The 485,228-nt window shown below is 43.4% G+C and overlaps 1 protein-coding gene and 1 long non-coding RNA gene across 12 annotated transcripts; one reads left to right on the forward strand and one right to left on the reverse strand.

The window, feature by feature from the left end:
- Window positions 1–4,468: 4,468 nt before the first annotated feature.
- MYO1B (myosin IB) lies at window positions 4,469–434,224 on the reverse strand. 11 transcript variants are annotated; one of them, XM_030208964.1, is made up of 32 exons: window positions 433,884–434,224; window positions 357,564–357,704; window positions 327,577–327,692; window positions 242,953–243,047; window positions 205,315–205,419; window positions 200,739–200,785; window positions 198,381–198,444; window positions 171,018–171,116; window positions 164,703–164,806; window positions 160,347–160,494; window positions 148,298–148,416; window positions 147,497–147,583; window positions 146,982–147,047; window positions 128,881–128,886; window positions 122,015–122,119; window positions 114,802–114,864; window positions 107,576–107,776; window positions 99,865–100,091; window positions 97,876–98,076; window positions 86,920–87,013; window positions 82,959–83,108; window positions 80,926–80,994; window positions 75,756–75,842; window positions 75,381–75,467; window positions 63,693–63,779; window positions 45,614–45,688; window positions 31,935–32,069; window positions 29,420–29,526; window positions 15,965–16,097; window positions 13,030–13,182; window positions 12,197–12,324; window positions 4,469–5,460 (listed from the first exon to the last, which is right to left on the reverse strand). In XM_030208964.1, exons 2-32 carry the CDS (start codon window positions 357,696–357,698, stop codon window positions 5,337–5,339), a joined length of 3,417 nt encoding a protein of 1,138 aa, XP_030064824.1. In that variant the 5' UTR covers window positions 357,699–357,704; window positions 433,884–434,224; the 3' UTR covers window positions 4,469–5,336. The 11 variants fall into 11 exon arrangements, with proteins under 11 accessions (XP_030064824.1, XP_030064821.1, XP_030064822.1 ...); XM_030208961.1 differs by lacking the exon at window positions 433,884–434,224 and adding an exon at window positions 433,209–433,294; XM_030208962.1 differs by lacking the exon at window positions 433,884–434,224 and adding an exon at window positions 432,602–432,749.
- Window positions 22,622–27,859, forward strand: LOC115473839. The gene is made up of 3 exons (XR_003942763.1): window positions 22,622–22,632; window positions 23,348–23,349; window positions 27,780–27,859. It is a non-coding gene; the product is annotated as an uncharacterized LOC115473839 (long non-coding RNA).
- Window positions 434,225–485,228: the final 51,004 nt, after the last annotated feature.

Below are 485,228 nucleotides of genomic sequence, written 5' to 3' on the forward strand. Positions count from 1 at the left end.
GTACCGCCATCTTGCTCCGCCCCCTGGATGGGGGGGGGGGTCGTGCATTTGCCGTTCCCTTCTTCTTGCCCATAGTACTGGGCAAGAGTACTGGTCACACCAGACACTGGAAGACACAGAGGAGCGGCAGGTATGTGCTACACAATCAAGCGCCATCTAGGATCCACATATAAAAAGAGTTCTAGCTCTAGACTGCTTAGCGAGGAAGGTGTGGTCCAGCTTTGGGGAAGTGAAAGCTGAGGGAAGTATCTCTGAGGGAGAGGAGGCATTGTACAGTTCAGTACCTGTTGTAGATGGGCAAACTGGATAGATCATGTGATCAGGGAGTCCAGAGCAGCAAGAAACAGCCCTTCAGAGTAGGCCTCCATGAGTTATGGAAGTGTGTCACAAATGCAAATAAAAACTTAAAACAGAGCAGAAAACCTTACTACCTCCCACCCACCCCAACATCCACTCACCACAGAATCATTTAACTTCACTGAAATATAAGCTATGCACAAATCAACCATCAAATGGATTTTTCCCTAGAGAACCAGATACCCACAGATTTTCTTGGATTGAGTATCAACCAACATTAATTCAATCAATCCACTATCTTAATGAAGTGCTGATTCAAATTATCAATAGCTGGCCTTTCTTCCTTAAACACATATATTACTAAATGAATGTTATCTATAGAAATGTAAAAAAAACCTAAGGATGAACAGAAGGTTAAGGAGTCACCTTGGTCCTCATTTAAAACAATCACCTTTTTTTGAGGTGAAAAAAACTTTTAAGCAGACTTGATGCAGCCCAGTGAAAGTTGTTCAACAACTTTCTCCTGAAGTTCAGCCATTATTGACACATATTCAGGGGCATTTTCAATATGATGTCTAAGTCTGACTTTGGACGTTTTGCACAAACTTTTTTTTTGCATTTTTAGTAGACTGGTCTCCTAGACGTTCCAAGAGAGGAATGGGACACCTTTTGAGGGCACTTCTGTGTAATTCATAAAAATGCTCCCAGGTATGTATCTCACTTTTGTTCCCTTATCTTGTCCCCTGCGCCTTCCAAACCCCACTGTCCCCCACTACAATAGCACTTATGGGTGAAGGGGGCACCTATATGTTGGTACAGTAGGGTTTTGGTGACTTTGGGTGGGGTCACAATAAGGACCTGAGTCCCCCACTCCATAGTGCACTGCACCGACCACTACACTACTCCAGGGACCTGCTTGCAGCTCTAATAGATCTGGCTATAACATCTGAGGCTGTCATAGAAGCTGGTCATATTTTAATTCACATTTTGGGGGGTGAGAGGGGGTCAGTGACCACTGGTGGGTCACCCCTGATTCTCTTCAGTGGTCATCTGGTCATTTAAGGCACCTTATTCATTCTGAAAACAGGTCTAGACTAAAACGTTGAAGTTTCAACTCTAGACATTTTGGTTTAGTTTTATTACGACTGTAAAATGTCCAAGTGTTAGGCACGCCCTAAACCCACCTTTGAATCACTCCTGACATGCCCCCTTGTGATTTGGACGTACTGCAGATGAATTGAATAGATAAATGTCTGCAAAATATGTTTCAAAACTACCGATTTGGACATTTTGAGAAGAAAAACGCCCAAATGGTGCTTTATGACACTTTTTGGATGTTTTTCTCTTTCGAAAATGAGCCCCATTGTAACACTCTCCAATATGCTCAGTTCAATAGGAAAACTATGTAGTAAAACTCATTTTAAAAGAAAGAGAAGAAGAATGAGTTGGCATCTTATTGACATGTTTCCAAGTCTTTCCAAATGCAATTTGTAAAAGCGGTAACTTGTACAAAACACAACAGTGTGACTGTTGGTAGGTGATAGGAAATTTGACTATGTTGCTCTTATTATGGTTGATCTTCAATGACTTCCATTAGTCAGTAGAATCTTTTAAATTCCTGTGCTTAGTTTATCTGTAGAGGGTTACCAAGATGTCCTGCTAATTTACAAAATGATGAACCATCTAGGTGTTTTCGTTCTTCATACTTGAGGGTACTGGCCTGGGCCCCCTTAGTGATACAAGATAGTCTGTGTTTAGTTATACAAGATCAAGTGTCTGGAACCAGTTGCCAATGGAACTGAGGAAAGAAAACAAATATCTATATGGTTCATATTTTTTATATGACAGATGTTTTTTTATTTGTGATTTTATGGCTTTTGCAAGGTAATCCACTTTGATGCTATTGTGAGAGATGGACTATCAAATCAAATCTGCCCTATCAGTTATGACACTACCTAAGGGCCCTGTTTACTAATGTGCGTTAGTGTTTTTAGTGTGCCTACACTTAGCGCGCTCGCTAACCATGTAGGCACCTATAGAGGGGCATAATCAAACGTCGCCGGCGATCTATTTTGGTGGCAGCGGCGCAACAGCTGGCCAGAACCCTATTTTCAAAAAAGATAGCCGGCCATCTTTTTTTTTCGATAATACGGTTTAGCCCAGCCAAATGCCAGAGTTTGCCGGGTTTGAGATCGCCGGTTTTGTTTTTCAGCGATAATGGAAACAAATGCGGGTCATCTCAAACCCAGCGAAATCCAAGGCATTTGGTCATGGGAGGAGCCAGCATTTGTAGTGCACTGGTCCTCCTGACATGCCAAGACACCAACCAGGCACCCTAGGGGGCACTTCTAAAAATGTTAAAAAATTACACAAAAGCTCCCAGGTGCATAGTTCCCTTACCTTGGGTGCTGAGCCCCCCAAATCCCCCCCAAAACCACTCCCCACACCTCTACACCATTACCATAGCCCTTATGGGTGAAGGGGGGCACCTACATGTGGGTACAGTGGGTTTTTTTTTTTGGGGGGGGGGTTGGAGAGCTCAACACTTAGCACCACAAGTGTAGCAGGTGTGGGGGGGGGGGATGGACCTGGGTCTGCCTGCCTGAAGTCCACTGCACCCATTAAAAACTGCTCCAGGGACTTGCATACTGCTGTCAGGGAGCTGGGTATGACAGTTGAGGCTGGCATAGAGGCTGGCAAAAAAGTGTTTTATTTTTATTTTTTTAGTGTGGGAGGGGGTTGGTGACCACTGGGGGAGTATGGGGAGGTCATTCCCATTCCCTCCGGTAGTCATCTGGTCAGTTGGGGCACCTTTTTGAGACTTGGTCATGAAAATTAAAGGACCAAGTAAACCCGGCAAAATACTGATTAACGCCGCTTTTTTTTCCCATTATCTGCAAAAGCCGGCCATCTGGTAGCCATGCCCATGCCCGCCCATGTCCTGCCTTTGCTTCGCCCCGACGGGAAAGCAGCGATGGTGTCAAAAACACCGCTTTCGATTATATCGATTTTGCCGCTTTTGCGAGATCGCCGGCCATCTCCCGATTTATGTCGGAAGATCACTGGCGATCACTTTCGAAAATAATCCTGATAGGGATATTGTAGGCACATACATGGTTAACGCAAAAAACAGGGCCCTAAGACTGCAAGACAGGAACTGCACATCAGATGACTATCAACCTACAAACTTACAAGCAAAAGAATGCTCAACAACTCAAGGCTTTTCAGGTAATGTTTTAGCTTTATAAAAGAGTATGTGTCATCTACTACATTGACAATTTAATACCGGTAATGAAGTTTTTGATTGTAATGGGTGTTTGTGCACAACTTACATCAGGCACAGAACTAATATAAAACAGATGGAAAACAGTTTAAAATACAAAAATATTGTTATAACAGAGTACCAGAAGTAACAGAAATAGAATAACTTTAACAGTTATCATAATACCAGGGTATTTTTTTAATATATGTACATACACATTACCCCTTTGAATTATAAAGTTATTGCATTGCAATTTTTTCCTTCAAAGATGACAACTGTAGTATAAATTCTAGAAACTGCAAATTAATAAGAAAAATAACTGCAGCCTAAAATACACATCATGTACCAAACATCTCTTCTTCATATGCTAATGTGTCATATAAATAACCTTCTCAAGATGTCTTAAATGTTTTATTGCACATTCTATGGTACATATTAATATCCAGAGAAGCCTGTAACCCTTAATGAGTAATACCTAAGCTGTTAAAACTGTGTCCTGGATTGAGAGTGAAGGAATTTGTTTTTGTCCATAATAGGCAGGTCTACTCTTGCCATATGTGTGATCTAAGATTACTGTAAATTGCACGGAAAAAGTTGCTTAGAAAAAAAAAAGCTCAGTCATCTCCCTAAGAAAATAACTCCATCTCAGCCTGTAGGGAGTAATTAAGGACTGGATCCAACTGGAACCCTACCTTGTTGCACCAGCTTCTTTATTTCAAATAGATCAGATGCATATGCCCTTCTCTTCATGTTTCGAATAACTCATTCTTGCTGTCTCAGTTACTGCTGTTGATCAGATAGCATTAATGGTGATCATATTGCCTTAGGGCTGATGCCTCTTACATATAACGCTGCCCCCCCCCAAAAAAAAAAAAAAAAAATTCATACCCACAAGCAAGAAGAATAAAAGGTACAAATGCTGAAGGCAATAATACCAAAAACACAGAGCAGCATATACTGAGCCAATACCTATATACAGAATCTTTAATCAATTAAATGCAACCTTAGTAAAAGTGGAATAGATTATCCAAAACACTTCATATAATAGTCCATATGCCCAAAATGATTCGGCACCTAGCGTCTGCATCAGGAGTAAGTTTACAAGTGAATACGGACAGAAAATTCATCTAGGCATTGTCTAAAATGCTCAGAAGGTTGTACACATAGGGGTATCCAGCCCCTGAAATAAACTTAAAACAGGTCCCTGGGGATGGGGGAGGTAAATCAGCTATAAATATGGTGGATTATCAGTCTGTATTCACTTGCAAAGTTGCCCCTGAGGTGTTTTGAACTTATTTATTCCACTTTTACTAAGGTTGCTCTTAATTAAAGATTCTATATATAGCTACTAGTTCAGTATATGCTATTTTGTGCTTTTGAAATTCCCTAACCACGCCTAGCTGTACAAAACCATATTTCTACGGCTGAGAAATCCTAATAGATATCTTTCTGGCATCTGCTGGCACTAATGTGCTATCTGTAAGTTCCTGATCGATCGGATAAAGATAAGTTTCTCGGTAAATAGAACCATTCTGTACTGTACTATGACCAAAAAATGAAAATTGTGTATAATATTGCAATTGGACTTTTTTTTTTTTTTTTAATGCTGCCAACATTCCATGGGTTTTCATTTAAGGGTTACAGACTTTCAGTTAAAGGAAAGCTAGATTTAAAAGCTGATTAACCAGTGGCAGCTCACAATCACAATTAAAAACCCTCTAAAATTGCACTGTTACAAAGAAACAAAGTCTATCAAAGGAGGACGGTGATTTTGCAGTTAAGGCACAGCCACTTCTAAGAGACGGTTGTTTTTCCGTTTGCATGTTAGCATGTTGCCGTTCTTCTGGTTGCCCTGTATAAACTTCACACACACTTTGTCCTGTTTGAATTGCACCAGGAACCTAGGAGAAAGAATATGAGACTTCAGATAGGAACACTGCTTATAATAAAGGAGAGTGTAACTGAACTTTTTTTTTTTTTTGGAACAAAAAAATCACATGCATTTCCTATGTTACAGCAGGGCCGGCATTAGCAAAGTGCAGACAGGGAACTCGCACTGGGTCCCCATGCCAGAAGGGGCCCCAAGGCTATCTAAACTGAAGGCAGCACAGTTTGCTGGCAGGCTCTGAGACCCTCTTGCAAATCTGCCCTGGGCCCAACATGTCTAACACCGACCTACATCAAAGTATTCTCTAGTCAATGATAGTACAACCAAATTCTATTTCCCATTTCTTTCACCCTACCACTAAGCACAGTCCAAAATCTGAAGCCATTCCTTTACATAAAGAAGGTTAGAGGTATGGAGGTGATGGGGGCAAAAACAGCATCCAAATTCAAAGTAATCGAGGAGAAGCAGGCGATAATTATTAACAGTGGTGAAAAGAGAAGGGTACAGTCAGAACACAAAAAAGGTCTGTGGGTTAACAGTAGGTTTGATGATTCTTGCACCATTTTTCCACTGCCAAATTTTCTTTGTGTTAACATTATCCAACTCTTCAACATATTATCTCAGTAAATAAATATTTCTACAGAGTATCTAAATCTCTTGAGTACCTAGGAATAAAGCGAATCACCCAGTAACACAGTGATTTCCAAATCTTTTACTATCGTGCAACCCCTAAAATGTTTTTTCATAAACCGAGGGACCTTCAGTTTATGTAAACATATATATGTTCATACAAACAGATTCTATAATCTAATTTCTTGAGGAACCCATGAAGAGAGTTTGAGGAACTCGGTGTGGGAATCACTGCAATAACATTTATTCTATATTGAAATAACTTTCTTATATTGTGAAGCCCCGAATAAGGGCAAAACATTGGTTTTCTGTGCAGATAAAGTTCCTCAGACCCCATTCTCCAGTCCCAAGAGGGACACCGCTCCCCATGATTAATGCCTCCCAGGCCTCTGAGCCTGTCCCTACCCAATATAATACAAAGTAGCACTGGTTATCCTGAGATTGCTCTTTGACCCTCATGACCCACGCTGAATAGGTGTTTAGAGATGTTGGCTGATCGGTTTAATGTGTACATGTAACACTCAGAATGTTGGACTGCCTGTGGGACAGCTGCAAAGGGGGAAATAACTGTGTGAACTACATTTTTTATTGGGGGAGGGGAGGGGTCAAACTGAAGTTGACTCCAGTAGTTGAGTCTGAAGGTTTTTCTAGACTCTGATTTTCACCTGGTTAAGCAAATGTTGAGAACAATAAGGAGCTGATTTGCTGGTTTACCTTTGTTTAATTAGATTCACATTAATTCTGATTATGAATAGATTGGATGACTGCAATTATCTTTATGCCAGTCTTTCAAGGAGGCAGCTCAAGTGGTTGCAATTAGTGCAAAATATAGCTGCAAGGTTTTAACTAGGAAGAAATCATTTGATCACGTCACCCTGATCTTGGCGTCCATCTACTTACTGCCTTGTTAGCACAGAATCAGGTGTAAAATTTGTGTCTGCATTTTTGAGGTGCCCATCTCAAGAAACCTTAGTATCCTACTAATATCTTAGTACCATATACCCCACAGGGATCACTTCACTCTTCTTAGCAGTCACTACTGTGTTTCCCAAATCAGGTATATCTACAACAGAACAAGACAGAGAGCTTCTGCGGTTTTGGGTTCATTGTGGAATGCCCTTCCATTGGCTGTTTGGTTGGAAGACGACTGTAAGAAGTTCTGGAAATTGGTAAAAACTTGGCTTTTTAATTATGGATAAGGAGGTTTTACTGTATAGCTGGAAGTAGAATTTTCAGCAGGGTGATTTTATTTTGGGGGTATAGGATGGATGAATGGGGGTTGGTTGGATTTTATTCTTGTTGCTGTTTTTTTCATTGTAACTCACCTTGAGCATTAAAAAAAAATTGTTAAAGATGAGGCTTTCTTAAGGGGTTGGAAGGCTGGCAGTGATATGCTCTCTTGAGCAGGGACTTTCCTTCCCCATGTTTAAACTTGTACAGTGCTGCGTAACCCTGGCAGCGCTATAGAAATGCTAAGTAGTAGTAGTAATAGTAGTAAATACTGGGGGAATCTGTGGCGGTTCTGATGTGCTAACGAGACTTTCCTTCACTGGGGGTACTTCACACAAGGCTTGATGCCCCTTCAAGATGACGGTACAGGGATGCTTTGGAAATATCACCAAGCATCTTAGCAGGGCCAGTGCAAGGGTACTGGGTGCCCGCGATGGCTCTGCTTGCAGACCCAACTTATTCACTCATAACAGCTTCAGCTGTATTCTGGTTCTCTACAGCTTTCTCCTAAAGGCCGGTGGCATAAGCACATTCAAAACACATGATCGTGGGGCCAGCACTTCCTGGCACTGACTATGCAATGTAAGTTTTGGATGTGTTCACTGTGTCAGCCTTACAAAAGAAGAGGAAAATTATGGTAGAACTGCGGCACAGATTTCCACTGACCTGTCCAGCTGACTCAGTTCTTTGTCTAGCAGGGTTTGGGGATCCCTGCCAGTCATCCTCTCCCACTTGGTTAGCTCTGTTTGCTCTTTTGCTCCACCCCAAATTCTGGTGCCCTAATTTGCTTTGTGGTAAGGTCAGTCCTGCATCTCAGCCCGCTGCTGTAACCATTAGGTTACTCTTCCACTTTCAAGTGAAAGCTCAGTGTGAGGATCCCAGCCTTCATTCTAACTGAACTGGCGGCTTGGAAGAATAGGAAGAAGCTATCAGTTCAGGAAAAAAAAAAGCAATCCCAAAGTGGCTAAAATATATGTGCTGTTCTGCTCTGTCATCTCCCACAATTTGGCACAGCCATTTAGACTATAAAGACCTGCCTGACCTATTCTTGTGTTTCAACTCCCTGAATCTCGGTTACCATGTTTCCCTGCCTGCGCCCCCACCTCCATTCCCACGTTAGCTTAGACAGTTTCAGCACAGCACTCGTGTAAACAAAGCTCAGGATTACAGGAAACACAGGATCAGATTTCCAGAATACATGCTTGGTGAATGTGTGTATACATTTAGCTGTATTAACTGCGCCAGCTGAAATCTGCTGTGAGGACATTTATTTTCTCAGATTGGAGGATAAAAAGATGCCACTTCCTAGAGATCTAAAGTTAGAAGGCACCTTCCTAAAATCCTACATCTGGAATACTTTAAGTCCAGATGTTTAAAAGTGTTAAGAAACTACAATATAGAACTTACCTAGCCCATCGGTTAAATCTGAAACCAAATGATGTTTTAAAATCCATTTTCATTATATATTGGCAGTTATTCCAAAATACTTGTACAGTTACTGGCTGCTGGTAAATGTACAAGCTCCCTGGCAGCCAATTTTAACAGCACTATCCAGCTTATTTTCGAAAGAGAAAAACGCCTATAGTGCGACCTAAATTGGGAGATAGACGTTTGTCTCGCAAAGGCGCCCAAATTGGTATAATCGAAAGCCGATTTTGGGCGTTTCCAACTGCACTCCGTCGCGGAAACGAATAAAGTTGACGGGGGCGTGTCAGAGGCGGAACTGGGGAGTGCTTATCAGCCGAGGAGAGATGGGCGTCTTTAGCTGATAATCGAAAAAAAAAAAAAAAAGGCGTTTTTACCACGATTTTGGGTCACTTTTTTTTTGGACCCTTTTTTTTCACGAACAAGTCCCAAAAAAGTGCTCCAACTGCCCAGATGACCACTGGAGGGAATCGGGGATGACCTCCCTGGACTCCCCCAGTGGTCACTAACCCCCTCCCACCCAAAAAAACCCCACTTTACAAACTTTTTTTCCAGCCTGTATGCCAGCCTCAAATGCCGTACCCACCTCCATGACAACAGAATGTGTTCGATCCTGTCACAGCCTTTCCCTGGGTCAGATGTGGCTCTCGGGTGCAGTACAGGGTCACATCAGCATTGCATTGTGGTGGGTGTAGGGTATTGGGCTCCGTGATTTCATTAGCTTGTGTTACAGTCTCACGATGTTGGTAGTTGGTAGGCTCTTCTCCCATGGTGCTTTTCCCCCTGCCTACTGGGTTTGCCCTGTTGTGTTTCCTGTTGTAGTCCATGCGGTAGTGGCCATTTTTGTAAGCCAGTTTTAGTTCCCTTTCCTGTGTTAGCCACATTAGACAACTTAGTTCTTCCCTTGAATGTGGCTGAAAGAGGGCATTGTAGAGCATTCTGCCAGCTCTGACCTACTGCTCATCTCAGTACCAGGGAGACTCGTTGCCAGTGGGGCACAACCTCTGATCTGCAGTTAACTGTGAGTAAAGGTGGTTATTCCAATAAAGGACGTTTTCGGAGAGATTAGTCTTCAGGTGTCAACTGGTGTGCCAATGTTATATAGCAGCAACCACTGGAGCACTTTTAGTGGGTACTGCAGTGCACTTCAGCCAGGTGGCCCCAGGCCCCCCCCCCCCACCTGTAACACTTGTGCTGGTAAATGGGAGGCCTCCAAAACCCACTGTACCCACATGTAGGTGCCCCCTTCACCCCTAAGAGCTATGGTAGTGTTGTACATTTGTGGGTAGTGGGTTTGGGGGGAGGGGGGTTGGGAGCTCAGCACCTGTGGTGAGGGAGCTATGCATGTGGGAGCTTTTTCTGAAGTCCACCGCACTGACCTAGGGTGCCCAGTTGGTGTCCTGGCATATCAGGGGGGCCAGTGTACTACCAATCCTGGCCCCTCCCACGACCAATTGGCTCAGATTAGGACGTTTTTGAGCTGGGCGTTTTTAGTTTCCATCATCGCTAAAAAAAACAAACGCCCAGCTCAAAAACGTCCATTTTTTCGAAAATTTGGTTCGGCCCGCCCCTTCACGGACCTGTTCTCAGAGATAAACGCCCATGGAGATAGGCGTTTCCGTTTGATTATGCCCCTCCACAGGTCTTATTGTATAAAGGTTATGCTCCTAAATTTACGCTCCTTAAATTTAAGAGCATAATTTATGCTCTAAAATAGATTATGCTCCTAATTTAGGAGTATAAATTATGCTAACTGATATCAGACTGATCTTGCCACCCTCCACTATGGCTAAAGAGGTTAGGGCCCTTCTGCTTGGAAAAGTGACAGCTGAGGGGTGTTATGATTGAGGTCTAGAAAATCTTGAGTGGTGCAGAACGGGTTGAAGTGAATCAATTTTTCACTCTTTCAAAAAGTACAAAGACCAGGGGACACTCAATGAAATTACATGGAAATACTTTTAAAACAAATAAGAGGAATTATTTGTTTTCACTGAAAGAATAGTAAGCTCTGGAACTCTTTGCCGGAGGATGTGATAACAGCAGTTAGAATATCTGGGTTTAAAAAAGGTTTGGACAAGTTCTTGGAGAAAAAGTCCATAGTCTATTATTGAGATGGACATGGGGGAAGCCACTGCTTGTCCTGGGATTGGTAGCATGGAATGTTGCTACTATTTGGGTTTCTGCCATGTACTTGTGACCTGGATTGGGCCACTGTTGGAAACAGGATACTGGGCTAGATGGACCATTGGTCTGGTCCAGTATGGCTATTCTTATGTTCTTAATCACGCGGTCTACAGCCTTCTTTTTTCTTTCACTTGCTTTATGAAATTCTCTCCCTCAGCATCTACATCTTGAGAAGTCAGGATTATGCTCTTTTCAGAGTCTCTTTGAAGACTTACTTTTTTTTCAATTGGCTTTTAATTTTTAATTAACCTCCCTTTTTTGAATCCTGTGGTGGGAGGTTCTTCGGGTGAACAACTGATGGATATAAAGGCTTTGTTCTGTCTTTTGTGCATGTTTCTTGTTTTGAGTATTCTTTATAGGATAGCGCTCCATGATGATTTTTTCCCACACCCAAATCTAAGTGTTATTTACTGAATCTAGGCCTATGTGCACATAGTATACACTCTCTACCCCCTAAGGTACACGTGCAAACTTCATGCACACCCTATCGGGAAAGAGTATGCAGTTTTTAAGAAGAGGGCATACTATTAACAACGGGACAGTTTTACTAAGCGAAGTGACTAGGCATGCCCAACTCGCGCCAAAATGGAGTTACCGCCCAGCTACCGCATGGCTCTTGCGGTAATTTCATTTTAGGTGCGTGTCCAATACGCGCGTCTGAAAAATAAATTTTATTTTTGTCGTGCGCCAAGTGGTATTTGACACGCGTAGGTCATTACTGCCCGGTTACTGCGTGAGTCTTTACCACTAGGTCAATGGCTGGCGGTAAGGTCTCAGACCCAAAATGGACATGCGCCAATTTTGATTTTGCTGCACATCCATTTTTAGCAAAAATTTAAAAGAGGCATTTTTTGCAGGCGCACTGAAAAATGGATATGCGCACGCCTAAAACACGAGCCTACACTACCGCAGGCCATTTTTCAGCGCACCTTAGTAAAAAGACCCCAATATTTGATGGAAATGAAAAAAAATTCCAAACAAAAATGACATGAAAAGTTTCTGCGTGCCCATCCCTACATATAGACCCTACATATCCTTGATACTGAGAAGGTCAGCACATATAATATGCTAACTCCTCCACTGCTGAGCATATTTCCCACGTGCTCTACACAATGCACAAATACTGCTCCTGAGTCCAGGCAGTCCAGATGTTCCTTTAGGTTTGCTAAAATTTAGATCTCTTTAAATTTACAGAATTTTCCCTGTACATCTCATTTTGGATTTCAGGTTCTCTGCCCTATCACTTCCAGCGCACCTTATATACAAAAGGAGGCACTTACTCATCAGCAATCTCAATGAAAATCTTCTGTTTGGTTTGGCTCAGAGCAGTTCGATAAAGCTTGGTGGTCATTTCAATTAGATGATCACTACTGAACAGAAAATCCCCTTTAGCAGCAGCCGCTGAACCCTGCCATAAAGAAGGAGCTGTGGTTAGTTTTAATTCAATAGCTCTCAGAAGACTACAGTCGAGTATCAGATATCTACGTAATTACAGACAGATGCAGAAAATGGCCATCACTGAAAGCACAAGAACATCCATGGGGTGCAACTGCTTTCTCTTTCATTATCTAAATGCTAATTCAAGTGAGCAATGACCCAAAATGATTGTGAAGACTTATCGTCCTGTGCCTAAAGTACCTTAAGGAATAAAGAGAGCCAGCCATTTCCATTAAATATAAAGGAGTAATGGTCTGTTATTAGGAAAGGTAAGTCAAACACAGCGAAGGTGACAACAAAATCAAAGCTACACGATGTTGATAGTGCATAAGATTTTATTAAAACATCCAATGACTCAATAAAATTTATTTTTATTACATTTGTACCCCGGGCTTTCCCACTCATGGCAGGCTCAATGCGGCTTACATGGGGCAATGGAGGGTTAAGTGACTTGCCCAGAGTCACAAAGAGCTGCCTGTGCCTGAAGTGGGAATCGAACTCAGTTCCTCAGGACCAAAGTCCACCACCCTAACCACTAGGCCACAAAATCTTCTGCACTAGTTGAACATTATCTAGCTTCAATTTTGTTGTCGCTTTCACTGTGTTTGAATTATCTGTGTGATTGCGAGGGACCTTGTTCTTCTATTTCCTCTGTTATTAGGAAATCCCAGCTTACCTCCTTGAGGTGCACAGCAAAGAAGTCGTCATTTTGTGAGCTCATGGACACTTTGGTGATATCTCCCAGAGGCACTTCCAGCTTTTTCTGTCCCGACTTTTGGTCGGCAAGGAGGATATTGCTTTTTGTTAACATGAAAATCCTGGGTGCGCCCTTCAATAGGTAAACATATTGGACAAGTAAATACAAGGAGATGACAAAGTAGGACAGTGGCTGTAGTAACAGGACAGAGCATTAACACAAACCAGCAGTGTCTCACATGTTAGAGATTTTAGGATTACATTCCCCCATACCTAATCAATCCAGCCCAATCATTTTACTCATGTTTCTCAGACTTGCAACTTTTGGGAATTCGACTTGGAAATAAATCTACCGGTGTCCTGGCTCAGATTCCTTCAATTTGCAGCCACATCTCTTTTGTGGAATGTATACTTATTAGGGCTGCAAGTTAATTGCAGTTAATGCAGCGCTCAATGCAGCGTCTCTTGTCTCCTCCAAACATCTCTTCTGCTCTCTTCCACTCCTAATTCCTGCACTCGGCGAAATCCGGCATTTTCCCCCCACTCATGATTCACCCCCCCCACACACACACACACACGTCTACATTAAAAGTGGTCTTCTGTTGGTTCCCAGCAGCAGTGATGTACATATGCTGCTTGTGGCCTGGTACAAAGCTTTCCCTCTGACCCATCCTGCCCATGCAGAAACAGGAAGTGATGTCAGAGGAGGCAAGACGGGCCAGAGAGAAAGCTTTGGAGGGAGGGAGATTATCAGTCCTTTAGGGATGGGAAGGGGGATGGGATTTGTTACAATAAAAGTGGTTTATATATTATATACAGGTACTTCTTTTGCACCCGGGGCAATGGAGGGTTAAGTGACTTGTCTAGAATTACAGCTGAAGTGGGAAATAAATAAATAAATAAATAACATTTAATTATACGATTAATCACAATTAAAAATCTTTAATCCTGAATTGCGGCCCTAATACTTATATCACTGTGTAAACAGCAAGGAGGAAAGGAGAGGAGCAGAGATAATGTAAATAGACTGGGAAGTACTGGAGAAAGAAACATTACAGCCCCATATCGAAAAATACAATTCTTAGAAAAGACAACTGCTTAAATTAGTCATGAAAAGGATAGCTTTTTCTTCATGTTTTCTCTCATTTAAATCCATAAAATTTGAAAACTTTGCATTATTCCAGGGCTTTCTGCTAGGGCAAGCTCTTTAACTGGATCTAGCTGACATAGCTGGGATTCTGGATAATTCCCATCAACTGTCTTGTCTATGATATACACACCTACTTTCCTCTTGTGTCTTAGAGTAATATGACAGTTTTATGTTTACTATTTATATCATTTGTAACCTAGGACTCCATGGCCATGTTTTTATGTATATTTTATATTTAATATGGTACACTGCCTAGAGTTTTCTAGAGATAGGCAGTATATCAGATTAAATAAACTGTAAACAACATACATGAACAACTCAGTTACCTCACTGGCCTTGAGAACAGAAGGGACATTTCAGTGAGACTATACTTCAGCACCCCTCTAGGGCCAGCACAGACTGCCCTTGTAGCAGTATCTGTTCTTCCACCCTCCATGGACTTTTGTGTCAGTCACATCATGATTGAGCCCTGACTGTCCTGATGAACAGCAGGCCCAAGCAAAAGCCCATAGCATGCAGGACTGAGGCCTGAGTTACACACAGTCAGTGCATGGGAATATGCTTTATTACATTTCTGGAATATATCTCAGGTACTACTGGCTTTCTAATTTACTTTAGGAAAATGTTGCATAGTCGTCCCTCTGGCTTGATGGTAAAACTTCCATATAAACAATTTAGGCTCTAGTTCTTTATCAACAAGGTTGGGCTTGTCAGAATGGAGATGCATCTAGGATAAGGGGAGGGCAGATGGCCATGTGCATGAGGACTCCTGTATCAAAAGATGCGCTGAAGAATCCAGTTCCAGCTAGCATAGGACCCAGCTCACTCATAAGTCATAGAGAGGGGGCTATAACAATTATTCTTCCCTTTATATTTCTTTACTATTAAAATATCATTTGCAAACAATATTGAAGGTGCTCAAGGCTGGCTCAGTATTTTTGTGGCAGCACAGAACAGCAATGATGAACACCTGTGTTCAATTCCCCAGCCAGGACTGTGATCCTTGGGCTAAGGCTGCTGTAGAGACAGTGTTCAGATTTCAGCCATTACTCTTCAGAAACACCTACTGGCCAATGACCACAGCTTATGAAAGGAGCTGCTATAGTATGAGGCTCCTAGCCAAGAACTAGCACTGCCGTAGCTGGACTAAAGTAAGTGGAAGATGATACTGTAATAGGGTTAAGCCTATTTTGATACTGCCATTGCACCAACCCACACTAACAGCAACGCTAGCAGAGGGCCTCCATGCTCAGTGGGAATGCTGCTCCTGGGTGGCTAAGGACTCATGGCACCATCACTCAACTTACAACCTGGTTTCAATGGAGCAAGATGAGACTGCCAGGCCAAATATAGTTCAAAAATATAAAATAAAAATATAGAGTAAGATAAAAGTTTGGCCTTTTCTACTTACAGGTTAAAGCAAATTTTGTGCAAACAAAGTAAAATTTTGCTAAACCATAGAAAAAGCAATAATTTGTAGTTCTAGTAGATAAGGGGAATATTCTTTGTAAATTTCTAGTTGCAAAGGGTAAAATCCTTCCTATTTTTGAAATATCTAGCGTGCCCCCATAGGGCTTTTGTAGATTAATCACAGCGGTTACACATGTAAGGGTATGTTCGGTGACAAGAAGGTGCATATTTTGACATGACCCGTGTTTATGCATGTTCAGGAGTGGAGCCACAGGAAAAGGTTCAGATTGGCAGCCAGTTGCATGCATTTACTCCTTAAGATTTTGGCCAATGAAAGTCTTTTTTTCCCTTTTACCTTTCCATTGGCTCTGTTGATCTTGTTTACAACATCAGCAATTATAATCTTATCTTCCACAGTGTCGCTGAGCTTCTTGTACTTTGGATTCTTGCTGACTTCCAGATAATCCCCTTGGAATGGCTGACCTACACTGTGAAAGCAAGAGAAAAAGGTTCTAGTTGGCAGTGTATTTACAAATTATTTATATCCCACCATTCACTAGTAGTTCTAGACAATATTCTAACATGGCCACCATTCCTGACTTATCTGAACCTCTGAGGACGAGATTAGAATCAGTAATTGGTAAAAGAAAAAAAAAAGCACTAACCATGTCACATCGGCTTAAAGAATTGTATGGTCTAGTTGCCTCAAAGTATTACTTCATCTACTGATTGCCTCTTGCTTCCTTTGGTTTTATTCTAAGGTTCTCTTCTTTAAATACTTTCCAACCCATGGGATGTTGAAAAGAAATTATACACAGTAGGCTGAAATGACTGAATAGATATGGATGGGCTAGAGTAAATTTTAAGGGGCTTCAACATTAGCTTCAGAACTTTTAGTACAAGAACTGTGCTGGGCAGACATCTACAGTCTATGCCCCGAGATTGAACAAGAACAAATCAAACTCGGGTATATATATATAAAGTATCGCATACCATGTAAAATGAGTTTATCTCGTTGGGCAGACTGACCGGTTAAATGGTACTTAGCCAGCTATCTAAAGATATTCAGCGGGAGATAGCCGGCTGTCTCCCGCTGAATATCACCGGTTAGCGCTTAGCAGATAGCTGGTTATACTGCGCGATATAACTGGCTATCTGCCAATTTTCAGCACTTCGTCGGATAAGTTTGGTGGTCAAATCTGGCTGTGTCAATAGCAGATCTATCTCTGGCTGCCATGAGCTTAGCCAACCAGCACTGAATATTGGCTTGGCCAACTATTTTCTTACTGACGAAAAATAAACTGGATATTTAATGCTGGTCACTGGAAACAGCCCAGCACTGAATATCTGGGCTCAGCGCTGACCACGGGAGGCAGCCGGCTACCTTCCGTGGTCTGAATTTCGGGCCCATTTGGTATCAGCAGAATACAAGAACAGAGTGTAATGTATAGTAATCAAAAAATTTATTGTTAGTCCAATTATAAAAGGCATCATCTTATTTCCTTTTTTGTTGTTTTGTTTTATTTCTGTTCATTACCTTTATTTTAGGTAGCCATGTGACTACTTGGACTCTACTTATTGGTATTTTATTACACAAACATCTCTTCGTCTTTATGCAATCTCTGTTATATCAAGAGAACAGGATCAGTTCTGGTAAACTGGCCTCTCAGACTATAAAATAACTCAACAAGACCTAGGTTCTTATTTTAGAAGCTCTATTCATATTCCAGATATCTGAAAACCAGCATTTACATATCCATATTGGATGGACGGCCAAATACCGATTTTATAAAGCCTGAATATGAACATCTAAAATTGCTGAAGTCCATATGGCAACAGGGTGTGGTCGGGACGTGTTTTTGGTGGAATAGGGAGGGGAATCAAACGATGGACATCTAACTCCGATTGCAGAAGGGGAAGGAATGTCCATGTTCAAAAAGATCGGCATCCTTATTTAGTAGGGTTACCATATGTCTGGTTTTACCCGTGTCCTCTTTGGGACACGGCCAGGCAACTGGGTTTTGCGAGCCTGCCCGTTTGTCTGGATTTGCAAACAAATGGGCAGGCTAGTGGGCGGGCCTAGGGGTGTCCTATCCTCCCCTCCCCTTACTGTTCTGCCCTGGTGGTCTAGTGACCTCTTTGGGGCAGGAAATAGCCCCCTCTTTCCTGCAGACTGTCTCTTGTTGCGTCTGGTCCTGGCGCCAATTCAAAATGGTCAATCTTGGCAGCCATTTTGAATCGGTGCTGGGACCGGAGGCAGCAAGAGACAGTCTGCAGCCGCTCCGGGCAGGAAAGAGGAGGCTCTTTCCTGCCCTGAAGAGGTCACTAGACCACCAGGGCAGTACAGTAAGGTGAGGATAGGACACCCTTAGGGAGTGTGACAGGGGGGCAGGGTGGGGGTGTGAAAGGGGCATGGCGTTATGTGACAGGGGGCAGGGTAGGAGTGTGGTGGGGCGGGGCATGTGTTCTCTTTTGGGGGGGGGAACAAATATGGTAACCCTATTATTTAAACCTGGCACTTGGCATGTCCAGTTTACAGAAAAGTGATGTGATTGAGCAGTTCTCTACTGAATAGAGTCAGTGAAATCACAGTAGGTATTTTCCTGTCCCTGGAGAACTCAGAATTTAAAAATAAACACAATTTTCAAAAAGGTACAGAGACATTTGAACCAGCAACCTGGCTCTCTAGTAAGGCTCATAGCAGGCTACTCTAACCATTAGGCTACTTCCTCATGTGGATGGCTGTGTGACCATTTTATATGGGCATTCCTTTTCTGCCACACAGCAGCCCATGTCCCTTGTTTTACTCCGTTCATACTTTGGACGTTTCAGTTTTTATATGGATGTTATGCAGCGTCCATATCTCGTGTATTTTAGGACAGGCTGTATATCAGCAGATCCTGTTGTAAAATACATGAGACACAGGCGTCCATGTCTGATGTACAGATGAGGAAGAACAGATTCTCAGTTGGACGTCCTTTTTAAAATTCTACTCCACACCTCACAGGTTTCTTCTATACAGACACGATAGCACCTCTTTCTGCATACAAGAAATGAGCCAGCTGGTCCTATGCCTCAACAATCAGGCTTCTGCACTTCTCTGTGTCAGTGTCAACACCAGCATGCTTGGATGACAATGTGAAAATACTAATTCCACCCGTTTTTCCTTTACAGTCACTGAAGCACAGGCCTCATCATTGTGCATCAGTTATGCTATACTGCAAGTACAACATGACAACTACATCATCCATCTGCCGCAGAGCACAGCCTGAGATGTGTAGCTACAATGGGAATATCACACAAGAAATAAATCATGCACAAAAGTGTCTTCTAGTTTCATCTTCAAAGCCACACTGAAAAAGGCAAGGAACAGACAGCTCCTTCAAGCCTCTAATTCTGTTGAAAATTCTATTAAAACAACATAATTTTATCTGAAATGCAATTCAATTAACATAGATTGTTATCTTGTAAGCATATGAAAGCATATATTTTCAGACAAAGAAAAAGTGAAACCAGAACTGAATAAATATATATTTTATTCCCTTTGCTAGAACAAAACTCAAGACTAAGCAACCTGTGAAGTGCTTCATTTGCCACAACCAGAAAAAGAGTGAAGAAAAAGCCAAAATATGTACATGAATTTCATTAGTTAAGAAGGTGACAGATCATGGTAAACTGAGGAAATGATTTGGATCCGCAAGGGTCCAGTGTAGTGTAGAAGGTTTTGCAGAGAAGATTTCTTAATCAATCTTTCACATTTATCCCCTAATTCTATAAAAGTTGCCAAAAATTTCACGTGCAACTTAACTGAATAATGATCTAATTAGCAACAATAATTGGTTCCACCCACTAGCTATCACAAATTCTGATAGCCCAGCTCAACTTCCCACCCTCTCAAGAGGAGGAGGTAAGTGCAGTTGTGCTACTAGTAGTGCGGTAGTGCAACATGCTGTCACTGGAAGTGAGGCGGATGGGCTCCCAAACCCTCCCCTGATCACAGCTCCCACCCCTCCTATACAGCCCCCTATATGATCAATCACAGCTCCCACCCCCATGATACAGCTTCCACCCAATCCTTCCCACATATATTCTAGAGCCCTCTGAAGGCCTCCTTTTGACAGTCTGATGCCCCTATGCACACCAAGCCTTGCCCCCTTCGAGACCCCCCTACCCCCTGAGAGCAAAAGCCTGCAGCCCTCCCCTCCCCTGAACCTTACCTGGGGGTCAGCATTGGTGGAGCAGTTGTCCCTGGTAGCAGCAACCCTCCACTGCCATTCACGTTGATGCCTGAATCCATAGGCGCCCCGTATAAGAGGCTTGTGGAGCCCAATCGTGGACTTCCGACTTCCCTGCTGCCCTCACAAGCGCAGCGCTTTTGGGAGGCAGCTCTGGCTCTCCCTCCTTCCTACCTTGGTTCCCGCTCTGGCTCCCAATCAGCAGCCCCCCCCCCCCCCCCCCCGTGCATTTTAACCTTTACTCTCCGACGTGGCAGCGATGTCAATCAATGAAGAAGAAGGCACAACAGCCAGCTCGCTTCCAGCTTCTCTCTTCACACAGTGTCCCGCCCTCGCGGGAACAGGAAATGCATCATCGCTGACGCTGTAGGCGGGACACTGTGTGAAGAGAGAAGCTGGAAGCGAGCTAGCTGTTGTGCCTTCTTCTTCATTGATTGACGTTGCTGCTACGTTGGAGAGTAAAGGTTAAGATGCGCAGGGGGGGCTGCTGATCGGGGAGCCAGAGCGGGAACCAAGGAAGGAAGGAGGGAGAGCCAGAGCTGCCTTGCAAAAAGCGTTGCAGCCTGCCACAGAGAGTAAAAGGGTTGGGTTGGGGGGGGGGGGGCAAGAAAGGAACAGAGAGGAGGGCTGTTGAGGAGCTGAGGGAGTCAGGGAGAATCGCTGGATGTGGAGAGAAGGCGATGGCAGGGGGAGAGAACAGACTGCTGTAGAGGACAGGAGGGGAGAGGAGAGGAGGGGAGGGCAGGGGAGAGGAGAATTGCTGGTCATGTATGGATGGATGGAGGGCAGGGAGAGAGAAGAAATCGCTGGACAGGAGGGGAGGGCAGAGCAGGGGAGAGGAGAATTGCTGGACATGGATGGAGGGGAGGGCAGGGGAGAGAGGAGAATTGCTGGGCATAGATGGAGGGGGCAGGAAATTTTCTGGAGATGGATGGAGGAGAGGGCAGGGGAGAATGGAAAGATCCTGGACATGGATGGAGGGGAGAGAGGAAATTTGCAGGATATGGGTGGATGGATGGAGGAGAGGGCAGGGGAGAATGGAGAGTTGTTGGACATGGATGGATGGATGGAGGGGAGAAAGGAAATTTGCAGGATATGGGTGGATGGATGGAGGAGAGGGCAGGGCAGAATGGAGAGTTGTTGGACATGGATGGATGAAGGGGAGGGAAGTCAGGAAGGAGATGCACATGGATGGAGGGGAGGGAAGAGAGGAGAAATGCTGGACATGGATGGAGTGGAGGGCAGGGAAGAGGAAAAATGTTGGACAAGGATGGGGGGAAGGAAAGATAAGGAAGGAGATGCACACGGATGGAAGGGAAGGGAGAGAGGAGAAATGCTGGACATGGAGGGGAGGGAAGACAGAGGAAGTAGATGCATATGAATGGAGGGGAGGGGAATGAGGAGAAATGCTGGATATGGATGGAGGTAAAACTGCTGAATTTAAGGGCTGGATTGGAACACTATGAGGGCAGATGTTGAAACTGGAGAAAGGATAGGGTGGTAGACAGGACGCATAAGGACACAGAAAGATGGTGGACATGGTGAGAGAAAAAAATATCAAATGGAAAGAAGACACTGGGACCAAAGCTAATAGAAAAACTAAATGCTCAGACAGCAAAGGTAGAAAACATTTTTTATTCAAAATTTATTAATTGGAATATGTCAGCTTTTGGAAATGTACATCTGTGATATTTTGCATGTAAGTTTCAATGTTTCTAGTATTGCTGCATGCTGAGTCTGACTTCTTGTATTTTGCCTTCATATCTGTTGTGCCATGTGTTTTTCATGTGTGATCAAGATGCAGTATTCTGCTAGCATGTAGTATTTGCAGCCCTTTTTGTTTTGTTTTACTAGGTTGTGTACTGGTGTTTTAGAGTCAGGTGTAATTATAGTGCTGCCTTTCCACGCATAAGGTTGTAGCTCGTCCTGTCCTTGGAATTAGTGCTGTTATGTTTTGGTAAGGCTATGAGTGTGTTTTTGCACAAGTTTGTGTATAGTGTCTTGCAGTGGAGAGATTGTGTGTTGGGCTTATTGAGGTGGCACCAAAACATCAGAAAGGGTGTAGAGCCTAAATCATGACACACTACCTCTTGAAGGATCTACATATGGTCTTTAATAAAAGGAGCTCATTGTGAACACTATCCACCCTAAAAGGGTGTTTTGTGGCTCTACATGAGAATTGTGATGATATGATCCCTTGTTTCATATTGTTGACGGTCTGCATTTTCCGTATGGGTGGTATATTGGTGTATTAGAGTCTGCCTAGTGTAATATTTATGGTACAGTAAGGTTCTGAGTGTGTTTTTGCACAAAGTTGTGCATAGTGTTTTGCAGTTCAGCGATTGTGCTTAGAATATGCTTTGAGCAACCACTTTATTCTTTGTTATATGATACATATCTAATATCTAAATTTAATAAAAGGTACTAATTGTGATTATTTTATTTTTACTTATTTTTTTTCTGTGTGTTGTCAAACAATTATGGATTTAAGCTCCGCCCATGGCCCACCCCTAACCCCGCCCCCTTTAGCCCCCCCAAACAGTTGGGCCACCGACCACCTATGCCTGAATCCAAATTGGCACTGATGACCCTTAGCAGAAGTCTTGCGATGCTACTATTCCTAGGATTGGATAGGGGCCATACTGAGGGGGGGGGGGGGGAGTTGTATTAGGGAGACCAGCTTGGGGGACTACATTAGGGGGTAGGAGCTGTGATCTGGTGGGATAAGATGGGGGGGGGGCTGTATAGGGAGGATGGGCGCAAACCACTTGCGCCACCCCAGCTAGCTGTCCTGGCACTGTGTTACATGCTTGGGCTGATAGCACATAGGACACATGCTATCAGCCCAGGTATTGTTTTGCCCTCTGCATTAACTGCACAGGATTTACACATACTGCTCTGAAATCTTTGCTGTTACTATGCAGTAAATGCCTACTGCAGATTAGTATAAGGGTCCCTTAGTTTGTAAGCCCTTTGGGGACAGGGAAATACCTACTGCACCTCTATGAAACTCGCCTTTAACTACAACTGAAAAAGGTGTGAGGTAAATCCAAAATCTCTTCTCTTTCCATCCATGAGCTGTGCTCCTCAAGCTTTCCTCACTTGTTGATTCCTATGTTTATAATTATTTCTTTCTTTTTTTTTTTTGGGGGGGGGGGGGGGTTGTCACTGGTCTTATCTTTGTGTTTTTATTTTACATTTTTTACTTGAAAAATGTTTTTACATTTTTTAACTTATATACCTAGTGTTGAGATGATTCATTTTACTTTTTTATGACTTTGTGATATGCCACTGTGTGGCAAGATCTAGTAGGTTTTTATTTTTACAAAATTTATAATAAATTACTAAAAGATGTACCACTTGTATAGAAAATGAGATGGCAAACATGAAAAAACATAATATAACGATATCATAAACCAAGCAAGAAACAACCCATCATGTTAATAACCCTCTATAAAACCCCCAATAAATGCATGGGAGAGAATCCAACATAAAACAATTAGGAGTGAGGCTCAATATGGAGGAGTGGCCTAGCGGTTAGAGCACTAGTCTTGACATCCAGAGGTGGCTGATTCAAATCCTACTGCTTCTCCTTGTGATCTTGGGCAAGTCACTTAACCCTCCATTATCTCAGGTATAAACTTAGGGGCCCTGTTTACTGAGGTGCATTAGCATTTTTAGAACACGCTAGGTGCCCACAATATTACACAGCACGCGCTAAAAACGCTAGTGCACCTTAGTAAACATGGCCCAAAGACTGTGAGCCCTCCAGGGACAGGGAAATACCCAGTATACCTGATTTTAACTCACCTTGAGCTACTACTGAAAAGGTGTGAGCAAAATTCCAAATAAATTAAAAAAAAACCCAGAAATAATTAAAATTGAAGCAGACAATGCGCCAAACTCAATCATAAATCATCTCAGTGGTGTACCCTTGGGGTGGGGCGGGCAGTAAGGGAGTGCACCGAGCAGTCAAGGAGCCACAGTCTACTGGAAGCAGCTGTTGGCTCTGCCAGTCCTCTGACGTCAATTTCCTGTTGCAGGACAGGGGACTGGCAGAGCCAACAGCTGCATGCCAGTAGACTGGGGCCCCTTGACTGCTCAATGCACCCCCTTACTGCATGGAACGGGAGAGTGGTGCTCCACCCTGGGTGGCAGTGGCAACCAAGCTAGGTACATCACTGAATCACCTATAAACCCACCCCACTGGGAATCATGTTATCATTATCTAACAATCTCACTGCCGAGAGGAAAGCTTTTTAGCCAGAAAATCTTTCCAGTGTGTAGGTTCACAAAATATATATCTCACATTAGCAATTTTTTCTAAACACTGGTGGGCGTAGATATCAACGTGGGCTACCATTAACCTGTTTTTGCTCAGTGTTCCAAAATTGTTTCAGAAACCAAGGGTGAAAATAAAAATTTGAGCAAAAACAGGTTAAAAAGTGCTATTTAACCATTCACTCATGCAGTGATAGTTAGTTACTAATAACTAACGGGGTCTTTTGCAAAGGCGCACCAGCGTTTTTAATGAGCACTAAAAATTAATGTGCACTAAATGCTGATGTCCATAGGAATATAATGGGCATCTTAGCATTTCATGCACACTAATTTTTAGCATGCACTAAAAAACGCTAGCAATCTTTGTAAAAGGGGCTCTAAAGTTAACAGTGAAATTGCATGTCTCAACAGTAGCCCACTTTTATAACTTCCCCCCTTAACTGGATATTTAAGAAAAAAAATTTCCCTTTCCGTAATGATTTTTTTTATTCTTATTTGATTGGCTGAACAAGAAGGTGTTTTATATCATATCTCAGTGGCAAGCCACTCACCCAAACAGGCATGAATACTTTGGAAATGCTGACAATCTAGAACATGTACCATATCTACCCAAAACAGGAAAGTGACTTATATAAACTGGATTGAATAATAGACTCGGAAGCTGGAGATCTTGGTTCAAACTCTGCTTCTGGAACTCACTGTGCGTTTGGATGATAACGTATCTCTCACTGCCTGAGACTGGAAGCTGTACCGGCATGCAATTTCTTACCCTTCTACAATAACCAGCCGACATTAAAACTGCTCTTATTTTGAGATAAACAAATTTGTGGTCCCTTCACTGCCCACAGGGCCAGCGTTAGGGGGTGGTGGATGCAAACAGGGCAGCTGCTCTGGGCCCCACAGCTCCAGGGGGCCCCATGGTCCAGGCATCTCTTCTCTCCACCACAGTTTGTCTCCCTTCCTAATCGTCTTTAAAAATGTATTTCTCTTGTCAGAGGGGACCCGGCACAGCAGCCATTCTCACAAGCTGCTTGTGGCTGCCCTGAAGCTTTCCCTCTCTGCCACGATCTGTCCTCCTCTGGCGCAATTACCTGTTTCCACCTGGGCAGATCATGGGAGAGAAGGAAAGCTTCGGGACAGCTGGAGGGAGCTTGCGAGGATGGCTGCCGTGCTGGGGCCCCTCTGAGAAGGGAAATAAAAACTTTAAAGAAGACCACAAGGAGAAGGGAAGGAGATGGACTGCGGTGGGGAGAAGGGGAAGAGATGCTTGGACCGTGTAGTAGCAATGCAGGTGGGGAGAGCGGGGGGAGGGAGATCAGGGGCCCCCTCCTTAATTTCTGCCCCACCATGTCTAAAACTGGCTCTGGCTGGCCAAGGCTCACTGCACTAAAAACCTGCATCATTCACCAAACAACAAATTTAACCAAGTAAGAATTTGCCAGATTTTAGTCAAAATAAACAGAAGTGCAGTGTTAACATGACTGAACTGTCCTACATGGTCCTAATTATAAACAAAACAAGAGTTTTTAGTTCTAATTTCAGCAACATGACTGAGGCCTCCTTACTAATGTACGATAAGATTTTGCAGTTCCTGAGACCCAAGATGGCGGCGTGAGTAGAAGCACCCGCGGGAGCTCCTGAACCCTGCTCGAAATTTGCGCAACTGAGCTTCCTCAAACCCGAAATGGGTAAGAGGAAAGGGAAGTCTAGCTTGCCTGTCTCCACGGGCAAGGTCGATCCCCCTCCGCTGCGTCAGATGACGTTACAGGAATCAGGCCTTCGAGTGCTTGGAACTGGAGGCAACACTTTGGGAGGTCCGGGAGATCTTGGAGACCGGAGCGCAGAGGGAATTTCGTTGAGCCCCCCCCAGATAACAGTCCCCCCAAGACCGGGGGTTGAGGCGAAGACGACGAGGGAACGCTTAGCAGAATCCGGAAGTCGGTCCCCTGCAGGCGCGGCTGGAGACCCCGTTGCTTCTTCAACGTCGGTGAGAACAACAGCCCAGACAGGTTTCCTGTCTGAAGGGAAGCCCGGCGAATCCCCGTGGAACCTTGGAGGGTTGACTAAACCACTGACTGTTACACTTGATTTACTATGGGAAGCAATTCAAGGCTTGAATACCAACCTGCAGCAAATTTCAGGTATATTGAGGGGAGAGGTGACTGAACTAAAGCAAGCTCAAATAGTAGTAAAATCTGAAATTGCAGAACAGAAGACCAAAATGAAAACTTTTGATAAAGATTTAGTAGCAGTGAACTCCTCAACTTTAATGTTGATAAAAAATAGCAACTTCCAGCAGCGAAAAATAGAATATCTAGAAAATCAGATAAGAGGCAATAATCTACGATTTCTTAATTTTCCTAAAGCCCCCCTTACTCCGGCCTTAGACATGCTTAAAAAATATTTTTCAGAGGAATTAGGTATTCCCCTTGAGGGACTACCGCCTATTACCAGGACACAATATATCTCCGGAGCTGGTCTGAGTAAGTTGCCTATAAAGCCCCAGTCTGATGTAAATTTGACAGAATTTTTAGAGCAATCTCTGGAGGTAGTGACTGAAAGAACTACACTGCTGGTTACATTTGCTTTACAACTGGATCGGGACAATATATTTAAACTTTATTTCAGACACATGAACTCTCCTTTTCTTGGATCAAAAATACAGATATTTCCAGATTTTTGTAGAGAGACTCAAAGAAGAAAGCAGCTTTTGACGTTAAAAGAGAGGGTTCTCCGAATAGGAGGATCCTTTATAGTAAAGTTTCCTTGCAAGTGTTATATTTCTTTGAATGCTGTTAATTACATTTTTTTTGACCCAGGGAAGTTAATTGAGTTTATATCAACTAAAGAATAACTGCTGTGAATTCCTTGATTGCTAGCGCTTATCCTGGCTGTGACACTGAAGGTTCTATCTACTCTTTATTTTTTTTTCTTTTACCTTCTTTTTAACTTCCTAGATCTTGGGTCAATATTTGTGGACTAAATAAGAGGATGTTTTTGCCTTTTTGAGATATCTAGTTAATACTTTAATGTGTGAAGTGTGTATCTATGTATTATTGCATAAATGTAAATTTAATAACTCATAAATAAAAATTTTTAAAAAAACCAGATTTTGCAGTTCCTGTGCATTAATTGCAAACCCTCTGCATGAACTGCTGGGAGCGTTCCCAACAGTTTCCTATTTAGTTAATGCACAGAAACATTTTTCAATATGTGTTAACTGCATGCTGATAACATGATACAGTTAGCTAAACCTATTCAGGTAGTATTAACTGTGCTGTATTAACAGTTAAGTGTCTCCTTGTTACCTGTAAGGCGCAGTCCCTACCCATTCGTTCCATGCCCCCATCCATGTTAACTGTTAACAGCTAATGCAGGGGTCCTTTTACTATGGTGAAAAATGGCCTGTGCTAGTGTAAGCGCATGTTTTGGACGCGCGCATATCCATTTTTCAGCGAACCTGTAAAAAATGCCTTTTTTAAAATTTTGGCCGAAAATGGATGTGCGGCAAAATGAAAATTGGCGTGCGTCCATTTTGGGTCTCAGACCTTACCGCCACCCATTGACTTAGCAGTAAGATCTCACGCATTAACCGAGCTGTAATGGTCTACGTGCGTAGAATGTCTTTTACCACCTAGTAGCACCACACGCCAGAAAATAAAAATTATTTTCTGGCGCATGTAGTGAACGCGTGTAAAAAATTAAATTACCATCTGGGCTATGCGGTAGCCGGGTTGTAATTCCAAACTGACACGCGTTGGACACGTGTAGGTGCCTATGCGACGTAGTAAATGGGCCCCACAGTTCAGTAAATAGGTCCAAAAGGGAGTTAAAGGCCCCTAGAAAAGTCATTATTTCACTGAAGAAGTCAATCTGCATATTGCTTTCTTTTAGAAAGTCTCATACAAAATACTGTTCAAAAATTCCTTTAAACATAAGAATTTGTAACAGCAATAATCTCTTTTGGACAAGAAATAGATTGGTAATTACTGCTCTGTCCTGACTGAAGGGTAAAGCGGTCAAAGGTTTGATATATTGCCTTTCTGTGTTACAACAAAACAGGTTTACATATATTATATGCCCACTGTACCTAGTGGGATCACAATTTTGTACCTGGGGCAGAGGAGGATTTGACTTCCCCATGGTCACAATGAATGTCTTTGCCTCAGATCTTCAACTCCTCAAAGTGAAATGTTAACTGGCAGTAAATTCTATAATTACTTAAATACAGCCGCCTGAGGCTGGAAAGCACTTAAACTGAAATGTCTGTGAATAGCTTACTCAATTCTTACTATTGTGGGGGTAGTGCAATATACATGGGGCAATTTTATAGCAAAGAAACAGTATGGGCTGTTAATCCTAATCAGGTAAGCTAATACTGCAGAGAACTGAAAAACAGCCAAACACAATCCAAAGGGTTGTGTAGGATAAAGAAATGAAAAGAGTGGGAAATACCCTCAGAAACCAAGGCTCCCGCCGAGGTCTGATCAAGAAGACACCGTTATCTACAAGAGATTTTGTGTCCGTGACCTAATTTCTTTCATGGGGTAAATTTTCCCTCCACTTTTCACTCCCAGCTGCCCATATTTAGAGCATAAATTTTAGGAATAACTGAGTGACAAATTTTCCAAGCTACAGCATGCATAAACTTAGCTTAATAAATGCTGGCTTGACAACCTCACATTTCAACTGCTGATTTTCAACGGGGCCCGATACGTTTCACCCACTACTTGGCTTCATCAAGAACCATTCAGTTGTATCATAGCATCAAGGGTGTCGGTTTCGAGCTAGCTAAACGTCTCTTGGAACCGAAGAAAGTAGTGGATGAAACGTATCGGGCCCCGTTGAAAATCAGCAGTTGAAATGTGGGGTTGTCAAGCCAGCATTTATTAAGCTAAGTTTATGCATGCTATGCTGTAATAGTCTGTGTGTTCATGCCAACAAACATACTTTTTTGCCAAACTTAATTTTTTAAGATGGAGAACAGATAGCAGACTGATAATAGCCATGTTTTGGCCTATGAGCTGCATCAGGGGCAAAAAGACCTATGTGGTACATGTGAAAGGATTCATCACAGAGGTAGAACACTCAATCTCAGAGAAGTGTATGCTGTCTACCTCTGTGATGAATCCTTTCACACACAGCATTGGTCTTTTTGCCCGATGCAGCCTATAGGGCAAAACATGGCATTGAATTTTGCCGCCCCTCTGCCTTGTTGTTTCTCGGTAGCTAATTTTCTTTACAGGCATTAAAACAACTTTAGAAAATTCACCACACAGAGCAGCCTATATTACCTGGTTGGATACAATGCTTTCTTGTCCTTGAACAGTTCACTTGCTTCCAGTTTCTCTTCATAGATCAGCTTCTTTTGGTCTGTGAACTGGTCTCGGTATTTCTTACACTAAAAATACACAGTATTGAAAAAAGTAATAATTCATTAACAGACTGGTGCATAAGATCACTGTATAAGTGACAGACCAACTAATGCGCTTGGTACAAATGCTTGCAAGATTGCATGTCGTGTTTGTTCTTCCATTACCCAGCATTTACCAAATTCACTTCATGCAAGATTCTACTCCATCTGGTCTACTACAGAATCTACACAACTGAAGCAGACATCAACACTGGTGACCAACTAACTGCTCTTTTTACAATTGCTTGCAGAGTCATTACCAATGTCAAGATATCTTTCCACAGCAAGTTACTCCTGCTTATGCTGGTTCCAGTTTCAAAATGTCAGTTGGGATCTCCTGCAGAAGTCTCGTAAGGCTACTGTGGGAAGTCCTGGCAGCCATTTTGGCTGAAGAAACAATGGGGGCAAGAGCAACTGGGTATTGTTCTTGCCTGAAAGACACCACTAGACCACTGAAGTAGGGGAGGGAGAATAACCAGGGCATGCAAAGGTAGGGCCTATGGGTGGATGGGTGGCTGAGTGGGGGGGGGGGGGGGGAGATTGAGTGGGAGGTGAGTCTCAGTTTCAGCTGAAAATGCACAGGCATTTTTGGCAGAAATTCAAACCCGGATTTCAGGCTGGTTTCGGTGCTAAAACCAAAACCAAAATTTGGTCGGCCTCTACTAGGGGAGAGACCTCAGAAAATTTAAAAAAAAAAAAATTAAAAAGAACGAAAGCCAAGAAAAAAGCTGAAGTCAACAAACTCTATAAGTATTTGTTAAATGTGTAAAAGAAAAAAATACAATACTGTCACAGTCATTCACAACAATAAAATTTAAAAGACTTACAGGTATATGAACCTGAAAAGCAAGAAAAAAATACTCTTGTCTGAGAATTACAGGGATTTTTAATTATGGTAATCAGACACATCTTTGGTACCTAAGATGATGGCAAGTATATTATACAATCTCAAAGAACTGGAAAGATTTTTGCGATTTCTTCTGTAACCCTGGTCCCGTCCAGACTCCTGGATGCCAGCTATGCTCTTTGGGTCAGGCACCTGGACCAGGGCGTATAAAAAATAAAGTCTGTGCCAGGCTCAATCCCGGTAGGCTGTGGGGCTACTAGCCATCACCAGGTTCACTTGACACAGTCCCAAAAAAGAATCCACTCTCACTCCAGTAGTTTTTTTTTTCAAGCTCTTGAACTTTTACAATTGAAACTTCAAACAGGAACACTTAACATCCAGGTCAGTTGTAATAATTATCACTCTTCTCTCCCTCGGGGGAATCCCCGGGGCACTAAACAGTTGAACAGTCCCTCATCTCTGGTTCAGTTACTCTTATATCCCCTGTATTTCCTTAATTTCCTACAGCCATCCTACCTGGCAGGACAACCCGGGGTTGTGACTTGCCTGCTCCCTGGGTCAGACAAGTGTCCTGCTGGGATTTTCTCCAGCTGCCAGACTGTGTGCAGGACTGAATCTCCCCGTCTATCCTCTCTCTCTCTCTCAACCATCTCCTGGCTCAAACAGGTCTCTCCCTGTTCCACTCATGGGAGGTTTACTCTCTCTCTCCTCCCCGGAACCCTCCTGATCACAACCTCTGCCCATTATGCCGGGAAGGATACACCCTGAGTCAACGGGTCCTGGTGAGGGTGTAGGCAACCAAAGACCATGTTCTCAGTAAGGCAGATGCTTTTATTTTCTACTACTACTACTACTACTTAACATTTATAGAGCGCTACTAGGGTTACGCAGCGCTGGCCCCCCAATGACATCCCCTGTCAGTCATTACAGTATTATTCTTTCCCACTCACATCAATATACCCAGTTGTCTTATTTAAACCACCATTCCTCCCAGCTGCTGGCTAGCAGCCAGACACACTTAGTAATTTTCTTTCGAGGGGATTGCACCTCCACAGACATTATGCATTCAGAACTTGTACTCAAGAGAGATTGTACATGCTATTAAAATGAGACTTGATCCTGAACTAAAGCATAAAAAACCCTTAAAGGGATACAAATTAAAGTTCCTGCTAATTGAAAGCTGACGGAAAACAGCAGTATACTTTAGATTCATTTTCCAAATACAGATGAGGCTGGTCTGTTCAAGATCTGTTGTACGCCAAAGTGAAAAGACCACAAAAGATAACCTTAAGCAGGGCTTAAAAATCATCCGGAAGAAACAGGACCCTAAGTAAACTAATTCAATGGGAGCATTCAAACTAAGGGGGACATTTACTAAAGTTTAGTGCGCACCAATGCCATTATTGTGCATTATCCATTCTGGGGCCCATTTTATGCAGTGGATCCAGCAGCAGAAAACATGTAATAATGGCATTATTACACTAACCTTTACTAAATGACCTCTGTAAACAATTTTACTTTTCAGAAGAAAAAGATGTGTAAAAGGTACCCTCCACAAATGGAAAATCCTTTTCATTTCTTTATCAGTAGAATCCAAGAAGTGGTAAGGCCTTGCAGGCCAGTTCTGGTCTATTGGTGATAGTGAAGGCATCTTGGTCTTCATGTCCAGAAAGTACTTCTGTATCTAAGTTCAAATGTAAATAGCATTTTGTTAGTCATCTGAACTCATAAACCACCTTGAAAGGCAGTCTGTCATTTGTAGAACTGAAAATATCCAACTCTTCCCAACAATCTTCAGGCCCACTTTTAACAAACTCCTGAATTTCAATTAATAAGCACTGACAACTACTGCCACTTAGAGCTCACTTGAGTAGTGATTTGTTTCCATACAAATACTTAGCCGGTGGTAGGAGGCAGGGCTGGTGGTTGGGAGGTGGGGATAGTGCTGGGCAGACTTATACAGTCTGTGCCAGAGCCGGTGGTGGGAGGCGGGGCTGGTGGTTGGGAGGCGGGGATAGTGCTGGGCAGACTTATATGGTCTGTGCCCTGAAAAAGACAGGTACAAATCAAGGTAAGGTATACACAAAAAATGGCACATGTGAGTTTATCTTGTTGGGCAGACTAGATGGACCATGCAGGTCTTTTTCTGCCGTCATCTACTATGTTACTATGGATATTACCCCAACCTAACATAACACAGCTACCATCAATTTCTCAGAGAACAAAAACAAACAGCAGCGATTATAGTCTAACTCAGTATTTAAAGAGTATTTTGTGTGGATAGCAACATGGTTTTGAATTTTCGTGGTACAACATGCAGGGTCTTTTTTTACTGAGATGCAGTAAGTGCTCAGGCGTCCCTTGGTGGTTTTGGGATTGGCGTGTGCTTTCCACATGCAAAAAAATATATTTTATTTTTTAGTGTTGGAGCCGAAGAATAGGCATTTAGGGGCCCTTTTACAAAGACATGCCAAAAACTCGCCTGGGCAGTTTGGGCACGTGTTTTTGGCACTTGCCAGTCCCTTACTGTACCGTGTTTGGAAAAAAGGGATTATTTTAATGGGCCAGAAAATGGGCGTGAAGCAAAATGAAAACCAGCGCACGTCCATTTTTAACCTAAGATCTTACCGCCACCCATTGACTTAGCAGAAAGGTCTCACATGCTACCCAGGCAGTAAGCATGCAGCGCAAACCAGCTACCAAACACTGTCAGGTAGGTGCCCTGCGGTAGAAAATAGAAAATATTTCTACCACATTTTTGGCTCGTGCTGAATTCAGAATTACCACCTGGGGCACGTGGTAGCTGGGCAGTAATGCTAATTTGAAATGCACTGAACGTGCGTAGGCACTTACGCACCTTTGTAAAAGGGTCCCATACTGTACTAATTGGTTAGTGCAATTACACTGCCGCATACTAACAAATTAGTGCAGGATTAGAACACGAGCCCTTGTTGCCTAGAATATAGTGTTGATAAGTGCTCATGCACTAATGGCCATGCAAAAAGGGGCTGATTTTATATACGGCACTTAAAATTAACACACTCTAGGCAATTACGTCTAAGCGTATTCTAAATACCGCGAGTAAATCTCTTTATATATAAAACAGCGATTAACATTATAAAAGGAACACATTTTGTTTATTAATAATTGGCTACGATGAAGATTCTTTGCTTCTGAATCCTTAACGTCTACATTTGCACATCTGATTGTCTTCCTGGAGAAGGGTCTTCAGTATTGACTGCTATAGTTTGAAGTTATGTTAAGTTCTCTAATCTCTTGGTTTTCAATTTGATATTTCAAGCACAAAAATATGAATACCATATTTGTTTTAGAATGTCAAAAACCACAGATGAAGTTACCGTAGGTCCAATTTAGAACTTGGAACAATATTCTACAGAACGTTCTTCATCTAATTCAGTAAATGAAATAACTGTATCCTATTTATTTATTAGGATTTATTTACCGCCTTTTTGAAGGAATTCGCTCAAGGCAGTGTACAGTAAGAATAAATCAAACATGAGCAACAGACAATTACAGAAGTAAAAATATTCAAATAATACGAAGTATGGCATAGTATACTACTTACAATGTCAACACAATATGTAATAGAACACTTTAATTGACAGTGTAGGGTATAAGCAAAGATGGAACATATAGATAAGTAAGAGAGTAAGAGGAGTTAGAAAATAAGGTGACTAATTTAAAGAAAGGTGCACATGAGGACAGAGACGTAGTTAAATATTATCCCAGCTAGAGTAGGCGTGGACAAACATGTCCTGTTGCAGTATGTGTAGCCCGTGTCACTCCTTGTGTGTGTGAGTGAGACTAACAAGTTAGTTACTTCTTCCATTAAAGGCCTGGTTGAAGAGCCAAGCTTTCACCTGCTTTCTGAAGTAGAGATAGTCTTGTGTTAAGCGGAACCTTTCAAGCAGTGCATGCCAGAATGTAGGAGTTAATCCAGAGAAGGCTGGCTTGTGGGTATCACATCGTGTAATGTCTTTTGGAGAACAGGTAAAAATCAACACATTTTGGAGTCTGTGTATACCTTGCAAACCTAGGGCCTGTGCTAGTAGTTCCCGGTGTGGTAATGCCGACAAAGCCCATTCACTTTGAATGGGCTCCGTCAGAATTGCTGTGTGGGTTGATAAAAGAAGCCCTTAGCTTGGAATCTGATTATACATTTTCGGCTTCACTGCCATATTCATGCTTTATCTCCTTCCTGATATGCAGGTTTCCTGAAGTTGCTAACTGGAACTGGGCAGAGGAAAAAGAGTGAGCAATGCTGCCAACCCAACAGCAACTCTAAGGACATGACACAAAAAAAATCTTCCATCAGCACAGAGGCTCATTTATATTTGGCTAGAACCACTTATGCAGCCCACCTGGAGAATGAGGGATGAGCTGAGAAGCTAGGGTTGGTTTTTTAATGAATCCCTGTAATTGTAAAATTTATTTGATTTCTAGTTGTTTCTTCTGTGTTTGTAATCACCTTGTATGTTTCTACTGAAGCAAAAATACAGAATACAAGTTTTAAAATTAAATTAAGGTACATTTTTATTAAAGTATGATACGCTTTTGTTCTTACCATGTTTTAGGAGCAAAGTTTAACACATAAGTGCAAAGCCTGTGCAGTAACTGTTGGGGACATTCCTAGTATCTGCCTGGCATTTACTGCACAGTGCAAACACCATACCCCTGATTCTATAAAAGTCGCCAAAAATTGTGTGTGCATATTGAGACATGCCCTTGATTTGCGTGTGCAATATAACAGAATGGAAGCAAAAGAGAAGAAAGGGGGATCCACTCCTTCCACAATAACGCAAGCAAAGCAAACAGAGGGTGGAAGAGAACCAAGTCGAAATGACCAGCCCAAACACAGAAGTAAGAGCTCCAAACAAATTTATTGGGACCCTACACGGTCCGTGTTTCGGCGGACAGCTTTCTTCAGGGGTCAATAAATGAGTCCTCTGCTGAATGCCAAAGGAGCTTTGAGTGCTGACAAAGCACAAGTATGAGGGCGCTGAGTCCAAAACCTGTGCTCAAGGACACAGACAAAACCAACAAGTGAAAGAATAACAAGCCAATCAGTGCCAATAATTGGTTTTTTAACAAGCAATTATTGGCACTAATTAGATTTAATAGGATCAATGCTCATAAATTTAGGTGCAGAATCTACACTTAAAATTTATGCGTAGCTTGGAAAGGGGGAGTGGAAATGGGAGGGTCATGGGCATTTCGGTGCAGATCGGGAGCATGGTTTTGAGTTACACGTGTAATTATAGAATATGGGTGCTCCATGCATACATTTAGGCGCGGGCATTTGCACCATGTTTTCACTGGTGCAAATGGCAGCACCTAAATTTACGTGCGACCTCTCCGTTTACACATTATTCTATAAATTGCGTCAAACGTTAGGCATGGCTTATAGAATACCCCTTAAGTGGGGTGTTTTCGGCACAGATAGTTTAAGCGCAATTTATAGAATCTAGTCCCATATGACAAATGCATCGGCAACACAGTAAGTGCATCTATTCTGACGATGCAGTTACTGTACTGTGGCTCCAAGCATTAAAAAAAAAAAAAAGTCTAAATCCCCTGTGATCTGAATCCTGACTCTGTCTCACCCCTGAAGAGTGTCTTGACCCTTCTCTCACTTCCCCCCCCCCCTCCAGTGAGCTTGAAGAGCCTCTTCCAAAACCCTGACACTTACCAGTGGTGTCCTGACGGGTTAGTGGGGGACAGACGCCAACTTCATTCTTGCCTCGTCATCAGGCTGGGTGCAAAACTGCAGCTCCGACCCCTTGTGGTAGTCTCATACTAAAGGTCAAAACCACCATTTTGCACCTGATCTGGCGATGATGGAAGGCAAGAGCATCAAAGTTTTCTTCCTGCCCCCTTCCCCACTAACCCATAAGGAACACCCCTAGTAAGTGCCAGTAGAGGAGCAGGGGATGTGGAGAATGAGAGGGGGATCTAAAAGTTCTTTGGAAGCAGGGAGGAGGTTCTGAAACCTATTTGGGAGGATGGGTAAGGATCAAAGATAGATCTGGAGGAATTAAGGTTAGTTTTTAATGTGTGGGCCCATGGTAATTGTGTATCTATTTATTTATTAGGATTTATCTACTGCCTTTTTGAAGGAATTCACTCAAGGCAGTGTACAGTAACAATAAATCAAACATGAGTAATGAGCAATAGAACCTCAAATATTGTGTTCAATTCTGGTTGCCGCATCTCAAAAAAGATATAGTGGAATTAGAAAAGGTACAGAGAAGGGCGACGAAAATGATAAAGGGGATGGGACGACTTCCCTATGAGGAACGGCTAAAGCGGCTAGGGCTCTTCAGCTTGGAGAAAAGGCGGCTGAGGGGAGATATGATAGAGGTCTATAAAATAATGAGTGGAGCTGAACGGGTAGATGTGAAGCGTCTGTTTACGCTTTCCAAAAATACTAGGACTAGGGGGCGTGCGATGAAGCTACAATGTAGTAAATTTAAAACGAATCAGAGGAAATTTTTCTTCACTCAAGGTGTAATTAAACTCTGGAATTCGTTGCCAGAGAATGTGGTAGGGGCGGTTAACTTAGCAGAGCTTAAAAAAGGTTTGGATGGCTTCCTAAAGGAAAAGTCAATAAGCCATTATTAAATGGACTTGGGGAAAATCCACTATTTCTGGGATAAGCAGTATAAAATGTTTTGTACTTTTTTGGGATCTTGCCAGGTATTTGTGACCTGGATTGGCCACTGTTGGAAACAGGATGCTGAGCTTGATGGACCTTTGGTCTGTCCCAGTATGGCAATACTTATGTACTTATGTATACAATCAGAGCCCATTCTCCATTCATTACCCACCCAGCTCCCACTCCATAACATGACATATATTTAGTGTATGAACTAGAGTGTACTGTCTTGCCTGTTCAGTAAGCTGTTGGATTCATGCACACTTGTGCAGTAACAGCATCTAATGATTCATGTATTTGGAGAGTAATTCTATAACAATGCGCATATTTTTAAACACCAAGAATGTGTTAAATTGACCAGAATACTGGCATATAGGGCTAGATTCAATATATCACACCTAAAAAAAATACACCTAGGTGTAGTATATAAAATACACCTAAATTTAGGCATGCTTTATAGAATATGCCTAAATTTCCACGCGGTTGATAGAATATGCCGAGCACCCGTCCATGCATCTAAATTTAGTCAAGTGCAGTTACACCAAATAAAACTTGGTGTAAATGCTGACACATAACTTGAACACGGACCGGGTGTATTTTATAGCCACGTGCATAGATTTTAAAAATGCCCACAAGCCATCCATTCCATGCCCACAGTCACAACTCCTTTTCAACTATGTGACTTAGAAGCAGTGACCATCAAACGGTTTGGTTTGATATAACAGCTGAAGTGGAGGGCGGCCTCTCTAAACTCAAAGTCCTGGATTTCAAGCATGCTGACTTTAGTAAAATGGAGGAATACCTGAGGAATGAGCTGATGGGCTGGGAGGACATACAAGAAGTGGAAGGACAGTGGTCCAGGCTGAAAGAAGTAATAAATAGGGCTGCAGACCTTTATGTAAGGAGAGTAAATGAAAGCAAGAGAAAAAGGAAACCGATATGGTTCTCCAAGCAAGTGGCTGAGAAAATAAAGGCTAAAGAATTGGCGTTCCTGACATATAGAAAAACTTAAGAAGAGGAACACAGTGAGGAATACTGGATGAAACTGAAAGAAGCCAAGAGAGAGGTACGTCTGGTGAAGGCGCAAGCAGAAGAACAAATGGCTAGAAATGTAAGGAGGGAGCGACAAAAATTTCTTCAGGTATATTAGTGAAAGGAGAATGACTAAAAAGGGAATTGTGAGACTAAAAGATACTGCGAACCGCTATGTAGATAATGATGAAGAAAAAGCCAATTTGCTAAATAGATACTTTTGTTCTGTTTTCACTGAAGAAAATCCTGGAGAAGGACCATGAGGGTCTGGCAAAAGTACATTTGAGAATGGAGTGGATACAGCACCGTTCATAGAAGAGAGTGTGTATGAACAACTTGGAAAGCTAAAGGTGGACAAAGCCATGGGACCGGACGGGATCCACCCCAGAATATTGAGGGAGCTCAGAGAGGTTCTGGCGGGTCCTCTTAAAAATTTGTTTAATAAATTCTTGGAGACGGGAGAGGTTCCGAGGGATTGGAGAACGGTGGATGTGGTCCCTCTTCACAAAAGTGGCGATAGGGAAGAAGCTGGAAACTACAGGCCGGTAAGCCTTACCTCGGTTATTGGGAAAGTAATGGAAGCGATGCTAAAGGAAAGGATAGTGAATTTCCTGGAAACCAATAAGTTGCAAGATCCGAGACAACATGGTTTTACCAGAGGGAAATCGTGCCAAACGAATCTCATTGAATTCTTTGATTGGGTAACTGCAGAATTGAATCATCGACATGCTATAGACGTAATCTACTTAGATTTTAGCAAAGCTTTTGACACGGTTCCCCACAGGAGGCTCTTAAATAAACTTGATGGGCTGAAGATAGGTCCTGAAGTGGTGAACTGGATTAGGAACTGGTTGACGGACAGACGACAGAGGGTTGTGGTAAATGGAGTTCACTCAGAGGAGGGAAAGGTGAGTAGTGGAGTGCCTCAGGGATCGGTGCTGGTGCCGATTCTGTTCAATATATTTGTGAGTGACATTGCCGAAGGGTTAGAAGGTAAAGTTTGCCTATTTGCGGATGATACTAAGATTTGTAACAGAGTGGACACCCGGGAGGGAGTGGAAAACATGAAAAAAGATTTGCGGAAGCTAGAAGAATGGTCTAAGGTTTGGCAATTAAAATTCAATGCGAAGAAATGCAAAGTGATGCACCTAGGGAGTAGAAACCCACGAGAGACGTATGTGTTAGGCGGTGAGAGTCTGATATGTACTGAGGGGGAGAGGGATCTTGGGGTGATAGTATCCGAGGATCTGAAGGCGACGAAACAGTGTGACAAGGCGGTGGTCGTAGCGAGAAGGTTGCTAGGCTGTATAGAGATAGGTGTGACCAGCAGAAGAAAGGAAGTGTTGATGCCCCTGTACAAGTCATTGGTGAGGCCCCACCTGGAGTATTGTGTTCAGTTTTGGAGGCCGTACCTTGCTAAAGATGTAAAAAAAATTGAAGCGGTGCAAAGAAAAGCTACGAGAATGGTATGGTATTTGCGTTCCAAGACGTATGAGGAGAGACTTGCTGACCTGAACATGTATACCCTGGAGGAAAGGAGGAACAGGGGTGATATGATACAGACGTTCAAATATTTGAAAGGTATTAATCCGCAAACAAATCTTTTCCGGAGAGGGGAAGGCGGTAGAACGAGAGGACATGAAATGAGATTGAAGGGGGGCAGACTCAAGAAAAATGTCAGGAAGTATTTTTTTCACAGAGAGAGTGGTGGATGCTTGGAATGCCCTCCCGCGGGAGGTGGTGGAGAAGAAAACTGTAACGGAATTCAAACATGCGTGGGATATACATAAAGGAATCCTGTGCAGAAGGAATGGATCCTCAGAAGCTTAGCCGAAATTGGGTGGTGGAGCCGGTGGGGGGAAGAGGGGTTGGTGGTGGGGAGGCGAAGATAGTGGTGGGCAAACTTATACGGTCTGTGCCAGATCCAGTGGTGGGAGGCGGGACTGGTGGTTGGGAGGCGGGGAATAGTGCTGGGCAGACTTATATGGTCTGTACCAGAGCCGGTGGTGGGAGGCGGGGCTGGTGGTTGGGAGGAGGGGATAGTGCTGGGCAGACTTATACGGTCTATGCCCTGAAAAAGACAGGTACAAATCAAGTTAAGGTATACACATGAGTTTATCTTGTTGGGCAGACTGGATGGACCGTGCGGGTCTTTTTCTGCCGTCATCTACTATGTTACTATGTTTTATGTGCATCACATTACAGAATACGCTTAGACAGTTGTGTAAAGAAATTCTAATTAATGTAAATTAGTGTTAATAATTGCTTGTTATGGCAATTATTGGTGCTGATTGGCTTCTTAACTATGTCGTTATGCCCATATCAGCCCTCTTCTGAAGTCACTTCACTGGCTCCCTATCCATTTCCGTATACAGTTCAAGCTCCTCTTATTAACCTATAAGTGCATTCACTCTGCTGCACCCACTACCTCTCCAACCTCATCTCTCCCTACACTCCTTCCCAGGAACTCCGTTCACTAGGCAAATCTCTCCTAATTGCACCCTTCTCCTCCATCGCTAACTCCAGACTCCGTTCCTTTTATCTCGCCAAACCTTATGTCTGGAATAGACTTCTTGAGCCATTACATCAAGCTCCATCCCTGGCCGCCTTCAAATCTGGGCTAAAGGCCTACCTGTTTGATGCTGCTTTTAATTCATGGCTTGTCACCTGCTCGTATCCTTATCTTGTCTTCCTCTCTTCAATAGTCCCTTTTCCCTATGTGTCCTATTGGCCTGTCCTATCCTTATCCCTTATTTGTCCTGTCTGTCTGTCCTGATTTAGATTGTAAGCTCTTTTGAGCAGGGACTATCTTTTCTTCATGTGAAGCACTGCGTACGACTGGTAGCGCTATAGAAATGATTTGTAGTAGTCAGTGGCGTAGCCAGACTGCCAATTTTGGGTGGGCCTGAACCCAAAGTGGGTGGGCACAAAATTTTCTCTGTACCCCCCCCCCCCCCCCCCCAGCAAAATGTAGTCACACTCAGATACATTTGTCACACAGGGTAAAGTGCTGCTTTTCAGTGCATCCGATTTCAGACAATTTATTTAATAGCCTAATCCTTTTCAGTGAGCTTTCAGAGGCCAAAACCTCCTGCCTCAGGTCAGTATAATGCTGTTACGGTATCCTCTCCTGACCTAAGGAAGGAAGTATTGGTCTCTGAAACTTTATTAACACCATATTACTTTATCCTAAATTAAAAATAAAATTATTTTCTTTACCTTTGTTGTATGGCCATTTACTTTTTCTCATTGTGTTGCTCCCAGTCTCTAGATTCTGCTTTCCTTCGTTTTCGCTTGACTCTTCTGCCAGGGTTTCCTGGCCATTTCTCATTTTTCTCTCCTTTTTCTTTGCTTTCTTCAATATTTTTCTGCCTCTCTCTGTGTCCAGATTTAATTCATTCTTACTATCCATTCTTTAATTTCCTTCATCTACTTATGGCTTTTCATCTTTTTCTCACCCTTGTTCTCCCCATGCCCCTTCCTCTTATTCTCCAATCTTTCACTACTCCCCCTTTCCATGCAGCAGCTCTCCTCTTTCTCTCCCCATCCTTCCAGTGTCTCCCCTCTCTCTCCCCATCCTTCCAGTAGTCTCCCCTCTTTCTTTCTGCATCCTTCCATCCAGTGTCACCTCTTTCTCCCTACCCTTCCATCCAGCGTCTTCCCTCTTTCTCTCCCCATCCTTCCAGCCATCTACCCTCTCTCCTGATCCTTCCATCTAATGTCTCTCTCCCTCCTTCTAACCAGTGTCTATCTCTCTACCCTTTTCTGTTCAGTGTCCCTTCTCTCTCCACATCCTTCCACTCTCCCCTTTTTCTCTGCATCCTTTCATCCATCTCCCCTCTTTCTCTGCCATCCTCCCATCTGTTTTCCCTCTTTCTCTCCACATCCTTCCATTTTCCCTCTTTCTCTGCCATCCTCCCATCTGTTTTCCCTCTTTCTCTCCCCATCCTTCTGTTTTCCCTCTTTCTCCCCATCCTGCCATCTGTTTTCCCTCTTTCTCTCCCCATCCTTCCATTTTCCCTCTTTCTCCCCATCCTGCCATCTGTTTTCCCTCTTTCTCTCCCCATCCTTCCATTTTCCCTCTTTCTCCCCATCCTGCCATCTGTTTTCCCTCTTTCTCTCCCCATCCTTCCATTTTCCCTCTTTCTCTGCCATCCTGCCATCTGTTTTCCCTCTTTCTCTCCCCATCCTTCCATTTTCCCTCTTTCTCCCCATCCTGCCATCTGTTTTCCCTCTTTCTCTGCCATCCTCCCATCTGTTTTCCCTCTTTCTCCCCATCCTGCCATCTGTTTTCCCTCTTTCTCCCCATCCTGCCATCCATTTTCCCTCTCCCATTCAGGCCCACCAGCCCCAGCTCCCATTGCCGGCCACTGCTGCTTTTCCTGATGAGCAGCAGGGCCGGCGCTACAAAAAGAAGCGCTCAGCTGACTGAGCTGAGCGCCAACGCGTCGCTAACCCGACGAAGAAAAAATGGTTAAAAAAAAAAAACGCGGCACTGCACGCAGCCTCGAAGCATTGGCTGCTGGCTCTGCAGGTTCCTTCCGTCTCTTACGTCACTGCCCCTGCTTCGCTACAGGGGCAGTGATGTAAGAGACGGGAGGAGCCTGCACAGAGCCAGCAGCCAATGCTTCGAGGCTGCGTGCAGTGCCGCGTTTTTTTAAAAACATTTTTTCTTGTCCTTAGCGACGCGTTGGCGCTCAGCTCAGTCAGCTGAGCGCTTCTTCTTTTTGTAGCGCCGGGCGCCGGCCCTGCTGCTCATCAGAAAAAGCAGCAGTGGCCGGCAATGGGAGCTGGCGCTGGGCGGGCCTGGGCTGGAATTGGGTGGGCCTGGGCCCACCCAGGCCCACCCGTAGCTACGCCCCTGGTAGTAGTAGTAGTTAACTAATTAAGTTGCATGTGCAAATCCAGAATAGGATCGGATTTGCTCACACAACTGAAGTTGTGTTATATAGAATCTGGGAGAAAAATGCATATGTGCAGATACGCGTGTAAATACTAATATTCTGCTACACACCATTCTATAACCTGGCATCTAAATGCCATGGTGCATAGTTTGAGGTGCCAACTATCCAAAGAGTATTGTTGGTGCTTCACGAATAAACATCTGTTGTTCAATCATTTTTGGTCTGTTGTGGTTTGTGATACCCATTGCCCGTCCCTACTCTTTGAATAGTTGGTTCCTCATTCTGAAGGGATTTTTTTCTGTTCTTTTTTTTTTGTGTGTGCTGCATAGTTTGAGGTGGGCATTACACATGGGTGGTGTCTGGACAAAGCATTTCTTGGCAATCTAGGCGTGAGCATTTGCATCAGCTCTATGGCTGGTGCAAACAGTCACAGTTACTTAAAATATAGACATATATTTTCCCTGCTATGCTAGTATTCGAAACAGAAAGGTAAACACATACTTTTCTTCATAGAATAGGCTCTTATCAGGTGCACTGTTATAGCATTACCCCTTAACTGCTTAACACACTTTAGTAAACGGCCCCTAAATTAGAAGAAAGATAAGAATGCTATTCAGGACTTTGGAAAGGATCATAAATACAGAGATGCCCTTCACTTATTTTATTTAAACCATAAGGTGGAAAAGGATTTGTGTTGTTGAGAGATACCTGTATACTCTGGGACTATTTTGAAGGCCTGTACCTTCAACTTGCACTGATCTTCTACTAAAGTCTTAATGTCATATAGCTCAGTTACATTTAGAGGTAGTTTTCCTGGGTTTCGATTTAAACCATAGCATTATACAAAAATAGGGCAGAACCTCTGACAACCAATCACAAATCTGAGATTCCTCCTATCATGTTATTTTATAGGATCCCCCTTCAAATGGGGTGCTTCTCCCTAGGGGGATGGCCCCTCTTGAATAAAGGAATATGTGGTTGTTATTTCTAAAATAAAGGTAGCTAAATTGGAAGAACAGAATAAGAAATCAGAGAATTTGGGTGCCAGTGTTACCAAATTGGAAGTGCAGGCCGGAACACTACAAGGTACCAATATTGCCAGCATTAAAGACAGTGGGGTGGTAGTGAGCGTTCTTTGGACACCCCAGGCATTATCTTTGGATATTCAATGTCGGGCCATGTCCGAGCACCAGTATTGCATATCTGGTTTTATGCATCTAGTTGTCCCTTCTCTGGTTAAGTGACATATTCAACACTTAACTGAATAAGGGGGTCCTTTTAAGAAGCTGCGGCAAAAGGGGGCTGTGCTGGCATCAGCATGCGTTTTTGATGCGTGCTGAGGCCCCTTTTACCACAGAAGGTGGTGGTGGGTAAGGGCCTCCATGCTAACCCAGTGGTAACCAAGAAAAATATTGTGTATTGGAAATCTTCAGATATCAAACCTGCAAACAAAGGTTCGGCATACCGTACGCATTCTCTTTTATTTTAGACTTATCAATATATCTCAGCGCTTAGTTGTCATTACTCAGACAGGATGCCAGACTTTGATGCAGGCAATCTAGCCACATGGTCCGAGTCGAGTCATTGTAGAAGATAACTAATAATTAAAGTCAGCTGAACACCACTGGGGACTGTGTGGTTCTATTGGTCATTTGTACTGTTTCCTTCTGTGCGCTGTGGAGTTTGATTCTTCCCTGTTCCTATCTTTTAGGTGCATACATACCTGGTATTCCATAAAGGAATGTGGGTGTCTACATTCCTTTATAGAATACTAGTAAAAAAAGGCCCGTTTCTGACACAAATGAAACGGGCGCTAGCAAGGTTTTCCTCTGAGTGTGTATGTTTGAGAGAGTGTATGTGAGAGTGACTGTGTGTGTGAGAGAGAGTGAATGTGCGAGTGTGTGTGAGAGAGAGAGTGAGTCTCGGTGTGAGTGTGTCTGTGAGAGAGAGAGAGTGTGTGTGTGAGAATGAGAGTGTGTGCAAGTGCGTATGTGAGACACAGTGCGAGAGAGAGAGTGTGTGTTTCACACAGATACAGTGTGTGCGAGAGAGTGTGTGTGAGACACAGACTCTCTGTGAGACTGAGTGTATGAGACCAAGAGAGTGTGTGAGTGACCGTGTGACACATAGAGAGTGAATGTGATACAGTGTGAGACATAGAGTGTGTGAGAGTGAGAGTGAGAGAGAGAAAGACATTGACTGTGAGAGAGAGAGAGAGTGTGTGTGACAGAGATACCTCCCCCCCCCCCCCCCCCCACTATGGTGTCAGGCCCCCCTCTCTTCCTCTGGTGTCTGAGCGTTACTGTGCAGGACGCTGAGCTCTGGCTGTGCTTCAAAGAACTGACCAATCCTATTTAATAGAATGCACCTCCAACATTCTGAAGCCGAGAAACCTCGTGTGGTTGGTCACTTCTGCTTGTGACGAACCCAGAAGTACGTGATGTCAATTCAGGAGATGGATACAGAGAGCAGGAATGCCTCAGCCATGCAGTCAGCTTCAGAATGTTGGAGGTGCATTTTATTATATAGGATGGTTGCACTAATTAGGGTCTGATATAGAATTGCCCTCTATTACAGTGTGATAGAAGAAATAGCAACAGTCATATTTATACTTACAATTCTCTGAATTATAAATTCATATATTTTCCTTCCTGCGTTTGCACGGAAGAATTTCCTGTACTCTCTACGGACCTAAAAAATGCAATCAGATAAAGATAGTTAATAATTGTATCTAAAGAACGCATGCTGAAGTTGATTGTACACAATGCTGCAATACTGTGAAACCACTGCACTGTAGCTACATGCTCCTGATCAATGAAGTTGAATTTAAGTACATTTCAGGAAATAAATGGAAGAATGAAATAGGTTAACTGTGGCAAAAATACAAACATTTTTCTAAATATATTTTTCAAAAACGTATGCATCTATTATTATTAAAAGTACTGGTGGAATCACGTAATGAAAAATGTATTATTTTAATGAAACTAACGGCGTGCATAAAGAAAAAAATAGACTAGCGAAAAATAATTTCATAACAGAAAGAATGTCATGAAAACTAGACTAATGATTGTGAACACCATGGGGGTAATTTTATAACATTTTTTAATTTTTTTGGTGTGTAAAGTATGTTTTACACATTGAAACAAGTTTATATGCAGATATGAAAAAAATAGGTGCGCTGCAAGATTGCACCTCCTTTTACATAATCTGCACGTTGGACACAGCTGTGATATATGCGTGTATTTTTTTTTTTTTTAAATGAACGAGTACACAAAAGGAGTAATTTTAGAAAGCATTTTCATACAGGCAGTATGTTTTACTCATGAAAATTGCTCTTATAAAATTGCATGGCCAAATAGGCACCTAGAAGTATGGTATGGTTCTCAACCCAGGCCTCAGAACATACTCAGCCAATCAGATTTCAGAATATCCATAATGAATATACATGTACCTTTTAGTAACCACCATCTGCTTTTCTACTATTTCAATTAGCATTTATCTAAATTTTAACAGTTCACACTTTATATAGTAATCCTCATGTAAACATCATATACTAATTAACCTCACCATTCAATCATATCACTCTTACATACTTTCTAGCTTATACATTCACTTAGACTTCCTTTATGTTTTACATAAAAAATTTCTAGGATAAACAATTTCCAAGCTTGAGGTCTATATAGCTAACATTATTCCACTAACTACTTACTACTTAGGATTCAAAGTCCCGCACAGGTCTTTGGCATCAAAAATGCCTTTTCTCTTCTACAACAAAATGATGACTTTTCTTCAGCCACAACTGGCTACAATATAGATTGTCCCAACCTAACAAAATCCTTTATGCAACCTAAATTGCATCAGATGAGTTGAAGTTTCCCCTCATTTTTGTTAATCCCAATCTTTCAAACGAAAATCTTCGTGCGATCTCTGTGATATCCCAGCTGAGATGAAGTTTGCCCTTGAAAATTGTATGCTTTAAATCTCGACCTGGATATACTTTCCATTAGCTGTCATCCTGAGAAGACCGCTGCCACAGATCTGATATCATATTTCTTGTTTGAATATACATGAGATAAATTTGCCTGCACTACCTCCATTGTATGCAAACCTACCTCATCCACATTCATTGTGAGTATCCAGAAAACATGACTGGCTGGGTGTGACCTGGGTTGAGAACTCCTGACTTATACTCATGCAGTGTGTAGGCATTTCTGGAAATGTAGTTTGAGCAGAACAGGTGTGGAGCTGTGATATACACACATATTTCATAAAATATGTGAATACACACAGACCAGGCGCCTATACTGGCTCATAAAATAGGTGCCTTTTTAGGCATTTCACATAGGCTTCGTTACAAAATGACCCCCATAATGTGAATTTAACTTGGATTTAAATTAATCAAATTCTATGATTCTTGCAGAGACAAGACATTTCAGAATACTAAAGACATTATACTAGAAGTCTTACTCAAGCCTTCTGTGAATGATTTTTGAGTATTAGAAACATCCAGTATGCAAATCTGGCTTTACTCAAATACAATGAAGTAGGAAAATATTAATTAACATTAGGACAAATTGGTTTAAAAGAAGAAACAACATCTGTCTGCTGCCTCATTGAAACTTATATTTTGTCAATCTGATGATATCCTTTACTTGAATTCTTTAATTGATAAAATACAACTTTCAAAACCTCTCAATAGGCAACTAAGAAATAAAGGTCCGAGTGATGCCTTTTCACTGGACTAACTAGAGACATTTATTATTTATCCATACTTACACATCCCTTGCTTTGGTCTGATTAAGAGCTTTCAGGACTTGAAATCTATCTCAGATGTTTCAAAAACCATATTTATTGGCAACAAAAGAACATTGTGAGCAACCAGCATCAGCATCAAACAATATACAGAAACACAATCCCAACCTCACCCACTCAACCCAGCTCACTCCTATTCTAACAAAGATGCTGCTCTTTTATGCATTCAAGATCCAACTACGCACCACAGGCGTCAAAGTGTCCCAAACATGCAACCAAGTTTGGAGAAACCGATCGCCCTTGGATGAATAGAGATCAAGTATCCCTTTGCACTCCAAAGCACTTAGCATTATCATAGCAGATCTCCAGTGGGACAAAATAGGTGCCTCCAACAACAGCCAGAGGCACAAAATACTGAACGTCTCAAAAAAAAAAAAAAAAAGAAAAGCACGCCAATGAAAGACCTCAAACGATGAAAACATCAAATAATTGAGAAGACAAGGGGGACCAAATAGACTTCCAAAACTGACAGGTATTTTGGGTCAGACTGGTCCAACAGGCCTGAATTAGAGGACATGACCAGAACATATGACCAAGATGTGCATCTGTGGCCAAGCATTTAGGGCAGTGGTTGTCTGGTCGCAAAGTTGCTCGATATGTCCTGTGAGGGAAAATGTGCAAACGAATATTGGAATTCCCAGAGCATGGCATTTTCAGTGAGACTGAAGACCTAAGCTAGGCAAGACTTGATCTGCTAGGCCTTCACTCCCAAAGGTAGATCCATAGACCACTTCTGCGCCAGGAGAGCGAAGTCAAGTTCTGGTAGCTTCTCATACAGGTAACCATGATAATACATACAGGGATCGAGAGTTGAGCATCTAAACCAAACACGATATTGAAATGTTCCCACATCTCAGAGGTTAAGAAGGCCACAGGTAAAGTCCGAACATAGTGTTGCAATTATAAGTAGGCAAAGCATTCCTGAAGAGTTGAGGCCCCCAAATATAGTTCCTCAAAAGGCTTGAGATGGCCAGAGCCAGTTTGAACATGGTATAGACACTGTGTACCACCCGCTAACCACCGCCAGAAAGTGGATGATGTACCTCCTGCAGGGAAGGCCACATTTCCGATGAGGGGCAGCAAAGGGGACACCTTCCTGGACAAACCTGAAACTTACAGAGCCACTGCCATGCCTTGTGGAGAGGAAGAAAGAGTGGGGCAAATTATGGTGGTCACACCCTACCCATGGGTGCCTGGAGCCAGTAGCTAAAGTGGTGCAGTCGTAACAAATGTAGTTCTGTGCTGGTGCAGGAGAAAAAAGCGCATCCCCTGATCCATTCCATAAGATGGCGCATATAGCTGGCGATAGAAAATAATTTAACGTTTAAAAGGCCCAGGCCACCATGGGCACGGGTAGCATTAGGCGAGAAGTCGGGCAGGGCGCTTGTTTCCCCTGACAAAGAAAAGAAGCACGATCTTCAACAAAAATTGCTTGTCCTTGTACTGCAAAAATAGTGGCAAAATTTGGAAGATGTAGGTCCATTTGGGTACAAGGATCATTGTAAAGTGCCACCCTGTCCAGTAAGGAAACAGGAAGCACCCTCCAACTCTACATGACCCACTGTGTGGTTATTCTTAAGGGCCCAACATTCAGAGTGTACAGTTGGGATAGGTCAGGGGTAATGTAAATCCTAAAATATTTAAGTTTGTCCGAGGCCCACTGTAGGGGGAAATCACCTGTCCAAGTCTTTCTGATGGAGGATTGTATAGGAAGAACCATAGACTTTTGGAAATTCAAGCAAAACCCCGAGAAAACAACTGAATTAATCATGAACACTCAGGAGATGCAGCAGGGCAACCTGAGGGCGAGTAAGTGTAAGTAAAAGGTTGCCTGCAAAGGCAAGTGCCTTAACAGAAAGGCTGGGCAAAGCAATCCTTGTCACCTCAGGGTCACGGTGAATGGTAAGCAAAAGGGGTTCCAAATAAAACCCCTCAGAGAAAAATTACACTGGCTCCCACTAAAAGACCGAATTACATTCAAAATCTGCACCCTGGTTCATAAACTCATTCATGGAGAGGCCCCGATATATATGTCAGACCTTATAGATCTACCAGCAAGGAACACAAAAAGTTTTTCACGCACTTTCTTAAACCTCCATTACCCCAATTCTAGAGGACTGAAATACAAATCGGTTTATGCATCCAGCTTCTCCTACATCTGCACGCAACAATGGAATGCACTACCGAATACTATAAAAACAACATATGATCTGACAGCCTTCCGGATGCTACTAAAGACTAACCTGTTCAAAGAAACTTACAAAAAGAATCCTTCATAAAAGACTCAACATTAAAATTGTACCAGAACAACCCAACATTGAACTTTTTACTTTGACTACTTTAGCCACATTGTTATTATTGAATGTTATACTTTATCGTTGATATCATATACCTGATATGAATTATTTACTTATTTACTTCTAATTTACTTGATACTTTATGTACCTTAATTGTAATAATACTCTGTACTTCTCATTCCGTTAATGGCGATCGCCATTGCGGCATAATGTAAGCCACATTGAACCTGCAAAGAGATGGGAAAATGTGGGATACAAATGCAGCAAATAAATAAATAAAAATAATAATTTTAAAAAAAGGAGCAGAGAAAGGGGGCACCCCTGGTGTGTACCTCTTTGGACTGCAAAAGATATCGTGCAAGTCCCATTTACCAGCAGGGTAGCCATAGGAGAACGATACAAAGCTCGTGTGGCCCACAAAAATCACCTCTCCCAATCCCACATAACGAAGTTCCTGAAACAGGGAGGGCCAACTAACCTGGTCGAACGCCTTTTCAGCGTCGAGACTGACCATAAATAGAGGCTCTCCAGCAGCCCTGCTCTGCACAATGGAGATCAATACTTTGAGGACATTCAAGACTGAGTGGCAGCCCCATATGAAGCCCACCTGGTATTCACCCCTAAAGTGAGAATATGAGAGGCCAGTCTATCAATTAAGACTCTTTAACAAGGAAATGGGTTGTTAAGACTCTGGCCGGTCAGGTGATTTGCCTGGCTACGGAATTGAAGTGACTAAAGCCTCATTAGAATGAGGTGGGAACTCACCCTCAGCCACCATGGACTCATACAAAACTGTAAGAGGGCACAAATATAAGGGGCAATAGAGAAGCCATCTGGGCCAGGGGCAGTGTTCTGGGTCGAGATTTTTATTACTTTCTGAACCTATAAAGCGCGAAGGGGTGCCTAAGCTGCACCCACATCTCAGGGGGCAGTCAAGGGAGGCCAGAGTCTTCCAGGTAATTGGGCAGAGGGGCCTGGATTATTAGGAGTGGCAAAATACATGTGGGAAAAATAGTCATAAAAGACCCACACAATGGCTTCTGGCTGATGTACTCGAGAGCCACCCTGAGCTAAAATAGTGGGTATAAATTTGTTGGTGGTCCAATCCTTGGTCAAGTGAACTAAAAGTTTACTCACCTTATTCCCAAAATGATGAAATTGGTGTTGTCGGAAATATAAGCACTTTTTAGCCTTCTCATGGATCAGGGAGTTCAAAGCAGCTAAGGATGCCATCATGGCGTCTCTCTTCGCTGTGGAAGGATCTAACCGTATAATCACGCTCCAGTCGGATAATGCCCTGGGCAAGTCTCTTGGATCAGGAACACACAAAAGTAATCAGATTACCCTGGAGGACTGACTTGGAGGCCTTCCAGAATAGAATAGGGGAATCACCATGAGTGGAGTTCAATTCAGAGTAGTGAGCCCATTTCTGCAACAAATAGTTTTGAAATTCCTTGTCCTGCGCCAAGTACTAGGTGGAATGCCAGAAACCTACCAGAGCCCCCCCTCTCTGACCCATCCATGTCCACCCACAATAGTGTGTGGTTGGAGACCTCCATGGTCCTATGTCTATGTTGAGGACCTGAGGAAACAATAAGTGGGAGATCAGGATATAATCAATCCTGGACCAAGAGTGGTGTACCCAAGAATAATGTGTGCAATCCCGTGTGGTCGGATTGAGTGCACAACAAGGGTCTATAAGGTTAAGGGTCTTGCAGAGAGAAGGTAGCCCCCTAGCCCCCCTCAGTGCGAATGGAGTTCCCATGGAGGTTCTGTCCAAAGTGGGGTCAAGAACTTGGTGAAAATCTCCCATCCAAGCCACAATCCTAACTGCTCCAACTGTGCAAAAAATTGTGGTTCATAAGCATTGGGGCCATACACAGCACAGAGTTAAAAAGCCTACTCCGAATAATTAAGGTGGACTACTACATAGTGACCAGCACCATCCCTGGCAACTTGCTTAGATTGACAGGGCAGATGCTTTTTTTAAAATCAAAATCGCTTCACCCTCAAGCTTACCCCCCTGAGGAGGAATAATAACATTCATCCACCTATTGCTGTTTCAGTTTCACATGTTCTACATCAGTAAGTTGTAGAACATGCCAAACTGAAACAGCAATGGGTGGATGAAGGCATGCAATAGACGCCTTATGATGCTTTAGCACCAACAATATTTTAGAGCGTTTGACCAGGAAGACTATCCCAGACACATTCCATGTGATGAGGCAGGGCACAACTCTACTAGCCAGGACCACAGCAGAGGAGACATGAAAAGCTATGCATCCACTCATGCAGGTCCCCTTGAGTGCCCAGCCCCACCCCAGGGACAACCATCTCGACCACCAAACAGCACATATAAACAAACAGCCAGACCCATCATCCCATACAAACATTAGAATAGGAAGCACAAACCAACCCCCCCATACCCCACCCACTCCCAACCCCTAAACCCACCCTCCCTCCTCCAGTTCCCTGTCCTTCCCAGTTGCATCAAGAACGTGCCTTGTCCCCTCAAAGGAAGGGAAGACAGTTAGTCACATACATGCTATTGGGAGCCCCCCTCCCAACATAGGAAAGCCAAGAGATACTTAAACGAACCTCCTCTACTCCATACACACAGCAAACAAACAACAAATACACCTCAATCATATTACAAGATTTATTGGCAGTTAAAACACAGAGCCCAGTAGGTCCAGCAAAGGAAGTCAGAAATGGGCCAGGGACCACGGGTATACCCCACCGTGGAAAAAGAAAGTCACTGCCCCCATGGTGAACCTTGAACGCTGCAGGATATTGCAAAATAAATTTTAGTTTCTTCTTCACCAAGGAGGCACACACAGCCAAAAAAGCATGCTGTTTCGCCGATAGCATATGCGAATAATCTTGAAAAATTCAGATAGGTTTACCTTCAAATGTGATCTCTTCCTTGTGATTTTTGTACATGCGAAGAACATTGGTTTTATGAGCATAACGATGAAACTTAGCAAGAACCACGCAGGGCCTCGCATTGCCAGCACACACTGGCCCCACGCAGTGAACCTGCTCCAAGTGAATAGGCGCCCCATCACAAGTCTGAGGAAAATGTGCTAAGAGCCACATTTCCAGAGTGGATAAAAGAGAGGACTCAGGAAGCAATTCAGGGAACCCCACAAAATGGAGGTTGTCTCTTCAAGTGCGGTTCTCCAAATCGTCAATCTTCAGTTGCTGGGAGTTGACCAGGGCCTCCAGTAGCATCAAATCCACAGTGTGGGCCTGAACTGTGTCCTCCAAGTTGGACACTTGGCATTCCAGCTCTCCAGTGTGGCAAGTCAACTCCGAAGTAAGTTGCTGAATGCCTGCAAGCTAGTCAGATAGTGGGTCCAACACCTTCACCAATGCCTCAGTAAGTTGAGGAACTAAAGAAGCTGATTCTCGAGGTGGTGAGGTGAGAAGCGAGACCGCCATCTTGTCCTCAATCACAGTTCCTTTCCTTATGCAGGAGCCTGGAGGCCATCAGCTGCATGGAGCGGGTAAGATAACCATCCATTTCAATAAGAGTGCAGAATGCTGCCAGAAGAAGCCAAAGTTCTGTGCACAAGGGGACCGATTGAGGGAGGCTCCCGAGCAGCTCACCAACTTTGCGTATGATGCTGCTCACAGCATCACATGATTCCATCTATCTCAGATGTATTGTTGGTCCATTAAATAGGTTTTCACCTATGTTCTCTTAGGCTTCTGTGGTTGGTGTTCTTGCAGCTGTCCAGGTGGTGCCATGTCTGACTTTGCTTGAGCAGCATGAGGGCCATGGGCATGTCACCAAGCAATGCACATATCTTATATAATACTATCAGTTCCATGTGTTGCATGGGGCACTTATGCATGCCAACTTACACCAGCTATTGATCCGTTGTAAGTGGGCGCACCTATATTTCAGTGCGCCAACATGGCTTTCTACTAGTATTCTATATGGCTTATGAAGTTGTTATAGAACTGGCACCCATTGTGGTGCCAACAGCTTAAAAGTATCTGGAATGTGGCTCTTATTTACAACAGGCTCCCTGATTGGCAGAGTCTTTTGTAAATTGCTGAGGGAACTGTGAACATTCCAACATACCGTGTTTCCCCGAAAATAAGACACTGTCTTATATTAATTTTTGCCCCCCAAAATGCGCTAGGTCTTATTTTCAGGGGCTGTCTTATTTTTCGGGGAAACATCGGGGTTGGATCGGGGTTGGCCCGCCCGCCCTCCGTCGCTCCCGGAACTAACCTTAAACGCCTCCTTTCACCTTCGCAGCAAGCAGCAGCAGGGCAGGCCACTCCTTCCTTCCGTGTCCTGCCCTCGCCTGATGTAACATCCGCGAGGGCGGGGCACGGAACGAAAGAGAGGTCTGCCCTGCTGCTGCTTGCTGCGAAGGTGAAAGGAGGCGTTTAAGGTTAGTTCCGGGAGCAACGGTGGGTGGAGGGGGGGACCGGTGACCTCGGGTGGGGGGGGGGGCGGCCCGGGGGCTGCCTTTTCCTGCTCTCTGCGGCCCTGCTTTCAAACAAAAAATTTCCTAGGTCTTACTTTTGGGGGAGGCCTTATATCTACCAATTCAGAAAAACCTCTATTAGGTCTTATTTTCGGGGGATGTCTTACTTTCGGGGAAACAGGGTAGGTGTCCTATGCAACGTCCTATGCAAAATGGGGCTTGAAGTGGAAAATGGAGCTACACTACCTATACCAAGCCAGGGGACAGCAGAGAATTTATAATACTGCTCAGGCTTTGCTGAAAGGTTACTGTTTTTCCTGGTAATCAGCAAACAACCAGCATCTCCAAGAAGATGTCAGCAGAAACTGATTAATAACCCCTGCATGCCACCAAAGACACATACAACCGTAAGACAAAGAAAGGAACTCCTTTGTGGAACAAAATGGCAAATTGTCTGCCCAAGATTTCACTGGTTCTCCTTGTAAACATGACCATGGATTAGAGGTCTATTACATACAGTAAGTGAACAAAGACAATAGCGATTTTAGAGCCACCATTGTTAAAATACAAAGGAATTAGTATACAAGTTCTGTACAAGTTTCCTACTTTAAAACTTGTTATCTTTTATCATCTCTCAGTATTAGGATCAGTATAATGGAAATAAGAAGACAAGCTTCTAGATGCCTCAATATTTTTGTCTGAAAATCAGCAAAGAGCTTATTCTTTGGTTCCAGTGCCAGCATTAAAAAGCAAAGTGAAAGCAGCACAATTAGTTATGGCTCCCTGATATATCTCATGTACTCAAAAATAAAATACATGAAACACATTTGCAAGGTGAATAAAGCCAGGCATCTGACAAACAGTTTTCAGTGGCCAGGTCTAGTCGGGAAGCAAGTTGCATACTGTCTGTCTCTTTAAGGAATTATTACACATACAGATGAGATTGCCATGGAACTGGACAACACTTCTATATCGCAAAGCAAGCACTATACCAGATAACTGGGTGAAGGGAGTAAAGCATAGCTAGAATTCTTTACCACCCTACTTCAGTCACCGTGCCAATGTTATCATTTCACTTTTTCACAAACTCTAAATGTTCACATTCATCATTCGCCTCAAGCTGGACTGATGATAAGAGAACTAATGTGGCCTGAGAACACACCTTTCTCATGTTCAACAGTGCGCACATACACTCTACATGCCATAAAAATGAGACATTTACAGTCCATAGATGAGGCTGCTGTATGACTTCCAGCACATATTTGTCTAGAATATTCCATTAAACTTTAAATTTTGCCCATAGATACTGTTCAATAAAACAGCTTTTAAATCTCAGTTTATATCATCTTTGCTAATGATCTCATGAAGTCATCAGCAAGGCAAACAAAACTTTCAACTGAATAACTTTATGACACCAGGTACAGAGGGTAAACAATATTATTCTTATTATGAAACCTCAGGGATGTGCATTCATTACTGCACATCCAGAAGGTAGTATACTAAACTGATATGCACTATCCTACAAATTAATGTGATTCAATATAATTTAGCATGTGTTAAAAGTTCTCATGTGCATTAAAATGCTATATTAAAACAAATGTGTGATATGAAATGAAAAAAGTCTGAAAATCAAGAAAAAAGCCCCAACAAATTGAAAATGAACTGAACTTTTTTGCCCTGTGCACATCCCGAGAAAACTTAAAAGACAACTAACTACAAATGGCATTGCATAAAAACATAAGAATAGCCATACTGAGTCAGACCAATGGTCCATCTAGCCCAGTATTCTGCTTCCAACAGCTGCCAATCCAGGTCACAAGTACCTGACAGAAATCCAAATAGTAGCAGCATTCCATGCTACCAATCCCAGGGTAAGCAGTGGCTTCCCCCCATGTCTATCTCAATAGCAGACCATGGACTTTTCCTCCAGGAACTTGTACAAGCTTTTTAAAACCCAAACACGCTGTTATTACCATCTCCTCTGGCAACGAGTTCCAGAGCGTAACTATTCTTTGAGTGAAAAACTACTTCCTCCTATTTGTTTTACAAGTATTTCTTTGTTATTTATTTATTTATAGTACATTTCTACCCCACATTTTCCCACACACGCAGGCACAATGTGGCTTACATAGGAGAATTAAAAATGACAATGCAATAAGAGAAAATGGTAAGAGACAAGAATAAGCAAGGAAGGGGAAGGGAGCAGAACAGATGCAGGGGTAAGAAAGTGGGACTATTGATCGGTAAGAGAGTGGGGGGAGTAGACCAGTCCAAATAGGTTCATTGAGTGTCCCATAGTCTTTGTACTTTCTAAGACAGTGAAAAAAATTGATTCACTTTTACGCGTTCCACACCATTCAAGATTTCAATCATGTCCCCTCTCAGCTGTCTCTTTTTCAAGATGAAGAGCCCTAACTTTGCTAGCCTTCGTCATATGAGGAGTTCTATCATTTTGGTCACTCTTCTTGGAACCTTCTCTAATCTATATATATAAAACTCACCCTCAACGTTCTGAAGACAGTGATGTCAGTGAAGCCAAGCCCAGACTTCCCTCAAAAAGGTTCGAAGGTTCATGGTGGTGAAGCCACCAAAATCGCTCCGGGCCCCGCCCTCGAGGGCAGAGCAATGGCAGAACAACGAAGGGGTTGGCAGGGATGCGGGGCTGGGTGGGAAATCGCTACGGGCCCCGCCCTCGAGGGCGGAGCAAGGGCAGAACAACGAAGGGGTTGGCAGGGAGGGAGGGAGGCAGGGGGTGGGAAATCGCTACAGGCCCCGCCCTCACGTCAAACGTCATGACGTTGAGGGCGGAGCAATGCCACAACAACAAAGGGGTTGGCGGGGGGGGGGGGGGGTGTTGCAGACGAAAACCTTGCTAGCGCCCGTTTCATTTGCTCAGAAACGGGCCTCTTTTACTAGTTACTCTATATCTTTTTTGAGATACAGTGACCAGAACTGAACACAATACTCAAGGTGAGGTCACACCATTGAGTGATACAGAGACATTAGCATATTCTTGGTCTTATTTTCCAAGTGAACTAGTATGAAGCAAAACACTAAAGATCTCAGGGTCCCAAAAAGTGTGGCCGAGAGGAGGGAAAACATATTCCACACAGAAACTACTATCAACAGAACACCTCACCTCAAGCACATATACACAGAACATGGATATTACATGGCCTTTAAACACCAATATCTACCAGATGTCAAATCTGAAAAAGTGCCACTTGCTGCTACGACCTGGTAAGGAGTGCAGTTCAGATAAAATTAATGCTACAGAAAGCAAATCTACCTGATGGATTTGGGTCATTCAGGGGCAGGCTGAGCCAGTCCTGGTTTTACCTTCATTGCATGCAGTGGGAGTAAAACCAATCCATTTCAGATTGCCATGATGGACCTGGAGCTGTCTGGTAGCGCATAAGCTTTTCAGAATGAAAGTATAGAAGCAGCTACAGCTGAAAGCAAGCACATTTTCAAGGCTGCAGGGTTGCTTAGTCTAAACACAACTGACCAAACTTTCTAGAGGAACAACTCATGTTTGTGGCCTAGTATGTGTACCTTAAAAAAATTATCTATCTCAAGAAAGATATAGTAGAATTGGAAAAGGTGCAGCGAAGGGCGACTAAAATGATAGCGGGGATGGGACGACTTCCCTATGAAGAAAGACTAAGAAGGCTAGGGCTTTTCAGCTTGGAGAAGAGACGGCTGAGGGGAGACATGAGAGGTATATAAAATAATGAGTGGAGTGGAACAGGTGAATGTGAAGCGTCTGTTCATGCTTTCCAAAAATACTAGGACTAGGGGGCATGCGATGAAACTACAGTGTAGTAAATTTAAAACAAATCGGAGAAAATGTTTCTTCACCCAACGCATAATTAAACTCTGGAATTCGTTGCTGGAGAACGTGGTAAAGGCGGTTAGCTTAGCAGAGTTTAAAAAGGGGTTAGACAGTTTCCTAAAGGACAAGCCCATAAACCACTACTAAATGGACTTGGGAAAAATCCACAATTCCAGGAATAACATGTATAGAATGTTTGTACGTTTGGGAAGCTCGCCAGGTGCCCTTGGCCTGGATTGGCCGCTGTCAAGGACAGGATGCTGGGCTCGATGGACCCTTGGTCTTTTCCCAGTGTGTTATTACTTATGTATTTTGTATAATTATAGTACAGCAAGAGGCCCTCACTGGATGCCCACCGGAAGGGTGGAAGGCCAGATTTTAGGACTCAGGCTGTAAAAATACCAGCTACGTTTAAAAATCTATGACTAGCTGCGCAAGCACGTGCTTTTCCTGCAAGTTAATGTGTGTCCCAGCTTGGGATCCATCCACTGGAATAGTGGTGGGTCAATTTGCATACCTTAAACAGCTTAATCTGCTAAAAGGCACTGACTAGGCCTAAAAATCTGATGATGGCCTTGCTGCTGAGCACCTGCACAAGCAGGGCTGCTTGATAAGCCTTATTAGAATTTAGTGTGACATTCAAAAGCAGTGCAAAAGCCAAGATCAAGGAATTGATGGCTAAAATCCTAAAAAGTTTGGTTCATAAGATGGAGTCTGTCCTTATAGGATGGCACCCAGATTACAAGATGATATGAGACTGATTTGTGCATATTGGGATATCTTCATATGAGGAGTTGTTGACAAAAAAGGAAATTACACAATAATTTGCAATAGCAAAACGGAAAGGAAAGGTGGGCATCTGATCTGCGGTTAAGCAAGATTCCGGTATGAAGCAAGATTAGAAAAAAAATCCCTCTCCATAGACTTGTATGGGGACCAAATTGTATAAAGGAGGGTGCACCAGAGCCCTCGTTGGAACATTTTTCCCCAACGCATCTGAGGGAGCAGGGCTCTGGCCGGTTGAACCCAGAATCTGTCTGCTGAATGTACCTGATTAAAGCCTGATTTGGGTAAGATTAAAAAGACTATTTCTTTAACTAAACTATTTCTGTCTTTGTGTCAATTTATTCTCTATCTTTCACCTGTTTTGCAAACTAACACACACCCCCTCACAAGTAAGATTTCTCACTGAAACAGTTTTATAGACTTTTCATAGATTTTATGTGGGAACACAAATGGCCAAAGGTTCACTTAGATCCAAATAGACAGAAAGCTGTGGTCATGGGAATTAGATTTGAACTGCGCCTTCTGATGCCTCCCCAGCGCCGATACCCATGGGAAGGGGTGTCATTGAAATTCAGGGAGGCGGTCCACAAAATCTTGAAAGAACAAGCCCTCTGTACACCTCCGTGTGGAAGGATCCCACGGGGATCTAGAGAGGGTTAGATTAAAAACAACTTATATAGCATTTTAAGGAAGTGTAGTAAAGTAGACATACAGCCAATGTGAGCCAGAGTAGCTGTATCTGGAAAGTGGCTGGCTTTTAACCTGTAGAGCACCAGTTCAAGCAGTACTTCTCTGTGGTTTTTTTTTCTTTTTCCCTTACCATTGAACTGATTTTTCCTCACCTATGTTTTCCAGAATGTCCCAGAAGACCCCAACAGGCTTATTTTCGAAAGAGAAGAACGCCTACCTTTCGACACAAATCGCAAGATGGGTGTCCTCACAGGGTCTCCCAAATTGGCATAATCGAAAGCCGATTTTGGGCGTCCTCAATTGCGTTCCGTCGCGGGGACGACCAAAGTTCATGGGGGCATGTCGGAGGCATAGCGAAGGCGAGACTGGGACGTGCCTAACACATGGGCATCCTCGACCGATAATGGAAAAAAGAAGGGCATCCCTGACAAACACTTGGACGACTTTACCTGGTCCTTTTTTTCTTACGACCAAGCCACAAAAATGTGCCCTAAATGACCAGATTACCACCGGAGGGAATCGGGGATGACTTCCCCTTACTCCCCCATTGGTCACTAACCCTCTCCCACCCTAAAATAAAAAATAAAAAAAATATTTTTTCCAGCCTATATGCCAGCCTCAAATATCATACCCAGCTCCATCACAGCAGTATGCAGGTCCCTGGAGCAGTTTTAGTGGGTGCAGTGCACTTCAGGCAGGCGGACCCAGGCCCATCCCCCCCTACCTGTTACATTTGTGGTGGTAAATTGGAGCCCTTCAAAACCCACCAGAAACCCACTGTACCCACACGTAGGTGCCCCCTTCACCTCTATGAACTCAGAAGGCGAGGCAGGCCCAACAGGAGAAACTTTCTAGGCCCTCCTAGTTTGGGCCATCGACTGGCATTGGAAGCATCGGTTCCCATGGCTGCTGGAGCTGCACTGGACCCCGGAAGTGCACTGGCACTGAGGAGGACTCCACCTGCCTCGACATCGGGTGCTGGTAGTGGGCCCCTGGACTGGTCTGCATCATACTAAACAGCGAGGACATGTATGGATTCAACATCGTCCTTGTCATCACCAAAGGACTGTGATGTCGATGAAGGTCAAGAAGCATCGGCATCAGTCCTCGCCAAGACATGATGCTGGGAGTTCCATAGCATTGGCATTGCCAGCACCTGAGAAGCGTAAGCACCAGTGGAAGCGCTGCCCCTCTGCGATAGCGGTATCACCATGCTTCGCTCCCTGCACCAGGACCCCGCTTCCAATTCAACACCAGCAGATTTTTAGGCTGCCTCCAAACCAGCACAGTCTCAGCCTTTTCCAATGCCTGCCCTTGAGACGCATTCCAAGACATGATGAAAGAACAGTTGGCATGCCTCCTTGCAGGGTGTGGTGAAGAAGCATTGAGGGCATTTGCGCCAGACATGGAGCTGCTTCAGCTCATCTTGGAGGCTTATGCCCTGCTTGTCAGGCAGTCATCGACGCCAGTGCCTTGCCGGGCGTTGGCCCAAACCAATGCAGTGACCTGCTCTGTATCAGGGGAGGAAGCTGCCCTGCAGTTTCAGGGACAATCTGCACCTTAGGGACCACCATCAATGCCTGGACCTCCTTCCAGTAGACTGAGGCAGGCAGACTATATTAACGAGTCTCATATGGACTGATCCTGGGCTTCTATTGAGGAACCTGAGAACTTCTTGGAGGAGAGGTGTTTAGGCATACTCTTAAATCCCTCCCCTCCACAGGAGAGAAGAAAGTCACCTCCAGAGTAGCTCTCCTGCTTTGGCTTTCTCAGGGAAATGGCAGCTGCAATCCCTCTAACAGAGAAGAATCTGCTGAAACTCAAACAGGTCTGGGGGACCATGATCTTCAGTGCGCCTTACTGGCCAAGACAGATCTGTTTCCTTCTTCTTCTGGACTTTCCCTCTAAAGAACAGAGGAGACTGAACTATTTTCCAACTCTCATCACACAGAAAGAGGGGTCTCTTCTGCATCCCAACTCCAGTCCCTAGCCCTCACAGCTTGGATGTTGAGAGCATAGAATTTGATCCCTACAACTGCCTGAGGGTGTTTCCAAGTTCCTGCTGGTTTCCAAGAAAGATTCCACTATAAGATATTATACTTTCAAATGGAAGAGGTTTGCCATCTGGTGTGAGGGAAAGGCCCTAGACCCTCTTTCTTGCCCTACACAAAACCTGCTTGAATGTCTCCTGCATCTTTCTGAGTCTGGTTTGAAGATCAACTCTATAAGGCTTCAACCGTGGAGAGGGTAAGCCCATTTCTGTACAGACTCTAGTTGTTTACTTCATGAGATGTTTGTTATTGACAAAGCCCCCCATCAAATCTCCTATGCAGTGCCCTAAGTTAAAGAAGCCCAAGGAACTGGGTGGAGTGAATTGTCCTCAGTTCTATGCCTACATTGTGTGACAAGGAATGTACTGGTTGCTCCTGAAATCAATTTATTGCCATCATGGCTGCAGCTGGAGCAGAATTCGGTACATTCCTTGGGTTTACACCATCTTGTTGGTGCTCATTTGTCTGCAACTTTGAGAAGTAACTGTATAATACAATGTACTCTGACATTTTTGCAATGGGTAAATGGCAAGCTCCCCACATCATCTAAATGCTCTCTGTCCTGGCCATTGTGGTGTAACCTCTCCCTGCAGATAGATGGCGTATCTGTACTCTGGGACATATGGACTAGCAGGGAAATTTTCACACTTAGGGATGTTATATGTGCTGGCAAACTTCGAATGTTTCAAGATTTACAAGCAAAATTTGGATTGCCATTTCTCACAATGCTTCAAATGGCTTCAACTGCGCCGTGTGATTAAACAGTGGAATCCACGTCTGGGAGAGTTAACATGATCAACTTAGTTTACCACCATTATATTCCATGATAAGTCAACTCACTGGGCTATGAGACATCTGCATGGTACAAAGTTTTCAAATCCCTGCAAAAAGAAAAACCACTACTGGGTCTGTGTTCAATCTGGGGTAAAGAGGTTCAAGTAGAACTCATGGAATCCTCCTGGTGATACGTTTGGTCAAAGCGCGCCAGATATGTGGCTTCAGCATCTATGAAGCAATTGTTATTCTTTGCCACTCACTGTGTACTATGGATGCCTGTGAAGCTTCACAAGTTGGATGCACAGACTTCAAATAAATGCTGGCACTGTGTGCTGGTGGTTGGCACACTGGATCATCTACTGTTCCATTGTCCGGTAGAATACTCTTTCCGGCAAAGTATATTTTCAGCTGAAAATTCTCCTAAATAATTTAGGAACCTAAATCTTTAGACCCTACATTCACGCCTGCTATTCATTTGCTTAATTTATTTACTAAACTTTATTCCCATTGTGTTTCTGGGAAGAAAATGTTTAGTCAAGAGGGCCAAAAATCATGTGAACAAAGATGCCTAATGCTGAAAGCCAGTGCTAAGTACCTAACCTTTTCTCCCACTCCACCCTGTAGGCCACAGCCACTCATTTTTCAGTCTCCTATATTCAGTCCTAGTCAATTTTCAAAGAAGCTAATTTAGATGCCTTACTCTTAAAGTTAGGAGCCTAAATCCTTTGAAAATTGACCCCTAAAAGCTATAAACGTATAAACTGGAAACAATATAGCAGCACCTTATACAAAATCAAAATGTCTCATTTTAGTAAAGCAATTCTTACATGGATAAAAACACTAATATAGGAAGGGTTTGCTTATAAAAAGTTCCATGACAAAATCATCTGTTTTCTGAAAGGCACAAGGAAGATTTTGAAATCTACACAATCAATAGGTGACTTAATTTTAGTAGACACGCTAGTGATTTTTTACATATAAGAGGGGATAAGAAAGTACCTTCAGTCCAAGCCAGTAAGCCCAAATAACTGCAACTGCATGCTTACGCCTAGCCTCTTCCTTCAAGCGTTTCAATTCCCTTCGAGCCTACAATGTTAGATAGTGAATGAACAGACAGCGCGTTGCAGACAGCACAATGACCAGAAAAAAAGGATTCTCCCAAATAGAACTGCTGCTTTATGAACAAGAATAAAAGGAGGAGGAAAGAACAGTGGAACCCTATGTTTTTGCAACGCTAAGTCATCATAAACATTTCACAGTCCAAGTCCCCAGGCTTCCTCACAAAGAAAGATCAGATCTAGTGAAGCCTGGTAAATGGCCCTTGAGTAATGGGTATGAAACAGTATTGTGTTACCAATGCTAAATCTTTAAAGAACGCTGCTCTGTTTTACAAGTTTGCTTGCTTAATACTCCATGGCAAGAAACACATCTATGACAATCAAGAAATACCAGATCTTGTCCAGGTTCACACTCTGCCAAAAAATCTAGTGTACAACTAGTTTCTGTAATGCTTTAATTTATGGTGATCTTCTATGCACTGCAATATTCATTCTGTATATAAAAGCAAAACAATTAAGCATAAAATGTCAAGAGACAAGGTCTTGTTTACTGGTTTACTAACAATGGGGCCGAAGCAGAAAGCCATGTGGTAGAGCCAGCTCAGTGTGCGGCTTCTGCTGTGAAATTAGCCAGGGAAAAATACTGTGGTTACTGCCACATAATAAATGTGGTAATAATCCAAAGCTCATTGCGAATATGTTCCCTTTTCTTCTCAGTACATAAGCAGTGATTGGCTCACACGCCGATAGGAAGGGGGACATTAAAAAAAAATCAGAGGTCTGCATTGTCTCTGTTTAGTGGCCCCCCCCATCACTGACTTGACCCAACACTCCTACAACTCCTCTTAACAAGTTAGGTGACCCTCTTCCAGCCAAGGTAGTCTACTGGGCCCCAACCCCCCACACCAACCCTGACATTTTTTAGAAAGAGCACCCCTGGTAGTCTAGTGTATGCCTGTTCCTCCCTGAATTCCCCCCCCCCACCCCCACAGACCTACTCCATGCACCTCAGACTGGACAGGCAGGAACAATACCCACTCGCTCCTGTCTCAGGTGTCATGATCCAAAATACCAGTGCCTGATCCCTAGTGATGAGCTGTGATGCACTGCTAGGGGTCAAGTCTACCAAATAAAGCATTGTACAGTATTGATTGCAATGTCTTATTTGGTAGACCCCTACTAAATGCACTGCTAGGGGTCAGGAGCCACCATTTTTGATCATGGCAGTGTTGGAGGCAGAAGCAAGGGGGCATTGCTTCTGCCTGTCCAGTCTTTGAAATATGTGGGGCAGATATGGGATTCAAGGAGGGGAAGGGGAATACTAGACTACAGGGGATTTTTTTTTTTTTTTTGGGGGGGGGGGGGGGGGTCAACTATCTTGTTAGGTTGGGTCATGTGTGGGAAAGGACCATGTAGAAAGGTCCCCTTCTTGTATGTCACTTCTGACCTGGCGGTATTTTTTTGGCATTGTGTTTACACAGTAGACATCATCACACAGATCCAAACTTCTTTACTTCGCTGTGGATTACAAAAAAGCCTCTTTACCAAACATTTTAATATATTGTGCACTGATGTCTACCGAGTGAGTTAACATCAACACTGGAATGTAGACTGCTTGTTAAACGTTACCTTCTGCCCGAGGTAGCTTTCTGCATCGGCCTCAGTGTAAATTATTCTTGGTGTTTGAATAAAGGATTCTACAGTACATGCATATGGTTTCCTATTGTCTTCATAATCCAAAGAGAAACACAAACAGAAAACTCCTTTCAGCAGCTGTTGATAACCCTTCGCAATACCTAACTGTTTACTTTGTGCTTTAACATTATGTTAACAACCTTACAAAAAAGACATTTCTTTTTTCATCAAATTCTTTTATTTACTCTGAATGTCATACTGGTACAGTGTCCTGGTCCTGTAAAATGCTGACCAACAGTGAGAATCCTGAAAGGTAACTTTAAAACCATACAAGAACGTAAGACCTTTGAAGTCAGAATGATTGAATATTTTAACACCCAACAGAAAGGACTTAACAAGGATCTGGGGTTCCTAGCCCATTATAAACCATAAAGCTGAATTTCTCTGTTGATCACCCCACCCCTCACCTATCCACACCCATCCTGTTAGAATATCAATGCATACCTCCTACCCACCCACGCTGTCAGACTGTCATAGTAATGCTTGAATTCTTTCACTTATATTTACTGTCAGCTAGCACATTTGCTTATTTCCGATCTGATGAAGGGCAACCTTCGAAAGCTAATCAAGAAATGTATTAAGTTATGTCCAATAAAAAAGGTATCATCTTATTTTCTTTTCCATGTTTTATTTTGTTTGATTTCTATTGATAACCTTAAGAGTGGACTAACACGGCTACCACACTCCTCTACTTAAGATGGGTTCCTGAGAAATAGATGATATACGGTCAGGAAGGATAACTGCTCATCCCCCTTTTGGGTCCCTCTATGTGGAGTGCCTCAGGCTTCACCTATTTCCCATTTGCTGTAAAATGCTTTTTTGACCTCATTGAGTACAGTTATGCTGGAGCTAGGTGAGTGGATGTTTTCATATGCAGATGTTAATTTTCTGTGGTTCTCTATAAATGAGGACTTTAATTTGTTAATGGGAAAGCTCACATCTGCTATTGATAAAATTAAATGCTGGTTTGAGCAATATAATTTAAAATTCAATGCTGAAAAAAAACTAAGCTACTTTGGTTTGCTGTTAATCAGGGTTCTATACCGGATCATATTATATTGCTGGATGGGTCATGTCTTTCAGTGGATAAGAAGTCCAGGGTCCTGGGGGTGCTTCTAGACTCATCCTTAATGACGGAACCTCAGATTAGTGCTGTAGTTAAAAAAAAATCTGTGTTTAAATCGAAGCAATTATGCTTAATTTGATCTTTATTTTTTCCTTAGCATTTCAGAGTATTGGTTCATGCAGTTATTTTGTCACGGAGTGAAGGAGTGGCCAAGTGGTTAGGGTGGTGGACTTTGGTCCTGGGGAACTCAGGAACTGAGTTCAATTCCCACTTCAGGCACAGGCAGCTCCTTGTGACTCTGGGCAAGTCACTTAACCCTCCACTGCCCATGTAAGCCGCATTGAGCCTGCCATGAGTGGGAAAGCGCGGGTTACAAATGTAACAAAAAATAAAAAATCTCTGCACTACTGCAATTCATTATATCTTGGTATTACTGAAGAACCTAAGATTGACAGAACACAGCTGCTAGGCTGATTCGTAGGAAAAGTAGATTTGATCATGTGATCCCCGTTTTTTGTTGGTCTTCATTGGCTCCCTATAAAATCATGAATTGCTTTTAAACTTTGTTGTTTAGTTTTTAAAACATTTTATGGTGATGCTTTGGAAGATTTTCTTTTATTATTTTCTTTGTCAGGTACATCTTTTAAGGGTCAAAGTGTGGATTGTCTTATTTTGCAGCTACTGTCTTTGAAAGAAGTAAAACATAAATCACTGAATGAGCAATTAAAAAATGATCATTGTTTCAAAAAAACAAAAAACAAAGCAAAACTGAAAACCTATCTTTTTGCAAAGTATGTTCTGTGAATTTAGGAGACTGATTTGTATAGCTACACATGTTATGTTTTTTTCTTTTCGTATTTGTACAATTGTTATATTTGGGTCTTTTTTGTTACCTGCCTTGCATCTTTTCCTAAGGGATTTTGCGGGATACAAGCCTCTAGTATACTACAGTACAGTATAGTATTTATATGCCTTCCTAGCACCTGAAACTAGGTGACTCCTTGTAGGATTACCCATCCCCCCAGATGCCCTGTTTGCAGGATAGTACTTTGGATAAACCCATCATTAAATACTACAAATAACCTGGAATGCTGCAACAATTTCTCTTAAATGAAATGGAACGGAATTTAAGATTTCCTGTAAATCCTTTGATAATGGACTTTATTAAAGACATTCAGATTTACGTCTTCCAATGCCAATTACATAGCTGCATAGGCAGAAAGTCAATCACAGGCCCATAAAGTCCAAATCTCTCAAATTCCCCGAGTGTTCTCTCCAGAGTAACCACAAGGAAGCTGAAAAGCGCACGACAAGTCTGCAGCCAAGTAATCTGTGCAGTCTCTTACACAGCATAAAGTTAAGAGAAACTCTAGAAAGTCATAGGTGTGAGGTAAGTGGCAGCAATGGAAATGCAGCCAGGTTCAAGCAGCTCTTTTTGGTTGTACAGGTCCAGAAAACAGAGTGTGGAACGAATGCTAACTAAATGATATACTCAGTGGTATACCACGGTCTGTGTTGGCGGTGCAGTTTCATAGGGTGCAAATATGGAGAGACATAAACATTGTTCCAAACCCACTGTCTCCTCAAAATCACAGTGGCGAAGTTGGCAGGGTGGGAGGTGCCAGTGGGCAAGTCATGGCACAACTATAGTTTGGTACAGTCTTGGATATACTCCTATAGTATACAGAGATACCAAGGGTGAAACACCGCAAAGGGTGAGATTGAAGGATAAAGAGTAAAATGTTTTATGCAGCGCATCTAGGGTACAAATTTTGAAAGATGTGTTGTATTGCTTTCCAAATGGTCAGACAGCAGCATAAAAAGATATTACCTTTCTTAGATGCTTCTGAAATGATACCAAGTGAGGTAATACGAGACAGTCTTCAAAGGAATTTAGCTAGGTAACTAAGCAGGTACCTAGGTGAACATAACAATTGCCATACTTGGTCTATTCTTATGTTCACCTAGGTACCTGCTTAGTTACCTAGCTAAATTCCTTTGAAGACTGTCTTATATTACCTCACTTTGTATCATTTCAGAAGTACCTAAGAAAGGTAATATCTTTTTATGCTGCTGTCTGTCCATTTGGAAAGCAATACATCTTTCTAGATTTGTACCCTAGATGTGCTGTATAAAACATTTTTTTCTTTATCCTTCAAGCTCACCCTTTACAGTGGTTCACTCTTGGTATCTTTGTATACTATAGGAGTAAATCCATGTACCAAACTATAGTTGTGCCATGACTCACTGATCGGCACTTCCCACCCTGCCAGCTTTGCCACTGTGACTTTGAGGAGACACCGTGTGCTTGGAGCAATGTTTATATCCCTCCATATTTGCACCCTATGAAACTGCACCGCCTACAAAGGCCTTGGAATACCACTGAGTATATCATTTAGTTAGAATGCCCTCCTCACTCTGTTTTCTGCACCTGCACAACCTAAAAGAGCTGCTTGAACCTGGCTGCAGTTCCATATAATGAAAGAAAGGAAATCACTGAAGACCATCTTTTTCGGAAAGGATTCAACATACGTCCCTACATCCTGCAACACAGCAAATTAATGGACCACTTTGGACACGCTTACCCTTCCCTCCTTTTCCCCTGTATACCCTGTTCTTTTGATGCTCCCTGATCACTACACTATATTGTATTAGTTTATTTACCGGATTGGTGATTGCCTCTATGGTTTGAGGTAAGCCACATTGAGCCTGCAAATAGGTGGGAAAATGTGGGGTACAAATGTGATAAATAAATTGCTGCCAGTTACCACACACCTATGACGTTCTAGAGTTACCTGGCTATATTCCTTGAAGACTGTCTCATATTGGGGTTAGGATTAATAGAAACTGGGGCCATTTTACCAACATGCTAAATGTAGCCTCAGCATGAGGGACAGACCTGGACTAGCCACTTTTTAATGCTGCTTAGTAAAAGGGCCCCAAAGACTGTTGCATTGTATTTTTTAACCTAATTTGATAAATGAATGCAAATCCTGAAACATTTTAAAATATTCAAGGAATAGTGACTAAGAATAGCTCCTTCTGTGCTTCTCATATAAAAGAGATGATTGTTCCGAAGTTCAGAAATAGCACAATACAAAGTGCTCTATTTGATGACTGTAAGCAATGTAGTTCTTGGCCTAGATACACTGTTCATTGTCAGAATCTTTGTGGAAATTCATAATTTTAATACAGATGAAACCAAATACAAAAGCCTTCCTCAGGGGTCAAAAAGACATTTGAGAATGGAGCATGTGAACCTCTAGGGAAGAGGTTCAAATGTACTCACGGTGCAATCCCTAGAGGTTCACATGCTCCATTCTCAAATGTCTTTTTTTGACCCCTGAGAAAGGCTCTTTAGCCAAAATACGGACTGTGTAGGGTCCCAATAAACTTTGCTTTCGGTGCTCTTACTACTGTGTTTTTTGGGGGCTGGTCATTTGGAATTGGTTCACTTCCACCCTTGTGTACTTTGCTTTGCTTTTTTGTGGAAGACGTGGAGCCCCCCCCCCCCCCTTTTTGTGCTCAGTGAGCACAAGCAGCCAGCGACTGATACACACTGCTCCTGCCTGCTCCACAGCCTTCCTCTGGTGTGTTCACACCTATGAGAAAACAGGAAATTGTGTCATAGAGAAGGCTGTGTGGCAGGCACAGGCCATTGTGTATCAGTCACTGGCTGCTTGTGCTTACTGCTGGCGCAGAACTGCTGTTTTCAAAGGTACATGGGGAGGCCTCGATTTCTACAAAACAAAAACAAATCGGCCAGCTCTAGCACTGAGCCCTTCTTGGAGGCCAGGCCCAGGGAATAATGCTCCCCTTGGCCCCCCTTTCGGCAGCCCTGGTGATATTCAGTGGCACTAACCAATCAAGTGCTGCTGAATATGATCGGTTAGCCCTGAATAAGCAATTTAACTGGCCAGGAGCCACTTCTGACAGGTTAAATCACTTTGAATATTGACCCCTACATGTTGCACTCCTGGAGATATTTTACAAAATATCAGCATTCAGAGATGCAGTCAATTAGAAAAAGTGAAAAACCTAAAGGTTTCATATAAAGGCAGCTTTGCTACGTCTATATATGAAGACAATTCCCCAAGAGTAGATATTTTAAAATCTGAGCCCCTTGTAGGGCAGGGTAGGAACAGTTTAAAGTTGCTGCCCATGTAAGGCTGAAAATTGAAGACATGATGTGACAATGTCTGAAGAGTGAATATGATAATCTTGATGGGGAAGGGGAGCAAATACGTTTTTGACAAAGGAACCTGTCAATATAAACTGTATTTAGATTTTCAGAAGGCATTTCATAAAGTCCCCCAGGACAGATTATTTAGGAAAGGAAATTAGAAAGTCATGGATTAGGAGGTGATGAGCTACTGTGGACTGATATGTGGTTAAATGATATGAAACAAAGAGGGAACTAGTTGGTTGGTTTCCCTCATGGAGAAAGGTAAATAGTGGGCTGCCTCAGGGATCTCTACTGGGAAGGATGCTTTATAGCATATTTATGAATGAGGACGTTATAATGCCTTTGTATCGTTCCATGGTGCAACCACACCTCGAATATTGTGTTCAATTCTGGTCGCCGCATCTCAAAAAGATATAGTGGAATTAGAAAAGGTGCAGAGAAGGGCGACGAAAATGATACAGCGGATGGGACGACTTCCCTATGAGGAAAGGCTAAAGCAGCTAGTGCTCTTCAGCTTACAGAAAAGGCAGCTGAGGGGAGATATGTTAGAGGTCTGTAAAATAATGAGTGGAGTGAAACGGGTAGACGTGAATCGTTTGTTTACTCTTTCCAAAAATACTAGGACTAGGGGGCATGTGATGAAGCTACAAAGTAGTAAATTTAAAACAAATCAGAGAAAATATTTCTTCACTCAATGTGTAATTCAAATCTGGAATTCGTTGCCAGAAAATGTGGTAAAGGCGGTAAGCTTAGCAGAGTTTTAAAAAGGTTTGGACGACTTCCTAAAGGAAAAGTCCATACACCATTATTAAATTGGACTTGGGGAAAATCCACTATTTCTGGGATGAGCAGCATAAAATGTTTTGTACTTTTTTGGGGATCTTGCCAGGTACTTGTGACCTGAATTGGCCACTGTTGGAAACAGGACGCTGGGCTTGATGGGCCTTTGGTCTGTCCCAGTATGGCAATACTTATGTGCTTATGTAAGTATATGATGCTGGGTTGCATAGGAATTGCCACCCAGGAAAAGGATGTTGGAGTTATTGTGGACAATCCACAACTCAATGTGTGGCTGCAGTTAAATAAACAAAGAAATAAAAATAAAAAGCCAACAAAGAGAATATTCACAATTATTTGGAAAGGAGTGGATGATAAAACAAGGTATCATAACTCTTCCACATAGGTCTATAATGCGACCACACCTTGAGTACTAATGGCAGTTCTGATTGCCTCACCCCAAAAAAGATACAGAAGAGCTTTAAAAAGATACAAAGAGCAACAAAAATGATTTAAAAAAAAGATTGAACTGCTCCCACAGGAAGAAAGATTAAGCAGGAGAAAAGATGACCGAGAAGGGATACGATAGAAGTTTACAAAATCAGGGGTAGGGTAGAAGAGGTAAATAGCAAACAGTTATCTATCCTATCAAATATTACTAGCATGAAACTAACAAGTAGCAAATTTAAAGCAAATTGAAAAAAGTACTTTTCACTCAATGTACAGTCAAGCTGTGGAATTTGTTTCCAGAGGGTATGCTCAAGGCATATGACATAGCTGTTTTAGACATCTAGCACAGTGGTTTGGACAAGTTCCTGGATGGAAAGTTCATAAAAAATTATTAGCCAGATAGAGCTGGGGAAAGTCACCGCATATCCCTAAGGGAGAGCAAAAAGGAATGGATCTTTAGTTTAACTCTGCGAACATGTCTTATACTCTTAGGTTAAATATACAAACACAGGACTAGAAGCTAACAAGAGTTTGGGAAGTTTCCACCAGGAAAATGTTTTATAAAACTTAGCCTCAAAATAAGAGCTCATTCTCTGCCATCTACACACAATTTTATAACACACAATCCCACTAAACATTTGCCCGTAACCAGATGGCCAACCAGCTCCTTCAGAACATGCTACAAGTGCACTCTTAGACATGTCAGTAAGTGGTTTCCAAAAGTTTCCTGGAGGCAGTGCTGTGCTGGGAAATTTTTAACAATGAGCTGGGAGGGCAGGGGTGGACTGGGGGGAAACGCATTCCTCTCTCCCCTCCTCCACCCATGCGGGCATGCTAGGCAAATAAATGGACTGCCGCCGCTCCCCACTGCTTGTTTCTGGGTCTAAGCAGCATGCTATGATTTCTCGTGCATGCATTCGGAAGAAGTCCCAGCGGAGGCGGGACAGACTGAAGACAGGCCCCCTGATTGGCTGAAGCAGCCTGCTCTTGCTGACGGTGCCGGCACTGCTTAAAAAATAATAATTGCGGCAGAAGAGAAAGCGATTGCAGGGGGAGGACAAAGAGGGAGAGAGCAGAGAGGTGCTGGGGGGGGGGGGCGGTGGTGGGAAGAGAAGTTGCTAAGCCACAGGGGAGGAGGATACCAGGAAAGACCCCAATCCCAAATTTTGGGAGCCAGTTGTTAAAGTAGCTACTTTAACAACTGGCTCCTAAAATTCTTAAAACACTAAGAAATGATCTCGCAAGCTGGCTCCAGCACACCACTGCCCAGAAGACTTCCAGACAGTCAGGTTTTCAGAATATCAGTACTTGAGAAACACGATATAGATTTCTATGCATTGTCTCCATTGCATGCAGAGTTATTTCATGTGTATTTACTGCACATATCCTGGGGGCTGAGCCAGTCTAAAAATCAGGCCGTCACCAAGGGCAATGATTCCCAAGTCAGTCCTGGAGTACCCCCTAGCCAGTCAGGTTTTCAGGATATCCACAATGAATATGCATGAGATTGATTTGCATACACTGCCTCTATTGAAGGCAAATCTGTTTCATGCATATTCATTGTGGATATCCCGAAAACCTGACTGGCAAGGGACCAACTTGGGAAGCAATGACCTAGAGTAGCAGCTTCTGGGGAGACAGGGGAGAAACAGTTGCAGTTAAAGTGAATCAATAGGCCCTGACAAGGAACAGAAACTGAGGTCCAGACCAAAGACTGAGAGATCGTGGATAGAGACAAGCTAGGACTGAGAAAAAGAAAATACAGATCTGGGCAAAAGAGAAAGGGAAAAGGAAGAACTGAGAGATTATTTGAGGAGAGAAGTAATAGGGTAGTGACTTTCTCTACCAGCCTAGCTTAGGAAAAGCAACAGACTGAGGAGAGAAAAAAAAGAAGAAGAAAAAAAATGACCTATTGGGGAAGAAGTAGAGAGATTTGGAGACCAACAATATTTTGTCACTAAAATGGTCACCTTAATTCTAAAACAAAGTCTCCAAAATTTGGGCGCTAAGTGTCAATTCTATAACAGCAGTTCCGCACAGAACTGCCACTATAGAATACTAGCATAAGTCCACACTTGCACGCCTAACAAAGGCTGGTGTAAGTGCTTGCCCCTAACCAGTGGAATACCTACCTTAGTTGCCACCTGGGTTGGAGAACTCCCCCCCTCAAAGAAAGCTCTCGGCTCTGCCAGTCCCCTGCCCTCTCTGACATCAACTTCCTGTTCTGGGACAAGCTGACAGCCATGCGCCTGCTCAGTGCTCTCCCTTGCTGCCAGTACCCGGGGTGGAACGCCCCACCAAATTATGCTAGAGCACCTAACTGTAGATAGGTGTGTAACTGCATGTATTCTTTAATGTGTGTGCACAAGTCCTGCATATGCCCATGAACCACCCACGTCCCTTGCGGGTCCACGCCCCCCTTGCAGTTGTGCGCTATGGATTTTCTGTGTGCATTTTATAGAATACTGTAAATTGGGCTAATTAACACAACTTAGTGCCAATGATTGCTGGTTAACATCAGTCATCAACTCATTATTATTTTAAGTTAAGCGCAAAACTGACATAATTCTCTAAATTGTATGTGCACCTTTGTACAGGCGGTTTAGTCACTGTTTCTCATTGATGCAATGTCAGGCTAGTAAAGAGGACATTGAGAGGAAGAAAGTCAAAGAACAGAACCCAGGCTGCCACCAAAGAAAGACCCAGGTGCCTGTTGCAGACTGGGAGTAGACTCTGACTGGGTGGATGCCCAGACAAAAGATAAATTGAAAGCTCTCACTTGGGTGCTTTAAATATCTTTGTAACCCAACACTGGAGCACAGAGTTTAGCATAAAAATGCTTCTGGAACTAAGGAGTGGGTGGAAACAACCCCTCAGCTGCTTACAGAATCTGAAAGGCTGCAAAGGTTTCCATACACACAAAAAACAGGTTGTTCTATAATTATGCTGAGTCATGAAATACCTAATGTGCCACGTAATGGAACACAAAACAGAAAAACAAAATCACAATCACTTTTACTGTTGTTGCTTTGCACACAGCTATGGAATAAATTGTCAGCACTGTTGTACCTGTTGAAAAAAGAGCTGCTATACTTTACCTGTATTACATGGACCATGAGTTTGGATCTCTAATAACACTACTACCACAGCATGCTATCGGTTATGTCGTTGCGTGCAGACTGCATATAGGTCCAGCTACTACTCATTCTCTAACAGGATTTTAATGAACAAAATTAGTGATGTTAGTTCCACTCAATTTGGCATGCATGCATTTGCTGGGATGTAAGACTGTCCTTTTAGGAAGTCTTCAGACACTTGCAAATGGAAGCAGGCAATGTCATGCATCGAACAGCTAAAAATGTTATTGGTGTTAGTGGTTAATCCTCTATTGACTACTCCTCAGGGGAAGGGATCAATGGGTAATGGAGAGTACATGAAACGTGACCGTGAAATACCTTCAATCCAAGCCAGTAAGCCCAAACAACAGCAATAGCCTGTTTATTCCTAGCCTCCTCCTTCAGCCGTCTCAATTCCTTGCGCGCCTGTGGTGCATTCGAAAACGAGGTTAGAGAAAAGTTTAAAGCAGAAAAGGTTACTTCAGGTTCCCAATGCAGAAAGAGAGTGCTAAAGAAAAACTGGTCTCCATCAAAAGTAAACGTGAACCATTGGCAAGGTATTCCAGTCAATGACTGTGAAGCAGTGGAGAGAAATGCGAGTGAAGCAGTTAAAAGTCATTGAAACTGGATTTTTCCCCCTGTTTGTTATATTGAAGATGGCCTCACTTGTACAATCCCCTCTGAATAGCTCAAAGCTTGTTCAAAGGCCTTTACCTGCGTGCCATGCCAATAAGCTGCAATGGTGGTGGCGGCCTCCTTGCGACGTTTCTGGTGCTTCAGCTCTTGAAGAAGTTTTCGTGCCTATGGTATGTTTAACAAATATATAAAAAAAAGAGACAAGTTACTGCAGAGAACTTTATATATCTCTTTCCAGCTATTATTTTATTTTTATTTTTGTTACATTTGTACCCCGCACTTTCCCACTCATGGCAGGCTCAATGCGGCAGGCAATGGAGGGTTAACTGACTTGCCCAGCGTCACAAGGAGCTGCCTGTGCCGGGAATTGAACTCAGTTCCTCAGTTCCCCAGGACCAAAGTCCACCACCCTAACTACTAGGCAAAAGTGCTAAATAAAGTTATCTTGAAGAAAAGGTGTGCAAATAAAACAGCCTGCGGAACTGAAATCAGGGCTCATGTTGGAGAAAGTGGCCAAGGGTTAAGGCAGTTGCCCAGAAGCCACGGATCCAAATTGCACATCTCTCATTCATGATCCTTTGACCTTACTCACATCACATTATCCACTGCCTCAGGTAGGCTAATAAGTAGAGCTGTACTGAATATTTGTATTCGATTTCGCCCAAATAGTACCACGAATACATTACTCATATTTGGCCGAATAGTGATTTAAATTCGAATATGAATAACCTGGGGCTCTACTGTGCTAAATCCTACTGGAATAAACACTTGGAGGGGCATTTTTGATATGACGTCTAAGTCCGACTTTGGACGTTTTGCAAAAAAAAAAAATGTCCAAAATCTGAATAGGAAAGAAGATCATTTTCAAAAAAGAAAAAATGTCTATCTTTTGTTTTCGAAAATACAAGGTTTTGTGATTTGGACGTTTTGTTTTTTTTGCTCCATTTTCAAACAAAAAACGTCTAAGTGCAAAACGCACAAAATCAAGCCATTGGGATGTAGTATGAGCCAGCATTTTTAGTAGGCTGATCCCACTGACATCCCAGAAAAGCAATTTGGCACCCTAGTGTTGCACTGCAGTGGACTTCATAAAATGCACCCAGGTACACATCTCACCATTGCTCTCTTATCTTGTCTGCTGAGCCCCTAAAACCCACCACCCCCAACTGTACACCACTACCATAGCCCTTACGGGTGAAGAGGGCACCTATATGTGGGTACAGTGGGTTTTTGGTGAATTTTGGAGGGCTCAGTTTCCTCCACAAGTGTAACAGGTAGGGAGAGGTATAGGCCTGGGTCCACCTGTCTCCAGTGCACTGCACCCACCACTAGACTATTCCAGGGACTTGCACGCTGCTCTAATGGACCTGAGTATAACATCTGAGGTTGGCATAGAGGCTGGCAAGTAATGCTTTTAATCACATTTTTTGGGGGGTGGGAGGGAGTTAGTGCCCACTGGGGGAGTAAGGGGAAGTCACCCTTGATTCCCTCCAGCGGTCATTTAGGGCACCTTTTTGTGCCTTATTCGTTATAAAAACAGGTCTAGCTCAAAACGTCTTATTGTTAGTCTTAAGATGGTTTTGTTCTGTTCCATTATGGCTGAAAACCATCTAAGTGTTAGGAACGCCCAAATCCCACCCTTGACACGCCCCCTTGTGATTTGAACACATGTCTGACAGACTTCATAGTAAAATGTCTAAGAATTGGTTTTGAAAATACCAAATTGGACATCCAAACGCAGATTTATGTTACTTTTTGATGCTTTTCTCTTTTGAAAATATAAGTACATAAGTAATGCCACACTAGGAAAAGACTAAGGGTCCATCGAGATCAGCATCCTGTCCCCGACAGTGGCCAATCCAGGTCAAGGGCACCTGGCAAGCTTCCCAAACGTACAAACATTCTATACATGTTATTCCTGGAATTGTGGATTTTTCCCAAGTCCATTTAGTAGTGGTTTATGGACTTGTTCTTTAGGAAACTGTCTAACCCCTTTTTAAACTCTGCTAAGCTAACCGCCTTCACCACGTTCTCCGGCAATGAATTCCAGAGTTTAATTATGCGTTGGGTGAAGAAACATTTTCTCCGATTTGTTTTAAATTTACTACACTGTAGTTTCATCACATGCCCCCTAGTCCTAGTATTTTTGGAAAGCGTGAACAAACGCTTCACATCCACCTGTTCCACTCTACTCATTATTTTATATACCTCTATAATGTCTCACCTCAGCCATCTCTTCTCCAAGCTGAAAAGCCCTAGCATCCTTAGTCTTTCTTCATAGGGAAGTCGTCCCATCCCCGCTACCATTTTAGTCGCCCTTCGCTGCACCTTTTCCAATTCTACTATATCTTGCTTGAGATGCGGCGACCAGAATTGAACAGAATACTCAAGGTGCGGTCGCACCATGGAGCGATACAACGGCATTATAACATCCTCACACCTGTTTTCCATACCTTTCCTAATAATACCCAACATTCTATTCGCTTTCCTAGCCGCAGCAGCACATTGAGCAGAAGGTTTCAGTGTATTATTGACGGTGACACCCAGATCCCTTTCGTGGTCCGTAACTCCTAACGTGGAACCTTGCATGACGTAGCTATAATTCGGGTTCTTTTTTCCCACATGCATCACCTTGCACTTGCTCACATTAAACGTCATCTGCCATTTAGCCACCCAGTCTCATAAGGTCCTTCTGTAATTTTTCACAATCCTGTCACGAGTTAACGACTTTGAATAACTTTGTGTCATCAGCAAATTTAATTACCTTGCTAGTTACTCCCATCTCTAAATCATTTATAAAATGAGTCCATTGATCTCTTATTTCACATTGCTTCTTTTATTATTTGTTATGTTAAAGCTCAATGACCGTTATTCGTATTTGGCCGGATAATATTTTTCATTATTCATATTCTACCTTAGAGTAAAATATGCTTTTTGGTACAGCTCTACTTATAAGCTCTTTGGGGCAGGGATTTTTGGTACCTGAATATTTATCACCTTCACACAGTGTTAAGCACATCTGGTGGTACTACATGAACTGCAATTCTATAAAGTTTACCTAAATTTAGGTACCAATTAGAGAATGACACAGGGATAAAGTCTGTCCCTGTCCCCGCCCTGTCCCCATGCAGTCTGTCTCCATCCCAACTCCATCCCCACAGGCCCTGTCTCTGTCCCCGCCCTGTCCCCGCAAGCCCTGTCTCTGTCCCTGCAGGTTTTGTCCCCGTCCTGTCCTCATGGGCTCTGTCCTCATCAGCAGAAGCCTTGAACAATTATGATTTTATATTTAATGTGTAACAAAGAGAGGGAACAAAGTACAAAAAAGGTCAAAACAGAAAAAACAGCACAAAGGGCCTTTAAAAACGAAGGGAACAAAATTCTTTCATTGAAAAAATAACTTTAATAATGAACTTTGATTGAAGAAAGACCCGACACGGGCCGTGTTTCGGTGCTGCCACACCTGCGTCAGGGGTCTACATTAAACAAAGTACAGTAAACAATCAGAAAATCTAATACCCCAAGGAATCTTAATCCACCCTATTAAAATGTCCAGGGGTACAAAATACAACCCGTTCTCTATGCCCTAGAGGGGAGAAATATGCCCTATGTTGTGCTTTTTTAAATCTGTGGATGAATAAGAAGTCCTCAACAATCTCAGGATTCAGTTTAGCTCCTGTCTTTCACAGTCCTTCCTGCAATAGAAGATGTCTTCTTAGAAGATGTGCTGGTAGCAGGATGTACAGGATCCCCCATGCAAATTTTGCTAGTTATGACCAGCATATTTGCTTGTTTTTCCAAAAAAATCAAAATATCATTGTCTGCATCACTCAAACATAAATAACAGTCCAGTTCATTAACAGGCTTCAAAGTAGGAAATGACACGGGTACAAAGTTTGTCCCCATCCCTGTGGGTTCTGTCCCCATTCCTGCCCCGTCCCCATGGGATGTGTCCCCGCCCCATCCCCGCAAGCTCTGTCCCCATCCCCATCTCCGCAGTTACTACGGGTCCCCGTCCCCATGTCATTCTGTAGTACCAATCGCACAAACTAATTTATAGAATAGGCACACATATATAACAAATTGGCACTTATGCGCATATCTGCTAGGCACTATCCTATAACACTGGTGCACTAGTTGTATGGTGTGTAACAGCAAATGGGCAGTACCAGTGGGTGGAGCAAGGGTGTGTCCGGGGCATTTAACCTAGCAATGCGCATAATTTAGAGAATAGTATCAGACGCACGCGTTGCAAAGTGCATTAGTTTATGCCTGCCACTGACCTGGTGCAAGCTGTCACGCCTAAGTTTTGGTGTAGCAAAGCAGCTTTGCGCTATTATTCCACAACAGGTTAGACGCGCCTTAACACTGTTATGGAACTGGCACGAAGCGCGCTTTTTTATTGCACCTATATTTAGGCATCTCTTTATAGAACTGCCCTCTTAATTAGTATCATAAATCAGCATTAAAGATTCTTTCAGCAAATAACTGCTACTACTACTACTAATCATTTTATAGCGCTACTGTAAGCAGCGCTATACACATTATATCCAGGCACTTTCTCTGTCCCTAGCAGGCTCACAATCTAAGTTTTTGTACCTGAGTAGCAGAGGGTTCAGTGACTTGCCCTGACTCACAAGGAGCTGCAGTGGGAATTGAACCCAGTTCTTCAGTATCCCAGCCTGCTGCACTAGCCATTAGGCTACTCCTCTACTACTACCTTACCTGTTGACTTCCTTCATCTGTTAGAGAACGGTCCTGCCAAGACCACAGAGAAACCAGCTTACTGCTTCTTTTTTACTTGACCTGACCATTTCATCCTACCGCCATTTCCAGCTCAATCAAAGCCAGGGTTGGGATCCACTGATGTAAGCCTCTCCACTCATAGGGCTCCCCCCCCCCCCCCCAACCATGTGTTATATCCCCAAGTCTGGATGTTGCAGCAACAGTTGTGGGATGGGGTGGAAGGCTCCTTCCAGGGTCCTAGACCAGCCAGCCTTAAGCAATGACTAATTTCCTACCCCCAAGGACTGTGAACGCAGACTCCACAACATCTCCAGCTCCAGAAAACCTGGGAAGTAGGGGCCCAATTGAGGGTCCTTCTGCATGATAGCAATTGCGCCTAAACCACTGGGCCAACCCTACCAATTCTGATTTATTAAGAATGCAATCTCTGGAAGAAATGTTGCTACAACAGACTCATTTTAAAGCAGGTAAAGAGTAAGAAAGAATACTGATAAGCAAAACTCACCTTCCACCCTCTTATATACGACTGCACTACAATGGCTGAACTCTTTATTTGTTGATATTTCTTTCGTTGCTATATTGGAGAAAACAGAGAATTTAGATGACATAAAATGTTTGAGCAGTGGCAAGTACTGAAAAAAATGCACGCACAAGTGAATTCAATGCCAAGTGGGCTTTAAAGGGAAAATCATTTCCTAGAAACAGTATCAATATCAATATAATTCTTGTACAACACAAAAATCCCCTGTAAGGGTTCAGAGCAGATTACATCACATGGAAATATGCAATAAAAATTACGATGAACTCATTTGTCAGAATACAATATAAAAGATGAAGAACAAATCTTCCATAAAAATAAGTATGTTTAAGTAAACAAAAAAAGTTTTAATGATTTTACAGAAGGACACTGTTCTAATAACAGTGGGAACAGAATTCCAATAAGGAATCAAATTAAGGTGCAGAACGTAGTGTTAACTATTTTAAAGAACTGAACGCCCTTCAAAACCACAGTTGGTAGAATCAAGAGGCTATGCAGCCTCTGTGAAATCTGTTCATAGAGAAGCAGACTAACATAACACAGACAGATTTATTTCCTGTTGTACTGGAAGACAATGTAGTGCTAGCCTATCAGGGGAAATCCTGTCAAAGGCAACATGGTACTCTTCAAGAGGCCCTTCAACAGTTTGTGTTAGCTCAGTTCAGTAACTTCAAATAAAGGCCATCACTCCAGTTACAAAGCAGTAATAGGACTTACATGGGATGATTCCTTCAGGTGCTGACATCACTGGACAAAGCTAGGATCTAGTCTAATGTGGACCCTCTTAATCTGTTTTCACCAGGTTATTGACCCTCACCTTACTCAATAACTGGTGCCCATTTTCATGAAAACTCCTGTGTGCCCACCGATGTTCAGAAGCCTGAAAATCAATAGTTTGAGGTACTCTTGCTTTGCTTTGTTTATGAACCACTGATTAGACACTTTTGTGTATGAATACAAAAGCGATTCCTCAGTGGATAGTCCTACCATAGGCTGCATACACAGCTCTTTCATACTTGGCCCCCTTTCAACCAGTAGTTCCACATAACTTCCAAATATTTTCAACTAAACTTCATATTTAAACAGTCATGAGACGGAAGGGAACAATGCTACCTATTAAAAAGGAAGCCGTCAGCCACATCCAGGTATAAAACCAAACAGATTACAGTGCTAGCTTTGGTAAAATATATATTCAGGGGGACCAATATTCAAAGTGATTTAAGCAGGCAGGAGAGGCTCTTGCCTGCTTAAATCACTCAGGGCCACCCAACTGCCGAAATTCACTGACACTTACCCAGGTAGCAACGCTACACATTGGCTCTGACCAGCTACAAAGGTTGGTGAGGGGAAGTAAAGGGGGAGGAAATGGCACTGTCTTTAAATCCTTATAGAGCTGCAGAACACTTTTCCCACCATAACCACAGTGTAAGCTTCAAGGAAGAACCCAAGCCCCTCAGAGGACAGAGCCTATAAAAAGCTGAGGAAGATTGTTGCTCACCTGCCCAGCCAGAATCTCATCCTCGAGAAGAGCTACAGAGATTAATGACATGAAGCTGAACCCTGTCCCCAGAGCCTGAGACCAGAAACCCCACAGACACAAGGCTTAACCACAGGGCCGGATGTAAGTGGACGCTAAGAGGCAGAATCTGAGAGTGGTGGGGAGGGGAGGTTTCTGCCCCAGAGATCATAGACACAGTCCCAAAGCAAGTAGAACTCGGTTCCTATTTAGCCCAGGTATTTTGTGCCTTCAATATCTGGCACCCTAGGCAGTTGCCTGCATTGCTTGTGCCCAGCTCTGGCCCTGCTAAACCCTTTTCTTGGGCCTGAACCTTCTACTCAGGATAAATGCTGGCTCCTTTGACTGTGTAGTCTGTAAGGTTGAAGTCTATCTGGTATTTGACATGTTGAGTTGTTCTGTATGCATTGCTCATCCAGCTCAGTCTCTTCCACTGCTTTTATCAAATTAACAAAATCTCTCCTTGCTGGGCTTAGTTACTTACTATGTATCTTCTGACCCAAGCAGCAATGACAGTCTGGCTCTTCTTCATCAAAAGGAAGTGCGTACGACACTTCCATCCACGGTAAATCTTCTGAATAAGCGTGGCCAAGTCCTCTAGACGTGCCTTTCTAAGGTCCTCTAATTTGAACAGCTGAAAATAAATATTAGGTGATTAGGAGCCGAAAAGGCTGGGATACAAATTCTTCACTCACTTTTCTAATGGATATGCAGGTATTTATCATTACTTGTAAAAATATAACACCACACATAAAGAAAATTCTATCAGTAGGAGCCCTTTGCTTGTGTATATGCTCAAAAAAGTAGCACTTACGCATGTTAGCTCCCTAACCGCTATTTTATAAGGACACACATAAGTGGTGCAGCATGTAAATGCAAGGGATACATGGGAGGGGCATAGGCGAGTCTCCCAGCTTCATGCATAACTTATAGCAGTGCTGCCCAAACTGCGAGTCAGGACCCCAAAGGGTGTCACAAAGGGCTACATTCTATAAATGGCTTCCAAAAAACCCCACTTAAGTGGTATTCTATAAGCCATGCCTAAAGTTTGGCGTGGTTTATAGAATACCACGTAAGCTCAGAGGTAGTGCATAAGTTTAGATGCCGTCATTTGAACCAACAAAAACGTGGTGCAAATGACCGTGCCTACATTTACGAGTGGAGCAGTCATATTCTACAATGACACGTGTAATGCAAAACCACACCCCCAATCCGCCCTGAAGTGTCTATGACTCTCCCATTTTCCCACCCCCATTTTTGGGCCACGCTTAAATTTTAGGCATGGATACAATGCCTAAATATACTTGCATTAGTCACAATTAAATCTAATTAGTGCCAATAATTGCTTGTTTAAAAAGCTGACACTAATTGGATATTCTATTAAAATGCACGCGCAAATCAGGGCCGCGCCTAAATTTGCACACACAATTTTTGGTGACTTTTATAGAATCATGGCGGAAAAGCCACATTTGAGGTCATGACCTAGTTGGGCTCTCCATAGTTGCATCATTATTCTGTACCTCCAGTGGGGTCACACGGTTTTATTTGGCCATAGTCATGGGGTCACAGGCACAAAAAAACCTGGGAAGCACTGACTTACAGGACACTATAAGTTAGGTGTCCTTGCTGCATTTAGGTGCCCACAGTTATGCCAGGTCTATGGCTACTGTAAAAGCGGGCACCTAAATGTAAGGCACTCCAATAGGGGCACCTAGATGCTTTTATAGATAGGCTCTCATTGTGTGGCATCAGGGTACCTACAATGAAGTACCCACTTATACAACTGCCCCATAGACTGTAATGTGTCTTAGGGCAGTATTTCCCAAGTCCGGTCCTGGAGTACCCCTTGTCAGTCAGGTTTTCAGGATATCCACAATGAATATACATGAAAGAGAATTACATATAATGGAGGCAGTACATGCAAATCAAGTTCATGCATATTCACTGCGAATATCCTGAAAACCTGACTGGCAAGGGGTACTCCAGGACCAGACTTAGGAAACACTGTCTTAGGGTAATATGAGATTTTTATGTTCTCTTACTTTTTACTGTTTTTATCATTTGTAACCTAGGACTCCATCCCCATGTTAAACTGCCTAGAGTTTTCTAGAGACAGACAGTATATCAGATTAAATAAACGGTAAACAACATATAATTGTATAGTTCATGCATAAAATGCTCTTATAAAATTAGGTCATGCTTGAAAGTGCGTGTAGTATAAGCCAGTGCATACCTGTAGGCGTGCTCAAGGGCAGTTTGGGCAGAATCACAATTATGCACATATTTTATAATACACACATGCTCTTGCATACTGTATGCACATTTATTTACATCTGCTCATGAGTAGGTGTAATGCCTGTGCCTTCAATCTAGATGTAATTTCTACAAAATTTGTACTGGTGTTTTATGAAGACACAACAGTGCCTGTGTATCTATATATAGGCTAAACGAGGTGCCTTCCTCCTAATTAACCCAGGCACCCTGTTATAAAATGAACCCCTTAATCTTTTATAGGTCTCTAGAGTATTTTAGATTTCTGCAGTGTCAGCCTTTGGTTGCACAATATCACTCATCCTATTTGTGGTGCAAACAATCTGATTGTAGGTAGGTCTCTCTCAGAAATTGCATAAAAATTCTACAATGTTTTTCTCTGCTTAATAAACATGTAAGTATTTTCAGAGGAACCATTCGGAGTGGTAGTTTAATACTGACAAACCAAACAGTATCAAGTTGAAATATCTTGGTGCAGATGCACAGTAATGTGTGCTGTCAGGAGCTGAAAAGTTTTTACTTCATACCGGCATGTTCATTTACAGCCTCTTTTGAACCCTATCAAGGGCCAGTTCTTAGTAAGCAATTTCCTGATCGAGCCCAGCTGCGTGTGTGAAGGGGAACATAGGGTCCCCTTTTGCAAAGCTGCAGTAAACACAACATGGGCTTACCGGGAAGTAACGCTGGGCTGCAGTTCCCACCCCCAGCGCGCGTCATATCCGGTGCTACAAAAATATTTTTATTTTTGTAGAGCTGATGTGTACCTGGTGGTAATCAGGCAGTGCCATGCGCTGCCCGGTTACCACTGGGTTAGTGCGGGAGCCCTTAGCGCCACCTTAATGGGTGGCGGTAAGTACTCCCCCCCACCCCCCCACCAAATGGCCGTGCAGCAAGTGCTTCACTTGTTACATGGCCATTTCCTGAAAAAAAGACCTGCCTTTTACCAGCTGCAGTAAAAGGGGGCCTTGGCAAGCGTCAAAATCATGCGCCAACGCCAGCGCAGGCCTCCTTTTGCCACAACTTGGTAAAAGGGGACCTCAAAAATAAACTTTAGTTTTTAGTGCGGGGGGGCAGGTCGGGAGTGGAGGGTGGGCGTTTTTTTTTGTGCTAATCAGCGCAGCTATACTACCGCATGCTAACTGATTAGCACAGGGTTAATTATGTGAGCCCTTACTGCCTACAAAATAAATGGAAAATTAAGAAGTGACCAATGAAACAGAAAATAGGATTTTTGGCCATTTTACTACTGTGGTTAAAATGGCCTCAGCGCACAGGTAAGACCTGCGTAAGGGTGTGCTGAGGCCACATTTTACTGCAATTTGGTAAAAGGAACCCTTAATGGTGCTCCAAACTGATTGTAGGTGTTAAGAAGATGTTTTCTTATAGGAACTCAGTTGTGTCTTAATATTTGGTGATTGTTACATTTTTATCACATTTTAATTTATTGTGTCAATTTGATATTGCTAATGTATTTTTAGAATGAAACTATATTAAGGTTACAGATGATTCTGGAATCCACTTTGAACATAACATAAAAGTCTGCAGTAAAATTAAATTTAAATAAAATTTAAAGAAGCTCCTCCCCCCCAGCAGATACGTTTTCTGTGAATAATTTGTTGTGTGCGGCAAATTTACCTGCATCAAAAAAGGCCAGGCTGAAGCGTGTTCTAGTAATGCAATAAAACCTTAAGTGCTCTGTACTGATTTTCAGCACTGGTCAGACAAATTGGCCCACAGGTCTGTAGAAGGCTGTCCTAAAGTTATCCAGCTAAAGTTAAAATACCTGAATAAAGTTAGTCAGATAGGGTTTTGCTCTCTGGCTCACTGAATATCAGACCCATTGGAAGGGGGGTGGGGGTTAAAATAATATTTATGATACTTGGAAACTGTAAATGTACTACAGAAGCAAGACAGGCATTACACCTTCTCTACCTAAAGTGCAGAATTGGCGTATACAACCTTTTCACTAACCTGTGGAAATGCAGCCTACTGATAACAATAGGCCTGTGGTAAATAATGTACAGAGTCACATGAGTCAGTGAATAAGCCCCTGTGACAGTATCCATTTGTTTAAATGTGAACCGCAGTCCATGAGAACATTAAGCAAACGAGCATCACCTATGCACAGTCAGCTTTGTCAGGACAAATAAGAAAGGAAGTGTTTATTCACATACCGTCCTTGGGTTGCGGATGAAGATTTTTGATCTGCCAAAGGAGTATTCTTCCTTTGGGATTTCCAATTCATTGATGAGTACTTCCACACCAACCCTAGAAGAGGAAACACAGAAGGTTAGAGTGACAAGAAAAAACTGCTTAATGTTTCCACCCAAACACATTACAGCACAATCACATTTCATTCTGCCATATACCTCAAATCTAGCTTATTATAATTTATTTACAATTCTTATTACTCAGCAAATTAAACTCCACTGAATTTTATACATGGAGTGGAGGAGTAGCCTAATGGTTACTGCAACAGGCTTTGAGCCTGGCAACCTGGGTTTGATTCCCACTGCAGCTCCTTGTGACCTTGGGCAAGTCACTTAACCCTATATTGACCCAGGTACAAAAACTCAGATTGTGAGCCCTCTGGGGATAGAGAAAGTATATAATATGTGCAGTGCTGTGTATGTCTAATAGCGCTATAGAAATGATTAGCAGTAGTAGTAGTACATGGTGCCCAAATCTGGGCATGCTGCCAAGATGTTCATGCAAATTAATTGGTTAGCAAGCTCTTAACTCTCAATAATTGGGTGCTAACAACTGTTAATTGGCACCCCATTAAAATTTGTACACACATCTGGCTGCGCACTATTCTATAAAGCATGGTGTCTAACTGTAATAGTGCATAACTCAAAAGAGGGCATTTCCAGGGGCTTATAAGTTGTGCACATTAGTTATAGAATACTGCCTCAGCTTGCCTAACTTGGGCACCAGTATTTACACCAGAACTTAGCAGGCGTAAGCCTGGCACCTAAAGTTGGCACTCCTTTTATAGAATAGTAACTAGACCCTTTTTTATTCGGCACCTATTTCTGATTGCCATTTACTGGATCTGGTCCACTGTTCTAGATGAGGTACAAACAAACATATAGAAGCTAAGTAAACACACCCAGCAAGCACAATATATACATTAGGTACAACATCAACCCCCCCCCCCCCCACCCCCCCCCCAAAAAAAAAACAGCCACCGCCAAAGAGCATTACTTAACCAGATCTCTAACGCTGTCACTTTGCAAATGCTAATTAAAACAAGTGAGTCTTATGAAGGCAATGAAAGTCACAAACAGCATGAGTATCCCTCAAAATATCATGAACAGAATTCCATATGATAGGTCCAAAACAAGGCAAAGCCCTCATCCATACAAAATGCACTCATCCTACTGATAAAGATGAAATAATGTACATATTAACAAGAGTAGTGAGCAAAGTGTGAGGGAAACACAGAAAGTGAATATGCAATCTTAAAATGACCATCAAAACCTTACACTGAGGGGGGTCTTTTACTAAAGCTTAGCTCGAATTATCTGCAGCAGGGCCCATGTTATTCCTATGGGTCCTGCTGCAGATAACTCAAGCTAAGCTTTACTAAAAGACCCCACAAATGCAGAAAAAACTTTTAATCAAGATGGGTGCATTTTCAAACCACATCCATATACTTCAAGTCAGGCTTATTACAATACTTCTATTCAAGGTGGGCGCATTTTCAGACCACACACATATGTTTATGTCTATTAAATTTGATATATCGTCTTCGTGAATACCAGCAAAGCAGTTTATCGCAAAAAATATAATCAGGGGAAGAGACAGAAACGTCAGATAACACAATAGGACAAAGAAGGGGGAAGAGAACAAAGGGTAGAAGAATACGAGTTGAATAAAGTCAGCATGCACCATGTCCAAATTACATAGCCAACTAGCTGCACTCCGTCCAATCCCCAAATGCACAAGTGAAGAGCAAAGTTTTGAGTGCAGATTCAAAATTACACAAGGACGACTCTCAGTACAAAGAGAAGAGGGGGAGGACATTCCAAAGTTGAGGATACTACTACTACTACTACTATTTAGCATTTCTATAGCGCTACAAGGCGTACGCAGCGCTGCACAAACATAGAAGAAAGACAGTCCCTGCTCAAAGAGCTTACAATCTAATAGACCAAAAAATAAAATAAAAAATAAAGTAAGCAAATTTATTTACGTCAATTTATATACTGTATCTTATTGCTACTGCAAGACAGAACAGAATCAAATCAATTAATGTGAACGGGAAGGAAGAGAGGAGGGTAGGTGGAGGCGAGTGGTTACAAGTGGTTACGAGTCAAAAGCAATGTTAAAGAGGTGGGCTTTCAGTCTAGATTTAAAAGTGGCCAAGGATGGGGCAAGACGTAGGGGCTCAGGAAGTTTATTCCAGGCGTAGGGTGCAGCGAGACAGAAGGCGCGAAGTCTGGAGTTGGCAGTAGCGGAGAAGGGAACAGATAAGAAGGATTTATCCATGGAGCGGAGTGCACGGGAAGGGGTTTATTACACAACTTCTCTACTCTTCTCTACTCTATTTTCAAGACCACACCCACATAACTCAAGCCTGGTTTATTTCATATGTGTCTTAATGATACCCAAAATCAATAGTAAGAGCTTTACCCAAAACAGCAATTGAATCTAACTGTTTCGGATAATTTTACTTTCTTATGATGTCAGTCTGCCATCGCTTTGATTCACAGATAGCAGGGGGATATTTTGATAATGCTACAGGAAGGGGGCATCAAGAGAACAGCAAATGGTGGGCTTGGATTAAACATACTTTTCCCCCAAAAGAACCACCTGCACAATGTTTAAATATTAAGAGATTACAATTTGTTTACCCCAAACAGCTGTGAATGTCTGGTCAGCATTTCAAGCTGAGGGGATAAATTACAAACTTGCCACAAATGGATAAATCAGGTCCTGACAAGCTTCCCAATTTCCAAGAAACAGGAGCAGCTCTAGGTATTGAGTTCACTCATAAGGCTGGTTCCCTTGGCCTAGTACATAAAGACTCCACCTTACCATTTTTTATCCTGCAGAGCTTTTAGCCTGTTTGACTCCCTCATATATATATATATATATATATACACACACACACACACCCAGTAAATATCAGTGCATAATAGATTCTTTGCATGCTATTCAAGTATCCAGTCTGCCAATTCAGAGCACATATGCATGGCAAATTCTCCATGGGGGGGCACTTGTACCTGGACAAGGCTTGTTAAATAGAACCTTGATTAACAAAACAATCTGGCTCATAGATAGTTTTGACATGGTGCACAAAAGAGCCCCAGAATTCATTCCAGGTGAAGGTCAGCTAATGTTACTTCACAACAAATAGGCTATAATTCACAGAGTAATTGGTTTCATTGCCAATCACCAGTTGCACAACCTTTGCTATGGATACAGGAGGAATTATGCGCAGTCAGAGACCAAAGGTATCAGTGTAAATGTATGAATCACTGAATGGTCTAGTCACACCCTCATCTTCACATTTCCTTTTGAAAGGCAACTGTTTATCAATTATTTGTAAATAAATGTTCTGCATACAGTTGGGCCAATGTTCAGCCAATGGCAGCCAGCAGTTTTTTAAACGTTGACCGTGGCTGGCTAAATTAGTCCCTTGATATTTAGTGCCAGGCCATGTGCAGGCACCAGCATTGAATTTCCAGGGCTTATGCAGGTGCTGGCCAATATTCAGCTGGGCCCGGCAATGGTGAGTATAAGCCAGGACACTCATAACCAAAGCAATTGAGCAGAGGTCCTCTGATTCCCCTCCCCTTCCGGTCCTGATCCCCTTCCCTTCTGACCCCGATCACCCCTCCTTCTAACCACAAGATTACAAACCCCTCCCTCCAACATGCAGGATAAGCCTCCTCTGGACCTAACCACAATCCCTAGTGGTTCAGCGTGGGTGAGGCTGCCTGTAAATGGCTACCATGACCTCTAGCTTTTCAGCTGTCCTAAATTCACCCACTTGCTATGGAGGTGCCAGCACCGAATACTGCCGGCACCTGCATAACTACCAGCACCTCCCCAACACTGCCCCTATACCACCCCTGACATGCCCATTTTTTAATGGCTGATCAGAGTCGATGTTCAGCAGCATTATCGGGTTAAGCAAGCCGGAGCCACTCCTTCCACTTAAATCACTTTGAATATCGAGCGGAGTATTTGTATTGGGTGCACATGGTTAACGTCATTATAAGATAAAGCATCCACTAGAATCTCCTTCCACTACTGTGTTATGGAGACTAAGTGATCCCTGTTGTTCAGGGTATCAATTTGTGAAGTAATCCTAGAATATTTCTATAATGATGGAGTAGCAAAGCAGAAAACTTGTATAGAAACGGAAAATCAAGGCTGTGCAGGAATAACTTGGTGGCTCAGTGACATAACATTTCACTTCATTTCATATTTATAGTTCACCACTTAATTCTTTGAGAATGTATTAGAAAAATCATGCTGAGTCAGATCAGAATCCTATCTCCAACAATGACCAGTCCAGGTTATGAGTACTTGGCAGATCCAAAAAAGCAGATCAGTTTCTCATTTCCAGGGATAAGCAATGGTTTTCTCAAGTCTACCTAGCTAATAATTTCATATGGACTTTTCTTCCAGAAACTTGTCCAACCCTCTTTAAACATCAGTACGTTGATTGCCTTGATCACATCCTCTTGCAATAGATTCCACAGCTTAATTATGAAACAGTAAAGCAAAGAAATGCTGCGTGGGGTCTCTAATTGACAGGATCAACTGTGGTACCACTACTTGCTTGGGTTTCCTAGGTTGCAGGGTGCCAGAGCTGCTATACATATATATATATATATATATATTTTTTTTTTGTTACATTTGTACCCCGCGCTTTCCCACTCATGGCAGGCTCAATGCGGCTTACATGGGGCAATGGAGGGTTAAGTGACTTGCCCAGAGTCACAAGGAGCTGCCTGTGCCTGAAGTGGGAATCAAACTCAGTTCCTCAGTTCTCCAGGACCAAAGTCCACCACTAGGCCACTAGGTAACAAGATGCCAAAGTTGCCATGTTACCCAGTTCCAGGAGAGAGCTTTTGGTAGTTGTAGTTCCTGATTCTATCCACTGAAATCAATGCTGCAGATCCCATAATGCACCACAATGGGGTTGTAAGAAATTCAGGACTAGCCCAAAATCTCCTTCCTGGAACTGGGCAACTTAGTAACTCTGGTAGGGGTTGCAGAGAGAGGACTAGATGTTACAGGGCAGAGAGCAAGAAGAGAAGGGTCGGAGATGTTGCAGGTTGTACAACAAGGGATGGGGGTAAGGGGAGAGGAGAGAGGGAGATGTTGCAGGGCATATATCGGGTAGTGTGTGTGGGGGGGGGGGGGGGGAGGGATTAGGAACAGATCAACCTGCCCTGAAACTCTGGAGCCAGTTGGGAATCCTAGGAGATGTTGTGTGTGGTGGGAGTGGGGGAAAGGTTAAAAGCAAGCAGTGGGAGCTGGGGGTTGGGGGGGAGATGGGGAAAAGTGAAAGCGAGAGTTTCACAGTATGGGCTTGAAGGAATGAGAGAGTGAGAGAGATGTTGCAGGGAAGAAAATGGGTGCCAGTGGGAATGGGTGGGATTATGTTGGCAGCCAATTCTACCACCAATCTGCCTTGCTACTCTCTTGCCTCTCCCTCCTCCTCCTCCCCACTCCCCAAAATATTAAACACTCAAACTATTCCTCTGGTGGAGAACGACTTGCAAGAGTGCAGAGGCTTTGAGATGGTGAGACAACCCCGGGGACAAAGCATTTAGGAACTGATCCTTTCAGAGTCTTATTTTATTAGGCTCCACAAGTTGAGCCCCCTTTCCTATCTCCATACAAACACACAACCTAGCTTCTCTAATCTTCCCCTTAAAGTATTTAAAAGCAGTTTCAGCCCTGTCTGAAATATATTTCCTAGTAGTTGTTGAAGATAGTTGACTTTGTTGTTTTAGATTAATTTAAACTTCATTAATTTAGGAAGGCTGAAACAATAACTATTATAACTTGGTACCTTATTTAATCCCTTGTTACAAAATGCGTATCAAAAAATGGCTGTTTTATTAAATCATTAATTGGCTGAAAAAGGAAGTGAAATCTTCCACAGAACATCTGTTGACCCTTCTTTCAAAGTGCAAACTCTCACAGAAATTACTACTGCGTGTAATAGTTTGTCCAGCTTTCAGCCTCACAATCATTCCTTCCAAAGTAAATAAAGCCATTCTCTTACAAAATATCTTTCATTTAAGTTTCCCTCCAAAAAGATTCACAGAAAGGCACAGAAACATCCATGGGAGTGGCCTAAGAATGGAGGGGAGATGGGGCTGAAATATTAATATGACCAACAAAGAGAGAAATATTGAGATGATTGTGTCTGATTATCTTAATGTACTGAAATAGCGTGACAAGTTGGTGGTCCAAGTAAGAGGGGAGTTAACACACGTTTGAAAAGATATAACCAGCAACAAACAAGCCGTGATAAAGCCACTGGGCCAGTTGCTAGTGACTGAGACCTCCCTTAAAATGTTATGTCTAGTTCTGGAGGCAGTACCTCTAAAAGGATATATACAGATAGGTGTTGGTCCAGAGAAAGGTTATTGAAATGGTGGAGGGTCTGCACCAAAAGCTATATAAAACTAAAGAGCTTAAATTAGTATAACCTAGAAGATAGGAAGAACAGGGAATTGTGAAAGAGGTATTCAGATTCATCAGACAGGCCTTTTCCACAGAACAAGTGGTAACAGCCTGAGGCTCCAAGAATTGGATTCAGAGTATTTCTACAGTGAAAGGGTATTTCTACAGTGTATTTCCCTGTGTATTCCCTTTCACTGTATTTCTACAGTAAAAGGGAAACATTCCGCAGACTGGTACAATCAATGGTACTAAGTCAACTAGTTTACTGCAATGCAATCTATGCCGGATGCAAAGACCAAATCATTAAGAAACTCCAAAATACACAAAACACAGCAGCCAGACTCAAATTTGGAAAAAATAAATATGAAAGCGCCAAACCCCTAAAAGAAAAACTACACTGGCTCCCACTTAAAGAACGAATTATGTTCAAAATCTGCACTCTGGTTCATAAAATCATACACGGTGAAGCTCCGGTATACATGTCAGACCTCATAGACTTACCAACAAGGAATTCTAAAAGATCATCACGTACATTCCTGAATGTCCACTACCCCAGCTGCAAAGAACTAAAATATAAACAAACATATGCATCCAGCTTCTCCTACATAAGCATGCAACTATGGAATGCATTACCAAAAGCAACAAAAATAATACACGACATAATTAAATTCCGAAAATTACTAAAAACCAACCTGTTCAATAAGGCATACCACAATGATCCATCCTAAATACCAGACAATAAAACTCATACCAGAACTGTACAAAATCGAACTCTCTATTCTGGACTGCTTAAGTTAACCTATCACGATTGAACTTTAACGAAATACCTTGTTTATTTCTCATTATGACAATGAATCCTCTTTATTTGATTTGATTGCCTAATCCACTCTGTCACCTGCATTATAATTATGTATTTATCATTCTGGAATTGGCGATCACCATTATGGAACAATGTAAGCCACATTGAGCCTGCAAATAGGTTGGAAAATGTGGGATACAAATGCTACAAATAAGAATAATAATGTGTGGAACAAATTTTCAAGGGAAGTGGTGGAGACAAAAACAGCAAGAATTCAGGAAAGCATGAGTGAGATAAGTGCAGAGGATCCCTACAGCTTTAAGTGGGCAAGAGAGAGAGAAAGAGAGAGACCTAATGGTCTTCAGCTTGGAGAAAAGGCGGCTGAGGGAAGATATGATAGAGGTCTATAAAATAATGAGTGGAGTTGAACGGGTAGATGTGAAGCGTCTGTTTACGCTTGCCAAAAATACTAGGACTAGGGGGCATGCGATGAAGCTACAATGTAGTAAATTTAAAACAAATCGGAGAAACTTTTTCTTCACTCAATGTGTAATCAAACTCTGGAATTCATTGCCAGAGAATGTGGTAAAAGCGGTTAGCTTAGCGGAGTTTAAAAAAGGTTTGGACGGCTTCCTAAAGGAAAAGTCCATAGACCGTTATTAAATGGACTTGGGGAAAATCCACTATTTCTGGGATAAGCAGTGTAAAATGTTTTGTACTTTTTGGGATCTTGCCAGGTATTTGTGACCTGGATTGGCCACTGTTGGAAACAGGATGCTGGGCTTGATGGACCTTTGGTCTTTCCCAGTATGGCAATACTTATGTACTTATGGTTACAGCACCGCACCGGTCTTCACATCTAGAAGTGGCCGATTCAAATCCCACTGCAGCTCCTTGTGATCTTGGGCAAGTCACTTAACCCTCCATTGCCTCAGGTATATACTTAGATTGTGAGCCCAACAGGGAAATTCCCAGTGTACCTAAATGCAAACTCACCTTGAGCTACTACTGAAAAAGATGTGAGCAAAATCCAAATAAAATAAAATATAACTCCAGGATTTTCACTGCAACAATGAACTGTGGTGTAGATCCTCCCAAGGCACCTTTTCTCCTCCCTCACCTCACTCTCCATTCTCCCAATCCTTCCCCTCCACTCCTCCCATTCCCATTATAAGTCACCAATCTACCACATCTCTCAGGCAGTAAGACCACTGCAAACTTTATCAGTTAGCTTTTCAAGAAAAGCTCTCCAGGCCTCCAAGTACCTCTCCACCACTTGACACTTTCTGAACTCCTACAGTTTAAGGAAGTAAGGGAAAAATCCCGATATCAAATTGGATCTATATCATTGCACCAGGAATAAAATTGCGACAAGGTGAAAAAACTAGAATGTAGAATGGAAAAGTTCAAGTATAGTTTATTAATCGAACAACAGAACTGGAGAGATAAACATATGCCCAACTCGGCCAAGTTTCACCCTGTAATAGACTGCCTCAGGGGCTGAAAATACCATTAAAAACAAATGTAGATTGGATTAAATAAGTAAGTAAAGGCACTATTAAAAAGTCTATTCATTATATATAAAAAGATATATAGGACAAAATTCTGTATATGGCACTGAAAAAATGAGTGCCAAGCGCTATTCTATAAATGGCGCTCTGAGAGGATCAGCGCCTAAAAGGATTTACACCAACTGAAACCTGGTGTAAATCCCATCACCTAAATTAGGCGCGGATCAGGTGTATTTTGTAACAGTGCAAACAAATCCTTGGAACATCTATGACCCGTCCATGCCCCTCCTGAGGCCACACACCCTTATCAGATGCATGCATTAGAATTTATGCACACATCTTTATAGAATATGTCTAGCAAGATGTGTGCATAAATTCTAATTGTTGCCAATTAGCACCAATAATTATTAGCACCTAATAATCAGTACTAATTGGTTCATAATTCAATTCAATTGCACACGGAATTTGGACACATGCCCAAATTTCTGCATGCAATTTTAGCACCATATATAGAATCTGGGGAATAGTGTGCATAAACAATAATTTAATTTCTGTCAAAATGTAAAAACCAATTGTGTATATATATATCAGATATAAAACACAGCATACGCTAAGAGCACTCCCATTAACGCCATCTATACAATTAAAAAATCATTCACTATAATTAAAGATAAGATTCAATTAAACAACCATTAAGAACACTAGAACCAATTTTCTAGCCCCTGAGGCAGCGCATTATAGGGCAAAACTTGGTGTATGTTTACCCCTCCAGTTCTGTTTGATTAATAAATTCTACTTGGACTTTTCCGGTCTACATTCCGTTTCTTTCACCTGGTTGTCACTCCAGATTTTGTGGACTTATTGCTTTCTTGTTTCTTGGGACCAGAAATGCAACTAGATAGACTAGATAGGCCTCATAGCTCCTATAACAGTAATTTGATAACCTATCCACAAACAAGGGCTTTTTAGAAAAATTACCCCAGGGATTACGCACGTACGAACTAGGCACGAAGAACGACTGCATCTACTTTTATACGAACTTGAGTGTCAGCTTAGAAACATGACGGCAGATAAAGGCCATATGGCCCATCCTTTCTGCCCATCCTCTGTAACCCCTAACTCTCCCTTTTCTTAAGCGATTCCACATGCTTATCGCAAGCCTTTTTAAATTCTGACACGGTCTTCAACTCCACAGCCTCCACCGGGAGGCCATTCCACGCTTCCACCACCCTTTCTGTGAAATAATACTTTCTTAGATTACTCCTTAACCTATTCCCTCTTAACTTCATCGTATGCTCCCTTATTCCAGATTGCAGGCAGAGTGCAGAGTCTTGAAATATGCATAGATTTTATAAAATACATGCACAAGTTTACACCAACTCCTAAGCTGATGTAAATGTACGTGGGTGCTTTTACCTATAAGTGCTGGTTGCTAGTTTTGTGAAGCTATTTTATAAAGACAAATGGGCCTATGCTGTCTTTACAAAATAACCCCATGATAGGTGCCTATTTGGACTTCTTACCCAGGTGGCCTGTTCTAAAATTTCCCTCTATATGCCATCATCATATTCTCTGTTTGTGCTTCTATCATACAAAAGTAATTGAAACAAATAATCAGCAATTTAACAGTGCCTACATTATATTTGCCACTAACATATCACATCGCATTCATACTGGGAGTAATTTTTAAATAGATCGTCTATTTGTAAAGTATGCAGGCGCCTTTAGTTTCAGTTATTGTTTGTTTTATTATTACATTTTTGATAATGTTCATTTATTCTTTATATAATGTTCCATGATACACTCTTGTTTTATAGGCTTAATATATTTTTACCCTGTTCTAACATGTGTTGGATACAGGGGGTCTTTTACTAAGGCACGCTGGCGTTTTTAACACATGCTAAAAATAGGCGCACGCTAAATGTTAAAGACACCAATGTATCTCTATGGGCGTCTTCAGCACTTAGCGCGTGCCTATTTTTAACGTGCGCTAAAACCGCCAGCGCGCCTAAAAGACCCCCACAGTTTACGATATTAAGGTATGAACTGAACAGAAGCGGAATAAATGGAACAATCCAGAACGTCATATCTATGTTGGAGCAGGGTGTATTTATAGCTAGTGATCTCTATACATACATACACCAACTAATGATTCTTACCTAGCGGGTCCTTTCCAATGAGGCCATGTCTGTTTGCACAGCATCTTATACCGTTCTAGGCAGGGCTCATAGGGTTGCCTGAAAGCATAGCCCGCCCTCCTAACACGGACATTCTCCAGGAGGCCGAGGTATCGGACTTGGTGACGAACTAGTGCATCATTGAAGATATGTGCAGATTTTTTATCATTTGGCTTGATGCACCTGTAATTTGTAGGTTAGGTTTCACGGTTAGCGATATTAGGTACAGTTTATATCAAACAGTAAAGGCCACATTCTATAAATAGCATTGAAAATTCAGCACCAATAAAATTCGGTGCGCAATGCTATTCTATAAAGGGTGCTTCAGGATGAGTACTATATATAGAATAGCGTTGAGCACCAAATTCAGGGGCCCTTTTACTAAGCGGTGGTAAGCTCACTGCAGGCTACCGCAGCAGACTGGCAGTAGTTTCCACCTCCAGCTTGTGCCATTTCCAGCACTACAAAAATACTTTCTATTTTTGTACTGCTGAGTTACTGCAAGAGCCCTTACCACCACCTCAATGGGTGGTGGTAAGAGCTCCCCCCTGAAATGGCTGCGCGGTAAGTGGGTCACTAACTGCACAGCCATTTCCTTTAAAAAAACAAGAGACAGCCTTTTACCCGCTGCAGTAAAAAGGGGCCTCAGCACGTGTCAAAAACATGCGCTGATGCTAGCGCAAGCCCCATTTTACTGCAGCTTAGTAAAAGGACACCCTCAGTGCTCAACTTTGGGTCTGAGGATTTATAGTATGCAAACTGAGCATTGATCCCTGCTATTCTGTGCACAGCTTTTTTGAACACCCCAACCCGCCCATGCCCTTCTCATGGCCACACTCCCTTTTGAGTTGCGCGCGATCCAATTTAGGCATCCATTATTAGAGAATAGTGTATAGCCAGACCAGTGCCCAAATCATAATTAGTGCCAATTAAGTGCTTGTTAGCTGTAATAATTAAACCACTGGTGCCCATTAACTAATTATTTTGGGCACCGATCTGGGATCCGTGCCCATTCTTGGGTACCCAAATTTGGGCGACCTTTATAGAATCCAGTGGACAATGTCCAAACACTAGCAGACAGTGTCATATCTCAGTTTTACATCCAAAATGCTATTATTTTGCCAAAGAAGCTTATCTTAGAAGGTTATCTTTCTTGAATGCATGTAATCTTGAATTAATGCACCATCACATAAAACCACTACAGCCAATATTGAGCGCTATTTAACTGGCCGGGAACAGCCCCTGGCCAGTTAAATAGCACTTAACCAGCTAAGCAGTAATATTCAGTGCGAGACAGCTGATTATTTCCACTGAATATTAGCCCTTAGGGGTCTTTTTACAAAGAAGCGCTAGAGATTTTAGCATGTGCTAAAAATAAGTCAGTGCTAAATGCTATAGATGCCATTATACTCCTATGGGTTTCTCTAGTATTTAGCACATGCTAATCATTAGCGCTTGCCAAAAATACTATTGCGCCTTTGTAAAAGTCCCACTTAGTGTACAGTGCGCAATATAACCAGCTAGCCATGAATATTCAGCGCTTCAAGGGCTAGGTTTAGCAGCCATATTGGACCACCTAAATAGCAGTCCTATTTTTGCCGCTATAAACTTAACTGGCCAACACTGAATATTAACTTTGTCAGTTAAGTTTAAGCCGGCAGGAAAAAAAAATGGATACTCAATGCCGGTCAACAGAAACAGCCCGGCACTGAATATCCAGGTATACAGCCAACTGCAGCATTTAGCTACCCTGCCTACCATGGGATGAATTTCGTCCGTTCTGTCTTTTCACATACAATACATCATTATTTCTTGCGAAGTATAACTCGTTATAACACAGTTTTCCAAAAAGGTTAGTAAGAGAAACATAAATTCAATATTCCGAACTTTGTCAGCTCACTCTACATCACACTCAGGAGTCTAAGGCAAAGATTCATCATATACTTGAACATAAGGAATGATTTTCTCTACCTAATGTAGTTGGGATTCTTTGTCTGAAGGTTTTTCATCAGTGTCGCCACAGAAACCTTGAACTGCGATCCAGCAGTGGGTGGTCTCTTCAAGTTGATTTTAGCTGGGTTTCCCTCTGGGAACATATCTTTGATGAGGGCATGGTTGGCTTTCCACATGGCCTGGGATAAGTCACGGTATAGCAGGTCGTTGTTTTTGTCAACAAAGCCTTCAACCTGATACATCACCTGAGAGATACGCAATAGCATTAATTTGAGGAATAAGAAAAATTGAAGGGCCTGATTTTATACAAGGTATTTTTTTCCAGACGTATAAAATGAGTGAACATCTTTTATAAATCATATCCAAAAACCTTCCTCACTGGCAGTAACAATTTGCTTCTCTAAAACAAAGAAACTTGAATTCTTTCAACCCTCCCTTTTTAAATCACCAAAGCAAATTCCAGTGTTCTTCTTAAAGCGTTCAGAGTAACTGACTGAACATAGACTATGTTCAACAATTTGGTTTGCTTTTTCATTAATTACGTCCTCTGTCTATGAGCTCTGGTAGTGGTACAGATCTTTGAAGAAATATGGAATCTCAGTAGGCTGTGGCATATTAACATGGGTGGTCTTGGAAAGGTATCATCAGCTTTTTCATTTTCAAAGTAGAGCTTTTACTGCACCTTAACTTCCCATGGGAGTGACTAACCTGCAGCATCATAGTATCACAGGTTAGCTACTGCCACAGTATATGAACAACACAGATTGTGATCAACCTCACAACCTCACAAGACACGCTATTTAGAGTGTCCAAGAGCATCAAGCACTAAGCTGCAGCTTGATACTCTTGGGCCGCTTCTTTAAACCACGAGCTTCCCCTGCCCCTTTCCCTCCAATGCCCCCACCCCCACCCCACTTTCCATGCTCCCCTGAGAGGCAAGAGCAGATGCTGGATTGCTGGCTGGAGAGGGCACAGGGAGGATATAAGCTGGACCACTGATCTGGGGGGACAGGGGGAATGCTGGACCACTGATTGGGGGGGAGAAGGGGGAATACTAGAGCACTGTGGGAGAGGGGGAGAGGGGAGGAGAAATTCTGGATTGTTTTGGGGGGGAAACAGAAGAAATGTGGGTATTGGTGGGGGGGGGAGAGAAGAAGGAATGGTTGGCCATTGGGAAAGGAGAAAGGAACAAATGATGGACCATTGGTGTTGGGAGGAGGGAGAAAAGAACAAATGCGGGACTGTTGATGTGCCTTGACAATTTTAGCACCTTGTCAGTGTGCTGTAAGATGAAAAAGGTTGAAAATTGCTGAGCTACAAACTAGTGGCAGGTTCACAAGATTGTCACAAATTTGTTGATGAAGCTGTGCCTACATTGGGCCTGCCACAGCTTTCTACCAGTTTTCAGCAAATGGCAAAAGTAGTAACTAATTTTGCACTTGAATGAGTTATGTGAAAACAAAATAGAGTCCCCATTTTAAGTGTCATGTATTTCAAACCAGTTCCAAGCCATAACAATGAAACAGTTTTTATGGAATCCATGTAAAATTAGCTTCAAATGACTTGCAGGTGCATCCTCAAATAGGCAAAAGATTAACACTGAATTCCTCAAGAATCTGTGGAAGTTTATATATCATTTGGAAACAAAGAATGTAGGAAAAATATATGAAAGCATCACACAAAATAGATTACATGGAGCAGTATTCATAAACAGTATACTTGTTCGGATCCACATGAAAGAAATCATAGTAAAACTGTGCAGAAATAAATGCAACTGTATTTAAGAGCCTGAAGAAATTACATTGATAAAAAAAAAGAAGGAAAAATTAATCTGAAACCTGCAGACCAGCCCTTGCTTAGAACCTTCACAATCTGGCTGTTTTGGACTCTGATGCTGTTTGTTAATCCCTGTGAGGGACTGGATGGTATAGTGAAGAGCACTCCCTCACGGACAGTAGTACAGTTCTCCTTTTTGGTGTTTGTTTAATACATGCATATGCCAGTTCATCACCTCGTAGCCTTTTCAAAAAGGCTGTAGGTGAAAATGAGGGGGGAGGGGGGGAACAAGAAATAAATAACCCTGAATAGTTGCGGGACAGGATTCGGGAAGAACTGCATTAAATTAATAAAAGCATCATTTCCCTTCCTATTTTGGTGGCTCTCTAAACTTTTCTTTCTATTTACATATCAAACACATGAACTTCAATAAAGTAAAAATGCAAAAATGTTACATTAGTCAGAAAAAAAGCCATAACGGAAAAATGAAAACATGAGCCTAATTAATGTGTTATTTTGCAACCCACAAGCAAGCCTTCTCTGGAGTGGCCCCCACACTCTGGAATGCACTCCCTGAAAGACTCTGCTTAACACAAGACTATCTCTACTTCATGAAGCAGGTGAAAGCTTAGCTCTTCAACCAGGCCTTTAATGGAAGACGTAACTAACTTGTTAGTCTCACTCACACACAAGGAGTGACTCGGGCTATACATACTGCAGCAGGACATGTTTACCACTCCTACCCTGGCTGAGATAATATTTACCAAACCAGTGGCTAATTTTATCAGACGATACTTTAAATGGATCCCAATTGGTATAAAGAAACTCTTATCACAGGTATCCAATAGTTTTCCAGGAAATGATTTACAGAAACACCATTAATACTGTTTTTCAACTTATCTTTTTATGTCAAACCCAGGGGTTTTGCTATCCAACATGCATGTTTCGCCCGAAGACGAGCTGTCTCAAGGACACTCCCCTATAAGAGAAAATGTTTTTTTAATTTACCTACTGCCACCGCTTGAGAATTCTATCCTTTACTAATTCCCATGCAGTGACAGATTACAGTTAACTTGTATACAGTTTCCTTACCCCAAGCCTCCATTAGCACCAGCTCTGCTACTACTATTCAGGACCAACTCCCTTGCAAAGATGGCGGCAGCATTCCTTCTACCTGTTTAAATCCCTTAGGCTCCAGATGACGTAATGATCCCTCCCCTTAGCTCCCATTGGACATTCGGTCAAACCCAATTATTAAGCATGCACGGTGTGTAATCCAAGTCTGATTTTGTCAGCTATTTCGGTTAAGTCGTTTCTAAAAGGAATATACAGTGATTAGTGAATAATTTAAAAGATTTAAAAGAATTAATTAGGTGAGCCGATGAAGAGATGGGTGCTGGTTACATTGCTAGGACTATGCATTAGCAATGAGCACCGCTGAAGTCACCAAAATAGTGTGAAGATGAGCCATTAATGAGTATCAGCGATTGTGAGTTTTGGTGTTTCTGTAAATCATTTCCTGGAAAACTATTGGATACCTGTGATAAGAGTTTCTTTCAGATAATATTTAACCATCTCTCTGACCTCATGTGAACCTTTCTTTAAATTAGTCGCCTTACTTTCTCACACCTCATACTCTCTTACCTATCTATATGTTTTATCTTTGCATATACCCTATACTGTCAATTAAAATTTTATATTACATACTAGCCGTTGAACCCGTAAAAACGGGCTAGTATAGGAAGGGGGGGTTTTCAAGCTACCCCTCCACCCGGGCCGGGCCCTTGTTTCGCTATTGAACAGCGCCGGAACGCAGCACACAGTGAGTTCAGCTGAGCTCCCGTCGGCCTTCCTTCTTCTCTGCCTGGGTCCTGCCCTCGTGTGACGTAACGTCGGCGAGGGCGGGACACAGGCAGGGAAGGAAGGCCGACGGGAGCTCTGCTGAGCTATGTGCTGCGTTCCGGTGCTGTTCAATAGCGAAGCAAGGGCCTGGCCCGGGTGGAGGGTGGGTGGCGGCGGTGACTCCGGGTGGGGGGAGCGGTGGCGGCGACCTTGGGGGGGGAGCGGTAGCGACGGCGGTTCCCTCTCTCCCTCCCCCTGCGCAGGTTCCCTCTCTGTGCCGCCCTCGTCATCACGTATTGACGCGAGGGCGGGACAGAGAGGGTCTCTACTGCTCATTTGCGAGTGAGTCGATCACTCGCCATTTATATGTTTGATTGTGTTGGCATTGTAAGTAGTATACTATGCCATACTTTGTATTTTTATTTGAATGTTTTTACTGATGTAATTGTCTATTGCTCATATTTGATTTATTTTTATTATAATAAATAAATAAGTAAATAAATAATTACAAGAGGGAAGAGTCAGAACAAGAAAAAATAGAGATTAGAAAAGAATTTTAAAACTTGTTACCTATCAATTTTTTCTCATGGGACCACAGCTATGAAAAGATCAATATAAGAAAGAAAATAAAGGCCCCTTTTGACTAAGTTGTATTCAAATGTTATTATTACCATATTTCAATGTCCAAATCAATACACAGTATCTGCAAATCCTCTGGATTAAGGGGTCCTTTTATTAAGCTACTGCAACCAGTGGCCTCAGTGCGCTCTTATATCTTTTTTTTTAAGTGCTGAGGCCATTTTTACCACAGCTATTAAATGGCCGATTTTCTATTTTCTGTATTAATGTCCATGAGCTAATATTGCCGTTAGCATGCGGCCATTAAAAAAAATTACTGCATGAGAACTTACCACCACCTATTTCATAGGCTGTAACAGCTCACAAAGTATTCCCGTGCTAACCAGTTACATACCTCCTCCAAAAAAAACCCCATTTTTTTTACTGTGTGGATTAGCGCGCACTAATTGGGAGCCTCCTGTGGTATCCCATTTTAAGCTGCGTTAGGTGTAAGTTTATTAAGTTTTAGGCAATCTGGAAGGGTGCCTTATTCAGTAAACACTGTTTTCATAAGAGAAAGAGGCATCTGGTCCCAGACAGCTGTGATGCTACCTTAAACGCAACCTTTGTTTCCCTATAAACATAATGTCTGAACAAAGAGGTATACCAAACAACTTTTGGATTTAATGACTTGCTTTTCCAAAGCTGAACTGAAGTCAAGCTACAAATGCAGTACAATACAGTAAGTATTGCTCTGCCTTAGAAAGGGGCTACAATCTAGTGACTCATTGAGGGGTCCTTTTACAATGCAGCAAATATCAGTTTTTCCATTTTTTTGAATTAATGACCATGCACTAATGTTGACATTACCAAAAATTAGTGCATGAGCTCTTACTGCCTTATTTTGTAGGCAGTAAGGGCTCACATGCTAAATCCATGCGAATCAGGTAGTGTGCGATAATGCGGCAGCGCTAACTGATTCACTCTTGTCACATCCGCTCTCTGCTCTCAGACACACCCCTCGGAGAAAAATGAAACTTTTTTAACGCATGGTTTCTGTGCACACGTTGGGCTTTTACTGCAGGATGCCTCAGCGCGCCACGCAACATGACCTTAGTAAAATGAGCCCTTTGTAACTTGCATTATTTATTGATTTATTTTCCGCCTTTTTGAAGGAACTCACTCAAGGTGGTGTACAGCAACAATAAGTGTTAATAAGAATAAGAATTAATGCAGTAACACACTTTAATGCCAGCTATCATACTATAATAATGGCAGATAAATACCTCAACAATTCATCCAGTCTGCCCAACTGTCACACTCATTATCAATTCATGATTAAAACAACAATGAACGTGATATAAAACAGTGTTCCCAAGTCCAGTTCTGGGTTACCCATTCCCAGTCAGGTTTTCAGGATATCCACAATGAATGTGCATGAACTTGATTTGCTTACACTGCTTCCATTATATGCAAATCTCTTTCATGCACATTCATTGTGAGTCAGCATTTGTGCACTATTAGAACTGGTTCTTGGAGCATATTTCATTATGGCATATAGACACAGGGGTCCTTTTGCACTCCTCTCGCACAGGTACCTGGTTATAAAATCAGGTCTTGGGAGGATAATTCTACAAGGAGGCACTAACATTTATGCAGGTAAATTTATTTTTATTTTTGTTACATTTGTACCCCACGCTTTCCCACTCATGGCAGGCTCAATGCGGCTTACATGGGGCAATGGATATATATATATATATATGTTTACAATACTAGCAAATATACACTCATGCACATGCCAGTTATTTGCCTGAGTAGTATGCTACTATATAACTATGCGCATCTCCAGGAGTGTATAGTGCTAGTGAACAGAGTCTGGACATAGGATGGGCAAGGCACAAAGCTGCACAAGTACCTTACATGTGTATCTCTGAAACATAGGTGCACACACAGTTAAGCTAGTATTCTATAAAGGAAAGTAGGCACCTTCTCTCCTTTACAGAATATGCACCAATCAGCACCCAGTTATAAAATTACCCCCTAAAAATGCATAACTTGTGCTAACATGTTAACCCAGGTTAGTAAGGTTTTACCAAACTGAATAGAGAATGAAGTGACTTGCCCAAGATGACAAGGGCTGTCAGCAGGAAAGAGACAGGATTCAAATCCTGGCTTCCCTCATTCTCAGTCTGTTGTTGTAACTGCTAGGGTGGCTACTCCTCTAAGAAGGTCCTGTCAGATTTCTAGTAATGTATGAATCTGGCTGTGCATTTCATTTCTGAATGAGACGATGACACAGTACAAGAGAGAGAGAGAGATTGCCTTAAGGAAAATTCATGGAAGGACATGTAATTGCTTAGAACCTATTTCAGCCTCTCTTTGTGTTTCTTTTTATTTCCAGTTTCCCATACTCTTCTTCCTGCCCATTATCCGGGACCTCCACACTAGAGGTTTCTTCCTTTGACCCCTCCACCCCCCCCCCCTCCCACTTACTTTTACATCTACAGTGGCATTTCACCAATCACATTCTTTCCTGCTCCCTCTCCCTTCCTCATCACTTTGCCACTACGCAATGCCCTAATGATCTATAGGGTCCTAAGCCATAACTTTTAGCTTGATCCCTAAGCACATCTGTTGCTCTGATTGTTCTTGATCAGTGACCAGAAGACAGAAAAATCATAGCAGAGGCAGTAGCATTGGAGAGGCTCAGCTACATGTTAGATTTCTGGCTAAAATAAACTCCTGTGGCCTATTCCATACAGGGTACCTTTGCCTTCTGAGGCACTGGGGTACAAAAAAAAAACACATGCTGATAGCTCTGTGTGAAATACCCTTGTACAGTGCAGGGGCGTATCTGCGTGGGGCCTCAGGGGCCTGGGCCCCCGCAGATTTCGCCCTGGACCCCCCTACCGCTGCCAACCCTCCCCCTCCGTTGCTCGCCTACCTTCGCTGGCGGGGGACCCCAACCCCCGCCAGCCGAGGTCCGCGTCCTCCTGCCGCTGCCGGCTGCCTCTGGTGCTTTCATTTGTCCATTGAAGCTGGCGCCGATGAAAGTTTCTTTTGAGTCTGACGTCGCTGCACGTTGTACGTGCAGGACGTCAGACTCAGAAACATTTTGTCTGACGTCCTGCACGTACAACGTGCAGCGACGTCAGAGTCAAAAGAAACTTTAGTTGGCGCCAGCTTCAATGGACAAATGAAAGCACCAAAGGCAGCCGGCAGCGGCAGCGGCAGGAGGACGCGGACCTCGGCTGGCGGGGGTTGGGGTCCCCCGCCAGCGAAGGTAAGCGAGCAACGGAGGGGGAGGGTTGGCAATGGTAGCGGCTGGGGGGAGGGGGATCGGCAATGGCGGCGGCGGCGGCGGCGGCGGCGGCGGCGGCGGGGGGGGGGGGGGGCTATAATGTGCCCCCTCACTCTGGCCCTGGCCCCCCCTACCGCCGCAGTTCAGATACGCCCCTGGTACAGTGATGAAGATATAGATTTTTTTTTTTAAAAGGAAGCGCAGCACTCAGACTCATTACACTGCTAAAAGTGCACACTAGACACTGCATACCTTTCCAGCATAGTGTTGAATTCGGAAGCAGCTGTGAGGCAGGGAGGTGTCATTTAGGAAGCGAGAACACTTGCTCATTCTGCTTTCAAAGTGCTGATGAGTGGCACAGACTTGGTTCAGTTTCTCCAAAAAAGTGTCATCAGTAACTGTGCCCGGCCTCAGGCATTCTTCATCCAGCATAGCCAGGATTCCATTTTGATTCTGCAAACCATCACAATTTTTAAAGTTTTCTTCCCTCTTTATTTAGCACGTTAATCATTTGAATACAATTTTAAATAGGTGGCTGAATTAGAAATCTGTCTGAAAGATCCATGAATGGCCTTGTGGCTAAGGTTTACACCTTGGCGAATGGGTCTTCAGTTCACAAGTTTTAAGCCTCGGTGATTTAATCCAGTAATTTTTCTGACTGTCTTACACAAATAAAATGATTAGGTTACAAGATACAGTAGAACTTAAGTGTTTTCATACCTTTTCTTACTACTACTACTACTTGATCTTATAAACCCTTTTCACACATAAAAAGTTGATTTACACACATAAAGGCCGGGATCTATAAACTGTGCTCACAAACGGATGTCGGAAAAAAATCAGTGCTAAGGGCTAGATTCTATATACGGCGCCTGAAAAATCAGTGCCAAAAAAAAAATACGCCTAGGCGTATTCTACAAAGTACGCCTAAATTTAGAAGCATTTTATAGAATAAGCCTAAATTTCCATGTGAATTATAGAATACACCGACCACCCATCTGTGTGACTATATTTTGTCGCAGGCAGTTACAGCAAGTAAATCCCGATGCCTAAATTAGGCGCAGAGCGGGTATATTCAATAACAGCGTGCATAGATTTGAGAAATGCCCATGACCCACCCAATCCACGCCCATGGCCATGCCCCCTTTTCAACTATGCGACTTAGAATTTACACACATCACGTTGCAGAATACGCTTAGACAGTTGTGCATGTAAATTCTAATTAACGCTAATTTAGTGTCAATAATTTCTTTTCAAGTGGCAATTATCAGCGCTGACTGGCTTGTTAACTAATACAACTGAATTTGCATGCACAACTTAAGTAGCACTATATAGAACCTGGATAAGCGTGATACTATAAAGGGTGCATGCCCTTTCTAGAATCGTGCTTAGGACTGACTGTGCCCAAACCAGACTTACACCTGCTGAAACCTGGTGTAAATGCTGGCACCAAAGTTGGACGCGTTAACCCAGTATTCTATAACTACACGTAAAACTTTTTGGAACACCCAAACCCCTCCCATGGCCATGACACCTTTTAAGATATGCGACATGGGAGTTAGGCGCACTGCCTTATAGAATAGTGTGCAGCCAGATGCATGCGTAAATTTTAATGGGTGCCAATTAAATAACTGGTCATTAGCACCCAATTATTGATAGCTATGAGCTCATTATTCAATTAATTTGCATGCACATTTTGGGAGCATGCTCAGGGGAGGAGTTAGGGAAACGCATAAGCAGAGTTGCAATTCACACATGTATTTTACAAGATATGCGCCTACATTTAAACCTACTCTCGAGAAAGCATAATAGGTTAGATTCTATATAACATGCCTAAAAAATCGGTACTGAAAAAAAATATGCCTAGGCGTATTCTATAAACCGTGACTAAATTTAAGCTTAGTATATAGATTATGCCCAATACCTGTTTTCTGCGACTATATTTAGTCATAGCCATTTACGCCACCTAAATTACACACAGAATGGGTATATACTATTACAGTGAGAGTAAATTCTAGGAACGTCCATGCTCCCTCCCATGGCCATGCCTCTATTCAGATCCACGTCTTAGCATTTATGCGCATCACTTTATAAAATAAACTTAAGGGATTTGTGCACATAAATTCTAATTAATGCCAATTAGTGTCAATAATTGCCTGTTAAGTTCAATTATCGGTGCTGATTGGCTTGTTAAGCTAATTAAGTTGCGAGCGCAAATCCAGGATACGACCGGATTTGCACACACAACTCAAGTCGCACTATATAAAATCCGTTGGCATGTGTGAATCTTCAACCTAGGTGTGGTGACTTCTGCAGGATTTGTAATAATATTTTATAAAGATATATAGATGTCTATTGGGCCCTTTTACTAAGCCACGTAGGCGACTACAAGCTCCCAACATGCGTTAATTTGGAGTTACCATCCAGCTACAGCGTGGCCCATGCGGTAATTTAATTTTTTACACGCGTTCACTACGTGTGCCAAAAAATATATTTTATTTCCTGGCTTGTGGCGAAAATTGGGCGGAAACTCTGATTTAATGCACGTAGGTGATTACCGCACTGTTAATGCGAGAGACCTTACCACTAAGTCAATGGCTGGTGGTAAGGTCTCAGACCAAAAATGGACGAATGTCCATTTTAATTTTGCCACATGTCCATTTTTTGCAAAAATTTTTAAAAACACATTTTTTACAGGCACACTGAAAAATGGATCTGCGCGCGCCCAAAACACGCACCTACACTAGCGCAACCCATTTTTCAGCACACCTTAGTAAAAGGACCCCTATGTGTCTTTATAAAATAAGGAAAAAGTAGGCAGCTTCCTGCCCTGTAAACCTATACGCCCCGGTACAAAATTACCCTGCACATGTTATGGCCAGCACACATCCCCCATATATAGCTAAGAAACATGCAAGAATCTGCCATGAAAGTGGTCCTGGAGCTAGCTACCACTGTTTGCTCCTACTGGTATGAGCCAGGCCTGAATATTATCATGAATAACCCAAATCAACAGTCTGCAACCTACCAAAGGGTTTAATTTGGTCTTTGACCAAATACTTTGTGAGCCAGATCACATGCAAGAATATTAATATCCCCCCCTAAACATACACACAACACACACACACAGATGTTACACATACAGCCCCAGTCCTCTTTCCCTCATGACACCCTCCTCCCCAAATAAGATCTTCAGTTATGCCATCCCTTCCCAAAAAGATGTGCTGTCTCCCTAGCCCCTTCCAGTTAAGAGGCACAGTTCCTCCAATGCCCCCGGTTCTTCCTGCTTTGGTCACTTGTTTTTCCGCAACACAGTAGAAACAGTTTCTTTTCACAGGCAAGCTAATAGCTGCATCACCTGTCACTGCACTCAGTGAAGCATGTGCTGTTGGGTAATTTCATAGGACTTCAAGCTGCAGTGCAGGACTACAAGCAATGTGTATTTTTTAAAAAAAGAAACATCGGAAGAGAAGCAAATGCTAGTTATAGCTAATGGTCTCTTCTGTCAGGTTAGGATGGCAGGGTTAACAAAGAACCACATAAACTGCTCAAACTGCTGCATGGAGCTTGCCAACCCCTGACCTGGCACAAGTCTTTGCCACTTGTAATACCTTTCAGTGGACAATGCAACACTAATCCAATCACACTGATATACCTGAGCTTTATAAACTACATCCTCGGCCGGTTATGGATGCGCTGAGAGCGGTGGCTGCATTTTAGCACTGTTCTGGGGTCCCCGCTCCATTTTCTGCACCACAACGCTACGCTAACCCTCAATTTGGAGTGATTTCACGTATGGTGGTTCCATGAAGGGTGTATGGAACAATATCTGGTCCCAATGCCGTCCGCGCCATCGAAAAGGGGGATTAAATCGGAGAAAGAGAAAGCAACTACAGCCAGCGCGGAGCCTAAGATGACGGAAGGCCTGCTGCGGATGGACTCAGAGAAGCAGCTGGCTCAGATCACGGCGGCTGTGGGAGCAGCGTTTGAACCTAGGTTTGACTTGCTGGCTGAGCAGTTTGGTAAATTGGAATCTCTATTGGCAGAAACCATGAAACGGACAACAGAGGTTGAAAAGAAAGTGTCGGAGATCAAGGACACATGGACACATTGCGATCCTGAAATCGCGCTTCTGAAACGGAAGCTGCAAGATCAGCATGAAAAAACTGAAGATTTAGAAAATAGATCTCGGCAAAGTAACCTGAGAATTGTGGGCTTGCCTGAGAAATTACCAGACAGGAATTTGGGCCCCACTTTGGAACAATGGCTGATGAAAAAATTTGCATTATCTGACAGTAATGGGCCACTCTGCATTGAGAGAGCACACAGAATCGGGAGACTGCAAGAGGGCAAACAACGACCGAGAGTGGTAATCATTAAGGCCCACAACTACATTCATAAATCTGAAATTCTGTTGGGGTATCGATCAAAGAGAGACACGCTGGCATACGAGGGAGCACAGATAAAAAAAAATTTCAAGATTACTCCGCCAGTGCGCAAGAGAAGAGGAGACGGTTTACCCCAGTATGTGCAGCTCTTGTAGAAAAGAAAATCCGCTTCATGCTGTTGTACCCCGCACTTTTGAAGGTGCAGATTGAGGGCAAGTGGAATTCTTTTGATTCAGCGCCTCACTCAAGTTGTTGGGAGCGGCGCTACTGTAACTGCAAGTGCGGATTTCAAGCAAGTGTGACCCTTTCATGGGACTTGAAGTTAGCGGGGACAATTGTTAAATTGTATGGAACTGACATAAGTCAGGTATTGTGGTCGCTGGTGGGGGAACGGGGACCCCAGCATGTTAGTGACCTTCTACATGGCGGTGGTTAGCCCACCGGGTTTAGAGGGCCAGTTTCAGGGTGGGAGTGGGAGCGGGAGGGGGGGTTCGGGGAGGCTTCTGGGGAATGGGGTTGCGAGGGGCGGGGGGTGACTGTGTGTGTTGAGTTGGTCAATGGTGTGGTGGAGAGTGGAGGGAGGGGGGATGTGGGAGAGGGGGTGGTTGGGTTTCAGGTGAGAGGCATGTGACACACTGTATTTTGAGTGGGGAAGGTAAGTGTAGACTCCTTCTACTTGCCAAAGGTATTCGCCTCAAGAAGGTGCTGGGATCTAACGTTGTGAATTGGGATTGCAGACTGCCTAGACATGAAGCTGATAAGGAATCTGGAGGGTGGGTTGGGACCTCCGGATTTGATGAGGTTTTGTATCTTGCGCCAATGTAGAATAATAACATGGAATGTGGATGGGATCACCTCCCCGATAAAGTGGAAGAAGATACTGTCCCACTTAAAACACCTCAAGGTGGATAATGCATGACTGCAAGAGACTCGACTTTCAGACTCTGAACACAGTAAGTTAAAACAGGCCTGGGTGGGCCAGGTTAGCTATGCCTCCTCAGGAGGAAGGAAGGGGGGCGTGGCGATTTTATTCTACACAAATTTAGTCCATACCTCAGAGGTCCTCCTGCAAGACCCACAGGGAAGGTATTTACTGACATGATTATGGCTGCAAGGCCGAGAGCTCGACTTATTATCAGTATACGCCCCCAACCCCTTACGATCCGAAGTACTTCCCGGAGCTGTTGAAAAAACTCATACCTTTTCAGGGCAAGCTGCTAGTAGTTGTGGGAGATATGAATAACTTAATGGATCCTGTGGCGGATTGCACGGGGGTTCGGGGAGGAGGGACTTCGGATAGGGCAGACGGGGGCATGTTACAATCCTTCTCTACCTCCCTTTTGGTTGTAGACGTTTGAAGACTACTGCACCCTGGGGGAAAGGATTTTTCTCATAGATCACGAGCTCATGGGACGTGGGCAAGATTGGACTATATACTAGTATCTACCCCCTATTTCCGTGGGTTACTGAGGCTCAGATGGAACAGGAGGTGATTTCTGATCACGCTCCTGTTTGGTTTGACCTGGAAGCTTCAGCGCATTTCCAATCTGCCCTGGTCTGGAGATTTACGAGCTATTTGGCTAAGGACAGAGACTTTCAAGGCTACTTGCAGTCACGGTGGGAGGATTATCTCTCCCATAATAAACAACACAGAACAAATCCTCAACTATTCTGGTGTGCGGCGAAGGCAGTACTGCGTGGGGATATTATCTCTATTGTAGTAGCGCCACGTAGGAAGGTTGCCACTAGCATTCTTAACCTAGACCAACAGTTGCGAAAGGCTAGGCGTGTGTACCTAAACACCCCATCGCAAATGAATACAGACAACTACGTGTCCCTACAGGTGACCCTCAACTCCTTATTACATGAGCAGACACAATGTCTTACACTATATCATAAATATCGCTTTCCCTGCTCGCATGGGAGGTTAAATCATGGGGGGGGGGGGGGGGAATCGCACTATGTTGGCCTTGAAAGATAAAACGGGTTCAATGGTTAATTGCCCCGACTTAGTAATGCAGCTTTTGTGGGAACACTTTCAACAGCTATATAAAAGAGACGCATCACCAGAGAGGGGCAATGTGAGTGACTTTTTGGCTATGGCAGGGATGCCTAAGTTGACGGTGGAGGTGGTGGAGATGCTGGAGGCCCCCTTACAAGCCAAAGAGCTTCAGTGAGCAATCAAGGGGCATTTCCTGGGCTCAGTCTCTTCTCCCTCCCCCCGCACCCCCTCCCCACGGATCCAGCATCACTCCCTCTTCCCCGTAGTGCTGTAAACTGTGTGAGTTGCCAGCAGCTGCAGCCTGAAAACAGGATACTTTCAGCCAAGCCTTGGATCTTTCCTCTGCTGCTTCCTGCCTCCTCTGATGCCATTTCCTATGGGCGGGATGCAGCAGAAGGAAGACCCAGGGCCTAGCCATAGGAAGCCTTGTTTTCAGACAGCAGCTGTCGGTAATTCGCACAGTTTACAGGACCACGGGGGAGAGGGAGAGAGGGACTGAAGAAATGCTGGGCCTTTGGGGAGAGAGTGCGGGGGGGGGGGGGGGGGGGGAGTCACTGGGCCAAAGGAGGGCCAGATCCATGAGGGGGAGGGGAAGAGGATGCTTGATCATCGGACCAGGTGATGTCAGAGGCTGGGGATTTGGACACCTTTTATTACCCACGTCTTGAGAGAGTACCTCACCTGATCCAGCAGTTATACTGGCCCTGTCCTCAGATGTTCACATCCTCTCTGCATTTCTTTTAGGTTAACATCAAAATGCAGAAACATACAAGGATATATATGAAAGAACATTTTAATTATTTCCACTTTAGTGATTTTAAACTGCTTACTTTTCCAAAAATAACTGGTTACGAACATAAAGAACCCTAAACAGATAAATGAAATGACAATCAGATCGTCTTTCAGTATTAATACATACTAGCAGTTTTAATTCTGCACCATATTTTGAAAGTTTTCCCAGTTCTTTAAGTTATTGGAACACTTCAAAATAATACAATATTTATATGCATTGCACAATAGCAAAAGAAAAATTCAAAGAGCCATTGACGAAGTAGTACGAGCCCTAAAAAGCAGTGAAATCAACTTACATTTTCTATTAAGTCGCAAATGATGGCATTATTGAAATAATCAATATGAGTCCACTCTATACCCTAAAAAACAGAAATAAAAGTTTGTTAACTTCTCCAAGGTGCATTAAGAGAGATTAAAATGTAATTACAGTACATTAACCCCCCTGTTTACTAAGCCGCGCTAATGTTGACACAGCCCATTCAATTTGAATGAGCTGTGTTGGCATTGCTGCGTGGCAGCTGCTAGCGTGGCTCAGTAAACACAGGCTAAGAGAATGAGAAGTGCCCTGATCATGGCTGAATAGATATGGATGGGCTGGAGTGTAAATTTTAAGGGGCTTTGACGTTAGCTTCAGAACGTTTAGTACAGGAACAGTGCTGGGAAGACTTTTACGGTCTGTGCCCTGAGAAAGGCAAGGACTAATCAAACTCTGGTATAAAGTATCACATACCATGTAAAATTAGTTTATCTTGTTGGGCAGACTGGATGGACTGTTCAGGTCTTTATCTGCCATCATTTACTATGTTATGTTACTATCAGGCTTATTTTCAAAAGAGAAGGGCGCCCATCTTTCGAAACAAATCGGGAGATGGGCGTCCTTCTCTCAGAGTCGCCCAAATTGGCATAATTGAAAGCTGATTTTGGCCACCCTCAACTGCTTTCCATCACGGGGATGACCAAAGTCCAAGGGGGCGTGTCGGCAGTGTACCGAAGGCGGAACGGGGGCGTGGTAAAGAGATGGGTGTCCTCGGCCGATAATTGAAAAAAGAAGGGTGTCCCTGACGAGCATTTGGCCGACTTTACTTGGTCCCTTTTTGTTCACGACCAAGCCTCGAAAAGGTACCTGAACTGACCAGATGACCACCGGAGGGAATCGGGGATCACCTCCCCTGACTTCCCCAGTGGTCACAAACCCCCTCCCACCCAAAAAAAACAAATTAAAAAACATTTTTTCTAGCCTCTATGCCAGCCTCAAATGTCATACCCAGCTCCATCACAGCAGTATGCTTGTCCCTGGAGCAGTTTTAGTGGGTGCAGTGCACTTCAGGCAGGCAGACCCAGGCCCCCCCCCACCTGTTTCACTTGTGGTGGTAAATGGGAGCCCTTCAAAACCCACCCGAACCCCACTGTACCCACATCTAGGTGCCCCCTTCACCCCTTAGGGCTATGGTAGTGTTGTACAGTTGTGGGGAGTGGGTTTTGGGGGGACTCAGCACCCAAGGTAAGGGAGCTATGCACCTGGGAGCAATTTCTGAAGTCCACTGCAGTGCCCCCTAGGGTGCCCGGTTGGTGTCCTGGCATGTCAGGGGGACCAGTGCACTAAGAATGCTGGCACCTCCTACGACCAAATGGCTTGGATTTGGTCGTTTCTGAGACGGGCATCCTCGGTTTCCATTATCGCTGAAAACCGGGGACGACCATCTCTAAGGTCGACCTAAATGTTAAGATTTGGGCGTCCCCGACCGTAACGAAACAAAAGGTCTTACGTTCCTGTATTGTTTTAAAGTTCCCTTTTAGTATTCTCACCATAAAATCACTGGTACAGTGTTCTGGTTTTGTAAAGTGCTGTCCACAGAGGTGAAATCCTGGTTGATACTGGCATTTTTCATATGATGTCTATGTAAATTAAATCTCTTTTTGAGCATCTGGCTTGTTTCTCCAATGTAGCACCCCTTGTCACATTTTTTTACACTGAATGATATATACCACATTGCTCATCTTTAAACTGGCTAAAGATATACCAGCTATTTAAGTGGTAACTTGGAATATTCAGTGGGGGATAACTGGCTATCCCACGCTGAATATTGCTGGATAGCCAGTTAACAGCCATTTAACCAGCCAAGTGTCGTTCCTTGCAGGTTAAATAGTTTTGAATATCAATTGGGGGGAGGGGGGAATTCAATGACGGTCACCGGAAACAACCCGGTATTGAATATCCTGCATGACCGCCAACTGGGGGAGTTAGCTGGGGTCCCTACCATGGTCTGAATATCAGCCCCAAAGAAAATAAATACAGGGTATTTTTCATTCCTACATTTATACAATGTAACGCCTTTAAAGGCCCTTTAGTCACATAATTAACCATTGAAACCAGTTAGATGCAAAGAGAAAGTCAGAAGGAAAAGGAAAGAAAACAATAACAGATTGTTGTTCAATTATACATTAGTGTATTCAGTTTTAGATGCACAAAATATCTGGAAAGGTTACAGAAGTATACTTCCAGGCCATTCAATGCATTATAGCCTAAGCGAACTCTGGCAACCAGTTCCCAGAATAATACTGACATTGTTTCAGAACAAAAATCGATCCATTACTGTTAGATTTGTCAAACCCACAAGATTGTTTATTAAAGGTGTCTCACTGGTTAGAGGAAAAGCATTTGTTGTTAAATATTGTAAAAAAAACATTGACTTGCTGGATAACTGGTCATGCTTCTCGGCCTGCATTCATTCCCTCATTTTGGGGCAAGCCAATTCCCACAACTGAGTTTTAAATATTTGAAGGTGATTATTGATTCTCATTTGAATTTTGATGAGCAAATATCTGCAGTTATCCAGAAAGGACTCTACACCCTGAGGCAGTCACGATCTATTAAAAAGTACTTTGATGAAAAAACATTGCAAACCACTTTTCGTCTCCTGGATAGACTACTGTAATATTGTCTATGCAGGATTATCAAAGTGTAATGTCAGGCGATTACAGATTATGTAAAATGTCATCTTGAGGCTGCTAGGTAAAGCAAATTTGATCATATTACCCCTTTGTATTTGAAATTTCATTAGCTGCCTCTATGTTATACATTTAGATTTAAAATACTGGTTTTGGTACGTAGGGCATATTATGAGCATCAGCCTTCCTACCTTCATGATTTAGTGATCTCATATATGCCTACCCATATTTTAAGAGCTTTACAGAATAATAGGTTAGTGCTACCCTGTGGTTCAAGAGCTAATTGGGAATCCACTCGTGCAAAGGCTTTCTTTTGGCTGGTATCATCTATGTGGAATGTCTTGCCTAAAGAGTTACATGCTGAAGCAAATTTTAAGAAATTCAAGATTTTATTGAAAACATTATTATTTTTTTAAACTTGCATTTCATCTTGAGATGGAGGTGGAGCGAAGAATATATCAAGCGCTCTGCAGAACATAATTACAGTTTTTGAAAATGCTACTATGTGTTATTTGTGACAGGGTTAGGTCTTTCCTATTTATATTATGGAGTTCTTTTCTATTATATGGTTTGTTTATTTGTAATGTAAACCGCTGAGTTCTGTCAAAAGCTAAAGCAGTATATTAAGTTTAATAAAACACTTTGATTACTGTAATGTTATTTATGCTGGCTGTAAGGAATCTTCCTTGAAAATACAACAGCCAGATTAGTCTACAAGGCTACGAGATTTGAAAGTGCAGCCCCTTTGCTTATAAAGTTACACTGGCTCCCAATCAAAGCCAGAATAACATTCAAACTATGTACTTTTGTTTTCAAAACTCTATATGGCTTAACCCCTGATTATATGCAACCTTTAACTGATCTCCCCCTTCGCAATGCTTTCCCTGGTTCAAGGGATTGTCTAACCCTCCACTATCCCAGTTGCAAAAATGTGATCTACAAGTCAATCTACATGTCAGGATTCTCTTACCTCTGTACCAAATGGTGGAATTCCTTCCCGCAGTTCATCAGATGGGAACCTAATTATTTGATATTCCAGAAATATCTTAAAGCCTCTCTGTTAAGCAATTTCTCACAGATGATCATAATTAAGTTAAACCTCTAACTGTTAGCTTTTTGTGTCTAACATTTGTTTCCATATAACATATTGAGGGGCATTTTCGATCGGGGATGCCCATCTCTAAGGGCGCCCATCTCCGAGGATGGCGCCACGAAGGGGCGGGCCCGACCGTATTTTCGAAACAAGATGGCCGGCCATCTTTCGTTTCGATAATACGGTTGGGGCCGCCCAAATGTCAGAGATGGCCGGGTTTGAGATGACCGGCCTCAGATTTCACACATAATGGAAACCGAGGCCGGCAATCTCAAACCCGGCCAAATCCAAGGCATTTGGTCGTGGAAGGGGCCAGCAATTGTAGTGCACTGGTCCCCCTCACATGCCAGGACACCAACCGGGCACCCTAGGGGGCACTACAGTGGACTTCGCAAATTGGTCCCAGGTGCATAGCTCTCTCACCTTGGGTGTTGAGCCCCCAAAACCCACTCCCCACAACTATACACCACTACCATAGCCCTAAGGGGTGAAGGGGGGCACCTACATGTGGGTACAGTGGGTTTCAGGTGGGTTTTGAAGGGCTCCCATTTTCCACCACAAGTGTAAAAGGTAGGGGGGGGGATGGGCCTGGGTCCACCTGCCTGAAGTCCACTGCACCCACCAAAACTGCTCCAGGGACCTGTATACTGCTGCGATGGACCTGAGTATGGCATTTGAGGCTGGCAAAAAAAGTTTTTAAAGTTGTTTTTTTGAGGGTGGGAGGGGGTTAGTGACCACTGGGGGAGTCAGGGGAGGTGATCCCCGATTCCCTCCGGTGGTCATCAGGTCAGTTCGGGCACTTTTTTGGGACTTGGAGCTGATAAAAAAGGGACCAAATAAAGTGGACCAAATTCTCGCCAGGGACACCCTTCTTTTTTCCATTATCGGCCAAGGGCGCCCATCTCTTAAGCACGCCCCCGTCCCGCCTTCACTACCCTTCCGACACGCCCCCGGGAACTTTGGCCGGCTCTGCGACGGAAAGCAGTTGGAGCCAGCCAAAATCGGCTTTCCATTATACCGATTTTGCCGGCTTCAGGGCATGGCCGGCCATCTCCCGATTTGTGTCGGAAGATGGCCGGTGATCTCTTTTGAAAATATGCTGGATTGTAATACTCAATCCTCATTTAGGGCCCTGTTTACTAAGCTGCGCTGTAAGTACGGTAGTATTGTTAGAGTGTGCTAATGCTAGACACACCCATGGGTGTTTCTAGCGTTAGCACGTACTAATCTTTAGCATACACTAAAAACACCAGCGCACCTTAGTAAACAGAGCCCTTACTTTGTTACTACTACTTAATATATACTATCCTGCATCACTATTTGTACTGTTAATCACAATAAGTGGTTAGCCACATTGAACCTGATCTATTGGAATAATGTGGGATATAAATTACATAAATAAAATAAAACAAACTGGAAACTCTGATGTGCTGTCTGGAGGCCACGACTTCCTCCTATCAGTAATGAGGGGGAAAAAATGTACCTACCACCAACCTTGACAAAAATCTCAAATTTAAGTTGGTCCCTGGCTCCTCAAATTTACTTCAGTGTGTCCAGCACTGTCGGAAACAGGATGCTGGGCTTGATGGACCTTGGTCTGACTTGACATGGCTTAACTTACAATTTTATGCTATAAGTCTGCCAAACACACAATACACCTTCTATGCCTAAGCTTGAATTTTTTTTATGCTAAAAGGTTTGCTATCCAGGGTTGTAAATGAGCTGATATGCTGCACAAGTGATGAAGAAAGATTAAAACAGATTCAACCCAAAGCAGTCAGGACAAACGGAGGAAATTAATCAAAAGCATATGAACTACTACATAAGTACATATGTACATAAGTAATGCCACACTGGGAAAAGACCAAGGGTCCATCGAGCCCAGCATCCTGTCCACGACAGCGGCCAATCCAGGCCAAAGCCACCTGAAAAGCTTCCCAAGTCCATTTAGTAGTGGTTTATGGACTTGTCCTTTAGGAAACCGTCTAACCCCTTTTTAAACTCTGCTAAGCTAACCGCCTTCACCACGTTCTCCGGCAATGAATTCCAGAGTTTAATTATGCGTTGGGTGAAGAAAACGTTTCTCCGATTTGTTTTAAATTTACGACACTATAGTTTTATCGCATGTCCCCTAGTCCTAGTATTTTTGGAATGCGTGAACAGACGCTTCACATCCACCTGTTCCACTCCACTCATTATTTTATATACCTCTATCATGTCTCCCCTCAGCCGTCTCTTCTCCAAGCTGAAAAGCCCTAGCCTCCTTAGTCTTTCTTCATAGGGAAGTCGTCCCATCCCCGCTATCATTGTTGTCGCCCTTTGCTGCACCTTTTCCAGTTTTACTATATCTTTCTTGAGATGCGGCGACCAGAATTGAACACAATACTCAAGGTGCGGTCGCACCATGGAGCGATACAACGGCATTATAACATCCTGACACCTGTTTTCCATACCTTTCCTAATAATACCCAACATTCTATTCACTTTCTTAGCCACAGCAGCACACTGAGCTGCAAAAGGTCTTTCAAAATTCAGTTGTATGAACAGCCCTTAGATTCCTCTTTATTCTAGCTATTAGTAACTTAGGAGCCCTTTTACTAACACGTACAGGCACCTACGCACGTATAATGCACTTCAAATTAGAACTACGGCTGGCTAACACGTGCCCCAGGTGGTAATTCTAATTTTGACGTGCGTCCAAAACGTGAGGCAGAAAATAAATTCTATTTTCTACCATGTGGCGCTAACTGAGCAGTAATTGCCATTGTAAGCGTGCTGACAATTACCGCCCCGTTAACGCGTGAAACCGTACCGCTTAGTCAATGGGTGGCGGTAAGGTCTCAGGTCCAAAGTGGACACATGCTGATTTTTATTTTGCTGCATGTCAATTTTCGTCAAAAAAAGGCGCGTTGAGAAATGGGCCTGCGCGCATCCAATACACGCGCCTACACCAGCTCAGGCCATTTTTTGGTGCACCTTAGTAAAAGGGCCTCTAAGGGCCTTGGTATGCTCCCAAAATTTACACCCCTAAATTTAGCGTAATTTATGCTCCTAAATGTATGTAGGAACATAGATTACGCTCGTAATTTAGGAGAATAAATTTAGGAGAGTAAATTTATGAGCATAAATTATGCTCATAAATTTAGGAGTGTGAATTATAAAACATAAACTTTGTAGAATAAGACCCTAAAGGGCCATTTTACTACAGCTTAGCGTATGCTAATGGGCATTAGCATATGCTAAATGCCAAGTAGCCTATGGGTATAATGACCATTAGTGCACGTTAAGCTTTAATAAAAGGGCCCCAATGAGGAGGTTATCTCATTTCTAGAGGCATAGCAAATCTTAACCAATGTAAACAATGCAGACTCTCCCTTTACTTTTCTTAAGCATTATAAATTCAAAAAGGAAAACCGAGGAAAGGCAAGAACTGAACAGATACAAGTACAAGGACAAAGAGGAATCACCTCTCGGATGTACTCTTCCTGCTCTTCCTTGAGCGTAAGCTCGATGAAGATCTGCTGTAGCTTTTCATTGCAGTAGTTGATAATGAACTGCTCAAAACTGTTATCCTAGACAACAAAAAAAAAAGAATATTATGTCTGCACAGAAGGAAAGGAACCAATGTCACATAATGCATTCACAGTCACTTCCACCACTTTTGATTGGAACAGTTATAAAATTAAATTTGAGAAGTCTTGATTTGGAGAAATTTTAGACTTCATGAAATAAAAGTAATGTCTCGATATTGGCACTAAAACAATAGCCTGCAAAAGGTCTGATTGACAGCACAGCATACAGAAGCATTGCACTGAATTACGTCTGGTATAATTACATATACATCTCTAAAAACCTCAGCTGGTAAGGTGTGTGGCCATTGTTTTGAACAGCATCATAGAACCATGGAATCATAGGCTTAGAAATCACTCTCTGTTCACATCCACCAAGAGACATTTCTAAACCCTCCTGAGGCGAGGTTACTGTTAAATAAGGCCTCCGCTCCATTTTCTTTTTGAATCTGGGATTTTGTCTTCCGATAAATCAGTATCTTAACATTTATTTTGCAGGATGATTTTTCTTAAATACAAGCTAAAACACGTGCTCTTTTCCCTCTTTGGCTTCACAAGCAAAGCTGTACTACAAAAAAGTTTTAAAAATTTGGCTTGACAGATTTACCACCTCAACGCTTTAAGGGTTTTTGAACATGGAACACAGCCTGTATATACACTGAAATCCTCTCATGCCCTCCCATCTGATAGGCAGTAATGCTACTATTTATGGGACCCTTTAACTAAGCTTCGGTAAAAGGGACCCTGCGTTAGCGGCGGCAGATGTTTTTGCCACACGCAAGGGCCCCTTTTACTGCAAAAGGTAAAAAGGCCAAAAAATGAAATGGTTGTGCAGTAAGTTCACACTTGCCGTGCGGCTATTTTGGAGAGGAGTACTTACTGTCACCCACTAAAGTGGCGTTAAGGGCTCCCATACTAACCCAGCGGGCAGCATGCAACACTGCCTGATTACTGCTAGGTAATCCCTTATGGAAATATTTTTTAAATATTTCCGCTAGTTCTGGAAATGGTGCTCACTGGGGATAGAACTACTGCTGGCACCCATGTTGGGCCGGTGGTAGTTTCGGGTTGCTTCACAGCAAGCCTTTACTAAAAGGGTCCTTATGTGTCCACTATAAGGAATTGTACAAGAATAAGCCCAACTGGTGGGTAGACCTGAGCAATTCACCACAAACCACCTCCATGTTGCAGCTTCATAGGGACAAAAGTCTTGTCTCTCTATTGTGCTTCATGATTATTATTGAGTTCTACACCGCTACTCTGGCAAAGCCATCCAAAGCGGTGTACAACTGATAAAACAATACTAATCAAAATGATAGAAGTAAAAATACAAAAGAAAAAGGATCTAAAATATATCAGAGATCTATATGGCCCTGCTGATGTCACCCCATCAGTGCCAATACAGCCAACTTGTCTTCTAGCATGCCTAGTTAATTCTAGACTGCTCTTGTCTTTCCTCTGAAATATGCTCTGCATTACTTATTTTAATTCATATAGCTGTAGTACAGGGGTTCTCAACCTAGTCTTCAGGACACATCCAGCCAGTCAGAATTTTAGGATACCAACAATGAATATGCATGAGATAGATTTGCATACAATGGAGATAATGAATGCAAATAGATCTCGTGTATATTCATTGTGGATATCTTGAAAACCTGACTGGCTGGCTGTGTCTCAGTGACTGGCCTGTTTTAATAAAATGAGGTAAAATGACACTAAAAAGAGGTGATTTTGAAAAGATTTTTCTGCACCTAGAGAACGTTTTATACGTGAAAACCGGCTCTTTTGAAAGTGGGTAGGGCATACTCACATGTGAAATAAGCACAGTGAGACATATACAGACAGGAGAAATAATCTGGCTGATTAAGTCGGGTTATTTTAGCACAGAGTCTCATTGCATAACCTGACTTAATAGTAGCCCATGATGATAACTTCACCTCCCCTCCCCTAAATCTCTAGCACCGCTCAACTATAAGATATAAACATAGGTTCTAAAAATCAATATAGAAACATTCATTAATATTCTCAATGTGAATTAATAAAAATAAAATTTTGCTTCAAAGGGTTGCAAACTTCTTCCAATGGATATCTGTATTTTCATAAAATCAAAAGTGGGTAGTGTTTATGTGATCAGCACCATTCCCTCGGTCAAATGTTAACTACACATCAACTCTCACAATGTCCTGACATGAATTCATGTTTTGGGGATAGCATCCCAGTTTCAGGAAGTTTCAAAGCAAGGTCCAAACAATGGTGCCTTCTACGAGCACTGAACAAAACTTGTGTCTCTGAAAAAAAACAAGATGGGGACAGTATATAAATCAGAAATAACCAATCAAAACAGGTCAGTTTATTTCTATCAAAGAGAATCATTTAACTCACGGCTGAATCAATAGAGAACAGTGGTGGATTCACAATCTAGGCACTGTAAAATTGCATCATTTAAATCTGGAAGCTGAATGGATCTCTTTGATAAAAACAATGGACCTGATTGGCTATTTTGACTCAGCAACTATTTCTGGTTTATATACTGACCTGGCCCCATCTTGTTTTATTCAGAGACACAAGTTTTGTTCAGTGCTGCTATGCCCAAAAGATTTTATTTATTTATTTATTGCATTTGTATCCCACATTTTCCCACCTCTTTGCAGGCTCAATGTGGCTTACAATGTGTTATTGTTAGTAAATATTAGAATAGGAGATGACTGTTAGTGTTAAATGGAAAGCAGTATCATCGAAGATTAAGCCAATGAGAATAAGTAGAAAACATATTGTTAATGTTACTAGGTCTAGATCGAGATTCAAGCAAGTAGGAATGAGCAGGGGCATTGTTGATGACAGGCAAGGTTGCTTCGTGTTACATTTCTAGTTGTTGATCTTGTTGGTATGCCTTATTGAATAGGTAAGTCTTCAGGGATTTCCGAAAGTTAGCTTGTTCGTAAGTAGCTTTTAAGCTGCGTGATAGTGAGTTCCACAACTGTGTACTCAGGTAGGAGAAATTTGACGCATGCGTTAGTTTGTATTTTAGGCCTTTACAACTGGGGAAGTGCAGATTAAGGAATGTTCGAGATGACCTTTTAGCGTTTCTGGGCGGCAGGTCTACAAGATCTGTCATGTAGGCTGGGGCATTTCCGTGAACGATTTTATGAACTAGAGAGCATATCTTGAACGTGATGCGTTCTTTAAGTGGAAGCCAGTGTAGCTTCTCCCTAAGGGGCTTTGCACTTTCGTATTTTCTTTTTCCGTATATGAGTCTGGCTGCGATATTCTGGGCAGTTTGCAGTTTCTTGATGATTTGCTCTTTACATCCTGCATAGAGTGCATTGCAGTAATCTAAGTGACTAAGCACTAGTGATTGTACCAGGTTGCGAAAAATGGTCCTTGGGAAGAATGGTCTTATCCTTTTTAGTTTCCACATGGAATAGAACACCTTTTTAGTTGTATTTTTCACATGATTATCAAGTGTAAGATGTCGATCGAGGGTCACTCCAAGAATTTTCAGTGTGTCCGATACAGGAAGGGATAGTTTTGGCGTGTTTATGGTGGTGAATTTGTTATTATGTTTTGAGGTGAGTATGAGGCATTGCGTTTTATCTGCATTTAGTTTCAGCTGAATTGCATCCGCCCATGCGTGCATGATATGGAAACCTTGGTTGATGTCGTTTGTAATTTCCAGTAAGTCTTTTTTAAACGGTATGTAGATCGTTACATCATCTGCGTATATGTATGGATTGAGGTTTTGATTGGATAGTAGTTTGGCCAAGGGTGTCATCATTAGGTTGAAGAGAGTCGGCGAGAGGGGGGATCCTTGTGGGACTCCACATTCAGGTGTCCATGTGTCTGATGTGGTAGAGTTGGATATCACTTGGTAAGGAAGCCTTTGAACCACTTGAATTCATATCAGGACATTGTGAGAGTTGAAGAGTGATGTTTAGATAATAATTGGTGGGGTGAATGGTGATGATCACGTGAACACTACCCATGTTTGATTTTTCTGAAAATACAGATATCCACCAGAAGAAGTTTGCAACACTTTGAAGATACATTTTATCTTCATTAGTTCACATTAAAAGTATTAATGAATGATTCTACATTGATGTTTGGGGACCTATGATTATATCTTATGGTTGAGTAATCACAAGAGAATTAATGCCAACCACTTCTCCCATCTGTCTATGAAAGTTCTAATATTTTCACTACGGGGGGAAATTATCAACGTGGGCTTCTGTTAAGGTGGATTATTTTAGCACAAAGACCCTGTGTTAAAATAACCCAACTTGTGGTAAAATAACTCAATTTGAATTAAAATAACCCGACTTAATAGTAGCCCATGTTGATAACTTCCCTCCTTAGTGGTAATATAACACATCTTAACAGTAGACTACATTGATAACTATGTCTGTAAGGGCCTTATTTACTAAGGTGCACTAGCGTTTTTAGCGTTCACTAACCATGTAGATGCCCATAGGAATATTCCCCCAGATTCTATATACCGTGCCTAGAGATCTGCGCCAAAAATCAGCACTGATTCTATAACAATGTGCGCAACTTAATAAGCTTAACAAGCTAATGAAGGCTGATAACAGAACTTAACAAGTAATAAGCACTAATTGGCACTGATTAGAATTTAGGCGCACAACTCACTAAGCATGTTTTGTAACAAAGTGTGCCAAACTTCTAATGCGAGCAGGCAAAGAAGGGACATGTTTATGGGTGGGGAAATGGGAATTTCATAGGTGTTCCAAAATTACTCTGGTAATTATAGAATGTGGCCCAATGTGCATAAAACTACATGCCGGGATTTACACCACATTTTTGTTAGTGTAAATGGATGCACGTAGTTTTAGGCGCTGAAATATCAACTACGCATATTCTCTAATCGGCGCCTAAATCTATGCACTAATTATAGAATACGCTTAGTCGGAACTGATTTCAGTGTCGATTTTTTAGGTGCCATATATAGAATCTTCCCCATTATGGGCAACTACATGGTTAGCGCACGCTGTTTAGCGTGTCCTAAAAAGCTAACGTGTCTCTAGCGTAGCTTAGTAAGCCGGGCCCTAAGTGTGTCTACTATTTAAGCTGCTTCACAGTAATACTGATTGGAATTTCTTATTGCCTTTATAAAAAAGGCATGAAACAGGTACATTTTTGGACTTTTCACATAGGTGTCCTCTTACAAAATTAGCCCACCTATTTTAATGATTGCAATTATAATTGCAATACCATAGCACTACTATTTTGAATGCCACTTTAAAAATAGCCGTGCAAGGAAAGTATTTTGATGCAATTACATCTAAAGTGCCTGACATGCTTGACCTAGAAGTTTTATTTTTTTGTCACAAATGGAAAAAAAATGAATCCTTTGCAAACAGGGACTTAACAAAGTATTGTCCTCTTAATTAACTGGTTGAGCTACTGTCTGAGAGTGAAATTTGAAGGCCGATGCACAGGGGGTTAACTTGGCAGATACACAATGAGGAATTCCTGCATCCATCAAAATTAGCCACACCTTGAGAGCTTCAGCATTTAGAGCTATGTTATTTCAAACAATAACAGAACAAAACACACAGGGCCCGATATTCAGTGCGAGTTAACAGGCCGGGAATGGTCGCCAACCGGTTAACTCGGGTTTCAGCAGATAACTGGTCATTTTCAGTGGCATTTAACAAGTTTTTGCCACTGAAACACCTGGTTAGCTCCAAAAATAAAGCCAGCAATGTTGGGGGTGTTCTGGAAGCAAGAACAGTTAATTCCCAATATTTGGAACTTAACCGGCCAGCCTAGTGGCTAAGGCCATACAAAAAGCAGGTCTATCTTTGCTTCCTAAGCCATGGCCAGTTAAGTCTGAATACCAACTTAACCAGTCATGTGCTAGCCAGTGTTGAAAGACCTGGACAGTCAATGCCAGTTGCAAGAAACAGCCCGGCACTGAATATCTGGGTTGAATGATGGCAGTGGGCAGTCAAAGCGCTGTCTGCTGGCTGCTGAATATCAGAGGGACAGTTGTTATCTGAAGTGATGATCCAGCTAAGTGGTTTTTTTCCTTGCTAAGCTGCTGAAAGTTGCAGCACAGACAGAAGGGCACATTGAAGCAGACACATGGTACGAAACCATAGACATTAATTTCAAGACATAGGGCTCCTTTTACTAAGTTGCGCAAAAATGTTGTCTTAGCATGTCCTTATGCGGGGTCTTTCCCACTCGCAAAGGTGATTTTCCATTTTCTGAATTAATGGCCATGTGTTAATGTTGCCATTTGCATGTGGCCATTAAAAAAAATTAGTGCATGAGCACTTATGGACACATATTTTGTAGTCGGCAAGGGCTCATGCGCTAATCAGTTAGTGCACAGTAATGCAGACTCGCTAACTGATCGGCGCAGAAATGCCCACTCTCTGCTCCCAGACACACCCCTCTCTGCGGAAAAATAAAAATGATTTTTTTTTAGCATGAGGTTTGCGCATGCACATTGCAAAATTACCACGGTATGGTATGCCTCGGAACATCCTTTTCAGCTGTAGTAAGCACACAGCTTAATAAAAGGAGCCCATAGTGACTAGTTTCATTCTTCAAGATTTGACACTGGCATATGCAGATAACCAAGAAGGCACAGCTGAGTTAGGCAGAGCCAAATTACACTTGTAGATCACCACCCCAGGGGCTGCAGTGAAATTCATGAGGTGCACAATCTTGTGCACATGTAGCAATATGATTAAAACAGAACATGCAAAAAATGTTTGCACTACACACATCATACTTACTGACTCCTGTTGCAAAAATAACAAACAAAAGGAAAAAAATATTATAGGAACTGTCAATTGTGGACAATCTGGGTCATTCAGGTTGCTGTCTTATTGCTCTGTATAATAGGTACGATCGTTCTGAAACAGAGAAGCTGTGTTTTTTTGTGGGCAAATCTTTATTCAGCAGGACACTTTCTAAATAACAGTTCTATAATTTTTATTAAGGTTGTTCAGCTAGTAGTTAAAACAAACACAAACAGCAGGATATAATTTTTCAAGAATTCAGAGCTTATTTTTAAAGCAAAATAAATAGCGCTCCTTTCTCTGGCGGCCCTACAGTTTAAGTCAGAATTTGGATGTTGTACAAAGATGCCCAAATTCTGAAGCGGGGAGAAGGTCATTTTCAAAAAAGATTGACATCCATCTTTTGTGTTCGAAAATACCATGGACATCCTTGGATTTGGACGTTTTGCGATTTGGACGTCTTTGATTTTCGTTCATTTTTCGAAAACAAAAACATCCAAGTCTAAAATGTCCAAATTCAAGCCATTTGGATGTGGGAGGAGCCAGCATTTTTAGTAGACTGGTCCCCCTGACATGCCAGGACAGCAATCGGGCACCCTAGGGGGCACTGCAGTGGACTTTATAAAAAGCTCCCAGGTACACATCTGACCATTGCTCCCTTATCTTGTGTGCTGAGCCCCCCAAAACCCATTATCCCCAACTGTACACCACTACCATAGCCCTTACGGGTGAAGGGGGCACCTATATGTGGGTACAATGGGTTTCTGGTGGGTTTTGGAGGGCTCGCTGTTTCCTCCACAAGTGTAACAGGTAGTAGGGGTATGGGTCTGGGTCCACTTGTCTGAAGTGCACTGCACCTACTACTAAACTACTCCAGGGACCTGCATACACTGTAATGGACCTGAGTATGACATCTCAGGCTGGCATGGCTGGCAAGTAATGTTCTTCATCACAATTTTGGGGGTTGGGAGGGGGTTAGTGACCACTGAGGGAGTAAGGGGATGTCATCCCTGATTCCCTCCAGTGGTCATCTGGTCATTTTGGGCACATTTTTGTAGCGGAGTAGCCTAATGGTTAGTGCAGTGGACTTTGATCCTGGGGAACTGAGTTCAATTCCCACTAAAGCTCCTTGTGACTCTGGACAAGTCACTTAACCCTCCATTGCCCCTGGTACAAAATAAATACCTGAATGCTTTGAATGTAGTTGCAAAAACCTCAGAAAGGCAGTACATCAAGTCCCATTTCCCTTTCCCTTATTCGTAATAAAAACACGCCTAGCTGAAAACATCAAAGTTTTAGTCCTGGACGTCTTTGCTTTGTTCAATTATGGCTCAAAGACGTCCAAGTCTTAGGAACTCCCAAATCCCGCCTTAAACACACCTCTGATACGCCCCCTTAAGATTTGGATGTCCTTCCGATGGACTTCTGAGAAAGACGTCTAAAATGCAGTTTCAATTATACCGATTTGGACATCTCTGTGAGATGGACTTCCAAATGCCGATTTACATCACTTTTTGGACATCCATCTCTTTCGAAAATGAGTCCGATAGCCCCCAGCTGCACTGATACCTATCATGACACCATATGTTTGTCACACTGATACACTGACCCCTGGATTCTATATATGGTGCTTAAATTGTATGTGCATAGCCAATTTGCATGCGCAACTTAATTGTTTAACAAGCTAATCAATACCGATAATTGGCTGTTAAGCAATTATTGGCAAAAATTAGAATTTAAGCGTGCAACTGTCTAAGCGTATTCTGTAAAGTGCTGCATGTAAATACTAATGTGTGGACCACAATAGGGGGCATGGCCATGGGCGGGCCTGATATTTATGCGCACTGTTACAGAACATGCCTGATCTGTACCTAAATAAGACATAGGTATTTACACCAGGTTTTAGTTGGCGTAAATGGCTGCGCCTAAATTTTAGTCATGGGGACAGCTGCTACACGTATTCTACAAACCAAGTCTAACTTTAGGCAAGGTTTAAAGAATAGCACTAAGCACGTTTTTTTTGGCGCCATATATCGAATCTGGTCCTGAATGTGTGAATATAAGGAAATAAACTAAGGACTCAGGAAAACAGATTTTTCAAAGCAAACTACAAAACTTTCATTCTAAAAGCCAAATATCGTTCTCCCCCTCCCCGAGACACGCCAACAAAAAAAACAAATCCTAGTAATAATACCACAGTGAATATAGTCTGAGATATGTTGAAAACTGTACTGCTATGTGATTAGCGTACTAATTGTCAAGACATCTTATAACAGGAATCTCTCTCCACTCATTTTTAACTCAGTAGAGAATGATAGGTTCCTTCTCCATTCTGAAAGCATGATTCACTTGGTAGCAGAAGCATAACTAGGTGGGGTGCAAGGGGAGCAGCTGCTCCCCAAATGGATTTTGAATGAAATGGTGCCTATGCAAATTGGGCTTGCAGACTCGCGGTGGCACCTATTTTACAAAAGATCTGTCCCCCAGATGTCAAAACCCGGCTATGTTTCTGCTTGGTAGATTCTTTCCTGAGTGATAAATAACAATTCAGATCACTCAATCATCTGCAGGAAACATTTGCATCTTAAAATCTTTTAGGTTTTGTTAACTGTTCTGCTGTAGCTGTTCTCTTGGAAGCAGTGGCATAGCCATGGTTGGGCCCGGGTGGGCACAGGTCCACCCACTTTGGACTCAGACCCACCTAGCAGCTGCACAGCAGCAATGTGGCTCATGAGGATCCTCAAGCTCCCCAGTTGAAGACTCCTGGCATCTCTGACTCCCACTGTACCTTTAAATCCTTTAGTTCATCGCTGGCAGCAAGCAGCAACATATTCCCCCTGCTCGAGCCGACCCAAGCCTTCCTTCTGACACAACTTCCTGTTTGCAGGACTAGGAAGTTGCATCAGAGAGAACGCTTGGAGCTGGCGTGAGCTAGGGGATTGAGTTGGTGCTCGCTGCTGGCGAAGACCTAAAGTACCTGGTGGGTCGGGAGAGTGGACTTAAGTGACCCCCTCCGATTGCCTGAGGGAGAGATGCCAGGGGGCAGAGTTGTTGTGCCCACCCACTTTGGACTCAGACCCATCCAAAATTAGGTGTCTGGCTATGCCCCTGCCTGGAATAGTTTGATATATAAAATGCTGCAGGCACCTGGTAACTGCAAGACTCTTTCTGAACATCCAGATCCAGCAGTAATAACTGCTTTAAAGCTCAGCTGTCAGAGCTCTTCAGTGGTACATTAAAACATAAGATGTACGCTGATGCTCAGTCTAGTTAAGCTATGCCTGAACCCAACAGACCGTGGGAAAAAATGAGAAAGATGTTAAATATCTGCAGGTTTGCACTTTTCAACCTCGTATATCTATGCTTCTTTCCATGATGTAGCTCTTGTCAGCTAATGACAGAAACAAATGTTTACTCAGAGGATTCTGGCTTCCATGACCATGCTGCAGGCTCTTCTACATCAGTTTAATATTTTAGTCAGGCCTTTAGTTTTTGCTACATTTCTGTCATGCATATGAAATTGATCTCAGAAACTAAATATATCAGGAGGCACACTGAGTGGGGGGTAACTGTTCTGTCCTCTGACAGCCTTGCACTAGTTTATAATGTGATCCTAAAATGTGTTTAAATGCCTTTACTGTTATTTTATATACTATGCTTCCCATATTCTTATGAAATTATAACTGTATATGCCATTCTATCGTGGTGACCCCACGACGGAGCAATGTAAGCCACATTGAGCCTGCAAATGTGTGGGAAAATGTGGGATACAAATGCAATAAATAAATAAATTCTCATTTCTAAGGACCTTCACTGTTGTAGTTTCCTCGGCAAACACATGTGAGCAAGGCATTGTGTGTAATGTAGTTCACAGGCAATGCAACCACACTTGTCTGTCTGAATAAGAACGGTTACCACTGGTTGTGAGGCTGCCCAGGCCTCTTTTCTCTCTCAGCCAAGCCTGGCTCCTGTGTCTACTTGCTATCATTTCCTGTTCAGTCTTACTATTTCTGTCCTGAGAGGTCAGCCAGGTATGACCTTTCCCTCCAATTGAGAACCATCCTCTAGGACCACCCCTTGCTACCCGATGGCAGGCTCTGTCCCCGTTGGTCTCTATCTGATCCTCCCTGAGCCTGTATGAGGCCTCAACACCCCTTTGTCCCTTCAGCCATGAGGCATTTCACCATCTTGCTAGAGACATGGAGCATGCATCATCTTGTTCCAGACAGCTCTGTCCTGCTGAAAGTCCCTGTAACAAACTTGTTTTTTTACCTCGAAAATATCTCCTCCCTAATGAGATATCACACATTCCAGTCACCCAGTTTCGAACCACTTCTACCTGTTCAACTATCTTTCTCCCCTGCAATAAAGCTACCTCTCCTCAGATCTCCACCTCCAACAGCTCTCAGATTACGGAGTCTCTGTGCCCTGGAGCAGCACTTCTGAACATCTGATTGTGAGTAAATTATCTGTGACTTATTCAATAAAAGAGACTTCAGAAAAATAATAGAGACTTCAGGTGTGATTGGTGTGCCAAGGTTATACTCTAAGATATCATGACTTTACAGTAATAAGTCTATGAGAGTCTTAACAGTAACATCTGGTGGGATATTTGAAGAGAGTCAAAATTTGTCAGGGGCAACAAACATGCATGAATTTTACTCACAGTAGATAGCTGAAGTTTAATGTGGAGTACTACTACTAACCATTTCTATAGCTCTACTAGATGTACACATTATATGCAGGTACTTTCTCCGTCTCTAAAGGGCTCACAATCTAGGTGTGAATTGCCAAAGATCACAAGGAGCTGCAGTGGGAATTGAACAAAGGTTGTCAGGAGCAAAGCCCGCTGCACTAACCATCAGGCTACTCCTCCACTCCATTTTCAATCAAAGCAGTTGAAGCAGTGGCGTACTGAGGGCGGGGCGGTGGGGGCGGTCCGCCCCGGATGCATGCTGCAGAAGGGGTGCAGGGAGCAGCCGCACAGCTGTCGGCTCCACCGGTTCCCTGCTCCCTCTGCTGTTACTTCCTGTTCTGGGGCAGAGGGAGCAGGGAACTGGCGGAGTGGATAGCCACGTGGATGCTCCCAGCACCCCAGCAAGCAAGACAAATGAACCCGGGGAGGGGGGCTTGGAGGTGATGCGCTGGGGGGGGTGTTGTGCTGCACCCGGGAGGGACGTACGACGATGAACCTGGGGGGAGTGCGCAGCGGCGATCCGCCCCAGGTGGCAGCCAACCAAGGAATGCCACTGAGTTGGAGTGTGCACTCAAGAACACACATTCAATTTGTTTTGGTGCCTAAAAATTCAGGGGTAGATATTCAGCCATGCTCAGTTTTACTGATTGCTGCGTGCATTATCTCTGGAAATTTAATGCTGAGTCAGATCTAGGCTCCAGCATTGAATTTCCAGATGCAGGGGTGGTGAAAACATAGCAAGTGAAGTGCAATATTCTGCACTTAACCAGCTATGGTGAGCCGAATAAAGATAGGACTGACTTCTATGCGGTTCTGTTTTTAAGTTACCTTGGCCTGTTAAGGGGAAAGGGAATAGGACTGGATATACCACCTTTCTGTGTTTTTTACAACTACATTCAAAGTGGTTTACATATTATATACAGGTACTTATTTGTACCTAGGGCAATGGAATGTTAAGTGACTGGCCCAGAGTCACAATGAGCCACAGTGGGAATCAGACCCAGTTCCCTAGGATCAAAATCTGCTGAACTAACCACTAGGCTACTCCTCCACTGAGGAGCTAAATACCAACACAACCATCTTTTCAAAAAAATTTTCCCAATTAGATCTGGCGGAGGAACGCTGATACACTCCTTCCTGAAATTTCCCATTTTAAACAGTATGGAACCGGGTCTTTCCAATCATTGACAAGGTGGTTCACAAATAGATTGAGTTGGACTATGCTACATTGCTGTTGGGAGATCAAACAAGTTTACTGCTCAGAACCTTTCTCTGCCACACATACATATGTATAAGCCAGTATTCTGGTCATTTATGTGCATTTCTGGAACCTAAAAACAGGGTCACTCTTATAGGATTGCCCTACCAATGTGTGCCTTAAAAATGATTAGGTCGAATGGACACCAAAAAATGCCCAAAAATTGGAAAAACTTGTTGTAAATGATCATCAACCAAGCTTTGTTTTGCCCATGCACACCCACAAAATGCAGGCTTCTCCTGCTAGGTACTGAGACAGATTTCATCTGCTTTCACTTGATGATAAAACAGACAAGAAATTCCCTGACCTAATTACAAAATACATTTAAAATCAATAATCTTCAGCTCTATTCATTAATGTTTTGTTGGATAATTTATTTATTGGGATTTATTAACCGCCTTTATGAAGAGATTCACCCAAGGCAGATATTTGTTGCTAGGTACAAAACACGGTAACTGTTTTAAATTTAGAATGATACCATTGCCTCCCCCCACCCCATCCATCGAAATGTAATGAGAGCTTAAAAGGTGAAAGGGCTGAGACACCTTCATATTATGTGCATAATTCTCATGTAGCCACAGCCTTGAAATCAGACTTGTTTTGACTCTCTATGCTGTTGTTATGGTTCTCATGGATATATCGAAAGCCTGCTTTTATCAGCAAACCATATGCATGGAAATAAGCCCTAAACATGCAGAAATACTCCCAAATAAGAAAAGATGCATCAAACAAATAGCGCTACTTCAACAGATGAATTTGAAAAGTAGCTTAAAACTACATTGAAAATAGTGATGTTTCTATACGATAGTTAACAGCTAGAACACAAGTTATTAAAAAAAATACTTAATACAACAGAATGGGCTTTTTCAAATGACAGCAAAGGAAAAAATAAAAAAAAGTTGAGAAAGCATAGGATAAGCCCACGGGATTTATGGTTGCAATGAAGTGAAGTAATAAGAGAGATCAACCAGGGTCTACAACAGAACACCTGGAAATATAAAAGTAGATTAGAAGATTAATGTACCGACACAGATTAGCAGTTACCTTTCCCAAAATTTATATACAGAATGTAAATAGCGCCCATGTCATTTGCAACCTGCAGACCAAATGAAACGCTTGCACAGTGGCAAATTTGTGTGCCTACCCAAGATGAATATGCAAATTAATTGAGTAATGAGCCCTCAACAACCAATTACTGAAGTTAACTGGCACTCATTAAAATCTGTGCACCTATCTTTTATAAGGCATGGAGCCTAACTCTACCAGAGTCAAAAGGGGATGTGGCCATGGGCACATCAAGCTCTGAAAAACTGCATGCGTAGTTATAGAATACTGCATCAATGCACCTAATTTAGGAGCCCTTTTACTAAGGCATGCCTAAAAGTGGCCTGCGCTGGTGTAGGCACATGTTTTGGACGCACGCAGGTCAATTTTTCAGTGCGCCTGGAAAAAAGGCCCTTTTTTTTGTGGCCGAAAAAGAATGTGTGGCAAAATTAAACCCAGTGCGCGCCCATTTTCAGCCTGAGAACCTTACCACCACCCACTGACTTGGCAGTAAGATCTCACATGCTAACCGGGCTGTAAGCAACCAGCGCGCATAAACTGCTGATTACCACCGGGTAAGTGCCACGTGGCAGAAAATAGAAAATATTTTCTACTGCGTATTTTTGACAAGCGTCAAAAATGTAATTACCACTTGGGGCACGCGGTATCTGGGCGGTAGTTCCAATTTGGCATGTGTTGGACGTGCGTAGGTGTCTATGCGCCTTAGAAAAAGGGCCCCTTAGGCACCAGCATTTACACCAAGTTTCAGCAGGTATAGGTCTGGCACCTAAAGTTAGGCGCTATGTACTATTATATACAGGACGCATGCCCTTTCCAGAATTGGGCTTAGTATCAATTTTTTCCAGCGCCACTTATAGCAGTGGTGTTCCTAGGTCGACTGCCACCCGGGGCGGATCACCGCTGCACCCTCCATGGCATATGACCCCCCCCCCCCCCTCACAACAAATCATGACACCCTGCATCGCTCTTACCTCCTGGGGGTGCAGGGAGCAGTCGCGTGGCTGTCGGCTTTGTTGGTTCCCTGCCGCGGAACAGAAAGCAATGTCAGAGGGACCGCTCCCACTGCCCCACCCTTGGAATACCACTGATTTATAGAATCTCCCCTCCCCCCCCATAGCACTTAGGTGCAACTTAATTGAATAGCACCTAGCACACTTATGTGTGTAACTGACAATTTTGGTGATTCTATCATGTGTAAATGATGCTTAGGTATAGGTGTCAGATTATAGAATTGCACTTCACACACACACGCACACATACTGTGAGGAATATGAGGGTGAGAGGGAGTATGAAGGCACATGGAGGAACGAGGAGGCTCGAGAGGGAGGGAGACTGGGTAGAGAAAGGAAGGAGTCTTTTCCCCTGGGGGATTGGAGAAAAGGAAAAGACTACAATTCCCAGTAGTCCCTGAGTAGGTCCCATGGTAGAAAGAGGGACTTCAATCCCCAACAGCCCCCAGAGGAGGTCAGGAGAAGGGAGTTGGAAAAACCTGTTCCAGAAAGCCAGGATGAGGGAAGGAGTTCTGAACCTGCCCAATCAAGCAAATGGAGAGCAGCTGAGCAATGGGTGTGGGGAGGAACCTATGGACTGGCAAGGGGAAGAAAAGGGGGGAGGAACTAGAGCAAGAGGAGTCGATGGAGATTGCTGCTGTGACTAAACTTGAAGGAAAGGAGGTGAAACAGGAGAGGGCTGCTCGGGAGGGGGGCCTGGTAAAGGGAAAAGGTGGCTATCCAACGAGGGGAGCTGAGAGAACAGGTTTACTACGGAAGTGTCATGTGGGTGGTGGTCAGGGTATAATGCTGGCCTGGTTGGGGAGGGACCCTTGCCACTCTCCCCAGGTTGATTTCTTTTGAAAGGGAGAGAGGAGGAGTGGTGGTTTTGGGCATAACTGCTATACATGAACTGCTGGGAGTTTGAACCCTTTCTGAACTGCTGTGTTTGGGGAATTGTTTTGCCTAACTGCTGACATGAACTGCTGGGGAGGGTTTGAACCCTTTCTGGAGCTACCATGTTTGGAGAATTGCTTTGCATACCTGCTATACATGAACTGCTGGGAGTTTGAGCCCTTTTTGAGCTACTTTGTTTGAAGAATCGCCTTTGAAAACTGCTTTATATGAACTGCTGAGATTTTGGAACCTTTTGAGGGTTTTTTTGTTTGTTTTGAATACTATGCTGTTGAACTGCTATGCTTCTTGAGAAATGCTGTGGTGGGAACTACCTTTGGAGGAGCAGTTGACACAAAGGGATTACAATAAAGTATAATGATCTGACCTTGTGGATTGCCGTATGCTCTTTAGCAGTGGATTACCGCACACAGCTCAGCTAAAGGGCCGAGGGACTCAAGAGTCTCCCGGTGCAGGAGACTTTTCCAAGAGTCTCCCGGTGGTGGAGACCTTACAATATATACACACAAGCGTACATGTATGTACATGCTGTAGCACAACTGATAGAAGGCTGCAAGCAGCGTGACACATCACACCCCTCCTGCAAAAACTACACTGGCTACCAGTACCTTACAGGGCTAAGTTTAAAACTCTGTTTGATTTTCAAGGTCCTCAAACCAAATGGGCCAGAGTACCTTTAGAATAAGTTAGCTCTCCACACAACTTTGAGGTCCTCTGAAGGAGCATCACTATCTGTACCCTCATCAAACAAAATTATACGATGTGATACCCGCCAGTGAGCCTTAACAGGAGTAGCCCCCACGCGCTGGAATTTACTCCCAGAGGTGTTACGTCTAATTCGGGACTACCTCTACTTCAGGAAGCAGGTGAAAGCCTGGCTCTTCTTCCAAGCCTTTAATACATAGGGTGACTGACTATACACTCATTCTGCACCTGGACTAGCTTGTTTACCTGAACAAAGAACTAGCTTTGAGTTTAGCCATCCATCTATTTATCCCAACCTACTCTGTACCACCCATCTTGTCCCTATCTATATATCTGCACTTGGCCCTTTAGCTACATGGTAAGCTGTATTGTAGAAAATCATTAGAATCATATCTATGTTATTTGGTCATTCTAATGTGTGCTTACAATATGTTTCAGAACTGAACGCAATACTCACGGTGTAGACGCACCATGGAGCAATCCAAAGGCATTATAGTATTTTCAGTCTTTCCTAATAATTCCTAGCATCCTGTTTGCTTTTTTGGCTACCACCGCACACTGAGCAGAAAATTTCAGTGTATTATGTACGACACCTAGATCTTTTTCTTGAGTGCTGACCCTCAAAGTGGACCCTAGCATCAAGTAACTATGATTCGGATTATTCTTTCCAATGTGTACTTCCTTGCATTTGTCTACATTAAATTTCATCTGCCATTTGGATGCTCAGTCTTTCAATTTCCTAAGATCTTCCTGCAATATTTCATAATCTGCATGAGTTTTAACAACATTGAATAGTTTGGTATCATATGCAAATTTAATCACCTCACTTGTTCTGATGTCCATATCATTTATGAAATGTTAAATAGCACTGGTCCCAGTACAGATCCCTGCGGCACTCCACTGTTCACCCTCCTCCATTGAGAGAAATGACCATTTAACCCTACCCTCTGTTTTCTGTCCAATAACCAATTCTAATCCACACCAGAACCTTGCCTCCTATCCCATGACTCTTTCATTTTCTCAGGAACCTAAATTTGGCTTCCAGAACCTCCCTCCCACATTTTCCTATGTCATTGGAACCCACATGTAGCAAGACTGCCAGCTCCTTTCCAGCACTATCTAAGATCCTGTCTAGGTGATGCCTGAGGTCCGCCACCTTCGCACTAGGCAGGCAAGTGAGCAGGCAATCCTCACATCCACCAGCCATCTATATGCCTAATGATCGAATAACCAACTAGAAAGCTGTCCTAACCCTTTCCTCCTGGGCAGAAGTTCTCGGAGACATATCCTTGGTGCAAGAGGATAGTGCATCACCTAGTGGGCAGGTCCTGGCTACAGGAGTACTTCCTACTTCACCTTCTAGGAGACCTCCCTCCTCCAAGGCAGCACAGGGACTGCCAGACTGGAGGAGGGACTTCTCTACAATGTCCCTGTAGGTCTCCTCTATGTACCTCTCTGTTTCCCTCAGGTCCATCAAGTCTGCTACTCTAGCCTCAAGAGAACGGACCCATTCTGTGAGAGCTAGGAGCTCTTTGCATCGGGCACACACATATAACCATCCACCTAATGGGAAATTTATTTATTTATTTTGCTGCATTTATATCCCACATTTTCCCACCTATTTGCAGGCTCAATGTGGCTTACAATATAATACAACTACAATCACATTGATGGAATAGAGAATCAGAGTATATATAACAGATAAGGTGCATAGGAATATTATGGCAATCATATTAACGGAGAAGAATTTCAGAATTAATGCTATTAAGGTTCATACGAAAATTATGTTGTTTAAGAAGTGGGCAAGTGGATAACAACATAACATAATGATATCAGGAGAGGGTATGATTATCAGTAATTAGGGTGTAAATAAAATAAGCAAAATAAAAGAGTTCCAATATAAAATTGTCTGACACTCAATGCAAAAACCTGGACAGCACCCCTCTCGCTGCTGGACTGTGTCTCCATTTTTGAGTGTTTCAATAAATTAAAACTTGCTAAGGTATTAAGGATGTTAGTCTAATATAAAAATGTCTTTAGCTTATATGGTATATTGTGTGATTTACTTCTACCCATTCTACAGTCTCTTCCTCCTTTTAGCTTACAATCTATACAAATGGGAATGGGAATACCACCATACTGAAGCTCCACTCTACATTATTATTCACTTAAAAACAAAAGGATGCCTAGTTTTACTGACAATTGCAGGTTCATTGTCCTTAGCATTTTGATTTTTATTAAGAATTCCTTTTCAGACAGTATTTTTAATTTAATATAAGCAAACAAACTCCCTGAAAATTTAAATGTGAAGAGAACCAAAAATATCATACAGAAGGCTTTTCTTTCCAAAAATATTGAGCTACTAATCCGAGACAGAAGAAATGACACTGGATCCTCATGTTCAAATGAACAATACACAGCTATAACATTAACAGCGCTGCTAAATAATTTTTTGTGCTGATATAAGCTCACTGCCTCCACTTCTCCCTACACACATTCATTCAATCAAGTACATACACTCAGCTAGTTTAAACAATACTGCAGCCAAAACAGACTGTCTTTCAAAGTGGAGCATTTCTAAGGAGTGCTGTAAGAAAAGTGCCCTATGCACTCTGAAATTAATGATTTCCATGAACTTGCTTTTCATATTTTCTTTTTCATACCTTACTAACGTCTGCATTCCAACAACATTGCCTTTCGCATCCTCCCAGGGCTGCTCCTGTATCTTTCTTTGACCTCATTGTGCTCTACAACCCCTTTGACGTAAGCTACTAACTCTTTAATGATCCAACTCCCAACCATGCCACTCTTGAAGGAAGAGAATTTTCTTCCTCTGGACTATTTGAACAGGAGTCGCCTTTGAAGGGTGAAGACTATATGCAGAAGCTCACTGCAAAGTCTCATTTGGGACCAGGAGTGATAAAAACAAGTCGTTCACTGGTAGGGCTGGCTCTGAATCTGAAAGAATTTCTCTGCATTTTTTCATGGGACAAACTTGCCCAACATTTTCCTCCCCCAATTTGAACCCCCTTAATCCCTCATGTACAGGCCTGAGTGAAACAAGCACCTCTTTACAATCTGCATGTATCTCTGAGCTAATGCAAACCCAACAGGGATATTTTATAACATAGATATGTACTTATTATGTAAGCTGGGGAATACATATTTAGATTTTTGTCTCACCAAGCCACACCTAAAGCACATTCAAGTCACACCTGCAGGACATCTCTGCATCCCCGCAATTTTCATATGTAAATAGTGAGAGTTTCTGAAATCACTATTTACACGTTTATGTAATCTACACATGCAAATGCCACTATTTATTAATTTAAAAATATTTTAATGAGTTATATAAAGCATAGGTAACAAAATTATAAAAAAAAATTGAAAGGAAGCAAACATATCCCTTCTCCTCCCCTTGAATAGTACATCAGAAAATGATATGTAACTAGTGCAAAAGAACATTGGTCTGGGGTCTTTTACTCTTATGACCCCCAAACCTTCACATCACTAAACCAGAACAATTACACCCCAACCCCCTCCCCACCTGGGGGGAGTACCAACAGAGACATTAGTCACCTCCTGTAGCCAGTTCAAAGCTTGGTTTTGGGCCTTGAGGGATATCAGCAGTAAATATGGATCCCATACTGATAAAAATCTTTTTTGCCTTTTTGGAGAGAATCTGGTCCCATATGACTCCCACAACATTAATGCAATAAATAAATAAATAAACAGGGTCCATATGTTTATGAACTTCTATGAAGAATTGAGATAATAATAATAATAAAGTGAGAGGGAGGGATGGGGTTCGAGTCTGAGTTGGGGGAGGGAGGAAATGTTAAACATTTTTCATGATTCCACCACTATCTCGTTCGCATGCAGAGGGATATGTTAACAATCTTTCTTTTTGTGGTATATTGAACGTGTTGATTGTTTCCACTGATGAATCATCAATAAAAATTGTTGAAACCTAAAAATGTTTTTAAAATTGTGAGATATATACATCTACCATGTAGGCCTCGGCGGTACATCAAGTGTCCATAATAAATAAATAAAAAGGTTCAAGATTTGCAAGCTCTAATGTTTGAGGAAGACTTGGATATTGTTGTCATTAGAGAGCCACGGTTCAATGATTCCCATGAAAGGGATGCGACAATACTGGGCTACAATCTTTTCAGGAAGGATAGGGAGAGCCAAAAGTTAGAGTGGCACTGTATGTGAAAAATATCAGTGCAGCAGAAATGCAGGGAATCTGGGGAAAGGAAGAAGTAATATCCAGTGTACTTGAATGTAACTCACCTTGAGCTACTACTGTAAAGGTGTGAGCAAAATCTAAATAATAATAATATAGATCGTCTTGGAAAGAGAAGATGGAACGTATACTACACGGGTGTTATTTACAGACCTCAAGCACAAATGGAGAAGCTGGACAAGGATCTGATCGAAGATAACCATAAGCTTGGAATTAAAGGGAAGATGCTGATGCTGGGAGATTTCAAATTCCCTGATGTGGATTGGAATGTCCCATCGGTAGAATCAAAAAGAAAAAGCGAGATCGTGGATGCCTATCAAAGTGCTTTGCTCAGACGAATGGTGACGGAACCCATGAGAGAAGGGACGACTGCTCCCAAATGGAGGAAGTGTTTCCAATGTCTGGGTGGGTGCCCACCTAGGTAAGAGATATCCAAAAATTAGAAGAATGGTCAAAGGTCTGGCAGTTAAAATTTAATTTGAAGAAGTGTAGGGTGATGCACTTGAGGTGCAAAAATCCAAAGGAGATGTACGAGATAGGAGAGAGATTGATAAACACAACTCAGGAGAGAGACCTTAGATGATGGTGTCTGAGAATCTCAAGGTGACAAAACAATGCAACAAGGTGGTGGCCACAGCCAGAATAATGCTAGGCTGTAGAGAGACAGATATAACCAGCAGAAGAAAAGAAGTGTTGATGCCCCTGTACAAGTCATTGGTGAGGCCCCACTTGGAGTACTGTGTTCAGTTTTGGAGGCCACATCTTGCTAAGGATGTTAAAAGACTTGAAGCGGTTCAGAGAAAAGTAAGAAAAATGGTATGGGGTTTGCACCACAAGACGTATGAGTTGAGACTTGATGATCTGAAGACGTACACCCTGGAGACAGGGATGATATGATACAGACATTCAAATATTTGAAAAGTAGTAATATACATACAAACCTCTTCCAGAAGAGGGAAGGTGGCAGAATTAGAGGACATGAATTTAGAATGCAGGGGAGCCGACTCAGGAATAATGTCAGGAAGTAGTTTTTCATGGAGAGGATGGTAGATGCCTGGAATGCCCTCCCACAAGAGGTGATGGAGATGAAAACAGCAAAGGAATCCTGTATGGAAGGCATGGAACCAAACAAGCTTAGCGGTGATTAAATGGCAACAATAGCAATTGAGAAGCAAAGTAGGTACTGGGCAGACTTCTACTGTCTGTGCCCTGATCATGGATGGATAGATTCAGCTTCAATAATTGGAGAACAAGGCCAGTGGTGGGTAGACTTCTATGGCCTGTGCCCTAATCGTGGCTGGAGAGGTTTGAATGGGCAGGAGTGGGCACTGACGAAAGCTTAAGTAGTTGGAGAATAAGACTAGTGCCAGGCAGACTTCTACAGTCTGTGCTCTGAAAATGGCAAGGAGAAATCAAGATCAAGTATGCATATGTAGTATCACATCATACCTTACGCTATGAGTTTATCTTGTTGGGCAGACTGGATGGACCGTACAGGACTTTATCTGTTGTCATCTACTATGTTATTATGGGGCTCATTTTCAAAACACTTTGACTTACAAAGTTCCATAGGTTGCTATCAGGCTTATTTTCGAAAGAGAAGGGCGTCCATCTTTCGACACAAATCGGGAGATGGGCATCCTTCTCCCAGGGTCGCCCAAATCGGCATAATCAAAAGCTGATTTTAGGTGTCCTCAACTGCTTTCCATTGCGGGGACGACCAAAGTTCACGGGGGCGTGTCAGATGCATAGTGAAGGCGGGACTGGGGCGTGCTTAACACATGGGCGTCCTCGGCCAATAATGGAAAAAAGAATGGCGTCCCTGATGAGCACTTGGCCAACTTTACTTGGTCCATTTTTTCTTGCGACCAAGCCTCAAAAAGGTGCCCGAAATGACCAGATGACCACCGGAGGGAATCGTGGATGACCTCCCCTTACTCCCCCAGTGGTCACTAACCCCCTTTCACCCTAAAAAAAAAAAAAAAAACAACAACTTTAAACATATTTTTTGCCAGCCTCTATGCCAGCCTCAAATGTCATACCCAGCTCCATGACAGCAGTATGCAGGTCCCTGGAGCAGTTTTAGTGGGTACTGCAGTGCACTTCAGGCAGGAAGACCCAGGCCCATCCCCGCCTACCTGTTACACTTGTGGTGGTAAATGGGAGCCCTTCAAAACCCACCACAAACCCACTGTACCCACATCTAGGTGCCCCCCTTCACCCCTTAGGGCTATGGTAGTGTTGTACAGTTGTGGGGTGTGGGTTTTGGGAGGTTCAGCACACAAGGTAAGGGAGCTATGCACCTAGGAGCAATTTATGAAGTCCACTGCAGTGCCTCCTAGGGTGCCCGGTTGGTGTCCTGGCATCTCAGGGGGACCAGTGCACTACGAATACTGGCTCCTCACATGACCAAATGGCTTGGATTTGGTCTTTTCTGAGATGGGCATCCTCAGTTTCCATTATCGCTGAAAACCGGGGATGACCATCTCTAAGGTCGACCTAAATGTTGAGATTTGGGCGTCCCCGACCGTATTATCAAAACGAAAGATGGACGCCCATCTTGTTTCGATAATACGGGTTTCCCCGCCCCTTCGCCGGGACACCCTGCGAGGATGTCCTCAGCAAAACTTGGGCGCCCTGTTCAATTATGCCCCTGCATGTAACTTTATAAATTGCTTTGAAAATTCAGCTCTATGTTACTGCTGGTTCTGTGTTATTCCCAAATAGTTAATTTCTTGCTTAATGACTAGCTTCACACCCTTCAAGGAATTGACTCTCTATTGCTAGTTTCCATTTTTTGTCTCTCCCTTGGAGATTTTTGATAGCGTTTATTGACTGAATATTGGCAGCCAGCCGGCTCAGTATGTTTTACATGGTTTATGCTACTCCTGCCTGCTTAAACCACATTGAATATCAACTCCATAATGTTTAAAGGGTCCTTTTAGTAAGCCGCATAAGCGCTTACACGCACCCAACGCACATCAATTCTGAGTTACCACCCAGCTACCATGTGGCCCAGGTGGTAATTTCATTGGACGCGCGTCAGAAAATATTTTTATTTTATGGCATGTGGGCGGTAATCGGCATTTGGAAAAGCGTTGACCAATACCGCCCGATTAACACATGAGACCTTACCGCTAAGTCAATGGCTGGCAGTAAGGTCTCAGACCCAAAATAGACGCACACCAATTTTCATTTTGCCACATGTCCATTTTCGGCCTCCCCCCCCCCTAAAAAGGCATTTTTTACAGGTGCGCTGAAAAATGATCCTGCATGCGGACCAAAACACGCGCCTACATTACCACAGGCCATTTTCAGCGCACCTTAGTAAAAGGACCCCCTGAATGTTTTCCACCATCATCTGCTATGTTATGATGTTGCATACTCTTTGTGAGCTCCATGGTAGCATGTCTCATTCTTTTTACCTTCGTCATCACATTGACTGAAAAATTCTGTGGTAAAATGTATCACGTTTCTTTTGTTTGAAAAAATGCTACATAAAATTCTAAGGTATAGCATCTAGTCTTTGAAAGAACACATACATAATTGCTCAAGCTTACTCTTCAGATTAGATAAAGATCACCTTAGAAACATATAAACAACCCAGGCTTTTCTGCTTCGACCCTCATGCATAACCAAACTCCAAACCTCTTCACTCCATTCCAGTTTCTCCTGAGTACATTGTTTAAATTGTTGTGAATATATACACAGTAACAAGCACATACAGATCCGATGATATCAGCATGCGTATGCTATACTTCACCTATGCCAAATTTACCAGAAAGCGAAGTCAGGAATACAAAGGAAAAAAAACATACGACAACAAGTCTGTGGAGCAGCACAAACCATTGTAGGCAGGGCAGTGGAGTTACTGGACCTTCACTTTTTCTTTATTTTAAAGAATCATTTCAATTTCAGCAGCTAGATCCTAACAATATGATTTTTGCAAGTTATTCTATAATCACAGGTTATCCTACAAGGATTATGCTGTAGTGGGCTCCTGAAGCTTCCTGGGGAGCTGATGTTCTAAGGTTCCTTATGTTACTTATCAGCCACCAATGCACACTCTAGTGTACCTTACAACTTAACAAGAAGTCTAGAAAGTAACACCTGATCAGAGCTAACAATCCCACCTTTTTTCCACCTGGTTGGACATATTATAAGATCTGACGGCAATACAGTCTAGTGTAAAAGGTAAGACAAAGATAGGCTTACCTCAAAAATTTCAAAGCCATAGATGTCCAAAACTCCCATGACCTTCTTTCTGACTTTGGTTTGCGCCTTTCAAATTGAAAAACACAGATTAAAGACTGTAGAAGTGAAGAAATTTCAGTGTATCTCTCTGGGGCCTTTGGGAGTTAGAACAATGTATTTGTTGCATATTAAATCAATGTAATGCATGTTAAACAGTTCTAATGCATTCTGATACACATACATTTGTGTGAAAAGAACCAACACCCCAAAAAATCAGGCCTAAAAAGTCAGGTAATGACCTGAAAACTGAGCATTTTTCCCATGCACTGGGGAAGTCATTATTTACATCTCCTAATTTAATTACTGGAGGTTAGCACATCCACAACAAAAATAGATACAAATGCAAAATATTTCTTCTTTACATGATTTATGTCCCAGTAATAAAATGTCTGAACTTCTTTATGATGAAAATACATGATAGCCAAGATTTTAGTTTTTCATTTTCAGATGTCATTAATTATCTGAAAAAACTATACCTTAATGCTCTCATTAATCCTGTTAATAAGCCAGGAAAACAGCCTGCTGTACATATTCTTAGCCAAGGCATCGCGGGCATAATAAGCCTACAGAAAAGAGGGAAAGAATGTGTCATGAGTTCAACAGTGCTGCACTGGAAATTATCTGGTCAATATTCAACGACATTGGACAATGGATATATTTGGGTGACCTTTACAGAATTGATCCCTGTATATCCAGATTTAGCTGTTGAAGAAGAGCCAGTGAGCACAGCCAAACATCAGATGGACCTGGATAACTTTATTCATCTAAGCGGACCACTTAAATAGCAGTCTTAACTCTTATGAGCAACATATCCATTTCTGCTTGGTGCTATGCTATGCTATGTGATTCTTATATTCTGCTAAGTTCAAACAAGATTCTAAGCAGATTACAAACAAGAGTTCTTTCATTCTGGAGAATTACAATAAAAACATCTATAAACTTTAAACTAGAACACAACCCTCATCATCATCACTATAAAACATCTTTCTCATCACCCAAAAATGACTTTAGCACTCTTCAAAAAGAATAATACTGTGGTATTCTCTGAATCTCCAAAGGCAATCTATTCCAAAGCTTCACTCCCTGATACAAAAAGGACAGCTTTAGCATGGATTTCTTTCGAATACCCTTAAAAGATGGATAGCCGAGAAAAAAGATAATGAAAAATGCAAATAATTAATCAAATTGCTTGGGACTGCATATGCAGTCAAAAGGATTGCTACCATACAAAAGGCCTGCAAAGGATTCATGCTTCTGATCATCATTTCCGGGTTTACCTGGGCCACATTCAATGTAGTTGAAACTTTCTCCTGTTTGGCCTCCACTGTTCGGAAGCTGAAAGCCCTTTCCAGGACTGACTGTTCGATTCCAGTCAATTCACAAATTTCTTTTAGTTCTGAAAGAGTGATGAAGGAAAAAAAAGAAACTAGGTGAAATTACTTCCACATTAACCCCCAGATTCTATATAGTGTGCTTAGATTTAGGTGCCAAAATCAGCGTGGATTCTATAACACCGTGTGTAACTTAATTGGCTTAACAAGCTAATAAGTGCTGATAACAGCACTTAACAAGCATTAATGAGCATGAATTGGCACTGACAGAATTTAGGCATTGTTTCATGTGCTCGGAGGCTCTGATCATGGGGCGGTAGTAAACATAGGCGCTAGTATGGCGCTAACAGTCTCTAGCGCCTGCGTTTGCTTCTGATCATCGGCTCTTCAGTACCAGATCTCAGGATTCCCCCTGTGGAAGGCAGCTTCCCACATAGACATGATTAGGTCACTACTCATTTGAGTGGTATACTTGTGGGAATCTGGAAACCACTGAATTATTTTACAAAGGTAGAGGACTAGATTCTATATATCATGCCTATAAAATCGGCACCGAAATGAAATACGACTAAGCGTATTCTATAAAGTACACCTAAATTTCCAAGCAGTTTATTGAAAACGCTGAGTGACTGTCCATGTGACAATTTAGTCGACACCTAAATGACACACAGACCGGGTATATTCTATAACTACGCGCATAGATTTTAGAAACCCCCATGACCTGCCCCATTCCACTCTCATGACTATGCCCCCTTTTCAACTATGCAACTTACAATTTACGTGCATCGCGTTATAGAATACACGTAGACAGTTCTGTGCGTAAATTCTAATTAGTGTCAATAATTGCTTGTTAATTGGCAATTATCAGCACTGATTGGTTTGTTAACTAATTAAGTTGTGTGAACAAATACAGAATATGACTGTATTTGAACATGCAACTTAGGTTGTGCTACATAGAATCCGGGGGAAAGTGTCTCCCCAAATGAAGCAAAGTGCTGATGGCGAGAACAAATAGTTAGCCCACCTCTTTTTTTAGCTCAACATGTGATCTCTACAAAAATAGACTAATCCTAATGGAAAACATACACATTTTATATAACATGACTCAATTATTTGCCTCTCCCACTCTAGTTCTGTCCCTCTATTCTGATGCCCCACAAGTAGTGAATGATCTATTTCCTGATCTTACATAATGGCACTGTAGATGCGAGTAGATAAAAGACCATTTGGATTATTTTTAGTCACCTTTTTACAAACCTGAGCCCAAGTTACATTCAGATAGAGTAGGCACTTCCTCGTCTCACAGGGCTTACAAATCAAGGCCCAATTTACTAACTGTGTCAACATTCATGTGAATTAATGGGATTTAACACATTTTTTCATGAAAGCTTCATTACTGCAAACAGGGTCTATTCATTTGTAACGTCCATTAATCACATTAGTGTTCGTTAAATGAAAATTAATGCAGGTTACTAAATCTAGTCCTTAGTTTGTACCTAATGTAATGGAAGATGAAGTGGCTTTGCCTAAGATTACAATGTGTTTCAGTGGGAGAAGGGGAATTTAAACCTTGGCTTAGAACATAAGAACATAAGAGTAGCCATATTGGGCACACAAATGGTCCATCTAGCCCATTATCCTGTTTTCCAAACAGTGGCCAAGGCAGGTCACAAGCACCTGGCAGAAACCCAATTAGCAGCAACATTCCATGCTACTAATCCCAGGGCAAGCAGTTGCTTCCCCATGTCTGTCTCAATAGCAAACTATGGACTTTTCCTCCAGGAACTAGTCCAAACCTTTTTTAAAACCAAATACGCTAACCGCTGTTATGACAATCTCCAGCAATGAGATCCAGAGCTTAACTATTTGTTGAGTGAAAAAATATTTCCTCCTATTTGTTTTAAAAGTATTTCCATGTAACTTCCTCGAGTAATCCCTAGTCTTTGTACTTTTGGAATAAGTAAAAAATCAATTTACTTCTATTCGTTCTTCACCACTCAGGATTTTGTAGACCTCAATCATATCTCCCCTCATCTGTCTCTTTTCCAAGCAGAAGAGCCCTACCTCTTTAGCCTTTCCTCATACGGGAGAGTTCCATCCCCTTTATCATTTTGGTCGCTCTTCTTTGAATCTTTTCTAATTCCACTATATCTTAATCCAATGCCCTAATCACTAGGCTATGCCTTCATTTTGGCCCTCCTAATCTGCTCAGATCCCCCTGCCTAAACTACTCTAGGTCTGGTTAAAACCCTTGTCTTTCTTTTACCATTGCCTTTATGCAAGAAGTCATGCAGCTGTCAACAATACAAAATTTGACTGAATAAAACATGTCAGTTTATCCTTTTTAAAACAAAACCAGTGAAGAACTAATGTTGCAAGGAGGAAAAAAGATCTCATAAAACTGCAGCAATCAAAAACCAAAAGACACACCCCTCTCTTTTGCGGCTCTTCTGCCTGCAGTGCAACAAGTAATCATTGATGAAAAACCTCCTGAAAAACGTATTAGGAAAAAAAAATTTTTACATTTTTATTTTTTTACAGCACCTTACACGCACTACTCATCACTACCACATTGCTTCAAGTACTAACAATAGCGCACAAAGAATATTAAAGTTAGAAACTTATCTGAGTAGTGCTGTTTGTGTGATCAGTGGTTCCACCCCAGCAGACTGGCTTACTGGGGATTACTAAGTAGTGATAGGCCCTTCCTAGAGTCACTGAGAGGAGGAAAGTTGATTGGTAATAAAAATATGAGAGGCCCAGCTCCATGGGGGAGTGTTTATGGGAAGGTACTGAGGGAAATGTTTCTGGTTGTTGATCAAAACTCAAAACAAAAAAATCCCTTACTTCACTGGTAAAGAAATTCAATAGAACAAGCATTACCGGAAAAATGTACTAAATCTAATAATTTATTTTAATAATACAATGAGAGGAGCGCCCTCAGAGATTTAAACACCCACATGGTAGTCACTCAAGGCCACTAACGGGTGAAACACAGAACTTCATTCATTGGGTCGCTCACTCACTATTGTGATATTTTGTGTGCAATAGTATGCTATTTTGTGCTCCTTAAATACTAATCAAACAAATGCACTGCAATTAACCAACTTAGCCAGCATAAATGACAAATCAAATAAGGCTTGAAAGACTTATCACTTATCTTATCAGCCTTGCATCAGTGAAACCAGATGCTAAGGGCTCCATTGATTAAATCACTCCGTAGTCATGAAGACTGCTCTACCCTGAAATATAACAATGTGCCCAACGCCGCGGGTTTCAGACTAACTTTCTTCAGGGAGTTGGGTTAGGGCTGTATCTTCCTTGAATCTGCCGTCAGCCTCTGGCTGTTGAATGACAGTAGGGGAGGATTTTGCAGTTACTAAAAGTTGTTGTTGGGAACTGTACAAGGTATATGGTTGCTTCTACCCCTACCAGGACCCTTGTAAAGAGGGGAGTGTCCTGGATGGGTTCACGAAACTAAGGCTGACCAAAGAGGTTTCTGCCAGTAAAGTACTAACTGTGAAGTGGAGGAGTGCTCCAGGTGAGAAACAGAGAATCCCAGCCTGGGAGCAGGAACAGGAAAGAAACTGTTCATAGCAAAAGGTGGTAGCCCAGAGAGGTACTCCTTTGGAATCTGTTCTACTGGTTTAAGGAAGGAGCCTGGAAGTACAGGCTAAAGAAAGGGCTGGTCTTGAGGTGGCCTAGCTGATATTAATGAGTTCTTAATTATCTTGAGACCCTCCATGCAGCAGTGGGAATGTCAGAGCCTGAACTTTATTCTAGATGGAGCTGTAGAAATAGCTGAAGCCTTCCATCAAGCCCAGTGGGCAGAGAGCACTCTCTCAAGTGGCGTCACATTTGAATAGTTACAAGCAGAACACCAAGCACTGTTTGTGGACTCCTAATTTGGTGCAAGCCTGAGCACAAAGTGGGTGGGCACGACAACCCCCCACCCCTAACTCAACTTCCTGGTCCCGCAAACAGGAAGTTGCATCAGAGAGAAGAATCAGGCTGGTACAAGCAGGGAGAATATGTTGCTGCTCGCTGCCGGCGAAGACCTAAAGGATTTAAAGATACAGGTGAGGGGAGTCAGGGGAGTGGAGTTAAGTGACTAGCTGATCTCCTGGAGGGAGAGATGCCGGGTGTCTTCAGCTAGCAGGGCTTGGGTATCCTCGCTAGCCATATTGCTGCTCTGCTGCTGCTGGGTGGGCCTGAGTCCAAAGTGGGTGGGTCTGTGCCCACCTGGGCCCACACATGGCTACGCCACTGTGTCCTACATTTCTTCCATTCCCCCTCCTCTGCGGTGAATGACATTTCACGCCTCCTTTCCCACTCCTGATGACCAGCACTTCTTTCCCCATCTGCCCACTTCCCCAATGACACCAATGCTATGTGCATGCTCAAGACATGCTGACCCCTGCTCTATCAGAGACTGTTTTGGCATGCTTTCAAACTCTTTCTCAGTTAATATAATGGTATTTTCATGGGAGCGTTTTATATATTTCTCTCAAACATATTCATCAGGGAAAAAACATGTTCCCCCATCAATAAGTAACTTTTGGAGGCAAGACTTGTCATACATACATGGTAATTGCATTTCATCCCTGGATAGTGCATATGCCTTCCCTCCATGCTGCTCTCTCTTTCTCTACCATAACCCCACCACCACCACCACCACCACCACCAAACAAACACACACACACACACTAAGGTACAATCTTCTATCCTCTCCTCTATTCAAGTGTAGTCCACTCTCCCCTCTCCTCCAGCATATAGTCCTCTCCTCCATTCCATCACACTACTCCTCACTTCAGGTGCAGTCCACACTCTTTTCCCCCACCTCATAATCACATGCAGTCAACTCTGTCCTCCCCATTTCATACATAGGTTCAGTCCACACTCCCCAATTCCTAAACCTGACCTCTCCTCACCAACATTCATGTGCACTCCACTCTTTTTCTCCTCCACCCATACCCCCATCCCATACCCCCCCCCCCTCAAGTGTAGCTCTCTTTCCCCTTTCCAACCATCACTCAGGTACAGTGCTTTCTTTATCCTCTGGTCCCTTCCTCTCATGCATCTCCTCTCCCTCTTCTCTCTCCTCATAGACCATAAGTCACTTCCGCTGGGATGTGCACACAGCAACAGCATTTTGTTCCTGTCCACTAAATCTGGCAATCTGTTTGATTTTCAGATGTTATTTTAGCTCATTTCACACATTTAAAAAATGTTAATGCTTGTTAAAACTTTTTAATGCATACTAATCAACCTAACGTACATTAATTCCTAAATTAACGCAGGCTAAACTGATTTAGTGTACATTCAATTTTTTAAGGCATGCTAATGAACCAAATGCATGTTGATAAATGCACATCCACCTTCCTCTTCTTTAGTAATACAGGAGTTTTGGACCTGACTGACTGCATTCTTCCTACTCTTCTTTAGAAATGAAGAGTGCTTGCTCTTACTTCATTGGGCAGGGGTGTTCCTCACAGCTCCACTCTGCTACTTCCTCTCAGGTACTTGCTCATTCTTCCTGGCAGCAAAAATCAACTTGCCTAAGGCAAGAATATTTTTCAATCCCTGCTTAAGACCTACAAATATATAGAAATATACACTGCTTTTTACTGAACATCTCTTTTTCAAAACCCTACTCTGTGTAATATGTCTTGAAACTCTGGAACACCTAAATGACACCAAGTGAATCCCCTTACAAGGTAAAAAAAAAAGTCTGTAGGAAGTACAAAACACTGCCTTCACTAAAGGACACACCTTTTATGTTGGACATATCAATTAGTGGACAGTGACGGCTCTATAAATGGTTTGTGTAGACTAGAAAATTGTACCTTTTCTTAGCAAAGGCCAAAAATATATGGTTTCAGGGTGGTCTTAATGGAAACGTTTTACTGTGTCCTCTCATTGTTTGCCATGAAAGTCACTGGAAGCAAAATCAGGAAGCCTGCACAAGATACTCTACAGGGGATCCAGAAGACAAGTTCAATACAATTGAGCTCTTCAGTTCCTTCACAAGAAGCTATCCAATCTATGGTTATTATATTTATAGAGTAACAACTTGACTAAGAAAAACCTACCTAACTTTCTACAGGTACACAGCACAAGGTCCATGTATTGTACCCATTTTTCCCACAGACTATTGCTTGAGTTATGATTTTACTACATCCACTAACAGGAATCCTCTGTGCTTGTCCTCTGTAACTTATATCAGAGCACAAATGGATTAAGAGTAGATTAAGGAGAAATTAGGTTTTACCTGGTAAGTTTCTTTCCATTATTCCTTTCCACTATTCTAGAACCATGTGGGATAGTTGTGTCCATTAACCAGCAGGTGGAGATAGAGGACTGAAAACTCAGCTGAGATCTCTCTCTTGGCATCCAGTCCAGCTCCTCAGTATTTATGTAGACAACCAATAAGGAGAAACTCAGAAAAAAACACAACAACCTTAAACAACTTGCTAACACTAACCAGACGAGCAAATGTGTGGATCTCTCTCATTTCTGGATAACCTGTAAAGAACAAGAGATATGCAGGAAGTACCGTGCAAGGTGACAGACGTTATTTGACCCATTACTTCACGCTGACTAAACATTTCAGAAACCTCGGGCACACCTCTGGAATAGCGGGAAGAACTAATAGAAAGAAAATTATCAGGTAAGTCCTAATTTCTCCTTCCATTATGTAGGTTCCCACTATTCCAGATCTTGTGAGATGTTCAAAAGCAATCCCTAAAGGTGGGATCCTGGCGCCACAGTCCTGAGGACCGAAGCCCTAAAACTGGCTTCTGAGCGCACTGTAACATCCATCCTGTAGTGCTTGGCAAAGGTATGCAGAACTGACCACATCACTACCTTGCTAATATCCACCAGAGACAGTAAGGTAGTTTCCATTCAGGATGTCGCTGTACGCCTCATAGAATGAACCCACCAGGCCTGAGGAGCCTGCTTCCCTGCAAGCAAATAAGCTGACACGATACTCTCCTTCAGCCATCTAACAATTGTGGGCTTGAAAGCCATGAGGCCAAATCTTTGTTTATCAAAAAGCACAAATAGTCTGTCCAATCTGCAAAACTAATTTGTGACTTCCAGATATCTAAAGAGGTCTCTACACAAGTCGAGAAACTTCAACGAAGAATACTGAGCTGCTTCGTCTGCAAAAGGACGGAAGCTCCACAAATTGGTTGAGATGAAATGTTGATACCACTTTTGGAAGAAAGAAAGAATCATGTGCAGGGAGACCCCACCTCCAAAAAGTGAAGAAAAGGATCCCGACAAGAGAGAGCCTGAAGATCCGAAACCCTACGTGCCAACACAACAGCCACCAAGAATGCTGTCTTTAGAGTAAGATTTTTCAAGGAGGCCTTCCAGAGTGGCTCAAAAGGAGACTTCTGAAGAGCCTGAAGGACTAAATTAAGGTTCCACTCTGGATATGGCATATGAAAGGGAAGCCACAAGCGGTCCGCTCCTGCAAGAATCAAACGATATCTGGGTGAGTTGCAAGAGTTTTGCTAATGATATATTATTATACATAAAGTAGACACTGAAACATCTGGGCTTAGCCCTTCAGGTGGTCAAAGATTTTGGGCTTATTTCTGGCCTTTCGGTCTGGAGTAGCTTAGTGGTTAGAAAAGCAGGCGAGAACCAAGAAGCTAGGCTTCAAATCCCACCTCTGCTCCTTGTAATCTTGGGCAAGTCACTTAACCCTCCATTGCCTCATGTACAAATGTAGATTATTAAACCTCTTGGAGACAGGAAAATACCTACTGTACCCGAATTTAGCTTGCCTTGAGGTTCTTTCTCTGCCCCTAGGAGCTCACAATCTAAGTTTTCAACCTGGGGCAACAAGAGGGTTAAGTGACTTGTGCAGGATCACAAGGAGACACAGTAGAAATTCAACCCAGTTCCCCAGGTTCTCAGCCCACTGCACTAGCCATTAGACTACTCCTCCACTGAAAAGGTGCAAAACTAAATCGATCCAAATATATGTATATCAACAAAAACAGTAAATGAGAGACCAGTCACTCCCCCTAATCTGAAAGCTTAGTACAGAGAACATATGTACACAAGTTTACAAGGAGGGCACCAAAAACACGCAAAGTGACCAGAATGCACATATATGCGTAAATACCAGTACCAGAGCTGTACGCTACTCTCAAAACAAGTGCCTAGATGTGATTGACTGCAGTTGGAAGGTGGGCATCATCTGGATGAGGCACACAATTGTGCACATAAATTACAAGATATCCTCTACATAGGTGCCCCTATATAGAATTATCCGCTTAGGGAGTAATTTTATGAAGGCATTTTCCCATGTATGTGGCAGTATATACCTCATATAAACTTACTACACACACAGAAGTATATGCGATGGCAAGATTCCATGTACTTGTACGTGTATTTGGTGTAGGCATGTTCTGGGGTAGAATTTGGGAAGAGCACAGGCAGAGTTGCAATTTATAAATATACTTTATAAAATACAGCAGGCCTGATATTCAGCTCGTGAAGGTATGCGGCGTCAAAGCCGCTCACAGCTGTGGGCTGAACTGACCCCGGATATTCAATGCCAGGGCATGTGCATAAGTACATACAGTGGGGGAAATAAGTATTTGATCCCTTGCTGATTTTGTAAGTTTGCCCACTGACAAAGACATGAGCAGCCCATAATTGAAGGGTAGGTTATTGGTAACAGTGAGAGATAGCACATCACAAATTAAATCCGGAAAATCACATTGTGGAAAGTATATGAATTTATTTGCATTCTGCAGAGGGAAATAAGTATTTAATCCCTCTGGCAAACAAGACCTAATACTTGGTGGCAAAACCCTTGTTGGCAAGCACAGCAGTCAGACGTCTTCTGTAGTTGATGATGAGGTTTGCACACATGTCAGGAGGAATTTTGATCCACTCCTCTTTGCAGATCATCTCTAAATCATTAAGAGTTCTGGGCTGTCGCTTGGCAACTCGCAGCTTCAGCTCCCTCCATAAGTTTTCAATGGGATTAAGGTCTGGTGACTGGCTAGGCCACTCCATGACCCTAATGTGCTTCTTCCTGAGCCACTCCTTTGTTGCCTTGGCTGTATGTTTTGGGTCATTGTCGTGCTGGAAGACCCAGCCACGACCCATTTTTAAGGCCCTGGCGGAGGGAAGGAGGTTGTCACTCAGAATTGTACGGTACATGGCCCCATCCATTCTCCCATTGATGCGGTGAAGTAGTCCTGTGCCCTTAGCAGAGAAACACCCCCAAAACATAACATTTCCACCTCCATGCTTGACAGTGGGGACGGTGTTCTTTGGGTCATAGGCAGCATTTCTCTTCCTCCAAACACGGCGAGTTGAGTTCATGCCAAAGAGCTCAATTTTTGTCTCATCTGACCACAGCACCTTCTCCCAATCACTCTCGGCATCATCCAGGTGTTCACTGGCAAACTTCAGACGGGCCGTTACATGTGCCTTCCGGAGCAGGGGGACCTTGCGGGCACTGCAGGATTGCAATCCGTTATGTCGTAATGTGTTACCAATGGTTTTCGTGGTGACAGTGGTCCCAGCTGCCTTGAGATCATTGACAAGTTCCCCCCTTGTAGTTGTAGGCTGATTTCTAACCTTCCTCATGATCAAGGATACCCCACGAGGTGAGATTTTGCGTGGAGCCCCAGATCTTTGTCGATTGACAGTCATTTTGTACTTCTTCCATTTTCTTACTATGGCACCAACAGTTGTCTCCTTCTCGCCCAGCGTCTTACTGATGGTTTTGTAGCCCATTCCAGCCTTGTGCAGGTGTATGATCTTGTCCCTGACATCCTTAGACAGCTCCTTGCTCTTGGCCATTTTGTAGAGGTTAGAGTCTGACTGATTCACTGAGTCTGTGGACAGGTGTCTTTCATACAGGTGACCATTGCCGACAGCTGTCTGTCATGCAGGTAACGAGTTGATTTGGAGCATCTACCTGGTCTGTAGGGGCCAGATCTCTTACTGGTTGGTGGGGGATCAAATACTTATTTCCCTCTGCAGAATGCAAATAAATTCATATACTTTCCACAATGTGATTTTCCGGATTTAATTTGTGATGTGCTATCTCTCACTGTTACCAATAACCTACCCTTCAATTATGGGCTGCTCATGTCTTTGTCAGTGGGCAAACTTACAAAATCAGCAAGGGATCAAATACTTATTTCCCCCACTGTAAGTACATAAGTAGTGCCATACTGGGAAAGACCAAAGGTCCATCTAGCCCAGCATCCTGTCACCGACAGTGGCCAATCCAGGTCAAGGGCACCTGGCACGCTCCCCAAATGTAAAAACATTCCAGACAAGTTATACCTAAAAATGCGGAATTTTTCCAAGTCCATTTAATAGCGGTCTATGGACTTGTCCTTTAGGAATCTATCTAACCCCTTTTTAAACTCCGACAAGCTAACCGCCCGTACCACGTTCTCCGGCAACGAATTCCAGAGTCTAATTACACGTTGGGTGAAGAAAAATTTTCTCCGATTCGTTTTAAATTTACCACACTGTAGCTTCAACTCATGCCCTCTAGTCCTAGTATTTTTGGATAGCGTGAACAGTCGCTTCACATCCACCCGATCCATTCCACTCATTATTTTATACACTTCTATCATATCTCCCCTCAGCCGTCTCTTCTCCAAGCTAAAAAGCCCTAGCCTTCTCAGCCTCTCTTCATAGGAAAGTCGTCCCATCCCCACTATCATTTTCGTCGCCCTTCGCTGTACCTTTTCCAATTCTACTATATCTTTTTTGAGATACGGAGACCAGTACTGAACACAATACTCCGGCATTGACTCTCCAGGTATCAGCGATCACCTGGAAGTTAACTGGGTGCCGACTGATATTCAGACCAGTACCCAGTTAACTTTAGTGCATGCAGGGGGCCTTTTAAGAAGCGGTGATAAGCCCGACACGGGCTTACCGCTTGCTAATCTGGAACTACTGCCGGGCTGGCGTTAGTTCCCACCCCCCAGCGTGCGCTACTTCCAGCACCACAAAAATCTTTTTCATTTTTATAGCACCGGTGTTTACCCAGCAGTAAATCGGGCAGTGCCATGCGCTGCCTGGTTACTGCTGGGTTAGCACGGGATCCCTTACCACCACCTCAATGGTAAGTGTTCCCCCCAGAAATGACCACACAATCTTTTCTTGAAAAAAAAAAAAAGACAGCTTTTTATCCGCTGCAGTAAAAGGGTGCCTCAGTGCGCATCAAACTCCCTTTTACCGCATCTTGGTAAAAGGACCCCAAAGTTAGGAAATCCTGAAAATTGCAACTAACTAGCTAAGCAGGTGCTCCGCCCCCAGCCTCCCCTAACCTAACCAGTTAGGAAATGGCAGTTAGCAACACTATTTACTGGCACTAACCAGTTAAGTGCCTCTGAACATTCACTCAGTGGGGTTTAACCGGGCAGGAGCCTCTCCTGCCTGGTTGAACCCTTTTGAATATCGGGCAGAACAAGTCTAAACTAAACAGATAGTGCCGGCATAGTAATGGCACTATCCAGGTATTCAGTGCCATTGTTTGGAAATATAGCAGTGCTGAATATAAAGGTTAGGTTAGACACCAGTGCTGATGTTTAACTTGAACCAGTCACAGCTCAAAAATCCACCACTAAGATTTAAGGTTAGATGAAGCATTTCTACAAAACTGTGGCCTCCAAAAAAAACCCAAAACATCAGTAGTTAACAAGAGTTATCCAACTGATGGAACTAAATATCAGTGAAGAAATCCAAAAGTAAACATATTTTCACAAATGACAATGATCTAGCATGTTTCCATATGCGGTCATCTTTGTTTCGAAGTGATACTACCACACAGATTAAGTACTTTGAAATAAAGTCATATAAAAAAAGAATGTCAAAACAAAGCTGACGTTACCCCAAGTCATACGCTCCCATAATGTTTTAGAAGAGGGAAACCAGCCCAATACCTTACTGGTCAAGAGAGGTAGCCTTGGCTTCCTGCAGGCCTTCTTACCATTTTTATCTTTGATTTTGCTTTCATCTAAGCCATTCACCCGAGATTCAAGTTTGAATTCAATATTTCCCAACTTCAGGATGGCTGCTACCACTTCCAAGACAGACTGCACTTCATGATCTATGAAACCTACTATCTGCATGGCATTCTGGAAATGGAAGGAGAAGAAACATATTTCAAATTCATGATTAAAAAATGTACTTTCTATTAGAGACGCTCCCACTGATATTTGAAACCATTTAACCGGCCAGGAACAGCTCCTGGCTGCTTAAATGACACTGAACTGGCTATCCCGCAATACTCAGAGGGAGATAGCCGATTATCTCCCGCTGAATATTGACGGTTAGTGCTTAGAGGATAACTGGCTATATCACGCGATATAACCAGCTATCCTCTAATATTCAGTGCATCACCAGCTACGTTTGGTGGCCAAATTAGGCCGCCGAAATAGCAGGAATATCTCTGCCTTGTTTAAATGTAACCAGCCAGCACTGAATATCAGCTTGGCCTTGTTTAAATTGAAACCAGCCAAAAACCAGCTGGCTATTCAATGCTGGTCACCGGAAACAGCTCGGCATTGAATATCTGGGCTGATCGCCAACCATGGGAGTTAGCTGGGCTCCCTCCTGCGGTCTGAATATCAGGCCCACTGTTTCGTCTACTGCTTTGGAACAATGCTGCTCAACCTTGATCCTGGGGTCACACCTAGCCAGTCGGGTTTTCAGTGCTACCAAAATACTTTGTAGCCTGGATTGGCCACTGTTGAAAACAGGATGCTGGGCTTGATGGATCTTTGGTCTGCCCCAGTATGGCAATGCTTATGTTCTTATGAATATGCTGATATACATACATCTGCATATACTGAAGATCAACAGCATGCTGATCTATCTCATGCATATTCATTGGGGTACTCCTGAAAATCTGACTGGTCAGGTGTGATACTAGGAGAAGGCTACGAAGCACTGCTTGACAGCCATAACTGTTAGAGACCAATTTACTGAAGGGAATGAATTTTGCACACACTGTTGTAAGTAGGGCATGCTGTTTGGCTTGCTGGAATTCCAAGCAAATAAACCCTGTAGCAGAGTATCGCACATAGATTTGCTGCAAAAGTTTTGGTAAAATGTTTAACACCTTGATGGTGTGGTTAACATTTGTGCAACATTACATTTGCAAACCATTTGTTGCATACAATGTCATCACTGCTTTGTACTTAATGAGTTTCATTGCACAATTTTGGACCCAGTGACTCATTAACAATTGATTTAAATAAAATTCTGCATGCTTAAAACCACACATGAAAAATAATTACTTGAAAAGTAAATAGGTGCATTTTGTGTGCTCAAATGGCAAATAGTGTGCATTCTCATTTAAGAACATAAGGCATGCCAAATGGGTCGCACCAATGGTCCATCAAGCCCAGCAAACTTATTCAAAAGTGTTCAGTCTGAGTTACTTGGAAGTGCCCGTCAAATCTGAAATAGAAAAACCCATACCATTTCCTCCCAGAAATGAGGGATGGAGACACCTAGAGCTATCCAACTAACTAATGGTTAATGGACCTGTTCTCTGGAAACTTATCCAAAACCTTTTAAAAGTCAGCTAAATGGCTAGCCTTGATCACATTCTCTGGTAGTTGCATTGTTTAATTATGTTAACTGAAAAAACATCTTCTAGAATTCTTCTTAGAGCTGCTTTTCATTAGTGTCCCCAAGAATCTGCTAGTCATAGTACTATAAGAAGAGCAAATAATAATTCCCTACCAATTTGTTCTGTATTTGACATAATTTTATAGACCTCTAACACGATCTCTTTCAGTTGTCTGCTCCCCAAGTTGAAGAGCATTATCTTGGTGAGTCGTTCTTCACAAGGAATTTGTTTCAACCACAACCCTTTTTAGTTGCGTTTCTATGCACCTTTTCTAGTTCTGCTATATCATTTTGGAGATGTGGTGGCAAGAAATTCACACAATACTCCAGGTAGAGTTATATCATGGATTGAGACAGTGGCATTATGATATCCCTGATGTTCTCTGTTGCTTTCCAAATAATTCCTTGTGTTTTATTTACTTGTTTAGTTGCTGCCATGGGGCGTAGCCAGACCTCACGGTGGGAGGGGCCAGAGCCCAAGGTGGGAGGCATATTTTGGTCTGCTGCGCCGCCACCGCCACCTCCGTCACCACCCCTGCTACCTCACCACGCCCCCGCCGCCCTGCCGCAGCAAATACCTTGGCTGGCGGAGGTCCTCAATCCCTGCCAGCTGAAGTGTTGTCCAGCACTGGTCTCCGACGCTGCCACATTGCCTGCCCTGCTCTGTCTTCGCCTCACGTCCTGCAAGCTCCTTTTAGTGAATTGAGTGGTGCTGGAAAATGCTTCAGCTGGTAGGGATTGGGGACCCCTGCCAGCAAAACCGGGGGCCATGGGAAATTTGGGGGGGCCAGGCCCCTGTGGCCCCACGTAGCTACGCCAATGTGCCATACAATCAGTTGAAGATTTCAATGTGTTGTCCACAATCACTCCATGATCCATTTGACGAATGCCAGCTTCTAGTATGGAACCCAGCACTGCGTTGCATTTTTATTCCTGATGTGCATCACTTCCCACTCATCTACATTAAATTTCACTTACCATTTAGATACCCAGTTCTCCAGTCCTACTGTAATTCCTCACTTTAAATAATTCTGCATCATCTGCAGATTTGACCGCCTCGCTCTTTCCTTCCTTTGGCAGTCATTAATTAATATGTTAAACAATATTGGTCCCAGCTGAGAACCTCAGGGCACACTCTTTCCTTTCTCATGCTTGAAAACTGACTGTCGATTTTTCTGTGTACATGGTTAAAAAGAGTATGTTTACTTTTCTTTGTGCTGACTTTGTTGGATTTTCAAAGCTTAAGTACAGGTTTACTTCAAGGAAAATTATGTATCCACATTTTAACCTGCTATTTGAAGCACACATATGGGAAAAATTACACATAGATTCACAAGTTTACGTACAAGTGAAAATCCTTTCCTACAGTAAATAATGTGCATTAATGAGTGTACAGCATGAGCTGTAGTATTGGATATTAAGAAAAAAATCTCTATAGATTCTACTTTCAGGACATTTCTCACTTCAAATATCCCGCAATCAAATGGAGGAAAGCAGAAAAGGAGAGTCCCACTGGTGAAACTCACAAGCCAGATTCAGGACACACACGTACAAGGTTCCCCAGAGAGCCACAATCTGTGGTTGTTAACCAAGGATTCAAATTGCAAGAGCTGGATTAAAGGAAATGCAGCGTAAAAAATGTGTGAAAAGTGCCCAGGCGGCTGTAAACAAGTTTCATGACACAGTAGCTAGGGCATCTTTCAGACCCCTGGGTAAACTTGTGTGGTTGGGCCCCATTTATTGACTTCAAATGCATAGATGCCAGATATATAAAGCTGATAGCACATGCTTTTTAGACATTGCATTGAGACCTTGCATTATGGGTAGGGTCCTCTGAAAAAGAGGACACATGTCACGCACCCCTGCCCCGCCCCACCCATACCACGTCCCTGTCCCGCCCACACCACACCCCTTTCACATCCTCGCTCCACCCTTTCTCGCTCTCACCCCGCCCCGTCACATATTCCCCTCCCCTCCCTCGGGTCACATATTCCCCTCCCCTCCCCTTACTTACTATCTACTGCCCTGGTGATCTAGTGACCTCTTCGGGGCAGGAAAGAGCCGCTTCAACTCTCGGTGGCCATTTTGAATCCCGAGACCGTCACAGCAACAGGATGCAGGGCAAGGCCAGCGCTCCAGGCAGGAAAGAGGGGGCTCTTTCCTGTCCCGAAGAGGTCACTAGACAACCAGGGCAGTAGATAGTAAGTAAGGGAAGGGGAGGGGAGGCTAGGATAGGTCCGCTGCCCGCCCACCCGTTTGTCCAGAAATCCGGCCAAACGGGCGGACTGGAAAAACCAGCCCGGATGCCCAGACATGTCCTCAAAAAGAGGACATGTCCGGGTAAATCCGGACGTATGGTAACCCTAATTATGGGCCCCTTGTAATGCAAGGGTCATGGGACAACTTTTCCTTTTGCACACAAGAAAAACAGCCATAACTGTAGCTCCAGTAGATACTGGCTTGGATTTAGCTTGAAACCAAAAGAAAAAAAAAAAAAGAAGAAGAAGCGGATGTGCTCTAGAGTCATGACTCCCTTCACCAAAGTGAGAAAACATATTTATTCCATATTATCTTCTTCTGAAGTTATGTTCCTTTATTAGTTTACTGTATACATTGCTAGTCTGTTAAACAATATAAAAATGCTTTATTTCCGCTTTCCATGCATCCTATATATAGTCTAATATAAATACCAATGTCTATCTCTTACCCTCACTGTTCGGAAGTTGGCTGCATCATCCACTCCGTTGACTTTGGCAGACTCCAGGCCCAGGTAGTTATATTTGCTGAAATCTCGATCCAGTCTGAGTTTGTCTAAAGAAATGCAGAAAAACTATTTTACTGTAGCAGTCACATTTAGAACATGGTAAACTGGTTTCACCATGAGCAGAAAAAGCTCTGAGACAATTAACAAATGGATATACAAAAGGGGCACTGCTGGTCATTATTCATCTAAACAGCCAAGCTCTTATTTGGATATACAACAGAAACATAGGAAATGACATTGGACAAAGACCATATACCCAATATAGACTGCCCATACATATCAACTACTTAAGCTCTACAATCCCTCGCTCTCTCTTAGGGGCCCTTTTACTAAACGGCGGTAAACCCACTGCAGGTTTACCACATGCCAATCTGGAACTACCACCAGCCCAAAACGGGCTCCGATGGTAGTTCCACCCCCAGAGCATGGCATTTCCAGCACTAGCAGAAATATTCAAAAAATATTTCCGCAGGGGGTTACCCGGCGGTAATCGGGCAACGCCATGCGTTATCCAGTTACTATCGGGTTAGCACGGGAGCCCTTACTGCCACCTCAATGGGTGCAAGTAAGTGCTCCCCCTCAAATGGCCATGTGGTAAGAGCAATCTTACCACATGGCCATGTCTTTATTCAGTCTTTTTATTCGCTGTGGTAAAAAGGGCCTCAGCGCACAGCAAAAAAGGTCCCCGCCGCTAGCACAGGGCCCTTTTTAGTGCAGCTTAGTAAAAGAGCCTCTTAGAGGTCCTCTGTGCTTGTCTCATGATGGTAGGTAAAGACCTGCACGGCCCATCCAAACTGCTGCACCCATCACACTGTGCAGGTTATAGTCATTCATACTTAAACACCAGTTGGCAATTTGCCATCGTGCTAACTACATATAGGCGAAGTCTTGTTAACAGTATTTAAAATGTCTTCCCCTCCCCCTTGAGTTGTAAATTGCTTTATTATCATATAATGTGAGTGAGGGAGCTGTACAATACTGGAGCTGCCGAATCTTCATCTGTCTTTTGCCATTTGCAAGACACAGATCATAGAAGTCTGTCCAACATTGGCTTTATTTCCCAGTACTCTTGCCGAGCACCTACACAGCTATTGTTTCCATCCTCTTTCTATTTAGGCATCTTCTGTGTTTATCCCATACATTTTTGAATTCCATGACCGTTTTTGACTCCACCATTTCTCCTGGAAGTGCATTCTAGGCATCCACTGCCATCTCAGTGATAAATTAATTCCTGATGTTACACCTAAGTCTACTGCCCTGTAACCTCAATTTATGTCCTCTGGTTCTACAGTCCCTATGTCTCTGGAAGAGGTTTATATATATACTAGTAAAAAAAAGCCCGTTTCTCATTGAAATGAAACGGGCACTAGCAAGGTAATGACCTTCTGCCATTAATGTTCTCCCCCCTCCTCTACCCCCTCCCCCCTCGTCTCAGGACCCCCTCCCCCCTGTTGTCGCAGCACCCCCTCCCCCTCTCTCATCTCAGGACCCCCCCTCTATCCGGGCCCCCCCCTCATCCAATGTCCGCACCCCCCCTTCTCCCATTTCCGCCGGCCAGCGCCGCCTTCCCTCTGTCTCTGTGGCCTCCGACAGCAAGGAGGACGTGTGCGGGTGGCCCCAGCCCATCGTACGTGGCAGCTGCTGTTTAAAAAGTTTTACCTGCTGCTCATCCGGCAACACTGAAGTGCAGCAAGTACAGACACCGCTTCTTTCAGCTGTTCCTCTGGTCCCGCCCTCATTTCCTGTTTGCAGAAGGGCGGGACCACAGGAACTGCAGAAACAGAAGCAAAACCAGAGTTCCCTCGAGGGCGGGGCAGTGATCAGGAGTGCAATCACGAACCCTACGAACACTACATGGCTTCACTGCCACGGAGTCAGCTTCAGAACGTTGGAGGTGCGAATTATTATATTAGATTAATACTTTCAAGTACTTGCATGGCTGTCTCCACCACATCCACCAGGAGGTTGTTTTAGCAATCTATCACAATTTCCATAAAGAAATATTTCCTTAGATTACTCCCGATTCTACCTCCTTTCACCTTTATCCTATGTCGCCTAGTTCACAATGATAACTTATAGGACACATCTGATCTATAAATCAAGAAAAAGTATTTTTACCTGAGTAAAACTAGTACGTTTTATCTGGGCATTTATATGAACTTAAGTGAAATCATGGACAGAGACATGTGTGATAAAGTTTTGTTCAATTTCGTTAAATAATATCATAAAAACATAAGATACGCATTGCCATAATGGGACAGGCCAAAGGTCCATCAAGCCCAGTATCCTGTTTCCAACAGTGGCTAATCCAGGTCACAAACACCTGACAAGATGCCAAAAGAGTAAAACAGATTTTATGCTGCTTATCCTAGAAATAAGCAGTGGATTTTCCGAAGTACATCTTAGTAATGGCTTATGGACTTTTTTTCTAGGAAATTATCCAAACCTTTTTCAAACCTTGCTAAGCTAACTGCTTTTACCACATTCTCTGGCAACAAATCCCAGAACTTAATTACACATTAAGTGAAGAAATATTTTTTCCGGTTTGTTTTAAATTTACTATTTAGTAGCTTCATAGCGTGCCCCCTATTCCTAGTATTTTCGGAAAGAATAAACAATCGATTCACGTCTACCCGTTCCACTCCAATCAGTATTTTATAGACCTCTATCATATCTCCTCTCAGCTGTCTCTTCTCCAAGCTGTTTTAGCCGCTTTAGTCTTTCCTCATAGGGAAGTTGTCCTATCCCCTTTATCATTTTCGTCACCCTTCTCTATACCTTTTCTAATTCTGCTATATTTTTGAGATGCAGTGACCAGAATTGCACGCAGTATTTGAGGTGCAGTCGCACCATGGATCAATGCAAAGGCATTATAACACTCTCATTTTTGTTTTCCATTGCTTTCCTACTAATTCCTAACATTCTATTTGCTTTCTTAGTCGCCGTCACACACTGAGCAGAGGATTTCAACATAATATCAATGAGATGACACCTAAATCCTTTTCCTGGGCAGTGACTCCTAATGTGAAACCTTGCATCACGTAGCTATAGTTGGGTTCCTGTTTCCCATATGCACTTTGCACTTGCTCACATTAAAAGTTATTTGCCATTTGGATGCCCAGTCTCGTAAGGTCCTCTTGCAATTTTTCACAAACCTCTTGTGATTTAACAACTTTGAGTCATCAGCAAATTTTTTTTTTGTTACATTTGTACCCCGTGCTTTCCCACTCATGGCAGGCTCAATGCGGCTTACATATTGCATACAGGTGCTTATTTGTACCTGGGGCAATGGAGGGTTAAGTGACTTGCCCAGAGTCACAAGGAGCTGCCTGTGCCTGAAGTGGGAATCAAACTCAGTTCCCCAGGACCAAAGCCCACCACCCTAACCACTAGGCCACTCCTCCAGCCTCACTAATTATTCCCATCTCTAGATCATTTATAAACATTTTAAAAGGCAGTGGTCCCAGCACAGACCCCTGGGGAACCCTACTATCTACCCTTCTCCAAAAACATTACTTGTGCATTATAATGGCTCCACATGTACCTCTTAGCCACCATCATTCCCTGGCTGTTGCATTTCCAGTAGAATCACTACCAAGCTATACCCTGGGCTGCCAGCCAGCAAGGATGAACTATATCAAGACAACACCCCCAAAATGGATTATGAGGCACTGAAGTCAGTTCAGCAGAAAAGCTTAAGAATAGATCTGTAAATAAAGACCTAGAAGGGGGTCACAGCGTTCAAGGTGAAGCTGTTTATTTTCCTCTCTGGCTTATTTAATGTAACATATTATTGCTTAATTAATTGAAAACATTGGCCCTGATATTCAGGTAGGAACTGCTCATACCTGGATAATTCCTGTCCACTGGGGCCAGAACCAGATTTTCAGTGGTGTTATCCTGATAATGTCGCTGAAATTCCTCACTGACCAACCCAGCACTATGGGCCAGATTCTGTATGCGGCGCCTAGAAAAAATTTCCGTCCAAGCATATTCTATAAGCGGCACCTATATTTAGGCACAATAAATAGAATACGCTTAGTCGATATTCTAGTGCCTAAAACTATGTGACTCCATTTACACCAACAAAAATGTGGTGTAAATCCTGGCACGTAGATTTAGGCACAGAGGGCCATATTCTATAACAACGCACGTAAATTTTGGAATGCCCAAGAAATGCCCATTTCCCCACCCATAACCATAATCCTTTTTGCCTGCGCGCATTAAAATTTTAGGCGCAGTGTGTTACAGAATATTCTTAGGGAGTTGTGCTCGTAAGTTCTAAATTTTGCCAAATTAGTGTTCATTATTACTTGTCAAGTGCTGTTAACAATGCTGACTGGCTTGTTAAACCAATTAAGTTACGCGCGTTGTTACAGAATACGCTTTCGGCACTGAATGCTAGGTGTGCTATATAGAATCCGGGAGTATGGGGGCAAACCTTAGGTGCCAAGATGCAGTGCACTAAGCACTAATTCTATAACGTCATCTGGGGACCATTATTTATTTATTTGTTACATTTATATTCCACATTTTCCCCACCTATTTGCAGGCTCAATGTGGCTTACAAAGTACCGTAACGGCGTTTGCCATTTCGGTTGATAACAAATACAAGATTGTGTTGAGGTCAGAAGAGGTAGAAGTGAATCAGGCGTCATGGGGTCGAGGGGAAAGAGGAAAGTAAATTGTCCAGTACGAACATTAATTATGTTGTATTGCTGGGTGTGAGGATTTATGTTGGATCGGTGGGATAAGCTTTTTTGAAAAGGTGGGTTTTTAATGATTTCCTGAAGTTTAGGTGGGCATGTATTGTTTTCACTGCATATGGGAGTCCATTCCATAGTTGTGCGCTTATGTAGGAGAAGCTAGATGCATAAGTTGTTTTGTATTTTAGCCCTTTACAGTTTGGGTAATGTAGGTTTAGGTATGATCGTGCTGCTCCAAGTTTGTTTCTAGTTGGTAGATCTATGAGGTCTCTCATATATCCTGGGACTACGACGTACATGATTTTGTGGACCAACGTGCAGATTTTGAAGATGATCCGTTCTTTGACTGGGAGCCAGTGCAGCTTTTCTCGAAGGGGGTTAGCGCTTTCGAATTGTGTTTTACCATATATCAGTCTAGCTGCTGTGTTTTGGGTGGTCTGGAGTTTTTTTGTGAGTTGTTCTTTACATCCCACATAGATTAAGTTGCAGTAATCTGCATGGTTTAGGACCATTGTATTAGTTTACGAAAGGTATCCCTTGGAAAGAAAGGTTTTATTCGTTTGAGTTTCCACATTGAGTAGAACATTTTCTTTATTAGGGTTTTTACTTGGCTCTCGAGAGTGAGGTTGCAGTCGATTGTGACTCTGAGTATTTTTAGGATGTCTGAAATAAGGAGTGTGTGTCCTGGGGTGTTTATGGTGTTTATATTATAGAATATCATCCTAAGACAGCATTTTCGAACCAACGTTTAGGCAAGACGTCGTATGCCATGTCAATGGCAAGCATAAATGTGCACACATAAATGCATTACTACTACTACTACTACTACTACTACTACATACTTAAGTGCATAACTTACAGTAGTCTAAGTTATGTGCATAAATGTGGTATCCACCCATGTGCATCCCCCTGTGCACACCTCTACATTTATATGCTAAGCAAATTGTATGCTAAAATTCCAGAATACCATTAAGGGGTGAATTCTATATATGGCGCCAAAAAAGGCGCCATTCTATAAGCTGTGCTTAAAGTTAGGCAAGGTTTATAGAATAGTGCTAACGCTTGGGAATCACGCCTAACTTTAGGCGTGGCCATTTGCATCAAATGCCTAAATTTATGTGCATAAATTCCAATTAAATCTAATTAGTGCCAATAAGTGCTTGTTAAAAAGCTAATTATTAGCACCATTAGCTTGTTATTCAGTTAAATTGCACATGCGCAAATTTGGCATGCACCCAAATTTATGTGCTCAATTTTTGGTGACTTTTACAGAATTCGGGGGTTACCACCCAACTAGGTCTTACATTGTAAATGTTAATATTCCATAACTTAAATGCACAACTAGTGCCAAACTTTATGCAACCTGTTATGGAAAGGGGGGGATGTGTCTTTATAAAACAGCACCTATGTAAGGTCCTACTTGCCCTCTTAAACTGCCACTCCAGTTTATAAAATTATTCTTATAAGTCCTGGAATTTGATACTTGAACTCTAAAACAAACTTTGCAGCTTGGAATGAGATGAAGACACCATTCTATAGCCTCTGTACTTACTTAGAAGGTCTTCTGAGGCACCAGACAATAGCTGATAGAAGATATGAAAGTTTCTTTCACCTCTGGGTTGCTTTACGACACGGGATTTCTCCAACAGATCTACAACAGAAAACTATTGTCATTAGTATTTCACCACTCTCTGCAGTTTTCCCATACAGTTACATAGTAACATAGTAGATGATAGCAGAAAAAGACCTGCACGGTCCATCCAGTCTGTCCAACAAGATAAACTCATATGTGCTACTTTTTGTGTATAAAAAGACCAAACAAAAAAGAAGAGCACAAAGGGCCTTTAAAAACAGGAGAGAACACAGTTTTTCCTTTAATGGTGAACTTTGATTGAAGAGAGACCCGACACGGGCCGTGTTTCGGTGCTGCCGCACCTGCGTCAGGGGTAGTGCACTTTATTTGGATTTGTCTGTTTGCGTCGGGACATCTTCTGCCCTCCAAAGGCCAAGCTGCATCTTCTGCCACACCCAGCACAAAAACTGCTGCCTATTCACAAACAGCTCACCATAGCATAACCAACTGCTGATCCGCTTTTCTTTCTTTCTGAGACGCTGCTTCTGTGTTCTCTCCTGTTTTTAAAGGCCCTTTGTGCTCTTCTTTTTTGTTTGGTCTTTTTGTACTTGGTTCCCTCTCTTTGTTACACTACCTTTTGTGTATACCTTACCTTGATTTGTATCTGCCATCTTCAGGGCACAGACCATAGAAGTCTTGCCCAGCACTAGCCCTGCCTCCCAATCTCTGCTAAGCTTCTGAGGATCCATTCCTTCTGAACAGGATTCCTTTAGGTTTATCCCACGCATGTTTGAATTCCGTTACCGTTTTCAGCTCCACCACCTCCCGCGGGAGGGCATTCCAAGTATCTACCACTCTCTCCGTGAAAAAATACTTCCTGACATTTTACTTGAGTCTGCCCCCCTTCAATCTCATTTCATATCCTCTTGTTCTACCGCCTTCCCATCTACAGAAAAGGTTCATTTGCGGATTAATACCTTTCAAATATTTGAATATCTGTATCATATCACCCCTGTTTCCCCTTTCCTCCAGGGTATACATGTTCAGGTCAGCAAGTCTCTTATACGTCTTGTTTGTATTAGAAAGTTGCCTGTTTCTTGACCCTGAAGCTGCCTCTTTCAATCTGTAACATCCTTGCATTTTCTTATTAACTTTGGGCATGATATTCAGCTGGTGGTGATCAGCATTTTGCTGACTGTTGCTGGCATTAAACACAGAAATTTAACACCAGGCCATATCAGGGCAGTGGCATTGAATTTCCGGGTTTCCAGTTAACTGGCCAAGTGCCAACTCCAAGCCCGGAACGACCCCAAATAGCCAGTTTTCAGTTTGCTGCTACCTGGTTATTTTCAGCAGTGCTAACCAGTTAAGAGCCACTGAAAACGAGCTGTTAGCCACAAACAAGTGATTTAACCGGTCAGAAGCCATTTCTGGCCAGTTAAATCACTTTGAATATTCACCTCTTTATATTTAAATTCATGCTTTAAACCAGAGATGGCTACTGTACTACTACCATGCATCCTTGTTTGTGTGTAGTTTTGATAGTGATAGGTTACGAGGACCTCTAGAGCAATGCTTACTAATCTTTTTCTGACCATGACTCCATGATTGCAACCAGATAAAACCGTGTGATCCCACTGATATGCAGAGTAACGATGCATCTAGGGAGAGCCCACCCAGGTTGCGATCCCACATACGGGTTTTGTGACTCCAATTTGGGGTACCAACCTGTAGTTTGGGAAGTTCTGCTCGACAGTTACTGAGAGTCATGCATTTGATATACCTCTGTTCTACAGTATAACCAAAGCAGTTTTACTTCCAGACTGGAGAGGAAGAAGGATCCCTGAGGGGCCCCTGACAGTGGAAAGCTGCAGAAGCTGATCACCAGACAGTTGCCTGTGGGTCGAGACAGTAAAGGGCTAGAAAAGCTTGTCACATGAGCAAGTATAACAAACAGCGCTCAGATTCTCTTGCCGATTCACACCACCTGTGCGGTCTCATCAGCAAACTGGAAGACTGAGCCCATCTGATTTGCAGATCACCAGGAAATGGGGATAATTAGCTTTGTTCTAAAAATAAATGAGTTTGCCTTGAGACAAAAAAGAAGCTGTTTTCTTATGTGGGCTCCAACTTGTGGCGCAAGATTCCTATAGAATTATGTTTTATGAGGAATTATCTAAATTTTCATAATCACTGTAAAGCCTGGGTTTTTTTAAATAGTTTTTAACTTTTGATTCTGATGTTTTTGTTAACAGGCATCTTTGGATTAAATTAGCCCGACTAAGTTAAAGGGGGGGGGCGCTATAACTTGGCTGAGCCCTTCCAGAAAAAGAAGTGCTTCTGAGAATTAGCAATGGAATGTGTGTTGGGGGGGGGGGGGGAGATGAGGACGTTTTAGGTGTGGGTGAAGGTGATTGGATGAAGTAGGAGTAGAGAAGTTTGAGAGGGAAAGGAGCTAAAGGGAGTAGTCAGCTGAAGAGAGGAGAGTCTTGTGAAATTTTCTATTTAAATTACTAAAATTGTCCACCCACCCACCACAGGTTTTGGATGGTTAGAGAGTTTTAGGGTCTTGTATTACTGTAGGTTTTGTCACAGCTTAAGAGTTTGTGATAGAAGTTAGGAGATGTGAGTTGTGATTGTTAGAAATGTAGGTGGTAAGGCATGTGCGATACCGCCATGTTTTAAGTTAAAAGAAAGGGGGTTTGAAAAATAATTGAAATTATTTGCAGTCTTGCATTACCGCAGGCTGTGAAGAGATGAGTTATGAACTGAATGTATGGACTAGTATGACACCGTCTGGTCCTAGTCAGTTATTTATGTTCATTTATTCTTAAAAGTTTTATTTATAATAATAAAGCTGCAGCCAAGATTTGCCACCTAATAGTTGTCAAGTCTGAGTTACTGTGATTCATTTATGCTTTATGTTCTGAATGGGGAAGGTGTGACTGCCTAAGTTATTTGCTGTTATGTTTTTATTTTGCATAGTGTATTGTTTGTCATTGCATTTTCATGTGACTTGCTGTAAGATATCCTGAGCTTGTATGGACCAATGGAAAACAACTTGAAGAAGCAAATATTTACACTGAAGAAATATTCTTTACGAATGATTTTCATCCATGTCTAAAAATCCAGCAAGATAGAGGAGGTTAAAGGTCAAGATTATTGGGTACTTTTGATATAGGAAATGTTCCTGGGTGTCTTTTGCTCTTCTTCCCATTGATGTGGACTTGAAACGTTTTCTTGTATTGTTATATTGAAAAAAATAAATAAAAATCCAGTAAAGTAAAAAGTTGTTTAAACGATTTGTTTAAACGATGTATGTCTTAATTCTTGTTTCTGTTTACATTCTTTTTTGTTTCATTTTTGTTTTTGTCTTCAGTTTGTTAAACTGCTTTGAACCTCTGTCCAGAGGGAGTTAGCGGTATACAAGGAACCTATCACATTACACATCACATCTTGGCATACAGAAAGGCAGCAAGTGCCTTGGAAGGTTTTTACACCTTTGTTTTGAGTCTGCACAGCCTTCCAGGGCTGAAACTTGTTCACTCTTCACTATCTCACAACAGTGACCTGAATTGAACATTTCCTGCATATTGTTTTTGGCTGGAGTGTGAAAAGACTGATCTTGTATGAAATTTATGATCCTCTGTTTGAATTCTGGAAGTAACAAAATCCCTTTGGAGCCATAAGACTGTGGGTAGACACTATGAGATCAGTATCTGCAACCACTAGAACTTGACGCACACACTTCTCTGCTACAGAAATGAACATAGAAGCCCATTTGAGGCCCTTGAGCATGCGAGATGCAGGGCTGCCCTTTTGGGGAGGAGGGCAGGAATCATTCAGGGCCCTGCCCTCCACCCAAGTAGCTCCACTCCTCCAACTGCCATAGAGCCCATAAAAAGGCAACATTTCTGGCATGATACTAGTTCCTAAAACACCAACACACCTCTTGTTGAGAAAGTGGAACAAGCCAGCCTGCCAGAAACCCTTACACAGAACATATAATATTAGCACTATTGGCAGGGGCAGGTGGCACATTATGGACTAACCAATTTATTGAGGAGAGGGAGCAATGTCAGACCTTTGGAGAGGAGGGGTGAGAGAGACCATACTGGCGGTGGGGTGAGAGAAAAAGGGGAGAGACTCTGGACCAAAGGAGGGAGGGAGAAATCAAGACCCTGGGGGGGAGGAGGGCAAAAAGGCTTAATCATTACACCAGGTAAGACAATAGCAGTGATGTCAGAGGCTGAGGATTTTGGTTTCCTTATCACTAGTGCCCAGAGTCAGTGCTCACCTGGTCCAATGGATAACCCGACCCTGCATACGCACACACGCACGCATATATATATATATATATAGAGAGAGAGAGAGAGAGAGAGAGAGAGACCACAAATTAGAAAAGAAATGTATAAACAGAATCTGAGCTAGAAACTCCAAGAAGCCAGACTCTATATAGTACAAATAAAAAAATACCTAAGAGATTCTGCATATTTCTCACAATGTAATCCATAACTGAGTTGTAACAAATCGTATTTCCATCATTTACAATGTATTGTAAGCCACACTGAGCCCGCAAATAGGTGAAAAAATGTGGGATACAAATGCAATAAATAATAATAATAATAATATTTGCATTCCCAAAGCTGACCGTCAAATCACTAAATCAAAAATAACATTTCATACCTTTGTTATTCAAGCATTTTGAACCCTAGCATAACACCCCCCTCTCAGAAGAATGATCGTGGCTCAGCAGCTCCAACATAACACACCCACCCCCTATGCCTCTTCCTCCCCCTGTCCTTGTAGTAAAAACACTTTTAAAAAGCACCTTTGCACAAATATCCTTATGTAGGACTTTGTTGTTAGCATTTAAGGAGATATGGGATACTAACCCTACCCCCCCCCCCCCCCACACACACACACACACACACAAAAAAAAATAAACTAACCTTAAATATGTGAATTCTTTGAATAGCAGAATCCATTTTTATTTTATAGTATCCAGTTAGATATTAGGGTAAAGTGTAAAGGGTCATGGGTTTGATATACTGCCTTTCTGTGGTACAACCAAAGCTGTCTACATTTATTTATTACATGCAAGTACTTTCTCTGTCCTTAGTTAAACTTCTCCATTGCTCTAATGGAATCTTTATAGGCTGTGTGACCTTTTAAGACTCATAAAATCATGTATCACAACCTAGAAAGACTCCAGTTTTCTCCTGGACCAAAATGGCTACCAAAACTGTACACTGCTGATCTAAAGTTAAAGTCACAGTTTACCACATACCCTGTGTGATATATTGTCATAAAATAAGATAATCTTGATGAAATATCAGTAGACCAAGCACATAGTACAATCTATGAACTGAACAATTCATTCTTCAAGTTTCAAGTTTATTCATTCTTGATATACCACACCTCAGGAACCATCTGTGCGGTTTAGAATTCAAATATAAAATATATCAGAATAATTAAAAAAAAGGAACTCCAATATTAAAAGCAAAGAAAAGAATGGACAATACGGTTATCATACTACTGTTCTGTTTACTGCATGTCCCTCAGCCATTTTGGGTAATATAGCAGTTAATTTTCAAAACAAAAAAAAATGTATTCCCCCCCCCCCCCCCCCCCCCCCGATATTCAAAACTATTTAAGCAGCCAAGAACGCCTCCTGGCCAGTTAAATAGCGATTAAGAGCCCTAAGTGCAGATATTCAGTAGGAGATAATCAGTTATCTCCCGCTGAACATCTCAGCGACTTGCCACTAACCCCCCCACTAACCCCCCCCCCCATATTCTATACAGCATGCCTAGAGATCCGTGCCAAAATCCAAGTATATTCTGTAACAGCGTAAGTTGATTGGCTTAACACGTCAATCAGCGTTAATAGCACTTAATTAATAAGCACTAATTGGCAATAATTAAAATTTACGTATGCAACTCCCTAAACATATTATACATTGCACTGCGCCTAAATTCTAATACGTGCAGGCAAAAAGGGATGTGGTTATGGGCGGAAAAATGGGTGTTCTATGGGCTTTGAATGGCCTGTGTCGGTATTATCGCACCAGCAGCCACTAGCGCAGCTTTGTAAAGGGGGGAGGGGAGTAAGAAGTATTGAACAACCATATGGCTACCATTGCCTGGTACTTCTGGTTTATTTATTTATTTGTTACATTTATACCCCGCTCTTTCCCGCTCGGTAGCAGGTTCAGTGCGGCTTACAAAGCACAAGTTACATAGTATCACAGAAAGAACACGGCTTTGTCAAATTAACCTGTAATTTATCAGCGTTTTTCAATAAAATATTTTCAAATCTTTTAATTTCTTTTTATTTTTTTCTCCTAACATTTATATTTTTTCCTCATGTTTTCTTTAAATGTTGTATTTTCATATTTCTCTTTTTATTATTTATTCATTTCCCATTTTTTACATCTCTTCTCCACTCGTTTTCTTTTCTTTTACTCATTCTACTTTCTCAGACTCTCTTCTAGCAGTTTCTGTGGCCTTTCTTCTTTTGTGGATCTCATTTCAAGGTCATATTTCTTTGTCATTTATTTGCTTCTGTTTCTCCTTATCCTGTCTTTCAGTATTTCTTTCTCTTTCATTTTCTTCTCTTTCTCTCACACAGACATCCTCACCTAACTCTGACTCACATATCTCAACCTCCTTCCAATACACATCCTGCCTCTCTCACACACATACATATTGTAAGGAGGATGTAGAGGGAAAGCAGAGAAGAGCTGACAGGGGCAGTAAGCCAAGAAAGGAAGAGCACTCTCTGACGGGAAAAGGGGGTAGGAGACTTGCAAGAAGGGACGAGAACTACAGAACCCAGCAGCACTTGCAAGGGAGGAGGGAACAAGAGAAACAGCAGTACAACTCCCAGCAGGTAGTAAAGTCAGGAGGTGATTGGGAGATGGAGGATAATCAGGTGGAGGAGCAGCACCTGGGAGAGAGGGTGGGGGAAGACTCCATGGAGTGGGAGGAGATTGAATTAGGAGAGAAAAGTGAAAATGTCATGAAGGAGGCTGAGGTGGAGCAAATGGAGTTCTTTTGCTCAGGACAAAGGGAGATGGCAAAGGAAGAGACTGCAGAGGGAAGCCAGAGATGTGGGGCCGCTCAGTGACAATGCCTAGATGCGGTCTGGCTTCATGGAACTGTGGGGATTAATTACCTGAAGGAGGTCAGTCTGATCATTGGTGGGAGGTTGTCAGAGTGTTGGTGTCTGACAAGTGAGGGTGGTGAAAATGCCTCTATCTCCTAGCAAGTAAGAGAAAGGAGAAGAGAAATTGACTGAACCAGAGGTTTATCCCAGTCATTAACTAATTCTAAAACTGAACGGTTATGGATCTTTGAGTGTGGGAGAAGTGAAACAAGGTGCACAGTGACTGGCAGCTGTAATACAGCGGGCAGACTGGTTTTCTCTGATACCGTTGGGGAAATAGTACTGTGAATAATCACTTGTTACAAATAAGCAAAAGCAGTTCTCCTAAGGTGATGGATTAGCCCCAATTGTGTGGGTGAAAAAGGACAGCACGGAGAGATGTCGAGGGGAGAGCGGACAGCACTGAGAGGTGTCGAGACAAGAGCGGACAGCATGAAGAGGTGCCGGCTGACAATATATACCTCATCCCTTCCTCCTGTACCTATACACACCTTTCTTCCCTCTCACACGTCTTACCTGCTCCTCCCTGACCTTTTTCATATTATGTTACATTACATCTCAATTCTTATATTCCGCAACTACCTACTACAGTTCTATACAGATTACACAACACTCCTTCCTTTTTCTCTTTTCTGTTACTCTTCCATATTTTATTTCTCTCTTTTGGCTTTTCCCTCCATAATTTGTCTCTTTCATCTCTTTGTTCCAATATCGCTTCTCCATCTCCCCCTTCTTTTCCTTCTTAAGCCCTTTTTTGCCACTCCTCAAGCTTCCTCAACAATGGCAGTCACTGGGTAGAAAGGAATCTGCAAAAACTGACAGCTTGTGACACTCAGGAAGTGATGACATCAGGGAAAGGATTACCCTGGTGGCTGCCTCAGTATTCCTCATCCAAGGAGAGCTTTGTCTGCCAGCACCCTTTAAAATTTCACAGAAATGCAATGGTCACAAGAATCTGAACTGAGAGCCTGCGGCTCATGTGACCATTGTTCCACAGCTTGAGTGAGTACTATGAGACTGCTGCAGTTCAGCTTGTCCATAAATTGTGTATGAACATGAGAACATAAATATAAGACATACTAGGTCAGACCAAAATATAAGACATACTAGGTCAGACCAGCATACTGTCTGCAATCCAAATCATATGTAGCCAGCAAGATCCCAAGAAGTAAATCCATTCCTTATTGTTCATGCCCAAGCTGGTTATGGACTTTTCCTCTAGGAATCAGTCTAAGGACCAGATTCAGTAAATGGTGTTGACAATTATACACCAGGCAAAATAAGCGCTCAGTGCTATTTTAAAAGGGGGACTCCAGGGTGGGGGATCTCTATAAAATCATGCAGAGGGCAGATCCCTACACCCAGCTTTGGTTGCAAGGACTTATGCCAGGTGAAACCTGATGTAAATCCTGGCGTGCTTCCACTGAATTCTATTTCCAATGACATCAACCAGAGTCTACATATCATGCATTCATGGGCGGATGCATTTCAGTTGAAACTCAATGCAGAAAAAACCCAATGCCTAATACTCACCTCTCAACATAACACAAACAAATTCACCACCATTAACACACCAAAACTGAATCTTCCAATTTCGGACACCCTAAAAATTCTTGGAGTTACCATTGATCGACACCTAACACTTGAGAATCACGCGAAAAACACAACCAAGAAGATGTTCCACTCAATGTGGAAATTAAAAAGAGTAAGACTTTTCTTTCCAAGGACCATCTTCCATAATCTGGTACAATCAATGGTACTCAGCCATCTAGACTATTGCAATGCACTCTATGCTGGCTGCAAACAGCAAATAATCAAGAAACTTCAGACAGCCCAGAACACTGCAGCTAGACTCATATTCGGTAAAGTAAAATATGAGAAAAGCTACACTGGCTCCCACTTAAAGAACGCATCACGTTCAAAATATGTACCCTAGCTCACAAAATCATCCACGGAAATGCCCCAGCCTACATGTCAGACCTGATATACTTACCACCCAGGAACGCTAAAAAATCATCCCGCACATTCCTTAATCTTCACTTCCCTAACTGTAAAGGTCTAAAATACAAACTAACACATGCATCAACCTTTTCCTACTTGAGCACACAATTCTGGAACGTGCTGCCGCGCAACTTAAAAACGATCTATGAATTAACTAACTTCCGCAAACTACTGAAGACCCATCTCTTTGACAAGGCATACCACAAAGATCAACAAATGTGAACTCCTACACATATATCCAGTATTGCCTTATGATATTTGATTGTTATATTACTATCATGCTTTATTATTATCATGTTACCCAAGATCCTTTTGCAATACTAAATGTCTATTTTCTCATATATTTCCGCTATTCATGATGTAATGTAAGCCACATTGAGCCTGCAAAGAGGTGGGAAAATGTGTGATACAAATGCAATAAATAAATAAAACACAGCGCACAACTTTCTGAATGCCCCTAATCCACCCATGCTCCTCCCATAGCTATGCACCCTTTTGAGTTATGCACTATGGGATTTGCATGACCTGTATTATAGAATAGTGTGCAGGAAGTTGCATGCAAATATCTCAAATTGATGCCAATGAACGACAATAATTAATTTTTAGCATTCAATTATTGATTGTTAATATCTTGTAAACCAACTAAGTTGCAAGTGCAACCCAGGATGACACCCAGCCTTTGGCACATAACTTTCAGCAACTGTAGTACAGTGAGCGAGGGCAGCCCTGGAGCCCAGGTAAGACAGACCACACAGCAGTTGAAGGTAAAAAGCAAATAATATTTATTGAAGGTGTAGGGCAAGGGGTCCTGTTCAATTCATAGGAAGGAAGAAGGCAAACTCAAAGCAAAATCCTTGAACATGACAATGTCCTCGGGTGGCCTGTTCTTGCAGGGCCACAGCATACATTCCTTGCACAACAGCACACTCTACTCTCTGGCATGGCTCTCCAGTTACCAGTGTAGTCACTATCAAGTACTCGGGTCAAAATACAAAGTCTGCAAGGTTCTAAGTTGGACTTGGCCTACCTGACCATAGTTGTTGTAGCTTACACAGAGGTGGTAGAGTCGTATGCCATGGGACGTCACTGCTTCCTTCTGGTACTCCTTAACCCAACTCTGGCCCTGCATTTATACTTCCTGGCTCCACCCATCTCATATCACTTCATCTTTGGGCAGGACTATGGGACTTAAGGTGGTTCTGACTCTATGAGGGAGTATTTTTAAAGGAAAGGGGCAGCATCCTATAGACTCCCTCACAGAAACCTTTATAAGAATCCAGGGATAAATTCTCTATAAACCCTGTTATACTAATTGCCTTTATCACATCTTCCAGCAACAAATTCCATAGCTTTCTTGTATTCCGAGTGAAAAAAAATACTTTATACGATTTGTTTAAAATGTGCTACCTATTAATTGCATAGAGTCCACACATATTAGTACTATTTGAAAGCGTAAACAACCATTCCCATTTCACCTCACTCATTATTTCAAAGTCATTCTTTCTCCAAGCTGAAGAGTTTTAATCTGTTTAGTCTTTCATTACAGGAAAGCCAGTTGTATTCCTTGCAGGCTCATTTTCGAAAGAGAAGGATGCCCATCTTTCAACAGAATCGGAAGATGGGCGTCCTTCTCACAGGGTCGCCCAAATCGGTATAATCTAAAGCGGATTTTGTACGTCCCCAACTGCTTTCCATTGCAGGGACAGCCAAAGTTCAAGGGGGCGTATCAGAGGCATAGCGAAGGCGGGACTTGGACATGCCTAACACATGGACGTCCTCGACCCATAATGGAAAAAAAAGGGCGTCCCCGACGAGCATGTGGACGACTTTACCTGGTCCTGTTTTTTTTACAACCAAGGCACAAAAAGGTGCCCGAACTAACCAGATGGCCACCGGAGAGAATTGGGGATGACCTCCCCTTACTCCCCCAGTGGTCACTAACCCCCTCCCACCCTTAAAAAACATCTTTAAAAATATTTTTTGCCAGCCTCAAATGTCATACTCAGGTCCATCACAGCAGTAAGCAGGTCCCTGGAGCTGTTTTAGTGGGTGCAGTGCACTTCAGGCAGGCGGACCCAGGCCCATCCCCCCCCCCCCCCCCCCCACCTATTACACTTGTGGTGGTAAATGGGAGCCCTCCAAAACCCACCACAAACCCACTGTACCCACATCTACAGTAGGTGCCCCCTTCACCCGTAAGGGCTATGGTAGTGGTGTACAGTTGTGGGTAGTGGGTTTGGGGCCGGATTTGGGGGGCTCAGCACACAAGGTAAGGGAGCTATGTTCCTGGGAGCAATTTATGAAGTCCACTACAGTGCCCCCTAGGGTGCCCGGTTGGTGTCCTGGCATCTTAGGGGGACCAGTGCACTACAAATGCTGGCTCCTCCCAAGACCAAAGGGCTTGCATTTGGTCGTTTCTGAGATGGGCGTCCTTGGTTTCCATTATCGCTGAAAATCAGACACAACCAAGTCTAGGGACGACCATCTCTAAGGATGACCTAAATTTCAGGATTTGGGCGTCCCCAACCATATTATCAAATGAAAGATGGACGTCCATCTTGTTTCGATAATACGGGTTTCCCTGCCCCTCTACCGGGATGTTTTGTGAGGACGTCCTCAGCAAAACTTGGGCGTCCCTTTCGATTATGCCCCTCCACATCATTTTGGTCACCCTTCTTTGTACTTTTACTAATTCTGCTCTTTCTGTTTTGAGATTGCACAGTACTCAAGCTGTGGATACCCCACATATTGATGCTCTGTCCCTTTCAGGACCTTTCCAAATGTTCTGTTTGTTTTTTTTAACCACTTCTGCCTATCAAGCTGAGGATTTCAACATATTGTCCACAATGACTCCAAGATCCTTTTCCTGAGTGATGAATCTAACATAACCCAGCAATGTGCACTTACAATTAGGATTATTTCTTCTATCTGTTTCACTTTGCATTTGTATACATTAAATTTTATCTGCTATTTAGACACTCATTTCCCCAGTCTCTCCAAGTCCTCATGCAACTCTTCACATCCCACTTTCCCATATCATTTATAAATATATTAAAAAGCACTGAGCCAAGTACAGATCCCTGGGGTACTCTAGTATTTATCTTTCTCCACCGCAAAAACAGACCATTTAGTCCCACTCTGTTTCCTGTCTTTTAGCTGCAGAAAGAAAAGAAGGGAGACGCGGAGAAGAGACAGGAAGGAAGAGTTCCTAATCCACATCCCCTCCTATTCCAAGACTAATTTCTTTGGGAGTCTCTCATGAGATATGCTGGCAATTTATCCAATACCTTCTGAAAATCCAGTTACAGTACATCTACTGGTTCACCCTTAGCTATGTGTTATTAACTTATTCAAAAATTGGTGCTAAGGCGTTTAGAGGCATATTTTCAAAAGACTTGGATTTACAAAGTTCCATAGGTTACTATGCAATTTTATAAGTCTAAGTGCTTTAAAAATGAGCCCCCATAGTAAGGAAAGTTCCCCTTTGGTAAATCAATTTTTACCCTTCCCCTTTAAGGCATGTCTATTCACATAGACGGTTTTTAGTTTTTCAGAACAGCTTCTACTGTTTTACCTACTATCAACTTCAGTCTCTCTAGTTTGTCATTTCATAGACACCCCTGGAGTCCCTTCTAAAGGCTAGCATTAAATTAGTGATCCTCCAATCCTCAGATACACTAGCTGATTTTAATAATACAGTTTACTAGTAATAGGTCTGAAATTCATTTTAGTTCTTTCAGAACTCCAAGAAGTACACCATCAGGTCCTGGTGATTTGCTACTCTTTGGTTTCTCAGTTTGTTCCATTACATCTTTCAGGTTCACAGTGATGTTCTTCAGTTCCTCTGAGTTCTCACTATCAAAGAGTGTTTCCAGCAACAGTATCTCCCAAACATCATCTTCAACAAAGACCAAAGCAAATAATTAATTTAGGGATCCTTTTACTACCATGGCCTTAACCCTTTCCATATGCAGACGATGTCACAATATACATTCCTTACAAAACCAAACTGACAGAAATTACCAACGAAATCAAGCTCGGCCTGAACATCATGGATTCATGGGCAAATGCATTTCAACTAAAACTCAATAAAGAAAAAACTCATTGTTTCATCCTCTCATCCCAACACAGCGCGGACATCCCCACAAGTATCAACACCCCAGATCACACCCTTCCTATCTCAGACAGCTGATCCTGTTGACCAATTACTTGGTCTTAATTGGTCAACAGGATCAACTTTTGCTCAGGAGATCGTTTTGATCCGAGCACTTTGAGGCTTTCCCCCGGCCCTTGTGTCTTAAATGTTATATTTTGTAATTATATTGTGTGATTGCACATTTTCCTTTTATGATGCAGTGGGAGTTTTAAATGATAGTATACGTTATTGGTTAGCCACTTCCACCACCACCCTTCATTGCATTTAATGAATTGTTAACACAGGAGCATTTCGTGTCTCCTAAATAGGAGGCAGTAAGGGGGAGATTCTATATATGGCACCTAGAAAATCCATAAGGAAATCATTTCACTTAAGTGTATTCTATAAGATGTAGGCACAGTATATAGAATATGCTTAGTTGATACCCCAGCGCCTAAAACTACATGTCTCCATTTATGCCAACGAAAACGTGGTGTAAATAACTGCACATAGATTTTCGTGAACAGGACCATATTCTATAAGTGGTGCCTAGATTTAGGCATGGTATATAGAATATGTTTGGTACATTTGAAATAGGCATATTTTCAAAGCACTTAGCCTTCCAAAGTTCCATAGAAACCTATGGAACTTTGGAAGGCCAAGAGGCATATTTTCAAAGCACTTTGGGAGGCTAAGTTCCATAGGTTTCTATGGAACTTTGCGAGGCTAAGTGCTTTGAAAATAAGCCTCTAAGTGCTTTGAAAATAAGCCCCCAAGTTGGTATTCTACATGCATCCATTTACACCAACGAAAACATGGCATAAATCCCAGTGAATATATTTAAGCACACAGAGCGGTATTCTATAACTATGCGCGTAAATTTCAGAATGCCCATGAAAAGCCCATTTTTCTGCCTATAACCACGCACATTAGAAGTTAGGCGTACTGCACTGCAGAATGCGCTTAGCAAGTTGTGCGCATAAGTATATAAGCACTGCCACACTGGGAAAAGACCAAAGGTCCATCAAGCCCAGCACTCTGTCTCCAACAGCGGCCAATCCAGGCCCCAAGAACCTGGCAAAAACCCAAAATTTAATAACGATCAATGGACTTTTCCTTCAGGAATCTGTCCAGACCCCCTTTAAACTCAGCAAGGCCAGCTGCCGTCACTACCTTCTCCGACAATGAATTCCAGAGTCTAACTACGCGCTGAGTAAAGAAAAACTTTCTCCGATTTGGTTTAAACCTACCACATTCTAATTTCATCTTGTGTCCCCTGGTTCTATTATTGTTAAAAAGCATAAAGAAACGCATCACATCTGTCCGCTCTATCCCACTCATTATTTTGTAGACCTCTATCATATCACCCCTCAGTCGCCTTTTCTCCAGGCTAAAGAGTTCTAGCCTTCTTAACCTCTCCTCATAGGGTAGTTGTTCCATCCCTTTTATCATTTTTGTCGCCCTTCTCTGCACCTTCTCCAATTCCTTTATATCTTTTTTGAGATGAGGCGACCAGAACTGAACACAGTACTTCAGGTGCGGTCGCACCATGGAGTGATATAAATTCTAATTATTGCCAATTAGTGCTCATTATTTCTTGTTAAGACCTGTGCTGATTAGCTTATTAAGCCAATTAAGTTACGCGCGTTGTTACAGAATACGCTTGGATTTCAGCACAGATTTCTAGGCGCGCTATATAGAATCCAGGGGAAAGCATATTCAGTAACACGGTGCACCTAAATTCTAAGTCGCATAGTTGAAAAGGGGCGTGGCCATGGACAGAGAATGGGTGTTTCTAAAATATATGTGTGTTGTTTTAGAATACACCCACTCTGTGCCTAAATTTAGGCATCGGGATTTACATCAAGTAAAACATAGTGAAAATGACCACGACTACATTTGGTCACATGGAGAGGTGCTTGGCTTTATTCTATGTACCACGCAGAAACTTAAACCTATTCTATAAAATTTAGGTGTACTTCACAGAATATGCATTGCATAGGCGTAGTTTTTTTCATGCAGTATTTTCAGGCGCCATATACAGAATCTAGCCCTAAGTGACTTATGTGCACTAGTTACAGAATAGCAGCTAACACTTACATGCATAACTGTCAACAGTGGCACCATAAATATTAGTGTTCTTTAACATTCGTGTGTTATTGGCATGTAAATTTAGGCATCAGCTTATACAATTGATTTTCACATCTTACAAATACAAATAGAAAAAATTCTTATATTCTGCTATAACCATATGCTTTGTGTGGATTACAAAGAACAAGAGGTCTGGACAGTCCCAGAGAATTACAATTCATATTAAAACCTACCAATCAAATTATAAAAATTAACCTAGTAAAAATGTCTTAAACAGAAAAGCTTTCAGAAATTTCCTACATAAGTAATAGTAATCTATTCAAACTTGTGTTGGTAAAGCAATCCAAGTATGTGCTCCTAAAAATGAAAAGTTAGAAGAATCTAGCCTTTTGGAATGAATACTCCTTGGACGTGGCTATTGCAATAACATAAGCACTTTTACTCTACATGTATTAGGAAAATCTATCAAATCCAACATATAAAGTGGTGCATACCCATATAAAATATTAAAGATCTTCACACACAATTTAAACTGAATCTGGGCTTCTATCGGCAATCAATGTAAGTTCACCAGCAGCAGGGTAACCCTCTCCTGTCTATGAGCAGAGAATATCATTCTCGCAGCAATATTCCTGTATCAGCTGTAACTTCTTTAACAAAGATTTTGAACAACCCAAGTAAATTATATTGCAGAAATCCAGCTACCCTAAAATCAAACTTAGAACCACTAACCTAAATGCTGGCAGATCAAATAGCCCTCCGATTCTTCTTAATTTCCTTAGGGCCCTGTTTACTAACATGTGTTACTGTTTTTAGCACACCTACACTTAGCGTGGCGCTAACCATGTAGGCGCCTATAGAGATATTGTAGGCTCGTACATGGTTAACGCTCATTAAAAATGTTAATGTGCCTATAACGCTGCTTAGTAAGCAGGGCCCTTAATATCAAAAAAGATTTTTTTTATCAAGGTATTAACTTGTAAATCTGGGGATAAATTATTTGACAAAGTGAGTCCTAAAATCTTTCTCTTTATACTTCATACTAAGGAAATCACCAGCAGCACCCCTTGACTGGAACGTGGAGATCTCCCTGGTGTATGCACTCTAGTCTGTTTCACAGATACTCTGGATAATTCTCCCAACCAACAGAGAAACTAATGATAGGATAGGACCATAATTGAACACAAGCCTTAAAAAGCAACGAATGTCGAGACCACAGAAGCATGAAGCTGATGTCAGTCTCGAAGCACCCAATACTACTCAGGCTGCAGCACTGAAGTGGAACTGTCTCCCCATACTTATGTTTTGAAAGTCAACATAGAAGTAATGTGCTCTTCATTACAAGCAGCACTCCCATACAGCTGACTCAGATATTGGCTACCCTGATGTGCTGGTTTAAAGAGTAACTTTTATATGTTAATTTTTGTACATTTTGTAGGTCTCTAGTATGTTGATAACTTGAAACACTGCACACCTGCCAATTACCATCCAACTTCCAAGCTGTTCTGGGCTTCTTACCAGATCAGGGTGGAGCTATGGTATGGGTTAGAGTTTTGCATTAAATACCAAATAAGTACATGTCATGAAAGGGGTTACTTCCTCTGTTACTAAAGTTATGCAAGATATGTTCCCTGACTCTGCTGTTTTCCTCCCCTGGAAAAGGACTGTAAGAACGTATAGTACCTAGCCAGCAGGAATGTGCATGCCTTTGAGAAAGCTTAACCTTTCAACCAAGAACAGTTAATTAGGAAATAACCCCAGAAATCTCATGTCAGAATATAACATTCCCATTATTTATCTTATTAGGAAATATTTTTTTTCTAAAATATTTCCCAAAAAGAGACATTCTACCATCAAAGATTTTCCAAGTACAGTATTTGCTGGGATCTGAAGACTTCAGATAAGAAGCTATAAAAATTAGTCTTCAAACAATTAAGCAGAGTCATAAACAGAAAAGGGCAGGTTTCCTACATTGCCTATCTGCATTACCAAACGATAAACACCTGAGGGCCTTAAAAATTTAAGGGGTGTTACCACTGCAACACTTTCTGACTCAGTGGAGGGTGAAAGCGGATTTGGGGAAGGACCTAATGGTTACATAGAAGCTACTATAGAGGGGGAGATATAATGGGAGCATTCATATATTCTATGAAATAGTAGCTCCCGCACCTGCTGGGAAACCTATCTAAGCACATTGGGAAGAATAATCCAATTCATAGTTTTCTGATGCTAGGGTCCAATTTAGGAGTCAGCACTCAAGAAAAAGACCTAGGAGTCATTGTAGACAATACACTGAAATCTTCTGCTCACTGTTACGGCAGCAGCAGCAGCCAAAAAAGAAAACAGGATGCAAGGAATTATTAGGAGAGGGATACAAGCAAGGCCCTGGGAATGGTAGCATGGAATGGTGCTACTAATTGGGTTTCTGTCAGGTACTTGTGACCAGGATTGACCACTGCTGGATGCAGAATACTGGGTTAGATGGACCATTGGTCTGACCCAGCTTAATTATTCTTATGTTGTTATGTTATGTAAGTCAATGAAAACAAATATATGATAGGCTTCGTAAGATATCTATTTGTAGTTCACTAGTGGAAAATGGGTATAAATTGCTCTACCTCTGGTACTATATGCCTGATCAGTGATGAGCATTGCTGGCAGAACTGTCGACTTAAGGGGACATATTTTGTAGGATTGTCCCCAGGTCAAAGGTTACTGGGAGCAAACATGTGTAGAATTAAGCAATATACTTGGAACACTAATTGCGAGTAATATGTTAGTCTGCCTCTTAAACCAGCCAATCCCAGCACTGACAGCTGAGGAGCATTATTTTATATGACTATATGTACAGCAGTGAGACTGGTATTCGCTGTAGCATGGAACCAGGTAAATGTGCCACATCGGAAAGGGATTCATATAAAAATGTGGCACTTATAAAGTATGTCTAAGCTGACAACACTGATGTATAAGACAATGGATAACCAAGAATACTTGGCAACCTTTTATTGATTGGTTTGGGAACAATTCGAGTACCAACTGACTGGGGAGGCTAGCTGATCAGATCTTCAGGGTTGACTTTTCCCCTATGCTGAATGGCAGAATTTTGTCTGGGCAAATTAATACTGGCACAAAAATCGCTCACATAAGTAGAGGTAAAGCTGGTAGCGTTCCTGACGGACTGGATGGCTAAATTAGGTGGACAAGTCAGTCCATGCAAAAGGGTGTCCTATAATTATTAGGATGGAAGTGACCCAGATACATTTGGCAGCAGCTTTATCCAGATAAGTTCTGCTGAATATCCACACAAGGTTACCTGGATGACTTTATTCAACTAACTTTGCCACTCACTGCCTTGTCGAGTGTCCTTTTAATTTCCTGTTACTATTCTATATATTATCCCACATGCTTGAAAAGTAAGGTTCCTCATGGAAAAAAATATGGTTTGAATCTCTTCTATCCTGTTTGCCCAGGTCTCTTGGCCCTATCACACAATTCTTGTGCATAAATGCATAACATTGTTGCATTTTTTTAATGGAGGTGGCAGCTTGCTTTTCTCACCTCCAGATTTCTCTTTTTATAGAAAAATGTACCTGGAGGAGAATATTTTATTTATTTATTACTTTTTGTATTTTTTTTTTTTGGGGGGGGGGGGGGGGGGAGACTAGACAGAATGATGCTAAAAATAAAAGGGTTGATATTCAGTGGAACTTAACTGGTTAGTGTTGCTGAGTATCTGCACTGATGCCTGTGGCACTACCCAATAAGTGCCAGGATGCTCCAGGGGAAGCCAGAAGTCATGCAAACGTGGGCAATATTCATAGTTAACCACATGCAATGCAGTCCTAACTATGACCGGTTAGCTATGTAGATATGACACTGAGGGGTCCTTGTAGTAAAGTGAGCTGAAAAACAGGCTGCGTTAGTGTAGGTGCATGTTTTGGGAGCATGTCGATCTATTTTTCAGTGCACCTGTAAAAAAGGCCTTTTAAAAATTTTTTTCCCGAAAATGGATGTGCGGCAAAATTAAAACTGGCATGCATCCATTTTGGATCTGAGACCTTACCTTCACCCACTGACTTAGCGGTAAGGTCTCACGCGTTAACCGGGTGGTAATTGTCTACATGCGTAGAATGACGATTACCGCCCGATTTCCGCCATGCACTGGAAAATAAAAATTATTTTCTGGCACGCGTAGCAGACGCGCGTACAAAATGGAACTACTGCCTGGGCCTTGCGGTAGCCGGGTGGTAACTCCGAATTGATGCATGTTGGGCACGAGTAGGCCACTGAATATCAGACGAATCCAGACAGCTGCTCAGCACCACAAAAGATGCAGTCATTCAATGTCGGTGCCTGTATAGGACCCACCACTGAATATTGAGGTCTAATTTAGCAGAAAGTGGTCAGCGTTTAAGGAAATGCTCACGGCCAATGACTAATCATCAATCAGAAAGTGTTGTGCTAAGAACCCTATTGAAATGTGGGTTGCCTTTGACAATTTTATTCCATTATCAAGGGTTATCCATAGAAAAAAGAACTGTTGCTTCTTTGAAACAGATTCATCAGCTGATTTGATTCTCCCTTCACTTTTAAAGGACTTTCTGCCTCAATAATTGTATTGGATGCTGGACAATTAATGCTAATTCAAGCCAGGGTACTGTTCCAACCTGCCCCCTTTAAAACAAAATTAAATAGGTCTTGATCCTTCCCTTCCAGGAAAATACCATTCAATACCCAATCTTCCATTTTTGGCAAAACTAATCATTTCCCAACAGCTATTCACTTTTGTAATTGCTACCAACACTTTTCATCCTAGGTAATCAGGATTTAGGGTTGGTCACAGTATAGAGACAGAACTGGTTGCCATGATAAATGAAATATTATGCCAACTAGACTGCAGAACAATTTTACTTAAATGCTGCCTTTGATCTAATTGACCATGCCCTTTATTTAGATCGTCTGGAAGAAACTGTCCTCTCCAATACTGTCCTGCTGTGGCTATCAGTCTTCAGTTGTGTATCCTTTGCCATATGATGGCCCACAGGGGTCAATCCTGGCTCCAATTCATTAATTCTTTGTCACTCCTGTGTCCACTCTAACACAAAGTTTAGAGACGAATGTATGCCTTCATGCAGGCAACTGTATTCACTGGAACAATCAAATTTCAGCATCATTTTGATTCCTGATTAGGGACAATTGCTGATTAGTGTAGGTCACATAAATTGCATTTGAATTCCTCGAAAAGTTAAGCACTCTAGAAATAAGTCCTCACCCTCAAGGCAGCCCTGTATTCTTGGCTCTAGAATTCCAGTAAATAATGTAATCCTTTCCCTTGGGGTTTTTTCATTGATAGTAAACTTTCCTTCACCCCATCTCCCTTCTTGTAAAAAAAAGTCCGTTTTTTCCTTCAGAAGGATTTCATCAGTTAAGCCATTCCTAGACCAAAGAGCCTTGAAAATTCTGATTCACATTTTAATAATTAATCGTTTAAATTACTGCAACTCTTTTGGCTGGAGCTACCTTGACAAATTTAGAACATATTCAAGTACTGCATAACACAGCAGTGAAACGGTTATATAATACAAGATGTACAGATCATGGGGCCCTTTTATTAGCTAACGGCACTGGCTTCTAATTAACAGAATTGAATTCAAAATTCTGACTCTCGCCCATCAAGTTTCTAGATAGGTCTCCCGATTTATCTTGATTCGTATTTGATTCCTTATTGTCCTTACTCGTAAAGTCAATTTTCTTGTTATTTCCCCTGCAGCTAAGCTTAGACTAGAGTCTAATTACAGTTCTCTGCCTTCACTTTCTTATCCCCCACCCCTCTCTGAAACTCATTGCCTTTGGACATTTGTATGGAGTCCCTCATACAAAAAAATCCAAATACCTTGTCAAAACTTGACTTTTCCACCTCCATTTTCCTTCTTTTGCTTTTCAGTACATTAGGCAATTTGATTCCACACCTGTTGTTGCCCATTTGTACTCGACTCTGATTACATTGCTGTGCAAGGTTAGTACTGTTGTTCTGTTCTCTCCCCTTCCCTAAAGCTATTTTCCATTCTTAGACTGTTTCTTGTTTTTGTCTTCTGTTTCTCTGTTTAAGTTCCAGTTTTATTTTTATGGTACTGTAAATCACTATGGAGTCCTTTTACGAAGCACATGCGTGCTCAACGCGCGTCAATTCCAAGTTACTGCCCGGGCAGTAATTTCATTTTTGATGTGCAGCCGGTATGTGCGGTAATCAGCATTTGAATGTGCATTGACCATTACTGCCTGGTTAACGCGTGAGACCTTACCGCTAAGTCAATGGCTGGCGGTAAGGTCTCAGACCCAAAATGAACGCGCGCCAATTTTCATTTCGCTGCACCTCCATTTTCGGCCCCCGCCAAAAATATGATGCGCTGAAAAATGATTCTGCACACAGCAAAAACACGCGCCTACACTACCGCAGGCCATTTTTCAGTGCACCTTAGTAAAAGGACCCCTATGATGGCAAACTCTTGTTCAAATGGAAGTATATCAAATTAGACAGACAGACAGATGCTTGAGTGTGGAAGTCGGTTTTTTTGATTGGTTGTTTTTTGAGATTTTTTTGTTGAGTTTAGCTACAGTTAAGTGTCAAATCAGTCTTCTCAATTAGTCATTTTTGCACCCTAAAAATAGTGGTGAGACATCAATTCCGTACACTGTAACCCTCAACTGGAAAATGTATTGTTCCCCATCTGTCCTGAAAAAGGGTGAAAAAAATCCTTCCTCTATTTCTGTCAGACTAAGCAACTAATGATGTGGGGCACGTTCCTTAAAATATCTGACCTGCTGACATGCACCTAATCTTCACCACCAGAAGTTAATAAATTAAAAGACTGGGAAATGGTGCTGTCAAGATTACATGAAGGATGACTGAATTGTACCAGGTGATCAGGAAAGGCAACCGTCTTATATATTATGAGTGTTTATCTTTCCCCACTTCTAATAAAGAATGCACTACAGGAGCAGTTACTGCCATGAACGGAGACTGGGTTAAACAAGGAAGTCATTACAAGTGTCATACTTAGATCAAAAGCCATAAGGAGAGCACATGAGGGAAATGCAAAACCCAGTCACAAGCAAGCCTTGAAAAGTGATGAATTTTCAACCAGTTCTGTTGTTTTCCTTCTAAGAAATCTCATTTGATCTGAAATTTTGATTCTTAAAACAATAGGGGGCCCTTTCACTACAGTGCAGTAAAAAAATGTGCACGTACAATGCGTTACTTACAAAAATTAACACACAAAGGGAAAGTCACCACAATGTAGGCATCACTATGCCGTGTGCTGAGCTAGGAGCCAGTAGTGTACCAAAGGTGGGGCAGTGGGTGCGGCAATGGGGTGGGTGCATGGAGCAGTCGTGTGGCTGTCAGCTCTATCGGTCCCCTGCCCCCTCTGTTCTGTTCTGAGGTACGGGACTGGCAGAGCGCCTAATTTCTGAGAACACCCCAATCTGTCCACGCTCCTCCCATGGCCACGCCCTCATTGAGTTGCAGACTATGAAATTTTAGGCACACATGTTATAGAATAGGGCAAAGGGTAGATCCATGCTAACTCCTAATTACTACCAATTAAGTACTTATTAATGCCAATAAATTGAAGTCAATAAACATATACTTAAAAATAACCTTGGTGGACTTGGTGGAGGGGAGACAGCCATGGTATTATATTTAAATAGGTTAACAGTAGATATAGGATATAGGATGTCACCGATGACTGATGTTGTGTTTATAGAATAGAGCTTAACGCAATTTACTTTGGCGATGATTTTTTAGGCTCCATTTACAGAATTTGGTCCTTAATGCAGAAATTAGTCCATGTTAACTGGCAAGCCACTGTGTACTAACAGCACATGATACTTCCCTCAGTAACTGCTTTATACACTACAGTAAAAGGACACCTATAAATGTTAACTATTACTACCAAACTGCCTTGTTGCTTTCGTTTTGTGGGCTACCATGGAGTTCCTTCTATTGGAATGTAACTAGGAAGAGATACTGCACACAGCAAAAGGAAGAAACGAAAAGAAATATAACAAAGAAGCTGGAGGTGATCCCTTTATACTCTACAAATGTGTGGCAAAGTTTTGCAAGTCTATGTTGCCTGCCTCCACTGAAGGAAGAGAAAGCAAAAGTTGAGTAGGCCACACTCCATTTTCATGTCTTCCTGATTTCTCTCCCATGGGAAAACACTGGGCCTGCTGTTGCACCTGAGAGAGCCAATTCTGTGTGTACAGAGGAGCAGCCAGGTGGAAGATCTCTATAGGTGAAGATAAGGCAGACAGCATGAAGCAGCAGAGACATGCTGACGCCAAGCAACTAAACAAGCCAGCTTTCCTGCCTTTTTTGAAACATCAGAACAGGGTGAAAACTAAATGAGATCCATTTTAAATTGCAGCACTGCCACAGTAGGTTTCAAATGACGCAACAGGTAAACAAATTCATTTTTAGGTGTGCTCATTGGTTCATCTGTCTGTTCATCTGTATACATCTGAAAGCTGTGGAGATGGGAGGGGGGATATCAGCTGTGGAGAGCTGGGAAACAGCAAGAGGGGAAGAAATGTAAGCAAAAAGGAGGGTGATAGGGAGTAGAAGGAGGGAGGGAAGGAAAGACTGCATGAAGGATGGTGGCAGGAAAGAAACACACACACACATACAGATAAACAGGCAAACTTTCCCCACAGAGATGAAAATACACAGCATACCAGACACACATGCATACCTCACACACAGCATCAATCATTAGTGACATCCTATACCTCCTCCTTCCTCACAGCCACTTACTGTTAACCTATTTAAATATAATGCCATGCCTGTCTCCCCTCCACCAAGTCCACTATACAGACATAGCTGAGTCTGTGAATGACAGAACGGGAAAGCAAGCCATCTTATCACACTGTAAATGGGCACTTCTCAACTTATTAACATTCTTTTCTTTATTTTTATTCAACGGCTGAGGACAGGAGCATTTGAAAGCTCCTCCTTACCTCCAAGTCTCCATGTTGTGCATCTCAAATTGACCAACTGTTGTACTGGTATTTTCTATACCGCTGTTTGCAGTAATTGCAGCATTGGTGGTTTGCAGACTACAGCAGCACACAAAAAAAAGCATTAAGGGCCTTCAAGGTTGGAATAAACTGATCCTTTATTCACTGACCCGACATGGGCTATGTTTCAGCACTGAATGCCTGTGTCAACGGTCAATTAGAGGTATCAGAATGGATATTCAAGATAACCGGGGAAAAAAGGAGGGAGTATCTCAACTTTATCAAGCGTAAACCCAACCTCCTGAACACTAAACAGCAGTGAAAGGAACACCATACATAGTTCATGACAGGAAAGTGACAGGAAGGACACAAGGGCTCAAGGTGGGAAACAATGTTAAGGTGAGAGACTCAGGAGAAGGTGGGGACAAGGTAGGATACAGATGCAGATCCCTTTTAGGTTTAGAGGCCAAACAAACTACTCTATAGGTCTGTCCATGGATAGTGGCCCATCCCATTTTTGATTGAGAATAGTTACATATCAATGCTGCTATACAGTGAACAAATGTGAAATTGCTATTCCATAACATTTGAGGAATTGCATTAATTTATTTGGAATCTGCAATCTAATTGTACCTGTGACGCAGCCTGAGGTCAAAATGTGGCTTTCGTCAGGTTTTTAATGAAGTGACTTGTCCAACTTATGTGGTAACACTAGTGGTTTGTTGCTGACAGTACCTGCATTACCCAGCCTTTGTGTATTTTGACCTTCCTATTACACTGTCTTTGGCTGTCTATAGCAGAAGAGGTAGGGGAACTCATTCCTTTCCTCTCAGACCTCCACTATCTCACCCTCTTACTTTTAAATGCCCTCAACATCTTCATCTTTGCTCCTCCTCCTCCACTTCTAATACTTTTCCTCTCAACCCAGCTCTTCTCCCCCTCCTCTCTTTCTATCTAATCTCACTGACTTCTCTTAACCCTCTTTTCCATTCAGACCAGGCACGTAGCCAGACCTCAGGTTTTTTTTCAGGGGAGGGGACTGAGCCCACCCCATATGCTCTTCACTGCACTATGATCACACATACTGAAGCTGGCGGAGGTCCCCCTCCTCCATCCAAAGTCTAGAGGTTTACAGCGCTTTTCCTGTGCTGTCACACAAGACCCTCACCCATGCACATGCTTGGTTCAGTGGTCACAGCTACAGGGGTAGCAAAGAAGGGTTACTGCTTTTAGAAGTGCTATTCTGACCTTAACAGAAGAGTGTGGCAGTTAAAGCACCTAGCCACATCATAACACCAAGTTTTGCTTTAATCCGCACAGTTAATTGGATGTTAACAAGCAATTATCAGCATTAATTGGTATTATGATACACGCGCATAACTCGCTAAATGTATTCTGTAATGTGGTGCACCTAAATTCTAAGTCGCATAGTTGAAAAGGGGGCATGGCCATGGGTGGGGCATGGGCACTTCTAAAATCTGTGCACGTTGTTATAGAATACCCCCGGTCTGCGCCTAATTTAGGCATCAGAATTTACACCAAGTAAAACATGGCATAAATGCCACGACTACATTTGGTCATGTGGAGAGGCATTCAGGGTTACTTTATATACCGTGCAGAAGTTTAAGACTATTCTATAAAATTAAGGCGTACTTTACAGAATATGCCTAGGTGTATTTTTTTTTCCACGTAGAATTTTCAGGTGCCATATATAGAATCTCGCCCTATATGTTTTCCATGTGACATTTCTATGGACGATATCCTCAGATCAGATACTTTGAGTTCTGTGTTTAGTTTTGGAGGCCGTATCTTGCTAAAGATGTAAAAAGACTGGAAGCAGTGCAAAGAAAAGCTACAAAAATGGTATGGGATTTACGTTGCAAACCGTATGAGAGACTTGCCGACCTGAACATGTATACCTTGGAGGAAAGGAGAACCAGGGGTGACCTGATACAGATGTTCAAATATTTGAAAGGTATTAATCCGCAAACAAACCTTTTCAGGAGACAGGAAGGTGGCAGAACTAGAGGACATGAACTGAGGTTGAAGGGAGGCAGACTCAGGAGTAATGTCAGGCAGTATTTTTTCATGAAAAAGGTGGCAGATACGTGGAATGCCCTCCAGCGGGAGGTGGTGGAGATGAAAACGATAATGGAATTCAAACGTGCTTGGGATAAACACAAAGGAATCCTGTTTAGAAGGAATGGATCTACGGAATCTTAACGGAGAATGGGTGGCGACGCCAGTATTTGGAGAGTAAAGCCGGTGCAGGGCAGACTTCTACAGTCTGTGCCCTGATCGTGACTGAATAGATATGGATGGGCCGGAGTGTAAATTTTAAGGGGCTTCGACGTTAGCTTCAGAACTTTTAGTACAGGAACTGTGCTGGGCAGACTTTTATGGTATACATATAAAGTATTACATATCATGTAAAATAAGTTTATCTTGTTGGGCAGACTGGATGGACTGTTAGGTCTTTATCTGCTGTCATTTACTATGTTACTATACAGAAGGTTTTCCTGGTTCTGAACTCACAGGTTATCCACACCTATCACAGCAAATCTCTTTAACAAATGTTTTGAGGGGCACTTTGGCATGGCACAGAAGACATCCAGGACTGATCTTACACAGAAACCATTTTTACTAAGTGATTTTCTTGTTGTAGGTGTATATAGTGTTTCATTACAGTGTAATACAGCCCCAGGGAAGCACTTCAGTCTAACTATCCTCATGTGGCCCTTTGTCAGAAATACTGCTATGGTTAAGAATTCTTTCAGCTCCGCTATTCTCACTTAACAAATGGAAGACATTTCATTTAATAAGTACTGCTGTCATTACTTGATATGTTTCTAGTTCCACTTTGTTCACTCTTCAGACAGAAAACAACAAATCGTGTTCTTGAAATAGTTCAGAGATATTATACTCACAGTTGCTTATAACACCTCCCAGTGGGTCTCCTTTGAAATCAAATTCGATATCCATGTACTTTCCCTGTCAAAGCAACAGTCTGGGAGTGTTAGAGCTCTGTAGAAATACTGTAACTTTGCCAATTCCTAAAACATAAATTACCCAATAACTTGGAACAGTAAGCCACAGTTAGAACCAGCCCAACTGTATGCCTAGAGCAGAAAGTAATTAACATTATTCTCAACAGACTGGGGAAGACTGATCGATATATAAGCCAGGAGGAGATTGTATGTAGACGTTGGCAAGCTTCAATGTGAGGTACAGTACAATGAAAGTTGGGCTAGACAACAGTACACATATTTTTAAGACTTAGACATTGAAATCTATTCCTGAGCATAAATGGCATTAAAAAAAATCACATAAATACATACAAAAACCCAGCTTCAAAATAGTCTGACTACTTCCAGTGGTAGGAGGAAAGACCTTAGAAGCCTTGCTGTTGGCACAATATTTGCTTATTGCATAGGCTTACTGTTTCTTTCATCAGTCTAAAAACCTCTTAGTTTTTAATTGTGCAAAAATGGTGTTCTACTTTCCTTCACCAGTTGTTTAGAAAAACATACTGAACTACATATTGATCGAGCTGAAGCTCAAAATGAACATAAAGCTCGAACTATCTTAATCCAAGTATTCCAACAGGGCCACCGTTTCACCTGCAGACTTCCTCAGGGGTCAATTTATTTCTAACAGCTAATTTTTTGTGCTGGCATTAGTCTTGCTTCCATTGACAAATTTAGGGGTCCTTTTACTAAGCGGTGGTAAGCACTACCATATAATTTTCACATGCTCAGGCACCCTGCGGTACTTCAGGCATCTGCGCATGCTTCCCCAAAATGTTTGGGGGGGGTGGAGAGTAGGGGTACCCAACTCTGCCACACGCCAACCTATTAGCACAGGGTTAGCTCGTGAGCCCTTTCTGCCTACTACATAGGTGTCGGTAAGGGCTCATGCGCTAATGACCATTAATTGGAAAAATGGAAATGCAGTCATTTTTACAGCTGCACTAAAGGTGGCCTCAGTGTGTGACGGTGCGTACATGGTTAACGTGCGTTAACGCGTCTATAATGTGGCTTAGAAAACAGGGCCCTAAATGTTTTAGTTCATTGACTCTGCTTGTCTGGATTGACAAAGACTCCGGGTGGTTTGTGTGTTGGGTCTGTGAGTGCTTTCTAGGAGCTGTGGGACCACAGGGAGAGTGGCCCCAGTAACCTAAAATTCAACGAGGATAACTTGAGAGTGGGAGACTCGCCCAGAGGCGGTTGTGACCCAGTCGGTGGGAGGAGGGTGCGAGGGTACAGCACATGCCCAGGTGAAGGCCGACCAGAGCTGTGCTGGGGATAGACCCTCTAAGTGGCCGCAGGGCTAGTCCCAGATGAGTGGCTAGGCGTTTCGTGACAGCCCCTTTTAGCAACTTAGTAAAAGGGCCTCTTAGACTGCAAAACACATCTATTGTTGGCGTTCTGAAAATAAATAAATAAAACAAAGTTGGTCAAAATTAAATATTGTTTATATTCCAAAAATTAAAAAATCCAAGGCTTATTATATGCCCCACAAAAATCAAAAGGTGCTCAAATAGTCCCTCAGCATTATATTTAAATTTAAGTACCATTTGACTTCTGTGGAGCATATAATAAGAATGCAGCCAAGTATAAGTGAGTCATAAATTTTTTTTTTTTTTTTTGGAACATAAGCAATAATTAGTTTTGACTTTGATTTATTTTTTTCTGAAAGCCAACAGTAGACGCATTTTGCAGTATAACTCCCCTTCTTTACTAAGCTGCGCAGCAATGCTGACACAGCCCATTCAAAGTGAACAGGGGGGTACATTTCTCAAAGGAAACAGGACCCAAGGCAGCACAAAGAGTTAACCGTTAGAGATAAACTGAACCCTGAGGAAGTCTGCGGGTGAAATAGAGGCCCCATTGGGAGACTAGGATTGGAAGTAGTCAGACTATTTTTAAACTGGGTTTTTGTATGTATTTATATCGTTCATAAGTTCTACCTATGCTTTCTAGTCTCTGTGTTTTTTTTAGCGTGAGGGGGGTAACACATGTTTTAAAAAATCACCACAGTATATACTCCTCTGCATTGCAGATAGCAGTCTAACAGAGATAAAAACAATGCAGAAGGACATACGTTTGTTTTCTTTATCCCTCATATTTTATAGACTATCAAGCACAATGTAGAACAAATTCAAAATGTTTTCTATGCTCCTTCCTGTGAGAACATCTTTACCACCTCTACCACCCCATCTTACACCCTGAAACTGTTTCCTGGGTGAGGCTAAAAAGGCAAGGTATGTATATTCAAATACTTACAAATCTGGATGAATTGTCATTTCTTACTGTTTTGGCATTTCCAAAAGCTGGTTGGAGGAATAAAGGAAAATATATCTGTTAATACACACACACACACCAAAAAAACCCCTACATGAATCCTTAGTTCACCTAACCACAGTTAGCACTCCATTCAAACCTACTGGCCAGCAGCAAAACCTCAAACAGAAAAAAAGGATCTATGACATGCTGAATGGTTTAAATTGGGCTGAAATCTGAGAATTTATTTCCAAAGCAAATGTTAAATAAAGAGGTAATGCTCAGATTCACTAAACCTCTGCAAGAAATAGACCATGCAAACCCTGCTGTGTCAAGGTTCATCACAGGCAGAAATGAAATCTCAACTTCACCAGCTAACAAAGCTTAGGGGCCCTTTTACTAAGCCGCATAGGCACCTATGCGCACCCAACGTGTGCCAAATTGGAGTTACCGCCTGGTTACCACATGGCCCTTGCGGTAAATTCAATTTTGGTGCGCATCCGCTATGTGCTTCTGAAAAATATTTTTTTATTTTCTGCCGCGCATAGACCACAGTTACCACGTGAGACCTTACCACTTGGTCAATGGCTTGCGGTAAGGTCTCAGACCCAAAATGGATGCGCAGCAATTTTCATTTTGCCGCACGTCCATTTTCGGTGCAAAAAAAAGGCATTAGGTGCGCTAAAAAATAATTCTGTGCATACCCAAAACACGCGTCTACACTATCGCAGGCCATTTTTTAGCACACCTTAGTAAAAGGACCCCTTAATAGCTTACAGCCCATAAAAATTATAGTGGATCTTTGTGTGCAAACTGGGATGAAGGGTTCATAAACATAAACCCTCGGATTTTATATAAGGCAAGGCAAGTTGTGCGTGTTAAATTGGGCACGCATCCAATTTGCATACACACATTAATTGACTAACGGACCTATCAGTGATGATAATTAGCCAATAATAGCCAATTATCAGCACCAAATGGCAATAATTGTAATTTACATGCGCCTTTTTTAGGCGTATCCTAAAAAGAGGCATATATAAATCCTAATGTGTATAGCTGAAAAAGGGGTACGGCCATGGGAGGAGTGTGGGCATATCAGGGCATTCCACAATTTTTTTTTAACATTAAGTTTTTATTGAAGGTTTATGAAAAACATTACAAACTGCAAAAGATATACACCAACAATCAAATGGTAAACATGCTAGTATCATCCAATGACAGAAACTTATTCCAGTAAACCCTTCCCAACCCTATCCCCTCTGCTTTGTGCCAATAAATCAGAGCACTCCATGGTTCCTTCAGAGTGCTCAACTCCACCTGGGTGAGACTCCAAAGTGTCTCCCCAGTGCCCCACTAACCATTAGCCTGCCCCTCCCCCCAACCTTCTTAAGTGTCCCTCGGTAACAGATCCAGATGTACCTATTCTTCAGCGGTGGAGTTGTGTTCCACAAATTTATGCACAGGGTTATAGACATCAGGGGAACACTCTTACATTTATGCATGGGTATTTACATTCCAGGATCTATGCGCTATTCTAGAAACCGTGCCTAACTTTAGACGCGGTTTATAGAATATTGCTAAGAACTATTTTTGGACACACCTATTTTTAGGCACCATTTACAGAATCCGGCCCAAAGTGCCTTTCAATTTAAAGAACTGTTAGTTGAAGGAAAAATCAATGAATTTTCTACTGTAAACATTTAATTCATCATACACACCATGATAAAACTACAAAGAATCATACATGAGCAGGACTAAGCAATACACATGTTTTAAAGTCATGTCTATTTTGATTTTCACTGATCTCTTGCCATTAGAAATTCAGTTATTCCAGCTGGATGGACAGCAGGAAAAACAACGTTACCCTTTCTTTGTTCCATGTTAACAAAAGTTGCAACTATCACAATTCTTCCAGTTTTGGGTGTGTGAGAATTCACAGAAACAGAGAATGTGTCAGCAGATAAATCAAGAACTCCCATGCATCTGCTTCGACTAGTAATTACTACTACTACTTATCATTTCTAAAGCACTACTAGACATACGCAGCGCTGTACACTTGAACATGAAGATTAGTACTAGAAATCTAGGGCCAATTATTCTAAAAAGGCTGCATATGTCCCCTATTGGCCATAAAACATAGGTGCCTAAGGGGTAGATATTTAAAGCAATTCAAATGACTAGAAGCCATTTCTGGCTATTTACATCGCTTGTCTGGGGCTAACCGGCATATTCAGTGGCATAAAACCAGACAATGCCGCTGAAAATACCCAATTAGCGCCTAAGCCAAAATCGGCTATTTTGTGGGCATTCCCAGAGTGGAGTCAGCACTTAGGGGCCCTTTTACTAAGCTGCAGTAAAAGGGGGCCATGTTTTTGACATGCACTGAAGCCTCCTTTTACAGCAGCAGGTAAAAGGCCAGGGTTTTTCTTTGAAAAGAAATGGCCATGAGGTAAGTGAACCCACTTAACCACACGGCCATTTCGGTGGGGAGCCCTTACTGCCACCCACTGAAATCGCCCCCATCTTCTCATTAGCCTCCCCCAAGTCCACGGCCAAAGGAATCTCTCTCTCACCCATTCTTCCTTTCAACAGCCCCTCAATCCCCTTGGTGTCAGTAGCAGCCCCCCCCCCCCCCCCCCCCCCCGGTCCTACCTTAGATCCCCTTCTTTTTAATCTTTTCCTGAGCACTTTGGCAACTCTCATCCAAACTTCGAGGATCTCCTTTCATTTCTATGCAGAATTTACTCATTTATCCTACTAACCCTACCTCGCCGTCCATTCAACTTTTACAAGACTGCCTTTCTCTTATCTCAGACTGGCTATATTCTCACAGATTAGTATTAAATAAGGAAAAAGATAGTAGCATGTTGGTTAACGGGTGGTCTTTCTCCCCTTCTGTTCCCCTAATTTTCTTCGGACACACCCTCTCCCCAGTGAAGTCCTTCTGCTATCTTGGCGTCATCTTAGATTCCCAACTTAGTTTATCACAATAGATTTCAGGGTTATGTAAGACAGATTTTTCATACTTTGTCAACTCCATTCAGTCCATAGGTTTTTTTGATCATGACACATTTCACTCTCTGATACTTTCTTTCTTTGTCACTAGGATTGATTACTGTAACATTGCCTATCTCGGCTGCTCCCGCTATTTCACCAGGCATTTGATATGCCCTGAGGTATTAATCGTTTTTCACCTAGTTCCTACAATACTTCTTTCTCTCTTTCTCTTCCTGTACTTTTCCACCCTATCCTTTCTTGGTCTGGCCTTTTACTATATTTTTGCTTGTTCTCCCCCTTCCCTATTCCTGTCTGAACTAATCTCTTTCTTGTGTGAGTGAGTCCCTTCGGGTCTGTTGTAGTTCCTTTCTGTTGTTTTCATGTGGTTTTTAGAAATTGTACACTGCTATGATCTGTGAGTTAGCTAATGGCAGTATAGTAAACTGAAATAAGCTATAAATATAAACTGGTTGTCCGGTGAGGGTGAAGGGGGCAGGAGCAAACCTCCTTGCCTCTGCTCCTTGTGGCAGCTTCCTGAAAATGGCTTCTTCGACCTCCCACAGCAAATTTATGCTGGCGCCAGCAATATTCAGTGTCAGGATCTGTATAGCTAACCTGGCCTACTTAGAACAGCTTCTGAGCTGTCCTAACTTGGCTGGGTTAGCTATGAAGGTTCCAGCACGGAATATTGCCAGCACCAACATAACTGCCAGCTACCCCCACCGCCACCTGTACCGCCACCTGTACCGCCACTGACCTGCCCACTTTCAACATAGACAGCCAGAGATAATATTCAATGGCACTGCCTGGTTTAATGCTGCTGAATATCAGTGGTTGGGCCACTCAAAGCAATTTAAGTAGGCAGAAGCCTTCCAGCCCACTTAAAACACTTTTGAGTATCAGGAGCTATCCACAGGGCAGCTGAAGATTACTAGGGGCACCACCAATTTGATAGCCGGAGCCAGTGAATCCAAATAAGTAAATAAATAAATAAGTGGGGCAGGAGTGGAAAGGGCTCTAGCCCTCTTCCACTAGACACCAGGGGTCTTACTTAGGTAAGTCCCAGGGATCAAGAAGGGTTATGCAGAGGTCTGGAGGGTGTGGGGAGGGGTAGATTTTGGGATGTGGACAAGCTTCCTGTATTTGGATAGTGCTGCTGAAAATCCTTCCAGACTGCTTTGGCACTGTCCACACAGTACCAGGGGACAGCAGACGAGAAGCTCCAAGTTATCCAGAGATATTCAATCCGCTATCCAGATAAATTTAGGGCACCGAAAGGCTGTCCTAAATTTATTCAAATAGTCTCAGTACTGCTTTTATCGGGATAGTGAAGGTGCTCGCTGTTCTATCTGGATAGTCGGCATCCTTCGCAATCCAGAGAGCAGCACTGAATATCCATTTTATCTTTAAATGCCTTGGCCAGCATTAAAAAAAAAATGGATGACTATGGTGATTAACTATTGATCCAAATGTGATTTTCAATTTTAAAATATCGAAGCATTACACAAACAATTAGGGTTACAACTTACTCTTGCACTAATTTTTACCTGTTAAGCAATAAACATTTGAAGCAGACTCTTACCTTCAAGCACAGGATTTGACTGTAAAAGTTGCTCTTTCACTTGATTTACCTCCACTCCTTTCCCACAGACAGCAGCTACATAGGACATAACCAGCTTGCTGGCCTCTGCAAGAGCAAATACATCAAAAAGGTCAGAAAATGCATTTTGAAAATGGTAGCTGCTTAGTCAGGGATGTGCTGCTACATCCACAGTCAGTCAGGATTCCAGAATCTTAACACTGATAGAGCCTATTACACTAAGCTGTGGTAGCATTTTTGCAAGCACTAATGATTAGAACGCACTAAATAGTAGCATTTCACACATGCTAATCATTAGCGCATGCTAAAAATGCTACCGGGGCTTAGTAAAAGACCCCCTCAATGAGCAGAAGACATATTTACATCCACTGACTCTCCAATATATGTGAAAACTTCTCAAACAGATTCACTGTAGATGTCCTGAACACCTTTGGTGGAAGTGGAAAGTTCAAAGTAGGAAAGGACAATGCTCACTTTTCCAGTAGCAAGGAAGACTGAACACCAAACATCAACCTATATTTAGGCATCTAGAGGGAACCTATGTGGTGCCTATTCTACAAAGGAAAGTAGATGTCTACTGTCCTTTACAGAATACTAGCATAACAGGTAAAATATGCGTCTATAATTTAGGCACTTGCGCCAGCCATAGAGCTGGTGTACGTGCTTGTACCTAAATGCTGGAAATACACACATAAGTTTAACCTACAGTATTCTGATGTAACTTCCTGTCAGCAGGACTCAGCAGAGGGAAGGCACTAAGGCCAGCCAGAAACAGTGTGTCTTCACACTGCTCACCCTATTTGGAGACCAGACCTTTGGAAGGGGGAAGAGATGACAGACCAGCGAAGGGGGAGGAAGAGATTCCACATCCAAAGGGGGGGGGGGGGGGGGAATAAGAGATACCACACCCAAGGGGGGAGGGGTGGAAGAGATGCCAAACCCATGAGGGGGGAGGGGAAAGGTAAGAGAGATGCCAGACCTATGGGGGTTGGGAGAGAGTAGTGGGGCAAGAGATACCGAGCTGGGAGGGGACACTAGACCCTGGCAAGAGAACTAGAAAAATAAAAACAGAAAAAAGCAAAGAGGAGACACTGGAACCAAAGCAAATGAAAAAATAAAAAGTTCAGTCAAAAATGTTTTATTCCAAATGTATTAATTGGTATATGTCAGCTTTGGCAAATGTGCATCTCTGATATATTGCATTTCAGTTTCTATTTCTCTAGTACTACTGTCTGACTTCCTGAGGTTTCCAGTACAGTTCTTTTGTCTTCATATCTCTTACTGATGTGTGGTCCCTTGTTTCATATGTATTGAGTGTCGATCTGCCTGTGTTTTGCAGTATCCTGCTGTAATTTCTCTGAGGTATTCTGTTAGCATTTAGTTTCTATGTAGAGATCTATAGCAGTTGGACTTGTTCTGTTTTTTTTTCATCTGGAAGTATATTGGTATTTCAGTGTGCTGTCTTTTTATAGGTAGAGTTATAGATTATTTGAGTCGTGGACACTGGCACTGCTTTATAATGACAGACCTTCTATAAGGGTCTGGAATGTGTTTGGTTTTTGCAGGGTTTGGTTACTGGAACTCTGTTTCTGTTATGTAAAGTGTGTGAAATAAACATTTGGCAGGTTTTTTTTCTTCTGAGACCCTAATGTGGACAGTTGATTGTAGAGGGGCAGGGTGTGAGAAGGGTGCAACAATAAGTGTGGCAAGGGACAGGGTGGGGCATGGGGGTGCAACAACAGAGAAGCAGGGGTGAGTAAGGAGCGGCGCAGGTGTCGGGTTTTTCTTTGTCAAAATGTTGGCAACCCTACAGTACAAGGAACAGTAACTCAAGTGTGCACATCTACTACAGCCTAAGAGCACAGCTTAATTTAATTGCCTTCTATTAAAATGTGTGCACAATTAACTCATGTTACCAGAAAAGCAGCAACTGATGCATTTTATATTCAAGCTATTCAGGAAAAGGAAGACAATGCCAATAAACTGTTTTCAAAGTAGCTCTTCCTCTGTTTTATCATGTGCTACAAGTCAGCTAGCCAAAGGTTTGGTACACATTACGCCATTAGGAGACTAACAAATGTTCTCAGCAACAAGCTTGTGAGCCTGTTCTAACAAATTGCCCATTTCTTGGCCCTGCTGCTTTCCTGTTTTGTCTTCTACATAGCTCTCTCCTTTGTTCAACCTTTCAAGAGCCGTACCAAGTATTGTGTGAGGGGTGCAGCCACACAGGGCACAATGGAAGCGGGGCACTAAAATTGCTCCCCGTCCACTGTCTTCTCTGCTTGGCTGTGGGGCAGTGTGCAGGGCAGGGCACCGGGTGCGTGTCGAATGGAGCATGATTCCAGCTCAGAATAGTCCTGAAATCTTTAACTGCATTTATTATCTCTCTACACATTTTTGAGATAAAAAGGTGTATGTTCTACTATTACATTACCATAGGGATGTGAATTTGTTAAACTGCATTCAGGGGCCCTGATTAATCTGCGTTTAGTGCCAACACGCACTCAATACAGGAAAAATGACCTAACGCAGGATGCACTAACGCATTCTGGACTAGATTCTATATATGGAAAATATACAAAGCAGATCGTTGAGAAACCAAAATGTATTTTATTAGTGTAAACCAATTGAAATATGTATACAATAGCCCGACACAGGCCGTGTTTCGCCCAACTGGGCTGCTTCAGGGGCTACAAAACAAATAATATACAAAATTACATTAAGACTAAAAATATATATAGATAATACATAATATCATAATAATAACATAATAAAAATATTAATTGTGAAAAAAATAATAATAAAATCTCACATTAAAATGTATAACATCAAAATCCCACAGAATTAACAAACAGAAATAAAAATAGGATACATAAATAATCCACAAATTCCATGTGTATTAGTCATAAATTGCTAATATGTTCACAACATGCATATACAAATAAATAGTAAATAAATCATGCATAACAGTCATTCCATCATAATAAAACACTAAAAAGTAGCTTAAAACAAAATAGACATCTATCCTCAATAGTAAACCAAATTAAAACAAGACAATCAAAATTAAAATCAAAAGACACCCACCTACACAATAATCCTTCACTATTGAAGTAGAATGATGATAAAGATGTGAACGACTGTACCAGACTGAAAAAGACAAAAATCAAAAAACTATAACCAGCTATAAAAAAGAAAAATGATAAATATAAAGGCAATTGAAGATAAAAATAAAAATTGAAAAAGAAAAACAAACAAGGAAAAAATTCTCTCTCGAAAAAAACAGCTCATCCGGAGATGCCAAAACCAATAATTATTGACCTATATGAAATTATGTCATATGTAAGTTACAACTTAATGAAAAAGATTTGCAACAAAAAACTGATTACATGTATATGTAACTTACATATGACATAATTTCATATAGGTCAATAATTATTGGTTTTGGCATCTCCGGATGAGCTGTTTTTTTCAAGATAGAATCAAGGTGATCGTCTGTATATGTGTTCATCTTTTCATTTTTTCCTTGTTTCTTTTTCTTTTTCAATTTTTATTTTTATCTTCAATTGCCTTTATATTTATCATTTTTCTTTTTTATAGCTGGTTATAGTTTTTTGATTTTTGTCTTTTTCAGTCTGGTACAGTCGTTCACATCTTTATCATCATTCTACTTCAATAGTGAAGGATTATTGTGTAGGTGGGTGTCTTGATTTTAATTTTGATTTCCTTTCGGTATGTCAATTTTAATATTAAATATTAATTCATAATTCAATTTAAATGTACCATATATTTCATTTTTTATTGAGGATAGATGTCTATTGTTTTGTTTTAAGCTACTTTTTAGTGTTTTATTATGATGAAATGACGGTTATGCATGATTTATTTACTATTTATTTGTATATGCATGTTGTGAACATATTAGCAATTTATGACTAATACACAATGAATTTGTGGATTATTTATTTATCCTATTTTTATTTGTTTGTTAATTCTGTGGGATTTTGATGTTATACATTTTAATGTGAGATTTATTATTATTTTTCCACAATTAGTATTTTTATTATATTATTATGATATTTATTATCTATATATATATTTTTAGTCTTAATGTAATTTTGTATATTATTTGTTTTGTAGCCCCCTGAAGCAGCCCAGTTGGGCGAAACACGGCCTGTGTCGGGCTATTGTATACATATTTCAATTGGTTTACACTAATAAAATACATTTTGGTTTCTCAACGATCTGCTTTGTATATTTTCCATCTTGGAGTTTGCAGATCGTCTGCCCTTGTGCTTTCTTGGACCCTAGATTCTATATATGGCACCAAAAAAACGCTATTCTGTAAACCGCACTTAAAACTAGAGACAGAAGAACGTGCCAAAATTTACTTTTTGCTTTTTCATTTATTAAGGTATTTGATTTACTTTTAGCAGTTCAAACATTTAGACTTTGAAGCGATGCTTATATTATTTTTACTGAACAGTCACCTTACTCTCAATTTAAGAAAAATGTGAAAACCCATCTTTTTTTAAGAGATTTGTTTAGAATTAGTTCGATCTCAGATATTTGGGTTTGTATTATTCTTCCCAAGATATAGCCTTAGAAACAGAGAAACATGACGGCAGATAAAGACCATATGACCCACCCAGTCTGCCCATCCTCTGTAACCCCTAACTCTTCCTTTTCCTAAGCGATCCCACATGCTTATCCCATGCCTTTTTAAATTCTGGAACAGTCCTCGACTGCACAACCTCCACCAGGAGGCCATTCCATGCCTCCACCACCCTTTCTGTGAAACAGTACTTCCTTAGATTACTCCTAAGCCTATTCCCTCTTAACTTTGTCATATGCTCCCTCATTCCAGAACTCTCCTTCAGTTGAAAAAGGCTCTCTTCCTGTACATAAATGCCCATGAGATATTTAAACGTTTCTATCATGTCTCCTCTCTCTCTCCTCTCTTCCAACATATACATGTTGAGGTTCATAAGCCTATCCCTATAATTTTTGCGTTCAAGACCGCTTACTAATTTTGTAGCCGTCCTCTGGACCGACTCCATCCTGTTTCTTTCCCTAGGTGTGGTCTCCAGAACTGTACGCGGTACTCCAAATGGGGCCTAACCAGGGGCGTAGCCAGCCTTCCGTGGGTGAGGGGTCCAGAGCCCGGGGGGAGGGGGCACATTTTAGCCCTCCCCCGGCACCGCCCCCCCCCACAGCCAAAATTGCCGCCCCCCCTCCCACCGCGACCCCGCCGCCGCTGCAGCCTACCTTTACTTTTGCTGGCAGGGGATCCCACTCCCCGCCAGCCGACGTCTTCTTCTTAGTCGCTTCCCGCTCTTCAATTTGTTTACTGACGTCCTGCACGTTGTACGTGCAGGACGTCAGACTCAGAGAACAGAACTGTTCGCTGAGTCTGACGTCCTGCACGTACAATTACGTGCAGGACGTCAGCAAACAAATTGAAGAGCAGGAAGGACTGAGAAGACGTCGGCTGGCGGGGAGTGGGATCCCCCGCCAGCAAAAGTAAAGGTAGGCGGCGGCGGGGGTGGGTTCGCCGGGAGGGGGGTCCTGGGGTGAATCTGCGGGGGCCCCGGCCCCCTCAGGCCCCACGTAGCTACGCCACTGGGCCTAACTAGAGACTTATACAATGGCACTATCACCTCCTTTTTCCTGCTGGTCATGCCTCTCTTTATGCATCCAAGCATCCTTCTGGCTTTGACCGTCACTTTTTCTACCTGTTTGGAAGCTTTAAGGTCATCAGACACAATCACACCCAAGTCCCGCTCTTCCTTCATACACTGGAGCACTTCACCCCCTATACTGTACTGTTCCCTAGAATTCTTGCGACCCAAGTGCATGACCCTGCATTTTTGGGATTAAAACTTAGCTGCCAAATATCGGTCCATTCTTCCAGTTTCGCTAGGTCCTTCCTCATGTCATTCACGCCCTCCAGGGTGTCCACCCTGTTGCAGAGTTTGGTATCATCTGCAAAGAGACAAACCTTACCAGACAGCTCTTCCGCAATATTGATCACAAAGACTTTAAAAAAAGCCAGGCCTAGGACCGATCCCTGCGGTACTCCACTGACGATATCCTTTTCTTCAGAGCAAGCTCCATTTACCACTACCCTCTGTCTCCTTCCATTCAACCAATTTTTAACCCAATCAGTCACTCTAGGTCCCAAACCGAGGGCACTCAATTTATTTATCAGTCGCCTGTGCAGAACCGTGTCAAAGGCTTTGTTGAAATCCAAGTATACCACATCAAGCACCCTCCCACATCCAACTGTTTGGTCACCCAGTCAAAGAAGACAGTCGGTATTCATATCCTTCCTCTCGCCATCATGTCCAGCATTTTTCCTCTCCCCCTCCATACATGTCCAGCATTTCTCCTCTCTCCTCCCCTCCATCCATGTTCATCTCACTTCTCTCTTCCCTCCCCTCCATCCATGTCCAGCATTTCTCCTCTCTCCCCTAAATCCATGTGCATCTCCTCCTCTGTCTTCCCTCCCCTCCATCCATGTCCAGTATTTCTCCTCTCTCCTTCCCCCTCCAACCATGTGCATATCTTTCCTTCCCTCCAACATTTCTCCTCTCTTCCCTGCCCTCCACTCCATCCATGTCCAGCATTTCTCCTCTCTCTCCTCCATCCATGTGTATCTCCTTCCTGTCTTCCCTCCACTCCATTCATGTCCAGCATATCTCCTCCCCTTCCCTCCATTCATCCATGTCCAGAAACTCTGCTCTCTCCCCTGCCCTCTCTTCCCATCCATGTCCAGATTCTCCTCTGCCCTCCAATCTGTGTCCAGCGATTCTCATCTCTCCCCTGCCCTCCATGTCCAGCGATTCTCCTCTGCCCTCCCCTCCCATCTATGTCCAACGATTTCTCCTCTTCTCTCCCCTGCCCTTCCCTTCCATCCATGTCCAGCAATTCTCCTCTCTCCCCTGCCCCCCCATGTCCAGCAATTCTTCACTGCCCTCCCCTCCCTGTCCAGCGATTCTCCTCTGCCCTCCCCTCCATGTCCAGCGATTCTCCTTTGCCCCCTATCCTCCCCTCCATGTCCAGTAACTCGCCCCAGGCCTCCACCAGCCCCCCCTTTTAAGCCCCCGTCGAGTTCCAGCACCCAAGCCCCACCTGCCCGCCCTTAGCTTCCTGAGAGCCCCCCCCCCCCCCGCGACGCGTTTAAATCTTTTATTATTTCTTTTTATGTGAAGTCGCAGCACCGGCATTAGTGAGGACCAGGCTCGCCTCCTCCTGCCTTCCCTTCGTTCCCTCTCAGTGTCCCGCCTTCCTGTGACGTAGTTTCCTGTTTCCGTGAGGGCGGGACACTGAGAGGGAACGAAGGGAAGGCAGGAGGAGGCGAGCCTGGTCCTCTCACTAACGCCAGCGCTGCGACTTCATGTAAAAAAAATAAAAGATTTAAATGCGTCGCGGGGGGGTTGTCAGGAAGCTAAGGGTGGGCAGGTGGGGCTGGGGCGCTGGAACTCGACAGGGGTTTAAAAGGGGTGTTGCGGGTGGCAGGAACGGAAAGCAGGGCTGGGGAGCTAAGGGCGGGTAGGTGAGCATAGGAAAAAAAGTGCCGGTACGCTGTACCGGCACAAAAAAAGCACTGGCACTACTAGATGTACACATTATATGCAGGTACTTTGTACCTAGAGGGCTCACAAGCTATGTTTTTGTACCTGGGGAAATGGAGAGTTAAGTGACTTGCCCAAGGTCACAAGCAGCTACAGTGGGAATCAAACCCAGGTTGCCAGAATTAAAGCCTCCTGCACTAGCCATTAGGCCACTCCTCCATGGCTGTTAAGCAGCTGTAAAAGCTGTCATGGTACTTTTTCCTCATACACGTGTATTCCCTTTGTGAAATGGGGAACACACCTGTAGATTTTAGACCTTTCTAAGTCCTGCCCAAACCTTGCCCCCTTGAAATCTCTACACAGTGTGGATTTCTACAAGTTAACTGCGGTTTTCTGTAATCTGGTTGTACATGGATTATGTGTTATACACATATAGAGGGGCATTTTCAATATGATGTTCAACTCCAATTGTAGATGATTTGCTGAAAACGTCTAAAATTCTCATCCTGAACACAGCAATTTTCAAACTGGAAAAATGTCTATTTTTTGTTTTGAAAATCACTGTTTTCCAGATGTTTTTGTGCTCTTTAGGTACCATTAAAAAAATAGTCCTAGAGAAAAACACACAAAAACAAGCCATAGGCAAGGCTGTGTGGCATCGTTCCTAGTAAACTGGCTATACAGACACCTCAGCAGAGCAGAAGGACAGCCTAGTGGTCAGTGCAGTGGACTTCACATAAAGGAACCCAGATACAAATCCCACCTTGACACCCTTATTTTGTATTGTAAGCCCTCCAGGAACACCTACAAACCTACTGTACCTAACTGTACCACTACAAAAGTCGTCATGTTTGTAGGTGTCTCCTATCTATAGGTACAGTTGGTATTTTGTGGGTTTTGGAAGGATTACAATTTCCACCACAAGTGTACTACTTAAGTGGGATATGGACCTGGGTCCCTTTCTCTACAGTCCACTGTACTGACCACTAGATTATGCCTAGGACCAGCTTGTTGCTCTAACAGGAATGGCTATCATACCTGAAGCTGTCACAGAGCCTGGTATGTACTATCACTGTCACATCTCTGAGGGGTGGGAGGGGGTCAGTGACCACTGGGGGATTAAGGGGGGGTCATGTCTTAATCCTTCCAGTGGTCAGGTAGTCGGTTGGGGCACCTTTTTGTGACTTATTTGTGATTAAAAAGGTCCAGACAAACGCATCCAATTTTTGCCCTAGATGTTTTTATCTTGTTCCATTATCCCTGAAAAATGTCCAAATTCCAGGCCCGCCCAAAACACCCCCCTTGCGATTTAGATAAACTGTGGAGACAACCATCTCAAATCTGAATGTCAAAAATTGCAACTTGGATGTTTTCCCGTCAAAAACGTCCATCTGCCACTTCGTGCTGCTTTTGAGACGTTTTTCTGTTTTGAAAATGAGCGCCACAAATGTCAATATTTCCACATGGAAATCAGGAACAGGACTTCTAAAACAACCCCCTAAGTCTATTAGTGAGGGTTAAAAAGTCCTAATGTTCATTAATAAATGTTTGCTAGCATGAATGCCTAAAACAAACCAACAAAGATAAAAAAATAAGGGAAAAGGACCAACCCAGCTAAAAAAACTGTTTGTCCTATGCACAACCCTACTAGTCATATTCCTGGCAGAAGTCTACAGTCTGCTACTGAGACAGACATGGAGAAGCCACTGTTTGCCGCGGGATTTGTAGCATGGAACGTTGCTACTATTTGGGTATCTACGAAGTACTTGTGACCTGGATTGGCCACTGTTGGAAACAGGATACTGGGCTAGATGGACCATTGGTCTGACCCAGAATGGCTATTCTTATATTCTTATGTTCTAACACCCTCTTTCTAGCTGCTCATGTGTGTCAGTGAATGAGATTTTTCAGACACACTATTCACAGGTATCCTTGTTTTATTATTTTATAATGATGGGAGAGGTAAAGGAGGTGGTGCTTCCAAATGTAAACACCATTTCCTCAGGGATGAAATATAGACCAGATCTAAAAAAAGGAACCAGAATGAATCTGATTGACAACTTAAGTAATCAAAAATACGTTTCTGGTACTGCAAGTTTTAAAACTAGTTTGACACCAATTTTTAACTCCTTGAAGAACAAAGAACATAAGAATAACCATACTGGGCCAGATCAATGGTCCATCTAGCTCAGTATCCTGCTTCCAGAAGTGGCCAATTCAGGTCACAAGTACTTTGCAGAAACCCAATTAGTTTAGTTCAATGTGGACTGTACCCGGTAGTATAGAATTCTTTTGCCTTCTTAGTTATAAATAATACAGACTGTACTGTTTTTTTAATGACTGTAAACCGTCTTGTGATATTTGTTTGGCATATGTTGTGGAAAAACCCCATAGTATAGGTTTGTGTCACTGATGTAACTCATAAGCAAATAATTAAACCCTAAAATATAAAAGCCTGTTATGTGGCTCAAACTGAAGCTGGCACAGCCTAACAATATCTGGAAAAGCTTTCTGACAGGATGTACATGCATATAATTATAAACAGATTAAAATTCAAAGCATCTGGAAGCAATATCAGATCAGAACAATGGTGACCTCGAATCTAGTCCATCAAATCCATTACCCCACTGTAAAATGGCACTAAAACAACTTGAGAAGCAAGGTTCTTCTGAGCTTACTTCTACTAAAGAAGTCATTATTGCTAATTGCATTTACTACTACTACTTCCAGGAGCAGTGAAATTTAGTGCTCTGTAAGAATGCCAAACCTGGGGCACTGAAAATGATTATTTTCCACTCATTCATACAACAGGCACAGCTTCAAAAATACTTTGTATGTGCCTCAAATCCTGCTATAAGCAAGAGGAGAAACCTGAGGAGTGGCAAAACGCTTGGCAGTTAAGGCTTAGCATAAAAGACACTGAGATTCCTGCATTCGGGTTGTGGAAATCTCAGGGAGCAGCAGATGAGTGTGAGAGAGAAACTGAGGCGTACAAACCAGGGGAGAGGTCTAGTACTGATGGTTATTTGATTGACTCAAGGTAGCAAAAGGGTGTGAAAAGGCAGAGGCCAGAACCAGACGCACACCAAGTCCCAATGGGTTTTCTGGATATCCACAATGAATATGCAGGAGATAGATTTGCATACCAAGGAGGAAGTACACGCCAATCTATCCATGCATATTCATGGTGGATATCCTGAAAATCTGATGGGGCTTGGTGTGCCCTGAGGACTAGGTTGAGAAGCCTTTGTCTGCCAGCAAAAGAAGTGATAATGTGATTCTGTGGAGTATACTGTCTTTAGTTCTGGAGGTCATACCTTCAAAAATATAGAGAGGCTAGAATTAGCCTGGAGTAAAACAATCAAAATGGTTGTAAAGCGTATAAATCCCCAGCCTTGACTGACCTCTAGAATCCACTATCTACGTTCCTGTGCCCGATCTGCTGAACGCCTTTGGCTGAAATTCCAACACCGTGCTGACTTAATACATTTCAATTTCTTGCTGACATCCTTCCAGTTTGCTCTTTCACTTGCCAAACAGGAGTACTACATCCACTTGACAAACTCTTTTGGCTCAAACCCTCAACGACTCTTTGCCATACTGAACTCTCTCCTCAAAGTGCCTTCACCTTCAACCCCCTTTCACTTTTTCCCCAGACTCTGGCTGAGTACTTTCATGATAAGATTCATAAGATTAACCTTGAGTTCTCAACCAAGTCACCTCCACCTCTCATTCCTCCATTCAGTCAAACCTCCTTCAACCCCTGCCTCCTTTTCTTCCTTTTCTGAAATTACTGAAGATGAAACTGCACATTTTCTTTCCTCCTCCAAACTAACTACCTGTTCCTCTGATCCTATTCCCACCCATCTACTCAGCATTATCTCTCCTACTGTCATCCCTTCTATCTGTCATATCCTCAATCTTTCACTTTCCACTGCAACTGTTCCTGATGCCTTCAAACATGCTGTAGTTACACCACTCCTCAAATAACCTTCATTGGACCCTATCTGTCCTTCCAATTATCGCCCCATGTCCCTCCTCCCTTTCCTATCCAAGATACTTGAACATGATATTCACTGCCGTTGTCTTGACTTCCTTTCATCTCAAGCTATTCTTGATCCACTTCAATCTGGCTTTCACCCTCCTTATTCAACTGAAACAGCCCTTGCTAAAGTCTCCAATGACCTCTTCCTGGTTAGATCCAAAGATCTCTATTCTATCCTCATCCTTCTCAATTTGTCTGCTGCTTTTGGCACTGTTGATCACCGCCTAGTCCTTGATATGCTGTCCTCACTTGGATTTCAGGGCTCTGTTCTTTCCTGGTTTTCTTCTTATCTCCCCCATCACACTTTTAGTGTATGGTCTGGTGGATCCTCCTCCACTTCTATCCCAATATCAGTTGGTGTACCTCAGGGCTCTGTCTTGGGACCTCTTTTTTCTCCATCTATACTTCTTCTCTTGGTGCTCTGATCTCATCCCATGGTTTTCAGTATCACCTTTATGATGACTCTCAGATCTACCTCTCCAAACCAGAAATTTCAGCTACCTGGATGTCTCACCGCCATATGAAACTAAACATGACCACGACTGAACTTCTTACCTTTTCCCCTAAACCTGCATCTCCCCTCATTCCTGTGGCTGACACTCTCCTCCTCCCTGTCTCATCAGCTTATAACCTTGGGGTCATCTTTGACTCCTCTCTCTCTCTCTCTCTCTGCACATATCCAACAGACTGCTAAAACCTGTCATTTCTTTCTCTATAATATCACCAAAATTCAATTTCCTTTCTGAACACACTACCAAAACCCTTATCCACACTATTATCACCTCTCACTTAGACTACTGCAACTTGCTTCTCAAAGGTCTCCCACTAAGCCATCTCTCTCCCTTCAATCTGTTCAAAATTCTACTGAATGACACTGAATGACATATTATAAAATATAATTATATTTTATTATATATTATATTATATTTATATTATAAAATCACTAGCACAGCTTTGTAAAAGGCCCCGCGTATGCCTTGTAGCGCTATAGAAATGCTAAATAGTAGTAGTAGTAGTAGCCCCTTAGTATTTTAGGAAAACATTAAACTTTTTTATTTGAGTGACCTTTGTAAAAGGGGAAAGGGGAAATGGGACTTGATATACTGCCTTTCTGAGGTTTTTGCAACTACATTCAAAGTGGTTTGCTTATTTTGTACCAGAGGCAATGGAGGGTTAGGTGACTTGCCCAGAGTCACAGGGAGCTGCAGTGGGAATTGAGCTCAGTTCCCCAGGATCAAGGTCCACTGCACTAACCACTAGGCTACTCCTTCACTCCCAGACCCCCAAATAACTCATTGCTGGATTTCTAGTTAACTACACAGATTACTGCTAAATACCCAGTTCAGCTTCCCTCTAAATGTTTGGCTTATGAATTTAAGCCAGCCATTATAGCTTGTCTATATAAAGGCTGAAAAGCTCTTCTTCTACATTTTTATTATATTTTGACAAATGTTGATGGCATGTTGAATGAAAAAGACTCCTCATCTAAGTAAAGTGTTTCCATGGCTCTTTCCAAGTTCTATTAGTTTACAACTTCAAAATCTGTACCTTGGTCCACAAGATTATCTATGGTGAAGCCCCAGGATACATGGTCGACCTGATTGACATTCCAGACAGAAACAGAACTAGAGCATCAAGCACCTACCTAAATCTCCACTACCCGAGCTGCAAAGGTCACAGATACAAATTAACCTATGCATCTAACTTCTCCTACATAAGCACACAATTATGGAATATACTCCCAAAGACTGTGAAATCAATTTACGACCACCTAGACTTCAGGAGATCATTAAAAACCTACCTATTCAGAAAAGCATTCCCCACCAATCTAACCTAGATGCCTCCAATCTGCAACACAACAAACCACAAGCTGTACTGGACACTACATATTACTTCCTATCCTTGATCCCTAGGCACCTGAATATACTAGTTTTACCCGACCCTAACATCAAATTGTATTTGTTTCTATACTGGTCTAGGCGATCACCTTGACCGGTAAGATGTAAGCCACATTGAGCCTGCAAATAGGTGGGAAAATGTGGGATACAAATGCGACAAATAAATAAATAAATATTCCACAAGTGTCACTATGCTCATATTTATTTATTTATTGGGATTTATTAACCGCCTTTATAAAGAGATTCACCCCAAGCAGTGTACAGCAGATACAATCTCTCTATATAAAACGCACCTCCAACATTCTAATGAAGCCTCACTTTCCCAACGTTCTAAAGTGATGCGGCAGAGACCACTTTTTGAACATCAGTGTTTGCGCCGCCCACGCGCTGCTGATTGGCTGTGCCTCAGGTGATGCACACAAAGTACGGTTCCACCTCCCAAACACTCACATGGACTTAGAAACCACCAAGCCTTTGAATGGGACCGGTGCTGCAGAGGAGCAGGAGTGGGACAGCGAAGAAAATGCAGCGGCGTTCAGGAAAAAAAAAAAAAACACACACGAGTCCCGCCCCTTCCTGAGGAGGGGGTAGCTACCAGCACAGGGACCAACCGCGAGGAAAGCGCGGACGAAGAACGCCACTAAACAACCACTACATCACGGACCTTACTCTGCAAGCTGTTCATGCGGTGAGTCTCTAAGCCGGCGTTCAGTGCCTACAACAGAGACTTCCAAACACATGCGCCCTCAGCCCCGCCCCCCCTACAGAACACCACCCACATTCCACACTAAAACCAAACCAACCCCCCCCCAAAAAAAAAAAACCCACCCAAACGGAAACCTCCGGCGCCCAACCCCCCCTAAAAAAAAACGGATCACAGCCCACCTGAGTGCCCAGCTGAAATCAGTGCCTACAAGGAGACCTCCAGACACATGCGCCCTCAGCCCCATCCCCCCCCTACAGAACACCACCCACATTCCACACTCGAAAAAAACCCATATCTACTCCTACTGCCTGCCTGCAATGGATCCCTCTGGTTTCAACAAAAATACAAGTGCCTACAAATACCACATCAGAGTGCCCTGCTGAATTAAGATTACTGTATCACACTCACACGCAGAGAATCACCCCCTACCAGCCACAAAAAAACCCCACATCTAATATGGACAATCAGCATCACTCACTAACACACATACATACAACCAAACTGCCCACCACCCAAAATGCCACACACTGCCATGGACAGACAACATCTTGCTTTCACACTCATACACACACACTCCCTCCCCCAACCCCCTTAATACAAAAACTGAAACAGTAAAAACCTACATCTCTCTCTTACAAACACCCACAGACTCCCATAATCCCCCCCCCCAAAAAAACACAAACACTCATACAGAACAACCCTACCCCACAAACACCCCCCTACAAACACCCCCCCACAAAATGGCACACACACCCACAGACACCCACAACCCCCTCAAAACCACAAACACTCATACAGAACGCTACCCTACCCCACAAACACCCCTCCCCCCAAAAAAAAATAGCATACACACATAGACCCCCACAACCCCCCCCTCAAACCACAAACACTCATACAGACTTTACAACTTAAAAAAAAAAAACTCTTTTCCTTTTTTAAAAAAAATATATCCCTTAATATCAAACAGAAAAAGAAAACAAAAAAAAAAAAAACACATGCTAGCGCCCGTTTCATTTGTTTTGGAAACGGGCCTTTTTTACTAGTTTAACATAAAATTAACAATTTTGTTAACAGCATAACAATAGTAGAATAACCAAGAATAAACATAAATACAATAAATGAGATAAACTTGAAAACAGTACATTGAAACCTAATAAGAAAACTACCATGTAACAGTATCAAAAATATACACATTTAACAGCACTGGAAATCAAATACCAGAGATATAATACAACGTTAGCATTATACTAATGATACACCTAATAAGCATGCATTAGAACATTCAACTAACACAGATATGATGCTAAAGATTTTCTACAATACGGCTTACCATATAGCTGAGGGATCAAGAGCAGACATATGATGGAAACAAGATGCATAGTACAGTCAGTTGGGATAATTTGGTGGTTAGTTAAAATCAAGGCAAGTTCTTTCTATAGTTAAGCAACAGATAAGGAACTGATCTAAGTTACAGTATGTGTAGCAAGCTAGTCCAGATGTAGAATGGGTGTATAGTCAGTAACCCTACATATTAAAGCCTTGGGACAGTAGCCAGGCTTTCACCTGCTCCCTTAAGTATTAGCCCTCTCCTCAAGTCATTTCATTGGCTCCCTATCCATTTCCATATATAGTTCAAACTCCTCTTATTGGCTTCCAAGTGCATTCACTCTGCAGCTCCTCAGTACCTCTCCACTCTTATTTCTCCCTATACTTCTCTCCGAGAACTCCATTCATTAGGTAAATCTCTCTTATCCGAACCCTTCTTCACTGCCAACTCCAGACTCCACTCCTATTATCTTGCTGCATCATATGCATGGAATAGAATTCCCGAGCCAGTACATCAAGTTCTATCTCTGGCCATCTTCAAATCTAGGCTAAAAGCCCACACTTTTGAGGCTGCTTTAAACTACTAACCCCTATTCACTTGTTCAGTACCCAAGTCTGTTTATCATTCCCACCTTAAGTAATTCCCTTACCCATATTTGTCCTATTTGTCTCTTCTGATTAGATTGTAAGCTCTGTTGAGCAGGGACTGCCTCTTACATGTTCGAGTGTATAACTCTGTATACGTCTACTGGCACTATAGAAATGATAAATAGTAGTAGTAGTAAGGATCTATGTATATGTTAGAGGAGAGAGGAGGGAGGAGCATATGACAGAGATACTTAAATATAAAAAGGTATTAATAATGCACAAGATGTAAGCCTTTGAGTATGAAAAGGTGGTTGTAGAACGGGGGTCATTTTTATATTTTTTATACACCATCTACAAGCTCAAAAGCTATTGGAAAGGTGTATATTCACATACAGTAGGTATTTTTCTGTTCCTGGAGGACTCATAATGTGAGTTTCCACATGAGGCAATGGAAAGTTAAGTGGCTTGCCTAAGGACACAAGGAATTGCAGTGGGATTTCAACTGTGTTTCCCTGGTTCTCTGTCTGCTGCTCTAACCATTAGGCTACTCCTCCACTCCACTGATGTGATGCCTCAAGGGTATAGACTTGGAAACAATATCAAGAAATATGTTTTCACACAACAGGTGGTGCATGCATGCAGTGCTCTCACAGACTGGGTGATGGAAGCTAAAATGATAAACTTCAAAGGGTTAAGGGATAAACAAAGACAATCTTTATTTGGTAAAACTAAGTGAAGATAGCGGAAACATGACTTAATGACACACAGGCCAGTAGTCAAGGGGTAAAATGCATGGCCCCTAACAGCCTATGCATCCAAGAACACACTGTGGTAATCTGCATGGAGTGACCACAGATAAAATTCAAATTTCAATGAATAGGAAAGGGCTGGATGTTTTGGCCTTATGGAAGCTTGACCCCCAACGGTAGTACCACAAGACTAGTGATAGGGGTCACAGGCAACATTTTGAACGCAGAACTGACAGGAGCTAGAGAAACTGTCTATCATTCCTGCCTCAGACCTCCTAGACTACTAGGGATAACGAGGTAGGCCTTGAGAGAGGTTACAGACTAGATGGGGAGTGTTTAGTTGGGGGTTCATGATGGGACCAAAGGGGCAGTAGATTGGGGTGAGCATTTGGGATGTGTTTTTGTAGGGTGGGGGTTCTAGGGATTGTGGGTATCTTTGGAGGGGAGGGGATCACTGATCCCCTTTAAGACACGCTTCCCGGGAGCAGTTTGCAAGGCTGATCGCAAGTTGTATTGCTCTTTTACACCGGAGTCACTAGCCTGCGGTACCGAATTACCACAGGATAGCAACTTCCATGGCAAAGTAAGCTATGGTAAAATTTGAGATATTACCATGGCTTAGTAACTTCTCCCCAGTCAAGAAATATATTAGGTTAGTCCTTGGTTTGTGTACATACTGCCAATTAATACGTCAGTTTCTGATGTGTATCTGGTAACATTTGTGTCTGTCTCTGGGAAAAGGTGATAAAGTAGTGGATCTAAAATACTGAGAATGGGTCCATAAGCAGTCTGAAAAAGTTACATATTTTTTTCACATAAAAGGATGGGGTCTGGACTGTTGTGCTATAAATTGTTTGCTCTAACAGAATTCATTAAAACCTCGCTTTTTTCGTTGTTGTTGTTGTTTCTGATGATTATAGTCACCTTTTCCCAGAGATGGTCACATTTCTGCAGTGAGGAAACAAAATGTTGCAACCATTTCATTTTAGCAACACAGAACTCAGGATATTAGCGGCCAGCTTCCAAAAGAAACTTTGAATAACATTTTGAAATACATGGCAAGAGGCATGCCATAAAAACCAACAGTGAAATGCAATGAATTAAATCATTTTTTATGTGGCAAAGAAAGAAAAAAATATCAAGATTTTTGGCTGCTCCCTTTAAACTGGGGCATGGAAAGCTGGACTGAGATTATGAAATCTATGAAATCTTTTCAAACACACCAGTGAATGGTCTTTTAAATAATAACCTTTAGTCACAAAGGGGTCCTTTTACAAAGCTATATCAGCACTAACACGTGTTTATCGCAGGTTTAAAACACGACCAGTGGCACACTCAGGTACACCATGGTAGTTTTGGGATTGGTGTGCGCTACCCACGCGCTTAAAAGTAGTTTGTTTGTTTTTTAGCTCTGGGGGCGGAGAATAGACATGTTCGCCATGTGTCAACTGATTAGTAAGTGGTTAGCGCTGGGGCCCTTACTGCCACCTATTTTGTAGGTGGTAAAGGTGTACACGCTAATGGCCGCAGGCTAATGGGGAAATTAGTGTGCGGCTGTTAATAGGAAAAAATGGAAAATAAGGCCATTTTACCACCACACTAAAAGTGGCCTCAGCACGCAGGAAAGACCCATGGTGGGGATACCGCTGGTCTCTTTTTAGCATGGATTGGTAAACGGGCCCCAAAGAGAGGGTTAGTATTGTCTATGACTCCCTTTTGGATCAGATCACAACAATAACTCATACAGAGGACTTAGGTAGTTAAGGTACGCTCCAGCCATAATGCATGCTATTTGCCACTTAATGCATATTAAATGGTAATTCAGTATAAATAATAGGGACCTCAGCAGTGGAACTTAATGGAACATACTCATACTATCAAAATTTATCAACCAATTCCTTCATTGGTCCCTTAGGCAAATCAATCTCAGTCTTAAGTATAAACTTCTTGTTCATATAAAGTTTTCAAAATGTTAAATCACTTCTCTGAAAGTTGTCGGCATGGGGGAATAATACTCCAACATGAATCATGTTCTGCTCAATGCTTTATCAAGAGTAAAGTGGTGTGGTAGCCGAGTTAGTCCACTTTTAAAGGTAATGAACAGAAATAAATCAAAACATAGAAAAGAAAAGAAAACGATATCTTTATTATTGGACTAACAACACATTTTTGATAAGCTTTCGAAGATAAGCCTTCCGATCTGAAATAGCTGGTCATCTGGCTAGCCATTAAGCGCTAATAACATAGTAACATGACATAGTAGATGACGGCAGAAAAAGACCTGCATGTACATAAGTACATAAGTACATAAGTAGTGCCATACTGGGAAAGACCAAAGGTCCATCTAGCCCAGCATCCTGTCACCGACAGTGGCCAATCCAGGTCAAGGGCACCTGGCACGCTCCCCAAACGTAAAAACATTCCAGACAAGTTATACCTAAAAATGAGGAATTTTTCCAGTCCATTTAATAGCGGTCTATGGACTTGTCCTTTAGGAATCTATCTAACCCCTTTTTAAACTCCGTCAAGCTAACCGCCCGTACCACGTTCTCCGGCAATGAATTCCAGAGTCTAATTACACGTTGGGTGAAGAAAAATTTTCTCCGATTCGTTTTAAATTTACCACACTGTAGCTTCAACTCATGCCCTCTAGTCCTAGTATTTTTGGATAGCGTGAACAGTCGCTTCACATTCACCCGATCCATTCCACTCATTATTTTATACACTTCTATCATATCTCCCCTCAGCCGTCTCTTCTCCAAGCTGAAAAGCCCTAGCCTTCTCAGCCTCTCTTCATAGGAAAGTCGTCCCATCCCCACTATCATTTTCGTCGCCCTTCGCTGTACCTTTTCCAATTCTACTATATCTTTTTTGAGATACGGAGACCAGTACTGAACACAATACTCCAGGTGCGGTCGCACCATGGAGCGATACAACGGCATTATAACATCCGCACACCTGGACTCCATACCCTTCTTAATAACACCCAACATTCTATTCGCTTTCCTAGCCGCAGCAGCACACTGAGCAGAAGGTTTCAGCGTATCATCGACGACGACACCCAGATCCCTTTCTTGATCCGTAACTCCTAACGCGGAACCTTGCAAGACGTAGCTATAATTCGGGTTCCTCTTACCCACATGCATCACTTTGCACTTGTCAACATTGAACTTCATCTGCCACTTGCACGCCCATTCTCCCAGTCTCGCAAGGTCCTCCTGTAATCGTTCACATTCCTCCTGCGACTTGACGACCCTGAATAATTTTGTGTCATCGGCGAATTTAATTACCTCACTAGTTATTCCCATCTCTAGGTCATTTATAAATACATTAAAAAGCAACGGACCCAGCACAGACCCCTGCGGGACCCCACTAACTACCCTCCTCCACTGAGAATACTGGCCACGCAATCCTACTCTCTGCTTCCTATCTTTCAACCAGTTCTTAATCCATAATAATACCCTACCTCCGATTCCATGACTCTGCAATTTCTTCAGGAGTCTTTCGTGCGGCACTTTGTCAAACGCCTTCTGAAAATCCAGATATACAATATCAACCGGCTCCCCATTGTCCACATGTTTGCTTACCCCCTCAAAAAAATGCATTAGATTGGTGAGGCAAGACTTCCCTTCACTAAATCCGTGCTGACTTTGTCTCATCAGTCCATGTTTTTGTATATGCTCTGCAATTTTATTCTTAATAATAGCCTCCACCATCTTGCCCGGCACCGACGTCAGACTCACCGGTCTATAATTTCCCGGATCTCCTCTGGAACCTTTCTTAAAAATCGGAGTAACATTGGCTACCCTCCAGTCTTCCGGTATTACACTCGATTTTAGGGACAGATTGCATATTTCTAACAGTAGCTCCGCAAGTTCATTTTTTAGTTCTATTAATACTCTGGGATGAATACCATCAGGTCCCGGTGATTTACTACTCTTCAGCTTGCTGAACTGACCCATTACATCCTCCAAGGTTACAGAGAATTTGTTTAGTTTCTCCGACTCCCCCGCTTCAAATATTCTTTCCGGCACCGGTGTCCCCCCCAAATCCTCCTCGGTGAAGACCGAAGCAAAGAATTCATTTAATTTCTCCGCTACGGCTTTGTCCTCCTTGATCGCCCCTTTAACACCATTTTCGTCCAGCGGCCCAACCGACTCTTTGGCCGGTTTCCTGCTTTTAATGTATCTAAAAAAGTTTTTACTATGTATTTTTGCTTCCAACGCTAATTTCTTCTCAAAGTCCTTTTTTGCCCTCCTTATCTCCGCTTTGCATTTGGCTTGGCATTCCTTATGATCTATCCTGTTACTTTCAGTTGGTTCTCTTCTCCACTTTCTGAAGGATTGTTTTTTGGCTCTAATGATTTCCTTTATCTTACTGTTTAGCCACGCCGGCTGACGTTTAGTCTTTTTTCCCTTTTTTCTAATACGTGGAATATATTTGTCCTGAACCTCCAGGATGGTGTTTTTAAACAGCATCCACGCCTGATGCAAGTTTTTTACTCTGCGAGCTGCTCCTTTCAGTCTTTTTTTCACCATTTTTCTCATTTTGTCGTAATCACCCTTTCTATAGTTAAACGCTAGCGTACTTGATTTCCTAGTTTCACTTCCTTCAATGCCAATATCAAAACCGATCATATTATGATCACTGTTATCAAGCGGCCCTCGTATCGTTACCCCCTGCACTAGATCATGAGCACCACTAAGGACTAAGTCTAGTATTTTTCCTTCTCTTGTCGGCTCCTGAACTAGCTGTTCCATGAAGCTGTCCTTGATTTCATCAAGAAATCTTATGTCCCTTGCGTGTACAGATGTTACATTACCCCAGTCTATATGCGGGTAATTGAAATCCATCTAGTCTGCCCAAGATAAACTCATATCTTGAATTTGTACCTGTCTTTTTCAGGGCACAGACCGTATAAGTCTGCCCAGCAGTATTTCCCGCCTCCCAACCACCAGTCCCGTCTCCCATCACCGGCTCTGGTACAGACCGTATAAGTCTGCCCTCCCCTATCCTAGCCTCCCAACCACCAACCCCTCTTCCCCCCACCTGCTCCGCCACCCAATTTCAGCTAAGCTTCTGAGGATCCATTCCTGCTGCACAGGATTCCTTTATGCATATCCCACGCATGTTTGAATTCCGTTACCGTTTTCATCTCCACCACCTCCCGCGGGAGGGCATTCCAAGGCAGTTGCTGTTGAAGCTTGGAAGGAGGAGGAAGTGTTGCCAGAGGCTCTGCAGGCTTCCAGGGGGAAGGGAGTGAGGCCTAGCCCCTTCCCCAGAAATGAGGAAGGTCCCTGGGGAGCGGTCCTCAGGCAAGGCCCAGGATATGGGGCCTCCTGGGGCCCAGGACCAGAAGGCCTGGAAGAACGGTTCCCTCTCTGTTAAAGCCACAGAGAGGAGGGAGAGGAGCCCGGTAGACCGGAGAGAACAGCAGCCCGAGGGCGGAAGCCAGTCCGGTACCCCCCTCACTGGCCTACAACATCCAGAAGGTGAGAGGGGGGGAGAGCTGGTGAAGGCCCAAGACGGGAGTTTGCCGGGCAGAGAGAAGGTGGAGGAGATGGATACCTGTCAGGAGAGTCAGCCTGAATCTGAGGAGACAGGCAGTGAGGACAGCGTGTCCTCGGAAGAGGAAGATTTTTGGGAGAGAATCCAGGACCCAGAGGACCCGGCTAGTGGTTTGATTAAAGTGGTTAGGAGAATCAAGGCCGTGGAGAAAGAGGTGGTGGATCTGGGTAAACGTATCAAGATGGCTAAAACCATGATTAAAGTAGCTCCAGCAACACACAAGAACCTATATGAAAAGGAAGAAACACGTCTAAAAAAAATGCTTGGGAAGAAAGAACAGCTGCTTGGGGTTTTAAAAAAAGGCCCTGGGAACCCTTTGCGCGAGATTTATGTGAACAAGGAAAGAATGGCTTCTGGTTCTCTCGCTGGAGGCCAGGGAAGTAAACGATCAGACCCCACAGCAGAATGGAGAGGGAAGAAGACAGAGGGTTCAGTTCCTGGGTCCCTGCATTCTTCAGTGCCAGAACTGACCGGGAGCGGTACACAAGCCACATTAAAGTATATGCAGTACCTGGCAAGCCAGCCCGGTCCTCTTCCAGAGACAGCAGAGCTCAGGGACGTCAGGGCTGGTCTGGATCAGACTTCTCAGACACAGAGACCTGTGGAGGAAAATACAGAAGCGAGAGAGTTTCAGAGACAATCATTCCAGATACTAGACACAGGGTCAGGCGCTACAGGGGAGAGCCTGTTGTCTAATGCAGTTCTGGTTGAGCCGATGCAGAAGAAAGAGGGCGGTGTACCCGGAATGGAGCAGTGGGCTGCAAGCAAGGACAAGCGGTTGCAGCCACAGGTGGTTCTTTTTCCACTGGAGGCATCGGTTTCGGGAGGTCAGCAACCTACAAGCGCAGTGCCATTACTAGCGCAGCAGGTCCGCCCACAAGGATCGAAGGGGCAGGACGTCATACCTGATCGAGAGACGGCTGATTTGCAGTGTGCAGAGGGCAGTTCGCAGCTGCAAGGGACATCACAGACTGCCGGTGGAACATCGGAGGCGAGCCAGAAGGCTGTAGCGCTAAGGGGGACAGAGGCTAATTTTCAGCAAGGAGCGGAGAGACGATACGCGGAGCTTCCGGGTTCGAGGAAGCTCTGCCCACTCACAGCAGATGAGAGGGCAGGTTTGCCCAATCGGGGCGCAGGAGGAGGGAGTTTGCACGGGTTCGACAACGGGACCGGAGCAGAGCCATCAGAGAGAAAGGAGTCAAGGCACCCAGAAGGCTGTGAGAAAGAAGGGGCAGACAGGGAGATTCTTGCAGCGCCAGCCCCGCAGCAAGTAATGGCCGCAAGGACTGCCGGTAATGCGGTACCAGACTTGGTTCAGCCGGAGGGAGGGCAGGCTGAAGGGGGTTTGTTGCGGGATTCTGGGGCTGCTGAAGGTTTGCAGTGGGAAGGTTCTTTTGGTGTAGATTTGCCTGATGCAGGGGACTCAGGTGTCTGGGCAGCAGGGGATGGAGGTATGTCGGTGGGCCAGCATCAGGGAAGAGGGGGTATGGTTCCTGAGGGGCAGGGAGGCCCCAGAGTAAAAGGAAGGGGGGGAGGCAGGGGGGAGGGGCAGCGGGAGGGGGGAGATGACATCATTACGGGTACGGGGGGGCAGGAGGTGGGGGGGAGTAGGGAAGACAGTAAGGCTGAGGGGCAGCAAGGGAGGGGGGCGGAGTTGGAGGGTAGGGCTGGCACCAGCTCAGGGGTAGGGGGGCGATGGGGGCAAGGGTCTGTGTCCTTTGCTGCAGTGGTCCAGGGAGGGGGGAGGAGGGAGGGGGGAGGACTTGCGGGGTATGAAGGGACAGGCAGGGGTTTTGGGGGAAAGGGGGTGGGCAGTTACCAAAAAGACGCAATGTGGTTCAGCTTAAATGGATAGGGGACGGAGCAATGCCGTCCCGGGAAAAGGTCTTGAAACAGGTGATGGGGATGGGGTTCATACCTGAGGACTTTTATGCTTATATACACCCCGTCAACATCCCCGAATATGATGTAAGCTTTATGACCCAGAGGGGGATGGAAATCTTTTGGGAACGGTATGAGGGAGTAAGGGGGAAGGGGGAGTAGCGGGACTTCAGGGTGATTCCGTTCAGCAAGCCGGACCTGGTGCAGGTTACCCTACTTGTGCGGAATGAGTCTATCTCAGGGGCAGATCTGGCTTATTGGCTCCAGCGGTATGCGGAGCTGAAGTCACCACTTACTAAGCTACCGGATCCGAGTAGGGTTTGGGCAGGAGGTTGGGGAGCCCAGGTAAAATTAAAACAGGACGGCTATGTCGTTCAGCACATCCCCTCGGCAGCTTTCATCGGCCGTGACAGGATACTGTGTTTTTACAAAGGACAGCCACGACAGTGCTTTAGGTGTGGTTCATTTCGACATTTTAGCATGTCCTGCCCTGTGGTAAAGTGTGGGAGATGTGGGGACACCCAGCACTCCACGGAGGATTGTACCTCGATTCGGTGCAATCTCTGTGGAGGGCTGGGGCATGCATTCCGGAATTGCCCTCGGGCGTCCCATAATGAGTGGGACATGTGGAGGAAGGGGTATGGCGGGGTGGTAGGGGAAGAGGAGGGGGCAGGGCACGGGGTGCTGGGCAGGGAGGAGCTGGTAGGAGAAGGGGAGGGGAGGCAGGAAGGAGCGTCAGGGGAGGAGCAGGAGGGGGATTGGGTGCGAGTTCCACAGAGGAGGAGGAAGTCTAGAAAGGGGGGGACACGGGCGGTAGGCGGGGAGGTGCCGCAGCAGGGGGCGAGGGGGGGGAATAGATATCAGGTGTTAGGAGAGAAGGATGGGGGGCTGAGGGTGAGGAGGGCGAACAGATGGAGGGGACAAGGGTGGAGTTGATGGAGGAGGGAGCAGAGGCAGGGGGGACAGCAGAAGGCAAAAGGAAATATGAAGAGGTTCAGGTGGGAAGTACAGGGAGTCGGAAGAAGGGAGGGGAGGTTCAGGGCAGTAGGGAAGAGGGAGGGGGGAGAGAGGAGGCAGGGGGAGGGGAGGGTGGAAGGGATGGGAGAGGGAAGGGGAGTAAGAGGAAGGCCGAGGGGGTTGTGCAGGGGGCGTGGGCCCAAGTGTATGAGTGGGGGGACAGAGTGGAATTGGAGGAGGTTTTGGAGGACAGGGAGAACCTAGAGGAGGAGTTAGGGGGTGAGGTTGGGGGAAGGGGGAAAGGGAGGGTGAGGGGTAATGAAGTGGGATTGGATAGCACAAAGAAGAAGAAAGGAAGGAAGGAAGAAAGGGGGAGGGGAGGTACAGGTGGGACTGGTGGGGGGGGAAGGGGATCGGGTGGGGGAGGACGATGGCCGCACGGAAGAGGACCTGTCTCAGGGTGCGAAGGGGGAACATCAGGAGGTTCGGGTACAGAGTATAGGAGGTGTTGAGCAGCTCGGTTACTCTCCATGAGAATGGCGGGACTTGTATTAACATTTGCTACCCTTAATGTGGCCAGTATCTCCTCCCCAAAGGCGCAATGCTTGGCGTATGACAGGTTTGCGCGGGTCCGGGCGGATTGTTTCCTGATACAGGAAACCCGGCTGACGTCTCTGGAAAAGATCAGGCGGGCGAGACGGGCCTGGAGGTGGGGACCCTCGGTGTGGGGGTTGGCGGGGGACAGGTATGGGGGAGTGGGAATTTTATTTAAGACGCACCGGGTGAATATCCAGAGGGTGGTGGAGTTGGGGGTGAGGAGATGTCTAGTGGTAGATGTGATTTGGGAGGGAAGAGCGTTGAGGGTGGTCAACGTGTACGGGCCCCAGAGTAAGAGGGAAAGGGTACTCCTTTTTGGGAAAATTCGGCCCTACCTGTACACCTCACGCCAGGTAGTCTGGGGTGGGGATTTCAACACTATATTGAGGAAAATGGATAGTGGGGGACGGTCAATGCAGGTGAGCTATGATGGGGTGAGACTGGCGAGGATTATGCGGGAGGCGGGGTTGGTTGACGCACATGTGGAGTTTTGTGAGGGGCAGGAGGGGTTCACATTCTTTAGAGGACAGTGCAAGAGCAGAATAGATCGCTTCTTGGTGAGGAAAGGGGTTGGTCTGGGGGGCCCAAAGATTGTGGATGTGGACTTTTCGGACCACCATATGGTTCTCCTTCAGGTGGGGGGAGCGGGAGCACAGAGGCCAGGGAGAGGGTTGTGGAGGCTGAACTTAAAGTGGTTAGGTAACAGGCAGGTGCGGGAGGAATTTCTTGGGTTTTTGGACGACCAGGTTACAGTACAAGGAGCATTTTCATCGATTGGTGGGTGGTGGGACACGGTGAAAAGACGCACACGGGCTTTTTTTTGAGGCAGGCGAGAAGGGAGGGTAGGGAAAGGACGAAGCTGGGTCTGGCGGTGAAACAGAAGAGGGATAGATTAATTTCTCAGGGGGGGGAGTGAGGTGGAAATAAGGGAACTCCAAGAGCTCCTGGAAAAGGTGCAGTACAATCGTTACACCTCATTGGTGTATGAACGAGATTTCGGGAAGATGGTTAGCCCGGATCCCTTCGCCTGTTGTAGGGAGAGGAGGGACCATAGGGTGGTTGAGGGAGTGCGCGACACACGAGGGATCCTTCAGGATTCCAAGGAGGGGATTTTAGGTGTAGTAGGGGATTACTTTGAAGCATTCCTCTCGGCCCAGCAGATAGATAAAGAGCAGATGGAGAGCTATGTGGAAGGGACCCCAGGGATAGGGGATTGGGTACCCCAGCTCCAGGGCCTTTTGCAACCATGGACTGTGCAGGAGGTGGAAGAAGCCATTGAGGCACTCCACAAGAAGACCTCGCCGGGGCCGGACGGGCTGCCAACCGAGTTTTATCAGGCCTTTAAGGCGCAACTGGGGCCGATCTTGTTGAAGGTATGGGAGGCAGCTCGTTCGGAGGGTTCCCTCCCCAGGTCCCTGACAGAAGCAGCTCTGATTTTGTTGAGCAAAGGGAAGGACTCGTCGCTGCTGGCCGATTGGCGGCCGATAGCGCTGCTCAACACCGATCGGAAGATTTTCGCAAGAATGCTTTTTCAAAGGATGAGGCAGGTGTCTGCGGGATTGTTAGCGGCCTCCCAAGCATGCGGGGTTAAGGGCAGAGGGGTCCTGGAAGCAGCAGCATGGGTACGAGAGGGAGTTGAACACAGTAGGGAGGGTGTGAATGGTCGGTTGGTGGTGACACTTGACCAGGATAAAGCATTTGACAGAGTGCAATGGGATGTCCTGTGGAGAATTCTAGAACACTATGGGTTCCCGAAGGGGTGGGTAGAGCAGCTGCAGCTGCTGTATAGGCAGGCTGGGTGTTTCCCCTTGGTAAATGGGTGGAGGGGGAAGGGGTTTACGGTGGGGGCAGGGGTGCGGCAGGGGTGTCCGCTGAGCCCGCTGTTGTATGCATATGCCATCGACCGTTTTATAAGATGGGTGGAGAAGGGAGGGGCGCAGGGACTGCAAGGTGTGGAGGTAGGGGAAGGTAGTCAGCTGAGGGTCGTGGCATATGCAGATGACGTCACAGTGTGGGTGGCGGACCAAAGGGAGGGAGGAAGATTGCAGGAGCTGATCCAGGATTACTCGCAGGTCACAGCATCGAGGGTCAATTTTCAAAAATCGAATAGCCTGTGGGTTGGGGAAGATCAAGGGCACCAATTTGAGTTGGGTGGTCAGTTTCCAGCGCCAGGGGAGCGGCTCAGGGTTCTGGGGATTTATTTTGACCAGGGGGATTATAGGTTATACAACTGGGATAAGTGTCTCCAAGAAGCCAGGGCACGGGTAGACAGATGGAAGGGGTGGAGAATGTCGATGAGGGAGCGGGTCCAGTTGATAAAGGCTCATCTAATTCCCTTGTTTTTATTTGTTAGCTACATCTGCTTGTTGCCGGAAAGCCGCTATACAGCCCTATATAGCGTGTTTTTCCAGTTGCTCTGGGGAAACAGGATGAACCCAGTGAAGCGTAATGTTACATATCTGCCCAGGAAGGAGGGGGGAGTGGGAATGGTAAACCCGGTCCTGTTCTTCAGTGCGCTGTTCCTGCAGTTTAATTTGGGTAGGGCGGTTGGGCAGGAGCCCCCGGGGTGGGCACGGAGTGTTCTGCAATGGTGGAGCAGGTACTGGGACCTATGGCAGCAAGGGGGAAGGGTAGTAGCTCTGCGGAAGGGGGCCCCGGGGAGGGTAGGCTATTGCAAGACCCTGGTGAAGCTGGTGAGGGTGTGGGGGGTGTCAGTGGCAGAGGTGAAAGAAGGACAGCGGGGGGCTTGGATGGAGAGGGTTCGATCACAGATGTTTTCAGCGCCCCTAGCGCTGCGGGATGCGCCAGACCCAGTGTTAAAGCAGGGGTTGCGGTTGATTACATCTGACCGGATCCCTGTGAAATACACAGACATTGCGTGGCTGTCCTTTCACGGTAAACTGTATGTGAGAGCCAACTTGAAAGATCGGAAAGTGCAGGACAGGGGATGTCCAAGGGGGGAATGTGCTGGGGTCGAGGAAACAATGGAGCATTTCCTGCAGAAATGCCCATTTTCGGTCCATGTTTCTGACCGGGTTTCCTCTCTGTTGCAGATCCCCAGTTTCCGTCGGTACACCTATGCGGACTGGGTGTACGGTCCATCTGTAAAAGTAGGGCGCTTGGATCCGGAGACACGCTTTCTGATATCAGTGATACTCCGATACTGCCTCTGGATAGCGCGGTGTGGGGTCTCCCTGCACCAGGATGTCCGGTCGGCGGAAAACGTCAGCTGGGATGTGGTGAGGGCAGTGCAGGAAGCGGCAAAGTGGGAAAGGGTGGAGAAGGGGGTGGAGAAATCCGCAAGGTGGTGGAAGCATGTCAGGTTAAAACCACCATGAGGGGCTTTCAGTTGGCTGTTTGCAGGGGTTTTGGGGACTCTGGAGTATTTGGTAGATAAATTTAATGTATTATCATGTGGGGGGAGGGGGGTTTGTATATAGGTAGGTTGCTTGTGTATAGGTAGGATGTTGACGGGGGATTTGAGGGGAGGGTTGGTTGTTTTTTCATGTGTGTAATTTGTTTTTAGTTTTTTTTCAATAAAAAGAGTTCTCCAAGCATCCACCACCCTCTCCGTGAAAAAATACTTCCTGACATCTTTTTTGAGTCTGCCCCCCCTTCAATCTCATTTCATGTCCTCTCGTTCTACCGCCTTCCCATCTCCGGAAAAGATTTTTTTGCGGATTAATACCTTTCAAGTATTTGAACGTCTGTATCATATCACCCCTGTTCCTCCTTTCCTCCAGGGTATACATGTTCAGGTCAGCAAGTCTTTGGTCATACGTCTTGGAACGCAAATCCCATACCATTCTCGTAGCTTTTCTTTGCACCGCTTCCATTTTTTTAACATCCTTCGCAAGGTACGGCCTCCAAAACTGAACACAATACTCCAGGTGGGGCCTCACCAATGACTTGTACAGGGGCATCAACACTTCCTTTCTTCTGCTGATCACACCTCTCTCTATACAGCCTAGCAACCTTCTCGCTACGGCCACTGTCCTGTCACACTGTTTCGTCGCCTTCAGATCCTCGGATACTATCACCCCAAGATCCCTCTCCCCCTCAGTACATATCAGACTCTCACCGCCTAACACATACGTCTCCCGTGGGTTTCTACTTCCTAAATGCATCACTTTGCATTTCTTCGCATTGAATTTTAATTGCCAAACCTCAGACCATTCTTCTAGCTTCCTCAGATCCCTTTTCATGCTTTCCACTCCCTCCCGGGCGTCCACTCTGTTGCAAATCTTAGTATCATCCGCAAATAGGCAAACTTTACCTTCTAACCCTTCGGCAATGTCACTCACAAATATATTGAACAGAATCGGCCCCTGCACCGATCCCTGAGGCACTCCGCTACTCACCTTTCCCTCCTCCGAGCGAACTCCATTTACCACCACCCTCTGTCCGTCAACCAGTTCCTAATCCAGTTCACCACTTCGGGACCTATCTTCAGCCCATCTAGTTTATTTAAGAGCCTCCTGTGAGGAACCGTGTCAAAAGCTTTGCTAAAATCTAAGTAGATTACGTCTATAGCACGTCGATGATTCAATTCTCCAGTTACCCAATCAAAGAATTCAATGAGATTCGTTTGGCACAATTTCCCTCTGGTAAAACCATATTGTCTCGGATCTTGCAGCTTGTTGGCTTCTAGGAAATTCACTATCCTTTCCTTCAGCATGGCTTCCATTACTTTTCCAATAACCGAAGTGAGGCTTACTGGCCTGTAGTTTCCAGCTTCTTCCCTATCACCACTTTTGTGAAGAGGTACCACCTCCGTCGTTCTCCAGTCCCTCGGAACCTCTCCAGTCTCCAAGGATTTATGAAACAAATATTTAAGAGGACCCGCCAGGACCTCTCTGAGCTCCCTCAATATTCTGGGGTGGATCCCGTCCGGTCCCATGGCTTTGTCCACCTTTAGCTTTCCAAGTTGTTGATACATACTCTCTTCCGTGAACGGTGCTATATCCATTCCATTCTCAGGTGTACTTTTGCCAGTCCCTTGCGGTCCTTCTCCAGGATTTTCTTCAGTGAAAACCGAACAAAAGTAACTATTTAGTAAATTGGCTTTTTTCTTCATCATTATCTACATAGCGGTTCGCTGTATCTTTTAGTCTCACAATTCCCTTTTTAGTCCTTCTTCTTTCACTAATATACCTGAAGAAATTTTTGTCGCCCCTCCTTACATTTCTAGCCATTTGTTCTTCTGCTTGCGCCTTCGCCAGACGTACCTCTCTCTTGGCTTCTTTCAGTTTCATCCGGTATTCCTCCCCGAGTTCCTCTTCTTGAGATTTTCTATATTTCTGGAACGCCAACTATCCAGCTAAGTATCCAGCTAAGTATCATTTAACCAGCCAGGTACTCTCCTGGCTGGTTAAATGGTTTTGAATATTCAGGGGGGGGGGATTATTTGTATTTTGATCCCTCAACACCATACACTTGGTAATCAGATACTGGTCTTAGGACTGGCTTCTTTTATACTAGCTGCTGACATAGTTTTAGTTAGTGACAATTAATTATATATTTAATCACACACAAAGGACAATTCTATAACTACAGGCATGCATTTAGACATGTCTTTCGCAAATAACTGGTGCCTTAATTGGCACTTACATATACAAGTGCAATAGTGCTTTTCTACAAGGTAGTAAGGAGGAGGGGGATAATTGAACGGCGCCGGCGAAACACATGGCCGGCGATGTATTTTGGCGGTGCCGCAAACAGCTGGCCAGACCCGTATTTTCGAAAAAGATGGCCGGCCATCTTTTGTTTCGATAATACGGTTCCGGCCATCCAAATGCCTTGGATTTGGCCGGGGTTTGAGATGGCCGGCTTCGTTTTTTAGCGATAATGGAAAGTTATGTCAGCCATCTCAAACCCCGGCCAAATCCAAGGCATTTGGCCATGGGAGGAGCCAGCATTTTTAGTGCACTGGCCCCCTGACATGGCAGGACACCAACCGGGCTCCCTAGGGGTCACTGCAGCGGACTTCAGAAAAGCTCCCACGTGCATAGCTCCCTTACTTTGGGAGCTGAGCCCCCCAACCCCCCCCCCCCCCAAACCCACTACCCACAAATGTACTGCACCCACTAAAACTGCTCCAGGGACCTGTAAACAGCCTCTAGGACTTATTGCTGCTGTATAACTTTGGCACACCAGTTCACACCTGAAGACTAATCTCTCTGAAAAAGTCCTTTCTTGAAATATGCACGTTTACTCACAGTTAACTGCAGATCAGAGGTTGTGCCCCACTGGCAAAGAGTCCCCTGGTACTAAGATTAGCAGCAGGTCAGAGCTGGCACAATGGTGTACAATGCCCTCTTTCAGCACCATTCAAGGTAATAACTAAGGGCTAGATGCACTAAACCTTAATGACCCTCTAACAACCCTTTAACGAAGGAAATTCCTAACCGTTGCATGCATTAAAGGCCTTTTTCCTACGAAGCAAGCAGCTAACGAAAACGGAATGCAAAGGAGAAACTACCATTGAAATGTGGACAATTCGGAATGCACTAACCATACCAATGATTGCAACGAATCATTTACCGTCAGAAATTTTATATGTGCTCAGACCTGTAGTTAAGGCCTGAGCTATCATCTCCCCGCTGCCCCTGCACCATAAAAATCCAAGCCAGCATGTTTAAAAAGAAAAGTGAGATACAAACACAAACACGTGGCTCTCCGCTTTCCCCTGCATCATTACAAAACAAAACATACTGCTTCTCCTTGCAGCTTAAAAATCCTGTCTCTCCCCTTCTCCCACAGCTTTGAAAATTAACACTCTCTGCTATCCCCTAAAGCCAATTTTCCCAGTACTGTAAACAAGCTGCAAAGAGGTCTTTTGTTACAAAAGGGGATTTACGAGGGTCGTTCTTTTTAGAGATATCTTCAACTGCACTCTTCTGCTAGATCAGACAGCTAAAAGGCTTGCAGGTCAGGATCCCCCCCTTGCACGCCCCAGTCTGACGTAAGCAACCTACGTAGGTTTAATACGTTTGTGGCTGCTCTGCGCATGCTTAAGGAGCAAATTAACGACGGGGATAACGAACGCTTGATACATTGTACTTTTCAATACCGCACCGAACATTTCTGAGCTGTTTTTTTGTGCATTCTTCGTTGTTTCAAATTCGTTAAGCACTTTTACGATTTAGATTTTTTAATGTTTGGTTGATCCATCTAGCCCTAAGTTCTCTAACGTGGGTAACACAGGAAAGGGAACTAAAACTGGCTTACAAAAATGGCCACTACCGCATGGACTACAACAGGAAACAAAACAGGGCACACTCTGACCCAGTAAGCAAGGGGAAAGCACCAGGGGAGTAGAGCCTACCAGCTACCAATACCTACACCCACCACAATGCATTGCTGATGTGACTCTGCAGTGCAAATAACAGAAAGGTGTCACACTCACCCCAGAGCCACATCACAAGCAGGAAAAGGCTGTCGGAGGACAGAACACATTCTGCTGTCATGGAGGTGGGTACGGCATTTGAGGCTGGCATACAGGCTGGAAAAAAAAAGTGTTTAAAGTGGGGGGTTTTTGGTGGGAGGGGGTTAGTGACCACTGGGGGATAATGGGGAGGTCATCTCTGCTTCCTTCCAGTGGTCATGTGGTCAGTTTGGGCACCTTTTTGAGGCTTGGTCGTGAAAATAAAAGGACCAAGTAAACCCGGCGAAATACTGCTTAACGCCGTATTTTTTTCCATTATCGGCGAAAGCCAGCTATCTGGTAGCCACGCCCATACCCACCCATGTCCCGCCTTCGCTTCGCCGCCGACACACCCCTTTGAACTTTCGCCAGCGAGGCGACGGGAAAGCGGCGATGCTGTCAAAAAAAGCAGCTTTCGATTATACCGATTTCGCCGCTTTTCCCAGATCGACGGCCATCTCCCGATTTGTGTTGGGAAATGGCCAGCGATCACTTTCGATTATGAGCTGGTTAGTGCTATAGTAATACACATACATGCAAAGTGATGCATGCAACTTATAGAATACTATCAGTTGTGTGTGTTGAATGGCACACCAACTTATGCCAGCCATTAATCTGTTATAAGTGAGAACACCTAATGTTTGGTACACCAAAGCTACATATATTAGTATTTTATAATGGTTTGGGTGTGCCTAAGTGCTTTAAAATTGACAGTACCCGTGCCCCATTGTGTTGCCTAAAATAGAATTTACCCCATATTGTTTTAAATTTTTAATAAACTTCTTCTGCAACACATTGTTGGGTTTTTTTTGTTTTTACTGTTAACTTTTATTCATCGTTGACATGATGCTTTATGTTATGCTTTTAATTATTCTTACAGGCACTGCTCCCTCTAAGCCGAGTGGGAGTCTTCCACCTACAGTCCTGCCAGTAGAGGGTGCTATTTCATTATCACATTTTCAATATTGAGGGACAGGCAAGCTCAGCAGGACTCCAGGGAATCTGCCTGTCCTTAGAGATTAAAAACACAATATTGAAGCACCCCCCCCCCCCCCCCCACTGACAGAAATGAAGTTGGAGGACTCCCACTCAGCTTAGAGGGAACAGTGCTTGCAAGAGGATTTCTCCTGAAAGAATTTTATTTGATAATCTTTAATCTACATCTGTATGAGAAATCCATACCAAAAAGTCACAGTTATAAATAACAAAAGCTTGCAAGTTATAAAAAGAACATTATATAAAGAAAACACCAAAATATATCAATGTAACTTAGTTAATGGTCCTTTAAGAAAGCAAGAGGCAACCTTGCTTTAATGCTTTGAAAGATAATGAGAGCACATTTTTTCAGAGCAAAGGCAGAGACAACTGTCCTGCCAGTGACTAAACCAAACACTAACTGATAATTACAACACCAGGCAAGTTGCCCAATAAACATCAAGGGACATCAATAATTCGAGGAACTTAGCTTCGAGTATGCTTATCTCAAATGGAAGCACATACATTTCCTTAACTCATCCCATTCTCAACCTCTTTCAGATAAAAGGGTCAAGTCAAGTGCACATAGCAATTTCTAAATATGAACGAACTATCAATTATATAATTTCAAGGGAGTACGTACAATAAAGAGAAAGCAAAGCAGAGTTCAAGGGGATCTTTTCAACATGTAATACAATTTGGCACATCCTTTAAACTAAAGACCCCCATGCAGAAGGATCCTAAGCACACAGACACTTCTGCTACTGTTAATGTTATCCAAAAAGACAATGGAAAGCCAATATGTGGAATCAGATTTTGACAACAGTAAAGACAAGAAGACACTGGCATGCAAACTCCTTTTACAAAAATAAACGCTTCTGGTATTTCCTTGTTTTGAATTTGCTAGCATTATCAAAATAAGGGATCCTTTTACAAAGCTGTGGTAAGCACTAATTACCACTTTCTATTTTTTAGCACTGGGGGCAGAGAGTAGGCATGCACTGTGCTACTCGTTTAGCGCAGCTACACTGCCGCACGCTAAGTGTAAGCCCTTACCGCCTACAAAATAGGTGGTAATAGGGGCTCATGCACTAATGGCCGTGCGCTAATGGCAAAATTAGCGTGTGGCCATTAATTTAAAAAATAAAAACAGCGGCCATTTTACCCATGCAGCAAAAATGGCCTTAGTGCATGGGAATGACCCGCATAAGGACTTGCTCAGGCCACTTTTTAACACATTTTTGTAAAAGAGCCCCTAACAGTATTGTGAGTCCATAGGACACTGCCCCTTTCCCTTAAGAATACTCCCTCACAGAGTCAACCCCACCTTAAGCCACATAGCTCCACCCAAACAAAAAGTGACACGGGAGGGGTGGGGCCAGGACGACAACTGTGAGGAAGTATAAAAGGCTGGGCCAGAGTTGGGTTAGGGAGGCCCAGGGATAGGAGAAGCTTCCCTACAGTGTATGCCTTCACTACTTATGTACAGTTCAGGCAGGCCAAAATTCAGCTCAAATAGTTCTAAGAATCCTGTTCCTGAGGCCTGGCTGGAGCTAGACCAGTGTTTGCGCAACCTTGCAGAGAGACTGTATATACAGTGGGGGAAATAAGTATTTGATCCCTTGCTGATTTTGTAAGTGTGCCCACTGACAAAGACATGAGCAGCCCATAATTGAAGGGTAGGTTATTGGTAACAGTGAGAGATAGCACATCACAAATTAAATCCGGAAAATCACATTGTGGAAAGTATATGAATTTATTTGCATTCTGCAGAGGGAAATAAGTATTTGATCCCCCACCAACCAGTAAGAGATCTGGCCCCTACAGACCAGGTAGATGCTCCAAATCAACTCGTTACCTGCATGACAGACAGCTGTCGGCAATGGTCACCTGTATGAAAGACACCTGTCCACAGACTCAGTGAATCAGTCAGACTCTAACCTCTACAAAATGGCCAAGAGCAAGGAGCTGTCTAAGGTTGTCAGGGACAAGATCATACACCTGCACAAGGCTGGAATGGGCTACAAAACCATCAGTAAGACGCTGGGCGAGAAGGAGACAACTGTTGGTGCCATAGTAAGAAAATGGAAGAAGTACAAAATGACTGTCAATCGACAAAGATCTGGGGCTCCACGCAAAATCTCACCTCGTGGGGTATCCTTGATCATGAGGAAGGTTAGAAATCAGCCTACAACTACAAGGGGGGAACTTGTCAATGATCTCAAGGCAGCTGGGACCACTGTCACCACGAAAACCATTGGTAACACATTACGACATAACGGATTGCAATCCTGCAGTGCCCGCAAGGTCCCCCTGCTCCGGAAGGCACATGTGACGGCCCGTCTGAAGTTTGCCAGTGAACACCTGGATGATGCCGAGAGTGATTGGGAGAAGGTGCTGTGGTCAGATGAGACAAAAATTGAGCTCTTTGGCATGAACTCAACTCGCCGTGTTTGGAGGAAGAGAAATGCTGCCTATGACCCAAAGAACACCGTCCCCACTGTCAAGCATGGAGGTGGAAATGTTATGTTTTGGGGGTGTTTCTCTGCTAAGGGCACAGGACTACTTCACCGCATCAATGGGAGAATGGATGGGGCCATGTACCGTACAATTCTGAGTGACAACCTCCTTCCCTCCGCCAGGGCCTTAAAAATGGGTCGTGGCTGGGTCTTCCAGCACGACAATGACCCAAAACATACAGCCAAGGCAACAAAGGAGTGGCTCAGGAAGAAGCACATTAGGGTCATGGAGTGGCCTAGCCAGTCACCAGACCTTAATCCCATTGAAAACTTATGGAGGGAGCTGAAGCTGCGAGTTGCCAAGCGACAGCCCAGAACTCTTAATGATTTAGAGATGATCTGCAAAGAGGAGTGGACCAAAATTCCTCCTGACATGTGTGCAAACCTCATCATCAACTACAGAAGACGTCTGACCGCTGTGCTTGCCAACAAGGGTTTTGCCACCAAGTACTAGGTCTTGTTTGCCAGAGGGATTAAATACTTATTTCCCTCTGCAGAATGCAAATAAATTCATATACTTTCCACAATGTGATTTTCCGGATTTAATTTGTGATGTGCTATCTCTCACTGTTACCAATAACCTACCCTTCAATTATGGGCTGCTCATGTCTTTGTCAGTGGGCACACTTACAAAATCAGCAAGGGATCAAATACTTATTTCCCCCACTGTACCTGTCAGTCACAGGCTCATGTAAAGACAGCCTCTGAAGTTCAAGGGACTTTTCTGGGCCTGTGAAGTAACAGGCCTCAGTCTTTGTGTTAATAAAGAGTTTTGCTTAACCTTTGTACTATAAGATACAGTAAATTGTGTTACCTGTTTTTCCAGCTCCACTTTCCCCAGTAATTAGAATACACTGGTCTTTATCCTGGTCCCTCAGTGATCTGTATGCCTCATCTGACAAAGCATATCTGCAAAAGCATAAAAAGCTTATAATATACCACAGAATAGAAGTGCAACTGATTTTCAAAGGATAATTTACATTTTAGTTATTTACCCCCCTGTTTACTAAACTGTGCGGCAATGTCTACACAGCCCATTCAAAGTGAATGGCATTAGCATGCAGCGTAGTACCCGGGAGGGGGGGTGTAATTTTTCTACGTTTCTACCTTTGCAATAAATATGAATACTCACTAATATACAGTAGGATAAAGGAAACTGCACTGGTGCATACCTGACACTTTAATTACGTCTACAGTGTAGCAGTGATTCTCAAAAACCATCTAAGCACAAAGATATTCTGGAATGTTATTTAAGCAACACACCTAGCTTTATTGAAGAGCACATACCAGAACGTTTGAGCTCTTCGGATGCTACCAAAGGACTAAGACTCAACGCTGTAAATAATACTTGGCAGGTTCTGGGACCAGGTCTACCTTTACCAACAGTCAGACAACTCCTCGTGAGGCTCCACAGTATAACTTACAGAACGACCCCTTCCCACCCCTGCAAAATGGATATCAGCACTAGGCCAACTTGAAAAAAAGATAACAGGCTGATATTCAAAGAACTTAGGCTCCTAACTTTGAAAAAGTACTTGGGCCGAGTGCTTCAGGGGGTCTTTTACTAAGCCGTGGTAGCGTTTTTAGCTTGCAGTAGAAATCAGCTGGTGGTAAACTCCAAGATGCCTATAGGAATATAATGGGTGTCTTGGCATTTATAGCCAGCTGATTTCTTTTATTTATTTATTTATAATTTCAAAATTTACAATTCAAGCAACAATGCTTGTATAGAAAAGCAGTTTTGAATACAATATTTATTTTACAGGAAATATAATAAAGAAAAATATAGTAAATACAAATTACTAAGATTTCTACCATGAGATAAAAACGCTACCACGGCTTTATAAAAGACCCCCCTAAGTGTTTGCTTTCAGTTTCACAAGGCTCATAAATTTAGGTGCCTAAAAAGGGTGGCAACAGGGGCAGATTTAAGACAGTGGAAAAAAAGGATCTTTGCACTGATATAGGGCTGCATTTTGATTAAAATTTGTAACTATGATTGATCACACGATTAAAGGTATGTAATTCAGGGGTCCTTTTACCAAGCAGTGGTGAAAGGACCCCTGCGGTGATTTTGGCGCACGGGTTTGCCACAGGCCGAAGCCTCCTTTTACCGCCGTTGGTAAAACAGCTTTTTAAAAATAAAATAGAAATGGTGGGGCGGTAAGCTTAACACTTGCTGCATGGGCATTTCTGGGGACAGCCCTTACCCTCTTCTATTTAGGAGGCGGTAAGGGCACCCACACTAACCTGGCGGTAACTGGGCACCATGTGGCACCGCTAGGTAAGTCCCCAGCACTAAAAATCCCAAATTATTTTTTGAAGCCAGAAACGTCATGCGGCAAGAGTCGGCACTACCGCTGGGCTCCCGCGTAACCCAGTGGTAGGCCAAATCACTGCACGTTAATCCCGTGGTAGCCCTACTGCGGCTTGGTAAAAGGGCACCTTATTTATTTATTTTCACACTGCAGCTCCTTGTTGCTTGGGGCTACTACTACTACTACTACTATTTAGCATTTCTGGGCAAGTCACTTAACACTCTTGTTGCCCAGAGTCACAAGGAGCTGCAGTGGGGAAAAAAAAAACCATACCTTTAATTGTGCGATTAATCATGATTACAAATTGTTAACAGTGAAAACTGCTGCACTCGTCACAGGTGAAAGCTGGAATGGCAAAGCAGCCACTATCATCTCCTTCCAAGGAGGAATGAGGTACTGAAATAACAAACTTGAAGGAGCAAGATGAGAGAGAGGAAGAGTCGATGAAGATATGTAAGAAGAAAAACCCCAGTAGATGAGCTCCCATCGGAGAAGGGACAACTTACTAAGGACTTTACACTAAAAGACTCAGAGAGCCCTACCTAAGTCAAAGAGACTTAAAGAACAGCTTCCCTCTTGAGGAGGGGACCAGAAGAGAGTAACGCTGTAAAGAACTTTTGCCAAGGATCTTTACCAAAACAAAGAGAGTCCACAAGGAAACCTACTACAAACTGTAAGTGATTAAAACTATTTTTTCCCTTTACTTCTACCTCTAGGTAGTTGATACTGAGCGCTGTCCCAAGTTTTGCCTGAAGATTCCAAGTAAAAATAAACCCTGTTGGCTGAGCACTAAAATTCTGGCTTGGACTGTCTTACTGAGAGAAAGAGTGCCCAGTGAGTGAATTACTATGCCAATACTCCTTTCAACTCAAACTGGTCACAGCCTTGACCTCTCTACTAACTATTAAACTTACTAAAGTAATCCACTTGAGGGCAAAATAAGGATTACACATACTTTGCAAATTAAATTATGTGAAGTTTTATTTAACTTTCTTAAAATAAAGTCTTTATCCAGCATTATCTGTATGTGCAGTTAATTTATTTGGTCCTTCTGTCTCCTTTCGCCTTTGTAAAATTCTAGCTACTAGAACATCCAGCTTCTCCCCATGGCTCTTCCATACCAATAAAATCAATCTGATCAACACAAGTAGACCTAGGTACTTGAGTGCTTGTGTTTCCACAACATCTAGTACTTGTTATACTTGCTGCTGTCAGGTAGACCTACCTGATAGATAATTCTGTCACTGGCATTTCACTGGATTGCAAACTTCAAAGAACACCATGGGGAAAAATCTATAACTGGGTGCTACAATTTAGGTGCCTAGCCACTGTGAACTAAGTGCTAACTCTTCAATGGAATTTGGGGGCCAATCAGCGTCAACGCACCTACTGTAATATAGGCATGCCCACTTACATCATGAAAATAGTAAATAAAGGGGGGGGGGGTTCTTTATATGGCGCCTAAAAAATCCACGCAGAAAACATTTTCGCCTAAGCATATTGTATAAGTGGCACTTAGATTTAGGTGTGGTATACAGAATTACGTTTAGTTGATAATATCCTACTACCTAAAACTATGTGCATCCATTTAAACCAATGAAAACATGGCGTAAATCCTGGCATGTAGATTTAGGCGCAGAAGGCCATATTCTATAACTATGCCCGTAAAGTTTTGGAATGCCTTTTGGATGCATGTGTTATAAGTTAGGCGAGCTGCGTTACAGAATACGCTTAGCGAGTTGTGCGCTAAATTCTAATTATTGCCAATTAGTGCTCATCATTGCTTGTTAAGTGCTGTTATCAACACTGATTGGCTTGTTAAGCCAATTAAGTTACGTGCATTATGGGATACTCTTGGATTTTGTCGCAGATCTCTAGGCGCGATATATAGAATCTGGGGGGAAACGGGAAGGCCTAAATGAGGCAATTTAGCACAGAGCTTACATAAATGTTGGTCTTGCCCAGGCCCTGCCTATGCTTCTTCCTTGTACATGTCCCCTTACATTTACACACATATAAGTACTAGCATTCTATAAATTACATATATACTTGTCATGTAAATTTAGATACCATGTTATAAAATGGAAGGGGTATATGCATATTAAGAATTGACATAGCCTCTGCACAAATGAATCAATACAGCAAAAAAAGATGCTCAAAGTTCTTTTTATTTTAATCTAAGCCAGCAGCTATGTAATAACTAGCCACACTAGAACATTCCATTTTTTATCTAGAAGATGAAAAATTCCAAGTAGGTGTGAGGTCACAAATGTTTAATGTTAGAAAAATTAAAAACAGCAAGAAGACAGGAAGCCAAGCATGAATTACACCTCAGCAACCTCCTAAAATAAGAATTATACAGACAGGAGTTTTCCGCCTGCCATGCAGCCTTAGCCTACCCAACCTTGAGACCACAAATGGATAGCAAAGACAGCGTGTGGTCATTATAATCTGACTAAACTTCCAATTATATAACTCCACCCTGTTATCCTGCATTTGGCTTCTGAGTCTCTTTAAATTAAACATGTTAACTTAGCTGACCTAAAAGCATGCTACTGTATGCTACGTAAAATGCTTAACCTTAGAGCACTGGTTCCCAACCCAGTCCTCGGGACACACCCAGAGAGTAAGGTCTTTTGGATGCCCACAATGAATATGCATATTTAAATTTATCTCATACAGATTGTGTGTATTCTGAAAACCTGAACAGCTGGGAGTGTTCCGAGGACTGGGTTGAGAACCCCTGCCTTAGAGAGATTTGATTTCATAACTGGTTTGTGAACCATTATGAAACATTTCTTCAGGAAAATGGTTATCTAATCGGAGCACACTAGCTAGATAGCACAGGATCACCCACTCTCTGGCCATAACATGCCCCCTCTACAAATTTTTATAAATAAGCAAGAAACACTTTTTTTCAACTTACTTTTGACCATCTTTCTGGAGTAGTTTGCATCCTGAATTGTTTCTTTCTGTGCCCTCTGGTGTATGACCTCCCTGTTGGGCCCTATATCAAAACGTGTACTTCCCGATACACCTCAGTTGCGTGAGGCTAGGGACTTTAAAGGATAGCTAGGTGCTCCACATGGACAAATATTTAAAACAAAATAAGCTCACACATGTTTTCCCATCCACCAGATGTTCCACACTATTGTGTACTTTGTAAGTAACATTGCCAAGTATGTTTCCTTTAAGTTCAGATCTTGTTTTCTTTAATGACATCATATTTCTGTTTTTGTGTCTCCTTTCCTCTGTTTTTTTTTCTTCCCAGCATTTATCTCCTTGCTGTTTCTGGTGGTGTTCTTCCCCCCCCCCCCCCCCCCCCCCCACCCCACCTTTCCTTTTTCCATCTCCTTTTCTCTTTTTTATACCTTTTAATCTTTTGGGACCCTTGTACTAAAGTGCACTGAAATCTAGGCTTAGGGCTAGATTCTAAATATGGCGCCTGAAAAATCTACGTGGTAAAAAAATACACCTAGGCATATTCTCTAAAGTACACCTAAATTTTATAGAATAGGCTTCAATTTCTGCACTGTATATAGAACATGACCATGTTTTACTTGGTGTAAATCCTGACGCCAATATTAGGCGCACAGCAGGTGTACTGTATAATAATGCACATAGATTTTAGAAATGCCCATTCCATGCCTATAACTATGCCCCCTTTTCATCTGTGCAACTTGGCATTTACGCGCACGTTACAGAATATGCTTAGCAAATTGTGCATGTAAATCGTAATTAATGCCAATTAGTGCTGATAATTGCTTCGAAACATCCAATTGAAAGAGAGATGATTAAGTTATGCGCATTGTTATAGAACACGCTTCAATTTCCACACAGAAATTAAGGAGTGATGTGCAGAATTTGGGGGTTAATGCGTTCTACTCATGGGAATTTCCCACATGCTAAGCCCAGATTTAACACATTACTTCTTGGGACTTTTTTTTTTTAAGTTGTTTAAATCGTGTGTTAATGTTGCATTAGCACACAGGACCACCCAAAAATTAATGCGGGAGCAGTTACCGCCTCCTACTTAGGAGGCACTAAGTGCTCCTGCATTGTCTGCATTATCCGGGTAGAAACATAGAAACATGATGGCAGATAAAGGCCATATGACCTATCCAGTCTGCCCATCCTCTGTAACCCCTAATTCTTCCTGTTCCTAAGCGATCCCACATTCTTATCCCATACCTTTTTAAATTCTGGAACAGTCCTCGACTCCACAACCTCCACCGGGAAGCCATTCCACGCCTCCACCACCCTTTTGTGAAATAATACTTCCTTAGGTTACTCCTAAGCCTATTCCCTCTTAACTTTGTCATATGCCCCCTCATTCCAGAACTCTCCTTCATTTGAAAAAGGCTCTCTTCCTGTACATAAATGTCCTTGAGATATTTAAACGTTTCTATCATGTCTCCTCTCTCCCTCCTCTCTTCCAGCGTATACATGTTGAGGTTCATAAGCCTGTCCCTATAATTTTTGCATTCAAGTCCGCTTACTAATTTCGTAGCCGCCCTCTGGACCAACTCCATCCTGTTTATATCTTTCAATGCACACTAATCGGAACACACTAGCTAGATAGTGCAGGATCACCCACTCTCTGCCCATAACATGCCCCCTCTACAAAAATAATTCTTTAACACATTTTGCAGTAGCCTGTTTTCCTGCGCTAAAACCACACAAAGGGCTCCTTAAACTTTAATTTCATAAATCGATTTGATGCTACTTTTTTTTTTTTAATTTTATTTTTATTTGGAAGGAATGATCCAGAATGCCCAATAGAGAGAGACTGAGCTGAGAAAGTCTGGCTGCGGGTTTCTACATGTTTCTGTTCTATTTGTTAATTTTGCTATATACAAAAATTTTCCTAGTATCTTGCTCTTAAGTTGTGGTCTAAATACTATGGGAAAATTAGGTTCTTACCTTGGTAATTTTCTTTCCTTTAGTCATAGCAAATGAAGCCATTACGTATGGGTTGTGTCCATCAACCAGCAGGGGAAGATAGAGAGCACTCAACTTTTCACAGTGCCTCATGGCCAGCCAGCTCCACTGCCTCTTCAGTATTTGAAGCTTCCAAAGCAGTATGGCAAACCGCAATGGGAATAACATGAACTTTCCTCACAGCGAACGATGGCCCCCTAACAAGGGCATGAACTCAAAAGGAGGGAATGAACACATCCTCCTGGAGGGAATAAACTCGTCCTCCTTATTGTATAACTGGAGGGTATACACGCAACCTCCTGGAGGGAATAAACTCATCCTCCAAAACATAAACTGGAGGGAATGGACTCATCCTCCTATGAACATGAATCCTGAAGACTGTTTTCCAACTTTCTCCCAAGGAAGGAACTTCAGGAAACAAGAACAGAACCTGAAACAGATTCACAGCATACAGCCAATCATACAGGGAGGGCTCATGGCTTCATCTGCTATGACTAAAGGAAAGAAAATTACCAAGGTAAGAACCTAATTTTCCCTTCCTTGTCATTAAGCAGATGAAGCCATTACAGATGGGATGCAACAAAGCAATCCCTATATAGGGTGGGAACAGGTCACACCATACGCTAGCACTTGTGCTCCAAAACGCGCATCCCTCCTAGCAGCCACATCCAGCCTGTAATGTCGGGCAAAAGAGAGCTTAGAAGCCCATGTTGCTGAACTGCATATCTCTTGATGAGAGAGTGCTCCAGTTTCAGCCCAAGAGGAAGAAATCGCTCTGGTAGAATGCGCCTTAAAGGCTACAGGTGGAGACCGGCCGGCAAGCAGATAAGCTGAAAAGATAGTTTCTTTGAGCCAGCGGGCAATAGTGGCTTTAGACGCTGGAGACCCTCTGCGAGGACCTGATAGCAAAACAGATGATCATAGATCCTGAAGGAGATAGTAACTCGCAGATACTGCAGCAGAGTCCTGCGCACATCCAACAGGTGCAACTGCCCAAAAGATTCTGGAAACTCCTCCTTATCAAAGGAGGGCAAGAAAATAGGCTGGTTTAGGTGAAACGCTGAAACCACCTTAGGCATGAAGGAAGGCACGGTCCAAACCGTGACCCCGGACTCTGAGAATTGCAGAAATGGATCTCTACAGGACAGCGCCTGGAGCTCTGACACCCGTCTCACCGAAGTAATGGCCACAAGAAAAACGGCCTTTAGTGTCAAATCTTTCTCCGATGCTCGCCAAAGCGGCTCAAAAGGAGAAGCCTGCAGGGCCTTCAAAACTAGCCCCAGGTTCCAAGCTGGACAGGGTGCTCGCACGGAAGGCCGGAGGCGAAGCACCCCACTAAGAAACCGTGCCACATCTGAATGAGCAGCTAAAGACACGCCTTCAACCTTACCAGGAAGAGAGGCCAATGCTGCCACTTGCACCCGCAGGGAATTATAGGCCAAGCCTATTTGTACACCATCCTGCAAAAAGTCCAGAATCGGCAAAACAGGAGCCCGCATGGGTGTGATCGCTTTGAAGCACACCAAGACTCAAACTGGCGCCAAATCCTGACATAAGCCACGGAAGTGGAACGCTTGCGGGCCTGCAGGAGAGTGAAAATGACTGTGTATGAATAGCCTTTGTCCCTCAATTGCGCCGTCTCAATCGCCATACCATAAGATCAAAGCGGCAGGCATCCTCCATGGCTACCGGGCCCTGTGACAACAGGTTCGGTACCAGAGGTAAAGGAAGGGGAGCCTCCACTAGCATCTGTCAGAGGTCCGCATACCAAGGCCTCCTGGGCCAATCCGGGGCGATGAGGACCACTTCTCCTGGGTGCAGCCGAATCCGCAGGAGCACGCGCCCTATCAAGGGCCACGGAGGGAACACATATAGTAGGCCCAGAGGCCAGGGCTGAGTCAAGGCATCCAACCCAGCCGAGCGAGGATCTCTCTGTCTGCTGAAAAAGCACGGGACTTTGGCATTTGAACTTGTCGCCATAAGATCCATCACGGGCTTGCCCCATTTGGCACATATCTGCAGGAATACTTTGTCTGCTAGTTCCCATTCTGCTGGATCGATCTGATGCCTGCTTAGATAATCGGCTTGCACGTTGCTCTGACCTGCAATGTGAGCTGCCAACAGAAACTGAAGATGCAGCTTGGCCCAGTGGCAAATCTGTTCGGCCTGCGCGGCTAGTGCTCTGCACTGAGTGCCGCCTTGTCGATTTATGTAGGCCACTGCTGTCGTGTTGTCCGACATCACTCTGACAGCCAATCCTTCCAGGGTCACTTGAAAGGCCAGAAGCGCCTGAAACACCGCTTTCAACTCCAGGCGGTGATGGACCACTCCGACTCCTCGGGTGTCCATAGACCCTAGGCATGCTTCCCCTTGCAATGTGTGCCCCAGCCCTTCAGGCTGGCATTTGTCACTACTAGACACCAATCGGGGAGCGCCAGCGGCATTCCTCACCGCAGCATGCTATCTGAGAGCCACCACTCCATGCTGAGTCGGGCCACAGGGAGCCAAGAAAGTCTGCATTGATAATCCTGAGAAACTGGAGACCATCTTTGAAGTAGGGAATACTGTAGAGGTCTCATGTGCGCTCTCGCCCAGGCCACCACTTCCAATGTGGCTGTCATCGATCCCAGCAGCTGGACAATGTCCCAAGCTCGTGGGTGGGGAATCCTCAGGAGCAGACGGACCTGATTCTGAAGCTTGCACCGCCTTAGCTCAGGTAGGTATACATAGCCCGAGTCTGTGTCGAACCTGGCCCCCAAATATTCTAGAGATTGCAAGGGGGTCAGGTGACTTTTGGCCATATTGACGACCCAGCCTAGAGATTGAAGTACTGAGACCACTCTGGCTGTAGCTTGATAGCTCTCTGTTACAGAGTCTGCTCTGATAAGCCAGTTGTCTAGGTACGGGTGAACCCTGATACCTTCTCGCCTGAGCAAAGCAGCTACTACCACCATTACCTTCGAAAAGGTTCGGGGAGCTGTGGCGAGGCCAAAAGGCAAGGCCCGGAACTGGAAATGTTTTCCCAACACCGCAAACCTCAGAAACTTCTGGTGCGGGGGCCAAATTGGTATATGCAAGTAAGCTTCTTTCAGGTCTAGAGACGTGAGAAACTCTCCTGGCTGTACCGCAGCATTGACGGAGCGCAGGGTTTCCATGTGGAAATGCCGCACTCTCAGGGACTTGTTTAATTCTTTTAAATTCAGAATAGGGCGAAAAGACCCTCCTTTTCACGGCACCACAAAGTAGATAGGAGTATCGGCCGTAGCCATGTTCGGCGGGAGGTACCGGGGACACGGCCACTAACTGAATCATACCTTGCAAAGTCTCCTCTACCGCCACTCGTTTGGTGGCAGAACCACATCGGGACTCCACACATCTCTTACTGGGGCGTTGAATTCTATTCTGTAGCCATCTCTGATCAGGTCCAGAACCCACTGATCTGAGGAAATATTGGCCCACTCCTCGGCAAAGAGAGAAAAACGTCCTCCGATGACAGGAAGCGAGGAGGGGGCCGGCGCACCATCATTGAGAGGGTCGCCCCTGAACTCCAGGCCTAGAGCCGGTGGCTGCGGAACGCTTATCCGAGCGAAAGGAGTTCCTCTGCTGAAAAACGGGCACGAGAAGTGAACCCAGCAGAACGCCCCAGGCAGTACCTTCTAGCTTCACGGTCTATAAGAGGAGTGGACCGCCTTGGCCCTTGGAGGAAGGCCTCGGCCTATCTTCGGGCAAGCGCTGGGGTTTAGGATCTCCCAGGCCTTTAACAATTTTTTTTCCAACTCCTCACCAAATAGGAGAAGGCCTTGAAAGGGCAACTTCACCAACCTTTTGCTTAGAGGCCATGTCCGCTGCCCAATGTCGTAGCCAAATAAGACGGCGAGCCGCCACTGCTACTGCCATTTGTTTAACCGAAGCTCTGACAATATCATAAAGGGCATCAGCCAAAAAGGACAAGGCCGACTCCAGCCGCAGAGCCACATCCGAGAAGGGCTCCGCTCCATCTCCGGGCTGTTCCACTGCCTGTTGCAACCACGCCAGGCAGGCTCTAGCAGCATAACAACTGCATGCAGACGCCCGAACAGTAAGACCTGCAATGTCAAAGGGCCGTTTAAGTGCTGCTTCCAGCTTACGGTCTTGTATATCCTTCAGGGCAACTCCTCCTTCCACAGGGAAGGTAGTTCTCTTTGTCACCGCAGTGACTAAGGCATCTACTTTAGGCATTGCAAAGCGAGACAAATGCTCCTCACAAGAGGGTATAATTGCCCCATAGCCCTGGAAACTTTCAAAGGTTCCTCGGGGTCTGCCCACTGAGTGGAAATAAGCTCTTGGATGGAGTCATGCAAAGGAAAGGCTCGAGCAGGCTTTTTGGTACTAGCCGTCCTAGGATTCACAGAGGAGGCCGTGCCACTGTCAGGCTCTTCAATAGAAAGGACCTGTAGGGCATCTGAAATAAGCGCTGGCAGCTCATCACGGTGGAAAATCCTCACCGCGGAGGGATCATCCAGAACCTGTGGTAATTCTGCACCTGACTCTGGCTCCTCAGACCACGAAGGCCTGCCAGAACTCTCTGAATCCTCACAGCCCAACCACTGGGGGGGGGGGGGAGGAGGTGCACCACAATCTGAAGGGGAAGTAGCCCTTCTATGCTTTTCTTTATGCCAATTATCAGGGAAAATAGCCTCAGCGGGCAGTCCCAGGCCAGAATCCACCGGGGGGGGGGGGAGGGGGACAATAGAAGGGGCCTCAGACGAAAGAAGGGAGAGCTCTTTTCAGCATGTATGCTTTATGCGATAATAACACAAAATCAGGGGAGAAAAACTCGCCCTGGGCACCCAGATCCCGTCCGGGGCTAGCCGCTCCCTGAATAGCCTCAATTTGAGGTCTCCCCCCCCCCCCCCCCCCCCGGGCTCAGGGCTCTCCGTCTCTACGGAGGCTGTGCCATGCGGAGAATTCGAAATGGCGACCGCTGCCAGCTCTGAGCGGGAAGAATCATCGCTCGCCATGCTCGGGCCGGCTCTTACACCTGTACAGCATGATTTACAGAGCCCCGCTGCTGTTTTGCGCTTGCCACACCGGGAACAGCGCTTTACATTGCAGCCATCGCTGAAAACGGCGGGAAAATTCAAAATGACGGTTTCGCGCCAAAAACGCCCCGATCGCGGGCCCACCCCGGAGGAGTTAGAAAACACTCTTACCTCACCGGACCGAGTATCACAGCTCCGGTCCCATAGAAGAATCAAAGGAAAACCTCTGTTCCATTTTTTTTTTTTTTTTAACGCTGTGAGGAAAGCAGAGGTAATAAGAACTCCGGAGGCTCAGATGAGTGGGAAAGGCAGGGAAAGGCGAACCAATGTGCCTGCATCCACTGAGTGGGAAAGGACAGGGAAAAGCAAGCTAATATGTCCACATCCACCGGGGCATGGGTAAGGCAGGGAAAGGGCTGACCTATGTGCCTTCAAAGTGAAGCTGCTATAGCCTCTAATACCCCGGCTAACAACTGGCAAGCCAGGAGCCACCCCCAGGGCAGATTTTTGATGGAGCTCGAAGAAGCTGCAGCCACCCTGCTTGGGGAGATAGAGAATGCAGAAGAAGCAGTGGAGATGGCTGGCCATGAGGCACTGTGAAAAGTTGAGTGCTCTTTATCTCCCCCGCTGGTTGATGGACACAACCCATACGTAATGGCTTCATCTGCTTGATGACAAGGAAGCAAAAATTTTATATAAGATTTGTGATATTTTTTCTCAAATATCCTACATTTATTATTAACAGATGAATGTAAAGTTTAAATGTAAATAAAAATAAAATTGATGCTACTTTCTAAGGGGCCCTTTTACTAAGGCACATGGGCGCCTACGCGCGTCTAAATCGCATCAATTTGGAACTACCACCCGCCTACAGCATACCCCAGGCGGTAATTCCATTTTTTATGTGCCACTGGAAATATTTCTTATTTTCTACCGCATGACACTAACCGGGCAGTAATTGGCAGTGCACGCGTGAGACCTTACCGCTAAGTGAATGGGTGGCAGTAAGGTCTCAGGCCCAAAATGGGCACGTGCCAATTTTTATTTAGCTGCACATCCATTTTCGGCCCAAAAAAAACAAAGGGTTTTTTTGCAGGTGCGCTGAAAAATAGACCTGTGCACATCCAATACACACATCAACAGCGCAGGCCATTTTTCGGCGTACCTTAGTAAAAGAACCCCTGAAGGAGGTACAGTAAATCATTGAATTCACTAAATTAAATCATACACATATCTAAAATCTATTTTTAAAACCCCTCAAAGCTAAATATATATGTTTGTGCAAAAAGTTTCATTCACAGAGAACCAATTCAATTGCTCACTGATTTGAAGGACAAGATGCAGCATTGAGAATTCACTACTTTGATGAACATTTTCAAGTATATTTTAAAAAACGCTTCCCATCCTTTCAATTAATGTTTCAGTCCAGCAGCACTCATTGGAAACTGACAGAAGACTGTGATGCCAGTGACTGCAAAAACTCTTATCCCATGGTGATGATTCCCCCAAAACAATCTGTGAAATAAATTCCACCTCGACTTATTAAATATGCATCTGCAATTGGTAGGTCCCGGTTTGACAATTCACACCAGAGACGCTGGTGATCCATAAAGCAAACCATGGGAACAAAACAGAATAATCATCATTCATATCAAATATTGTCATTAGGGATTTTAAAAACATAATTACTGACTTATGAATAGCAATACAGCCCAACAATTATTATCCACTGCCACCTGCTATCTGACCCCATCAGCTCATGAAGTGGATGCTTGTTGCATGTTACAAAAGCCAACGAGCAAAAACAGGAAGAACTGAGCCCATATCACACACCTGATGGCCCTTTGAATAAACCATTTCAACTTTTTCTTCCATGTCTTCCTCCCAAAGGATGTGCAGGACTAAGCAAAGCAATTCTGGAAAGGCCAAGCTTCTATTTTTATTCAAAAATCAAATCTAAAAGATCAAACTATACAGTCAAATCTCTAGGGATGTGTTCAGGTGAAACTTTTGGGCTCATTTTCAATTCATTTGGATTTTTTTTTCCAATATTTGATGTTTTTTTTCAGTTGCCTTAGCATGCTTTAGAACTTTTTAAGGCACGCTAATTCACTTCACACACATTATTTTGTAGGTTATTGAACTTTAAATTGATTTAACACACATTAAGGTGCTTATTTTGGAAGCACTGTTCGGGTTTTAGATGGATGTTTAAATCCTGATTCTAAAAAACTGGGATATGAGCATCCAAAACTGAAGAGTGTCCACCTGGCAAAGTGGCATTTTCTGGGTGTGTTTTGGGAAGGATTAGGGTGGGCCAAAAATACAGACATCTATTCCCCATTCAGAATATGACCAAAAAGATGGATGTCTAGATTTAGACCTGATACCCAGGATGTCTAAGTGTCAGAAAAGTGCTCTGAATTAACAGCGCTCCACTGGAAGGATTAGGGTAATGTTACCACCCCTCTCGGCTGGACTATAGTGATGTGCTCCTAGATACCTGATTGTTGTAGTCGTGGCAAATATCCAGGGAACACACACTCACAGCCGAGGGAGTGGAACAAATAAACTAACCTTGTCCTTTACTCTCAAAGAATAAAGGAGGAAAAGAAGCTAAATTTAGGATTTGTTCCTGAACTGGAAGAACCGCACCTTCAGATTTGCAAATTATCTTTTGCTTTATTGAATACAAATGCAAACAAATTTTCATTCAAATAAACTCAAATTCACAATTAGTGTGTGGCTTAATAGAACTGCAATAACATATTCAACATTCAAATGTAGTTTTACATGTATACCCTTATCTTTTTCAACAAAATCACCTAAAAAGGCAGAAAAGGACCTTTTCAGATAAATATTTAAATTGTCTTTTTATCAAAATCAGATATTTGTTTTAATACTCTTTCCTTGCTATTGATGTCAGAATTTGTGTCTTTATAGGTATTATGGATGTTTGTGCAGGGATCTCACTTGAACCCAGAACACTTAGGCAAGTCAGGAAAACATGGATTTTTTTTTATATTTGATGTTGTTCTGTTCTTTAGTTTTCCCTTAAAATGTTGTAAACCAAAAAGAATGATATGTCCTTCAACACCCTTTGCAAATGTCACTTAGCTGTGGTTGAATTTATTTAGGTGAGGTCTTTCTTGCGTGGGAGCTCAGCTGGAACCCTTCAGAGGATAATTCACTGATCTCTTCTTCCTAAACCTCACTTATAAAGAAAATAATCAGGGAAGCAAAACCTTAAACTCCCTGTACTTGTTCAGGAACTGACTCCACTCTGGTGATAATTAACCAATTCTCAATACTGTGGCCAAGCTCTCTAACTGAAATAAAATAAGTTAAAGTACTCACTTCACAGCCTATTTCTCACTGTTAATTCCCTATTATAAACTGCTGCAGAAGAAGGCTTTTGCACTGCATTCAGGGATCTCACACAGTAACCCATTCCCTATTCAAATAGTATTACAACACTCCATCTCACAGACTTCACATAAAAACATAACATTTCCCTGCACAGCTATCAAATCAATCTGGGGAATACAGCACACTCATACAAAAGCAGTGCTTAATCTGCCACCTGGCCTTGCACTGAACTCGGAGCACTCAGAAACAACACACCTTTCCCACAGACACAGCCTAATAGCTTCTTTCTCCAAATAACAGATTCACCTTCAATTTCCCCTTAATCATCCTTTAAATTCTAGCACATCTTTCTCTGACACCCTTATAGTTTCTCTCACTTAGTATAATTAGTAACAGAAATCACAGTCTCCCACACTCCTGTGTCTCAACTGTTTTTCCCTATTCTAAAAGGAGTAGGCAGCCATGTGTCCACTAAATACTTTAGCATACAGAATCTCATTCCACAAAATTGTAACTCACTTTTTATCTCTTGGAACCCAGTTCTATCTCTGAAATACCCTTCACACTCACCTCAGCTCACTTTCAATATCAAAGTGCCCTTTTTCAATGTCACATTTCACTATAAACTCATAAAATATACTGTTTTCTCTTACATTACACAGACACACACCATACGTTTTTCTTTCTCAGTCCTTCCCTGCTCTCTCTTAGCTCAGCAGTGTCCCTGGCAACTCACCCCCCCTAGAGGACCACCTGACATCACTCAACCAATCAGCTTGTCAGCTAAAGACTGGGTTTTTTTTCGTATCTGTTTGGTTTAGAATCTAGGCTGTCCCTTCCCCCCATAGAAGTAAATGCAAAACTTCCTACACAGAGAATTTCAAAGTCAATTTTAACCTGACTTGTACCCAAAACAGCAAGAAACATTTATAGTACATTCCCCACCTAATCATGGGTTATTCTTGGTAAAATAAAACCATATTTAAGAAACATCTCACACTTTCTTCACCTAACTCTATTAATAATTCCCAAACTAACTTTAAACCTTTTCCAGCCAGCACCATCCACCAAAACCCTGGAACAGCTCCCCTAGAGCCCCAGAAAAAAAAACATTTAATATATGTTACCATAAATTACAGTAAATCACCCTAAAAGTGAAACTGTCAGGGGATACCAGGCTCTGTGATAACTTCAGGAAAAATGGATGTTTATGTTTCTAAAATTGTTTATATAGACATTTATGTTCCTGCAAATGAACATCTATGTTGCCTTTTCATTACATGGATGTTCACACGGTCCCACATAAATGCCCATGTACCCTATTTGTCTCGTTGATATTTTAGACACCTATATTTCTAAAATGGATGTCCATAAAGTATGTATCCAGCACATGAATGTCCATTTCTCCTTGTATTCTTGAACAGGGTCTATGTCAGCAAAACCCTGTTCTAAAATACTAACTGAACCTCACATGTCCTGAATTAACATCTAATATATAATCTGATCGTTCTTTCTAAAATGCCACTCCACATTTTTTAAGGAGCATTAACAAACTGAGGGGCCCTTTTACTAAGCCGCATAGGCGCCTATGCGTGCCCAATGCGCGTCAATTTTGAGTTACCACCCAGCTACCACGTGGCCCTTGCGGTAATTTTATTTTTGACGCACGTCTAATATGTGCACTGGAAAATATTTTTATTTTCTGGCACATGGACGGTAATCAGCATTTTACGCGCGTACACCATTACTGCCCAGTCACTGCGTGAAACCTTACCAATAGGTCAATGGCTAGCAGTAAGGTCTCAGACCCAAAATGGACATGCGGCAATTTTCATTTTGCCGCACGTCCATTTTTGGCAAAAATTTTAAAAGGGCATTTTTACAGGTGCGCTGAAAAATGATTCTGCGCGCACCCAAAACACATGTCTACACTACTGCAGGCCATTTTTCAGTGCACCTTAGTAAAAGGGCCCCTGAGTCCATGCTAATAAATGCATATTTCTGCCAAGCACTAACATATAATGAAACATCATATAAACATCCCTTAATTATAAAGTTATCTAGAATATTATACTGTGGCTTTTAGACCTGATTGAGGCTCAAATCATTGGACTAGCTAACCTGTTGTAAGGTTTTGTTTTGAAGTCACATATTTTGAATCATTTCAGCTGTTTTATTTTTTTAAATTGTGCTTTCAGTGAATACTTTTGATAGCAAGTCAGAAATATACCCACCATAAAGCAAAAGACATGGGGAAAGCTACTGCTTAACCCGGGATTGGTAGCATGGAATATTGCTACTATTTGGGTTTCTGCCAGATACTTGTGACCTGAATTGGCCACTGTTGGAAGCGGGATACTGCTTTCAACAGTGGCCGATGGGCTAGATGGACCATTGGTCTGACCCATTATGGCCATTCTTATGTTCTTATGCATGACATTATGCACCAAACAAATCTGTGATATTACCAGCATCTGCAAAAGATAATTTTGTTTTTTCTGTCACCAATTCTAATGACACAGCTTAACTAGTCTCAGGATTTAACCCGTTTTGGCTCAAATTTATTTTTATCCTAGATTTCTACAACAGTTTTGGAACCGAGCAAAAACAGGTTAACAGTAATCCAAAAAAGATTTGGATAATTTCCTGAAAGAAAAGTTCATAAGCCATTGTTAAGACGGACTGGACTTGGGAAAATCCACTGCTTATTTCTAGGATAAGCAGCATAAAAACTGTTTTACTCTTTTGGGATTTTGCCAGGTACTTGTAATCTGGATTGGCCACTATTGGAAACAGGATACTGAGCTTGATGGATCTTCAATCTGTCCCAGTATGGCAACACTTAGGTTCTTATGTTCTTATAAACAAACAAGCTTGTGCTTCATTGTATCCTGGACTTCTGTAATCCCAGATCACAGTTTGTGGTTCACATGTCACAGAATTCATTTGTTGCTTCCATTTCCTATGCATAAATCAAATTAACCCTTTTCAAATAGGATGTTATGCTTGTGACATCGGTGCCCTATAGAAAAATCCCAGCAAACTTCATTGAGCATGCATGGGTTGTGTTGTTATGTGCGAGCTAAAAGTAAAAATCAAAAACTACCAGCCCATTGTTCTGGCTTCACAATATCTCATTTGCACACACTTACATATACTTATTTGTCTCAGCTCTGTAGGAATTAATAGGGAAAATTCACACAGTCCAACATTTTACAAACCTATTTATTACAATGAAAAAACAAAACAAAACATAAATACCCAAGTAAGCGAAAGAACATAATGAATCCTTGTCCTCCATTCATACAATTTTTATTCTGGGTCCTTCTGTCATAAGGAGGACAGTGGCATTCACAGGACACCAGTCATACACAAACCACTGTGATCTTCAACCCTGCATCAATCAAAGCTAGAAACTGGTTTAGTGCTTAGCCAGCTAAGTTGTATGACACACCTAAGTGGCAAGCCTCTAATGTTCAGTGAAGATAACCAGCTAAGCACTATCTATTTATTTGGATTTAGCTCACCTTTTTCAGTAATATGTCAAGGTGATACTGGGCATTTCTCTGTCACTACTACTACTTAGTGCTTTTTTTGTGCCGGTACAGTGTACCGGCACCTTTTTTTTTTTTTGAGGTCCCACTCCCGTCCATTCCTGCTCTGTTTACATATTGCCGGTCGCGATTCTCCTCTCTCCCCTGCCCTCCCCTCCCCTCCATGCCAGCAATTCTCTCCCCTCCCCTGCCCTCCATGTCCCCTCTCTCCCCTGCCCTCCCCTCTCCGAGTCGCGACGAACGGCCGGCAGTGAAGACGGCGGTACTCACTGAGGCAGGCACGCAGATGCAGGGTGCAAGCAGGTTCATCTCCTCTGATCTCGCGTTGCTTCCCTCTCAGCACGTCCCGCCCCGGAAGCAACACGAGATCAAAGGAGACGAACCTGCTTGCGCCCTGCATCTGCCTATAGTGAAAGCTGTGGCAGTTATGATCCCAAACTATACAGTTGTTGGAAGATGGAGAGTGGGGAAGGAAAAGGAAGAAATAAAAAGAAGTTGATAGGTAAGAAAGAGAGTGGGTATGAGAGAGACTGGAGCTGAGGAGAGAGGTTAATTCAAATTATACTAAAATTATTCAAATAATTAGAACACACTCTTATTCCTACTGATAGTTTTAGAAGTTTATAAATCATGATCACTAGAGATACCCTTAACATAATAACTCCTATATAAACCCAAATTTTATAAATAAATTCACATTCCCCAAAAGATCAGACTGAAAAGTCAAATGATCCATATGTACATGATATCTCTGACTAAAATAAATGTACAATAAAACGGGTGTCAGGATTAATGCTCACATTCCCTCACTCCATAAGAAACTACAGAACACAAAGCAAGTCAATTATAATACCTAGAAACTCATGTGTCCAAACTAAATTACCAGCGTCTGTTCTTGGATCTTTCTCCTACTAATTAGAGAAACTGAATCATTACATATGAAAATTACTCAGGAAGTCGATTTGTGTTGATAGACAGCCAAAATAACACAACCCACACGGCTACATTTTAAAGGAAGGAATTTTCAAGTAACTCAAACAAGGTATTACTTGAAGTCTTTGAAAGTCCTTTACACTGACACGTTACTCCAGGTTTCTAGGTTACTCAATCCCCTTGCCCTAATGTGAGAAGAGTCACTATTAATTGAATATATCCATGTCAGAGAAGTACAGAAGAATGTGTCCAATGCAACCATGAATATTGTGAGGGTTTGTCGTCATTGAAACTTTTCATCAGGATCTCTAAATTTCCCTCTATGAGGTAAGGATAACCTTATTCTCCTTACAAAAATATGCCAACTGGTTAACTATAATCTACCATGATCTGTTAGCTAAATTAAGTTTTCCTAGTTTCTACCAATTTTTATGCTTCTGTGTAGACCCAATAAAAATCATCTTACCATTTTTGGCCTTGTGTATTTCTGAAATATTTGTACTTCAAAGGAAGGAAAACATTTAACAATGGAAAACAGAATATGGCTATTTCAACAGGCTTATACTCGAGTCAGCCATGTGAATTGTATTAATAAATTAAAACAGATCGCCATGTTGGCTGGATTGCATATTAAAACACAGCTCAACAAATCCGAGGCACCAGATCACCATGGCACCTAGAAACTGCACTGTGGCAGCTGAGATTTCATGCCTCCAAAAGATTTTTATTTTTCTAACACTGGCTGCCTTTGCCGTAACAGAAGCCCGCCATTCTTCTGCAGGCCACAGTGATAGCTGGGATTTCATGCCTCCAAAAGATTTTTATTTTTCTAACACTGGCTGCCTTTGCCGTAACAGAAGCCCGCCATTCTTCTGCAGGCCACAGTGATAGCTGATGCCACAAGGCAAACCTGTGAAGCACAGCTACTAGAGGTCTCACTTGCTGATGATAGCACACTTGGGGGAGGGGCGGTTTGGTTTCTGATTTACTAAGTTCTCCTTTGCATAGACAGAGAACAGGAAAACAGCTTTAGTAGATCAGGCCTAATGCGCTATGAATGTCTCTATCCCACCCCAGCCTCCAAATTTCAATGGGGACAATGGAGGGAGGTGGCAGGGCTAGGGTTACAACAGTGCAGTTAGGACATTGCCTGGGTCCCCATGCCACAGGGAGCACCAAGCCTATCGAATGCTAGAGAAGGCACATCTTGCTAGCAGGCCTTAAGCCTCTTTCCCAAATTTCTTCTCTAGGCCCCAGCCTGTCTAATGCCAACCGGGGTGGTGCATGAGGTCTCAACCTCTGGCTCTCAAGATTTTACGATGGCTTTTCATGGCAAAGAAAATTTGTCAAGGCCTGTATTAAGAGCATAGCACACAGTACTGAATAGAAAATTATTGAGCCCTTTTACTAAAGCAAAGAAAACAAAAAGGAGAAACCCCCCACATAAATAGCTTGTCAAAGAACAAACAGAAAGTAGGGGTGGACCCCAGTTCTTTCAAACAAAATAAGGCAGTACTTCCAAAGTTTGAAGAAAAGATTTATTCTATTGGCATCAATCCAATGTGGTGCAGTTCTGTACATTTCATAATCACATTGGATTGCAGTCAACAGAATAAATTTTTTCTTCTAACTCTGGCAGTCCTGCCTTCTTTTGTTGGAAAGACCTGTGGTCCTCCCCCACTTTCTGTTTTTAATTTGCAAGCCCTTTTACTAAAGGGCATTAAGCCCTAACGTGTGGTTAGCATACCCAAAAAAAGCTTACTGCAAGGTTTTGCGGTAATTTCTTTGCGTGAGCTAATTGCATTTTTTTTAAATGTTTTTCTGGAGGGGGGAGTGTCATGAATGGAGAATGGGCATGGAAGTGTTAACCAGCTAGCATCGTCACATTAGCAAATGCTAACTGGTTACCGCTGAGTTAGCATGGGAGCAATTTGCACCTCCTAAATAAGAGATGGTAAGTGCTCCTGCATTAATTTTTTTGCATGTCCAATGTGCTAATGAAAAAAAAAAAACACAGGCCCTGCAAAAAGTAAAAAGCTCTATTTTAGGGATATGCTGCAGCTAGACAAAGGCTTTGCATGTGTTAGGGACCTGTTACTAAGATGCGCTATGTTTGGTTTATTGGCACGGCTAAGTTCCTTTTGATTTGCACACAGACTGTTCTCATTCAACTCAAGAAGTCCAATTAGACATGCAAGTATATCCAAACTGACTACGGAAAAATGTGAGTTCAACTAAATGTTTTCAAAACTCATTTTCTTCCGGCACCTAGATTTGGCCATAAGGATAATGAAATTCTATTTTTGATGTGGTCTAAGTCAACAGCTGTCCTTTATAAAGCCTGCTGTCTAGCTTTGCTTTAGTTTTACAGGGAATCACTGAGATAAAATTAAGTTCACACATCACATGACAGCTTTCTACAAAGTTATTCTTAGGATATACATTTTATAGAGAGAGATTTTTCAAATGTATAAATTGAACTCCCATGCATGGAGTACATACAACTTAAGGTTATTTAAAAAAAAATCAGAAGCAGCTAGCTCTTCTGATATGAAATAATTGCTAGGAAGACTTTCAAAACTGAATTGGGCACCTTACCTTTTCAACACAACACATCCTATCGCAACACTGGAAATCAAAGAACCCACCAACTCGGGTTTAAAAATGTTAGGACCCTGGGGGTCAGCACATATTTTAGAGGCCAGAGTAAACTTTCTTGTTTCTACTCCACACCTTTCTTCCCAGTCTCCTTCCTTTTTCCTCATCATCCTTTCCAGCCTCTTCGCTTCTGTGGCCAGCCTGCAGCAATTGCTGTTCTTCCACCCCAATGGCAGTAACTCTTTCCCGGCCTGAACCAAGTCCTCTCTTACCCGATGATGACAGGTGATAGGAGGTAGACTTGGGAGTAATCTAAGGAAACATTTCTGTACTAAAAAGACAGTGGATGTGGAAAAGTCTCCAAGGAAAATTGGTAAAGATGAAGACAGTACCTGATTTCAATAAAACTAGACTATCAGAATTTTCTATACTGCTATTATTCCAAAAGGATTCAAAGCGGTTTACACTGGGTAAAAAAAACTCCAATAATAAGGAGAAATTAACAATCTAAAAATTACACAGTTAAAAAATGAAACCACAGTAAACCAAAAATATATATAAGATCCAGAAGTCTTGAAAAGAAATCAAAATCATTCCTCAGTTTTTTTACATTTTTCTAAAAGAAAAGTAAGAAGGTACAAGCTTCAAATTCAAAGGCAATTTGTTTCATATTCTGGCACCGACAAAAGGAAAGGAAGCCTCAAAAACAGACTTGAATTGGCTATTTTTTTAAAGAAGAGGTTGGTGTATCTTTCAAAGATTTGTAATCTTTGTTTATAATGAAAATTAATAAAGAAATTAAACATAAAGAAGAGGTGTGGGCACTAGCGCATGTCAGTGGTAAAAAGTGTCCTGTGGTAGTTTGAACGTGTGAAGTTGGCACATGCTGGGCCAATTTTTATCGCAGCTGGGAAAAAGGTCTTTTTGGATTTTTTTTAATGGGGGCAGTAAATGGTTGTGCGCTAAAATTAAATGTAACACACAGCTATTCACTGCCTGAGCCCTTACCACCACCAATTCACTACTCGTGTAGTAATCAGGCAGAGCGCACCAATGTGGTCGTGCTGTCGATTACCACTGGGAACATCCCCCACGGTAGAAAATAGAAAAATATTTTGTACCACTGGAAACAGAGCACAAGAAACTTTGAAACTTCCACAGAGCGCCCATACTACCCCTGCAGTAGTGCCGATTTGGTGTGCACTACCCGCGCATTAACCCTACCGCTACCTAGTAAAAGGACCCCAAAGATAGGACTGTGTTTTTATGTTGGCCCATTTATGCAGCTACTCTGGCCGGTTAAGTACTAAATATCAGCATATCGGCCAACTGCTGACTCGACCTCAGAACGTCCCCAAAATAGATGGTTTTCACACAGGTGCTAACTTTTCAGCAGCATTTACCACTTAAGTACCGCTGGGAATTAGAAGATTGCCCTGAATAAGCGATTTAACCATTCAATGGCCGGTTAAATTGTTTTAAATATCGACCTTTTCCGGAGACGGGAATGTGGTGGGACTAGAGGACACGAATTGAGGTTGAAGGGAGCAGACTCAGGAGTAATGTCAGGAAGTATTTTTTCACAGAAAGGGTAATAGATACGTGGAATGCCCTCCCGTGGGAGGTGGTGGAGATGAAAATGGTAATGGAATTCAAACATACGTGGGATAAACACAAAGGAATCCTCTTTAGAAGGAATGGATCTACGAAATCTTTGTGGAGATTGGGTGGCAACGCCGGTAACTGGGAAGCAAAATCAGTGCTGGGCAGACTTTTAAGGTCTACGTCCTGATGGTAACTGAATAGAAATGGATGGGCTGGAGTGTAAATTTTAAGGGGCTTCGACATCAGCTTCAGAACTTTTAGTACAAGAACAGTGCTGGGCAGACTTCTACGGTCTGTGCCCTGAGAATGGCAAGGACAAATCAAACTCGAGTATACATATAAAGTATCACATACTATGTAAAATGAATTTATCTTATTGGGCAGATTGGATGGACCATTCAGGTCTTTATCTGCCATCATTTACTATATGACCAGTGTGTAACTATAAAAATAAAAACACAATGAAACATCAAGTCAATAACATCAAGAACCACTGCAGAATCCAAGTCCCATCAGAAACATCAAAACAGATCCACTGCTTGTAAGCCAAATTCCTGTGTGAACAACTTAGCCTAAAGGCACCATCTAAAGAACATCAAATCACTCATCACACAAAGCCCAGCTGGTAGAGAATTCCACCACCACCAAAGGGAAGTAAAAGAAAACACATGTGAATGACTGGTAGCCCTTCTAATAACCCTTAGGGATGGCACATCAAGAGTATATTGCTGAGAAAGACATAACGGTCATAAAGCATGATGAACTCATGTTCAAGAACAACATGCTGCTCAACCGTTACATTATTAGTGTATGGCCAGTCATATATTTCCAAAAATAACTTCTAGAAGCCAATGTTTTAAATTTAAGTAAAAATATCTTGCATACAGTATTATACTTGCTGCTAATTTGAATAAAGTAAGATAATTGTAAGGACTATCAACGACAACCTGTTCATCTTTCTGTTGAAAATATTTTCATTTCTAGATCTATGACATATATATATATATATATATATATATATATACACCATGTATTATGAGATATACTACAGATTTTTTTTAAACATCAAGAATTCATAAGTTCATGAGCAAGTACACACATAGAGCAAATATTTCCAGCACTCTGAATGGACCCCACAGGCAGAATGAAGATGGATGAATAAGTCATCAACCAGCTCAGGTTGAATAAACGTTCCTAGCTTAAATCTTTTCACAATTTTCCAAAATTCCTTTGTACAGGCTGGGATCCAGCCCCTTTTTGTAATGTATAACCTGTCTCTTGCATTTTCAGTGTTAAGTCATTTAGGGGGTCTTTTACTAACGCTTAGGTCAAGTTATCTGCAGCAGAGCCCATTTTATTCCTATGGGCCCTGCTGCAGATAACTCAAGCTAAGCTTTAGTAAAAGACCCCCTTAGGATTTTATTTTTAGTGGTTATAGAGTTGCCTGGCTTACTGGACGAAGGGTAGGCAAGCACATTTTTCTTTGCAGCTGTCTTTGTAAGTTGCATAGCTCATGATAGTATGCAAACAACTGTCAGGGGTCAAATAAGTATCGACCTTTCATGCTATACTTACTTCTTGTTCAAGAAAGGGAATAAACAATGAAAATCACAACCAAATCACCACTAGCTCATATTTTAGCAAATCAAGTCACACTGGCACATCATGAGCTTCATGCATAATAAGTCCATCTGTTCAATGTTTCATTAAAACCATGAGATGTCAACAATTTATAAGGAAAACTCCTTTTTAAATGAATTTCGGTATTTTGGTTTCAAAAATTTCGTTATAAAAAAAAATTACTCTGTAAGCCAGCCATATCAGGGTTCTGCTGTAAGAAGTCCCAGACACTCAAGCCTCTTCTGAACAAAGCTGAGAAAGATGTTAACCAGTTCCAAGGTTCATGTTCCTCTTCAGGATGAAATGATTATCATTAAAAAATTTAAAAACAAAACACTTAATATCTTACCAAGATGAGATCCACACAGATCACATGATCAGTTGGTCAAGGATGCTATCAGTTTTTCCTGCACTTTATGTCACGTCTCTTAAGGAAATCATGAGGGAAAATATGTATCAACTATCAAGTGCAATTGAGAGGAATATTCTACATTGGAACATTTTTTGCTCAAGTTATACTCTCCTATACAAGACAGCCTTGTTTTCCTTAAAATATATGTACAGGCCACTTGGGTTCAGCCTTTAAATCATGCTGAAACCTTCAGTGCTCTACCAGAATAGGCAGCAGTTTTGACCTTTCACTAACCCTGCAACTTCCAGAACAGGGGATGTTCCTACTCTCCTGACTGACTGACTGACTGGCAGGGAGAAGACAGCCCATGGAGAGAAAGCTGGGCTAATATAAATACATAGCCCAGGGGGAGGGTCATTGTTTTTGGTTTTGGATCTCCACCTGCCAGAACTCTTATATGCAAGGGGAGGAGGGGCATTGCAAAACCCCTGGCCATTCCCTACACATCTGTGCAAGGGGATTAAGATTGTTTTAACCTCCAAGCTGCAGCACTCTCTTTACCAGTACAGAAGCAGGTCTGTCACTGACCTTTAACTACAAGGAGTGGGAACCAACCTCAGAACCTACAAAGCTACTGGAATGCTTCCAGGGAGCACAGGAACAGGGAATCTGTCTCCCACACTGCCTGCATGAAAATTACAGAGGAGAAGGACTAAAGGTGCTATGAAACCCAGCTGAAGCATTTGAAGATTACCCAAGGTAAAATCTCTTTACACACCAGATATTCCTCTGGGAGAAACTTGCCTTACCTTGTGAACTGTAAATAAAAGAAGAGAATTAGGAAGAAGAGTATAGAAGATAGTAAATGTGATTTTTACAAGTACTGCACCTAGTTGTGACTGATAGAACTGACTCCATGTTGGAATACCCAACTTCAAAGTAAATCTTCCACAAAGTGATACATATCTTACTCTGTGGACTACTTTATTGACTATGAGAAGTGAGCACTGGTTTATATGGATTCTGTACCAGCAGGCCTCCTAAATCTACTAGTACCAACTCTGCCTTCAATCCAGTCCAAGAAAAATATATCTGTATAGCCTGCCTGTGTTCACCTACGCAAACAAGATTTTACAAATGCATTATCAAAATGTTGTAAATACAGATTCCTGAGAACATGTTATTAATCGTACTCCAAAGGATGATCTAGCTGCATTATTTTTGAACCAGGAAAACAGAGTTGAAGAGGAACCCAAAAAACTCTTATTTATTCAAAAATGCTCACATTTTCCCCTCACAAAGATCCAAGGGGAAAAAACAGCACAAGATGAGAGATACAGGAAATAAGTTGGTGATTTTCCTTGCTTGTTTATTTAGTTGGGTTTGATGTACCCCCTTTCAACATAATATCAATGTGGTTTACGACATAATAGCCATATTGGTGTTGCAGGAATTGAGATAGGAATTTGTGATACTTCAGGAGTCAGACAGCACACACCAGTATGAGAGAGTAATCTTCTTTATTTGCCAGCAAACAAAGCAGGACATCAGTTCTAGCTCTCTTCTCTCTCTCTCAGCTCTCTGTGTCTTTCTCTCAGCTCTCTGTCTCTTTGTCTCAGCTCTCTGTGTCTTCTCCTTCTTCTGTCTGTTCCTTCTGTCCTTCTCTTTCTTCTGAGCTCCTTCTGACGTAAACTGCTTCTGCTCCTACTTAAATAGGGTCCTAAGCCCTCCTCCTAGCCTAGCCCCCTTTACTCCCAATTGGTTAAGACATTGATTGGCTACCTTGCCTCAACCAATCAGCTCCATACAAATATCAGTTACATAGGTTCCAGACATCCTAAACTGACCTGTGACCTGGGGCCCCTTACACCAGACAATATGGCACTAGAACTCTTATATTCTCATCATGATTGATTTCTCATATTCCTAGTACTAACTGCTAACTAAACTCTGGCATTCATTAAAGAGGTCAAAGGCCAGTCTTACTTAATAGCATACATATCAGGTTATTACTTTCAGGAGGCCAGTCCTACACTTAGCTATAATTAATCAAGGAGAAGAGAGCTGACTAGCCCTGACCTTTTTCACCTATCAGCTTATACATTGAACCAGCCAGAACTGCAGAATAACTCAAAACACATGTTGGCCCCCCTTCACAGCAGACAAAGAGTAATACAGAATTTAACAGACATCCTACACAGAATTATTAATTTACACAGAATACAACATATTCTAAAGTAAGCATTCTTATAAAACATATTCTACATATCAAAAACTTGTAAATACTAATCTATTGCCTCTCTCTAAATAGTATTTCCTATCTTGTAAACTACAATATGTCATATGTCTGGCTCATTCCTTTATTCATTCATAATAGTTTACAGCTGTGCCAGCTAGCATTGGCAATTCACAAGGGACAGAGTTTCATTTCTCACTGACCTTTCCTAACCTTAGCTCGGCCAAGCTAGACATTGAAATAATATGAACCATCTGGCAGGACTTCACTTTAGTTGCAAGGTAAAAAGTTAGAATAGTATTTGAGCACCTTTAAACAAAATTAACCCTTCATATGATTTCTCAGAATTATTCAATTTCTTTTGCCCGCTGCCTCATTCCCCCCTTTGAGACTAAAATCAGCTTATGCAGAAATAAGTCTCACAACTCTGGAGATTATAGTGATCCTAACTAGGAATAGACTTATGAACCACCATTACCCTACTTGTTAAGGTCCGACGGCATACTGCCGAAGCACATGAGGCCAGGAAACAAAACAACAACCCTGCTAAAACTAAGACTATTAGGGAAATGAACAAGGGACGTATCCAGGAGGTCAATGACCACCACCAGGAGGTAAGGTCTAATCCTCCTCGGTAATCCTCCACATTAAGGCTGGCCAACTGTAGGACTTTATCCATGGCATGCCTAACTACATGCGTCCTATTTATGACAATAGTACAGCACTCTGAAGAATTTAGCACTGTGCAGAGGCCACCCTGAGCTGCAAAGAGATAATCAAGGCCCATACGGTTATACCTAGAAACTATACTTAATTCATTAATTTGATCCTGCAGTGCATTGACTACCACGTTCAGCTCATGAACTAAAACATGGAGTAGGGATTGAAGTCTCCGGGTAGCCATACCTAGTTCAGTAATACCCGCTACCGGGCCTCCAATTGGAATCCAGGCTGTGGCAGAAAGGGCTACAAGTCTCTTTTTAGTCAGAGGATAAGTAGAATTAATATACTGGAGGGCTAATTCAATCGCCTCATCCTCTGTGGCAACGGAGGAAGGTAAGGACAAAGCCTCTCGCTTAGAGCGGTGCGGGGATAGTGGCTTAAGAGGAATAACTTTAGGAAAATAATTCAAGGTTACCAATACACAAAAATCATATGTGGAGGGAAGAATCATGTGGAGGACATTATCACAGAGCCAGTAATGACCAAGGAGAGGGTGAGGAAAGTTCCCAATAAATGTTGGCTCAGGCTGGACAGGGTACTTAGGGTGCCCATAATGCGAGCCCCTATCCCAGGGGGAACGAAGACGAAATGGAGACTTTGCACACCATAGGCGCCAATCCCCAATTGTGACAGGCTGCTCATTTGTTATTAACTCTTCATACCCCGGGGACTTATGAAAGTAGAAAATAAGCTTGGACACTATAGTCTTCTCAGTGGTACGCTTAGGAGCCAGATAATCACCTGGGTCATAATCTACAGGTATGGTAGCAGGGCACATAGGAGTACCTGGAGAAACTACCCACACAGATTCTCCTTTTTCTGGGAGAACATTAGTATAATTACAGGGAATGGGAAGAACAGTTGAGATGCTTCTTGTTAAACAAAACACTCCAGAGGCTGGATAGGGAGACGTAAAAACTGGCCTTAGAGAAGATTCAGAGGGGGAAGTAGCATTATAAAAGGACCACCAAGTATAATCCTGGCTCCAAGGACCTGAACTCGAAAAGTAGGGAGGTATAAGAGCTGGGAGTTGCACAGGGACAGGAACAGCTGGGACATCTGTGGTATAAGGAGAAAATCGGGAACACACAATACAAGGGGAAGTAATCTTTGCCTGGCTAATTAGTTCCTGGACTGAGTGTAACCAAAGGTTGGAGCGAGTTGGGGTATTAGGAACAAGGAGGCAAGGAGTAGAAAACAACAAAAGCATCCAAACTACTAACATTTTCTTTCTTCCTAATCTAAAACAAATACAGCAAACTAATTAAGCAATAATATTTCAACAGTCTGTGCTAATCACAGATTACTCTCATATAGTGTTCTCAGTCTTTGAGTTCTTATACCAGTTGGGATAGACCCTCAACTGACAAGGATCAAGCTTTCAAATTCCAAGAAAGCCAGAATCAGGCAAGAAAGAGTCTCAGTATGAAGCCGAAGTTCAGCCGCTCCTGCAGTATACAGTTGACCCTTCTTTTCAGCTAGTAGATTCTTTGGTTCGGGTCAAGCGCAACTTCAATGGCTCCGCTGGATCACTTTCTGCTCTCCACTGTCTAGGCTCCGTCTGATCCGTGCTGGGCTCAGTCTGGTCAGCAGACTTAATTCGAGACCAATGGACCCATGGAGTAATCCCTGCGACCTTCACAGCTGCAGGGGTAGAAAGCAAAACAGTAAAAGGTCCTTTCCATCGGGGCCCCAAAGGCTGGAGCCTCCAGTCTTTCACCCAAACTCTATCCCCTGGCAGGAAGGAATGTACCTGAGCCTGGAAGGGGACAGGGTTTATTTCTCTCACATAAGACTGAAGCTCAGAAATTATCTTTCCCAAGAGGGCTACCTGCTCCTGCACCTGGGTAGACCCTAAAATCCCTATGTCTCCCTTAATTCCCTGTAAAATGGCTGGGGGCTTCCCATACACAATTTCAAAGGGAGAGAGGGCTGTTCCTTTAGTTGGGGTGCATCGGAGGCGAAAGAGGGCTAGTGGCAATGCCTGTGGCCATTTCAATTGGGTTTCCTGACAAATCTTTGCTAGGCTATTTTTCAAGGTTCTGTTTGCTCGCTCAACCTGCCCTGAACTCTGGGGACGATAGGCACAATGCAATTTCCAGGTAATGCGCAATGCGCGGGACAGGGCCTGAAGTGTGGCTTCAACAAAGGCGGGACCATTATCTGAACCTATGGCAAGGGGCAGTCCATACCTGGGGATGACATCCCTAAGGAGAGCTCGAGCTACTTCTGTGGCTTTCTCAGTGACTGTAGGATATGCTTCCACCCACCCAGAAAAGGTACAAACCATAACTAAGAGGTATCGGAACCTACCACTCCTGGGCATTTCTGTGAAGTCTATAACTAGGGACTCAAAGGGTGTTAGTCCTCTAGACTGAACTCCTGGTGGAATACGGGGTCCCTGACGGGCATTATTCTGGGCACAGAGAGTACATCGGGCAGAGGCAGTGGCAACCAGACTATCCAATCCTTCCAGCACCACTACTCGATTGAGTAGGCGGGCTAGTGCTGTTTTCCCTAAGTGTGATAGGTCATGAGCTTGAGACACTACAGGCCAAGCTAGGTGGCGTGGCACCAGAACTCTGGTATCAGGGAGATGTAACCAGCCATCAGGTCTCCTTACTGCACCTTCTTCTTGAGCCCATTTCTCTTCCATTTGGGTATACATAGGCGTCCATTCTTGCAGTCGGATTTGGAACAGGGGAGTCACAGTACTTGCTGGGGGTCCTCGAGCAGCTTCCTTGGCCACCCGATCAGCATGGCGGTTCCCTCGGGCCACTGGAGTATCTATTCTTTGGTGTCCCCTACAGTGAATGACAGCTACCTTCTTAGGGGCCCACACAGCCTCTAGCAGCTGAAGTATTTCGGGTCCATACTTAACAGGTTGGCCTGCAGCATTTATGAGTCCCTTTTCCTTATACAAAGCTCCATGAGCATGTAGGGTTGTGAAGGCATACTTGGAATCAGTATAAATGTTGGTTACCAGTCCTGCTGCTAGCTCCAGAGCTCGTATGAGGGCCACAAGTTCTGCTTTCTGGGCTGAAGTTCCTTGGGGCAGGGCTCTTGCTTCTATCACCTTGTCCTCTGTCACCACAGCATAGCCTGCCAATCGCTTGGAGTTCTCCACATAACTGCTTCCATCTGTGAAATAAATTACATCTGGGTCCCTCCATGGAACATCTTTAAGATCTGGTCGACTGGAGTACACTTCATCCATGGTTTGGATACAGTCATGATCCGGTGGTCCCTCAGATGCTGGCAAAAGAGTGGCGGGATTGAATGTAGCCACTGTTTCCAGGTGTATCCGTGGATTCTCACACAAACTGGCTTGGTACTTAACCATGCGGTTATTTGTAAACCAGTGGTTGCCCTTATACTCCATGAGGGTGAGAACTGCGTGGGGGACTTTAACAACCAGTTCTTGCCCCAAGGTCAACTTATCAGCTTCCTGGACCAGTAAGGCTGTTGCTGCAATGGCCCTCATGCAGGCTGGCCATCCTTTAGCCACTCCATCCAGCTGTTTAGACAGGTATGCAACAGGCCTCTGCCAGGATCCCATCATCTGGGTCAGCACACCCAGAGCAACCCCCTGTCGCTCATGGACATACAGTGAGAAAGGTTTCTCCACATCAGGAAGGCCTAACGCAGGGGCTTGGAGTAGGGCTTTCTTTATGGCAATGAAGGATTGTTGAGCAGTAGGTCCCCATTCAAATGGTTCCTTTTCACCCCCCTTTGTGGCTTGGTATAGGGGTTTCGCCATCAATGCAAAATTTGGAATCCAAATTCTGCAGAATCCAGCTGCTCCCAGGAATTCCCTAACTTCTCTTCTGGACTTGGGTTGGGGAATTGCAGCTACCGCTTGCTTCCTACTAGCATCCAGTCTCCGACTTCCCTGGGAAATGCAAAAGCCCAGATACTTCACTTCTGACTGACAGAGTTGGGCCTTTGAGCGTGAGACCTTATAGCCTGCATCCAAGAGTAGCTCCAGCAATTCTCTGGTAGCCTCAAAACACTCTTCCTGAGTCACTGCTGCAATCAGGAGGTCATCTACATACTGGAGTAAAACTCGCCTGGAAGGCTCAGATTTAAAAGTCTTAAGGTCTTGTCCTAGGGCAGTCCCAAAAATAGTGGGGGAATTCTTGAACCCCTGTGGCAGGCGGGTCCATGTATACTGAAGCTTCCTTCCTGTTACTGGGTTTTCCCATTGAAAGGCAAAAAGCAGTTGACTGGCTGGGGCCACCCGAATACAAAAGAAGGCATCTTTTAGGTCTAGTGTCGTGAAATGGGTAGCTCCAGAAGGTATCAATCCTAACAGGACATATGGATTAGGCACTACAGGGTGTAATGAGATAGTGGATTTGTTGACCACTCGTAAGTCTTGGACTGGCCGGTAGTCCTCAGTCCCTGGCTTCTGAACTGGCAATAGTGGCGTATTCCATGGAGACTGGCAAGGACGAATAATTCCATGGGATAACAGACGATTCAGATGTGCTTGAATCCCTTCCAGAGCCTTTCGGGGAATTGGGTATTGGCGAAGATGGATTGGCCGGGCACTTGGAAGTAAATCTACATGTACAGGAGGAATATTTCGGGCCAACCCTGGGGGATTATCTTCTGCCCATACCCCACTGACCTGAAAGCTGTCTGCCAGGGGTAGGTCAACTTGGCCATGCGACTGATGCAGCCGCCATTCTTCTTCAAGAGGGCAGCAGAAACTCAATATACCCTTAGGGCTGGATGTCGGGGGCCGAAAGGAGACTGAAGTCTGGCCATCAGAGTCAAAGGAAATTTGGGCCCTAAGCTTGGACAGCAGGTCTCGACCTAACAAAGGGATTGGACAGTCTGGCATATACAGGAATTCATGAGTGACTATGTGTGAGCCTAATTGGCATCTACGGGTTGTCAGAAAGGGCCTCCGGTTCTGCACCCCCGTGGCTCCCACCACTCGGACAGTTTTTCCAGACACAGGCGCTAATCGCTCCGTCACAACAGAATGTTCAGCTCCGGTATCAATCATGAATGGAATTGAGCGGCTCCCTATAGTTAGCTTGACCATAGGTTCCTGGGAGCCCAGTTTGTAGGAACCCGGTCTGTCCTATTCGTCCCATTCTGCCATCTCGGCTATCCCGATGATGTCAGATTCAGCAGGCTCATATCTTCCCTCTCGAACTCGGCCTCGGCTTCCTCGATCTCCTGGTCCCCTTCTCAGTCCCTGGCGCCTCTGGGGGCATTCATCTTTCCAGTGCCCTCTTTCCTTACAATAGGCACACTGGTCCCTCTCCAATCTTGGTCTGGGATTCTCCCCCCTTGGCCGGGATTGATTGAAGGAATCTCGGGGCCTGGCTGGTGGTCCGGGGTCCCACTTTGGCTTCCCATTAGCTAGAGGTCGACCTCGGTTAAGGGTGGAATTAGTAATGGCTGCCGCTAAAAGGTCGGCCTTCTTCTGCATCTTCCGGTCAGCCTCTCGGCGCACCTCCTGATCTCTATTAATGAAAACCTTGGTTGCGATCTCAATTAGCTGGGTGGTATTCATCCCTGCGAATCCCTCCTGACGCTGCAACTTCTTCCGGATATCTGGCATACTCTGGGCCACCAATGCGCTATTCACCATTCTCTGGTTTTCTTGGGCTTCAGGGTCAAATGGGGTGTATGTTCTGTAGGCTTCAATTAGTCGCTCTAGAAAGGCCCCAGGGGATTCAGTTGCCCCTTGGAGAATTTCAGAGACCTTTGCCAGATTAATGGGCCTCTTTATGCCTTTCCTCATACCTTCCAGTAAGTCCCGGCAATAGCCAGACAACAGTTCATAGTGCTGCCCATCATTTGGATCCCAATCTGGAGCTGCGCGAGGAAACCGAGCTCTAACCCATCCCTCTGGATCCTGTATCCCCCCGGGGACACGCTCTCGCGTGATGGCCTCAGCATTTTGCAAAATCTTCCGCCTCTCCTCAGTTGTGAAGAGGGTCAGGAGAAGTTGTTGACAATCAGTCCAGGTTGGGTTATGGGTGGCCATAATGCTAGTCACTAGGTCCACCACTGCCTGAGGCTTTTCAGTATAAGAGGGGTAATGCGTCTTCCAATTCAGGAGATCAGTGGTTGTGAAGGGTACATACTGGTAGGCCTGTGCCTGTATAACCTGACCCTGATTATTAGGATCCGGTCGAGTGGTAGTTACCTGACGAAGTGGCAGAACTCTCGAGGAGGTGGGAATGGAACCTGAGGTAGAGCTAGGAGCTACCCTCCTATCATGCTCAAAGGTAATTGCAGCGGGTCTAACCCATTCAGTGGAGGTAGGTTGAAATCCTGAGGGATGGGGAGGGGTACTCATAGACTGAGAGGTGGTCACAGGTGAGTCAGTCCATTGAAAGGGATGCCGGGCCCCTAATGAGTGGGTAGGGGTATTAGAAGGAGAGGCTGGGCTGTCGGGAGTTGAGGAGTCAGGGAGTGGAACCCAAAGCGGGTCTTCAGAGGTTAACAGGAGAGGATTTGGCACAGAAGGGTAGAGGCCAGGTGAAAAGTCCAACCTAGGGTGTGGCAGGTTTGGCACAGGAGGGGAAGAACTATCTGGAGAAGCCTGTGCTGGAGAGGCTTGGGCTGGGCGGCGTGGATCTCTGGGGGTGGCACGGAACCCCAACAATGGGCCATAAGGTGGTGGCTCAAGATCTGAGGGATCATCAGAGAGTATGGGTTTCTCAGACAGGGTAGGGGCGGAAGCCACCGATTGGGTGGTAGGCTTCCTAGGGCTCTTTCCCTCTTCTAGTTTAGATTTTCTAATCTTTCTTTGAACACGGCCTAACATAAATTTTACTGGGGATCCCATATAAATTTTCAACCAGGAGGGAGGGTCAGTCACAAGGCTGTCCCAGGAATCTATATAAGGGAGTTGTTCAGAATATTCTGATTCTCCTACTACTATGCTGTAGACCTTCCGGATTACTTCAATATCTAAGCTGCCACTAGGGGGCCACCCCACTCCCATAGATGGCCACTCAACTTCACACAAGGTTCTTAAAGTACCTGAGCTTAAAGTCTGTCCATAGTCATTAATTAAAAATCCTTTTCTAAAGTACTTAAGCATACAGTCTAGGGGGGTAGCAATTTTTCTAGATGATGTCCCACCCATAATGCTTACAGTTACAACACACAAAAAGGGAGGGAGTTTTTGAGAATGCAGTAAGGAGTCTCCACTCTTTTAACATTCAAGCATCACACATTCCATACAGAAAATCCCACCCAACAATTTCAGATTTCTCAGATACAGATAAGCTCAAGCGTTTTCGCTTCTAGTCCCCGCGACTAGAAGGTACTAGGGCCTTCGCTGAGAATTGATCAGATTCTCCTTCCTCAATTTTCTTTGAGGGGCTGGTTTACAATTTTCTAGCTAGAATTACAATACAAAATACAGAATACATACCCGGCGAATGTTCTCCAGTCAGTTGGGTGCTGGGATTAATGCAGGATTCATCCCACCGCTGCCACCAAGAATTGTTGCAGGAATTGAGATAGGAATTTGTGATACTTCAGGAGTCAGACAGCACACACCAGTATGAGAGAGTAATCTTCTTTATTTGCCAGCAAACAAAGCAGGACATCAGTTCTAGCTCTCTTCTCTCTCTCTCAGCTCTCTGTGTCTTTCTCTCAGCTCTCTGTCTCTTTGTCTCAGCTCTCTGTGTCTTCTCCTTCTTCTGTCTGTTCCTTCTGTCCTTCTCTTTCTTCTGAGCTCCTTCTGACGTAAACTGCTTCTGCTCCTACTTAAATAGGGTCCTAAGCCCTCCTCCTAGCCTAGCCCCCTTTACTCCCAATTGGTTAAGACATTGATTGGCTACCTTGCCTCAACCAATCAGCTCCATACAAATATCAGTTACATAGGTTCCAGACATCCTAAACTGACCTGTGACCTGGGGCCCCTTACACCAGACAATATGGCACTAGAACTCTTATATTCTCATCATGATTGATTTCTCATATTCCTAGTACTAACTGCTAACTAAACTCTGGCATTCATTAAAGAGGTCAAAGGCCAGTCTTACTTAATAGCATACATATCAGGTTATTACTTTCAGGAGGCCAGTCCTACACTTAGCTATAATTAATCAAGGAGAAGAGAGCTGACTAGCCCTGACCTTTTTCACCTATCAGCTTATACATTGAACCAGCCAGAACTGCAGAATAACTCAAAACACATGTTGGCCCCCCTTCACAGCAGACAAAGAGTAATACAGAATTTAACAGACATCCTACACAGAATTATTAATTTACACAGAATACAACATATTCTAAAGTAAGCATTCTTATAAAACATATTCTACATATCAAAAACTTGTAAATACTAATCTATTGCCTCTCTCTAAATAGTATTTCCTATCTTGTAAACTACAATATGTCATATGTCTGGCTCATTCCTTTATTCATTCATAATAGTTTACAGCTGTGCCAGCTAGCATTGGCAATTCACAAGGGACAGAGTTTCATTTCTCACTGACCTTTCCTAACCTTAGCTCGGCCAAGCTAGACATTGAAATAATATGAACCATCTGGCAGGACTTCACTTTAGTTGCAAGGTAAAAAGTTAGAATAGTATTTGAGCACCTTTAAACAAAATTAACCCTTCATATGATTTCTCAGAATTATTCAATTTCTTTTGCCCGCTGCCTCATTGGGTCAGACCAATGGTCCATCTAGCCCAGTATTCTGCTTCCAATAGTGGCCAATCCAGGTCACAAGTAGCTGGCAGAGACACAAAGAGTAGTAGCTTTCCATGTTACCAATCCCAAGGCCAATAGTGGCTTCCCCATGTGTATCTCAATAACAGACTATATATGGCCTTTTCCTCCAGGAACTTGTCCAAACCTTTTTTAAACCCAGATAAGCTAACCGCTGTTACCACATTCTCCAGCAATGAGTTCTAGAGCTCAACATAAAAAGAAAAACAATTTAAAACTCAAAAAACATGGAAAAACATTATGCTGATACTCTACTCCATTGCTTCAATATTTTAAAATGATCATTTCCATGCTAGAACTATGTCTGCTTTGCATTTATCCAGGACAGCAACTAGGCCCTAAGCAGGGGATGCAGATATTTCATGATAAAAAAAAGTTGGAAGAAAGACATGAGTAGAAAAGGTGAATAATCTTAAAATATTGATCTACAGTTTGATGAGGCCTACACCTATCTTAATTCCAAAAGAAATTAGAAGCATGTGAGAGTTCTCACTGCAATGTGAGATGTGAAAAAGGCACCATGGTTGGCCAAACCAACTTGGTCATAAGGTCTTTACCTGCCATCATCTATATTTCTATCAGTCAAACACATGTGGCAACCTCAACAGCACACAGCTACATATACTCCTGATCACGTACACACAAATCCAGTCTTTTGGTACTAGGAACATTTGTTTTCAGCTCTGAAACTTTTATGTTTGGATTGTATCCAGAGGAACAACACGGCTGTTAATGAAACAAGAGCAAATGAGAATTATGCTAACAACTTCTGCATAAATTAAAAGACACACACCATTTGGTCCTATCCACACTTTTGCTTCCAGTGAGTCCTGCTGGTCCAATGTACTTGTAGCAGAGCTACCATGGAGAAATTATGTCTTACCTTATAATTTTCTTTTCTTTAGTCACAGCAGACAAATCCAGAGGCTTGTAGGTTATGACCATCTACCAGCAGGTGGAGATAGAGAATACCAAAATGAACTCTGCCACATAGGATGGTATGCACCTTGGTCAGTCAGTATTTCTCTTTAACAAAGCAGAAGGAATAATAAGGCAAACATTTCTCCCTCCTCACAGTAATAAGCTAGCAGAACTATGCACAAGCAACCACAGCAAGAATCCTAAGCAGAGAAGCAGACTGAACTGATAGTGTCAACCTCATAAAAGGGTGGGACTCTGGATTTGTCTGAGGTGACTAAAGGAGAGAAAATTATCATATAAGACATCATTTTTCCTTCCTTGTCATCAGCAACAGACGAATCCAGAGACTTGTGGGATGTAGCAAAGCAGTCTGTAAGTAGGGTATGAACCAGACACAGCTACAGAAAGAACTGATGTCCCAAACGATGCTTTAGACCTAGTCAAAAACATCAACCAAACAAGGTCTGGAAAAAGTGTGTCACAAGGACCATGTTTGGGACCTTCATATAAGAGAATGAAGAGGAGACGCAACAGGAGGACATACGCCCAAGCAATAAGAACCTGACTTCAGCAATCTATGGCTGCATAAGAGACTGCATTGCTCCGACTGGGAACCTGTAGCAGGAAGGGAGACCATGCCCAGACATCCATTAGTGACCGGAAGGTACCAGAAACATCCACAGCAACCACAATAAAGCAGCAGTTAGAAACTTCCAAGATGATTTTCCTTCTGAAGAATACAGAAAACAATGACTGAAATAACAATGCCGAGAAGCACCCTTGACTCCAAGACACAGAACACTGTCAGGATTTCAAATTAGCAATGGAGCCAAGCAAAAATGCTGAGTTTGAGTCACGCTGAGTATGCAGAGATGCAGCCAGTTCAAGCATGAAGATACACAGGAGAACTCCAACGTAAGACGAGGAGGATCCCGTCGCACAATAAGGCTGATGCCCAAGATAAAGTGAGACTGTGCCCCAGGCTCAGAGCCAAACAGAACACTATAGATATAGGATGAGCTGAAATAGAATGCCAGCTAGCAACATTCCGCACAGAAAGGGCTGAGCTGTGCACTCCCCAATTATAACAGATTCCTCAACAAAGTAGGAAAGTCACCGATGATAAGGACAAGACCAGTCTGAGAGTCAGATATGGAACAGCATCAAAGCTGATGTGCTCATTCAGAGACAGATGCAGTTCTACCTCCATGAACGGTGCAGCTGCGCCCAGATCCAGAGACAGAGCTGCACCCCAGAGCCAGACAAGGAGCAGTGCTCCATAATCAGAGATGGAACTGACCTACGTATCCAGAGATGGAGCTTTGGATAACTCAAAGGATGAAGCTATGCAGAATAGCCAGAGGAAAATGGTAATCCAGACAGCTGCAAGAGTACAGAGACACCCCCTCTTCTCCAGAATGCTACCTAAGCAGAAAACTGGTGGCTCCTCTACAGCTATATACCTAGTTGTTCATATAAATCCTCTAATTACAACATATTAAGTATATCAAATATAATGTATACCCTGATGTCTGCAAATATTTTTTTTCTAATTTGTAGCCCATTACTGTAATGTCTGAAGTTTACTGTATTCTGTGCATTGTACACACTATCTCATGATTAATGTGTAGAAGATGTAACAGACTGGAGTTTTGCTGGGCCTTTAATTGCATCTAGCTCTTTGTGTTCCAGAAGCCTTTTAAGCAAATGAATGCTGCTAAATTAAAATTGTGCACTTGCATGGCATAACTGGCATTTCACCTGCTCAAGTTAACCATTTCAAGATGAAGGAACAGGGACTGCGCTAGGATTTCCGCCCTCCTTCCGCCCCCCCCCCTTCCATATCTAGCATCTTATCGTGCCTTCACTAAACCCTCCCCAAGCCATCCTACATCCACCCAGGCTTGGAAGAAATCAGTGTGATACTGGGCCTTCCAGGGACATGGTAGGGCTTGAACACAGGCCTGGTGCCAGGGCCAGCGCAACAAGGTAATAATGGCAGGGGGGGGGGGGGCCTCCATTCCTGTTTGATGCCCACCCAAATATCAGCTCCTCCCTGCCTCACTTACCTTGCTGCACAAACTTTGTACATGAAGATCAATGCATAGTAAGGGCCTAATTTTTCATCCTGTCAGTGAAACCTTTATTTCCTGATTAGAGAATGCCAGTTCAGTGCTTTGATTGCCTGTGTCTCCCATCCTTGTATGTGTACTCAGTTTGGAAGCCCTGAACCAGAATAAATAAGAAGAAACCTGTTTCACAGCAAAACCAGTTGGGACAGTCTTTTACTGGCATTTTGTGCATAATATAGAACAGAAACTTCCTTGCCAAAGGCCAGCCGAACAAAATAATCATCTGACATTGTTCCTAGCTTGGACAGGACCCAGAACTACTCTCTTCAAATAACTGCCGAGTAACCAGATACAATGTTTATTAGACTGTAGTCACTTCCAGATAGGGAACTCACTTGGCTATTGTACCTTTATGACATGGTTTAAATATTTGTTGCATCTTAGTGTTGACTTGAGGAGGGTTTACCTTGTATAGCAAACCATACATATACGATTGACACAGTTAAATTAAATGTGTGATTGGCAAATAGCAAAGAACTGAAATTTTAGACTTCTGATACTGAAATATATCATACTATTGGGCAAGCATTCAAATTATGATTTAAAGTTTAAATAGGAGCTTTCAAGCAAAACTGTCATAACAACAATTTGCATTTAAATAATGGCTCTTGTCCAAACAGGATCCCAATACACTTTGTGGCCCTTTTACAACACCGCGGTACAGCTACCGGTGGCGTTGGCACTCACCAATCAGGCACTACTGCCGGGCTACCGCAGGAGCCCAGCGGTAGTGCCTGCCCCCTCTGCACGCCATTTAATGTCTGCCATTTTTTTAAATATTCTGCGCGGGGTTAGCAGGGTAGCCCTTACTGCCTCCTAAATAGGTGGCAGTAAAGGCTCCCCTGGGAAATGGCTGCCCAGCAAGTGGTTAACTTGCCGCACAGCCATTTCCTTTAAAACAAAACGCACAAACCACCTTTTACCTGTTACGGTAAAAGGGGGCTTCGGTGCGTGGCAAACCTGTGTGCTGTCACCGCAGGCCCCCTTTTACCACAGTGTGGTAAAAGGGGCCCTTTGTAATTATAAAACAAATCTACAACAGCCTGGGTGCATGCCTATGGTACTTGGATAACATGAGTCGTAAGTCAGATGGTAGAACTCTATTGCTGTTAATTAAATATCATAGAGAGATCTGAGGCAAAGGAAGATAAAGTGACCACTAGTCACACAAACCAAAACAGTTGTGCCTTGAAAATGCATTAAATGGTGCAGGAGATGTTTGGAGAAAAAAATGACAGTAGGATTAGCAAAGTCAAGGGAAGAGTTTAAGGTGAGATTTGAAGATTGAGTGGCATTCAGTAAGTTCAAGTTCATTTATTATTTAATGCACTGCCAATCGGTAACCTCCTCAGCGGTTTGCAAATTGATTTAAAGAAATAGAAAATAGAAGATTTTGAAAGGTGAAGGAAAAGAATGGCTTTCTATTCTCAATGCCTTGGCTGGTGAGTGACAGAAGGAGATAACAGGGAAACACAAAGGTACTCTGGGGCTGACCCAGAAGGACATTTCAGGGTAATTAGGGCAAAACTGAATTGGACACACAACAAACCAAGGTGTCCAAGAATTGTAAATGTGGCTGCACCGAGGGCAATATATCAGAGTTGTGGGTAAAAAGCATTTGACCTGTCAGGAACTGAAGGCTGACAATATTAGGTTTGTGACAATATTATGTATGTACCTGTGTAATCTGCTAAGAACCATGGATTAAGTGTATAAATTTGTAAATAAATAAATATGGTGGGTGGATTTTGTATTGAATCAAGATGGCAACGTGAGCGGAAGTCAGGTCCGACAGCTCCTGAACTTCTCATTGACGTCTTGGCGAGCGGAAAGCTTCTCTGACCTAGCAATGGGGAAGAGAAAAGGAAAGATAGCGGTTCCTACCTCCGGGGTCCCGCAATCAACTTCCACCACACACCAAATGACTTTGGATAATTTTGGGATCGGGGTCCCTGGAGAACAGTCACCCACTTCGATTGACTCGGCCCCATTGAGGACCGAGTGCAGCATTGAGGGAGTAACATTCACCCCTCCCTCCTACACTGCACCTCCACGACCCAAAAGCGATTTGCTACATGCGGGGTCACAGCGTCTGGAAGCCGCGGAATCCCCCGGCTCTTCAGCGTTTGCTGAAGGAGGACCCACGAGTACCTCTACCCCGGGCAAAGGAACAACGATGCAGGACTCGGTTCGAGGGTCTGCTCTAAATGCCCTGGAGATCGCGACCGTGAGTACTGGAGTGTTAGAAAGACCAGCAGTGGTCACTATGAATGTGTTATGGGATGCTATTCAGGGAGTGAACAATACCTTGCTTTTGCTGAATACTTCATTCAAAAATGAAATAATTGACTTAAAGAAATCTAATCATTCAATGTCTGAACAAATTCAAGAGCAGAATGTTACGTTTCAAAAAACTGAAGAACAAATTGTGGAATTACAAAATCTTACAGAGGCTTTAGTCAAGGAACGGGATATCCAGGATAGAAAACTTGAATACCTCGAAAACAATGGACGAAGGAACAACCTGAGATTTTTTAATTTCCCGAAGTCTCCTTTAATAAATGCGCTGGATATGTTGAAAAAATATTTCAAGGATGTATTGGAGATTCCAGAGGAGGCATATCCTCCTATAACTAGAACCCAATATATCACAGGGATATCTTCATTACCTAAAGATAAAACTCAAGTTGCTCCTTCTACTGAATTGAATTTGACAGATTTCTTGGCATCCTCCCTTGAATTTATTTCCAAACGCACTACATTGCTGGTAACATTCGCACTTGAACTTGACCGCAATAACATCTTACGGTCATATTTCAGGCATATAAATGACTTATTCATGGGACATAAAATTCAAGTTTTCCCTGATTTGGCACGAGCTACTCAAAGGAAAAGAAAGGAATTTTTGATGTACAAATCTAGGGTTCTAAAGTTAGGTGGTATCTTTATTTTGAAATTTCCCTGTAAGTGTTGTATTACCTTGAATCTGGTAAACTACCTTTTCTTTAGCCCCAAGAAATTGTTAGATTTCATTGAAGCAAAAGAAAAGAATGTTCAGTCCTTGGTACAGAACCCATAATTATGGTAATGCTGGTACAATCGGCTGTGGGGGCTTGTATCTCCCATCCGCTCTTTATTGTTATAAATTTAGGTCTTTTCCTATGTTAGAATTTCTTAGTTCTTGATTCACAATTTTTGTGGACAAATGTATGAAAAAGATAATTCTTGTTGTGTTATATTCTGGGTAATGCATTACCCCATAGTATTTATTTCTGAATTTCGTCACATTTATGTTTTATAGATATAAATGTAAAATTTAATAAATAAAGAATTTGAAAAAAATAAATATGGTGGACATCTGAAAATTGCTTACCCTCAGTGCAGCTAAAGGAAGCAATTCACGGTGCATGTTTGGGTCTAGGTAGAAAAAGTGCACATGTATATTTTTCTGCCCCCAAATTCATGTGTGCATGTTCTGCATCTCTTTTTCACACTTGTAGTTCCAGCATGCCTGAGGGTCCTTACAGTCTGTGCTTTCATAATTCAGCCCCTGCTTGTGACCCTTTCATTCCAATCACTGAAGCACTGTCAAGTGATGGCTTCCGTGCCCTTAAGAGACAAATACTGTGCCCTATTCTTAGGCAGTGATCTTATGAGTCCCTTTCCTTGCCCTCTAGCCTTGTAGGTCTTCATCTTGCTCCCACCTCCCCATAAGACAGACTCTCCATCTTGGCTCTGAGCATACAGTACTGTTCTGCCCCTCACCTCCAGGAAAGCGGAGTTTCATTTCAATGAACTTTCTTTAAAGCCCAACAATCAATCCCTTCTACTCCAGCTCCTTTATAACTAAACTCTCAACTGCCTCAGTTGATTCTCCATATAACTCTATGTCTGCAATAAATCAGCCCATTCTTCAGACACTCCATACCCACCTCTCTGCAATATTGTTAGCCTGTCAGCAACTGTAAATCATTCAACTTCTGCACGCAATAAGTAACCTGTTCATACTTATTTTGCAATAAACAGTTGAAATTCAGGAAAAACAGAGTCTTCCTTGTAGAGGCTAGGCTGCTGCTGGCTTAACTGGCTGAACAGTAATGCATGGGTTGAGAGATCAGCGTGGTGAAAAGAGATATGTTATCATGGAGAAGACTTTACCGCAAGTGATAAAAGAAGAACATTAAAGCTGTTGAAATATATTTTCTCAAAGAAAACAATTATCTTTAAATTAATCCTAAAATTCTATAAATTTGCACCAAGATTTAGGTACCCCGATGCCATGCTCTTACTGCCAATTCTATAACAGCTTCTTGGCACCAAGATTCCACTATCGCACTATCGAATATTAGTGTAAGTCAGCACTGGCAAGCCTAAAGTTAAGCACCAGCAGGTACGCCAAGTCATTATGCCCTGAAGTATGCATAACTTATGGTATTCTATAAGTTACACACGTATCTCAGAGACAGGCCCAGGACCCACCCATATTCTAGTCCAAAAAGAAGCACAAAGGGCTCTCAAGAATGGGACAAGTACACTTTTATTGATGACCCAACAAGGACCGTGTTCCGGCATAACCTAACGCCTGCCTCAGGGGTCAATTGAGATTTTTGGCACATCCTCTTGGACTCCTGCTCCGCACCAGGAACTTTTTCTGTCTTCAGTCAGTGCAGATTATCATTGTGATGAGTTACTGAATTGTGAGCAACTACTTAAGTATTTAATGTTGCTTGGTTGAGTTGACCCCTGAGGCAGGCGTAAGGTTACGCCAAAACACAGCCCTTGTCGGGTCATCAATAAAAGTGTACTTGTCCCATTCTTGAGAGCCCTTTGTGCTTCTTTTTGGAGTATTTGTACTGTGTACTTTGATCCTCTCCGTTGCATGTTGCTCTCACCCATATTCTACCCACGTCTATACCCCCTCACACTTACATGCTAAGCAATGTTAACACGTATGTTATAGAACAAGGCCTAGAACTTATATGCGTAAATGGCAATTAGTGGTGCCAATCACAAACATATGTGCTATTATGCTATATCTTTCATGATATATCTTTAATGTCTAATTAGAGCTTATCTTTAAGCCCCAGTTTCTAATATTGCCCTTTAAGCCTTCTCGTGTAAACACACTTGGATAAGTTATGTGAAAAATTCAGAAAATGCAACTACATTTAGAATGAGCAGAGATTTTAGCAAACTCATTGAAAATAAAAGGAAGCAAAAGTGAAAAAGGGTAAAAGCATTCTACAGGACTCTGTAAGCAAGTAAAGTGAAAATATATTAACTGTAAAAAGTCACTGAAAAAAGTATACTATAACTTCAGTGAGGGGTCCTTTTACAAAGGCACACTAGTGTTTTTTTGCATGCGCTAAACACTAGAGACACCCATATATTCCTATGGAAGCCTCTAGCATTTAGCGCACACTAATCATTAGATCTCAGTAAAAATGCTAACGTGCCTTTGTAAAAGACCCCCTATAGTTCTTATAAGTATGCTGATTAAGAAAACTCAGTAAGAACTTTACGAATGACTTAAAGCAAGCATATAAAATACTTGGGAAAATTAAGCAGCCTTGAATAGGATTTCTCAGAACAATCTCAGTTTTAGTTGCTGCCTTTGTGTTGTAAATCCAGGAAGCTGAAACTATTAATCACAGAGAGCTGTTATCCCCTTGAAAAAGAGCAAATCATCCCTACCCTTCACAACCCCCCTCCTCCCCAAGTCCAACAAAAACAATCAGGCCCTATATCAGACAGAGAGGGCCCATTGATAGAGGAAGGACTAACCCAGATCCCCAGGACCATATGAAAACAAGAGAGCAATTAAGTCACATAATAACAGTATTAGGAGCTATACTTTGTTTGTCCATACCAAAACCTCCAATTGGGGTATAATTATACACTGTAGTCATCCAAAGCTGAAGATCATGAAGCTTTCCCAGATTTAGCTACCCCGCGCCAACCTTGTTTCCCAGGAGACTTTTGGGGCGAGGTAGCAGATATTGATGCAGCAGTCACATCCCGGATCAATAGGCCAGCCGCCACCAAGTTATCTTTCACTCTCATGATTGATGTAGCAAAGTTGGTTTTCCCACCTACTATAAAGGAAAGACCAACAGGGAAAAGCCAGTGATATTTATTTATTATGATTTATTTACCGCCTTTTTGAAGGAATTCACTCAAGGCAGTGTACATCTGGTTTGATGATCTCGAAGCAGCTGTGTCCAGTTGTGGTATTCCCTCCATCGTGCCAAAGTAGCTGGTGCAATGTCAGGGCAAATTTCCACCTCCACATCATCCCAGGAAATATTATCCCCTTTTCGGCAGATAGCACATAATACTCTCTCCTTTTCCTCGTACTTGTGAAAGCACACTACCACATGGGATGTAGCAGAGAGAAGACCCTGAATCGACTGCAAGCAGTGTATCTGGAGCGCTGTGGACCACAAATACAAGGTTGGCAGGCCTCATGGAAGGGGATGAGAGAGAGATGCTGGAGGAACCGATGCTGGGACTTGCAGGGGAAGAAGGCTGAGGAAGTAATGCTAGATCCATGGGAAGGGGGACTTGCTAGACCTCCAGGGAAAGGAGAGAGGAAGAGGAAGAGAGAAAAAGGTGATGGGATTTGCTGAGGAAAGGGGAAGGAAGAAGAAGGAGAGATGCTGGGCTCGTGAAGGGGCCAACAAAATACAGGAGGCGGGCTTTACCCAGGGAGGAGAGCAGGAGGGAGAGAAGGAAAAGAGATGCTGGCCCTGGAGAAATGCCATTTCCAAGAGATGTGGACTATGCAGGACTGGACATGGGGATGGATAGGGACACAGAAGTGCAATACTGGATATAGGGAGGAGGGATAAAGATACAGAGAGACAATGCTGGACATGTGGGGTTGATAGGGACACAAAGGGTGATGCTGGACAGAAGGGGAGGAATATTGACAAAGAGGGGTGATGCTGAACAGGGCAACAATAAGGACACAGAGAGGGAGATGCTAAATGTGGCAGAAGGATAGGGGTAGTGACACAGAGGACAGACGTTGGACTGGGCAGATAGGGACACAGAGGGAAGATAAATAGAGGACATAGAGTGAGAAAAAATGCCAAATGGACAAGGAGACCCCGGCAAAAGACTTAAGAGAAGACAGAGAAAAGAAAACAGAAGTCAGAGACTGGGACAACACAATTAGAAAAGTTAAGTGGTCATTTTACTATAGGGTTGGCGCACGGAAACAGGCTTGCCACACGCGAATCCGGAACTACCACCAACCAGGCTACCACAGGAGCCCGGTGGTAGTTCTCACCCCCAGCACACATTTCCAGTTTTGTACCACCAGGTTAGCGCAGCCACCCTTACCACACGGCCATTTTTTCCAGAAAAAAAGACATCCTTTTACCCACTGTGGTAAAAGGGGGCCTTCAGCATGTGTCAAAAACAAGCACTAATAATAGCTCAGGCCCCATTTTACCACAACTTAGTAAAATGACCCCTAAATGAACACACAACAAAAGTCGGAAAAGGAATTTTATTTTCTATTTATTGATTGGAATATATCAGTTTTTTGGCATGTACATCTGCTAGATCTGGTGTTAGACATGGCTGGGGCTGATAAGAAAAACTTCAGTCACTGGCCTTCAATCTAAAGCAGTAATAAGTCTCCAAGATTCAGATGGGCCACCCTTGGCATCTGTGATTTCTTGCAACTCTGCTTTTCCTACCTCAGCCCTGCCCTCTGGAACTCCCTTCCCCCTTCTATCCAGTTTAAGTTCTTTCCCAAATTAAAAAATGCCATTAAGTCCTGGCTGTCTAAACTGTCCTTTGGTTTGGTTCATGGTGCCATGGGGTGTGCGTTCTGGCTTTCCCTCTCTACTTTCCCCTAGTCTAGCCAGTGCAATTTTTCTAGCAAAAAAAGGTGCCGGTACTCAAATGCCAGGCCACCCTTCAGGGGTGGGGTGATCACTGAGGGACTCACTCCACAATAGCCAGGCCCCCTGCAACCAGTCACAGAATGTATGACAAGGCAGAATTGGTGTCTTGAGCCTGAGCTCTTTCATTAAAACTTGTGGTCCATGGGTCAATTTTAGAAGACACTGGAAAAGGTGCCGGTACTCAGTACCCCCTCAAAAAAAGCCCTGAGTCTAGCTCTTCTCTCTTTTCATATATACTACTACTAATCATTTCTATAGCACTACTAGACATACGCAGCACTATACACATTATATGCAGGTACTTTTTCTGTCCCTAGAGGGATCACAGTCTAAGGTTTTGTACCTAGGACAATGGAGGGTTAAGTGACTTGCCCAATGTCACAAGGAGCTGCAGTTCCCCCTCCTAGGACCCCAACCCCCATTTTGTAATTTAATTTCTCCATTTCCTTTGATTTACCTATATTTCATGAACCGCTGTGCTGCATTTTTAGCCTGATGGGTGGTATAGTGCATGCTCACAAATAAAATAAATCCAAAACTTCAGTGCATTGTTTGTTGCAAAAAAAAAAAAAAAAATTAAATCCCCATGTGGCCATATGCTACTTTTTCCCTCTTGCTGTATATGGTCAATGAGGATATGTGAATCAGTGCAGACAAAACCCTTGGCATCTAATTTCCTTCAAGCCCCAAGGGTTTCCATAAATTCACTCCAGATGTTCTGGCTCAAAAGGGGGAGGAAAGAACCTATGCAATTTGATATGGCAGAAAGTGCTACCATCATTTTAAGCCACCAGAGAGCTAAAAAAAAAAAAACATATTAAAGCATTAAAGAAGATCACTGCCTCTGAAACACAAAATAGCAGGTTATATGCAGCTTTTTTTTTTTTAATGAACTTGCCATAATGGGTGGAGAAACATTTTTGTTCATCCAGTTTATGACGCAAATACAATAAATACATCAGATAAAGCCATAAGCCTTAAGCAGTGTGAATGATAATTTGAAGACGTTGATCACAAAAAATGTTAAATATTGTACTGGTGTCCTGTATGTTTCCACCTGACTTACTTATCTTATTTGCAACCAAAGCCAAATATTTGAAATGCAGTATATCATCATACCCTGGAATTAATATGCTGTAGTCCTCAGGGTGAACAAGAAATTAATTTAATAATCTCTAAAGATACATACTAGAAGTATAATGCTTTAAAATATTATTGACTGTGGCAAACACATTTGCATGTAGGCCACTGAATAGATATGATGAGAAATAGGTTTGCACCAATTAAGAGGCTGATGTACTAAAGTGCAAAGTCGCTTCACAGAAGTGGACTTAATGTGGAAAACAGAGCAAAACATCCATAAACGTCCCTGTTACGTTCCTCACCTGGTTCCAGGTCTGCGCGGCCAACTCATCGGCGAGGCGCAGTCTGGCAGAGATAGCCGGCTATTTTGGTAATGGTTCTCCTGAAGCCTTTCCGCAGGTCCAAATGGCATCCGGAGCCCAAGAAGGTAGTTGTGCCAGAGAGCGATCCGGACCCTGACTACGAAGTGGACCGGATCCTGGATTCAAAGCTGCATGGTGGGAAGCTGTTCTACTTGCTGTCCTGGAAGCATTTCGGACCAGAGGACAACTCCTGGGAACCAGCAACCAATGTCCATGCTCCAGACCTGATCCATGAGTACCATTCGCTTCATCCTACTCGGGCTGGGCCAGGGAGAGGGGGGGGGGCTGCTGTTACGTTCCTCACCTGGTTCCAGGTCTGCGCGGCTGATTCGCCGGCGAGGCACGGTCCTGCTGAGATAGCCGGCTATTTTGGTAATGGTTCTCCAGGATATTTCGGCCATCTTGGGATGGGCATCTCAGCTTATGGCAGCCATTTTGGGGTTGGCCGGCTGCAGGAAGGAAGCCCGTATTTGGGCGTTGGGTTTCTCTGCTGATGGGGGCAGCCATCTTGTTTCAGCTGCACATGTTTTAGCCTGATTCCTTCACTATTTAAAGCACTGCCTCCAGGCCTTCATTGCTTTGGCCTCAATTGTTCTGAGGAGTTGCTGTCGGAGTGCTGTTCGCCGACCATCTTCTGCTCCTGTTTTCCTGTGTACCGGACCAGTTTTCTCGGATTACACTTGTTTGCTGCCTGCCTTGACCCTGGACTGATTTTGACAATTCTTGCCTATCGGAGTACTGGTTCTGGACTGTGTCTGTTCCCTGCCATCCTGGTCAGCGGCTGTGCAACCTCGCTGGTTCCAGAAGTCCTGGTGGCCACCTGCAGCTGGGAGCTCAACTCTCTGTGAACAGTGGTCGCTTCCCAGGTAAAGCTAGGGGTTGTCTGGCTACCTGACCGAGTGCGGCATCACTCCATCTCAGCCGTGCTCAGTCGGGGCACAGGGGCTCACTACTACCGGGTCATAACAGTCCCTTTATTTTTTGTGTCAAGTCCACTTTTGCAAAGCAACTTTGCAAAAATGGGCTTCACAGTGGTAAATGTTCATGCATAGCCTGCTATCTGTTAATGAGCTGCTACGAATCAAAATCATGGAAACAGGCTCCTTAAAGTGGAATTTTGTGAAAACAAGCACATGAAAAAGGCTTAAATAATAAACAGATCAATGAACTGTAGTTATATTTTTCCTGAAGGCTTTGAAGCTTTTTTCACAGTGATGTGTTCTTAAAGGGGTCATTGCACCCATGTCAAAGGTATCCGGGGGGGGGGGGGGGGGGGAGGTCTCAGATCCCTGGTAGGCCACTGATCCACTTACAATCACTATCACCCTCCCACCCATAGCCTTGGGTGTTGGAAATACTTTCCATGAAAAAAATTGCCAAAAATAGAGCAGTTCCCCTCCCAGGACCCCCAACTCCCTTCCACCGAACTTACTCCAGAGTAGGGAATCCTGAAAAGGGAAGAGTAATAATCTTAACATAGGTATCGGAATGGAGGGAACTACAGATTACATGGCACCCCCAAAATTTTCCTTCCTTCCCTACTTCCCCCATGAGGTATTTATTTCCTTAACTCCCTCATTCAGGGAAGCAACACTACAATCAACAGAAGCAGCATTGCAGCCAGCCAGCGCAGGGCCTTGAGCACCTGTGTATGCTCAAGGCCTGTCGACTTCCACCACCTCCAAAACAGCGGCAAAAGTCAGCAGACTTTGAGTATGCACAGATGCTCAAGGCCCCACACTGGATGCCAATTCAAAGGAAAGGAGGCAAGGAAATATACACGTCATGGGGGAGGCACGGCGGGAAGGATATTTTTGGGGGTGCCATGGCACCAATGCCTATGTTAGGATTATTTTTTCTGCTAAGGGTTAGGCAACTTTTCTCAAAATGTCAGGACAGAAACGAGTGTACTCTTCCTCTTCAGGAAATAAACACCTTGGGGAGGTGGAGGTGGAAGGAAGGATAGAGATGCTGGAGACCATAGGGAAGAGGAGGGAAAGAGAGAGAGAGAGATCCTGAAAGGAGAGAAGGGAAGAAGAGGGATACTGGAGACCATGGGCGGGGGGACTATGGGATGGTAGGTAAGGGAAGGGGAGATGCTTGGGGTGAGACTGGAGGCAGAGCTACAGGAGAGGTTGGGAGCAGAGTTTAGACCCTCCAAACAAAAAGGCATCTTGCTGTCCCTGAATCTTAACAATACTCAAACTAAAGATCTCATACTAAACAGGCGCCTAACCCAAGATTTAAAGCATCCAATCTTTGAGAAAATTTGTAGATAATTCTACTGGCACAAATTCATTAAGATTCACAGTTCATTCCATTCTGAAGTGATATTAGAGCTTACAGTTCAAAATATTCTCCCACCAACCAATCTGACTTCAGTGAATATATTGGATAGGATTAAGCGCTGTGCTGATACTTTATATTTGTATCATACATGGAATGCAGATTCAAGATAGGGAATTTTAAAAACAGAGAGCACACACTTAATAAATTCTAACAATTTTTTTTCCAGTTAAATATATAAATGTTGGAAATAACTAGGGCTGCATTTCGCCGAAGAATTCTATCCACAATTAATCGCACCATCAGAATTTTAATCGTGGTTAATCACATGGTTAAACCTTGTTCATTTATCTATTTATTTCCCACTGCAGCTCCTTGTGACTATGGGCAAAATCACTTAAATCTTCATTGCCCCAGGTACAAAATAAGCAACTGTATATAATATGTAAACCACTTTGATTGTAACCACAGAAAGGAAGTATGTCAAATCCCATTCCCCTTCCCTAAAGGACTGATAATCTCCCTCCCGCCCCTCCCCCAGATCCAACATATCTTCCTTTCTCTTCCCTCCCTCCCTTCCCCCAGGTCCATTATCCCTTTCTCTCTCCCCCTCCCTACTATTGTTCAGCACCTCATCCTCCCTCCCCTTCGCCCTCACGAGTAACAACACAAACTTGGTGGTGAGCAACACAAAGTTCTTTTCGTAGATGCTGGAGCTTTACTGCTTTGGCAATAGCTTCCACTGGTGACCCCTGAAGCTCTGCTTACAGGTCTGCAGCTCACTCCACTCCGCCCTGCTCCACTCAGGGTTTGGCATCTGCCCCTCTCCCCCTAGTCTTCCTTCAAGGTGGTCTTCTGCTGGTCCCTGACAGTGGTTGCTTGTGGCCAGGTCCAAAGCTTTCCCTCTTGACACATCCTGCTCATGCAAAAACAGGAAGTGATATCAGAGGAGGCAGAATGGACCAGAGGGAAAGCTTTGGAGCAGACCGCAGGCAGCATATGTGCAACACTGCTGCTGCTGGGGACCAACAGAAGACCATTTTTAAGGTAGGCTGACGTGCGGGAGGGTGATGTTGAATCCTGGATTGAGGAAAATATGCTGGACAGGGGTTGAAAACAGAAGAGCAGAAAAGACATTTGGAGGAGACAGGAGATGTTGCAATGCAATTAAATTCTTTAAACTCGATTACTGGTTTAGACACAATTGCTGATTAATGCTTTATCGCATAGTTAACTGCGATTAAGAGCAAAACAGGAAAAACTAAGTTGGTATTTTTGAGGGTTCTAGGCAGCTTTAGTTTAATTTGTTTTATTTTTGTTTAACTGGTTAGCCTTCACTCCTCACCCCAAATGCTGGTCACTCCTCCTCATACTCATCAGTTCTTTTCATGTTTCAATCCTTTTTCTCCATTAGTCCCTTATCTTTGGTTTTCTCTCCCTTATGATCTCCACTGGTTACCAAATTTGATAAAATGTAAATTAGTATTTCAAACTTATATCTTTAAAAAACCTATTCTCTCTTAATTCCCTTATTCTTGTTTCATTGCATCATTTCTGTGAGGGGGCCTGGACTTGCAGAACAAGCAAAAATAACCTACGTTGTGCTGCTGTTTGTCCTTTTGGATAGAAAACGGAATAAAAACACTAGAGGCTCCTTTTACTAAGCTGTGGAAAAAAAGTGGCCTTAGAGCGCCCTTATGCAGGTCTTTCCCACGTGCTAAGGCCATTTTTGACGCAGACGGAAAACAGTCAATTTTCCGTTTTTTTAATTAATGGCCATCCGTTAATGTTGCCATTGGCGCGCAGCCATCAATATAAATTAGCGCATGAGCATATACGACCTATTTTGCAGGCAGTGGGGCTCACGTGCTAATCCTACACTAAACAGCATACAGTAATTTAGCTGCACTAACTGATTAACGCAGAAACGCTCACTCTCCACCCCCCCGACACACCCCCTCTGTGGAAAAATAAAAACTATTTTTTAGCGTGTGGTTTATGCACACATTGCACAATTACCATGTGATGCCTCAGCATGTCCCACAGTAAACCCTTTTAAACAGTGGTAAGCATTCACTAGTGTTTACCGCAGCTTAGTAAAAGGAGCCCTGTGTAATGCACATTTGCTCTGCAACAAACTACAAGAGTGCATTCTTGACTTGGGAACTGAACATTACCTAAAGATTTGGACAGAGTTGTAAGTTGCATTGAGCCTGCCATGAGTGGGAAAGCACGGGGTACAAATGTAACAAAAATATATATATACATATAAGACTCCATCATGACTAGGGGGGTCTTTTTACTAAGCTGTGGTAGAAGGGGGCCTGCGCTAGCATCAGCGCGTGTTTTTGACACATGCTGGGGCCCCCTTTTACCGCAGCGGGTAAAAGGCTGTCTTTTTTTCTCGAAAGAAATGGCCGTGTGGTAAGTGAGTCACTTACCGTGCAGTCATTTTGGAGGGGGCAGCACTTCCTGCCATCCATTGAGGTGGCAGTAAGGGTTCCCGTGCTGCCTGATTATCACCAAGTAAGCATCGGCACTGCAAAACTATAAAGTATTTTTGTAGCACCGGAATGGGTGGGAGTTACCGCCGGGCTCCTGTGGTAGCCCAGCGGTAGTTCTGGATTGGTACATGGCAAGCCCATTTCCGTGCGCCAACCCTTTAGTAAAAGGGCCCTTATGTTTGATCTGGAAGCTAAAGTGTTGTGATCATTTGCGTTAACGCCCAGCATTGTGTTGGTTCACCAGATGTTCAGAGGCATCGAGGAGTCAAAGGAAACAATGACCGACATATAATCAGTACAAGACTTTCAGCATGTTTTCCAATTAGATAAAAGCTTGAATTTCTCACAGCATATCACAAATGTCCACAAGGGACCACTTATGTTCAAAGATTTTCAGATCTTCCAAAAAGTAAAGGCAGGCTAAAACTCCAGAGTATTGTTACTGTTATACAAATGAGTCAGACTTGGATAGATTAAGGAAACTGAAAGAACAATACAGACATGGTAAGAAAAAATGAATTTGCATTTTATAGGAACCAGCTAGACTGTGGCCATTAACATAACAACATACCCACCGATATTCAGTGCTATTTAACTGGTCAGGAACGGCCATTGACCGGTTAAACAGCATATCATCACCTAACCGCTAATATTTGGCAGAAGATAACTGGTTATCTCCCGCTGAATATTGCAGCTTAGAACCTAGATAATTGACTGTATCAAGTGATTTATCTGGTTATACGCCGATATTCAGCACCTACCCAGATAAAATAGGACCACATAAATAGCTGTCCTAACTTTGATCGGTAAAAGGTTAACTGGTTACTGCTGTATATCAGCATAACCAGTTAATTTTTAGTGGTTAAAAAAAACCCTCAAATATTCAATGCCAGTTGCCAGAAACAGCCCGGCATTGAATATTCAGATTTAATGCCAGCGGCATCCATTAAAAGCACTGTCCACCACTGGCTGAGTATTGGGGAGGAATAGTAGATAATGGCACAAAAAGAGAAATCAACACTACCCCGATATTTATGTCTATGTTCCTAAGGGACAAATGAAAAATGGAGATACAATGGACCACAAAAAATACAGAAGACAAGTGGAGTGATCTCAAAAAAACAAAAAAAGTTAAAACCACTGTATATTTTGAGGACAATATTAAAATTCAAGAAAATAAAACACCCAACATGGCCATGTTTTTCCCAAATGACTGCCTCAGCGGTAACAAATCAAACAAGCAGATGAAATATTGTTAAGATTGATTAATGAAATATAGTAAGTCCTCCAGACCAATACTGTCAGGAAGCAGTCTTCAGAAAATATATACATAGTTCACCGGCAGAAGTAACACAGTAAATGACGGCAAAAAAAATCTCACACAATCCATCCAGACTGCCCATCAAGGAGGCCAGAGACCCGGGCCCCAGTCACCCATGCTTAAATACTGGTTGTCAAGTCTCCACCATGCCAACCATATAGACAGCAAATCATGATGGCAATCTTGCTCATATGCATATAATGTGTATATCAACCCCAAGTATTGCTGACAGTGTTCCATTTACCAGTGAAGATGTCTTTCCCTCCCCCTCATTTGAAGCACATAAAAAAGTGACACTGAAGAAGATTCGCCAAATCCAGCATGGGGGAACTAAGGCTGATGCTGAACAGACTTCCACGGTCTGTGTCCTGCAAAGGGCAAAAGACTGAAGAGAATTCACCAAAATCCAGCATGGGGAGGAACTGAGGCCAATGCCAGACAGACTTCTACGGTCTGTGTCCCAACTAATTAGATTACCACTTGAGATCACAGCCATCATTTTATACCTGTGCAGTCACCCCTATCGCCCCTGTCTAAGCCCAGCCCTGTGTTCTGCCCTCCCCCAATGACCCTATTAATAAGAGATCCTCCCCCAAACTCCTGCGGCACATCTGCAGACCACTTGCATCACACCAATGTGCCATGGCACAGTGGTTGAAAATCGCTGATCTAGAAACTTTACCTCCCTAGCGTGCCCTGATGTTACATTTATCCAGTCAATACTGGGGTAACTGAAATCAAAAATCCAAAGCAAAAGTGTAGTAGAACTAAACCACAATCACCCTATTCTTACTGTGTTCCTCAGTTTGTTAGCTTCTCTAATTTCTGCTATCCTTTCAACATCTGCCTGTTAATTCTGGCCAGGTAGATGGTAGTACATTCCTATCATTATCTTTTTTCCCTTTTACACACGGAATTTCCGTCTATAAGGATTAAAAGGTGTATTTTGTTTCCTACAGAACTTCTAGCCTTACTTGATTCAAGGCCCTTTTCAACATACAGTGCTACCCCTCAACCAATTTGATCCACCCTGTCACTGTGATATCATTTGTACCCTGATATAACAGTGTCTCATTGGTTATCTTTCTTCCACCAGGTCTCAGAGATGCCTATATATATGAACAGAAGAATAGCCATTCTGGCTCAGACCAATGGTCCATCTAGCCCAGTATCCTGTTTCCAACAGTGGCCAATCAAGGTCACAAGAACCTGAAAACCAACTAGTAGCAACATTCCTTGCTACCAATCCCAGGGCAAGCAATGGCTTCCCCGTGTCTGTCTCAATAGCAGACTATGGACTTTTCCTCCAGGAACTTGTCCAAACCTTTTTTAAACACAGATACGCTAACCACTGTTACCACATCCTCTGACAAAGAGTTCCAGAGTTTAACTATTCATTGAGTGAAAAAATACTTCCTCCTATTTGTTTTTAAAGTATTTCCATGTAGCTTCATTGAGTGTCCCCTAGTCTTTGTACTTTTTGAAAGAGTAAAAAATTGATTCATTTCTAACTGTTCTACACCATTCAGGATTTTGTAGACTTAAATCATGCCCCCCCCCCCCGCCATCTCTTTTCCGAGCTGAAGAGCCTATCCTCTTAAGCCTTTCCTCATATGAGAGGAGTTCCATCCTCTTTATCATTTTGATTGCTCTTCTTTGAACCTTTCATTTAGTGCTATATATTCTAACTCGCTCATCTTATATTTTGGCTTCTAGTATTTGTATACAAACTGTTTGAACACTTCAAACAGTGAGTGTTTACTCAGCAGTAGGCAGTGCTAATTTACAATCTTTCAAGTCTGTCTGCTCTTTATTTAGAGGTACTTTAGTCTACTGTGTTCTTTATTGCAAACTTACTATCGGGATGCAGTCATATCCCTGTTTTGTTAATGTCCTTCAAAGATACCTTGTTCCGAAGCAAGTGCTTTTGAGCAACTGTTGGCCTTCCCCTAAAACATTTTTTTCCCTAGACATCAAATGGAAAAAGACTTGTTAGTAAATCTTTTTCTCTACAACAGTCAGTAAGACCCAAAGGTCCCCAGACCTTGACTGAGTGAGATAAATGATTTCAATCAACAAGAGCTGTATCCGGGATAAAGACGACAAAATAGACTGAGTGACTCTGTAAAGGGGAGAGATAACGTGATTAAAAGAAAAACTGAACAATGTCATTGAAAAGAACCTGAAACAGCTTTTCAGTTCAGTAATCTGAAGGTGAGATTACAATTCCAGGACTGTTTTATGAATGTTAGTATATTGCAAATACATATATGACCTTGAATTCATTCATACCTTTATTTTCATCCTGCTCAGATGATATCACATGACCCAACAAAAAAATAATTAATTGTGGAAAAATACTGGACTCGTATAGAATGGTGGTCTCAGTAGAGACTACATCCCAGAAAGGTCAATATTTGACGCTTTTATGTGTTATCTGTTTACTTGCACTGTATGAGGCCTTTGAAGTTTATTTTTTGAAACTGGCATCCCTCCAGCTGTAGGCAGATTCATGCTCTGGCTCTCTGTTCAAGATAAATCCACATATTTAATTCTCCTTGCCCTGAGGAATTGCTAAAAACGTTGAGTGCTAGACTATTACATATTTTAGGGTCTCAGTTCAGTTTCAAGTTATTTGTGCCTCTTTAGAGGATCCTCAAATATATGCAGTCACATGGGGGATCGTAATAACAGTTAAAAAAATTCCCAGGACTGTCAAAATTCTCCCTTTTTTAAAAACTATAAACATTTAGGGCTCCTCTTACACAATGGAGCTATCGATTAGCATGCACTGAATGCAAAGAAACTGAATGGGCTTCTTCGCCTTCCGCGTGCCGCTAATCGGTAATGCCACTTTGTAAAAGGAGCCCTTAATTTTTTAAAAGTCACGCCACCGTCTTCATCGATATTATAACAAAACATTTTGGGGCACAAAGGTGCGGTAGGCTCTACGCACATGCAGCATGCGCCAAAACGTGACTGACGCCAGGCTAGCGCACCTCCCTAATGATAATTTTGGATTTGGTGCGCACACATAACACAGGGACGTTATTTTTTTATTTCTACCGCGCGCAGCTTTTCCAGCGTTAATTGGCAGTTGGCGTGCACCGACCAGTCACCACTCATGTAGTGTGAGCCCTTACCATTAGGTCAACGGGTGGCGGTAAGGTCTCAGGCTGAAAATGGATGTGCGCTGGTTTTAATTTTAGCGCATGTCCATTTTCCAGCTCCTAAAAAAAAGGCCCTTTTTCCTAGACATGATAAAAAATGGCCCAGCACGTGCCTGAAAGACACACTCACACTACCGCAGCCACTTTTTATTGCAGCTTAGTAAAAGGACCCTTCATAATTTACAATTTTAGGACCAGTCAGCGGTGGCTACTCTCCTAGATTACTTTTACGAGGAAGACTACTACCCACCATATTTTGTTCACTTATAAATCCATATTTTTCTAGCTTACAGTATAACCAAAGTGCATATTAACTCAACTCCTTTAATATTTATCTGAAATTTCTTTATCACATCAAAAACTCATCTTTCTTGTCTTGATGCAATTGCCGTACGTGCTATTATTAATAAGAAGAACATATTACCTTCATAGCTGTTTCATATATCTGCCTCAGGACAACTGATCTCTTGTGGGTCTGTGTCAAATAAAGCAGGAGAGAAAAGCAGCGTGGACCTTCACTGTCTGAGCTTGTGCTCTCTCCAGCTGTTGACATTGAAGAACCTATTGTCCAGAATTGTTCTGATTTGAAACATGAATTCTCTGTCCTGAAATGCTGTGCAATTGACTGTGTCCCCATGTCCGAGTGTAATATGAATAGGAAATTGAAATTATTGCAACGCAAACAGAGGTGGATCTTTAGGCTTCAAACGGAAGAACCCCATGGTTTAAACTCCAAAGAAGAATGACAACATTTTTATTAATTCTTTTTCCTCCTCCTCAGCCTGCCCTGTTCTCTTGTGTGCTGTATTCACTTTTGTTTTGTTTTTCAGATGTATCCCTTTTTGCTTTTTTGATATGATTTACATTTCTCTTTAGTACTCTTCAGCTTCCAGCACCAACTGTACCTAAACACCAAGCGAAACTAATGTCACCTGCCAACTTTAAAAGGGAGAGTGTTTTAGTTCACGACTTGACCAAGACTGAGCTTCTCATCTTTCCCCCTAAACCAACCTCTCCTCCTCCCCCATTCTCTATTTCTGTGGATAACACTCTCATCCATACTGTCTCATCAGCTCGTAACCTTGGGGTCAACTTCGACTCCTCCCTCTCCTTCTCTGCACATATTCAGCAGACCGCTAAAACCTGTTGTTTCTTTCTCTATAATATCAGCAAAATTTGCCCTTTCCTTTCTGAGCACACTACCAGAACCCTCATCCACACTCTTATCACCTCTCGCTTAGACTATTACAACTTGCTTCTTACAGGTCTCCCACTTAGCCATCTCTCTCCTCTTCAATCTGTTCAAAATTCTGCTGCACGACTAATATTCCGCCAGTGTCGTTATGCTCATATTAGCCCTCTCCTCAAGTCACTTCACTGGCTTCCTATCCGTTTCCGCATACAGTTCAAACTCCTCTTATTGACCTATAAGTGCATTCACTCTGCAGCTCCTCAGTACCTCTCCACTCTCATCTCTCCCTACATTCCTCCCCGGGAACTCCGTTCACTGGGTAAATCTCTCTTATCTGCACCCTTCTCCTCCACTGCTAACTCCAGACTCCATTCCTTTTATCTTGCTGCACCATATGCCTGGAATAGACTTCCTGAGCCAGTACGTCAAGCTCCATCTCTGGCCGTCTTCAAATCTAAGCTAAAAGCCCACCTTTTTGATGCTGCTTTAACTCCTAACCCTTATTCACTTTGTTCAGAACCCTTATTTTATCATCCTCACTTTAATATTCCCTTATCTCTTGTTTGTTCTGTCTGACTGTCCTAATTAGATTGTAAGCTCTGTCAAGCAGGGACTGTCTCTTCATGTTCAAATATATAGCGCTGCGTACGTCTAGTAGCGCTTTAGAAATGATAAGTAGTAGTAGTAGTACTTTACCTAACTGAGCAGCTTGCCGGTTAACCATAATTTTTTGAACCTTTTTTGACATTTATACCAACTTTAATTTGAAATGAGGAAATGTTTGATTTTTCAGGTTTATGTACCATATACCCTGAAGCAGTCTTTGATAAGGCGAAACACTGGCCATCATAGGTAGTGGGACTCGACATTTGAATTTTATATGCTCCTTATAGTAAATTTAACAAATGTATTACATTTTGATTCGATATTTTTGTGACAGATTTCTCTTTACACTGCATGAACTTTCTGAGAATTAACAGTGCTTGTCACTCAAGTTTTAAAATTTATAACAGAAAAGCATAAAAATGTTTGTTGGGAGGTTTTTATGCCTGTAAGGAACCCTGCTATGATCTGTGAGAACACATCTGGTTCCAGATTGGGGTTTGAGGCTTTTTCTCCCACTGTTTTAACATTTCTTTGTTCGGTTCATTTTCTAGTGGTTTGTTTCTGGTTGACTGGATTGTTTAAAGGGGCCCCCATCCCCAATTAAGCTACTCATATTAACCTACCTTTCAGACTTGAAGTATGTTCCCTGAATTGCTTTGTCTTATCTTTCTTGAATATATCATAAGCACCACAGAGTAGGACCCAATGAAGGAAAAGTAACTCTCACATGAAGCCTCCTGAAGGGTAAATTTTACATTTCCCATGGAGCTCACAGTACCTGTGGAACTTCAAATGCAGCTGACACATATGATAAAATGGCACAGACATACTTTACATCGCCTCCTGTGCATGTACAAAGTATGCACAAAGATTTGAAAATGAAATATTTACACACAGTTTTACGCCTTCAACCTGTCCCTGACCCATTTTATGCATGTAAAACAGGGTTGACGACTGGCACCAAATCTGCCCAACAGGATGATCTAGTCCTGGGTTTATTCTACTGCATGCATGGGCTTAAGCAAGGGGGGGGGGCAGGTTATTATCAAGCTGTGTTAAGACAATAACTTGCAATAGTTGCCATTTTTTAAAATTCTAATTATCAATCAGCAAAATACATGAGAATATCCAAACCGCAACAGAATCCAAGGCCCATACAGCAACCAGTGAGAAAACAACCCATACAGATGATCTCTTAATCATAACTAGCACAACAGTGTTACTATAGTCTGCAAAACTTAACTACGTCCACCAGTGGACATTTATCCGATGGAGTGAGCAAGTACTACATATATCCTTTCAAACATTTCCCCATTATCCCATAATCAACATCCATTCTGTCATTCAAAGCAACCCCCCTCCCCCACACACATAAACTGTTCTCCCCCCTTCCCGTCAGCTTAAATGGAATTAGAAAAGGTACAGAGAAGGGTGACGTAAATGATAAAGGGGATAGGACGACTTCCCTATGAGGAAAGGCTAAAGCGGCTAGGGCAGCTTGGAGAAAAGATGACTGAGGGGAGACATGATGGAAGTCTATAAAATAGTGGAACAGGTAGAAGTGAATCGTTTGTTTACTCTTTCCAAAAATACTAGGACTAGGGGGGAACGTAATGAAGCTGCAAAGTAGTAAATTTAAAATGAATTGGAGAAAATATTTCTTCATTCAACGTGTAATTAAACTCTGGAATTCTTTGCCAGAGAATGTAGTAAAAGTAGTTAGCTTAGTGGGACTTTAAAAAGGGTTGAATAGCTTCCTAAAAGAAAAGTCCATAAGCCATTATTAAAATGGACTTAGGGAAAATCCACTGCTTATTTCTAGGATAAGTAGCATAAAATGTATTGTACTGTTTTGGGATCTTGCCAGGTACTTGTAACCTGGATTGGCCACTGTTGGAAACAGGATGCTGGGATTGATGGACCAGTATGGCAATACTTATGTACTTATTACCCAATGCTGTACATTCTAGTAAAGAACGAAGCAATGTTCCCTGTTCCTGCTTACACTTCACACACACATCTGTGTCTTAAAGCTTCAACTGGTATCCCCTGGGTTTTGTGATATATAATCTATGCGAGCTCTTTAACATAATTTCGAGCTCTTTAACATAATTTCGTGAGGGAGTACAGAGGATATCAATTTGTAGCTTTCATCCCAGTATGTGCGCAAATTATCTGCATTAACATCCATGCCCAATTCTGCTGTCCACACCCTCACCAAGGTCAAGTGAGAAGTGGAGCTTGCTGTTATAATATCCTTGTACCAAATGGACAGGCAGTATTTGCCCCTTAACATAACTTAAAAGGTACTAATGCAAGCTGTCTTGCCCTAATACAGCATTAGTTAAGTCATGGTGGGGTAAACAGTAATGAGATGCAAAATATGCAAAGCAAATAAAGCAGCTCATTACTATGTAAGTGCTATACCACGGCTTGCAGTGTGCACCGGTTGCACACCACAAGCCACAGTGTAGTTGGTAAAATAACACCCGCTAAAATTTGGAGTTCGTTTACCACTCAGGAAAGCCAAGCCTATGTGGAACATTGACCCCTAGTGGTAGTACCATGAGACTACTGCTAGGGATACTATTGTGTCAGAAGGCGCCAGCAAGGGCAGGAATGACTAAGGATCAGCCCTGTCCAGGGATCCACTACATCACTAGGGACTTTCCAGTAAAACCATAGGGGGGTCAGGAGGACTCTTGGAGGTATGACTTCAGATCGGGAGGGTTAGAGTTATGATGAAGGGGGTATGCAGCCCAACAGCAACAGGCCACAGCTCTGAGTCATGATGCTCTCAGACTGCCAGAATAATGCTGTTTGTGAGGTGGCATTCATTTTCCATGGTAGTCAGCAACCTGTGGTACTGTGATATTCCCCCCCCCCCCCCCCCCACCCGACCCCATTATAGTCTTTCTTTTCTTAGGCAATGTAATAGGAATGTAAGAATTGGAAGTCCCTGCATTGGACTGGATAAACACAAGCCTGCATCAATCTATTAGGAAAACCTGGAACCAGTTAGCAATTCTAATGCAAAAACAGGCTTTACCTGGATAGAACATGTAATTTTATTTGGGAGGCCGTCATCTTGAAAGCATGCTTTCACACACGGCCCACTTTACATTCATTCAAACTGTAGGCAGGGTTACAAAAAAGGAGTTCTCAGAAATTTCTGGACACTGCTATTCTCTGACAAAGAAGACAACTTCCATTTTTTTTTAATGCATTCAAATGCTACTACACTGAATGTATAAGCCACGGAAAACACTAGTTCTTAAAAATTCAAAACATGGCTTCTAAAATACCAATTGGCATTCCAAGCAAAGTTCAGAACTTTTTCTTTAAAAAAAAAAAAATCTGTTAAATTCTACTACACAACAGAAAGCAATGTCATCCAACAGATGTTTCTTGTTTTAGACAAGAATGTGATCTTTCGTACAACAAACACCTTTAGCACTATTACTTATGCAATCCTGAGGATGAAATATTTGCTCTGTCTTTTTAGGCCTTATATCATGGGATTTTGCATACATACAAGCAAAGTATTTAGAAAGATCATCTGGTCAACATAAATTATGATTTCTTCTGCTTACAAACATTTTATGTCACCAGCCTGGTCAAAGGTTGAGTATAGCAGTGTATAAATCATAAAATACAAGTAGAAATTCATTTAAAACAAGAATAAGTAAACTTTTTCTCTGTATTATTATTGCAGTTTTATTATTATTATTTTCACTGTTATTTACTATTTTTATTGTACCGCATCCATTTCTTCTGCTCCTCTTTTTATTAAAGATTTTCATCTATTTTGAAAGAATGATTCCCCACTCTCAGAAAAAAAAAACATCCAAGTCAATATTCTTTCACCCTTTAATCACTACAGAATTTTTCAACTGAGTTAGCAGTTTGACAACATTTTAAATTCAACAGCAACCCTTCATAGAATGGGAGCTTCATAGGTTCTTCGCAACAGCAAAATCTGAAGAAGGCATCTATGCCCTTATGAGAGAAGTTCATGTAATACACCATCTTTGGACTATTCTTACGCTGGTCTACTAAAAAAAAAAAAAGGCACCAGAACCTACCAAGAAATCCAGTTTACCACAAAGTGATTTTTACCCTTTTGTTTGACTTTTCACAGCACATGAATCAACACTAAAAAGTTATTCCCTATGCTTCAAGATTTTGTCCAAGTCATCTCACTAAATAATGCTAGTAATCAGGAATTAAGATACACATCTCAGATGACAAGTTTCACCATTGACAAGAAATGTCAAGGCAGAAGATGGAGCCAGGCGGTGGTGAATACATATACATACCTCACAGACAAGAAATAGCAGTGTGGAGAAGAAGGAACATAGGAAATTCCATTCCAACTTCTAGGTGACAGGAAAAAGCAGTACAGAGAAGCACAGTCATAAGAAACAATCCACCTACATTAACCGAAGGTAGTAGTGCAGAAGAACTAAGGGCCAGATGCACAAAGCTTACCATGCTATTAATGTTTGCTTTAGACTGGTTCTAGCCAGTCTAAAGCAAGCGATCATGTAGCTAGTAATGCACAAAGGGGTTTTTCGTGGCTTTAAGGAGTGCTGTTAGCAGCCACCGAGAACCCCATGCACATGTATTCTAATCAGCTCATTAGTATTCTAAAACATATTCCAGGAGATGCATAGGTCCAGAGCAACTGTAATTTAAACAGCAAATTTTATGGCTGCTCTGGAGCTGTCAGAGAGGAGACAAGCACAAGAAGGCAGCTACAAAGGCTGCCTGCTTGTGCTTTCTACCTCTCACCTCCCGGAGCCCCCCGCCCTTGCCGAGCCCCATCATGAGCTCCCACTCCCCCCCCCTCAATTTATTTTTGATTCCTTGGTGGTCCAATGGACCCTGACACCCCCCACAAATCCTTTTTTTAAAAGAATTTCCATGGTTGTACGGACCCTGCCCCCCCCCCCCCCCCCCCCACGGCCCTCCCTGAATCTTTTTTTTTTTAATTTTCCCTGGTGATCTTGTGAATCAGACCCCTTCCCCCCCTGCACACACCACCCCCCAATCCTAATCCCAATCCCCTCCTCCAAACCCCTCCCTGTACCTTTAGAAGTTGGAGGCTGGAGGGCAGGAGCAATAGCTCCTGCCTCGGGCATGCATGAAACAAAATGGCAGCACCCAGGCCCTGCCCAGTGCATTATGGGATGTACTGGGCACGGCTAAGCACCACATAAGGAAAAAAAACTCCTTATATGGTATTTAGCCCCACCCAGTGCATCCCAGAATGCACTGGGCAGGGCCTGGGCACCGCCATTTTGTTCTGGGCAGGCCCAAGGCAAGAGGGAATTGCTGTTGCTTCTGCTTCCACCTTCTAAAGCTACAGGGAGGGGTATGGAAAGAGGGGTATGAGAGGAAAAGTTCAGGATCAGGATCGGGGGGTGCTCACACAATGGGGGGGGAAGGGGTCTGGTTCACTAGACCACCAGGGAAAATTTTTAAAAAATGATTCAGGGATGGCTGGCAGGCCCCAATTCCCCCCAACAGCAAATCTGCCAGCGACAGGGGGCTGGAGGTCCGGCGGACCTCCAGTCCCCCCGACGATCCTCCCCACAGGTTCAGGGAGGGCTGGAGATCCAGTGGGTCTCCAGCCCCCCCCCTAATTCCCCTCAACAAACAGTCCCTGGTGGCCCAGTGGGCGACCAACCAACTCCCCCCAAGCGACAGGGGGGCTGGAGGTCCACTGGACCGCTGGTCCCCCCCCCCCCCCGACGATCCCCCCCAGGTTCAGGGAGGGCTGGAGATCCGGTGGGTCTCCAGCCCCCCTAGTCCTCCAGCAAAGGGTCCCTCGTGGTCCAGTCCTCCCTACCCCCCTACCTTGTGGGTTGGAGGAGGGAGGGTAGCCTGCCTCCCTCCTCTTCCTGCGACGCCACAAAATAGCGGCACCCAGCCCTACCCAGTGTATCCTGGGATGCGCTGGGCGAGCTGTGAGTCGCTAAATTTTACCAAGGAAGCCGTACTTTATGGCTACCTTTGTGCATTGGGCCCTAAATCAGGGAGAACACCCCACACTGTGGACAGAGCACTGAAAGAAGTCATATTTCCAAGAGGGATGGGATGTCAGAGAACAATTCTATGGGAGGGGTCACTGGTTGGGAGATTCTGGGGAAGGATTCCATAGGAAGGATCAGTGGAGGGGTAGGGTTGAGATCCACATAAAGGGTTCTGAATGAGGGGTGAGAAGAGTCACTGAAAAATGATCATGAAAGAGCATTAAGTAGTTGTGAGGGGATGTCAAAGAAGGGTTCCAAGAGAGGGAAGGGTGGATGGGTGGGTCAATTTTGGGTGCCAGAGAAAGGTTTTGAGAGAGAGGCAGATAAGTGTTTAGGTGGAGAAGGATGTCTGTAAATAGTATCATTTTTTTTTTAAATTTTCCCTGGTGATCTTGTGAACCAGACCCCTTCCTCCCCCGCACACACCACCCCCAAAATCCTAATCCCGGCACCCAGGCCCTGCCCAGTGCATTATGGGATGTACTGGGCATGGCTAAGCACCATATAAGGAAAAAACTCCTTAAATGGTATTTAGCCCCACCCAGTGCATCCCAGAATGCACTGGGCAGGGCCTGGGCACTGCCATTTTGTTCTGGGCAGGCCTAAGGCAAGGGGGAATTGCTGTTGCTCCTGCCCTCCTTCTTCCACCTTGTAGACTTACAGTGATCAACCAAAAAAAAAAAAACCCAGCAGAAGAGCTCAAGAAATCTGTGGCATTTGAAAATAATTTCTTTGGTTTTAGTTGAAGAAGGCCTTCACAAGCATATTTCTTCTCTCACAAATGAGTCTTAGACAATACTCTGTAAACTTAATATAAATATAATATTGTGCTTGAGGGAGGGTAAAAATTGTTGGAATGTAATTGTATTTTACATGCATTGCCTGTCACCTATTATTTCTCTGTGATTACTCTGTGACCTCTGATGTGAATTACTTAGAGAGGTCACACAGCTATGCAACTTCCTGTGGGGGATAGATGCAGCACATGCAGCACATGGAGCACATGGAGCTCATGATCTCTCCTAACCTGAGAGGATCTATGGTGGTGTGAGCATCCATTACCATCTAAGCACATGGAAGGAGCTGATAATACAAATGTATAGTAATATGTATATATAAGCCTGTCTGATTATAATCTAACTACAAACTGTGAGTAAATAGATGTTTTGTTACTTCAACTTTAAAGTGACTCAGCAGTGAATTATTCAGGGGTGAATGAGAGAGAGATGAAGAAAGAAATTAACATTTCTAAAGCTGAAGCTGTGTGTACTAAAATCTGCTAAATTATTTACTACAAATAATCCAACAAAAGGGTTATGGGCCCAGGGCTCAGGAATTGAAAAAGAAGAGAAATATTACCAGGCAGAAAAAAAGGCCACATTTTTCTCTTAAGTTTTAAAGGAAAGATTCAGTCTGTCTCTCTCTCCCCCCACACAGCAGACAGAAGGCTAAGAAAATGGCTGAGGGAGGAAATTCACCATTTTTCTATTCTCTCAAGGTGCCTAGATTAACTGAGTTTAATTATCAGAAGTGGGAACTAAGATTCATATGTCTCCTTCGAGCAAAAGGATTAAATATATGCTTAGACCAAGACAGAACAGCTGAAAATATGGCTGAATGGGACAATGCAAACTATTATGTGAAGTGCATGCTTTTGGAAGCTCTCTCAGAGAAACAAGCCATATTAGTGGAGGGAAAAGATACACCAAAGGACATTTTATATAAACTGAGAACTATGTATGCAACTACATATGCAAAGCAGCAACCAATTTGGTTGGCAGAGTTGAATGAAACCAAATTAAGGGATAAAAGTAAATGTAATGATCACATTATGCATCTTATGTCTTCATTTCAAAAGTTAGAACTTTCTGGAATTCCCATGTGTGATGCATTGAAAAGAGCATTTCTTTTTACCTCACTATCAAAGAAGTTTGATGTTTTTAGGTCTGTAAATGAGGCCATTGAAGGGCAATCTTTTGAACAGGCAACATCAAAACTAAGGCAGGAATGCATAATAAATGATTCTGAGGAGATGTGTTCTCAAAGCAAGTCAGAGAGAAATGAAACAAATTTCTTGGCAAAGAACAGAGGAAGGCGGAGCTATGGGAAAACTCCACCCAAGGGCAAGCTGATTTGCTACTCATGTGGAAAGGAGGGACATGTATCTAAATGGTGTAAGGAAACACAAAACACTCCCTCTAGCTCACCTAAGCCAATGGAACTAAAGAATTTTCAAACCAGGAAATGTATGAAGGACAAAGATAAACACAAGGGCTTTCTAATGGCAGAAAAATCTTTGACTATGGTAAATAATAATTCAAATGAAAGTACTTGGATTTTGGATTCAGGGAGCACATGCCATTTAACCAATTGTAAGGATTTCTTTCAGGAAATGTGTCCAGAAGAAGGAATTCTTAAAACTGCAAACGCAGGGACTGCTAAGATCCAAGCAAAAGGTATTGGATTCTTAAAATGCAAAGTGTCTAATGAAGTTAAAGAAATTCCTGTAAGTGATGTCTTGTATATTCCCCAAGCAGTTTGCAATATGCTTAGTGTATCTACATTAGATAAGAAGGGATTTGCGATTCATTTTGAAAACAGTAAGTGCACAATCTCTAAAAATGATGAAGTGTATGCTGAAGCTTTTATGCATAATGATGTTTATAAGCTGAACATTTCAGGTGAAGCCTCACATATGGCGCAAGTAAGGAAGAATGATGGTAAATGTAGTCTGGAAATCTGGCACCGCCGCCTGGGACATCGTGATTCTAAGGTGATCCAGGATCTTTACAGTAAGCAACTGGCCACCGGCATTCAGATAAGTGCAGATGCTGGTAAAATGGAGAAATGCATAGACTGTGTTACTCAAAAAGGTGTGAGACCCTCATTTCCTGCATACACAGGAAATAGGAGTAATAAAGTGCTGGACTTAATACACAGTGACTTATGTGGACCGTTTAATATCCCATCATTGGGAAATAACAGATTTGTGCTAATATTCTTGGATGATTTCTCTAGATACTGTGTGGCCTATTTGCTGAAAGAAAAAAGTCAAGTCACAGACATGCTGAAGAAATACGTAGCCATGGTGTGCAATAAATTTGAAAGAAAACCAAAGGTTCTTCAGACCGACAATGGTGGTGAGTTCACTTCACAAAGCATGCGCACATTTCTAGAACAAGAAGGCATTCAGCATATCACAACAGTAGCTTATACACCAGAGCAAAATTCTGTTGCAGAGAGAAAATTTAGGTCACTTGTGGAAATGACCAGATGTATGCTGTCAGATAGCAATCTCCCTAAAAGACTATGGGGGGAAGCCATTCTCACAGCAGTGTACCTACAAAACAGAATGCCAACTAAAGGCGCTGAGCGCACACCACATGAGACATGGCATGGTAGGAAGCCAAACCTGTCACACATAAGAACATTTGGAAGTACAGCATATGCTCATATACCAAAGCAAAGAAGGCATAAGCTGGATTCCACAACAGAAAGGGGCATTTTAGTTGGCTATGCTCCAGGACACAAAGGATATAGAATTTTGAATCTGAAAACTGGCATTGTTGGCATAAGACATGTTACATATTTTGATGAAAACAAAAGGGTTGATAAAGGCTGGATTATCCCAGATGAGCCTTATCATCCAGAATATGAAACTAGAACCATAATAGACATGCCAGTGTATATAAATGCCATACCAAGGCAGATGTCTGAAAGCAACTCATCTGTTTCTAACGAGGAACAGGCAGAGGAAACAGACACAGAAAGGATCATTGAAGAAGACAGTACAGTTGGAGAAGGGGAATCAATTGGAGAAGGACTCTCAGATTTAGAGGATGCGGAAAGGTCAGACCAACCTGTTGTCAGACGCTCATCCAGGGAAAACAAAGGTGTTCCACCCCCAAGACTGTCTTACTTAACAAAGTCAGCAGAAGCTCAAGAGCCCTTAACATGGGATGAGATTGAGAAAATGCCAGCAGAAGAAGCTGCTGAATGGCATAAAGCTGCACAAGAAGAAATTGATGCATTGGATAAAAATAATACTTGGATTCTTACAAAATTACCTCCTGGCAAGAAAGCTATAGGATGCAAATGGGTATTCAAGTTAAAAAGGAATGCACAAGGAAAAGTGGAAAGGTATAAAGCCAGATTAGTGGCAAAGGGATATCTTCAAAAATATGGAGAAGATTTTGATGAAGTGTTTGCACCTGTAGTGAAACACACGACAATCAGAACACTTCTGAGCATTGCAGTCTCAAAAGGCATGCAAGTCAACCACATTGATGTGAAAACAGCGTTTCTTCACGGAGATATAACTGAAGACTTGTACATGGAACAGCCAACAGGTTTCATAAATACAAAACAAAGACAGCTAGTGTGTAAATTAAACAAAGGTCTTTATGGATTAAAGCAAAGTGCAAAATGTTGGAATGATAAATTGCATGAAATATTGACAAATTTAGGATTTAAGCAAGGTGAAGCAGATAAATGCTTGTACACTAGGTGCACAAATGGACAATATGCATACATTTTAGCTTTTGTTGATGATCTGCTCATTGCAAGCAAAAGTGAGCAAGAGTACAAGGACATTGTAAAGTGTTTAAACCTCAATGTTGAGATAAAAGAACTGGGTAATGTGTCATACTATCTTGGTATAGAAATTGAGAAACAAAATGATGGTTCTTATCTTCTAAGCCAGAAGCAGAAAATAAATGAGCTTATTGAAAGTTTAGGTATGCAAGATGCCCAAGTTGTAAGCACTCCCATGATCACTGATTTTCTGAAGGATGAAACAGTAAGAGAACCTTTACCAGATAACATCCAATATAGATCAGCCATAGGTAAGCTTTTATATCTAGCTACCACATACAGGGCTGATATAGCAAATGCAGTAGGAATTTTGAGCAGAAGGGTCAGCTCACCTACCAAATCAGATTGGACTGCAGTAAAAAGGATGGTAAGGTATTTAAAGGGTACCATTGATTGTAAATTAAAGATTTCAGCCAATAGTAATCCAAAACTAATATGTTACTGTGATTCAGATTGGGCAGGGGATCATTCCGATTATAAATCCACAAGTGGATATGTGTTTATGTATGGAAATGTACAAATTTCATGGGCCAGTCATAAACAAAGTATTGTGAGTTTGTCTTCTACAGAAGCTGAATACGTGGCCGTATCGGAAGCGTGCAGAGAACTGATGTGGATTGAAAAACTTTTGCTGGATTTCGGAATAGCTGAACAGAGACCAATCCAGATAATGGAAGATAATCAGAGCTGCATCCGACTGTCACAGAATGACAAGGTTCAGTCACGCACCAAGCACATCGCAACGAAATACCACAACGTGCGAGAGTTGGCGAAAGAAGGGGTCATCAGTCTACACTATTGTCACACCAGTGAGATGACAGCTGACATCATGACCAAACCGTTACCCAGAGAACATTTTGTGAATCTGCGTATAAAGCTTGGACTTTGTATGAATAAATAATTGCATGACAGTTATGCATGAGAAGGGGTTTGTTGGAATGTAATTGTATTTTACATGCATTGCCTGTCACCTATTATTTCTCTGTGATTACTCTGTGACCTCTGATGTGAATTACTTAGAGAGGTCACACAGCTATGCAACTTCCTGTGGGGGATAGATGCAGCACATGCAGCACATGGAGCACATGGAGCTCATGATCTCTCCTAACCTGAGAGGATCTATGGTGGTGTGAGCATCCATTACCATCTAAGCACATGGAAGGAGCTGATAATACAAATGTATAGTAATATGTATATATAAGCCTGTCTGATTATAATCTAACTACAAACTGTGAGTAAATAGATGTTTTGTTACTTCAACTTTAAAGTGACTCAGCAGTGAATTATTCAGGGGTGAATGAGAGAGAGATGAAGAAAGAAATTAACATTTCTAAAGCTGAAGCTGTGTGTACTAAAATCTGCTAAATTATTTACTACAAATAATCCAACAAAAATATGTATAATCCTTTTCTTTGCAGTGTTTAATCCCTATAAATATTAAGGAGTTCATCTTCAGAGACTGCAGCAAAATTTACTGACTAAATTGTCTCGCAAATTGGATCTTGAGAAAGAGACCAACAATATTTGGATGATCAAGTCTGAGAAATCGCTCACTCTCCATTCTAATAACAGTCCACACAACAGAAGTTTATTCCACAACCAGAATTTTCCTGATAAAAACCACAAATGAGTCATCTGCGCAGTAGAATAACATGAGAATGTTACAGAAAAGTATCAAATTCTGTGAAAGCCACAAGTTAGTATGATGTAGAAAAAAATACATCAATGTCAAAATCTATTTGACTTCAAAATGTGAAACTATTTGAAGCAGGGGCGTAGCCAGCCTTCCATGGGGGAGGGGTCCAGAGCCCGGGGGGAGGGGGCACATTTTAGCCCTCCCCCGGCGCCCCCCCCCCCCGCCGGCATTGCCACCCCCCCTCCCGCCGCGAACCTGCCCCCGCCGCCGCCTACCTTTACTTTTGCTGGCGGGGGATCCCACTCCCCGCCAGCCGACATCTTCTTCTCAGTCACTTCCTGCTCTTCAATTTGTTTGCTGACATCCTGCACGTTGTACGTGCAGGACGTCAGACTCAGAGAACAGAACTGTTCTCTGAGTCTGTAGGTGCAGGACGTCAGCAAACAAATTGAAGAGCAGGAAGGACTGAGAAGACGTCGGCTGGCGGGGAGTGGGATCCTCCGCCAGCAAAAGTAAAGGTAGGCGGTGGCGGGGGCGGGTTCGCCGGGAGAGGGGTCTGGGGGTGAATCTGCGGGGGCCCCAGCCCCCTCAGGCCCCACGTAGCTACGCCACTGGTTTGAAGACTCACAAAAAAAGAACCTTGGGCCTTGCACTGTTCCACTAGAACTTTGACCCCAAGAAAACCCTCTTATACGTCCTTAAGTACAAAAATCACCTCAATATCCTGCTGGAGAAGAATGTCCCAGGATCAGATTTCTATCCCTGAATGATAGGGATGCTCATCCTGATGGATGTTACTCAAATGAGTCTCCATCCAACTCAATCCAGATGGTAACAGGAAAAATAGTTGATCTCCAAATGGAAGGGAGAAAGTTCTCTTCCTCTGCTCAGATCACCTGCCTCTCACTGCTCCCTCTGGTCAAGAACCCTCAGAAGTCACTATTTCCTCTACGTTGAGTGGGAGTCCTACAACTACATTGCTACCAGTAGGAGGTAGTGCTTCAATATTGTGCTTTCAATTGCATGGGACAGGCAGGTTCCTTGGAGTCCTGCCAGAGGTTGCCTATCCCTCACTACTGGAAATGTGATAGTGAAACAGGCAGGACTGTAGGTGGAGGACTCCTGCTCAGTTCAGAGGGAACAGTGTTCAGAGTCCCCTTTTCATAATTCTTCTCCACCCTTTGTAATGGGCTGCACCTCCCTCAAATTCACATAATCACATTATGTAGACATCTCTACATATATACATCACCAAAAATGCAGTAACCTTGAATGCAGGACTAAGGAAACACACAAACATACAGCCAGAATATAGACAATATATTTTATATGACAAACTAGTAAAAAAGGCCCGTTTCTGACACAAATGAAACGGGCGCTAGCAAGGTTTTCCTCGGAGTGTGTATGTTTGGGAGAGTGTATGTGAGAGTGACTGTTTGAGAGTCAGAGTGAAAGTGTGAGTGTGTGTGTGTGAGAGAGAGGGTCTGGGTGTGTGTGTGTTTGTGAGAGAGTGTGTGTGTGAGAATGAGAGTGTGTGCAAGTGTGTATGTGAGACACAGTGTGAGAGAGAGTGTGTGTGTGTGTGTGTGCGAGAGAGAGAGTGTGTGAGACACAGATTCTCTGTGAGAGTGAGTGTATGAGACCAAGCGAGTGTGTGAGTGACTGTGTGGCAAATAGAGAGTGAATGTGATACAGTGTGAGAGTGAGAGTCAGAAAGACATTGTATATGAGAGAGAGAGTGTGAACCCTGCCCTCCCAATCCATGCCCATCTGTCCCCTGCCCCCTCCATTCATCCTTTTCCAGCAATTCCCCTCTCTCCCTGAGCCCTGCCCTCCCAATCCATGCCCATCCATGCTCCTCTGTCACCTGCCCCCTCCATTCATCCCTATCCAGCAATTCCCCTCTCTCCCTGAGCCCTGCCCTCCCAATCCATGCCCATCCATGCTCCTCTGTCACCTGCCCCCTCCATTCATCCCTATCCAGCAATTCCCCTCTCTCCCTGAGCCCTGCCCTGCAATCCATATCCATCCATGCCCATCTGTCCCCTCCATTCATCCCTATCCAGCAATTCCCCTCTCTCCCTGAGCCCTGCCCTCCCAATCCATGCCCATCCATGCTCCTCTGTCCCCTGCCCCCTCCATTCATCTCTTTCCAGCAATTCCCCTCTCTCCCTGAGCCCTGCCCTCCCAATCCATGCCCATCCATGCTCCTCTGTCCCCTGCCCCTTCCATTCATCCTTTTCCAGCAAGTCCCCTCTCTCCCTTCCATGACCCCCCCTCGCATCCATGCTCCTCTCTCTCCCATGTCCCAGCCTGGCCCGCCCTCTTCTCCCCCCCCCCCCTTCGCATCCATGCCCCCCCTTCTCATCCATGCTGTCGTTTCTCCCCTGCCCTCCTGCTCCCATTGTTCAACTTTACTGCCCACCCTCTTCTCTCCCCCCCAACATCCCTTTTTTTTTTTCTTCTTTTTAAATTTACCTCCGTGGCGATTCTGGCAGCGCAGCGTCAGGGAAGGAGGCGGCGCTCCCGACGTCAAGGATGACATCAGAAGAAGGCGGAACACAGCGAAGGGAAGGCTAGAGACGTCGGGAGCGCCGCCTCCTTCCCTGACGCTGCGCTGCCGGAATTGTTTGGGTTTTTTTCCGCCCTCGACGTCATGACGTTTGACGCAAGGGCGGGGCAGAGACGGCTGGCTGGCTTCACACCATAAATCCACAAACCCTACAGGGAGTGTTTGAGTGACTTCAGAACATTGTCTTCAGAACGTTCACGGTGCGTTTTATTATATTAGATTCCTATGTAGGCCACTGGAACATTTTAGAACAAATTCTCAAAATGTGCATTTTTTTTCCAGAGTTTGCCTAATTTAATGGGTGTTGGGCTATAATTTTCCAAATATACCAATTCACACACATTAGGCATGTGACAGACGCATTTGGCCCAGTTCTCACACTCATACATCACTCCTCTCATGGATTTTGAACCACTGACTCCACCCCCTACCTCTCTGTGGTGCCATATCTCTCTTTAAAGCCAACTCCCTGTCTGCAATTGTTACTTTACATAGCCAGGCCGCAGAAGCACTCAGCAGTCAGAAGCTTACTGAGGGCAGACACTAAACTTCTGTGTGGCCCTTAATATGTTTTTAGAGCTATCCTTCTTGTTGGTCCAGTCTAGTTAGATAAAGGAGCCACCACAGGGAGGTCAGCAGCAAGAAAAGGGCAGTGAGCTCCTCAGACAGGGTTACCATATGTCCAGGTTTACCTGAACGTGTCCTCTTCTTGAGGACACTGCGGGGCATCTGGGCAGGTTTTGCCATCCTGCCTGTTTGTCTGGGTTTGCAGGCAGGCAAGCTGGCTGGCTTGCAGGCGGGCCTCAGGGTGTCCTCCCCTCCCCTCCTGTAGCATACTTTATCGTGCCTGGTGGTATAGTAGCTAGTTCTGGGTATGTCACTGCTCCCCGGATTTTAATTCGACTTGCCTCACCCACATGAGCCCTACTCGCCTATTGCACGAGTGTGCAAAGCTAGGAGCTGCTGTCCACCACCATGGCTCATGCTGCATTACCATGAGGAGCCTGAATAAGGGACTGGAAGCCCCCTCCCACACACACACACACACACCACTGACACCCTTTCTCATAATCCCAGGTCACCCTAATCCCCATGAACCTCGAAGGCACAACCACTGGTCTTTTGGTGCCCCTAGAGTCCTCGCTCACCATGTGATCATCCATGTGCACTCCAGTCAGTGTATTTTGCAAGGCAGCACAGGTTGGGACTGGCTACATGGGCTACTTGAGTTCCTAGCTCTTGGTTGGAGGCTCTGCTGAGGCTGAAGTTGTGTGTGTGTTTCTCATCTGGTGTTCTGTTGTCTTTTTTGTTGGGGGGGGGGGTAGCTGGTCTACCCAGCAGCCCTTCCTTGGACCTCAGTCTCTTTAAAACTGCAGCAAATGAAGAAATACAATTCATTCAATTGTTATTCTATAAATGTATCATTCACAACTTGATTGTAAGTCACATTGAACCTTGAACACTTCGAGAAAATATGGGATACACATGTAAGTAAATAATTAAACAAATCCCAAATGCACTGCAAGAAAAACCTCACTCATCTCACTTGTTGGTATGAGCCACTCCTGGCATGCTTTATAAGATCAGTTGTTCAGGCTGTAGGCCATGTTATTGTCTGAAAGGTGAAGAAAATCTACCATATAACGAAATGGTTACAGGGTCATAGATTTGATATACCACCTTATCAGAGCAGTTTACATTTATTATATGCAGGCACTTATCTGGGATTGGTAGCATGGAATGTTGCTACTATTTGGGTTTCTGCCAGGTACTTGTGACCTGGATTGGCCACTGCTGGAAGCAGGATACTGGGCTAGATGGACCATTGGTCTGGCCCAGTATGGCTATTCTTATGTTCTTCCTCTGTCCCTAGTGGGCTCACAATCTAAGGGCCCTGTTTACAAAGGTGCTCTAGCGTTTTTAGCGTACGCTAACCATGTAGACGCCCATAGGAATATTATGGACATCTATATGGTTAACACATGCTAATTTTTAGCTTGCACTAAAAACGCTAGCATGCCTTTGTAAACAGGGCCCTATGTTTTGTACCCAAGGCCATGGAGGGTTAAATGGATAATCTGGGATCACAAGGAGCTGCAGTAAGAACTGAACCCAGTTCTTAAGGTTCTCAGCTCACTGCACTACCCATTAGGCTACTCCTCCGCTCCGCATGCTATTTTTGAACCACTGATTATTAATTAGATTGTGGCCTTTCAGGTTGGATCCATGAAAATAATACTTAAAAGAGAAAGATATACATATAAAGCTATACAAGGTTTGCTCCCAAAACCATTGGACTAAACTGGATCTATTTCATATAGCACAACTCTATGCCTTTCCTTAGAATATTCGTCGAAAGCATTAACTGCCCATAAGAATAATTAGATTTGTCATCAAAGTTATATAGATCTGTGGCAGATGGACCGTGCAAGTCTTTTTCTGCCGTCATCTACTATGTTACTATGTCACAGTAGTGCCTTTTTAGCGTGTGGTAAGCATGCATTAGTGCTTACTGCCACTTTGTAAAAGGGCCCCTATGTTTTATACTGTGCATATCATTCTACTCTCACCTCATATTCTATTAGCAATTACAAAACTGTATTTTTCCAGGGCTTAATTTGTAGACAAAAAGGAAGAGGAACTAAGGGTGGGGCCAACTACACTTTTCAATTTTATTTTGGTTCATCTTTCCAACCGGTGGACTCACTCCGCTACGTAGGGGTTATCCTCAACTCACATATTTTATTTGTCCCCCCAAATCTCCAATGTTTGCAAAACTGGATTCTTTATCCTCCGTCAACTTAGAGCTATCTGCTGCTACTTTAGTCCCAATATCTTGCATTCTTTAATTCTCTCACTGCTCACGACCTGGTTAGACTATTGTAATATAGTTTACCTCGGCTACACGCAGGCTAACATCAAACATCTGCAAACCTTACAGAATATGGCCATCCGGTTATTATGCCATGCTCAATGACATGACCTTGTCACTCCATTACTTAAGAAATACCACTGGCTCCCCATCCAACAGCGCATAGTCTTCAAATTGCTAATACTTACATTCAAGGCCCACAGGTTTGGGCTCCCACATTACTTATTCACTCTTACCATCCTGTACTCTCCAGTCTACCTCCTTTGATCGTTAAATGACCATCGACTAGTCCTGCCTAGTCCTAGATTCGCCCAACTAGAATCAACAAAATATTGTGCATTCTTTATCGCTGCCCCTTCATTTTAGAATTCCCTCCCCCTTTACCTCAGCACAGAACTTTAATTTTAAAACTTTAAAGCAGGGCTCAAGGTCCTACTGGCGAGTAGCCACTGAGCTGCCTGCCACTGTCCTATATGCTATTATCCATTATTCTCCAGTCCCTCTCCCTCCTCCCTTGCCTAAGTACTGTTCCCCCTTTTCAACTCTACCCTGCCTCTACTCTTTGAGCATGGTGTGTGTGTGTGTGTGTGAATTCCTTTCCTATCACTATATTGTAGTTCTTTTCCTTTTCTATGTATTTTTTTTTTATTTTTGTACACCGCTGCGATCTGCAAGTTAGTCTTAGCAGTATGGCAAATTTTAATAAACTATAAACTAGTAATACAAATTTGCAACATTCTGAACATAATCTAAGACTAATCACTGTTTTTCTCAACATTTATGCATTTGATAAAACAGTGTTTTCCCAGAAATGTTTGGCAGCCTGATGGAATGAAGGAGTAACTGGGTGGGGATGGAGGAATACTGCACAGTATTATAAAAGTTGATGTTATTTATAAACTGAACCACTTTTTCTCTGCAAACATGTAGATATTTAAAGTAAATATATAATCCAGGGCCAAAAGGTATTGTGTAATTTAATATTAACTGATTAAGGAGGGGCGTTATCAATATGAGCTACCATTAAGACGGGTTATATATTACCACAAGTCATGCTATTTAAACATGCCTCAGGGTCTCACTGCATAAAATGGGACCTGTGCTAAAACAACACGACTTGTGGCAAAATAATCTGTCTTTACAGTAGCCCACATTGATAACTTCCCCCTTCATGATCATTTTTGTTTAACAAATAATATTGAAAACAAAAAATCCATACTGGCCAATCTTATTTAAATAATAAAATTATATATATAGATATATATATAGATATATATACACACACACATGAAAAATGAAACATCAACAAAAATCCTCCTCACAGTAACAGGTAGAGCATATTTCTCCTTGAAAGTCACAAACAAAAAATATTCTGTTTCTCGTGTCATCTGAGCAATCACAATATAAATCTCTCTACTACCAAGAACACTGTTAAATATAAAACTTAAAAAAAAAATCCCAACTCAACATACATGTAGCAAACCTGTCATACAACAGTAGCACTAATTACTTTGATTCAAACAGCAAGAACCCTACCTATGAATAGCCAGCATTACAGGTTAACACCAATACACTTATTACTGGTCAAACAGAACAAGCGGGACTGCTACAGATCTCTACGCAAACAGAATACCGCACCTTGGTCACAGCTCTGTGGATCCAGTGGGCGTTGAGCACCCCTAATATTGAGGAAGCTCTTTCATGGGGTCCAAGAAGGGAATATTTATATTATGTCTGGCACCCCCCCCCCCCCAACCATTTTAAAATGCTGCCACTTCTGCACAGATAGACCCTCACCAAATACAGAATACAAATCAGAAATAAAAATCTGAAAATTGAACCAGTATCCCCAAGAAGTCAAACTTGGCATGTATCACAACACTAGAGAAAGAAATACAATTTCATTTACTCTCATTTTTAACACAATACAAAGACATCTGTAATGCACATTTCCCAAAACCAAAACTAACATATTCCAGTACAAAAATTCAGAATAAAAACATTTTTTTCTACCTTTGTTGTCTGGGCATTTAATGTTGGTCCCAGTGAATGTTGGTCCCAGTGAATTTCTCTCTTCCATTTTCCTGTCTGTATTCTATTCCCTCATCTGTCTCTAACATAATTGATCTTCCCTCCCTTTCTTTTTGTCCACTCAAATTTTTACCCTTTTTCTCACCCTCCAGCTCTCCTCCTCCTACATTTTACTTTTCACCTGCTTATCAACTTTCCATCTCCATTTCTCAGTCCTAGCTCTCCCATCCTAATCTCCTTGGCAAACCCCTATAGCTTCTCCCACAGAGTTCCATCTTGATCGGCATTTCCCCTTCCCCCACTTTTGTAGCTCAGCATCTCTTCTCTCGTTACCCTTCTCTCCACTGTCTAGCATCTCATCTCCCTCTCTCCACCCCCTCCCACCCTTATAGCCTAACATCTTCCCTCTCTCTCCACTCCCCACTCTTGTGGCCAAATACCTTCCACCTCTCCCCCCCCTCACACATTTATAGTCTAGTATTTCCCTTTCCCTCCCTTCCCAAAAGTGCAGCTTCTCCCCTTTCACCAGCATAATCAGCATCATCCTCTCCATCCCTTTCTCCTCCCCCAGTCAGAATCTCCCCCTCCCATTCTTCTCTTTCCCACCATATTCAGCAACTCCTGAATCTTTCTCACTTCGTATCTAGAATCTCACTGACTCTTCCTCTTCCCATCTCCCATTTTCCCCTCTACTCCCTGTCAAGCATTTCTCCTTCTCTCCCCCACATGGCCCAGCATTTCTCCTTACCCCCCCCCCCCCCCCCCACTGGTCCAGCATTTCTCTTTCCCTCTCTCTCCCCCACCGGTCCAGCATTTCTCATTCCCTCTCCTTCTCCCTCCCCCAAATGATCTAGCATTTTCCTTCTCCCCCCTCCATAGACTAGAATTTCTCTTTTTCCCCCACCCTATGGACCAATATTTTTTTCTCCCCCCTTCCACAGACTAGCATTTTTCTTCCCTCCCACCCTCTATGGACCACCAGCATTTTTTCTCCCCTCCCCCCAATGGATCACCACTTTTTTCCTTCTGCCTCCTCCGTGGACCCTCATTTCTCTCTTCCTATCCCCCCTCCACGAACATTTTTTCTTCTCACCCCCCATGGACCAGCATTTTTTTCTCCCCCTCCATGGACCAGCATGTTTTTTCCTCCACCCTCCCACTGCTTCTCCTCCCAGCATTTTTTCTTTCCCCTCCCCGCCATGGACCAGAATTTTTTTTCTTCCTCCCCTCCTTCTCCTCCATGGACCAGCATTTTCCCTCCCCCATGGTCTAGCATTTCTTCTCCTCTCCCCTCCTCCAAGGGCCAGCATTTTTTTCTTTCCCCTCCCCCCCCCCCCCCCCAGCCAGCAATCCAACATCTCCTCGTGCCTCTCAGCCCTTCTCTGTGTACCTTTTAAAAGTGGTCTTTGCTGCTGAAGGCAGCCAGCAGTGAACAGTGATTCAGACAAACTGTTCGTGCCCACCATAGCGCCTTCTCTCTGATAATTCTCACCTCTTTGGAAACAGGAATTGCGTCAAAGAAAAGGCTCTGAGTTTGGCACGAACAGTGCATCTGAACCACTGTTCAGTGCCAGCTACCTCCAGCAATGAAAATCACTTTTTAAAAGGTACACCCAGGGTGTTAAGATGCAAGGCAATATGCCAGGTTACTGGCTGGGGAGGGGACAGAAGGGAGGAAAACTGGACTGTGGGGTGGGCAAGGATAACAGGGTGGTGATATCACTTCCAGCTCCAGAAAGTGCCGGAACACCATTCCACCCCATTCCGGCACAAATTAAGCCCAGTATATTTCAGTATGATTCCAGCAGTATCTTTAATAAATAAAGAATCTATTTAAAAATTTACAGACACATGCGATGGACCAGAAACTAATTCCCCCTTTTTTTTTTAGACAGGCATCATTGAGGCCATGACCAAAATGGCAACTCATTTCATGCTTCAACAGTGCCTGCCTGTACTGTTCTATCGAGTATGAAAATTAAGCACCCCACTCTTGACATTATAACCAAAAAAAGAACAGCTGATGTTGGGGGGGGAAAAAAACTCACTCAACTTGCACAAACTGAAGTCTTCCTGCAGCAGAATCCCTGTGTGCCATGCCTAAAATCATTCCTGGTATTAGAATTTCACATTGCAGCCTTTGGAATCACAGCTTTGAAATAGAGCACCATGATCAGAAAAGTTATGCAATTTGCCTACATTGTTAGTATTGCACAAAATACTGCCCACCTCTCTAAAGTTATGCAAAACAGGCCAATTAAGATATTTTCTTCACTGGCCATTTCCATTGTAGCTAACCTTAATTAACCTAGGCGTCTTTTTATTAAGCAGCGCTATAAAGTGGCTTGTGCTATCCCAAGCACAGGTCTTCACCATGTGTTAAGGCCACTTATTTTTCTGTTTTGCCAATAACGGCCACACGCTAATTTTCCCATTAGCTAATGGCCATTAGCACATGAGCCCTTAAGAACACCTAGAGGCCCTTTTAGTAAGGCGCACCAAAAAGTGACCTGCGCTGGTGTAGGCACATGTTTTGAATACATGCAGGTCAAATTTTCAGCGCACCTGGAAAAAAAGGCAATTTTTTTTTTGTGGCCGAAAATGGTCATGTGGCAAAATTCAAACCAGCACACATCTATTTTCGGGCTGAGACCTTACCGCCACCCATTGACTTAGCAGTAAGGTCTCACGCACGTGGTAGATATAGAAAATATTTTCTACTGCATGTTATGGACACACGTCAAAAATGGAATTACTGCCCGGGGCACGTGGTAGACGGGCAGTAGTTATAATCAGGCGTGCGTTGGACGCACGTAGGCGCCTATGCACCTTAGTAAAAGGGCCCCCTATTTTCTAGGTGGTATGGGCTCACACACTGACCTAGTGCTAATTGGTTAGCAAATGTAGCTTTGCTAACCAATTAGAACAGAACACACCTACTCTCCACCCCCAGCGCTAAAAAATAAAATACATATTTTTTAGTGTGTGGGTAACGTGCGCACATGCAAAAACTACTGCTGAACACCTGAGCAAACCCCACAGAATTGTTTTTTAACCTGCGGTAAGCACGTGTTAGTGCTTACCACAGCTTAGTAAAAGGGCCACCAAGTAACTTTACAGTAATAATTTAATAAAGCAGGAACAATTTTTCTGTTAGAATCATCTTTTCTACATTGACCATGGAACGATACTGTACGTTGTTAGGAAGAAACAAAAAAAAAAAAAGAGAACAACACATTTTCGGCCCTGTTTACTAAGCCGCGCTGTAGGCACGCTAACTTTTTAGCACACGATAAAAAGCTAGCGCGCCTATACGGCTTATAAACAGGGCCATAATAGTTCTGTAATATTATATTCAGGGGTCCTTTTACTAAGCTGCGGCAAAAGGGGGTCTGCACTAGCGTCAGTGTGTGTTTTTGATATGAGCTGAGGCCCCCTTTTACCGCAGTGGAAAAGAAATGGAAGTGCTTCCGGACTGGCGTGTGGCGAGCCTGTTGCCGTGTGCCAACCCTTTAGTAAAAGGGCCCCTCGGTGATTACAAATGCGTTTATCATTGCTGAGTGCTGAATACTCAGTCCCACATCTTATACCCTGTTTCACACCAGATTTCATTTTATTTGTGCCTATTTCCTGTATATCGGAGACAAAAAAGCACATTAAAACTTTCCATTCCACAATTCTACATGCAAACTTGCAAAATAGTCATATATATTCAAAAATAAATTAACACCACACAACAAAAGCTTCCACTTAATTCTTGCTATGCTCACACCTTTCATACAAAAGAGGAACCATGGATGAGGCAGAACAACACAGGCTCCCCCCCCCCCCCCCCCCCCCAATCATTTTCACTTGTCTACTTACATACCTACAGCGGTGATTAACAATACATTATTCTCCTAGGACACTCTGACTTTTAGTCTCCATCTTTTGTTTGATAGAAACAGCCACTACAGATGTTACACTAGTAGCACATAGCATTGCCAAAAACAATTCCCAAGTACAAAATTAAAGCATTAAGGGATCTACACGAACTGTGAAATACAGCATCTGTCAAAAAGAAACAACTTGGCGTCCCTCTTGAAAAAAGAAACACTTCACATAACAGTATCATTTTTGTTCCTTGGGATTTCAAAAGGGAAACGGCTAAATCCATCTTCTGCTTCTTTGTTGCAGTATCAAAACCCAAATCTGTCAAGTGCATACTTACATGTGAGGGCTCAGCTCATAGAAATTTCTGTTTCTGTATTCTTCCACTTTCTCCGGAGTATAAATTTGCAGTGATCTGTATGGGTTTATGGATATGACCACACTTCCAATATACGTCTACAAAAGAAAAATAGCCAGTAAGTATACATACAACATTTCAGCACTCAACACTGAGCAAATTCTAGGTTTCACTCCAGTTTAGCATTATTGTAAATCAACTGAAAATAGCTGGCTTGGTGGCTTAGTGGCTTAGTGGCACAGATGTGTACTTCTACACAGGAGACTTACAGTAGGTTCAGGTCTTCCATACCCTGGTGTTGCACTGTTCACTAGTTTTTCAGAATAGTCAGGCTAATGTTCAATTCCCAATACCCACGTAGCAAACAGCAGTAATGCATGCTGCACAGCAATTCATGACAACTCATGGTTCACCTGCCTTCCTTTCCAGTTAATGAATTAGGGAACCTAAATACTTCATAATATGCACAGTCTCCATACTAATTCTCTTCTATAAACAAGTAACTCTATTATTCTTGTTATCATTCTTGATTCTCCTGTGTTTGCTCTTTATGCTCCATACAGGTTTCCTTGAATGGTTGTTTCTCTGCCCTTACCCCTTAGGGGCCTGTAAGGAGGCCATAAGATCACTCCCTCACTGATGCTGAGAGTGAGCCATTTTAGGTTAGGTGCAGCTTTAGTCAGAGGGGCGGGGCTCAGGCAGGGAGGAGGTTCAATGCCCTTCAGAACAGGAAGGCCCCGGGTATAGGGTTACCATATGTCCTCTTTTAAGAGAACATGTCCTCTTTTTGGAAGTCTTCAGATATGTCCTCCAGGATTTTTAAATTTTTAGGAAAATATACCTCTTTTTCTTTTACGACCAACGTACACCTACCCACATAACGAGAGAAACCAAAGAGAAGAGAAAGGCATTGCTGATCTGCTCTCTATCTCCCTGCTGGTTGAATCTGTGAAAGGAATTTTGTTTGTGAAGCACAACTTTAAGCTTAGGTCAGACAAAGACATCTCTGAAGCCAGCCAAAGTTGTTGCGAGATATTTGCTCTTTTGGAAGCTTTTGTAAAGTAGATTGTCTACTGCTGTCAGTCACTGTTTGATGTGTATTCATTAAATAAAGGCTATGATTAAATATTCCTTTAGCAAAGGTAGCAATATAGGTGCCCAGTAATAGAGGATTGGGAAAGCTAAGCCTCCCCAGCCACAAGTCCCCGAAGTACCAGGCTCTTCATATCAGGCCCCTCCAGGTGCTGGCATCTCTCGCCCCTTGGGTCCAGCACTTCTTTTCTCCTCCATTCCTTCTGGTCCAGTGTCTCTCTCTCTCATTCCATCCCCCCCCCCCCCCCCATGCAGCATCTATCCCTCTCCCTCCCTCCCTGTGGTAGCAGTATTGTACTAACTAAAACAATCTACTTTGGGGCTTTGGCCTTCCTTGTGACGCATCCTGCCACTTCTGATGCAACATTCTGCTTCCGCAAGAGTGGGACACGTCATAAGGAAAGCCAAAGCACCAAAGCAAGCTGTTTTAGTTAGTACAGTGTCACTACCTGCAGTGATCTAATCAAGTTAGAGGGACTGCAGGGAGGGGGGAGAGGAACAGATGCAGCAATAGGGGGGGTGAACAAGGTAGAGGATTAGACTCTTCAATGGGGGGGGGAGAAATGAGGGAGAGAGATGCTGCAATGGGGGGGGGAAACTAGGGAGCGGGATAGAAGCTGCAATGTGTGTGTGGTGGGGGGGAGAGAAACGAGAGAGGGGATAGAATAGATCATGCAACAGGGAAGGCAGGAATGAAAGAGACGCTGGACCAGAAGTAATGGAGGAGGAAAGAGGTGCTGGACCCAGAGAGTGAGATGCAGTAGGTGCTGCTCTGCTGAACCAGGGGAGTTGAGGCAGACAGGAAACAGTACTGGGCCCAGGACGGAGAGGGAGATACTGGGCCAGAAAGAGGCAAGAGAGACCACTGGACTGGAAGAGAGGAAGACACTAGACCCGGGAGGGGAGACAATGGAACAGGGAGGGGGCAAGGAGACGTATCTGCAGAATGGAGGGAAGGAAGGAAGGAAGGAAGGAAGGAGAGAATGAAACTGACCAGATTGGAGGAGAGGAAGAAACACTGAAGGGCAGATGGAGGGAAAGGGAAGTGAGAGAGAGAGACACACAGAGTGACTGGACTGGAGGAAGGGAAGAGAGAAGAAGAGAGGGGAAGTGGGGGGAGAGAGAGACTAAGACTGAGATTGACTGGAGGAGAGCAAGAGAGGGGGAAAGACACTGGAGGGGGCAGGTGGAGGGGAGAGAAAGAGAGAGTGAGACAGCGTGGAGGAGAGGAAGAGAAGGGGAAAGACACTGGACTGTGGGGGAGGGGGGAGCAGGAAGGAAAAGAAGAGGAGAGATACTGGCCCCATGGATGGGAGGAAGGGGACAGGGAGACAGTTCAGTTTTTTGTCTTCATATCTCTATTACTGATATATGATCCCTTGTTTCATATTTGTTAAGGGTCTGAGTGTGTTTTGTGTGTGTGACCAAGGTATAGTATTCTGCTAGTATGTAGAGTCTGTGTAGAAATCTTGTTGCGGTCCTGTTTGTTTAATTTTTTTTTTTCACTAGATTGTATATTGGTGTAATATTTACAGTGTTGCCTTTTCATGCAGAAGGTTGTTGCTTTTTGAATCCTGTGAGTTAGTGCTGTTGTGCAAAAACACACTCAGAACCTTACCATACTATAAGTTTTTGTACAGTGTTTTGCAGTGGAGAAATTGTGTTGGCCTTACTGAAGTGACATCAAAACTTTAATTTTAGTTTGTCATAACATCAGAGAGTGTCGGCATCTGTACACTCTGGTCCAATATATTCCTTCCCTCCAACTCAGTGCCGTAGCGAGGGCGGCTGACACCCGGGGCGGGTCCCCCCCCCCCCCCCGGTGCAGCAAGGTGCACCCCCCCTCGGCAAGCACCCTCCCCCCTCCGAAGTGCATCCCCCCGAAGCGCATTCGTACTTGCATAGGGAAGCGGCGAGGGGCGATCCGCCCCGAGTGCACGTCACTGGGAGCTGCGTCGGCTCCGCTGGTTCCTTGCTCTCTATGCCCCGGAACAGGAAGTAACCTGTTCCGGGGCAGAGGGAGCAGGGAACCAGCGAAGCCGACACCCCCCCAGCGGCGTGCACCCGGGGCGGACCGCCCCACCGCCTCCCCCTTCCTACGCCACTGCCTCCACTACCTCCATGTCTACCAGTTTCCTCCCCCCGCCCCCTCCCTCCCAGCCATGGAGCTCTCAGACAGTTTTGAGCAACTTGAGGTTCATGAAGAACCTGTTGACCTTGCAGCTCCCAATCTCATGAGGCAGCAAAATCAACAAACTCTCTGAAGGTGGGAGGGGAAGGGGAAGATATGTGAGAGAGAGAGAGAGAGAGAGGCAGACTGGTTGTGGGAAAGTGGGATGAGGCAGCGAAAGAGAAAGAGAGTGGTAGATGGACTGCAGGCCTCTATAAAAATGTAGGCATCAGACACTGACAGTTTTTTAAAAATCCGCTTTAATTCAGTTGCCTAAGAGACCTAATATATATATCTACTGAAACTTGCACTGTTTAATTTTCTTTGCCACTTTAGTCTCTGGCATTTGATGTGTCTTAATATCTAAATTTAATAAAAGGTATTACTGCCACTATTCTGCTGACCTTTCTGTATGTTTTTAGGCAATTAAGGACTCAGGTCTGGCTCAACCATTTTAGCCTCCCCAAACAGCTGAGCCACCGACCGCCTATGGATAGCAACCATTTTTATTTTTTCTATCCTCTTTTTTGTCTGGTAACCCTACCCTGGTAAGGACTCCTACAAGATTGTGACAGCTGGGCTGCAGTTCCTGAAGGGAAGCCCTGGGAAGAGAAGGGTAGATTTCAAGAGTAAGCCTTTAACTGAAAGCTTATAAGAAGCAGAAGCTCCACTAAGGTAGGCCAAATTTATCTTGGAACTCTGCTGTCATTGTAACTTTGGAACTTAGGGCTAGACTAGGGCGGACTGTGTTGAATACTGAAGGACAGAACTTTAAATCTAAGATTCCAGGCCAGGGACAATCTGTCTGTGCTGCCTTTTTGAGAGATAAGATAACATGGCCCTGCCAGAGCAGGCCACTGGGAGAACTCAGAGCACAGGAACAGGCCACAGCTCTCAAAGTACATTAATAAACTGCTTTTATTTTACTTTTAACCCGCTGCCTGGCTATGATTAATCAAGGCTTCAGGTCCACCCTTGCTCACGCTGCTCTGGGTGCTAAAGGGTGTGTTAAGCCCCAATATACTGTTAGTGCGTGAAAAAGGCTTACCGGAAAACACATTACAGTATGCTCTGGTTATTTTCCTGTTCTCGTTCACCAAGCGCGTCTTAACTATTTTTTAAACAATATTTTTGGAGGGCAGCATATCATGGGCGGAGAGTGGGCATTGTTGCACTATCCAGCTAATGCATTATGATTGGTGCATACTAACCGGATTATTAACACAGGAACACCTAGTGCCTCCTAAATAGGAGGCAAGTGCTCCATCTTAACCTCGGCAGGTAATATGCATGCTAATGACTACATTAGCACATGACCTGCACAAAAAATATTTTTTTTCGCTGCCCCAAAATTCTGGATCTTCCACCCCCAATCAGAGACTCCCCAAATTCAAGCAACTTCTGAAAACCCATTTTTTTCAATCAACTTTCAGACTGTCAGCTCCTTCTCTCATCTGAAGGGCCGGACCTGTAACCACAAATCTGGGCACTCTGATTTCCTTACCCCTGTCTCCTCTCATATACTGGAGTGAATGACCCTATCCTATTATACTGGCATTCCTTTTCCTTTCACTTTTATATTAATTGTACTCTGTATACTGCTTTGACCAACTCTGTTGTACCAGTATATCAAGTTCCTAAGGGGGTCTTTTACTAAGGCGCACTGGCATTTTTAGCGCACGTTAAAAATAGGCGTGTGCTAAACGCTAAAGATACCCATACATTCCTATGGGTGTCTTTAGCGTTTAGCGCGCACCTATTTTTAACGCTCGCTAAAAACACCAACGCGCCTAAGTAAACGTCCTCCTAAATAAACTATAAAATCTGGGTTTACCATGCAGGAAAATTCCACATTAAAATGCACTAAGGCAAGACCAGTGAACTTCATTAAAAAGGCCTCTTATCTTCTCAGTCTTTGCTACATGGTAATCTACCCTTGGTCTTCTCATCCTCCATCTTTACTAGTTCAAATTGTGCTCTTATCTCCGAGTTCTTCTACCACTTCTATGTGAGCAAGAATCAGATCTTTTGCCTCTCGCTTCTTTTAATTCATCTCCTCATAGATGTTTTCTCCAATTGCCTATCAAAGATTAGAAAATAAGGGGTTAATATTGAAGAGGGTTTAACTGGGCAGGAGAGGCTCCTGCCCGGTTAAACCTTACTGAGTGAGCTGGCAACCGATATTCAGTGACACTTAACTGGCTAGGTTAGGGGTGGTCTGGGGGCAGAGTTAGGGAACAGTAGCAACTTAGCTGGTTAGCTGCAATTTTAGGTCTGCTAACTAGCTAAGTAACTACACAAAGTTAGGACAGCAAAACAGCTGTCCGAATGTCATGCTTCGAGTTAACTGGACATCAGTCTACATATCAGCCAGTAATCGGTTAACTTCCGGGTCAGTAAACATATCTGAATATTTAATGCCAGGAGCTGCATCAATCCCTATATTTTTTTCTGAGTTCCACTGTTCTCTTCCCAATACCTGTAGCTTAAATGGGCTTATATCTGCTGTCTTCACAAAACCAAATTTTGCCACTATGTGGAGTAATTTTACAAGGAATTTGAGCATGTAAAGCAGCATTTGAGACAAGCATGGGTCTGTATATTCAAAATGGTTATTTCAAGGGGGAACATATGGGAATTGTGATCCCATTGTTAGTAAGATGTCAGAATACGTAGGAATGGTGTTCTTATTAAAATTCTAAAACTGTAGTGCAGCTGATGAATTGTCAATGATTACATTCAATATACTGTGTGTGGATGAGTCATGAATAATGGGTCATGTCATTGATGAAGCATGGATCACTGGTGACATGGGTCAAATGGGTCATGGGTCAGCTTGCACGACCCACTGCTCGCTCTGATTCAAGATGCTCAAGTCAGCTCTTATCAAAAATTGCCTGATGTGTACATGTGAAAAAAAAAGTGAACACAGCTCATTCAAACAGTCTTATTGCTCAAGTAAGACATATTTGAATGAGCATAAATCCCACATTCTGAGAGCACAGCACCTCTTGTTTCTCACTGGAGGATATTTGACATTGTCCATCAGAGATGGGAGGGTAGTGACATCCCTCTATTCATTTTCATATATTTTTGTCCTTAGCTTGCATGAACTTTTCAAAATTTAATTTAATTTATGGCCCTGGGGTTATCAACCTAATGTTGCATGTTTAGTGAATAATAAAAACAGCTTCAAAAAATATTGGTAAATCTGATGGGATGTTTTACTTTTTATTTGGACTTTGCTCTCACCTTTTCAGTAGTAGCAGCTCAAGGTGAGTTACACTCAGGTACACTGGGTATTTCCCTGTCCCTGGAGGGCTCATAATCTAAGTTTGTACCTGAGGCAATGGAGGGTTAAGTGACTTGCCCAAGATCACAAGCAGCAGCAGCAGTGGGATTTAAACTGACCACCTCTGGATGTCAAGACCAGTGCTGTAACCACTAGGTCAGCTCCTCTCTTCAACATTTAACCCTGCATGCCAGAGCTCTTGTTTATTGCTCTTTGTATATGGGGGTGTGGTCAAGGAATACGCAGAGTTTCCAAGCATCAGAACAATGAGCCACAACTAATGCAAATGTTGTCTATTTTTTAACCAGGAATATGCAAAGGGAACTCTTGATACGTTTTTTTTTCTTTTGAAAGTCAGCTAATCCATTTTTCTCTTTTCCCTTCTCCAGCTCTAGGTCTGGTATTGCATTCTATGAAACCCATAACTTTATTTAGCACTTGTTAAGCTACAATGTCCCATCTAATAGGGAAAAAGACATTTCAGATGTTCTTCTGTCCTTCTATGTTAGCTAGAAAGTAGTTTGCATTACAGTCTCTATTGGTACAGATTAAAATATATTTAATCTAACATTGGTAAGAACAAAACAAAACAAAAAAAAAAGAACAGATTTCCAATATGTAGTTGAAACTGACTTGCTGCTCCTCTGCCACACACCACCTAAAATAAGAAAGAACGGCAAGCACCACTACAGAAATTTCACTTGCACATTCGATTTGAAAGCTCTCAAGCTGCTCCTTGTGTGGCCCCTGACACATGCAGAATAATATCACAAATTTTGGTAGCTCACAAGCACGAAATCCAATTGATTTATATTAGCTGTGACATCACCCACAGCATGAAGTAACTCAAACACATTATGAGTGATAAATATTTGGCACTGCTCTGAACACGATTACTTGTTGGTTTGGAGGAACAGCAGGATGCCACTTACAGAATTTAGTTAAGACTAGCTTAAATGTGAATTTTTCTACAGAGTAACAAAAAAGGAGGTAAAACCCTCACACAAACGTGAGCAACAAAAGAAAGGAGTGAGGCGAATCCAAAGAGGATGTCAAAATATAGAAGTCTTTATTATAAAAATCATAAAAATAACCCATTTTTCTACAGAGACAGGTTGGGTGGGGATTGCTGCCTGCAATATAGGCTCCTGACTCAATTACAAACCGCAGGGTGAATTCAGTTTTCATTCCATGATGGATCCTATCACAGCAAATAATCTTTTAAAAGACCAAAGCATGCTTACAGAGTGGAAAGATGTCCATGTTGTCCTGCCAGCTTCAGATCAGTTTTCATCTCCAATATTAATGCTCTATTTCATAATTTCCTGCTGCATTTACTGAGTATCTATTTATTTATTTATTTAATGTGAACTTATATCCCACAATCCAAGGGAAAGACCCCTACTCTCAGCTTTATTCTAAAAAAAACTTCTGCAAACAGGAAGTCATCTGCTAAAATGTGCAGGAACACTCAAAATTTCAGGGGCCCAATATTCAGATTGTCGGAGTCAGCCTGGCTAACTCCCGCGATCGGACCTGAGCCTGGATATTCAATGCCGGGCCATTTCTGGTGACCAGTATTGAATATCTGGTTTATTTTTTGCCTGCTCGAACTTAACCAGCCAAGCCAATATTCAGCGCTGGCCAATTAAGTCTGAAGCGGCCAAAGATAGGCCTGGTATTCATGTGGCCAAATATGGCTGCCAAACTTAGCCAGCGATGGATTGGAAATCGGCAGATAACCAGTTATATCACGCAATATAACCGGCTAACCACAAATTTTCTGCAGGTTATGGCCATGTCCCGCTGAAAATTCACTGATAGCCAGTTATGGGGCATTTAACCAGCCTTTTACCAAACTGCAGTAAATGGGGACCTGCGATGGCATCGGCACATGCTTTTAGTGCACGCTGAGACCTCCTTTTACCGCAGCATGTAAAAGGCTATTTTTTTTCCCAAAAGAAATGGCCATGCGGTAAGTGAACCACTTGCCACATGGCCAATTCCAGGGGGAGCCCTAACTGCCAACTATTTAGGTGATAAGGGCTCCTGTGCTACGCTGGCGCTACCCAATTACTGCCGGGTACACCCCAGAGCTACAAAAATTCAAAATATTTTTCTAGATCTGGAAATGGCAGGCGCTGAGGGTGGGATCTACCGTCAGGCTTCTGCAGTAGCCCGACGGTAGTTCCGGAGTGTCACGCACCAACCCTTTAGTAAAAGGGCCCCTAAATGCTTTTGAATATTGGGGGGGGGCAGGGATTTGCTGCATTTTAGCCTGCTCAGTCCTCTTTTGTAAAAGTTTTCACAGATTTTCCATTCCCAGTAGTAAACTTTTGTGCAAGGTCTGCTATACAAGAAACTTTATTTAAAATTTTACATTAATGAGGTGCTGCAATGCAAAATTAGGACCATTTTTGCAAAGAGAGAGACCACCACCTTATATTTTTTTCCTATTGACTTGGTGTCAAACTTTTGCTATCTATTTATTTATTAGGATTTGTTTACCGCCTTTTTGAAGGAATTCACTCAAGGCAGTGCACAGTAAGAATAAATCAAACATGAGCAATAGACTATTACAGAAGTAAAAATATTCAAATAACAATACAAAGTATGGCATAGTATACTACTTATAATGTCAACACAATATGTAATAGAACACTTTAATTGACAGTGTAGGGTACAAGCAAAGATGGAACATATAGATAAGTAAGAGAGTAAGAGGAGTTAGAAAATAAGGTGACTTATTTAAAGAAAGTTGCACATGAGGTCAGAGAGAGGGTTAACATATAGGGCCCTGTTTACAAAGCGGTGGTAAGCCCAACATGGGCTTACCGCTCACTAAAAAGGAAGTACCAATGGGCTACCACAGCAGCCCAGCGGTAGTTCCCACCCCCAGTGCGCCATCATATCCAGCGCTACAAAAATATTTTTTTTTTGTTGTGCCGGTAATCAGGCAGTGCCACACGCTGCCCAGTTACCACCGGGTTAGAACGGGAGCCCTTACTGCCACCTCAATGGGTGGCAGTAAGGGCTCCACCCTGAAATGGTCACGCGGTAAATGCTTCACTTGCCACAGGGCCATTTTCTCAAAAAAAGATCTACCTTTTACGCCTCAATGTGCATCAAAAACACATGCCGAAACCAGCACAGGCCCCCCCTTTTTCTGCAGCTTGGTAAAAGGGCCCATAGATGAGTAAGAGGAGTTAGAAAGTAAGGTGACTAATTTAAAGAAAGGTGCACATGAGGTCAGAGAGATGATTAAATATTATCTCAGCTAGGGTAGAAGTGGATAAACATGTCCTGCTACAGTATGTGCAGCCAGCGTCACTCCTTCTTTGTGTGAGTGAGACTAACTAGCTCATTTACATGAATATCAAAGTTTAACAAACAAGGAACATCAGCCTCTAATAAAAGACCTTTTTATTAACATGAGGCAATCAGTTACTGTTCTGCCCCCACAGCTTGTGTACATGTTTGCATTTTGTTTTCTATTGTACTGATAACCTGTAAGATACATTAAAAGCTAGCAGCAACTTCCTGCTGGGTTCCTGTTTATTATGTTCTTATAGGTTAAATACTGCATGTTTTCCTTGGACCAGAAGGATGAGTCACACACACATGAATGATGCCGTCCGGTGGCACTATGGATGGATTAGCTCTCCTATAGCTCAAAAAGCCTTTTGCAGATCTTCTGAGCATGTGCAGGCCATCCCCAAACACCATCCCCGTCCATTTCCTTTCCAGTCTGTTCTATCTGCTCAGCCATGCAGATGGATTTCTTCTGCTCTCCTGTCCACACTAATTTCTCCTTACCTTAAGTATTCTCTCTCTCCTTTCTTTTGCTTTTATGGAAAGATGAACCAGCACTATTTGCTGCCAAGAGCAGGATACGACTCTCCTTAGAGAGATCATTCCCCCAGACAGAGATTGCTCCCTAGTCAGACCTCCTGATGAAGTACAGGTGGAAGCAGGACCCATGGGACTCCATCGCCCTCTCAGTGCCATCAGTCTTGGTGCTTGTGCTCCTTCCGGCAGCAAATATATCAGCCAGAGCAATGAGCTTGGGCCAGGTCTCTTGCAGAGATTTCTCCCCCATTGAGATTTCTGGTGGAGGCATGGGCAGGAGGGAACCCTTGAAGCTCATGCCTACCTTTGGATGGGGCTACTCAAGGGCAGTGAGGCAGGTGAGGCACCTCCTGTTTCTCTATCTCAGCAATGGCCTGAACTACTATGGTTAGTAGGAACCTGCTGCTCCAATGGCAGGCACAGCATCTGGAGGCCTCCAGTCTATGTGGGCCCCCGCTGTTTGACAATCCCAAAAGTGGCCATGTGGCCTCTTCAGTCAGGGCTGGCCCCTTCCTCCTCAGCCAGTGCCATACGGAGGTCTGTTCTGCCCACCCACACTAGGTCTCCCTCTGGGAGCCATCCACCAATGCCGAGTGAGGGGTGGCATGAGTCATGGGCTGGGCCTCTGGAGCCGTCTGACGCTGGGCAGCTGAACTCTTTTTTTTCTGCTCCACCTGCCACTGTTGGCTCTGCCTCCACTTCAGGGCTGCAGTGAGGATTCATCGCGTGGGGAGCTTTGCCCCCTTTCCATGCCAGTGGATCAGTGCTTTCCTTCTCAGCGTTAGTGGCTCAGTGCTATCCCCCTCAATGCTGGTGGCTCGGCACTCTCCAGCTCATCGCCAATGACTTAGCACATGGATGGATGAAGGCTGGGCACCAACACAGAAAGCACAGGTTTTGCTGGGCTCCACACAGGGGCCATGGCTCTACCATATTTTGCCTCAATGACACCAGTAACTGGAGAGTTTGAATTGGGACCAGAAATTGATTTTCTTGTTCCCTCCAACCAAAGAGGTATTAGCACTGGGGCCTAGTCTCCCTCAATAATCAAATTCCTCCATGCTAGCCTTCTGGACCAGGCACCTGAGGAAACACACACCTGCCACTTCAAGCAATCTGAAGGACCGGTTGGTACCATCTGTCCTCCCAAATATTCTATGCTGCAGACACAATATTCGGGAGAACAGATGGTACTAACTGGTCCTTCAGACTGCGCTCCCTAGAGGAAGCTACTACAAGTTTTTTTTTTATCTTTAAAACATTCATGACTTTCCAATATGTTCCAGTATTTATAAATAATTTTCTTTATATCACCAGCTAAATGTGAATATCTTAATGTGCAAACAATGTCTAGACTTGCCCTGTCTGACCTACTCATGAGTAATGATTTTGACCCTATGATAACCCTTGTATAAAAATTTGTTCGGATAGCCTCTACCACTGAATCTTGATGTCATCAAAGATGCTTGTCTATCAAAATCATCATAATTACTACAAAGCCTGCGGTGGATCTCATGGTGATAGTGTACCCACAGCAAAACCTTACAGTGTGCAGCCACAGCAAGTCATATTCCTACTGTTCCACTCTGCAGCTGGATATTTGCAGTTGCTCGCAGGTGGCACTCCAGGTCAGCAGAGGATTCAGGCTGCTTGGGTCGGTGATTGTGCCTTGATCCAGAGCTAAGTGGAGGGGTATGGAGTATATGTCCAAAAAGATGGCCATTGTCAATTACACCTGTTTCTCCAGATGACTAAGTGTTAGAAAAGTGTTCTGACTAAGCAGCGTTCCACTGGAGGGATTAAGGGACATTGCTCCCTTAATTCTCCAGTGGCTGCTGTCCCCCCAATATGCTACACTGGTAAGGGATACTGGGCTTTGTGACAGCTTCAGGCAATACGGATGTTTATGGTACTAAAATGGCTGACAAACGTTCAAGTCCTGGCACATGGACATCTATATGACCATCTTATAACAAAGATGTTCCCATGATGCCACATTACTTTCTCTGTCCCTGTTTTTGCCCTGTTCGGCTGGACGTGATCAGCACATAGGCGTCCATTTCTCCTATATCTTAGAACAGACTCTACTGTCAGCAGATCTTGTTCTAAAATAGAAGCACCGCTAGTGTTGCATCAACTAGGACATCTCTATTACGAGTCGTACGTCATTTCAAAAAGCCATTCCACCTCTTCTCCATGGATATTGAGCTGCTTTAGCTCATTGTTTAGTGCAACAGAATATACAGCATGAGATCAGAGCAATTACCACATGAATTAGAAAATGGTAACTGGTAGCACACGGCTAATCCGTGCACCAATTGCATACCTTACTATGGGGCAGAAAATGGGCATGGTTACAAGTGGAAAGTGGGCATGGACTGTGCCTTACATTTAATGAACATTATCGTAACCAGCACTGCCACTGTTGCAGACAGCATGGAAGCCCCGCGCTGTTCCAAACAGCGCTCTAAAAATAGCGCTGGAACAGCGCGGGGCTTTACTGCACCTAGGATCAGAGATAATTGCATGCAAATTTAAGCACGCAATTCTTTCTGATCATGGGTTAGAAGTGCGGGAGGATTGTGCCTGAGCGCTCTCGCATTTGACAATCCTGACAAAAGCCCAGACCTGTCAAACACAGGGCTGGTGGTCCATGGAACCACCAGACCCCAACAACCCCCGCCCGGGCCAGGCGAAACGGGGGCTGGAGGTCTGGCGGGCCTCCGGTCCCCCTACACAGGTTCAGGAGGGGCTGGAGATCTGGTAGGTCTCCAGCCCCACCTAACCCCCCCCAGCATCCCTCAGATGTCCCTGGTGGCCCAGTGGGCCGTGGGTCAATCCCCCCCCCCCCTGGTAGTCTAGCGGCCCTTCCCCATCCCCTACCTTGTTGGAGGAGGGAGGTGGCCTCCCTCCTCTTCCACGGGTGTTGCCTGGAAAATGGCGGGGACCAGCCCTGCCCAGTGCATCCGAAGCCCCACCCAGTGCAATCTAGGATGCACTGGACAGGGCTTGGCGCAGCCATTTTCCAGGCGACACCGAAGGAAGAAGAGGAAGGCCACCTCCCTCCTCCAACTTAAGGTAGGGGCATAGGCGTAGTCTGACTGTTTCATTTGGGGGGGGGGGGGAGAGGACGGGCGGAGCATATTAGCATATGGGCGGAGCTTATTAGCATATTCATTTGCATATATACATATGCAAATGAATATGCTAATGTGGAGGAAGGAATTGAAATTTACAGGCAAAATATCACAGATGCACATTTCAAAAAGCTGACATATTTCAATTAATAAATTCTGAATAAAATACTTGTATCTACCTTTGTTGTCTGATCATTTAGTTTTTCTATTCACTTTGGTCCCAGTGTCTTCTGTTTTATGCAGTGTCTTCTTTCCAGTAGGCTTCCCTCTGCTCCCCACCCTCCGAGCCCCATCCATCTCTTGCTCCTTCCCTCTGCTCCCCACCCCTCCCAGTCCCATCCACCTTCTATTCCTTCCCTCTGCTCACCATCCCTCCGTCCCATCCATCTTCTGCTCCTTCCCTCTGCTGTGCCTGACCTGTCCCAATCCCATCCATCTCCTGGTCCTTCCCTCTGCTCCCCACCCCTCCCAGTCCAATCCATCTCCTGGTCCTTCCCTCTGCTCCCAGTCCCATCCATCTCTTGCTCCTTCCCTCTGCTCCCCACCCCTCCCAGTCCAATCTATCTCCTGGTCCTTCCCTCTGCTCCCAACGCTCCCAGTCCCATCCATCTCTTGCTCCTTCCCTCTGCTCCCCACCCCTCCCAGTCCCATCCATCTTCCATCTGCTGCCCCCCCCCCCGCAAGGTCCAAGATCGTGACTCCGTCTACCCCCTCTCTTCCTCCCTCCCTCCCTCCCTCCTTCGCAGGCAGCAGTCTTTTCCAGCGTTCCTGGCAGCGGTAGCGTTGTACACGCTGCCTTCGATCTGCCCCGGAAGCCTTCTCTTCAAGTTCCTGTTCCCACCTATGCGGGAACAGGAACTTGAAGAGAAGGCTTCGGGGCAGAGCCAAAGGCAGCATGTACAACGCTACCGCTGCCAGGAACGCTGGAAAAGACTGCTGCCTGCGCCGGAGGGAGGGAGGAAGAGAGGAGGGTAGACGGACACGCTCCTCTCCATCCGCTTGGCTTCCCTGCCCTCTCTGTCTGCGTCCCGCCTTCCTCTGACGTCATTTCCTTTCGGGCTGGACGCAGACAGAGAGGGCAGGGAAGCCAAGCGGACGGAGAGGAGCGCGTGCCTGCTTGTTTTTTTTTTTAAACTACTGGTGCGGCGGCGCCTCGTCGTCGTTTGGGGGGCATTGCCCCCCCTCCCCCCCCCCAGTCTACGCCCATGGGTAGGGGGGTGGGAAAGGGCCACTAGACCACCAGGTAGGGGGGGAAGATTGACCCACAGCCCACTAGGCCACCAGGGACATTTGAGGGATGCTGTGTCAGGAGGGGTCGGGGGAACCAGAGGTCTGCCGGACTTCCAGCCCCCTGTCACTAGGGGGGGGAGTCGGGTCAAGGTTTCTGCAGGGGGCTGCTGCATTGGGGGGGGATGGAGGCCTGCTAGCATGCAAATGCATGCTGGACAGGGCTCACCATTCCTCCCCAATGGTCTGCAAACCCTAATCATGCCAGCTCCAAGCTGGCATAGGGTTTACCGTGGCCAGCAAGCAAATCTTTGGCGCGCTGGTCGCTGATCATTGGAGATGAATAGGCTAAGCATGCATTTGCATGCTACTTGCGTTCAGAGTTCTCGAGCACGTTGTTTCACGCGCTCGGGGACTCTGATCATGGGGTGGTAGCAAGCACAGGTGTTAGTATTGCACTAACAGCCTCTAGCGCCTGTGTTTGCTTCTGATCATAAAATGCTTTCAGCACTTAACTCACGGTAAGTGCAAATCTGTACCACATGCCAGTAAAAGGGAAGTAGAGGCGAAACAATAAAATACTGACGCCCATAAAGAATGTGTTCACCCTGCTGATTAACAGAGCAATACTCCTGGCTATTTGGAATTACTTAAAATGTAATATATCATTTATTACAAAAAGATTAATTTAAAAGACACACATAAACACATGTATATACAGAACAGAGTTGGAATGAAAACTTAATTCGAGGCTGAACGAGTTTCGGTTTTGGCCATGCTTCAGTTTTGGCCGAAAATTCTGCTGTCTGCATGTGGGACCCCGGGGAACCTGCTGTCTGCCGTGGAGGGGGGGCAGGGGGACTCACTGTCTGCCGGGGGTGGGGGGGGGTTCAGTTTCAAATGAAACCAAATGGTGAATTTCAGACGCAGATTTCATTTCGGCTGAAACTGAAAACCCTAGTTTCAGTCACCCTCTACTAAATTTGAAGTGCCACTTTTTGAGGGAGAGAGAGTCATAAATTGCAGTAATATATTTAACTGCTCAAAAGACATGATTTATATACCGCCCCCTCCCCAAAGGCATAAAATGAGGCGACTCCATTTATAAATTAGGTTTTCACTCTCTTGCACAAGTATACTAATATTATTTATAGGAAATTTTATCAAAACTATTCCTTTCATGGAAGAGAGCCAGTCTTACTGAGCCCGAGTTTAGTATTATTTTCCAGAATCAACAGCTATTATACACTTGTACTGCTGGCATCAGTTTTCTTTACTATGCCTAGACTATTCTGTCTCAGTCATTTGAGCTGTGTATATAATGCCGCTGGCCCACTATAACTAGAAAATCCAATTTTAAAGTCATTGAATGGTAATGTATATTGCTCACACTAGCACCAGACTCTCAGACTCTTGACTCTGGAAGAATATTAAGACCAAACTCCAATGCCAAGACTGTCGATGCTAAATAATATCCCACCGTGTTTTATTCTTTCAGGGCTAAACAAACACCCTGGAGTGTCAGCACTTGGTAATATTTAATTCAACTGTTCATTCAAATCCGAATGAAAATATAAACAAATGAAACAAGATAGTTCTATGTGAGATGCACATGTAAAATAAATTGGCTAACGAGCCAATGAGCGCCAATAACTGGGTGCTAACGATCAGTTCTTGGCGTTAGCTGGCAACACTTTGGTTTTATGCACGCCTCTCGCTAAGTGCTATTCTATGAAGATGTGTGTGCGGATTTTTTAGCACACAACTTAAAAGGGAGTGTGGCCACAGTAGGGGCACAGACTGGTCAGGGGCGTTACACTAAAGATGTGCACAGTAGCATAGCACATAGGGGATTTGCGCCTAACTTACGCACCATGATTTACACATGGTTTCAGTTGGTGTAAATCCTTGTATCCAAAGTTTGGCTATGTGGTATTCTATAAATGGTGTGCAACTCGGAGAGTACTTTATAGAACAGCACTCGGCACTCATACTGAATCTAGTCCTAACTGGCTAACGCAGAGTTAGGGCTCTGTTTACTAAGCCGTGCTGTAGGTGCGCTAACACTAGAGACACCCATAGGAATATATGGGTGTCTCTAGCACTAGCACGCACTAAAACGTTAGCGTGCCTACAGGGCAGCTTAGTAAACAGTGCTCTTAATGTGGGAGCACTTAGTGCCTCCTAATTAGGAAGCAGTACGTGCTCCCCTGTTAACTGTATGCACATACCGCGCACCAACAACAACATCAACGTACAGCCTGCAATAAAATATATTAAACAAATCCCCCAAAAAGTGCTGTGTTAAATCTGGGCTTAGCGTGTGGTAAAATCTTGCATTGCCATGCATTAAGCCCAGATTCTAACACATTTTAGTACAAGGACCCCTTAATTTGTTGCTCTGGACATTCATTCCATTTTCCTTGCGTTAGAGGATAGTCTCCAGATACCCCCATTTTGTTTTGTTTTGGTTTTTTTTTTATTTCTTCTGCATTTTGGGGTATAATGGGAATGTACTCTATTTATTTTTCATATATCGTGAATTTCTCATTATGTGAGTTGTGAAACAATACATTTCTTTTCTTTCCAACAGTTGCATTGTTTAGGAAAAAATAAAGAAGAAAAAAACAGAAGAAAAATAGAGGATGAACGTTATATTTTTAATAGCAACACCACACTCATCTAGGTATCAAGATTTGGTTCGGTTACTATCTACTGACTTTTCATAACAGATATAATCAAACAAAATTCTAAATCTATGCTGATGATGTGCAACTACTCATACCCATTGAACCAGATCTACCCACAGCCTTCAGCAAAACAGAGATTCTTTGGTTACCTAACACAAGTGGACAAATACTTGACTTCTAAATACCTTTTGGGAAGTATGAACTCCCCGTAAAATCACAGGTCAGGAATCTTGGGATACTGCTGGACTCATTACACACTTTGATCTCGCAAATTCAAACAACCTTTAAAAATTGTCTCTATCACCTGTGGCAACTACAAAATCTCTCTCCATATATTGACAAGGTGAGTCTGACCACAGTGGTCTATGCCATCATGACAAGACTACTGTAATGCCCTGTACACTGGCCAAACCAAAAAGAGTTTGTATCAGCTCCAACCAATTCAGAATGCAGCAGCACGACTGATAGAAGGCTGCAAGCAGCATGACCACATCACACCCTTCCTGCAAAAACTACACTAGCTACCAGTACCGTACAGGGCTAAATTTAAAACACTATGTTTGATTTTCAAGGTCCTTAAACAAAATGGGCCAGAGTACTTGAAGAATAAGTTAGCCCTTTACACAACTTTGAGATCTCTAAGGTCCTCTCAGGAAGAATCACTATTGGGCTCATTTTCGAAAGAGAAGGACGCCCATCTTTCGACATAAATCAGAAGATGGACATCCTTCTCACAGGGTCGTCCAATTGGTATAATCGAAAGCCGGTTTTGGACGTCCCCAACTGCTTTCCGTCGCAGGGACGGCCAAAGTTCAAGGGGGCGTACTGGAGGCGTAGCAAAGGCGGGACTTGGGCATGCCTAACACTAGGACGTCCTTGATCCATAATCGAAAGAAACAAGAACGTACCTGATGAACACTTGGACGACTTTACCTGGTTGTGTTTTTCTTATGACCAAGGCACAAAACGTTGTCCGAAATGACCAGATGATCACCGGAGAGAATCGGGAATGACCTCCTCTTACTCCCCAGTGGTCACTAACCCCCTCCCACCCTCAAAAAACATCTTTAAAAATACTGATTGCCAGCCTCAGATGTCATACTCAAGTCCATGACAGCAGTATGCAGGTACCTGGAGCAGTTTTAGTGGGTGCATTGCACTTCAGGCAGGCGGACCCAGGCCCATCCCACCCCCCCCCCCACCTGTTACGTTTGTGGAGCAAACAGCGAGCCCTCCAAAACCCACCACAAACACACTGTACCCACATGTAGGTGCCCCCCTTCACCTGTAAGGGCTATGGTAGTGGTGTACATTTATGGGGAGCGGATTTTGGGGGGATTTGGGGGGCTCAGCACACAAGGTAAGGGAGCTATGTACTGGGGAGCAATTTATGAAGTCCACTGCAGTACCCCCTAGGGTGCCCGGTTGGTGTCCTGGCAAGTCAGGGGGACCAGTGCACTACAAATGCTGGCTCCTCCCACGACCAAATGGCTTGCATTTGGTCGTTTCTGAGATGGACGTCCTCATCAAAACTTGGACGTCCCTTTCAAAAATGCCCCTCCACGTGTACCCTCATCAAAAGAAATTATATGATGTGATACCCACCAGCGAGCCTTCTCAGGAATAGCCCCCACACTCTGGAATTTACTCCCAGAGAGGCTACATCTGACACGAGACTACCTCTACTTCAAGAAGCAGGTGAAAGCCTGGCTATTCTCCCAAGCCTTTAATACATGACTGACTATACACCACTCTGCACCTGGACTAGCTTGCTACACACACTGCAACTTAGACCAGTTCCTTATATCTTGTTTAACTGTACAAAAAACTTGCCTTGAGTTTAGCCACCCATGTATTTATCCGAACTGATTCTGTACCACCCATCTTGTCCCCACCTACATATCTGCACTTGGCCCCTCAGCTACATGGTAAGCTGTATTGTAGAAAAGCATTAGCATCATATCTATGTTACTTGAATGTTCTAATGTATGATTAGGTTTTAATTTGCTGTTCTCAAGTTTATCTTATTTATTGTATTTATGTTTGGTCGTTTTGACTATTATTATGCTGTTAACAAAACTGTGAGTTTTATGTTAAACTATACCTGCTGTACACCACCTTGGGTGAATCTCTTCATAAAGACAGTTAATAAATCCCAATAAATAAACTGAAATGGATACAATGGCTTGCAAACCTATTAAATGCTGCCTTTAATATACTTTATCCTCAATATACAATTACCTAGTGTCTGTGTGTCCATTGCAGCTGATTATAGCTTCAATGTTCTCCAGATGTCTTCACTGTTTCCCAATGGAAAAACAGGAATGTGGGTGCACATATTGACCAAAAATCAAACTTTAGCACATTTTCAGAAGCACAAGCACCAGCTCTGTGGATGGTGTGGTGCTTGAGCACCCCAAGTTCTGCTGTACTATTACTGAATACTGAATACAAAGGAGAAAAAAAAGTCAATATAGAAAAACTTGATCTATCAATCCATCTTTACGGCCCCCTCTGCAATGCCTGCAGTTTGGTTCCTACAGAAGGTATTTTGCTTGGCAACAAACCAACTATTCCACTGAAGTAGAATAAATGTGAGCCTTTACCCACCTGCAAGGCAAATGTTCCTCAAAATCAGAGGGAAATGATTCATCGTCTTCCTGCTAAACCACCCAAATATTAGAAGGAATCCCACTGAGGTTATGCTGGAAATTTCAGAATGTGTATTCTGGAAAACTGTATCCCTTCATTGTTTTTTTTTTTATAGAAAGATGACAGCATGGATCTAAGATGCTAGAACGATCCCACTGCATGTGGCTGATTTCGTGGTCAAGAAGAGTTCTCATTAAGTTTGGAGCTCTTCTAACCGAGGAATAGTCTTGATAAAACAAGCTATAAATTATTTTTGTATACTTGTGGGAGAGAGCAAAAGCATAATTTAGAAAAGGTGTTGCCTCATTTTATGCCTATTGGGGAATGGGGATTTATAAACCAGGTACTTGAATCTTTACTTCTGTCTCTCCCCACCCCCCACCCCCAGAACTTCAAATTCAGCTCTCTTTCCAATTCCATCCTGCATACATGTACCAGGAACAGTATTTAACCATTTCTGCAGCCATAAAAATTAAAAAAAAAAATTAAAAAAAAAAAAAAAAGAGAGAGAGAGAGAGAGAAAACTATCCATAGTGAACAAACAGGAGATTTCTTATTCCCAGGCGCAAAAAAACTGCAGTCAAATAACCTGACAGAGAAATATTCCGTTGACAGAGTCTCTAAAAAGAGAACCACAGGCTCAGATTTTTTTTCTTTTTAAGAAGCAGAAGCCGCAGGTGAAAAGGTGGAGAGGGACCTGGCACCACCAGGTTTACAACCAAAAGGCTAAGAGATAAATCCTTTGCTCCAGAAGCTCAACTGAAACAAAGCTACACAGGGAGGTTCTACCACCTGCTAGAGAGATACTGTGGCCCTTTTTATTTATTTATTTGTTACATTTGCATCCCACATTTTCCCACCTATTTGCAGGCTCAATGTGGCTTACATAGTACCGTCAAGGTGTTTGCCAACTCTGGTAGAGAAACAAATACAGAGCGATGTTATAGTCGAATAAGGTTCATGTGTTACAGACACATTGGGGAATCGTAGAGAAGAAGAGTTAAGTAGTGATTCATTACAGCTTTGGTTTCACTGTGTTGCAGGGTTCAGGCACTTAAGTTAGGTCGGTAGGGTATGCCTTTTCGAACAGGTTGGTCTTAAGTGATTTCCGGAAGTTAATGTGGTCATACGTTATTTTAACAGCTTTTGGTAATGCATTCCACAGTTGTGTGCTTATCTATGAGAAACTGGATGCATAAATTGATTTGTATTTAAGTCCTTTGCAGCTTGGGTAGTGGAGATTTAAATATGTTCGTGTTGATCTGACTGTGTTTCTGGTTGGTAGGTCTATGAGGTCAGTCATGTATCCCAGGGCTTTGCCATAGATAAATTTATGGACCAGGGTGCAGATTTTGAAAGCAATACGTTCTTTGATTGGGAGCCAGTGCAGTTTTTCCTCGGAGGGGTTTGGTGCTTTCAAATCGCCTTTTTTCCAAATATAAGCCTGGCTGCTGTGTTTTGAGCAGTCTGAAGTTTCTTTAGGAGTTGCTCTTTGCATCCCACATAAATTCCATTGCAGTAGTCAGCATGGCTTAGTACCATTGATTGTATCAATTTGCAAAATGTTTCCCTCGGGAAGAATGGTTTCACGCGTTTGAGTTTCCACATTGAGTAGAACATTTTCTTGGTCGTAGAGTTCACTTGGCTCTCAAGTGTAATGTTACGGTCGATTGTAACACCGAGGATTTTCAGGCTATCTGAGATAGGGAGGGTGTAATCTGGGGTGTTTAAATTTGTGGGTTTGTTCGTATTGTATTGGGATGAGAGGATGAGGCAATGTTTTTTCTGTATTGAGATATAGTTGGAATGCATTTGCCCATGAGTTCATGGTATTCAAGCTGAGCTTGATTTCGTTGGTGATTTCTGTCAGGTCATGTTTGAAAGGAATGTATATTGTGACGTCGTCTGCACAGATGAATGGGTTGAGGCCTTGGATGGATAAGGACTTGGCTAGTGGGGTCATAATTAGGTTGAAAAGGATCGGTGATAGTGGTGATCCTTGATGGTACTCCGCAGTCTGCTTTCCACAGTGATGATATGTTTGAGTTTGATTTCACTTGGTATGTTCTGGTGGTTAGGAAACCCTTAATCCAACTAAGTATATTTCCACCAATCCCTAAGTAGTCTATGAGTCTTAATAGTATATTATGGTTTACTATGTCGAATGCACTAGACATGTCGAATTGGAGAAGAAGTATGCTTTTACCTGTTGCTATTTCCTGCTTGAATTTGGCCAGGAGAGTAGTTAGTACTGTTTCGGTGTTATGGAGGGGGCAAAATCCTGATTGTGATTCATGTAATATTGAGAATTTGTTTATGTAATCAGTAAGTTGTTTGGTTACCATGCTTTCCATCAGTTTGACTGCCAGTGGGATAGATTCTACTGGGCGGTAATTGGTGAGATCATCTGTTTTTTCTTGGTATCTTTTGGTATAGGAGTAGGATGTTACCGTTTTCCTTAGGGAAGAGACCTTGTTGGAGCATGAAGTTTAGGAGGGATGTGAGGTCTGTTATGAAGCGGTCGGGGGCGGATTTGATTAGGTAGCTGGAGCAGGTATCCAATTTGCAGTGAGTGTTGGAGAACCTGTAGATCGCCTGGGTAATTGTTTCGGCCGTGAGGAGAGCCGAAGTTTGACCAAGTTCAGTCCGCTGGGTATTCTCCGAAGGTTGGGTCCAGACCATTGATGAAGTTTTCGATATCAGTAGTGTTCTGAGGAAGTGTGTTGCTTAATTTTATAATTTTTTCATTGAAGTATTCGGCAAGTTTGTCTGCAGATGGGATGTCTATGTTGGTTGTGGTGACCAAGGTAGTGTCTAGTAGTTTGTGTACGAGTTGGTATAGTTTCTTTGTGTCTTTGTAATCTGGTCTTATTTTAGTTTTATAGTATGACCTTTTGGTCTGTCTTATTGCATATTTGTATTTTTTTTGTATTTGTTTCCAAGAGTTGAGTGTGTGATCATCTTTTATTTTTTTCCATGCTCGTTCAAGCTTCCTGGTTTGTGTTTTTAGTTTTTTCAGTTCATCATTGAACCATGGTATCGAGTTATGTCTTCGTGATGTTCTTGTTCGTAAGGGTGCTATTTCATCTAGTATGCTTCTGCATCTTTTATCCCATTCAGAGAGGTAGTGTATGGAGTCCGTTTATGCTGTCCATTCGTTATTGTATATCTGTTGCCAGAATATTTTCGGGGCTATTTGGCCTCTTGTGCTGTAGGTTGTACGTTCTTGTATACAGTATGAACCCTTCTTCCGCCAATTTAGGGATAGGTTTAGTTTGTAGTGATCGGTCCAAGGTGTTTCTGTCCATTTGATATGGTGTTTCTGTCCATTTGATATCTGTTATTATCAGGTTCTGGTCTGTGGACAATTTGTGTGAGATGAGGTCAAGTGTGTGCCCTTTGATGTGGGTTGCTTGCATGTGTGGCCATTTGAGATCCCATAAGTGGAGGAATTCCTTGCATTCACATGCGTTGGTAGACTTTGGGTCTTCTAGGTGAAGGTTGATGTCTCCTAATACTAGTATATTAGGGTTAGTAACACAAGTATTTGAGATGAAGTCCATGATGTTTGACTGGCTTTCGTTCCAGTTACCTGGAGGTCTGTAAAACAAGACACAGTTCAGGAGATCAAGCAGGGATTTGTTGTGGATTCTGACTGAGGCAATTTCAAGTTGGGTTGTTACGGACTCGGCAATGATTTCGGTGGTAAAGTGGGATCGGTAGATTATTGCAATGCCTCAGCCTCTCTTTTCCTTCCTGGTCCAGTGAGTGATTATCCAGCTTATTTTCGAAAGAGAAAGACGCCCACATTTCGACCCAAATCGGGAGATGGGCGTCTTTCTCCCGTGGGCAAACAAATCGGTATAATCGAAAGCCGATTTTGGTCATCTTCAACTGCAGTCCATCGCAGGAACGAACAAAGTTGATGGGGGCGTGTCAGAGGCATGGCAAAGGCGGGACTGGGGCGTGGTTATCAGCTGAGGAGAGATGGGCGTCTTTAGCTGATAATCGAAACAAGAAGGGCGTTTTTAACGAGAATTTGGTCCGCTTTAGTTGGACCCTTCTTTTTCAGGTCCAAGTCCCAAAAAAGTGCCCCAACTGACCAGATGACCACCGGAGGGAATCGGGGATCACCTCCCCTGACTCCCCCAGTGGTCACTAACCCCCTCCCACCAAAAAAACCCCCACTTTACAAACTTTTTTTCCCAGCCTGTATGCCAGCCTCAAATGCCATACCCACCTCCATGACAGCAGAATGTGTTCTATCCTGTGACAGCCTTTCCCTGGTTCTGATGCGGGTCTCGAGTGAGTGAGACACCTTTTCTATTAAGGGCTCTGCAGAGTCACATCAGCAATGCATTGTGGTGGGTGTAGGGTATTGGGCTTCGTGATTCCACTAGCTCATGTTACATGCTCATGATGTTGGTAGTTGGTAGGCTCTACTCCCATGGTGCTTTTCCCTCTGCTTACTGGGCCATTTTTGTAAGACAGTTTTAGATCCCTTTCATGTGTTAGCCACGTTACAGAACTTAGTTCTTACCTTGAATGTTGCTGAAAGAGGACATTGTACACCATTCTGCCAGCTCTGTTCTACTGCTCATCTCAGTACCAGGGAGACTCTTTGCCAGTGGGGCACAACCTCTGATCTGCAGTTAACTGTGAGTAAACGTGCTTATTCCAATAAAGGACGTTTTCGGAGACAGTCTTCAGGTGTCAACTGGTGTGCCAAGATTATACAGCAGCAACAAGTCCTAGAGGCCTGCGTGTATACAGGTCCCTGGAGCACTTTTAGTGGGTACCGCAGTGCACTTCAGGCAGGCGGACCCAGGCCCATCCCCCCTACCTGTAACACTTGTGCTGGTAAATGGGAGGCCTCCAAAACCCACTGTACTCACATGTAGGTGCCCCCTTCAACCCTAAGAGCTATGGTAGTGTTGTACATTTGTGGGTAGTGGGTTTTGGGGGAGGGGGGTTGGGGGCTCAGCACCCGTGGAAAGGGACCTATGCATGTGGGAATGTTGTCTGAAATCCACCGCACTGACCTCTAGGGTGTCCAGTTGGTGTCCTGGCATGTCAGGGGGGCGAGTGTACTACGATTCCTGGCCCCTCCCACGACCAAATGGCTTGGATTGGGACGTTTTTGAGTTGGGCGTTTTTAGTTTCCATTATTGCTAAAAAAACAAACGCCCAGCTCGGAAACGACTAAATCCATGGCATTTTGGTCCGTACAAACCGTATTTTCGAAGCGGGACGCCCATTTATTTTTAAAATACGGTCTGTCCCACCCCTTCACGGACCCGTTCTCGGACATAGACGCCCATGGAGATGGGCGTTCGATTATGCCCCTCTTTGTATCCTGGGGGGCAAAGGTCAAGGATTATGGGGTCCTTTTGATCATGGATCCAGGTTTCATTGATGAAAATTAGATCAAGGTTTTCTGACGTGATCCAGCCTGTTACTGTTGTTTTTTTTACAACAGATCTGGCGTTGATGTAACCCACTTGAATTATTTGGTATGGGGCTTCTAGGTTTGGTGTTGTGTGGATTTTTGTTAATTGGTGTTTCTTTGTGGTCGTGTGGTTGTTATGACCTTTCTTTCCGTTCTGTTGATGTTGTCCGTATGTTGGTATTCTTCCTTTGTTTTGGTTATTATCAGTTTGGTGAGGTGTGGAGTATCTGGTCAGTCTTTGATAATTGTGTAATATGGGGATGGTGTTGTTTTATACAATTATTGCCATACTGGGAAAGACCAAAGGTCCATCAAGCCCAGCATCCTGTTTCCAACAGTGGCCAATCCAGATCACAAATACCTGGCAAGATTCCAAAAAAGTACAAAACATTTTATGCTGCTTATCCCAGAAATAGTGGATTTTCCCCAAGTCCATTTAATAATGGTCTATGGACTTTTCCTTTAGGAAGCCGTCCAAACCTTTTTTAAACTCTGATAAGCTAACCACCTTTACCACATTCTCTGGCAATGAATTTCAAAGTTTAATTACACTTTGAGTGAAGAAACATTTTCTCCGATTCATGTTTTCTGCGAGTGGGGTGGTTAATGTTAGATGGATCAGTGATAAGGAGTAGATTGCTAGGAGTGATTTGACGGTATTCATTTTGGTATCGATACAGTTTGGGCTGATGGTAGACCATGTTCAATAGGGAGGGGTGAGTTTCTTCTTTAAATTGTCTCCTATCGGCTAATTGCTTCCACTGTGAGGAGACAGTAGGACAGTATCATTGGAGTGAACAGTGGTGCACCAGAACACACTTGAGCCACTTTCTTATCGGGGTTACTTTAGTGAATAGATACAGATATTTTACTCACAGTCAGATGTTCAGAAGTGGTGCTCCATGGCTCAGAAACTCTGTAATTCTGGGTGCTGTATCTGTGGATTGTGGTAGGGGTCTAAGAGATACAGATATATTGCAGGACGGGACAATTTTCAATCAGGTTGAGGTAGTTCAGGGCTGGGTGGCTGGAGAGTGCAATATCTCCTTAGGAGGATGTAGGACTCAGGGGTTCCACCCTACGAGTGTCTCATCAGTGACTGTAGGTAGAGATCAGGGGTAGTTAGCAGCCCCGGGTCGTCACTGCTGGTGTGCGCCGGGTCCCCAGGGGCCCGTCTCTTGGGCACCTATGTTGCTCACTCCTGTGCTTCTTTTAGACTCCACCGTCTTAGGCGATGCAAGCACGTGGTGCTGTGGTCAGGGCCCTGGTGGTCGCTGGTCACTGCAGTTCTCATCGGCTGTGCTTAAAAGTAGCCAGCGCTCCTATGCAGTGAGGCCACTTTTAGCACAGCAGTAAATTGGCCCCATTTTCCATTATTCCCATTAATGGACACACACTAATTTCCCCATTAGGCATATGGCCATTAGCGTGTGAGCACTTATGGACACCCATTTTCTAGGTGGTAAGGGCTCACAGGCTAACCACATGCTAATCAGCACACAGTAATGTAGCTGCGCTAACCAATTAGCACAGAGTATGCCTACTGGTAGATGGGCACAACCCAAAAGTATGGACTGATCCTTTGGAGCCGATAAGGAATAAGTGTTAATAATTCAAATCAAATTAATACAATTAACCTTGACAAATAAAATCTAGACAACATACCAATATTTTCCTGTATTGCTCCCACTGCCTATGAAGAATAAGACTTAAAGGGTGATGAACTAACCTGTGCGGGATTTCCAGTGGGTTAGCGGCCTTGCTCATGCACAACTTTGAAACCAATGCAAATGAATTGGATAACAAACGTACATGAAAAATTATGTTATCATTCTTGTATGCCCATGTTTGCTAAGTTCAAACTTAACATAGTAACATAGTAAAACAAACTGTTCTACATGATTTGTGTTGCAGCAGTTCTAATGGTTAGTGCAGTGGCCTGAGAACCAGGGAAACTTGGTTCAATTCCCACTGCAGCTCTTTCTGACTCTCGGCAAGTCACTTAACCTTCCATTGCCCCAGGTACAAAATAAATACCTTTATATATGTAAACTGCTTTGATTACAACCACAGAAAGGCAGAATATCAAATCCAATTCCCTTTCCCTTCCCTTAAATAAACTTGCAAAACAAGCCTACCAGAGTAGAGTGGAGGAGTAGCCTAATGATTACAGCATAACCTAAGAACACAGGATTCAAAGCCTACAACTCCTTGTGAGAAATAGAAAGTGGTTGGAGGGAATGAAGAAAGAGTAAGAGTTGGGTCAGATATGGAAGGAGACAGAAATTCTATCCTTCCCAGAGCTTGGGGCAGCGTATGGATTACCCGTCCATCATAACTTCCATTATAGACGAACAGCCCGGGGTGAGCTTGGTTTGGAGGAGACATTCTTGGAACAAGAAATAAGGGGGGAGGTGGTAGGGGGTGTATTTCCAGGATCTATCAAGCAGGCGTCCTGCGATAGTTTTGTGTTCAGTGCGAGCTGCCCACGCACTAAAAAACTGAAAATAATTTTTTAGGTTTGGGGGGGGGGGGGAAGAGTAGGCATGCCCTGTACTAATCGGTTAGCACAGCTACATCGCTACATGCTAACCGATTAGTGCATAATTAGCACAGGAGACTTCCACGGAAGTCTTGCAAGGCCACCACTGGAAGTCTTGGCAGCCATTTTAAAAAAGCAGAGAGGAGAGGATCAGCACCGTGGTACCGAGCAGGAAAGAGTGGGGATCTTTCCTGCCCCAAAGAAGCCATTAGACCACCAGGCTGCCTCAAGCTATATGCTGGGAAGGCACCCAGGATCGGAGGGTAGGTGGATGGATAGAGTTGGGAAGGTAAAAGGGTGAGTCTGTTTTCCCTTCCTTGTGCCGCCATCATCGCCATACACTCAAAACAAAGCAAGTGAACCTATGAGCTGCTGCATCCATGTTGTCATTCTTTATTGTTGGTGGCATTTTTATTTATTCTCCCTTATATTTTCAAACATGCCGGCTTGTGCAGCACACGGATGTACACAGAGGAAGTATAATGATGGAATAACTTTTCATAGGTAGAGTAGTAATTTGTTATAAATCATAATCAGTGTGTTATTTGGAGGGGCTGGTTATTGGGACACCCTAGCATGTGTTATATTAGTGCAGAGATTTTTTTTTCTCCTGGAAAAGGGTCACTAAAACAGACACTATGTTATGACAATCAGATCTCAACATTCAGAGTTTCTACCTATCTAATTACTTATTTATGACATTTATATCCCACATTAAACATAAATTAAGCTGAAACCTGTGCCTACATCTAAAGAAAAAAATGGCATGTGGGAACTTGCTGCTTTTGTTTTGTGAATTGCAGTGGTATATTATAAAAATGCACTTGCCTTTTTTATTACTACTTTTTCACAGAAAGGTATTGAATAATTAAAGAAGGGCTTCCTTCATGCAGAAGTTTTGTCCAGCATCAGTCTAAATGTGCCAACATTGTCCAGTTCAGAACACTATTAGCTGCCAAATTCATACAAAGTTAATTAAGTTCCATGGAAAATAAATCTGTTGGCTCAGGTTGCCTGCTAGGTGAATATTGCATCAAGTATTACATATTAAGGGCATTTGCTTTAAACTTTGTTTTAATTCTTATATCCAGTCCTTATCCAGTCCTTACATGTACATGGTTTTGCTTTTTAATCCATAAGGTGAATCCTAAGGGTGACTGAACAATTAGGTATAAACTGTGTTGTTTCCGACTTTACTTGTTTTGGAATTTGGACTGCTTTGGGTCCTGTGCTGATCTGTACATCTGCTGTCTTCGCAGAATACAGAAGAAAATGATTATGTTACTTTTACTAATATTTTTACTGCTTATAAAATCTGGCTTTCATGGGGGGGGGGGGGGGGGTCAAGGTGACTGTGGCACAGCAAGGGCTTGGCGGGCCAGAAGCTGGGATGGACGAGATTACTTGCGGCGGGGACGAGTTAGATTCCAGTGGGGATGGGCAGGGACAGGTTGGATTTCTATCCCCGTGCAACTCTCTATACTGGACCCAAACTCTGGAACTCTCTTCCTGTACACTTCTGATTGAGCCTTGTTATACCTATTGGCGGGTACCTAATTTTTCTAATTACTATACAATTTCCCACACTTTTGGTACAGCGTAAATGTTCCCTCAAAGGGGAAAAAAGGGTACCAATAGATACTTGCACCAGGAATAAAAGGCATTACAAAGCTATCAATTTGCAAATCACATTGTGCAGCATGCGTAGACAGCACTTACATAAAACCTGCTGCAAACTGAAAACAGCATAGTTCATCCTGCTTAATTTGTATACATTATTACAGTTTTAGATAACCTGCTTCAGTTGTCACACACGCAAAATGTTAATTCCATACAAAATACTATCATTCAATATTTTGTAGGACTTACGTATATTTCGTTGTGGTCAAACCGCTTTTTAAGGTTATTGATAAATGAATCTTCATTGAGAGGTTCTAAAAGCACCATATCTCCCACTCCGATCATGTTATCCAGAAGAGACGTTTTTACCTCCATTTTGGCCATGCTGTCCTGCAAGAAAGGAAAGAAATGATTACTGTCTGTGCAAATTTAGCCAAAAAAAGTGTCCACTGATGTCCTGTTCTGAACCCTGGCAGACATAATTACAGACCTGTCAAGTCTTCTGTACCGTGTGGGAGTGTCCCACTTTAGGAATCTATATCCTGTTTTCCCACGCAAGGTTGGGAGATTCCCACCCAATACATCTGATGCCGATTACTTCATTCAGTGAGGGGGAAGGTGAGGGACCTGGAAAGATTAGCAACTGAACCCCAAACCCAAGTCTCAGCTTGGCTGCTGCATTTCCTAACTCCCTCACACCCCTAACAGAAACACAACATGTTAAAAAGTATGAGGTGGCAGAAGCCCATCTGACACTGTATTTCTATGCAGTCTCTCTATGCCACATAGCAACTAGCAAGTTCAGTGCATGAGATCAGAAGTAGGAAGTATCTGCCCTCTAACCCCTCCACAGTTACTTTGGAACCTGCTAGTTGCTGAAGTAGTGGGTGTGAGCTGCAGGGTAAATAAACTATGACAAAGAAGTAGAACAAGCAGGGGGAGAAGTTAGGCCAGCAGGGAACAGATACTTGGAAAGAAAGAGAGACCAGGGATATATACTTCAAAAGGAGGGAGCCAGAGTTTACTGGTGAAGAGGAAGGGAGGCAGAGGAAGATACTGATAAAGGGAAGGGAGGAGGGAGCAGATACCAGCAGGGCTGGCTTAAACGCAGAACCAGATAAGGCTCTGGCCCAGGGCGCTAGCGATTAAGGGTGCCAAAATACCCAGCCTCTGACCTCAATTGGTCTACAATTTAACCTTTCCCGCTCCCCTCCCCCTGCCCCCAGTCCAGTCTCTCTCCTTCTCTGTTCTCCCTCCCCATGGGTCTGGCACTGCTCCTTCACCTCTCTCACCCCTCCACAGTCCTGTAACTTTACATCTGTTGCTGGCAGTGGCAGAAGCAGCAGCATGACAGGTTTAGCCCCTGGGTCTTCCCTCTGCCACGTCCTGCCTCCTCTGATGCAATTTTCTTTGGGTGGAACACAGAGGAGGGAAGACCCAGGGGCTGACCGAAGGCAGCCTGTCATGCTGCTGCTGCCGCCAGCAACAGATGTAAACTTTACCGGACTACAATGGACGGAAAGAGGTGAAGGCGAAATGCCAGACCCGCAGGGAGGGAGTGGGGGAAAAGAGAAACTGGACTGGGTGGGGGAGAAAGATGCCAAACCCACTGGAGACAGAGTTAGAAGCAATGCAATGGGGAGGCATTGACAAAGTAAGTTAGCTCAGGGCGCCATTATCCCTTGAACCAACCCTGGATACCAGGGAAAGTGAGAGGCGGGAGCAGACACTAGGAAAGAGGCAGGGGTCAGATGGGAAACAGAGGGAGAGAAATGGAAGGTTGGAGGAGGCACCGGTAAGAAATGGTGTGCTAGAAATGCTGACTGTTGATACGTGTATCAGCACTTCAACATTCATGCACATGCTGATTAGCAATAATAAATCTGCAATTTCATTTTTCAGTTATGGGGGGTATACTATACAGTCCAGTTCTCTTTCACACAAAGAATGGGAAAACAGTTTAGTAAATCAAGCCCTACTCAAAGCCCTCAGAGATGTCCCCCACCCCATTGGTGGAGACAATGGTGAGAAGGAGGGGAAAGCAAGAAAGGTCATAATCATTGGCTCCTAAGCTTTTTGGGCTGGCTACTAAATTTGTTAAGCCCGTTCTATGCTTCCATCCCTCTCTCCCTGATCTCTCCTCCCTCTATGCCTCCATCAGATTCCTTCTCCTACCCCTCTTCCATGAGATCCTTTCTCCTCTCCTCTGAGATTTCCTCTCTCTCTCCCTATCCCCTAGATTAGTATTTCCCAAGTCGGTCTTGGAGTACCCCCTTGTCAGTCAGGTTTTCAAGATATCCACAATGAATATGCATGAGACTGATTTGCAGAGACTGCCTCCATTGTATGCAAATCTCTTCAATGCATATTCATTGTGGATATCCTGAAAACCTGACTAGCTGGATGTGCCCAGGGGTTCTCAACCCAGTCATCAGAAACACCAAGCCAGTCAGGTTTTCAGGATATTCCACAATGAATATGCATGAATAAATATGCATGACTACCTCCGGCATATTCACAGTGGGTATCCTGAAAACCTGACTGGCTAGGTGAGTCCCAAGGACTGGGTTGAGAAGCCCTACTGTATCCCCTCCTCCCTTTTAAGCACTGATCCCATATCCCCCAAAACAGGCTCAATAATGTAACTGGGTATACAAAAAAAAATTCCAGAAAATAAACTTCATAAAAATGTTTTTTTTAATTGACAATCTAAATATATGTAAATCTATGAAAATGTGCCACATAACTGCCACAGAATCTTGAAAAAAACTTATCACCATGAAAGTGGGGGCTGTGCCATAGATGGTGTAGCAATCTATGATAAATTAATAGGATTTTTTTAACTCCACCTCCCTGATTTTGTGCCTACAAAAGGCATTTTTAATGATAATTAAACAGCTGCTGGATCTCTGCCTGGTATAGAAACTAGTCCTAACACATGGTTTGATAAAGTGTACAGAGAGGCATCAACCTTCCTTTCACAACATTTCCTATCTACTACATCACTTTACTGCCATCCTTTATTCACCTTTATTGCACCCCTTTCAAATTCAAGAGCAATTCCACCAGCCAAGCAAATCAAGATGCTCAATGGGCAATGCCAACCCTCACTTGGCATGTGTATTGTCAAATGCATATCAGAATCTAAAACTCCAGATTAATTTTGCTCCTACTGCTTCCTTGTTTTACCTTTTTTTCTCTAATGTAGCTCTGCTCCAACGTTCGGGGCCCACTCAATAACTGATTTAACTGAATACTACTCTGTTTTCTTCATTGTAACTAAAAATACTTATTTCTCCAAACAAATCAGACTGCACGTTTGATGTTATTCCAAATTCCACCAAGAACTTGCTCATCTTTTGAAGCAGGAAAAATTAAGTAATCTTAGCAAGATTCTCAACCCCAACCAGGCCTGGGAACCATTAAAATACACGCAGACTATTGGAGAAATATTCAGCAAGAAGACTTTCACAACCATGTTACACAGTGGTAGTTAATAACCCTAGGTCAGTGGCAGTCTTATCGGTTACATAAACAGAACAGCATTCTCAAAACTGCAAGGAAGTCCATTTCCCCATGAGACCAGCTGGTATTTAAATTCCCTCAGCCTCCCTCCTCCCCTTCCCAAACAAACTGAAGAAAGAGAGATCTGGTTGAGTTCTCGAATTTCTGCCCCCCAGGTTTGAAGAATACAGACAAACCTGAGTAGACTTTACTCTGTCCTACAAACAAACCACACAGGATTTTCCACGCAAATTCTAAGTAGTGATTCTGTGGAATCCATCCTACATTCCAGCACATTTTTTTATGAATACAGAAACTTTGGATATTTACAATACAAATGTATATTATAGCTGAGTGTACCATTTTGCTTTCTGTTACTTTTCTTTACAAAAAGGAGATTCAGATCCTACAGGACATGTATCCAGGCTAGCAGAAACATTATGTACTGGAGCGCAGAATATGCCGAGGGGTCATGTAAAACATGGTATAGGACTGTAATTATTTTGTAGAAACAGCACTTCTGGGCACACATGTAAAAAGGTTATCTAAAAGCAATTTTTCTCATCTCTATTTATTTTTTGTACTGACTTTTTGAAGAAAGAAATTCACCCATAATGCTTGTACAGCAAGAATAAGCCAGATATAGGCACTAGACAATTACTGCAGTAAAAAAAAATTCAAAGAACTGTATAAATTATTACAGTGTGAATACAATATATAATAAAACATTTTAATAGACATCATAGGGTGTAAGCAAATATGGAACATACAGATAGATAGAATAGAGTAACAGGAGTTTAAATAAATAAGGGTAACTAACTTAAGGAAAAAAACTGCATATGGAGTCAGAAAAGGGGCATGGAAATGATTTCAGTAGGAGTGTATAAACAAGTCCTGCTACAATATATGCAGCTGGTGTTAGTCCTTGTGTGTGTGACTAGCTAGTTAGTTGCTTCTTCCATTAAAGGCTTGGAAGAAGAACCAAGCTTTCACCTGCTTTCTAAAGCAGTCAGGGTTTGCGTTAGAATGGTGCAAACAGTTAACTGCCAGGGGCCTCCTTGCCATAGGGGGCTCCAAAGTAGAGAGTTGCACGGGGACAGAAATCTTACCCATCCCCGCCCGTCCCTGCTGGAATCTTACCCGTCCCCACCCATCCCCACTGGAATCTTACCCATCCCCACCCATCCCCGCAAAAATTTAAACCATCCCAACCCGTCCCCACCCATCCCCGCAAGAATTTAACCCATCCCCACCCATCCCCGTAAGAATTTAACCCATCCCTGTAAGAATTTAATAGTACATAAAAGAAAGTTCCAGTCAGCTCCCTTTCTGGATTTGAGCCACAGCACTGTAGGCAAGGAAGGAATGGAAGTTGGAACACTGTGGTGCGCACATGTAAGATTTGTCTCTGATTCACTGGCAGTGTGTGCTGAGAGGCCGCCACATGCACGCGCCAGTAGGTCAGGTGACATCTGATTCTCGTGCCTGTGTCAGAGCTGAGGTCTGTGCACCAGCCTGGGAGCAAAGAGGATTAACAGTAACATAGTAAGTGACAGCAAATAGACCTGAATGGTCCATCCACTCTGCCCAATAGTCACACTCATGATCAATTCATCATTAAATCAACGAGTGTGATATTATATACTTGATTATGGTTTTTCTTTCGTGTTTCTGGAACAAAGACCACAGAAGTCTATCTGGCCCCATCCTTATGTTCCAATTGCTGGAGTTGCCATCGAAGCCCATTCCAGCCTATTCATGTTCTCATTTGTGGGACACAGACCGTAAAAGTCTGTCCAGCACTGTCCTCATGTTCCAGCCACTGAAGTTGCTGTCTAAGCCCTTTCCAGCCCATCCTACACCAGATTGCCATGTATGAGACACAGACCATACAAGTCTGCCAGGTATCAGCCCTAGTTCATCACAGCCAGAGTCACCATCTAAGTGTCACTTGACATATCCACACACATGCAGCCATTTAAGGTTAGCTTTTATATAACTTCCATTTTCTAATTAGAGATCCTCTGTGTTCATCCCACGCCTTTTTGAATTCCGTCATCATTTGTGACTCTACCACCTCCTTAATGGAAGACTTTCCACATTTATGCTGTTAAAGCAAGGAAGAAGAGGAGGAGGAGGAGGAGACAGCACTCAAATAAATTGGTATTCGGTAGATGAGAGGCTGGTGCAGGTGCAGCTTACACTTCCACGGGAACCCCGCAGGAACTGCCTCCGTCCCCGCGGGAACCCCGCAGAACTGGTTCCATCCCCGCGGGAACCCCGCAGGAACTGCCTCCGTCCCCGCGGGAATCCTGCGGGTTCCGCGGGATTCCCGCGGGGACGGAAACCGTGCAGCTCTCTACTCCAAAGCCTGCTCAAAGCTGAAGAAAGCACTGCCTGCTGATAGGCTTTGAAGCCCCCTTCCAAATTTCTGCCAGTGACGCTTTTGTAGAAATGGTGTCATGTGATGATTTTGCTTACAGCCTATCAATAGAAATCAAACAAAATAAAACATGGAAAAGAAAATAAGATGATACCTTTTTTATTGGACATAATACATTTCTTGATTAGCTTTCGAAGGTTGCCCTTCTTTGTCAGAACAGTCCATGTTTTTTCTAAATCCTTGTCTAAATCCAGAGCATTTTACTTTGCTGTCTAGTCACATACGGGTCAAGGGCTGCCATCAGTGCTGTAACTATGGGTGAGTAACAGAAGCAGCTGCCCAGGACACAAAGCCCCTTAAGGGTGGAAAAAATGACTGAAAAGCAAGAATGAGGAAGCATGCCATGAAGATTCTTGTCATCTAGGTTGGAGAGCAAAAGGGAGACAAGGAAAGAGGACCAAGAATCAAAGCGAAGGGGATGGAGGGAGGGAGAGAGGACTAGGGATTGGGGATCAGACTAGGCGTGATGGAGGTGCAAACAAATTTGCCTCCACTGGATACCATAATGCTTAATTATAGCTCTTGCTGCAAAGCTTCTTTCTTGAAATTCAGTGCACCTGATGTATCCTACGATCCTTTTCCTGCACCCTGCTGTTTTGATAATGGGAACTTGTGTTCTGTAACATTCAGGGAGCAATGAGGTGCAAAAGTTAAGATATGAGAAATGCATTTGTGTTCTAATTTATGTTAGATAGCATGTTGCTATAAACATTCATAATTTGTTTATTGTTTTGTTTTTTAATTAAAAGGGAGGATGCTTGGTTTTGTGCTAATTTTAATGTTTTCAGTCTTTAAATTAGTTATGTAGCATATGTTTCATCATATCTCGATTATTACAATGGCCAATTGGTGGGCGAATCTAGAACATAGCTACAAAGATTCTTCCCAAATGTCCTAGAAGGACTAGAGGCCTGCCATTACTCCATGATTGCTTCCAATTCAGGCTTGAGTTAACATTTAACTTTTTGACACTGACTTTTATAGCCCTAAAAGGAAAAGCTCTCAGCTATCTGGGAATTAGGCATATGCTTTTGGTCAAGAATTAAGATCTGGTCAAGATGTAAAATTTTATCTATGAAGTAAATGTGAGGTGAGGAAAGATTTGATAAGGGAATGGGCTTTTGTGATATCTGTTCCCATATTATGGAACTGTTTGGCACAGGAAATTAGACACACGTTGAATTACCTCATATTTAGAATGAAAATCGAGGCACTGCTATTTCCATCAGGATGAGGTCAGGGAAAGGTTATGGAGAGCACTCCTTGGGGAAAGAATTTGAAGATAAGAGTTTGAAATATCTGTCTACAAAAGGAAGGGAGTATCACAGACCCTTCAATAGACTGAAGGGTATAAGCGGGGTGGGGGGAGGTGATCCAATTGTTTTCTAATTCAGGGAAAGTTAGAAAGGACAGTTTTCAATTACTCTTTAATCTATGGGTAGTCAGAGGTGGCCTCCAATGGGAGCATTCTACCTGCCCATTTGTTTATTGTCATCTGTTCATTGTCTTTTATGTATTTGGTTTGTTATTGTATGTGCGAATTGCTACTTTATTTAAATTATAAGCTGCTTTGGGCAGCTCTATATGAAAGACTGTTACTATAAATAAACATTTTTCTACCAAATGTGAGAAATATGGAATTGGAGAATTAATTGGATTCTTCAGCTCAGGACAGATCATTGTTAAGTCATCCAAATCTAGCCAAAGTGTATTTATACTCTTGAACCACCTCCCAAAAAACTGCATAAAACAATATACAAATTTCAAGACAAAATTACAATATAAAAACACAAATCATAAAAATTTTGACAAATATAGCATACCAATATATTAAATATATTAACATATCAATTAAAGGAAACTTAAAACCATCAAACACTAACAAGTTAACTCAAAATCTCTGAGAAGAGACAGACAGTAGATATTCAAAGTGATTTAAGTAGCCAGGAGAAGTTCCTGGCCAGTTAAATCACTTGTGTAGGACCTATCCACTGAGATTCAGTGGTACCTGACCATTTAATGCCATTGAATGTCAGCACTAACTACTACACTGAAAGACGCTACTTGTGGGTGGTCTGGGGATGGAATTGGAACTTATGCAGTTAAGTTCTGATATTCAACACTTAAGGGCCCTTTTACTAAACTGCGTAGGCACCTAAATTTGGAATCACATTTTTTCCCGGCGCACAGCACTAACCGGGCAGAAAAAGGCATTGAACGCACGAAGACCATTACTGCCCGATTAACGCATGAGACCTTACCGATAAGTCAATGGGCGGCGGTAAGGTCTCAGACCCAAAATGGACACGCACCAATTTTCATTTTGCCGCACGTCCATTTTTGGCCAAAATTTTGAGAGACATTTTTTTTACAGGTGTGCGGAAAAATGGATCTGCATGCCTCCAAAACACAAGCCTACACTAGAACAGGCCATTTTTTCAGCACCCCTTAGTAAAAGGACCCGCTTAACCATCTATATTAAGTAGCCAAGTTGGGCCACATAAAACTCAGTTCTATATTTGGTTTTGCTTAGACAATTGAGTGCTAAATATCACACAAGAGATAGCCGGCTGCACAAACTTGGATATTCAATGCCGGGGCATCAAACCGGCAGCGGAAAAAAAATCATTCACCACCGCTGGCTGAATATTTGCCGTCATGGCTTTAAGTCCTTCCTAAAAGCAACAAGGACATCCAAAATCCTGAGGGTAATGGGTAATGATGTTTCAAAGATCTGGCCCAGCACTGGAAAAACTTTTAGATCTAATATTCTGGAATCTTATTCTCAAAGAAAGAAAACAAAGGCATAATCCAAATAACCATCTTTAATATCTTGATGGCTTATAAAAAAGCAATTACTTTTCTCAGGTATTCCAGACCTATATGATGCTAACACTCGTACACACAACAAGGATTAGAGGGCACACAATGAAGCTACAAAGTAGTAAATTTTAAACAAATTGGAGAAAAGTTTTCTTCACTCAATGTGTAATTAAACTCTGGAATTCGCTGACAGAGAATGTAGTAAAAGCAGTTAGCTTAGCGGGGTTTAAAAAAAAGGTTTGGATAGCTTCCTAAAAGAAAAGTCCATAAGCCATTATTAAAATGGACTTGTGGAAAATCCTCTGCTTATTTCTAGGATAAGCAGCATAAAATGTATTGTACTTTTTTGTAATCTTATACTTTTTTGGGATCTTGTCAGGTACTTGTGACCTGGGTTGGCCACTGTTGGAAACAGGATGCTGGGCTTGATGGACCTTCAGTCTGTCCCAGTATGGAACACATATATACTTAAGATCTGAAATGTAGTCAGCTCAACAATAACTAAGTAGATAACATTATTGCTTTAAGTGTAGAAAAAGTAGGCAGAACTTCTATTTCAGTTCAAATTATGTACATAATCTTTATTATAGCTATCACGTTGATATGTACATACATAAAACACAATTATTTAAAATTCACTGAAACACTGCTTTAAAAATATAAATAACTATATCCAATAGACACAGCTCTTCTAACCACCATAAAAACATACAAGCAAACAATAAGTGTCCATAAGAACATTAAATTTTAACAAACATTAAATGAAAAAAAATAGAAATAACTAAACACAATCCGCCCGATATTCAAAGTGGTTTAAACAGCTCAGAGAGGCTCCAGGCCATTTAAATTGTTTGTCTGGGGCTAACTGCGAATATTCAGCAGCACTTAACTGGTTCATGTCGCTGAATATGCAAGGTTAGCGCCTAATTTTTATGCGGCTCATTTTATGCAATTAAGGGTGTATTTATTTATTTATTTAGGATGTATTAACTGCCTTTATGAAGAGATTCACCCCAGACAATATTTATTGGGATTTATTAACCATCTTCATGAAGAAATTCACCCAAGAAGACGTATAACAGGAAAAGTTTGTTAACAGCAGAGCAATAGTAAAATGACTAAACACAATCATGATATAACAGCACTGCAGAACAACCATAAACCAGAAATATGATAGAATACAAACAGTCAGTCACAAACAGAAGAACCAACCTCCACAGATGAAGTACTTCAAGTTCAAAACAGTAGAGGAGACAAAAAATAAGAACATCTCACAGATGGTGTCCAAACTTTTCTTTATTGAATCTTCCAGATGATTCTACAGCAAATGAGACCCGACATGACTCATGTTTCGGCCGTACTGGCCTGCCTCAGGGGTCTAAAATGTTGTCATGTCATTTGCCTTTCCAGAAGATCCACATAATCAGTCAATCTCGGCAACTACTCCATATCCTCCTCTCAGCGATACGTCCGGCAGCAAATGCACATTTCCGGCATCTTCCGGGAGCGAGCCTCACAGCCCAAGGAATCTAATCTTGGAGTAGTTGCCGAGATTGACTAATTATGTGGATCTTCTGGAAATGCACACGACATGACAACATTTTAGACCCCTGAGGCAGGCCAGTACGTCCGAAACATGAGTCATGTCAGGTCTCATTTGCTGTAGAGTCATCTGGAAAATTCAATAAAGAAAAGTTTGGACACCATCTGTGAGAGGTTCTTCTTTTTTTTGTCTCCTCTACTGTTTTGAACTTGAAGTACTTCATCTGTGAAGGTTGGTTCTTCTGTTTGTATTCTATCATATTTCTGGTTTATGGTTGTTCTGCAGTGCTTGTTATATCATGACAATACAAACAACACCATAATAGACAGGATGGAAGAGTATTCAAATAACAAAGATATAATATATTGTCAGCATACTAACAATGGAATACTTAATAAGCACACGTTAGAACATTCAAATAACATAGATATGATGCTAATGTTGTTCCTACAACATAATGAGATATCTTACTATGTAACCAGGGGCCAAGTGCAGACATATAGATGGGAACGAGATAGGTTGAATACTGAACTGAACCGCATAAGCTTTACCCAGACATGACCCAGCATTGAATATCTGAGAATACAACCAGCAGTGGACGTAAAAACACTGACCGCCACTGGCTGAATATCAACCGGAATGCTACTATGGAATTACAGACTACCAATGGCCCACGTCTTGAAGCAAGATGTGAACAGTTCAGAGCTGGGACTGGAACTGAGTTAAACCTCTTTCATGATCACCCAGAATTTTTTGGATTTTCACCAGTTACCCTGGGGTCATATATTAGCATTTTCCTGGCAAAATGTGGGGAAAGTCCTAAGTTGCTTCCCTGATGATGAAATTCTCTTTGAATTTTGCAAAGATCGGAGTAGAATTTGCAAATATGATTCTTCCTTAAAAAGCTCTCACCAATCCACCAGAAGCTTTGACAGGTCTATTAAGTAGGGGTGACCTTTTCTGTAAAAGAGTTGTCTGTTCCCAGTGTTGTGCATCTACTCCATTAGCAAAAACTTATTGTCTAAGGTATACTGGTCACCACAGTACAGACATCAGAATATGTGCTGCAACCTATATATTGTAGGGGAAAGGTTATAATGAAAAAATGGGTTTACAACCACAAAAAGGTGAAAACATTTTTTTAAAAACAACTTAAAGAACAAGAAAAGCAGGAGAAACAGAGGAATAAAATAACATGAGGACAAAAATAAAGACACGAAAAAGATCACTGCTTTATCATTCTTTACTGATTTATTAACCATAAAAGTTAGTTTAAATGCAAATCTGATTTTCAACAGAGTTCCTGAAAAAATGGACGCACAGAGAGATTAAAGAAGGGCCAGAAGTACTACTAAGCATTTTTCCCATGGACATAAAATACGGGGAAAACCTTTAGTAGCAACTAGACCAAAATGACTTGCTCAAGGTCACACAGAAAATCTCTGGCAGAGAAGCCATGTGTTTATAGTCCAGGACTTCTGAATCATAAACTAATCTTCTAAGCATCAGATTACACTTCTTCCCCAGGGTCTTCAAGCCATCTTGTAAAACCATAACAATGAAACCAAAGCAAAACTTAAATGCCCTACACACTTTAAACAGGGCTCAGAGGAGTGTAACCCGCATGGAGGGGTGGGTGTGGCTCTGACCGCCTTGTTGATGGACTAGATGGATCATGCAGGTTTTGTCTGCCATCATTCACTATGCTATCCGCATCATCTTAAAAAGTGTACCCATTTTTAATTCAGTTAAAAAAAAATCAAACTGTTATCTTGTACATAGTAGTTGCCTTTTTGTAGGAAATACTTCTCAAAACCATGAAGCAAGGACTGGTTCAGTGACTCAGTACTATGCGGAGCAGCATAAGTTTGTTTCTCAATACAGGTCTTCTGTTTTGTGGGTCAGCCAGGGATGTTGTGAAGGTAGAATTTACAGCCCATAGAGAGAAGGGAGTCCCACTCTATCGAGCAATGGTGACCCCTGGGGGTAAATTATTCATTTATTTGTATTTTGCTCACACCTTTTTTTCAGTAGTAGCTCAAGGCGTGGGCGTAGCCACGGGTGGCCTGGATGGGCCTGGGCCCACCCATTTTGGGCCTGGGCCCACCCAGCAACGATGCACCTCATAGACGCCCAAACCTCAACTTCAATTTTCCCTAGTCCTCCCCAGCCACCTGCCGGCGCACCACAGGTTCTGTTCCCTCCCTGCTCCCTCCGCTGTCATCCCCATCCGGCAGTGGTGTTAGCTCCGCTGCTTCAGGCACCGGGGCCGTCCACATGCTGCTACGAGTGCTTGCGCTGGCCCCACCTCTTCAGAAAGAGTATTGGAGGTGAGGCCGACCAGAAGGAAGCGTACTGACGGACGCAGTTCCGTTGCAGAAATGAAGAGCTGGACCGCGGCGCCACCCGGCGGGGTTGGAAGGGGGGAGGGCTTGCAGCGCGCTGGCAGGTGGCTGGGAGGTGGGAGAGAACAAAAACCATAGTGGGTGGCTGGCAGGCGGAAAAAGGTGCAGCATGTCAGCGGGTGGCTGGGGGGAGCGAGAGACAGGAGCACTGTTGGGATCAGGGAGTGAGGGTAGTGCTAGGTGGGGTGGAGGAATAATTGTTCGATGTGAGGGGAGGGATAGAGAGAAGGGGAATGAGAGGGAGAATTGTTGGATATGGGTGGGATGGGATGGGGAGAGGGAGGGAAAGGCTGCATGGATGGTAGGGAAGAAAAAGGGGAAAATGCTGAACAATGGGGGAGGGGAGAGAGATGGGACAGGAAGATGCTAGTGGTGGGAGGTAAAAGGGATAGGGAGATTATCAGGCTAGAGGGTGAGGATGAGAGAAAGAGGGAACAGATGCTGGGCTGGAAGGGTGGAGGGAAGGAGGAGAGGCCCAGGGAGTGGAGATGGCAAGGAAATAAATGAGAACAAGTGATTACAGGGGTAGAAATATGATAATGGTGCATAGATTGAAAATGGAAAGGAATGATAGGCTGGGAAGGACAGAGATGGGGAATGGGAGAGCTAGTGGGTGAAAAGAAATGGAAATGTGATAAGATACCTGAAAAGTAAAAGAGAAGGAAAAGATTTAGAAAGAGGATGAAATTTGAGTGTACAGAGGCAGAAAAGAAAAAAGAAAGAAAGGAAAGAGCTAAAATGGAAAGATCAATATTTGAGGCAGGTGTAGTGAGGAAATGAAATGACAGGAGAAAAAAGACAAATGGACAGCCACTTGAAGAATTAGCAGAAGACAGACAGGAAAGCAGGAAAGAGAAATTGGAACCAACATGATGGAAAAATAAAATGTCCAGAAAAAAAAAGGTAGAAAAATCATTTCATTTTGAATGTTTTAAATGGAATATGATAGCTTTGGGAAATGTGCATAGTGGATGTCTTTTTATTGTGTTAAGTAGAAAAGGAAATGCGCTTTTTTTTTTTTTGTCCAGTATTGCAGTGCATGCTGAGGTTCCCAGTTCAATTTTGTCTACATATTTTTATTTCTAATTTGTGATCCCTTGTTCTGTAATTTGTGAGGGTCTGTCAGTGTGACTGTAATGGCAGGTGAAGAGATTGGAGAGGAGAGGGAATTGGGGGAGGGGCTTCTTTATTGTCTGTCCTGGTTACCAGCATAGTTAACAGCAGCCCTGACCCTTGCTGTGGCTAGTGGGGATCCCCAAGCCCTGCCAGCTGGGGATCTCTTCTGGGGCTGGCCGGAGCTACCTTCCGCCAAGCTTGGCAGATGGGGGCAGCATCCTGGAGCCACTGACAACTAAACATGTATGGGGTGCTGGCATCAATGGCTCGAGGAGTTGCTACTGCCTGCTGGGCTTGGCGGGGAGGAGTTCTGGCCATCTCTGGTGGAGGTCCCCAGCTGATGGAGATTGGGGATCCTCATCAGCTAAAGTATTTATATTTTGAGTTGGGAAGTGCTGGGGGAGAGGGGGAAGAGAGAAAATTTTGTGCCCACCCACTTTGTGCTCAGGCCCACCCAAAATTGGCTGTCTGGCTACGCCACTGGCTCAAGGTGAATTACATTCAGGTACATTGGCTATTTTAAAGCTATGTTGTACAAACAGGTCTATGGGGTTTCCAGCGGGTAACATTTGCAAATTACTGTCACATTTGTAAGATACTGTTATGTTTGTGCATATATATATTCTTGATCTATTTTACTTTGTATGAATGATATTAGTTTTCTTTCCTATCTATCCTGGAGAGTCTTTCTATTGCTTTGATTTGATTTGTAAACCACTTTGACCTGCCCAGTCAGTAAAGGCTGTACAAAAAAAATATATTATAAACTACTAGTAAAAAAGGCCCGTTTCTGACACAAATGAAACGGGCGCTAGCAAGGGTTTCCTCAGAGTGTGTATGTTTTAGAGACTGTGTGTGTGTGTGAGAGTGACTGTGTGAGAGAGAGAGTGACTGTGCGAGTGTGTGTGTGTGACAGAAAGAGAGTGAGACTGGGTGCAAGTGTGTCTGTGAGAGAGAGTGTGCATGTGAGAATGACAGTGTGTGCGAGTGCATATGTGAGACACAGTGAGTGTGAGAGAGAGAGAGTGTGTTTCACACAGATATAGTGTGTGTGTGTGTGTGTGTGTGTGTGTGAGAGAGAGTGTGTGAGAGACAGCGAGTGTGAGAATGTGTGTGTGATACACAGACTCTTTGTGAGACCGAGAGTAGATGAGACCGAGAGTTTGCAGAACCCCCTCCCCCTCTTCTTCCACCCCTCCTTCCCTCCTTCCCCTTCCCCCCTCCCTTGCACCCCTGTCCGATTTCCAGAACCCCCCTCCCACTTCTTCCCATCCGAGTTCCAGGACCCCCCTCTCACTTCTTCCCATCCCCCCTCTTCCCTTCCCGCTCCGCCTCTCCCCCCCCCCTCCGAGTTCCAGGACTCCCTTCCCCCTCCGCTACCCCCTGATCCAGGACCTCCCTCCCCTTCCAGTTCCAGGACCCGCCCCTCCCCTTCCAGTGGATTTCCAGTAATCCCCTCCCCCCCCCCCCGTGTTGTTTCAGGACCCCCTTCCCCCCCTCTGTCGTTTCAGGACCCCCCTTTGTAGTTTCAGGCCCCCTCCCCCGTGTCATTTTTGACCGCCCCCTCCCACTCCCCACCTGTCTGGCCCTCTCCTTCGTAAGAGCTGTTTGCTTAAAAGTTTTTACCTCCTGCACGCAGGGACGCCGCTTCCAACAGCTTTTTCTTTCACTTGTGTTTCAGCTGTTCCTTTGAACAGTTGAAACAGAATCGAAAGAAAAGGCAGACAGAAGCAGCGTCCCTGCGTGCAGGAGGTAAATACTTTTAAGCAGCCAGCTCTTACGAAGGGGAGAGCCAGAGAGGGGTGGAGTGAGAGGGGGGTCCTGAAACGACAGAAGAGGGGAGGGGGGTGTTTGTGGTGCCATTATGGTCGACGGAGCTCCTTAAATCTCACCTCCAACGTGCTTTCTTGCCTGGGACCGTGGTTCCCTCGGAGTTGGTCTGCTAGGGTAATGTCATAATGTGGCCAGTGACGTCAGTCTGATCTACGGAGCCGTCCTGACCACCTCCGAGGTAGCCACGGTCCCAGGCAGGTCAGTACGTGTCATGCTTCTCACGACACACTGGGTCTATGAGTCCTTGGGCCACTGCCGAGGAGCAGCAGCGGCAGGCAAATCACCCAAACAGGAGGCAAGGCAGACCACAGACAGACAGGCGCAGGCCGGACTAGAGCAGCTGGACTGGAACTGAAGCACTAAGCAGCAGCAGGAGAATAGTCCATGAATCAAGCAGAATCTTACCGGCACGCAGCAAAGCAGTAGGGAAACCAGGAACCACACAGAGTCTGTAGGCTGGCGGCAATCAAAAGTAAACCAAGGATCAAGCAGGGACTTGGGCAGGCAGCAAGCAGTAGAACAAACCGGGAAACACGCAGAGTCTTGGGCAGGCAGCAGACAGTAGAACAAACCGGGAAACATGCAGAGTCTTGGGCAGGCAGCAGACAGTAGAATAATCCAGGAACACAAGCAGGGTCAAAGACAGGCAAAGCAAGCATTCAGGGCAGGAACTGCAACAGACCAACAAGGACAAGAACACAACTGAAGACCTCTGTTGCCAAGGCAAAGCCTGAAAGTTCCCAGGTGCTTAATAAAGGTAACATACAGTTCACCAGGTAAGGGTGCTGCTAAGTTCCAAAAATCCCAAGACAGTCTGGAAGGCTGGAAGATCGGGACCGGACCAGCATGACTTCTGGAACATGGGAAACAACAAACAGACAGACCATCGCAGCCACCAGGTCTGACCACCAAGTGGCAAGATGAGTGAGAGCATGAAACAGGGGCACAACCGTGACAGAACGTTGGAGGTGAGAATTATTATATAGAAGATAACGGCAGTTCCGTGTGGATCATTTATACCAAAAGGCTGGTGTAAATGCTCATGCCTTTAGGTGTGTAACCTGTGCACATAACTTCTAGGCATGCCATGACCTGCCCATGCCCCTCCCAGATCCACACCCCCTTGCAGTTGCATGCTACAGAAATTTCATGCCCAGTTTACAGAATACCAATTTAAGGTCAGTTACACACCTAACTACAAATTACACCAATAATTGTTGTTAAAGTCAATTAGTATCTGGTAGGGATCGGGGGGCGTGTCTCAAGATGGCGGCATGCTGAGTTCTGTTTGCGAGTCTTTCTTAGGAGTTGCCGAAATTAAAAACTTTTCTTCGATAAGATGCCTCATACCAAGCACAAAGGGATTGTTCCTCAACTACTAGGACATCCTCGCCTGTACAGCAATCCATAGAAAGATACGCTACAAAACTACCTACCTCAAATACCGAGAGGACCCTGCTGTCCCCGTGGGTGAAGACTCCCTTGGGGACTTGGGGTTGGAGGTTTCACTCTCCCCTCCGGATCTCAATCCTCCGCTGCTCCCCGAAGCATTTCTCTCCCGACATGATCAACCTGACCCGGAAGTGGATACAGGTGTGATAGCGGCTCGGGGAATGGGAGAGATTGAGCTGGAGGGAGGCCAGATTTCGAGAGAGTTTTGGGCTGAGCGTCCTGCTCCGATAAAGAAAACAGCGGCAGTGTCCCTGGAGAGCATTTGGGAAGCTCTTCAGCGGGTAGAAGCGACAGTGGCCAATTCGGTGAAAGAAATACAGAACTTAGTGAGTACAATTGAAAACCTTTCATCTTCATTTAATGTTACAAAACATGAAATAACAGAGCAATTGGTAGTTAAACTGAATGATATTTCAACCTCCATTGTGAAAGATAATTTGTCTACACAACGCAGACTGGAACAAATAGAGAATTACAATCGGAGGTTAAATTTAAGACTCTTGAATTTTCCGAAGGAAATGGGAATTAACCCCCAAGAAGCTTTTAAATTGTATTTGTTGGAAGTTCTAAATTTTTCCCTGGAAACAATTCCCCCATTGAACAAGGTGTATTATATTCCAACAGAAAAATTACCTGAAACAGCTATTCAAGCTATACCAGACGAAAATCAATAGGGATCTTTGAATGTAACTGAGCTCTTAGAAACAACTTTGAGTGAAAACTCTGAAAGAACTACACTGATTGCATCTTTTATATTTCAGCAAGATTTTGATGCGGTAATGCGTACATGCTTAAAAAATGCAAGTCCTGTTCAGGGGTAAAAAAAGTTTGGATTTACCCAGACATTACTAAACAGACTCAGGAAAGGAGGAAACTGTTCTTAGCTATGCGGACAGAAGTAATATCTATAGGGGCCTCCTTTTATCTTAATTACCCATGCAAATGTGTTATTAAGTATATGAGTTTAAAGTATATTTTTTATCAGCCTGAGCAGTTGAAAGCATTTATAAATATGAAGAAAATTGGTTAACCGTCGTTCTAGATGAGATATTTTCATTGTTAGGGTAGGTTGCATAATAAGCAAATTTCCACTTATTTTATTTTTCTTGTTTATTTGTAGTCTTTCTAATTTAAGACTAACCCCCCGTTATGGTGGTCTAAAGAGGAGTAAAAAATTTCCTCTATTTTCTTTTGTTATTTTTCTTTTGGGAAAAGTATATTTTCTTATAAATATTGTATGTCTGTATTGCCTGTTCAAATGTAACAATTTGTTTAATTTGATTAAAACCAATAAATAAATAATTTTTTTTTAAAAAGTAAATTAGTAGCTAGGAAAAGCTTGAATTGAGAATAATTATAAGAAATAGCGAGAAAATATCAGAAGTAATGCCACTGACAAATAGACAATGTTTCCTTTTATTAATCTCTCCTATATGATTTTCACCACCTTTTCCCCCTTTGAAGATTGAGGTCTGAGAAAGAGATAAGATTGCTATAATATTCTTTGTTTGAGACCTGTTGGTCCAGATGTTTATTTTCCTTTATATGATCTCTGTGTTTCCACTTCTGTGTTGTTATTACAACTTTTATATTGTTTAAATAATAATAAAACAAAAACAATAAAATAAAATAAAAAAAAAAGTCAATTAGTATCTCATTGAGGGGCCCTTTTACTAAGCTGCGTAAGCGTCTACGCAGACCAACATGCACCAAAATTCAGTAACTGCATGGCTACTGCGTGACTTGCAGTAATTTCATTTTTGGCGCGCGTAGGTCATTGCCACCCGGTTACCGCATGAGACTTTACCGCTAGGTAAATGGCTGGAGGTAAGGTCGCAGACCAAAAATTGACATACGCGTCCATTTTCGGCAAAAATTTTAAAAAGGCCTTTTTACAGGCACGCTGAAAAATGGATTGGCACGCGCCCAAAACCCGCATCTACACTACCGCAAGCCATTTTTCTGCGCACCTTAGTAAAAGGACACCTAAATAATTAAGCAGCCCTTTTACTAAAGCTTAGCACTTGCTAATGGAATTAGCGTGCGCTAAATGCTAAGACGCCCATAGGTAATGGACATCTTAGCATTTAGTGCATGCTAAGCTTAAGTAAAATGGCCCCTAAGTTAAATGTCCTATTCTATAAATTGCCCGCACAACTTTGTACATTGAGGGCCAGATTCTGTAAATGGCGTCTAAAATCTAGACATTGTGCATTTTTCTTTCTCTCTCTTCACGTCTGGAATTCCCTTCCCTTCTCTCTTTGCAGTAATTCATCCTTTAACAAATTTAAAACTGAACTTAAAACTTGATTTTTTTTTTTTCAATAGAGAAAAAGAAAGAGAGAGACTAATGGGTTCACTTTCTACCCTCTGCTGGAGACTGAGAAAATACTGAGGCTAGGGTCACATGACCAGGGCTCTTATTGGCTCTCTAGAGTCAGAAGTTTCTCAGTCTCCATCTGCTGGAAGGTGTGCACAACCCATCAGTCCAACCCTGGGCCAGTCCGGAGGGTCGCTAAGGAAACTTGGTTATTTGTGCAGGAGTTCAGAGTGCCAGATGCATGATGGAGGTACTCTACACCTTTTGTTCTCTTTGTGTTCTCTGAGCCATCTATGATGGCTCTTTTATTATTATTTCCCCATCCACAGTCTCTTCCCCTACCTGTTTGTCTGTTGTCTGCCTCTAAGAATAAGTGCTTCTGCTGTCCTATCAAACAATGGAGTTCCTTTTCCTTTTCTTACATGTTATTTAGAATGTACACCACCTTGCCTTGCGAAGTCAGTTTGGGCGGTATAGCAAACCTTAATAAATTATAAACTATAGATGCGTCCAATTAAAATGCCTAGCACAATTCTATATAACGAGCCTAAAGTAAGGCGTAAGTGTATAGAATACCGTATAGGGCCAGGGAACGTGCTTACATTTAGGTGTGGCCATTTATACCACTGAAAACCTGGTGTAAATACCCACACCTAAATGTAGGTACATTCCCCCAAATTCTATAACACAAGTATATTTGAGTAGTGTCCCTGTCAAGCCCACACTCCTCCCATGGCCGCACCCCTTTTCAGCTATGCATGGTAGAACTTGCCTCTTACTCCTAAAAAGAAGCGCGTGCAAATTCCAATTGTCGCCAATTAGTGATAATTGGTTACCAGACAATTATCATCACTGATTGGCTCGTTACTCAATTGAGTAGCATGCATAAATTGGTCACGGGCACAATTTAACACGCGCTACTCGCCACACCTTATATAGAATCCAGGGGTGAATGTAAAGTTGGGTGCCCAACTTTGTAGAATTAGAGGGCTACTGTCCCAATACAGGGCCCAAGATTTCAGGATTCTGGAAGGAACCTTGGTGCAATGTCTCCAGCCAAGGACCATCACTGCAATGAGTGGGCTGAAAGTAAACTGGGAAAGGATATAAACCCTGGGATTGCATCCCAGCGTGATTACAAGAGAAGGCATGGAGCACCAACTTCTCAGCCCTGACACTGAGCTGGAAGCCAAAAAGAGATGGAGGAAATTTCCAGGTGCAAAAACATTATAAAACATATGGTCAGAATATCTCTGGCCAGTGATTGACATCTGTGCCTTGTCTGAGTGTGCTGTCATGTGTAGTTCAGGTGTAAATTTGTGATGATCTATTGTGATGGGCTTAAACATGAAAACAGGAGAAAATCTTCACTGCTGTCCTCCACCCAGGGACAATGTTTCACCTTCCAAATGAACCTCAACTGCTTTCATTATCAGTAAAAGAGGACTTTGATCTGGTTTTCTGGCCACCAAGCAGATATGCGTTGTTATTTACATGCTATTTGCACACCAGAACAAATGCATATTTAAATTTTCTCTGTACAATACAGTTATTTGGTTAATCAGCAGGGGAGGGAAAACTAGGAACAGACCAAATATATAACAGCAAAATCAAGTTTTAGACATAAAGCAAAGCAAAATACCACAGTGTGCTGCTGCGGCTAGGAAAGCGAATAGAATGTTGGGTATTATTAGGAAAGGTATGGAAAACAGGTGTGAGGATGTTATAATGCCGTTATATTGCTCCATGGTGCGACCGCACCTTGAGTATTGTGTTCAATTCTGGTCGCCGCATCTCAAGAAAGATATAGTAGAATTGGAAAAGGTGCAGCGAAGGGCGACTAAAATGATAGCGGGGATGGGACGACTTCCCTATGAAGAAAGACTAAGGAGGCTAGGGCTTTTCAGCTTGGAGAAGAGACGGCTGAGGGGAGACATGATAGAGGTATATAAAATAATGAGTGGAGTGGAACAGGTGGATGTGAAGCGTCTGTTCACGCTTTCCAAAAATACTAGGACTAGGGGGCATGCGATGAAACTACAGTGTAGTAAATTTAAAACAAATAGGAGAAAATGTTTCTTCACCCAACGCATAATTAAACTCTGGAATTCGTTGCCGGAGAACGTGGTGAAGGCGGTTAGCTTAGCAAAGTTTAAAAAGGGGTTAGACGGTTTCCTAAAGGACAAATCCATAAACCACTACTAAATGGACTTGGTAAAAATCCACAATTCCAGGAATAACATGCATAGAATGTTTGTACGTTTGGGAAGCTTACCAGGTGCCCTGGGCCTGGCTTGGCCGCTGAAGCAAAATAGCAAAAGTAGAGGCTGACAAATGCGCAAACCAATAGGGAGATAATATCAAAAACCAGTTTATTCAGAATATTCATATCAATATCAAGGACCCGACACGGTCCGTGTTTCGGCGCCAAAGCGCCTGCCTCAGGGGTCACAATCAACTTTCTCTGAGAAGAAGCTGATAGGCTTGAATTCCTTTATGTATGCAAGGTAATCCACAGAGAGAACAAAAGAACAGCCAACGATCAGCAAGCACCATGTGACAAGAGATTGGCCGCTGTCATGGACAGGATGCTGGGCTCGATGGACCCTTGGTCTTTTCCCAGTGTAGCATTACTTTTGTACTTATTACAATTAGCAACACGTTTCTGAAAAGTTCAATTACATGTGGTTGTGTTACATTAAAATAAATGTTGACAAACATATATATGGCCCTGCACTATTTCTTTCTTTTATGTATTAAAAGTGTTGGGGTCGATACTCAAAGCAATTGAACCGACCAGAAACAGCTCCTGGCCGGTTAAATCATTTGTCCAGGGCTAACCAGTCATATTCACTGGCACTCAACCAGATAGTGCCACTGAAAATGTCCAGTTACCACCCAACTCGAATCCAGCTATTTTGGCAACATTCAGGAGGCAGAGTCAGCACTTGGCTTGTTACACGCCAAGGTAACTGCATAAATAGGACTGCCTAAAAATCAGTCCTATCTTTACGTGGTGCAGCACAGCAGGTTAAGAGCTGAATATTGCACTTAGGGAGTCTTTTACAAAGCACTGGTAAGCCCAACACAAGCTTAACAAACGCTAATTCGGGTCTACTGCCAGCCTAATGCGTTTGCTGGCGGTAGTTTTGCCCTCAACATGCACCATTTCCGGGGGAATTTGTGCTTTATTTTCAGCCAAACTTTTCATATGAAAATGTATCTTAATTTAGGAGCTTAAAAGCTATGCTCAAAGATTTAGGCCTGCCATTCGTTTGCCTAGATTTATGAGCCTAATGTTAAAAATCAGTGCTAAACTCCTAACTTTTTTTTCCCCCATCCTAAATCTGCTCCTGTTACCACCCACTTTTTATGTTCCAAAATTTATGGGATGAATATTCAGCCTGAAGGGATAAACAGCATGTGTGGTCCTAGCATTGAATATCCAACCTGGACATTAACCTGGCACTGGCAGATATTCAGACTGGTGCCCCGTTAACTCGCTGTGTAAAGTTAGGACAGCTAGTTTGCACTCAGCTTCAGCAAATTTTTGAAGAGGCCAATTTAAGAGTAGTGGGACCGATATTCAAGGGATTTGTGCTCCTAACTCTGGGTCCCTTTTTCTAAGGTGAGGCAAAAAGTGACCTTAGTGCACCCTTGCACAGGTTTTTCCTGCAGCCATAAAATGGACGTTTTCCATTTTTTTTGCATTAATGGCCATGAACTAATGTTTAAATAAATCAATTTGGGAAAAATAAAAGAAACCTGAACCAAAATAATTCAATATAAAATACACATATGGTTCAGTAAAAACTTTCAGAAAAACATTAAAGATAGATAGATAGATAGATAGATAGATAGATAGATAGATAGATAGACAGACAGACCAATACCTCAAAAAAGTGTAAAAAATGTGCTCGGAAATTTTTTTGTTTTTTACATGGATTCCATGTTTCACATAAAGCATCTTACAAAAAATCAAAAACATTATTAACATACTAGTAAAGCAGGCCCGTTTCTGACACAAATGAAATGGGTGCTAGCAAGGTTTTTCTCGGAGTGTGTATGAGAGTGACTGTGTGTGAGAGACAGAGTGAATGTGCGAGTGTGTGTGTGTGACAGAGAGAGAGTGAGACCGCTGGGTGCCCTGCCCCTGCCCCCCCCCCCCCTCCAGCCGCCCAGTGATTCTCCTCTCTCCCCTGCTCCCCTCCTCCAGCCACCCAGCGATTCTCCTCTCTCCCCTGCCCCCCTCCAGCCACCCAGCGATTGTCCTATCTCCCCTGCCCCCCCTCCAGCCACCCAGCGATTCTCCTCTCTCCCCTGCCCCCCCCTCCAGGCACCCAGTGATTGTCCTGTCTCCCCTGCTTCCCCTCCAGCCACCCAGAGATTCTCCTCGCTCCCCTGCCCCCCCCTACAGCCACCCATCGATTCTCCTCGTTCCCCTGTTTACCTCCGTCAAAGCGGCCACGTCTTTGAAAGCCCTGCCCGTCTGTAGCCTTCCCTTCGAGTTCATTCCCTCTGAGTCCCGCCTGCTGACGTCATTTCCTCTTTCCGTGAGGGCAGGACTCTGAGGGAACGAACTCGAAGGGAAGGCTATAGACATTGAGGCTGTGCCTCGTGCTCCTATCCTGTGGTTAGTCAGTGCTGTTTGTGACAAACCCGGAAGTGCGTGACGTCAATTCAGGAGATGGATACAGCGTTAGAGGCAGCACGAACCCTTCAAACTTTCACTGCCACAGAGTCAGCTTCAGAACGTTGGAGGTGCTTTTTATTATATAGGATAGACAAAACAATCCTGTAATAAATTCAAATATTGTGTCAAATTACTCGAGCACAACATCAGCACCTCGCAAGCTTAGGGCAGCACCTCTTCCAACTAACCACAACTGACACCCATCACCAATCAGAAATTTAAATTGGGGGATGAAGTCAACACGCTAACCCACATGTGAGCTCAACCACCAATTACAAAAAAAATAACAGCAAAAGAAACCAAATGACAACTGGCATAGTTAAAAAGTGAGGTGAAGGAAGCTATTAGAGCAAAAAGAAAATCCTTCAGAAAATGGAAGAACGATTTGACTGAAAATAATAAGAAACATTTATAAGGAATGGCAAGTCAAATGCAAAGTGCTGATATGGAAGGCAAAGAGGGACTTTAAAAAAAAGAGACTGCACTGGATGCAAAAACACATAGTAAACCTTTTTTTTAGGTATATCAAAAGCAAGAATCTGGCAAAAGAATCAGTTGGACCGCTAGATGACCAAGGAGTAAAATGGGCACTCAGGGAAGAGATGGAGAGATTAAGGGGTCCTTTCCAAAGGTGCGCTGAAAAGTGGCTTGCAGTAGTGTAGGCAATGGTTTTGGGTGCGCACAGAATCATTTTTCAGCACGCCTGTAAAAAAAGGCCTCTTTTTATTTTTTCACGAAAATTGCCGCGCATCTATTTTGGGTCTCTGACCTTACCGCCAGCCATAGACTTAGCAATAAAGAATTTGGGTGGAAAGGACCTGCGCGCAGCTGCTACGCGTGTCCAAAAATAAAAATTATTTTTCAGACACGTGTAGTGGACGCGCACCAAAAATGAAATTACTGCAAGATCCATGTGGTAGTGGGGCGGTAAATCCATTTTGGCGCACATTGGGCATGCGTAGGCACCTACGTGGCTTAGTAAAAGGGGCCCACAATGAATTCTTTGCTTCAGTCTTCACTGAGGAAGATTTGGTGGAGGGATACTGGTGCCAGAAATGGTATTCAAAGCTGATGAGTCAGAAAAAACTGAATGAAGAAATATTTTCTCCGATTTGTTTTAAATTTGTGTTGTCAGCAAATTTAATTATCTCACTAATTACTCCCATCTCTAGATAATTTATAAATATATTAAAACGCAGAGGTCCCAGTACAGACCCCTGGGGACCCCCACTATCTACCCTTCTCCTAGAAATAAGCAGTGGATTTTCCCTAAGTCCATTTTAATAATGGCTTATGGACTTTTTTTTTAGGAAGCTATCCAAACCTTTTTAAAACCCTGCTAAGCTAGCTGCTTTTACTACATTCTCTGGCATTAAACTCTGGAATTAATTGCCAGAGAATGTAGTAAAAGCAGCTAGCTTAGCAGGGTTTTAAAAAGGTTTGGATAGCTTCCAAAAAAAAAGTCCATAAGCCATTATTAAAATGGGCTTAGGGAAAATCCACTGCTTATTTCTAGGATACACAAATGGGGATAGACACTGTGTGTTAAATGCAATGTGAAAATGTTGGCTAATGAAGGCGTCTCATATCAACATGGAAGTCTATATATATGAACTTCCTTAACGGCTAAATAGCCGATGTACGGTTATAATCATGGACCACCTCCAACCAACCAGCAGTGCCAAATGTTGTTAATATTTGGAAACCTGAGAATCAAAAGTCTCTATAATCTGTTTTACTCTCAAATTTATCCTCAGGTAAAGAAAAATATATAGAAGCGCACTGCTGTTCACAAAATAAACATTATAACAAAAATAGACATATAATGCAAAAATTCACTTATCTTAATAGTTTAAATCAAAAAGGCCATCTGCTGGGGCCCGAATTCATCAAATTTCAAAAAAGATTTCATCCATCAGACTGCTGATAACTCCGGTGACATTGTGAGCCCGACAGTGAGTTAGAAGATTTTCAACTCTGGCTCAACAGCCGTCATCCTCGGATACAGTTTACTGTCTCTTTTTCTTCCCACAAAATTCATTTCTTAGATGTGGATATTATTTTTCGGGATCATTTTTTTCAAACCAATGTCTATATCAAACCCACGGACAGGAACACTCTTCTAGAATATGGCAGTTGCCACCCAAAATCTCTCAGAAGAAGTCTGCCTTTTTCTCAATTTTTACGTTTCAAGCGGATCTGCACGGATGAAACTGATTTTCATCAACAAGCCAATACCCTGGGTTTCAAACTGGCAAATCGGGGTTACCCTAAAACTGTTTTGAAAAAAGCCTACACTAGGGCGAAACATCTTAACCGGGATTTGCTGTTACAACACAGCCCATCTGATCAACAAGAAGATTCGGTTATGACTTTTGTCATGAGATATATGCAAGGTGGAGAAGCGGTTGCACATATCATTAAAAAACATTGGGACATCATGCGGGCTCATCCTATTTTTGAAAATTTTCGCTTAAGAATGGCATTTTCCCGTGCGCGGAATCTCAGCGAAATATTGAGCCCAGCTGATTTAGCCGTTTCTACAACATCTATGGCCCCCTGCCAGGGTAGCCATAAAAGATGTTGTAGAAATGGGTGCAAAACATGCCCTTTAACGGTTGAAACTTCAAGTTTTTGTCATAATGGTATCGTTGTACAACTTAAGCACCATACCAACTGTCGCACAACTCACATTGTTTACTACATCAAATGCCCGTGTGGCAAAGTATACATCGGTAAATCCAACAGATCCCTCAATGCCAGAATGATCGAACACAGATCAAGAATTCTTGCCCGCATCATTGGAGCTCCACTGGTACAACATTGTATTAATGAACAACATCCTTGTGAGTCACTCAGATGCATGGTGATTGATCACATTATCCCTAATTCCCGTGGAGGTAACATAAATAGATTACTGCTTCAGAAAGAAATGCAGTGGATTTACCGTCTCAATACTATCGAACCAAATGGGCTTAACGCACATTTGCAATGGAACTGTTTCTTTTAAGCAGCTGTTGATTACGTAGGATTTTTTGTGGGAGGAGCCTAAAATCGGTATATATTTCAAACGCCATCGCCATTTTGGATAGCTGTATATTGACACCAGTGACTGTGAAAGTTAGTCCAGTGGTTGCGGGTACATGACAGATATGCTTAATTCATTAGTTTGTTGTTACTAATACCTTTTCTCCGTGTTTTAGATGTGTATGCCCTTGAAAAAGCAGTAGACCGCGAAACAGGGTCCTGTCGGGCTCACAATGTCACCGGAGTTATCAGCAGTCTGATGGATGAAATCTTTTTTGAAATTTGATGAATTCGGGCCCCAGCAGATGGCCTTTTTGATTTAAACTATTAAGATAAGTGAATTTTTGCATTATATGTCTATTTTTGTTATAATGTTTATTTTGTGAACAGCAGTGCGCTTCTATATATTTTTCTTTACCTGAGGATAAATTTGAGAGTAAAACAGATTATAGAGACTTTTTGATTCTCAGGTTTCCAAATATTAACAACATTTGGCACTGCTGGTTGGTTGGAGGTGGTCCATGATTATAACCGTGCATCGGCTATTTAGCCGTTAAGGAAGTTCATATATATAGACTTCCATGTTGATATGAGACGCCTTCATTAGCCAACATTTTCACATTGCATTTAACACACAGTGTCTATCCCCATTTGTGTATTGTTTACAAAATATTTTTAGACACTTGTAAGCCTTTTTTCGTTTTTGATATTATTTCTAGGATAAGCAGCATAAAATGTATTGTACTGTTTTGGGATCTTGCCAGGTACTTGTAACCTGGATTGGCCACTGTTGGAAATAGGATGCTGGGCTTGATGGACCTTCTATCTGTCCCAATATGGCAATACTTATGTTCTTATGACATGCACACACACACTATCGGAGTTTTCTATACAGCTATCATTCCCGAAGGATTCAAAGCGATTTACATTTTTAAGCTAGCTCCATAAATTAAGGAGAGAATTATATAAAGACAGAGCAAAAAAAGAAAAGTTTAAAAGTATAAATAAAATATAAAATAAGAGACAGACTTTTTGTTCAAACAAATAAGTTTTCAACAATTTCCTGAAAGAGAGATAAGAAAACGCAGATCTCAATTCCAAGGGAAGTTTATTCCATATCTAACCCCAACAAACAGGAAGGAGACTTCTAAGATAGATTTTAAACCTAAAATTCTTCAAGGAATTTTAAAATGTGAACATTTCATTTGTTTAGGTGCTGCCTTCAGAGATCAAAATTGTTAAAAAAAATCAAGAAACAATTTATAGTGACTGATGTTTTTGTATACATGAATATGGTTTTAATCCTACTACTGAAACATACACTGAACATGTGTAAACCTATGAATTAACATGCACAAAATCGAATTACATGGGTTAAAAAGTTATAGCATGCATGCAAAAAAGTTACTAAAACAAGTGTGTCAAATGAACAAAAAAAAAATACCCAAAAAACAGGAAGAAAAGCAAATGAACGAAAATTGTTTGGCACATGCACATCCCTAATCCATAGAGGCACTGAATCTGGTCCATTATTTCCTGTTTACCATGACTATTTTGCTAGTGTTTCAGGACATGCAAATATGTCCCATAGTAAAATAGCCCACTTTGCAAAGCTGTTTTCACACGCAATTTTATGTCACTGGCCTAGCCCTGATACTAGGCACCTGCCTAGAGTGGCAACATTTATAGAATGGTACTGTGGCTCTGGTGCGACAGGCAAGCAGGACTGTATTGCTGCTATCAGCACAGTATGGGGTCTTCCAGCACAGGTCCACACACAAGCTCTGCCGCGTCCTGGCCCCTCTAACAGGAAATCTGCTTCAGAGGGGATAGGACGCGGCAGACCACAAACGCAAGTCCGTGCTCATGGCTCCGCATGTTTTCATTCTATTGAGTCTTGGACCTGAACAGAAAGGTAAGGTTTAGTGGTGGCACATAGGTGCTATATATCGGGGGAGGAGCAGGGGCTGGTGAAGGAGAATGAGATGAGATTCTACCCCTACAGAAAAGGAAGGAGGGAAAGGGAAATGCTAGCCACTTGGAGGGAGGTAAGGAAAGGAAGGGGATATGCTGGATATAGGGGGTAGAGAAGGGGAAATGCTGGACAGAGAAAGCAGGCTATGGAAAAGAAGGGGAAATGAGATATTGGACTACTGGTGCAGGGATAAGTACATAAGTAATGCCATACTGGGAAAAGACCAAGGGTCCATCGAGCCCAGCAACCTGTCCACGACAGCGGCCAATCCAGGCCAAGGGCACCTGGCAAGCTTCCCAAACGTACAAACATTCTATACATGCTATTCCTGGAATTTTGGATTTTTCCAAGTCCGTTTAGTAGCGGTTTATGGACTTGTCCTTTAGGAAACCGTCCAACCCCTTTTTAAACTCTGCTAAGCTAACCTCCTTCACCACTTTCTCCGGCAACGAATTCCAGAGTTTAATTACACGTTGGGTGAAGAAAATTTTTCTCTGATTTGTTTTAAATTTACTACACTGTAGTTTCATCGCATGCCCCCTAGTCCTAGTATTTTTGGAAAGCGTGAACAGACGCTTCACATCCAAGGGAAGTGCAGATGCTTGAATAAGAAGGGGTTAGGGAAGGGGAGATGCTGGACTATGGGGGATAGGAAAGGGAAGAGAAGATACAGGACCTTTGGAGGGTAGAGAAGGGGAGGGGAGATACTAAACTATGGGGGATAGGAAAAGGAAGAGGAGATGCAGGGTTACGGTGGGTAGGGAAGGAAAGAGGAAATGCTGAACTACGGTGGAGGGGGATGCTGGAGACCTGAGCCTCCCTGTGTGGGGGCGCATGACTAAAGGTTCACCCAGAGTATCAAATACCTTTGAGCTGGCCCTATATACCCCTGTCAGTCATTAAATGTAAGTTTAATAGATTTTCACAAGCATAAAACTGTGAGTGAAAAACAATTATTTGCAGAGCAAATTATTACATTTTGCATGCTACAAGAGCAATTATTTGCTCTTTCAGCATACAAAGTGGCCTTAACACAATTTTGTGCTCTTTAGCATCTCTGCCTCATGTTAAACAGATCCTATTAAGACTTGGGACTCTTAGAGGATGTCATGATTACTTTGTGACAGCAGTATTAGTCACATACCCTAAATTACAGACTCCAACTTCAAAAACAAAATATCAGCCAGTTCTCCAGAAAATGATCTACCTCCATCCTGGAGCCAGCGGAATGGGCTGACGTTCAAATTCCCTTAAACTGATTATGTTAACTCTTGACTCTGACATCTTACAAATGAAACGAACAAGACAAACACTATTTACAGTATTTAAGGTCAAGTTCTAAAATTACTTTTTCTTATTTTTTTAATGTCTGTGTGTAGACATGGAAAAGGGTGGAGAGTCCTTACAAAGGCCTCACATGCCATACAAGCTACAAACACAAAAATAACTTATTAGTAAAAGTTAGAGCAAACCTTCCTTTACCAGCCAATCTGTCAAGTTGGCTTGCTGCAAGCAGCAAAGTAGGGCTGATCTAGGCAGTGCAGCAGTCACACAGGCCACAGAAAATATAGTGAAGATGTCTGAAGGGGCACCAGTGGCACAGAATGAAAGAGGCCATAGCAAAGGAGGTCTTAGTCTCTAACAGATATAGCCCTAAAAGAGAGAGGAAAGAGAGGAAAGAGTGGTGAGGTGCAGTCTCTTCTGAGAGCAAAAGGGGCCTAGGGAAGGGAAAATTAGGTTCTTACCATGATAATTTTCTTTCCTTTAGTCATAGCAGATGAAGCCATTACGTATGGGTTGTGTCCATCAACCAGCAGGGGGAGATAGAGAGCACTCAACTTTTCACAGTGCCTCATGGCCAGCTAGCTCCACTGCCTCTTCAGTATTTGAAGCTTCCAAAGCAGTATGGCAAACCGCAATGGGAATAACATGAACTTTCCTCACAGCGAACGATGGCCCCTTAACAAGGGCATAAACTCAACAAAAGGAGGGAATAAACTCATTCTCCTGGAGGGAATGAACTCGTCCTTCACTTTGTATAAACGGAGGGAATACTTGCATCCTCCTGGAGGGAATAAACTCATCCTCCCAAAACATGAACTGGAGGGAATGAACTCATCCTCCTATCACTGTAACAAGAATCCTGAAGACTGTTTTCCAACTCCCCAAGGAAGGAATATAACTTCAGGACACAAGAACAGCACCTAAAATCAGAATCACTGCAATACAGACAATCATACAGGGAGGGATCATGGCTTCATCTGCTATGACTAAAGGAAAGAAAATTATCATGGTAAGAACCTAATTTTCCCTTCCTTGTCATCAAGCAGATGAAGTCATTACGTATGGGATGTAACAAAGCAATCCCTAAATAGGGTGGGAACAAGCCACACCACGAGCTAGCACCTGTTCTCCAAAACGCGCATCCCTCCTGGCAGCCACATCCAGCCTGTAATGTCGGGCGAAAGAGAGCTTAGAAGCCCAGGTTGCAGCACTGCAAATCTCATGAAGAGATAGTGCTCCAGTTTCCGCCCAGGAAGAGGAAATCACTCTTGTGGAATGTGCCCTAAAGGCTTCAGGCGGAGCCCGGCCAGACAGCAGATATGCTGAAAAGATAGCTTCTTTGAGCCAACGGGCAATATTGGCTTTAGACGCTGAAGACCCTCTGCGAGGACCTGCAAACAGCACAAAAAGATGATCAGAGGTCCTGAAAGAATTTGTAATTCGCAGATACTGCAACAGAGTCCTGCGCACATCCAAAAGGTGCAACTGCCCAAATGAATCTGGAAACTCCTCCTCAACAAAGGAGGGAAGAAAAACAGGCTGGTTTAGGTGAAACGCTGAAACCACCTTAGGCATGAAGGAAGGCATGGTCCGAACCGTGACCCCTGATTCTGAGAATTGCAGAAAAGGGTCTCTACAGGACAACGCCTGGAGCTCTGACACCCGTCTCGCCAAGGTAATGGCCACTAAAAAGACGGGCTTCAGTGTCAAATCTTTCTCTGAAGCACGCCGAAGCGGTTCCAAGACCCACTGATCTGCGGAGATTTTGGCCCACTCCTCGAAAAAGAGGGAAAGTCTTCCTCCGATGACAGGAAACGAGGAGGAGGCCGGCGCACCATCATTGAGAGGGTCGCCCCTGAACTCCAGGCCTTGAACCGGCAGCTGCGGAACGTTTGTCCGAGCGAAAGGAGTTTCTCTGCTGAAAGCAGACACGCAAAGTGAATCCAGCAGCACGCCCCAGGCGGTACCTTCTAGCTTCACGGAAGCGAGGTCTGTAAGAGGAGTGGACCACCTGACCCTTAGAGGAAGGCTTCGGCCTATCTTCAGGCAAGCACTAAGGTTTGGAATCCCCCAGGCCTTTAACAATGTTTTCCAGCTCCTCACCAAACAGGAGAAGGCCTTGAAAGGGCAACTTCACCAACCTTTGCTTAGAGTCCATGTCCGCCGCACAATGTCGTAGCCAAAGAGTGCAGCGAGCCACCACTGCTACAGCCATTTGCTTAGCCGAAGCTCTGACCATATCATAAAGGGCGTCAGCCAAAAAGGACAAGGCCGACTCCATCCGCGGAGCCACTTCAGATAAGGTCTCCGCTCCATCACTGGGCTGTTCCACTGCCTGCTGTAACCAAGCCAGGCAGGCTCTAGCAGCATAACAACTGCATGCAGACGCCCGAACAGTGAGACCTGCCAAATCAAAGGACCGCTTCAGAGCTGAATCAAGCCTGCGGTCTTGAATATCCTTCAGGGCAACACCTCCTTCAACAGGGAGGGTAGTTCTCTTTGTCACAGCCGTGACCAGGGCATCCACTTTAGGCATTGCAAAGCGAGCCAAATGTTCCTCACTCAGAGGGTATAATTGCCCCATAGCTCTGGCAACCTTCAAAGGTCCCTCGGGGTCAGCCCATTGAGCCAAAATAAGCTCTTGGATGGAGTCATGCAAAGGAAAGGCTCGAGCAGGCTTCTGGTACTAGCCATCCTTGGATTAACAGAGTAGGCTGTGCCACTCCCAGGATCTTCAATCGAGAGGGCTTGTAAGGCATCTGAAATAAGCGCTGGCAGCTCCTCGCGGTGGAACATCCTCACCGCAGACGGATCATCAAGCTCCTGTGGCAATTCTGCACCCGACTCTGGCTCCTCAGCCCAAGAAGTTCTGCCAGACCCCTAAGAATCCTCATAGCCCAACCACGGGGGGAAAAGGGGGTTGCGCCACACTCAGAAGGGGAATTAGCCCTTCTGCGTTTATCAGGAGGATAAGAAACAGGCAAAGCCAACTCCAAAAAGCCAGGATCCACCAGGGGGGGTGGGGGCAGGCAGAGGGTCAGAGGGTCCGAAGATCCCTGTGGAAGAGCTCTTTTAAGCATGTACGCCCTATGCAGCATTAAAACAAAATCAGGGGAGAAAACCGCTCCCTGACCGGCTGGATCCTCCAGGGCTATCAGCTCTATTATTAGCCTCACTCAAAGGAACCCCCCCCCCCCCCTCCCCGGATTCAGGGCTCTCCATCGCAACGGAGGCCACGCCATGTGGAAAATCCAAAATGGCGTCCGCTGCCAGCTCAGAGCGCAAAAGATTGCTGCTCGCCATGCTCGGGCCGGCTCTACCGTCTGTACAACACGAATTACAGAGCCCCGCTGCTGATTTGCGCTTGCCACATTTAGAACAGTGCTTTACAGTCTCCGCAGCCATCGCCGAAAACAGCGGTAAAATTCAAAAATGGCAGTTCGTGCCAAAAACGTCCCGATCGCGGGCCCACACCGGAGGAGTCAGAAAACACTCTTACCTCACTAGACTGAGTATCACAGCTCCGGTCCTGCAGAAGAATCTCAAGAAAAAAAACTCTTTTCTTTTTTTTTCTTAACGCTGTGAGGAAAGCAGAAGCAAAAGAGGTAAATAAAAACACTCCGGAGGCTCAGATAAGTGGGAAAGGCAGGGAAAGGCGAACCAATGTGCCTGCATCCACTGAGTGGGAAGGACAGGGAAAAGCAAGCTAATATGTCCACATCCACGGGGGCATGGGTAAGGCAGGGAAAGGGCTGACCTATGTGCCTTCAAAGTGAAGCTGCTATAGCCTCTAACACCCCGGCTAACAACTGGCAAGCAGGAGCCACCCCCAGGCAGATTTTTGATGGAGCTCGAAGAAGCTGCAGCCACCCTGCTTGGGGAGACAGAGAAAACTGAAGAGGCAGTGGAGCTAGCTGGCCATGAGGCACTGTGAAAAGTTGAGTGCTCTCTATCTCCCCCTGCTGGTTGATGGGCACAACCCATACGTAAGGGCTTCATCTGCTCGATGACAAGGAAATGGATGATAGAAAAATAACAGCACATCCCTCTTGCAGTTATTCGCAAAGAGATTTAGGCACACCTGTTATAGAATAGCACTTTACACATAAATGGCAATTAGTGGAGCCAATGACATTAAGTACAGGCTAGTATTTGTGCGTTATTGTCAAATATTTTTAGGCACCATGTTATAGAATTGCCTTTTTGTTACATTTTTTACTTCTTATTTCTCTCAGAATCTTCCATAGAGCTCTTGAGGTGTGTGCATATACCAACCAAAGAATGACCATGGGACGGACTACCATCCTTCACCTTATTTTTAATATGTAACTCAACACATGGTCACACGAAGAACATAAAACATGCAACGCTGAGTCAGACCAGTGGCCATCAAGTCCTGCATCCTAGTCTGACACTGGCCAATCTGGGTCCCAATGGGGAAATCCGTTCCCTGTTACTTACTCACAAAAGTAAGTCTACCTAGCTATTAAGTGTTAATGGACCTATACTCCAGAAAATTGTGCAAACCTCTTTTAAACCCAGCTATTCTACTGGCCCTGACCATATCCTCTGGCAACAAATTCCATAGATTAACTAAAAAAAAAAATTCCTGTCTTAAATTAATTTCAAATCTGTTACCAATTAGGGTCCCTCAATCCTAGTGCTCTTTGAAAAAGTGAATAAACATTGATTATTATCTAGTTGCATACCACTCATAATTTTACAAAACTCTATTGCATTCCTTCTCTGTCATCTTTTCCCCCAACTGACGAGCCCTATTCTGTTCATCTTTTCTTCATAAAGGAGTCATTCCACCCCTTTAACATGTTTGTAGTCCTCTGTACCTTTTCTAGTTCTTCCACAGCTTGCTTCAGCTGTAGCAATCAGAACTGCACACAATATAAAGGTGTAGTTGAGACACAGATCCATACAGAGGCTTTGCAACTGTATTCCTAAACCAGCAAAAAATAAAATAATAATAAAACAAGCTTACCATAATGCCCAATGCAAAGAAATGCAGAATGCAACTGTAAATAATTCCTACAAGCAAGTTTCCCAGAGGGGACTCTACTATCACAAACCGTGTAACCTCAGTAGCATACAATTGCAGGCAATGTAAGGGCCACAGGGGCAGAGCATTGCATGCCAGCCACTTACACACCCCAAATCCCTAGAACATTGTAAGTCACATGCACCCTTGTCACATTTGGGTCTATGGCTGTTGTAACTGCAGGCACCTAGGTTTTAAACGCCATGATATGTGGTTACACTAGTATTCTATAACGGAATCTGGGCACCCCAGGTGCCAATATAGAATAGGCTCCTATCGCACGGCATCAGGGCACCTAAAAGGAGGCATTTATAGAATTACCTCCTCAATTTACATTAAGGATGCGTTCTCAAAATACTTTGAACAAAGAAAAAATAGCTTTTCTGTTGTTGAAAGGCTGCAGACACCCACCCCGATATTCAGCGCTAGTAATCAGCCAGAAGGGCTGCTGACCTATTAAATAGCATTTAATCGGCTATCCATCAATATTCAATGGGAAATAACTGGCTGTCCCCCGCTGAATATCCCCGGTTAGCGGTTATCAGATAGCCAGTTATATCGCCCAATATAACCGGCTATCTGTCGATTTTAAAGCCAGTTAGCAGCCATATTTGATCACATGAAAACATGGGATACCTTTAAACAGGTTTAAAGATAACGGCTAAGTCTGAACATCAACTAAGCTAGTTATCTTTAACAGGCAAAAAATAAACCGATATTTGATGCCGGTCACCGGAAACAGCCCAGCATCGACTATCCAGGCTCAGCACCAACCATGGGATTTAACCAGTCTAATTCCCGTGGTCTGAATATCAGCCCCTGAATGGTTTCAAGAGCCTTGTTATATTTGGTTTGACCCCTGATGCAGGCATTTTCACACCGAAGCACAGCCCGTGTTGGGTTCACTAATAAAGGACTCTTAACTATCCCATGCTTGATGGCCCTTTGTACTTCTATATCCATCTGTAATCATTCTTTGTGTTACCCTCACCCCTTACTCTCCCCCTGCATTTATTAGTTTAGTTTCCTGATATGTCACCTTTTGAAAATGTACATCAAAGCAATTTACAATCAGAAGGAAAGGATCACAACTGGAGAGTAAGTATGGGCTGCAAATGGGGATTTGAGATCATAAAGAAAGGGAGTGGAGGAGTAGCTAATGGTTAGTGTAGTGGGCTGCAAACTAGTGGAACTGCGTTCAGGTTCTACTGTGGCACCTTTTGACCCTGGGCAAGTCACTATAACCCTCCATTGCCCCAGGCACAAAAATTCAGATTGTGAATCCATTAGGAGCAGAGAAAGCACCTATACATAATATGTAAATCACTTTGGTTGTAGCACAGAAAGGCAGTATATCAAATACATGACCCTTAAATTACAATCTTGAACAGCTAAAGTTATAGTAGAGGTACAAGACACAACTTACGGGTTTCCTGACCAACCTCGTAGAAGGTAAAATATGAGATAGCCATTTCACCTCTGGGGGCATTAAGTGAGGCCCACTGAGCAAGAAGCATAGGCCTGCTCAAAAATCCAGGATTTTAATCCTTATTTGAAGGTGGATTAAGCACAGTTCATCCTCAAATAGGGAGGAATAGTGTTCCAGAGGTGTGAGGCAAAATAATTGGAGACTGCAAGCCAAATTCTCATCAGTGGCAAGATATCCAGAAACCCCAGCTTAGGAATATAGAATACAATAAAAGCAGCATTACCAGTTCCCAGATATTGTGTCGTAAACTCAGGACCTTCTCAGTCCCTACCTATGACATGATGCCTGCTCCTGACCCTGCTTAGCACATGGATGGCGACCACCTTAAATTGTGAGCCTTCCAGGGACAGAAAAATATGTACCTGAATGTACACCTCTTGATAGCTTTTGGGGTAGCAGGCAGTATATAAAAAAATTAATAATAATAAATAATTATAATCTTTGGACAAGTATTTCAAATTGCTTTGCAAAGAAGGAGTGGAGAAATCAAAAGACATGGATGACAAATTAAGGGGTTATTCATACTACCAAACAAGATGCCAAACACTTTTAGTTCTTGAAAGTTCAAAATATCTCAAAACAACACAAATGATTTCATCCCCATGTGTAGTCTGTTCTGTTTCAACTTACTTCTCCCAGACTCACCCTGTTTTTCCTGTGATGCCAATATTTTACTTTTCAAAGGATCTTCCTAGGTTTATGAAACTCACACACTGAGTGTCACCTCCATCGTATCTTTAGTGTTTGGTTTTCCATTACCATCTACTACTACTACTACTATTTAGCATTTCTATAGCGCTACAAGGCATACGCAGCGCTGCACAAACATAGAAGAAAGACAGTCCCTGCTCAAAGAGCTTACAATCTAATAGACCAAAAATAAATAAAGTAAGCAAATCAAATCAATTAATGTGAACGTGTCCTCTACATCCTTCCAATTTTAAATTCTTCATTATAATTGAGGGCAACCACCTGTTGACTAGATCTTGTGCCTGAACATTTGATGAAAGACTGGTTCTATACATCTGCAAATTATGAGACAAATTATCATCATCTTCCAAGATTAATTAAAGCCTGTCACTCTAAGGCCCATTTGGAAAATTGAGAAATAGATCCTTTAATTCTGGCAAATTATACCCCAATTTCATATTTGCCTTCCTTGAGTAAACTTTGGAAGAGGGCTACCATTCTCCAACTAACTCAATGGGGTGGAAGATCATTATTATGTCCACTCTCGCCAAGCTAGATTTCATCCAAGACATGATACTAAAACTGTGCCTAGATAAAAGTTGCAATTCACTTCTGCTACATTCAGTTTTAACTCCTGCTTTTGACAGAGTCAAGGCATATTAATTGATCATTTATCTCTGCTTAACTTAGGGTGTAGAATTGAGGATACAAAGTCTTTACAGATCCAGGCTGATCACTCAATTGTGGGATAGTCAGATACTACTCCTCTCTCTCTTTACTTTTAATATGTATGTCGAACCATCTGCACATGTGGGAATTGATTGGGGTTTTAAGTTTTAAATATATGTAGAAGATATGCAGATAATTGTGAATTAGGACTCTAAAGAACTGAGCATCTATCTCGATTGATGCTATATTTGCAGACAGTTCAACAATGGATGAAGGTATAAAGTGGTAGAAGTCAGATGGGTCAATATTCAGACACTGCAAACAAGTGAAGCAATTTTTTTTTCTTGCAGTTGCAGCTTTTAAAATGCTATCTGGATAGATGGTGGCACTGAATATACATAGAAAGCACTCACCATTGGTAGCTACAGGTACAGTGGCGCTATTCAATCATTATATGTATAGCTAAGCGGTTAAATGTTAAGTGTAGGACTCCTTTTCCACAGAGCTAATCTAGGGGGGCCTTTTACTAAAGTAACATATTAACGTAGTGGATGGTGGCAGATAAAAGACCTGCATGGTCCATCCAACTTACCCAACAAGATAAACTCATACAATATAGCATATGCATAATTGTAGGTTTTGCAGTTACTGCATGTTTACATAAAAATTAATAAGCAGTAACTGCAAAGCCTTTCCGATAAGTGCAGGGAGCATGTTCAGCATCTGCTCTGCATTTACCAGGCAGGGCAGAAGCATACCACACCACATGGCACTGCATTACATGCAGTTGCAGATAGCGCAGGTAGCAACCATGCTACCTGCTCCCATATGTAACACGGTGCAGGGCCAGCTGTAAATAAATAAATTGATCTGACACTTGAGTGCTCCTCTCCCCTTCGGCATCCCTCCCCCTAATTCCTCCAGAAAGCCTTGATAGGACCCAATCCCTACCCTGCATCAATGTACACTCTAAGCGGAGCGCATGAGCGATTGTTCATACATTTTAGGAGCGCTGCTCACAGATTTTTACATACGTGCTCACAAAAATGTTTTCTTTGCTATATATAGAAATGTATTACTAATACTGGTGCTCAAAAATTGTTGGCTTTTAAAACTTGTTTGCTCACAGGAAAAAAAAATGTGCACACACCAGGCCACTCCTTAGAGGAAACATTGTCCTGTGCCCCCTGATCCAATGTTCAAGTCCCTCCCCCAACATCCTCCTGACACAATCTTGCCCCCTCCTTCAAAACTCTTCTCCCTGCTATCAACCCCCCATTTCCCTAGTCTACCCTCCCTCCACCCCCCTACCCCTGAGACTCCCCTGGAAGTCTCATTGGTAGCCAGTAGTCCCCAGGAGGCAGTAATCCCCTTTGCTACCAAATGGGTAAGCGTTGGAATCCAAAATGGCACTAATGGCCCCTGGTGGTAGTCTTGTGGTGCTACCACTAGAGGTCATCCTTACATATACAAGATCTCCTATGACTCTCCTGAAGGTGGAGTAAGGGATGGAGTGAGATCCTCCTATGACTCTCCTGAAGGTGGAGCAAGGGACGGAGCAAGATTCTCCTATGACTCTCCTGAAGGTGGGTCTAATGGACAGAGCAAGAATGGTTCCCCTCCACTCCTGCCCCAAGCTGCTTCAGTTTCTATCACCCCTAGAAGCAGTACCATAAGACTACTGCTATTTGAACCTGGAGCAGCCATGGAACAGAAGCAGAGAGGGACTATTCCTGCCCTGTCCACTAGATTATCAAGAAACCTCGGGTAAGTCCCAAGGAACTTCTACTTGTGGGGGATCTGACTATGGGAGGTTTCTTAAGGGGGGGGAATGCTCTGCAGAGTAGGTACTGTTTTGGGATGCTTCAGGTCCTGTCAATGCAGTAGTTCAATGATTAGTGCTGTGGGCTGAGTACTAGGGAAACCAGATTCACTTCCTGCTGTTGCTCCTTGTAACCCTGGGCAAGCCATTCAATACTCCCAATGCCCCAGGTAGAAACTTAGACTGTGAGAAAAGTAGGACAGAGAACGTATCTATATGTAATATGTAAACTGCTTTGGTTGTACCACAGAAAGGAGGTATATCAAGATGCACCTATGCTATCTGACAAACCATATAATTTGGGCCCGTGCAGTGCCTGCCCTGTGCAGTAAATACAGGGCAGCTGTTGGCCACACCACTAGTATTACAGTGCATTTACCACACAGGCTTTGCATTTACACTACCACATTTCAATTTTTGCATTTAAGGTGTGGTTAAGCACACCGAGATTAGTAAACATGCCCCTATATGTCTCTCATAAGCATCTTAGAGCAGCCCAGGATCTTTAACTGGTTATTCCAACTTACACTGAGATAACACATGTTGAAACCTGAATGCAGATCTTTTCAATTGATGCACCTCAGCTTTGGCAATTTTAGCTTTGGAATGCTATGCCTAAAGAAATCCATAATTGTCACTTAACTCTGTGTGTTCATTTGGAGAGATATATATGGATGTGGTCTAACTTCCTTCTTGTTGTGTCAGATTAGTATAGGTGGAATGAAGGAGTAGCCTAATGGTTAGTACAGCAGGTGTTGATTCTGGCAACCTGGGCTCAATTCCCACTATAGCTCCTTATGACCTTGGACAAGTCACTTCACATCTATCTCATCCTGGGGCAATGGAGAGTTGAGACAATGCATGCAAATCTCTCTCATGAATATTCATTGTGGGTATCCTGAAATCTGAATGGCTGGGGTGCCTCCAGGTCCAGGCTTGGGATTTACAGGTTGCTTGTCTATTGCAACCACAACCCGAGAATCCTGTCAGGTAGCCAGTGCCTTTGTAAAACAGAAATTGAGAATTACCCCCAACAGCACACAAATGGCCATCTAAAAATTTACTTCTGCCCTAAAAAAGTGTAAATTAATCTATTGGCTCTATATGTGTATCCACATAGGGCCCAAAATTCAGCCAGTGGCGATCAGCATATTGCTGCCTGCTGCCTGGGTTATCCCCAGAAATTCAGTGCCAGGCCATATCCAGTGATATGTAAGTCTCCTGTCTGTGGATTTTCAGCAGCAGTATAGACTGTCACCAAAAATCCTTCAAATGCCTCAACAGTATCCATATAGCACCAGGGAGAAGAGAGGGTATTTTGCCTAGCTATACATGCGGTAGAGATATACAGCCGCTATATGTAAATCCAAGGGGGTTAATTTATCCCAGCAGAAATGCTATCCTAAATTAAACTGCTTACCAGTACATATAGCAGCTAAACATCGCTGTTATATACATATAGCTGCTGGTGATGAGCGTTTTCTACTTATGTTCAAATCAGCCGCCTATCCGTACAACCGCACTCTGTTATAAACACTGCAGCCGGCATTTAAAAAATGTTTGCCACTGGGTCCAAAATATTGACCCCCAACACACTATAATTGAAAGACACAAGATAAAGTCTGCCTACGGCACCTAATTCCCTTTCACTAGCTCTGTTTGCAGCTGAAAATTTTGGAAAAGTTAACATGGTCTTCATTACTTCCTCTTACTGCAGGATCTAGGGTGAATTCTACAATAGATCTCCCAAGGTGCAAATCCTCAAATTACCTCCACAGCCCCCAAAACATCCAACTGATGAAATGGCTTAAAAAATCTGGCACTGAGCCTGCTGCGGAAAACACACAGAGGTTAACCAATCAGATGGGTACAGGAATATTATGAAAACAAACACTGGCATGGAGGAGTAGCCTAGTAGTTAAGAGCACCAGTCTTGACATCTAGAGGTGGCCAGTTCAAATCCTACTGCTGCTCCTTGTGATCAAGGGCAAGTCACTTAACCCTTCATTGCATCAACTGTATGTGAGCCCTCCAGGGATAGAGAAATACCAGTGTACCTGAATGTAGCTCACCTGGAGCTACTACTGAAAAAGGTATGAGCAAAATCCAAATAAATAATTAAAAGCTATGGTCTAGCATCCACATTATTACAGATAGCTGCTGGTGTTAAAAGCTAAAAAAAAAAAAAAAAAAAACAACCCATGTAATTTCAAAAGACAGATTTGGATTTTTTTCTAAATTCTGCTTGCAGCATAGATAATTGGTTCCTATTTTATGGCTCTCACTACAGTCACACCATAAAAGTCAATGTGCTCCATTGTCTTTTTGACAATAAAATGTGAATTGTAATGTGTGTCCTCTAATGACATACCATCCTGTTATTCTAAAAACTGCTGTATGGGGGGGGGATCTCAACAAAGTTTTTCCTAGGGTATGTTAGAACGAGTGATGTAAGAGTCCACATCAGCAGAAAATCCTTGCCAGCTCTTAGCTCAGCACTTTACTGTGACTAATGATGGCATTCAGATAGCCTTAACCCAGGAAGGCGGGATTCTCTTTGATCTTAAGCAGGCCAAGGTTAAACTACTCTGGAAAGTGACTACAGAACAGCCAAGCTACCCAAGCACAGTCTTCCACAGTTTTCCTTCTCAAAGATTCCTAGTCTCCTGTCCTCACCATTTGTACACAAATTTCATATCATTAAATTCCTCATCCTGTCTCATCTACCATATTCCTGGCAGTTCCATTCATCATCTTCTTGCCCCAGCTATGCTGGGTTCTAGGCATCTGACGGGCAAAAAAAAACCTTTCAGTTTTGCTTTCAGATTTTTTTTCAGTTTATTTCACACATTCATTTGAACAAAAAAATATATGAATACATGACATAACTTTCTAACATGTGCAAATCAATTGTTCATACTAATTAATAACAATACACATAACATCAATTTTGTGTGTACTAATCTTTTAGGTGTGTTAACAAGTATGTGCTGATGAACCACATCCTTACTAGGATCCCATCAGGTTCAAATGTCCAGTTCTCAGTGCCAGACTTGCTGGACTGCATCTGTTTATTCCAGTAACTTGTCTACCAGTGAGTTTCCCCTCCCCCCTTTCCATGCCCCCAACTTTCATTTCATGGCTCCCAAATATCCACACAAGCCACAAACATTCCATTCAACCCATCTGCACTATTCTGAAACCAGCTTCTAGCTCCAGGCCTTCAGTTTTCACCACATTTATCATTTTTTGATCCACTTTCCAAATTTCACTTTCCTGTTTACTTTAAACCTACAGTTTTATTGTACAACTTGAAGGACACTGCAGTGCCTTAGTATTAAATGTGCCCTGTAATATATGAAATAATGACAACATTGGAGGTTTTAAATAAACTGTAGAGACAGACTAGACCACAGGAGGTCTGTCTATATATAGGAGTTAATTTTATAACAGGGCACCTAATAAAAGCTCCTGTTTTATGTCTATTTATAAAGGCAAACTACACTATTTCCCATACAATATTTTTAGAAGTAGTTGGACCATCAGACAGTGAATTCATACTTTCCAGTACTGAATATAAACCCAACTCTTCATAGGTCCACTTTTAATTTGTTTAGCATAAACAATCTCTTATCAAAAAAAAAAAAAAAAAAAAATTTAGTTTAAAGAATTTGTGATAAAGCACTTGTCTTAAGACACTCCCATAAACTGGGATCATCAGACATCCTCCCTGGGAAGTACAGACTGACTGAAACCGGTGGTTTGGGTTCCAGCCAAATTTCCAAAACCAAATCTGTGGCCAAAATTTGCCACTCGGCTTCGGCCAGAACTGAAACAGAAAAAAAGCGCCTCGTGGGTTCTCCTGGGCCAGCCGCCACTGCTGCTGCCACAAAACCTCTCCCACCTTGGAAGAGGGCAGGCCAGTTAGCTGTGCACTTTACCCCAATCCCTCCTCCCTCCCACTATTGAAAGGCCCCCCTGGGCCTGTGTTTTAAATGGCCTGGTAGTCTAGTGGTTTCCTCTGGTCAAAATAAATCCTGAGTCGTTCTTGCCCCAACATGTTCATCAGCCAAAGTGGCAACAGAATCTGTCATGGGAGGTCCCGGCGGCCATCTTGGGATTGGAAGCAGTATAAGGAGGAGCAATCTCCAGTCGCTCCTGCCTACACTGTTTCCAATCTCAAAATGGCTGCTGGGACCTCCCTCAGCGCTCTCCTGCGGGAAGTCCTGAAGTCATTTTGGCTGAGGACCTGAGGGAGCAAGAGCAACTGGGTATGGCTCTTGCCCAGAAGAAACTATTAGACCACCAGGCCATTTAAAGGTAGGCCCGGGGAGGCCTTTTGGGTGGTGGGGAGCAGAGGGGTTGGGGTCAGATGGCCGACTGGTCCAGGAGAACCATCCCTCTTCTGCTGGGGAGGTGGTGATGGTGGTGGCATAGAATGATGGAGGGTGGAGAGTTTTGGTTTCCAACTGAAATTCAGTTGGCCTCTACTGGGAGGTTGCTTGAAGATTGTGCTCTGATGGGAATTCTTAAGTTAAGTGCTTTGTCACTAAACCCTGGATTCTATATATGGTGTCCAGATTTGGGTGCCTATGTTTGGGCACAATTCTGAGATGCGCACGCAGTTTAATTGCCATTAATTGGCACCAATTAAGATATGCACACATATCTGGCTGTGCACTATTCTAGAATACTTGCCAGCTTATTTTTGAAAGAGAAAGACGCCCATATTTCGACCCAATCGGGAGATGGGCACCTTTCTCCCGTGGGCGCCCAAATCAGTATAATCGAAAGCGATTTGGGCCTCTCCAACTGAAATCTGTCGCGGGAACAGACAAAGTTGACAGGGGCGTGTCGGAGGCATGGTGAAGGCAGGACTGGGCGTGTTATCGGCCGAGGAGAGGAATTTGGGTCACTTTTTCTGGACCCTTTTTTTTCACGAACAAGTCCCCAAAAAGTGCCCCAACTGCCCAGATGACCACTGGAGGGAATCGGGGATGACCTCCCCTGACTCCCCCAGTGGTCACTACCCCCTCCCACCCAAAAAAAAAAAGAACTTTACAAACTTTTTTCCCAGCCTGTATGCCAGCCTCAAATGTCATACCCAGCTCCATGACAGCAGTACGCAGGTCCCTGGAGCAGTTGTTAGTGGGTGTAGTGGACTTCAGCCAGGTGGACCCAGGCCCATCCCCCCCTACCTGTTACACTTGTGGTGGTAAATGGAAGCGCTCCAAACCGCCCCTGAAACCCACTGTACCCACATCTAGGTGCCCCCTTCAGCCATAAGTGCTATGGTAATGGTGTAGAGTTGTGGGTAGTGGGTTTTGGAGGGGATTTGGGGGGCTCAGCACCCAATGTAAGGGAGCTATGGACTTGAGAGGTCATTTTTTAAATTGCTACAAGTGCCCCCTAGGGTGCCCAGTTGGTGTCCTGGCATGTGAGGGGGACCAGTGCACTACGAATCCTGGCCCCTCCATGACCAAATGCCTTGGATTTGTTCGTTTTTGAGCTGAGCGCCCATCTTTTTTCGAAAATACGGTCTGGCCCGTCCCTTCACGTACCCGTCCTCGGAGATAGACGCCCATGGAGATGGGCATTCGCGTTCGATTATGCCCCTCTGTGTGACCTAATCCCATAGCACAACTCAAGAGGGGGGCATGTTAGAGTTCTGAAAAGTTACGCGCACTGTTACAGAATAATGGGTCAGTGTGTCCAACTTGGCATGCCCTTTATAGAATTTTGCTTAGCGCCAATCTTTTCTGACATCCATTTTTGAGTACCAATTATAGAATCCAGTCGTAATCCTGTATATAATATGTAAATTGATTTGGCTGTACTAAAGGCGATACATGTATGTGAACAAACAAACATAATTCTTTAAAATATGCAATCTTTCAATAAGAGATTGTTGATGCTAAACAAATTAGAAAGGGACCTATAAAGAGCTGAGTGTACGTTCAATACTGGCAATTCACCGTCTGATTGTCTGGCTATGTCTAAAAATATTGTGCTACTACTACTACTTATCATTTCTATAGTACTAGCCGTTAAGCCCGTTAAAACGGGCGAGATTTCCAGCTACCCTCCTCGCCGCCACTCCCTCCCCCCTCCGTGCCGGGCCCCCTGCACTGACCTGACAGCGCCTCTCACCTCCGTGTGAAAGCGCTACAGGCAGCAGCAGATCGCTCTGCTGCTGCCTGCAGCACTTCCACACGGAGGTGAGAGGCACTGTCAGGTCAGTGCAGGGGACCCGATACGGAGGGGGGGCGGGAGCAGTGGCGGGGATGGGGGGGGGGAGGGTGGAGGTTGGTGCGCGCGATGTTCATTTCCAGGCTCCAGCAGCAGCGTCTGACAGTCCGACTACGTTTCCCTCTCTGTTCCGCCCTCTGATGTCATCACGTCTTGACACGAGGGCGGGACAGAGAGGGAAGACTCTACCGCGCATCTGCAGGTGAGTCGGTCACTTGCAATTTATATGTTTGATATTACTTAAGTAACATAGTAGATGACGGCAGAAAAAGACCTGCATGGTCCATCCAGTCTGCCCAAGACAAACTCATATGTGTATACCTTACCTTGAATTTGTACCTGTCCTTTTCAAGGCACAGACCGTATAAGTCTGCCCAGCAGTATTTTCCGCCTCCCAACCACCAGTCCCGCCTCCCATCATTGGCTCTGGTACAGACCGTATAAGTCTGCCCTCCCCTATCCTAGCCTCCCAACCACCAACCCCTCTTCCCCCCACCTGCTCCGCCACCCAATTTCAGCTAAGTTTCTGAGGATCCGTATTAATACTGTATTATATATTTTTAACCTGTAGTTAGATATGGTTTTGTATTAGTTTTATATTCTGTCATTTTTTGTCTTGTATTTACTTTGTATTGTATTTGTGATTTTTTTTCACCTTGCATTTTACTTTACAGACTGCACTAAGTGGGCCTTTTACAAAGGCACGCTAGCATTTTTAGCACATGCTAAAAATAAGCATGTGCTAAATGCTAGAGATGCCCATATATTCTTATGGGTGTCTCTAGCATTTAATGCAAGCTAAGAACGCTACCGCACCTTGGAAAAGACCCCCTAAGTGCCTAAGTCTCAATTCCAAATATGTATGTAGCGGCATTACTCAACAAATAGTAATCTGCTCAGTGAGTGCAAAATCCAGTATATGGCGTGATGCCAAATGCCAAAGTCTGGCGGAATTGACCCATGAGGCAGGCGTTGTTTACACCAAAAACACAGCCCATGTTGGGTCATTATTAAGGTACACTTGTTCCATTCTTGAGAGCCCTTTGTGCTTTTTTTTTTTACTATTTTATAATATATACATGTATACACATAAGGCTTGATTTTGTAACAGGACATCTATGTGGGAAGACCAAAAAGATGCTTATTTTATAAAGGTAATAAAGGTACCACTCCTGAGAGCTCTTTGTGCTTTTTATTTTTGACCCTCTCCGTTGTATGCTATTTTATAAAACACACATGTACATTCCAACTTCACCCCCAGCTTCACCACTGGATAAGCTTACAGTCAGAGCAAATAAAAGCAAGCACTCTCTTTTGATGTGCCCACTTTTCACTTTTGTAAGAGCCATTTTCTTTGTGAAAAATATGCTGCACATACAGAAAATGCTTTATCACCCCCCTCAATTACTGTGCAGGTTAGAAACAAAAATCCACAACCTTAATGGCCACAAGCACTCAAATAGGGACTACCCAATTTTATGAAATTAATGTTTTCTGGGGGACACAGATGGCTTAGCTATTCCCTACGGGCAGGGATTACAGTGTCACAAGACAGACAACAGATGTCCTAAGAACACTCTCATCCCAAACCAAATCTTCTACTAAGCAAAATGCTCTGGGTGACTCACTCCCCCCCCCCCCCCCCCCCAGCAATCAGCTCTAGTAATTATATTTGTAAAAGGTGCACAGGCTTTGTGCCTCAAAGCCCAAGGTCTGCTAGGATGATGCTGTTAAAATTTAATGACATGGATAACTGCTAACAATGGAGCCTGGAGCATAAAGGCTCTGTTAAAAGTCAGGGGGGGCTGTGAGATGGAGACCCGCTTTCTCCCCCTCACTCTTGTGCTGATGATCAGAAGCAAACGGGGAAGCTACAGGCCATAAGCGCCGTTCTAGCGCCTGTGTTTGCTGGTGCGAGATGCTCAAAGGCCCCCACCGCCAGTAATAGCAAGCACACCAATGTATTCTCCCCCATGATCAGAGAAAAGCTCAGCAAAGGTGGGCGCCCTTACCGCAGGAAACCCTAACACCAGTTTCCTGAAGAAGCAAAACAGCAGCAGGAAAGAGGAATTGGGGCTCCGATCTTAATCGGACTTTGAACACTGCTCCCTCCTGGCATATAATAATCAGCCATCTGCTGGGACCCAGAAGTCTGCACAGGTTCCCCCTTGCTACCTAGACTTTGTTTCTAAGGACTGTGCGAGCGAGGTTTTTCCTGTTTCTTTACTGACGCAGTTTACATAATAATAATTCCAACTGTGCTTTAACCAGATGTTACGTTACAGTAAAACTGACCAGGAAAAAAAAAAAAACATGATTATATACATGTTATTTTCGGGTGCTGTTGGGGCAGTAAACTCTGACGCTGCTCCATGCAGGGCTGGAGTTTTGATAATGGGCACTGTGACTTGGAAGGAATCATTCAACTTAGATTTGAGCCCCAGATAGTGCGGCCATGTGGCTGGTCTTGTACAGCCAGGTAAATGTGGGTGGCACTACATTAAATATTATGTAAACAATTCTACAAGTTTATTTTTATTCAGCTCACACATTTTCAGTAGTAGCTCAAGGTGAGTTATGTCCAGGGACTGGAGAGGAGGAGTAGCTTAGTGGCCAGAGCACTGGGCTTATCATCCGAGGGTGCCTAGTTCAAATCCCACCACTGTTCCTCATAAACCTGGACCAGTCCCTTAGCCCTCCATTTTCTTAAGTGCTATTGGGCGTTTGAGGTGGGGGCTGTCTTGTTTCGGGCAGTTTTGTCCTTCTTGCCCGAGTGCTTGTTGGTTTTTATGTAGTCGGCTATATGCCTCTCGCAGAGCTCTCTTGCGTTTTTTCAAGGTTCTCGATGTTCACCGAGTTCTATGCGAAAACTGTCAGGATCACCTAGTGACGGGGGCACAAACGGAGAGTGCTACAGCACCCGAAGGACCAGCATAAAATCCCATTTGGAAAACTCACTAGAAGGGGCAGAATAAGCGACCCACACCTCTCTGAAAACGAATCACAACCGGACGAGCCGCTAAAGAAGAGGTCTGCCAAGGTCCGTGAAAGCAATCCAGGGCTGCCACTGGTACCCACAAGGATCCCAGCACTAGCCCTCGATACTCCTTCCAAAAATGCCAGGAAATGGCCCACGGAGGAAGCAAATAACTGGCCAGCGCCGAGGAAGAAGAGCCTGCAGCAGAGAAGCCACGACTGAATCCACTAATCCTTCTTCCTCAGCCGAGCCCTCTCAAGGGCCAGGCCAAAAGACCAAAGGGAGAAGAATCTTCCATGACCACCAGGCCCTGACAGAAGAAACCTCGAAACTGAGGGAAATCGCAGTAGCTCCCCAACTAGGAGCTTCACGAGATCTGCATAGCACGGGGACCGGAGTCGAAAGAAAAGCACTGCTGTGACCGAGCGCGCCCTGTATGTGCGAGCCCTGAATCACCTCCTCCACTCAGAAACCGGACTGCATACCGTGCAGCGGTCCGAGGAGGAACACCGCCCACTGCTCCTAGCAGCCCGATGATGGGCAGCAGGTCGCACTCTAAGCAGGGGCTGCCGCTGCGTGGGAAAACATGTGGCACACCGCGCTACCCACCTGCTTTATTTTTATTTTATAGAATCAGGAGATTAGGCAGCTTCTGTCTTAGGAGGAATCAAAGTCTGACTGTATCGGCCAAAGATCTCAAGGAGCATTAATGAGATTTGCACAGGTTCCCCTGGTTCTCACTCCAATGATCCAATCACTAAACTGCTCCTCCACTTCCTCCATGTTTTTTTTTTTGTAGCACCGACACGCAGTGCTCCCATCGATGTCCCAAGGCCTGAAAGCACAGCAAAAAGGACCCACCACCCTGGGTCCATGCTACCCGGGGGACACAGTCACCCCCCCTGCCTCAGCAGGGTACGGCAGCAGCACCGGCCTGCCAGACTCACTGTATTGCCTGCGACTCCTCATCTTCTGAGCAGGACTGGTTGCTGAGCAGGCTCTCACACAGAGGAAAAAACAGGGAAAAGGTGCGACATCCAGGGAAAGGCATAGCAGGGACCCAGCACCACAGGTATGTCTGCTCAACTGGGAACCAGTTGACCAACTGGACCAGGAGCAAGGCCTCATAACTAGAGACAGAGGAAGTTTGTCCATCCACCTGCTGGAGATAGAAGATACTGAGGAGCTGAGCTGCTAGCAGGGAACTATGTAGTGGTGCTCAGTTCTGTATTTTCTATCTCCACCTGCTGGTCGATGGACATAACTACCCACTCGTCCTGGAATAGTGGGAATGAACGTAATGGAAGAGAATAAATATTCTAATAACTTTAATAATAAATGAAGCTGTCAAAATGGGAGGGGAGGTTCAAAACTGAAATATTTTGTACTTAATGCACCAAAGTCTGTAAACTTTTCAGTCTTGTAACTCTACAGCAAATGCCCACTAATGTTGTCTATTTAATGGTTCCCAAGTGTTTATTTGACACTCTGTAATTCAAGCTGCACACTTTACTTCTGGCTAAAATAAAATAATTTCATTCTGTCAGTATGCCTCTGCTAAGTGTAGCTTCGAGCACCCGGCGCATTACAACTCGTTTGAAGGCTGCTTGCGGTAACTACATTTTGTAATCATGAGAGACTTATTTTCATAAAAGCTTTGTCCAGAGGCATTAAGAAAAAGTGCAGTGCTTGACCCTACTGATCCATTCAACCCATTCCCTCACACTCACTATTCTGAGAATGTCCAATCCCTCAACTGAAGTACTCACCCCTCTCCCTGTTCTCGCCCATCTTCCCCATTCTAACCCATCTCACAATGAGATCTTCCAATTCTCTCTCCGCTCCCTGGCTCAACTCCTCTTCAGCTCGCTCCCTATCCTTCTTCACCATCTATCATGTTCTCTGTCTTACTCTCCAGCAAGAACCCTCTATCACCCCTGCAATAACCTCCCCCCCCCCAAGAATGCCCTAGACCTCTCTCTCTCTGCTCCCCATCCTCCCAGCTCTCTTACTCACTCCCTACACCTCAGGAAGGCTTCCAGATCCCTCTATACATCCTCCCCTGGCATAAACACTCTTCTTCCAGTTCTCCCCCCCCCACCCCCCCCCCCCACACACACTCCTCAGCAACATCCAGTTTTCTCTTGTTGCACCACCACACACAAGGCTAAACCCCCTCCCTAACGCTCTCTACTCATTCTCTCTCTGTTCACCATCGCCAGCTCTCTTTTCTGTCTCCTAAACCCTTCCAGGTGTGCCCCCCACATTCATGTGAACCCTCATTTTCAGGTTCCAAGGCTCCAACACCACTTACACCTTTCTACATTCCCTCGGGCCTATACAGGCTGACACTACCATGACTCTGGCTCCTCACCCTGCCCACAAAACAGTCCCTTGTGTCTATAGCCACCCTCCTGCAAAAAATTCTGCCTAGGCGAGAAATCTGCAATGCACAATTGAACAGAATTCCTCCAGAGTTCTGCATTAGAGACATCACTAAAATAACGTTGACACCTCAATGGGTTCGATTAACCAAAATTAGGCTAGTAATTATAGACCCTCTATAAAATTGTAACCAAACAAAGGTCTCATTATTCAACAACTTCAAACATATCTGAATAAATATGATATTTTAACTTATTCCCAATCTGGATTAGAAGGTTTTACATTACAGCAACTATGGGTAGATTTGATTGTTGCCTTGAGTAAAACATTGTTAAGTGTAGGCAAATGCGCTATCTTAATTCAATTCGACCTCTCAGGTGCCTTTTATCTGGTTTATCATGATACCTTGTTGTTCACACTGAGTAAATCTGGAATTTCCAGATCTGTACTAAAGTGGTTTCAAGGTTCTCTCACCCTAGGTCTTATTCAGTAAAATGGAATGAGGGATTTTCAGATTATTGGAAACCACCTGTGGAGTTCCGCAGGGCTCTCCCTTGTCGCCCACTTTATTTAATGTTTTATTACAATCATTGGGTGTTCTTTTGGAGGACTCTAATTTAACTTTCTTTATATATGCAGATGATATTTCAATTTTGTGCCCTGTTTATTCTAACTTATCTGAAACGCTTATGAGCATTATGAATTGTTTCACCATAGTAGAAAATTGGATCACGGCTCATAGGCTTAAACTCAACAAGGAAAAGATGAAATTTCTCTGGCTGAGGTCTGTGGATCATCCTTTTAGTTGTCTACAATTTAATATTGGGACAGATTGTTTTCATTTTCATAAGTCCACAAGGGTACTTGGCGTAGAGCTAGATAATATGGTTAATATGTGATCTCGTAGCAACTTAATCATTAAGAAGTCTTTTTTCTTGTTGAAAACATTGCAGTACATTAAGAAATATTTTACCACCTCCACTTTCAGATTAGAGGTTCAATCTTAATCCTTTCTAGGATCGATTATTATAACAGTGTTATCTCAGTTTGCACCAAAACATCATCGCATAGTCCACAGATGATACAGAATACATCGGCCAGGCTGATTTATTCTCTGAATCAATTTGATTCAGTAACACCATATTTATTTGATTTGCACTGGCTGCCAGTGGATTCGAGGGTGCAGTTTAAATTTGGGACTCTTGGTTTTAGAGTATTGCATGGTAAGGCCCCATACTATCTTGTAAAATGATTAATATTTCCACCGGTTATAAGTATGATCGTTTAAGAGAACATTGTCTACTGCACTTTCCATCGGTATGTAATGTTAGAAGTAGACAATAATCCCTTAAATCTATTTCTTACTAGTAAAAAAGGCCCGTTTCTGACACAAATGAAACGGGCGCTAGCAAGGTTTTCCTCGGAGTGTGTATGTTTCAGAGAGAGTGTGTGTGAGAGATGGTGTGTGTGTGTCAGAGAGAATGAGACAGAGAGAGTGTGTGTGTGTTTGTGTGAGAGAGAGTGTGTGAGAGACAGAGTGTCTGTGTGTGTGTGAGACTGTGTGTGTGTGTGACAGAGAGATAGAGTGTGATAGACAGGGAGTGTGTCAGAGAGAGTGTATGTGAGAGACAGTGAGTGAGTGTGAGCCCCCACCCCCCCTCTCGCAGGGCCCCCTCCCCACCCCACCTCTCTGGTCTCAGGACCCTCCCCACCTCCCTCTCCCCTGCCCCGCCTCCAGCCATCCATGTCCAGCGACCCTCCCCTCCCCCCCATGTCCAGTGACCCCCCCTCCCCCCCGGCGCATCAAACCCCTTGCCACCCGCAGCTGCCAGTGGTAATGGTGTCTGGCCGCTGCTGCTTCCCCTGTTGAGCAGCAGCGGCCGCTACAAAAAGAAAAGAAACGATAAATATTTTTAAACCCAGCCCAAATCATTCTCAAATGCCTGAGTCTTACAACGCAGTCTCTGCAGCCACTCTTCCTCTCGCCTGTCACGTCACAGCGCTCCTCCGGGGTCTTACTCCAGGGGCAGTGACGTGGAGGCTAGAGGAGGAGCGGCTGCAGAGACTGCATTGTAAGACTCGGGCATTTGCAAATGATTTGGGCTGGGTTTAAAAACATTTATCGCTTCTTTTCTTTCTAGCGGCCGCTGCTGCTCAACAGGAGAAGCAGCAGCGGCCGGACAGCATTACTACTGTCATCTGCATGTGGCGATGGGGGGTTTGATGCGCCGGGGGGGGGGGGGGGTGTTGATGTGCTTCGGGTGGAGGGAGGGGTGTTTGATGTGCCGTGGGGGGGGGGGGATTGGGTGATGCGCCAAGGGGGGGGGGGTTCTGTGGTGCCACGCTAGTAGTTTTTTGATGCGTCACTCCCTGCCACTTGTTCTGAAGTGGCAGGGAGCGGCACACTGACAGCTGATTCCCAGGCAGGGGGAGGAGTAGGGAAGCAGCGTGTTTCCCTACTCCTCCCCCTGCCTGGAAATCAGCTGTTAGTGATGTCATCCTGGCTATGGAGCCTAGCTCAGCAACTGCAGGAGCCACGGACACAGGCAGTCCCACATTAGAACGTTGGTGGTGAGAATTATTATATAGGATAAGGCAGTTTCATTTTGGAACACCTTACCATTAGAACTTCAATTGATAAGAAATTATTTATATTTTAGGAAGTCACTTAAGACTTTTTTTATTTCAGAAGTATTTTCAATGCATAGAAATTGATCCTTAGTTAATGTTCTTTTATCTTTACTGTACCTATTAACTGATTAATATGTAACATCTGAACATATTTAATATGTAACCCGCTTGGAACTATATATGGTATTAGCAGATATAAGTCCAGTATAATGTAATGTAACAAAACTGGTGAGTAAATATAATCACATCCTCGTAGACTTTCAGCTTCATTATATTGTGTTTAAAATACCATTATCCTTTTTTCCAAATACGCAGACTTCCTTTCCTAACATCCATCTACAATCAGGCAGGGGAATCCCAGTGAACATGTCAAACCAAATTAATAGCAAAAAACTAAGATCACTTGTCCACATCTTCAATGACCAAGCTGCCTCATTTAAGTAATATAAATAACACTTTTCCAGCCCTGCTACATAGTAATCAATGGGGAAAAGAGAATTAAAAATATTGAAAAAATCTGGTAAGAAAAAAATTATTGTTGCAATGCAGTAGGAGCTATATTAGTTTCATTTACTGTAAGCTGGAGTTCCTGGCAACTATATATTTATGAAACAGAGGAATGAGCTGTCAAGCAAAGAGAATGCAAATTCAGCGAACAATGAGAATCACTGGGCTCAGAGAAACATTTCTCCACGTCCCACAGGTAGAAAGGCAAGGTATCCTGCTTTATATAGGACAGTCTTTGTTTCTATGAACATGTCATACGTCCTGTTTAAGCAAGAACTGGAGTTTTTTTTAATTTCCAATCTGGCCAGATATGAAAAAAATAAATTCAAGTGCATTTCACGCATGAGACTTATAATGGGAAGATCTAGGATTTTAAAAAGGAGAGCGCAGATGGTGTGATGCATAATTATCTCCCTACATCATTCCTCCTCTCCACTCACTCATCTTCCTATGTGCTCTCTCTGCTCTCCCTCTCAGTTTTTTGGAGAAAGAACTGGCAGCAAATTTGTAAAAGGCCAGGAAGTGAGAACACAATCGACATGTGCTTTCCGTATTCCAGCAGCTGTTCTTCCCTCCTGGCGTGCACTTCCTTTTAAGTCAGGATGTAGAGGATGAAGAAGAGAAGCCACTGCAGAGATAGGAAATGTCCAATCCTTCTGGTCTTCCAGTGCTGCCACGGACCAAACTGCAGGTCCAGGTGTACGCCTAGGCAACAAAAGCCACTGACTAAGACCCAAATTTTGAAGCTGCCAAATAGCCATCCAAGAGGAACGAGCTCCCTCTTACTATAGCAGCAAGTGGACTGGAGGAGTAGCCTAGTGGTTAGTGCAGTGGACCACTACAGCTCCTTGGGACCCTGGGGAAATCACTTAACTCTCCATTGCCCAGGTAACCAAGAAAAACAGATTGTGAGCCCAGTAGGAACAGAGAAAGTACCTGGATGGAATACATAAACAGCTTTGATTGTACCACAGAAGGCAGTAAGTCCATGACCCTTTATAGAATAGAAGCCATTACTTAACTCTCAATTGCCCCAGGTACAAAATAAATACCTGAATATAATACATAAACTGCTTTTATTGTAACTACAGAAAGGTGGATTATCAAACCCCATCCCCTTTTCCTATCTCTTCTTCTCTCTTAGAGATCCTATGTACTTGTCCCATGCTTTCTTGAAGTTAGATATAGCTTCACCTCCACTGTTCCACGACTTCACCACCCTTTCTATGAAGAAGTATTTCCTTAGATTACTCCTGAGTCTGTCCCCTTTCACTGTCATCATGTGACACCATGTTTCAGAGCTTCCTTTCCACTGAAAGAAACTCAAATCCCTCCATGATATAAAGGCACAGGAGGTATCATATATCCCCTCTCCTCTTAATGCTGTCCCCATTTGCTTTATGACAAAGACCAATAGGCCCATCTGCATGTGTTGCTCCAATGGTGCATCGCTGTAGCACTGTTATCATTCTGTGCACCATTTCTAGCTCTGCAATCTTTAATATCTCTAACTAGCCTCTTCCCCCCTCTCTGCTATACAATCCTTTCTATGGGCATCAAAATCTTAAATTTGGCCCCGTCTGTCAGAAAGGAGGGGAGATATCAGTCTTTTAAAAACATTAGTGTATATGATATGATTTTTATTACCAAAGAGATGTGCTGGATGCTGGAGATTTGCCACCCTACCCATGGGTCAGAGAATAGGACTTCAGGGTTGGACAGAAGGAAGGAGCAAAGCAAAAGCCCTGCTGAAGGAAGGGTAAGCGAAATGGCTGCACGGATTCACGGGTGGGGTGAGGGGAAAGAGGGAAACACAGAAGCACTGCTAATGAATGGAAGGAGTACTGCAGAGGGAAGGAGGAAGATGTTGGCTAGTGCAGGGAAGTGGTGACCAAGGAGGATTGTGGAATGGAGAGCGAGAAAAGAGGGCTACAGAGGAATAAAGAGGGCTCAGGATTGTGATGTCTCAAAATATGTGCAAAGGTGGCAAAAAACAGTGCTCAGACATCTACTGCGTATCAACTCTTCCTCAAACATGACAGCAGATAAAAGCCAAGTGGCCCATGCAGTCTGCCCATCCACAGCATCCACTATCTCGTCCTCTCCCTAGGCATGTGGGATCACTTGTCTCACACTTCCTTTAATTCAGACACAGTCCTTGTCTACACTGGGAGGCTATTCCACGCATCCACCACCCTTTCCATAAAAAAAGTATTCCCTTAGATTACTCCTGAGCATATAACTTCTTAGCTCCATCTTATGCCTTCTCATTTTGGAGTTTTCCTTCATTTGAAATAGGCTCACCTCATGGACATGAATACCGTGGAAATATTTAAACACCTCTAACATATCCCCTCCATCCCATCTTTCTTCCAGAGTATACATATTGAGGTCTATAAGTCTGTCCCCACACCCTTTATGACAGAGACCACTGACCAATTTTATAGCTGCCCTCTGGACTGACTCCATCCTGTTTATATCTTTTTGAAGGTGTGAACTCCAGAATTACACAAAGTATTCTAAATGGGGAATCACCAGAGACTTACATAAGGGCATTATCACCTCTTTTTTTCCTGCTGGTCATTCCTCTCACTATGCCCGCGAGCATCCTTCTGTCTTTGACGTCGCCTTTTCTACCTGTTTGGCTACCTTAAGATCATCAGATGTGATTCCCCCAAGTCCCATTCTTCTTTCATACACAGAAGTACTTCACCCCCTATACTATACCATTCCTTTGGATTTTTGCAGCTCAAGTGTATTTCTTAGCATTCTTCAAGCTTCGCTAGATTCCTCCTCATGCTACCCACACCCTCTGGGGTGCTAATCCTATTACAGAGTTTGGTATCATCCTCAAAGAGACAAACCTTACCTGACAGTCCTTCCGCGATATCACTCACAAAGATGTTAAAAACAGCTGGCCCAAGGACAGATCCCTGTGGCACACCACTGATAACATCTTTTTCTTCGGAGCAAACTCCATTTACTACTATCCTCTGTCTCCTTCCACTTAACCAGTTTTAACCCAATCAGTCACTTTAGGGCCCATACTGAGGGCATTCAGTTATCAGTCGCCTATGTGGAACTGTGTCAAAGGCTTTGCTAAAATCCAAGTACACCACATCTAGGGCCCCTCCCATAACCAACTGTTTGGACACCCAGTCAAATAAATCAATCAGATTTGTCCGACAGAATCTGCCTCTAGTAAAACTATGTTGCGTCGGATCCTGCAGTCCATTTGATTCTAGAAACTTCACAATCCTCTGCTTTAGAAGCATTTCCATTAGTTACTCACCACTGAAATCAAACTAACAGGCCTATAATTCCCAAACCCTCCTCCTTCTGCTCTTGTGCAGAGGGACCATATCCGCCCTTCAACAGTCCTCTGGGACCACTCCAGACTCTAAAGAAGTATTGAAAAGGTCAGAAAATGGAGCCACCAGAATTTCTCCTTGAGTATCCCATCAGGCCCTATAGCTTTGTCTATTTTTAGTTTAGCTAGCTTCTCACGAACACAGTCTTCTGAGAATCGGTCCTGGTCTACCACACAATTAGCATTTCCCTAGTCCTACCCCCAGCCCTTCATCCGCAAAAACAGAAGTAATTGATCACCTACATATCTAAAAAATATCTTGTCCCACAGTTTTACCATATTAGCTATCTTTTCTTCCATTTCCATCTTTGCTTTTCTGACAGTTTTTCCAGCTTCTCTTAGCTTTTTCAGGTATTTTTGCCCGTCTTCCTCTTTCTGCGATGTCTTGTAATTTATGAAGGCTAACCTTTTTTTCCCCTTACCTTTTCAGCTACATTTGAGAACCAAAGCAATCATATTTTCCCTCTTACTGAAAGAAACTATGAACAAAATAATCAGGGAAGCACACCCAACCCCCCCCCCCCCCCAATGCCCACCCATTTTAACGAGGAAATACATTTGTCTCTGCACATTCTGTAATCACTATGGGCTCTGTCTCCGAAAAACTCCAGCTTCTTTGTGCCTAGAGCAGGGTTTTCTCATCCAGTCCTCGGGGCACCACCTAGGCCAGTTGGGGTTTTCAGGATTGATATCCTGAAAATCCCGACTGGCCGGGAACAATTGAAAAGAGGAGTTAAACGAGGAGTTAAATGTTCAGTTCCTTTTGGCTGGCTAGGTCTCAAATTTTTGGGCAGCCCACCTTTGATTTCATAAACCTCAACCTTGATTTTATCAGCTACTTAAGGCTCTTGCTTGTTATCAGGAATCAGTATGCAAGACTTCTGGTGCCAGCAATGGGGATTTTAAAAAGCAACTACAAGGGTGTGTGTGAAAAGGCACAAATTGCCTCCCCTCACCCGCTCCCCTAAAAACTTTATCCCTGCATAATAAGAGTTAGTTCTCTCTCTCTCTCTCTCTCTCTCAGGGATTAGCATACTCAAATAGGGTTTGTACTGCATGTTCAGACCAGAGTATGTTATATACAATGCCTTTGTCCATTTACAAATAACCTTTTACTTAACACATGCATTGTGCTAAAGAGAGCAACCTATTCCCCTCTCCTATTTCCTGTCTTCTTTTTATACACTGTAAAGCTCCCTCTCCTGCCAATTCATTATACACTAGTGACTCAGGCCCTGTGGGGTACAAATGTAACAAATAAATAAACTCCTGTGGTAAGCCAACAGGGCAGAAACCATACCGCCGGAACAGCGTAGAGAATTAGCTCACCACTGTTCAAAGGAAATGGTGAGCAAATCATATTTGCACTGTTCAAGCGAAAGCAAGGAGGGGGATGTGCTTGGTGCATGCGCAGATGAGTTTCATGGTAAGCCCAGTTCCTGTGCTCATGCGCCCAGTCGAACCCGAAAATGAAGCACACATTGGCGTCTGTTTTCTGCACCTTATATATAAGTGTTTCAATTTTTTTTTTTATTTGGAAGGGCTTATATTTAAACACAGGAATAGGCGCCAATGTGTGCTTTCACTTTTGGGTTTGCTCAGATTCGCGCAAATGTGTTTCTCACTACTGGTGCTTAGGGGATTTGCACAGGCTTCCTTCTTCAAAAGTAAGAAAACCCGGCAGACTTTAAAGAAATAATCGTGAGAAATTCTCTTCTTCAAACACCCTAATGTCTGCTCTGAGCTGATGTTATTTTTTTCAGAAGTAATTGTCAGCACTAATGGCCTCTAGTGCCCCCTTTTGCTTCTGAGCATTGGGGCCTCAGTTCTGGGCTAAATCCCAGGGACTATCTCAGGGACTATCAGCAAACTCTGGAATGGACTAAAAAAGGGATTCTGTGCTTCAGGGCTGAAGGCTACTAGTAAAGTGCAAGGAAGGACAGTTCAGACAAGATAGTGGTCTTCCTAAATAAAAAGCTTCTTCCAGTCAAACAGCCAATGATAAGAGGCTCAGCTGCAGCTTCATAGCATACAGATTCAACAGTCTTTTTAGCTGTTCTTAACACACTTCTGGACACTCCTCCTTTCCTTTGGGATCTCTTGGAGCTCTCTTGGGCCCCCTAACTCCTCAAGAACCATGTTGTACCTGATTCTCTCCTTCTTCTTGAATCTCTCCTTTACCCCTTTCTCATCTCCACTCCATGGTCTCCCACGGACCTGCATAAGCACTACCAGGCTATTCTTCCCTTCTCTTCTCTCCACTCCTACAGTCTGGCAGCTCTAGAAACAGCTTCAGCAAGTGAAAGGTCAAAAGCGCCTCCACAGGGACTCTTCTGCAGCACTTGAGCAGTCTGGAGTGGGGAGTCACTGAAGCAAGCTGGAGGTGTGCGTGCCATATTGGTGAGGAAAATAATGAGAAGGGGGAGGGGAGAAAGGAGAGGCTGGGGTAAGTGTAGGAGAGGGAGTATGATGGAGAGATGTGGTATATGCCTGGGGGTTGGAGAGGAGAGGCACGGGAGGGGAGAAAGACTTGAGGGGGAAGGGAAGACAGGGGTGGGAGGAGAAAACTGCAGCTGGGTCAAATGAGAGTTGAGGGGGGAATATCAGACTTATGATGGGGGAGGAATTCTGCACCAAAAATTCAAAATACACAGGATTTTCTTTTTCTCCCTGATTTTACCTAATTGCCAATTCCCTGTAACTATTGCCTCTAGCTTGTTTTGTGTAAACCGCTATTATTGAATTTGTATACTGCTTTTGTCTTTTCTTTTATGTAAACCGCTTGGATGCCTATATATAGGCCTTGCAGTAGTATATCAAAAAGTCCAAAATCAATAAATACATTTTCAACATTTTGCAAACAATTCAGAATTTCTTTTTTTTGCAGATTTCCCCCAGTGATGCGTATACCTGGAGGCACAGTACACGTTTGGTTGCAGATATGATAAGTAGTAGTAGTAGTAGATATGAAAGGTAGATTTTAGAAACAGCATAGAAATCAGAATTGAGACGTCCAAGTTGAGACGTGTCAAATTCCAACAATATATCATAAAAGGATCTGCTGACATAGTCCCTTTTCTAACGAGATATATATATATATATATATATATATACATAGTTAGTTAGTTAGTTAGAAAAGGCTATGTCAGCAGTATGTGCCAACTATGTGGGCAACAGCACCCATTTTGCAAATGTTATCATCTAAATTCCAATAAATATATAAATACAATATCAAGAGACAACTACATGTAAGTGCCAATATTTAGACATGTATGTCTATTAATTTAGAAACCTTCATGTCTATGTTACAGAACTTGCAATCATTTGGCACCATCAATTTCAAGGGGGAAAAATACTGGGGCATATAGGGGACAACCTCCCCTAATCTCTCCTATCCACCACCTTTATAAAGCCTAGATGTCTCCGGGAGCAGGTGTACATCCCAAGGTTTGATTAACAGGGGACGGCAAGAGCGCAACCCATTATCTGGGCTGAAGTCAGTAGGCGGAGCTTGTTGCTCTATCAAGTACATTGGTTTGGGTGTACCAAGATGATAGCGGCTGCACTGGGGAGAATGAAAACCTCCTTGGGTGAAATGCCTTCTTCTTTGTGACATCACACCATCTCTTGTTAATCAACTTCTTTGGTAAATCCCAGCATTCATCTTGGGGGTCACAGATATGCATTCTCCTTCTGAAATGAGGAATACACAAATATTTTTTGGCCTTATCCTCATCCCACACCAAGCATGCCTTGAAAATGCTTTCTTGCCTCAGATTTACACATGCAAACCCTGGCTTTCTAAAACTAGCTTTTCTATGTTTATTCAACGTAGATATGTATATGCCAGTATTTGCATGTTCAAATCGCAAAGAAGGCTTATAGAATAACCATCTTAGTACATCATAGATATGAGCCGATATCAAGGAGTACTCGGAAGTTCTTTTAGCTTCCTGAGATATCTGAGATGATTTCTCACCTACCCTCACTATTTCCAGACCATATTATTTCTTGGTTGTTGGTGATCTTCTGACTTTCCCTTGGAAGCAGTATTTCTTGAAGCAAAGCCTTGTGTCTATGTTTTCCCTTCCTGAAGATTTAGCGGCGCTGACACTAACAAGGCTTAAGTGCTGAAAAAGTATTGTGATTTTTGGAAAGTGTTTTTCTCTGAGTATGTTGCAGAGGAATCTAGGCTTCCCAGAACTGGATCTTAAAAGAAAGAAAAAGAAGAGATGTTGTATACCCTGGACCCCAGAAGAGGATACAAAGGGGGAGCTATAGTTGTACCCTGTGTGACTTGCCACTGGTTCCTGCCATCCTGCCCGCTTTGCCATTGACAATAGACAAGATGGTAGGCTAGGAACAATTTTTGCACCCTGGGTGGCCGCACTTTTTTTTTGTACCCAGCACTTTCCCACTCATGGCAGGCTCAATGTGGCTTAGGTACTTATTTGTACCTGGGGCAATGGAGGGTTAAGTGACTTGCCCAGAGTCACAAGGAGCTGCCTGTGCCTGCAGTGGAAACCGAACCCAGTTCCCCAGGACCAAAGTCCACCACTCTAACCACTAGGCCACTCCTCCACTCTCACAGCCCTTGTTGGTACAGCGCTGACGAGAATTCTGCCACTTTTCCTTCAAAAGGACAATGCTGGTTTGCACACCATCTTGTCTGGACACTTTCAGCTACTTACCAATGTGTACTACCTTATTAATGTGTGCTAATGCAATTCACAGGTGTTACTTTACCACAAGGGGCCCCAGTTACCAATGACACATCTTAACAGCATTCTGCATGCTAAAATGGTAGTGTACCATGAGTAGCTTTAACTGTTTATTTGCTATTGATTTGTAAATTCTTCATTTTGAGTGGGTTTCACCTAATAAAGGTGCTTTTATTAGGGACTGATGTGGACTAAGATTTTTTTTTTTTTTTTTTTTTTGTCTTTTGAGATACTTAAGTTTCTCTTTTATTTTATGCTTTCCCACAGTGTACCTTCTGGAGCAACCTTCATCCCACCAGAGAAGGGACAATACATGCATTTTTGAGATATGGAACTTATGTTTGTAAATTAACCCAGAAAGTTTGTGCATGCCACAGAACAGCTGTAAACAGTTTTCCTGGAGTAATTTTCCAAGTAACAGAACTTTTGCTTTGAAAATCCAGCCAAGTCCACAAAGTAGAAAACTATGTGTGGAGAAAAGACAGCTGACAAGAGATATGATAGAGGGTCTATAAAATAATGAGTGGAGTGAATCGTTGTTTACTCTTTATAAAAATACTGGTACTAAGGGGCATGCATTGAAACTACAAAAGTAGTACATTTAAAACGAATCAGAGAAAATATTTCTTCACTCAACGTGTAATTAAACTCTGGAATTCGTTGCCAGAGAATGTAGTAAAAGTGGTTAGCTTAGCGGGGTTTAAAAAAAAGGTTTGGCTAGCTTCCTAAAAGAAAAGTCCATAAGCCATTATAAAAATGGACTTGAGAAAAATCCACTGCTTATTTCTAGGATAAGGTACATAAAAATGTATTGTACTGTTTTGGGATCTTGCCAGGTACTTGTAACCTGGACTGGCCACTGTTGGAAACAGGATGCTGGGCTTGATGGACCTTCAGTCTGTCCCAGCATGGCAATACTTATGCACTTACGCATACAGGCAGTTATAAAATTGCCACCATAATCAGTAAAACCTTTGAATGTTGGCTCCCCAACATTCAACACCCATCAATCCATCTTGTTTTCAGTCATTCATGTACCAGAATTATCAGATTTTTTTGTATATTTGGCTGGGGAAGTAGATTTTTACAAATCCCACTGTTTGCTGTATTTTCCTTTCACCTCTTTCTCCCAATCTAAATAATTATGATCGTTGGACTTTTGTTGCTGCTTTTTCCATGTGAATTGGCAGGTTTCTTCATTCCTTGTATAGAAAGCTTCTCCAAGTTCGACAATGAATGTTGATTTGGCTGTTGTGTTTCATGCTGTAGCACCCTCTCAGTGTTTTGGGTCTGTTGATGCCATTATGTATGCTTGCAGACCAGAAGTCGTAGTTCTGTATATGTGGTCCATGGTAAGTAATCTCCTTCATCTCCTTAGCTGTGGCCTTGGCATGTATTAGGTATCATAAATTAACTGGTGAACTTGAAGTCTTAGTTTATTTAGCTTTCTATGTTCAATCAGTTGGGATTCTTCTGGGACCCATCTGTGATCCCAAATCTGCCAGAAATCGTAGTGTTTTCAAGTTAGTTCATGCTTTGGATTTTCTTCCATGCGGCTAAGGCCTTTTTCATCTGCTTTGCTGATCTTTAATTTTGCTTTAGGCCAAACTTTAATTTTTGTCCAAGTGACAATGATTAGTACAGAAGCCCCCTTTGTTAGACTGCTGCTTCATCAGTCACCAATTGCTTATACACACCCTTTCAATGTCACATTTCTCAAAGAACAAGACCTTCTCAGCATGGACTACTTTGATCTCTACTAAATGTCCACTACAAATGAACATAGCTTTAGGCTATTAGTAAGTCTTCACAGCTCCACTGTGTTTGATAGCACTTCCCTTGTCATCATCCTCTTTTCAAATCCCATGCTCTTCCTGAATTTCCTCTCTCTTACCTTATGTTATTAACTTCTCTGCCCTCAGCCCCTATCTGCCTTTGTATCACTTCCTGTTTGGATTTTGTCCCTTTCCCCCTTTGTATTCTTTACTTATGACAGAACAGTTACTGCTCGTGGGCTTCAAGGACCATCCCTATAAGCCTGTTTTTCATCACTGTGCATAATATATTTGCATAAAGTCAGCCAGTGCATGGAAATATATCTTAAGGTAATTCCCTGCAAATATTCTGAAAATAAGATTGGTCAGATCCAGGCTGAACTTCACTGTTTTAGAATTTTAAACTACTGTTCTAAACTTAAAACCCCTCTTCCCATGACGGGCTACATGTTTACTGCAGATATTCCGTTGTTTCTATTTCATGCTACCAACAGAAATGGGCCAATTTCTACAAGTGGGGGAGCCAATCTGGAGATGGCTTATAAATTCAGGTACAGTAGGTATTTCTGTGTTCCAGGAGGGCTCACATATTTGTACAGAACTAAAAGAGTTAAAGTGAGAGTTATCGCTGGGTCCCATTGTTCAAAGTCCACTGCGTTGACCACTAGGCTACTTCTTACACTTGCTTGCTTCTCTATTAGGAATGGCCATAATACCTGAAGCTGTTATACAGCCTGGTATCCACTGTCACTTTCACTTCGTAGGGGGTTGGGAGGAGATCAGTAACCACTGGGACATGAAGGAGGGGTTATGTCTTCATCCCTCCAGAGGTCAGCTGCTCAATCAGAGCAACGTTTTTGTACCCTGAATGTGATTGAAACAGGTCTAGATAAACATTGATTTGGGAACCCAACTTTATAGAATTAGTAGATGTTTCCTACAATTCTTCATTGGTGGGCAAACTCAAAAGTCCTTTTGCTTTAATCATTTCTCCTTGCCTCTAGGTAAATCACTGTGTCATTTCTTGGATGACCTTGTTCACCCTCTATTCTCTACCAAGTTTCCAAGTTTTATTTAGAATTTACTAGCCCGCCTTCTGGGGGTCGGACCATCAGGGCAGCTTACAATCTAAAAGTAGCTAAAAAGGTAAGTGCGAGGGGAAAAAAAGAACACGCGTACAAAGAAAAGCTTGGGGAAGGAGGAAAGAACTACAAAAACTGCAATAGGAAAGTGTGTGTTGGAGGGGGGGGGAACACAAGTAAGGGAAAAACTTTGCAGGTACTGCCACCTCAATTATCGTAGGCATCTACAAAAGGTATGTTTTGAGCTCAGAGTTAAAGGTATTAAGAGATGTTTGGGAACGTAGACAATTAGGCAGAGCGTTCCAGAGACGGGGACCTTGTACTGAAAAGATGGAATGTTTTATATGTGCGTGGGTAATTTGATGGAAGGGGTATAGGCAAGATTTGGGAAGAGGATCTAAAAGCACGAGCTAGGCTACCCATCCCCACTCAAAGCTGACGTTTCCTAAAACCTAAATTTGCACTTCAGGGAAAATCCATCAGCACCAGGTTTGATAAAAGTGATGATTCACTTTGCTGACTTCAATATAGAACAGGAAAATCAAAGGCAGGAAAGCCGTCTAACAGCAAGGAGAGGAAACTAAGGCATCTTTAACAGATGACTCGGTGGGAACAATCAGTCATTATGTTGTCCGCACTATTCACTTGTCAAAAATAAAATGTGGAAAGAAAAAAAAAAGGAGTAGCTGCAGAGCACATGCAGTCCGTTTCCTTTTCTGGATATTCTCTAGTTTACAAACAGTGAGTCACCAAGGACATGAATATTAGGTCCATTGCACTTCTGAAGAAGATTCATGGTGGCACACTTGGACTCACAAGAGAAGGGGGCAGGCTCTAAATTTTGTTACAAAGTATTCAAAACGTTCCTAAGCTTTACATGTGGTTAATAATCAACAGCAACAAAATTATAGCTTTGGCAAGAACGCTTGCAGCTGTTTTTTTACAGGACTTGGCACTAGGAATTCAGGGGATCCAGGGCAGTCTCAGTCTAAAGTAGGTTTGTAGAAGTTCAGTCCTTCGGAGTTCCCTCTAAGCTGTGCAGATGTTCTTCACCTGCATTCCTGCTAGAGGGGAATGTTGTTTCAATATTATATTTTCAATCATTCTGCAGAATTCCAGGGAACCTAACTGTCCCTAGTGATTGAAAACACAATATTGAAGTACCACCCTCCACTGGCAAAAATGTGATTGGAGGATTCCTAAATTAAGAGGGACCATTGCTTCAGGGCCACAAACAGGCTGGGTTTGCAGAATATCCCCAATAAATATTCATGAAGGAAATTTGCATACAATGGAGGTAGGCATGAAAATTTCTCTCATATATTTATTGATAAAATACTAAATGAGTTATCGTAATAGAACTAAGTACAACAATTGCCATCTTGGCAATAGCCTAAAGACAGGAGAACCTACAATAGGCGAGGTAAAATATAAGATACATAAAGTATTTGGTGTATATTTGTAAGGGTGAGGAGGGAACTTATACTCTTGTTTTGTTACTGTGTATAGAATTGGAGCCCCTGAAGACACCTAGTGTGAAACGCGTCGGGCTTGGACCTATCACGTTTGTGAGGGTGTAGATTAACAATGCTTTTCTACAACATGGACTGAAGGGCTTACACTTGTTACATTAGTAAAACCATGGAGGCGGCATACAGATGAGGAGCTTTTAAAATTGCACCGCTCAAGAAAACACTATGGGAATATGCAATTGTTGAGTTATACTTAGAAGACAGTTTTTGATTATTTGAAGATTAACTGCAAAGACGTTTTTCTGCCTTATGAACTTTGAAAAGAGCATCAGACTGCTATAAGGAGCAACTTGTTATGCCCAGAATTGTATTTTGTATTGAACTGAGCTATTAGTGAACAAGAGTGGTGCTAAGAAGCTCCACTAATTTAGGTATGAATGGTTATAGTATTTGGTTAGACTATATAAGTATAGCTTATGTTATGCAGTACAAGCAGGAGGTATTTCCACATTAGAAGTATTAATTGTTTAAATTGATGGAGTAAAGGATAATAAAATTATGTATATAATAAGTGACCCTCAAACTAAAAGACTGGTATTTGAAGTATCATGATATCATGAAATCCCAACCTGTTTACGGCCCTCAAGATTTGCACTTGGACAAGCCTGAAAGCAACAAGTTCTTAACTGTGCTCCTCAGGGCTCCCAAAAAAAGCCTGTTTTTCAAGCTACCTACAATGAGCACTCATGTGAAATAGCTGCACGTGTTTAGTAGAACCAAGTTAATCTGCACATTTCTATGTTATCCTGTGAACTCTTGGAGAACCCCTGAAACCAGAGGTGAGATGGGCTGCTCAAGAAAAAAAAAAAAAAGGTCTCTGCAAACGCATTTCTTTGCCACAAGGGGGAGACAAAGGTTTTTGTTCAGGGCAAGTGGGCGCAAGCCAACAGAATAGCCATCTTAACAATTCTTTTTACTAACCATCAGAACACATTACCTGTATCAAGGCCCACAGAAATAAAATGGGCCCTGTGGCTGATAACACACATTAATCATAGGTAAAAGTCCCCCTTTGTATAAATGGGACATTTAAAACAGACACACATGCCAGTCGTCCTGAGAGACACAACCTTTCTGTTCACAAATAAAAATTATATTTTCAATGTTCATACTCAATAGCTTAAAATTATTAAATGCTGCAAAGCCAGGAGGTGGTGTGCTCCACAATCTTCTATTGAAATTCAATTAAATAAGCTACCACTAGTGTCAAACTCACTTCAGTGTTGGGCCACACCTGAAAAAAATTACTTTCAAGGAGGCCAACCAAAAGGGGAGGAAGGATTTGCATAATGTTCAATATACTGGCATATTACATTACATAAAATAGTGTTTTACTTTATAATAAAATGTTTTCCAACTTTCCGTGTGTCTAGTTAATCTAAAGTGTGAACAAAATCTACATCTAAATAAATAAATAAATATTTGCCCATTTCTTTTTTTGAGAAGTGCTGAAATGGAGAAGGAAGACAGAGAACATAGAAAGAAGAGGACTGTAAGGATGGGAAAAGAAGGGAAATCTCAGGGAAATGGGGGAAAGACATCTAAACTAGGAAGAGCAGAGAGATAAGCAATGAAGGAAGGATGGAAGTGAAGGGAAAAGATGGGTGAAATTGGGCAGCAGGGCACGGAGAGGGAAGGAGATAGTGGAGATCCTGGATCAGAGAAGGGGATCCAGGAATGGGAGAGGGAGGAACAATCCCCCTACACTTCACTGTACCTTAACAATTACTGTATTTTTATGCATATAATGCGCGCACACATATAACACACGCAATTTGTGAGTCTATATAAAAATAAACCGGTATACTGCGCCCATGCAAATAACACGCATTAGATCTGTTTATTTTTCTAAGACGTGCTAATTGCCAAACTAACACATTTGTTTCTAAGGGCTTTTCCTTTTAGATTCTTGAAAGGTATTAATCCGCAAACGAACCTCTTCCAGAAACAGGAAGGTGGTAGAACTAGAAGACATGAATTGAGGTTGAAGGGGAGCAAACTCAGGAATAATGTGAGAAAGTATTTTTTCACTGAGAGGGTGGTGGATACTTGGAATGCCCTACTGCGGCAGGTGGTACAGCGAAGGGCGACGAAAATGATAGTGGGGATGGGACGACTTTCCTATGAAGAGAGGTTGAGAAGGCTAGGGCTTTTCAGCTTGGAGAAGAGACGGCTGAGGGGAGATATGATAGAAGTGTATAAAATAATGAGTGGAATGGATCAGGTGGATGTGAAGCGACTGTTCACGCTATCCAAAAATACTAGGACTAGAGGGCATGAGTTGAAGCTACAGTGTGGTAAATTTAAAACGAATCGGAGAAAATGTTTCTTCACCCAACGTGTAATTAGACTCTGGAATTCGTTGCCGGAGAACGTGGTACGGGCGGTTAGCTTGACGGAGTTTAAAAGGGGTTAGATAGATTCCTAAAGGACAAGTCCATAGACCGCTATTAAATGGACTTGGAAAAATTCCGCATTTTTAGGTATAACTTGTCTGGAATGTTTTTACGTTTGGGGAGCGTGGACAGGTGCCCTTGACCTGGATTGGCCACTGTCGGTGACAGGATGCTGGGCTAGATGGACCTTTGGTCTTTCCCAGTATGGCACTACTTATGTACTTATGTACTTATGGTGGAGATGAAAACCGTAACAAAATTCAAAAACACGTGGGATAAACACACAGGAATCCTGTTTAGAAGGAATCAATCCAAAGAAGCTTAGCGGAAACTAGGTGGCAACACTGGTAATTGGGAAACAAAGCCAGCGCTAGGTGGACTTCAACGGTCTGAGCAGTGGCGTTCCTAGCCTGGATGGCACCCGGGGCGGATCGCCGATGCGCCCCCCCCCCCCCCCCCCGCCTGCAAAATGACACCTTCCCCCCCCCCTGGTGAAATGACATCCCCCCTGGGTGCACGCCGCTGGGGGGGGTGCCGCGGCGTGCGCCTGTGGGCTCCGACTTTGCTAACTTTGCTCGTTCGCTGCAGCTCCCTCTGCCCCGGAACAGGAAGTAACCTGTTGCGGGGCAGAGGGAGCTGCAGTGAACAAGCGAAGTTAGCGAAGTCGGAGCCCACAGGCGCACACCCCAGCACCCGGGGCAGACCGCCCCCATTGCCCCCCCCCCCCTTGGTACGCCACTGGGTCTGAGCCCTGATCATGGCCTGGATAGATATGGATGGACTTGACTGGAGCTTTTCAAGGGCTTCAATGACAACTTCAGAAGTTTTAGAACAAGGACAATGGCAGGTAGACTGCTACAGTCTATGCCCTGAAAATAGCATGGACAAATCAAGATCAGGTATACATATGTTGTATCACCTCATACCTTTATGTAATGAGTTTATCTACTCAGGCAGACTAGATGGACCATGCAGGTCTTTATCTGCCGTCATCTACTATGTTACTATGAGCAACAATATTCAGATAACAACCGCTGTCCTAATTTTGAGGCCAATGCATAAGTACATAAGTATTACCATACTGGGAAAGACCAAAGGTCCATCGAGCCCAGAATCCTGTTTCCAACAGTGGCCAATCCAGGTCACAAATACCCGGCAAGATCCCAAAAATGTACAAAACATTTTATACTGCTTATCCCAGAAATAGTGGATTTTCCACAAGTCCATTTAATAACGGTCTATGGACTTTTCCTTGAGCTTACTATGAGCTCAACTGCGCAGTTACTACAGGGTATACATACATGCTACTGAGCACCGAATGCAGAACGGGATTGAGCATGTGAGTTATCTTGCACAGAAGACATGGCTGCACAGTGTACACTCCATTAAAATGCATGATGAGCGCATTTAAGTATCCATGCAAAAGTTATCACGATTTTTCAAGTGTGGCACAATATGATCCCAATTTGTCAACATCTATGCTTCTGTATTGGGGAGGGGGGTATATACCACGTGTGTGTAGTACAACCAAAGCAGTTTTACATGTTACATGAAAGTACTTTCTTTGCCCCTAATGAGCTCACAATCTAAGTTTCAATATCTGGGGCAATGAAAGAGGTTAATGGCTCCTTTTACTAAGGTGCACTATTGATTTGCATGTGCTAAACACTAAGAAGCCCATAGCAAAATAGGCTTCTTGGCATTTAGTGCAGGCTACTCATTGGTGCACCTTTGTAAAAGGAGCCCTGGGGGGTATTTTACTAAGCCGCAGTAGCATTTTTAGCTCGCAATAGAAATCAGCTGGCGGTAAACGCTGAGACGCCCATTATATTCCTATGAGTGACTCGGCGTTTACCATTAGCTGATTTCTACCTCAAGTTTAAAACACCACCACAGCTTAGTAAAAGACACCCTAAATGACTTGCCCAAGATTAGCAGGAGCTAAAGTGCAAATTGAACCCAGGTCCCCCAGCTTTATAGTCAACTGCATTAACCATTAGGCTACTCCTCCACTCATGTAGAGCTCTTTCAAAAGAAATTTGAGGTAGACCAATGAATGTGTTACACAGCACTCCAACCCTGATAAAATCAGGGCTTGAATCATTGAACAAAATTCCATTAACAGGAAGAGATATTTTATTCTTATAACCAGCCACAGCTTTCAAAACGCTGTAGCAATATGGCCCTTCAAGATGGACCAAAAATAAGTCAAAAATTCCTAACCTTATTTTGGAATGTTATCGTAGCAACATCATCATAACCAAAAAGAGCATTCTCTGGAGAAGTTATTTTCAGAAAGCCACATATATTTTTGATCTCTCTCAATATATCACGTTTATGGAAAACTTCACCCGACTGTCTTAAACTAGAAATTTTTACCAAAGTTCCCTTTTACAAAGCAAAAAAAAAAAAGAATATATATATATTTTTTTAATAAATATTGTGCAATTGGGAACTGCGCATACATTTAACGTTGGCTGACAATATCTGGCACGACAGCATGCTTTAATGGGCGACATTCATACCACACCATTTTTCCCTCCTTCCTGTGCATTGACTAGACAGAAAGCTAAGAGGTGATGCCTGGTGACACTGCAGTACTATCTGAATGAATGATATAGATACATACACCCGAAAAATAATAAATGTATTCTTGTCAAGTGCATGTATGAACAACCTGCATCTCTGCCCGTACGATCTTTAAGAATTCTAGATCTGATCATGTGTCGCCACTTTCGAGAGAATTACGTTGACTTCCGCTGAATAGAATAGAATTTAAAATCTCTCGCTTTTTGTGTTTAAAATTTTTCGACATGGCATTCCAGAAGAGTTTTTGACTATGGTATTGTTTCTTATGGGTACGCTTCCTGGTAGATGCTCTAGGATTTTTAAGCTTATGTATCCTTCCTTTAAAGGTGTTTGCTTAAAAAAGGTGTTAGAACAATCTTTCTCAGGTTATTAGATTTGCTGATTCATATTTCATATTCAGAAAATATTTAAAGACTTAATTTTTCTGATAATTGAAGCCACCTTGTTTTCCATACTGCTTAGCTTCTTTTGTATTAATGTATATTTCATTTTAATTTTTGTAAACCACTTTGGGACCTTATTTAAGGGTAGAAGTGGTATACAAGACTAATAAATACAATAGAATAGAATGTTGTAGTACATGACTCTGTTATAATAAAATTCTCCATCTCATTTAAGGATTATAATTAGACACACCTTGCTCCTGAGTAGCCTAATGGTCAGAGCAGCAGGCAGAGAACCAGCAAAGCCCACTTCAAATCCTACTGTGGCAGTGTGGGAGCTTGAGCAAGTCTATTAATCCTCCATTGCCTCAGCTACAAACTGTAAAGACCTTTTACTAAGCTGGACTTAGCATGTTTTAATGCAGAACTTTCTAGTGTGCTACGCCCATTTCTAACGTCCCTAAAATAGGACTTTTGTTTAGTTTTGCAGGTCCTGTGCTAATTTTTCTATTACCAGGAGAGACTTGCAAAAGTATTAATGCAGGAAGGTGCTAAGTGCTCACGTGTTAACCCTGCATTATCCAGTTAGCGCACGCTAATGTGAACATGCTAGCAGGAAAATGCTTCCATGCCCATTCCCCCCATGACATGCCCCTCCCAAAAAAACTACAAAATAATAAATAACACATGACTAGCGCACGCCAACAGGCAAATTACTGCAAAACATGTCAAAGCATTCTGCACTAAGCCTTTTTTCCCACGTTAAACTCTTTGGTAAAGGGGTCCCTTAGACTATAAGCCCTCCAGGGACAGTGAAATACCTAGTGTACCTGAATGTAACTCACCTTGAGCTACTACTGAAAAAGGCAAGAGCCAGATCTAAAATCCCATCACCAATATAACTACTAAAGAGGATGAAAGGGGCACTTCAACCAGTGGTGTAGCCAGACATAAGATATGATAAGATATGGTACTTATAGACCTAGTTGAACATATGATTTCTGAAAAAGATAGGTTTTCAAACCTTTATGAAAAGACAGATAAGTTGAAGGGGGAATCGAACTCAGTTCCTCAGCTCCCCAGGACCAAAGTCTACCACCCTAACCACTAGGCCACTCCTGCCTTCCTGCTGCATCCAAAGAGGCTGTTTGGATGCGACAGTAAGGAAGTACACTGCTCTGTGGCCCTGCTGCACACAGGAACAGGAGAGCAATGCTAGCACTGGGCAGGCCCCCTTTGGATGCCGGGTCCTGGGGAATTTCCCCCCCCCCCCCCCCCCCTCCTCTTAGCGGCCCTGGGAATTGTTCTAAGTTTAATAGGTAAAGAACACCAACATTGAACAGCCTTATATACAAAAGTTGACTGCAAAGAGCTTTTATATTTAGGGTGTGCCTAAGCCCAAACTTGGTGGACACACAATTCCTCCCACCCCTGCCCCAGCGACTCCCAACAAATAAAATAAATACCTGAACTGGAGGGGATCAACAAGCCCTGCCAGCTGGAACAGGTCCTCCACGGCGGCCAGAACAGGCAGCACTACAGCCGGCGGCACTGTCCATGCGCTACTGCTGTGCCAGCCTCTCCCCTCCCGCACATGCAGCAAGTAGGGAGATGCCCTGTTCTGGCTGCCGGAGGACCTCTTTCAGCTGGCGGGTCTTGGGGATCCCTGCCAGCCATAACACAGATGCCATAATTTTGTGTGGGCCTCAGCCCAAACTGGATGGACCTTGGCCCACCCGTGGCTAGTAAATAAGAGGAGTGTGCCACACATACACCTCACACCTCAAGGGACAGATACAGAAGGCATGAGCAGGGTTCCTCTAGAGGTGTGGCCAAAAATTTAGAAATGCTACAAGTGACACTCCCACTCCCTCTGCATTTCAAAAGGACCGGTCAGGCCCCCTGTCTTCCCCTCCCCCAAACACACACTAAGCAAACTGTGACAAGAACCCCACCCCCAGCACATAAAAGTAGCCCTCCATACCAAAAACTTCTGTACCCTGCTACAGAACAAACATGATTTCAAAATACATATATTTTTAAGAGGTCCTTCCCAAAATGCTTTGGTTAATGTGAATTGCAGGGAAAGATCTGACCTTTAAGAACATCCCAAACCCTCTGCCTACTATCACTTTATAATTAGAAACACAATAGTATTAAATTATATTTAACGCAGAGACTAGAACATACAAGTCCTGAATGGGATTCTCATTACTATATCAAACGCTGTGATTCATACGGGTAGTTTCAATAGCCGATCTTTGGAGTTTAACATGAAACCACTGTGAGGAGTTAGCTGTGTACCACAAGTCAGTCCTCAATTTAAGTTTTCCATTAAAAAAAAAAGTTGATCATCAGAGGACTGAACAACAGCCCGCCTTCTCTTGCCACACATCGAGCCATGGAGAGAGGTCTCCAGCACAGAGTTCAGTATGCTATGATCACACGAAAATAAACCCTTGCTGGATATTATCCAAACAAGCTGCAGACAGCAAAGCTTAGGAAGAGCCCAGCAACAATTTGTCAGCTCCTAACTGCTGGCGAGTGTTTACCTCCTCCTTTCAGTGAAAAGGTGACTGAAACAAGCGATCTCTTTCCAAGAGGTGCCTCCTTCCAGAGCTGCAATTCAGATGTAATTTCCCCTTGTCTGGCTCCCGAATCTGGTTTCTATCGGAGCTGAATGACTCACCTCTCTGTGGGAACCCTGCACACAGGACAATTCCTTTCATTTAGAGGGATGAGCCCTGCAGCAGCCCGGGCTGAACAAAGAAAGCAGGGCCGGGGGAGGGAAAATGGGGAGAGCTCAGGGCTGGGTTGCCCCCTCTGCACCTAGTGGTGGGGCTTTGTTCTCCCCCACCCCAAGTTAATCCAGCAGCAGCCAAGCACGGGGTACAGCCTATTCCCCAACCTGAGCCTCGCTCCCTAACTTCCAAAGTCTACAGCAGGCGGCAGGGCACATCTCTGCCCACCCACCGATTCCAATTACTCAGGTCTCACAAAAGATCTGAAGAGCAAACGGTGGCAACAGCAGCTTTCCGTGCCTTTCTGCCAGAGGCACAAGACCCACAGCCGCTCCTGGACCGGGCTAGAGGTGAGATCACAGGTGGTGGAAGAGCTTTCCCCGTGCCAGAGATCAAAAACTTAACACAGAGACCCTACCTGGCCGTGCCGTGCTCTGTCCTCTCACACACAATCCACAAGCAGTCCCAGCTCTGCAGCCGGCCCCGGACAGAGAGAGCAAGCTGCCTGGCCACCAGCCCCGGGGAGGGGCTCGGGTATGGGGTGGGAGGGGAGGGTAGAAAGAACTGCCGGCCACGTTGAAATGCAGGGCTGAAGAACCTCCCAGCGCAGCCTACTACTATCACCTTATAATTTGAAACAAAATTGTATCAAATCATTTAACACAGAAACTAATATTTACCCCGGGCACATTCTGAATGGGATTCTCATTAAGCTGTGATTCATACAGTTTGCAAACTGTAATTCGACTTTCTTGGGAGGGTTTCACTAGAAGCTGAGGCAGTTTTTTTTGTTGGTTTGAGGAGGGGGCTTTTTTTCTAATAATAACTAGAATCTATTCTGTGAGGAGTTAGTTGTTTGCTTCAAGTCAGTCCTCATTTAACTTTTACAGAACAGTTTGAAATGCACTGGAGCAAGAGTTGATCTGAGGACTGAACTCCGCCTTATTCTGCAGAGAGATCTCCAGCACACGAGTTCTGCACGGGAGGAGGGGAGACAAATCCAAGATCCTAAGATCCGAACAAGCTACCAACAGCAAAGCTTCTTAGCGGTGCCCAGCAACAATCTGTCAGCGTTGCACTGGCAAGTGTTTACCTCGATCTTTCACTGAAAAGGTGACTGAAACACAACTGATCTCGTTCCAAGCAGGAGTTGAGATGGAATCTCCCCTTGTCTGGCTGCTGAATCTGCGTTCTCTATCAGGCTGAAAATAACTGACTCACCTCTAGTTGTGGGAACTGAGCACCTAGGACAACCCCTTTCATTCACTGAGAAGGGCGCCCACCCAGCGGCCCGGGCTGAAGGAACAAAGCAGACTCAGGCGTCCACCTTTCTGTGCTCTCCAGGCCGGGCGCAAAGCTCCCCCTTCTGGGCATGTTTGGAGCGCAGCGGGACTAAAGCCTTTGTGACTTCTCTGGTGCTGAATCTACAGTTTACAAGTACTTGGCATTGGGGCATGTGGCCAGGGAATTTTTCACAACTAGAATTAAAGGTCAACAAATGAGTTGTAGAAGATTCCACTGTCTTTTCCAAGCTAGTCACAAATAAAACTGTATTAATTCCAAACAAAAAGTATCATCTACAAAGCTCTTTGCTCGCCCTTACTGCCTGTCTATCTCAGCTGGCCAGAAGGGCAGCCACACTACCACCTTATTGTACAGTTAGAAGTAACTAGAAATGGGTCAACGGCCATCACCCAGCAGTACTAAGACAGCAAATGCTGTAAGAATCAAATAAACTGAAACACTGATTCTGAAAATCATGTTTTCAATCAGATATACTGAAATGCTCCTCTAACAGTAACCAGAAATATACAACAATCTCTTGTGCTTTTTAAATATGTCCTATATTTTCGTGACTAACAGAAACAGTTAACTGGCAGACAAATTTGGGATTCTGTAAATATTCCCAAGGTATACTGTTTCTTTGACAACACCTGTTATTCTTATAGCAGGGTACCACAATCTCCTCTCCCTGTTCCACATGAAAAAAGACTCTGGAGTCCCTGTCCCTAAACTGACCTTGAGTGAAGGAATAGCTTAATTTTAAGAGCAATAAGTTGAAATCCAGGGAAGGTGGGCTTAAATCCCACTACAGCTCTTTGGGATCTTGGGTAAGTCACTTTACCTTCCATTGCCTCAGATACAAAGGTAGATTCCTATGAACTTTTTTTTTTTCATTTGTTTAATATACCACCTACAACCCCAAAGGCTATTGAAGTGGTGTACATTCAGGGGCCGTGGGTATTTTTCCATCCCTAGAGGGCTCAAAATGGAGGTTTAAGTGACTTTCCTAAGATCACAACGAGCTATAGCAGAATTTGAACTAGGTTCCCCTGATTCTCAGGCCTCTGCTCTGATCATGTGGAGGCATCAGGCCATGGTTAACGGCAGATGGAGATAAGGCGCCGTGTCACCTTGCCCTGCCCCCACACACGCATGCGGCTCCCAGCTATTGCGGGAGCTGCAAGGATCTCCATGATGTCTCCATAACAGGAGCAAGGGGCCAATGGGAACGGGCTGCAGCTTTTATAGGCAGCCCCTATGAGGCATGGAACCTCTTCTCAACACATGTTCATGTCCTGGGGCACCATACATGTCAATCTTTGGCTGCAGCATATGACCAACAAGACGCACACTGTTGCAGGGCAGGGCAGACCCTTTTGACAGGCCAGTAGATCCACTGAACCGACCCGGCACACAGGAACTGGGCAGGATATCTGCTGGAGATATAACAGGTCTGCATACAGCCTCTATGAATGTAAATACAGACACACCTGCTCAACCGGTGGAGCCACTCACCCACTCTCAAATGCCCCAAGCAGGCATCTGACAAAGCACCTACCCAGTCCTCAGGAGGGGTCCCTTACCCATTAGGCCCTATCCCCAATATCCCTAGAATACATGACCCTCTGGCTACATAAATACCCAATGCCATTCGGGAGGTATTCACCCAAGGTTTTCAGATCCCTTACATGGGCCCATTCTCCTTCGCCATGGCAATGGCAGAGGTGGTCTGCAAAATGTTAAGGGAGAAAATTCAGTTGGGTAGGATTGAGTGTCCCTTCCCCATCCCCCCTTTAACCCCATGATCCTATCACCATTAGCGGTTATACCCAAGAAAGAGACAGGAAAGTATAGACATCCATAATTTGTCCTACCTGGGTGGATGGTCCGTCAGTGGTTTCCTCCTGGCAGACGCATGCACAGTGCAGTACTCCTCCTTTGACAGTGAGGCTAGTCAAGAAGTGTGGCCCCAATGCACTACCAGCCAAGGCAGACATAGAATCAGTGTTCAGACTACTTCCAGTACACCCGGATAATTTCCCATTGCTAAGCTTTAGCTTTGAGGGTAGCTACTATTTTGACAAGTGCTTGCCCATTTGGTGTGTGGTCTCTTGTGCACACTTTGAGACCTTCAGCTCCTTCAATGGGTGGCTGCAAGGGTGGCATAAAACCAAACCATGGTGCAGTATCTGGATGACTTCTTTGTTGGCCCAGGTGACTCCAGAGGATGCTCATCTTTATTGACGCATTTCAAAGAGGTCACAGAGCGCTTTGGAGTTGCCCTGGTCCTTGAGAAGACAGTTGGGCCAGCACCATGCATAATATTTTTGGGCATTGGTCAAAATAGTGTCCAGACTCCTATGGGAGAAGCTGAACAAACTAAGGACACTTGTAGCGCAGACCATTGCAGCCAAGAAAATCACACTAACTGTGATTCAATCCTCGATAGGAAATCTGAAATTTGCCTGTAGGGCCATTGTGATGGAGAGGGTCTTTCTGCAAAGGCTAGCGTCAGCTATGGCAGGCATTAACAGTCCATCCCATTTCATAAGAATCACCCAGCCAATTCGTGAGGACCTACGCATTTGGGACTCTTTCCTTATCTCTTACAATGGACTTTCAGTGGGGCAGGGGGAGCCAGTGTCTAGCCAAGAACTAGAACTCCATTCCAATGCATCAGGTGGTATTGATTTCAGGATGTATTTTCAGAAATATGGTGTGCAGTGCAGTGGCCACATAGTTGGCTCACAGCTGGACTCTGCCAGAGCATCATCTTCTTGGAGCTGTTCCCCATAGTAGCAGCCCTTTTCGTTTGGGGTACACACTTGCAGAACAAGAGGGTGGCGTTCTAGTCTGAGAATAAAGCAATGGTTGAGGGAATCAATAGGCAGATGGTGCATTGAGAAATCATAGTTAATTTGCTGAGGGTATTTCTGCTCAGTTGTCTAATGCTCAACATAACTGCACGAGCAAAGCGTGTTCCTGGGGTGCATAACGTGATAGCTAACTCTCTTTCTCGCTCCAAGTGGGCCCCTTTTCAAGAAGTTGGCCCCTAAGGTGGACCCTGTGGGAACGGCAATCCCAGATCATCTTTGGCTAATCACAGTTCAGAAGCATAGGATCTGCTCCATCTGTCCATCGCTCCAAGCACCTGGAGAGCGTTCTCCCGTGGGTATCAATGGATAAAGAATTTTACACTGGACTGAAGATAGATAGATGGGCCATTGCCAAAGCACTTGATAGTGGACTATATCATGTATACGCAGAGGAATAGCATGCCCTGGGAGATAGTCACCTCTCACCTGGTAGCGTTAGCGTTAGCACTTTTTACGTAGGCAGAGGGTCATTCAGATCCCATCAAGGGGTTCTGGGTTAAAAGGGTAATGGCAGGCTGGACAAAGGAGGCAGGTTCACACCCTTCAGACCAGAGGCAGCCCATTACACAGAAACATTTACTAGATATATGGTTAGCCATACCCAATGTTGGGGTGAACGCCTTAGAAACGTGTGTGTTCTACACAATCGTCTCGCTGGCATTATTTGCAGTACTAAAGGCACCAGCAAAGATAAGAGGGACAGGCTGTGGGATACTGTTAACAAAATGTTCAGTTAGGGGACAACATAGTGTGCCTGCGTATTAGCAGATCAAAAAATGATCAGTTGCAGGAATTGCATGCCTGCCCAGTGAAGAACATTAGGAGGTACGTAGAAAGGAGGCCAGCCTTGGGGGAGCAGCTCCTAGTGCACGATTGCAGCATCCCCATATCGAAATTCCAGTTTGATGCAGTGTTAAAAAGATGCCTGGAGAAAGCAGGCCATGACCTGTGCACATTTGCCTCACATTCATTCCAGATTGGTGCAGCCACCTCAGCAGTGAATGTCAGACTGCCATCATCTGCGATATAGTGCTTGGATAGATGGGAGTCAGATGCTTACAAGATATACTTAAGGACAGTGGCGTAGCAAGGGGGGGCGGGAAGGGCGGTCCACCCCGAGTGGCAGCTCGGGGGGGGGGGGTGCTCCCTGCCAGCTCCCCCCCCCTTGGCGAATCGACCCCCCCCCCCCGACCAGCTCCCGCACCCTACCTTTAAAAAGAATATCGGGAGGCGAGGTGCAGTGCCTCGTGCCTGCCCTGCACGTAAAAGAAATGTGGACCGTCGGGCCTTCTCTCGCTCTATCTGTCCCGCCCTCCGCTGATGCAACTTCCTATTTCCGCAAGGGTAGGACAGAGAGCGAGAGAAGGCGCGACGGTCCACATTTCTTTTACATGCAGGGCAGGCGCAAGGCGCTGCGCCTCGCCTCCCGATATTCTTTTTAAAGGTAGGGTGCGGGAGCTGGTCGGGGGGAGGGGGGGGTCATCGTGCTGCACCTGGGGGGGGGTGCAACGGCAAACAGCCCCCCCCTGCTACGCCACTGCTTAAGGAGCACATTTAGCCAGTGCGCTTTGTACCACCATGCTAACAGCTCTCTTGGTTTTCTTCCCGAAGGCTATGCGCCATGAGGAGGGACCATGTTAATCATGGGCCATTCTTAAATGTCTTGTGCCAGAAAGCAGGCTGAGAAGAGACTGTATGGTAGCCGCCTGGGACACACTGAAAGGAACATAAGAATAGCCATACTGAGTCAGACCAATGGTCCATCTAGCCCAGTATTCTGCTTCCAACAGTGGCCAATCCAGGTTACAAGTACCTGACAGAAACCTAAATAGTAGCAACATTCCATTCTACCAATCCCAGGGCATGCAATAGCTTCCCCATGGTTGTCTCAATAACAATTTATTGGATGGGATGAGGGGAAATGCAGTGGCCCCAACTTATTCCTCTCCTCAAAGCATGCTGTGAGGAGATGGAATGCCCAAAGGCCATCGTCATATACCTTGGAGGCAACAACCTGGGGGGTTATAGTTTATCGAGAACTTACTATACTGCTTGTGAAGAAACAGTGTGTTTTAGGCCTGTAAAATGTATTGGATATTTTCCTGCACTGATTATGTTCTGAAGTGTATTTTTGTTTTTTCTTTAGTTTGACACAAACAGGAAGCAAGAAGTCCAGGAGCTCATCTCATTTGGACTGTAGTGGTTTTGAGTTCAGTTTCAGCTCAGGAGAAGAGAGAGAGAGAGCTCTTTGCTGAAGCCCTGTAACAAAAAAAAAACAGTTATATTTGATAACTGGTGAACATCTATATATGTCCTGTTCTCCCCAGATACTTTCTAGAAAGTATGCAAATGTTTAGTTAGTTTTCAGCTACTTGTTACTGTTTGCTAATTGCACATTTTTTTTCTACTGTTCCAAGTTTTGAGAAAAAACACATTTGTTTGTTCATTCTGCCTGTCTGGACTGATAAAGAATCCTGGTGGTTAGTGTGTTGGGTCTGTGAGTGCTTTCTGGGAACTGTGGGACCACTGGGAGTGTGACTCCAGTAACCTAGAAATCACTGAGGATAATTTGAGAGTGGGAGATTCGCCCAGAGGTGGTTGGGACCCAGTCGGTGGGAGGAGGGTGCTAGTGTAGAGCACTCTGGGCAAGACCTCTATGGTCTGTGCCCTGATCGTGGCTGAATAGATTTGGATGGGCTGCAGTGGAGCTTTCCAGGGGCTTCAACAACTTCAGAAATTTAGAACAAAGACAGTTCCGGGCAGACTTCTATGGTCTATGCCCTGAAAATGGCAAGGACAAATCAAGATCAGGTGTACATATGAAGTATCACACCATACCCTATGTAATGAGTTTACCTTGTTGGGCAGACTGGATGGACCGTACAGATCTTTATCTGCCGTCATCTACTATGTTACTATGTATGTTACAAGCAGCAGGTGCAGGCGGACCTGATCTGTGCTGGGGATAGACCATCTAAGTGGCCACAGGGTAACCCCAGGTGGATGTCTAGGCATTTCATGATACTGCTCAACTGGCAAGCAGAGCAGTGCGGTGCACAGGCTAAACATAGAATAAGAAGGAAACGCCAATGTTTAATAGGACAGCAAAACCACACAAATCAGCAAAGAAAAGAGAAGAAGAAGTCATCAAAACTTAAAAGAAAAAGGGCAAAAGAAAGAAGAGGTTCCAGTGGACTGGTGCTAAACATCTCGAGTGGTACAGAGAAGAGCGACAAAAATGATAAAGGGGATGGGATGACTTCTTTATGAGGAAAGGCTAAAGTAGCTAGGGCTCTTCAGCTTGGAGAAAAGACAGCTGAGGGGAGATATGATAGAGGTCTATAAAATAATGAGTGGAGTGGAACAGGTAGACCTGAATCGATTGTTTACTGTTTCCAAAAATACTAGGACTAGGGGGCATGCAATGAAGCTACAAAGTAGTAAATTTAAAACAAATCAGCAAAAATGTTTCTTCACTTAACGTGTAATTAAACTTTGGAATTCATTGCCAGAGAATGTAGTAAAAGCAGTTAGCTTAGCGGGGTTAAAAAAGGTTTGGATGACTTCCTAAAGGAAAAGTCCATAGACCATTATTAAAATGGACTTGGGGAAAATCCACTGCTTATTTCTAGGATAAGCAGCATAAAATGTAATGTATTTTTTTGGATCCTGCCAGGTACTTGTGATTTGCCACTGTTGGAAACAGTATGGCAAGACGTATGTACATATGGACATCAGAAAGGGACATGATAAGTTTGATTATATAACCAGGTTTTTAAGTCAGTTTTGAAACTTTTAAATGACAGATTACTATGAAGTTCCAAAGGCAGGCGGTTCCAGGTGGAGGCGGCCAAAAAATAAATGGCAGTGTGCCTGATGGACTCAAACGATGCAGCTTTAGGGCTGGGCAGAAGTAAATGGTAGTTATTCAAGTATATGAGACTGCTAGGGCAATAAGGTATAGTGAGATTGGATAAATAGTCCGGGATCCCAACCCTCAGAGCTTTGAAGGTGAGAACTGCAATCTTGTAGATGATTTTTTGACCGGAAGCCAATAATGGTTCTTAAGCAAGAGGGTGACATGATCCTTGCAGCTTGCATGGCACAATAATTGGATGGCGACGTTTTAAAGCGTTTGAAGCCTTTTAAGCGCATATCCGGGCAATCCTGTATAAACTACGTTACAGTAATCTAGTTTTGTCATAAAGAAAGAAAGAAAGAACAAGGGTGTGAAAAGTATTATGGATGGAGAGGTGATGAATCAAATGTAGCTGCCAAAAAGCTAAGAAACAAGATCTGGTCAAGGCCAAAATTTAGGGCAGGAATAATAAAGCAGACCAATGATGCCAAGCTAGTGAAAGCTTGTGACCGGATTGACTGAGGAACCGAAAAGTGATAAAGGGATAGTAGGTTGTGATAAGGGCCCATTAGCCAACAAGCCACAGTTTTATCTTTATTAGGAAGTAGCTTGTGCGTAATTAGCCACTTTTCCACTTGGTCAAGACAAAATTGAAGGGGGCCTAAATCTGGAGAATGTGAGTTAGTGGGAAAAATAAAGAGACTATTGTCTGTGTAATCAAACTTATCATGGAGGAGTGGCCTAGTGGTTAGGGTGGTGGACTTTGGTCCTGGGGAACTGAGGAACTGAGTTCGATTCCCACTTCAGGCACAGGCAGCTCCTTGTGACTCTGGGCAAGTCACTTAACCCTCCATTGCCCCATGTAAGCCGCATTGAGCCTGCCATGAGTGGGAAAGCGCGGGGTACAAATGTAACAAAAAAAAAAAAACAACAACATTGGATAAGTGATGCAAGGGGGCTAAGAAACTGAACAGGAGCAAAGAAAGAACAGAACCTTGGGGGACATCACAGTGGAGTTGCCGTTGCTGCGATATTCCTTCATGAGTGCAGGCTTGGAAAGAACGCCAAGACAGAAATTAAGTAAACCATGAAAGAACTGGGCCAGTGATCCCCAGGGAAGCAAGATGTGATAGAAGCAATGCATGATCATCAAGGTCAAAGGCAGCAGATAGACCAAGGGAAACTGGAAGAACAATGTTAGTTTGTCAAGATGAAAATGTACCTCACTAAACAAGTCTGTCATGGTCTCAGTACTGTGATTTCGTCTAAAGCCTGATTGCCTGGAATGAAGGGCTGAGACTTGTTCAGAAAAGGATACTAACTGAAGAAAAACCACTTTTTCCAAGAGTTTCAACATGAAGCAAAGATTGGAAATAGGATGGTAGTGGTCAGCATGGTTGGGTCAAGATTTTTTTAAAGACTGGATGAACCATGTCAAGCTTCCATGCATCAGGAAAATAAACACTTTTGGGCTCATTTTCGAAAGAGAAGAGCATCCATCTTTCGACATAAATCGGAAGATGAACGTCCTTCTCCCAGGGATGTCCAAATCGGTATAATCGAAGCTCGATTTAGGACGTCTTCAACTGCAGTCCATCGCAAGGACGTCCAAAGCTCAAGGGGGTGTGTCGGAGGCGTAGTGAAGGCGGGACTTGGGCGTGCCTAACACTTGGACATCTTTGACCCATAATCGAAAAAAAACAAGGACGTCCCTGACGAACACTTGGACGTTTTCACCCGGATATGTTTTTCTTATGACTAAGGCACAAAAAGGTGCCTGAAATGACCAGATGACCACCGGAGAGAATTGGGGATGACCTCCCCTTACTCCCCCAGTAGTCACTAACCCCCTCCCCCCTCAAAAAACATCTTTAAAAATATGTCGTGCCAGCCTCAGGTGTCATACTCAGGTTCATGACAGCGCATGGAGCAGTTTTAGTGGGTACTGCAGTGCACTTCAGACAGGAGGACCCAGGCCCATACCCCCCTACCTGTTACATTTGTGGAGGAAACAGCAAGTCCTCCAAAACCCACCACAAACCCACTGTACCCACATCTATGTGCTCCCCTTCACCCGTAAGGGCTATGGTAGTGGTGTACAGTTGGGGGCAGTAGGTTTTTTTTTTTTTTGGGGGGGGGGCTCAGCACACAAGGTAAGGGAGCTATGCACCTGGGAGCAATTTATGAAGTCCACTGCAGTGCCCCCTAGGGTGCCCGGTTGGTGTCCTAGCATGTCAGGGGGACCAGTGCACTATAAATGCTGGCTCCTCCCACGACCAAATGGCTTGCATTTGGACGTATTTGACATGGACATCTTTGTTTTGAAAATTGCCGAAAATAAGAAACATCCATGTCTAGGGACGTCCAAATCTAGGGATGGCGAAATTTAAAGATTTGGATGTCCTTGACGGTATTTTCAAGAAAGATGGACGTCCATCTTGTTTCGAAAATACGGGTTTCCCCGCCCTTAGATTTCACCGCTTTGCAAGGACGTCCAAATCGCAACTTGGACGTCCCTTTCAAAAATGCCCCTCTTTATAAACTATGGTTAATGATAAGGAGGAGAGTGGGTAATAGCCCTAGGTTGGGCAATTTGAACCAGGAGGACAGTAAAGGGTCACAACAACTGAAAGAAGACTTCAATTTGCTCATTGTTTAGACAGGGAAGTAAGCATCTGGGGATAAAAACTGGATCAGGTAGAAGAGCCAGTGAGGGTAGAACAAGAAACTATAGGTGGTAATAAACTAGCTGAGCTAGAGAGCTGAGGGGTGCAGGGAATGGCATTACACAGGTCAGTGATTTTATTGTCAAAGAAAGTGGACAGGATCTCAGGAGAAGGCATAAGGTTAGGAGGGACAGCCTGAGAGTGACAGAACTGCCGAAAGATGAAATAAAGATCTTTCAAAGGATTAGTTGACTTCTGGAGTCTGTTATGAACATAGGACTGTTTAGCCTTTTCAGTGACATTCCTAGGTTGCCTGCCACCTGGGGTGGATCGCCGCTGCACCCCCCCCCCCCCCCGGTGCATCATCGCCCCCCCCCCCCCCCGAGCGCATCGCTGTTACCTCCTGGGGGATGCAGGGAACAGTCCTGCGGCTGTCAGCTCTGCCGGTTCTCTGCCCCAGAACAGGAAGTAACATCACAGGAAGCAGGGAACCGGCAGAGCCAACAGCCACGCAACTGCTCCCTACACCCCCTTGCAGCATGCACCTTGGGCAGACCACCCCCACCACCCCACCCTTGGTACGCCACTGAGCCTTTGTTAAATGGTGGTTGTATTCCCGATGTAACATTTTACATGTCAGTAGAGCAGCTATGATCTTGTTTTTCTCTAGATTCTCTCTCCTCTACAGTGTTGTCTTTTGAGTAGATGAAGGCCTGATGGTACCACAAGTTCTTTCGGGGTGGATCAGATGAAATAAAAAGGTTTCAGTGCAATGTCATCTAAAACTTTGGTAAGTGTGGAATGCCAAATATTGATCTGAGTATTAAAGACAGGGATGAAAAGTCTGGTGGAACTGAGAATAGTGAGGGGAATAGGGCAGTAACATCAATGTGAGAGAGAGGTCTAACCCAGAAGTCTAAGGCAGGAGGAGTGGCCTAGTGGTTAGGCTGGTGGACTTTGGTCCTGGGGAACTGAGGAACTGAGTTTGATTCCCACTTCAGGCACAGGCAGCTCCTTGTGACTCTGGGCAAGTCACTTAACCCTCCATTGCCCCATGTAAGCCGCATTGAGCCTGCCATGATTGGGAAAGCGCAGCGTACAAATATAACAAAAACAAAACAAGGTGATAGTGCAGCAACTACAGAAATGTTAAAGGTTACAGCAACATGATCAGATCAGGATAGCGGAGTCGAGAAAAAAAGAGGATGGGTTAACAGAAGAATGCTTATAGATAAATACAAGGTCCAGAAAATGACCAGCCTGGGAATGTAGGGAATGTGATCCATTGCTGGAAATTAAGATCAAACATGTAAGTGGAAAAATGTCAGTCAAGGGAATTGCTAGGGTCATCTATGTGGACATTAAAATCTCCTAGAATTAATAAATTGGGATATTGAACTACAGCTTCTGAGATTCTCTGAAGACATTGGTCCCACTTTGCAAGCCGTTAATGAAGGTGGACAATAGAACAATAGAATATCAATTGGATTCCCAGCATCCAGTTGGACAATCAAAAGCTCTGGGTAATGGAAGGGTGAAGTTATCTGGATAACTTTCAGATGGCTTGCGTAAGCAATAGCAAGACCACCTCCAGGTTTTGCAGACCTAGATACAGAGATAAGAAAGGAACTACAATAGGAATGTTGAAAGATTAAAAAAAAAATGTGTGAGAGAAAGAGTTACATAAAATTACATAGAAAATTATTGTCTGATTCCCAGTGAAGGGCTATTCAGCAAAACTGGAACTGCAGTAAAAATGCCCCAACTTTTAAATGCATCCGTTGCATCCTGTGGATATAATAATAATAATCTGTGATAGCTCCCCGAGTTTTGGAATAAAGATCTCATTTTATGTGAACATGGCAATATTGTCATGGTGTTCAGGATAAGAGGCAAAATTTATTTCCTCTTAGGTCAGACTAACGAGAAAGTTATTATGTAAATATGTGATGTTTGTATAATAATATTTGTGAAAGACAAATATGTAGTGTAAATGTAAAGTGGATCTCCACCCGAAAATGTTGACAAGCTAAATATGAAGAGCCAGGCAACTGAATAACTGAACACGGTTATTGAAATTATCTTCCTGGAGCTGTAAACTGTCTGACAATGTAGCAGATGTTAACTGTCATGTTCTTTGTTGAAATTTTCAGCTCTTTCCTGATTTCTCTTTATGGGTCAGACACACTAAATTATTTTTCCCGTTTGACATCCAGGGGAAAACTGCTGTGTGCATCTGGTCCTATATCCACAGCCTCTGGTTTTCTGCATCAGTTCAAAGGTAGATTCTGGGCAATTTAACAAACTCTTCAGCAAAATTTCTGAAATTTTGTGCATGTTTCCAAAGCTTCTATAGGTTTTCGTAAAAAATGTTTTGTTTTGTAATTTTACTTTATGTATAAATAAATTTTGGATAGTTTTATGTGTGTGGATAATTTATTTTGTTCTTTTTGAGGAGGGGAGAATTTAAGTGATCGGTGCTGGGAAAGTTGGTTAGGTATATAGAGAATAGATAGAAGAGAGGATCTGGGGTATGGAAAGAAGGATTTTGGAGGAGAGAGGTCGTGAAGAAGTGATCTCAGGAGGGAAGAGAAGAGGGCTAAGAGATAGAGGGGTTTTCAGATGGAGGATGGGGAGAGAAAGCATTGGGAGCAAATGGAAGAAAAGAAAGAGAAGACCGTAAAAGTATAGAGATCCCGAATTAGGAGGAAGAGACGGGATCAGGAGGGACTAGATCCACTTTCTTCCCCATTCCTAATTCTCATTGCTTCCCTCATTCATAACATGCCCCCTATACATACACTTAACCCTTTAAGTTGCTCACCTACACCCCATACACCCTCCAGTTCTCTTGCTCCAGCTATACACATTCCACAAGCCTTTCAGTCCCCTCACTTAGTCATTTCATACCTTGTCTAATACTCAGACACACAATCATGCACTTTACATCCTGTTAAATCCCCCTCACTCATTCACACACACATACACTCTATCTTTCTCTCTCTCTCTCATCCCAGGTACCCCCCCCCCCCCACACACACACACTCATCCCAGGTACCTCTCTGATTCCCTCACTTACACACTGTAAGGCCCTTCTGCCAGTCTCCTCTCCTCATCCCATGATAATCCCTTCCCTTCAGCCCCCCCCCCCCTCGTAAGGCTGGGTGATATGGAGAAAAACAGCAGCAATGAAATACTTTAAGCTGCTTCCTCTTATCATGATAAAAAGACTAATTCAACCAAATATAAACTTAGCCTTGATTAACCACGTTGCGCTATAAGGCTACATCAGAGGCCAAGCCTGCAAAAATGTGGCCACATCAGACCTAAGTTCATATTTGGTTGAATTAAAGTCCTTGGTCTGCTGTTTGCAATACCAATATACATGTATTTCATTCCATTTCAAATTATTATTATCTTTAGCATTTTTTAACTAAAGGATTACTGTATATTAGGGTATGCTTAATAAAAAATAAAAAAAAAGAATAACATATAAAGTTATTTGATGGTAAAATTTTCTTTTTCAATGACTAGTGATCACCTAGACCAGTGTTCTTTGCAAGTGGTAGGCCCTAGATATGGCTCCCTAATTCTCTTTTCTCAATACATACTTCCCCCCACTTTTCTGCGAGCACTGTCTGCAGAACAACTACTCTGTTTTCCTTCAGGACTGTGCAACTCTTGGTGAGTTTTGCGTTATACAGTGTACAAAGGAGTAAAGGGTGATGGATTTGATATACCACTTTTCCGTGGTACAAGTAGAGAATGACATGGGGACGGGGACAGAGCCCGCAGAGACGGGGACAATCTTTGTCCTCGTGTCATTCTCTACTTTGAAGGCTGCTAATGAATTGGACAGTTATTTACGTTTGAGTGATGCAGACAGCGATGTTTTAAGTTTTTGGAAAAACGAGCAAAAAAAGTACTGGTCACAACTGGCAAAATTTGCACCGAGGATCCTGTGCATTCCTGATACCAGCACATCTTCTGAAAATACATTTCCTATTGCAGGAAGGACTGTAGCAGACAGAAGAGCTAGACTGAATCCTGAGATTGTTGATGACTTATTATTCATCCGCAGATTTAAAAAACCATAACAGTGCTTCGTAGGCCATATTTCTCCCCCACTAGGGCATACAGAACGGGTTGTATTTTGTACCCCTGGACATTTTAACAGGGTGGATTATGATTTCTTGGGATAACAGAAGTCAGCTATTATTGGGGATAGAAGGGTAGAGAGTGGTGGTGGGGGGGGGGGGGTTGTTATAGTTGCTCGTTAGTATTGTTTTCAATTTGTGATTTATAAACAACAGGTGCACAGAATAATGTTCCTTTTTATACCTTTAATAAAAATATTTAAATATAAAATCATAAGTGTTCGAGGCTTGTGCAGATGAGGACAGAGCCCTTGGGGATGGGGATGGAGACAGGACCCAGGTGGATGGGGTAGGGATGGGGACAGAACAGGTGATGCGATGATGGTACAATTGGAGTGCACTGAATGGCATTCATGCCTTCATTCAGTGTAAGGCACCTTGATCACTCTGAGCACCAAAAAATCTTTTACATAAATGGTTTAAAAAATTATTTTGTTTAAATTTGTAGGTTTTGATTGGAATAGCAGTATATGTATGTGGTATTGAGGTTTCCATGTTCAGAATAGTTAGGTATCCTATTAGAAACCAATCTGTAGATTAACCCTGAATTGTGTTAGTGATTCTCTAGGTAGAACCAAAGCAGTTTACATTTATCACATACAGGTACTTTCTCTGTCCCTAGTGGGCTCCTACTCAGTTTTTGCACCTGGGGCAATGGAGAATTAAGACAGTTGCCTTGAGTCACAAGGAACTGCAGAGGAAATTGAACCCAGTTCACCTGGTTCTCAGCCCACTACACTTTTAGGCCAGTGGCGTACCTCAGTGGCATAGGAAGAGGGGCGGTGGGGCGGTCCACCCTGGGTGCACGCCACTGGGGGGGGGTGTTGGCTCCATGGAGCCGACGCAGCTCCCAGTGACATGCACTCGGGGCGGTTCAGCCCTCCCGCCCATCCCTCGTCGCTTTCCCTCGTAAGTACTTGCTCCGGGGGGGGGGGTGCGCTCTGGAGGAGGGAGGGTGCGCCGTGCTGCACCCGGGGGGGTGCGCAGCGGTGACCCGCCCCAGGTGTCAGCTGCCCTCGCTACGGCACTGGCATACCTAGCTTGCTTGCCATCTGTGGTGGGTTGCCACTGTGCCCCACCCTGAGATGTGTCACACTGTCACAAAACACCTAGCCACCCACCTGGGGTTACCCCACAGCCACTTAGAGGGTCTATCCCCAGGACAGCTCAGGTCAGCCTACAGCTGCCATTTGTGCTCTACACTAGCACCCTCCTCCCACCGAATGGGTCACAACCGCCTCTGGGCTAGTCTCACACTCTCAAATTATCCCCAGTGATTTCTACGTTACTAGAGCCACACTCCCAGTGGTCCCACAGTTCCCATAAAGCACTCACACAGACCCAACACACAAACCACCAGGATTCTTTATCAGTCCAGACAGAGAGGCAACAAACTAAATATTGTTTATTGTCTTTTAAAAATCGAACAGTGGAACAGAATAGTGCAAATAGCAAACAATAACAGGTAACTGAATATGGATCAATTATAACACTAACTAGACTTTTGTATACTGTCTAAACAGTATCTGGGGAGATCAGGACATATATCTGTTCACAGAGCCTTATCAAAGAGATCTGTCTCTCTTCTCCTGGGTTAAAACTGAATCAACAGCCAGCAACTGCTGGGTAATTTTTCAAACTCCAGACCAATCAGAGCCCAGTCAACAAGATTTGAAAGAATACTGCTGCTTGCTTCCTGCTTGTGTTAAAGGAAAAGAACATTCAGTTCCCTATAACAGCTTTACAGCAAAAAAAAAAAAAACACCACCTGCTGGCCAAATAGGAGAAATACACGTCAGGTATAACCTACCTGGGCAATGGAGGGTTAAATAACTTGCCCAAAGTTATAAGGAGCTTAAGTGGGAACCGAACCCAGTTCCACATGCTCTCAGGCCACTGCACTAACGGTCAGTCAACTGCTCTACTGTAGACATCTCAGTTTTAGTAAAGCTAGGTTTAGCTGAAGATTCTCCAAAGTTTGGGTGCCTCACGTCAAGCACTCAGCTTTCTTTGCAAATTGACCATTGTATTACATTTAACGTAGTGTTTTATTTTATTCTACAGTATATGTAGAAGCATTCTAAAGGTGACCTTTTGTCTGACTTTCTGGGACTTTTGCCTGTTCTAATGTATTTTTGTATTCTTCGATTTTCCTGCCAAGTAGTTTTTAATGATAAATCCAACTTTTCCATTTTGCGTAGTCCTCATTTTTGTGATAGCGGAAAAGATGAGCACAGAGTAGTTCTAAGAAATTAATTTTCCTTGTGCTGTCCCTCTCTCAGTCCAAGTGTACTTGCTTTTGGTTCTTAAGCTATTTAATCTTTAAACCTGTGATGCTTTATCAAGTGTTTGGGTCATAGTGCAAGCTTAATAACATGTGTACCATTAACTCAAACATGTGGCTGTCACTCAAAGGAGTCGCCTAGTGGTTAATACAGCGGGCTTTGATCCTGGGGAATTGGGTTCAATTCCCACTGCAGCTCCTTGTGACTCTGGGCAAGTCACTTAACCCTTCATTGCCTCAGGTACCAAAACTTAGATTGTGAGCCCTCTAGGGACAAAGAAAGTACCTGCATATAATGTGTACAGCGCTGTGTATGTCTAGTAGTGCTATAGAAATTATTATTAGTAGTAGTAATCTATATAAATAATTCTCACCTCCAACGTTCAGAACCTCACTGTGTGGCAGGGAAACAGTGAAGCCCTGTAGTCTTCTAGGCTGTCAGCACCACTCACTCTCACTCATAGACCCGCCCTCAGCCATGCCCCATCCACACATAATTCACAACCCCAACATTCTAAATGCAAATTTGTAGTTGCAAGATCCCATGAGTGTATGCCCCGCTCTCGTGTCACAACGTGATGATGTGGAGGGCGGGGCTATGACACTCAGCCAATCGCCAGTTCCACCGCCCTCCGACACTACCCCCCCCCGATGTACTGCGAGAAACAGCAGACTACGCAGGGCCTCCACCCACCCCACCCGACACACAGCGACAAACACCGAACTACGCAGGGGGAGGAGTGCCGTCCAAACACCTGAGCTGCCGGGAACCCGAAGCTGCCGCCCGCAAAAACAAAACTACCCACCTCCACCCTCCCTACGCTGCCATCCTGCACCCTCCCGACGCTGCTGCAGGTAAACCTTGCTAGCGCCCGTTTCATGGCTCACAGAAACGGGCCTTTTATACTAGTATTTCATAAATACTAGAAGACTCCAAAAATCATACAAATACCTCCAGCTTTGAGTTCAAATTTCTTTATTCAATTTTTAGCAAAAACAGAAAACACAGAGTCCAGTAATATTATGACATGTAAACAGTAAGAGAAAATCACATCCCCAGAATGTAATCACCCAGCAGTTTCCTTTTAGAACACTCAAAGTCCCTGTCCTCTGCCTCTCTCATATCTATGGTATAGGCAAACAGCATTCCACCAATGGCCTTCTGACCGAGTGGAAGTGTCCTTCCAAGAAGTAATGATCAATTTTATGGCAACAGCAAATAAAAGTAAAAAAGCTGATCCATCCCCTTTGGTAGAGAGCTTTCCAGACCCACGAATTTCAAGATTAAAACTTCATGAGTAAGTGGCTCATTAACGGATAGAAGTAACTTAATCTAATCCGAAACAGATGTCCAAAAGGCTTGCAATGCCAACCTCTGTTTTAGAAGCCTTTCTATTAATTTACTCGCCACAGAGATCAGACTAACTTGCCAGCTTTCTCCTTACTTCCATTTTTGTGGATAGGGACCACATCCGCCCTTCTCCAGTCCTCCGCGACCACACCAACTCTAAAGAATCATTTGAAAGGTCAGACAGCAGAGCTCTAGAACATTCTTAAGTTCCTTTAGTACCCTCGGATGTATCCCATCCAGCACCATCACTTTGTCTACCTTTAGTTTAGCTAGCTCCTCACAAGCACAGTCTTCTGAAATTTAGTCAAGGTCTATCATACATCCATTCTTATTAGCGTTTGTCTTCTGTGGTCCTACTCTGAACATAGACCAGGCATGTTTGTTAAGCAATTCTGCTTTTTCATTATCAGTTTCCATATATTCCTCCTTTTCACCCATGATCCTCACTATGCCACTTTTGTACTTCCTCCTATCACTTACATAACTAAAAAGTGTCTTATCTCCCCATTTTATTATATTGGCTATTTTTTTCTTCCAGTTGCATCTTAGTTTTTTTCAGGTTTTGTTGCCTGTCTGCATCTTTCTATGATCTTTAGTAGTTTATGAAGGCTGACCTCTTTTTCCTTACTTTTTCGGCTTCTACTTTTGAGAACCAAAGCGGCCTTCTTTTTCTCTTACTTTTATTTACTTCCTAACAAAAAGTTTTGTTGTCCTTAAAATAGCTCCTTCAGTTTTGTCCACTGCCCTTCCACTTCCCTCAGATGTTCCCATCTAGCTAACTCCTTGAGGTATTCTCCCATCTTGACAAAAGTTACATTTTTAAGTGTATAATATTCACTTTTTAATAAATCCTCAGTGTGTGTGTCTTAATACAGAACTTCCCCTTTCATAGCTCTATTGTGAATTGCCATCTGTACAATGTTTTGTTTTCTTTTTGCAAACCTACATATAGGGCTAGATTCTATATATGGCGCCTGACAAATCCACACTGAAAAAAATATGCCTAGGCGTATTCTATAAAGTAGAGATTATATAAAGCACAGATTATAGAATACACCGAGTGCCTGTCCACGTGACTAAATTTAGTTGTGAGCAGTTACGCCAAGTAAAACTTGGTATAAATCCTGATGTCTATAACAACGAACATAAATTTGTGCATGACTTAATTTAATAATTGGCTGTTAATTGGAACAACTGTTCTGCCCTCATAGTCATGAAGGCAGGTTGTTTACTAATATATATTAGACATTGTTATATCAGATTGCATTGCCTGTAACAGTTTACATTGCTTGTGCCTTTAAGAAAGGCAGGAAGTGCCTTTGGACTACAAATATTAGTCTTTCTGCAGTGCTCTGTAATAGGCTTTTCCTGAGCACATGTCCCAGTTCCCTATGCCTTGCGGGACTTTTATTGGATGGCCTTGTCCCTGTGTATGTGGGCTGGAGCCCGCCCATCTTATCTCCTTTTGGGGTTTGAAAGTGTGATTGCAGGATGGTGTTATATGGACTGTAAGTTGACTTTCCTGTCTCTGTTGCATACTCCCCCCTCCTTTAAAGCTACTGTAAATGACCAGGTTTTTACCATTAAAAGTATTGTCAGCATCTACTCTTCAGCCAGTGCTCAGATTTCCTGGCTTCTCTGTTTACAGGGTGAACTGCTAAGAACAGACTCCCAGTCTGCAAGGCAGAGACTTGTTCAGCACATCTAACTGTAAGTCATATTTCCTTTGTTTGATTTGCATTAAAGAAGTTTTGGTTCAAGAGTTCTGAGTCTTCACAGTGATGTTCTATACTCTGGTTAACTGCATGCTAATCTCCTGAGTAGTCAGAGCCTATCAGGAGAGAGAGCAGAACAACAACCAACAATTGGCTTTAATTGGTGTTAGGTAGTACTGATTGGCAGTACTTAGTAGTTACACATGTAACTGCCCTTAGTGGAGATTCTACATATTGGGCTAGATTCTATATATGGCACCTAAGAAATTAGCGCTGAAAAAAAATACTATTCTATAAGCCACACTTAAAGTTAGGTGTGGTTTAAAGAATAGTGCTTACGCCCGGGACTCGCACCTAACTTTAGGTGTGGCCATTTGCACCACCTGAAGCGTAGTGCAAATGTACACTCCTAAATTAGGCATGTATCCCTGATATGCTATAACACCACATGTAAATGCTAGGAATGCCCTCGTTCTGCTCATGAATTCAAGACCTTCCCATTTCCCCATCCCTTTTCTACTTGTACGTATAATTGATGGCGCGGATCATGTGCCTAAATATACAGGCACATGATCTAATTAAATCTAATTAGTGCCAATAATTGCTTGTTAAAATGCCAATTATTGGCACTAATCGTCTCGTTATTCAATCAAATTGGACACATGCCCAAATTTGTGCATCCAATTTTTAGCGACTTTTATAGAAATAGAGGGATTGTGTGCGCAAAATCTATAGCACACAACTGCAAGGGGGGTGTGGACCTTGAAGGGGCATAGGCAGGTCAGGGGTGTGCTAGTACTTATGCACATGGGTTCTAGAATACAAGCAGTTACACGCCTAACTACTAACAAGAGCAAGCATTTACACCAGCCACTGAGCTGACCTAAGTGCTTATGCTAAAATTAGGCACACAGCTGTGGTTTTACACTAGTATTCTGTAACGGCAATTATGTATGTAATTACTGATGTGTAAGTCATGCATAGTGCAGATCATTTCAGGATCTAACTTTTGAGAATTCCCTCCTCCCCCCCCCCCCCCCCAATAGTCATATTACACTTTAACATTAATAAATAAGAAGATCACTATGTGCAGAAATAGTTTTTTTTATATATTTTTTAAATATTTCAGAACGCTGATTTTTTTTTTTTTTACTTTTGCTCTAATTGGGCTGTATACCAGCAGTAGAACATATATATTTGGATAATGTTTTTATTTTGGTCATTTTTAGAGCCTGGGGGCCAGCTGAGGTAATGATACTGCCTGGGACACTCTATGGATAGCCAGTTTTTCCATAAATCTATTTGTCTATAAAATTGACAGTGTTGAGTCTTTATCCATCTGTGGAATTGGCAGATGAAGCTTCCCAGCTGGACAAGGTGAATATCTTTTATGTTGGCCTGCTTGCAATGGAAGGGGGCTAGGTGCTGAAGGTTGGATGACAAGACACGTTAGACTGAATTCTGGGATCAGGCAATGTAAGATATGGATGAGATGGAGAGTGGATGAGTCTGAAAGTATGCATAGTACAAGCCAGGGTGATGCTAGGAAGCCCAGAGCTTTAAGTACAAAAGCTAATGGACATTGTTTCTTGGTCTTCTACTCAGCTGCACTAATCTACTTGCACATGGTAAATGCCATTTACCCTCTGGTAAAATGCATTAACTCAGATTCAATGGATATAACAACACTTGAAATTTGTAATTATCCAAACGCTCATGCATTATTTCCTGGCCCTTAAATCAGGCATAATGCATGCATGATACTGAGTAGTACTACATGCAAATCAGCTCATTGGCCTGGCAGGAAGTAATGCTGCACATGAAAATTATTTGCATGCTATTGCTATGCTACTCTGGAAAAGTTATCTACACCACAAGAGGGACTGATGCAGGACTTCCAGTTTACATATTCCTCAATTACACACATCCCTCATAAATCTACAGTCAGTTTTTGAACTGAGAATGCAAATATTTTCATTTTCTGCACTGTCAGATATTTTAGCAAAGTTTCATACCAGATGCAAAATCAAGGCTTTTGTAAATGTGCAGTGTGATACTAGTTACAAAGTCTGGCTTCAATCTAAGCAAATGTTTTTTCTATGAAAATAGAAAGAGCAATACCTTTCGAAGCTACAATAGTTATGCAGGGCTAGATTCAATAAAGGACGCTCAAACATCAGCACCGAAAAAAATTGCCGCTCAATGCTATTCTACCCCTGGACACTCGAAGATGAGCGCCTATTATAAAATATTATTATTTTGGTGCTCAAATTTAGTGCCAGGATTTACGCTTGCTGAAACCACGTGTAATTCCTGGCACCTAATTTGGGCGCATATCCTCAGTATTCTAAAACACTAAACACAAATTTTAGGAGCACCCTTGACCTGCCCATGCACCTCCCATGGCCAAGCCTCCTTTTGGGTTGTGCGCTATAGGGTTTGGGCATGCACTGTTATACTACTACTTAACATTTCTAGAGCGCTACTAGGGTTACGCAGCGCTATACAAAATACACAAAGAAGGACGGTCCCTGCTCAAAGGAGCTTACAATCTAATTGGCTTGTTACCAATTTAGTTAGGTGAACATCTTGGATCGGTGCCCAAGTTTGAGCGCCATAAATAAAATCTGGGGGTTAATATATAACTGTATGATGCCTTTGAGAATGGTCATTTACAGTGGCATAACCACAGGTGGGCAAAGGTGTCCACCGAGTTTTGCTTCGGGCCCACCCAGTGGCAGCGTACATCATTAGTGTAGCTGGTAGGGGATCCCTGGGCCCCACCAGCTGAAGAGTTCTCTCTGGAGTCCCTCCAAGCACTCATCCCTGGAGCAGTCTGCAGCATGTTTCGAGCTTCTTACACCGGCGCTCCCCCTTTCTCGCACATGCTCAGTTCAATTCTCATCCCTGCACAGGTGTACACGGGGGGGGGGGGGGGGGATGCTGGTTAAACTGAGCATGTAAGCGGGGGGGGGGGGGGGGGCAGTGCCCGTGTCGGTGGCTGGAAACGTGCTGTTAATTGCTGCAGTGATGAGATTGCTTGGGGGGGATTCCAAAGAGGACACTTCAGCTGGCGGGGTCTGGGGATTCCTGCCAGCCAAAGTATTAATTTTTACTGCTTCGGGGTGGGGGTAGGAGGAGTAGTGGATGGAGAAGGAATGTCTGGGTCGTGCCTACCCAGTCCACCCCCAGGCCCACCCAAATATTGAGGTCTGGCTATGCTACTGCTTGCACCAAAGATTTCTCATCTCTACAACTTCACAGAAAGTTCTGTTTACTTGCAAGCAATCTGATGAACCATACTGCATCAGTCCATTAGAAACACCTTCTTTCTCTTACTTACTACTGGTGTCTTATTTCTACTTCTTTCTTCAAAGTAAGGTGTAAATGACCTTAAACAAAGCTCTGATAGCAGTGGCTAATACCCTGCTAAATGATCTTTGACTTCAACTCTGGCTAACAGAGCACATACTGGCAGCAAAAGCCCTGGGAACAAGATGTTATTACTTTAAATCAACTGAAATGTGCACCCTCCACAGTTACATAAATTCCAGCATGTTTTGCAGATCTTCACAAAGAGGTTTTTGCAGAAGTTTGCAACCTCAGCCAAAGCAGTAGCTTAAACTCATCTATAGCTCCCCATGGAATTACCAAGCACACGTAATCTTTTCATCTCAAAGGATGGATAGTTTAACTATTTCGTGGTTTATGGAAAAGGAAGCAGTGAATATTGAAGCTGCAACTGTTTTGTTTGACCTGCTAGTCATCTGTTAATTACTGTATTTTTTACATTCTAAATGTGCAATTTCAGCATGTAAATAGATGGCCAATGATGAGTAAGAATACTCAGAGCATAAAGAGAAAATATCACTAGTGTAATCACCCTCTTGCTAACAGGGCAACAGTAACCTTAGTGGTTCTGCACAAAAGAAATTTGCAAAGGTACCTCTTGGTTTAAGTGGGGAAATAAATGTTTTTTGTTTTGTTTTTTTAAGAACAAGCAGGGTATATAAAGTAAAATGTAAAGGGTTCTAGAGATTGGGGGAGACTGAGTTCAGGGATTAAACCAGAGACAATAAGAAGACACAAATATATGAAGGCAAAATAGACAAAAAGTGGTCTTACTTAAAGATAGTGATACCACTTGTTGTGTACCATTACCTGATATAAGTGTTTTACTTAAAATCAGGTAATCTCCACAAACATACCAACAGGCCTTACTTCAAGAAAACTTTAAGGGCAAGCGAAGACACAGATCATTCAAAAGTCCTTGGATTCTGAGCCCTCCTTTATACTTCTCTTCCTTCTTCCCCTTCCCTACAAGGGAGTGAAGGAGTGGCCTAGTGGCTAGTGCAAAGGACCTTGATCCTGAGGAACTGAGTTAAATTCCTGTAGCTCTTTGTGACTCTGGGCAAGTTACTTAACCCTCCATTGCCCCAGGTACAAATAAGTACCTCTACATAATAGGTAAACCGCTTTTAATGTAGTTGCAAAAAACACAGAAAGGCAGTATATCAAGTCCCATTCCCTTTCCTGGCTAGTGCCTTCATTTTCTCTCTCTAGTTATGCTGAGGCTCTCCTTGGAGAGATGTCAGCCTCACCTTTGACAATTAGGTTAAATACCTTCAGGTAACTAATCACCTCCTTTAGGCCCTCTAAGAAAGAGGATAACTTTGCTGTCCTTCCCACAGAATACAAAAATTCTTAGACTGGGAGATGACAGAAGCACCTAGTTGACAGGTTCCTCTCTTCACATGCTGAGCTCTCAGGGGGCAGAAGAAAGGATGTGTCTGAGAGGCAGAGCCCTTCTCTACAACCATGAGTAAATACTCCTTCCCAAATAGGCAAACCTGAGTACACAGGTTCCTCTGTTGCAACATCAACAGACTCCTCTGACCTTCAATCTCCTATTCATCCCTTTGCAGTTCTCCACTGTATAAGCCTGCTGTCTAGAGAGTGACTGCTCTACTATATCGCTTAGACAGCAGCACCCACGTTAGCTAGGCCCCAGGTGGTGGGCATAGTCATCCTCCCCTTTATTTCCAGGATTCCTGTGGTGGAAGAACTTTCACCCTGAGTTTTCATGCCCCTTATACTTCAAGTTCCATGTGCGGCGATTGTTATTAGCCCTAGCTCAGACTCAGCGCTCAGGCTGTGAAACAATGTTGGTCAGCCTGGACGCTGAAAAAGCATTCGATAAAGTGGGTTGGGACTACATGTTTGAGGTACTGCAATTTGTGGGTGTGAGAGGATGGGCTTTTGGGGCCATCAGATCACTATATTCTAACCCTAAAGCAGCTGTGCTGATTAATGGAGGTAGAACTCAGCAAATAAATATAGAGAGAGGGACTAGGCAGGGATGCCCCCTGTCCCCACTCCTTTTTGTGCTTTCTATCGAGCCATTGATTAGAAGCATCCAGCGGGGAGAAGGGGTGGCAGGGGTGTCAGTGGGGGGAGATCGGGTAAAGACACTTGCTTTTGCAGATGACTTATTGATCATTTCCACAGCTCCAGGCGTGGCCTTACCAGCCCTCTTGGAGGAGATAGAACGTTTTAGTGTCATATCAGGATTTCAAATCAATCAGGAAAAGTCGCAAATGATGAGATTGCATGATCCTCTGGATGGCCCCTGCCCAAGGGATTTTTCGCTGCAGAAGGCGGGTTCAGAGATGAAGTATTTGGGTATATTAATTCCTAGGACATTAAGCTGTCTGTATGAGGTGAACATTCGAAAGCTCCTGAGGGACACAGCCAGAAAACTGGAGCAGTGGCGGGGTCTGCCTATTTCCCTCTTGGGACGTGTAGCGCTTTACAACATGATGGTTATCCCATGCTGGTCATATATGTTTCAAACGCTACCATTACACTTTACTAATAAGGATGAAAGACGATTGAATGAAATGTTAAGGAAATTTTTGTGGCAGGGAAGGAAACCTAGATTCCCATTAGACAAAATGTACAGTATGTCCCCAAAGAGTATGGAGGGTTGGGCTTGCAAAGTGTGCGTCACCTGGCGGTTGCAAATGCCATGAGACATGTAACAGACTGGTTCCGTAACTCTGTGGACTTTTCAGCAACTGCCATGGAACTGAACTTATTTGCACCAATTCATTTCAGTAGCTGTCTCCATGGGAGTGGGGGGGCCTCTCCACTGTTGAACATTTCAAATATCCTGCCACAGGCGCAGAAGGCATGGAACTGGATATGCAGATTACACCACTTTTCGCCAAAGGTCACTCCAATGCTACCATTGTGTGGGAACCCCGAATTCTCCCCAGGAATGATGTATAATGTCTTCAAACAATGGAGAGAGCGGGATATAACTTACCTGCAACAGATCCTAACCAGAGAGGGGAAACTGCAATCGTTCCAGGAATTACAAAAAAGAGGCCTATTCCACCCTAAAGACTATTTTCATTACTGGCAGTTATTACATTATACGAGGAGCTTACCTTGGGAGTCGCTGGCGGAAGATGTCCAAGAGGAATTGCCAGTGGCATTTGCCCTAGGATCACAGCAAAAAGTTCCATTGAGATTTCATCTCCGACATATCAAAGATACAATTGCAGAACCGGATTTTGGTAAATATGCAGAGGCTTGGAGCAAAGACTTATTGGTAGAAGTTTCATTGGGTTTGCTCAAAGAACATGTGTTATCACTGCATAGAGCGTCTCCTCTAGCGGACCACTGGGAGCTACAGTATCGATTTGCTTTTCGGATGCATATGCCGCCCAGACGAGCGTTCTACGCAGGGGCCTCTCCGGATGGGATGTGCCCCAAGTGTCATGCTGAAGGGGCGACCCTGGGACATATGTTTTGGACCTGCCCAAAAATCCAAATCTTTTGGTCATCTCTGCTTGTAAAGGTTTCTGCTTTGTGGAAAACTCAGTGGTCTGGCTCGCCGCTCCTGCTGTTTGGGAAACCCTGCTTAAGAACCCCAAGGCCGAAAGGTCTTATAAACTTTGTCAGGCGAGTTACTCTAATTGCAAAGAAGTCCATTCTGGCAGTGTGGTTATCACCGGAAGGCCCATCTCTTCAAAGCTGGCGAATGCGGATGGTGCAACTTTTGCGAACTGAGCGTATGATGATAAAAGAAGGTGACAGGCGTGAGTTGGAAAAATTTTGTCTGAGATGGGGCCCGTTTTTGGACTCTTTGCCCCCCAGAGCAAAAAGCTCCCTTTTGAATATCTGACTGATAGAACAACCCAGACCGTTGTCCCTTTGACCCATACCTATTGTTTTGGTAGGGAAGGGGAGGGAAGAGGGAGGGGAATAGGGGATAAAGTGTGGACCTGGGGGGGGGATCCCTGGGGGCCATCAGAACACAGGCTCCTCGGGATCCGCTCTATTGGTGGATGCTGAGTGCTATAACAGAAGAAGGGGGAGGGGGGATAAAAAGAAAGGAAAAAAGAATTGATGACAATGACGTTAGGAACAAATGTGTTACAACAATTTATGCTTCTTGCGATTGGTATTCAAATGTTTCTTATTTTACTGTATTGGATTTCTCTTTTTGTGGATGTTCATCAATAAAAATTATTGAAATATACTTCAAGTTCCCTCCAAAATGTAAAGGTGACTCCTCCTGTTCTATGTATAATAGAGAAAGCCATTCCCCATTACATCACCTTGTCCAGAGGCTTACGTAGGAGTAAGGACTCCATAATGTTCCTCTTTAGGGATATAGACTTAGATTCTATATATGGTGCCTAAAAAAATCGGTGCTGAAATAATTGCCAACTAAGCATAGATTTAGGCGCCAATTACAGAATATGTTTAGTTGATATTTCAGTGCCTAAATCTAAGTGCATGCATTTACACCAACGAAAACATGGCATAAATCTCGGCATGTAGATTTACTATAAATAGGCACCTAAATTTCAGAACACCCACAAAATGCCCATTTCCCCACCCATAACCACTCCCCTTTTTGCCTGCACACGTTAGAAGTTCATCACACATCGTTACAAAATACCCTTAGCGAGTAGTGCGCCTAAATTCTAATCAGTGCCAATTAGTGCTCATTATTGCTTAAGTGCTGTTATCAGTGCTTATTACCTTGTTAAGCTTGTTAATTTGCACTCTTTGTTTTTGTTGTGATCCACGCTGATTTCGGTGCCAATCTTTGGGCGTGCTATATAGAATCCGGGGGATAGAAGGCATATGACTGAAGCCTCTGCTATGATAGTAGAAAGAGGGTAGTTAATACCACTATATTAGATCTATGGTGAGGCCACACTATATGCAGCCCTGGAGGACACATCTACGAAAGGACAGAGGCACTTCCAAGAAGGCTCATCACAACAGACCCTTTTGTGTGAGGATTGAAGGACATTGAAGCAATTTTTCAGATAAGTGCACATTTTTGGCTTGAGACACTAATGTTAAGATACTGAAAACATTTTTTTAGACTGATTGATTTCATTACATTTAAGAACTTTTCAAGGGCTTTGATTATACCAAGTTGAGCTCTAGTACCTTTGATCTGTTGGACTATGGAAAATAATTAGTTTATTTTTTTAATGCATACTGTGGGGCTTTTTGTAGTGGATATGATTTTTGCATTCCAGTAACAAAATTTCCCCCTTTTAAGTTATTAATCCCATAAAATTCTAGAGACCTCAATAAGTCCACGTCTGAGTGAAAACTGAGCATGAATGGGGTGCTGGCATTGGCAGCTCACGGACATGCCGGCAACTGTTAAGCTTTGTAAAAGGAGCTCTGGCTGCCTTTGGAGGATGTCTTCAACTGTTAGGGCTTGGGGATACGTGTCAGCTAATATATTTGAGTTGAGGATGGGGTGAGGTGGAGAGCAGGGCAGAGAGAAAATTCTGTACCCACCCACATTGGGCTCATGCCCACCCAAAATTTGCTGACTGGCTATGTCACTGCCTTGGACTGCATTATTTATCCAATTCAGGTTTTTTTTTTGGCAGGGACTCCTCCTACTCCTGCCTTACGAGTGGTGAACCTTTCCTAGCCTGGAAAATTCATTGTTTTTAGCCAATATCAACTCTACCTGGTAAAGCCACTAGGAGTTATGGCAGCCATTTTGACTGCAGAGCAGGCATGGGCAGGAGCGACTGGGGACTGCACTTGCCTCAAAGAGACCACAAGACCACTTATGAGGTAGGCTGAGAGAGGGCTTACAGGTGTGGGAGAGTGGATATTGTGATCAGGGGGTGGGTGGCTGGAAGGTCCCGGGGGATCCGTTCTCTTCTGGGGGGGGGGGGGCAGTCCAAGTGGACCCACTTTCTGTTGGGGGGGGGGGGCAATGGCTTCAGCTGAAACCAAGTGGTGAATTTGGGCTACAGATTTAGTTTTGGCCGAAACTGAAAATGTAGGCTTCAGTCACTCTATTCTTGGAAAACAAAAATCCAACAGCAGGACATACAAATAAATTAGCCTGGGTTCAGTTCGCTTTGACATGTTTAGGCTGAAGATACCAGCTTTTTGGTAGCAGGTGGACTCTCTCGAGCCTTCAATTTTATCTAGAAGGCTCCAATTCACTTTCCTTCAAAGATCAGGATAAACCTTTAATCCTTGGATATCAAGCTTCTGTCTTCTGTGTCCTGTTCACTCCTGCAAGAAAAATTCCAACAACACAAGATCCTCAAGTCCTTGTTGGCCCTCTCTCACAAGTCCCCATGGACCTTCAGGACCTTCTTCATTGTGCCTGGGTGTTCTCCCTCCCAATCCCCAGCATACCTCAGGAAGATTAGAAAAGAAAGAACAAGGGAACACACACAACATTTGACTTTTGTCAAACATACTCCTCCCTCCACACCTTCCCTTGGAGAGAGTCATCACCTTTTCTCTTCCCACACAGCATTATTTTCAGAGCTTGCAGAAAATTCTAAAGGCACTAGAAAGAGAGAAATTGCTGATTCCTTTATATCTGGCTGAATTGTTTTACTGCTGAAATATACTTCCTTGTAAATCTAAAATTAAGCCAGCTGTGACTTCTCTGAATATATGTCACAGTAATGTAAGAGGGAACTGTAGTCCCTAAACATAGCATTTCCATCCATATATGCCAACAGCCTGTGGTATGTTTGGGCAGACATGGTTTTATGCACTGCCAAGGAGGAGGAAGCTTGAGCTTTGCCTGGCTTGAATTGGGAAATCTAAAATACAGAATTATATTTGATTGTGCTGATTCTCGCTCCTTCTTAGCAAAACAAGAGAAAAACCATGTTATGCGCAGAAATCCTACCTTTAAAAAACAAACATTCAACTAGTTCCTAATAGATCCGTTTCTGTTCTGAAAAATGTGTTCTGGAAGTTGTGGTATATCCATTCAAGAAGAGGTGAGTTAATCCTGTGGAGACCAGAACTCCTTCACCAGAAAACCAGAAACCTCCTAGCTCTGGTTCAGATGTAAGTTTCAGAAAGGTTTATGATTTTTAGATAATTCAGTCAGAATTTGATCACCTACAACAGTGGTTCCCACTGACTACTTATGGCTCCTGAGAGAGAAGCACCCTCGGTGATCAGGGCTCTGGAAAAGGCTGCCAACTGGATGGCAGTGTCATGCCAAGCTCCTTGGACTCTGTCTTATTCCAGCCTCTGATCAACCGGTGCCGAGGGCTTGGACCCTGAGCCCTTGCCGGAAGGAGGGCTGGAGACCCACTGTGCCTAGTCAAGGGACATTGGTTTTAGTGGGACATCTCCACCATCAGATCCCCTCTGCCCCTATGACCCCTGGCCGTGCTGCGACTCTGGATGGTACTGGCACTCCTGAAGCCCACAGATTGAGGGAAGGACCGAGACGCCGCCAATCCAGACCATGGAGCGCATCGCTGGGCAGCCATTGGGGGAGACGACTCCCTGCCATTGTGCAGCACTGAGTCTTGTCAGGACATGGGGCCAGGGTAGCGCCAGTGCCCTTGGGATCCAGAGGCCAGCGATCCACTCCCCTTACAGCAAATGAGAGATCCCACCATGTACTGGGACCAGCGAGAATGGCTCACCTGAAGGTAAAAAAGAAATGGTACACCTTGCTAACTCCAGACTCTGTTCCTTTTATCTCGCCGCACCTTATGACTGGAATAAACTTCCTGAGCCATTACGTCAAGCTCCATCCCTAGCCACCTTCAAATCCGGGCTAAAGGCCTACCTGTTTGATGCTGCTTTCAATTCCTAACCTGTCAGCTGCTCGTAACCTTTATCTTGTCTTCCCCTCTTCAATAGTCCCTGTTCCCTATGTGTCCTTCTGTCTGTCCTTTTCTTATCCCTTATTTGTCCTGTCTGTCTGTCCTGAATTAGATTGTAAGCTCTTTTGAGCAGGGGCTTTCTTTTCTTCATGTTCAATTGTGAAGCGCTGCGTACGACTGGTAGCGCTATAGAAATGATTTGTAGTAGTAGTACCTTGGACATGACGAGACCAAGGTGGCATCGGCCATTTTGAAGCCCAGAGGGAGCAGAGCAGTCTCTTTGAAGTTAGGAGGGAACTCCTTCTGAGTGCAACAGCAGATTCAGCGAGCCAAGTGGGGAGCTGAGATGCGCACATGTTACTGATGCTGAGCAGAGAACCACATGATCTCCTCAAGAAGCCAGGGAGGTGCTGGACCCAGGGCACATATCATGTGATTCCATGGCATGAAGAGACAAAGCTTCTTTCCACATGGGACCAGAAACTTTCAGGCCTATTCACCCATCTACAAGTTCCCTCTACACCTCCTGAAAGGTCCAGAGTACTAAGGCCCAACTAGAAAAGCCTGGGGCTATCACTCTAAGCACAGAAGCAGCCCTCCCCCACAGGCCTCACCAGCATCTGTGGAACAGTGCTGTTCATTGCCACCACAACACCCTTCAGCTGCTTTCCCTATGCCAAACAATAATACCACAGGCAGCAAAGAACCTACAACACCACGTTGACATGCCAGTGTGAGTAACCGACTGACAACTCAGACAACAATAGATAACAAATCTGAAGTAAAACACTCAGGCCCAGATGCACTAAACCTTAACGACCCTTTTAACGACCCTTTACTGACCCTTAACGAAGAAATTTTCAACCGTAGCATGCATCAAAGGCCATTTTCCGACGACGCTAGCAGCTAACAAACACGGAATGCAAACGAGAAACTACCATTGAAATGTGAACAATTCGGAATGCACTAACCATACCGACGACTGCAACGAATCATCTACCATCAGAAATTTAACGTGAGCTCAGACCTGTCGTTAAGGCCTGAGCTGTCATCTCCCCGCTGCTCCCTGCACCATAAAAATCCTCTGGCATGTTTAAAAAGAAAAGTGAGATTACAGTAGAGATTAAAACACAAACACGTGGCTCCCCGCTTCCCTCTGCCTAAAATAAAAAATGAAACAAACATCAAAAAAGGATCGGAAGGGGGCAAAGGCGCTCATCAGGAGCATCCTGTATGGATGGCCTTGCCCCCCCCCCCAAGGTCGCCGCTGCTCCCCGCTTCTCCCTGTATGAAAATAAAAATCAAACTTTTGCAGCGCCGGGCCCCCCTCCCTTCCTGTCTGTCTCTTCTCCTTCTCCCACCACTGCTCCGCCTCCTGCCATCCTCCGCCCCTGTGCCATGACCCCCTGAGTTAATCGCTGCCGCTCCCCCCTCCACTGGACCCCCCTCCGCCTTAATGGCCAGTGCAGCGCCTCTCACCTGTGTGTGAAGGCACTGCACGGGATGGAACAGCTGATCGGCGAGCGCTTCTGCCTTCACCGACGTCTCTCCTTCTTCCTGTGCCCACCCTCCTCTGATGTAAGTTACCTACGTAGATAACTAACGTTAGAGGAGGGCGGGCCCAGGAAGAACAGAGAGACTTCGGAGGAGGCAGCAGTGATTGCCGATCAGCTGTTCCATCCCGTGCAGCGCCTTTACACAGAGGTGAGAGGCGCTGCGTGGGCCAGTAAGGCGGGGGGGGGGCGGTAGAAGGAGTACAGAGAGAGACAGGAAGGGAGGGGGACAGGGGCGGCTAAACTTTTTAGTTTTGTTTTAATTTTTTATTTTATACGAGCGGAAGCGGGGAGCAGCGGCGACAAGGCCGTCCATACAGGATGCTTCTGACGAGCGCCTTTGCCCCCTCCCGATCCTTTTTTGATGTATGGATATTTTTGTATTGATGCAGGGGGAAGCGGGGAGCCACGTGTTTGTGTTTTTTTTGTTATTGCTGTTTTGGACGTTTGTGGCATGTGCAGAGCAGCCAGCATAACGCTTGGCTGCTCTGCGCATGCTTTAGGGGCCGATTACTGACGGGGATTATGAATCTTTGACACATTATACTTTTCAATACCGCACCAAACATGTGCGACTTGTTTTTTTTTGCTGCATGCTTCGTTTTTTCAAATTCGTTAAGGACTTTAACGTTTTAGATTTGTTTTACATATAGTTGATGCATCTGGGCCTCAGTCTTTACCCACCCCCAATAGCGGAAAAGAGAAAGCAGCACATACAGTTCATCAGCGCAACCAGGAAGGACTCAGGAAGCGTCTCATCTAAACTTCAGGCGCTCATTAAAGACTTATCTGTTTTGCAAGATCTACCCTACTGACCCAACTTAAATGCCTCAACTCTGCAATGCATCAAAACCTTACATCGTATTGGACATTATATATTCCTCATTTCCTTGACCCTTATTGTACTTGTATACCCTAACCTTACCCTTATTTTATACTGTACCGCCTTTACGATATTATGTAAGCCACATTAAGCCTGCTAATGGGTGGGAAAATGTGGGATACAAATGTTACAAATAAATAAATAATAAACAGCCTCGTGGTGGTGGGTCAGTTTGGATACAGCAAAGTTGGAATTTTACATCTTTCATGCCCCTTCACATCTTTTACATCCTGCACCTAGCATGGACCTTTGCGCAGGGCCCAAAGCTGCATTTGAATTGAGTTAAATACTTATCCACAAATCCCACTCCCCCCCAACACACATTTGAAACATATTAGCACCACGAGACTTTTGTTAGAGCAGTGAATCCTGATATGACACACAATAATCATGGTGTCAAGTCTTTGGCTCTGTCTGTTTCTAATCCTTACTAGTTGTGGTCAATGGTCCCTTACCCAATCTCTCAATTTAGCATACAACTATATCCACCTTCCAGCTCACCCTTACTTACCTAATTGGGGTCTGCCTACCACAAATTTGATCGACTGTACACAAGATCTACCGCGCCCTATTGAAATTCTACAAAGTACCTCCAACTACAAATGTTTTAAAAGATACAAAAACAAACCCTTTCTAAGAACAAAGGATCACGGCCAATCCCTCATACAGATACAATATCAAAAAAGTTACAGTTCCTTTTCTATTCCCATTCCCTGTTATTACCTTAACATTAGATCAGTGGGCAATAAAATATCACTCTTTAGAGACTGGCTAGAGGAACATCAACTGGGATGTCTCTTTTAATGGAAAGATGGTTATTCTCTGATGAAGACCCATAAAGAACTATCTACTACAGGATACAAGTATCTTAGAAGCAGAACGGGAAAAAGGTTGATGCCTTTGCTTACTGACATGTTTCTAACTTCAGGTCTAGAGATCCTTGCGTGCCATCTCAAAGACTGTTCATCACAAGACTATTTAACATGCTGACTCTGTAACAGTCCCTCAGTAAGAGGCCTAAAGCTCACCCTTAATTCTACAAATTTGTCTCAAAAAACTCTATTGATAGTTCTTATAATCTACTACTTGTCAGACACTAGTAGGACTGATCTATGTGCTTTTCTGTCTTCTCTGAACTATGCGATACCTTCCCTCACACCAACCAACAGTAAGGGTCACAAACTAGATCTGGTCACCTTCAGTGATAATGGAAACATGAACTTTACTATTAGACTATCAGATGTTTGTTGGGAAGAATCATTATGGTCTGATCACTATAGATGTTTTTTTACAACCAACTGGAACCACTTTAAAAAAAACACCAACCTACAACAATAACACGTTACATCTAGAGGGAGAATAGAACCAAACACCTTCTGGGATGATGTACTGGTAAAACTGCCTGAAGACAGAATATTCAATTTAGAGATCGACTGGCCTAAAGTTGGCCTTGAGATTTTGGATGAAATAGCATCTCTCCATTCCAAAGCTAAGCTGATATAGAAGAGTGATAGATGGTTCATTTCAGACCTACTGAAACTAAAATGTGAATTCAGAAAACTTGAATGCAAAGGGATTAAAGATAAATCCAATCTATCTAGGGTCAACTGGCAAGCAGCAGTCCATATCTACAAAAAAAAGCTACAACTTTAGCCAGGAAAAAATATTATTCAGAGCTGATCCAAAAAGGGGAATGTAATATGAAACAACTGTTCTCCATTGTCAACTCACTTACTACACCTTAAAAATCTGGACTATACAAAAAAGGAACTTCTCTTGGCAAACCAACTAGCCATATATTTCCAAGACAAGGTTAATAAGCTTAGAATTGGTCTCTCCTCTACCACTGACAAAGATTTTGACTCACTAGTGTCCCTGTCTCCTAAAAAAAGGCATCCCATCAAATAGAGCCTGGAAAGAATTTGATAACACACAATGGTCTGCCTTTACCAAACTATTCTCAAAGTATGCTCCCTCCTATTGCATACTAGATATCTGCCCTCCCCACTTAATGAATACCACCCCGTCAACATTCCGTGCTAATGTTCTCTCATGAATTGAACTGCAACTATCATAAGGAATCTTTCCTCAAAACTTGGCCGAAATCATCATTACACCAATACCAAAACACCCCAACCAAACTAGACAGACAATTGGTTTCTAACTGTAGACTGGTGGCCTCCATTCCATTCTTCACTAAATTAATGGAGGGAATGGTGACTCTATAGCTCACTCACTTCTTGGATTTGCATGATATTTTTCCACTATCTCAATCCGGATTCTGTGTGCTTTTTAGCATAGAAATCATTTTGTACTCCATGTTAGGCCATGCCCGATTACTGATAAGTGAAGGAAAAAGCATATTGCTACTTCAATTTGATCTGGCCTCAACGTTCAACCTAGTAGACCATACTTTCCTACTATGGAATCTTGAGGAAATGGGAATCACAGGTAATGTTTAAAAGTGGTTCAGAGGCTTATTGGAAAGTAGATCACACAGGGTCAAAGTGAACACAGACTTATCCCTAAACTGGAGTAACAGATATGGGGTCCCTCAGGGCTCCCCCCTATCTCCAATACGCTTCAATGTTTTTCTCCAATCCTTAAGCTCACTGTTAGAGAGAAATAGCTTTCTCCACTACATCTACACTGATGACATCTCAGTGTTAATCCCCATGCAATCAATTCTCAAAATAGATGTATCTAGGGTCCAACAATGTACCAACTTACTAGAAAAATGGATATATGTTCATAAGCTAAAACTCAATACTGAAAACAAAAAAAATTATGTTTTAACTCAAAACCAGAACAAGTCCCTAAGATGATTACCCTCAATCAAGTGGACTTTACTCTTTCTCCTATCATTAAACTCCTAGGCGTTCAATTGACTGCGCTCTTTCCCTGGAGGCACAAGTTAACGCCCTGGCCAAAAAATGTTTCTTCCTAATGAGAAAGCTCCGTACCATTCAGAAGTACTTTGAAATCAATAAATATGAACAGTTGGTACATGCACTGCTACTATCATCTCTTAAATACTGTAACCTAATATACCTGGGCTGCACTAAGACCTTACTCAAGAGACTTCAAACCATTACTGTTGTAGATGCATCACGCAGAGTTGATGGAACCAACATGTCTAAGGTTTTTTTCACATTTAAAAGCTACAAGTAATTCTTTATTAAGAGATGAGACTCCTTGTAGTAAATGCCAATGTTTCCTAATGATCTTGACAATTGGATTAGACATATGGTTAAACGGAAGTGTACACACAATCTTGTAATTTTTCTTCTTCTTTACTGGTTGTAATAATGTTGATCTAGATAGACTTGATGCTCTCTTGAATCCTTCATCAATATACTTGTGCGGATATCCTTTTTCACGAAAACGTTTAGTCATATCTACCGACCTAAAATGATAGGTAAGTGGGTCGGAGCATAATCCCCGTAACCGTAAAAAATGACTATATGGTAGATTTTTGAAAGATCGACTGTGACAACTACTGTAATTCAAACATTTATTGACATCTGTGGGTTTTCTGTAGATGTCTGTTATAAATTTGTTGCCTTTAATACTAATCTTGATATCCAAAAAGGGAATGCATGTATCATCATAACTCATCTGGAATTTAAGATTTGGGTCTAAAGTATTTAACCAATTGTAGAGAATTTTTAAATTGTTGACTGTCCCATTCCATATTAAAAAGATATCTATGTAACGTTTCCATAATAGAATATTCAACATAAAATTATTATCAGTCAAGAATTTCTCTTCAAAGTTACTCACATATAGATTCGCGATAGATGGTGTGAAGGTCGCATCCATTGCAGTGCCCTTAATTTGCTGATAAAACTTTCCATTAAAAGCAAAATCATTTTTAGTTAATGCAATGACAGCTAATTCAATGATAAAATCAGTTGGTATACGACGATAAAAATCTCTATTTGATATAATACCCCTAATAATCTCAATCAATTCTACTTGAGGTATGTTAGTATATAGACTGTCTATGTCTAATGTAACTAGAATCATATTTTCATCAGGAATTATATCATTCAATATGTTAATCATGTCTAATGAATCACGTACATAAGAAGGCGACCGGCTTACAAAAGGACGTAAAAATTTGTCTACAAAAACAGAGAGTGGCTCTAAAATTGAGCCACATGCAGAAACTATGGGTCTACCTGGTGGAGAAGAAAGAGACTTATGTATCTTTGGGAGGATATATAATGTCGGAATGACTGGTTCTTTGAGTGTTAAAAAATCTGCCTCTTTTGATGTGATGTATTGTGTCTCACTGCCCAACGAGATTAATGAGCTAATCTCTTTCTGAATAATGTGAGTGGGATCGTTCTTAAGTACTTTATAAAATGTATTATCCTCCAATTGTCTGTTAATCTCTTTGATATAATCATCTCTGTTCATAAGGACTATCGCTCCACCCTTATCTGCAGGCTTAATGACAATACTTTGATCATTTTGTAAATCCTTCACTGCATTCTTTTCATCTTTAGACAAATTATAAAATATTCTTCCATTATCTTGTTTTTCTAATAATATTCATTAAGTACCACACTCTCAAATGCTTTTATAAAAAAAATGTGGATTTTCCGGTGGATCCCATCTACTATCTTCTTTGACTATTGATAAATCTGTTGTATTGTTATTTTTACCTGCAAAAAAAGTCTATAATTTTTAATTTCCTAATGAACTTATAAAATTCTATTCTTGTCTTGAACGCATTATACCGAGGTGTGGGTATGAAGGAAAGACCCTTATTTAAAACTCGCTTTTCCACATCAGTTAGTGATCTATCATTTATGTGTATAAATGCCAATTAAATCTAATTAGTGCTAATTGGTTGATAACAAGCCAGTTATCGGTACTAATTAGATTATTCAATGAATTTGTGCATACAAATTTGGCATATGCCCAAATTCACACATACAAATTTTAGCGATTTTAATAGAATTAGGGGGATGATAGCCATTCCTCTTAGAGCAGCAAGCAAGGTCCTGGAGTAGCCTAGTGGTTGGTGCAGTGGACTGTAAAGAAGGAAACCCAGGCCCATATCCCACTCTAATTAGTACACTTGTGGTGGAAAGTGTGAGCACCCCAAAAACCACAAAATACCTACGGAACCCACATATAGATGACACCTGCAGGCATAAGGGCTGTTGTAGTGATGTACAGTTGGATACAGTATATTTTTTTGCTACTCCTGGAGGACTCACCATAATATATAAGGGGGTTATGATGTGATGTGTACCTGAGACCATTTATGTGAAGTTCACTGCAGTGCCCCATCCACCAGACTGACCACACTGCTCTGCTGGAACGTTGTTTCACCCGTCTAGTAAGACTGCTGGTCTCCAGACATCCCAAAGGCTTGATGTTGTGCATCTTTCTCTCTGACATTTTTTGTTTGAAAATGGCCCTAAAAGAAAGACACACTATACACAAAAATGTTTAATAGGATGATTTTTGAACTGAAACTCAGATTTGGACATCATATCAAAAATGTCCCTCAGTGGCTCATAAAGTATTGGAGGCTTTCAGTCGAGCAACATTACAATGTTATAAAAACAAATAAGAACAAAAAAAAAAGGGTTTTATCTTCCATATTTGCATAGTGTTATCATGTTTTGCTTAGCCCTTTGCAATTCACTGGATACAGTTTCAGATTAATCATCAGTTGTGACTATTTGCATTAACCATTCACAATTTGCCATGTCATATTTTCTGTATTACAGTTCTTTTACAGAATATGCCACTATTCCTGTGAATTTTTTGGTTGCTGTCTATTAAACTTGTGCTTGAATAGGTGATTGCTAGTTGCTGTCTATTGAACCTTTTTTTGTTTGTTTGTTTTTTTAATTAAAATATCCCCAGATTTTCCTAGTTTTCTGCTGTTGGTAATATCAATGTATCCCATTATCTTTTAAACAGCTATAGATGGAATTGTTTACAATACATTATTATGAGATTAGAAGAAAGATTTCCTAGGCTTTTATGATTCTCTACAGAAGCCTACCCTGTCAGTATTCACTGATAGTATAATTGTGTAGAGAACAAAATATATGCACCTTTCCCCCATTGCAGCCCCAATCCAGCAGGGGAGAAGCAGTTCATCTCCCATGGCAGCAGCCTGGGAACTGAACCTGGAAGTGGGCCTTCCGGCTGTCACTAGAGGGAGGAAGAGCAGAGGCAGCAAATTAAAAAAATCTAAATATAATAAAAAGAAAAGACTTCAATGCCACAATGATAGCAGCCATATCATGAAAACAAGCTATGACTGGTGAGAAGCCCCAGCCAAACCAGAGGCCCTGAAGCCCTGTGTCTGCTCCTTCCCAACCTCTAAGGGGGGCCCAGTACTGGAGTTTTCTCTCTCCTGCTTCTGTCGGGATGCGATCACCTGGGTCCCATCAGGAGCAAGAGAGAGCCAGACCTCCCTTGGAGACCAGGCCCAGGGGACTCTTGTCCCCCTTCTCAGAGGCCCTGAATCTGGCACCTAAAGTTAGGCATGGGAATCTGCGCTAAGTGCAATTCTGTACTGAATGGTGCTTAGTGCCAATATTTGTGGCGTTGAATTTTGAGCTCCATTTACTGAATTCAGTCAATAGTATGTAAATCATTTCTGCATAAAAAATAGTACCCTAATGTGAGAGAACACATCAGAAACAAGAACACATATATTTGCTCACAGAAAAAATTGTATCAGCACTTGAGTTGCCTGCACATAATTATTGTTGGTATCTGCAAATTTTAATGTGCACAGGAGTTTACTGTGCATATTTTATGGAGTTAATTCTATAAGTGAGCCCCTCCGATAGAAGTCCTGATGCTGCGAGCCTGTTCTGTAATGGCATCTAGGTGCTTAGATGCCATTATGGAATACTAGCATAACTCAATATGGGGACCAGTGGCGTAGCTATGTGGGGCCACAGGGGCCTGGGCCCCCGTAGATTTGGCCCTGGACCCCCCTGCCGATGACCCTCTTGACCCCCCCCCCCCGCCACCACCTACCTTTGCTGGCAGGGGACCCCAACCCCTGCCAGCCGAGGTTCTCTTCTTCCGGCGCAAGGCTTCTTTCTGTTTCTGTGAGTCTGACGTCCTGCAGACTCACAGAAACAGAACAAAGCCTTGCGCCGGAAGAAGAGGACCTTGGCTGGCGGGGGTTGGGGTCCCCCGCCAGCAAAGGTAGGTGATGGTGGGGGAGGGGGGTCGAGAGGGTTATAGGCAGGGAGGGGCAAAGTTGTTGGTGGTGGTGGTGGCAGCAGTGGCATGGAGGGGGGGGGGGGGGCGGCGGCACCGGGGGGGGGCTAAAATGTGCCCCCTCACCTCAGGCTCTGGACCCCCCTCCCGCTGAAGTCTGGCTACGCCCCTGATGGGGACACCTAAAATCTAGGCACCAGCAGTCACACCAGCCGTAGACCTGGTGTAACTGCAGGTAAGCAAATGTGACAAGGACGCAAGTCACTTAAAGGATTCTGTAAGCACTGTATTCTCTAAGCTCAGTGTGAGTCCTCCACCTTCAGTCCTGTCAGTGGGTGGTGCTGTTTCACTTTCACATTTTCAATAGTGAGGGACAGGCAAGTTCTGCAGGACTCCAGGGAACCTTCCTGTCCATAGTAATTGAAAACACAATCTTGAAGCACCACACCCTACTGGTAGCAATGCAGTTGGAGGACTCCCGCTCAGCTTAGAGGGAACACGCCAAAAACAGAAAATCTATAAGGTTGCCATTAATATGTGGCCATTAGCACGTGGGCCCTTTTACACCACTAATCGCGCGCTAATCAGTTAGGGCCTATTTTACCAAACTGGGCTAAAAAGCCCATTCGCCTTGAATGGGCTTCGTCAGCATTGCCATATGGGAATTGCTAGTGTGGTTTGGTAAAAGAGGAAGTTAGTTTATAGCTGTGCCCACTCTCTGCCCCCCAGACACGCCCCCTCAGCACAATAAAAATTTTATTTACGCGCAGTTTCTGCATGTATATTTCAAAATTACTACGGGATGCCTCCATGCACCCTGCATTAAGTCTGCAACATTGCGGTAAGCATACGTTAGCGCTTACCGCAGCTTTGTAAAAGAGCCCCTTTATCTGCAGAGGTTTTTTTTAATGGCATAGCAGTGAATTCTGCAGGAACAGAAATAACACGTTGTGTATATGCAAAAAATCCAATCAAAATAGGTGGCATTTGCAAGACGTCATGTGACTTTTTTGTGCTTTTTAAATCTGGCCCCAAGGCTTTTTTTGTCTTCCACGCCATGGATACCTAGGTTTTTATAAAAGCCACTTAGAAGTGATGTTGGGCAGGACCATTTTATGCAACAACATTTGCCATAACTATCTGTGCTAAACTAAAACAAGACTTTCTATTTATAGTAACTATAGAATGAAGCAAACCAGAAAAATAATGTTAGAAGTCTACTTTATGAACATCCACTTCCACAGGAAATAGCAGAGATGTTTTGCTACATGCTTGCCAGCTCTTCAGAACTTGAAGTAAATTTAGACTTTTCTAAAAATGGAGAAGCTATTTTGAAAGATTCTAGCCTCCTGAGATAGGTCAGGGGCATAACTGCATAGCTTTAATCACACAGTGCTCACTGTTACACAAAGCTGATTACTAAGGTTTTTCTCAAAGTCTATGTCTACAGGAGGGGAAGGCTTAGTAAACCAGGCCCATTAATGTTATGAGTTTGGGTTCCTGCTCCTGTGTTGTTCCTCACTTTTCTAGGTAGCAGAAAACAGTGAAGGGGGAAATGTAGCAGATGTTGAAAAATGAAGATCGTGAAAGAGTGTGGAGCTTAGGGATTGCTATCAGAGTATGATCAGTACTTTTGGAACTGAGGATTGTTCTTGACCTGCACTATAGTACACCTACTCCACTTCAGTGGTATTTACCTATAGGAGACATGAAAATAATGCCTTTTTATTCCAAAAAAATGTAATCCGGACCCCCTGCTCCGGGAAGCTTGATCTTTAGCTTTTAGGCGACAGAGTTCCCCTTCCTGTAGTCGAGCCAGGAGAATGTCACCCACCCTGGAGCAAAGGGACAGGACACAGTTCACTATCCTCGTCCCAAGTCTATGCTAGAGATGGGAGGAAAAAAACTAATTTGTTGGGCTCGGTCAGATTTGAAAGAAGCAAGCCTAGGTGTTTAAAATAATTTTGTTTTATTCAGTTTAAAAGTTAAACAAAACAGTGAAATATAACTCTTTAAAACCTTAAATTAAGACCCCTTTTTATGCTACAATATCAGGCTATTATTATACAGCAATGTCAGATTCATTTTAACTTGTGCTTTTGTTGTCAACAGGTTAACCCTTCACCTCCCAGCTACAAGATATCAGATAAGTATTATCAGATTAACTCTTACTTTATAAAAGAAATGTGGAATAATGTTCTCTCAAATTCTCCAAGTTTTCAAGAATTGATACTTTGTGTCAACTTCCTTTTGTTTTTCAGAATTACCCTTAACCCTCCCGACAGATCCAGGTAAGTACCCCTCTTTTCTACCCTCTTTCTTTCCTTTTGAAAGTCACTTCCCTTTCAGTGCGTAGCTCAGTCCCACTTCTTGCTTAACACCAAAGGTCTTTCTTGCGTGGGGGCCCGTTGTTTTTTTAGATGATGCAGCGTCTTCTGTATCTTCTTCCTAAACCTATCTTAAATAACTTAAACGGGAGAAAAACCCTAACTCCTTACATATATTTCAGAATTTCTTTTCCTTACTAAAGGGATCTCTTTATTTAGAAAGACTGGGCTAAAACTAGCTTTAAAATCAAAATAATTCAATTTTCCTATTCTAGATCCCCTATGCTATGTTTTTTTTTAATGTCCTATACTACTGAAGGAGGGACACAAGTTTTCAGGAACATAAATTCTTTTTCCAATCACACTCCAATGCTGGAGCGAGCGCCGGCCTCGGAGAAGGGGATACGCCGGCCAAGATGGCGGCGCCGGCGTCGTCGTCTCCCTGCGCTGGAGCGGACCAGCGAGCCAGCCCCGCCTACTCGCGCCGGATTGGCGCATTGACGAGGAGACCCCGCCTGCCTGGCAGGCTGGCCAATCCAAGCCTCCCTTGCCTGCCTAGGCCGGGGGGATTGGCTCCAACTGATTGAAGGGGATGGACGGGCGGGGGATTTAAACAACGAAACGGGAAGAGTCCAGTGCTTTCGTTTCGTTCGTCAGAAGCCCACACAGTGGATCGGAAGTGTAGCCACCTTCAGAGACTGTGTCCTCTTCAGCTAGCCATCCTTGCTAGCCACCTTCAGAGACTGTGTCCTCTTCAGCTAGCCGTCCTTGCTAGCCACCTTCAGAGACTGTGTCCTCTTCAGCTAGCCGTCCTTGCTAGCCACCTTCAGAGACTGTCTCCTCTTCAGCTAGCCGTCCTTGCTAGCCACCTTCAGAGACTGTGGCCTCTTCAGCTAGCTGTCCTTGCTAGCCACCTTCAGAGACTGTGGCCTCTTCAGCTAGCCGTCCTTGCTAGCCACCTTCAGAGACTGTGTCCTCTTCAGCTAGCCGTCCTTGCTAGCCACCTTCAGAGACTGTGTTCCTCTTCCAGCTAGCCGTCCTTGCTAGCCACCTTCGGAGTCTGTGTCCTCTTCAAGCTAGCCGTCCTTGCTAGCCCCCTTCAGAGACTGTGTTCCTTTTCGGCGCTAGCCGTCCTTGCTAGCCACCTTCAGAGACTGTGTTCCTCTTCCAGCTAGCCGTCCTTGCTAGCCACCTTCGGAGTCTGTGTCCTCTTCAAGCTAGCCGTCCTTGCTAGCCCCCTTCAGAGACTGTGTTCCTTTTCGGCGCTAGCCGTCCTTGCTAGCTGCCCTTTAGAGACTGAGTTGCTGACTACCAGCCAGGCCAACCGTCACCCCGCGGTTCCAGCAGTCCTGCTGGCCACCTGCAGCTGGGGGCTCAACCCTCGGTGAACGGCGATCGCCACGGGTGAAGATTCGGGGTGTGCGGCAGTCCTCGGAGGTCTTACCAGGCCTCAGGGAACCTAAGGGCTCACCAACAACCGCAACAGGACAGGAAACGGAAGCCATGAGCTCGCCTACGCAGCCCGATCTACGGGACCTGGCCAAGGTACTTCAGCAGCAGCAGGAGCAGCTGAACGCCCTGTCGGGGGCGCTCCAGAACGTATGCTCTCAACTTTCAACGCTTCAGGTACAGAACCAGGCCGCTGCGGTCCAGGGGGCCGCAGCGGCTCCCCGTTCGGGAGGGTTCCGCACGGGACCTCGGTTCCCTGAGCCGGCACGATATAATGGGGCCCCCAGAGGTTGCCGGGGGTTCCTCAATCAGTGCAACTTGGCCTTCCGGATGCAACCGGAGACATTTGCTTCGGACCAAAGTAAAGTGGGATATATCATGGGCCTATGCGAAGGGAAGGCCCTGGCCTGGGTGGCCCCACTTAACGAGCAACAGGACCCCATCTTGGATGACTATAATGAATTTCAGCACCGGTTCCGTATGGTGTTCGACCTTCCTGGGAGACCATCTTCCGTGGCGTCGGAACTGCTGCGAATTCATCAGGGTGAGGGAACGGTGGCCGATTATGCCATTCGTTTCCGGACTTTAGCCACGGAGCTCCGTTGGAACACGGAGTCCTTAATGGCCATCTTTACGGAAGGGTTACAAGAACGAATCAAGGACGAATTGGCAGGGCGAGAGGTCCCAGGCCAATTGGACGCCCTGATTTCGCTCTGTATCCGAGTAGATACCCGGTTCCAGGAGCGAGCGAGAGCCCGGGCGGAACGGCAGAAGTGGGCATGGGGAACGTCCCGGACTACTAAGGGGCCGTCTCCTCGCCGTGGGAACCGGGACTCCAAGGAGAATGGGGAGGAGCCGATGGTGATGGGCCGTCAACGGCTGGCCCCTTCCGACAGGAAGAAACGCTTGTGGGACGGACTGTGCCTCTATTGTGGTGAGGCCGGACATTTTATTCGAGCCTGTCCCTCCCGGGCGGGAAACGTCTCCCCCAAGGCACCTTGAGGGGAGGGGTCTTGGGGCATTCCGCTCCCCTACCGGATTCCCTGATCACACTGCCAGTAATTCTACGGTGCCACGAGACCGCTATCCAGACCCGGGCCCTTGTGGACTCTGGGTCAGGGGGCAACTTCATCGGGCACGAACTGCTACAACAGATGGGTTGGCCCACGCTCCCGCGGCGGCCGGCGCTGCAAATAACCTCCATCCAGGGAACTACATTACCGCAGCCGGTCACGGAGATCACCTCCTTTTTGGAATTGCAGGTGGGGGAGGATCACCGGGAAGAAGTCCAATTCCTGGTACTATCCCGGACCATTCATCCAGTGGTTCTAGGATTGCCCTTGCTACGGAGTCATAGCCCTGTTATTGACTGGACCGAGGGAAGTATCCAAGCTTGGGGTAGTTCCTGTCGGGAGAACTGTTGTAAGGGCCGGACCGGCAGCTGCCCTGCATTTACTAGTATGCCCGGGGGGACGTGGATAGAGCTGGGCTCCCTGCCCATGGACTATAGGGACTTTGCAGATGTGTTTTGTCCAGTGGAGGCGGAAGTTCTACCGCCTCATCGGTCGTTCGACTGTGCCATTAACTTGATGGCAGATGCCATGCCACCGCGGGGCCGACTGTATACCCTGTCCCGAGGGGAGTCCAAGGCTATGCAGGAGTATATCCAGGAGAATCTGCGAAGAGGCTTCATCCGGCCCTCTACGTCCCCGGCCGGGGCCGGATTCTTTTTTGTTACTAAGAAGGATGGCTCCTTGAGGCCCTGTATCGATTATCGGGGGTTAAATGCCATCACGGTAAAGGATCGCTTTCCTCTACCGCTCATTCCCGAACTCTTTGACAGGCTGCAAGGAGCCCAGATGTTTACCAAGTTGGACTTACGGGGGGCCTACAACTTAGTGCGAATCCGGCGAGGGGACGAATGGAAGACGGCTTTTAACACCCACGAGGGACATTTCGAGTATCGGGTGATGCCATTTGGCCTATGTAATGCCCCTGCGGTGTTTCAGCGACTTATTAATTTTGTGCTCGACGATTTGCTGAACTCCACGGTAATTGTTTATCTGGACGATATCTTGGTGTTTTCCCAAAACCCCGCGGAACATGTGGGTCATGTTCGTGCAGTGCTGCAGCGGTTACGACAATACCGCCTGTTTGCTAAGCTCAGCAAGTGCGCTTTTCATCAGAGGTCGTTACCATTTTTGGGACACATTCTGTTACCTGGAGGGCTACAGATGGAGCCGGACAAACTCCGGGCGATTCGAGAATGGCCACAACCGCTGGGATTGAAAGCACTGCAACGTTTTTTGGGATTCGCGAACTACTATCGCCAGTTTATTCCTCAGTATTCACAACTGACGGTGCCATTGACAGCGCTCACTAGAAAAGACGCGAAGGTCCGGGACTGGCCGCCCGAGGCACAGGTGGCTTTTCGCCAGGTAAAGGAGGCATTCAACTCAGCATCCATTTTGTTAGCCCCGGATCCAGAAAAACCCTTTATTGTGGAAGTGGACGCGTCCGCGTTGGGAGCCGGGGCGGTCCTCTCGCAAGTGAATTCCAAGGGCCGGCGCCAGCCTTGCTCTTTCTTCTCTCGTAGATTCTCCCCGGCGGAATGTAATTATACAGTAGGGGACAGGGAGCTCTTAGCATTGAAATTAGCCCTGCAGGAATGGAGACATCTGCTGGAGGGAGCGGAACATCGATTCACAGTGATCACTGACCACAAGAATCTACTGTATCTACAAGAGGCTCAACGGCTCAATCCCAGACAAGCCCGATGGTCATTGTTTTTCGCCAGATTTCATTTTCAATTAGTTTTTCGGGCGGCTGCTCAAAATACCCCTGCGGACTCCCTCTCCAGAGCATTTGAGGTTCCAGAGGAGACTAAGGAGACCCATTCCATGTTGGATTCGGCATGCCTCAGCGCGGCCGTGGGGGAGGTGGCTCCTACGAAAGAACTAGTGCCGGACGCTGAACGAGCGAAGGTAATGCAATGGGGGCATTCGTCCAGATGGGCGGGACATTTTGGGTATCAAAAGACTCTGCGTCTCATTACCAGACAGTATCAATGGCCTCAGATGAGGCGGGACATTCTTCAATTTGTCACCACCTGTCCTGTGTGCGCCCGGACCAAACCGGTGATCGGGACCCCCATGGGGAAGCTACAACCACTGTCCGTACCGACAGGTCCCTGGACGGAGCTTTCCATGGATTTTATCACCGACCTCCCCAGTTCCCGGGGACATACGGTGATTTGGGTGGTAATTGACCGTTTTTCCCGAATGGCCCATTTCGTTCCCTTGCCGGGACTTCCTTCGGCGGTCGCATTAGCCCAACTCTTCATTCAACACATTTTTCGGCTTCATGGGCTGCCTCTTCGGATTATTAGTGACTGAGGCCCCCAATTCACCTCGCGTTTCTGGAGGGCCTTGTGTACTGCATTGGGGGTGAAGACCCATTTCTCATCAGCATACCATCCCCAAACCAATGGCATGGTCGAGAGGACGAACCAAACGTTAAAAGGGTTCCTACGAGCATTTGTCAACAAACGCCAAGATAACTGGGTCTCCCTACTCCCTTGGGCCGAGTTTGCATATAATCACAGTGTCCACTCGGCCTCGGGAGACTCTCCATTCTTCTTGGTGTATGGACGACATCCTCGACTTCCAGCACCTTTCCCGTCTGGATCTCCGACCCCCATGGTTAATGAAACTCTGGCAGATCTGCAAAGAGTCTGGGAAACGGCCCGAGAACAACTGCAGAAGGCAGCCACCAAATACAAGGTCTTCGCAGATCGGCATCGGAAAACCGCTCCCGTCTTGCAACCAGGGCAGAAGGTATGGTTAAGCACAAAATACCTCCGGCTTCGGGTGCCCTCCCGTAGATTGGGACCTCGGTACATTGGACCCTTTGCAATCCAATCCCGACTTGGAGCTGTGACATATCGGTTGCGGCTACCTAGTACCCTGCGGGTGCATAACGCGTTCCATATTTCCTTATTGAAGAGTTTTCGAGGGTCTCGATGGCATCCTCAACGGCAGGAAACCGAAGATCTAGAAGCAGATCCCGATCCAGAGTTTGAAGTGGACGAGGTCCTGGATGCAAAAAGACAGCGAGGAAAGCTATATTACTTATTGTCCTGGAAAAATTTTGGCCCCGAAGACAACTCCTGGGAGCCCGCTGCGAACGTACATGCTCCAGAGTTGGTCAAAGCCTTCCACGCCCGGTATCCTTCCAAACCCAGGCCCAGGGACAAGGGGGCATCCGGGGAGGATACTGTCCCGTCCCGTGCTCTTACCTGGGCTCCCGCAGCGGGGGGCGAAGACCGACGGAGGCCGCGGGATCCAGGGCGGCGAAGACGAGCCGCCGACGGGGCCGGCGCTGCCGCGGGCCGCTCCGAGGCCGGCGATCCGCTGGAGCGAGCGCCGGCCTCGGAGAAGGGGATACGCCGGCCAAGATGGCGGCGCCGGCGTCGTCGTCTCCCTGCGCTGGAGCGGACCAGCGAGCCAGCCCCGCCTACTCGCGCCGGATTGGCGCAATGACGAGGAGACCCCGCCTGCCTAGCAGGCTGGCCAATCCAAGCCTCCCTTGCCTGCCTAGGCTGGGGGGATTGGCTCCAGCTGATTGAAGGGGATGGACGGGCGGGGGATTTAAACAACGAAACGGGAAGAGTCCAGTGCTTCCGTTTCGTTCGTCAGAAGCCCACACAGTGGATCGGAAGTGTAGCCACCTTCAGAGACTGTGTCCTCTTCAGCTAGCCGTCCTTGCTAGCCACCTTCAGAGACTGTGTCCTCTTCAGCTAGCCGTCCTTGCTAGCCACCTTCAGAGACTGTCTCCTCTTCAGCTAGCCGTCCTTGCTAGCCACCTTCAGAGACTGTGGCCTCTTCGGCTAGCCGTCCTTGCTAGCCACCTTCGGAGACTGTGGCCTCTTCAGCTAGCCGTCCTTGCTAGCCACCTTCAGAGACTGTGTCCTCTTCAGCTAGCCGTCCTTGCTAGCCACCTTCAGAGACTGTGTTCCTCTTCCAGCTAGCCGTCCTTGCTAGTCACCTTCGGAGTCTGTGTCCTCTTCAAGCTAGCCGTCCTTGCTAGCCACCTCCAGAGACTGTGTTCCTCTTCCAGCTAGCCGTCCTTGCTAGCCCCCTTCAGAGACTGTGTTCCTTTTCGGCGCTAGCCGTCCTTGCTAGCTGCCCTTTAGAGACTGAGTTGCTGACTACCAGCCAGGTCGACCGTCACCCCGCGGTTCCAGCAGTCCTGCTGGCCGCCTGCAGCTGGGGGCTCAACCCTCGGTGAACGGCGATCGCCACGGGTGAAGATTCGGGGTGTGCGGCAGTCCTCGGAGGTCTTACCAGGCCTCAGGGAACCTAAGGGCTCACCAACAACCGCAACAGGACATTATAAACTTATCAGATAACACATAACCTATATTATATCATTCAAAACATTCAATATATGAATTCCAACACTCTAAATCACCCATTCAATTAATTCCCAATAATCTCCACCCCAACAATTCTATTTCCAATTCTAACTTAAATCCTAACTTTCCTAAAATTCCCCTAAACTATTAAATGATAACACAATCACTCCTTTGCTTAATATAATTTTCCACTGAACTCCTTTTTTACTGATCACCCTCTTCCCAAGTCTAATTTAATCTAGCTATCTTTCCTCTACCTCACACAAAATCCACTCCACCAACACACATCTGCTCTCTTCGCTGTCCCAACTCCTTCTGCCAACCGCCAATGACTCCGTAACGAAGGATACGGAGCTTTCGGTGACATTCCAAGCCCTTCCCAACCAATCAGCCATCTCCCTCAACATTCCGAGCTTCACTGCTGACCAGCAGAATCTTGGCCAGCAGTGCTAAATCCCCATTTTAATTACTGATTTCCCATAGAAAATAATGGGGAAATCAATAATTAAAATAAAAACCCAATTAAACATTTTCCAATCTACCCCAAAATTCCCATACTCAATAACACTTTTATTCCCTACCTAGCTGTAATTTCAAAATTTAAATTTAACCCTTTTTAAACCATACCTCACTATTTTCCCCCAAAACCCCTTTTAAAAATCCCAAAAAAATTCAAAAAATATCCCAAAAATTCAAACTCCCCCCTCTAAACCTACCCCGTCGAATAAAAAAAATTAACTCTTTCAGAACCCCTTTAAACAGCACCCTACCAAAAAACCCCACTAAAAATATCCAAATTCAAAATCTAACCCGCCACAAAAATCCCCCAAAATTCCCTGACCCCAAAACTGAAAACCAAATTTAAAAAACTCAAAACCCCGAATTTTTAAAAATAAAAAACGCAATTTACACATTTTAAAAATAAATAAATTGAAATTCTGGGTCAAAAGACCCCTTACCTTTTTCAGGATTTTTCCCTCACCAAATGCCTGCCATCGATTCCGGTCCCGCTGGTCCCCGTCCGAAAACGGAGCCAAAAAACAAAAAAACCCTCAGAGCTCCGTCCAAAAATTTAGGCCCCGGCTTGGGCCTAAACGGAGCTCTGGTCCGGCGCGCGTTCCCGATCGGTGCATGAGGCTCGCCGCCTGATGCACATGCGCGCACATCGCGTCCTCCCGTCGGCCATCTTCTTTTTATCTTCGGGCCTTGGAACAGGCCTCCCTCGCTCTTCGGCGCTCCCGGGCATGCTGAACAACGGCACCCCCGGGAGGACAGCCTGCTCACCCCATCTGACCCGGGGACGTGCCCAAACATCCCCGGGAGCTAAAAAAAATGACGGCGCCCTCCCTGCAGCGCTCCTAAAGCGCTGCACTTTAACAAACGGCCCCAATGCTGCTCCCTGCAGCGCTCCTCCTCTCTTTCCTGCCCCCACGCAGCCCCAACATCCCGGAGCCCGAGGTGAGTACAAAATATATATATATATATTTTTTTTTTTCCTATTTTTAACCCCTTATTACAATAAAAATAACACAATTGTACAAAACAAGAAGTTATGTAGACTGATGTACAAAAGGGGTCTCCCTATTTCATGCCAAAGCTGCCAAGAAAGGGAGCTAAGGCCATCTCAAAGGGTGGGCAAGATGGCACCTACCTAGGAGGCCAGGCTGGGAGACACCACATTGCTGCCAATGTCAAACCTGGAAGAAGTATATTTCACACAGCTGCTCTAAGAAATAGACCAGCTGCATTGGGGGACTCCCACCTCAACCTAACCACATCTTACAAAGCATATTCCCACTTTCCAGTCAACAGAGGTATCATTACGTCTGGCAGCAGGCCTGGAGGGATGACTGAAACCACTAAACAGGAAAGGGAATGAAATGAGAATTTCATTGCACTGTTCCCACTTTTTTTTCTCATACATCCTGTGCTTCAGAGAATCAGGGTTACTGCTTCAGTGACTTGTGGATGTGGCCGGCTGACATCATCGCTAGCTGACTCCACCTCCTTCCACTGTACTACTTCAGGCAGGTGCCACTTCTAGAAGGGAGATCCCAGAAAAGGGACATGCTTTTTCATGTGCAGCCAATAGGTATGGAAGATGTGTGCATTTTTTGTGTACAGTGTTGCAGATGATAATTTGTTGAATATATGAGACAGATGTGCATATGACTGAAGCAGTGGTATGTAGATGTCTTTCATTTATACTGATGTTGACTATCCTGAAAACCAGACTGGTTGGATGTG

This window comes from Microcaecilia unicolor, chromosome 7 (genome assembly GCF_901765095.1).
Source record: "Microcaecilia unicolor chromosome 7, aMicUni1.1, whole genome shotgun sequence".
Classification (NCBI taxonomy): domain Eukaryota; kingdom Metazoa; phylum Chordata; class Amphibia; order Gymnophiona; family Siphonopidae; genus Microcaecilia; species Microcaecilia unicolor.

What these genes read in the sequence shown, in the direction of transcription:
- MYO1B (XM_030208964.1), bottom strand. Translation starts at nt 357,698, where the DNA reads ATGGCCAAAATGGAGGTAAAAACGTCTCTTCTGGATAACATGATCGGA. An exon ending in TTGACCACAACGAAATATAC is followed by an intron (nt 327,693 to 357,563) that starts GTAAGTCCTACA and finishes TTTCTTTTGTAG; the next exon opens with ACGTATATTGGAAGTGTGGT. An exon ending in GGGAGGTGTTATAAGCAACT is followed by an intron (nt 171,117 to 198,380) that starts GTGAGTATAATA and finishes TTTCTGTTGTAG; the next exon opens with ATCTGTTGGAGAAATCCCGT.